This window comes from Grus americana, chromosome 23 (genome assembly GCF_028858705.1).
Source record: "Grus americana isolate bGruAme1 chromosome 23, bGruAme1.mat, whole genome shotgun sequence".
In the NCBI taxonomy this organism is placed as follows: Eukaryota; Metazoa; Chordata; class Aves; order Gruiformes; family Gruidae; genus Grus; species Grus americana.
In genome coordinates, this window is record NC_072874.1 from 1,195,357 (window position 1) to 1,772,072 (window position 576,716).

Consider the following 576,716-nt stretch of genomic DNA (forward strand, 5'->3'; position numbering starts at 1 on the left):
TGTGGGGTGCAGGGTGAGCACCCCTGGCGATGCACAACTCCGTGGTAGGGTGAAGACCCCGCAGTTGCAGCGATGCATCCCTCCAAACCCACCCGGGAAAGCCACCCAGCTGGCGGGGGGAGTTGGGCAGAGGCTGGTGCAGCGCTGCCCCGGCACAGCTCGCTCACTCGGGGCTTTCCATTTGCTGCCGCGTCCTGGCTTCCCCTTCAAAGCTTCTGCTTCAAAGCAGCCCCGCACGCGAGCCAGACTGCGCAGCACTGGGGGCGGCCGAGGCTCCCTGGGGATCACGCCCCACGGCACTCGGTGGGGTGGGGGGGCCTGAGTCACCCCAAGACCCCCATCCCAGCAGGCTGGGGCAGCTCTGGGGGCAGCGGGGCCAGTGCAGCCAGGGCAGGGAGGTGCTGGCCCCGTGGTGCTCAGCACAGCCCAGTGCTCAGGGACGAGCCAGGAATGGGTTTGTTGGCGAGAGGCAGCCAGGAAAGGCAGGGACTGACCTGCGGCGAGCCCTGGCTTCCTCTCCAAGCCAGTGCCGGGGCAGGGCAGCGTGAAAAGGGGCCACCTCCGGCCCCCCGACATTCGCAGGCTGTGGGACACGTCGTCCCCGCGGGGTGCCAGCGCACGGGGCTGGGGTGAAGGCTTTGCCACCCCTCGAGGGGTTGTGATGTCCTGGGGAAGGGGGCTCGCACCCTCGCCTCCCCTGGGATGGCACCACGGCATCATCCCTGTTGGGGACACACCGTGACGGGGACACACCGTGACGCTTCCGAAGAGGCAGATGGGGCACGGCCCTTCGTGGGGCAGCAGCTCTTCCCGTCACCCGCGGGCTCCAAACGCAGGGCACGGGCCCCTCTGCAGTGGCATCAGGCCTGCAGCCCCCAGGCACAGGGCACCGTGGAGCCGGGAAGGGCGATCGAGACGGAGACGGAGCCCCGCTCCCGTGTCGGGGGGGGCGGCTGCGGCTCCAGGGGAGCTCGGGGGGACAGGGAGGTGGCCGGACGCCCGTGTCCCCTGGCCGGACGCCTGGGTCCGCTGGCCGCAGCGCTCGGCGGCAGGGCTGGAGTGCCACCTCTCGGGAGAGCCGGGAGAGAGACAGCAGGCAGGCAGGCAGCCTCTACTCCAAATTTTAATGAAACCAATAAGTTAATAAGTTAATCAAGTGAGGTAACTACCGCTGGCTGGGGAGGTCTGCGGGGACCAGCCAGCCCCGGGGAGGGTCCTACGAGTTAGTTCCTGCGTGCGGCTGCGGGCAAAGCTCTCGCATGCACCCTCGCCCCGTGGCAGGGCACCCACGGCACCCACGCACCACCCGCTGCCTGCCCACCCGTGGTACCCACCCGGGGGCGCAGGCACCCCCGGGGCGAGGGGAGGGGGCCGGGGTGCTGCAGGAGCAGGGGGGAGCCCGGGAGTGACGCTGGCCACATGCACTAACGAGGCAAGAAAAACGAGCAGGGTCGGGGGTCCCCGCTGCCGGGAGCGGACACGTTGGGGGGCTTGGGAAGGAGAAGCGCGAATCCCACGGTCCGAAGCCCGGCGAGGGGCCATGCGGCAGCGAGGGGCGCGGTGGGTCCCCACCAGCCCAGGTCAGATCCCAGCACCGTGGCCACACAGGAGTCGCTGCCAAGCCCCACAGGGCACCGAGACCCCCGGGACCCCTGGCTACATGGGAGCAGGCGCCAGCCCCGGCTCGGCAGACTTTGGCACTACCACGATTGCTTCCAGCCTGGCTCAGCTCAGCGCTGCGGGACTGGAAACCGGACCCAGGGCTGGGGTCGGGGCAGCAAACGGGAGCGGGGCAGCGCGGGAGCTGCTGTGGCTCTGCCGCGAGTGGCATGCAAGGAGGCATGGCCAAGGCTGCCCTGTCCCCACCGGGCAGGCACCCCCCGGGCCCTGTCCATGCTCCCCAGGCCACAGAGGGGACGAGGACATAGGGAGGGACAAACTGAGCACCACAGGACCCAGCAGGGAAGGAATCCTCTAAGCAAGTGCAGGGGCTGGGACACGAGAGGGAGGGATGCTCCTCGGGGACCACTGCTCCCATCGCCTGTGCCTGCATCCCTCTGTTCCCCGCAGCCCCTGCCCAGCCCCGTGACCACAGGGCCACCCTTGGGCAGGGGTTTGTCACCCAGGCGGGTTCCCACGGGCAGCAGGATCCAGCCCTGTGTGCTGGTAGGGTGGTTTGCTTATTGCCTATGTCCCCACGGGTTGCTCTTCCCGGGGGTGTTGCATATTAAGACATTATTGCATTAATATATCTCTCTCTCTCCTATATATATATTGCCCTGGGAGCATGCACGGGCAGGCAGAAGGCTCTGCTGTGCTTCTAGAGGTGCAGCCTCAGCTGCAGTGCTGCAGCCCTGCAAGCAGGGAAACGACCCAGGCAGAGGAGGGTGAGGGGGGACAGACCCCTGCTCCCCTGCCCGGGGGGGCCCCCAACGCTGCCCTGACCCGGAGCGACACAGGTAGAACCACACCGGGTTGTGCCCCAACGCCCCTGCTCAGCACCAGCAGCGGGAGGGAGATGGAGCCTTGCATAGCTGGTGGTGGCCCCGGCTCGGCTCCGGGGCACCAGGCAGGACCCTACTGGGGACCTGGACATCTCCTGAGGGCTGGGGGGTCCCTGCCATGGCTGGGGAGCACTTGAGGCCCCAGGAGCTGGGGGGGGTCTCACCCCCCCAAGAAGGGCAGGAGCATCCCGCAGTGCCACGGGCTCCCATCGTATCCCCAGAGCAGGCACCCTGCTGCAGCCATGCCCCCGCAAAGGAAGACTCGTTTCAAGTAACGGGGCGAGGGACGTGGCTAGACGGGGCTGGGCGATGCCACGCTGCTCCCACATCCCGGCATCCCATCCCGCTGGCTGCGTGCTGGCAGGATCCGTCCCGCTGCCCCCCTGCTCAGTCCATGTTGGCGCTGGCCGACCTGGAGATGTTCAGGGTCTGGGCAGAGACCGAGATGTCCTCGTGGTCCACGGGGCTGTGGTAGTCGGAGGTGATGTCGGGCTCGCAGGGGGGCACCTGCACAGCGGCCAGGCTGAAGGAGTTCGTGGAGCCCTTGCGGAGGCACTGGGAGTAGAGGCCGAGCAGCAGGTCCAGCTTGTGCTCGATGGACTGCACCTGCAAGGGCGGGCAGGGCTGAGTGGGTCCTTCCCCACGGGGAGGGGTCCCGGGGGTCCCGGCTCCCCCGTCCCGCAGATGCCAAAGGGACAGCGACATGCCCCCAGCACCCGTTCCCTCCTGACCTGCCTCTCCACTTTGACCACGCGACCCATCATGCTGAGCTCGTCCACCAGCTCCGTCTCCAGCGCCGGCTTCTCCCCCTTCTCCCGCGTCTTCTTGTCCGCGGTGAGGGCCCCCCTGCCCACGATCTGGTCCACGCTGGTGGCCGGCGGGAAAGGAGGGGACGTGGCCCGTCACTCCCAGTGGACCGGAGGGCGTGCAAGACCACAAGGGACGGGGACGGGCTCCTGGGACATGTCCCACCCACCGCGATGGGCCAGCACCCCTCCCAGCAGGCACGGCTAGTGGTGGGGGACCCAGGGGAGCCCAGAGCCCCCCCTGCCACCTTCGGGGCAGCTCACCGCATCTGCAGGCTCTTGATCCTGCCCAGCATGTCCAGGTGGCCGGCCGAGTACTGCTCGATGACGTCCTTGACATCGTAAGGACGCAAGGTCTCCTTGAACTTCCTCTTGGCCACCAGGAACTTCAGGATCCTGCGGGGACACCCGGGCTGGCTGCAGGGCACTGGGAGGACCAGGGGCACCTGGGGGCTCCACACTGAGGGGGGGGGGGGGCGAGGGGGAGGGTATGCGCAAAGCATGGAGGCAAAGCACGGTCTCCATGGGGGGCTGAGCCAGGAGCTGTCCCTGCTCCCCGCCCGGCGTGGCCACCGCCACGGGCTGGACTGGGGACCAGGGCTCTCCGGACACGTCTGCTCATCCCCAAGGGCTGAGAGCTGCAGAGGAGCTGGGGACAGGAGCACGTACGTTGGGGGACACAGGAGGGGACGGTCTCACCTGACAGCCCGGATGAGGGTCTTCACCGCTGGCATGACGTCCTCGAAGGTCAGGTCACAGTGGGAGCTCTTCTCCTCACCGCTGTCCTCCGGCAGGCAGTCGGCTGTGGGTGCAAGGGTGGGTGGCAGAGACAAAGGGCTGTCCCCCTGTGCCCCCCAAAATGCCCGCAGACCCCCAGCCTGACCCCGCAGCCGGGGCTGAACCCCGCCAGTCCCCGCAGCTTACCCTCGACCGGGGTCCGTGGCTTGAGCCTCAGGGATGCACGGAACCGGGTCCGGTCATTGAAGCTCCAGCTCTTCTGCACCTTGGTGGGGCTGGAGGCCTCGGGGATGTCCTCGGTGCTGGGGGAGCGGTGCAGGGGGGGCCCCAGGTGCTGCCTGCCCCGGCTGCCCTGCCGCTGCGAGCTGCTCAGCCGGATGCGGTCCTTGATGCCCATCTTGTTGCTGCGTGGGAGAGCAGGGTGGGCAGCGTCAGAGGCGAGCAGGCACCGGGGGGGACGGGGATGGGGACGGGGAGGGGAGCGGATCCCCACTGCGGGCGTGCACGGTGCCCACCGCGGTGGGTGTGAGGATGGGGGTGGCCGTGCCGAGCTCATGGAGAGCACCCAACACGCAACAGGCGCGAGCCAGCCAGGCCAGGAGCAGGCGGTACCGCATGCCCTGCGGGAGCAGCTCTGGGGTGACTCCTTTAAACACCGTTTTTTTCCCCCGAGAGCAGAGAAAGGAAGAGACAGATGGACAGGGAGAGCGGGGACAGCCCGGTACGGCGAAGGGAGGACATGCAGCGGAGCTGCCGGCAGAGCGACCGGCCCCACAGGGAGCAGCCCTGCTCCTGCCCCAGCCCTGCCGGCACTGGGCATCCTGGGGCACCCAGCCAGGCCCCTTCATCCTCCTCCTCCTCCAGGCTTCACCTCCTAATTCAGGCTCTGCTCCTGAAACCAGCCACTCCGCTGAGTTGCAGGGGGAAATAACAGGCATCGTTTATATAGGACCTACACAAAAACATCATCTGATGCTGCCTCTTGTGTGATGTGGGACCAGAAGCACCCCTTGGGGCATGCAAGGAGACCAAGCAGATGCACAGCCCCATGAGCAGAGGAAGCCAAAGCTGTGGAGGACACGGAGCAAACCCCACACCCGCTGCACAACAGGGTCCATGAAACCCCGGCGTGCGGGGAGCCTCCTGGAGTCACAGGGCAAGGCAGGGGTACAGGCAGGGCACCGGGCTCCCAACCCCTCCCCAGGCAGGTTGCCGGCAAGCTGGTCCCAGGCAGGCAGGGCTGCCACAAGCCCGTGCAGCCGGCGGCATGCGGTGCTGCCGGGCTGTGCCGGAGGACTGGGAAGGGCTGTGCCCAGGGGGGTACCGGGCTGCAGGGCAGACGCGCGATGGGGTTTATCCAAGCGCCTCAGTTTGCCGTTGTTGGACTTGGCAAGCCCAGCACAGCCAAGGCGCTGGGCTCATCCGTGCTGCACGGAGGGGGAAACCGAGGCAGGGTCCACCGCGGGAGCCGGTGGGGGCAGCGGGGCCATGCACAGACCCCCCGCCCTGCGGAAGGACCACCCTTTGGCCTCTACCCCCTCCGCCTCACCCTCCCACCCTGCAGCCAGCAGCCAGCCCTGCACGGTGCTCCCCGGCCCAGCGTGGGCAGCCGGGACGCGGTACCTCCGTCTCCACGTGCCCCACGTCCGCAAGAGCCTCCTCTTACCATTAAAGATCGGGCTGGAGGGTCAGGGCAGAGACACAGGAGAAAACGTGAGTTAGCCTGCGGCCGGGAGGGAGCGGAGCATCCCGGGCCACCGCACCCCCAGTCCCCCGGGCATGCCCGCACCCCAGCACGAGGATGCAGGGTCCCTGCCCGCCACTGGTGAGCATCTCCCGCTGCACCGGACCCGGCCACGGGACCCCCGCTCTGCTGTGGAGGCAAGAAGCATGAGCAAAGTTGTTTGCGTAGGTCCTGCATAAACACTAATGCCTGCCCCGCAGAGGGAAGTCCGGTGCCTCAGCGGCGGAGCTCTGCAAAAAAGCGGTTTGGTGATGGCACGGGGTGCCGAGCAGCTGAACGGTGACAACCCTGCAAACACCGCCGGGGCTCTGCGGACCCCCGGCCCCTGCCCACTCACTGCGGGAGGACGGGACGGGGGGTGAGAGGCGGCCGGGGGCAAACGTTACCTGAGGCGTAAGCACTTGTGGGGCTGCACGTCCTCCTCCTTCCAGCTTGGGGTGAAGGGGGGGGGCAGAAAAGGGTCGGGGGGAGGTTGGGGGGATGGAGAGGAGGAGGGTGAACAGGAGAGGGGAAGAGAAAGAGAGAAGATGAGGTGTTATGAGAGGTGATGCATGCGGAGGAGAAGGGGGGAGGCTCGGGCCCCCCCGGGTGGGATGGCCGGGGGTTGCAGTCCCTCCCGTCAGCTCCCGGCTGTTCACCAGGAGACCGAGCGCAGGCCGGTGCTGCGCAGGGATGAGCCCCCCAAGCCCGTACTCACCTCGGGGCTGGTGGGGGAGCAGGTTCCCCTCAGCCCCATGCCCACAGCGAGGCAGCCGCAGCCCCACGGCTCGGCACATCCCCCACACCGCACCAGACCTCCCGCAGCCCCGTCTCCGGCATCGCAGGGGAAACTGAGGCACGGTGCAAAGGAGCAGCGCTCCCTCTCCCCACCTAACCCTGACGCTGGCCCAGGGCCCCGCGCTGTGCTGATGTCGTGGGTGGCAGGCCAGCAGCCACGGTGGCCACGCCGGGGTCTCCGGGATGCTCTTCGGCCGGAGGGTTCTGGGGACGTGGTGCACGAGCAGCCGCTGCCGGCGGTACGGCAGCCCCGAACCATCTCGCCTCAGCTCAGCGGCACGGCACCGGGGTGGCTCGGCATCGCTGCTCCCCACTGCCGCGGGCATGGGAAACCCATCTCGGACCACGGGAATCGGGTTTTGCTCCTTGCTCGGCCCAGTGGCGGGGCCGTGCAGCTCCAGCCCCGCCAGGTTTGCAGCGCGGCTGCTGCGGGGTCGGTTTTGGCCACTCTTGGTTCCCCCGTGCAAGGTGCTGGTGCCGTGGGCACATCGAAAATGGCATCGAGGTGGAGCTGAACGTTGCAAGAGGCTTCACGCTGTTACAACAGCCCAAAGTCCATCCGTGGGGACCAAGCGTGTCCCCTCTGGAGCTGTGAGCGACGCCGGCAGCCAGCGGCAGAGCAGGATGGGTGCCCCGGCACGGTGCTGGGTGGGGAGCGGGGCCGGGGGCTGCTCCCCTGGGGTCCAGGCTGGCGGTGACGGGCACCACGGTGGCACCACGGGTGGACACGGCCGAGCAGAGGAGAGAGGGCAGAGAGGAGGGAGAACGCGGGGCCGTGGGGCTGCACCCTCCTACCTTTCCCCTGAACAAGCGGCAGGGCTGATGCTTTTCTGGCCAGGGGTGAAGGAGTGATAAGGCGGTGGGGCTCCGTCGGGCAATTTTTTCACCTCTGAATTCCTAAATCCTCCGTTGCGGACTCGGTGCAAATGCTCAAACATTAGGACCAGCTCTCTGAGGTTGGGGTTAAATAAAAACATGGAGAAATTAAACTTTTCAAAGCAAATGAGATGAGCAAACCAAGGTTGAGCAGAGCCGGGTCCTCTGTGCAAACCAAAGCAAAACCAGGCAAAACAAGAAGCAAAAACCAGCACTTTCTTTCAAAAGACAGTTTCTTAACAGCTCGGACTGGTGCTGCCGGCAGCGGGTTCAGCCAGCAGCGGGTGCTGCCGGCACCTGGGGGTGATGGTGCTGGGGAGGGGGTGCTGGGAAAGGGTCCCACAGAGGCTGCCCACCGGCAGAGGGGTCGGACCGTGCTGAGAGGGATGGTTCAGGCAGGACGACCGCCCTTGCTGCAGGGTGGGGACATGGGGACCTGCCACCATCCGATCTGGGGGTCCAGGCACTGCCGGATCCCTGGCAAGGATCACGCCTGGCCCTACCCCAACTCCCTGCTGCAGGAGAAAGGGCTCCCGGCACAGCAGGAGGGGCCGGCGGAGCCCCCCCGTGATGTCTACGCCGGGACAGCCCGGCACCGCGCTCGGCGGTGATGTGCGGGAAGCCGGATCTCCTCGGGGACAAGAGGGACTCGCTGCTGCGACCGTTAAGAACCCTGTCTTTGAAAAAAGAGTGAAATGGAACCGCGAATTTGTCATTGCAAAGAAACGCAAGGACGCGCAGGCAGAGGACAGGGCTGCGGCACAGCGCATGGGCTCGGGCGTGGGGACCGCACGCAGACCCCGGTGCGCTCCGTGTGACGGGAACACACAGCTCATCTGGGAAAGCTTCGCAGGGTCCTCGATCCACCCGTGGCGGCAACATCCCAGAGACCACGGGAGGGGACAGCGCTGCAGGGACAGGGCTCAAGGCTCCCTGCCCGACCCCCCAGGTCCATCTGCTCTGCCGCTGTGCTCGGAGCCAGCTCCCGCCGGCTGCAGCCCCATTGCCCCGGCCGTGAGGTCCCTGCGGCCAGCGGCACCGTCCTCTTCCCTGCAGCGGTGCTGGACGAAGGCTATGGATGGGGCGAGAGGGATGGGGTGGGATGGGTGCTGTGGGCTGGGGGGGTGGGGAGGGCGGAGGAAGGTGTTGGGTCTTCGGCGTCTGTGCTGCTCAGCCCCACCGAGCCCTTGGCAGCTCCACGTGGCCCCTCGTGGCAGGGGCTGCCTGGGTCGTTCTTCAGCCTGGGGCCCCGCAGGGACCCCCCGGGAGCCCCGCAGCCCTCGCCCGCACCCTGCCTACCTGAAGGAGGGCAGGAGGCTGTCGTAGTAACACCACGTGGCCGTCAGGTACGCCCGGCTGATGTCCGTCGAGTACAGGCGCCAGGCAGCCTGGACGGGAGCGAGAGCCCGCGGGCATCGGGATCAGCCCCCGCGGGGTCAGGAGGCGAGATACCCCCCCCACCCCCGCGCCCTCCATCCCCCTGGGCCACCACGGGCAGAATCTGGCCCAAAGCTGCCAGATTTGGGGTCAGGCATTTGGGTCCTGCCTGCAGCAGGCAGGGACAGGCAGAGCAGACGGGAGGGCAGCAGAGCATCCCTGGGAAGGGACAGGGCAGGACGCGCCAGCCCTGCGCTACCTGGATCAGGTTCGCCGCCGGAGTCCGCCTCTTCTCAAAGTGCTTCTGCCGATGCTGCTCCTGCACTTTGAGGGCGAAGCCGGAGCCCAGGATCCCCTGGGGACAGGAGGGGACAGGGTCCGTGGGTGCCAGCCACGTCACCACCGCCAGTCAGGAGAGAGATGGGGACCCTCCCACCGCAGGGGTGGATTTTTCCCCTTTCTCCCCGATTTCTGCGGGGCAGGAGGCGCAGGGACCCTCTCCCCGGCCCTACTCACGGCGGGCAGCGCGAAGAAGGAGATGCCGAGCAGGGCGAAGCCAGCCGCCAGCATCCGTCCCAGCCACGTCTGCGGCGTCTTGTCCCCGTAGCCGATGGTGGTGAGGGTGACCTGCCCGGGGGCAGAGCAGGGGGAGGCCTGGAGGGAGCTCCCCCCCCACTGCCCCGTCCCACCCTCCTCATCCCCTCCCGGTGCCGGGGGGCCGCGGCGGCTGAGCTTACCGTGCCCCACCACAGGGAGTCGGCGTAGGTGGCAAACTGGGCATTGGCATCCTTCTCAGCCAGGTAGACGAGGAAGGAGGCGAAGATGAGCACCAGGAAGCCGATGTACCAGGCGGTGATGAGCTCCTGCCAGGGCAGGGGGGGTGAGAGGGGCTTGTGGGGGGCCGTGGGGAGCCGTGCCAGGATCCCGCATCCTCACCTTGCTGTGGGCGTAGACGACGGAGCCCAGCAGCTTCCAGGTGCCGCCGCGACGGTCCATGCGCACCATGCGCAGGATCTGCAGGAAGCGCATGCTGCGCAGCGCCGAGGTGGCGAAGATGTTGCCCTGGGTGCCGGCGGCGATGACGGCCACCGAGGCGATGAAGACAATGAAATCTAGGGGACAGCGAGGGTCAGCGGCGTGGGCTTTTCTCAAACGCCCGTGGCGTGGGTGACACTGCCAGTCCCCAGATCCCTGTGCCCCCCCAAGCCCCCCCGGTACCTATAACACAGAAGGGTTTCCTGGCAAAGCGGAAGCGTCCCCTCCAGCCCCGGTAGCGGCAGCAGCAGCCGGCTGCCCAGATGCGGATGATGTACTCCATGCCGAACACCACGATCATGACGAACTCCTGCCGGGGGGGGGGAGAGAGGGGGGGCAGGAGGGTGAGGTGGGGAAAGCAAGGGCAGGATGGCACAGGGGGCTCAGCTGGGTGGGCGGCTTGAAACGCTGGTGCTGGGGAGGGTGCAGGGGGGAGCGTGGTGTCCCCCCAAGGCCACCTCCCTGACACAGCCCTGGCTGGAGCCGTCCCCAGGGGAATCAGGGCAGCGAGACCGGAGCCGTGGCCGTCGAGCTTGTCTGAGCAGCCCGGCTCTCCTACCTGTGCCAAGCTCACACCGAGCTGGGTCCTTTTCCTCCGCCGTCAGCATTGTCCTCCTACCTCTCGCACAAACAAGCCCCCGTTCTGCTTACTCGTGGGAAAGTCACAAGGACCTTCCCAATTTAGTCTCCATCACTCGGAAGAACTCCAGCGTCAGCCGTTTCTGACAGTTTGGGGGAAAGTTGCCTTTTTTAGCCCCTCCTGCCCTGCCTTTTCCAGCGGTTTATGCCTCTCCGCACCGCGGAGGTCCGGCTGCCGTGATGGGCCACCCCGAGCCGTGGGGACGCCCGCAGCAGCCAGGCCACCCTGCAGCTTCTCCCCAACGTGCCGGAGAGGTTGCCACCACTAACACCAATGATCAGCACTGAAATCTGGACTGGGGAAGGGGTCAGAGGGGTTTTGACCATGGTCTTGTCCGAGCCTCTTGGGGTGTAATGCGGGGACGGGGAGTCAGAGCGACAGCCCTGTTCCCCACTTACCAGGATGAAGAGGCACTGGTTGGCCAATTTCTGGTGCTCCTGGATGGTGGAGAAGACCGACAGCACCAGGCAGCTGAAGACGAGGAGGAATCTGGAACGAGAAGGTGTTGGTGCAGGCATCGGGGACGGCCGGGGGGAGCCCAGCCTGCAGTGCTGGTCCCCATTTACAGCCCGTCCCCCCCCAGCCGAGACCTCCATGGCTGTGGGTGAGCCACCGGGGACACGGTTTGCCCCTAGATGGTGACACGGAGCAATCTGGGAGCCCACGAGCAGCACCCGCGGGTGCAGAGGCAGGGCTGTGCCTACAGCCTGCCCGCCCCGAGGCTGCCCAGGGACTGGGATGCCCAGTGCAGGCAGCACCTCCCCGGGGACCCCCCCCCCCCCCGCCCCGTGCATCCCTCCGGCACAGCCAGGAGGAGCTCTCTGCGGGGTGCCCCCCAAGCCGCACGGTGCCCCCCAAGCCCCGTGCCCAGAGGGAACGTCGCTCCCCCTGGTCTCCCCTGTGACGGGGACCAGCTCTGCGTGGCACCCGTGTGCCAGCCCGGGCTGGTGGCATAGCACGTCCCTGCGCAGCCCCACAGGCATCCAGGAGAAGGACCAGGCTCCGGTGGCCACGGGGCTCAGTGCCAGGCTCCGCCGCAGCCCTGCAGCCTCCGCTCGGGCAAAACAACCGCTAATTAAAGGCAGGGAGGGAGATGGGGGGTCCCACGCCACAGCAGGGTGCTGCTGCTGCTGAAAGGGGACCAGAGCTTCGCCTGACTGTCCCCAGCATCGCTGCCACCGTGGGGACCTGCTGGGGACACAGGGGCCACCCGGGAACAGCCGACATGGGAAAAGAGTTAACGGGGAGCTGCTCTGGGGCTATTTGTCCCCAAGAGCTGGGTTAAGATACAAGGGGCTTTGGCCCATTTAAGATAAGGAGGGGAAAAAAAAAAATAGACTCTGAAGCCGAAGCAAATGAAACTCCAAAAATACATTTTTTCCCCTGATCCAGCGATTCTAAAAATGGAAAGTGGAGGGCTTGTGCCACCAGTCCACGTGATGGCGTGCAAAGGGCCACTGCTCCGCCGGAGCTGGCTCCGTAACGGCACAGGGGGCTCCGGGCACCCGCTGGGCACGCGGCCCCACGGCACTGCGGGAAGGTGCCGCCAGCAGCACTGGGACGGCCAGGCTGAGGCCAGCAGTACAACGAGGTGGCCCTGGCACCCTGTCCCCGAGCTGGTGGGCACCCATCTCCCCCCCCCAGCACCATCTCCCCGGGGTGCGCAATGCCCAGGGCACCCATCAGTGGTGCTCCAGAGAGCGCGGGGGGCTCGGCTCGGGGTGATGCTGCCCGGCACCCGCTCGGGAGCGCTTTCCTGTCTCCTCTTGTTGCTGACGTGGAACTTTGGAGCGGAACCGGCTGCCCGGGACAGCGGGAGGGTGAAACCAGACCCGACCCGCATGCCTGCCCCAGCAGGACCACCCGGGCCAGGGGGACCCAGCCCAGACACTGAGCACTGGGGGTGGGGGGAGCCGAGGGCCCCCCCAAGGCTGAGCATGGCCTGGGGACGCACGCGCCCACCCACCGAACCCACGGTTTGTGCCGTGTAGGGCTGGGGGCTCTGCAAACCTGGGCATGGCGTGAGGGGGCTGCCGAGTGCCCCGTGGCTGTGGTGGGGCAAGGGGGGCAGCACCCAGCTCAAAATCCAGCCTGAAGGGGACAGGCAGGTCCCCCTCCCCAAAACCACCAGGAGGGGAAACTGGAGATGGGACTGAGGGAAGAGAAACCCCAGGCACGGGAGAAGGGCTGGATGCAGAGCAGGGAGAAGGGAGAGCTGGAGCGACCCACCACGTGCCAGCTACAGCACCGAGGGGGCCGGGGGTGCCACAGCCCCAACACTGCGCTGCCCTCGCTGCAGAGGACGATGCTCTTCTCCCAGGCGCTCCCCAGCTGCAAGGCAGAAGGCTGGAGCCAGTTCCTTCTCCCTCTGAATTATTAATTGAGCCCCTTTCCTCCCGCACAGCAGTTCTGCCGTTAACTCCCCCGGCAGCCGACGGCACGGCCGGGCACAGTGGTACCCCCGTCCTCCCCGGGCAGGGAGCACCGAGCAGGTCGCTGGGTCTGAGGAGCAAAACAAGACCTGGCTGAGCAGCCCAGGGCAGAGCCTTTCTGCTTTGTGCATCATCAGCAATAAAGATTATACAATCAGGATTTATCAGGCAATTACATGGGCAGCGAAGCACAAAGCAGAAGAGAAGGCAGAAATCTCCCAGCCCGCAAAGATTTGTGCCTCTCGCCCTGGACGGGGAGCGGGGAGGGGGGGGGTCTCCGGTGCCTGGGCACACGCTGCTCCTGCGGGGACGTGCTGTGGGTGGCCCTGCCTCGGGGGAGTCACCGTGCCTCTGCACCGAGCCCGAGCCCCACTCGTCCCCTGTCCCTACGGCAGCACCGCGAGCAGCGGGGCCGGTTGGCCAAGCCGTGCTGCTGGAACGGGGATGGAAACCCGCACCCCCAGGGTGGGGACGCCTCACGCCCAGCAACACCCCCCCCCCCCCGCCGGCATCCCAGAGGGTTTGGTGAAGGATACGGGCATGTGAGGCCCCCCAGGGCTGGCTGGGAAAGAAACTTTCTGGGAACACATCACCTGCTAGGAATTAACTTGTAAAGTCTGGGCGAACACCCGGTCCCGGCTGCCGGCAGCGCCTAAGCGGCTTAGGGAAAGGCTCAGATGCCTGAAGGCAGCTCGGCGAGCCAGGAACCAGCCATGTCCCCCCCCCCCCGGCCCCCTCAGCAGCTCTGCCCCGCACCGAGGGCTCGGCCGACCTCTCCATCAAACGCCGCGCAGTGCTGGCAGTGCCAGGCTCCCCGCCGGTGCGCTCCCCCTCCCAAATTCACTGCTCTTCCCACCCGCCACGCAGGGCTAAAATACCCCGAATGCTGCCAGGGAAAATGGGGACTGGGCAGAGCTGGCGGGGCAGGACCCAACGGGAGCCTCGCTGCCTCCCCGCTTCCCTGCGCCGGGGTCCCGCGGGACGGAGGGAGCAGATGCTGTTGTTGCTGAGCCGCTGCATCGGCTCTTCCCAATAAACTTTCCATCACCAGCCCCCACCGGCCAGCAGCCCCCTCCCTGAAGGGGGGCTCCCGCTGCAGCCCGAACACCTCCCTGCCGGCACGCATCCCCACGCAGGAGGGGACACGCCGCCGGCAGCCTGGGCACAGGGACAGGACCCCCCCGGCCGCTCTCACCCCTGCAGAAGCAAAGCCTTTCCGCAGGAACACTCCTCCCTAAAATAATAATTAAAACCCAGCGGGGGACCCAGGTTGGAGAAGGCGAACCTCCTCACATTAATCTTCATTAGAGCCGACTTTGCCATATGCTCCTGCCCGCACCGGCAGCGCGGTGCCGTTGGAGGAACAGGTGAGCCGGGAAAGCTGCTGAGCGCAGGGGAAGCGGGGCCAGGTCAGCCCCCGGCCGGCGAGGAGCAGCGATGGGCAAGGGGGCACCAGCCGGCTCCCAGTGCCTGCCCGAACACCCCCGGGGCAAACGGGCTGCACGCCGGTACAGCCTGGGCAAAGCTGCGCCGCAGCACCTTGGCACAGCCGGTGCCGATGGGAACGTGATGCTCAGAGCCTGTGCAGTGGGATGGCACAGCCCGGCCAGGCTGCGTCCCCCAGCACCAGCAAGCAGCCGGTGTCCAGGCTGGGAAGGGGGTGGGGTGATGCTGGGCACCCCCATGGCCCAGCGGGGCTGGCTCGGCCCCCGCTTCGCTCTCCTCCTGCGAGGAAGCCCCGAGCCGGGGGCGCAGGCAGCGTCAGGGAGGCTTGTGCCGACAGCCCGGCAATAACTCAGCGGAAGGAAAATACCACGCGCCGTAGGATAAACAGCTCAGTCAGGGGACGAGCGAACAAACAGCCTCTGCCAAACGGCACGGCTCCCTTCCCCGGCCGAGCCTGGCCCCATCGCGGCACTGCCAGGTCCCCATGGTGCTGGGCAGCAGCGCTGGGTGCCCAGCTGGGCTGTCCGCCCCCGGCTGTGCTACCACGGGAAACGGCTGTTTGGGCCAGAACTGCCCGAGCCCAGCTCCGATGGGGATGGAAGCAGGGATGGGGATGGTGCTTCGCTCTCCGGCCTCCCCAGCCCACGAGGTTCAGCTCCCTGAGCACCGTCTGCCGCTGTATAAACAGCGTGTCTTATAAATCCCCCGTCCCTCGCCCAGCAGCCTTTTAGGAGAGGTGGAGCAGGCGGCCTGTCTGCTCCGGGGGATATAAATAACCGGGGGTGTAGCGGGCCTGTTTGCGCCCGTAACCATGGCAGGGTCTGTCCCACACCACGCTCCTGTCCGCGCCGCGGAGAAGAGAGGCAGAAAAGCACCGAGCGTTTCCCCACGGTCACCCGGTCAGGCCAGAGCTGGGAACCCAACCAGCCCTGCCGCAGCAGCGGCACCGTGCAGGGCTCCCGACCGCGGCACCACAAAGCCCAGCACACACTCAGAGCCCGGCCCCGACCCGGTTATCAGTGCCGGGAGAGGAAAGGTGCCGAGAGCCCTCCTCACCCCCAGACCCAGGGGTACCAGGGGGGTAAGGCAGGACGGGGAGTTTCCAGCGCCCTGACACAGGCTGCAAGCAGGTTGGGATGAGGAAGCCCGTCTGCAGGCTGCATGCCTCCTCCTGCAGCCCGGCAGCACCCACGGCTGGGACCCGGCGGCACCCACGGCAGCAGCTCCAGATGACGTCCCACACCGCACGGGAGCTGACAGCCCCAACACCTTTGTGCTTCAGCAAGCGGGAGCCAAAGCCTGCAGACAGCATCGTCCATCAGCCTTGCGCTGCACATGTCTGCACCCCCGCGTCACTCAGCGCCCCCCAGCACCCCGGCCCCGCAGTCCCCACGGGGAGCACGGTCACAAGGCTTCTGCGGATGCTGCCAAGACGCTCACACAGAGCAGCCGAGATAGTTTTGCTCTTGAATCATCTGGCAAGCAGTTGGCTTAAGGAGGGGAAAAAAAAAACCCAGCGTGTTTTCAGATGCACCTCCCGTGCCCGATGGGCCGCGCACCCCAGGAGAGGGATCAGGGCCACCCCCGGTCTCCAGCATCTGGGGACTCTGCAGGGGACAGGGGACCTTTGGGGCACAGGGACATGAGTGGCCCTGAGAAGCCGAGACAGGCTGAGAGCCCAAACCCGTTGCACAGAGAGCAGAAGCACCCACAGGCAGAGGTGGCAGGTCCGGGCGCCTGCTCAGCCCCACTCCGACCATCACCCCCCGGGATTGCTGCTGTGAGGGGTAAATAACCGAAGCCTCTCCAGGGCATCACCTCCGCACCCCCCAGCAGCGGGGCTTCCCCCATCCTCACCATCGGGGCCAGCCAGCCCCGCGCACCCAAACCAGCACCTCCCGCTCTGGGCTGGGGGGTCTGACAGGAGTGGCAAGAGGGGAAAAAAAAAAAAAAAAAAAGAAAAAGAAGGAAGAAAAAAATCAATGCACAGTTTCACGTTGCGCCAAAGTCGCTTAATTTTCTGCCCCAGCGACACCACACCAGGCTGGGGAAACTGCTGTGCCGGCTTCTCTTCCCGCTGGCATTGCCCCCAAACGCAGCTCCCGTTTCAAGCCCGGGCAAGGTGAGCGGGGCCGGCCCCGAGAGCAGAACCCCCCGATCGAAGGGCACAGCCTCGCCGGCCCATTTCATTTTGGCCACGCGAGAGCAGCAGCCGGATAGGAAGCCACCAAACCAGCCCCTGTGGGCGATGCCGGCGGCAGCGAGTTAAAACCCTGCGGCTTAATACGAGAGGTTTTCACCAGGCAGGTGGTGGAGAGCCAGCGCCCAGCCGGGCAGGAAGCAATCTCCCCGCAAACCCTCCGGGGCTCCAGCCCAGCAACCAGCCTCGGGTGGGCTGGCGAGGGCCCGAGCTGGAGCCGCTGCAGGCACTGAAGACGGCGGCAATCCCCAGCATGGTGGGGGAAGCGCTTTCCCGCTTGCCAAGCGGTGACGGAGGGATGCGGCGAGATGGGGGAGCACGGCAGAGCCAGCCACCCTGCAGCAGGGCCGGGATGCAGCGGAGCAGCAGCCCTCTCCCGTAACAGGATCCCAGCACGGCGAAACTCCAGGAGAGACCGGCTGCCAGCAGCCTGGTCCCTGGCCAGAGCTGGCCGGTGCACGGGGGGGACCCGCCAGCTGCTGCCCTGCGCCCACCGCACCCCCGCCGTCCCGCTGCCCCGAGCCAGCGGGGATTTCCCGTGGCCCTGAGGCGCCCAGCCAGCCCCGAGCCGAGGAGAGCCCGTGCCTGGCATCGCTCACCCGGTGCCGAGCGGGCTGGGGGACTGCGCCGGGGCTCTGCCAGGAGCTGCCACCCCTCTGCCCCCCTCAATGTACGTGGGCACCCAACACAGCGGGGGTGGGGGTGCCGTGGGACAGCCCGAGGGATGGGCACCCTCCGAGCTCTGCCAAGGTCACTAAACCCCATCAACTCAGGAGCCCCCAGGTGAGACGCTGCCATCAGCAGCGGGCAGGGGAGGCGTCCAGCTGCACGGGGGACGGTGTTTCAGGCAGGGGGTTGCAGGTTGGTACTGGCACTGCTGGCTCAGGCTTCCCTAATTTCATAGACTGGTTTGGGTGGGCAGGGACCTCCCAGCCCACCCAGTCCCACCCCTGCCACGGGCAGGGACACCCTCCACTAGCCCAGGTTGCCCAAAGCCCCATCCAACCTGGCCTTGAACACTGCCAGGGAGCCAGGGGCAGCCACAGCTTCTCTGGGCACCCTGTGCCAGGGCCTCAGCACCCTCACAGGGAAGGATTTCTGCCTCACATCCCATCTCCATCTCCCCTCCTGCAGCTTCAGGCCATTCCCCCCCTCCGAGCTGGACGCAGCACTGCAGGGGGGTCTCCCCAGAGCGGAGCAGAGGGGCAGAATCCCCTCCCTTGACCTGCTGCTCATGCTGCTGGACACGCAGCCCAGGTCAAACTGTTCTTTACAAAAGCGTTCCTCTAGGAAATGGAAAAGTGCTGAGCTGAGCTTCTGGTGCACCCAGCAGTTTCATAACCATCCACACGAGCTCCCAGACCCCGGTTTCCATCGGGGCAGCAGCACCGAGAGCCACTGGCCACGTGCAGGGGCTGGCAGATGGGGAGAGGGTGCCAGCGAGCCCGGCTGCAGGGACAAGCCGCAAAAAGCAGTGGGAGCAGCTTGAACGGGCAACCTGGCCAGTGTGGCTCCAGGAGAGCCCTGGGCAGGGCAGCCCCCGGCCGACGGGACCCCCAGCCCCTGGGGCTGGGCTGGCAGCGGTGCCCATGCCAAGGGCAGAAGCCTGCAGCAGCTCTGCCTGGGAGCAGGGCGGTCACCGACAGACAAACACAACAAAAGGCAGGAGCTGGGTATGAGAACAGCCCGACCGTTTGCTTAAGAGGAAGAGATTGGAAAAGGAAGGTTTTATTTTGCCTTCTGGCTGTAAAGCCTTTAGGTTACCGCTCTGGTCACACCCCCAGATTTGCTCTGTAAGCTCCGGGACTAGAAACTCTCATTTCAAGAGGGCAAGGCACAGCTTTGCAAGCCCGGTGAGCCGGCCGAGCCCAAGCACGTCTCCATGGCCCTGCCATGGTCGGCACGGGGTTAGACGGGACAGGGCTGGCCAGCCAACGCCGCACACCCTTACACCTGCACGAGCACCCACTTTCACACCATCCCCTTCCTGCAAACGCTGGAGCACTGGAACCCACGGGGACACCCAGCACGGGGGGCTCTGAGGGGCTGTGAAGCCGTGGCAGAGCCCAACGGCAGCTCCGAGCCCCCGCAGCCCGTCGGGCAGGGCTGCAGGCAGGTGCCTGGCGCGGCTCGGGGGCTGCAGAGACGGCACCAAAGCAACCTGCAAGGTGAAGCAGCACCAGCCCAGCCCGGAGCAGGCGCTGGGGACGGGAAGCTATTTGGGATCAATTTGCCGACAGAAAGAGACTGAACTTGTCCAATAAACGGTATCAGCTCAGCCCGGCTACGTGCTCCCAGACACTAAACTGCTCAGGGGAGGGAAGCGCTTCGCTTCTCAGCGGGTATTTCCATTTTAGCAGTTTTCAGCCCTGTCTCAGAGCCAGGCTGCTCGGGGGGAGGCAGCGCACGGCCGTGACTCAGAGGACGGGTCCTGTGACCAACGCTGCCCCAACCTTGGGTGACCTTGGGCCATGGGCTTCAGCTCCCCTATCTCGGTCCCCCCACAAAGCGGGGGTAACGCCCTCTGCTTTTTTAAAAAAACAGTCCTCATCTATTGAGGTACACAAATCATTCCCAAAAAATTCAATACCCAGCACTGCAACAGCTTAGCAGCTCCCATCTGCTGCAGGAGAGAAAAAAACAAAACTAGAACCAACTTTGAAGAAGCCAGAAAGGAGCAACATCTACAGGAAAAGTTTCACAAAACAGACCTCCACACCTTGGCACCCACTGCGGCATCTTCCCCCAGGCTTCGGGGGGGTCCCTGGCAGGACTGGCTGCCCTGCAGCCTACCTCTGCCGTAAAGCTAAGTGAGCGAGTGAACACAAACCCTTCCCAACCCACTAAATGCTTAAGACGTTTTGCTCCTGCTCTTGACTCCCCATCGGGTCTATCCTCGGCAGGCGAGCCTGCAAGAGCCCCGCTCTCCCTGGCAGAGCGGTGCCACCGACCCCGCTGCACGTCTTGCCCACGCCGGGCAAAGCCGATGTCCCAGAGGTGGTGGGAGCTGGGAGTCGGGCACGGCTGGGGAGGCAGAGGATGGCCCTGGGGCTCGGTGGGCTCTGCAAGGGGAGCTCCTCGGTCCGGTGCGGGTGTTTCTGGGGTAAAACACACCCAGGTCAGGAGGAAGAGCTGGTGGAGGACACTCGGGCACACGCGTCTCAGCCGTGAGATGAGCAGGGGTATCGCTCTCCCAGAGCCCAGCGAGTACCTACGCAAAAGAGTCCGACCCCCCTCCCCTAGCAGGAGGTTTCAGCTGCCCTTGTTATTAATTCCTCGCAGGAAAAGCTCTTTCGAGGGCAGTATTTGCAACGTAGGTATTATCGCCAAAGCGCACTGCGGGGGTGTCGGCAGGCGTTACAAATGGGCCCTGGGCTCCTCTCCCGGCTCCCCAGGGAGCTCAGGTGCCCTCTTATCCAGTGACAAATTCATCCTGCCATCTCAATGTGCTAACTTAGGCAAGACCCACTTTCCTGCCTCTTAATGAGCTCCAGCTCGCACACCCCGCTAACGACTCAGCACCGTGTTCCTGCTCCCGAAAGCAGAGGGAGAGGCAGTTTTTTGGCTCATGCTCTCAGAGAATGTCTGTGCCTAGCCGGGCCACGGGGCACAGTGCACACGCGTGGCACGCACCAAGCGCACGTGAGGCAAAGGGGGAACACACCTCCTTCCCCACGGCCGTGGCTGGGTAGGGAGCAGTGGTGTCCCGGCAGCGTCCCAGCAGCGCAGCCAGAGCAAAGTGGGGGTCCTGAGTCAGGGCAGCCAGAGCAACCCCCCAGCACGGAGCCTCCCTCTCTCCCCGCAGCCCCCGGGTGCGTTACAGGCGCCCCAGCTCTGCAGCCCCGTTACAGCCCCCCGAGCAAACAACCCCAAGGGACTGAATTTGGTACTCGGCCCCGAACTGAGCCCGTGCATCCTGGAGAAAGATTCTGCTTTGTAAAATCTACTGGATGCCCAGGTCCGGTGAGGAAAGCCGGAGCAGCGCCGCACGGCCCGGGAAACCGCGTTGAGCCAGAGCAGGGAGCAGAGCGGCTACTGGGAACATCCCGGGCTCCGTCTCTGGAGAGGGATGTTTTAGTGCTGGGGATCAACAGCAGCTGCGGCCCCAGAACAGGAACAGCTCTCGGGGTACAGCAGCCGCTGCCGGCTTGCAGCCTTTAACCAGGGACAAGAACACCCGTTCCCTGCTTTCCCCCATCCCATCCGGGCACAGCTCCGGGATGCTGGACAGAGAACGCTGCTGCATCCCAAAATTACTACAGGTACCCAAGGGGACCGGTGCTGTCACCCTTTCAGGGGACTTCTGCCTTTGAGGGTCCTCACGGGCTCCGAGCCCCCAGCCGGGACCCCGGGCACGCGCAGCGAGGGGACAGGGGCAGAGCGGGACGGTGCCCGGGCTCCGGGCAGGTGCCGGCGGGAAGGGGCTCACTGCACCGGGGCCACCCCGGGGACCGAGTCCCATCCCCGGGGGACGCGCTCACCTCCTCGCACCGGAGCCGCAGGTAAGAAGCCGCCGCTGTGCTCAGCCCCCCGCCGCGGCTCCGGCACCCCCGCTCCCCCCCCCCCCCCCCCCCCGGGCCCAGCCGGTGCCGGAGCTCCCCAGCGCGCTGCTCCCACCGGGAGCGGGCACCGGGAGCGCGTCCGTTCCTCCCCCCCCCAAACGCTCACGGAGAAACTTCTCCGGTGGAGCCCGGGGGGGCCAGTGCCCGGGGCCGGGGCTCGCCCGGAGCTCCTCGCTACTCCTCCCCCGCCGCCCCACCGGGACCAGCCGCCCCGGGGCCCCGCGGGACGCCGGTACTCACATGAAGACGTGGTAGACGAAGGCCCACCCGCGGGGCCGCTCCAGCACGTTGTACAGGCAGTTCTGCAGGCGGCGACGGCAGCAGCGCGGGGGCCCGGCGGGGCGGGGGGCGGCCCCGGGGCGCGGTCCCGCCAGCAGCCCCCGGCGGCGGGGCGGGGGGGGGGTCCCGCCGGGCGGCCCCGCGCCCTCGGTGCGCACCCCCGTCAGCGCCGCCGCCGCCCCGGCCATGGCGCACCGCCCCGCTCAGGCCGCCGCCGCCCGCCGCATGGCCCCGCCGGGGCCGGCACCGCGGGACCCCCCCCCCCCTCCGACCCCGCTCCTGCTGCTCCAGACGGTGGCTCGCACCGCCCCCCGAGCAGCCCGGTACCGCTCCCCGGTGCCACCTGCCTTTAGCTGCCGCCGCCGGGCCCTCCCCCGCCACCGCCCCGCCGGGGCCGGCCCGCCCCGCCGTACCTGGCCCCCGCCCCCGGGGCTCCGCCGGGACGGGGCGGATGGGGATGGGGATGGGGATGGGGGGGGACGGGGACGGACGCGGGGCCGCCCGCAGCAGCAGCACCAGCCCCAGGATGGCGGAGGGGCAGGGGCACTGCTGGCTTCCCCCGCTGTCACCCCCGGCCCGGCTGGGGGGACCCTTCCCCACGAGGTCCCTGGGGACCGGGGACCTCCTGCTGCCCACAGCGCCGGGTGGAGAGCGTCCTGGCCACGGGGCGTGGAGCATCCCGCGAGCGAGCATCCCAAACCGCGGGGCGTGGAGCATCCCGCGAGCGAGCATCCCAAACCAGGCGGTATCGAGCGTCTCTGGAGGGAGCATCTCTGGAGCGAGTGTCCGTGGGCTCCAGGCGTGGAGCTGCCCAGGCACGAGCTTCCCGAGCCAGCCAGCACCAAACCTTCAGGCAGTCTGGCAGCGAGCACCCCAGGCCAGAGCATCCCCCCTTCCTCTCCTTTGCTCTAGGTCCAGGAATTGCTGGAAGCACCGTGGTTTAGAGGGACACCAAATACACCCAGAGGGACTTCACCTTGCTTGGGAAGGGAAGGGCCTCGTCCTCCCCCTCCCAGACCAGGAGTCCTGCCGGAGCCCGTTCCCCCCGGGGTCCCCGCAGCGGGCACAGCTCACCCACGCCCACACCTATCCATCCTCTGCAGACTCAGCTTTGAGCTGGGCTCCAAGTGTGTTTCCCAGCCAACACCCACAGCTTTTTGCTCCTCCACCTCATTCCCCTCAGCTCCGCACAACCTCTCACTGAGAGATGAGGAAACTGAGGCATGCTGCTGGGCGTCCCCCTTCCAAGCAAGCCGGGGTCGGAGGTGCCCCGTCCCAGCTGTGCCCACACGCTCTCTGCGCCTTTGCAGAAGCTGGGTCCCCCCACCCTGCGTGGGTGCCCAGGGCTTGTGCTCCTGGAGAGGAGAGCAAGTTAAAGGCTTTGGTCAGTGAATTATTTAACGGGGCAGTTGGAGATCCTGGCACCGGCGCGGGCCCTCATGAGCACTGCGGTATTTGGTAGGTCTTGGGAAACATACACAATAAATAGACAATTTTATTTACTCAGGCACAGGGGAAATGGTGCTGGTAAAACCCACCCCAGGAGCCAGCCTGCGGACCCCCACTCTGAGGACACCTCTCCCTCCCGCTGCCACGCAAACCCACGGCAGGGAGATGGGGACGAGAGCTGTGTCCATGGATGCTGAAATCCCATAAATCCGAACCAAATTCTCTCCAGTGAATCCATGGTGTCTCCATGCTCCCCTGCAGCCCCTCTGAACGTGCTCCCCAAGGGGACGCAGCCCCTGGAGCGTGGCCCCGGCTGCTCACAGCTCCCTCCAGCACGTCTCGCCCCCCCAGCAGACGCTCCCCGCAGCCAAGCCACCGCAGCGGGAGCACCCTGACCTTCATCCGGCTGCCGTTTGGTTCAGCGTATTCCCCTCTGTTGCAAGGTTTAGGTTTCACCTGGTGATTGATTAAAGTCTCCAGGCTGCAGAGGGGGCAGGGTTAAGGTGACCTGGAAAGGACTTCCACCAAGGTGGGCGCTTCCTTGAGAGAAGTCGGGGAGGTGGGAGTTGGTTTATTCCTGCGGTTGCTTCGCAGCTGGATGGGGAATATCCAGGCTGATGTCCCGGGCTTGCCAGGGAGGCATGGGCAGAGCTGTGTTTGTAAGTGAAGAAGAACTGCTGATTTTTTTTTTTAAACAAAGACGTGACTTCTCTAAATTGTTTGCTGGGAGAATGCGTGCTACCACCACCCACCAGCCACCCTCTCCCATACAGTCGCTTTCTGGTCTCCTGCAGTTTTGCTGTTGCAGGTTAGACCCCGAGCAGCCCCCGGTAGTGAAGGAATCTTTGCAAGGCTGCGGGTGCAGCTGTGCGGTGTGCGGGCCAGCGATGCCGGTTGCTCCCAGCTGCACTGAGCACCCCGGGGTGGGTTAATGGGAACGCGGAGCTGGTGCTGAGCTGGTGCTGTGGGTCACCGCACATGGGGAAGTGGCAGGTCCCATTTGCACCTTGTCACCTGCCCAGACCCTGGGAACCTCCATCAATCCTGGGGCTGGGAGGTTTCCGGACGGAGCCGGGGAGTCCGAATCAACATGGTACCGACCCAGCCATCAGAACCAGTGGAGGTTTCGGGAAACTGTCCCAGGCTTTGCCGGCTTCGCCCCTCGCCTGTCTGGGGTCCCACAGAGCCGCTAACGTCCCCCGGCCCTGATGAAACTTTAAAGAGGATTTTCGAGGCCGGGTGATGGTGAGCGGGGAGGCCTGCGTGCTTGGAGCCTGCTGCCCTCTTGGGATTGCAGCTCAAGTTCCTGGCACGGACAGGAGGCCAGGATTTGCATCTACAGGATTTCCAGTAAGTTTTGCAGTCCTGGTATGCAGCTGCAGGGCTGCTGGCTGGGGAGAGGGGACCGGGGGGGAGCCGGGGCTCATTGCTCGGGCATGGGAACCGGAGCAAAGTCCCAGCCTGGCTCCCTGGATGGGGGGATGCTGGGGAGTCCTGGGCAGAGCTGGGGAGGCATCACGGAGGGGAGGATGCACCAGCCCCCTCTGTGCGAGGGAGCCTGATGTGGTGCTCGGTGGCTGGGACAGGCTGAGCTGGAGGGAGGTGACCTTAGGGGGACCCAGGGCTGCTGGCATTGCCTGGGAGCCGGGCGAGCACTGGGGACAGCCAGCAGCGCTGGCAGCGGCGCACGAAGGGCTGCAGAGCACCTGCTTCTGCTGAAGGCTTGGCCTCCGCCCAGGGCAATTAGCTCCTGGCGTCGGTGCCCGCAAACGCTCTGACAAACAAGTGACTGGGATGCCCCGGCCTCACTTCGGAGGGCTCCAACCCTCCTGCCGCCGGGCACGGGATGGGGACCCCTCCGGGCTGGGGGCCACAGGGCTGCGCTGCCCCAAAGCCAGGGCAAAGCCCCAGCCCGGGTCCCGGCGCTGCTGCGGGGCCGTGTCAGCGCTCGCCTGCCTTGACCCTGAGCTCGGAGCGACGCCAGCATTGCTGGGAGCTGGGGCACGTCCCGGAGCGGCCCCACGGGAGGAACAGGGATGCTTCCGCCTCGCCTGCCCCAACACCGCCTGCGCGGGGAGCAGGACGGGTCAGGGACCTGGCTCTTTTTCCCAGCTCTGAAGGCGAGGAAGGAAGAACGGACGAGGACTTGAAGAAAACTTTGCACCCCCGGGCTCTGGGGCGCTGGCTCAGCAGCCTCAGGATGGTTCACAACCAAATTCCTCCAGCAGCACCAGGTCCCTGTGAAGATGGAGGAGAGTCCCACAGCGGTGGCAGTGGAGAGGAACCGAGGAAACACGGTTTGCTGGCACTCGCTGCAAGTGGTAAACCCAGAGTGTGGGGCAGCTTCACCCGAGTACTTTTCCTTACGTACCCGGTGGCCCTCAGCTCCCGGTCCCCACGGCGGCAGCGTGACCTTCACCGCAGCGAGTTTTTCCATGGCAGAGGGTGGCCAGATGCAGCAGCCCCGGGGAAGGGCAGCCGTCAGCAGCCAACCCCGCAGTAAACTGAGTGGGCCAGTTCCCGAGCGTCAGCGGCTCGGTGCTTGCCCACACGGGGGTTGTGCTTAGCTCATCACCCCCGAGGAGAAACGGAAACTGAAACCGCTCCTTGGGAGGAAAAGCGCTGCTTCCTCATCAGCTTTCATCCCCCGGGTCCCTGGGGGTGCGGTTACCCCTGCCACCTTCACACATCGTCACCCACCGCGGTTGCCGCACAGCCTGGTGGCACTTGCCGAGCTGCCCGCAGAGGATCCGGTGTCCCTCCCCACGGGTGCCATGGCTCGCCCAGCCGCTCGGGGAACGCGCGTTTCCTTCTGCATCGCCCCACGCCACTCAATTTGTCATCATGCTCCCTTGGAAGATCAAACGAAGGCGCGTGTCCTTATACGGAAGATTTGGCTCTTATTAACGCCTGAGGTTTACAGTACCTGTGACAGACAAACGATGTCAGCTCTCTTCAAAATACCTTTCCTGTTCAAGTCAGCTAGGGCACTCCTCTGGGAGCGCAGACAACGTCTGATCTCCATTATTAGCTAAATATTAGCACGATCAGCTTCAGTGTTAACTGTCCGCTAAGTGCCCACACTCCTGGATGAGATCAGACTTCAGGCGACCATCGGGGTGATACCGAGCGTGTTGAAACCAGCATCCCCTTCACTTAGAGGTAGAGGCTTTCACGGAAACTACTGTCCTTTCAGGAGCAGCGTCTCACTCCCATTTTCTGTCCTTTAAGCAATTTATTCCCATTCAAATTTAAACTATTTCAAGCAAACACAACTTCTTTGGGTAAGGAGCTTTCCTTCAGAAGAGCCTCGCTCGCTACCTCTGCCAGCGGCTGATAAGGCAAGGCAGCTGCCTGCTCCACGGCTCTGTCCTCACAAGCCGATTCCCGGCCCAAGCGGGCAGGATGCTCTGCCAGCGGAGCGGCCTGGGAGGCGATCCAAATCCCCTCCCCGCGGTGGGAAGCACCAGCCCGGCCACGGCACCTCTGTTGGGGCAGGATCCGGCTGCCGGGGACCGACGGCAGCTCGGACCGGAGGACAGAGAGGATCGGGCTGCCGGGGACCCGAGCTACCGGCCGCACGCTGGCCCCGGCTCCGGGGGAAGGTACCTCCGACCCGGCCAGCCCGGCTCCCCCAGCCCCTTCCCGGGCAGCAGCCGCCCACGGGTGCCCTCTCGTGGCCGGTCCCACACAGAGAACTTTCACGCAAAGTACTTTTTCTCCCCCTCACGCCGCGACTTCATCTTTTCGGTGCACAGGAGATGCTGCTCCGGGGCCCGTCCCCGGCTCTGCCCGCACAAGGCTGCGGTACCACAGGGCTGATGCTCGGGAAGGCGCCAGGCCGCATCGCTCCGCTGCTGCTGCAGTGCGCTGTGGGCTCCCCGGCACTGCGGGATCGGGAAAAAAAGTCAAAGAAATGCGAAAATTGACATTTAGAAAGCCCAGGAGGTGCAGGTAATGCAGCAAGCTCCCCGGCCTGACTGGAACAACCTGGCCCAGATTTAGCAGTTTGCACCAGCCAAGTGCTGAAGTGGAGTTTTCCTTCCCCGGCAGCAGCTACCCCCCGCAGTTCTCACGCGGGCAAGGCGAGCGCTTCCCACCCCGCATCCCACAGCTGGGGACAGAACTCACCCGGGCTAAGCAGCCCGCACCTGGGCGCTGCGATACACGGCACGCGCGGGAGCAGCCAGCCTCTTCTCATCGCACACCCATGGCAAGCCTGCTGCTTCTGCCAGTGAAAAATAAACAAGTGCCAGCGCTGGCTCTGCCAGGGCACTGCACAAAGCCACGCAGGCTCTCCTGGACAAAGCGCCAACTACGTCAGACTGCTTGAACGCACAAAGGTTCTCGGTTACAAACTCGCACTTCTCTTTTAGCCAAGACCTAAACTTAGCCTAACACTGCCAGGATCCCTGCAGCGTGTTTAATTAAACCTGACCTCTGGAGTTGGCTCAAACCTGCCCCAAACTCCTCCCTGGTTCAGCTGGACACCAGACACGGAAGCCGCAGGGAGACAGCGCAGCTTTGGTACCTGCAGTTGAACAAATCACAGTACCACATCTGCACGGAGCGCCCTCGGTGTGGCTGGCACCCGCAGACCCCCAGCCTCCCCCCTCCTGTCACTTGAGCCCTTCTCACCACCACCCTTAAGCCCTGTTGCTTGTTTCACTACTTCAGGTGTAGTATTTTCCACGGATTCAGGATGCTCTTTGCTTGGCAGGTTGAGACTGGGCACTGGATCTCAAAGAAAGCACACACGTTATCTTACAAAGGAAATTTATTTCATTTTATGAAGCTTATATTACATGCATCGACTGAAGCTAGTACAACAGTTAACAGCAGGGCTGGGGTTTGTCCAGACTTCCATTAGTGTTTCTGGAATAAACCAAGCCAAAGTCAAGAATCTTTCGCCCTTCAAAAACACAGTCATAATACAAGGAATGTTGGGGTTTGTTTTTTTTTTTTTCCTCTTTAATTACTCCTCCCCTACTCCCTACCCTTGAGCTGCATATAGCCAATGCTCCAGCTCACCAAAAGAGGAGGCAGGAGAGGCATATCTAACACACACACACTCCCCCCATACACCCCTAATAAACCATTGAGATGGGAGGACTGAATCTAGCTCTATTCAGAGAAAAAATACAAACAGAATACCAGGAATAAAGCTCTTACAACAAACCAGATGCAGTACCCTTTAATAATTTTACTAGATAAAAACATTTTACATATTGTTCAATGAGATGCTACAACTTCCTTTTGATTAGTTCTCTTTCGGTTTTATGGATTTGAACAAGCAGCTGAATACAGTGAAATATTGATTTCTAAAAATAAAAATATTGCATACAGTGTCTGTTGGATATTCTCTCATACCCACCAGAGGAAGGTGTATAGTGCACCAGAGATTGCAGCCTACTATAGGCTTAATATCAAGTACAGATACACAGAAGCAGATGTATTCATCAGACCAGGTTGGGATGGCAAACGTCAGGCTGGTACGCGTTCGTTTCCGCGCAGAGAGATTACTTGCTGCGACGTCCCTGTTCAGTCCCCTGTCACTTGTGCGGCCTGGCCGTCTGAAGTTTGGTTGGTGGACTGGATGAACATGGGCTGGGTGATGTCCTGGCCTGCAGGCATGGTCACTTGCTGGATCTGATAAAGTTGCTGGCAGAGACAGAAGCAGGGAAAGAAAGGACTGTCAGTTCTCATCACACCCAGCACCAGCTCCCTCTAAGCTCACGCCGTGCATTAACCCTGCAAGTTTAGCAGTGGCGTTAACAGCAACTCTCAGGTCCAAGTAAAACCTGTCCCCAAAAACCAGACCACAAATTGCCACTAGACGTTTGTTACTAAATCGTAACAAAGTAATGCCGTGAATTTCTGATGCCCAAATTGAGTTCAGGCTACTTAACATCTAGCTATTGACTGTTGCATAAGATCTTTATTCCTAAACTGGTTCGGACTAAACCGGATCCCACTCAAAGGGCAAGGGACTGAGATTCATTTGGAGCAAAGGCAGCAGAACACAAAGAATCCACCCGAATTAAGAATGGCACTTACCCTGCTCCTGGTTAAGGTTTGGTAGCAGTAGCAGTGTTTTATCGGGAGGAGCCAGTTTGCTAGAACATGTGAACTTTAGAACAGTCTTTCCAGCCCCTGACTTCAAAGGGATGTTGCACCAATGAACTCCAAATTCTTACCTGTCCGTCTGTGAACTGGCTGAACTGCTGCTGTCCTTGCTGGACTTCCGTCTGCGTTATCTACAAGGACAGGAGAAGGATGATCACTGACAGCACTTCGGAGAGGGTCAGAACCCCACTAACAATATTCTGCTGCTGCTGCCTTTCAAGAGCTTTTAGACTCTTTCAAACTTCATTACCCAACCACATGGTAAGATACGGCTCATGCCGCCAGCCCGCAGTCATGCTGGTGCTAACCGCAAGTCAAGAACAAAGGACATGAAATTCAGCCGTTCCAAACCAAACACAAGCACGTCCTCTCTGACTTTCACGAGGAGAACACGGCCTCCGGGATCACAGAAAAGCAGCAGCCTTCCTATCCTCTGAAGGCAGAGAAGAATCCCTTAGTGACCAGTCTCAACAAGAACATGAGACAACCTGCCGGCAGCAACGCTGGTCTTGATGTTTCACCTCTGCAACAGCTTTCCCGAGAGGTTGTGCTGCTGCTCCTCCCTCACCCAGCCAGAAGGAGCAGAAGTAAAGAGAAGGTTGATGAACTGAAGTTTTACCTGCAATCAGCTCAGAAGCAGCATGAGCTTTATACAGCGAGACACACACACACATATATGCATGCACCTTTCATGGATAGGTAAAGGAGACTTCCGCTATGCCCCGTGCTTTATTATTCTGATGAAGGTAACAGGAAGAAAAGAAATGCAGGAACCCTAGCCCAAGAGTTGGTAAATTTGACTGGAATTTGCAGTTTCAGGAGCTAGGGAACACCACTTTAACAGTTAATGTCCGCCCTGCTGTTTTAAGTGCGTACCTGCTGTGCATTGGTTGCAAGCGTCTGGATCTGCCCCTGGACTACCTGGGTGCCTGACACAGGTTGGGCTAAGCGGATATACTGCAGCTGGCCAGCATTCAACTGAACCTGGAGACAAGCGGAGGGGGCAGGGAAAGAAAATTAAACAGATAACTGTGTAACCTGAAACACACAAACTTGCCTTCTTGTTTCCACAACAGAAGCCAGAGCAATAGATGACACCGGGAAGCTTCCGTTGATGAGAAACTATCACAGACCCTGCCAAAGCATGACTGAAGTCCACAGAACTCCTGCAGGTTCTTGAAGTAAGACCCCAAGGAAGCACAGCATTACTTCTTTCTCCAGAACGGGAGCGGTCAGTTAGTAGCTAAAGCATATTAATTGCTAAATTTCAGAGAGCTTTGAGAACACTTATTTTTCTTTTCTGTTACAAGAATCGAGTTACTACTTTGATGCATCATTTCACATAAAGAAAATTATGAGCTAGCTGCACATAATGACACTCCTATTATATCCTGCCAAAAAAATATAAAAGAATATATGGGAATTTTTCACATAAAGACAGCAGAGGTGACAAACCCCAGGAATATTGCAAGGTAACATTTGGAAGCTTTAATGCAACTTTCTGCCAATATACGTCAACCCCCACCTGGCAAAGGCAAATACTTTCTGTGTCAATACCTTGTGTGTAACATTCAAATGCAAATTTATTTCCTACAACCCTGATCTTGCAAGGTTAGATGCCTGGAGGAGTGGGATATGAAGACAATGACATCAAGGTAACCTCAGCTCTCATCTTGCATTTTCTGTGACATAAACAGCAAATACTACTAACGCACATCTGAGAAGCAATAAAAAGGTCACAGTATGATTGATACTAATGTTGAATTTTTCATTCAGTGGTATTTAACTTCAGTACATTTACAGAGTCACAGCCTTAAGGTTAATTATATTAAAAAATAAAAAAGGTTTTGAGGTTTTTTTCTTTTTAAAAAGGGGAAAGAAGGACATACAAAATACTTGAAAACTGCTCACTGACAAAGGTTCAAGTGCCTAGAATGCAGTCTTGGCATTTACGCAAACGCCGCTGACTTCACCAGCTGTGTCTAAAAGCTCCAATATTATTTCAAGAGCAAATAAACTCCACATGAGCATAAACATTTCAATAAAGAATTTGCTTCTGCACCAAGATCTGCCTGCAGATCATGTTTTCCACACTGGGGGCTTCCTACATAGATTTTAACTGCGCTACTAATGGAATGGATGAAAGCGATTTAGAAAGAGCATTCTTCCAGAAACGAGAGTAAGCTCCAAAGAACCTGCCCAGTGAGATCTAGCTAAGGTACAGATTAAATTTAACACAAAACTAATGCAGACAAACAAATGATTATCATTTAATTGACATAAACACTTCCAGGCTTTTCTCAGTTTTTAAAAAATAAAAGCCACCTTTCCACAGGCAACCCGTGGTCCTAGAGTAAACGGTAAATCACAGTAGAGAAGTGTACAGAGCATCAGGAGCATGTGGAAAACCAGCAAAGAACATTAGTAAGATTCTCTGCAATCACCAGAGGCACTACTAGTTCTGTGAGTGTTTCAAACTGTCATGTTTGTGTTGTGAAAGATTCTTTGCTGAACTCTAACAGATACCAGAGTGAAAAGGAACTATCAGAAGACAGCATTAACTAGATCAAGATAGGAAGGAAACTCAAGGGAAAAATAATACAAGCACAGCGGAAAGAGCAGAACAGACAGCAGCACTGAGGAAACCAATGACTGCAATTCTGTGAAACCAAACAAAAAACGCTTTCTGGGTTAGGGCACTGAAAAGCTCGTGTAGCAAGTGCATGGCTCCATGTTCCATTTTACTTCACTTGCTGGAAGCGAGCAAGCTGCTTCCTTCAGTACGAACTGCGATTCTTCAACACACCGTGATTAAGAAGAATCCTCTTAATTACAGTCCAAACAGCATCTCTGCTAGATACAGAAGTGCAAATTGTGACTATTTCATTCAAACACTGCTCCTAAGTTGCTCTGTTTTGCAGTCTCACACTTGTTAAGAGACCCAAGTACCCCAAAGACAGAAGATCCCACACTCCGGCACTTGGCAGTTTGTGTCTCATGTCTGCAGCACAAGAAGCATCTGAGGACCACTCACAGGAACCTGTTCTTAGATGCTCCCAGGCAAGAGGGAGGTAGAAGCATAATGCTTGGCCAAAACCAGACACTAATTAAAAAGCTTCCAGTCTCACACTCCTAAAACACAGTACCACTTGCAACAGGATCCACCTACGTGGAGAATGGTACTTTCTGCGGAAGGTTATGGCCCCCTCACAGCTACTTTATAAAGAATTCTTTCTCCTAGCAGATCTCCAAGCCCCCTTCTTTAGGGAGTTAAGCATTCACTGGAAGCACCTGGAAAACCAGTCTGAACTGGTCTTTTATAGCTGAACCAAAGGAGGATGCTGCAACATTCAGTTGTAACGGATTCACTAAGGCTGGAGGTGGAGATCTCCTTCCAAAATGCTTTGAAGAACAAGTATCTTGGAGAGACTTTCATGCAGAAAGGAAGGAAAAAAAAGAGAATGTATCATAGCTTTGGCCAGGATAGAGTTAATTTTCTTCCTAGTAGTGGTATAGTGCTGTGCTTTGGATTTAGGGCAAGAATAGTGTTGATAACACACTGATGTTTTGGTTGTTGCCAGGCAATATTTACACTAAGTCAAGGACTTTTCAGCTTCTACCCCACCAGCGAGGAGGCTGGGGGTGCACAAGGAGCTGGGAGGAGACACGGCCCGGCCAGCTGACCCCGACTGGCCAAAGGGATATTCCATAACATAGGGTGTCATGCTCAGTATAGACCTTGGGGGAAGCTGGCCAGGGGTTTAGACCGCGGCTCAGGAACTAGCTGGGCATCAGTGGCCTGCGGGTGGTGAGCAATTGTGCTGTGCATCATTTGTTTTCTATATTCTTTTATCATTATTATTATTCTCTTCCTTTTCTGTCATATTAAACTGTTTCTATCTCAACCCATGAGTTTTACCCTTTTTCTTCCTCCTGATTCTCTCCCACATCCCACTGTGGGGGAGTGAGTGAACGGCTGTGTGGTTGTTTTAGCTGCCTGCTGGGTTAAATCATGACAATGTAAAAGAAAGGTAGCGGAGAATGCAGAGAAGAAAAAAAAAAAGGTTGCTTATGGTAAAATACCGTATTTGGCAAGCAATTCACTTCCTTTCTGACCAACACCTTAAGCCAAGCAGTAGGAATGAGCTGAAGACTTAAGAGATTAAAAGAATTTGGAAGTGAATTGGAAAAAACTGGCAACAACCACAATCTAAACCTTTTTCAAGATGCTATGTCAAAGCGCAAACATTTGCCAGATGTACAGAGGGAAGCTTAGCAAATCTTAAAAAGCCAAACCTGTGTGAAAGATCAGTTCTGCCACGGCTGTGGGTACACTTCTTGATAACAGAAATCAAAGACAAAGTGAAACGCTTGTCTTGGTCATTTGGTCTGACCTTTGGGTTGCTGGTTAAGTACACAGAACTGGATGGATTTTTTTTTTTTTTTCTTAAAGAGGTGTGAAATTTTCCAGATGGGAACCAAAAGACTCAGCCTTGTTGTGACTATGAGCTACAGAGAGGGGGGAGAAAAAGTGACTACTTTTTGACCCACGTGTTTACCTAGGCCACATTGCCAGAATGTTACTGCTGATGTTGGTTACTCAAAATCCCATTCTTCAGGCGACAGCAGGTCTATACTGATGTGAAAGTGAGGAGCTATGTTCTGGTTCTGCAAAGCCATTCTTCCAACTAGCTCCAAGTATTTTGTAGAAATATTTCTTATAACATAAAAGTTTATTAATAACTCACAGATGGCACCTTTCCCACTCAGTCTGCCAGGTCACGACTTCACATTGCAGAGGCAGAACCGAGTAAAAGCAAAAGAAGTTAATTATGCTTTATTGAAACCATGCTGTAGTAAAGAACTAAGGTTTATGCAGGAAATATTTTATTTATTGCTTCCTAATCATAAGTATTTCACTCAGGGGAAAGTGTTGGGGGTGGGCAGTGAGTCTACGCTAGATAGGTTAGATTTATTTCCCTCTTCGTGTCACACCCCGTTAGTTTTCCTCTCTAGTGCAGGAAACACACCACTCGATCCAAACTTCCTCTTACTGTTAAAAAAGCATACATCTACCGTCACACCAGCAGACGGTTTGCTCACAGGACCGTTACACATTTTTACTGGTAAAGTCTTACCGGTATTTGCTGGATTTCTCCTGTATTGGTGATGATCTGCTGCATGACTTGCATAGTCTGCCCAGTTCCACTCTGAGCCTGCTGGGTCTGTCCTTGCGGCTGGGCCTGCACTATCTGTACCTGCTGGCCTTCTCCCACCTGCATCGTCACGGGGGTGGTCTGCATTCAAAACAGGGATAAGGACCAAGCAAGAACTGAACCCAAGTGAAACAGGCGCAAGGTACAAAGACTCTACTAGACAGATGACTTCCTAGACCCACTGGTACTTGTTGATGCTTAAGTCACCACGGAGGGAACCCGTTATGACCCTTGTTATTACGGTATCTTAGCACCTGGTCATGACCAGAAAACACATTTCTACATCGTTATTGACCGTTCTGAGCAGTAAGAACGGGACACTGCAATACGGGCGAGTCGAGGGTTTTGGTGGCTCCACTGGGGTGCAGAGCCTCTGACTACTGCTCATGGCTCACCTGCCCTTGCTGAGGCTGGGCGATGATGATCTGGCCTGGCTGGATAGTGGTGGTGGACGTGGTGGTCTGTTGTCCTTGCTGCTGCCCCTGAACCTGCACTGCAGCAGGCTGCTGAGCCAGTGTGAAATAATACTGTACAGGCTCAGCTGGGGTCACAGCCTGACGCACCTCTTCCTGCAGCACAGGAGAAAGACAGGTAAATGGGGAGGGAACAGATCAACAGCCGAACACCCCAACCACAGCTGAAACATCCCCCCCCCCCGTAAGCACGCTCCATGGGAAAGTATCTTTAATACCTTGTTTGTAACAGTTTAACTAAACAAATCTGAAATGATAAATCAGAATAGGCTTCCTCATTTATTCAGCTATATGGAAATCAAACACATTTCCAATACCCTACATGTAATAATGTAGCCACCAATTTCATTATGAGAAGCAAATGAGTAAAATTACCATAGTTGAAAACCACGCAACTCCTCATCAGTAAATTCCATCATTACTTGTTATCTTAACACAGAACGAATTGCAAATGCACCAGGAAGACTTACAAAGCCTCATCTGTCAACAAACCCCTCTTCTTAGCCTACATGCCCAACAAAAATCTCAATCTAGCTCCGATGTTAAACCCCTGGGAATAAAAGTCACGAACGATGTACACTTTCAGGCTTTTATTTATTTATTTAAATCCAGCTTTTCCAGAATTATAACAACTTCATTTTGTACTGTGGCTTAACAGCCTGATTCTGCTGGTGGCAGGAATATCTCAACAATGTGAAGAAACCAAAGGCTCTGCTCTAGCTCACTGCCAGAAGCACAGGCTGTAATACCGCTGTTTTATCTAACCATGTCTTTAGGAGAGAAAAGCCCCTTATGATTAATGACATTTTAGGCAAAGAAGTAGATTTTCAGAGATTATGTTAAGTGGCAAGCCGTTAACACTCAAGAATCAAAATTCTTAAGCTCCCCAGAGGAGCAGTTGGATCTTGCACCTTACGGAAGATGCAGCTCACCAGATGTTCACTCCATGGCAGAAGGCGTAAACAATCCTCTCCCAGCCACCTCGAGTTCACAGCTGAGAGTGTAGGATGTTTACACGTGCTACAACATGGTAGATTCCCACTTACACAAGTCTGCTTGACTCCCTTGCATTAAGTGAGGCTTGCTCATGGATTCCCTTCAGTATATCCAACTGGGCAGGAAAAGAAAAATTCACATTAAACAAGATCAACATAGGTTGTCTAGATGGGCATCAGGCACGAGTAAAAGAGCCCGTTCGCTTAGACGCTAGTCTCTGAGGGTCAACGACTAAAGAAAAGACTTACTATTGGGATGTTTCTCAGTACCCTACCAGAAAATAACCCTCCAAAGATGAAGCTGTTCACAGTCGGCTGTAATCAAGAAGCGACTTCTAAGCCCGGCTCTCAGAGCAAACATTAGCACTATCCCACGGTACTGCAAACCACTGCAATCACATACTTACGATACTTCCTACGCATGGCAGTTTACTAATTATTCCTACTTGCTTCATCAAATCCTCTGGGGGATGGATTAATAACAAACTTAAAATATATATTCGACGGGACATGTCTTCAGTTAACCATAAAACCACACACATAGAAGAGCTGCGGCTGTTTCTGTAAAGCCCAGTCTTTTGATAGGTTATTTCTAGAGCACTCCAATCCTCAATTCCTACCTGAATCCTGAAACAATTAAAGCAACTGAGTACTTCTGCCAGTATCTATTCCAGGTTAAGTTGCATTTGCTACAGGCGAAGATGGCTTTTAATCCAAATCCGCTTGAACTAGGTTATATCACATCGTTTGCCATCTTTTATTTTCAAGCCATAGCTTTAGTTACCAGAGTAACATAACAGTCGTGATTTCATTCCCTGCTCTTCCACGTAACCAACACTAACTTGTCAAACAGTCTTTTCCGTGGTAGAGATAAAATACGGATTTGTACCCCCAGCCAAAAAGTGCAGGCTGTCAGCCTATAGGCAGCCGCTTTTCACCACTTTGAATCAAAGGAGTGTTTTCCACTGCAAAGTCCTAACCTACGTTCTTATCGGGCAGCTATTTCTCCATTAAAGTTCTCTTGCCATAAGAAGTATTTCTAGCGATTCAGCAGTGTTCACAGACAGTGGCTGTGTCGTCGAGAGACAGGTCTCTAAAGCCTGTTTCAAACCAAAAACCGACCGGGTTTCACTGCTGGTGCTGTGCAATCCAAAAGACACAGCTCTGGTGTGATGTATCATCAAGACACATTAACCTAGCAACCTATATGCATCTAACACACTACTAAAATACTTCAGGCATTCATTTGATTATAGAACTTGAATGTTCTGTAATCAGAACATTCTGATGTGAATCAAAAGGCTCCAGCAAGGAAGATATGGGTGATGTTCTCCCTCCCAAACATGGAGTACTTCTAAAAATAGCACTATAAGTAGAGTAACCGAGGCACCTAAAAGAAAAAGGAATTGAATTTGCAATGCCAGAATTAACCTGTGTTACTTCAGGCCGCAGCCAACTTTGTTCAGCTTATCAAGCTGAACAAACTGAAATGTGGGCTTTCTTTCCCCCAGTTAAGCAAAGCATGGAGAGCGGCTCTGCAGGCTGCTGCTTTGTCTTTTTATTTAATACTGAACTAATCATCTTTGGATAAATCATCTCTGCTGCAGGGATAAAGCACGGAACTCAGTGAAGGAATGGAAGGAGCTGTGCCACGCTCATCATGTGTATAGAATACAGAGTTTCCAGCACGCCTGTAACGAAGCCTTGGGATGCTGCTAACGTTAATTAAGCTGACTATAGCAGCAGTAGGATGGACTCCCCTGCATACATTGCGACACGTAAAGGTATCCTCCTCATTTACTAGAAAGTTACGCTGCTTCTGGAAATCAGGATAAGAGGTTAAACTCAACTCAGGACATCATCAGAAAGGATGAAGTGTGTATTTCCTCCCTTTGGCCGTCACTTCAGTAGCACCATGAGGACTTTAAAGAAAAAGTAAAATATCAACCTCCAAAATCCAGGTCCACAATGGAACCGCAGGTCTCTATGCTCAAAGCGGGTATCTTTTTGCATATTACCCAGATTTGTATTGGGATAAAAAAAAAAAAAAAACATGTCAAAGAAAAACTTCCAAGTAAAACACTTGCCAGAAAGATGTTTTAAAGCATGCCAGCCTCTCCAGTAGCACTCACTAGAGAAGTTATTTTAAGGACCACCTTGGATTTTTTCAAAGGCTAACACATTGCAAACCTTCAAAAGTATCCAAAAAACAGCTGAAGGAATTGCTCTAAATTGTTATAAACTACTGAAATGTACTGTTCAGAGAAGAACTTGCTCCAGCTGAGTCCTGGGCAACGATTCCAGGAGATGCTGAACATGTAACAGCTCTGTCCAAATGGAGCTGTAACAAAGAGAGATGCGCAACTACCGAACCGGTGAACTTTTAGCAGCAAAACACCAAGCTTTTAGGTGAAGGAGATCAATTAGTTTACCAGGAGCTGGATCTGTTTCTTTGTGCATTTGAAGCAGCAAGACTGAGCTTCAACCCCACCTCATTGCATTTTGAGCACCGTCTCAAACGCGGAGGGAAAACAAGTGCTTTGTAAAACACAAGCCTGTGGAGTTTCAAAGATCTCAGATGCTCAGATGACCGCAGCAGCCTGCTGCTGTAAACATCCGACTGAAAGCTCCTTCGAACACCTTACAGCTTCCAGTCAAGGATGTTTACAGTAGCAATGACTGCCCCAAAGGATGCAGGAGGTGGTACTTCTAAGCAAAGCAGCTTATTTATCCCTCTACAAGTCAAGGGATGCAGACTCAGCACACTTTTTAAAATTAAATTTTTAACTTTGGCAACATTTGGTATCAGAGCTATTTAGTAGTTTTTGTCACTTAAGTCGGACTTCTGTAAATCTCCATCCAAGCTCTATTTCCATAAAAAAAATTTAAGAACCCGAAAGCTACTGTAAATAAACACGTAAGAGAGAGAGGCCCAAACCTCATGTTTAAACCTGATTCTGTATTGCTTTATCAACACTCTTTTAATTAGAACCTGAGATTATACCAAGGAAAGGAAAGACATGAAAGCAATAATTTTTGTCTCACCTGCCGCTTTGGAGGCTTCAGTTCATCTCTTGGAACGATATCGATAAGAAAGTCAAATTGATCAAACTTTGTAATTGCCATGGCAATGTCATTCCTCTATAACATCAAAAAGAGAAAAACATTCTTCAGCTTTAGAAGTCTGGTTTTGTCACTGGATGAATCAAGTTAGAGCTTTTTTAAAAGAGTCAAGTGAGAGCGTCTTCTACAGATCCTGAGCGGTCAAGTCAGATGGCAAGAACTGTTTCAGTACCAACACCACTGTCTCGTGCTGAGTGAGGCCTCCAAGATGTGCAATGAAAAGCTGCTTAAACTTGGGCTTTTACAGTCATCTACTCACCAACCAGCCCTAACCAGGCTCTCCACAATACTGCAATTCACGACAGAGGGCTCACGACAACCACCATAAGCCTTTTAGCACATTAAAAAAAAAAAAAAGGGAATTCTTCTAAAAAAAAAAAAAAATTAAATCCCAAAGATATCTGAAGAGAAGCTTTGCCAAAAGACCAAGGTGACTGCTCCATGTATTAGTAGCAACACGTGCAGAATCTATGAGTTGGGGATGGGATAAAAAAAAAAAAACACCAAACACAAAAACCCCCAAAAAAGTATTACAAGATCTTATTCGGGGCAGGGGAATCCCAAGAGATGTTGGGAGAACAAGCTTCGACATGTGGAAGGGCAAAATGGTTAAAAAGAAAGCAGAAAAATTAAAACATATACTCAGCGAACTGGCCAAACATGTATCAGAAAAACTGGCAAGGTAAGTATCTTCTCAAAACAGCTTATAACTTTACTTTTATACCTTGCCTGAAAAAGAAATCCAAAGAATAGCACTAGGTCAAAGCATTAAAGACCTGAATAAAGAATTACCCAGCAATAAGTCATCACGTAAATGTATTTGCTTAAGATCTGAAGCAACCCCCAAGATAAAAAAGGTGAGAGTTTCTTAAAAAAAAAAAAAAAAAAGTATTTGCACATCATCTTAAAAAGTAGGGCTAATTCAACAAGCTATTAAAAGTCTCATTCTCACTAGCTGAAGATAAATTTGTAAAGCTTATATATGAACGAGATTTGAGACGAGGATGCCTACGCTACCTAATGAGTAGGTAAAATTTAAAAGACTATCAATCGTCTCATTTCAGGCTAGCTGACATTTCTAAACCTTATACTGTCTTGGCATTTAATTACTAAACAATGATCATGTAGAAAGCACAAGAGAGACATTTCTTTTGTTCTGCAGGCAGCATATATTATAGAAGTATCTTCACCAAGAAGAAAACTTCTACTGAACAGATGTATCTCATATTTCATTCTCCATGCTGAGGATTGGGTGCAATCCAATTTCCTCAGGACTAGACTTCCATAACTCAGACCTCTCCACTCAAAATTTTCTTCCCAAATACTTGGTAAGCAGAGACTGCATTTCTCCAGCTGCACAGTCCATGCAGAGAGCAGCTGTTCCAGGAGGGCAGCTGCTGTGGAAGGCAAGGCAGTCAGAAATAAAACCTGAGTCAATTCAAGGCCTTATGCATTGGGATCAGGATTTAAGTACGATTCTGAAACAAACAGATCCATCCAAGCTTGAAAACTGTTAACAGGACATGCCCGAGTCACCACTTGTACTTACGAAGCATCTTGTTCATGGAATGTATATCAAATACATCCTTCCCACAGTAAGTGCATTAAAGCCTGGGTTTAGCAGGTAGCATTAGCCCAGTTTATGGGGACTGAGCAGCTGGACGCCATTCGATAGCACAGCTCTGGTCTGAAATCAGACATGTCTCCTTGCACCACAGCAATCTCTGCACCAGGGTACAGGAGAGCTGATGTGGTCCTAAATATCACAATCACTCACCTCTGATCTGAGGGCCTGAACTGATAGTTATTATAATTTCAAGTAGTTCTGGTCAGCATGTAAGACAAAGTGAATGCCTTCCCTACCATAAAGAGACCCTAAAGAGTTACAGTTTACTCTTCAGTGACCTCTTTACTCAGGTCACAATTAGCTGCAGTTTTGGTTTTTATTGTTGTTTGCTTTTGGTTGTTGTTGGGTTTTTGTGTTTTGGGTTTTTTTTTAAAATAAATTGAGAAAAAAGCGTTTCATTTGCACAGTCACACTGAGCACTGTGCTTTGTACACAGGCTTGTAGCAATAAACACAGGTACTAGAGTGACTGTCTACAAAACATGCCTCATATTATGGAAACAAAGAGTTGGAAACAGTTTGTGAAGCAGCTGAAGGCTAGGTAGGAGCAGCTCTGTTACCTGCAGAGTCCTGCGTTTGTTATCTTCTGTGTGTATCCACGCTCGCAAAGTCAATTCTGTTATGAATATCTGAGCTGCCTTGGCGAACAACACGGGAGCTTCTGCGCTAATCATCTGCAATTAAATTTACAATTTTTTAAAATTGTTTATTTAAAGTTTACCATTGTAAAGATAGTGTAATGTGGTAGTCAGGGTCCCTTTATCATCGTAGTCAAACCTGAATGGTTGCATTGTTTAACAGTGAAGTTTGGGGGATTTCCACATCAGAATATCTTTAGGTCTGACAGTCCAAAGACATACCAGCTTCAAGTTAAACGGAGTGTTAAGAGTACTGGGCATCTAAAATTTGTGTGGAAAGTCTGTTTCCTCCACGACTAGCCAGATGCCAACTCCGTATTGTGCTGGATGATGGCAGGCCGGTAAGTGGCATCAGTGCACGTTCGCCCAGGGGCTGTCAACCAGCAGCTTCTCCGGGCAGCACACTGGCAGCTGCATGAACGATTCGGAAACTGAAGAGGACAGGTCAAGGGTCATTTTAAAACCTGGCCCTTGCTTTATAGTTGTAATATTTATGTAATTTGAAATGAATGCTGAAATTGCAAAGGAGGTTTGAAGGCCTGAGCAAAGACTGCCTCACCAAATTCCTTTTCCTTAAAAAGTATCTTGCTCAAGTTTTACTCAAATTAAGCAGTTTCATTATTAGCTGGCTTGGCATTAATGCTTACTCCCTAGTACAGCCTTCTCATTAAATAACGTTCCAGGCAAGCCAGAGACTTCCCACCCCCACCACCCCGCCCTAAAATCTCATCTTCCCCTTCATCATCAAAAATTTGGCACTCATTTGGTTCAGCCAGTGAACTGGGACCTCAGAGGCCAGGGTTCAGTCCCTTTCCAGGCTGAATGAATAGCTCCCTTGTACAGGAAGACAACGCACACCTTTTTCAGGATTTCATTTAAATGTTAAAGGTTGTCCTAACAGAAGGATGGTGTCACATTGAGAAAAACAAGAAGAGAGTGCAAACCATCTTCTTCTCTCTTAGAAGTTAAGTGCCTGACAGTTTTCCAAGTTAAAACAAAAAAAAACCAAAAACAACCCACAAACCACCCTGAACAGGGAGGACTGGAGCAGCACAAGAGTCAAACCCTGCAGGTGATTTCTTTCTCCTTTTTTCTGTCAGTGAATTCACATGTTACTGTCATCAGTCATATGTCAAGGGTTCAGCTCAAATACTGGTATTAAATCCATGTTATCTACTGAAATTATTACTTTTTTTTCCCCCTAAAACTTGAAACAGTTAGCACACATTCAAGTGATATCACTTTTCATGCTAAACACTCTATAGCTGTGTGAAAGGAAGAGTAAAGAGAAACAAGGAGGAAACATGAGAAAAGACAGTTAAGCACTAGAAAAACCAGGAAACATCCAGAATTACACAGTAGACTGGTATTTACCAGAAGAAAGCAAAACTGCAAAAGTATTAACCAAAGATCCCAAATGATTTTGCTTTCCCAACTCAGTTTAATTAACCAGGCCAGCTAATATTGCATTGAAGGCAACTGTTACAGTGCGCTTTACAAATAATAATAAATAATGGTAAGAAGTAGTATGGCATTACAAGAAATTGTAGCTACAATATCCACCAAAAGGATCATAAATACTTCAGAAAAAAAAAAACAAACCATGAGTACCTTCACATCTTCATCTAATTTCATTATCTTCTTAATACGAGCCAGAGGGAGTTCTTGAACTCTGAAGTCTTTCTGCGGAGAGATTCACATTTGAGACTCTTTACTGCTATTTAACTAAAAACAAAGGCAAGATAAGAAATGTTAAACCAAGTCCGTACTGTCTAGAACTAAACTGGCTAAAATTAGATTTATAAAAATCACTTATTTTCTTTGAGGTATGGCAGGTTCTCCTCAGGCCCGAGAATTCTCATCTGCTTTTCTGTATTTTATGCTCATATAATTCTACTTAAATCTTCTGTCAGACACTCGTATCTACTATTTCACCTCAAAGTTGAAGTCATTCTGCAGAACAGAATGTTTCTTACGTTACACATTTCTGCATCTATTTATATTTGAAGCAACTAATTCAATTAGGTGTCTCAGGACCCAGAAACCATTGGAATTTACAAAAAGTCACAAGAGAAAATAAAGACAAACAAGAGCTACGTGGGGCCACAGGATGAAATCTTCTTTGCTTTATTTGTACTTCCCTGTTGCCCAATACCAATTTTGGTGTTAAAAGCCTTGCAAGAATCTTGTTTAAAAAGAAAAATCTCTTCTATTCCTGTTTTTAGATGGATTCTCGCTGTTTTCCAGCAAAGAGAATTGCTGACTCAAAATGATGCTGTCATCGTACTGAGACACCCTAAGCCACTATCCACAGGAGGAGGCACTAATGTGTCCCTTGGAGATCGTCCCCGCAGAGGGACCGTTGCGTCAGGAGGCAGAATCCCTACCCACAAAGGCCTTCTAAAAAAAAAAAAAAAAAGTCTTCCCTTCTTAACAGAAGTGTCACAGAAAATAAAAGGAAACTCATTTCTCTAGGGAAGAGGGCACTGCCAGACGTGTTAGTGAAACAAAAGAGGGGAAAAATGCTGAAAATGCTCTTTTCTATTGAAGCAAAATATGGAGTTGGTGCATGGTCCAGCCAGCACTCCTGTAGGGGGCATTTTATTTAATTTATATATACAAACTTTATGTATATTCATATACATTATTTCATATACATATCTATTAAAAAAGCGTTCTGTGCCCTCATTCTGTAGGGAGCTGTGAATGTGATGCTCCTGGTGCTCCCAGTAACAGGCTGCAAATCAGAACTAACTTGGAGTGGGGGCTGTCCTTGCCCGCAGTGCCGGGGGCTGCTGCACCCCGCTGGTGAACGCGGGGTTTGGGGCAGTGGGAGAAGAGGGCAGCCAGGGCTGGGACCTGTGCTTGAACGCATGATAGTATTTTCAACCAGTAACCGCCACATAAACAAGTTTAGGGGTTGCTAGGGCATGGAAAAATATCCCAAAGCTTTTTTTTTTTTTTTTAGGTTTTTGTTGTTGGTTTTGTGTCTTTTTTTTTTTTAAAGCTTGTTCCTTTTTAAAGAGCCTTGTGACCTTTGAGCAAGCCTCAAAGACAGACGAGGACACAATTCCAAATTTGTGAAACTCTTACGTATATTAACTTGTATGAACAGCAGAACTGCAAGTAGATGTGCACAGGTACAATGCTATTAAAATCTTTAGAAAAGAGAGACAGTGGGAGAAATTAGGAAAAAATTAAAGCTCCTTTACTCCTTTAAGGCAGACAGGCAAACGTCACATAAATCAAAATTAATACGCAAGTACCATGGTGAAGGGAAGCATGACCACTACTGGCTACTACCCAGCAGAACAAACTTTAGACACCAATTCTTCATCTTTTCTTTTTTCCAAATTAGGTCTCAATGTTTTCACAGGCCTCTTCTAACTCATTGTAGAGCTGAAATGCAAGTTTCAGCCTAGTCCTGTTTCCTGTTTCTCCAAGACTAGGCTACAGAGTCCTTTCTGTTACATGGGGCAGAGAACAGGGAACTCTGGTTTGTTCTTCTAAAGCAGCTCCCTTATTTTTCCCCTGGAATTTTAGCTACTGGTGGCACACAGCAAACACCCAAAACCAGGCAGAGATAGCCCCAAAAAGCAGGCCACCGAAGCAGGCTTTCCATCAAACCATCCTCTGACCTCTGCTACGCAGTACATAAAGATGACCTTTAACTTTACTTACATCCACATCCATGGGAGCACTTTCAATAAGATGCACAATAAATTTCAGGATTTGATTACATGGGGGACAACTGCATAGGAATGTTTTGCAGTTATCCCTTTTCCTTTCCAACTCCCTTCACTGTCCTCAGTTAAATTTTCAATGACTTAATAGCTTGCAATGCAATAAATACATTCATACAACAGTTAAAAATTAAGCTGCCCATACTTGATAAGCTGCAGAATAAACCCCTTTCATGTGGGGATGAAGACAAACTACAGCTCTTGAACACAAGAATTCACTGCGCTGAAAGGGGAAAGTAATTAATTCTGGTTATGCATACAAATTTCTACATCTGTTTCTTTAATCAACTATCTGCACACAGGCTGAAAAAAAGCAGCTTATCTTCAGACTACTGGATTGGGGTTTTCACTTTGAACAGCCCGTCTTCAACTGGAGTTCTTTTGTTTTCAGCTACATTAAAAGCACAGGAGCGTGCTTTCAGGACCACTGTATCACAGTAATCTATCAATCTCTCTTGAAAAGTCATTCTTATTATATGCCCTTGTTCTCAGGCACATCTCTTTTGGGGATGGAAAAAAATAGAAGCTATTTAGTCCAATTCTCATTCTCAGTCTACGTGTGATTTTTTTTGATCAAACGTCTTTAAATTAATAAAGCATGTGATAACGATGCGCTTGGCATTCAAGTGATTTTCAAAACTTCAGGCTTGTCAAAGGAGACTGTTCTGAAAGAGGGCATAATAATTCTATACAAAAGTCTAAACCCAAAAATTCATTCACAAAATCGAAACTGTCTGCCAATAGCCAGGTGTTTGAATTTATGAAGGGGTGAAAGACCAAGTTGCATTTTGAACAGTAACACCACCAGGGTGTAACAATATGGCTTGTCCTTTGCTGTGGATAAGGGTTCCCTCACATGTTGGTCACACATTGTACGTTACAGAATTTGAACAGTAGTTAAACAGCCCATGAAGTACAATGTGAGGTATATTCTCAAATCCCTCAATTTTTGGTTAGCTAAAACAGCTTACGGCAGCCACACTTATACCTGTAACTATTGTAAAATCACATCCCTTTCACCCCCAGAACAGAAAACAATTCCTCTGCAATTCTCTAGAAAGCAGCCACGGTTACCACTAAAAGAATCTCTGAATCAACTTTGTCTTCCTCCTTAGTCCACAAAGAGCTGAAGGTATGACTACTACATCTCATTATGCTAGAAATCAGCTGCATTCAATTTATATCTCAAATTTGGGCAGTCATAGCAAATAGTCCAAAGCCCAGCTGATTGATTATTTATCGGCTCTTAAGGCCACCTTGCAGTGTGTAAATAGCCAACTCTACTGGATCCCATAAGCAGCAGGAACACATTCTGAGCTGAGGTTTATCTTGCTACCAGACACTATTCACTGTCAGTTCTTCAGAAATAACACAACTGATGAGGACACTCACCACCGTGAGATTGCGTATCTCCTCCATGACTCGCGGCCAGAAGGACTGGAGGCTTTGCTGGGCATCACTATTGCCAGCCGTGCCGAAGCCGCCATCCGTGGACATTTTTGTAGCTGGGAGAAACAAAACCAAGTGTTAACAATGAGGGAAGGAGGCAGTAGTCAAAGGCTCGCGTAGATTCCCTCCAAGTCCCAGGAACACAGGAAAGGGCCAGCCTGGCTAATCGCTCTGGAAAATTGTCAAAATAAGATATGCAGTCCAGGTCTCACAGCAGCAATGCAGAGATACTCACAGCCTCTGGATTTATTTTTTTTTTTTAATTTATTTTTCCAAAGATTGAAAAAGAACATAAAACCCAAGAAGAATTGAAAGCAAAAATAGTCTCCTTATTCCCCTATTGGAGTTCTGCCTTTTCACAAGGAGTTCTAAAACATAACCGATGACCAGTCACAGCTCACATTCCAGTGTGCACCTATTATAAAATCATTTTTTCCTCTTGCTTGTTACAGCCAACAACAGGGCAGGATATGGCAGTAAACCCCCCCTCAAGTTCAAACCTGAATGTCAATGTCAGCCCAATATTATTTCTAAAAAGTATAATGAAACAGTTGCATCTCTGCCTATTTGAAAGGTGTCAGGTTCTGTGGCTTTACGCTATTTTTAAAATACCTCTTTTCTTGGGTGTAATCAACAAGAGAAATTATCAGTCTGTATAATGCAGAATGTCAAAAGCACAAAGTAAGATTTAAAATTCAAATCTTTTAATTGAAACATTTTTTAAAAAGCCTCATGCCTGCCATTTAGTGTTCTGCAACTGCAGGATGTTAAGTAAGTCTGGCTACTCAATTTATGCTGGATGTTGCCTGTGCTTTCATTAAGACTTGTTATCTTTGCAAACGGCTTTATTTACAGTATATACCCATAGTCATCAGGAAGTTACATGGAGAAAGCAGAGGGACAATAACTGGGTTCAGACCTTCCCCTATAACCATGCTGTGCTGCAGTGATGGTGGTGACGAGGTCAGGACACCCAGCATTGATCAGCCTCATCCTCAGGTGACCAGGATGGTGCCAGCCCATGTCATGCTATCCAGGCACACTTCAAGTTCTAGCTAATGCAAGTCTTCTCCCCCCTGCCCCCATGAACTCCTAGATTAAGTTGTGCCTTTTTGATGAGAAGCTCAAGACAGCTCTAGTTAATATTAAAATGAAGTCAGACGCACAATTTGGGAATCCCTTGGAAGAGCAAGACCAGCTTTGCTGGCTTCCTCTGCGCGACAGGAGTGCATGGCTCCGGCAGGATTCCCAACAGGGATCGCAGCCTGGAAGGATGGGGAAGACGTGCCAAAAGCACACGCACACGCAGGACCTGCTGAGACACAACCCAGCAGGACAGGACTCGGTGCTTCCCATGCACTGAAAGCATCTCGGAGCGAGCGGAGCAGAGGAAGCCAGCGAGTTACTGACGTTGGACGCTCTCGGGGTCACCCAGAGCGGCTTTGAAGTTTCCGTGAATGACACGCACACATCATGTACAAACAATAAGTCTCTGCGTCTCCCGTAACTTACAGCAAGAGAAAAAAGGGTGCTACATTTTCTATAGGGAAAGATCTCAAGATCCACACAGATACTTGTGCGTCGCCATGTAATGGAAAAAGACACAAGAGCAGATTTAGCGCTGACATAAAAGGGCACAATCTCCCTTTGCTTTTGATCTGCCATGTAAAGGTTTATTTCAGTCCTTCCCCGAGTCAAAGGGAAGCACAGTAACACCGTACGACACACCAAAATACCAACGGGAGGCCGTTGCCAATTGCCAGCGATTTCAAAATCTACTACTCCAAAGTAACGATGGTCCATAAAAGTTATTACCAGATCAAAGAGACGAATGTCAGACAGTTAGTTCGTTACCTCCTGCAGCCTACACTTTCCAAAGCAGACTCTGTGAACAGTCCTGTTTTTCCTTCATCAACCTGAGAAGGGGACATGGGAGGCGTGGGAAGAGCCAAAGGGGATTTTGACAGGGGACGACAAAGAAGAGGTCAGAAGACGGTATTTTCAGTCTCAAAGCAAGAGTTCGAGACAGGAAGAACTCCAGGTGAGGAACCCATGGAAATAACTGACTGACAATGTACTTCATGTCTCTTCAACAACTATTTGCATTATAATACTATCTGCCTACAAACCGAGATATTTCAAGTATTTATAAGAAAACACAGAGATAAATATTCTAATGAGAGTGTTAAATTGGCATTTGATCCTTCCCCCCTTGATCTGCATTGTCAAACATAGACAAAAAATAGTTTAGGCACATAAATAAAAGGTAATCCTTGAAGTCTGCTCTGCACTGGCAATATTTCAATACTAACAGTAGACGGGGTCTTTTCTGCAACTGGAGATGCAATTCATCTTGAAGACAAGCCAAATCACTTTTCAAGGCTTTATTTAAAAATACAAATTACTTGCATTCAACCCACTTAAATGCAGTACTGGAATATAATGCTCTACATAACCCTAAGAGAAAACAGGTTAAAAAAAAAGAAAAAAGCTAATGGAGCAAAGAGGAAGAAAATTCCACCACCACCGCTTTACCCCCTACTGCACGCAAAGCGAAATTTCTTCCATTAAATATATGCCTCTGTGGTATTCATCCGGATTCCAGGAAGAGCTAGAAATGGTTTAATCCAGTCATCTAAAATTTAAGAAGTCCTGTTGATGAATACAAAAAAATTCCTATCTTCAGGGTAAACACAGGACTGATGTCTTATGCAAATGCAAAACGAACAGCCTGACACTCGACCCAGGGGACAACTGCTACTTTAAGTGACTGTTTATGATAATTGGTAGGAAACTGAGTAAGGGTAGAAACAAGAGTCACCAATAGGCTGATTTTCTGAAAAACTTGAGAGTCAAGTCACTACAGACTCCATAATAAAAGCCTAAGCAGGTTAAAACTGCTCAGAACATTACTACGGTAATTTCTTCCCATTAAAATATAGATACATGAGCAGCCTTGCAAGCATTAGAGGAGGATTGTAAGGGAAAGAAAAACCTCAACTGTCACGCAAAGCTACAGCATTGGCTCTGCGAGACAAACTTTACTAATGAAACCATTCCTGCGCAATTAGGTAAGTTCCTTCACCCAAGGGGAAGCTGCGTTCTCTTCTTTTCAGAATGCCTCCTATCAGGATTAGCGCCAACAAAAAAAAGATACCAAAGCACACAACAGAAGATAAGCCCATCAAAGCTATCAGGAAGGCAGTTCTGCTGATTTCACAGTATCAGCATCTAAACCTGTCTTTTTTGATATGCAGTTTGCAGGGCAATTTTAGAGCTTCATTATACTTCATCTTTCCTCCTCAACCTCTGCAGAGGGAGAGAGGTGCTCCAAGGATCCCTGCGCTCCCCGCGCTGCACTGACATAACGCAGGGTATGGTTTCTCAGAAGTTTTAAGAGTAAACTGCCTACTGCGACACCACCTTATTGCTGAGTAACAGAAGTTAAAGTCCACCTCCCGTATCACCTGGTTGCCACAAAGCGTAACCACAACCCGAGAGAACTTGCCAATTCCAGCAACACCGTGTCTCCGTACTGAAGCTGGTCATGTACCTTGCAAGCTTGACACGCTTCTGCTCTGTGTGACACACTTACTTAACAAAAGCCATCGTCTCGCCGGTGTGCATCAAAGCAAACAGGGGTGCTACACTGACCTTGGATTTGCTAAACTACCAGCGTGAGTCCCAGGAGCCTGCAACCTAAAAACCAGGCTGCGCAGAGATGTTATTTGGAGATGCTCTTGCACAATAATCTAGATGAGGAGGTTCACACACACAAAACACACTAAGTCACAACACGGATACACTACTGGATTAGACTCAAGCAAGCAAACCCCCCCCCCCCCCAAAAAAAAAACCCGCACACACAGAGCAAGAAATAAGGGTGTAAGAACAGGAGTGAGTGGGATACACCTGCTTGACAGCAGCCAGTCCAGTCTGCACAGCCTGGAATGTGCTCCATGAAGGCAAACGTTTTGTTTCCAGACTTAAGGGAAAAAGAAACTGAAGGCCAAAAAGCTGAGGCCTATGCATAAAATGCCTGGAGGTGATTACCGAGATTAGCAAGCACATCTCAAGAACTACGACATCAACACTTTGCAATTAGAGCTTTTCTGCTCACCAGAGCAGAACACCTTTTACAAACATTAAACTTAACAAAATCCTGTGGCAGCTGACAAATGCTTCAGAGCTTCGCTTCACAAAAGCACAAAGCAAGCATGAAGACACCTCTAGTGTCTGTGGCCAGGGGTTTTTTGTTGCTTGCTTGTTTGGTGGTTTGTTTTTGTTTTTTTTTTTTTTAAACAGATGCTAGTTTGTGCTCTTTAATGCCATGGGATGGGGGAAGCAGTCAAATGAAGCTGTCTCACCCCAGATGCCTACACTGTGCACGCTTGAGCAAGAACCTGCTATTGAAAACACAAGCTACAGTACAATCACAAATAAAAACCCAAGATCTCTGACCTTGCAATTCCACTCAGAGCAGGTACCCAGCTGGAAAAGCAACGGCCAGGAACAGCCCACCAGACCCAGCAGAGCCACAACACATTCCTGGGCATCACCGGTGCTGCTCATCAAGCATGCTTGAGAACGGGAACTGGAGGACAAGCTCCCCAGCCAGCGAGGATCATGTCACAGCTTCTGACGTGCCTACTTTTAAGTTACTCCCAAGCTGGCCTTGACTAAGAAGTCAACCAAACAAAGCCTGCTGGGTGGAGAGCAGATCTAAATTAAATTTATCCAAATATCTGAAGGGATATGCAAACGGCAAATGCCAGAGGGAAGTGCTGAAAAGCCTTGAGGCTCTCCACGAAGGAGGCAATAACTTAGCAACATCATCAGGTACCACAGACCCTGGTGATATCAGAAATGTCAGTTCTTTGCATACAGCACAGTCACATTCCCATGACTTATGTTATGGGAAAGAGCCCATCTTACGCAGCGTTGTATTACATGGCACAAGCGCATTCCATCCAAACATCTCAGAACAGCGGATAAATCTAAAGTAAGATGGAGGCTGAAAAGAAATCAGACAAATGTTTTGCCTCAACATCCTTAGATTATAGCTACAAAGAAGGATGAGACAAATATTTCTGAAAACTGCCATTGTAAAAACAAATTTCCCCTGCCAGATTCCACCACCATTCAAATACAGATTTAACACCTCCACATCGACAGTGCTTAGTAGACACTCCCCGTAAAATCCCCCATACAACTCTTCTTAAGATGCTGTTGGTTTTACAATATCCACTATCCCACAAAACTCACAAGTTAATTATTAGGAAGCAGTGTTACCAAAAAGGAGAAAACAAGCAACGCAGTTCCTCTCTCTTAAATAAATAAATAAATACACACACACCCCCCCCATCTTTACTAGCAAAGAATAAAAGCCAATGCCACAGCACCTAGCAAACACTGGAAGTCTGAAGAATTAAAAATAGATCCATAGAGCTGAAAAGGGAAAATTTAGAATAAATACTAATCCCGGCATTCTGTGATACTTCCAGTCTGATGCGCTAACTCTCAAACTGTAGTGTTCTGTTTTGGGAGCCTGTCCCTTGATTTAAAAGTAAAATGTGCAGAGCCGCACTTGCATATCTAAAGAATGAGCTCTGTGTAGCAATAAGCGCCAGACACCTGATCCTGCCAGAATCAGAAGGAACAATCTAGCAACCAAGAACTAGTTTCACAAGAAGAATAAATACAGTTTTAGATTAATTTAGTAAGACACTTCTGTAAGTGCAAGCAAAGGAGGAGTCTTCGATGTATGAAAGCCACATACCAGCACGCTTTGCGAGATGCTGCTCTCATTACTTCAATTAGAGCTATGTGCAGTATCAGAATATCAAATGCAGAATATACAGAGTTTGAAGCGGACTACGACAGCAATCTTTGGTCTTGGCAGTAATCCGAACGGCTGAAGGCATGCTGAAAGGTTGTCTCCGTGCTGCAGATCAACAGCACTTGTTTTGCACGACATTATGCCCTATGCTATCTTATTTTAAAACAAACCTTTGAGAAGTCAGGTTAATGGTCCAAAATTGCTTCCACAGAGATATCATCCCTTGATTCACTGTACATTTTCTCTGCTTCAAGATGTATTCAAGTCAACATAGATGTTTTCAGCCGAGCCTCCTTTCATGAACTAAGATGAAATTTATTTCCATTACAGTTCCAAACTGCATGTTCACTAGACGGGGGCCAAGCAGCCCAGGTACACAGCACGGCTAGAAATACCAAGGTGCCAGAACCGCCAAGGATTACTTTTACTTGCTTTGGTGCTGTAAAAATAGTTCTTAATTGTGTTTGAGATCAATGTTTTCTTCTTCTACTTTAATATTGAGGCCTTGCCTGCTCAATCATGTAAAAAATTTTAAACCAATAATGCAATTCAGAAACTTGAGTCATGTTGGCAGTTGCACTGGCACTGCAAACGGACAGATATTTCTTCCGAACCAGCGCCGAGGTTTTTGCGTTGTATCCATTTCTGCACCTCCTGTTCATCACAGCTCCAGCTTTGATCAGGAAAATGGTAAGAGCTACTCAGACTTGCCAGGAACTTACCTGACTTCCGACACAGCAACAAGAGAGCGTGTGAAGAAGGAACACAGTCTCAGATGGGCACATAACTAGAGTATCATCCACTGCGGAAGGTTTCCTAGCTACGAAACAAAGCACCGCAGTCACAAGTCCCATCAAAACTGTACACAAACCCTGTTTCCACAGCACATTTCTGACCGGATGAAGAATCAGTAGCTGCCACCCGTGGCAAGAGCTGAACAAACCAAGTTTGTAATCTTGCTATAGAGGTCTAAAAAAAAAAAAAAAAAAAAAAATCAGATATTGCTACAGCGTGGCACGCAGCACTATGGCAGATGGAAGAACACTATGAAGATTTGTGCCTGGCCCTGCCGAAGCCAAAGGAAAGACGCAAGCTGTAGCATGCAAGGCTCCGGGGTTACGACACACGAGCCTTTGGCTCTTGATGTTTTGAACGATTCCATGAGAAAAAACAGTGAACTGGTTTTCCCCTGGGAATGGGGTTTGGAGAGAGTCAGGCTGGCATGTGCTGCCATCGCTACACGTGCCAACCGCCTTCCGAACGGAGGAGTGACTTCAACGTACACATCCAGTTGAGACTCATTTCTAGTGTAGGAATGCCAACAAGACAGTGCAGAACAGGCTTTGCCTATAAACCATCACCTGAACAAGCGCTGGGGGGAGGAGAGGGAACACCACATTTCAAGAGATTTATGCAATGTCTTTTTGGACATGAGATCAGCTTTGAACAAACCCCAACACTCCACATCATATTAAACAGTAAGCAGGAACACTTTAAAGATGAAACGTAATTGACTATATAATCCATAGCATTACATATACAGCACAATTATTTCAGCACATTGCAGCAGTAATGATGCTGTTATTATTAAAGCATAAAAACTTCTATCATTATGTACAGGCAACAAATTATGAATAAAGTTATAGCTAAACTATAGGCCAAAATCAGAAGTCTTAGACTAAGTTTAACACTAGATTTATTTATCCAAAAGACTCTCTTCCATTTCTATAAAACAGTACTAAAAAATCTAATGCAGCCTTTCAAGTAGTAGAAAAAGGTGATGATCCCAAACTTAGGAAAGTCTGAGGTTCTACTCTTGATGAAAAGATAACCTTTCCACTCTCTAAAAACAATTTCAAGAGGCTTTCAGTAAAACCAACATAATTCAAAACACAAGCGCTTCCTTCCAATGTGCTATTATAAGAAACTTTTGCAATTCCTCAGTTTTATTTTTATCCGTTCCCTCTTGCGGTATTACATACACACAATCCTCTAAGCATACAGCTGGCACCATAAGTGGTTGATTTCAGCTGATGGGAGAATCATTCTGGGCTGTTGGATAAGGTGCGTATTTGCAGATTTCTCTTGTTCTATATAATTAAAATTGAACATAATAGGCTAGTCAAATGCTGCACTAAATTACCCATGGAGGATATCGAGTACTTATTGCTAAAGGTTTTTAAGAGAAGGTTGTAAAACGTCATTTAGGTTGAGTTGATCTTGCCTCAGGGCAGAAAAAATAAACAAGATGACCTCTTCAGGTGCCTTCTAGCTCTTTTTTCTATGAATATTTAGCAGTAGATTATTCTATGTTCAAAGCACTGTTTGACCATTAGCTCCCTAATGCCTCCAATGCATTACTTCAGTTTTCATTCACATGAGGCACAGCATTTGATTTAAGTCTAAATCAGTTGCAAAGCCAGAGAAAGGGGGTCTAGCTTACCGCTTCCAACAACAGACAACTCGTTAAACCAGTGAAGTTTGATTTCAGCAGCTAGCAGGGCCAAAGCAGCTTTGCACCACTCCCATTGCCGATCTGCTGCTAGGAGCATTGCAGCCGATGTTTTGGTGGATCACACACAGACATGCCTCCTACTCTGCCTCTCTCCACCCCAGTACCTACTGCAGGAATTCTGCTCCTCCCTTCTCCCATCCCCGGACACTTGGCAGCTGGGTTTCGGCATGCTGGGATACGAACTGCCTCTCCACTACAATGGGGAGCGAGCGCAAGCAGCGGAGCTGATCCCAGTTCCTTGGGAGGGGAGGTGGCAGGGCCAGAGTAACCACTCTGACTTCATTCATGCAAAGCAGAAATTGGCCAGATAACCTTCCTGATACTGAGTTTGTTATGAAATTACAGCCCTGATCTTGCAGAGAGCTGCGTAAGACTGCAAGAAAGCTTTCACTGGGCACTGAGCTGGGAATGGCCTCGCAGGAACAAGAGCCGAGTCTCCAAAGTTGCTTCAGTTGCACAGGACAAGAAAACATCCTACAGCGCAGACAATGTGCAGCAAAGGCGTTTTACTGAATGCACACACAAGCACCCAGAGAAATTGTGTTGTTTCACACAGAAGACAGTGTGACCTAAGCAGTTAAAGGCAATTGCTAGTGCAGACAATGGTACGCTGCAGGCTCGGGCAGGTGATTGTCAGTTGGCTTTACTCCTTCAGGAGGGAAAGGAAAAAAAAAAAAATCAGGAATAATGCCTACTTTTACAGAAGCATTGAGTTTCTGCACCTAACAGCGCTGTTAGAAGTTCTCTGTCCAGTAGCAGTCAGCATTAGTTTGTGCACAGAAAGACTGAAGATACACGCAGCCCATGTTTAACTCTGGGCAGGGTTTTGGGAGCGCACATGAACACACCAGGGGCTGGTATCAGAAACCCACCAGAAGCACAGCATGGCACCAGAAACCACGCCACGGAATCGAGAAGGGACCTCCCCACAGCGCAACACTAAGTCAAAAGTGAGGCTGCAAATATTAGAACACCAGAAAAAAATAGCACAGGACCAGTTGTTTGGGGTTTTTTTTAAAGGTAAAGCAAACAAAATAATCTGAATTGTTGTTTGTACTGGTTATTTTACTTTCCTTTCTCCTCTGAATGAAGGAGCACAAGGGTCACACTTGATATTCAGAGTTTCAACAGTTAAACATTATTAAATAGCGGCTCTTTGCTGTGCAATTTTGGCAGGCAAGCACAGAGTAAGAAGTAGAGGAAGAAAATTCCCAGACAAATAACAACAAGTGTCTAAGATGAATCGTGCTGCCTCTCCAGCTCCTAAATTAAACACCCAGCAGATATGAAAAAGCTCTTTTAAGTAAAGCGTGTTCAAGTTAGTCAAGTCTACTTCACACGATAAAACAGTTGGCACATACCAAAGCAATGCTGCATATCGTGTACTTCACCTTATAAACTTTAATCTCAACCAGCTCAGCATAAAATTGATGTTATGTATTGCAACTTTATAAATGTAAAAGAAATGACAAGCTACGCACCTCACAATGTATTTCCCAGTCCTTGCATACGTGCCTTTTACTCATTTCCCTTTAACAGTAGCCTTATGGAGGACAACAAGAAAAAAAAAAGTGATACCAATTCACCTTAAAATTGCATGATCTCAGTCTCAAACAGTTGCGTGCTTGTGCTTTTACAGAAAACAAATCTTGTGAGAAACATTAGGGCGGTACCTTGCTCTCAGAGGCAAGAGGCATCTCACCCAGGCTGGTACCATATGGGAATGACATTTCACAACTGACATCAGGTAGTCGCAAAACAGAGGTACTTGTCACATACCCTGAATGTATACAATACACACAGCATATGGTATATTAGTAAGTCAAAGTTGAAACACAACAAAAATATTTTCAGGCCCATAGGCACTATTTTGGCACCAACAAGCAGCAGAGTTAGCCAAGCGATAGGCTTCATTTATTCAGAAAGCGCTTCAAATATTTCAAAATCCAATGATAGTTTTCAGCTTTGGTGCTATCTATTCCGTATCTATTAAGACCCAGGCACCCATCGCAGAGACCACCGCTACCCCCAACAGCTCACAACAGCAAGAGGGGCCTGACCTGCATTTGGGTTGGTTTGCCCTTCTTTTATTTTGTATTTTAAGCAGAAGTTCTGATCGTGCAACATTTACTGCTCTGGAGCACAAGCAAAATGCCTGTTAAGACAGCATGGATTAAACAGACATTCAGTCTGGGGAATTTTTTTCTGTTTTAATGTTAGTCCTTAGTATTTTCAATTATTGACAAATAATTCTGCATTAAATTAAGAGTTTCTATCTAAAAAGTCCTCTGAGTCCCCTCGCATTTCCTCATCCTTCTGATACCACACAATTTAACTGGCTGAAAAAGCTAAATCGGGTGCTTGCTATCAAGCTCCTGGCTACCCCAGGCAGCAGCTGGAGCAGCCAGCCGTCACACGATCCTGCGCTAACACACAGATGCTGCAGCACATTTAGGGCAAAGTTATGCTTTAATTTTAACGCAGCCTTAAGTGTTGCGTGTTTCTTCACTCTTCTGCTGCATTTTTAGGCTCAACCATCGCCGTGCTGCTAGAGGGGAAGAGGGAAAGGCAGAAAGAACGATTCAAACCACAGCAGGACAGCAGCGGATACAACCTAGAAAACTGTGAACGACAAACACGAGTTATTCACAAGAACTTGTGACAGTTTTAAAGCAGAGTGAAAGGCCGTACCAGTCTACAACTGGGCATGTCTTCCGTGAACTTTGTTATTTGGGGTGGAAAAGTCAAATAAATGTACTGCTTCTAGTGGACTGCAGTCTTTTCTATAAGGATTACTTTAATATTCAATGTTCCTATTAATTTCTTTACTCACTTTTACAGGTTAAATTATCAAATGGCATCTTGCAGAAGTTAAAAATAATTATTTTCATAGAAACAACCATAAGCCTTCTGTCTCCTGAAATCAGCAGATCTTACTTAAATGAAGCACAACCTGTACTATTCAATAGGCAGACAGGGTGGTCTCATCAGGCTTTTAAAAATTTATTTATTTTCAAAAAACTAACTTGTATTATAAACCTGCAAATCTATACCCTTCTGGGTCACCTTCAGTGAATGAAAAAAAGATGACTGAAAGTGACCCATTTTGATTTATCAGGAAGCGAGCAAATAACAGAGCAAGTTGTAAACAGACAACAGATGAAAATGCCCCCAACGAGATCTCAGCATGTAGAAAATCTCAAGTTTTTGAGAACAAACAAAAAACCCCCAAACTTCCTGTAACTCCTGGGAAGCTTTGGCAGGTATCCTAAAGTTTGATCTTGCTGTCAGTGCCCCTTGTGACAGTTGCTACATTTTCTGACCTTCTGAAACATGAGGTAAACTGTCATCTTTATCAAAACATAATAATTAAAGAGTTTAAGTTAGCAACCAATTTTAATTCACTTACAACATGGGCAGATTGCTAAGCCCCGAAGTGAAGAAACCTCTTTATGTGCCCACACTATTAAAATACAGATGTCACACTACATTATATAAATGCAAGATACTAGTCCGATTAAAAAAAAAAAAAAAAGCCAATTGAAACCCAAATACACTGGCTTGAAAGGTGACCTCCTGCGGGCATCCACCACCCTCCCAGCCAGGCACGCACGCATCCTCCTCCTCCCAGCCACCGAGATGCTCAACCCAGGGACATCAATTTCCCACAACAAACTTGTCCTTTAAACCTTCGCTACTTGCACTGCCAGTTAAGTTAGTACAAAAAAAAAAAAATCAAAAAAACCCCAACAAACAAGCATGGAAAAGTCCCTTAAACAAAAAGATGAGCCTGTTTTTATAAGCCTGCACTTCCAGCAGGTAAAACTACAAGGAAAGCCCAGGGGACCTTTGGGGCACAGAGGACACACAACTAACTACACTGAGCAGTGTAAAACGGGACCCAAGGACCTTTCTTTCCTTTACAGCGCTGCAAAAAAAAAGTCAGGAACTGGTAGAATTTGTTAATAAATCCCTTTACAGTGCTACCAAAAGCTTTAGGTTTTTCCTGCTGCTCTTGACCTAGAAAGATCGAGCAGCACCTATTCATACAGGGCTACAACCTTTTGCAAGCTGAAGCAATGAAATACGATAAACATAGGGTGTAACAAAGACCTCTGCAGGATTTCTTATTTCATCTTACAGTAGCTGCAGATTCCCTCGCCTTCTGCCACCTCTCAAAAGCATGTAGCAGCTGAATGCATCTTAATTTCAAGGCAAAAAAACCTTAAAATATCTCCTTTTTGCTTAAAGATGCTAACGATGACCTTCACACTCACAGTAAATCCCCTGATTCTGGCCGACGGCCTGCCACAGAAGTTCCTGCTATTCCACTAACATTCCGGAGCAGCCACCATTATTAATAGATGACTTATGGTGACGTTTCTCATTCTGGCCCCCTTCTCGGATTGAAACTAGTATGACACGCCAGACGCCACTGAAAGTTGAATAAGCTTTGCCTGAGACAAGGTGATGCTATTCACCAGTCTTAATTTAAATTAAAATACCCCAAATAATACTCGAAGGCTCTAACAATTCAAAGACCATTCAGGTTGAAGTTCAACCCCAAGACGCAGTCCTTTGTTAGCAGCTGACACCGACGTGCAGATCGGGTTCATGCGCGAGGGCCCGCTTTTCTAACATCCCTACAAAAATAAGTTGCAGAATGTAATTACCTCTATTTTTCAAAACAGTACTTTTAAGGTCAACAATTATCCTTCTTTTTTTCTGATTGCTAAGAGTGGGACTGAGAACACTCAAGCTGTGTCAGCCAGTTCGCCCCCGAGAAGGCAAGGACAGTAATAGCAACATTTAGCATCTCCCCGTAGGAGCGGAGGAGAAGGAATGTCTGCAATGTGATTTGACTCCTCGCTGAAAACTAACTTTAATTCTAATCTACAAACTATTCTCTGTGTCCTCGATGCCCTCAGCCATGGGGAACAGCTTCATTTTTCAACTTTCATTTTTTTTTTTTTTTTTTCAGTGCAAAGTGCTGTAAACAAACTTTGTCCTTCATTCTCGAAACTCAGAGCAGTGGTATTTCAAGGTCACTCCTGCTAGCGAAGGAAGGCCTAGCTCCCCAGCTCCAGCAACTTCAGCTGCAGCACCGCTCTGATGGCGAGAGCCGTGCGAGAGCCCAGCCCAGCCGGAGTTCGGGGTGTCACCGGGATAACCGAGAAAGCCCTTTACGCTGGAAAACTTCTAAGCTAAGACGCAGTCTCGCCCCGTTCCTCCGCCTGTCACCGCCGGGCTGCGGGGCTCCCGTGACCTTCAGTGCTTATTTGCAAATAAAAAAGACAACAAAGGGCCGCTCATACTTGTCAGGAGTTTGACTGGCGGTTGGGGGGTGATGGGGGTTCCGCTGCCCCCCACGAGCCCTGTGTCCGATGGGTGCCCGCGGGCCAGCTCCCAGCCAGCCGGGCAGCCCCCGCCAAGGGCAGCCGGGGGAGACACCCCCCCCCCGCCCCGCCGCGGTTCAGCGGCTGCCCCGGGGAGAGGGGGGGGAGGCGCTGCCATTTTGTGGCCCCCCCCCGCTCTCTCCCCTCCGGTTACCGGCCCCAGAGCGGCGCTGCCCCCCCCCCACCCCGCAGGGCGCGGCCCCGCGGTGCCCCCAGCCATACCCGCCGCTCTGGGCAGCGCCGGGGCTCAGCCCCAGGCCCCAACCGCCGCCGATACCCGGGCGCCACCCGGTACCGCTGCCCGGAGAACGCGGGCTGCCCCCCCGCCGCCGCCGCCTCCCCTCTCCTCCCGCCGCACAAGGCCGGGACACCCCGAGGCGGGGCAGGCAACCCCCGCCGCCGCCGGGGCCTGCTCCCCCGACACCGGGCCGGGCTGCAGCCGTCCCGTCGCCCCCCGCCCCAGCCAGCGCGGCTCCGACCGCCGCGATTAACTTACCGGGCCGCGGCCGCCGCAGGCCCTGCCCGCCGGTTGGGGGGCAGCTGCGGCAGGGCAGCGGCGGCCCCCGGGCCTCCCCGCCATCCCTTTGTCTTTGAGCTGACCCCTGCCTGCCGGGACTCCGCGTCCCCGCCGGACCGGGCCGCCGGCCCCTTTAACAGCCGCCGCTCAGCCTACCCTGCTGCGCCCGCCCGGCCCGGCCCGCCCGCGCCCATTGGCTGCGCGCCGCCGGAGGGGGGGCGCGGCCCCGCACGCTCATTGGCTGCCGCCGGCGGCGCAACCTCGCCGTCCACTTCCTGTTTTAAAGTTACCTTGAGCGGCGGCGCAGGGGTCAGAGCGGCGCGCGCCCGCCCGCGGCCCCTCCGCAGCGCGGCGGCCGGGCCCTCACCGCCCGCCCCGGCGGCTCCTATTGGCCGCTCGGCTCCTATTCAAACAGACAGAGGGGTCGTGGGGCGGTTGCCGATTGGCCCGCGCGCCTGTCACTCCAGCAGAGCCCACCCTCCCCTCCTCAGCCGTCGCCGCGTCACGGGGCGCCGAACGCACCGGCGGGTCACGGGGCAGCGCGCGGGCTGCGGCCCGGCTGCACGTGCGCACGGACGGGGGCGCGTGCACGCAGGGCGGCTGTGCTGCGCGTGCAAGTGTGCGTGTGTGCAAGTGTGCGTGCGTGCATACCCAGCACCCGCGGGGGCCGGGCCCTCCCGGGGCTCCCGGCGGCAACAGGCGCGTTCCCTGCCGGGCTGTTACCCCGCGGCTGCGGGGCAAGGACCGCGCTCGGCTGCGGAGCAGGCCCGCCGCAGGGATTCCGACCGGGAGCCAGCACGGTCCGAGGCGGAAAGGCGCGTAGAGACCCCCGGGCAGGCAGCACGACGGAGCCGCGGGGCGTGCCTCCCCACAGTCCCCGTTCGGTGGGCGGGGGGCACCGGCCGACCTCGGCGGAGCCGCTCCCGGCCCGTCAGGCGGTGAAGGTGCAAGCGGCACCTTCGGGGACAGGAGCACCCGAAAGACCTGCCGTTAGCGTCCGGTGGCACTTCCCACCTCGGATCCTCCGACAACGTTTGCGTGGTCACGCAGTGACCTGGTTCAAATACGCGCACACGCTCCGATGTGTACGTAGAGACTGAAAAACTAATCCAAGAGGAAAGCAAAAAGAAAAGAAACCAGACAGTCTGCTTTTCAGACAGATGAACTCCCCGGTTGGGCAGATGGCCGCCCAAACTGACGCCCTCCTGGCACAGACCCCGACCCCTCTCAGGGGGCCGAACACCTCCGACATTCCTCCTTGCAGAGCACCCCAGGAAGCGAAGGCAGCGCTGGCAGAGCTCTCACCTCGGCCGCGCGCACTGAAGATTCCCTTTTGCAGCTTTCCGGCCGCAGACAACGTCCAGCCAGCCTCGCTTCACCTGCGACGCCGTTCTCAGAGCCTCCAAGACACTTCGGTAACTCTTGGATCGGACTGAAAGCTGGGAACAGCAAGTTTACGAAGCACAGGTGATATTTTAACCTCTGCAGACGCACCACTTCCAGCAAGTTACCAACAATACCCAAATGGATTTCAAGCTGCATTCCAAGACAGAATTTACTGCTCGAAAATAACACGTTTACAGGATCATGTACAGAGCAGCAGAGGAAAAATTCCAAAGCACAGCCGATGCTTTACTACTTCTGCAGATTAAATTAGTTTGAATCAGATAGCAAGGAGAGATTAATTTAAAAATAGATCTTCCCAGCAATTTATTAAATATAATTTGTTAAAATGTGTCTTAAAAATAATAATAATACTTTGCAATGCTTTGTTCTCTCCCTGTGTCATTCCCCAGATAAAAGCAAGGGCCTCTGAGCTGCGGTATGCTTACTATTAGAGGTATGCAAGGTACTTTCAGGCGGTATGCAAAACAAACCCAGAACAGCCCACCACCTTTCCTGGGGAGAGGAGGAATGCCTCGCTGGTATTTTGAGTGGTAACGACTGCCCAAACACGCCCCACGAGACCCCCTGTCACCGACAGACCAAGAGCCCCTCTCCTGCGCGGGTAGGACCCAGCACGGGAACAGCTGCTGCTCTCACTGTATTTAATAATTCATGATGGTGAAAAAAAAATTAATTTTGGGAACCCCTGCAGTAAAGGGTTTATTTCAATCATTACAGGGCAGTTGAGCTAACACTTGGGAATTGCTGAAATCCTACTTGAAAGATTTAACTACAAAGCTGCTGGGAAAACATGAGGAGACAGGAACGCTCTTAACCTGGTAACTGTCATCTGCGGCTGCACCTTGCAGCTTGTGGCGCCGCACAGTATTCACGTATGACATGAGAATGTACACTGATGAACACAACTTATCTTTGTAAAGTACAAAATAACGAGAGGGAACAGGTTGGCTGTGCAGGGTAAACGACTGGCTCAAGGTGACCCAGCCAACCACAGCGACCTGGAGCAGCGGGATTACACCTAATTCTCAATCCTCACTCCGAGCCAACAGCTCTCTGCGCTGTGTGGGGGTTTCAAAGGCCCCACTCAAGGCACTGCTTTTTGCTTTGACCAAAAACGCCGCATTCACCCCAGAACGTGTCCAAATCCTCCACTTAGTGCAGTCACAGCAGCCCGAAGGCCACAAGCCCCTGCACAAGCCAGTGCCTCAAATGCACCGTTGTAAGTGACACAAAAACCAATGTGGTTGTGACAGAGCGTGCAATGCCAGAAGTGAGATTACATCAGGTTGTCACTATGACCAGTAGGTCATCCCTTAGGACAGTAAGCTGGCCCCAGATAAGTTTAGGCCGGTACCAGAGCACGGCTCAACTGAAGACAAACACAGATCCAGCAGAAGTAGCCCCATCCAAGAACGTAACCTAATTTAAGAAGGGCACAGGTAAGCCTAAGAAAACACACGCAATATTGCCAAGGGCAATGGCAGCAAACGCTGCCTGATGACCCGGGAGGTCTGTTTTCTGGATGTCGGACTAGAGGAAAAGTTAACCACATGCTGCGGACTCTTTGCTCTGCATTGCAAGTGAAGCCGGTTGACACCTTCCTTTTAATTACCTGTACTCGACAGCTATTGAGACAGACAAGAAGTATTTATTCATGAGTAAGTGGAGAACGCTTTACTCAACAAGTGTCTCAAAAGGTGATATGAAGAATCACATTCCAGAAGGAGTAGCCAGTGCTATTGTTTCTTCTGTGAATAACCTGAAGCCTGCCAGAGCTCTGGGTTCTGGGGCCAGCCCTGGGACACAGCTCAGCCACCACAGAGCGCACACCGACCCTGCCATCCCGCTTGTCCTGTGCCCCCCACTCAGCCCTGACCCCCAAGCACCCGCACAGCCAATGATGTGGCCGGAGAATTAACTGACTGAATGAAATGCAGACCAGCCAACAAAGAATTAGCTTTCGTCCATGCCATACTCATCCTGCTTTTAATGTAGTGTCCTTTACCAGTTACTGGGGGACATTTCTGTCATTTCCTCAGCTCAGAAAAAAGCAGAATCTAGGGAGACCATATTTATATGCAGCTATTTTCACAGCTCTCACTGCCCTTGGATTTCAAGCAGAGATTAAACGATCCCTCAGATATTTACCAGAGACCCACAAACTACCTCTGACTGCTTTGTGGCCTGGCTCAGGTCCTGCCCCTCTTCCCACCGAGTGCTGGGGCAGACTCTGGAGAAGCCACTTAAAGCTTAGGTGGCAAAAAAATCCCAAAGATCAGTAAATATAGCATCACCACCACGTGAAACTGAGCTCTCCCGCAGCATATTCCCAGTCGGGGCCCAGCAGATCGGGTCTGCCGCCGCCAACGCCCGCTGGCTGCCCGGGAAGGCCTCCGCGCCGCGCCCTGCCCTGCACGCCGGCCGTCAGACAGCACCTATCCCGGGCTGGCTCCGCCAGCCCCAGGCCCGCACAGGCCTCGCTCGCTCGCTCCCTCCCGGCTGGGCCCGGCTGCCCCCGGGGCCGAGCCTCGAGCGCGCCCCTCCCCCACCCCCGGTCCGCGCGGAGAAACGGTTCGGTTTCCTGTCCTCTCCCCGGTCCGCTCCTCGGAAGCCAATCAGCGCGCAGCTTCCCTCGCCCGCCTCCCCCGGCGCGGGCCAATCAGCGGGCGCGATACGGCTCTGCCAATGGGAGCGGAGCTGCCGGGCCGGCGGTGGGGGGGGGGAACCCCTCGGGCCACCCCCGCCCCGCGCCCCCTCACGGGCCGCCGACTCCCCCCGCCGCGTTCCACCCGCTCCCCGCGCACTCACCGGGGCAGCCGGCGCCGCGACCTCCGCCTCCTCCGCCCGGCGCCCGCGCTGCCTCCGGCCCGGCTGTCGGGAGGCGGGAAGGAGGGGGAGGGGGGCGGCCAGAGCAGAGCGAGCGCCCAGCGGCCGAGAAACAAGATGGCGGCGGATCCGTGAGGCGGCGGTGCGGAGGCTCCACCCCTTTCCCTTGGGCCGCGGCACTGCGCAGGCGCATGACCCGGGGCTGATCTCGCGAGATTTCCGCTGCGGAGCGGCGGGGAGGATCCAGCGGGCGGGGGGTGTCGGTGAGGGGCGGGGGGGTCCGGGTAGGCCCGAGCGGGGGCCCAGGCCTCGGTGTGAGGGGGAGCCAGGCCTCTGGGTTCAGCAGGGCCCGGCCCAGGTCGTTCCTGGGCTAGGCCTGTGGCGGGTCTGGGCTCCAGCAGGGCCGGGGCCTGAGGCCGAGGCGGGCTGGCGTGGGGCAGTCCCCCTGAGGCGTTGAAGGAAGCTGTAGGTGTTGCTCGCCGTCCCCAAGGTCCTGGCTGTCCCCAGGCAGCTGCCTGGCAGCACAGCGATCACAGCCCGAGGGCTCTGCATCCCTCAGCCAGCCCAGCCGCGGTGGAGGAGTTGCTCCTCCGTTAGCCTGTTGGCTCATCCAGGGAGGTTTCCAGCCCTGCCTGTCATGGCCCTGAGAGCTGTCCAAATTAAACCTCACTGAGCTGTCCAACTCTCTTCACACAGGCCTCTGATCTATCATCACTGGGTAACTTTCTGCTGCTGTCCTCCCCGAGCTGGAGCCGATTCAAGCAAAAGCCTGCTCGGTCCAGTTCAGCCGGCTATCTCGTTTCCCAGGGACTGCTCTTCTGGCTCGGGGACATGTTATACTGAAGCGTGACTCATGCTGCTTCAGTATTTTTCCCATGAAAAAGTGCATCATGAAAAGTGACTCCATCTTTGCCTCATTACTCTCTTTCTGGTGCCCAAATTCTTTGCATCCAATTTGCAACTAGAAAGAGGATTTCCTTGTCTGGTGCTTTAAATGTCATTTGAGATGGGGAAGTCAGGTCCTGTGTGGCTGCTGCCCTTCCCCCTCACCCTTTCCATGGACTTTCCAAAATCGGTGGTGTTTCCTGGTGAAGTTTCTGGTACGGTGGTTCACCACGTGGGCTCCGCACCCTGTGAAAGAGGAGAAATTCCCTCCGGCATCCTGCAGCCACAGAGAGCGCGGATCTGTGGTTGGTGTTGCATGACATTTGCCCAAATGTAGGAAATGGGACAAATTTCTGCGGTTTCAGAGCTCAGCTGCCCTGAAGACTACGTGTTGGCACTGAAGTGGGAGATATCTTGCAGCAAATTCCTGCGGTCTTATTGAAAGTTTTGCAACTTTGTGATCTCAGGGCACTTGCAAGGCAGCCAAGAGAAATAAAAGCCAGGCTAGTTGTTTTTCTTTATTAATTCTCACAATTTCTAAGCTAGCCTTCTTTTGTAATGTTTGAGAGCGACGATACGCAATGCTATACGGCCCCTCGTCAGAATGACTCATTTATAAATCAATTAGCCGCCACTGCTGCTGACTTTGCTGCCAGGCACAGCTGTCAAACCAACCAGCTGTTTTTTCCTGCCAGGGACCAGGCCCCACTTGAAGAGTTTCTGAACAAAACCCCGCTCCTCCTCCCGCTGGATCCTTTTGTGTGCCTTGCGCTGCACCCATGATGCTCCGTTTCCTCCCCACCTGCTCTCTGGGCAGCAATGGATGCATTGTCTGGAACTCTGGAACCGCTCGGCTTCCCCGAGAAGGATCGCAGCCATCTGCAAACACAGAGGTCTCTATGTCAGCCTGCCCGAAATGTGGAGGAGCCAAGAAAAACAAGAAAGGAAAAAAAAAAAAGAAAAGGAAAGTGCTTTTCCACTCTCTGCTTTATTGGCGCTTGCATAAATTTGTTGGTGGTTTGTTGATTTCGCACTTAACCAACATCTGGTACCTGCTCAGCCGACTCCCTCCTGCGCCGGTGATGGGACCCTGAGGAGCTGTGCCGCGCTGACGGCACCCCGGGGCCAGGCTTTGGAAGGGCTGAAGATGTTTGGCACTAAGAAAATCATCTCAGAGCAGAGGTGACACGTCTGGCCCTTCTCCTCGGCTCAGCCCCCTCCCGTCCCCTGGGACTCCCATTACAGCAGTCCTCTGGACTCTCCCCAAATCAGCTGTTCCTTTGGGGCAATTATCGCCAAGCAAAGAAAAGTGTAGAAAGGAAAAACCTGGGTATAAATTATGTATGGACATGGACACACTGCCTTGTAGATTTGGGGAAAAAAGAGGCTATTTAGGGCCAGATTTTGGGAGCCGTAGTTCTCCCAGCCCTCCATCTCCAGGGCAAAGATGACAGAAGTCATTAAAACCCCCCAGAGTTATGAAAATTAGAAACTTTTAAGTCCCTGGGAGGCCCCATTTCCCCAGGTACGTGCTTTGATCTCACTGGCAGTGGACAGAAGACTCAGCTCCAGCTCAGAGCTGGGATTCGGGATTCGGTTCAGCTTGCTTGGCCCCGCTGCAGGACAGCGGGTTTCCCAGTGCCCGCGGTACCCCGAGGAGAGGCAGATGGTGCGCTACTGCCTCTTGCCTGGCTGTTGCCCGGCACAGATCAACCACGCTGGCTTTCCCAGTAGGATACTGGTGAGCCCACGTGACCCGACCGCTCCCTGCAGAATGGCGACAGATTTTTACAGCATCTCGGTGCAGCTCCTTCTCCTGCAAGAAGTGGGACACGGCACAGGAGCGAGAGCAGGCTGCAGAGCTGACGCAGCACTGAGAACCTCCCCGAGCACCGGCAGCAATGTGCTCATCCCCGTGGGCAAGGGCTCCAGCGGTGCCAAGGGGACCGGCCCCTCTGCCCACGCGGGGCCCAGCCCACAGCCTGGCTCTCGGGACAGGGACTAGCGCCTGCCTGGGGCAGCATCGCTCTGGAAAACACTCTGCAAAACACGCTGGGTTTGCCCAGTCCCAGCATAAACCATCCTCTCCCCATAACCCTTCATGAGGTGCAGCCCTCTTCCTCCCCGAACACCCAGCCCCAGAGCCCCCAGGGCAGCCCCAGAGCTCCCGGCATTTCTGCCCCCTTCTTTGTGTTTCCTGTTGCCCGTTACATCCACCTCTGGCTGGGACGAGCAGCAGCCACGCCACGGGCAGATCTCTGCCCTGCAGAGGCAGGGTGAGGGGAGCATGTGGCACCCACGGGATCTGCAGAATCCCGGGGTCACGCACACAGGGACACCGCGGTTTGGGGGTCCCTACGATGGCGGGGCTTGCAAAGCCTCTTCCGCGCTTTCCATTAACCCACGGCCAGCACGCTCGTCCCCCTGCGCCACACGCTGCTGATAGCCCTGGCAGCACCGTAAAGCCAAGCCCCATGAATCCTCTTACGTGGGTTTTACCAGAGTAATCCCATTAAACCGCCCCCTTTTCACCAGCGCAAAACCAAAACATAAAGGAGAAGGTGGTTAGGAGCCGACAAACCGGAGAGCTGAGCTCCTTAACGAATTAAGACACATTAGAGATGGGAGAGCTCTGATGGGATACCAGTGCGAGCCCATGTCTGGGGCCTTTCTCCATCCCGCTCCAGGGAAGCGCTTCCTGGGAGATCGGCTGCAGGGGCTGTCGGTGCCGCACAACCCCCGGCCCCGAGTGCGCGGGGATGAGCCACCGAGTCTCTCCTGGTGGGAGGTCAGCGAGGGATCCCGAAGCAACCTGCCAAGGAAAGCAGAAAACCAGTCGGTCAGAAAGTTTCCTACCAATTGAACTGAAATCTCTTGTCATTAAAATTTTATTATTGCCATGAAACTTCATGTTTTATCATCAAAATGTGGCAGTTGAAAAAAAAAATGTTAGAAGGAGAGGCTTTTCACCATCAAGGCACATGCTTTCACTATCTCTTCCCCCAAAACAATGTGTTCCCAGGACTGACACTTTCCCCACCAAGCTAGAAGTTTGCTTTGATGAAATAGCCTTCCCTACCAAGATATTTTCAGCCAGTTTTTCTAAATATTACTCATAAAGGCCCCCTCCAGACAACCTCTCTCCCTCCCTGAGTTTGTTTATATGCTTTGAATTCTGTTAGGAAACCATCTCCCTACTTCAGCGATGTTTTATCCAAGTTTCCATATTTAGTTCTTTCAGCTATTCCCGCTCCTTAACCAGCTTTCCCGTGCACAATGCTGGGACCCGCCGCATCCCGGCTCTCCCTGGCATCCCCTTCCCCTGCAGCAGCCGCAGGGAATTTTCCCCCCATCCTCCCTGCACCGATGGATGTCCATCGAGCACCGTACCCGCCAACCCACCCTGGGGATGTCGTCCCAAATCACCCCCCAAGGCCCTGAGCGGGGCCCAGCGGAGACCTTGCCCACGAGGGCCAGGTGGTTCCCCGCAACTCAGGATGCCGGTGGCAGCCCCGGGACCCCCGGCATGGCGAGGATGGGGAGCTCACCCAGCGGGAAATCCAAGCCTGGCATTATTTTAGGGAGGGACAGAGTTAAAGTTGGCGAAGGAGGGTTTCCTCCTGGCACGTGGCTCCCTGTCAGCCGCGGTGCACAGCCTGCAGAGGCAACGCAGGGAAAGCACTGGAGGAATTTACCATGAGTAAAAAGAGACGCTGCTTAGAGGGAAATTAGCGTTTGTATTCAAGGAGCCAAGGTGAGTCCAAGGGCAGCGCGGGAACCGGGGCTGCATCTCCGCTCAAACTTTCTCCTTCAGAAGGAGCCAGGGCACAAGAAGTCCCCCTTGGCCCCGTCCCCCTGGGAGGGCCGCGCTCACTCTCTGGTGGTGGCCGAAAGGCATCGGAGCCGGGAAGTTTATGTGCTCCTGAAGAAGCAGGCACCGCGGCCACCCAGGCTGAGCAGGGACCGGCTGGCAGCGCTTCAGGTCTGGCTGGAGGCTCCTGTGGGCAGCCCTGGGGGTCTGGTTGATGGGTGTTGGGTCTGGCTGGTGACTCTTGGGGTCCAGGTGATAGTAGTGGGGTCTGGCCAGTAGCTCTTGGGGTCCAGCTGGTGGGAGAAGGGCCAGGTTGGCAGCTCTTGGAGTCCAGCTGATGGGTGTGGGGTCTGGTGGGTGGCTCCTGGGGTCTGGCTGGCAGGAGCAGGGTCCTGCTGGTGGCTCTAGGGGGTCTCTGGTTGATGGTGTAGGGTCCGGCTGGTGGTTCTTGGGCTCCAGCTGACGGGTGTAGGGTCCGGCCGGTGGTTCTTGGGCTCCAGCTGACGGGTGTAGGGTTTGCGTGATGACTCTTGGGGTCCAGTTGATGGGTGTAGGGTCTGGCGGGTGGCTCTTGGGGTCTGGCTGGCGGGCGTAGGGTGCAGCCAGCAGCCCTTAGGATCCAAATGATGGGTGTAGGCTCCGGTCGGTGCCTTTCAGGGTGCAGTTGGCAGCTTTCGGGGGGGCACCGGACGGCCCCGGGTCGGACCCTCGGGGGGGTGCCGGCCCCTCTCCGCAGCAGCCCGGGCCGTCGGGGCCGGGCCCGGGGCTCCCCCGCCCGCCGCTCCCAGCAGCCCGCCGGGGCCGAGGGGAGGAGCGGGCACGGGCGGCGGCGGCGGCGGCAGCGGCGGTGAGTGCCCGCGGCGGCGGCGCGGGGTGGGGCGCTCCCGGGCGCCCGGGACGGCGACCGCCTCGGTCCCCGCGGCCACCGGCGGGGAGCGGGGCCGCACCTGCCTCGGAGCATCCCCCGCCGGCCACGGGGGGGGGGGGGGGGGGGCAGTGATTTTGGGGATGCCCGTCGCGGATGCGGTGCCCGGGAGGAGCGGGACGGGCGTTCCGGCAGCCCCGGGGGAGGGGGGAAAGAGGGGGGAAAGAGGGGTCCCGACCCGCGGTGGGACAGCCCCGGTGCCCCCCCGCACCCCACGGCTGCCGGTGAGGTGCGCCTGGCACCCCTAAAACATACCCCAGGCTCCGAGCCGAGACGTGAACGCCCCGAAAACATCGCTGCACCGAAAGCGTGGGGGCTGCGGCCGCGCTTCCCCCATCCCCAAGGGCTCCTCGGCCGGGCGCTGCCAGGGCCGGTTTACCGGAGCCCTCCCCGGCTCGGGGCGACAGGCAGCGCTTCCCAGCCAGCGGCTCGGGAACGGGAGCGCTTTCCCGTGCCATCCATCATCCCTGCTGAAAGCCTGTTGACGTCAACCCCGTCCCATGCACGCCGGTCCCCACCGCCGGGAAAACGGGGGTAGGGACCGGTGAAAGCGGGGGGGTCCTGCCTGGGGACGGTTTGCCTTGGGGCCTCGTCCTCGCAGCGAGCAGCCCACGTAACGCCGGCACTCACCTCTCCCCAGGCTGCCCGGCACCTCCAGCCTGCGCTTTGTACATCGATTTGACTCTGCTTGACCCGGAGAGCCCGTTGTGCCCTCCGTGGCGTTTTGGGCAGGTGGTGTGGTCGGTTCTGTAGGGAAATCCGTTAAAGAACTGGTGAGGAAGAGTGAAACGATGCCCTGGGACAGGCAGAGGCCCCTGGGCTGCTCCCAGCTTCCTATACCTGGGGCTACAGCAAGTGGGGAGAAGCCCGAGGGCAGCGTGGGCATCGCTTATCCCTGCGAGCCGGGAAGCACCCGAATGGGCATGGGCCTGGCCAGCCACTGGCGGCTGAGCTGCTGCGGAGCAGCGGCTGCTCTGCACCTCGAAAGGGTCCCCAGGGACAGGGCCACCGCGTGGGTGCTCACACTGAGCTGCAGAGCTGTCCCTGCGGGAGGTGGTGGCCGTGCCGGGCTCTGCGATGGCCAGTGCCTGCTCCCGGGGGGCCGGGAAGCGTCGCGAGGGGTCTTTCGAGGCTGAGCAAAACAATTAGCCCTGGGCTGAATTGCATCACTCTGCGCACAGGGAACATCCCGTGGGGCTGCGCTGCTTATTTCATTAGTGTGCTGAGAGCAGGAGCCTGCGGATCCCCTCGGGCCAGCGGCACGGGGATGGGCTTTGCTTGCAGCACAAACCCAGCGGCTTTGCTGCCAGGCGCTGCAGCCCGGGGTTGTTCCCCCGTCGCAGGACGAGGGGCTGCCTGCCCGAACCAGCCCTGGCATGGCCGCTGCATCGCACGGCCCCTTCCCCGAGCAGTGGAGTGGCTGCTCCTGCACCTCTCACCTCCAGCCCCAGTTTCGACGTGTGCCCATTTCTTTCTACATCAACACCTCTTGAAAGCCAGCCCTTCTGCTGTGCTTACGCATCCCTCCCAAAGAGTGATGTACCGTCTCCAGCATCACTTCACGAGGGCAAACTCCTGCCGCCTCCCACGTCCCAGCGCTCCTCTCTGCAGGCACAGCGCTCCCGGGCTCTCGCTTCGTCCCCGTTTCAGCCCTGTCCTCGCAGCACCGGTCGCAGTAGCCTTTGTGGGACACGGGCAGAGGATGAGATCGCAGCATCTTGGTCTGCCCCTTGGTTGGCCCCTTGCACCCCAAGTTGGGGTAAATCCCCACCAGCTTCCCCTGCGCACCCCAGGTCCGTCCTCCCACAGCTCAGCCGAGTCAGCCCGTGTGGATCGGGCTCTTTGTGGGCTCACGCCTGCTCCTGCTGCGCCGCAGCCCTCTGGGAAGCGTCACATCGATGCAAGATGCCGCTTAAGGTTATGAAAATGCCTAATTTTCCTGCTTATTAAAACCCAAGCCGTGCGGCACCATCTCCTTGCATCCATTTCAATGCACTTAAAATGTTTTGTCACAGCATCTCAAATAGCAGGGAAACAGGCTCATTTGGTAATTATTTTATAGTGATTTAGCGCAGGATTGACAGCCCTGCTGACACACCGTGCTCACTGCCTGCCGGGTTCAGGGGCTCCCCGCCTGCCCCGGGATGCTGTGTCGGACCGTGGAGGGATCACGGTGGGAGCCTCCCCGGGCTCCTCATCCTTCCCACAGCTCCCGGCGCTGGAGGTCTCCCAGCCTGCACAGAGTGAATCGCGCCTATTTTAGCTGTTGGATGGTGGAGCGATGCGAGAGCATTTGGCCTTCTCTTCGGGCACGCTCGTGCATCGCCCCCCTCCGCGGCCAAGGGACGTGTGCTCCGGTGAGCAGCGCCTTGCCGGGAGCAGCCGCTCCAGTGCCCCATCGGCCCGTCCTCCCGCTCTGCCGGGGGGGTGCCGGTGCCGGCCCAGGAGAGCTGCCCCGGCTTCTCTGCCAGGTCGGGCGCAGACCACGGCGGAGCGATGGGTGTTTGCCACGGGCAGTGCCAGGCTCCCGCTGCCTTTTGGCATCGCTCCGGCTCACAGAAGTCTTCCTATGGCAAGCAAGTTTTCTGCTGATCCCTTAAGAAGCTTGGCTATGATAGTGCAGTCTTAGCATTCAAAAAGCAACTTTTTCTGCAAAGAGCCTGCCTTACCCCCTGGCTCCTGCTGGGCTCTGGAGCAAGCTGGGACCTGCGGGCTGGATGCGGCCAGGCAGGGTGGATCAGACCTGGTCAGACGGGGTCTGGGCTGCTGGCACCAAGCTGTCACGGAGCCACGTTCACTGTCCTGCTGCTGAACACGGCGGGGCCACGGGGAGCGTGGGTGGGTTTGGTCACCCATCCTGGAGCAGCGGGGCCGGTGGCTTGGTCCTGGGTGGCCCAACACGGGGCTGCAGCATTGGGCACCTCTGCTGCGGGCAGGCTTAAGTGACCAGGGGCAGAAGATGGTCAGTACTTTGATTTGAACCCAAGGGGACTTCAGAGCTCTCGACCCACGTGGGATACAGAGCCCCTGAAAAGCAAAGCGATATTTGCTAACGCAGAAATGGGAGGGAATGGGGGGGCTGTTGGGTGCTGGCTGCTGGTGGAAGGAAATCAGATGTTCTCTGCAAGAAGAGGAGCGCTGGTAGGAGCAGCAGAAAGCCAGAGCTGATACCAGTCCTTCCCCTGGAGGAAGCAGCTCCATGAAATATTGATGGGATTCACACACAGCAGACAAGCGGTGTGAGCTGCATTGCAGAGCTCGGAGCCGTGCAGCCAGGAAGGCAGCGGCTGCTGGGTAACAGGAAAAGCTCCTTTCCACAGCCCCTCCGTGCCGGCGGAGGCTGGTACCAGCCCCAGCCCCGTTGCGGCGGTGTGAGCCCTCAGTGCCCGAGTGCCGGGCGAGGGGTTGGGGTCTGAGCGAGGTGATCCCATCCCCGACGCCACCAAGGGCCCTGGGCTGGTTTCTTACGTCCCCGCTGCCTCCCCGTGGAAGCGGCCCAGTTTTTGGGGCTGCGCGGCTGCAGCATCACGCTACCCAAGGCAGCCGCTGGCAGCGACCACGCGCCTCCTCGTGCACGTCCCCAGCGAGGTCCTGCTCCCCCCCAAGCTGCCCGTCATGGCCACAACCAGCACAAGGGTGCAGCCAGTGCAGAGGCACCGAGCTCTGCCCTGCGGGAGCCTGCTCCAGGCAGCGTGTCTGGGGGATGGGACCGGACCATTAGGGATGCCCCGGTGCTTGCCGCAGAACCGTGAGCCGTCATCCGCCAGGCACCTAACCCAGCAGGCTGGGCTCAGCGGGAGCTGGCCATCCCCCAGCCGCAGCCCTGCCGGGTGGCTTTTGCTCCTCTGATTCTTTTATGTTGCCTAGGAAACGCTGGGATTCAGCACAGATCTGATTTAAGCGAGCGGCAGACGTCACGCAGGGACATGGGGGAAAGGGACAGAGTGGTCAGGGCACTGGCCCTGGGCTCCTTCTGTCTCGGAGGGGGCTTAGCCCAGGATCAGGCCACCAGGCAGGGGCAGACATGGGTGCCCCCGGCTCCCACGGCCGTCCCCAACCCAACGAAAGATGGCTGCGAGGTGGGTGTGGAAAGATGCCGTGTTCCTGCCTGTCCCTCCTGGAGATACTCCGTTCCCGGTGCTCCCGGACAGATCCTGTCTGCCAGGAGCATCGGTTCTGCTGGAGCTGCGGCACCCCGGCTGGCTGGAGAAGGACACGGGCTTTGTGAACGGGGATGGCAAAGGAATCACCATGGCAGAGGTGCGCGCGGACACAGCCGGGACCGAGGAAGACACACGCTCCAGCATGGGACAGTGGGTTCTTGCGTGTCACGCTGTCACTGCCGGGGCTGCGCTGGAGACCCCCACGCAGGGCTGCGGCTCCCGGTCCATCCCCGTCACGGGAGCAGCACGGCAGTGTGGAGGAAAGCGCCCGCAGCAGAAAGGCTGTTCAGACCCGACCCGCTCCCAGGCTTGAGGTACCGTCCCACCGCTTATCCCAGCAGAGATGCGATGCGTCCCTTGCGTCGCTGGAGGAGCCGGTCTCCACAAAGCCATCTCTCAGCCCGTCGGGATGTCCCTAGGCCAGAGCGTCGGCCGCTGTCGCCACCGTCCCATCGACAGGTCTGTGCAGGGGACCGAGCTCTTCACCCACGCCATGGCCGCCGGCACGTCCCATCCCGGCAGAAAGCCTCTGCCTGCCACAGACCGACCGGGCTGCGCGGTCGCCTTCTCGGCAAAGCCCCGTGTGCCGGGGCACTGCCGACACGAGCAGCTCGTGGTGCTGCTCTGCCATCCCTCCCGGAGAGGGGCTCCAGCACCGGCCGGGGTGGCTGAGCAGCTCCGGTGTTTTGTCCTCCTGCTCCCACCTGGATGGGAACAACCCGGCAGGAGCGTGCTGTGGGGTTTGCCCTGGGGCCCTCCTCCTCCTCCTCCTCCTCCCAGGCGCAGGCTTGCTAAACCTCGCTCGCGCAGCGGTCAGGTCGTGTTCCGGGTGCATGGGCAGGGGCCGGAGCACCCTTGGGCAGGATCCCCGAGCGCAGCCCCGGCTCAGCCCCATCCCAACTTCTCGCCTCCAAGCTCCGCTGTTCCCACAAATGGGGCACATTTGGACCCATCCTTTAATTTCAAGGTTTCTGTTTCCCGTGGAGATTGTGCGGGAGGATTAATGCCGTGCCTCCGGCGTTTTCCAGCCAGAATTTAACTTTTATAACCTGCCTGAGCAATGAGATTCGCAACTCCAGTAGCTGGAGTTACTCGTGAGTTCTCAGCTCATGTGCACTGAATTATACCTCTTGCTGGGCAATTAAATTTATACAAGTAACTGCCTATCAAATCTGAAGCAATTAATTAGAATTAAGTACTTTTAGGGGAAATAAGCCCTTGCCTTCCCAGTACAAGGAGGAGCACGTGCTTGCGAGCTGTGCCGCTGCCGCTTGCCCCAGCGCGTTGTGCCCCGCTCGGGACTGGCAGGCCCCGTAGTGGCAGCTCTAATAAGCTTTTCCTTCCCCAGAAGTGTTAATTTTAGGGCCTACCTGCTCCAGGCGTTGGCAGCATTTCAGCGCTCTCCCTCCAGGCTGGAGGCAGCCCCAGCGCCGGGGGGCTGCAGGGGCAGCCCGGGGCGGGGGGCAAAAGGACCTGCCGCCCCAATCCCTCCCTGGGGACACCCACCTTGGGGGTTTCAGGGAAGCAGACAGCCCCCCAAATCCCTCTGCCTCCTTCCCCGGCGAGGCAGCATCCCAGGCAGCCCCACCATGCTCATTTATCACCTCCCTCCTCCTCCTCTCCCCACCCATTGTCAGGGGCCCTTCCCCACCTGCCGGGCTCCTCCCTCCTTCCCCACAGCACCCAGGGTTTCCCATCCGTGTTTTGCCCCACATTTCTACCTCAGTGGGACATTGGGGGCCAGGGCTCCCTTGCAGCCCCGGGTCGTTCCTCTCCACGTGCACGCTCCCCGGGATGTGCCGGCAGCGGGGCTGGGCAGCCCCATCCGCTCCCTGGGGCCGTCTCCAATGCCCGTGACCCCCCCACGCTCCGCGTCACCTCGCTCCCCACTTTTGCCAGCTCCGTCATCCCCTGGCAGGTCCGTGACGGCTGCCTGGGGGGGACCCGGCGGGGTCATCGGGTGCCCGAAGCCCAGCACGGGGATGCCCCCAGCCCCACCGAGGCGCATCCCACCCCGCTAGACCGCTCTGCCCCGGCTTGGGGCTGGGAGAACTGGGTCAGCGATGTAACCATGGAGATGCTGAAGGAGATGCTGAAGCAGCGCCAGCACAGCCCCGCTCTCCAGAACCCTTTAAAGATTAACCAGACCCGTCACCCTCCGTCTCCAGCCGGGGATGGGGCTGGGGGGCTGAGCCTCCTCGGCGGGGACAGCGCTGCCCGGTCCTCCTCCACCCGCGCAGGGCGGTAAGATGTCTCCGTCTCCTCTTTTTCTTTGGGGTGCGAGCGCGGGGAGGGCTCGGCCCCGGCAGCCTCGCCGCAGCAGCAATCGAAATGCAACGGGGAACCCGTTTTCCTGCCGGTCGTGCTTGGCTGCGCGTTGTGCATCGGTGCCGGGTGCTGGCTGCGTGTCGGCCGAGCAGCCAAGCAGCCGGGGGGATGCTCCAGCCGTGACACCTCTCCCGGCTGCTCAGCCGGTGCCCGCTGCCTCCGTGCATCCCGCAGCCATCCCAGCCTGCGGGGGAACCGGGGCTGGCTCGCTGGAGAACTTCTCGGCGCTCGTGGCGGTTGTTGTCGTTTCCCACAAGGACGGTGCGTGGCGGCGGTAAGCGCTGGCGGGGGGCTGTGGGCGCTGCCCCCCACCCCACAGCTCGGGGACGTGTTTCCATGGCGGGGAAGGAGGGGGCTTGCGTGTGATCCAGCCGCTGCTGGAGCGTCGGGGTCGTTTGTTCTGCGAATCCCGGTGTTTTGCAATATAGAGAATAAATAAAATACAGAGGGGGGGTGAAGGTGCCGTTCCCTGCATCCCCCACCCGCTGCTGGGGAAAGGGAGCCGGGGGCAGAGGCAGCGTCAGGGCTGCCCGTGCCGGCCGAGGATGCTGTCACGGTGCTGAGGCCGGCTCGGCGGAGGGAACCCTGGGCTCCAGTGCTCGGGCACGGTCTCCAGCCGAGCTCGTCTCAGCACCGAGCGCCGGGCACCTCCCCGATCTCCCCACCCAGCACCCACTCTCCGCAGAGGCCAGAAGCAGATTGGGAAAAGAGATAAGGGGTAAAATTATGGGCAGGATAAAGAAAATCCTGCCTTTGGGCTGAGGAACGTGCGCTCCTCTTTACTGTGGCTTATCCTCGTGTGTGTTGCATTGGAAATGATCCCGTTAGTGCTGTGCTCTCCTGATCTAATTTGCTTCCACCCGAGCCTGGTGCTCTCCTGGCAGCTGAAGTGCCGAGCGGGGAAAACAGCAGCAGGAGCCTTTTGTGGTTTCCTGGCCGTAGAAATAACGGGGCTGGGTTGTGGCACAGCTCTTCCTGCCCATAACGCCGCGTGGAGAGGCCTGAGCTGGGTGCTGAGCCCTCGTGCAAAGGGATGTGCGTTTGTTTAGGCACAGCCTAAGGTCGGGTTTGCAGGTGGGGAAACTGAGGCACGGAGAAGGGAAGCGGTGTGCGACCGACCGAGGGTGCGCTGGGGCTGCAGTCGGGGAAGCGGTTGGGATCCGTTCCTTGCGCAGGCGCTTCCTAAGAGAAACCGCAGCCCCTGCGAGCGGCCGCAGCGGTTTGGGAACCCGAAAGGTGCCTGGTGAGCGGCGGGGGGTGGTGGAAAATGCTGATGCCAGAGGTCCCAAAGGTCCCAAAGGTCCCAGCTCAGCCCCGACCCCTCCTCGAGCAGACGCTGAGCATAGCGCAAGCGCTGCTGGCTGCTCTCGCCCATCTCGCCTTGCCACCGGCACACGGCTGTGCCGGGGCGGCTCCGGAGCTGGGGCTCACCCTGCGCCGACGGCTTTATCCGAGGGCTCGAGCCCTCGTGCAAATGTTTGTTCAGCAGCAAAGGCAGAAAAATCCCACGTGCATGTGTATACACGAGGGGATGCACGTGCTACGGTCATGGCACACCCCAAATCTTGCCGAAAGCAGGCGGCTGTGCCGGGGTCCCGCTCAGCAACGAGCACCGCGGGGTGCGAGGAGTGGGAGTGGAAGCGGTGGGTCGCTGCAGCCGGGGCAGCGCAGGGGAGGAGAACACCAGCCAGAAGGGAAACGTGGGACGGCTGCTGCTCTCCGGGAGCTCAGTAACGATATTAATGACTAATCACCCACTTGCCCCTGTTTGTATCCCTTCTGTAATTGATAAATCCGCTAGTTCGGCGGTGCTGGAGCCGAGCCCATGGCTCCCGTTCAGGTCTCAGCCCGCCCATGCCCCTGCAAAGCTCCTTGCCCCAGCAGCAGCCCCCCGCCTTGCCCCGCTCCCCCATTCCTGGCCGTAACGCATCCTCTACGTTTGTGACCATCTCGCTCTCTTGAAAGAGAAATATTTTTCCAGGCGCTGCCTCCATCCATTATCATAAAGTGGCTTCACTTGGCCTGGAGTTAATAATTCACCTTTCCTTGGAAGATGGATGCTCCCATCCCGCTGGAGTTTAAATATTCATGGGGAAGGGAAGGGAGCAACCGCTGCACCGCGCGGGAGGTCTGGCAGCCGCGTCGCAGCCTCCGCCGCCGGCGAACGCCCCGGTCCCGGCAGCGCGGCACCCCGGCACCAGCGGGTTCATCTGCGTGGCCCCTCCAGGCACCGACCGCTGCCGGGGCGTCACGGTGGACCCCAGCGGCAGCTCGGCGTGGTTTGCCGGGCTGGGGCCGGATGCAGCCCCCGCGGCAGGCAGCCATCTCGGGGTGGAGCAGAGGCACAGCTGGAGCAGCTCGTAGGGATGCGGCAGCCGCGGTTCGGAGAAGGAGACGCGCGGGGGGAACTTTGCTGGTTGCGACTTTGGGCAGCTTCAGCGGGGGTGGACGGGGCTGTCCCCAGGCCTCGGGGTCCCTTCGGGGTCCCAAGCCGGGTGGGGTGGTGGCACACCGAGCCCTCTGCCCACCGGTGGGTCTCTCCTGGCTGTCGGGGGCTGCCCACGTTGCGTGGGGCAGGGCTGGTGGGGGCACCCCGTGACGGCGGGTCCTGCACCCCCTCCCTCGCCAGCCCCTGCCCCCCCCCCCCGGGTTGGGAGAAACGGCCCCGACGGGTTGTGCCACCTGAGTTTCACGGCTTTGTAAGTGCCGCAGGGGACCGTCCATCCCCGTGGGGCTGCTCTGGGTGGGACCATGGTGACACGGCCGGTGCCACCACCCGGCGTTGGTGGGCTCGGCACATCCCCTGGCTTCCCCCCACAGCTGATCCCACCCAGCAGAGCCGGGGCCGGCGAACGTGCGAGCGGCTGACCATGTTCAACGGGGATGCCAGCTCCTCGGCGGCCAGGAATGTCGTCCGCAGCTCCAGCATCAGCGGCGAGATGTACAACATCGAGAAGAGCACGCGGGGCAGCGCCGACTCCGTCACCATCACCGCCAGCAAGAAGAGGCGCTCCAGCCTGGGCGCCAAGATGGTGGCCATCGTGGGGCTGTCCCAGTGGAGCAAGAGCACGCTGCAGCTCAACCAGACCGGTGAGCTGCCGCGGCCCCCCCCCCCCCCCGGCGCTGCCAGACCCCCCCCAGCTCGGCCCTTTGCTGTTAGGGGAGTTGCACGCTCCCGGCTGCCCAAAGCAACGCTCGAGCCGCCCGTGTCTGATGGAGGGACCTAGAGGAGCCCGTTGTGATTCCCTCCCCGCCCCGGCACTTCTCCAGCTGCCAAAACCATTTGCGAACCTGGGGCAGGGACGTTGCCGGAGCTCTGCCGGCACCGGGGGGCTGGGATCAGTGTGTCCCCCCGCAAGTAACGGCCGGTCCCGGCTGCAGGGCTGCGGGCAGGGAAGGAGGGAACTCGTAGAAAGGACTTGTCAAACGGTCTGGCTCTAGGAAATATTTAAATGCTTAAAATAGATTTTCAAAGGGCGAGGGAAGCAAAAAGCTCATTTCAGTGCAGGCTTTTTCTCTAGTTATTGCTTTCTTATTCCGGTCTTGTTGGCATTTCATGACTGGGGAGATGTTCCATAAAGAGAGGAGTTCATCTGGAGCCCTCAAGCCCTGCGCATCCGAGGTGTTTCTGAAGGGGCGTAATTATCCCCAAAAGCCAAGCAAGACGTGCCGGAGCCGGGCAGAACCGCACCTGGGGACGGCAGGACCGGGACCCTCGCGGCTGCCGGTGCCCAGAGGAGCAGTGCCCGCTCTGGGGGGGCTGCCAGGATCAGGCAAACACATCCCGGGGGGGCAGCCCCGAATTAGCAGGACAAACCTGACTCCCCAGGAGCAGCCGCGGCGCGGTGCCGACACACACATGCTCACGCGGCAGGAGCGGGGCTGCCGCCGGTGCCAGGGGTGGATGCTCGTGCCACACTCCTCCTTCCGCCATCTGCCACCGCCTGGGACACGCTGGCGGTGGGGACGGTGTGACTGCGTGGAGAAAGGGAGACGTCGGGCGGTGTGGGGGCTGTGCCCGCTTGCGGCGCTGGGGGTGCCCGTCCCCCGTGGTACGGGGACATCGGCGCACGTCGGCGGGGCCCTGGGGGTTTTGGAGGCTGGGAGGTGGCTCTGCAGCAGCACGGACCAGGCGGCGGGCTGGGGTGGTGTCAGCACATGTGAGCTGAGTCTGGCAGGTCTCAGCACGTGGGGGAGATGGCCGAGGTGCAGGTGGGCTCTCAGCCGTGCAAAGGCACGATGGCATCGGTGCTGAGCGAGGGCTGCGGGGAGATGGGGCTGGGACACGGGGGCAGCCCGTGGCTCTCCAGCACGGGGTGTGTGTGGCACCGGGACACGTGCCCACGCAGGGTGCTGCGGGGTTTCATCCCCGGGAGAGGTTGCATAAATGAATAACGTACCGACGGTGGGGAGCAGCACGTGGGGAGGCTCTGGCTGTGCCTGGCACCCCAGTTCTTCCGTCTGGTTTGACGCCCGTCCCGCAGGAGGGTCTGGGGGCAGCGAGCGCTTCCCGGGCTCACCCCGTGTCTCGGCTTCCAGAGGGCGGCCCCAAAAAGCTGCGCAGCAACATCCGGCGCAGCACGGAGACCGGCATCGCGGTGGAGATGAGGACCAGGGTCACCCGGCAAGGCAGCCGGGAGTCCACCGACGGCAGCACCAACAGCAACAGCTCCGACGGCACGTAAGGCGCCGTGGGGGCCGGGACCTGGGGCTGGGCACCCTCCCTGCATCTCACTTCAGACCTGGCAGCCCGATGCTCCACGAAAGCCCTTTGCTCTCCCCGGCGCAGGTTCATCTTCCCCACGACCCGGCTGGGCGCCGAGAGCCAGTTCAGCGACTTCCTCGACGGGCTGGGGCCGGGCCAGCTGGTGGGGCGGCAGACGCTGGCCACCCCGCCGATGGGTGAGTGCCGGCCGAGGGGGCTCCCTGCCCGGGGAGGGGGTGCCGTCTCCAGCCCCGCAGAGCAAGAGCCGCGTCTCGGCTGGTGCGGGGCTGGGCAGAGCGGAAGGATGCTCCAGCGAGGGGGAAGGGGCTGCGGTGGGGAAAGCGGCCGCGCGCTCCTCCGCAGGGCACCGGCTCGGTCACAGCAGGGTCCCTTGCTGCCGAGCACGTGCCGGGTCGGTGCATGGCTTGCAGAGGCTCTGGCCTTCCCCGCTGCTCCGCGAGGGGAGGGAATGTCACGCAGGGCTCGGGGCAGGACCCCCGCGGGGGGAAGCAGCAGCTCTGCCTTTTCCCGAGGCCTCTCCCACCCCTCTGCTGTGCATCAGCTCCCCCGAGCATCCCGCTGCAGAGGGGACCCAACAAACCCAGGTTTTGTTCCATTTTTCCCTCTAAAATCCAAAATAGCTATAGAAAGTCACGCCCCAAGCCCGAATTTCCAGCAGCAGCAGCGTGTCCCCGGCTGCTCCCAGGGCACACCGAGGTGTCTGCCCCGAGTCCTGCTGAGGGGCCGGAGCTGCTGGCAGTGGGGACAGCTGCCCTGGGGGGGGGGCACAGTTACTGGGGTCCCCCATCCTGCCCCCCCAGTCCCTGCAGCACTGGGACCTGGTCCTGCTGGCCCCGTGTGAGCCCCAGTGGGAGGGAAGGGGCCAGTTGGACCCCTCTGGGTTTGCCACCTTCCCCGGGGGGGGGACACCACTGGCTTCCCTCGGGGTGAGGTCCCGCAGTGCCCGTGGCACGCCGAATCCCTACGGCTCCTGCCATTCCCCCACCGCGGCATTGGCTCGTTCCTCTCCCGCCGGCCGGTTCTTCGCGCAGCCCCCGGTGCTGGCCCTGACTTGCTGTTGAAATGCCAAGTGTGTTTTGAGAACATCCAGGTTCATCTCACTCCTATTAAACCCCGCCGGGACGTCAGCTCGCCCCTTCCCCGTCCCCACTGCTCCCCGGGGCCACAAGGCAGCGAGCGACGGGGACCCGCCGGCCAAGGGACGTACGTACGTACGAGCAGGACAGCGTAAGCGGGAGAACTTCACACCGAGATGAAGAGGCGCCTGGACATGGTTTTTTTCCTGCAGATGCCCCTCCGCAGGGAGCGGGAAAGGACCCCAGAGAAGCGCCCCGGGTAGATGGGTGCTGGCGGGTGCTGGCCCTGGTGGGGTGCTCAGCCGCCGACCCCTCTGCCCCAGCCTCTCCTGCTCTTGCCGGGGTCTCGCCTGCCCCCCGGCTCAGGGCATCGCCTGGCCAAGGCGCAGCCCTGGTTAATCCCGGCCCCTTTTCCCATCACGAGGGGAAAAAAATCGCCCTGCAAGGCTGCCGTGGGATGGAGCCGGCAGGGAGGGTGGGAGGAGGGGGCTCTCACCCGGTTCTCTCTTCGCTGCTTAAATCCAAGCGTCTTCACATCAGCTTGGCTTTGCCCTTCCTCCAAATTCATGATAAATCACGCACCCGGCGGCGGGATGCTCGGTGTGCCTGAGCGCTGGGTGCTGAGGATGGGGGAGCAGCAGCGCTGGGGGGCACGAAGGGGCTGCCAGCCCCGGGGACGACTTCTCCCCGTGCTTTTCGGCAGCACCAAAAGGGAGAGCTGGAGAGGACGCGGGGCTGTGGCCGTCCCCAGTGGGAGGTGGCCATCGGGGAGGGTGCTGAGCACCTCTCGTCCCTCTGCCTAGGCGATGTCCACGTCGGCATGGCTGACCGGAACGGGCAGCTGGAGGTGGAGGTGATCCAGGCGAGGGGACTTATCCCGAAGATGGGCTCCAAGTCCATCCCTGGTAGGCAGCTGGGGAGGGAGGGGGTCGGGGACGGAGGGGGAGTGCTGGGGACGGGCGCTGTGCTGGGACCATCACCGGAGCCTGCTCCGAGTCGGTGCTTCTTGCCTGTTTTCCGACACAGCCACCTACGTGAAAGTTTACCTGTTGGAGAACGGCGTCTGCCTGGCCAAGAAGAAGACCAAGGTGGTGAAGAAAACCTGTGACCCGTCGTACCAGCAGCCTCTGCTCTTCGAGGAGAGCCCCCAGGGCAAAGTCCTGCAGGTGACGCACTCCCCCTGCGGACGCTTGGGGACCGGGAGGGATGAGGGGAGCAAGGACAGGGCACAGAAACCCAGCGTCCTCACAGCCGTCCTTCAGACCGCAGCCTCCCCATCCCGATCACGGCGGGTCCTCCCCGGCCGGGCACGCTGAATTTGCCGAGTTTTCCCCGAAACTCCCACCCGGCAAGCGGGGCGGCTGCCCTGACGCCTTCTCTGCCCCGCAGGTGATCGTCTGGGGAGATTACGGGCGCATGGACCACAAGTGCTTCATGGGGATGGCCCAGATCGTCTTGGAGGAGCTTGATCTCTCCAGCGTGGTCGCGGGCTGGTACAAACTGTTCCCCACCTCCTCGCTGGCCGACTCCAGCATCGGCCCTCTGACGCGCCGCCTCTCCCAGTCCTCCCTGGAGAGCTCCACCAGCCCCTCCTGCCCGTAGGCGGCAGGGTGGTGGGAGAGGCCGGGAGGGGAACGGAGACATCCTGACCTATCAAAACTGTTAGTGGATAGCTGTAAATATCCCGTCCTTTTTTTCTTTTTTTTTTTTCCCCCCCTTCCTTTTTTCTTTTTTTTGAAATCTCCTTCCCAAAACAAACCCGCTCTCGACACGCTCCTCCCCGAGCACGCGTCCCAACGCGCGGAGGGGGACGTCGGAGAGGGAGCGAGGGCTGCGTGTTTTGAGGCAGGGGGAAGGAGAAGCAGAAAAAAACCAACAACCCCAAACCACCCCCCACCCCCCCCGTCCCCCCCGAGAGGCAGACCGAGGGCTGCGACTGCCGACCGATCCCGAGACTGTTACCACACCTCGTCCCGGCACCCCGTCGGAAAGGAATCGACGCGACGCGTTTCTCTCCTGACCACACGGCGAGAGCATCTCGGTCTGATTCATTCAGCGCCGCTGCAAGCAGCATGTTGACGAGGTTTCTTTTCCTTCGATTTCGCTTCCTTGCCTCTGCGGAAAAGGTAGCTTTTCAAAGAAAAAAAACTCAGAAAAAAAAATCCAACTCAGCACTATTTTTTTTTCCCAAGGAATGTAGCATCTTCTATTATGTAGCTTGCCACGTGCTAACAACACACTCACTCTCTGCAATATCTAAGAGACTCCGGATTGACCGGAAACATCCGACAGTCACTTCCCGTTTGTTCGTTTTCCAACACGAATCCTGCGACACTGAGCAAGCACTTCTGGTGGCCATTTTTCTTTTTCTTTTTTAATGTTTTTTTTTTTTCGATAGCATGTAGCCTGTGACCAGTGACATTGCCAAAGCGAGAGAGAACAGAAAAAGGTGCACTCGCCTCACCATAGCATACGCTGGTCTTATCCTCGTGTTTCACCACTGACCGTGGTCTTGTACAGCCAAAGCAAGACCCAAAATATAAACTCTGTGATGCCTCACGTGAAAGTCAGGAGAAGGTGACCCGGCGGAGCAGGAACACCGTCACGCTGGTTGATCGTCGGTCTCCCAGCCCCTTCGTCCCGCGAGGGCCAGCTCAAGGTCTGGGACGCTCTCCTGGGGTCTGGGGCGCTCTCCTCGATACTTGAATTCCAGGTAGGAGCGGAGGGTTCGCCAGACTGGGGGCAGGACGCACCTTTCTCTGACTCTTGACTTGTTGGTACGCTACAGGGGAACATCTCAACAGCATCTTCCGCTGATCTGGAATTAGGGTGACTGAGAGGTTACGAACAAAGGACTAGATGCTTTGAATTTATTATCAGGATGAGTGTTTTGGGTTTTTTGTTTGTATGTTTTGTTTGTTTGTTTTTAAAGCAGCATTTTGGTTCCCCCCCAAGGGACCAGTTCTTGTAGCAAAACCGAGAATTACGGAAGCTTTTTTTGAAGGTGCCTAATGAAATTTGCTGAAAATACTCAGGGGAGACACCACTAGAAACTCTCGTTTCTTCATAAAATATACTTAACGCAATGACTGTCCTGAAGGATCAGTTTCCAAAAGAGAGAAAAAACACCAACACACCAAAAGACGAGCAGTCTTGAGACTGGAAGAGGAAAAAGGTTAATGGGGAATTTTTACTGACCAGATGGCTCTGACCTTCAGTCTTTAACACAAATCAACCCACAGCACAGTTGGGATTTTTTACAATTATTTACTGGCAAAGCAGAGAATTTCACAATGCACAGAGCACAACAAAACCAACCCCTGGTTCTCCTGGCGATGCCAGGAACGATGAACCAGCTCGACCCCATTGCCACAACGGAACAAACCCAAACCTGAAGGAAAAGACTGTTGCGCTGAAGCTGTCCCCTCCACAAACCCAGAACTGGGGGGGTCAGCAAAACTCCGCTGCTCGGCAGCTGGTTTACCCCACGCCGCCACGATTTTAGCGACATTGCGTCAAGGAATTTCAGCTGCCGTCGTGGACTTTGGATCTTTATCAAATCAAAATCACCGCAGACCTCTGAGAAGAGAGTCGGCTGGACGCTGCTGACCGGGGATGGAGAGGGGTCTGCTTCAAGACCCCGGCGCCCGCCGCGTAAAGGATTAAATCCTCGTCTGGCAGAGCGGTAAGTGCTCGTTCAAGCCCCACGCACCGATCTCTGAGCTCGCGCTGAATGGCGATGTACGGGCTGTGGGATGCACTAACGGTCTCAAGCGGTTTGAGGAAGCCAGCGCGGTGCCCTGACTACTGAAACAGGAATAAACAATGGTTTGAACATGACGTTCCTTCCAGAGCACGAAGCAGTTATATGAGGTCAACGGCGCCTGGATGAGGCTAAGCTTTCTCTGCCCCGGCCTGCGAGATTTTTGAATATACGTGAGGGAAGGCATCTTAAGAGGAAAAGCTTTCTGCTCCTTCAAGCTAACATTATTTGCTTTTGCTTTACCAACTCTATTTCAATGGAAAAATGAAAAATCTCCGTGTGACGGGACGATAACCGTGTCCACGGGGAAGTGGAATAGCAGCGTGGGCAGAGCAGGGAGCTCTGCAGGTATTTTCTGCTCTCTGGTGCGGAGCCACCATCCCACCCCCTTCCCCTTCCAGCACAGAGCTCCCTGGCCGTACATTTCTCCAGCGAGTTGCAGAGCTTCACTGCTCCCCCTCTCCGCGAGCAACACGACGCGTTTCTTGAGATAGCGAACGGAAGCGGGTGACGAGCAGCGGGAACACCGGAACAGCGGGAACACCGGGACAGCGGGGCGCACGCCCACAGCAGCAGATGCCTGAGGTCTAGCAAAAGGCTCACTGGTTCTGTGCCAGCTGAAAAACCTTCCCTTGCTCCAGAAAATCCAGAGAAAGGAACTATCTTCTGGAAGGCACACCTGGGTACTCCAGGGATCGCGGAAAACCCAAATACTTTGGTTTACTTTTTACCATTGGTTGGCTGAGGACGCATTGGAGGGTAACAGCACAGCTAATGTCAGAACAAACCGCCCCAGTCCTTTCTCAGCGGCGCATTCTCGTTTGCTGCAACGCGATGGGCTCGTGGGAACGATTCCTCCTGCTCACTGAGAGCCCGGCGAGGTGGAGCCACCATGCCAGTGACTCCAAATGATGGTCACTCACTAGACAAACTGAAATCCGTCAAAACCTTAACTTCTTCACTTTCAGCACTACACGTCCGGTTCCGCCCCCAGGGAGCTGGTACTCACGTCTCTGGGGAAGCATCTGGGTCAGGACCCAGGTTACACTTGTGTGGAAAAACCAAAACGAGAGAAGAGACCGAATTGTGCCACGTTTACCTTGCGACATCAGCTCCTTCTCATTTCTGCATGCGGGAGACCGTGTCAGATATTTTCCCTCCTCGAACAACAAGAACAAAAAAGCCAAGACACCCAGTTGCTTTCTACACACACACACACACCAGAAAAACCACAGGCTTCTGGACTCCAGGTTGTTTTCTGGGGAAATGTTTTATTGCAAAGGGCATTTTTTTTTTTTAAATGTACTATATGATTTGCAAAAGGTGGCTGCACTGACTAGGTATTATGCTTTAGATTATTTCCTCCCTTTCCTCCACCTTCCATCAGGAAAGGAATTCAAACCATTTGACTTTCCAGATATTTTCCCCTAGACAGAATAATTAATATTAAACTGAATCAGCTTTGCAGCCCGTTTTATACCCAGCACTCCCAGCAGTAAGCGAGCAGCACCCACCTGAGACACACAAGACCTTACTACGGCGCAGCCGACAGCAGATGCTGGTGTCACAATCAAGGCACCCGACTTGAGTAACAAAGATGGATTTTGCCAAAATAGCCTTGAAATGATACTTAAACATCCCCTAAACTCTAGTAAAGAAAGTGTCTCGGCCACGCAGCAAAGCACAGAAAGCACTGCATGATTTTGTGCCCAGGCCTATGTTATCCCTGGGTTTTCTACAAGCCTGGAATGGGCTTTTATTTGCCAAAGTTGAGTGACTGAAAATTTTCTCGGGCACCAGAAGGTGGGCCAGGCTTCTGGGCTCAATCAGAAATTAGCTCCTGTTTCATCAACGTCGTAGCACGCTGAAAGCGTGGGGAGAGGATGCTTAGACGTAGTTTTCCTGACATCGAGTGAGATACAGAACCAATTACCTGGCCAGCAATCAAAAAACTAAACCTATTAAGTGGCTTCGGAAAATGCCACAGGGCAACTGAGACGGTGGGAAGTATTCCCTCCACGGCCCCCTTTTCCAGCTCTTAAAACCTTTTCTCCAGAAGCAGTTAGAGATGTAGCTCTCGATTGTAAATACGAGACCAGAAATCCCTACAGGAGCGAGATCAGGATTCCTTCTGCTGATAGGGAATAACTTCTGTCCACTGTCTTACGCGACTGCTCTAGCAGCGATGAGACTGACAGTCAAGGCTGTATTTGTACGTGTTTGCACGCATCGGTGCACGTGAGAGGAGTTAACACATTTAAATACCTTTGCTTGTTTAAAGTGGGCTTGCAAATACTCAGCAGCAGTAAGTAGAGTTTAAGGGTCTTTACTGATACAAGACCATTTATAAGAACAGCACCGGTGATGTTTTTTCAGGCATAAAGAGTCCACCTTCTATTTTCTTCCAGTTGACTCAGACACTTCTTCCCAGATTGATGTGAAACGCTCGGACAGCGCACATCTGTAAACTTCCTTAAGGGTGTGCATTTGGTTACCGATTTGGAAAATAACTGCATTTTAAAGGTCAAGGAACAGTGTTTAGGCACCGTTCTTCCTGGTGGCTGAATTCAAAGTCCTAATGTGTTTTACATCACAGATGGAAAAAGATATTAAGACCTCTCTCTGCTTTCCTTTGGGTTTTCATGCCTCCAGACAGGTCTGTAAAATTACCTTCAGCAAAAGCAAGGTTTGCATCCCGTGACGTGCCAAAGGCACGACAGCCTGCTCCAACGTTTCTCTAGCAAAGCTGTTTCAACTGGAAGTCTTCCCTCCACGTTCACAAGCATAGGAAACACCCCCAACCCTTGGCTGGTTGTTAGAGGTGCAAGAGTCAGGCTTATGAGCTAAGAAGAAGGTTGAAAGGCTGCAGAAGAGACTTCCTATGGAAAAAGAAGCGTCTGCGGTAAGCCTGGTTGGAATTGGTGGGGTAGAGATGTGCTCTGTGTAATGCAGCTGAAGGTACACAAAACAGACTCAGTGCCCAGATGTGACAGTAATGCTCACCTTAACTGAGCTGGTCCGTATTTGGGGAAGATTTAGGTTTTAAAAGTAGACTTGGAAAAATGTACAGTAAAGGGCCTAAGTGTTTGTCTTGCTGTCTGAATAACCGCCACACTGTTTAGCCCCGATCATCTGCCTCGGGCACAGACACAGAACGGAGCACAGCAGCATCTAGGAGCCCAGGAGAAAGCAGCCTGGGTTAGCAGCTGCCACCAAGAGCTGGTGTGACCACTGTGCCTGTCTGGAGCTCCGATTATTGGTATACCTCATTCTTTTTTTGCCCCCCCCTGCTCCTTTTTCTCTTTTTTTAAGAACCAGAGCTTAGTGCAGGTTATTTTTTGTTGTAACTGTGCGATGAAGAGCAATTACGCGGGGTGTGCATTTACCACCTGCTCCCATGCTGGCTCCTGCCAGCCCAACCTCTGCTTCGCTTAGCACTTGCACTATTGATTGCTGAGCTAAAGGGTAAGGGGAGCATCTCTCTGGAGGGAGGGATGATTCTGCTGGGCAGTAGGTACCCCCCCATCTCTCCTGTTAAAAAGCACGCAGATAAAGAGCACTCCGAAGGCTGCCCCTTAGCCCAACGCAGGCGGGTGTTTGCAATCCTGCTCCCCTAACAGTCCTCCCCTCCCGGGAAGGGCCGGCCAGGAGGCGAGCATCTCGGATGTGACAAGCCAAGGACAGTGCTGCTGCTCGTGCAGGGCACGGAACCCCGCTAAAGCTTTTGCCTGCAGCGTGGATGGAGAGAGGGAGCCTCAGAAGTAGGCAGAAAGGGTGTCTATCTCTCCCGCGGGAGGACGGGCATTAAACATCGATCCGATTTCCTAACAGGATTGCTGTCTGTATGTATAGATCCCAGTACTCGCTAAAAAAAAAAAAAAAAAAAAAAAAAAGGGAACTTTGCCCTAACACTTGCAGTGAGGACCGTGAAGCAATGCTTGATGTCAGAGGCCTCTGGCCGAAGCAGCACCCCCTCCTTGTACCCACCTGGCCAGGGCCCCTGGCAGCGGATGCCTCTTGAATGTTAGCACTTTGAAGTTGGTGGCCTTGTTTTCTTAAAAGGGCTTGATCTTTTCATGCAGTTAAAACTAAATAATCTTCCCCATCATGTTGTCCTACTCCCCACCTCAAAATTAAGCGATGAACAAGATATCTGGACCATTTAAGATATTGTCCAGGACTCAAGAATCTGTCATTAATCTCAGAAGTTTATACCTCAAATATAAAAACATATACATCTGTCTTAGTAACAGCACTTGGTAAAGTAGCAGCTCCAAGTTTGAAGTGAACTTTGTCCTCCAGTTTGATTACTAATGGCATCAGGAAAAAACCAAAACTAAATCCACATAAGCACACGGAGAAAAGCACCAGTGAATTTAAGAAACACCCGAACGGAAGCATTCATCCTATCAAAAAATTCAGAAGTTGTATTCCCAAACAAGACATGAGGGATTTTCCCTATACCCTACAAATCTTTAAACACAGTCTATGCCTTTTAAACTGCATTAACCCCCCAAAAAGTACGAGGGGGCAGAATACTAACATGTACTGGCAAAGAAAATTTTCCTAAAAGGGTCCAAGACTGTTAAAGGTAGGAGGCAGTGAGAGATGCACCCAGAACAACTCAGCCAGCCAGTTGTTTCTAACTATAGCCCTTCTCCTCCTGGTAGCTGCTTCAAAAGGCTGAGTATCTTGACAGGGGTGCATCATTCGAAAGCGATACAACCATGCAAGGACACAGAAATCTCTGCTACTTCACATTTTCCATCCTTAAGTCCCCAACAAGTTGCACTGAAAAGGATTACCTAAACCAAGAGAGTCCCCTTAGATTGGGAAATTGTCAGAACTCCGTTAGCCACAAGTTAATTGCTACTACAAGCTTCGCCTTCAATCCCTAATGAAAAAGGTAGCAGACATCTCACCGTTTGAGTGGTGCACGTCAACCGTACGTCTTCGTGCGCATCCGTTACCTAAGGGGAAGAGGAGCGTTAGGTGCAGAACTCGTACAGGACTGACACACTCACCCTGGGTAGCTTTGTGCTTTAGGAAGCCAGGATGTAATGCATTAGTGAGCGGATTCGGCTGCCTTCACTAGCCCACTCGTATTTTGTGATAAACTTTGCTTTGATGACAGATTCATTAAGTTTAACAACTCCACCTTAAAATAAATACCGCAGAGGGGTGAACGAAGGGGTCCCTTAAGCCCCAGTTCCAGGTTCAAGACAAGGGGATGGGCTTGTGATGGTTACTTGAGAAAGGTAATAGGTTTAAAAAAAGCAAACGGCAATTTTATACCTGTGTTATGTAATGTTTTTTATGTGTGGTCTTTCTTAATGTAAAACTCTTGTATTTTTGTGGTTTATATGCAGCAGGACTGATGGCTGTGAGGGTGCACGCTATTTTGTAAAATATTCTTAGCCAGTTTTCCCAAGGAGGAAAACACTGAAGTATTCACATTTTCATTGGCTTGTACCTGCATGTACAGTATTGGGGCAGCAAGTGAAGATGATTAAAGCCAGCTTGAAAACTTTCTTCTGTGCTTGAGTTGAGCTTCTCAAAGCATCCAGCCCAAAACCAGGTGTGTAGCTTAAACCAACCCTTCCCCTAAGTGATATGCTGGGGAGGAGGGGAAGAGGAAGCATCCCTCTTTTTCAGAAAAAAAGAGCAGGTTTTGACTTGAGGAAAGAAATACCATAATTAATATGCAAGCAGAGTACCATCAACTCAAGGCTCACACAATTAGCTGAGCTCTCTCCCCTGCAGCTGCACACAGCCACCCACGAGCCTGTGGAAAACTGGCCTTCCTATCTGTTCTTCAGGCAACTCCTAAACCTCCCCCCCAGCCTTTCATATTCTGTTACCACTTTTTGTAAAAGCTTAAAATTTACTTTTTGAATAGGCCTTGGTCAGGTTTTGTTGACCATTAGTGTAAAGCCACAGTCCTAATAAATTTAAGTTCTCCCTGCAGCTGCAGGAATGCTGCGTTTACCCACACCCCTAAGCCGTGAGTCTCTCTTGTATATAAAAGTGTCAACTGACCCGATTCTGCCTCTGCTGAGCCTGGTTCTTCGCGTGCCGATAGTCCTCAGCTTTCAGGCAAACACTATTCTCGCCTGACATTTGGGACACAGCCCTGCTACAAAGCAGATGGAGTTAGTTTGATTTGGATGAGAGGCTCCAAATCCCCACACACCTGAAGTGAACAACTCACACCCGTGACAGTGTTTAACACAATCTGTTATGCTGTTTAAAAACACGATAAGTCAGTTGAGGTTTCACCGCAATATTTTATTTGGGAATTTATATATACACAGGATAAAGTAGACCACAGAAGTCTGACTTCTTGCTCACGCTGATGAGTTTAAGCAGTTGTGTTCTACTGAAGATGAGAAAAGAAATCTGACCCACCTACTTTTTATGCCTAGATTAAAATGTCAAAAGCTAGCCAGGAAAGGGTACCAGAATTACACAGGAACAAAAAAATATGAAAAAAGTATAAATTAGGATGTCATAGTAATTTTAAAAGTGTAAGAAAACTTGCAGTGGGCTCTCAGCCCTTGATAAGTTAACTCTCAGTTAGATTGTTAAAAGTTAAATACATCAATACCACATATTAGACAGAAAAGCCACTCTGAAGTGCAAGTTTCACATTCCAAACAGCTTGCCCCCACACTGCGCGAGAATCCTGCTTGCTCACGGGGGGAGGGAGAGGGGTCTTCAAAATGACTTTGGTTCCAATGAGGGTTGGCGAGCCAAGCACAGCGAGGCCTCAGCTCCGGAGAACTCCACTCAAGGGAAGAGGTAGCAAGGCTTGCTTGCCCCTGGGCTTGGGTTAAAATCCAGTTCCTCAGCACCAAACGAGGTTTCTGCCCCTCTGCTAACCAAAACCCCTACTAATACTAGAGTGTAAGTGAAAAGGCCTGGCATTACAGGCAGAATTTAAGTACAGATTTCCCAAGTTCCTCAGTCACACCTCTGCTAAGATACCCAGCAGGACATTTAAGTGCTACCCAGAAGCATTAGTGGAGGTTTGTGCAAGGAGGGGGTCCACCCCAGAAGTGTGCATTGACTGTGCTAAATACAGGGGAGCTCATGTTCTGGTCACTGAGGTTTCACCGTGTCTGACAGTGAAAAGGCAGAGATGGGTCTCAGTTATGGAAAGAGGTTCAGGCTGGGCAGCCAGCCAGAAAGAAAAAACCCTGAATGTCTCATGGAGCAGTTTAAGAACAGAACAGAAGGCAAAAATGGTCACAACGCAAGGGATCATTTCCACATCTGAGTGCTGAGGGACTGATTGCTTCCCTGGGCACCTCCTCCACCCATTGACTGTCCATATCCCATCATGCCATTAGCTCCATAGAAGTTCATCCCAGCCATCTGCTGGGTCATCTGCAAAGGGGAGAGGAAAGAAGTCAAGGCTATGTCAAGGAGACTGCCAGCCCACAGCACTTGAAGGTAAGACTCTAGCTCCCTAACATACTATAGGCTTAAGCAAGTTCTTCTGAAGAGTTATGGTGAACAGAAGTCACTGGTTTCTCAGGTGTATGCCCATCTAGCAAGCTGAAGAAGTTTTCATTTTAGCTGATGTTGCACTGATTTTTGTTCTCCACCAAGCACCGAGACCTCCGAACAAGTTACTCCTTTGTGATCCCCCAGTTTGCCTGCAGTACAGCAGACCTCACCCATCCCCAGGAGCCAGGCTATAAAAGCACTGAAGTCTTCAGGTACCAGGCTAGGTTTAATTGCATGTGCCTCCCCTGCCCTCCACCCACCTTTGGGTCAGCAGAAGATCACACCTCACCTGAGCGATGTTCCACTGAAGCTGCTGTGCTGGCTGCACACCATAGACAGGTTGGGGAACTGCTGCCATGCCAGCTACGTAGCCGGCTTGCTGTGCAGCCATCATCCCATTGGGGACACCGATGACAGCTGCCTGCACGTTACCCACATATCCAGCTGGTATGGCCATGGGAGTCACCATCCCTGCAGCTCCAGGCTGGGCCATCATCCCCACCGACGGTGCCATCATGCCTCCCATCATGTTGCTGGAGGGGGCTACTCCCGGAAAGCTGGTGTACGCTGCTGCAGGGTATGCCATCTGAGCTGGGGCCATGAACATTGCTCCTAGAAAAAGGCAGAGAAGTGGTGAAGGGAAGAACTGCTGCGTTTGTTGCCAGGGGGTGAAATGCCGACCTTCAAATCGGAGACTATCACAACATTCACTTGGCCATGACATCCAGACTAAGCTGTTCATTATGCTACTCACCAGTTCCCAAGAAGGACCACCTACATCCCCACATTTTTGCTCATCAGCTGTCAGGACATCCCACCCACTCTGAATTAGCGTACTGCCATTCAACAGCTCTATTCTGAGATCTGTTACCTTGCGCAGGCAGCTGAGGTGTTTGAGAGCCGTACAAGGAGAGGATGGAGTCTTTAGAGAGCTGCTTCTTCCCCACTTCCTCCCCTTTACTTCCTGGCTCAGGGAAGAGATTCAGGTTTTCGGGAACAGAGCCGGCACTTCCAGATGTTGGCATAGAGCCAGTGACCTGAGACAGAGACAGCACCAGTGCAGCAGCTGCATTCAGCACTAGGGGAAGACACAGCACCTCATGCAAGCATCTAACCAGGCTTTGTCAAGCACTGACATTCCCTACTTACCTTCCTGGAGTCAGAATTTGATCCCACCGACGCAAAAAGATCAAGATCCTTCTCTAAGCTGCTAGGCCTGCCATTAGTAACGGTGGTTGTCACAGGAGCATCTGGGAAGAGACAAAACTGCGTGAACATCCATCACAGATGGCCTCAGGCTGAGGGGCAGTCTCCTCGCCAATTAAGCAGTTCGCACATACGCCACTCAACCCAGTGACCTGACCTGTAACCTACTTTAGCCAACGCATATTGCCAGCTCTTCGCTTGTCCTTCTGGTGCCGAGAAGGAACCGGCTGCGGACCAAGGAAGTGCACTGCACCATATCTGTCCTATTAACCTCAGAGCAGCCAGGAGCCACATGGTGTCTGGAGACTACTATAGCTGCTCTATCATACTATAGGCACAACTGCTGCACCAGCATAAAGGAAAATGTAAGGAAAACTGTTTCCGCTGCAGTGCTGAGCACTGTGCTTGAGTTGCACTGGAGCAGCTTAAGCAAAACACTCTATATTCCTATCAGCTACTGTTCACCTGACATGGAAAATAAGTACTAAAAGCTCAAATTCACAGCATCAAAGATGGTGTACAGGGTCACTCTAACAAGTGCAATAAGGCCAGAAAGGCTCTTACCGAGTCCTAGCAAGTCCATTACTGGTTCAGTAGATTTAGGAGAACTTTTTCTAGACTGTTGTGTTTCTTCTTTCTTTTGAGGCTGGGGAAAAAAACACCAGAAGTCTTGTTCAAGTTTTGGTTTTACTGATACATTAGAGGCTTTAATAAGAGATTAACCCACACAATCCTTTTTCCAGTGGGTGTAAGTGCTTCCAAAGTGAACAGAATTTCAGAGTATTACATAGTTGTTTTACGGTCCCATTATGTTGGATCCCATCACCAAATTTAAGCATGCTCTAAACTAGGAAAAAAGTAACCACTCAAGCTGGAAAGCAAAGCAGGAGTAGCAAGATTCCAATCTGCTCTGCAATGCAAGGCAGAACACATCTGCTTAGTATCTGGTTGAGCAGTGGAAAACAAGCTACTACCACCAGTGTGACTCAATGCATCCACTGCTATGACTGAGGCCAGAAAAAATGCTTCCATATCAAGCTGGATTACATCTGTTCTGCTTGAGAGAAATTTTTACAATTGATCCATGACCATGCCCTTTGGTCTTACCATTTTCACCTTCTCAAAGATGATAGGTTCCAGTTTTCTTTCTGATACTGGTTCATTACTCTTTTTCCATTTGTCATCCTTTTCTTTCTGTAAGGAAAAACACCAATATGAGGGTCAAAACTCATGTCACCACACCAAAAGAAAGTTCATACAGAGCTTTACATGATGCTGTTACTAATCTAGAAAGCCTCGAAGCTAGTCCTGCTTTGAGCAAGGAGCTGGACAAGATGGCCTTCAAAGGTCCCCTCCAATTTAAATTCTTTCTACAGAATAATTGAACGCAATCAGCATTGGAGAAGAGATTAGTTATTAATACAGGAAACATTTAAACTGTATTTTCATAGAGTCACTGCTTACTCATAAGACAGACATGCACTTATGTCTTAACATGTATTTAAGCTTCTGTAGAAGTGATTAGAAACTAACCCTAAATGCACTGATGTCAATACTTCGGTCCATGTATTTCTTCTTTTCATATTTATCCCGAATGAAGCTCTCCACAGCTCTGCAAGCAGCTTGTTAAAGACAAATGATTCAAGAATAGAAGACTTACGTAGTATTATTTGACATGTGGATACAAGGTACAGGCTGTAACTAAACTAATGACTGTTTAAAGAGCATTTCCAGCAGTAACTTTCTTAAAATAATTTAGTGTTGGATCCAACTACTTTAGCTACTTAATTTTTGCCCTTGGGTTATTCCAAGCATGACGGTGCTATAAAAGGTACATTAAATCAGGGCTTAAATTCCTAGTATATTTTCTTCACTGATGCATATTCACTTCAACCATCACTTAAGAGCATACATGTCACTAGCACAAATCACAGTGATCAGAGAAATGGATCTGTGCGTACAAAAGCGCCTCAGCCACCAGCTTAAGACAAAAATTATGGCAGAGAGGTGCTCCTGTGTTTCTTTAGGTTCACATCACTATTCCCCCGTTGCACTGGGCATCTAGAAACCCTCCTGCAGGGTAAAAGTTACAGCTTTATTTTTCAGAAGTGTTAAACCTTTTTAACCGTCTCCACTGAGAGTTTTAAATGCTCAGCACTTAAAAGTCAACCCTCCTATTTGCCACAGACCCTAAAGTGCATCTCATACAATAGCTTTGGGTTGTAACATCCGTGTTCCAGTTCTCCACCCTTCTAGCTCAGAAGCAATCCTTTTAGCTCTTTTCTGCTTCCTTCTGTAAGCAAGCAGCCTGCGGGTGAAGCAATGCTTGGAGGGTGCCTAGCTAAGAACTCCTTCTCACAGCTGATGCCCAGGTACATGAAGCTAAGCCTCCTATGCAAGGAGTGCAGCTACTAAGCGACAAGATAAAAAGACTCCATGTTTCCTCAGCAGCAAAGGAAGAAAGGATGCTGGTCTGTTTGAGGTCGTCTGAAGTTCTCTGGCAGGTAGGCTTCATAAAGACGATTTGCTTTTCCATTTCCCATCTCTTGCATGCACTGCAATTCAAAAGAATTCTTGAACCATTTGTTTCACAGACATTAAAGCTCTTACACATACCAGCATGCCAGGCTACCAAGCAAGGGTCTGTCCGTGTTAACTAGAAGGCCCATGTAGGCTTCTGAGGTCTGTTCAGTACCTGAAAGCCACTCTTCAGGCTTTTGGTGCAAGCCTACTAGCTGGGAATCCCTGATGCAGTTGCTGTGATCCCCCTCATACAATTAGCCAATCCTAAGCACCACAACACAATATTTAAAGACAAAATAAGTATCACATTAGCAACCTAATGTCACTCTGGAAGTCCAGGATTTGTCTTTGGGAAACCTCAATGAGAGGAGGTAGGCAGCAGCTCCAGCCCCAGACAACAGCAGCCTTTGGCCATGTTACAGAAGTTTGCAGTGTTTGTTTTTACCCTCTGATGATTGCTGAAATCATGGCATTTTCCCTCCCAATCTAACCTAGCTTGCTATCTTCTTCCTGCTTCACTCCCCACATCTCTGGCCTAGTCAGACTTTATTTCCACACTTAAGCCCCACCAACAGAACACCACCGTGCACATTTCACTCACATTACCTGTATCTGCTCTTGTGTCCACTGGTCGAGATTGACAGATTTTACCCTGGATATATGAACTCCTAGGTTCCTGTGGATCCCAGCACAACGAATACAGATGAATACACCGATATTCCAGGATGCCCATCGTGGCCCTGTGAAGAGACACAAGCGTTTCACACCATCAAGTCAACCTGTAGTTGCCTTGAGCAACTAAGAAACAGTACCAAGTGAACTGAGGTGTTTACATTTTCATCCAGATTAGAAATTGGAACTAGACATCAGCAGGATGTTTAAAGGTTGTCTCCCAATCATTATACTTAGAGCTAGCATTTTATCATCTCCCTCTTCCATTTCGAGGGCTCTGCGCAAGACAAAACTCTAAGAGGAGGGGGGAAGAAAACAGGCATTCAAACCACCCAAGACAATACAAAACCCTAATTTCATCTTGCCTAAACTGATGTTAACATTGATGTTAATGTAAGTCTGTGTCCCTGCTTTAGCAATGGAGAATTTCTCTCAGATCACCTTATTCCAGTGGAATCAGCTCCAGAATATTCATTACTGCTCTAAGAAAAGCAGCATAAAATACTCAGCATTTGACATACAGACTGCATCATCAAATCTTCTGTTAGTCTTATGCAGGAAGCTACAGCTGAGTAGGGGGAGCAGCACAGGCACTGGCCACCAAAACCACGGAGCTGGGGGCAGGACCCCAGGCTGCAATCCTGGCACAGGGCTCATGAACAGTTCACTCTGCAGTTTCTACCACTCTAATCAGATTCACAGTTCGCATGCGGCTTTCAGACAGGCAGGAGAGCTCCAAGGTATAGAAGGGAGATCATGCCGGGGGGGGAACAATAAGGGAGAGATTAACAAGCTTAGTTTCACTCACTGCAAACAGCTCTCCGAAGGAAACCTGGCAATGCATTACACAGCAGAGGTCCACAGGCAGTCCCACCACTTGCCGCCCCCCTCCCAGCGAGGGCCACCAGACCCTGGCCGTGAAACCCTCCATCCTGCTGAAGGAAGACCAGCTTCAGAAGTAGTCTTCTACAGTGCAAGACAAGCAGGTTTTAAAACTAAATCATCTGGCTAGAGCTGCTAGCCAGCTGCACAGTTAACACAGCCAACTCCCACCACGGCTTGGGTGTCACTGTCCACTGGTGACGGGCCAAACAGCCACAGCAAAGCCACATCCTGAATAAGGGATCTGATAGCCTCCAATAAACCATACCAGCCCTTTTTATAGGGATTACAGGCATTACTGCAGATGAAGAGTTATTCTGTCTTTTCTTGCCACAGTTAAAATAGCAAGCCTCAAAGCTAATGAGACTGAGGTGGGAGGGGGAAGAGGGGGAAAGTGTAATTTCAAAGCCCTAAAAAAGCAGCACTGTATTTGACTCTCCTGGATATGCTAGGTGGCTGTTAACAGATTAATTCCTATTTACTGGGAAAGTATAGATTCCTGAGGGATTTGGTGCTGCTAATGCCATCAGTGGCTCATGGTCCCTTCCAGGGCAAAGGCATGCAACCTCTAACTAATCTCTAGCACCTATTCCAGCTAATTTATGTCAGGTTTTTTTAAAACTTCTTTATTTAGTCTTCTGACCTGGCCTGCCTTTGCTTTCTGCTTTTTCACTAGAAGAGTGGCCCTTGAGAATGATACTAATTTAATGAAGCTGATCAAAGTCACTTCCCAGCTCAGCAGCAGCTCTTGGTGAATACCTTAGTAGAAGCATACTGTTGCCTACACTTCACTTCCTTTATTATACCTACCAAAATGTAGGACTGAATGCATCAAAGCAGGGGCCCATGCTTTTAGCAGCACCTAAGTATGCCAGGCACAAAGTAAGGCATGGGAATAAAAGCCTTGTTCAGTGTTACGCCTGTTGCACACCAAGGTGAAGGCAGGAACTCTGATCCTTCGTTTGTTTTATTTGTGGAGTTCTCTCCCAGATACACCCCGAAAGCTATAACATGAGACTGCTGGCAGGATTAAGCCTGAGATTCAAGGTTAGATTTAAACTCTAGATATATTTAGCCTTTATAGGACTAAAAGGATTAACAGTCAGCTAGATACTACATCAGGGCTGTAGTAATCAGCTCACTGGTTCGTCACATGTGCTAGCTCAAGCCACTGCAACCTCCTACCCTGTGATGCCACACAGGAGAATGACTCAGTGGTACGGGCTGCTATACCCATCCTGCTTTAGTGTCACTTCATTTGTGATGCAGGATCTGAAACAGCAAGGGCTGAGCGCAGGAGTAACAGCTGGCCATTGCTGCAGCTCTAGATCCCAGCTCTGGAAGAGCCCAGTACTGAAGCAGCTTCATTATGCCAGTGAATATTTAAAAAAAAAACCAAACCAACATAGACTTTCAAAAATCCTCCTAGCATTAGCATTTCGTTAGGTGATAAACATATTATACAACCAAGGGTAGTTCACTGATGCTTATTCCAGCTGGGCACCCTTGCAGTGCCAATAAGTGCCATAAGAAAGGCTTCAGATCTACAGACTGGAAGAAATGCCAGAAGTTTGGGGATGTGGGGGTGGTTTTGTCCAGAGCCAGGAGGAAGACGGTGATCCCAGAAGCTCAGTCTGCTCTCCGATACGGTGGCCACTCCAGACCCACACAAGCAGGGTATTTGGACAGTTCTCCAAAATGCTGCCTGAAGTCTGCAGCCAGCTCTGCAGTTCTGCAAGGCACATGAATTTGAACTCTAGATCTGAGCAACCCATGCTTTTGGATATAACTAGTAATTTCTTTAGCCTAGTTATACAGCCCTGTATTCTATCAACACTGTGATAAAAAAAGAGGAACAAGATACAGCTACACCCCTCGAAAGTGAAAAAGTACTTTAAGATAAGCAGCTGCACAAGAGAACCACTTGCCTCGACAGCAGTGAAGGGTTGATACTGCAAGGCTCGATACAATGGAGGAAGAGTTAGTTATTGCTTGAATAATCAGTGTGGAGCAGAACGGGAGCCTGTCAGCAGAGGTGAGGCAAATGAAGTTTGTCCAGCTGAATCAACCTCCAAATAACTTCATGCTCATTAAAATTACCATTTGGGCAGTGAGGAACATCACAGGGTTTCTTTTACTAAAAGCAAGGGTAGCCCAAGCAAGACAGCCCGTCCTGACCAGGCTGTCACCAAGGGAGCAATGGGCCAAAGCCCAGACGTCCCAGTTCGGCTGGGTCAGATGCAACATGCAGAGGCACCAGCCCAAAACACACAGTCGTACAGACCCTCAGCTTTGCTGGTATCTAATGTCCCCAACCATTAAGCTAAACCAACATTTTTACCATTTCATTTCTTATAAAGCACTTAAGTTTTGTGGGCAATGGGGGAAAGGGTTTGATGCAAATGTAAACAAGCCTCCCACTTCCCTTTTTTGAGGCCACGATGAAGGAGCTCACACTAGAAATCACACGAGGAAGAGCCCAGTAAAGATCTGGCTGGGGAGAATTTTCTACAGTCATTTCCCCACGGTTTCACATGCTGTTTTCAAGGTGTCTGACTTGCAGAAAGCCCCAGGTGGTATTTACAGACACAAGCTTGGTCACACATTGCAGCAGCTAACTTCCCAAAAACTAAACCGAGCTGAAGACTGTACAGAAGCTACAGTGACTGAGCACTGACAGAAGGTGCAAAATGCCTTAGAAGACGTTAAGGGCACAATTTTTCAGAGAAAAATGTTTTTATATCAGCAAGTCACTTTAGAGAACACCACAGTAGCGTTTATCAACATTGCTAGAGCTGCCACGGAGCCCTATCTTCCCTCACAGCCTTTGTGCACGCCCTGACACCACTAATTGCTTGCACGAGGGCACGGCACACCACAGGGAGCACTTCACCCTCTGGGTTCAGTCAATCATGGAAACTTACGTGCGAAAGGTTTTAGGATAAAGCTAAGTGAAACATTTAGCTTGTTAAATCACTAGAAAGAAATATGAAAGAAATTGCTCCTCGCATGAATACTCTTGCTAACGTTACAAAAATAGTTCCCCTGAGGCTGACGTCCTCACAGCCACCAGATGGCTTTAGAGCTTAAGGCCTAAATGAAAACTCACTTCCCATATGCAAAACTGGGAGTTTGCTGCAATGACAACCAGTCTCAGACATGCAAGCCTGATGCTGCAGTCACTTTTGTTTCAGTATTATGGCTAATTTTAACATCCATGGTAAGCAAGTTACTTGGCACTAACCCGAGCTGAGCATAGCTTGTTCTGATTAAGTATCTTGTGCCCCTGTACATCACCTCGTATGTGCACAAATCCTTTCTGGAGAATGCCAGTCATCTGCAGGTGAACATGAGATTAAAGAAAATGACAAGTTTTGAGTAAGAATCAAAACAGATTTAAGAGCCCGGCTATACACTCAGTTCTGACATATTATTAAGGCTAGATCAGAGCACTTGGGGATATATTCCTAGTCTGGCAGTGGCTGCACGAAGATCACGAGCTTAAAAGCACCTATTGCTCAGTCAGTTTTCATTTGAGAAAGCTGCATTGAATACTTGAGCGTATTCCTAACCGAGGATGCACCACCATCCGGCAGAGACCAGAAAGCTATGTGCGAGAAACTCAGCTGCCCAGGCAGTGCTTCCATGAGACAGTTTCACAGCCTGTTTTATATCCCAGCCTGTCAAAATAAACACTGCATACCAAGCTGGTCATACCAGCTTAAGTTAGCATCTAAGCCAGAATCATTAATGCCTACAAGGACTGCCTGAATGATCTGCCCTTAGTGAAAAGGCTCCCAATTCCCTTTAAAACCCCAGCACAGCCTGGCTAGTCCACTTCACACCATGTCTTAGCCACTTGCTGAAAGTTCACACCCTTGAGCGTTTTTAATGAAGGAATCCCAAGGGGATTCACTCCTTACCCTTTATTCAGGCATTAGATTTTGGCTCAAGCTACTCACACAAGTTTCTCTGCTAATAACCCTCCAGAAGGCATTTAAAAATAAAACAGAAGTTGGCTGCAAAGCCACTGCTCTTTTGAGAAGCAGGGGGGGTCAGGAAAAAATAGATGCTTTCAGAGGCAGGAAGGAGAGAGCATCGCTATTCAAAGCCTAATGAAATATTCTTAGTGCAAACAATCATTTGCCTCGCAGGCTCCCCGCCTGCAAGCACTCCAGCAAAAGCCCAGCTGTAAGAGTGAGATGTGCCTGCTCAGCCCATTGATCCCAGCTAACACTGCTACATGTGTTGGACAACAGCACCGCACAACCGTCCCCTCTCAGCACTCACGGGGGAAGTGGATGTGGGAAATTCTCCTTGGAGTGGGATAATCCCTGCAAGATGACATTCACATCCTCTCATACAAGCCTTCTCCAGTACTTGGAAATTTCTCATCGAGTCAAAGTTGAAAAGCCCTACTTTTTAGAGAGCCAAATGAGGAAATAGCCAAGTATCCAAGAGCTTCCTTTGACTTGTGGTTTCCTTATTCTGGAAAGAGATTGCTTAATGACTTACTGAAATTCATTCCACCCATAGAAAAGCTATGACAAAGACTGTCTTACAAAACAACTTCCGCTGCTCTTTACTGTAGATGTCTGTTCTGCAGTCAGGTGTTCAGATTAGTTTGGGGAAACAAGGTAAACTTTGCTAGGGAGTAAAAAGTACAGTTAAACTCAGCTTCAAGATCTCTAAATTATGCTATTTAGTTCTTAATGCAGGCTAGTTACTGGCCTGTGCATGCATCCTGATAGAGGAATCTGAGATTTGTGAAGCACTAATACCTGCACATACCTCAGATTTAGTCCCAGACTAAGCTATTTGTGTAGTTTTCAGGAAGCCATTGGAAACCAGTGAAACATGGATGCTAAAGCCAAAAATCTCCATAGCAAGGGAGCTCAATAAAGATATATGCCTAGTTAAGTACTTTAGTGGTTCAAAAACTCAACTTTATGCCATCCTTTGAAAGAGGAAAGGGTTGGTTTTGGGGGTTTTGTCTTTTTAGTAGAAGATTGCAGCACTAATTATAGGCTTTAACCACTCTTTGCAGGAAAAAGGAAGAGCCAGAGGCATCTATGGGAGTTGAGAATGTTGCTTCCAACAACAGCTTGGAGCTTTGCCTTAAAAATCTTCTTTGCTGTATTAGCAGCAACCAGTACACTCTCTCCTTTTCCCAACCATGTTTTTTACAAGTACCTTACTGGCCAAGTCAGACCAAGCTGGCTGGTGCTGGCTCCCTTTCCTCAGGAACAGGCTTTGAATCTTCTACAGTTTACCAGAAACATGTAACATTTGAGTGCCTGGTGGCCTTGAAGGCAGCTACACAGCAGCATTTGATCTAACTGAGTAGTGGTAAGCTTGCAGGAGCAGTCTTCAATGCAGGTTTATCACTGTTACCATCTTGTTCTTTGAAGAAGTGCTGTGATGATACAAATGCAGACGGAGCAAGGTGGAGGAAATTAAAATAGATGCTGTGAACAGCAGGGTGGGTCCTTCCTGCTGTTTAAGAAAGTGATGTTTATTGCTTCAGTAAATACACTGCAAAAGTGACAATTTCAAGGAGATACTATAATAAGAATCCCTGAGAGGACTGGTTAACATTACCAATACTGATGACCACAATGCCTAAAAATATATAAAAAAATTAGCCAAGTTCCATGAGCCATGTAATTCCTGTGGAGGTCAGCACAGTAAGAGTCCCAACCTAGAGATGGTCACTATCAGAAATCAGGATTTCATAGCGTTCCAGAGACTAGCTAACAGATGTCCAAGCACTAGGTTTTAGCCAAAACTACACATGAGTCAGTCCTAGAAGTTGCTAGGGTAAAGGCAGCAGATTAAGGCCTGAATTTCCACGAAACGCAAAAAAACCCACTTAGGTAAACACCATCTCTGTGCCCAAATGCACATATAAACAGAGCAGCAGGATGGAAACTCACACTATCACTACTATTTTACACCATCAAAATTCAATTTTTAATTTCTCCACCATCTAATCCCTTATAAGACATCTGCTCATGCAGCTTTAATTCTTCACTGCATTTTAAAAATATTTAGACCCTATCTTCCAATCTCATTTGAGTCACGGAGATATGTAGAAGTCTAAGTCCTTAAAATAGCTCCTAACAGAGGAAGGAGTCTCAGCTCCTGGGCCACTTCTTGCTTGATTGAGAATCTCTTCAATATCTAGAGCTAAACATGAACTATTTCTCACTATCAAATTTACCAAGAATTCATAAGGAAAGGGCATAACCCAGCCAGTAAGGAATAGCACGTTTTGCCAAAAATAGAGGTAAGCAGTTTACCAAGGTACTGAAGGTCTGATCGTAGTACAGGTAAATCCAGCTTCAGTCAGAAGAGGCTTTGCTCCAAGACAGTTTCTCTTACAAGCTCAAACTTTTCTTGTCCTAGATTTCCTGGGACACATGAAGTAATCACTATTCTGGATCAACCGGAAGGAGACCAAAGCTATTCTTGATTCTCTAGCTGGTTTTGATAACCTACTTGCATTTTGAAAAATGAATTACCTTTAAATTGCAGAGGCATTTTCTGAAGAGGCTGGCACACAAGCTCCTGAGCCTGTTTGATACCTTATGTAATTCATCTGGCAGTTACTATAGGAACAAACTTTACTAAAGTTGCAGCTATGCTCTAAGAATCACATGGCATTTTTGGACCCTTAATTTACACCCTCTGCTATACAGCCACTCACCACACAGGCTCTCCATTTCGCAGGCAGCTCAATATAGCTGGTACAGAAGAACAACGGTTTTAAAGCTGACATGGTTTGCCGAGATGCCCTCTGCTTGGAGGATTATCTTTGTTATCTATTTCTGGCTGACGTAGAGACATGCATCCGTGTATGTGACTCAGAGCTCTGCATATCTTTTCTTAAAGGCTATCTTCCCACAACTCTCCAAGCACAAACCAATTCCAGAATAAGTCCCCACTGGAAAGGCTAATGCTTTTTTCCTCATTTTGTGGCTTGAATGGGAAGTTACAACTCACTTCAAGCAGGTGTATGTAGGGTCAGGCTCACAGCCAGGCAGGGCTCTGTTCCCTCCCAGCCAGTCTTACACCATGGCAGCACTGCTCAGACTTCTCAGATGAAGATCACTAAGGGATAAAGCCAATCTCATGGACAAAGTTAATTCCTGAATATTTACCCTCACTTGAAATTAATCCTGCTTTATGCACAAGACTACTCCTTTCAGACCTGACTTTGGAACAGTTCAAAAGCAGAAGAGAAAATGTAGCACTCATTAAGGTAACTGCAGAATATTGTGACTGCAGCTAAGAATTAAAATGAGTATACAGGCACATATGCATCCCCTCTGGCAAGCTTCCATTACATAAGACTGAGCTTTCTCCTAATACAAGATTTTCTAAGGCAAGCTGAGAAGCTTTAGTCTTACCGCTTTGCTTTTTGAAACCCACTGCAGGCAAACAGTATGCATCACTACCCACTGCTCAATTTTCCCATAATGATCATTTCTTCATCATATGCAGTTGTTCTAGGCAGCTATTTAAAAAGCTACTCTTCATATTGCTTTTACTGAAAAGGAAATTCAGCTGCAATTCAATAGTCTGCTGATGGAGGAGTTGAGTCACAACAGATTTTGGTTGAACATTAGCAACATGTTTTATATTAATACTAGTTTGGCCGGACTAAACCTACCGTAATAAGCTAACTCCCCCATTTCGCTGCAAGTCATCTTTCCTTAACTGCATCTACTCTAGCCCTAGGCTTTTTACCTTACTCCCCATCCAATATTTAACCACCTCTTAACAGGTATTTGCAAAGTTCTACCCCTCTTTCAGAAAAGACTGCTTGAAGAATTAGATCTGGGTTTGTGTTGTGTTCAGCAGCAAATAGTTTCCCATCTAACCACTAAAGTTAGAAGAAGGGGTTGATTTTGGCACAGAACCCACAGTTCTCACAAGACACAAGGGACGGAGGGAAGAGTCAGACAAACCAGGAGCAGCACAGGGCAACCTCAACTGACGGACAGATACAGCAGTCCTCGCTGGTGCTCCCTGGGGAGGAACCTGCCGTTCCGACGTCAACGAAACTGGATCCAAGGAGCCTGTTGGATAGATAGGACTGGAAGAGCAGAGGGGAAGAGTTTGGAAGAAGGAGAGAATCAGATAGAATTAGCTGTATATCACACAAGTTCAGCATAGAGCTTTAGTCAGAAATGCAGAGGAGAATCCAGTTAATGTAAGTGTTACTCAACACAAGACATTTTCCATTTACTGGAAGACATCTGAACACTCAGGGCAAGTCCAACTTGCACAGATTACACCACATCCCTCCATCTGCATTGAAATTTCAGCCTCCAGACTCATTCTGACATTCAGCAGCGTATCTTCTGACAGATACTCAATACAGTCAGACTGCTTGACAGTCACTCACACACACAGAACCACAACAGCAACACAACTGCTCTCAGAAGGCCCTTGGCCACGCAACACACACTGGTAGAAGAGATCCCACTCTCACTCATCATGAGCTTGTTTCTCTTTTAAAGTGTTTTGTTCAAGTGATTCACACAGCAAAGGCCTTCAAAGAGAGCACCGCAGCCATGCTGGGCAGTCCCGAGGGGAGAGCTCCTCACTGCAGGTGGTGCAGTGCTGCTAGGACTCCACACGGGATCATTGCTTTTAATCACTACTATTAGTATTGTGACAGCATTCAGAGCTGTGTGTGAAAACCAGTGACAGACAACCTTTGATAGCACTTGCAAGGGGAAATCTGCTGTTCTGTTTGTGCCTAACACAGCTAGATCGCATCCTGAAAGGCTGCCACTGAGCTCCCGAGTCCCATTTCATTCAAGTAACGAAGACAACGCTCACATGTTTTCACTCCTAAGCTCCACTGCCAGAAAGCAGTTTAGCAACATGCTGCTTTGGCACAGGATGTACTAGTTACTACCCGTCCACTCGCTTTTGATCAGGTCACCCGGTTTACCCACAGTTACTTTGGACAAAGTTTGCAATGCAAAGAGGAAGCAGCAGGCGAGAGATCTCGCCCAACTTCCTCCAAAACAAGAGCCTCTAACCACTGCAGTGTTTGTTGTTGTAGAAGCAAAATCCACCCCAAGCTTGCTTTCCCAGTTTCCTTGTCTTTTTTTCCCCCCTCCAACAAATTAGACCCAGCACATCAGTAGCTGTCTAGGGAAGACAAAGGGAAGCCATCAGGCTCATCTGTGAAGGTCTTTCAAAAGAGTTGTGCAGAGAAAGCACATGAAGCCATCACAGTATCCATCAGCTTGTCAGAAGAAAAGCCGTGGGAAGAGTAATGTGCCCCGTGGAAGTTACTTAAATGCCAGACACATGAGGGAAGGAGAGTATATTGGAGAAACTAGTTTTCCCTCCTTCTCACACTTAAAAATGCAAGTTGGACTAGGAATCGCTTGTACTCACTGCCTAATGGAAAGCAAGTAACACCACCACCAACACAGAAAGATTGCTTCTCTACGCAATCGCTTTGAGGGGGACAGAAGAGATGGACGATACCCAACTGTTTGCTGACATGGCACAGCAAACAAGAGCATGTTTGCTACACTGGTCACGAGCATCAGAGCTGATGTTCCTGAAAACTAGACTTTTACCCTAACGCTGAGAATTTCTGTAGAGCATGAAATCAAGTGGGTACATCCTAGCACTGCAGCTCACACTAACAGGTACTGTAATCTCATTTAGTTCTGTATATAGAAGTGGAAAAAATACAGTAATGAAACCCAGCAAGAGTTAGGTCATTGGGAACAGGCATAATGGAAGTGTGGGTGGCATCTGAACAGTCTCTGCCTGTGTGTCATGCTAGCTTTGAAATGCTCCGATCAAGCAGCAAACCACTACAAAATTCAGTAACTTCAGCATAAAAACAGATGGTCAAAACCCAGTCTTTTATTGTAAAACTGTCTTGATAGGTGCTGTCTGAGCTGCCAGGTTCTTACTCTGCCTTCAACTTTGTTGAAACTCCTGCAAAAATCCTTATGATCTTGAACATGAGCTGAAAAAGGAGGGAGCTGCGATTAAGAAACATCGCCTGCCACCACCAACCAGCGGTTGGTGACCAGATTTCAGCCCTGACCTTGGCAAACTACTATTCACAGAACTGTACACAAGTGCATTCTTCATGTATCTCAACTAGCACAGCCAGACTCACAATCGGGAAAAACAGAGCAACAATCAGCGGTACAGAAAAGCAGCTATTCTTTCAGGTAGTGCTGGAAACATTGAGGGAAGCCATCTGGAGCTAGCAAATATCACATGGCCTCTCATTAGTGCAGACTTACACAGAGTTTTAGTTATTAAAAAGCCATCTATCAAATAACATGTGTTCTTTACTCTGCATAAGTACACCTGGGGTTCATTTCCATACACAAAGCAGAATGTTGCAGTTACTTTCGGCAGCCATAAGAACTATCAGGCCTGCCTCACCGTTGCTGCAGACCAGCACCAGTGCCTCGCTGGGAGAGCACCACATCAAGCCCCAGTAACCGAAATGCAGCCTGATATGATGCTTTGACTGGCACTGACTACCCATCAGATACCTGGCTGGAGAGCTTACTGCATGTACACCTCCTGTGGCCACAAACTCCATGCGCTGCCCTCAAGAATGAGATCTCACACCTCTGTGAGTGTCATTAGTGGATAATTACTTTGTCAGATAACTCAGTACAACAGAAGCCTGCTCTCTGTGATTGATGCAACCTACCTATCTTACCAGACACGAGCAGCTTCCAGCTTTAGTAGCAATGCTGAACCGACACTTTGATTTTTACATATAATCAACTGGAATACTGCACTTCTAGGCTGTACTATGAACAGGAGAAGCTATATAATCACATCAAAACAAGCAACCTGGAACTGTTATGAGAATTTGTTTCCATATTGTGTACACTACTGTCTCATGCCTCAAACAACAAGATAAGGCAGCTATTTTTGCCCTTGGCACTGGCATTAGGAGCCAAGAGATAGGTGATTTGCAAGCGAGAGGCACGTTCTGCTCTCTGCCAACACCACCACATTCAACTTAACGTGGTCAACCAAAGCCAGGTGTGAAACATCTTAAAATACGCCATCTCCAAAATAAGACAGGTTGTTACAACAAAGTTACTCTATTTTGGGTTTGTTTGTTGGTTGGTGTTTTTTTTTTTTAAAGCAGGGCTCAAAGCAAATCTTAATAACACCATTTTCATGTTTTTCAGCACTGCTCACTGCAGTTTTTAGAGGTCATACTGAGGTGAGTAAGTCTCCCACTTACAGATGGGCATAGAGAGACAGCCCCTGCTCTGAGTTCATTTATTGCAGCTATTGGGAAATAAGCCTCAAGTTCAGATCTCCAAATCATTATAACAGCTCATTAAAATAGGATTTTAGATAGGCACGGGCATAACCTCAACTCTTGTGCTACAGGAAAGCAAAGCATTTCACAGTAGAGAGCTACAGAAAGGCATTTGCATCACCATGGAACAAGTAACAGTTTTATTCATTTGTTTTGTCTTCCGGAATTCAGACATTTACATCTGACTTCCTCTCTACCCCACTCAGCTCCTTTCTAAGAAATGTAAGGATCACAACATGCCCAGAAATCAGTATTAAGTCAAAAAGGAAGCGCAGGACAAAATATGAAATTCCTTCAGCGGTACTTGTTTCCAGGGCTAGGTTAGAATTCCTTCCTTCCCTTACACACTGCACTTCCACACACCGCTCCTATCCGAGTCTCTGGAGACATCCTGCTCCGTTCCAGCTCTGATTTACAGGACGTGACTCCTCAGCGGGAATGCCCTCCAGAATTCCACACCACCAGCTTTCCAGGTTCCTCTTAACACAGGACTTCCCCGAAGAGCAGTCCCCACAGGCGATGAAGTGTTTTCCCACCGACATTGGCGGCCAAGCCCCAGGCAGGCAGGGAGCCGAGGGGTTTCCGTAGCCAGAGCTCGGGCAGTTTTCTGCACAACTCACTGGCCGGATGAGCGGGAGCTGCAGGAGCCGGGGGAGAGGCACCAGGAGCCGTTCCCCTGCCAGGGGCACCGCCAGCAACACGGTGATTTAAACTCCGCTGAAGCCAAGCCCGGGGGCTTTTCACACCCCAAGCGCTGCTCAACCAGGGGGGAAACCAGGCCCCGTGCTACGGCCCCCCAACCGCCCGGCCCCCGCCGCGGCAGCCTCAGGCAGCACCGCTGCCCCTGCCCGCAGCCGGCGCCTTCCCTGCCCGCCCACGGCGGGGGCCGCGCACCGTAAGCTCCCGGGCGCGGAGCCGCCACCCCCTCAAGGCCCAGCCGGGCCTGCCCTCCCGGAGCAGGCGGCCCCCGGGGAACGGGGACACCGGAGGGCCCCGGCAGCAAGCGGCTCTGTGTGTGTGTGTGTGTGTGGAGCGCCCCGCCACACGCCGCCACCGAGAGGCTGACAACCGCGCCGGCCCGGGCCCACCGGTCCCACCAGGCCCCGCCACCCCCTCAGCCGGCGCGGCCCGCGGGGAGGCCGCCGGTACCTTTGGCCTGGCAGTCAGCGCAGAACTTGTTCTCCTCCTCCACCAGCAGGCTGGCCAGCACCGCCTGGTACCGGTCCACATCGCGGACCGACTTGCCCGTCATGGCGCGGCCGGCGCAGCCCGCCCGCGGGTCACAGCGCCGCCGTCCCGGGCAACCGCCGCTTCCTGCTTCCGGCCGGCGGCGGGGGCGGGGTCAATGAGGGGGAGGAGCCAATAGGTAGCAGCGCGCGCGCTTTAACGCCTTTCCCCCCACCCCACCCCCCACCCCACCCCCCACCGCTCCCTCTCGCCGTTGATTCGCTGCGGCGCGGTCAGCGCCCGCGGGAGCCAATCGGAGGAGGCGGGGCGGTGGCGGGGGAAGCATGAATGGCCAGGGTCACGTGACGGGCTGAGCTGGGGGGCGCAGAGGAGCTGGGGGGTGCAGGGGGTGCAAGGATGCTGGCTGGGGGGCTGCCTGTGGGATGGAGGGGGGTGGTGGGGTGCAGGGGGCTGGCTGGGGGCCTGGGGGTTTGGGGGACCTGGTTGGGGGTGCAGGGGTGCTGGCTGGGAGGCTCGGGGGGGCCGGCGGGGGGGCAGAGCGGGGGCTGTGAGGTGCGGGGGGCTGGTGAGGGGTTTGGGGGGCTGAGCAGAGGGGTGCTCCCTGGAGGAGGCAGAGGGGGGAGGAGGAGGAGGTCCCTGCTCAGCACCTCCATCCCTGCCTGGGCCAGGCTCTGCCCCCCATCTCTGCCCCACGGAGGCACCCGTGGCTCGGGGCTGCCCCACGGCTCTCCTGGGGCCCTGGCAGCCCCGGCTGCTCCCAACCCCGTTTCTGACGCCGTCACGGCAGCCTGGGGCACGCAGCTCCTCTGGGGAGGCGGAGGGGACCCCAAGGGCAGCGGGGCAGACCCTGCAACACTTACCCCCCGGTACGTGGGGGGACCACTGGTCCCAGGCAAATGCTCCAGTTGGATCCCACGGTAAAATTAATGGGGGAGAAAAAGACTGAGGCTTTTAAACAAGATGGAGAGCGAAAACCAAACCTGGTATTCCTGTCCTGAGGTGCTGGGGGAGAACCTGAGAAATGGCGATACATGGAAAGCTGCAATCAAATGAGCAATGGCATCGAGAGGAGAAAAAAAAAATGTCACTATGTAGTAATCTGAGAGATGCTTGAAATGACCTAATTCTTCCAAAAGTGACACTAGTGTCCCAGAAAGGCGCTGGGCTCGGTGGCGGCGCTGGGGCACATCTGCCTGGGGCACAAACAGAAATATCCCAGCGGCTCCATGAACGGAGAGGATCCAAATTTAGATGTTCTGAAAACAAGGTGCTCTCAGCCTGGAGCCAAAAGGATTTTTGTCTCAAAACACCACGGTTTGGTGGAAGCGCTTCCCTGCCACCGCTCTTGCTGCCCATCGGAGGAGCGGGGAGGGCAGGACCCCGTCAGCCTTCCCCGTGCCAGGGTGGGCTGTGGGGAGGAACAACCGGGGGGGAGAGACGAGCCCCGAGCGGTGCATCACCAGTCCCGGCTGGTCCGTGCACTGCGCTGGCCCCGTGCCCGCTACCAAGGATGCAGACCCCCCCTGCTCCGCCAGCCCTGACCTGCAGCGGGGTCCTCCTGCTCTGGGGGAGGCCACTGAGCCTTCCCCCCTCCCCCAATACCGATGAATCAGTCTGCAGCGGCTCATCGCGGAGCCTTCGAGCCCTCTGTGAGGAGGAGGAAGAAATCGCCAAGATGAATCATCCCCGCGTTCCCTGGGAGCTGGGGGGGGGGTGGCAAGTTCAGGGGGCGGCTGCCAGCGAAGGCAGGAGCTGGGTGGGGGGAGCTGGGCACGGGAGGGTGATGAGCGGGGCATCTGTGCCCCCACGGACGCGGCCTCGTGCCCTGCCAGGGCCGTGGGGAGCAGCTGGTGACCCCCTGGCACAGCCCCCCTTCCCCTCCCAGTGCCACACTGGGGATGCGGGGGCATTTCCCAGGGGTGCTCCGGGGGTGGCTGCCCTGCCTGGGGCTGCACGGGGGCTCAGAGGGCAGAAATAGGGGCAGACACGTCAGGAACCCCACAGGACCCTCCCCAGGGTGGCAGGAACCGGCTCCCACTGCTGACCCCATCAGTGGGTGTGGGGGCAACCGCAGCCCCAGCCCCGGCAGCACGATGCCCCGTGGCACTGGCACTGGCATCGCGACGGGGACGGGCCAGGGGACACCCTGGCACTCCTGGGGGTGCCCACACAGATGTCCTGGCTGGGGTCTCACCATGCAGCTCCGACAGCAGCCCCCCAGCTCGTCCTCCTCCTCTCCCAGCCCCTTGTCTGCATTAAACCCCCTTTGTACCCCTCGTGCCAAATCCTCCAGCACCGTCGTGCCAAATCCTCCGGCACCATCCAGCCGTGCAGCCCAAAATAACCACGGGCTCACCTGAGCCGGGGGGGGCGGGGGGCCAGGGCTGCCCGCCTGCCCTCATCCCACTGCTCCATATTAATGAGCCCCCTCCTCCTCCTCCTCCGGTGTCCGGCTGTGCAGTCGGGGCTGCTGCCATACCTGAGACGAGGCCACCGCCGCTCGGTGCCGGCCGCCCTCGCCATGGCCGGCTGCTCCCCCGTTCTCCAGCTCTGGCTCTTGCTCCAAGCCGCCTGCCTCTGCCTGGCCCAGATTGTAAGTCCTCGGCTTGGTCCCCCTCCGCGCCGGGCTGGGATGGGGGACAGAGAGGGGACGGTCCCCGTTTCCCCCCATTGCAGACGCTCGCTTGCAGTGCTGAGCACCCCTGGGACTTGTTGCTTATTTTCCCAGCACCTTTTGCTCGGTTTTTCCCGGGAAGGTCCCATGGTGGGGGGTGGGAGCAGCCCCCACAGCCCCGACCCACCGGGGACCTCTCTGTGCCGAAAGCTGCCCCCAGCCCCGCGGGACGGGGACAGGGCTGGGCTGCACGGCTTGGAGTTTGGGACTTGTTAGTTAAACAAGTTCAGTTTTATTTTCCCCTTTGGGCAGCAATCGGGGAGACTCTGCTGCTTCCCTCCCCAGCAGCCGCCAGATCTTCCGCCCCCCCATCACCTGGGAAAATGTTTATTTGCTGCTGCTTTGCTGGACGTGCTGCGGAGCCTGGTTGCGGGGGGCTGAGCGGGGCTGCGGGGGGCTCTGTCCTTCCCAGGGCTGTGCAGGGGCTTGCCGAGGGGCTGCGGGGAGGGATGCTGGTGGTGGAGGAGCTGGGGGCCGGGGGTCCCGGAGGTGCCTCTGGACTCACCCAGGGGCAGGAGAAAATCAATCAGAGAGAAGGAAGAGAAGGTGTCCCTCCGCTCCTCGGGGTGAGCGGGACAGGCAGTGATCCTCCTGGGATCACACTCGAAAAGAGAAAAACTCTCCCTCCCCTGCAACCCCCAAAATCAGATTTTTGTAACAGATTTGGGAAAAATCTGCCCATGCAGCTCCTGAGCTCCCTGCCGGCACGGACAGCCCGGCTACAGAGAGCTGGGGGAGCAGCTGCCTTCCTAAACCAGCCCCCCTGGGACGCCCGTGGGCTTGTGGTGGCAGGGTCTGGCCAGGGGAGCAGGATCCTGCCGGGGGACGTGGGAGCTCTTGGAACAAGGAACCATTTGGAAATCATTCGGGCAGGACAAAGGTGCCATTCATGGGTGCTCCCCGGTACGGGTGCTCGCTCCCACCCCGACCGCGGGGTTTGCTTCCAAGGCGAAGCCGGGGCTCTCCTAGTTCTGTGAACAAACCAGCAACACCTCTCATCCTTATACGCTTCACTTTAAAATAAATAAGCCTGGAAAGGCGCAGGAGTCGCAGGCGTGCGGCTCCAGCCAGCCCGTCTGGTTTTCATTTCCAGGAACACCAGGGGTTCAGTCTCGGGGATCGGAGTCTCTTCCCCGCAAGCGCCCCGTTAGGATAACAGAGATTTCTTTGCAAAGCTGCTCCTGCGGAGTCCTGTGCAAACCTCAGAGCTGGGGTCAGGCTGCTCGGGGCCGGCTGAATGGCGCTTTTGTGCGATGCTGCGGAGCGGTGCTGCGGGCAGCAGGCAGGCAGCCAGGCAGGCAGCCAGCCCGGCGCAGGCAGGAGTGCTCTCACAGAGGGGCTCGGGGTCCCCGTTTCATACCAGGGCTTTGGGCACCTAAATCCTGCCGGTGCTCTTGGAAATCCCAGTGCTGGGCTTGCACCCCGTGCCGAGAGGGGCCAAGCGCTGCCATCACCCTGTCGAGACCCGGCCAGGGCAGGAGCCCCGCGGGCACCAGGGCAGGAGGGAGCAACGATGGGGCAGAAACCTGGGAGGGAGCGGGGAGCTGGTCGTGCCAGGGTGGGGGGAGATTTCCCGGGTTTCTCCATCTGTGCCTTTTCCAGGGACACGGGGCCCGTGGGGAGGGGCAGAGCTCTGATGCCCTGGGGTGCTCGCTGCATCCCAGCCCTCCAGAGACGGGTCCCCAGCACATGTCGGCGGCGAGCGCCGTGCCCTGGGCTCCCTCTGACCACCATCATCTCTCGTGGTCCGGCTGCTCCTTCCTGACGTGGGTCCCGTTTTCTTTTCCCTTAGCGAGGGCCACCGGGAGAGCCCGGCCCACGAGGGCCCCCTGGTCCCCCAGGAGTGCCGGGAGCGGATGGCATCGACGTGAGTACGGCACGGCCGGGAACCTGTGCAGGCTGGAGGGAGGGAGGGAGGAGGGAGGGAGGGGACCCGCAGCACAAAGAGGGACATTGTGTCGGGGCAGAGGCTCGGCGGAGGGCAGGGGTGCCGATGCCGTACGGTTCCCGCATGGTGCTGCTCCCTGGCTGGGGCAGACGGGGCATCCCCAGCTTCCCCAGCTCTGCCGGTGGCCCTGGGCAGCAGCGATGGCCTGGGGCAGCACAGCTCCTGCACCGCAGCTCCGTCCACCTCCCCAGGACAGCAGCCCCTTGCCTCCTGACCGCCTTGGGAAATGGGGCCTGAGATGCTTTTTGGGGAGCACAGCGGCAGGCAGGTTTGGGTGCAGGGTGCTCGGGGCACCCTTGTCCTGGCAGCAGAGGATGCTCGGGGGGGGGGTCGGTGCAGGGATCAGCCCAGAGATGCCCAGCGAGGAGGGGGAGCTGGGGGTGTGGCGGGGAGCAGGACACCCGGGTTGGGTGCCCACAGAGCAGCGATGTGGCCAAGGGCTGTGGCGGGCGTCCGTGGCTCCCAGACCCTCCCCGGGGCTGTGGGGAGGGAGCCTGAACAGAAGGGAGATCTGTGCCCCAGCAGAAAGGACCCTTTCTCCAATAGTTATTTTAGTGCTATTTATACCCAGAACGGCCGCAGCCCTCCCACAACCCCAGCACAGCCCTCCCTTCTCAACGCCGGCCCCATCCTGACCTGGCTGCTGCGCTGGGGGATCCAGCATCTCGCTCCGGCTTGGGGAGGTGGATGGGAGACACAGGTCCTGAGCCCCCCGCGCTGCTGAGCCCGGCTCCGCGGGGTCACAGACCCCTTTTTATATCTTTCTTTCCTTTCCCCAGGGTGACAAAGGCTCTGCCGGAGCCCCCGGGTCCCCGGTGAGTACCCGTCCCTCCCCGCAGCTCACCCACGGTCTCACCCCTTCTGGAGGAGTTCCTTTCAATCTGCCCCCATGCCTCTTCTCTTTTAAAGGGTGCCAAGGGCGAGCCCGGAGCCCCCGGTCCAGACGGACCCCCAGGGAAGCCGGGCATCGACGTGAGTACCGACCCCCTGTCCCCCCGCAGCATGCCCGGCCGCAGCCCTCGGGTCCCAGCAGGGTCTCAGCAAACTCCTCCCCGGCACAGGGATCCTTTTCGGTCGCACCTAAGAAAGTGCCAAAATCCCTTCGTGCGGGAGCTGAAAGTACCTTTTGAACCACAGCAGGAAACGCAGGCAGAGCCCAGGCAGGGCTGCTGCCACCCCCTCCCACTGCCCCGGCTCCGAAAGCGCGTCCCCCCTCCGCCCCACGCAGGGTGAGAGCTGTGCCAGCGAAGCCGCGGCACCCACACCCCAGAACACAAAAAAGGCTTTTCCTTGTCCTTTACTGCAGTTGCTGTCCTGAGCCCTGGTTCAGCTCTCCTTTCCTCCAGAATGAATCTGGAGCAATGCTGTGACCCCCCGGAGCCACCCCCCGGCACCCACGTCCGTGACTTCCCCCGCTGTCCCCTCCCTGGCAGAAGCACGGCCAGGGCAGAGGCGGCAGGCAGAAAGGGGACGGAGCTGCCTCCTTGCCCTGCCTTGATGCCCTGATGCTCGCCGGCCGGCTCCTGGCCTCAGACTCCCCCGGCCGGGGTGCGCAGGGGTGCGTGACGGCCCCCGGGGAGGTTTGGGTTGGGTGCCTGCCCCCCAGCCCCAGCGCAGCGCTGCACCGGTAAGCGCCTGCGAGCGTCGGGCATTGACCCGCTCATCAGAAGGAAACCCAAGCTACAGGCTGCGCTTTTGTGTCTCTGGATGGTGCTTCATAAACCTTTTGGGGTTTATTCTTCAATAATAAATGAATAGAATAATAACTGTCATTACAAGCATGCATTATTCATCCAGGCTAATCTGCCTGCAGAAGAGTTCAGCTCCTTTGAATACGGATGCTGAGCAGAGCTGGGCTGAGCGAGGGACTCTCCACCCACGCCGTCCCCGTGTGCCCAGCAGCGTGCAGGATTTAGCCCGTGGGTGAAGCTCGAGCCATCAGCTGCAGGGATCCAAACCCCGGCACAGGCGCAGCCCCCGCCTGCACTGGAGCGGGGGACGGGGGAGCCGGGCAGTGACCCGGAGCTGATAGAAGCGGGATCACGGACAGACCAAGCTCCCCCCATGCCTCTGCCAGGGCTGGGTGTGCTGGATGTGCCCTGCGGTGCCAGGGTCCCTGCCGAGCCCCGGCGTGGGGTCTCGGAGCCGGGCAGCTCGCGGGGGCTGTGGAGCATGGCTGCAAGGCTCTCTGTGCCGTCGGGGCTGGGGTCCAGGTACGAGCTGCACCTCCGGGTTTGCTGCGTGATGTGCGCAGCAGCGACGAGCATGAATTCCCCACCAGTAAACCCTCAGCCCCTCGTGATGGAAAGAGCCGCAGCAAAACCGTCGGGCCAGAGAGCAGAAATGCTGGCAATAATCTCCCACCATCTCTCCTCTTGCAGGGCCTGACGGGAGCGAAAGGGGAGCCAGGGCCCATCGGTGGGCCAGGAATTAAAGTGAGTGAGGGGCTGCTCCGGGGCAGCTGCTCCGGGCTCCCACCCTCCCCTCCTGGAGCCCGCGGGGCCTGGCCAGGCTGGGACCAGCCCCGTCGCCACGGAGGGAATGCGCGGATGCAGGAATTGGGTGATGGAGTATTTGGCAACGAGGGGGCACCGAGGCTGGGTCCGGGGCGGGTGAATTTTGGCAGTTCACACAGCAGCGGAGAGGGGCTCGGTGGGGCCAGACCCTCCCATTTCGGCTCCTGACTCTCCCCTTCTGTCCCGGCAGGGCCAGCCCGGACTCCCAGGGCCACCGGGGCTCCCCGTGAGTATCTGCCTCTCCCGCGGGCACCGGTGATGCACCCACTCCTGGCTCCAGCGCCCGCTCCCTGAGCACCCACGAGCGGGGTGGGAGCAGAGTGGGGATCCAGCCTTAGCCCCCCCATCCACATCCTTGGTGGTGGCGTGGGCATTGTCCTGCTCAGGGCAGGGATGCTGGTGGTTTCAAGGGGGTTTGGAGAATTTCAACCAATTGTCTTTTTCTTCTTGTTGCAGGGCCCTTCGCTGCCAGGACCACCCGTAAGTGCTGCACTTGTGGGGCTGTGGGTGGCCGGGCCCCCGCTCTGGGTTGTGCTGGAAGAGCTCACATCTCAGCACCCCCAAAGGGGGGCTCTCAGGGCTCGATCTCTCTCACTCAGTGAATGTCTCTCTTCTCCTTAAGGGGCTTCCAGGCCAGGTTGGGCTTCCTGGAGAGATCGGAGCACTGGGACCCAAGGTGAGGAATCAGGAGGGGATGCGGGAAAACCTCCCCTCCTCACGCCAGCATCCGCTTCTCCGCACTTCGGGGCTCCTGGGGTAAACGGGGACGACCCTGTAATATGGGCGAGCAAGGTCCTACGGCGGGGACGGAGGGGTGATGGACCCTGTGCCTGCAGCCCGTTCGCCCAGCACTGTCCATCCCCTCCCAGCTCACGGCTGGGGGATGCCTGAGTGTGACAGCCTGGGTCTCTGGTGCTTCATCACCCCTCTCCACCCTGGCTCCAGCGGTACCTGCCGCCTCCCCACCCCTAAACCTCCTTTCCTGGGGTTGTTTTTTCCTAGGGTGACCCTGGACCCGATGGCCCGCAAGGTCCCCCAGGCCCTCCAGGGAAACCCGTGAGTATCTCCCCAATCATCAGCATTTTCTGCAGGAGGGAAAAAGTCCCCCAGCCCCTCAGCCCAAGGTTTGGGGCCAGGACTGGGGCTCTGGCACGCACCTCCCACGCTGTGCCTTGCTCCCCTCCCTCCCGGGTGTAACGTTCACCCCCCCTGTAAAATAGTGCTGACATTAAACCGTGGATGCTGACGGTCTCCTTCCCTCCAGGGCCCCCCAGGACACATCCAAGGACTGGAAGGCAGCGCGGATTTCTTGGTGAGAGCCGCCCTTCCCCTGTCCCTTCAGCAGGCCTTTGCAGGGTAACGGCAGCTGGAAGAGCCCGCGCTGCCCTGGCCTGAAGTACAGCCACCAGTGTAGTTTGGTAACTGGGGGCCCATAGAGTTGGGGGGGGGGGGAGCAGAGTCCCAGCCGAAACGATGCTGCGAGCGGTGGGTCCCCTGTGTCACTGCGCAGCCCGGCTTTGCCGCGCAGCGTGGGAGCCCGTCCTTCCCAGCACGGCTTCTCTGCAGCATCTGGGACCTTCCCCGACTCAACCCGTGTTTCTTCTTCCCCACCAGTGCCCGACCACCTGCCCGCCAGGTCCCAAGGGTCCCCAGGGACTGCAGGGACTGAAGGTAAGGGAACCCTGGAGCTGCCAGGGAGCGAACAGGGACCATCTCCTCCAGCATGCTGTGCCTGACCGGAGGAGCCTTCCCCGGTCTGGAGGCACGGGGAGCTCGGGAGCCGCTCTGCTCCTCTGGGAGCACAAGGACATGCATACACAGAGAGCCCTGGGGGAAAAGGCGCTGTGGGAGAGGTCCCCAGTGGCTCCCCAGCTCCTGCCAGCCCCTTCCCGGGGGGTGACACCCCGTGCCAAAGCCCCAGCTCCAGCCATGCCACTGCCCAGCTCCTCCGCTGCAAATCCCGGAGGGTTAAACCCAGCGGGCATCCGACCGCACGCCCTCACAGCTGTGGGATGCTGAGCCCCACCACGTCACCAGTGGGATGCTGAGCTCCACCACGTCACCAGCGGGCACCCCAGGGTGGGATGTTGTGGCCCGGGTGGCTCCAGGTGATGTGGCCATCAGGACTCTGCCTCGACCCTGCTGCTCTGCCCAGGGATGCTCATGATCTTCCTCTTCACCCTTAGGGACACAGAGGCCGCCCCGGTGCCCTCGGGGAGCCCGGCAGGCAGGGCAGGCAGGTGAGTGAGCTCTCCGGCAGCTTCCCAGAAGGAGCCAGGCGTGCCCGCCGCTGGGGCTGGACTGGAGGGCAGCGGGCCAGGGGAGAGAAAGGGGGAAGGAAAGAAAGAGGAGGGAGAGGGAGGAGGGAGATCCGGGGCTGGGAAATGGAGGGTGGAAGGGTGGTCTTCCCACGGTGGCTCCCTGGGGACACGCACCTATCCCCATCCCTGCCAGGTCCCAGGTGAGGGGGTTTTGGATCCCCAGGGTGGTTTGACCCCCGCTGCACCCCAACACTCACCTCTCTCCTCTCCATCCCTCCCCAGGGCCCCAAGGGTGACGTTGGCGTCTCCGGAGAACAAGGCGTCCCAGGCCCTCCGGTAACGTTTTCATTTCTCTTTGCTGCTCTGCCCCCCGGGTGCCCCAGGGGCTGGGGGCGGCTGGTTTGTGCTTGGCCCTGGACACCAGGGATGGGACATCAGTGTGTCCCTGCTCCCGGGGACCCACCGCTGGGACCGGAGTGAAACCTTCGTCCCATCCATCTCCCTCCTCCCAGCCACGGAGCCGCTGCCAGGAGGGTGGCAAAGCCGCATCCCAACGGAGACCTCCACGGTCCGTGCTGGCCCGGGCACCTCGGTTGTTAGCGCACGTTAACGTGACTAACTCAGCGGCTGGGGACGAATTGCTCATGTACATCGAGCCCCCCTTACCCCACCTGATCGGGGGCTGCAGTGCCCAGCTCACCATGGGGACGTGCGGATTAAAGCCGTTTGAGCTTGCCGAGCACTTTGAAGATGAAAAGTAATTAACGGGCTGAGCCCTTCGGTCCAGGAAAGGGCAAAACCGCTTTGAAGCCAAGAGCTTTGGTGGGGGAAGCAGCACCAGTTTGGGCCCGTTGCTGTTATCGAACTGACAGCTGGAAAAGCGCCTGGTGGGGGGGGCTGCAGAATTAGGAGCGAGTGGCGGGACTGAAATACCTCGCGTTTGGCAAAACCGGCCGATTTCCAGTACCGGCTTTTGCTTTAATTGCGGCTTCCCCCTGGGCTGCTCCTGGGGCCGTTTCCAGCTAAGCCGGCTGTTGTTTCCTTCCCCGCAGGGACCGCAGGGCCTGAGGGGTTACCCGGGGATGGCAGGACCCAAGGGCGAGACGGTAAGTGCCGGTGGGATGCAGGGGCGGCCGTGCCTGGCTCTGGGGTCAGGGGCACCAGCTCCCTGGGGCTGAGCCGTGGCGATGCTTCCCAGGCTGGAGGCTGCTTCCCCGGAGCATCGCTAACGTGGCTGGTGGGCCGTCCTGCGGAGCTGTACGCTGCCTCTTGCTAGTGGGGGCTGGGGGCTGAGGTTGGGATGGGAGGAATTGACCCCCGCCGTGTTCTCTCTGCAGGGTCCTGCTGGTTACAAGGGGATGGTTGGGACCATCGGAGCGGCCGGGCGGCCGGTGAGTGCCCTCCCTCATCCCCGGGGGCTGCGGGACGGGCAGGGACCCCATGCTTTGCTGCTCAGTCCCCATCTTTCTCCCCTCCAGGGCAGGGAAGGCCCCAAAGGACCACCTGGGGACCCTGGGGAGAGGGGAGATCTGGTAGGTAACCTGCCCACGCGGGGAGGGCGGTGCCGTGCCCCGTGCCATGTCAATGCCTCCTTTTCCCCAGCTCGGCCCCACTCCCCGGCACGGAGAGGGGCTCTGCCCGGGGTGCCCTCGAAGGGCATCTCCTCCTTCTCCCAGCTCCATCCCCTGCACCAACAATGCTTGCTCTCTCCTGCTCTAGGGTGGCCGTGGCATCAGGGGGCCCCAAGGAGACATCGGCCCCAAGGGGGAGAATGTAAGTACAGCCAGCGGCACCCGTGCCCCCACCTACTGCTGAGCCCCCTGCAAGGAGAAGGCCTCTCCGTCCTTCTCTGTCCTGTTTGGGACCACGCTGCGTCCCTACAGCCCGGCTCAGCGCAGGGCTGGGAGCGCCTGGCTGTGCTGGGAGCCCTGCTCCACGCAGGGCTGGAGCTTTCCTTTCCCTTCCCAGCCTTTTTTTGCCCCCACCACGAGCCTTTCAGTCCCTCTCAGAGGTGTCAGACCGAGTGACTTTTCCCCCTCTTGCAGGGTCTCCCGGGCATCGACGGCAAAGATGGCACCCCGGGTATCCCAGGCGTGAAGGTGAGCTGCCGCGGGTGGGGGCTGCTGGGTGCTGCCTGTGCCGGCAGCGTGGAACAGGCACACGCTGCCCTCGTACCAGTGCTTGCTGGAAATGATGGGGATGGCAAATGGCATACAGTCCTGGCTCTTGGTGTGGCATCTCCCGACTGGTGGAAGGTGGCTGTCCCCGTGGGGTCAAGGACAGTGTCCCCCTTTGGCCGGGATTCCCTTGTCCCACCCGTGGACACCCCGTTTCTGCACCCTTCTCCGCCATGCAGTAACAGTCTCTCTGTCCCTCGCAGGGCGGCGTGGGACAGGCTGGTCGCCCAGGGCTGCCGGGACACCGGGGCCAAGCTGTGAGTACGGGAGCATGGGATCCCCTCGCCCAGGCTGGTACCCCATTACCTGTGGGGTGGGACCCCCATCCCTGGGTTGTGCCAGGGTGCAGGGCCAGCGCCCAGCAGGGATGCTGCCTCCGGGCACGGGGACCCGGTAGGGTCGCTGCCTGCGGTGCCGTGCACAGGGTTTGATCCCGGCTTTGTTTCTGCAGGGCTTGCCAGGCCAGCCAGGAAGCAAAGGTGGCCCAGGAGATAAGGTGGGTCTGGGGCAGCTGGGGCCAGGGTCACCCCTCGGAGCGTGATGTGTCCCCCCCAGCCCCGCTCACCCCGCACGGCGCTGCGGCAGCCTCCGCACTCCATCCCTGAGCGCGCAGCCTTGTCCCCATGCCGTCCCCTCCCCTGTCTTCGCTGTCCCTGAACCGCCTGTGCCTCCTGTTCGCAGGGCGAAGTGGGTGCTCGGGGCCAGCCTGGCGTCACCGGTGCCCCGGGGCAGATCGTAAGTACAGCGATGTCACCACGTTCCTCCCGGGCACAGCCTGGGGGCCGCGCGCTCTTTCTTGTTCTTTTTTCCCTATTTGCTGTCAAACAGAAAGCAGAGTTGGGCACTTTACACCCCCCACCCCCCCAAAACCCTCCTCTTCCTCTGCCCCCGCAGCAGCTCCCTCACGGGGAAGCCCTTGGGGCCGCTTCTCCCGCCCCGTGCCCAGCACCTCCTTGGCCACCCGGTGCAGCGGCAGCCCTTCGTGCGGCTGCAGGGGACGAGGACGGGGCCATGCGTCCCTCGGGGAAGGATGAAGGGCAGATGATGGCATGTGAATGCGACAGAGAGGCAGCCGGTCTGGTTTTTATTTTTTTGCCCCCCTCTTAGGGTGAACCTGGACCTCGAGGTGAGCAGGGACCGCAGGGCGTCCCCGGGATGAAGGTGAGTCCGGGGTTCCGCGGGGTTTGCGGTGGTGCCGGGAGCTGCTCCTGACCCTTCTCTCTTCCCGGGTCTCCGCAGGGTGACCGGGGCGAGCGCGGCCTCGTGGGCCCCCCCGGCGAGCAGGGGAAAGCGGTGAGTCGCGCCCGCAGCCGGGCTGGGAAACGGGCTTCGCCTCGCCATGGCTTGGGGATGCTCAGCCCCGGGTGTGCGCTGGGGAGGAGGGACGGGGGCACAGCTGGGGGCACAGCTGGCACCGCCTGCACGGACCTCTCATTTGGTTACGGCCGGGGTCGGTCACGCGCCCCGTCCCGCTGTGCCTGGCTGCCGGGCGAGGGATTAGCCAACGGGCAAATAGCGCGGGGATTAGCGGTCCCGGGGCCGCGCTGGGTTTGCAGCCCCAGCCGGGAGAAGAATTCCTCCCAGCCCGGGGAGAGCAGGGAGGCTGCCCGGCCCCCCTTGGAACCTTTCCCGGGGTGGAAAAATGGCCAAAAAGTGACTTTTGTCCCTCTGGCTTCCTGGGGGCCAGGGCCCTGTCCCTGGCGAAGCCCCCCTCTATGTCGGTGGAGGGGAGGCTCCTCCATCACTTTCTGCCCTGGCCCCAGAAAGGCCGGATTCGGGGCAGGTTGGGATGCTGCGGGGCAGACTGAGCTGCTGGAGGGGATGGGGAACTGCCCGTGCATCTCCTTTCCTTGGAGAGGATGCTCCAATGGGGGAGTGGGGTCTTCCCACGGGCTCTTCTCACTCATTTTTCTCTTTTTTTCCCCCTTACCTCGATCTCCAGGGGCCCAAGGGTGAGCAGGGTCCACCGGGGATCCCAGGACCCCAAGGCTTGCCGGGAGTCAAAGGAGACAAGGTGAGTGCTCCTGGGTGCAGGGGACAGGCTGCTCTGGGGTCCGGCTCAGGGAAGCTGCGCTGAGCTGATCCCCCCCCCTCTCCTTTCTCCAGGGCTCCCCAGGGAAAACTGGCCCCAAAGGCAGCACCGTGAGTACAGCACCCTCTTGCCTGGGCTGGGGGATCGGTGGGGAATCACTGACGCCCATGTTTAACAGAGTTGGCACCCATCTCTGGAGGGGGCTGACACCCACTGGCACCAGGCGCTTTCTCCGTCGATAACCCCCAGCGTCCCGGTCGAGTGCGGCAGTTGGAAAGGGGGTTAAAGCGGCTGCGGAGGAAGCGGGTGCTGGCGGTGAAGGGTCACATCTCTCCTTGCCTTTCCTCTAGGGAGACCCCGGTGTTCATGGCCTCGCAGGGCTGAAAGGAGAGAAGGTGGGTCCCTGCAGATGGTTCCTGGGTGGGGTGGAAGAACGTGGGCTGGATGTGGGTCCCTGCCTGTGCTGGGGTCTCCTGCCTGGCCTGGCCCCGGGCACCGCAGCATTGCACCCCAGCACAGCCGCGGGGCGCTCCGGGGCGGGGGGTACCTGTGCCTCCCCCGCAGCTGTAGCTCCAAATTCGTGCTGTCTCCCCATCACGTTTTTTGTGTCCTCTGTCCCCAGGGTGAATCAGGCGAGCCGGGGCCAAAGGGACAGGTGAGTGACTGGGGGTTTGGGAGCGAGGGGCTCCCTGCACCTCTGCGCTGGGTGGTTCTGCGGGACCCTCAGCTGGAGGCGATCCTCCTGACAAAGGCAGCGGTGCTCCCCGGAGCTGCTGCATGCGGCACGCTGGTCACCTGGGAAAGTATTTTCACTGGCGATGGGCTTCAGCGACCACGTTCAGCCCTGGAATCGGGTTCAGACCCTGTTTTGGGCTCAGAACCCAGCTGCAGCAGTTGGTACTGGAAGTCCTTGGGGTCTCAGGGTGCAGCCCCTGTGCTCAGGATGGGGCTGAGCTCCCTGATCCTGACACCGCTCTCCATCCCCACGGCAGCAAGGTATCCAGGGTGAGCTCGGCTTCCCCGGCCCCTCGGGGGATGCAGGTGCACCCGGCGTGCGAGGCTACCCGGGACCCCCTGGCCCACGAGGACTCGTCGGGGAGCGCGGCGTGCCGGGGATGCCCGGCCAGCGGGGCGTAGCGGTGAGTACCCCCAGCACCCCACATCCCCTCCTCACCTCCTGCACCGCGTAGGTGGTGACCTGGGGGCTGCCACCATCAGCTTGTTCAGCTCTGCAGCTGAATTGCCCCCGACCTTTTCTTACCAAACAATTCCTCTGGGAAACGGCTGCCGTTCCGCTCGGGACCTGCGAGCGCTCCCCCATGAGCTCTCCAAGAGGGCTGAGCTGGGTTCCCACCTCTCTAGAAGAGTTCTTTATTTCTCACTGTATATAGCACCAGCAGCAGGTTTAGCTCCAATATGTATCTTTACGGCCCGCCCAGGGGACAGAATTTTTCCCTATAAGCCTCCTTTAGCCTTGCGAAACGGGGCTGCAGAAAGCGCCATGAGGACGTTGCAGCATGGTGGGGCATGGCGTGAGCCGGGGCTGCAGCGCTGGTACTGGGACCAGACGGGAAGCAAAAAGGGTTGGGAAGGTGGCATCAGGTGTGGGGAGGTGCTCTGGACCGGGGGGGCAGGAGGGGGCAGGATGGGACCAGCTCTAGGGGTGCAGATAAGGACAGAAGGAGCAATCTCCCTTTACAGCATGTCCCTCTTCTCACCGCTGGCAGGGCCGGGACGCTGGGGACCAGCACATCGTTGACGTGGTCCTGAAGATGCTGCAAGGTGAGGGGGTGAGAGAGGCACCTCCGGCCGCGTGGCTGGCACCGCGTCCCGTCCCACACCGGCCTCTCTCTGCCCTACAGAGCAGCTGGCGGAGGTGGCGGTCAGCGCCAAGAGAGCAGCCCTGGGTGGAGTCGGTGCCATGGGACCCCCCGGACCCCCCGGTCCCCCAGGGCCACCCGGTGAGCAGGGCCCGCACGGACCCATGGGACCTCGAGGCGTCCCCGGCATCCTGGGTGCTGCTGGGCAGATCGGCAACATAGGACCTAAAGGTAGGCGGTGGGTGGCCATACCCACACCGTGACGGGCAAAAATCCTCCTCGGGGCTGACCCTGCCTCCTCCTGCCACACTCGTCCCTCGCCTCAGTCCCTGGGCAGGGGCGGCCCCCTCCCCTCCCGGGACCGTGTTTCCCGCTGCGGCCCCAGCAAGCTGTTCCCCCGTTTCTTTCCCCGCAGGGAAGCGAGGTGAGAAGGGCGAGCGAGGAGAAGCTGGTCGTGGCCACCCAGGCATGCCGGGTCCCCCGGGGATCCCAGGTAAGTCCCTCTACCCCCGACACAGGGCAGGCAGCGGCGGGTCCCCGCAGCCCCCGTGCCCCTTGGCGATGACGCACCCAGCAGCGGCTTGGGACCTTCTGGCCCATCCTCGCAAACCTGCCCAGATTCATTGCGCAAATCTCCAACTTCACAAGCTGGAGGCAGCACCCTTTGCTGCCTCCTGGCCCCTCGGTATCGCTCGCTCACTGCGCCGCTCTGCTAACGCAACCCCAATCCTCACCGGTGCAGTTTCCCACGCCCTGGTCCCTGCTCTGCTCCGGCAAAGGCTGGGCTCAGCACCCACAAGCACAGCATGCACGTACCCGCTGATGGCCACGCTCCCGTTGCAGGTCTCCCCGGCATCCCCGGCCACGCACTCGACGGCAAAGCTGGGGAGCGTGGCGTGCCGGGTTCCCCGGGAGAGGCTGGCCGGCCGGGCTTGCCCGGTCCCACCGGCTTGCCAGGGTTTTGCGAGCCAGCCGCCTGCCTGGGAGCCTCGGCGTACGCTGCCGCGCGCCTGACGGAGCCGGGGGCCGTCAAGGGACCCGTCTACTGAGGAGGCACCGGCACCGCGGCAGACCCGGCTGGCAAACCCACGCCGGGGCTGGCAGCAAAGAGACCAGAAAACTGCAAATCCGTAGGGAGCGACCTCTGCCCGTCCCGGCTGCGGGAGGGCGCTGGGCTCGGGGCAGCTGCCGGGGGGGGAGACGCAGCCTCGGGAATTTAATTTGGTGTAGGTATCACCCCCCTCCCACAGCCCAGGGGACGGGGGAGAATAAAGAGAAGTCACCCCGAGTCCTGTCCTCGTTACTGGGGTTCGTTACCTGCCCCCTCTATCCGTCCTCTGCTCCCTGTGCCCCTTCCCAAGGAAATAAATTGTCTTTTATACAAATCCTCTTACTCTGTTATGTCCTGCTTGGTGCTGAATTGGCTCATTGCTGATTTCCCTTTTGTCCTTTTTTTTTTTTTTTAAAAAAAAAACCAACCCAAAACAAAAATTGTGGTTTGATTATTTAAAGACTTGCCAGATCCAGCCTCGTTCACTGCTGGGCACTCACAGAGCTGTAAATCTTTGTAAAATAGGATTATTTTATAACTATGAGTAGAAAAACACCAACTTTTTAAAAACTGGAAAATAAAAATGAGATGGATTGTTAATAAACTGAAATGACACGTTGATTTCTTTGAATCAAACCAAGACTATACCGGTGGGGGGGGGTTATTATTTGAGGGCTGAAGTTAGTTTTCCTGTTGTTTCAAGCCCCTTATTGGGTGTCTCAATTACTCATTCCCATCCTTGGGGACGATTTCAGCCTCTCAATAAGTTTCTTAAGCAAAAGGTCCTTTTTTCCCCTCTTGCACCACTGCAAACGTGCAGAGGAATTTGCCTCCCCTGAGCCCCCCGTGTCAGAAGCTGAGCAAATTTGCCAGAAATTCATCGGGCACCCTCAAATAAGACCAAGTCCACCCGAGCCCCCTCGCAATCAAGCGGGCCACTAAACTATTAGCAGCATTGCAAAAGGTATCGATCTCTTAATAGTTAAAAAGGAGGCCTGCAGCTCTAACAGGATCCGCAGGTGTCTCTCTCATTATTGCCATCGACGGCAGAAAGGATTAAAGCTGTGCGGCAGGAGCAATGGGGCTTCGCTTTGTAAGATAAATAAAAATCAATTTTTGTTTATTAGCAAAGCATGTTCGGCTTGGCAGGGTAACAAATCCCGGGGAGAGGCGGTGGGAAAGGCTGCTCTGTGCCGCAGGAGGGACCCAGCCATCGCTGCCACCCGCAAATCTCAGCCAAAACGGGGCTGCGGTGGGACGGGGCTCAGCACCCCGGGGGGTGCTTCAGCTGGAGGGGGCTCATCCTGCAAGGGCCAGGTCCGAGCCCAGCACCGTGTGCTCTTCCCTCCCCATACGCACCTCATGGTACGGTAGAGCATTTTCCCGTATGGATCCTCACGTGTCCCCAGAGTCCTCAGAAGGGGCCTGTACTCGTTCTCCGTTTAAATTCCCTTCTCCGTGCCCTTTGCGAACCGCTGCCTTGTCACTTCCCGTGCAATCAGCTAACTTTAAGGGGACTGTCTTCTATTAAAAAAAAAAATTGGAAGAGAAATGCAAATGTTTTATTTGCAAGTTGGAATTTAATCAAGGAATTAAGAAGGCTGTATATTAATTAGGGGCCAGACTCCGGTTGTTTCCAATGAGTGGCAAACCCGCTCCGAATCTGCCTCTTCATCAGAGCCCTCATAAATATTCATCCACTAAACAGCAGCTTGGATGCCATTACAGGGACGAGAGCGATTGAAACCCAAGTATCTGTGGAAATGAAACAGCTGGAAAGCGTCCAATCTCTGCCCAAATAATAACAAATCATTATTAGGAGAGGTGAAGAACTCGCCCTGTCGAGCACTTGTCTCCCTTTCTGGAGAAACGGGGAGATTCATCCTAATTCTGTCTGGGGAGGCATTCAGGTTATTAAACCCCTTCGGGACAGCCCGCAGCTGGGCTTTGCCCCGGGTTCCAGCTGTGCTGCACATCTGGGGCCACATCCTGGCAGCACAGCCCAAACATATATATATATATATATATATATTTATTTTGTTTGCCCACGAGAGGGAGCTGCCTGCCCGCCGAATCCCCCTCTGCCCAGGGAGCCCCCACCGGGCTCTCGCCACCGGACCCGGTTTTATCGCCGGCGGGGGCTGGCTGCAGGGCTGCACCCCCTGCTTTGGGGGGGGGGGGGGGGGGGCGAAAGGGTGAACCCCACCTTGCTCGGCCGCTTCCCCCCTCCCAGATGAATGCGACACCGGTGGAAGGGAGCCGGGGCGCAGGGGTTTGCTGCAGGGACCTTGGTACAAGGAGGGTCCGAGGGGCGAGAGCGGGGAGAGGCCACTTCCAAGGAAAAGCGTCCACCGGGCCTGCGGAAGGTCCTGGGCTGCTGGGAGGATGCGGGGTCCTCTCCAAGAAGCCCAGGGGCTCCTCGCACCCCAACGCGCGCATCCCCCGGCAGGGCTGCCTGGGCAGGGACGGAGCAAGTGCTCCAGCACAGCCAGGGACTTGGGTCTGGCTGCCCTCGCTGCTGTTCAGAGCCGCGCGCGGCCTCCCCAAAGGTGCTGAGCTCCATTGGCGAGAGGCAGCTCGACCTTCAGCGGGCATCCGTGCTCCCCAGCCGCATCCCAGGAGATGCTGCAGGGCAGGCGCAGCTACCGCCAGGTTCCGCGCAGCCTCGCAGGTCGGGGGCTGGCAAGGCCAGTGTCTGGGAAGATTAAGAAGATTAGGTTTTAATTAAAGTGCCAAGGAAGCAGCTGTCTGGAGCTCTTGCTCTTTGTTCTCTCCCACCTGCTCACATCTGAATTTGACATCGCGGATTCTGCTGCGGACGGGGCCGTGGGGAGCCAGCCCAGCTCCTCGTCACCTCGCGGGTCCCACTGGTCACGGGCAAAGGGGCTTCTGGGCTACGCAGCTCCCGTGAGGCACGGCGGCAGAGAGCAGCCCGATCTAGTCACTGTCCCCAGTCGTTCAAACATCAGGGGCTGGGCCATGGCCAGCTGCGGTTTATTTTCAAAGCAAAAATGTGTGGAATCTTTTAAAATTATTTTGAAGGGTTTAAGAACCTGCTCCCAAGCTTGTCCCTGCAGCTCCAAAGGCTCCAGAAACATGAAGGTGTTGAGTCGAGCATCTTCACGTGGCTTTCACACGATGTGAAAGACAGAAGGGAAGAAAGGCAAGGAAATCAAGGCAGACCCCTTCAGGGTCACACCAATCGCCCCGCTGGGCCTGCCGACACCTCCTGCAAGAGAGTCGCAGCATTTGTTCTCTTCCCCTCTCCTTTGAAAGCTTTGGGGGAAAAAAAAAAAAAAAAAGGACCAATTTCTGTAGCCCAGAGTAATTAGGGGGGCTCTGTTTCCTGCCATCCAAGGCTGATGAGGCTGGCAGCAGTTTGCATTTGGACAAGCAGCACTTGTTCCACTCCGGGGCCACGTGCACCATTGTTGCAGCTGGATGCGGCACGTGCTATCGGTGCCCCGGCACGGCCCTGGCAGGAGGCAGCGGAACAGCTCCCTTCCAGCCGGAGGGGAGAAACCCACCCGCACAGCTCAGGGCAGCCGGAAAGTCCCGGCAGTGGCCGGGAGACAGGACATCCATCCATGGATCCCACCCTCTCATGGACCACCCTTGTACACGATGGGCTTTTCATCTCTGGGACATCCCTAGCAGAGCATTGCCAAGAGGAGGCATCGCCTCCTGCATCGTTGTCCGTGGTCACCCATCAGCATCCTCCTCACATCCCACCCCGGTGACATTTCTGCGGCGCAGAGGCCACCAGATGTGCCCGTGGCGAGGGGCAGCACTGCCGCATGAATAATTCACAGAATGAGATAAAAGTTTCCTTGAGCAAGCTGATGCATTGATTAGACCAAATTGCCTCCCTCACCCTCGAGGAGGTAAAAATGAGCTAATCACCGTTTGTTCTCTCTTGATAGATGATTAACCACAAATTAGAATATTAAACAGAGGACTTTGGGTACGTAAATTAACAGCTGAGAACTAAGTTAATTATTGGAGGAGCCATAAAACTGCTTATTTTTATTCTTGGATTATTGTTTGATGTTTTTGCCTGTTAAAAAGAAGGAGTTATTTTTAAAATGGCTTGTTCTGCTACTTGTGGCCAGAAGCACCCTACGTAGCTGCACCAGCCGGGATACTCAGGGTAAACGCATCTCGTGCTCCATCAGCAGCATACGGGGGAAATCAATCTGGTGAACGACGCTGCCAGCCCTGCCCGTGTCCTGCGGGCAGGATGCCCCAAGCCAGGACAGGCAGGGTGCCCAAGGGGCACACGGGCAGCTGGAGGAGCTGATCCTACTTCTCAAGGAAAAGGTCAAATTTGGAAACTGGCTCTACCCAAAAAAAGTGACGAGACTCTTGCAGACTGGGGACACGGCAATACGGTGTCTCAGGGAATTAACTTCGTTAATAGCCCATTCATTTAAATGTAAATGGGGAGCCTGGCTGATATAACGAGGCTGGGAAATCTTATTACAGACCAAATCAAAGGTTTGTGGGTGAGGGAGTGGGCCTGAGTGTGAGATAGGGGCTTCCAGGGGGAGAAACGTGCGGCGGGGGGTTTGTACGCAGGCAGCAAACACAGGCGGGAAGGGCGGCCTTGGGGTTAGAGCAGTGCTGGAGGCAGGACAGGAGGGGTCAGTCCCTGCCCTTACTGGGTGCACGTCCCCAAGACCTCGCTGCGGGGTTCGGGGCCGGCAATCGCTCCGAGGCAGATGCTGCTGAACGGGCTCCTTGCAAGCAGCTCCGTTCCTCGTTCCTCTCTGCTTTCAATTAGCGGTGCCAGCCGCGGCGGTGGCAGCAGGTCCCTGGCACGGGGGGTGCTCGCCGGGGCGCACGCTCCTCCTTTGGAGGGGTCCTGCCACGCTGCTCCCGAACCCGGCAAAGGAGGAAGGAGCACACTGACAAAAGGCTGATTTAATTACTGGAATTGTTCTGATTACAGCCTGCAAACACTGTTATCTTGTAATTATTGCCAAGAACATGCCATTAGTACATGATTAAACACAACGTCTTGTGGGCTGCTAGCTGATTGTCTGATGCCTTATGAACTTAATTACTTCTCGCTGATGGAAAGCGACTGGAAGGATGGAGCAGGGCAATGGCTCCGGAGAGGGGCTGGGGCACCCCACGGTGAAGGGGCCCTCAGCTCCCTTCCAAGATGCTCAGCCCCCATCACAGATGTGCTCACAATCCCAGCCCCTTAACAGCCCCACAAGCCTCAGCCAAGACACAGGCAGGGTCAGGATTAGTGCCTCTGTCCTTTTCTTGCTGTTAGATGCCCCCTGTGCTGTGTTCAAACTCACCCTGCTGAAGCAGCCAGCAAACACAGGGCGCCAGTTTTGTACCAGGTCGAAGGTTCCAGCGTCTCCACTCAGCAGAGGCAAAACCAGTAATTTGTTTGGTACGTGCTGGTGGCACTGGGGGTATCTGGAAGTGCCCTGTGCCGGGGGGCTGCAGGCACGGCAAGGTGCAGGATGCTGATCTTTGCCCGGGCATTGCAGCCCCGGGACACGGGGCTCTGGGTCTGGGCAGGCAAAGCAAGAGGAGATCCCGCTGCTGGTGGGTGCGGGTCCTGCCTCCCCCCTCCCTCGAGACGAGCCCGGCAGCGCCTCACAGCCCACGACAGCACCGGCTGCGAGCAGCTTGGTTTCATTCCATGAAAAATCAAGGATCTGCCTGCCTCAGGGGCCCTTCTGCACCTCTCACACGCTGTCACCCTGCCCTGGTGACAAGGGCATACAAACTAATCCTGACATCTCATTAGCAGGATTAATTCTCAACCTCATTTTCCTCTCGGCTGAGAAACTGGCACTTCCACATGCTGCCACACCGGCCCCTGCTCCCCCGGCCAGGGCTGCGGCCGTGCCACTGGGCTGCCCAGGCTCCGACCGAGCCAAGAGCAGGAAAACCCACTTCTCTCCTGCCTTCCCCCCCTCCTGCCCCGCACCAGTGCTCAGGTGGCCTCTGGCTGCTCACCTGCACCCCCCACCCCTCTTCGTGCCCCCGTGCTACCTGCTTGCAGAGGAGAGTCTGCACCTCCCCATGGGAACCGCATCCCCTCGGCGGCTGGGACATCCCAGTCTCAGGTTTTCCAGGCACCAAACGCACACAACTTTTAAATAAAGATGCAGCAGGTCCTCAGCGCAGGCTCTGCTGGCCCTGGGACAGACCCACAGCCTCCCAAAGAGCTGGGTTACCTGGCCGGGTGCTTTTATGGCAGAGCAGCCTTGTGCTTGCAGCTGGGGTGGGGAGGCAGCGGGAGCGGGTGCTGCCCACCCTGGCAGGTGCCACAGGAAAACTCGTCAGCCCCAGTAATTGCTTTCAGGCTGATCATCTGCTGGACTTTTTCACGCTTGCTTTCTAAACAGGGAAAGTCCTCCTGGGAAAGGGAAAGTCAAGGAGAAAACCCAAAGTCCCTCTTCTCTGGAAGAGGTTTCTCCGTGTTTCCTCATCCTCTCCCTGCAGCGTGGGAGTTACACGGATATACCGTCCTCTGCGCTTGGCGTGGCATGAGAACAAACTCCACGCGTGAGTGACAAATCAGCCCGCTGAAAGGCAAAAGAAAAGGGGGAAACACATTGCAAACGGGTCTGTCAGTCTGGCCTGAGCTCAATAAAGAATCTAGGAATAAAAAAAAAAGCACAAATTTATAATGGCTCATAAACTTTTAATCCCCTTATGCAGAACATACCTATTTTTATATCCAGACGTACGGGCTGCAGAGCCCTCTATTTATGGAAGCGCAGTCTGGGTAAACAGCCTGCTGCTGGGCGAGCGCAGATCGCTGGCTATGGGTCCGCTCAGCCCCTTCCCGTGCCCACTCCCCCCCAGAGCCCAGCGGTGCGTGGAGGAGGATGCCTGCCCGTCCCCGTGCCCCTGCCTGCTCCGCTGGGATGCCGCTGGGATGGGGGCTTGCACAGCACCAGGAAAAATCCTCGGGGACACGGCTGCGGTGCTGGCTCTCGCCTCGCTGCAATGGGGAAAACTGCGTCTGTTCGGATCTGCATCACCCGGGGCACGGAGCGGGGTCTCACCCTGCCGCCCCCCCACCCGCGTGGGGCAGAGCCCCCGTGTCGTTGCCGTGGGGCTGCGGAGCCGGGGGATGATGCTGGGGGCTGGTGCCGCTGCCTTCCCCAGCTCCTGCTGGATTTACCCCGGCGTAACTCAGGGCAGAATCTGCCTTCCTGGACTCAGAAGTGCGATAAAGGTGTTAAATGGAGAAAAGTAGAGGAAAAAGTGAAACGGCCCCGGCTGGGGGAGGTGGGGGAGCCCCGGGGTGGTGCTGGCTGCCCCCGGTTACGGCTCTGCCTCCTGAGCGGTGTTTGTATTTCTCTGAAAAGATGATTTCCGTTGCAATAACTTTGCTCCCGTCAGAAGGCAGCCTGGTGTCAGATCCATTTTTACAGCCTGCTGAAAATGCCTTTTCTGTGCCTGCTCCTTCTCGTCCTTTCTCTTTTGCCCTTTATTTCCCATCTCGCAGGAAAAGGAGAGAAAATCCCCAGCAGATTTGCTGTTTATAGAGTCGTGTTCAACACGAGCAAATCAATACAACAAACTGTACAGTGTGATTCCGGGCCTTGAACAAACAAGGTCCCCGGCAATTTAGCCGGGTGCCCGTCATGTTCAGGTACCTTCCGGATCGCAGCCTGAAATGAACCCCAAATGTCTCTTTGCAGGAGTTTTAATTACAGCTCGAAATTTCCCATCTCTCTTCACCACCAGCGCTACGTTGTGTGGCTTTGGGGCACAGGCAATTTTGGCCAGGTTGGAGGAGGCATCCCAGGCGGGGAATTCTGGTGAGGGGAGCGGGGACATTGTGCCCAAATCTCTCGCTGGCGTGTGGATGAGCGAGCTCTCCCCGTGCTCCTCCAGCACTTTGAGACCTGGGGTGACTGAAGCTGCCGTGCAGTTCCCACCCTCCATCCCGTGCAAAGATGGTCAGACCCGAGCTTTTGACACGGGCGCTTGGCAGGATCAGATTTTGCTCCTTTGAAGGCAGTCCCCACCGAAAGCCCCTGCAGAGGTGTCGTCGGTGGTGTCACGCTTGCAGAGGACCCAAGGCGACGCGCTGGCTTTGCTCCAGCAGCACATGCTGTACAAGCCAGCAGTCAACACAAGGGGCACAACCGTGAATTACACCAACGAAGGGGGATTTTCATTAAATGGGAACAATTCTCACTAGTCACCAGCTTGTAACAGGCAAAAGCGGCTTTTAACTGTCTCTTGGTCTGCTCTCCAGCAGGAGAGGTCCCGTGGGAGCAGATCTGTGGTGTCACTCCTGCCCCTTGGGCACCCCATGACTGCGAGCACCCGTTCATTAGTGTTTCCGAAGCACCTTGAGATCCACAGATGCAGGGTGCTGTAGAGAGGCAAAGCGTTATTAAACCCACAGATAAGCCATCAATCATCGGGCCCGACTGTTGCAATATCATATTTCTTATTGATGGAATTAGCAATGCCAGGCTCCCAACCCAATCAATAGCCTTAATAATTCCATCAAGATCATGTCAGTTTTCATTTCCCTCCGAAAGAAACTCATCTCTAAAACCAAGCAGTAAAGGCGTTGCCTACATCGTGCGCAGCTACTGCTCCGAGGTGAGGCGTGGGGCAGTATCGGGCGGCGGGACCCACAGCAGCCTTGTTGTGCTCTGCAATAAATCAGGAGGCATCACCCATCGGATGCAGAAAACTGGCTGAGCTTGGGTGGCCACGGCCGGGCATCCTTTGCTACCTACAGGCTGAAGCAGCGGTTAGGTCCCCCAGCAAGGACTGGCTTAGAAACAGCTTTGATGGCCGGACCGCTAATGAGTGCACCGCTAATAGGACGCCCTTGTAATGCCCCTCACTGCTGGGCAGCGTCTGTTGTCCTTGGGAATATACTGCCGTCCCAAACGCACCCACATTTCCAGATTGTTCTCGCTAGTGAATCTTTCTCTTGCTTCTCCTGCTGCTCTCCTGCTGGGGAAGGACGAGCTGTTCTCCAGCTGTGGGGCAAGTCCTGGCCCTCCGCACCCCACAGACCGGCACTTTCTGCAGCCGTGCTGGGGCCGCGGGGCCATCGCTGTGCCGTGCCGGCCAGCGCCGCGGTTGGGATGGTGACTTTTCTCCAGGGAAGGGGACGCTGCCGGTTGAGAGCAGCTATCGGCGGAGAGAGGGTATTACGGAAACGCAGGGCTATCAGATGAAATGGTCATTCCATTTCAAAGCTACAAACAGCAGCTGTAAGCAGCTCAAGCCTCAGAGGTCTGATGCCTCAAAGAATCCCTGTATTTACCAGTCACACTTCAAATTGCTGCCTGAACTAAAGGATTTGATTGCAGTTTAAAAATGGAATTACTGTCTGTTAAGTGTGGTGGGAAGTTATTAGAGACCTGTTTACTGGGGTTTTGGAAACATCTTCCACTAAAACCTCTCTGCAGGAGGGTGGCAGGCGATGGGCAGGGGTCTGCTGCAGGTGCAACAGCAGGTGGGCAATAATAGAGGTGCAATAATAATAATAGGGGTGCAATAATAATAATAATAGGGGTGCAATAATAATAGGGGTGCAATGGGAGAGCTCCTTCCCTGCGGCACACAAGCAGATGGCAGCCTCGGGCTGGCAGCCCTGGGAGGAAAAACGGCTGGGTGCTGGGGAGCGAAACACATCCCAACGGAGATGCAGCCTCCCCCCGCTCCTGGCAAAAGGCAAACTGCTGCGCCCAGGTTTTCCTGCACAATGGTGGGATTAGGGAGGAGAACGAGCGGCTCGGTCCCGTAGGCAGCGGCTTTGCCTCGCCTTCTCCTGGAAGGACTCGGGGCGGCAGGAGCCCTCTTAAAGGCTGCTCCGTGCTCTGCTGACGACCCTAATCCTCCCTCGCATCAGGGCCCTGCCATTGTCGGGGCTTTACGAGGCCCTGAATCTGCGCTCAAATCTTTTTGCGTGTATTATTAATCCTGTGTCTCCATTCCTGTGGAGATGGATTTAATGAGGGTAATTATGATTTGCAAGAGAAAAACTGCTCAAGCTGCAAATAGTGCCAGCAATTCCCCTTTTCTTCCTCTCGCTGCAACAGTAACTCTGAAAGCACCAAGAAACACCGCGCTCCCTGCTTGGGTGGAAAACAAAGTCCTGCAGCTTTAATCCTGCAAGGAGGCCCCCGTTGCTGCTTGCTAAACCTGCTGCCCTGGTCTCTGTCTGCTGGGAGAAACGCTCCCCGTTGCGTTGTTAAAGCAACCTGCTGATGGGGTGGGAGCAGGTCCCCAGAGCCAGCACCCTGCTCCGGATCCACCCAGGGACCTGCTGCAGCCCGCCAAGACTCTGAGTCCACCCTGGAAATACCCTCGGAAGCAACAAATTCCTAAGCTGGAGCCCTCCTGCCCCAGCCCGGTGCTTGGCAGCATCCCGCTGGCTGCTGAGAAATGGAAGGACCGGGGGCGCTTAACGATGGTTCATCTCCTGCAGCATCCCGGGCTTGGTCCTGCTTGCAGCCTTTATGGCTGCTCCGGAGGTCACGGGCTCCTGGAAGCTCCCGTAGATTCTCCCACTAAAGAGAAGGATGCTTTAGCCTTGTTTTTCCTGATGGATTAGTTCTGCATGAAGGGCCTAGATTCTCCCAGGGATTTCAGTCATACCTGATTTTTCTCCTCTCTTCCATCTCTCTGCCTGCGGGCCCTGGGGGTCACTTTGAAACCCTGGGGGCTGCTGGAGGCTGTGCGGGGGGAGAGGCTGGGGGGTGTGTGCTGGCGGAGGGAGGAACGAGCTCCAGGGACACTGCGAGAAGTTTGATTTCAAGGGTCAAGATTATAGGCACAAAACACTAGGGAAGTCCGAACTGGCAGACACCTCTCCGTGTTTATTCTTCTCTGTCCGCTGATGGCGGCTCGTCGCTCCATCGGCCCATTTCTCCATCACCTCTGGGCTGACCAGTGCATTCCTGCAGGCTGCTGAACGTCTGTCCCAAAGAGAGCATCTTCCAAGGCCCCCCATCACCTCAGTCCTCTGTTCAGCCAGCTTTTCTTCCATGCCCGGCTCTGTATCTCTCTTGCTTATTGCAAGTCAACATTTTTCCCTTTGTAGCTAGAGAAACACTAACGTTTTGCATTAACTCCCATTCACTCTGCCTCATTTATTTATTTTCTGCCTGCGTTGCATTAAATCTTAGATGTCTCAGCCGCAAAGCCCGTATTTCAGACACACAATGGCCAAAGGTGCTTGGATGCGTACACGTTCTGGGATGTGTAATTTTTTTCTAAGGATTTGGCTCAAGATGGAGATGGATTTTCATGGCTTGCCTCAACGAGGAGGGATTTGCATGTACATAAATACTGGTGCAAACTCAGCACTTGTAGTGCCTGTGTCTGCACCGCCGCACGTTGGTGTGGGTAAGGCAAGTCAAAAATCGAAACAAATTGTGTCAACAGCATTGTAAGAAAGGAGAAATATAATACTTCCTACAAAAATCCATCTTTCCATAAAGATGGATTGAAAGGTGCTCTGCTCCTCCTGGGATAAACTCACTCCCTATCTCTAGAGAGCAGGCACAGGGTTTCATGGCACCGTAAATCCAGCTTCAGGGCTTCTAGCACCAGATAAAAAGCCTCTGTGGCTATATGACATAACACGCTGATCCAGTATAAATTCACTCTGCCAGTTCATATTTGCTCAGGCAGTTTCGATAGGCTACGTCTGTATGACAGCTTTATGCTAGATCAGGTATCATCCGTCGTCCCGTAAGCTGCAGAAAACTGGACTACGTTTCCTATTGTCTGCTCAGGGCAGCTCGGCGTGTGCCGTGCTGATGCGGCGCTCAGCCGCGCTGCTTCGCCACGCAATATTGCACGTACCCAGCGCCAGGGACTGCATCAGCGCTGCAGGGTGCTCACCTGTCAACTTCCTTCCAGGGCTGGGTAGGAATGTTACTATTTTGGGAGGGGAAAAAGAGGAGAAACAGGGTATTTTTAGTTTGTAAGAATTTTCCAGCTTGCTTGCTTGCTCTCCCCCCCATCCCCGCCTCACATGAAGCAAACATCCCCTCCCGCTCCCGATGCCGCAGACGATGCGGAGCTGAGGGATGGAGCCTGGGGCAGGGCCCGCCACGGGCAGCACGCCCGGTCCCAGCGCATCCCCGGGCCGCTTCCCCCCGGCTCCCCCCTCGCTCCGACACTAGGGGGGGGCAGAGCCCCGCGGATGCGGCCGGGGCGGAGCGGCCACGCGTGGGAGCTGCGCGCACTGCGCTCGCACGCTTCATCAGGCTTAACGAGGATTAGTTAAATGGCCGGAATTCCTTTGCAGAATGTGGCTCTGTTTCTCTTCACCTCCTCTTGCTTCCACCCGAAAACCAGCTGCATTAATCTCCCTTAAAATCACACTTCTTTTTTTTCTTCCTAGATGCATCGTTCTGGTTCTTGCTGTGTGGCCAAGCCCTGGGACGCCGTCTGGGTGCCCGGGGAAGTCTTCAGAGCAGCTTCACTCTTGCCCCAGTCAGAAGGATTTTCTTACTGTCCTCCCCCGTGTACCTCTGTTGTGATTTCTCGCCTGCCCGGCACGGGGATGGGGAACAGCAGCTCCCTCCGGTCTACGTGGGGGCCCTTTGGGTCTCCTGCCTCCCCTCCAGCCTCTTGTCTTTGAGCTAAATACCCCCCGTACCCCCCCGGTGTCCTTGGGTATCAGTAGGGAGATGGGAGGGCTGTCTCAACACCTCTGCTTTTTAGGAGATACAGCGAGTGAGATCAGCAGGCGCTTGCAGCCGCCCGACATCCCTGCCTGCTGCTGCGGAGGGCTCCAGCCTGTCCCGAGCTGCCCGTTGCAGGGGGCACTTGGCAGCCCCTGCTCCCCGTCCCCTGGCAAGACACCCACAGCCCTTTGGGTGCTGTTTTGAAACCGCTCGTAGCCAGGCACTGCAACAGGTGGGAAATACCCGTCTCCTTTTTATTGTATGACTTGTCAGAAAAACAGACAAAACGAGAGGGGTGCAGAGTCCATCCTTATGTACATGAATCGCTCTGACTGCTCTGTATTGATCTTGCTCTACTTTACCTTCCCTGCTCTGCTTACGCCGCTTCAGGTACCTCCGAAATTCAAACGCCGGGGAGAGAGAGTGCGGCAGAAACGAATGGGTGTTTCCTAAAGCTATGGGATTTTCGATGGACTTTGGTGAGGAGCTCTGTTTTTTAGCCTCTTCATCTTACAAAAGCAGCCCGGAATGTTGTAACTTGCTTGTGCAAGAGCTGTAAGCCTCGAGTCCCCTCAGACATTAAAAATGTGCATGTACACGTATAGGTACGCACATCTTTGCAAACACACACCTGTGCCTGCAGCAACTTTCCTCAGCTGTGCACTTACACAAGCCACAGCTCCCCGGGAAACATGCAGCCCAACTCCTATATATATATATATATATATACCCCCCCCCCCCCGCATGCATTTAGTACATACCTGCGTGTATCTCCATATGCACGACTAGACCTGAGTACAGGTTGGTATTTGCAGGATGTACACTATTATGTGGCAAGGCTGAGCCCGGTGTCTTGGATCCTGTTGCTGTATCACAACTATATTCAGCACCCAAACTTCTGTGTGCACATTAATGCTAAGCGTATCCTAAAATAAATGCATCCCTGGCATATATCTCTGCACGTACTTCACACTCCCACGTCTGCTGCAATTCAGGACCCAGGTCTGCTCAGCCATAAAGAGCTGTGAGGTGTTTTAAACTATTTCCTTCTCTTTACAAATCCTCCTCCTATTTTCTAATACACTGAACTATGAAATTAGGAGCCTTGCGTGGCAGGCGCGTGAGCCCTTGTCGTCGGGATCTTTCCCGAGCGATGGGAGACGCTCGGCAAAATTCAGAACCAGAACACCACTCGCAACTGCTTTTTTAACTTATCAAACAAAGATTGCCAGCTACTTCCTAAAATTGCTGTATTTCCACGTTTGCTTTCAAACCAAGCGGTGTATCCCCCCGTGCCAGCAGCTGGGCCGGTGACGTGCCCTTGTGCAGTGTCCCCGGCGCTCCCCACGCTCTCTCCAGGGTGTATTTTACTCCCCATCATAACACAAGGTGCAAGGAAATCAAGCTGAGCTGATGGGGCTTATAATGGCAGGCTAGGGAAAAAGAGAAGCATATACACCTCCCTGAAACAGTAGGGTCCCAGTATTTAAATCTCTTCTGCTTGAGGGACTTTAACGAACTGAGGATGAGACCTGAACCTCAAGCTCCGCAGAGCTCAAGCCACGGGCTCCCGCTGTTTGCCCAACGGAGTAACGTCATTGCCCGCCCTCCTGGGAAGGGCAAATCAGCAATTAGAGGGCAAATCAGCAATTAGAGGGCAAACGTTGGTTGCTGGGATCGCGGTCTGGAGGTTGGGCTGAAAACCTCTGTGTCTGTACCCCTGGGTCTGTCCTGGAGCTTCTTTCAGTCCTGGCTCAGGCACCGCAGTTTAAACGACGTTCTGTGAGCCCAGGGGAACGGTCCAGGACACCGGTCCAGGACACCTCGGGCTTCCCCTCACACCCGGGTTCTCTCTCAGCTCCGCTCCCCTGACTGCCCTGCTTGAGCTTTTTGCTTTTGACAGAAACCAGCTCATAGTGGACAAAAGGATGCCTCTGAAACTCTTAAAAGGAGCCAAAATAAATTAATCTATAAATATCTTTGTCCCTAACTATTCATCTCGCTGTTGCAGATGTTCTTTGGCATTAGAAATCCCCTCGGCCCTTTTTAGCTTGTACATATTTAATGGAAAATTAAGTCTTAAATCCTCCGTCTCCTTGCTGGCTGCAGGAACCCTCTCTGAGGTTAGGCAGAGGTTTGGTTTGTGGCCAAGTGCAGGATCAGGACTCAGCATTTCCGCGGTGACTCTGAGCGTTGGCACCATCCTTTGGGAGCCCTGGCTGGGCTTTTTACCCACCCTTGCCATAACCGCAGGCTGCAGCGAGCCGGAGCCAGACTCAGTACCCAGGCAGAGAAGAGGGGGCATTACCTGCTCCATTGACCCTCATTGTTCACCAGCTCTAAATATCTGCCAGAAAGGTGTAATTTTATAATTACTCCCTTTCATTACCCCCAGCCACACCTCATCAGGAGGATCCCCAGCCACAGGCAGATGCTGCTGCTCAGCTTTCCCCCCCTTTTTTCCAGCTTTGAGACCTGGAGAACAGCTGCCCAGTTGGATTCGCTTCCTTACTCAGAGCCACGCAGCAGCCAAGGTGAACTGGAGTCCAGCAGAAATGTTTCAGCAGCGCTAATTAACAGCAGCACCGTCAACAGCGAGCCAAGGTTTGTGCCTACGGCAGAGGGGCTGCCTCTCCCTGGTGTAGGAATTCACTGTGAGGGACCTGGAACAGCAATTCAAACGCAACCTAGACTGGAGGCAAGGTGTGACCCGCAGGGAATTAAGGTGCACGTGGAGGATCAGCTCCTTGAGCAGATTTTGTGATGCTTTTGGTGAGGCGGGTAAGGTCCCAGCTGATGTCCCCAGTATGGCCCAGAGGGTTTCCTGGAGGTCCCCCAAAGGAACCAGGGCACCCAGGCATCCCCCCCCCAGCACACAGCTCCATAAACCTGCTCCACAGGGAGAGATATTGCTGCCTCTGCATTTAGCACAGGTCAGGCTTTCCCAGCCGCTGGCTCGCGGCTCAGAGGGCCCCGAATCAACACATGATTTATGGAGCTGAGCGGGAAAGGGAGGGCTTTTCTGGCTCAGTTCAGGGAATTCTGCAGCAAGTTCAGCCCCTAAATTGGGGAATAAGCAAGACCCCCTTGTGACCCTACCCACTTTGCACCCCCCTGATCCTTGCTGGGTGCTGGGGTGGGCTCAGCACAGGAGGAGAGGCGGAGGCTGGAGCATCTCTGAGCCCAGCGACGGGCTCACCAAGACCTGCACGTCGCCGTTGGCTGCAGGGTCGCTGCACAGCGGGGACACCCTCAGGCGCTTGCCTGGGGGAAAGAGCCCGATAGTTTTTGCAAAGCCCTGCTTCTCTGGAGAGAGGAGAGGAGGGGGAGCGACTGCCAGCCAGCAGACCCCAGCCCCTCTCCCCCAGACTCCACGTGAGGTTGAGGCAGACATTACCTGCTGCCTGCACCAGCCTTCCCGCCCAGGAGGAGGACAGCTCACGGACCTCGGACACCACCAGCAGCTCATCTTTTGGCTGCAGCCCTGCTAGGGCGGGCTTTCCCCCACTGCTAAGGCGGCCCCTGCCACACCTCTAGAAAAACCAACAAGCTCACACCCACCCCCAAGCAAAAGGTGTAACCTATTTTCCTTTTAAAGCATTGCTAATGAGCATTGATTGGGCTCAGGTCCCTCCCTGCCCGGCCAGCACCGCTGCCAAAGGGCCGTGGGAAGATTCATCCCCAGAGCCCTTCTCCGTCTCCTTCCCCAAAACAGGGAAAGGTTTCTTAGGAGCTGATGGGAAGGGAACAGGGGGACGTCCATCAGTGCCACAAGCCCGGGCGGCCTCGCGGCAAACGGTGCTGAGCTGCAGGTGGGATCCTGCACCAGCCCCTCGCTCCGCGCTGGTTCCCTGCTGTGGACCGCGGGCTGGGTGCCTGGCTCTGCTGCCGAGGCACAGACAGACCTTTGCTCCTCTGTGCCCCGCTGGTGTCACTGGGATGCTGCAAAAGGCTAACAAAGGAAGAAGCGTTTTAAAAAGAAAGTAGTATTTAAAAAGAATAAAGAAAAAAGTATTTTAAAAAGAATCAAGAAAAAAGAAGTATTTAAAAAGAATCAAGAAAAAAGAAGTATGTACAAATCGGGGGCTGTGCAATGCTAAGGGGTGGGGAAGCTCGTTTCCGTCTCTCCCCCTCACCCCGCTGTGTGGGAGGGAGGCGACTGCCCCCTCTTCAAAATTTAGCGTCTCCTCCAGGCGAGCTAACTGCGCACGGGGACCTGCCCCGTTTCCGCTTCGACGGGCAGAGGTGTCCCAGCCCCCCGAGCTCCCCGGGAGCAACCGGTTTGTCCCCGTCACGCGTCCCAGCTGCGGGTCCGTCCCAGCGCGGAGCCCGGGGTGCGGGACACGGGGGACCCCCTCGGGCCGCTGCACGGCGAGGAAACGCCACGGCTCCGCGGGGTGGAGTCGTTTTTAAGGCTGGCTTGTTTGCTGCAAATTCCCGGCAGTAAACAGCGCGGAGGAATGAATTGATTCGGTGCGATCTCCACGTTAGATGCAATTATATCTTATGATCTGGTAAAAGCCAGGATTTATCTCCTGCTTTGATAGGCAGCCCCTCTCTCCCTCTAGTGTTTTAGCCATAAATCTCTCTCCCTCTCATTATACTTTATCACCATGCAAACGGTTTGGGGAGGAGGAGATTTTAAACGCCGAATTAACATACAAATGTGAAAAAAACCCCCAAAACCAACCAAAACCCATGCCCTGCAAGAGTAGCATAAATATGGAGAAAAATAATTGTGCATTAATGCTAATTGAAACAGTGAGGGCCCCACTTATACCATTTTGAATATGCATCAATTGAACAAAGAATTAATGGAACTTAAAAAAAAAAAATCCCGACAAAAGAGCCCCCATTTCTTTTTCTCCATTAATATTGTTAAATTGTTTTACATTCTGGGAATAATTGTCTGTTTGTGAGCGAGAATTAACCCATGAGTCATCAGATCATTGCATATTATTATCTTTAATAGTTATTATTATTTTCACATTTCCCAGAATGGTGCTAAACACACCACAAAAATAAATCAGACCCAGCACTTAAGGTCTTTAGAAAAAAAATATAACAACCGCGACCAGGCATCCTGTGTTAAGTTGCTTCCTTGCCTCAGTTTCCCCAGCACGGCTGGAGATGGTTGGCTCTCTTTCACCCTCTTGGCCGGGAGCCGCCGTGGGCAGCGAGGTCCATCCTGACCCACACGGGCACCTTTCTCCTTCCTAAAGCCCTCAGCATCTTCCTTGGGTCGAGCTGGACCCGCTCTCACCGCAGCGCGGTGCTCACGTGCGTGTCTGCGCCCGCTCCCGGGCATTTAAGTAGCTGAAGCCGCTCCTGGTATTATTTGATTTCCATATGTGACCCCGAGGTCTGAGTATTCAATTAAAATCACTGTATAAATTGCTGCATATGCTAATGGTGATGGAAGAAGTTCAGTGTAATGCTAAAGCCTCTGAAGGCGTCGATGGCAGAGTTCGAACGGCCTCGCTACAAGGAACGACACACCAGCCGGGATCCGGAGTTTAGGTGATAATTAAGAATTAAAGGAGAGCACCTTCTGAGGGGGGAAGAGCGGAGGCATTTCAAAAATAATGAGCAATGCATGAATAAACTATGAATGACTGGGAAGAAAGTTGGTTATTACTTTATAAAAAGCCCTAATTTAATTAAGGTGCGCAGAGGCTCACCCGCAGGGCTCTGCCAAAGCCAGCCCCAGGACAGCAATCCCCACCAGCCCCATCTGCTCCCAAGGCTTTCCCTACCCCATCCCTAATTTCTTAATTCTGCAAATTATATTTGCACTTCATTTTTTCTCTGCAGACGTTCAAATAAAACATCCCACCCCTCTCTCTGGCGTTTCCCGTTGCCGGTGTGATTAAATCCCAGCATCCCCGCTGCCCTCCATGAACCAGGCTCCTCTTGAAGCCCAGCCTGGCCGTTCCTCCTCGAGGCTTCGCACGCTGCTGGCAGCCCTGCAGCCGAGCCGGGAGTTTGCAGGCTGCATTGCCGCTCACTACGTCTTTAATACCTTGAGGCCAGACTACATTTATGGGAATGTAACTAGGTTAGAGGAGAAAACAACAAAACAAAAAAAAAAAAGAAAGAAAGAAATGTGAATGTAGGCTAAGGAGGCCACAAGCTTTAATCTTCTTCAGGGCGATAAATGGGAGAGAGGTGGAAAAGTTTGTCCTGTCTCATAGTCTCTCTCTCTATATCTATAAAAGTTATTTTCTTTTGCCAGAGTCCATTTGTGAAACTGGGAGAATACCTCAAGTGGGATGTAAAAATGAACTTTCCCAGGCTGGGCACCAATGCCAAAGCTAAGCCTGAGCAGCCCCTGCGATGTCAATGATGAAGGAGCAACCAGCACCCGGCGTGGTCCAGCAGCTCGGACCCAATGCCGGCATCTCCAGGGGCTGATGGGCTCCCATCGCCCTCCTTCCCCCCCCGTTTCTCTTCTTTATCCAGCTGGTTTCTCGCCAGCATGGCAGCATCTGTCCCCACCCCTGAGCTGACCCGGGGTGCCAGGGCAGGATTTCAAGGGCATCACCCACGTCGCGAGCTCCTCCAAGCAGGTGCCGCAACCTGCGAGCGGCTCTGGGCTGCGCTCCGTGGGCACAGATGGTGTTTACGTGTTAGGAACAACCCGAGCTCACTGCTGCTGCCTGAGCTCCTGAATGCTAATCGCGGCACCGGCAAGCTGCCGAATTTCCCCGAGCAGGATCCAAACTCCATCTCGCCTATTTCTGGAAAGCATCTGCGGTGCGTGCCCGTCGCTCCTGCCCGGAGCGGTTCATGGGGGCACTGCCCCCGGGGCTGTGCCTTGGGCTCGTCCTGGATCCCGCCGCATCCCTCGGCTCCCCGATGCCTCGTGCCCCTGTACCGAGCGCCCTGGCAGCATGTGCTCCTGCTCGCTCCCGCTGGATCCTGCAAGGCGCAGGAGGAACAAGCTCCCAGCCCAGGAGGGCAGTCCAGGAGCCTGTTTTATGCAGCTCATTGCAAGGCTGTAATAGTCTTCAGGTGCCCTAAATCCGCCCAACCACAAAGCTGTATGGTGAAGCCAATTTCTCTCTGCTGTAAGCATGGGATATGGAAAATCAGGTCCTAAGGAGGCTGGTGAAACTTCCAGCTGAGCTGCAGTGCGAGAACAATAAATTCCCTTCCTTTTAGGAGGCAAAATGCCATGCTCCAGCCACCTCCTCCGCACATCTCACCTTTCCTGTCATCTGGGAGGTGCTGGCTTTCCAGAGGAGGATGTCTGAGCAGCTGGAGCCTTCTCCAGCTGGTGCCTGGTTGCAAGGCTTCCATCCAGGCAGCTCCAAGGATGCGCACAGCACTGTGCATCCAGCCAGCTCCATCCCTCCTGCAGGTGGGCTCAGGGCAGGGCAAAGCAGAAGAGATTTCCATCTCCGTGGGCAGCAGATCCCAAACTAAGTCAAAATCAACCACGATGCCAAGGTGTGCAAAGAAAACCTGGATCTTTGTCCTTCTGGGGCACCCGTAACGTGCCCTGGAAAGCGATGGCAGGCTTATTCCTGATGTCCTTTCTGCTTGGCAGGCACCAGCAGCACGTGGGCTGGTGAGCTGCAGGAGCCGATGAGGTCTGCGACAGCTCCGAGACGTAGGACAAATTGCTGGAGACAGTGATGGATGGCGCGGTGCAGCTTGCACCGTGCCTCTGCCGCGGCTCTCAGCTGCGCGGGGTCCGTTGGAGTTGACTCTGGGACAGCTTTGGTGCAGGGTCAGTCGCTTCTTCTCTGACCCAGCTGCAAAATTCATTGTCCATCTTCCCTGGGGAGCCAGTGCCCTCACCCTGGCTAATTCTTACCCAAAGGGTCCCTCTACACCAGCACCACAGTATGGGGATGTTGTTAAGAGCCAGAAACAGCCACCTTGAAAATGTCCCCTGCTTTGTAACCCTCCCTGAGGATACAGAGCTGGTGAAGGTTCAAGGGTTCCTCCCTGTTCCCCCGCCCAGCATCCCGCCGCAGCCCTCACGGATCCAGGCGGTGATGTGCTGCCAAAACCGGGCAAGCTCTCGGAGGCGTTTGGCAGGAACGAGCCTAACCCAGCCCCCCAGCACCCGAGGTCACAGGGCAGAACCCCCCCTCCCCAGGCAGCCTTGCAGGGAGGGGGTAATGCATTTTAAAACCAGCTCTGTATGCAAAGAGGGGGACAGCTGTTTCCTGTTTATAAATGAAATAATGTTGATTGGGCCTCCTAATGCCGGCTTGCTGTAGAGCTAATTAGCTACCAGATGCTGAGCCTCAGCAGATGCTGGAAGGGGTCCGATCCTGACAAGGCGTCTGTCGCGCTGATTGGGGGGGGCGCAGAGGAGGGTCTGGGATGTTGCGACACAGCCCAGAACTGGGGGGGAGTCCCAAGACACCCAGTTCCCGGGCTTTATTCTGTTGTCATTTACCCTGCGTTGACTTCAAATCCTGGCAGGTCCATCGCTTGCTGTAGTCATCTCTTTGGGCTGGAGACAACATTTCGATGAGGTATCTCTAACCACTCTGTGCTGCCAAAATCATTTTGCTCCCATCTGTTTACCAGGGGGTTTCCGATGGAGGTCACCGCAGCCCAGCTCCGACTTGGCAGCACCATCCCGCTCCAAAAGACGCTCTCCCCATTAGTTCGGTGCAGCATCGTTAGGTGCTGCGCTCGTTGGGCATCCCGTGCCAAATGCTCAGGCTGGGGAGAGCTCGCCGTTTCGCTATGAGGAACGCTACAGGAGGGAGCTGGTGTTTTGGGACGTTGCTGTTCCCTGCTTTCCTTCCAGTGGTCCCTGCTTGAAACCTCTTGGCTTGCCGGTGTGCCGGGCAGGCAGGGCTGGCGCGGCACGAGCCGCCGGCGGAGGGGAGGGCAGCACCGGCCAGGCTGAGGGGCGTGTAGGAAGAAATAATGAAACCCAGCAGAGAGCAGATCATTGAAGCCAGCACCTTCCGGGGTTTCAGCACCAGCAGGCAAGAGCTGTTTCCCGGCAGGACCGGGCGGTTCGGAGCTGAGGTCGAGGTGCAACGCTTTGCAGAGGTGTTTGTCTACCTCTTGTTTAAAAACCGTGGGGAAAGGACGCTTTTTGTTCTTGGCCTGTACAGCTTCGAACAGAACGCAGGCCTGCATCTGGCTAGTGGGCTCTTTTGTGGTGTCTGTACGCAGATTTTAAATCGTTTCTTTCCATTTTTTTGAAAAATTTGCTGGTAGGACAATGAGGTTGCATGCAGGTAAACTGTCTGCTGAGCTCCCGCAATTACACGGCTGCCCCAAAGTGACTATCATTTGCTACAGCAATGCTTTCTAGGTAGTCAAATAGTGGTAGAAGTAGGAAAAAAAAATCAATAGCTACAATCCCATTGGCTTGATTTTACTGATGAGCCATGCTTTCCGCTGCAAAACTTCTCTAACAGAAAATTACTTTATGTAGCAGAAGGTTTTCAGCTGGCCAGAAACAATTCAGCGTGTGTGCGGGGAGAGGTTCAATGTAAAAAAGCCCTTCTGAACTTCTGAGGCTTTAAAAAGCAAATCTGGTGAAAACAATCTGATTAAACGTGTAGGGCTGCAGATGCCGTCTGCTTAAACCTGCTCCGCTCACTTCTCAGCGGCAGCGCTGGGCCGGGGTCATCAGCAGGGAGATTACGGGCAGCGAGAGCAGAGATTTACCAACTCAGAGCAGAGTTTGAGGTCTAAATCTGCAGCAGAGGTGCCGCAGACGGCGATGCTTCGCCCTTCGCAGGGAAGGGGGGTTCTGCTGCTTGTCAGCGTGGTGATGAGCAGGGCATCACCCCCTGCCCTGCGCAGAGGTGCAAAGAGTGAGGAAGGAAGATTCCCCCAAGGTCACGCTGGCTCCTGGGAGAGGCATTGGCTTTGGGTGCTGAATTAGCATTGCTGCTGGTTTAGGTTACCCTTTTCGGAGCTCTGTGCCTCAGTTTCCCTTCTTGCTCTGTCTTGCCTGTTTAAAATGTGAATTCTCTGGAGTAGGGCAATCCCTAGCTGTGTGTCTGAGCCATGCCTCCATCGCAGCGTCCCAGTGTGAGCAAAACTGGTCTCTAGTGATAGCAAGGTAATCAAGGAACGGTGGGCTATCACTGGGCACTGAGACACCACACGGGTGGATTTAATAATACAGCGGGGCAAGGCAGGCAGGACACCTCCTCGGGACCCCGCAGCCGGGGGTCAGTTAGTTATTCAGTCTCTTTAGGGTCTGAACTAGAAGAGAGTTATTCCCTCGCAGGTCGGACTTTGGGGTACTCAATCATTTCTGTGCTGCAGTGCCCGGACACCGAGCCAGGGAAGCAGCCCCCGCTCTTCCAAGGAGGCTCATCAATAACGCACTGGTAATATAACCTTCAGCTGAGGCTCCAGTCGTTCACCCGTCAGGGGAACCCATTCGTCCCCCAGAGCACGCGCTCGCTGGGAGCCTGGGCTTGGCTGCTCGTTACGGGCTTTGAGAAGACTTTCAGGGTACTTTCGAGGAGCTGCTGCTTGCGTGCAGCCTCCCCCCGTCTGCCTCCCTTCCTTTCCCTTCCTTGCTGAGCCGGCATTTTTCCCACGTGCTGGCTGCGCCCTCGGCATCACCAGGGCTTGGGCTGCGAGATGAGGTCACAGCGCTGCTGTCCGGCCAGCCGTGTGTCCGTCCACACACACTCACCCAGGCTGCAGCAGAGCCCGGAGGTCGGGGCAGGACCAGAGCAGGAGCTCGTGGGGACAGGGAAGGGTCCGACTGCGTCTGGGTTCTGCTGGGGAGGAACAGTGACTGCGCCGCTCCAGCCTTCCCGTCCTCCAGGCTCTTTATGCAGCACACACCACTGGTGGAGAAACGATGGACCTGGTGATGCTGATGGCTATAAATCCCACGGATTTTTGTAAAGATGGGCCGGCACTGCTCCCTTCCCCGTCGCAGAGGAGGTGCAGGAGGGTGAAAGCGAGCTCTTGGCAGAGGAACCAGGGCACGGCTGAGACAGCGGAGAGAGGAGGCAGAGATGGCTTTTAGGGAGAATAAATCACTGTCACAACATGTAAATGAAGATCACTCAGTGCAGGTGGCTTCTCCCAGGCAGTGCAGGCAGCGTTATGGGATCGAGACCCAGACATTTAAAAATCAAAGGGATTTGACTCTTCTTTTAGTATCTGTCAGATGCTCTGTGCTGGGAAGCCTGGCTCTGCTCCGCAAACACCTCCTGCGATGGCCTCAGCTGCGTGGGGAATGGATTGCATCGCTCGCTCTGCCTCTTCCCACAGAATCTATTCCCAATACACTGCTGACTAATTTCCTGCCTGGTTCTTCTCTGCAGCTGGAAAATGGCTGAGAATGACCTGGGAAGGCTGGCTCGCCTTTCAGACGGAGACCTCGACTAGCCAAGCAGGCGTCCTGGGGACAAACCTATTTAGAGCCACTCAGTGCCATCAGATTCACAGCAGTGGGTAGAAATTGCTGGTCAGGGGAAGCGGAGGCCAACGTACAGTTCGTGCGTGCATTTGTGCACAGTCACAGCACGAGTCACAGGCAGCGCGCGGGTGTCTGCATTTCCCTGCGTGGCAGGCAGCGGAGGAGCGGGAGCCAAAGAACTACTGGCAGCTCCCATCCCTCACCGCGGGTACCGCTCTCCTGGGATGGCCACCCCAGCGCTAGAGGCAGGCTGAGGGTTGGATGCTGGTGTCATAAACCCTGTCTGACCTCGCGCTTCAGGGCATCCGCGAGGGATCACGAAGGGTATTGTCATACTCGGTATATGGCAGGAAATGATTATTGATGCTGCCCCGCGGCTGGGTTGGGGTCACTGGAATTACCTTCCTAAGTTTGTGAAGAGTATTTGCAATATTGCAAATAGCTTCTTTGCAGTATTGAAATAAAATGCTCCTACCCCACGAAAGGATTAGCCTCGGGAATACTGCAAAGCTGCTTAACGGCAGATTTGCCTCCTGTAGCAGATCTGCAGCATCAGGAAAGCCCAGCTCGCCTCGTACGCCAACCCCACGGGCAGCTGCGCCCGAGCTCGGCATCACCAGTGCCCGGCACCGCGGGCCTGCAAGACGGCGTCCTCCCCCTGAAGCTGCGTGCGAGCCCTGCCCCAGCCCAGCTCCTTGCCTTCTGTTTTCTTACTGGAGGGACTGGTTTCACTCCTGTACAGACAGCCCCCCCCCCGGCTGGTCCCCTGCAGCGCACAGGGTACCCAAACCAGGCAGCTATGTATAGTAAGGTAATCTGCACTGTTTAAAATTTTCATGAGGATATTACAGGAATGGAGCAGAGCCCATCCATCACCTAAATTACATTTCTTACTATGATGGTGCCACGCACGTTGGGAGCTGAGGCAGCGGGAGAGGACAGGGGATGGAAATACTACAGGCGGTTTTTGTCACCATTCCTTTTTCAAGAAAAAGCTGCAGCGACGAGGCAGCTGCGGGGAAAACATCAGGTTCCCTGGACCTACTGCAGGACTCCCCAGCCCCTGGGAGAGAGGGGACACAGGAGATATTTTTTTTTTTTTGGGGACCTAAGAAGTGGTAGATGATCTCCTGGAGAAGGGACCGCTGCCTCGGGGTTTGATGGGAGCGCAGGGCTCACCTCCGATGCCCTGTTGCTGCCTCTTCCACTTAACCTTCCGCTAACCTTATTTCCCTCTGAAAGGTGCAAACACGCCCCTCCAATTTTTGAGGCTTAACTTAATAACCCTGCTGATGTGCACTGAAACCCTTTAATGGGAGAGAGAGGCCAAGGATTGCTGCACAGGTGAAGGATTTCTAAGCAGCCACAGCAACGTGTTCAGTAATAAGCTGAAATGACTGTTTAAAAGGGCAAATGGAACAATATTTCCTGAGAGTAACTCTTGGATGCGGCATGCCTCTGCCTGTACACACCCTTATCGCTCCATCTTTAGGCTGAAGAGCTAACATGGAGTTATATTTAATTTATAAAAAGAGAAGTTGTAAATCACATCTGGGAGAAACCACTGGTTCAGGCTTTTGCTTTCCCGCTTGTACTTTACAGTACACACAGTCATTACTCGGGGAGTTTTCCATGGCTTGTTTTTACTGTAGCTTGTATTATTTTAGGATGGCAGATGGTTGTTTTCCGAATAAGTTTTAGCTTTTGGGGATTTATTTTAAAATATGAAAATTCTAATTAAAACATCTCATGAATTTTTGGAACAAGCCAGCTCTTGACAGCAGGGCACGGATCTCCCCAGCGCCCGTTTCTGCAGGCAGCGAAGGCACCGCTCGAGTCACCGCAGCGATGCAGGAGCTGGGGGTCCCATGCGACGCTCACGGCGAAGCCCTCAGCTGCCCTTCGCCTGCTTCCTAAGGCCCCTTAACCCACAGCTCTGACTCAAGAGTGTGTGGAAGAGTCTTTTGCGGAGGCAAGGATTTTCCCAGAGCTCCCACTGGGCACGAGCAGCCCCCCAGCACTGACGGGGCAGGGGGACGTGGAGCGGTGACACCTGGAGCCACCAACCAGGAGATAAACCCGCCGAGCTCCTGTCTGTATCTTCCTCTGCTTTGCCTTGCGCTCACGTCTGCCCTCCCCACCACCGCGGCTTTGCTCCCGGCGCAGAGCGGGTCGTGTCAGGCTGCACCAGCTGTGACCGTAAGAAGCCGGGCGAGAGTCGGGGCCACGTGGCGTGTGCATTTTAAATTACCCTAAAAATGACTTGGCTACAGACTTAATGAAGTGTTAATAAATGAAAATCTCTCATTAAAAAGCCAAACTGTGGAAGCTTTTGATGACTGGCTGGCCGGACTCTAAACCGAGACCAATTAGATATGCAAAGTTTTTCCAGAGACCTTCGCTGCCGTGCCTGCCGGCTTGCTCTCCCGGCCACCGTGCTGCTTCTCCCATCATTGTTTTTTGCCCAAAAGATGCCGGGTTGAAGCTCTGGCTCCACGCACAGGCCGAGCGCTGGGGTGTGCGCTGCGGCTGCAAACAGCTTTGGGCTGAGCTGTGCCTCGCTCCGCTGTTTCGGCTTCAGCCTCGGGACTGCGATGGTGGGAGCTGCTGGGGATCTGTGGGGGGAAAACCAGCAGCCAGGGCTGAGCCTGCTTGCTTCTTGGGATGGACAGGGGCAGCACAAAAGGATGCTTTCTGCCTGCTGGCTCTGTGCTGCTGTGCTTTTATTAAATTGCGTTGGGGGGGGTGGAGTAGCCGAGAGGAGATGTGGCTGGAAGGTGGGAGCCAAGCCTGGGCTCGCAGGCATGGCCGAGCCACGCAGCCGCCTCCAGCACTGGAGGGCAAGAGCATGACCCAAAGGGATGGGGAACAACCCACCGTGCCGGGGGACACCGGGTGTCCTGTCCTCTTCTGCCATCTTCCCTTCACATCACCGCAGTCCCTGGCTCCTCATCGCCATGAGCCTGTTGAATAATTCATTCCCGCTGCCCCCACAGAAGATGGAAATGGAAAGCGCTGTTATTCAGCTCATTTTTTATGTTCTGTTTCCCAGGGAGGGAAACGGCACATTTACTTTTAGTAGTCGCCATAAAACACGCTCTGAAATCCTCCCTCATCGCTGCTGGAGGCGGACAGGAGGGGCGAGGGCATGGCCGGCCGAGCTCCCCGCACAGGGCACTCGGGATGCTCCTGCTCGCAGCCTCCTCCGATGTTTTCTCTGCTGCCGTCTCCTCCTCCTCTTCTCAGCCCCGCGTCAGACGTGCGCAGGGACTCCCCGGCCGGGGCAGCGGCAGTAAAAGTGCAGCAGGAGCCGTGAATGCCGCAGGTGACGTAAATGTAAATGAAAGAATTAGGGAACAGAAGGATGGAAAACAACCCAGGGAGGCTTCTCCGGAGAATGCCATTCACCTGGCGCCCCGAAATGTTCCTGGCCTTGGGATTATTTGTTATCGAGCCTGCGGTGCTTGCCTGGGGGGTCTGGCAGACCCCGCGGTGTTGGGGCTGTCACAGGCAAGGCAAGACCCCGCTGGGAAGAGTGAGAGTAAGAGCTCTGAGGGGACAAACCCTCCTCGCTGGAGGAGGGAAACCAAGGGACAGGGAGCTCGCGGGCAGGATTTCTAAGGCTGCGTAGGTCTGGGGTAAGCACGCGGGATGCTGGGCTCGCAGAGGGCAGGAATGCACACGGGTGACCTGGAGCCACCACCACCCGCTCCTGGGAAGCGTCTCAAAGGCGGCTGCAAAGAGCCAACAGCACCCGCCTTGCTGCAGCGCGGGGTCTGCAGTAACGCCGGAGCAGATGAAGAGAGGGAAGTTGCTGCGGCCACTATCCCCGGCGCTGGGCTTTCTTCCCGACAGCGTCTCCGTCTCCCTCCCTTGCCTGCACTTCACCTCCATGCTGGAAAAACAGTTAGAAGGAAGATGCTGTGCCTGGAGTGCTTGAGCTGGGGTGCTGCGTGGGCTGGGGAGGGTGCTGTGCAGGCTGGGGAGGGTGCTGTGCGGGGTCCCAGGGAAGGAAGGTCGGGAGCCAGTGGGTTGGGGGGCTCTGGAGCAGGACTGGCCGCACTCTTCCTACTCCCCGGTGCTTCGGGCCGTGGCAGAAGGTCCCTTTGCCGCGCTGGCCGGTGAGGACAGTAACCAAGATTTATGAGGGCTCCGGTGTTCTCATACATCGGTCCTGCCAGGAGCAGGGTGACGAGAGAAAACACCATCGATCATGATTATAAACGGAGGCAGACGGATGCGACAGGCCCTGGGAGGGGCTGCAGCTGCCGGGGCAGGGGGGTCCCCCAGATCCCCCGACACCAGGAGCAAACCCCGAGCTGCCACAGTAGCCGCAGCGCTGGAGGTTTGAGCTGCCGGCCCCGAGCTGAGCGCTCCCTCTCAGTGCGCGCCCGAAGCGATGTTACAGGCTCCCGCACAGGGAGAGTGAAATTAAGGAGTATTATCGAGACATGAAACTTATGCAATGCCCGAGTCGATGAACTCACCTATGTCCCTGCTAGTTAAAGGTATTAAAAAAAACCCCCAATCCCTTGGGATTAGCAGAAGAACCGAAGCTGAACCTCTGCGCCCAGGCTGCAAGGAGAAGCGCTGCTGGGATGTCCCCGGGGGAAAAAGGGGGAATCGGAGCTCGGGAGCCGCTCGCGGCACGGCCGGGAGCAGCCGTCCGTCCCCGGCACAGCCTGGCCACGTCTCTCAGCGAGCACTTCCCGGGGTGCTCAGCACCCAGCACCCCCTCTTTGGGTGTCAGCTGGGCACAAGGGGCTCCCGCCAGAGGGGCCGGACGGCACAGCGGGTGCCGTGCTCTCTGCAGAAGCAGCCATCTTCCTCCTCCTCCTGCCAGTGCATTCTCCTGTGTGCATATGGATTATTTATGCAAATGTCTTTGCTATTTATAAGTGCTCAGCAGATAGCTTGGACAAACAGCCTGCAGCTCTCTAACAGGATGCCCGCTTCTTATCTAGCGCTTGTCGTCTGTGGATGACGGAGAGTCCTGCAGAGGAGACCAGGCTTTGGTAAGAGGATGGCAGAAGCTGTCAAACTGGGGCTTTCTGCCTGTAGACCACATACCCCTTACCGTACGTGAATTCCTTTTATAAAGTGCATGAGAAATGTTATTGCTGGTGAGCTCACATTCACTGCCCGAGAGCCTGCACCCCGTTAAAATGAATAAAGGCTGAATATCACCCTTGTGCAAAGCCGTGGCGGTACAGATACTATATTGGCTAACTAGGAAGTACATGAATCTTAAGGAATTTTTTTCTGATTTCCTGAATGAAACTTTTAAAGCAGATATATAACAAATAACGAGCAAGTCTGCTGCAAAGGTGAAAAACTGGATGAACTATGGCTCTCTCTCAGGATACAGGATCCCAGGCGCATAGCAAGCAAGCAGGACGTGGGAGCACAGCCCGGCATCTCCCCCGAGGTCCCTGGAGTTCTCTGGGCAGGGCTGAACAGCTGAGCATCACTCCAGCACCCTCTTCAGTCATCCAGCTCTTCCAGGCTTTCTTCTTTCATTTTCTTAAATTAAAGAGGAAAAAAAAAAAAAAAGATGCAGGCAATTAAATAGCCTCTTCTTTTCAAATGACTTTTCCCTTTTCTCATTTTTAATTACTCAGGCAGGTCTTTGTCTCGGTAGCGAATGCGTTTGCATAATGCCTGTTTTGTTGGAATTGCTTTGGTTTGGAAAGAATTACCCCAAATGCGATTTGGCATCTTAATGCTTTCGCAACATGTCCTGCAAGAGCGCGCAGACGGTGACTTCGCGGGTCTGAGCACAGCTCGTCCCTCCGCAGAGCCGTCCTCCCTGCCTGCAGCAGCGATGTGGTTGAGAGCATCGGTAGGAGTTGGCTTTTGTGAAGAGTTAGGAGGAAAATTGTTTTGGGGGAGGTAACTATAGACATCACCTGCTGCTCACCGGGCTCTGAAGTCCCTGGGCAATACAGGGAAATGTTGCTTATAAAAACTGAGCGGTGATTTTGTCTTCAAATCATTTCTTTGCAGTCACCTGCTGCTTTATCACCTGGGATTGCCAGACTTTGTGTAAATATAAATTAATCCTGATGATACTCTCGTGAGGCAGCTGGTGTTACACTGAAATGAAGTACAAGGAGGTTTGTGACCTCGCGTTGCAGAGGCGATGGGCGTCTCGCACCCCACACAAATCCAGCCCTCTGCCCCGGCGACGGGAGGGGATCTTGTGCAGAACGGCCGTCCCGGCAGAGCCGGCGGGCGGGGGGATATTTTCTGCACATACGTGATTAAACCTTTTCCTCATTCAGGAGCCAAACTTGCAATAAAGCCGCTTCGCCACTGTTTCTGGCGGAAGAAGAAAGAAATGCATCAAAGCCCATGGCTTTAATTTCCTCCCATACAACAAGAGACAGCGGACGGTAACCCGTGCAGCAGCGGGGCGGCTGGCACCGGCACCGTCCTCCGCACCCCCAGCACTACCACCCGTCCGCTGCCGCGCAGAGGGACAGGAGCGGCGTGCACGGAGCCGGTGACGGACGCGCACCCTGCTTTGCAGGCCATTAAAACGGGGGAGCGCTGAAAGCGGTGGAATCCAGTGAGAAGACAGATGCTATTAGGATCACTCTCCAGAGAAAATCAAGCCGATCGGTGTGAAATCGATTCCCTTCTCCCCTCCTGAGAGGGTTTTCGCAGACCTGCGTATCACCAGTTCTGAGAGCAGGAGGGCAGGGGTTATCCCCACAGGTCAGAACAAAGCGGCTCTGTTATTCCCACATCAGCTCCCGCCTCCCAGCACCCATCCCCAGCGCGTTAAAGGCGCTTCCCGGCTGCACGCACAAGGGTTTGGTGCGCTCAGCCACGCGACGGGGACATCGTCGTGTGGCTCACGTGGAAAAGAGAAGCCGGAGACAGATCCCTACCCTGCCACCGGGGAATGAAATCCCAACCGGGGAAGCGGGGGTCCGAGGATGACCTGGGCTTCCATTTGAAGCCGGTGCTCCCGAAGTCCCGCGGCAAAGCCCAGGGAGCTGCAAAGCTGCCGGGGTGATTTTAAATACCCACGTGGCTCTTTGTGGCTGTTTCCTACAGCGAGTGGGACCGCAGATTTCTAGAATTCCAGAAATCCCAAGGGGTTTGTGTTGCAGATAGCCGAGGGGCGGAGGAGGCCCCGAGTGCTGCGCCGAAGGGAGACCGGGGGCCGCCACGGCCGGGAGCTGGGAGGGAGTGAATTCACTGTTCCCCGTGGCCGTTTTAGGCAAGACAAGCAGTCGTCAGGTTAAACTGCAGCAAGGGAGACAGAGCAGATACGAGGGAAGTTTTCTACCCCAGCGAAGCCCAGACAAGCTCTTTACGTCCCTTCCTCTGTGTTTCAATAAATCCTAGCATTCACCTTGTAAAGGTCTTTAAGCACCTGAACTCCCAGGATACGTCCTGGCGTGCTCTCGGGCAGTGCCCAATGCCCCGTGGCATCCGTTGGCACCAGGCTCAGCGCCCGCAGGTACCCGCCTGCGGTGCGGGCACTGAGCACAACATGCTGGTGAGATTTGTGACCTACGTCCCTTTTGAAAAGGGAAAACTCAGCCCAAACTCTCTCAGCCTTGCGGTCTTTCGTTTTGAAAGGAAGTGTCAGCGTGTGCCGTGCTCCCCCAAATCGCTCACGTACCCGTATCCTGGCGCTCCGGGGCTGCCCCGTAACGATGATGGTGGGCTGCCTTCATGCGCAGGGGCTTTGGACAGGACAGGGCTGGCTTGAAAACTCCGTGCTGCGTGAAGACGGAGTGTAAAATTCACAGGCAGCCACTTTACTACCACCCAGGGACCGGTGATGCTCCGCGCCCGAGTCTCGGCGCTGCTAGAACGGCTTTGAACGGCGCCGGCAGCGCAAAGGGACCATCCGCTGACCATAAATGTAATTTACACCCACCTCAGAGCCCCTTTACACCTCCGGAACAACGTACAACGGGCCCAGCAAATCTGACTCGTGTGAAAGCAAACGGGACCGCAGCCTGCAAAGCGTGTCTTGCCCCAGATTCAGCAAAGCACTTAAGTGTGCAGCGAAACGCCACCAAAGTCAGGGGGAGCAGGAGGCCTGAGCGTGCGCTTTGCTGAGCCAGGCTGGGCTGGGCTGAGCCAGGCTGGGCTGCGCTGAGCCAGGCTGGGCTGGGCTGGGCTGAGCCGGGCTGGGCTGAGCCGGGCTGGGCTGGGCTGGGCTGGGCTGCAGAGGTGGCAGCAGCCCCAGAGGTGCCGAAATCCTGTCCTGCCCCCACCTCCCCGCTGCTCCGAAAGCAGGCTCTGCCTCCCGGCACGTCCTCCCTGAAGGAAGGACGCCAAAGATCGCTAGCCATAATGAGGACATCTGCGCAGCAGGGATGCAGAAGCATCTTCCCTCTTTTCTGCTTAATGTCCCTTTTTAAGGAAATCCACATTAAAAAAAAAAATAAATCCAAAACCAAAAGCAGAAAACCCCAAACAAATCCAATGCAGAGAGGTAATACCTCGCTGTTTCTTCTCTGCCAAAAAAGTTTCCAGAGGAAAATTCTCATGATGGACATGTGGCTGTACCACTGTTGACAAGAAAACATTTCAATGGGTGTATTAAAACTGGCATACTGTCAAACTTTCAATTTCTGAATGATTGTGCTTTCCTTAGAGGATGCACAGAAGCATCGCACTCGAAAATTACTGTTCTCCTCCACTGGAGAGCCAACAGGTCTAATTATCACCCAGATCTGCTGAGGCCGGGTGGCTTGTCAGCATAATGCTATGGGATAATTAAAGTCCCAGCTTTCTCTAGTGGAAAGCAGCAGCTTCTCATTAAAAAAGGATTTTCAGATTTTTGATGCCCCCTCCAGATATGGGAACGACAAACCTGCCAGGTGTTGCTGCTAGCGAGGCTGGCCCGGGTGTGAAAACCAAATTAAACTCCAAACTGAATATGCCACAAAAATAAAAGCCCTGCTTGCAATGGGAGTTTGCGGCGGCAGCAGAGATGCCAGGTCCCGGGGGCACCACGCCGGCGGCGTTTGCCGAGAGCCGGCAGCCGAAGGGAGAGGTGGAAACTGCTGTGGCTGAGCAGGACTGGGATCCCCTGCCCCCCGCCGCTCCTCCTGTCGAGACAAATCCAAGGTAGCTGCCAGAAAAGCCGCTCGCTTTTTACGGTCGAGCAAAGCAAACAAGCAGGGCAAACGCGGGTGGGCAGAGCAAAGCTGCCGCGGGCAGGTCCCGAGACACAGGGGTTTGCAGGAACCCCCAGTCCCCACGACATTTACCCAGCGCAGAGGGGTCCGACCCCGCTTATCCCTGCACCGTGCAAACCAGGGAGCAACGGCATGACACGCGCCATCACCACGAACGACATCAGCAACCCCCCCGCGCCCACGCAGGGCTACCTCTGCTGAAAAATAACTCTCCCAGCGATGCGTTCGTCGCAGGCAGCCAGGTTCCCGCTGTACCCAGGCACCTTTTTCATCTGCAGAGCGTAGCAGCAGACACTTAATAGCGGCTGTCCGCACGGCATCCGAAAGCAGCCCGTGCCTCTGCTCGGCGCTGATAAGGGTCGGCGGTGTGCACGTGTGCCGGGAGGACGCGGAGCCGCTGGAGCGAGCCCCGGGCAGCAGCCGGCACCTCGGACCTGCCCTGGCACACAAGCGATGCACGTTGATATATGCACGCTACAAAATATAAAGTTATACCATGTGTATATACATACACACCATAACTACGTATATGAACAGTCACGCGGGCCAGCCGAGCCGGACCTGCGTGCAGCGGCGAGCCTCAGGCGCAAAGACACCGTGAAAACGGCAAAGGGGCCGGGACTGATGGTGCTGCTGCTCTCACCGGTGCTGGAAGGTTCGCTTGGGTTGTGGCCAAGGTCTAACTGGGGTAATTATAGTCTGCTGCCAATTTAAAAAGCTTCTACGCATTCACAGGGAGAGATCTATATCTGTATAGCGTGCATATGCACAGATAACGCTAAAACCGATAATTACGTTAGCATTAGCTAGACAGAAGCGTTTAAACCTTCTTGTTATGTATTCAAGCGAGTAACGCATTACTAACCGCCTTTCCCCCAGCACTGGAACGTGCCTGCGTTCTATTACAACAGTAAATTTGCTTTGGCTTTTGCATTCGGGGCGTTGTAATCGCACATCCTCTCCTCTGGCCCAGCCACTGCATCCATCTGATAATGCTGGAAATCAGGCAGCCAAACTTCCCGGCAGCGCAGGGCTGTCGTCTCGTCGGATGACACAGTCCTGTATTGCTGATTACCATTCCAGCACTGGTAATTAGTAGGTTTTCAGCACTTGTACTTGGCAGGCACCGATGCCTGTGTTTATCAGCAGGGAATGTGTGTTACAAATTGGGCTAGGTGAATGATTGATTTTTTTTTTTTTCCCCCTCTGGTGCGCTCAAATCTGGAAATATTTTTTTAGGAAGTGAAAAAAAAAAAGATGCTCAAAAAATTAGAGATGTCTTAGGAGCCAGTGAGAATAAATGAAACATTTTTTTCAACCTCAAATTAATTGTTTTGCTTTGGATGAAAGTGTTTTTCTAAAAGAACCATGGCATACCAAAGAACAGTCGTAAGTGAAAAAATACAAATCAAACTAAAAACTACAGTCAAATTTCAAAAATCTGCCCGAAAATGTTTTGACACATTCAAAATCTGTGCTTTGATTTGTTTTCTTTTGGCACAGACATTTTAACAAGACGAGAGGCGTTTGCAGCAAACTCTGGTGTAACTGAGCCCAAACCGGGCACTGCCAGCACGATGGGGAGAAGAGGAAAGAGACCTTTACCGGTCGTACGTCTGCAGCCAAACCTCGACAAACAGCTCCAGCTGCCAAATAAACCAGGGCTTTTCCCTTCAGGTTTTTAAATAAGAGTAAACAGTTATTTATATGAAATGTGTGCGTTGGTTTATATACCTGCGGAAAAGGCTCAGCCATTATTACCAATGATCTGATATACAGTTATGTGTTTTTATAATAACAATCGATAAGGTAGGCGGGCGGCGTGCACAGGGGGGACGTATCACCAGGGATCTAATTAGTTTTTATTACTGTAATAACTCAACGGGTGGACCTGATGCTATTAAAAATAATGAAAGCTTTATCTCTGCGATAATTATTTTTCCTTTGAAAGCATGTGTGGATGCTGCCTGCACACACCTATGAACTGGAGATAAGAGGATGAGCTCAAGCGATTAACTCTCCGAATACGAAATCTGGATTTATTTTGTAATTTCACTTTCAAGCTGAGAACTTAACAGCATTTGGTGGGTGTCGCAGCGTGCGCGGGGCAGGAAAGGGACCTCTCCCCGTTCACCCCGTTAAATTCCCTGGGGGTCCATCTTTCCTGCCACCCGCCCGGCAGCGCAGAGAAGAAGGAACCCCGCAGAAAGGCACGCTGCGTGCCCTGAGGCTGGGGTGACGGCCGCGGGGAGGGATTTGATGACCGGTGGCCGTGGAGCCCCCGTCCCTGCTCCTGCCGCGGGGCAGCGTGAGCTGGCACAGTGCGTGGGGTGTCTCGACCGCCCCCGCGGGCTCCTGCCCTGTGACCGTGGGTGGATCATTTCACGCCTCGTTCCTCCCCTGCCCTTTTCCTGCTATTTTTTCCCGGTGAGACTCTCCGTGCAGGGAGCGGGCACCATCTCCCCTCCCGTACCCAGCACCGTGCAGCCACGCTCTCGGCTGGGACCGCCGGGATGAACCTGATAAGGAACCATAATCACTACCGAGTCCTTTGGCAGATATAGAAGCAGAAAGCATTTGTCCTAATTACATTGCTGTGAAAGAGATGGGTTCAGGCATTTCTGGGATGCTCGGGGAACATAACAAGCATTAACGCGCACAGCGGCGGGAGGCAGGAGAGGAAATTACGGAGCGATGAAGGCAGACGGAGCACTAATGCATTCAGCTGCCTCTTTAACCCAGCTAACAAGCAGCAGCTCCGGTATTCGTTGTGACAGCACCCGCCTATCGCTGGGCCGGGGACCGCGTCGGCGGTGACAGTCCCACCTCCGTCACCCACTTCACCGAGGGGCTCAGACCTGGCGGCGGGGCGCGTGCCCGGGGAGGGCACCGGGACAGGACGGGGTCTCTGCCCTCGGAGCAGACGGAGCAGCTCCTGCCTGGCCTGGAGCAGCCCCGGGGCTGCCGTTTCCCCGCTCTCTCCCCCTGGTCCATCGGGTTTCGTTCCTCTCCCCGCAGCAGGAACAAACACGGCCAGAAGAAACCCCCTGCTCGGCCCCGAGCTGCCTCCCGTGGCCCCGTGCCGCAGGGCACACGCGGGGCTGCCGCTCCAGTGGTGATCGATCACTGGTGCAAAAGGCCCATCGGTGCCATCAATAACCACGACCCCCTCCTGATCGCAGTATGGATGGGGTCATCGACAGCGGCGCGGCCGCCCCTGGAAACCTGCCTTGGCCGGGCTGACGGTACAAACCTCTTCAGCCCCGGGCAGCCCCGCGAGGCTGCCGCCACCTTTGGGGACCTGATGCCGTTTATCTGACGGTGCTCTGGGCAAGAGGAGAGAAAGGAGAAGGCAGAAAGATTAATTTTCAGCTTCCCTGACCCCCACTGAGCTCTGGTACCCATCGCAGCAGTTATTAATGAAAGATTATTGCTGGCAGATCGCACAACTTGGGGGACAGTGACACGACGCAGCCACTCGCATTGCTGCTGCAAAGCCAGTCAGGTCACCGTTTGCGAGGAAAAAAAAAAAGCAATAAAGGAAAAAAGGAATTAACCAGCATCGTGCTACAGCACGTGGCGGGGAGTGCGGGAACTGGGGCCAGCTCACCGGAGGGCCCACAGCAGCTCTCCAGTTTGGAAAGCACAGCTCTGCTCTTGATCGTGGTTTGCTTTCACGTACAGAAAATCTAACTAAATTCAACAGCCCTTCTCTTAAAGGCAGCCAGGTTTTTCTGTTGCACTTCCCCGGGAACTGATACCTTTGAATAGCTCTACCTACCACCTCCTTAGCAAAAGACAGCTCTGGGTGTTAATCTTCTCCCCCAAACTGCTGCTGGCTGCGGCACCTTGGTGCCGATTCAGCAGTGAGCCATCTCCCCGCAACCTCAGCCCGCCCCGCGCACACGAGTTGGCAGCTCGGAGCCGGCCGCTCGCCCACCGGAGCATCTCTCACCCAGGAACGCGGGGAGCAGAGGAGGAGAAATTTGTCGGCTGCTCCAGCACAGCCGCTGCTTTGGAGTCAGGGCTCAGTCTGGCTCTGGCAAGATGGAAGGACAGCCGCTGCGTGCCCTTGTCACGTCAAAAGCTCTTTAAATCTGACAGTTTCTGCAAACTGCAGCTTCTCACCCTTCAAGTAGCGAATGCCCCAGAGCCCTGCGGCCTCACTCAGCATCTTCTAAGGGGATGAACAGGATTTGGCCTAAAATATAAAGTTCTACAGCCTAATTGTGTACATTAAACTGTGATCACTTAATACAGTGGTGATTCTCATCTAATTTGGATGAAGTCGAGGTAAAAATCTTCTTAAATTACCTGAGTAGGAGTTCTCGTTTCCAAGAAACTTCTATTTATTTCATTTTGTACATTCACACACCTATGGCCTTATCTTTACACTGCAAACGAACTCAGCCATTCCTCAATTCTTCTTGTTAATTTTTAATAGAAGCCTACAACAACCTGCTAGGAGGAAGCAGGCAACACGTGGGCTTTGCCTGATTTATTACGTCATGCCCTGCCCAGCTTCAGATCATCTGTGTATCATGGTGCGATCCATAAATCTGCCAGCAATCGCGGTTATTCGGTGTGTCAAGCTTCTGCTCTCGCCTTTCTTGCAAGCTTTCAGGAGCTGGCGTACACGGGGTGTTGTTATTCCTCCATCCCTCCTTCTCAGCATTGCTGCAGGAGTTATTTATTGCTCTCAGCTCAGGGTAATTGCCAGAAAATGAAGTTCTGTCTGTTTTAGCCAAAAGGAAGAAAGAACAAGGGATTAAGCAGCAAGCCCTGTTTGCTGCACGCTGCGATAGCCGATTCCGCCCAAAGTCCTGATCAGATAGCTGCCCAGATAAAATAAAGTCTGCTCTCCTCCTAACGAAGCCTCGCTGTATTCCTAGTTAGGGCAGTCGCTCATTCACAATTCGATTTAATAGAAACCCAAAGCTATTCTGGATTTCAGGCAATCATGAATTTCCAGCTGGCTCATATGCACAGCCCGGGTTAGTTAACGGGTTTCAAGAGAACGAGCTTTGCTGCAAGCTCCTTCCTGCTCTGTATCTGGCCAAACTCCACCTCCAGAAGCACGGCTGTGTGCAGGGCCAGATCCTGCTCTCCCGTCCCCTGCCCAGCTCATCCAGGGCTGCCTATTAAACACTGCCCTCCCCCCGACAGAACCCATTTCCCCCTCAGCCCCTCTTTGAAAAGAAAGATGTACTCTCAGAGATGCTCAGACTCTCCACGGCGTTGCACTGGATCCTGGCTATCTCCAGCCTTCAGCATCCCCTGCTGTGAACCCCAGCCGCTCCGCTGCTGAAGCGGCTCCCGATAAATCACTCCACAACCCTGAGGAGGAGCAGGGCTGCAGAATGTCAGTGCTCAGGTGCTGCCCACCCTTTCCCCAGTGCAGTAAATGCCCCCCTGCTCTAAGGGGCTGACCCGTGGCTGTGGGGTGCTGGGGATCGGGACTCTGGGGCTTTGCGCCCTCCAGCTCCAACAAGGCAGCTCCCAAGGGAGCAGCAACGCAGGAGGAGGCTGGATGTGGAAGTACAATACTTAGTCTCCTGCTGATGAGTAGCTTCCCTCCTGGTAAAGTTTTTCTGACAAAAAGGTGGAGTCTCAGACGTACGTATTTCTATTCAGAGAGCTCGGGAGGGGGTAGGTGTGTTTCGCACAAAGTTTTTCCCCTCTTGGAAGCGTGGGGTTGGAGTTTTTATTCTTAATCACCGAGAATAAGTTAACATAAAAAAAGAAACAAAGCTAATAAATTGCAGAGGCCCTTTCCTATGGCACAGTGGGGGGAGCGGAGGAACCCAGGGACGGAGGGTGGATGTGGTCGGGCACAAACGGGATGCCAAGGTAAGGGCTGGGGCACTGTGGCAGCTGCTGCATTGCCCAGGCACGTGATGCCTGATGAGGAGCTGCAGGTTATTTGTTACCAGTCCTCCCCCTGCCCCAGGATCCCCAGCGCTCAGCCTGGCCTCTCCCTCTCAGCCCTAAGTGCTCTGAAGAAGGGTTGACTCCGAAAAGTTTGTCCCTCCTGGTTCTGGTCCAGGTCCCACCGAGGGGACTGTTCTCAGCAACCCCCTTGCAGCCGCTTTTCTATCTCGCTCCTGCAGCGGGGTAATGGCTTTCCTCTGCTAAAACCAAATTAGATTTTCTTGTCAAGAGCTAAATTGGAAGACTTTTTCACCAGCAGATCAAAGGGCTTGTATTATTCCCTATTTTGAAGTGCTCTGTACAGCTGGATGACAGCAGAAGGAATTCACCGTCCCCTGCGTAGTGCCTATTCACCCTCCAAGGGGTTTTTACGCTGATGCTTCTGATCAGAAATGAACTTCTCCCAGGGGGCTATTGAAGAGATACCAAGACGCTATTAGAACATCACCTTGCCTGTCCTTTAATTTGCAGAGAGAACTAACAGAGGGGAAAATCAGCTGGTGCAGTGGAAAAGACCCCAAAGTTAGCTGCCAGTGCCTGCAAATAGAAGATGATGCTGCAGGAAGTCTCCCAGTATTAAGCACAAGTCCCTGAAATGTGCTACTGCTTGGCAGTTTTCAGATTATTTATGGCCTTTTATGCAGAACAAACCTGCCTGCCTTCACAGGCTTCCCTGTCAGCTGGCTGGCAAACACGCCGACATGAAAAGCTTCATGAATAACACATGGAAACAGAAAATAAGATAGATAATACAAGGTAGAAGGGAAGAGAGAGCCACCGTTTGAATAATTCTGCTGTATTGCCACCTGTCATAAATTATTGAGAAAGGCGAGCAGGCCAAGGCAAAGCTGGGCACAGCTCAGGGGATGACTTGCTCAGCAGTGGTGATCTGCAGCCTCAAAACCGCCTGGGATCGCTCAGGCAATTTGCTTTGGGCTGCTTTGAATTAGTCTTTGGGTCTGGTCTTAGGTAAAGACATCTGCTTCTGGAGGCAGGAGGTCTGCTCTGCGGTGCTGGTGGCAAATGAAAGGTCAGCATCTCCCGTATCTCCAACCCTTCCAGCCATCCTCTTGTGCGTGCTTCTCCCCCCTCGTGCTGTGACTCGGAGCACATCTGGGAGCTGCACGGAGCCAAAGCTCTCCCTTCTCTTTCCAGAACCCTCTTTCTTTCTCTCTCTCTTTTTTTTTAATCCACAGCCTCCAAAACCCCCCCTGGCATCCCCCCTTCGCCACTAAAGCGGGGAAATAGCCAGCCTAGCAGGGGCCAGGCGTGGATCCCAGCCACTTATGCAAGATTTCTCTATATGCAATGTTGAAAGGGATTTTAGTATGGGAACTACGTAAATCCGGTGTGAAATGAGCAGTGGGGGTGTTTGCCACTCCTCCCTCCCCGATGAAAGCAGAAGGACGAGCTGTACGTCCCAGGCCTCGTTTGCTCAGTGACAGCGAGCGCAGCTCAAGGCAGGAGCATCCTCCTTGTATTCTTGTCACCGCCGCTGAGCCGGGCTGGCAGCGGGGAACCCCACAACTGCCTCCAGGCAGCCCTTAAATGACCACAGACATGCTTTTTTAGGATGACATGGAAAAATATTACCTCCAGCTTGTTCTTCCCTGCCCTAATTCTCCCCTTCGGCGTGGGAATATGACACTGTATTTTTCTCTCCCTGGTTTGAAGCCATCAGCTGTGCTGGATTCGGAGAGGTGAGGAGCCTTTTTCTGCCGGCGTGCGCTGTGCTCGTCACCCTGCTGCTCCTCAGTGTCGTCCCCACGCTGCCCAGCAGACCCACGGCAGAACTCGGAGCAGTGTTTTGTTCTGAAACATTGCTCTGCAGGGAAAGAGGCAGCGTTTCAGCGCAGAGAAAACCTGGGAGGTGTTCCCAAAAACAGTTTTCCTTGAAAGCCCGTGAAGGAGTCCGCGGGCAGACGAGACTCCGCGTGCATTTCGGGACAGGAGCCCAGCAGCCGTTGGAGATGAGGCTCCCCAGCTCCTGTTGCACAACAGGTTGCTTCATCTGTCGGTCCTGACTGCCTTAAGGAATCCAGGGAAGCTTGGGGAGAAGTTACCCACCCACTTAAGCATCGATATATGCAGAAAGAAGCAGCTACAGGGGACTCAAATGCTCCCGCGATGAGTGTGTAACACCGCCCGGCCAGAGCACCTCTGCAGCGACGTCCCCTGCGTTCACACGTGCTGTCAAAGCCCCTTGCCATAGACAAGGACGTAGGGCGGCAGCACGGTTGAGACACGTTTTGCAGTCGGTCCTCACACCTCGCGGCCCAGGGCTGATCTTGGCCAGCATCCTAAAAAAATTCAAATTAATGGGGGAAACTGAGGCAGCGGGCGGCTCGTTATCCTGCGGCAGAACTGGGCTGAGCCTGCCTGGTCCCAAAGCTCGGTCCTGTGCCCAAACCAACAACCTCTTTGTCAAAAACATGCGCTGTTCTCATAACCAAAGCAGAGAGAATTATCGTGCCTATTACCAAAAAAAGCATCGCTCAGTTTTGTAGGTGATAGCTATAAATGTCTTTCGGCAGAAACTGCTACAGAATGCAGTTACGTGGCCAGGCTACCGCCAGCCCTGCCTGCACCGCAATTCGTTAACGTTGCTGATTCCTCCCCCCAAGCATATGTTGCAATTTGATTACATCCAAGTAAATCTGTTTGTCAAACACTAATAGCCTCCTTCCATTCTATTACTCTTTTTCTATCAGCACAGCTATCGCATATAAATATTTCAAATCATCTCACTCAATAAAGCCGGTCCAAGGGCATCACGACCTGATGATTTGGGATTGTTATTGACGTATTTATTGGCGGCTGCTGCGCTGGCAGGGTGCTAGCCGGTGCACGAATAAGGATGCAGTTAGCAAGCAAAGGGAGGGAAGCCAAGCACAATAGCCCAGAGAAAAAGGGTGTTGTGCTCTGTCGGTCCAGCCCTTGTAATCAGTGATGAACTCCTCTGGTTGTACTAATGATGTGACTATGAAAAAATCCTGTCCTATGGAATAACGCCCTCTCTCTCCTTCCTGTGCCCATCAGCAATTAACGTCTCAGAACCCCTCGGACTAGCCTGAGAGAGTAACCGCGTGTTTTTAAGGAGAGACTGAGTCAGATCTGGGATGTCACTGAGGGTTGCCGTCCCTCGCGATGGGTGGGATTCCTCCGTCCGAGGGGCTCAGCCCCTCTCAAGGCCAGCCAAAATAACGGAATTATTTTGTGATGCCTAATTTTGACTCTCAAGTACCAAAGCTTCCTATATTGATATCTGGAATCTCAGCTGCAATATTTCCCTTGCCAAATTTTTCACTCTTAATAATAGGGTATAATTGGTACTAATTAATATGAATTGCAATAAGCAAAAATTCCAGTCGTCTCCCTGCTGCTTTAATCTCCTCAGCTAAGATTCATTGCTGCCTGCGGCTGCTTCATCTGCACCGACCAAGGCCACAGAGACAGAACCGGCTTCTGCTCGTTGGCTTGTTTGGGTGGTGTTGGATGTCGCACGGGTGCACAGACGAGACCTGCAAGGGGAGACGCCCGCGCACCCACCGGAGAGCCGGAGAGGCACCTGGTTGCTGCGGTGAGGATGGTCGCTGGTCCCAGCACTGCACGTCCTGAAAGCTGGATGGAGCAGGAGCTGTGTTGAGTTGGTGTCATCCTTCATACCTTTGGGAGGAAAACACCCTCATTTTAAACCACTTACCCCTCTGCCGGAGCAAGCGGGACTGGATTCGCCCCCACGGCTCCGGCAGCACTGGTGTGATGGTGTGGATCGCTGCCCTTGTGCCCAGCCAGGTGACGACCCCCGCTGAGGCCACACCAGAAGAGCCGGGTCCCTCCGGGGAACAGCAACACGTTTCTGCTCCAGGCTGCTGGCAACCGCCGCTCGCTCCGCGGAGATACTCATCTGTGGTACCAAAGAGAGAGTCGCCAAGCACAAATTCCTTCTTCAAGCTTCGGGCTGGTCCGTAAGCGCCCCAGCTTCAGCTCCGTCTTTCCTGGTTACCGGTGCTGATGTACCAAGTGCCAAGGGGCTGGGTACCCCCTGCATGGGGGCGAGGACTTGCTCTTTCTAACCAGAAAACAGAAGGGTTATGAAATAATGAAAGGGTTAATGAAATAATCAATAAACCACAGCCCTTGTCTGGCAGAGGACAGGAGCCGACACGCAGCTGCTCTGGCGTCCCGAGCCCTGGCTCCAGCCGCAGCCACCACGAGCTGCTTCGGGTGCAGTTCAAAAAGTAAAATCCCTGCAAGAGGCTGTAACTCAGGCAGGGAGGAACGTCTTCCAGATCGGACGAGTCTGGAAGGGACGGGATTCTCTAAAGCACAACGTTTCCTGCTTCTCTAGAGAGGCAGTAAAGAGAAGGAAGCACTAAATTGTTCTCCAGCTCATTGTACACGTAAGAAAGAGGCCGTGAGGCAATTTTTATATCCTCTCAATTTTCCTAAGAACAGAAGTCACGCGTTTCATTTCTCCCCCCCTTGCCTCACCTTAGGAGCTGGCAGCAATCGCAGCCACGTTTGCAGACGGAGGGGAACTGCTCGCAACCGTCCGGCCGCAGCCACAGAGCATCACACGAGTTCAGAGGAACTTGTGGCTTGAAATGAATTTTACCACGTGTGAAGGCCGTTCCTTACTGTTTGTGCGTGTCAGCAGGCTTGCTCCGGGATGAAAGCCACCGTCCACGTCCGACTGCCGGTTCCTGGATCCGTGCTCCAAGAAGCGGCCCCAGACCGGGCCAGGACCTGGCACTCTGCTCCCGCAGCCATCGGCTCCGTCTGGAGGCCGGGCTGCGGATCAAAGATCTGCGCGTGCCTGGAGGTCCATCCGTGGAGCAAAGCCACCTTTTGCTTCTCCAGAGCCGTAGCCTGGAGACCCGTGCTGGGAGCAGACCTCTGCCCAGCTCTGCCAGGAGGGACCTGCATGGGCGCCTGGGACGAGGGGGAATATCTGGCCACTCATCCCTCACCACCACTCACTTGTTTTCCCAGTGTCTTTGATCAGATCTACCGCTGCCACGTCGTTTATTGCAGCTGCATCTCCAGGAGCCTGGTTTGTCGCTGTTTGCTATTGCGGCTTCCAGGAGCCGAGCCTCTCATCTTCGAGAGATGCTCAGAGAAGGGCTCTGCTGCCTGCAGACGCTTCGGCTGCGCCGACGGAGGCTGGAAGTTTGGGCTGTACGTGGTAGCCCCAAAAAACACTTCACTAGTCCACAACTACCCCCATCCTTTCTGCCGAGGGCCATCCAGAGCCTAGCGTGGGTCTGAACATGAAGAAACCTGTCCCCGCTGCAAACTGCGTTTAAACACTGCGCTTCCCCGTACCCCAGACCAGGCTTCTCGTGCTTCATTAATTCACACAGACTTTTTAGCTTCTTTTTCTCCCCCTTCCAAAAGCTGCTGGAGCTTATCAAGAGATGAAAGATTGAAGGACATGCATAATTAATGGCCTGGCTTTATTTAAATAATTTAATTTTGCCATCGCATCTGCATTCTTCAGGTATGCCTTTAATTTTTTAATTACAGAAGAGCATGCCACAGTGCTCTGCCTGATTAACAGTTGAAAATTAAGGCTAGATTGGAGAGGGAGAGAAGGATGTGTCAATATAGTAATAAGAATATAAAATAGCTTGATAAAAGAGGGAAAAGCAAAGAGTGTCTTCAGCTCGGCAAAGCTGTCTATTTTAATAGTGCTGTAGCCCAGCGCATTTCTGGGAGGATTTCCTGCCCCTCGAGGCAGCTTGGGGGGGTCCCCGGGGAATGAAGAAGGGTGCTCCGTATGTTGCAATTCCCCCCCGCAGCCTGGGCAGAGCGATGCCCATCCTCTCCTCTCCCCAGGGTGGCAGGAGCCCGGTGGGTCTGGTGTCCCAAAAATAAAGGCTGACTTTTTACAAAGTTTTGCAGAGATCTCGCTATTAATGCTGAATTTAGAGAGCAGAATTGAGGCTCTGGGATCAATAGAAGCTGAATTCTCTCATCACGAGCTGATACTTTCAACTTCTAGAAAGGAATGAAAAAAAATCCCCTGGTCAGTTCCGGCGGGTGCGTTTGCCAGCAATTATCCAAGGACCAATATTGATGCCAGCTGCAAAAGACAGCTCTTCCCTTGGCTCTGCTCCCAGCCCAGCGCTGAGCAGAGGTACATCAAACTGGGGCGGCAGCAGAGAAGAAATAAAAGTAAAAAATACCTAAAGAAAAAAAAAAAAAAGAAAGCATCTGAAAGAACCAAGCATTGGAGCTTCAGCTTCCTGCCCAGCACGGGAAGGGCCAGTTCACGCCGCTGCTGCCCCGTCCTGCCCGAGCGCTCCCAGCACCAGCGAGCCACAGCGCACCCGGTTCGGTGCTTCCTCCTGCTCAGGGGTCTTCCCTGGCCCTGAATCCCTTCCTCCCAAGCTTGTCTTTGGTTTTCTCTGAAGGTTTGGGGATTTAGTTTTGCTAGTTCATACCCCAGTGAGGATTTTTCAATACTAAAGGGCAGGTTAAAATGTAAAGCTCAGAGGAAGGGAAGACGGGCGCAGGTCTGCACTAGGACTCTACCGAGGGTTTCAAGCGCTCTCTTCCAGCAGCTGGTGAAACTGGCTCGGGCAAAGCTTTGGGAACAACCCGGACGTTATTATTTTCTGTGTTTGCTTTGGGAACAACCCGGACGTTATTTTCTTTGTTTGCTTTGGGAACAGCCACTCCAAGCACAGAGGGGAAAGGATTTGCTCGTGGCCGCGGTGCTCCCTGGACCGGTTTAAAGCTCCGCTGGGACCCATCAGCGTCGTGACCCACTGGTGCACGGGATCCGGCTCGGCCGTGCTGCCCTACCCCTGCGGGCAGCGACCTCCCCAAATTAACTGCCAGCTGCAAAGGGGGACACAGAGGCTGTAGAGGAGGCAGCTTCATCCGTGCTGCAGAGAGCTGCTGCTGTCAACGGCCGGCTGACAAAGGCTGTGGTCCCCAACCAGGGTACGCGCACAGCCCTGGAATATTAAACGTAATGTAAGATGATAATGATTAATTATCTCACCTGTCTACAAGGGGAATAATTTTCTTTTTACTGGAATAACTAAACCAGCTTCTTTTACCCACTAATAGCACTTTACTGTCATGCAGCATCTTAAATCCAAGCACTTTACTCCTGTTTGGCTGATGAGGACAGGGCTCTGCTGCGGCTGGCTGGAGGATTGCCCCGGCATCGCTCTGCCCGCCGCCTTGTGCCAGGCAGCAGGTGAAGCCAGTCCTGCCCCGAGCTTTATTTTCAACCCCCTCCGTGGGATTTTCACGTGCCGAATTAACCCCAGCTTCTTCCCCGCTCCGACCAACACCTGCACAGCGATGCTGAATTCCGGCTCTGCGTAACCCTGCGGCAGGTAAACGCTTCCTGCACCCTCAGCCCAGGCCGGGGGGGGCACGGGGGCCTCGTCTGTAGCTCATAGTGCAGGCACAAATGAAATGCCGCTTTCCCCTCCACCCCCCCTCTCTTTTTGGTCTTCCAAAGTCTGAAAAATGAATGATGCATTTTCCCCCCTAGCGCTGAACTATAAATTCTCCTCTTAGTGCTTGGAACATTTCTGAAGAAAAGAGGCACCCTGGCTCTGCGCCCCTCCTCCCTCCGAGATGCAAAATCTCAGTTAAATAATACAAAAATATGTCATACTTGGGTTTTTCATTTAGGTGCAGATTTACTGTGGTTGCTGCTCATCTAACGGCGCCCTGTGATGGATTTTATATCACTCATCTGTTCAGATGAGGATGGGAGGAATTTATACAATCTCACATCTTCCTAGGACATAAAACCAAGCGCGTTTATCCCGAGGCCCCAGCGTAGCTCAAGGAGACGCAGCATAATCCATCCACAGTCCTGGGAACCGCTTCTGACTTTGCTACCAGCTCTCTGCACCCCTGCAGCAAGTCCCTCACGCTCCTCGCTTTCCCAGCCTCCCAAATACCTCTAGTAACTCTTCCAAGGGGCTCTGAGTGCCCCCCACCCCTGGCTTCGAAGGCTCTTTGCAGTCAGTTTTTCCATACCAACCTCTTCCAAGGTTTTCAAATCCCCTGGCCAAGGGCACCTGAAAAACCCAGGGCAGCTACAAAACTTTAGAAAGCCGTTGAGCACGTTAAAACCACGCTCTGTTTCCCTAGCCTGGCCGCGTTGTCAACGAGAGACTCGATGTCCAGGGAAGCTGAATCCCGCAGCTGCCCCCATCGCCGAAGGAGTCGAAATGCTTGGTGGAGCTCTGGATCTCGGGGTGGAGCATCGGTACCTGGTCTGATGCATCTTTGACAGCCGAGGTCACCTCGCCGCCCTGCAAGGGAACGTGTAAGAACAAGAAAAGCTGATTTGCGGCAGCCGTCTCGCAGCTCCTGTGTGATCTCCATCTCTATTGTTACAGCCCCAGCAGACTGAGGATTATTCCCCGTCTCAGAAAGCCCTTTAATTTTAGTATTATTATTATTATTATCATTATTATTTTGTCGCTGTCACCATGCCAGAAAAGCTGATTATCTCCAACCTTTAGGAGAGAAGCCAAAGAGGGCGGCTGAGCAGTTTTCTGTAGGACATCCAGCTGTGATAATGCAACGGGGAAGGTTGAGCTCAGAGACTCAGCAATTCAGCCCTCCGGTGGGGTTGGCTTCTTGGAAGCGACGTGTTTGGGCAGAACCACCTCACTTGTGAAAGGCAGCGGCCGCGGGCAGAGCCTGCGTCTGGATGCGAAAGCTGTCGAGGGGAGAGGGAAGTGTCTTGGGAACCGGAGCACCAACAGGAACACCCGTACTTCACCCGCAGTATCCATCAGCGCGACGAGAACGGAGTCGCACCGAGCCCGAAGCCGGCGCTTGTGAAGCCCACTGAGAAATGCGGGTGCTTCAGTCCCGGAGGGGGAAAAACTTGTGTGTCAACCGGGAAACTCCACGTGCCAGGCGAAACGCTCGGCAGTGGGTCGAGCATCAAACCCCATCGCTGTTTCTCTGCACATAATGGTTTATGATCCTGGTCTTGACGTGCATTTTCAGGAGCAGCCATTTGAATTAGGAAGAAAACAGACATTAATTCACTTTGACTATTAGGAAGAACCAAGATGGATTTACCGAGTATTTTCCAAACACGGTGCATCAGGGATACTCGCAGTGGGGGTAGTTTTGCATGGAAACAGCACCCAGTGAATGTGCCCTGGCCACACCAAAGCCGTGTTTCATTAATGAAATTTTCGGTAACGAAATCTAGCAGAGAGCCAGACCTGATCATGACATAAATATATTTGCCACCCCTCTCAATAACGAAAGAATTAAAGGAAACAGCAGCCTGCTGCTGGGTATTCTTTTGAAAGAGAAAGGGAGATAAATCAGCTATAAATTATTCCTTGTGAACGATTCCCTAGCTCTACTACTGCCTGGTCCGTGAACAAAGTTTTCGTTAGGCAAAAGCGACTCTCGGGCGGGGGCTGCGGCTGCCCGGGGAGGGCAGGGTGGGAGGGGGCTCGGCAGAGGGATGCGCTGCACCTGCGCTGGGAAAGCATCAGCAGAGGAGCCACTGGGACCATCGCCTTCAACTCCCATTCCAGCAAAGCCAGGCGGGCGCTTTGCCGGAGCTGTGAAACCCACCGCTCCTTCTGCCTGGCTCGGTTCCGCGTGTGCGAGCCCGACTGCCAGCAGCGTCCCCTCCTGCATCCTGGGCTGCGGGTACCAACGCTGCCATGCCCGCGCCTTGCATCCATCCGGCTTCTCAAATACTCCGGCACTTTCCAGTGGCAAACGCCAAAACACCGTGTTAGCTCCGTGCGAGGATTTCTGCTGTTGTTTTTTTCAGGAATAGATTTAAATTTCTCATTTGTGGGAGATAAAGAGAGCCGGCGAGCCTGGAGAGAGCGACGTACAAAGTGGGATCCTTATAATGGAATTTAAAAATGGATGAGGAAAACTAGAACAATCTAAACTTAATGTTACCTGAGTAATTAGGCAACATCAGGGCTGCAGTTTCTCTCATGTGTAAGTGGGCATCAGACAGGTCTGACCCACAAAACCTTCCATCTCTGTCTCTTACACAGACCGATCAAGTCCGGAGCCAGAGCAGCGTACGGGCAGCCCGGGGCAGGGGCTCCGCACAGGGATAGATTTCAGCTCCAGTGTCCAATTGAAATCCCATTAAAACCAATCGAAAGCTTTCCCTGGACTCTAAACTGTGTTAGGGACTCCCTGGCAGCGTGAAGGAGTTCATCTCCCGTCACCGTGGGAGGAACTGAACTGCCCCGTGGGGCACAGAAGGGCGGCTGGGGCTCAGCCATGGGCACAGCGATGCCCACGGGCTACTCGCTGCTGATTTACGCTGGTGTTGGGAAACCCCACTGGAGCCCCCACCTTTTGGAGCCCTGCAAAAAGCACAGGGACCAAGAGGCAGAGGCACAGCCTCAGCCAGAAACAGCCGCTGCTCGGACTGCCCTTGAACGGGACGGCCGCGTGTGGCCTCGGTCCCACCAAAACGCCCGTTACCTGGCCAGCCCCAGCCCTGACGTCTGGCGCACGGAGCCCATCCCCAGCTCTCCGGCACCCGCTCCTCGTTGCTGGCTGATTTACCTCTGCAGTTAATTATTCCGGCATTTCATTACTCACCTCACTCGGTATCTTCCTTTCTCCGGTCACAAACGCGTTTCCAGGTGCTCTGCCGAGCGCTGCGCGGTGAAACCAGTGCGGCCGCGGCACGGCCGTAATTCACTCGTGGAGCGGCACGGCCGGGGAGGCTCCGCTCTCTCCTTCCTCCCAGCGCCTCGGCCGCAGGGTGAGGAGGAAGAGCCTGCCCTGCCCAGCTGCTTGCCCTGGTGCTCCCGCAGCGGGATGCTGACGGGGACGCTGACGGGAACGCAGGGATGCCACGGCACATCCACGGACCCCCCGAGCCAGCAGCATCTGTCGATGATACAAATAAATACCCCCACGAGCTCCTTGTGCGGAGCAAGGCTGGAGGCAGAACTACACAGGGTGGCTGCTTCATCTAATTGAAAGAATTAGGATAATATTTTCTTTCTTCAGGCTAAGTTCTGCCAAAAAGCAAAGGGAGCCGGAGCCGCGGGTGGATTGCGTGTATGGGACACCCGAAGAGTTAATCACTCATTTACAAAACGTTGATATAAATTGCTGTCAATTAGCTCTGTAAATGCTTATTGTGCTGGCTAAATTAGTACCTGCCAGAAGGGGTTAGATGCACCCATGAGGTTTAAACGTTATTTCTTTCTCAGGGGACTGTCTACAGAGGGTTTGGGAGCCCTGAGAGATGCGAGGGCTGAGCAGCCCTCTCCCGCCGTGACGTTCGGTTTTCCTTGCACGTTTCCTGTCGTTTCCTTCACGATTTAGGATGAGCGGCTGGGGAGGGCCCTGGCATTACGTACAACTCTGCCAGGCATCGAGGCAGCGACCAGAGACCTGCCGCACGTTCCTCCCACGCCTGGTGCTACGGGACCCGGGGCCGAGCAGCCCCACGGTCCTCGTCTGCAGCAAGAACTCAAGAGGACGCACCTCAGGAGGGGGACACCGCATCCCTCTGCAGGCAATGCCAGTGCCGAAACCCAGCAGCAATCCAATGCTCAGAACCTGAAGAATTCTCACCTCTAACAGCGGCACTGAACCCCCAAAAGCCACGAGCTGAGCCTGCAGCCAGGGCCAGACGGCGTGCCCCCCAAGGACCCCAACAGGGAGGGCACCCTTGTGAAACGGAAGCAGAAAGGACCAACAATAACCTCCTGGCAAAGCTCTGCGGAGCTCCGAGAGGTTGTGACCGTCTTCCCTCTATCAGTGTCCTCTTAAATCCAACAGGAACACTACTGCTGCCCCAAAATTCCAAGCAAAACGCATCTCGGGCGCATCATGCCACGACCTGGTCGTTCCAGACTCCAGCACAGCCCGATGCGCGGCGCGGTCTGCTGAAACCTCCTGAAAAAAGTCAGCTCCGTCCTACCGCCTTCTCTGCCGACCTTTTTTCAAGTAAACCAGCCGAGGCCAGACGAGAAGGGAATGAAACCAAAAAGATAAAAGCATCTGTGATCTGGGAGAGACAAATAAAAGGCAACGGGAAAGCCACAGAGAGCATCAAACTCACACCAGCGAAGCCGGTGCGGGCAGAGCAGAAGCAGCAGCAGGACATCAAAGACCGTGTAACGCCCTTTTTTGAAAACAAATTTTGTCAATCAGTGCCGAGACACAAGCTAATTGCAGTCAGTCATTGGCGAGGGGGAGAGACGAGGCGCTCAGCAGAGAAAGCGGCTTAATTAAAGCAAATTGGGGCATCCTGCAGCAGAAATGCCAGAGCACGGGGCTGGGAGGAGCATGAGAAGATGGGGGTGCGGGGGCTCTGCGGACCCCGGTATCCCACCTCTGCTCGCAGCCTCGCTCCACACCCGGCATGGTTTTTCTGCCTCCCTTAACAGAGCTGACTAGGCCCAATAAAAACCTGCTGGAAAAGGAAAATAATCAATTCTGCATATAGAGAGGAATTAAGTCCGTGCTCTGGGAAGGGGCAGCGACAAGTAATTATTTCCTGGGTCACGCGGATGAGGCTCAAGCGAGGAGGGTGGTACTGGCCCTGCCCCGGCCGCCGGGGAGGAACCAGCGCCTGCACGGACGAGGTGAAGCGGGAACGTCTCGCGCGGGAACTGCGGCAACGCCACGAGCAGGTTTTTAACGTCGTCCCAAGGACTGACGGACTGCGCCATTCTGGCAGGAGCGCGGAGCTCTTGCTTCCAGGCTGATTACTGCCGCAATTAAGCGACTAATTTGTTGTCTGGCTGCGCCGCTCTCCAGGGCTTGAAGAGATTAAAGTTTTGCCCTGTTGCAGATGTCTCATTTTACAGTCTTGGCTTTCAAAGTCTAAAATATCCCATTTGGAGTCCCAGCCAGAGGAGGGGAGAAGGGACTGGAGGAGGACAGGGGCCCGGGGTTGTCACCCCATGGTGTCACCCTAAGCAGCAGCATTCCACCCTCCTGACCGCAGGCGTGGAGGGAGCACCGAGCCGCCGAGAGCTCCCAGGACCCTTTTCCAGCACGCTGGGTGGTGCTGAGCTGCGCGGGGATGTCCACGGGATGCTTTAAGCTCCCTTCCAGCAAATGTTTCCTGTCTGGGCTGCAGCGGAGGGACTTCTGCCCTGCTCGGTAGAAGGCGGCGTTATACTCGAGCCAACGTAGCAGCGGGAAAAGCACCGGCACGGGAACCCCTACGATAAGGCTTAGTACAGGTCAGAGGAAAAACACGTTGGCAAATTCCACTGAGGAAAGCAGAAATGAAAATGCACCTATTTGTCACCAAAAACCTCAGCAATCTCAGATACCCTCAGAGCGCATGACGGGAGACACGTAACACCACCTTCAGCGGCCCTTTCCAGCTAGAGAATTCTCTGCCAGGTTAACTTCCAACTTCAGCAGCAACGTGAATTGGGAATTCAGCCCCAGACCTGGACCAAGAGCCATTACCAGCACCTGGTCTCACTTCGGGCAGCTGTGCACTTTTGTTTTGCCCCCCCCCCCCCCCCAGTAGCAACATTGAGAAATAAAACCCAGTTTCAAGGGGTTGGTTTGTTTCCTTGAGGATCTTAGGTACCTGTTTTCAAAGGGGCTCTGCTCATCTGCCGTGACAGAGGATCCGCGCCAGAGCAAGCATCGATTCCTCGCTGGAGGGGTGGGACCACAGCTGGAATAACATCACATCCCGTTAGCGCAGAGCGAGGAGAGCACCGACAGGGACGGCGGGCAGACGTCGGCTCCGTTTAGCTCCCGCGGATGAGCCCGCCGCCGGTCGCGCGGCACAGAGCACAGCCAGACCGGGGCCGTGTTCCCAGGGCACCGCGCGGCGGGAGGGAAAAGCCTGGCGATGGGCAAAGGGGGTCGGGTCCTGCCCCGAGCCCTCCGCCGTTGAGCGCTGCCGTGCCCTCGTGAGAGCCAGGACGCGCTGCCGAGCGGCTGGGGCAGCCCCAAGGCCGGGGTCAGGAGCATCCCGCTTGGCCCCGCCGTCCTCGTGCACACGCGTGTGTGCATGTGTGCGTGTGTGCGGGCCGGCATCCAGCGGATCCTAGAAGAAACCTCCGGCAGCTCATGAAAAAGGCACCAGAAAAATGTAAGAAAAGCAATGCAAAAATTTATATTTTATTTTAATTCAAAAATTTAAAATAGCTTTCAAATTCAGTAAAGTAATGCCTGGACACAATGAGAAGCCTCATATACAGAGACAGATAAATTAAATTGTATATACTGCAGACAAGCCAAGTGTATGTATAGATTACATATTTACACTTTTATGTAAACCATATTTATACATTTTATTACATTTACAAAAAAAAGCTGATCTTCCACTACTGTTTACTACAATAATGAAAAAAAAATTTACATTGTGTCTTTTTTAACTGTACAAACTTTTGATTCATAAAAATATATCTCTGTACAAAAGAGGGATTTTTTTTTTCCATTTTTTTCTTTTTTTTTTTTTTTTCTTTTTTCCCCTTTTCTTTAAACATAATGCAAGTCCTCTGGGCACAAGAATGGAGAATGTCACATATCGGGTCCCAGCCAGCTTGCAAAAAAATGGGACAACACCCCCTCCACTTCCTGTTGCTCGGGCAACAGCAGAAAATGGTACTTAATGGGTGGAAAGCAGCAAGTCTTAGGTAGAGCCTCCCTTCTCCCTGCCTTGGTGTTAAAATATCTCGGGCTCTATTTACACGCCTCGACACGAGCTTCTCCTGGCTATTCCATCGACCGAGCGGCATTCAGAAAGGCCTGAAAAGCAGACGTGGGCTCGGCCGTTCTGTGCGCGTGCGCATCCCTGCTCGGGGCTCGGCACCGGCCGCAGCTGCAGAGGATGGCGTTGGGCTCAGCACCAATCCCGGAACGATCCGAGCTCTGCCGTTGTGGGATACCGCCAGGCTTTTCAATTTTGGGTACTGAGAGGGGAGCCGGGATACCGCGATCCTTGGCACGGGAGCGCCAGGCACGGCAAACGGGATGCGCTGCGCCCGGTCCCTCGGCCGTGCTGTGGGGGGTGCGCTAAGGCCAGGAGAACGGGCCGAGGGCACGAATCGCGGAGTAATTTAGGTCGGAAGGGACCTCGGGGTCAAACGGGCCAGGAGAGCAGAGCCCAAGGTGGGAAGCAGCTGTGCGCGTGCAGACGCAAGCGAAGGAACCGGGGCAACGTGCCGGTGTCCCGGTAAAGGGGCGGCAGCTCCCCGCCTTCACTGCAGCCGCTCAGCGGGTGAGCCGGAGGGGAGACGTGCCTTGGCCCCAGACCCCAGGGCCACCGCAGCCCGGTCGGGGTCCCCTCCTCTCACCCACCCTTCGGCTTGCCCTGGGGTCCGTGCCCTGCGCGCCGGCGGTGCCCCGAGGGAGCAGACACGGCCGCCAGCCCGCCCGGCTGCCCAGGGAATTCCGTCCCGCCGCCAGCTGGGAGATGAAGCCATCTCCGCCTGCCTGTGCCCGGCACGAGCCGGGAGCGCTCCTGGCTGCAGGACACGCTCTGTAACGGTCCAGCACCGACCCTGAGCTACCTGTGTGCCCACATCCAGGCGGGCAGCGTCTCGCCGACCTCTGTCCGTATCGGATCGGGGCTCTGGCTCACGTGTGCGCTTGCACCCAGCTCTCGGGAATGAATCAGGGTACCCTTGCATGCTTTGGGGAGCAGAGATGGCATTTTTTGGCAGGCTGGCTGTTCAGCAATTAGGCTGTAGAATGCTGCTTACTCTAAGAGCACTGAATAAGAGACAGAAGTAAAAAAAATAATATATATTTATATATATACACACACGCGCACGCACAGAGTAAAAGAATAAACAAAACAGAAAAAAACTACCCTGTGGTTTTCATTAGACAAAACCTCAGCTGACGTTAGGTAGGGGAAAGCCAGCGTTTAAATGCAAGCATGGATGTAAACACCGCCCCATTTGTTTTAATTCTGTTTTCCCTTCCAGTCTTCTGTAAGAAGAAGCTGCTTCACTGACACGTGCTGCTCTACGTCAGCTGTATCTCCCTTGACTTACAGTTGGCAAAACGGCACCGTTGCGTTCCTTGACTCCTGCCTGGCCTAAGAAACGGTGACTCAAACCAAACAGACTAAAACCCCGAACCAACAAGAGCAGCTCTCCTCTTTATTAGAGGAGGACAGTGTCATCACGAAAGCATCATTCTCTTATAAGGGAGGAAAAATGTCAAGCCGCCTTATCTGCTCTCAGGAAAGCCAAGGCAACCTTTCTGCCCCTGGGAAATAAAGGGAACAGCTTTGGATAGAAATTAAAACTCTTATTGCATTGCCATTTGGAGGATCAATATGGAAAGGGCAAAGGCTTTCGAATGCTATTGGGGGGAGATTTTGTATTTGTTAGAGTTCTTTTCAAAGAGGTTTTTGTCCCTTCGTGTCTGTCAGCAATTTCCTGATTAGGGTGTTTGGACACAGCTAAAACCGGCAGCTGCTGGGAGAGGGCCAGGGATGGGGGACGTTTCCTCACCAGCCCTGAGAGCTGCCTGAAGTGAACACGGGGCAGAAGAAACCCAGCAAGAACACCCAGAGGAAAATTAAACACGGGGAAGAGGAGAAAAGCTTGCAAAGTTTTGCTTTTCTCATTGAAGAGGTCCCACTTGAGAACTCTTCCTCCGCAAAAGCCCTGGGTTAGAAAAAAACAACAAAGAACGAACCCACAAAACCAAATAAAGACAAAGCAAGTACTCATCCTGTCCCACACCGGTATTTTCCATTAACCCCCGCCAGCACCTTCTGCGGTGCAACCTGCTTTTGCCTCTTTGTTGTCCAAGTTCTTCCCAAAAGCGGAGGGGCATTGGTGCGACCCCACATACCCCACTGCTCCCTCCAGGAACACATAACCAAGAGCAGGGTGTTAAAGCCTTCCCATCACCTCACCTCCCAGCTCCTCCACTTCCCCAGGTGTGGACGTTGGGCTGAGACCCACCAGGAGGGTGGGAGAGGGGAGCTGTGCCGGAGCAGACCTTTGGTTGGCTTCGTTATCCACAGCGGGATGGAGAGGGTGGGCGAGGACGACAGAGGACAACCCAGCGGTCTCTCAGGAGTTAACGCAAAGTCCAACGAGGTGTAGCAGCTTCTCCACAGCCTCAACAAGGTTGGGAGGAGGGAGATGGGGAGGGAATGGATGGAGACTAGTGAGGTGAAACACAATCATCCACCAGACACCGACCCCGGAGGAATCTGGGACAATGGGAAAGGAGGGGGGGAGAGAGAAGCAAAACGCTTGTCATTACACACAGAAACGCTGGGAAAGCCTGAACAGTAGTTTCATTATCTCAAACTAAGAACATTCCAGTCTAGAAACACCCTTCAGGTCCACAGCGGACTTTTGTTTATGACATTAAGTTATTCCTCTCTGCAGTAAAACTTTTAAACCCCTTGCTTTACCTTCCTCTGATCGCTGTGCAAAACACCCTGTCTGGAGTCACACAGCGAACGATCTCTGAGAGATTCCTTTTGTCCTTCACCTGGTGACTGTTCCCACCACACGACTATCTGGATTTGCTTTGCCACTGGCCCCCAAGACGTCATGCCCCAACCGGCAGCGAGCACCCCAGACCCAGAGATGGAGATGCTGGTTTGGGTCTTGCAGAGATCTCCTGGGCAATCTGAAGCACTCTGGCTGCTCCTGCGAAGCATCGCTTCGAACCAGCATCGTACAAGTGACCAACAGGAGGAGGGCGGTGGCCCTGTCCCACTCACCGCAGAGGGGATGGGTGCTATACAGCTGTGCACACGGTGCTGACTGTGAACTCCGTCTCGTTGGCCATGATGTCCGTGGGCTGCAGGTTTCGGTCATACATCGGATTTTCAAACGTTGCTCGGACGTTGGTGTTTTCATGGCCTGCGTAGCCATTGAATGGGACTTTTGGTCTTCTCCTGCAGGGGGTCAGAGAGAAAAATCCAGAGAGGTCACGGCTGCTCCTGCTGCAGCCAGCTGAACAGCCCTGACGAGAAGTCAGTGGGAAGGAAAGAGCTGCTTTCAAAGAGGGCAAACACCTGGGGATAAGACAGAAGGGATCTACAGAAAAATCCCACTATAGATTTGTAGCACAGGCAGCTCCCTGGGCTTTGCTACAGCCCTAAGCATGCTCCCTCCGCAGAGCGGCCACTCCGTGCGATGCTTGGCAGTGACATTTCCACAGCAATGCATCGATCAGGAGAAATAACTAATTTACAGCGTATGCAAAGCCAGCTGAAGTACGAAATTTACTTTGCCTCGTCCTACTTAATGTTGCCACAAACCTTATTAATGGTCATAAAAGCCCTCGACACTCTCTTCTCCTAACGCCCTCGCCCCTCCACGTGCGCTTGCTCCGTTATTTTTTCACCTTCCAAATTAAATGAGAAACCAGGGCTAGGGGGAGCATTTTTAAGTCAAGCTCACAAATATTTCTGTCGGCCCCCGATTTTGTTCCACCTACCGGCATCACGACTGAAACCCACCTGTGTTTGTAGAGATAAAGCACAAACCCTGCAATAATCAGGGCTATGAAAGGCACAAGAATGGCAGCTGCCACAGAACTGCTGTTTGATGCAAAATGGTGTCCTATTGATTCTGGATCATTTTCCATCATGCTGATGTCTGAAACACAGCAGAAGTAAACGCATTTCAGAACACCGCTGTGGGAAATGGGGTTTGCTTGAGTTACAGGTTACATCTTCAACAACAGAGCGAGATGGTTACACGTGTTGCTGTAAAAGGTAATCGAAACCTTCTGAGCTGCGTGAAGAATGGTTTGGAGATCTAGCCTAGCTTAGACATCATCATTTTTTTTAGAAGTGCAATTAAAGAGAGATGTAAATAGACTTATCTTGCCAAAATGCTCAAACTTGGATGCTTAAAGTGAGGCTTTAAGGGAGACTTTCAAAGGCTGCAATAACGAGCATCTAATTCTCCACAAAGGTGACAAGACTCCAGGGTGAGATTCCAAAAATCCCAAGAGATTGGAGAGCTCAAGCCACATTTTAAGAGCTGTTTAGGAGCTTAGACCTTGGATCATCTAAGCTCTCAAGTGCCTCTGGGATTTTTGAAAGTGAGATGGAGACACTGTTTGTGGTAGCAATGGACTTGGGCTTTTAGGTCAGACAGCTGGCAACGTGGAGGAAAAAAGTGTCCAGGTGCTATTTGTGGCTCCAAACTCCTCCTGTCTTTGAACAGAAGCCCGTTTATTTAAATGCCTCAATTTGTCCACAAATTAAAAATTTTCTTCTAGTGTTGTTCATCTCCCGCAAATCTCACGCCGAGGATGGGTTTAGCCCCCCCTTGCCAGAACACCCAGTGTTCCGTGTCTTCAAACACAAGCCAGGGCAGAGCAGCTGCGTCCATCGTACAGGGAGGAACTGGAGATGAGAGAGGAGCAAGGTGCAGGGGGAAGTGCTGCCAGGCCATGGGGACCTCCTCCTCCTCCTCCTCCCCACGCAGCGTGGCACTGCTCTGCCTCAAACGTGAAGAAACAGAAGCTCCCACCCCCCTGGGGTACAAAGATTTGAGGGCACCCCACTGTGCCCCGTTTGGGTTTTGTGAGAGCTCTTATAAACGATGAGCGGAGAGGAGCTGGAAAGGGTGAGGTTAAACCTGATGGTTCAAACCCATCTATAACGATCTGGTCTGGCAGGGTTGAAAATTAAAGCCAAGGCCAGGAGAAACGTTTGCTGTTTGAAAATCTCCACTACTGCCAAAATCTAGCTTTTAGCAATCAAGGGAAAAAGCAGTGATCAGAGGAACTTTACCAAGTCTCTGAAGGCCAAACTGCCCGAAGCCTTTGCCACGCACAAAGCCCTGGTACACAAACGTGCCGCTTGACGACTCTGATGAGACCTGCAATGACAGGAGAGCAGAGATCAACAGATTTGTTCAACGCTTCCCCGGGATTTTAGCACCCGTCTTGTCACAGTCTCTTTCAAGTTCATGCATAGCATTAATTTGATTCAATTCCCCACGAAATCGTGGCATTCTTTAAGAAGTCTGACTGCCCAACTTGTTCAGACTCTCACATCTCAAAGGAAGAGGAAAAAAAAAAAAAAATCTTGTTTGCAATAAACTACAGAACCCGCTGCTGATTCAACAGGGATAGCGAAGGCTCTGGGCTACAGGTGGCCGTGGGTCAATCAGATGCATGTTTCTTCTAAGCTCCAGTGGGTCTCTTAAGGGCGTGGGAAATTACCAGACACAGAAATTGGGGTGAGAAGTTGACTCCATAAGGGAAGATTAGCTCTTCTAGCTTGATGCTTAACAGATATAAAAATGTTAAAATGGAATTAATCGTGTTGGTTTCTCCTTTAGTGTTATCTGGAAGACTTACAGATTTTTAAACCACAGGGCAATAAAGAACCCCCACACAGCTGCAAGGGAGCGTGGAAGAGCCAACTGTCATCTCTTGCGATGGAAGAACGCCCCATGTCCCCTTCAAGCGAGCAGGTCACAGCAGGACAGCAGCCTCATCTTGCCACCAGCCAAGGGAGTTTTATTCCCTCAGCTTCAGCGAGAGAAAAGCTGGGGCTGTGAGAGCAACGGGCGGAGTTGTGTGGGTGGACTTTGTGTATGAGGTGCCCGTGCACTTACATGTCCATCTAGAGCCCATTTATCATTTTTGAATTTGTTGACAAAAATCTCCACTGGCCCCGTTATCTGGTAAACCTGGAGAAGGAGGTGCACGTCTTCTTTCTTGTAAACACCTGAAAAATAAGTGGCTTTTAATCACTAGATCACAAGGACTCTTGCTGAGTCTGAAGTTATTAACTTTCTACCTGAGAGAGTAATCACCTCATCATCTTGGAGTGGACAACAACTCCTCCTACCAGCCCTGTCAGTGGGATGCACCAGGAGACACCCCACAAACACACGATCCCACCTCCACCGCCCGGGATATTGAAGACATTTTGCACATGGGAAGAGACTCAAGTGTTAATGTTTGGGTTACGTTACTGGATCAGTATGAACCTGGTGCTCCACGGAGGGCAGGGATGAGGAGCACTCGTGGCATTTGATCTTGTTTGTCTTAAACTATGAGTCCATCACCCCAGCACAAAGGGAACGGACGATGGACAGGGCTGAGCTGCCCTTCAGGTAGAGCCAAAGCAAACTCGGGAACACGATTTTGTTTCTCTTGGTCCAGTCAAAGATTGGAGACCTCGCAGCTGGGCGGTTCTGTAAAGCTCTATCAGAACATCAATGTCACTCAGAGCAGAGCACGTTGCCCCTGGCTCTGTGAGACCACCTGAGACAAGCGTAAATCCCTACAGCTGGCCACGTCAGCTCCCTTACCGGACACCTGGAGCTCCACGCCGCTGTGGTCTATCAGAGTGGCATTGACTTTACTGGTGGCAGGATCGAAGCTAGTGACAGACAGCATCGCAGGCTGCTTTTTCCCCATGTATTCGTAGGAGCCTTTCCAAAGGGAATTCCTTGCAAACACGTCAGCAGGCACTAGGAACCGCAGCAAGTGGGGATGCAGAAAAACAAGGGCATCGCCATTTATTTCCATTTTTCAGAAACCAAAATAGAGCAAATTTCTTTCTCTGAATTCACAAATACGTATTTAAATATCTCAAATCCCACCCACTCTCCGTGTTATCATCACTGAGTACAAAGCCAGAGAGAGGAGAACAAACAAGCTGATGACTTCAATTTTGTTGTTTTGACAAAAAATGTCACTGAAGTTTTAAAAACAAACCAACCCCAAAATCATTTCTTAGAAAAAGCAAACAAAACCCATTTTATTTAAAAAAAGGTCTAATGTAAAACATCCTAGAGGGCTCAAATCTCCGGAGTGCCCCAGGGAGGGCCGTGGATGTTGGTACCCGACTCCCTTAAGGCTCCCGTCTGTTCTCCAGTGAAGCACGAGCAGGATCGGGCACGCGGGCTGCTTTCACCAGCCCAGCAGTTTTAAGATCTGCAGGGCACAGCCAGGTTTCTGGCTGCCCCAGGGAAGGGAACGGACCTGGTAAGGTCCGGGTCTAGTACCAACGCGTCCCACGGAAGAGCCAGCCCCGCTCCGGTACCTGACACCTTGGTGAGCGGCGGGTCCCGCGCGGTGCCAACGGGCCTTCCGCTGGGGCGGACATCAGCTGCAAGAGAGGGGCAAACCACAGCCGGTGAGTACTGCGGCGTCCGACACTGCTGGCACGCTGCTGGCGTGCTGGCGCTAACAGAGGGCAGCCTTTGGCCGGCATCGCTCGCGCACGTAACGTGGCTGCACGTGTACGAGGGCTTGGGGCGGGTTCCTGCCCAGCCCACTGAAACAGCGCGAAGCTTTCACTGACTGCACGTCCTTTCATCTACTGTCCTCCCCTGCCACCTGCTCCAAACCAAAGTGTCCAGAGAGAGCTACCATGCTCCACGAGAGCCACGCAGCTTTACTTCCAGATTAGACCACTACGCCTTCCTGATCTAAGACTTCGAGGTACGGAAAGAACAAGCTTTATCTTGTGCAGATGCTTCTAGATCCAAACCATCAGGCAGAAAATCCCCCAGCTCTGTCTGCCCCGGGACCCGCACAGGACCCTGCGAGAGCCAGCCCAGCCACGCACACGCACGACTCCTGGTGCAGATCTAAGAGAAAAGCAGTTTCCTCTGGGGCTGCAGCGTTCCCCCCCTCTGCAGAGGAACCCACGGTCACGCTGCTCAGAGCTTTTACCAAGGCAAATCGGTGGTTTTCCTGTCCAGCTGCCGTCTGCTTTGCAGGTTCGATGCTCAGATCCTCCGGTGAGATAGTACCCGCTCTGACAGGAATAGATCAAGGTGTAGCCCAGAGATGGCAAATCCAGAGCACCGACGTTGGCGTGGGAGGGGGTCTCCGGCTGCTTACAGTGGTGAGCTGAAAAGCACAAGGGAAACGAGATGAGAGAGACCTTCCGGTCGTACACAGAAAGGCAGAAGAGTGACACCCTGGTGTCAGCAGGGACAGAATTCTCTTAGAAGAGCTTTTTTCAGCAAAAGCTTTCTCTGCTCACTGAGGGAGACAATGCCATGCCTGGATTTTTCCCAGCTGGATGAATTAATGAGATGCTTCCCGTGCTTCGCTGGCCAGATTGCTCTTTCTGCCTAAAGCTCTCAGGGGATCCTTTGCTCGGTTCCAGGTTCCACGACCTGAAAATCAGGCTCCACCACCCGCCACCTTTCAAGGGAAAAAAAAAATCAAACCCAAATGATGCTAAAGACACCTTTTCTCCTTCCTTTGAACTCTGACCCCAGAACTGTGTCCCAGGTCTATCTCCAGACAAAAACCTGCTTTTACAGGTCATCTAGACCCAGTAAATTAAGCCAGTGATTCCAGTGAGAGCATGACAGATCTGGTTTTGTATAACCCCTCTTCATAGCACCAGCATCCTACTAATAATTTGCACCTACCTGTCCACAGCATCACACAGCAAGTCCTCAAGTGTGCAATACTCATAAATTCCTATAATTGCTCAATAACTTTCAGGATTTGGCTCACAGACATCGAGGCTGAGCTTGTCCAACTCCCTGCCGCCAGAGCGAGCGTGCGCCCGCACTGCTCTATCAGGTCCTGTTGTAAATGTGTCACCGCTTTCCTTGAGAAGTTACGACACAAAATGAATAAATCACAGAGCCGGGAAGCTCCCTCTCACCCACGCTGTAAATTTGCCCTTTCTGTAGCTCTCAAACCGCTCATGAATGAAAACAAATCCTTGGCAGCCTTCATGAGGTATTATCTTTATCCTTGTTTTACAGGAGATGAGATATAAAGCCCAGAAAGCTGAAAGACTAACCCAAACTCGCATGGTCCGGCAGCCCCAGCTGGGAGGCGGCAGTCCAGCGCTCGTTAGCTGGATCCAACTCCGCGCTGTGGGTGGAGAAGGCTTTACACAAAACCTAAAGGCAACAACTCAGTAGTCCTTGCTGGCACGCGTAAGCCACAACCGTTTTCTGTTTCAACGCACCTAGCGCCAGGAGCAAAATCCCACGTACAGCCGCGTCCGCGTCCCTGCGGGATCAGGGGAGAGGGAAGGCTGTGAATTTGGGGACGCGCTCCCACCTCCGAGGCGAGGAGCAGGGAAGGGCAGCTCCTTCCAGAGCAACCGCCCCCCTCTCCCCTGATGCCACCTTGTCAGGGTTTGCGAAGGTGGGTGTCCCCGCTGGGCTGCCAGCAGAACGAGCACCTACAGGGTTTGTTAGCGGAAAAATATCTCACCAATAAACCACCTCGCAGGGGAAAGGGAAAAGCTTTTTAATACTTCCAATTCAGAGGCCATGATAGATATTACCACTTAAATACATTAAACTCCTCCTGGTATAGCAGGGAGAAGATGATGGACAGCTTGAAAGAAAGAGCAACATGTTATTAAAGATGAAGAGAAACACCGCTCTGCTGCAGAGCCCCTCTGGCTAAATGTTAACCTTGGTCCCTGGAGTGTGAGCTCACATCTTCGCCATCAAATGTGGTTTCAGCAGCACAAAACAAAGTCTCACCTGAACCTGTATATCTGAGGAAGGGACAAGTAAAAAAATCTTATGTGAAACCAGAAGTGGCTGCTGGTGTAGTCGTGTCAGGAGAGAAGCGATTGTGTGATCTCCCTTTTCTTCAAGAACAGTTTTTCTCAGAGCTCTCCCCCAAACTACCAGCTCTTCGGAGCCAGCAATTCGCACGGTGAAGCACAGCACCAAACCAAGGCAAGAGCAGGGTTAAAGGCACCGGTTTCCTCTGACAAAGCCTCTCCCCAGACTTACGGACGCAGTCCGGCTGCACGCCGCTCCACGTCAGGTTGGGGAGGCAGGTCCTGGTGGTGGAGCCCTGCAGCAGGTATCCCTTCTGGCACTTGAAAAAGATGATGCTTCCCACCTGTTTCAATAGGAGAGAAAACACAATTTCCAGTGCAACGTGAATCGCCGACGCACGTCGTACAAAAGTACTTCTATACCTTTCCATCCTCTATACGCTGCGGAGGGCGGTCACCTGCCAGGGTCTGGTGTGGAGAAAGCTCTCAGAGCCCCTGGAAAGCTGCAGCCTTGAACTGTGCAGGGAGTTGCTTCTTTTAGTGATAGAGGCACAGCTGCTTTGTCTTTAAATGTACCCAAAGCCAGCAGCAAACACAGGCGCTATTAGAATGGCCTGAAATTTTTGCCAAAAGGGACATTCAATAGAACTAGTATCAACAAACGTTCTGTAGCTATACTATAAACGCCAGTTTGGATTGTGAATAGCAAAAAGGATCACAAAACCTGACTTTTCAGCATTTTTGAGGTATGCTTACTTTTTTTGCAGACTATCCACATTTTGCATTTAGTTTCAACCAAATTATTATTCTTACAACCAAACCACTACCGTATAATGGAGCTCACTCCCTGCTTCAGACAGGTCGGCAGTACCACGCTGTTTGGCTGTGAGCCCCGTTACCGCAACTGGATTTGCTTTAAAACCAGAATATGCTGAAAAAAAAAATTGCCAAGCAGGGCTTTGAGTACCTTTCCCGTCCTCCCTAGCAAGGCTGCAGCACGCAGACCCCCTCCTCACTGACCCTGCGGCCAGGTTTTATCGCGCAGTCGCTCCCAGGCTCCGAGGTGGCAGCTGCGGTCCCCGGGGTACCACGGCCAAAGGCATCGCTTCCCCGTGCCACGCTGCTCCAGCCACCACCTCGTCCCCTGTGCGAGCACCCGAGGCGGCTCCGCTACGGCACACAGCTCTCAGATTGGCAACTCTTACAGAAGTCAGACTTAGGGTGTCTCAGTATTAATTAAAAACTAGAATTAATTCCTTAAAACCTAGGATTAAGATAACTAATTAGCAGCAAAACTGAAAGATCCGCTCTGGTAGGAGTAGCCACGTGGAATTAACTATCCCAGCCCCGCGCCTGGCTCCATCTCAGCAGGGAACAGGCGCCCGCAGGGATGGCAGCGGAGGCTGGAGATGGAGCAGCCCAGGGAATTGCTTTGGGTTTTTTTCTCTCCACTGATTTCATACTGTACGGGAGCTGAGATTAAGAAAACCACCTACAGAATTTGGTCTGAAAATGAATGCCTCCAATGTGAATACTAATTACACTAATAACTATTAATTAGCACCGTACTTAATATCATAAATAATGCATTGCTAGTTAATCCCGTACAAATGCACTCTGAGGTCTAACGGAGCACGCCGGGATGTCCTGCTCACGGGAGGACACATCATTAATCCACGTCAGGACTCGGACACGGACTAACCACAGCAGGTACCAGGGGACGCGGGGGGACGCGCAGCCGTGACGGTACCTGGTAGCCCTGGGAGTTGTTCTGCATCCCGAAGAGAGGCACGCCGGGGTCCGCGCACGTCGTCAGGCTGGGGTCTTAAAAGAACAGAACAGAGGCAGTGTTTTAAAGCAGCGGTTGTGAAAGCCACCTCAGAGCTCTGCCTTCCCCTGCTCTCCACGCAGAAAGACCCTGCTGCGCCTTTGCAACAAGACAGAAATGTTTTGCTACAGGAGGAATACATAGCAACAAGGAAAAATACATGGATCTTTCTGTTTCCTAAATCCCTGACTGTTGCAAAGCAAACTAACCAGAGGTGCTCTGTCACCCAGGAGAAAACATAAGAACATAAATCTTGTGTCAGGGACAACTCCCTTCCCTTCCCCGACCCTACAGGTGATGAGCGAAGCACCCGGCTCAGCGGTGCTGTGCCCTCCGCCGCCACTGGCCACCCCCCGCACCGAGGTGGCCCTGTCCTCTCCTGTGCCCTGGGTCAGCGCCTTCGTCCTTCTGGGCTCAGCTCGGCCCTCGCTCGCCGTGGATCCTCGCTATTTCATAGTGATAGATGGGGGCTGGAAAGTTTAATGCATCTCAGATACATAATCGCTCTTTATGCTTCGTTTGGTTTCGATCTATCAGAAGATGAATACACACAATTCAGTGGGAATAGCTGCTACTCTTCCAGCATCTATCGCTTTTTTTCCCCCCAGCATGTCGACAGTAGCAGGGCATCGATGGAATTAAGGCAGAGATGCATCACATTAATATCAGCATCCCAAAGCGAGCAAAGGAAACTGAAGCTTCTCTCCGGAAGGCAGTTCAGCAGCAGCAGCAGCAGGTTCCCTGCTCCCTGGGATCCCAGGAGGAGCTAAGCGGCAATGCCGGCCACAGGGATGCTCCGGTACCTGGCCGGGGGTAGCCCCCTTAGCAGGGAGCTGGAGCATCGCAGGATCTCAGCGCAATCAGGTGAGAGTCTGCTCTGGGTTCCCAGCCTTCGTTCTTCAAAACTTGCTCAGCACTGCTACGAGAAGGACATAAGCCCCACAGCAAACCCCCCTCTACGCTTACGCGAAACACTCCAATTAACAGGATTGTGCGAGACAAGAAATAAACTAAGAAAAGCCTCAACGATCCGACCCAGCGGGACAGAAGCAGCCCGGCACTCCAGCCTGCAGCTATGGGACAACGGGCTACAGGTTCTGTACCTAGCGGCACGGCTGTTTATTTTTATGCCTTTATTCCTTGTGATCGGACTAATCGGTCTCTTCACGCTGAAGCATTACGCACTTGTTGGTGCCGTGCCCAGGTCCTTGGAGCTGCGGTGGGTAACTAAACAAGGGATACAAACTGTGGCCGACTCGGGGCTGCGGCGTACCAGCCAATTCATTTTCCATCATTCGGTTCTGCTGAGCTATTGTCATTTGTCACCGATGCGGTTGCCATGGAAGCCCCCGGGTAAATCAGTGTCTGAAATAAATAAATAGCGAGCGCCATCGCCGGATGAGGCAGGAGGTGATGGATGGCAGAGGGTGCGGGGCAGAGCCTCCGTCTCCTGGCTGCATCTGGGGGGGCCTGCGGTGCTGGCAACCTAACGTATGGCCAAAATGGGTGAGAGCGGAATAAACACAACGCTTTGGCTTCAGCTGCTTGTGTCAAACTGACATTTCGGGTGAAGGTTGTGTAGACACACAAGTCTTCTCCCTTCTCGTGGTTTGTTTGGGCGAGACAAACTACATCTCATCAGCGGCAGGAACTGCTGCATTTGCTGGGTTCAATCACGGAGGGCTCCGGAGGGCTGGGTGCCACGTACGTACGACATGATCCCGGACAAGGATTCGCAAGAAAGCGATGAAGTGTTTAAAGGCAACATTTACGACAGCAGGCAGGTGCTCCCAACTCTTTGTATGTGAGAAAGCTCCTGGTGAAATCAATAGGACACTTGGAGGTTCAGGCCACAGGTATTTTTACATCACTGTAATTGGTGATGCATTTAAGGTGTAGCTCGACGGACTGAAAACCGTGGGGAAGAGCCTGAGATCTGTTTCTGCCCCAGATGCCCGCATGAGGCGATGATGGTGGTGTTCAGGCAGACAGTTAAGGTAACAGCACACAGCCCGTGCGGTTTATCACCACAGGAGTCCTGGAGTTCAAGAACGTAGCCAGAGTTTTAAATAGGTGAAGAATGCTGTGACTAATGATGATTATCCACCTCCCAGAGGTTTCAAAGGGTTCAGAAAGCCCCAGAAAATGGGCACCTGAAGAACACGTGGAAATTTCAGCCTGAATCCCAACGCTGCAGCTAGGCAAAGCAATTTGTAGATTTTGATCTCTGTATACAGCACCTTCATACTTGTAGGAGATGCTATTCTGCCATTCTGGATATAATTCAAAGGCAGCGGAGAACGTAAGAGCTCTCACATGCACCCTTTAGGCAGAACTCGGTTTTGCTGCTGTGTCTGTGAGCAGAAGAGCTCCGCTCCGCAGCGGCCCAGGGCTACTCTGCAGTCAAATTGCATTTTCAGTCCCATCGCTGACACCGTGATACCGTGCACCTCCAGAGAGCAGCGTGCGGGGCTGGAGGTTCCCGAGGAAGCCTGGAAGCAGCCCAGAGTCCAGCACCGTGCAAAGACAACAGGTCTGACGGTGGCAGGGCCGTAGCAGCGTTAGCACGGTACGGGGCGCGAGTGCGGGCGCAGCATCGCGCTGGTGCGCTGCCACTGCCCCCAGCCCAGAGGTAACGCAGGCAGCACCAGCCTTGGGGACCTCTGCGCGGTGCTGCCCTCTGCACGCTCTCACGCAGCCCTCACGCCTTACGGCCCGGGTTGCAAACGTTAAACCTGGAAGTTCTGCAGAGGGATTCTCCCTCCTGCTCACCAGCAGCCCAAGCACAGTGCTGAGGAGCGGTGACAGGGAGGAGATCGTCTTGCTTGGACGCACTACGTGTTGATCACCGTCGGGGGCAGGAAATGATGGGGACAGGCGCTGAATCTAAGCAGCAAGCCCCAAAAGGAGGAGATGGGCTGCTTACCACCAGTTAGTACACGCAAACTAAAAGCATGATCCTTATATATTCTGATTTTCAGCGGAACAAAGTCCTAATTTCTGCACACGTAGAAAAGAAAACCAACTTTGCTACAAACGGAAAAGCAAGGTGACCACTCAAAGCCCTTTGCTAGTAGGTGGAAGACGGAGGAGTCTCCCCTTACCGATGCAGCTGGGCTGAGTCCCGCTCCACGTCCCATCAGACTGGCAGAACCTCCGGGCTGAACCCACCAGCACGAGCGGGGCTAAGCAGGAGAAGGAGACGGAAGAGCGGTACGTGAAGCCTCTGTCCTCCCTCCTGCCTTGAGCGGGTATCCCCGGGTCGCCGCAGAACACAGCTGCAAGAGGCAGAGACACACGCGGATTGCGATGAACCTCCTCGAGAGCAAGCAACGTCAATAAGCTAAAGATGGGTCTATTAATGGCCCAAACCTTACCACTCCCTGCCATCGAACTCTGTGATTGACTAGGGAATTAGTAGTGGTAGAAGGCGTTGTTGGCTACTTTCCTTATAATTTGCTCTTTTTGTCAACTGCTGTTAATTAACTTCCACCTTCTCCCCATCTTTTCTTACTTTTTTTCTCTTTTTCCCCTACCAGCATGCTGAGCTTTAAAATGCATCTCTAATTGCACGATGTCAAATTGCTATATGGTTCCATGTCACACAGAAAGCCCACTAATTATACAAGATCCAGGGAAAGGTGCAAAGAACAGAGCGAGGGCTTTGTATGATTTAATACGAAAATGGCTATTGTGCAGCTGCCAGCCATTCAGCCAAGAAAAGAAACTCCAATCTGCCTTTATCATTATGAGACATTTAACTAATTTTTTTGCATTAGCTATTGTATCAAGCACACAGGTTTCCACCCAGCCAAAGCTCTGCCTTCACAAAACACTCCTAACTTCTGCCGCAACAACACGGTGCCTTTTGCCAAAGGGTTTTTTTTTTTTTTCCTATGGCCTTTGCCAGATTCAAGACCCCTGAGCGCAGGAGACTCAGTCGCCGGGGAGACACACGGATAAACAGCCAGTTTTAAAGATGCCTGCTGGACAGGAACGTGCAACATCTTCAGACTTGTTGCAAACGTGACCTCACGCCTCCGTTACAAGAGGTGGAGTGACTGACTGCGTCCCCGTGGCCACTACTGCCTCCGTTACAGAGGCGGCAAACCCTGACTCCCAGCAATTCGGCTGCTGTCGGAGGTGGGGAGAACATTCAGGCTTTTGGGCTACAGGCACACTGAGCATCATCCTGCTTTTCTCCTGGTGTGCAAAACTCCCACTGACTCCACTTAACGTAGGACTTCTCTTGGGCTTAGGCGTAGGAAGCACAGCAGCCAGGTATTTGACTTCCCGCATACTGAAAATGATCCATCCGTACCCTCTGAGAAACTGCCGGGCAAGGCAGAGCTGACACCAAAATCAGCTACGTGGAGACCAGAGATGTTGGAGAGAGACCATCAAACAACTGGGTTTTAATCCTAGTCCTCCACCCAACTCATGGGTGAAGACGCGGACGGCTGCCTACTCACGAAAGCACTGGGGAATTTCCCCGCTCCAGGTCCCGTTCCCCTCGCAGGTCAGCACAGCGGGCAGGGAGAGCTGGTACCCCTCCAGGCAGGCGTAGCTCACGCTGGAGCCCCAGCTGAAGTCCGAGCCCACGACTTTCCCGTTGGGGATGGCTTGTGGGGATTTACAGACAATAGCTGAAGGAAAAACAAAAGCACGCTCAGCTCTCCTGACTTCTCAGCACAGTTATTTCCATTAACAAGCAAATTCACGTAGGAGTAAAGTTGTATTCCGCTCTCAAAGAGCGCCTCCCGTGACTGGCCTGGCAGGGGGGGCCGTACACGCTTTTCCAGCTGTGCGCGTAGTTGTAAACCCCAGGATTTTATTTTGAAGCTTGGAGTTAACCAAATCCCAAATCTCAAAGTCAGATTTCTGAGTCTGTGTCCATTTCCAGCCGAAGGTAAGAATCCACCCTGAGTTAGCGTGAAAACTCATCTCAGATTCCTTGAAAGATTCATACATTTTGGACAACCTGGCTGAGTTTCAGATTAGCAGTTGAATCAACAACCAGTCGGTATTTCATCTACTCTAGGGTGTTTAAATATGACATTTTTGCAGTGCTTTGCTTTTCAGCTCAGGGGAGCACTGGGAAAGATGCTAAGCTCGTGCAAATCAGCCTGGCCTCCAGACCAGGCTCTGTATTATTCCTGCAGCACCAGTTTGGCAGAGAGAACGAGAGGGGAGTGTAAGAATTGCTCTTTACAGCCTCTGAAGGAGGATATCTGGAGTATATTTGGAAGTTTTGATGTGGTCTGCATTTATATCAGAATCATGACAGGTGAATTTTCCAGACTGCTAAAGGAGTACACAGATGCTGCTACAAGCCTTATCTGTAACTTGGTGGGCGAGTAAAACACTCGCAGAAAAGATCCAGCCTGTCCTGCAACCGCTCCATTATTTCCCTTTCCTATCTCTGAACTACAGAGGCAATCTCAGAACTGAGAAATAATGAAAGGAGTTGGAAGAAACATTTTTCAGATTTGTAGATGATGCCAAAAAGCGTGTGCTTGCAAAACACAATATTTCATTTGAGTTTGATCTGGGTTTTTGAAGAGTAAGTCACTTAACTCTCTGTGCTTCACTCTTCCTCCTCTACTACAGGGATAAGAGCAGTTGCCTCCCTCCCAGGCATACTGTGATGACTGACAGGCCTAAAGATAGCAAGGTATTCATGCCGTATTGATAAAATTGCTTAAGTGCCATAAACACGGGATAGATCGAACCACAGGACCGAGAAACTCCCAGGCGGGCTCCTGGCACTACGCAGTAGTTGCTGCCTGTTACCTTCTCACGACTTACAGAAAGTTTGTGGCCTGTAAAACTTGCGTTCTCCAATATTTACAGCAACTGGTCTTACCCTTGCAGGCGGGTTTGGTGCCGTTCCAGGTTCGGTCTTTCGTGCAGGTTAGAGAAGATGCCCTGTCCGACTCCATCATATAGCCAGGCGCGCACTGGAACACCACCGTTTTATTGTAGGTAAAATCACTGCCCAGCCTGACGCCGTTGGCTGGCACACCAGGGTCACCACAGTTGATCACTGCCAAAGAAAAAGAAAGAAGCGTTTCTGGCCGACCGTCCCTCATCTCGCACTTCTGGAGCTGCAATAACTAGAAGCCTGATGGTCCTGAGCAGTTTTCAGGGCAGGATGTAGTCCGCTGATGGTGCAGAAGGGAGCATTTGTAGCACAGAGGATCCTGAGAGCGGCACTAGCTGCGGAGCAGGCTGGGCTACAGCACGTGGAGAAAACTTTGCTTCTACTCAGCAGAGCGAGCAGCGATCTTAATGGCACATTAAGACCTTGCAAGGAGAAGTTTTAACACACATTAAACATTAAAGGAAATCTGGGTCAAATCTGGGCCAGCTGGAAGACGGTTTGCCCGTGACACCCCCTCCTCTCTTTACCCTAATCTCTGTCTCTTATGTAAGACCACGTTTGCCATCGTCCACGTTCCCGCTGCAGGCACCCGCGGGCGGGAGCCGTCGGGAAAGGCAGCGCGTTCCCCGCGGGCTTCTGAGCCGGGGCTCTGCCCACGCACGCCCCGGTGCCGGCATGCCGGCAGGCAGGAACGCTCACGTTCAGCAGCAGCCCCGGAGAGCCGCTCCAGGTCGGCTGACATCTACTCATGAAAGTTATTACAGAACTCCCTTCATCCAACTGGAAAAAAACCAAACCTAAAGCAAGAGTTTTCCATTAGGTACTCGGAGAGATCGCAGGCTGAGCGACTGCTGCTGCCGCTAGACAGTTTAGCCGAGTTTCTCAACACTGCGCACGCGTGCGTGCGCATCCACAGCGAGCGTCCAACACACCCTCACAACCCGTCCCCAGAGCCTGGCAGTGTCGCTCAGCTCATCTTCCAGGAATCCGTCCCAGTGCTCACCTGTACACTCTGGACTGGTCCCAGTCCAGGTCCCGTTCACCGTGCAGTGCCTGCTCAGCACTCCTGTGGAGTAATAACCTTCCCGGCACTGATATATAATGGAACTGGAGAAAATCAAGCCGTCGTTAAATATAACCCTCGCGTTGCTAGGGGTTCCTGGGTTTCCACAGGATATAACTAGAAAGCAAAATGGCAAAGTGAAAAACAACCCCAACAACCAAACAACAAACCAACCACAAACACCACCCCCCAAAACAAAAACCCAAGGCTTTCATCCTGCAATTGACTGTTCTCAATACAAGTAAGATTAGCTGCAAAGCCCCTGGATCAGCTCAGACACAACAGGCTATTCCGTGGAAAATCAGCTACATCAATCCAACAGGATCCCAGCCACCGCTCCCCAGCTCGGAGCAAGGGCTCTGCCTTGCCAGGCGGCGTGTCCCAAAGCTGCGGCCAGCACCCCTGGGGCAGGGGACTGAAAAAACCCTCCACGTCTGCGGCCGGCCGGTCCCCGAAGCCCCAACCCCGCTGCTCTCCCGGGGGGATCCTGCAGCTCACCCCCAGAGCCAAGCCTGGGAGCAACCTCCTCCCGCCCGCTCCTCCGGGCTGAAGGAAGAACTCATGTCTGCTTGTTGCAGAGCTCTTATCCCAGCCCTTAATTCCACAGCTAGTCCTACAGCAGGCATTGACATCCGGGTCCCTCCATCTTCCAGGAGTTTGGAGCACGGACCTGAGCTCCGGCCCCTTCGGGAAGCGGACAACTTTGCAGACTTCGAAGGAACGAAAGCAGCAAGGGAGCCCGCTGCTCCCTCGCTGTGGCATTGCTCACTGCCCGGCTATCTCCAATTATGCTTTCCCAGGAGGGAGAATATGGTGGGAATACAATTATAGGTTTGTCAGTGCCCAAGTTTTATGCCTAAAGTACCTCAGCACCACAGCAATAAAAGGGCATCGGAGTGAATGGTAGCGCACAAAGCCCTGTCATGACAAAATAAGCACCTGCAATAATTGCACCCAGCCCTCATTTACTCTGAAATTACAGGACATAAAAGAAAATCACATGAATCAAGGAAAGGCTTAAACCGCATGCTCCCAGCTCTGTGACAGGGCAATTCCTTGCTCCCGCCCCTCCCCGGCAACGTGCCACAACCTCTGCAGGAGCATCAGCCTGTGCACGCCCACGGTGTCCCGGTCCAGCCCCGGGACTGCGCCCCAGCACCCCCCAGTATCGCCAGCCTTCCTCCCCGGGGAAACGCAGCTCCAGGCCCCAGCAGGAAAGCAAAGAGCACAGGCCACCAACGCAAGGAGAGAAGTCTTCCTCTGCCTGTTGCTTAGTTTGCTGACAGCCTGTTAACACAGGAGCCTGTTGGAGGCATATCTGTTTGGCAGGAGGAAACGAATAACCATTCCGGACGGCACGCACAGAAACTCCGCACGGCACTAAAATCATCCGAGGTGCGCTCTCCTTACAGATTTCTCATGCAGCCGACGTCTCTGTGATACACGGTGTCATTTCCACGAGATGCTGGGATAAAAGTCAGATTCTATCAACTCAGAAAAAGCTCTAAATTACTATTTCACTGCCTGCCCATACATCAGCTGTTCTCCCCTGCCCAGCCTCCTCCACCTATGCGTGTGGCCAAACACACACACACAGGTGACCCCAAAAAACATTACTTTCGTGGCTACGAGGAGACTCATGGAAATGGTTTAACCGCAGCGTGCATCAGCTGTGACCTGTATAGGCTGGATATAAAAGAAGCCATAAATGTAAGGATGAAAGGTTTGAACTTTTAAAATAATAATTTAAATATAAATAGGATCTACTCATGCAAGTGAGCAGTAAATAATTCCCTTTGGCTTCAGTGGGAGATGTAAAATGAATTGGGCCCCAAAAGAAAGCTGGTTTTGGCTTTGGTTTTTGAACAGAGTATAAATCCTAAAGAGCCTGGAAGCCCCACAGTCATACCCACTCACGTCTCCTTAAGAACCTCACACCCAAACACCTTCAAACCAAAGTCAAAATTCAAGAAAATAACCTGAAAATCAGCTGCATCAGATGGGGATTTCTTAGAGTTGCTTCTGCTTTAGCAGGGAAACATTCCAGGAGACGATGCTCAGCTGAAATGTCTGATATGACAAAGGTTTGACTCTCGGTTGCAGCAAGGGGTGCCGAGAGCCGGCTCGTCCCGCTGCTCCTACCCAAAACTTGGGTTTCTGCCACGTTGCAGAAGATGCAACAGACAAACGCTGGAGCCCAGACCCTCACACCCCGATCAGCACGTGTCCGTGCCGAAGACCCAAGAGCCCTGAGCCCCAGCACAGACCCCTGCCAGGCTGAGGAGCACGGCATGTCACTCCGACAGCGCCAAACCCCGCTGCTGCTACCCAAACAGCTCAAACGTCCCCGGGACGTACCGATCGTTACAGAACTCCCCACCTTGGCGTTTCTGGGTTTGCTTCTTTGTCAAAGTAAATTTTGTTCCTGCGGTTAGTTTTATGAAGCCCTTTTTGAGCAAACCCCACGAAAAGCTTGCTAAACGCAATTAACTCCATCCCCACCAAGAACCTGCACGCCGCTAAAGCCCAAGATTCGCCAGGCAGCGGGATGGGGTGAGCTCAGCGGGGCAGGCTCCGAGCTCCTCAAAGTCTACCAGGAGATGGCACAGCGGGGACCAAACACCTGAAAACGCTTTCCTGAGCCCGGAGAACTCAGCTACTTACCCTAACCTGGGAGCCGCAAGCTCCTTCCAACACTTTATTGCTTCCTCAGGGCTGCCGCGATGTCAAGGGCACGCTGGCTGCCTCCCCGCCTGCCTTGCTGACTCTTACACCTGCAGTCCTCAAACACGAAGGGCTGCGGAGCAGAGGGGTCGGGGAGCGGCTGGCGGAGTCGGGGAGCGACTAGTGGGGTCGGGGAGCCAGGGGCTGGCCGCAGCGGGCACGACAGCAGGCTGTACGTGCTGGTGCTGCGACTCTTCCCCCTCCCACTCCTCCTCCTAGAGAGGAAGCAATTTTGATTTTTGAGGCTGCGTGCTGCGCGTGTGTGCTGGGGCGGCCCGCGAGCAGAGACGGCAGGGACGTCGGCGTCTGCCTTCGCTCCTGATCGCAGCCGGAGCCGTTCCCTGCGATCCCGTCGCTGCTGGGGGGAGCTGGGAAGCTTCTGTACGCTACAAAGTCGCCTCTGCTATATAAAACATCACAAAGCTCAGAGGTGCTCCGGAGCTCAGCAATAATTAATTTGATTCCAATCCATGCCTTTTTTTCTGAAAAGCTTATGAAGATTCCCCCTTTGCCTCCCTTTGCTTTTTTCCTACGTGTTTTACAGCGAGAAGCTGCTGGGAAAAAGGGAATTTCTCCGGGTCCCGTTCAGGCGCTCAGCTCAGAGCTGGTGTTACTTACGACACACTTTAAGTTCCCCCATCCCTGCGCAGCAAACGCCTCCCTGAACGGCGCGCGAGAGGCTGGTTTCAGGGCTTTTTCTGCAGGCAGTGCTGAGAGAAGGCGCGTTTCTGCAAGGAGCAGCAAGCCCTGCTCTTCGGAACCGCAGCGAGGAAAAGCTGAGGGCTGCTGACCGCTATCAGCACACGTCTGGCCGTGCTCGAGGTGGCGTGTGAATACAGCGTCCTTTGCACGCTCCCCCTCCCCTGACCTCACCTTTGTAACCACCGGTCCCTTCTTTGGGGCTCTGGTGCCCTCTGACCGCCTGGCTGAAGCGCTCTGCTAATGATGTCTGACACATGGGGCAAAACCTCCCGCGGGAGTAAGACACAGCTGAGAGCTTTGGGAGTCTCAAAGCCTTTGCTTCAGGGCTGGTAATTTCCATGCTGTTTAATTTAACCAGTAACCCATAACCCAGCTAACCAGGCAGAGAGAGAAAGAAAAAAAGCAGCTAGACCCAAATCCCAGCCCTGCCACCTCCCGCGTCCTCAGCGGTCAAATGGGATTGAGACAAAACTCCGTTTCTTTTTCCAGTGTTCACACTTAAAATAAACACAGTTCCGTCTACTGAAACTGCCAAAAAGCAGCCAGAGCCCCATCATATTTTGGATGCAGTTTTAATTCACCTGGAGAAACAATAAACATTAAAGCAGATGTTCTGCGCAGCTTTTAAGAGGAGGAGGGAGGATAGAGCAGAGTACAACTGATGAGCCTCCTCCTGCACCACTCCTCGGTGAACACAGATATGGCATCAGGAAGGGGGAGAAGGAAGGAAAAAAAAGCATCTAAAATTACACTTACACTTTAAAAACTTGCTGGAAATTAAAGCTAAATGAGGCCTGAAATCTGCAATTTTGGAAAGCCAGGGAAGCCACTCTTACTGCGGACAACAAAACCAAAGCTACGGAAAAGAGACTGCAGCAGGAGTCTCAGAAGGAGTCCCTGCAATTAATTTAATTCCAAACCATTTGTACATTTTGGAAAAATCAGTTATGACTTCTTCTTCCTACCTCCCCATTCCTTTGGTTTTCTTAAAAAGCGTTCCAGTGGGTAAAAAAGGTATCAGGGTTAAGAGCCGATGAGTCTCAAGGTGACCCTCTGTGAAGCCCAGTGCTCCCGTCGGCCACACACCCACCGTCCGCGGCTCGGGAGGACACCGATGGTTCAACATCGGCCCCTTGACTTCCAACTCTAGCACATGCTTTGCAGTTGAACCAATTATGGCAGCTCGGTCTCTCGCTCTCTCCGAAATGGAGGTAACAGCTCCTCTCCCCATCCCTTCTATTTACGCGGTGGGGTTGGCACGGTGTCCTCTGTACGTGCGCGCACCTACATGTTCCTCTGCAGTGGGCCCTCATCTCCTGCTGCACGGACTGAGACCCTCTGGGCTCATTTAGCAGCTGATCTGGAGAGCAATTTGTATTGAACTCCCCGGGCAGGCGAGCGCCGGTGACCCGTGAAGCCCCATCAGGCTTCATTTTGCTTGATTTTGGTGGCTGAGAGCAGCGACCGAGCGGCTGAGCCAGAGACTAATGCACCGCCGAGATGCCGAGCGGCTCCGCTGCCGCGCTCGAGCTTTTCCACTTCGGCAGAGATGCCCGTTCCTCCTTCCAAACACCTGCCTGGGCACTCAGCCCTCATCTTCATTTGCCCTGAATTCAATCCCAAAATTAATCTCTCCCGTCCCTCTCCTATAACTACCTGTTCCAGGAAGCTGACTATAACACTCAAAGTGCAGTCAGAAGAACACCCCGTGGTGCCTGCAACTCGCCGTGAATCCAAACGATGGGGACACAGCACAGGGCTCGTCACTGGAAATTACTTTCCTGTATTGGCCAGTCAGCACTTAACATTAAATGACTACGTTATAGACATAATGTTATTATTATTCATAAAGTATGAAAAAAAATCTGCCAGGGATCTGTATTTTGGTGCCTTTGGAACCTGATGGGTTATTTATCCTGAGATTAATGAACGGAGCCTTTCCACTGAACGGGGAAAAAAAAAAAGAAAAAAGAAAAAAAAAAAGAGAATGAGTGTATTAATAACATGATTCAGTGTCTTTTCAATCAAGAGCTCCATCAATTTGGAATAAATTTCCAATTCATTTGTAAACTCTCTCTGAGCTTTTGGCTTTCAAATCAGCTGGAGAGAAGTGCTTGCCCAGGTCTCCTTGCGTTTGGTATCCCGCCTTGTTCTGGCTTTTGTTCCTTCCCCAACTGATTTTTAAACACTTTTATAAAACAGTAGCAGTGAGCAGCACAGCTCAGAGAATCCGGCTGGGGGCTTATTAGATTGGATTATAGGGTCTTACTCGATTCCTTCAAATGGAAAAATAAGGGGTTTGGGGTTTTCAAATGCGAAAATATGCTTACTGGATTATAATTTGCATTTTGCATTTCTGCTTAATGTAAATGACTCTCGCATGTGCCAGTTCCAGCTTTATCGGAGGTCTGAAGCTATTGACATTTCTCATTCTGCTGAATTTCCTCAACAAAGCAACAACGACTTAGTGGTACTGGACCCACAGATCTCACGCAAACCGGGGTGTTTCTGCTCATCTGCCTGGGTGGGCGATGCAGACCAAGAGAGTCACCCCCAATTCTTGCAGCGAGCCTCTGAGCGACAGTCTTGGGGGACGACTGAAGCGGGGACCAGTTCCCAAAGGCTCTTCCTACTCTAAACCTCAGTCTAGATGTTGGCGTGAACCTGAACGGCCCAAAACCGTTTATACCATCCCGGTGCACCCCGCATGGCAGAGCTGGGCACCCAAAGAGGTGACACCCATCCTCGAGCGCTGAACCCCCCCGCCCCCCGCTGTGAGATGTGACCTGCAGATGTTTGGAAAGGGGGGAACTGAGGCTCCTTGACACACACACAAAATTTGGAGGAAATGCTGAACAAAAGTATTATTTCTCGCAGTCCCTGGCAACTGAGAGGGGACAGGCTGGCCGGGCAGCCGTCCCCCGCTGCGGTAATTCGGGGGACACTCACGGCAAGGCTTGGCACGACACAGGAGAGGACGCGGGGTTGGAGAAGTACCTTCACACTCCGGCTGCGTGCCGCTCCAGGAGCCGTTGGCTTGGCAGGTCCTCTCGGATGAACCTCGGAGCATGTAACCGGGCTCACAGCTGAACCTGACCACGCTGCCTACATCGAAGTCATCTCCCAGCCCAATGCCGTGAGAGGGGATCCCCGGGTCACCACACAAGCCCTGGCTGCCTCCTGTTAAGAAGAGAGCACAGTATCAGCAGAGTAAGCACATCATGGGGTTTGGCCCTTCTTCCCTCTCTACTGCAGCGTTCAAAGGGCCAGCACACGGATTTGGATCGCGTGGCCGACTCGATTCCACTCGGACTGGCTCTCAGCAGAGCGGGGAAATTCCAGGCAAAGCGTCCCCTGACTCCGGGAGCCCGCTGATTTTAAGCTGGTTGCAAAGTCCGGCCGTAACTCCTGAATCTCAAGATGGAGCCCTCAGCAGCTGCTTTCCGTGGCAGCTGCTCCAGCAGACAGCAGCTCGGTTGCCAGCATCACTCATGTGGATGGTTTCCCTCCAAGCAGAAATTATGACATGCTCTGAGCCACCTCAGCACGCCCTATTGTATTTGCAGAACAAGAAGCTGTTGGGTTTGGAGCAGAGAGGCGGGAGGGATCCAGCTGAGAAACATCCGCTCGTACAAGTTGTGAACACTTGGAGCTGCCGGCTGTAAGTCAGGGGGACAGGAGGAAGGGAGCAGCTGCAGCAGATGCCTCGCGGGGGTTCTCTGGAGCAGGCTGGAGAGATGCCCACCTCCTTTCTGCCTGACACAGGCTCCCACCGTGTATACGCCTGTTCTTGGCTTTCTCCGCTAATGATCTGTGTAAACGCATCCACCCCCAAGCCAGGAAAGACTATTTCACTCCTGCAGCTAGTAATGAAGTTCCCGGTTCCTGGGCCTTCTGTGCCTTGCTGCAGGTACAGCCTTTGCAGTGGTACGTGTAATATAAACCATAATGAGCATATTCATCATCCGGGGAATGCACTTGCTTGTAAAGAGAAGGGGGAGAATGCTCCAGGTTCGGTATTTTCTTTCACACGGAGACTTTGATATAAGTCTTTTTGTTTCATCTTGCAAAAACTGCTGTCACACTGTAGGGACCTTCTGCACACGATGGAGAACCTTGGCAGGAGATGATCTGGGCTGTATTCTGCCTCTTCGCTGCTTTTCTAACTGTACTGCCCGAGCCTGGTGTAAAAGAGAAGCCTCTCCCCAAGTCCTTGGGTGGAAATCATGGTGCTGAGGTACTGGTCATTCACCTGGCCCCACATCAGAGAGGGTCTCTCAAACGCCATCAGCCTTGGTCTAAAGCTGCCTCCATGAAGTCACTCAGAAAAGTGACACGCGACAGATGTCAGCAGGAACTAGTCAGAGCAATGCTGAATGTTTCCAAAGATCCACCCGCAAAGATGACAGGAGAGACAGCGGAAACCACATGGGGAAAAGGCACGAATTAGAGCAGAAAACCCTTCCGAGCAGCTACAGATCAAGAACTCTGCAGTTACGGCTTCCAAATATGTGGCTGACTCCGCCCGACGTCTTTTCCCCTTCCAGAGCAGAGGTTAAACTTGGTCAAGTGGAGCTGCTAAAGCTAAGTGGCATAATTAAAAATTAACACTTGTCCCAAATGCCGTGCTCCAGCTAAGTTCTTATTTCGTCTGCCTCTGAGCTCTCCAAGGAACAAGCGATGGGATGGCGTGGGGAGGGCTTTGCACAGCATCCTGCCAGTCCTTCAGCACCCTTCCTTCTACTGGAGGCCAATAGCTGAGATCCCAGCACCCCAATTTCAGGAAGGCTTGGCAAGCACATCTCATTGCATCCCCCTGACTTTGACCCAAGTTCGTCTCATCAGGGACTTTTTTTTTTTTTTGTTTTTGGCTTATCAGTTTGTTTTCAATGCAAGACCTTTCTCACTCTGGCACAGGAGTGAGGATGGACTTCTGTTGCCAAACTGCTCTCAGCAGAGATGCTGATGATGTGGAAACTCATTGTACCAGCTTCCACTTGCCTTGTGCAGACCTGGGACTGCCGTGGTGCCATAACAGCAGATGTCAGGCCCTGGAAAGGGGCCACACGGGCTCCTTCTATTGGAACGGCATGAGAAAGAGGGTCAGATGCTGCAGTCAGGATGCAAGGACCTGATTTTGTCTAAGACACGTTCATCCTGTACAGACTCTGCATGGAGAAAACCGTAAAGCAGCAGGCTGCAGAACACCTCCTACCACAAACGTTTGCTGCAGTGATTTATTTCTCATCTCGCGAGCCGACTGCTTTACTCTCTGCCAGTGCTTATCATCCAAGTTGCAGGAGACCGGAGAGCGGAGACGCAGTGATTTTCAGAGTCTTCCCCAATGTTCCTCTGTAGCGGGTGCATTTCTCCAGCTCAAAGCACATCGGGCTGCCCCCTCATTGCAGGATAAAAAGGGGCAGCGGAGGATGGGACTGCCCCATGCCCTGCTGCCCGAAGCCCACCTCACCTGAGCAGTGCGGCAGGGAGCCGCTCCAGCGCCCGTCGAGCTGGCACATGCGAGTGGAGTTGCCGATCAGGGTCCGCTTCCCAAGGCAGCTGTACCGGACCACGGAGCCCACGGTGTACTTGTCACCCGAGATCTGAGCGTGGGGTGGGGAGCCGGGGTGGCCACAAGAGACCACTGTAAGAGACAGATGCGACAGCTTCAACCACGAGGGAACCGCCTGCGACGCTCGTTCGAAGGCAGACGCAGCAGGTACACGGCAAAGCGCTGCACGTTTGAGGGCGCTGCGCGGGACCTCGGCAGCTCAAACCCACTCGTCTGCCCCAGAGCCCACCAAACGCCCGGTGGCTCGTGCCACGGTGCAGGAGTGGCACAGCAGACCGTGCACCGATCTCCTCCTGGGGGACACGAGCTCGTCCTGTAACAACTGCCAAGGGTTTGCGCGTAAACGCCTAGTCTTGATACCGACAGGCGTTTTGCAGGTTCCTTGGAGAACTCGTCCCTTCTTAAAGCATAAATATTTCCATGCCCACCCTCACCCCCACCCACTCCCAGCAGCGCCAGGTCCTGCGACACAGAACTGCAATCGATGCCGTGTCACACCTCAGCAAATTATCCCGGCGGATTCAGAGCACTGCTCACTCGACCATTGCTAGTAAAAAAACCACCGCTAACAATAATGAATAGGTTTACTTTAGCTTAGCAATCAGAGCGCAGACAGCGAGGCTGTTGACAAATACCCCGCCAGATCCAGGGGCTATTAGACAGGTTTGGATGAGGATGCTCAGCGTAAAAACCACGCACCACTCGCTTTCTGAAGGTAAGCGTCAGTAACAGATATCTTCTCTCCCTCTGCTAGAGTCTAAAAATACCAATACTGGCATTAGGTAGAAAACATGATGTATGTTTCAATAAAAAGGAGAGCACGCGTATGTTTGGGCACGTGGGCGTTGAAATATACTGGTGCAGAGCTGTGACTAAAACCAAGGACGCTTTGCAAGGAAATGGGTTTGATAGCTAATACTTAAACTCACACTGTAACTAACAATTTAATAACAGATACTCCAGCAGACTCAGCTAAGCTTAAAACCTGTGGCGGTACTGAGGTTTTTAAAGGATTTATGTACACAGTGTGAAGGCTGTTTCTTCTGAGGCGTTAGGCTCCGCTCCCGTGTACTTTATTTATTGGACTCGCTCTCCCACCCCTCAAAGGGGATCAACTCTGTTCCACTCTCTCCTCAGAAACAGGCAGGGGACAACATTTGCAACCCAAGCTTGTCTGGCATCAACCTCCTTAATTTGTCTTTTAGAGAGTGCCTAGTAATTTGAGGTACCCAGCTATAAACACTTTAAAGGGGTACGGGATTCAGCACTGAGCACATCTTAAGTTCAACACACAGAAAACAAAAGACATGCAAAAATCTTTTTTTTTTCTCTCTCTCTAAACTATTAAGCCCATGATTCCAATAATCAGTCGTAAATCTGACCTGAGTTTCCAGTTTTGAGAACGCCCACAAATCCTCCAAGGCAATGGATGCTCAATGTTTTAAGGAAGGAGATGGCTTTTACTTAGCGGGGAAGCTGCGGACTGAGGGACCCGAGATATCAGGCTCCCAAGGTTTTAAAAGGTAACTACCCTCTCGGAGCCCTGCGGTGCCGTAACACGCGGTTATCACTTGTCAATTCCCCGTGGCCCGTGCGGGGTGCTGCAAATGCGAGAAGGTGGCATGCTGCTAACAAAAGGAAAGGAAAATGTGCCAAGAACTACTCTGTATGACTAGGTGTCGAGGGATAATACAAGAAAAAAAAAAAAAAAAGAAACAATCATGGCTTTGGAACAGCTCAGCCGATTCAAACTTAAGGAGCTCCATTTCGGACTGCTTCAGCGATTTGTTATGCCAGGGAACAGGAGAGGGCAGCTGCTGTGGTCTCCGAAAGGACAGCGCGAGACCACCGTGAGTATTTTGTGTCTTCCTGCACGTAGGTGTTCTACGCTACTGGAAATACCCTTCAAGCCAAACCATGCCCCAAACCTCCTAATTCTCTCTGCAAACCGCAATGGCACAAAGGGCCAGGATACTGTAAGAAAGGGGGAGAAGTGCAGACAAAAGTCAGGAAGCAAATCCTCCTCAGCGCCTGCGTCGCAGCAGAATACAGGCTACATTTACTTCACCGTCGCACTGTCGTTTCCCTCCCCCAGAGCTGCGGGGATGAGTGGGCGTATGGAAGCTCAGCCGTGCCCGAGCGGTGCTAAACACGCTCTGTCCTCAGCCAGGCTAATTGCACGCTGCTGCCTCTGCAGGTCTGTGCTGCAGAAGCTCTGCTGCCCTTCTCCACCTGCAACGCTTCTGCTGGAGCCGCACGGAACCAGAAACACTCAGCGGGAGCTGCCTTCCCCCGCAGAGGAAAACCACCTCTACCTAACAGGACTTCTCTCCTAAGCCCACCTATTTTCCTTCTGCGGGCAGGATCCAGAGGCCAGTGAGCTGATGGAATGATTCCCGTGGATTACGAAGGGTTTTGGATCCGCGCTTATTTTACACGAGCATTCAGCTAAGCAACGGAGAACTACATGGGATGAAAACCTGTGGTGGGTGGGTATTATTCTGAAGAACTTACAAAGACACTGTGGGAGGGCACGGTCCCAAGTGCCATCCCCCTGACAGGTAAGGACATGTGTACCCAGTAAGTAATATCCATGGCTGCACTGATACGAGACAGTTGTTCCAAAGCTGAATCTGTGAGGACCATTTGGCTGCACTTGACGGATGCTGTTTTCCAGGTGCCCGGGGTCAGTACAGTTTACAACTGCAAACAAACAACAACAACAAAAAACAACAAAACAAAGGGTGTAACAAAGAACAAAGGATTCTCCAAAAATGGGCAGGAAAAGGGGGAAAAAATTGCAAATCACATATTCAACAATTTAAGGTGCTTTTTTTTTTTTTTAAAGATTCTTTGAGGCAGAAATAGAAAAAATCCTTATGAAAAGGAAAAAAGAGAGTCGAAGCAATCCTGCGGACTCTCGCGATGCCACGCGAGGCTCAGCAGCAGAGCCTCGCTCTCTGGCCCCACATCGGGACTGCGGTCAGCCGGTTGAGAAGAACAGATTTCTTGACCGACACAGCAACAGTATCGACAGAGATAGGGGATTAAGGGAGTGCAGAGGGAGGCTGTGCAGGGAGGGGAGGGAATTTGATAAGCGAACTTGAGTGCTAATACCAACGGAAGTAGGGCAGCCTAGAAGGAGAAAGGGCTCTGCACAAAGAGCGTGGCGTTTTCTTTGAGTAAACTAGTCTAGGGTTACCAAGATGACCTCTGCTAAGGGTCTGGCCTGATGTTTTCTTGTGTCCTCCCCACTCACAACACATACTTCGATGTCTTGGAGGATGCAGGGCTCCATTAACAGCTTTGAGTGAAGCCCAAGGGAAAAACATCAGGTTTTTTGCATGAGATTTACGCAGTCCTTGGAGCTCAAACATCACTTGTGCATTGTGAGGAACCGCAGGATTTGGTTCACGTGAATTTATGACAGCTTCGAGCAGGATTTTAGGAAGCCAGAGAACCGACGAGGAAGGTGCAGACAATCTGATTTGCCCGGACCGGGGTGCAGGCAGAGGAACTTACCGCGGCAGGCGGGCAGGGTGCTGCTCCACTGGCCGTTGGCCAAGCACTGGGACTGGGATGCTCCTTCCAGGCGGTACCCAGTGTTGCACACAAACTTGGCCACGTCGTTCAGATTGAACTGACTCCCTTGGGTCAAGCCATTGGCAGGGTTGCCAGGGTGGCCGCAAGTGATAGCTACAATTAGAAATCGGAGACGTTACTTTTTTGCCTGGAAGAATGTGGATTATCCATTGGAAAAAGTTCCCGAGGAAGGAGACCGTAAAAACCCCCCCGTATCAACCCTGAAACTCACACCGACTTCAAAGATTTGTGGCCAGCTCTGTTGAAATACTGAATCACGTTGAGAGCACGGTACCTTTGTTCATTTTACTGGCGTAAGAAATTCTCTGAACCACTCTCTAAGCAGCTGAGTGCCAGCATCCTACTGACTTACACCGTAAATCCCTAGAGCTCCTCTTCAAAAATCCCAGCTACTGCTATTAATCTATTGCCTTACATTACCCTGGGCATCACACACAGAGTCGTGAAACCTGATGTTTTCCTCCCTCTCCCTGGTGTAAGTCAGATGTATGCTCACTGCAGTATAAAGTTACACCTGGAGGGATAGTTAAAAGAGAGGAAAAATATGAGAAAAATCAGGTTTCTAGCATATGGCCTAGAAAGCTTAAATCTTCCTGCTTTAAGTTTGAAAAGCCTTGGGGGAAAACCCTTATTTCTAAATCCCTGAAATGAGGATTTTTGTGTAGTTCTTGCTCCTGTGGCTGACGTTAGCTTGGGCCAGCGAGGAGTTAAAGGGCTAAAGGGCCCCGGTCTGAGCGGCTCCCACAACGCCCAGGGAAGGTGCAGAGGCGAAGGCTGGAGCAGCAGCAAGCACAGACAATGCTGAAATTCAAAGTGCTTTTGCCGGGGCCGCTCTGTTGGAACCTCGGCAGAGGCGGGTGGCACGGGGAGGATACAGCCCTGCTGCGAGCGCAGCCCAGAGACCTTTGCTTCGAGCTCAGCAGCGAGTTCCGCTGCGCAAAAGAAACGTCAGGATTTGCCATACAGAGATTTTTGGCTGCTTAAGGAATGCGACATCTTCCGACAGCTGAGGACGAAGCAGTATTGATTATTGTCATGCTGAAACAGGGTAATGGTCCATCAGCAAACGTCCAGCAGTTCAGCTGTACAGCTGCCAAAGCCAGAAGCTAGAGGGGAAGATGAAATTCCCACAAAAGATCCATAACACGTTTGACTGCCAGGGCTGGACTATACCACAGGGATGGGAATTTATTCCTTATGCAAGCTGGTGACAGGTACAGGTCTAAAAAATATGAAGCAAGACAGCCTTTCAGTGCTGCAGGAAGCAGATGTCAGATTCTCTGAGGTACTTCTGAATATGATTATATATGTTTTGAAACAGGCGATGGATTCTGTCCCAGGAAAAAAAAAGGCTCCCTGCAGTTGGCATGGATCAGAGAGACCTGTTCGCTCAGAGGAAACAACTGTAGCAGGTTTAAAGAGAAAATATCAGGACAATAGGAAATTATAATGTGCTAACACACACAGTGCCCTGAGCTGCTTCAGAAGCAATAAAGCCTCAAGGCATCTAATTTCAGAGCCCGACAGCGATCTGCTTTAACGACATTAAATTTATGTTAGCCATAAGGCCTAATGTAGTGTCATAACTTCAAGGCCAACTTCTGCACCTTTACAGGTCTCTGCACAAAAGCTTGGTGGGCTTTCAGGTGCCAGAAGCTGGCACAAAGCAGAGCCGCACAAAGGCACCGCACAGACCAGCCCTGTACTGGTTCAGCAGTCAGAAGACAAATACAGACGGGCAACGTCCACCTGCTTCGTTCCGATGGGTTTGGTCCCTCCCGAAAGGAACAAGATGATCCATGAAAATGGATGTTTAGAAAATCCTGCACAGCAGGAGCATCTCTGTCAATACGATTTCCTGCTCCAAGGTTAGTATGTATATACTTGGCAGGTAAAAGTGAATTAAAACTTTTTTCAACAGAGCATCCTCAGACACAAGGGTAATTCAAACCCACTACAGACCCAGAGGCAGCATTTCCAGTAATTCTTCTCCTAAAAAGTTCATGCAGAATCCTAGATGTCCTCCAAATTTTGGAGTCTCTGCTAACCTTGACAACTTCAGCCTGTTTCTTATTTTTAGGCTGGAATCTGATAGGTCATTTCTTACTTCCTATCTTGCTGGTATTATTGTGCCTCAGCACATCAGGCCCTAAACCAGACAGCAGAGACTGGAAGCAAACAACTGGAGAATCACGATACGAAATACATGGATCGTACTGTCCATTGATAAGGAAATGCTTAAACTTAGTAACACCTTAGAGCTCCAGAGACTTACTTAATGAGCTTATTTACTGGAAAGACAAATGAGCAGGTTGTGCAAGGTGACTTGTGAATGTGCATTAGAGGAGGAGAGAGACCGACTTTCCTCCAGCACAGAGCGTGGGTCTCAAAGACGGTGACAACCGGGGTGTGCCTGGGGGGCTATGTCTGCCCTTCACCTCCCCGCACCCCGATAACGGGTGGTCTCCTCAGAAACCGCACCTTCAACGCGGCTCATCCGTTCGAAACCCAACGTACGAAAAACACCAAAGGCAGGCGGAATTTACAAAGCAGAGGGAAGAAGCAAAGCAGCCAAAATTGCAGCGATGCCGCTCCTGCCACACCTCAGCTCTCTCCGCCACGAACCCAGGGGCGCTTGTGCAGCACACTCACTGTGAGCGTGCAAAGCAACCGTACGCGGCTCGGGTGCGTCAACTCTGAACAACGGTCTTTACACGTGCTCTTGTCCTCTGACCAGGGCTAAAGAAATCTGACAACATACTTACGCACACAGACAGGCGTCTTCCCAGACCAGCGGTGATCCTGCTGGCAGATCCGCACCGACATCCCGATGAGGCGGAAGCCGGGGTTGCACTGATAAACCACGCTGCCGCGGTAGTTGTAGTTCTCCCCGTTGATCTGCCCGTTGACGATGGGACTGGGAACACCGCAGTGCCCCGCTGCAGGAGGGAGACAGGGAGAATCACCGAGAGCTGGCGCCTGCCCGTCCCGAAGGCATCGCACCCCACCCTGACCCTCAGGGTGGACCTGAATTCGAGACTCTGCAGTCATAAATAAAACCAGAGCAGCAGGAAAAACAACATACCATTTTTAAAGCTCTCCAATCTCGACACACATCTACCGAGCAGTAAGGAATCAAAGTTTGCCTCCTTTCTGTATCTACTGAAAACCCTACTGCTTCAGCAGCGCCAAATCCGCACTTGGGTTCCTTCTCGAATCAGCATCTAAAATTCCTATTCCCTCCTGAAACACCATCAGGGCTCTCTCCCCACCGCATCTCGGATACTCCACACCTACCCAGACATCTCACTTCTGCTCCGCTCCAGAGTCCGTTGGCCATGCACTCCCGCACGCGGGACCCTACCAGCGTGTAGCCAGTGTTGCAGGAGAAGATGGCCGTGGCCCCGTAGCTGGTCAGCGTCCCGATCTTGTTCCCGTTAGGTGGGGTCGGCAGGTCTCCGCACGAGATAACTAGAAGAGATCCCGAAGGACAGTAAGCGAGAACAGGCAAGGAGCTACGTTTTTTCAAAGGAACGTGCTCAGTGATGCTTACCACCACAAGTTATTATTGAAGTCAGAAATGAGTAGGAAAGATTATTAAATAGTTACACGGATAATAACAACAATTCAGAGTCGTGTTCCGTGAGCTGACAAATATAAGTGCTATTAATATTTACGCTTCAGGATGCGAGGGAAGCACTAAAGACTGGCTAGGAAGAAACTACAGAAGTTTCTAGCACAGGAATATTTCCATTATTAACCCATTGCTAGGTACAGCTGGGAAGCCTGCCTTCCAGAAACGCCACCAAACGGCACCGCATTTCCAATCAGAAAGTGACACCCAGCTCTTCCTCACACCGTGACTTCCAGGGCAGAGCTGACGTCTGGAGCTCAGACCCACAGAGGACGCGCAGCCGAAAGCCTGGTCTGCAGGGTGCAGCTGGAGCCCGGCCAGGAGCCCGTGCGAAGGCAGCTCCGAGCCGCAAACTTCGGCTCTTTATTTTATCTGCCTTAAAGATCTGCAAACCCTCTGGAGCTTTCGCGCTCAGCAAGAAATCAAGAGACTCACGCTGGGTGCTTCTGACCTTAGTGCATTGCCAAGATCCTGTCACTTGAATTTAGGTGGCAATAACGCTGAAGAAATAAAACGAGGTCAGGCTCGCGCTCCCGGATCTGGCTGAAGAGCTAGCAGGGGTAAAACTACATCTGTCACCAAAGTCGGCAGTGGCATCTCTACAAACAAAGGGAGGCAGGAGGGAAGGGAAAGCTGCCATTCCGAAGGAGAAATTTTTCTGTCTCTATCTGCACTTAGAGAGAAAAAACCCTCCACCTTTGACAAAAGAAAAGATCCAAAGCACAGCAGTCATGTCAGAATGACCGAGCGAGCTCCTTGTTTGCCAAGAGTGTTTTTGATTTACAGGTGACACTGTTACCCTTGTAAACTTGGCGTTTGCATAAAATTGGAAGAGGTTAGGTTTTAAATCAGAATTTTTTATTTTCTTTCTTAAAAGCAAACTTCAGAGCATCTGGCACCAGGAACAGCTAAGCTGCTGGGACCCGACAGCAACAGATGAGCTAATGTGCTTGAGCTCTTGCAGAACCGTTTAGATTAAACCAAGAATCAGATCAGCAGACGACCTCTCCCTGCATCCGAACTCTCTCCTACCAGAGCGGTTCTGCAGCCACGCTCTCAGATGCTGCCGAGAGCGGCTGGGGCTGCAGTGCGTTTGCACACCAACAGCAGAGCTCGCACACCCACCGAACGGGAAACAGAAAGCCCATCCCCTGCAGACATCCCGCGGGGCTGGCCTGCCTCGGCACGAATCCCGAGCTTCACTGCTCTTACTTTTACAGGTCGGCATCGGTTCGCCGATGCTCCACTTCCCGGTGGCTTGGCACTTGATGACCCGCTGGCCTGTGTAGTAGTACCCGGGGTCACAGATGAGCATCAGCTGGGCGTTGTAGTGGTACTGGATCTCGTAGGTCAGCCGCCACCGACCGTGCTCAACCGCGATGCTGTTGATATCGGGACAGGTGACAGCTAAAAACCAGATGCAGGGAGTCAGGGAGAAGAAGCGAGACAAAGACGTTAATAGGCGTTTAACTCCCGGGACTTCAGGGCTTTTCAGCAAGGGTGCTGGCTTTTTAACGAGGGGGCCAATATTAGCATCGCGGTTTTACAGGCGGGAAACCAAGACACCATGGGAGGGGGCATCAGACCCAAGCCATGCAGGGTTACAAACCCGGTGTCCCAAGTACTGCACCTGTGAGGCAAAGCCGTCCACGCTGGGGCTGGAAGATATTACTGAAGGGACTTCCAAAATTCCCCGTGGGACCGTGCAGCCTGCAAACACTCACCCACGCACTGCGGGGGCTGGTTGCCGTTACTCCACTGCCCGGCCTGCAGGCACTCTGCGCTGGGCTGCTCGCCGGGCTGCAGCTGGAAGCCCTGGTTGCAATGGTACACGGCTTTCGTTCCCACTGTGTACTCCTTGCCAAAGACGACTCCGTTCTTTGGGGCTCTGGGAACTCCACAGGAGAGAGCTGGGAAGGAGGAGGGGAAAAACACAGCCAAGGAATCGGTCAGCTCCCAATTTATTATGGATTCACAGTGAGCTGAAAATGCCCAGATCCCCAGCTCTCCTATTCACAAAAGCTCCAGCCCCCTGCTGAACCCCAGAAGCCGCAATGAATGCCCACTTTCACGGAGGATCAGATTTCCCACTCCTGCCTATCAGTGTGGTAACAGCAAAGCCAACGCTGAGTACCAGTTTCTAGTGGAAGAGACTCTGGCTCGTACTTTATATCTATAATATCTGTAACACAAAATGCATCAGCACACCGTTCAGAAGTTTTCACATAGATAAAGGATTAGATAGCAATAACGTTTTGTATTTACATCCCACAGCAGCAACAACCTGAAACCCCTTTCCAGCAGCACTTCTGGGTTACGTAAGGCAGCAAATTGTATAATTATGTTGTGGCAGAAGGAAGGCTAAATTTAGCATTATGGCTGAGAAGGTAAGGGGGGGAATTCAGGGAAAAAATTGATAAACAGGCACAATGCCAAATGGCTGCTCAAGATGGCAGCACTTCGGAGAAGATGCTCTGCACCACTCCTGCCGAGATCCTCAGTTCTGTGGCCAGGAGAGCGGCCAAACAGGGCAGAGAGGGGACAGGCAGGTCACAGAAATACGAGCGACAGCCAAATACAGACAGACCAGAATCACGTTCATTTATGCTGCAAGAGTTTTGCAAGACATGACAAGCCCTGTTACCCTCTTCCCTACCGCTGGGAAAACCAGCACTGGGACTCTGTCACTCAAATCTGGTTTGGTTTTTTTTTTCCTTCTATCAGCATTCAGAAGAGCTGGGAAACCAAACCCAGACCTGCCTCCAAAACCACCATGCGGGTTCCCAGCCCTCTCCCAGTCTTGGCTCTGGGGGGAGCACACCTCGCTCGGGCTGGAGATGCACAGCCCACCCGTCTGGACCCATCCAGGCACAGGATGACAAGGCGGAGGAGCAGCCTGGGACCTGGAAAGCCGTCACTGCGAGACCACCAGCCAGCGGGGCACGAGATGAGCAGAGCCTGCTAGCAAGCACTGATACAGGGGCCAACACCCAACCCAAACAATGGTCTGCATTTAAAAAACACTCTAAAGGAAATCCATTCCTTCCTGGAGCAGCCCGAGCTGCTCCCACTCAGCTAATGCACGAACTGGAGGCTGAGCCTACGTCTCCTGCGCCACGTGCTGATACTCCGACACACCTTCAACCTTCCTGTTACTCCCTCTGCTAGAAAATCAGCAACCTTAGCAGTGTCACGGACCCCGCTGAGCGCTGAAAAGGAGAGACCAAACTTATTGTGTACAGCATCACAACAGCCACCGGAGCTTTCTACCACTCGAGGTCCAAGACGCTTTCATCCCACTGCTGCTACACGCGTCGGCCAGAGCCCCAGCCTGGAGCACGATTACGTAGCACCTTGCAGACGCTGGGGTTGCTAATAGGTGTGAGTAATTCAGCAGGCTCGTATTAGCACGATCAGGCATATCCCTGGTTGAAATGATAATCACACGTATGTCACTTCATCGAGCTAAGGAGCTTGGTGAATCTCTCTACAAGGCTGGGTGTCTAGACAAGCAGCCACGCTGAATACCAATTTCATTCTGAGGGAAAAGAAGAGGGGACCTGGGAAGTCCTACCCCTTCCCTCCCACCTGGCAGCTCTCTTGTTATTACTTTCTGATGTTGCACCCAACCAAAGAGGCTGGTGAGAAAGCTGACCCCCCTCCCTCGCCACTGCCCCCACCAAAGCCTTCTCCTTTCTCCGTTCAGTTCTCTCCCGCAGCCCGATGCTTCGCCAAAACTCGTCACCTCTATTTGCCAGCAGGAAACTGAGGCACGGAGCCTGACAGGGAGGGACACCAGAGCCAGCTGCGCTCCAGGTCTCTGAGCTGCCGCTTGCCTTCGTTTCTCCGCGCAAGGGAAGGATGAGCTACTGCTGCCGAGTCCTGCCTCCCAGCAAGCTCCCGCTGCCCCTCAAGCGGTCTGTCTGATCATTTAGAGCCCTTCACTGCATAATCCCTGCCCTGATGGAAGAGTCAGCAATGATACAGCGCTTCTGCACCAGATGTAGGTAACTAAAAAGTCAGTTAAGCCACCAAAAATAAGGAAAAAAAGTCAACCTCTTCACCTACAGACGGTCGGGCTACAACATGGAGAAGGATCGGACAGGGAGAGGCAGTGGGGGCTGTGGCCTCTGCTGCTCTGCACCCATGGCAGGACCCTTCCTCCCCCGTGAGCCCGGCATCCCCGAGCAGAACGTGGTATTAGTAAGGTTGTAGTTACAGAGCTCTGCACGAAGCAGAGAAGCTTGATTCTTGGGGTGGCAATAAACCTGCTCCAAAGAGCATTTCTGAGGCTCACATCGTGGGCACTGCAATCCACCAGAACCAGAGACGACCAAGGAGAGTAGCTGTTCCAGGGGAAAGCAAACCAGCATTTGGCTTGGAGACACCCACCGAGAACATGGTCCAGGGAAAAAGGAGCACTTACGGGGTTCAGAGGTACAAAAACTCTGTCTGCAGAAGGATGTGCTAGGAAAAGGGACGGAGGCTATGAAAGGAAATCTGCAGCTGGGATTCCAAAAACAAAGCAGCTTAAAAATAGGCAGCAGAGACAAAAAAGGCATATTAGATCATCTTGTGTTCTCCCCCATTGTGCCAACACAAGATTGTTCCCTGCAGAATACTCTCTGCTGCTTCCATAAATGTCAGCTAGGACAGAGCACGTAGTAAAGATTATTCAGAGGGGATCGGGAAGGGGAAGAGGATTATGCGCTGGCAGAAGGGAGCTATGGGAAATGTCATTTGTTAACTAGACCATGTGTTTACGGGCACCCCAGTTCCGCTCCTCCTGACGGAGCTGATTGCGTGAGCAATTTATGCAGTGTTATGGATCGAGTTCCCAAACCTCTGCCATGTGATCCTGGCCACCAGAAAGGATGAGAAATTGAGTACGGCCCAAAACAAAAGGTTGCCAGTTGGCTTTGAGAGCAATGTAAAAAAAAAAAAAAAAAAGAAAAAAAAAAGAAAAAAAAGAAAAAAAAGAAAGATGTTGGATGCTGAAGCAGGCAAGAAGAGCGGAGCCAGCCCTGGCTATCGGCTGCTCGAGGCCAGGGGGGGGAGCTGCTCCGCCATGAATTAATTCTCCTACTGCTCCAGCTTCTGCCTCTCGCTCGCCTCCTGCATCCATCTCAAGGCACTCGATAACCATGGGCCAGTAGCAAGATTCCTGATGGAAATATGGGGAAACAGAGAGAGGAGGTGATTTTCCCAAAGGGGTTACACTTCTTTCAGCCCCAGGATCTAATGTGACCAGCGAGCTCTCCTTGCTGGACAGAGACAGGCTCTTCCAGAGGGACATCCAGCACCAAGATCCTGACCAAGCTGCTCGCTGTGTGCTCAGTCGGGACGCACACACCCCTCCAAAGGGGAAACCGGAGCAGGAGCCTACCCGAAATGCTACGAATTGGCCCCCCAATTCTTCCTCTGTTGGCGACTGCCATGGAGCGGCACCACGGGCTGTGCCCATCGAGCTCCCGACACGTCACACGTGTTCAGCTGAACACGTCCTCTCTCCATCTCCTCCCCGCCTCCGTGTTTAAAATCCATTCCCCAACACACCATTACATCTCTTGGAAGTAAATACAGATTTTGGAGCTGAACATGAGGCTCAGGTGGCATTCCAGCACACCAGGGCAGTAGCAGCATTCGTACCCATTCTTGATTACATGATTTTCCTTAAAAAAAAAAAAAAAAAAAAAAAAAAAAAAAAAAGACGCAGAACATCAGAGAAATTCCTTATGCTGGGCTAAGGATTCGGGACGCACAGTTGCCATGACAGCCCCTCACGCCTGCCAGTCTTGCTGCACCATTCATCTGCTCGTTCCAGCACTCGGCGTTTGCCCCCGTCCGTGTTACTGCCGAGGTTAAATCGCCATCTCAGTCGTGCCCAGTTTCCCAGCTCCCCCTTGCCAACAGGACTGGGTGGCAGGGTCTTGGTTTATTGCTTTCCGCTCACCTTTAAACAAACAGAAGGCTCCGATGGACGTAGCACCCGCAGCACAAAACCACCCTTTCGATGCAGGACTGCTTGCACCCCTGTGCAACTCCAAGAGACTAAGTGATTCAAGAGCACAGAAAGGATTTTTCAAGGCTCTTTGGTACCTCCCACACTAAATAATCTTGCTTTTCCTTACGGCTCGGACTGGACAACAATGCAGACACTGCAGTGAGACTTTGCCTATGCTGTCTCTGTTCTCTGGCTAGTTTCCAGGGAAGCCAATGCAATATTAATCCTCTTGGAACATGGATGAATGTTCAAAGACACTGAAAGGCTTCATCAGAATAAAGATGGGCATTTTACCAACACAAAGGAACAGGGATGATTGGCGGATTGAGAAGAAGGTGCAATCAGAAAGTGAACATAGCGAGGGAGACAAAACAGTGCAGAAGCAACCCCCCCCCTGGGGCACACCGCCCCGTCCTCCCCTCCGCTCCCACGCCTGGAAGGAGCCATGTGCTAAGTACGGGATGTCATAAAGATTGCAGCTAATTAGGAGGAAATGTGGAAAGAACAACTACGCGTCTAAATCTTATATGAAGCCAACAGAAACGACACCATGTGAATCCCAAGAAATTCCTCATCCCCTAAGAGGGCACTTCCAGAAACACCAGAGGAAATTCCAGTCACTAAAACCCAGCGGGACCCACGCTCCTGCCAGCCTTTCCAGATTCTTCCAAGCAATAGCTTCTCCCATCCTTAACCAAGGCTTGGCTGTGTCTTTCCTGAGAGTTCAAACGCTTCTACAACAGAAGCCTTTGCACAGATGTGCTTTTTCTCCCCCACCCCAGGCCAGACAAGGACCCTCTGCTCCCAAATGGTTCCTCCCTTCCCTCCTTGCGCATCTGTTCCCAAGGACTTGGATATAAGAGGAGCCCCCCTGCAACTCAAAGCTGGTTCTCAATATAGAATTAGGGGAATTACAATAGGTATTTATCGTGTTTTCCTCAGTCCTTCCTAGGACTCCCGGATCCTCGTAACGCTACGTTTGCCTGCTCTCACCTTGGCACAGAGGGATCGCTTCGTTCCAGTGGAAGTAGCCCTGAGGGTGCTGGGCGCAGGTGGTGGTGCTGTGGCCAACGAGACGGTAGCCGGTGTCACAGCCAAAGCGGACCGTGCTGCCAGGGTGCAGACCCGTCTGGCTGAGAATCAGCCCGTGGGCTGGCGGTTGCGGGAGGCTGCAGTAAGGAGCTGGAGAGAAGGGCAGAGGAAAAGAAATAAGTCACCAGGTGGGCTGGATCAAGGCAAATTCCCTTCCCGTTCTCAGGAATTGCACTGTGTTTACCATAACCCAAGGCTGAACAAGAAATAGAGAACTTGTGATGGATAAATACAAAGTCAAAGGGGGACACAGTGTGCAGGGCTACCATCCAAGTTTTACTCGGTTCTAGAAGTAAAGACTAATTTCTGATAATTAAATATTACTTAATTCATTTACTGAGTAAAGTCATTATTTATTTATGACATACTGGCAAGCTCTCAACCCAGTTCTATAACTTCCACTAATTAAGATTTGCTAAGTTCCACAGCACAGTAACTCATTTTCAAGGAATTCTCAGCAAACACTCAGTATCCAGCAGCGGTTTCGTGCTGAATGAGCAACCGAGACTCCCCGGTCCTGCTCCTGCGAGAGCAGCGGCAGAACGCCCGAGCAGGAGCACAACGTGTTTTGAACACCTCAGTGCAAATGCTGTAACACGATCAGTCACACGTAAGTCGTGCCTCACGCCCCAAGCAGCTCCTAACGCAAGTTCTTCTGTTTTGTGATGTTCATCTTCAAACATCTCAAAGCGGCCTCGCTGCAAGGACGCAATAATTTAGTTATGCAGCAAACTTTCGTGTGAATGGCGTGGGATGGGTTTCATTCACCCAGAGCCGCGTCGTCTATGGTTGTATATTCTGGTTCTGATTCTTAAGAGTGGTTGAGAAACCAGCCAAAGCCTCAAGGTTTCTCCTGGAAGGAGACCAGCGTTCCCCAGCCTCACCAGCTCAGAAGGAGCCCAGCTTTGTGCGCCTTCCCAGGCCTTGGCAGCTTCTGCCGACACAGATGGCCTTTGCCCCTCCGCAGCAATTTTGTGGAGATCCTTAGCTGGAGAGATGGCCACGTTCTTGGCAGAGGCGTCCAGTCCCCGCTGCGTGCTTACCGGAGTAGCGGATTTTGAAGCCTTTTCTGTTGTAGGCATGATCAGAGGACCAACGCAGATAGACTTTGTTCCCGCTGCTGGTGACGGTCAGAGGGGCAGAGTAGTTCCCGCTCAGCGACAGGAGCAGTGGACTCTGGCCAGAGGGACCTGTAAGGACAGAGGGAACGAGGAAAGGTCAGGGCTGGCACAGAGTCACGCGTGGGCCTCATCTGCCAGGGGGTGGATCTGCAGAAGGAACAGGCGTGTTGTGGAACCGTAGCACAGCAGCCTTCCCTGCGAGTCCGGGAACGGCAGCTCCTGCTCAGGGGTTTTTTGTGAACACGAGTCCCAGCGCAGACACCTGGTTCCTGGGAAACCAACGGCAATTAAAGCCCAGTTAATCGCAGTAAGACCAGGATTTTGCTCCAGGCAGTACGCCTTCGGCTCAAGTCCCGATGGGCAACCACAGGAGCATCAGCAGAGCACTTGTTCTCTGCGCTTGGTTACAAAGCTGCTTCGCTGTGAACACTGACAGATCCCCTCTCAGTTCACGAGGGCTCATGGGCCCATTAAAGCTGGTCTGCATGGGCGTCAGGGATGAGAAGTCCCACCTTCTCTACTCATCTTCTCCCAGCAACCTCGGCTACTATTTCTCCCAGGAACTTGCTAACTCCTTCCCTCTGGAAAAATACTTTAGATCCATCCAAAAATCAAAACATTGATATTTGCTTATCCAGAGAATCAATGAGTCTTAGGAGGAGCTTTAAGTCCAGCAGAAGGTTACAGGTGGAGTGGTGGAAAGCTCTCCCGGGCGCTCTGGGAACAGAGATTAACGACTAACAGAACTCTGCCACTTCTTTCCTTTCCCCTCAGTTGCTATGCAAGTCAAACGGGCGACCCTCTTACCGTCAAAGATTTCAAACTCATCGTATTGCTTCTCGCTCAGGAAGTACTCGATGGTGAGGGAGATGTTATACCCAGGCTCTACCTTGACCACCCAAGAACAGGTCTGAAAGTGAGGGTAACTTCCCAGGAAGCTCTGGCTGAGGATGACACCGGTGGAGTCCGTCATAACCTCGTTCATCGGACAGTGCACTGCAGGGAACGTGAAGAAGCGACAGCAGAAAATGAATTTTCCTATTTTGCCGAGGAAGGAAGGAAACACGAGATAGCACGGCCAAGAAGGTCTGTCTTGATGAGCTAGGTCAAGACAGAGCACAACTCCCACCCGTACATCCGCTGCACACCTCGACCCTTGGGGCTCACGAAGAATCCCCGGAGCCCGGCGTACGCTCCGAACGAAGCACGCTGCGTTTCCACAAATCTGAGCAACGCCCAAATTTAAAGGGCAAAAAGCAACAATACAAACACACACTTTCAACTGCCTTTGCGTCATTTCACATCTCTTTCAAAATGAGCGGCTCTGCGTCCAGGCAACTATTCCCAAGTTACAAAACACTCCCCAGGAATCCCTGGAAACTTTATTACCTGGGTTAGCACAAGGTGTGGAACCACAGGCTTATCCCAGGTCACCCATGGAGCTGTTAACCAGGACATAAGAACTCCAATATCTTTCTCTAATCACTACACCCCATTCAGCTTCTGGAAACATTAAATCCAGCTGAAAACACTAAATAAAAAGGCCAGCAAAAACACTCCAGAAGAGGAGGCAAACACACAAAGTGAGCAAAAAAGCATAAAAAGAAAGGGATCTTTATTTATCCATAATTGTCACTAAAGCCCAGTGCAAACGCTGTACCTGTATTAATAGAAAACAGCCAGAACTATCCAGAAAGAACAGTGTATTCTTTCCAAATCCTTAATCCCATCAGTGATTTTTTGACCTCTATAAATTGGTGGCCAGATGTAATTTAAGCAGTCCCTTTACCCCCAGGCTAACAACCATCAGTAAATAATTGAATGACCTCCCTTTCTCTCCTTCAGTTCATGCTATTTCAGAGAGAATAAAGCTATAGAAAAATATCCCATTATATGGTAAAAATGTTCAGATAGGAGGGAATGAAGGAGATGAAATAATCACGGCTGGAGCGAACAAAAGTACCAGCAGGAATCCAGAGGATAAATAAGGTAACACGGTAGCACGGAAACATCTTTGGGATCCTCCTGAGCAGCAGCAAGGTGTACAACGCGGCGTGCTTGGGGCTTTCATTTTTCTCCCATGTAATACATTCCTTGGCGCTAATAGAGAAGCTGTTCCTCGCAGGATTGCCTTCCCGGAGGAGCTTGCCTCGCTGCAGCCTGCTCTTCCTTTGGCTATTCACGTATCACTGGCAAACCGTCAGCGCAGAATTCCTCTCCCCCCCCCCAGGGTAAGGACATTTGGGTGACTGTTATAATGACCTCACACGTGCCGTCAGGCTCGCGGTGTGTCAGACCCCTGCTCAGTCCCTGTTCAGGAAGTACAAGCTTAAAGTGCCTTCCTGAACCGGGGGCTTGGGGTATAATCCAGGGGTACCCGACGTGAGACAAACCCCTCCCAGACGGTGCGGAGACCCCACGAAATCCCTGGAGCCAGCAAGGGGCGGAGGGACGCTCCTTATCCTTTACGAGAGCGCCGTTGCAGAAAGTCACCCAGCAAATCTCTCCCCGTTATTTGCTGGTTGTTGCTTGAGCCCAGCCAAGGTGCTCGGCCCCGGGCCAGGCAGGTCAGGAGAAGAGCCTTTCCCTGCACAGAGGTGTCTCGCTACCCTCCTCACGAGGTCCTCGTGGGTGGGTTTGCACTACCGGGACCCTGGAGATCTGAGAATTAACGCCAAAGACGCAGTGTGCGCGAGGACACCTCGCCCCGCTGCTGTCCTCCGTACCCTGCAGCAGCCTCTGGGCAGGGACGCTCTGGCTGCCAGGCCGGGCACCCTCGCCTTTACCTTCACACGTGGGGGGAGGTCCTTCAAACTGGAGGTGAGTGCCTAGTTTGCAGGTCAGGATTTCATTTCCAATCAGGGTAAAGCCAGGAAGGCATCTGTACCTCACTACGTCACCTACAGACAGAAACGGAAAACGTCTTCACCCAAGAGAAGGATCGATTCGTTAAGGCTGAACCGTGCCCGGGGACGAGGGTACGACGGGGCGCAGAGACCTCTCGACCGTGCCTCTGCCATCGAGCTCTGGCATGACCGTGCAGAAATAAAAGGCAGAGAAAGGCATGCCAGAGTCTCAGCTGGGATGAACTGCTGTCATGCTGCCGAGACTATTACGGTTTGTGCAAGCATTTCAGGTGGAGACTTCCCTCAAAGAGAGCAGACAGCGAGAAAAGCTGCTTTAAAAAAAAATATCTCGGCTACTTCACTAGTTGCAGACACACTTAAAATGTGGACGTAACTGAGAGCAACAGCAAAAAATACAAAAAGCACAGTCGATACGGGTGAAAGGTTCTCAAAAAAATAACAACGGCCTCTCAGCTTTCACACAACACTTTGTTTGAAACACCTGAAAACTATTATTGCGGCAAAGATTTCTGAACGCTGCGGAGCAAGCCCAGGGCTTTCACAAAAGCCAGAGCACTTCTTCTGCACTAAGAGGGGAAAAGCCTTGGCACAATCGGCTCAACGTGGCTGTCAGCTGTTGAGCAAGGTCACGCACGCCTCCCCGTGCCACACACAATCGCACACGCGAAGGTGTCTCCTGAAAGCCCAGATACGGGGTGACAACACGCGTGTGTGTTCCTGGGGGCCCTGCCAGCAGCTGCTGAGGGGGGACGGAGGGCTAAGAGGACCAGAGAGGTACCTATGTTAAATTCTTCGTTCTCGGTGATGATTTCCGCGTTGGGAACGACGGTCGGAGGCTGACATCTGAAGAGCTGGTAGGCTGAAGGAGCAAAGGAAGAACAGCAGATGTTAAGCTGGGGGTGGAGGCAGCCAGGGCTGTCTTGGTGCTGAGCACAACAGACATCAGAGCAAACCCTCCCTCTCCACAGGCAGAAGGAACTGGCAAAAGCCCAACCAGCCCCTTTCCCCCGCCCCGCAGACCCTACAGAGATGGCTCCAGGTATCTGTGCCCCAAAGCAGCTTTCTCCAGTTTCTTACAGCTAACGGGAAACAGATTTTTGTCAGTCCGTGGAGATGCAGGTGCCTGGACAGCGTTAGCCCATTTGGATGAACGCTGACCGACGGGCGCTGACGCGGGGTAACGTTACCGGCACATTTTGGGATACCAAGGGGAAAGATCTTGGTGACCTCAGTGGAATTAGGTCAAACACAGCAGAGGGAGAGTCTCAGACTGCTCCAGCACCAAGTCAATTAATTACACTAATTATTCAGAGAATTTCATCCTTACCACCTGTCCTTGAACAGAGATCACGAAACTCACTGATTTACTTTTAACTTGGAATTATTCAATAATTTCTTCTGCAAATAATTCCAGGAGTGCTAATGTTTTCAACTGCCAATCCTCTATTTAGTTTGCAGGGCACAAAGTAACCCACGCGGGGTTGATGCCAGTGCCTCACAGAAGGCAAAACAGGGCAGACCTTGCACTCTTTGCACAATTAAGCGTTTTTTTTCAGGAGTGCCCTGTGGCTAAACAGGAAGAAGAAATCCAGTTGAGGAGCAGAAACAATTCCTTATGGCTCATGCACCTGACCAAATACACTGCAAATAGCAAGTTTTCCCCCCAAAATTAAATATCAGCTAACACTGAGCAAAACAAATGCACTGCTTACAAGCATGTGGGTGCGTAAGGCTTGAGCACTGTGCTGCTTATGAAAATAAACACACAAGAGCTGTGAGCACGGTTAAATTGAAAATATAGTACTGGGAACTAAATGAATATTAATGAAAGACATTTTCTGCTATTTGCTCAGCACTTCTCTGCATCTTTGCTCCCCCTGCACCTGACCCTGGCCAAGCATAACTTCCTCTGAAATTTATATCAGCCCTTTAATTTAAGATACTGGAGCTCGAGCTGCCACTGAATATTAATCCTTACTAACTCCACGATGTCGAACTCTTCACACCACGGCAAGGCTGGCAGTCCTGGCAGCAACCTTAATGAGGCTGCTGCTGCTCAAACACAACACGAACAGAAGCAGACGCCCTGTTGTCTTACCCCAATTTCCTTATCCCCTAAGCCAGGGCAGGATAATACCTTCCCAAAAGGCGTGTAGGAAAACGTGACGTCTGGAGGTCCGGGGAACGGGCTGGAGGGAACGCAGCCGCTTCTGGTTAACGTGAGGGACGGGCTTATGTATCCCACGTGTGCAAGGGGGGGGGAAAAACAAACACACGCTACTGCAGCGAGCTAAACTCAACTGGGGGGCGGTCAAAGGAAAGTGCCAGCTCTGTAATTCGGACAGTCAGCCCCTTCTTTGCAATCCACCACAGGAGCAAAGAGATGAGCAAAGGAGCTGGGAAAGCCTGCACGTGGGACAGGAGAGGAGCGAGAGGCACCAGGGGAGAACCCTTCTGCTACACCGCAAGGAGCCGTCCCGGGAGGGAACACACTTACTCGCAATCTTTTAAGCAGCTGTTTGACAGTGGGGGAAGAAGGAAAGGAAACAGGAACAAAAATTTAAATTAAATGCTATTTAAAAAGTGCTTGACAGCATCTATTGAAGTGGAAAGATAACCCAGCGTTTAAAGCATTAATCTCTGCTCCTTAATGGGCCATATTTCAATACAGAGGTGTGATTAAGATGGCCTCAGCATATGGGTGATACAGCACCGGTAAAGCTCCTTTCAACAGCACATCCATTTGCTCTCACCAGGACAGAACAGAGTCCCGTCCTTGAAACCACACCGGGACCCCCTTGAGTTACTGTGCCATAAAACCCCCTCCCATCACACTCACACATCAGTTCGGGCTGGCACCTGAACTAACCCGTTTAATAATAGGTGCAACATCATCATTTTTTGAGGGATGCTATTGAATCTTTAAGCTCTGTGAATCATCTTTTGTTTCCCTTCCTCCACCCTAAGGAAACGTTTCTTTGCAGGCATTTAAAAGGGCAATGGTTCTCTGACACGGTGCTGATCGTCGCTGTACAGGAAAAGACAATTTAAAGCTGAAGAAGGACGTCTCCCATGTCCTAGATCTGCCAGCGTGCAGACGCAGAAATGAAAATATACATTGCTGTAGATCCCGAGGAAATTGCGTTTCCTGCAGTTACACCCCAAAGGGCGAAACCAAAGATTTAACCGACTGCACTGCCTGAGCCGGGTGCGAAAATTCCCCCCCCTCCCTTGCTCCTGCACCCTTCTTGGTGTGCAAGGCACCAACACGCAGAAGAGAGCCTGGGAGAGAGAAGAATCTCACCTCAAGCACTTAAAATCTCTGCGGTTAGGCTTTATACTAAAGCCCCACGTATAAAGGGAGCAATGAGCCAATAAATGGCATTTTTTTAATAAAAGGCCAAAGAGTTGCTAGGGTGCCCGGCTGGTGAACAGGTCAGAAATGACCGCTGGCTGCGCCGACTCCTACCAGCACCAACTGCAGACCTCTCACGCCTGCCAGTGGCTTTAATGCTCCCCGTAAGCCATAAGCTACGGAAACATCAGTAAAAAGTGCTATTGAGATTAGAGAAGAGCAACATATGCTGATGGGCTCTAACCATAGCGGTGATAGTATCTAATTCATATTACAAAAGGAAGTGTTTGCTGAACTGCAGCAGTGTTTACATACTGCTCATTTCTGAGCCAAACTGCCTAAACCATAATTTTTTGCATAACTGTTATATACGCACCATTGTCTAGTAATATAAATCTTGCAGTGTTTTGCAGCAGTAAACCAATTCCCTCCAAAGCCTAGCAAACATTCTTTAAATTCAGCCTATCCATATAACACTTGCCTTTTGGAACTGAACATAAGCTAAGACATTCTGCGCAGATTCATCGTGTAATTCACGTAAGACTTTGTTGACGTCATTGCCGGCAAATTACCAAAGCAAGAGGAGGTCTCCGTTTGCACTTTCCAAAAATCCCAGTACTGCCGTAGGAACTTGTTAGCTAATCCAATTTCAAGTTGGGCTCCTGGTTAGTGGTGGAAAGCAAATGCTCTCGTTTCAACGTAATACCCAACATCCCTCTAGCGTGAGCTGCACTCACACCAAGGAATCCCCGGGTAATTCAGGGATTTACAGGAATCCTTTTCCTCCCCAGAGAAATGAAGTCACCTCTCAGCTGGAACACAGATGCCATTTAAGACAGGACACCAAGATGACCCAACTGGTTTAGCAGAGCATTGGAAAGGCAATTCTGCATCCAGCCAACCCTGCGGGGAAGGAGAGCTCGAGGTAGACAAAGCGGAGCCATCCATAACGGGATCCGCCACGGAGAGGACGGTATTTACAGGCGTCACCTTGAGAGAGGCGCAGGGCTGGCACGGCTGTTTGCACGCGCTTGATCAATTATCACAACGATACGGATGGATTTCCACATCTGCACAGACTGACCACTTGCCAGCACTCGATGCCGTAAGAGACCTTCAATCTCAAACCTGCGAAAACTGGGCCCTTTGGGCAAGACTGCAGGTGAAAGTGTGGTTTTTCGCATCTTGCCCAGAACTAGTCCTCCCCACAAGGAGCCACAACCGAGCCGTGCCCCTCCACACCCCGCAGGCAGGTATAAAGCGCGTGGTGCTCAGTAAGCAATACAGACCGTAGAAATAAATGGCAAAAATCCCTCCGTTGGCTGCATCGCTGTGGAATTTCATCAGGACCTGATTGGAAGAGCTTTGGGCTGATTTCTTAGCAGAGTTGCCAGTGAACACACCAAGCTGTGGGGCTGTTTGCTGTGGCCCATCCCTAAAAATCATGTCAGACACACAAGAAAAGAGCATTATTACACATCTTTAATCCTAGGCAACAGCTAACCTCCTACACTGCATGCACAGGAACTCCTCCATGCTCTTCCTTCCTTGTCCTCCCTTTTCTACATCGTTATTACAGTCTCAGCAGCTCCCAGGGCACCTGACCTGGACCCCCAGCCCCCCTCCCCGCTCCATTATAGCCAGGATAATCTCCGGCAGCGCAGGGATCACCCAGCACACAATTACAAACACAACCTTCTCAGAACTTGAAGAATTAGGGTCAGTTTTCCAAAGGAGTTTCACTCCCTGTTTCCATAGCAGACACTGAGATCTATTTTGAAAATCAGGTATTGACTGAGCACTACAAGCGCAAGAATTTGGGCAGGAGCTCTTCAGCCAGTTCAGCTACGTGTGCTCCCTTGGCTGACTCGAGTTGGTAACACGCCATTTCTCTTCCCTTCTCCAAACAGGAAAGGAAGATCCCAGCCTGAAAGACTCCTGGGGTGAAGTCCTCAGTACATGAGAAATCAGTGCCGCTTCATTACCCGCAGCAGAATTGCGCCCATTTTGCATCAGAGGTCGCAGTTCCCAGTTGCTGCTATTTAAAAGGCGGCTGGGGGTCACGGCCGGTTCCAACGCCGTCCCAGCATTGCCGCTGCAGGCTGGGAGACCAGCTTGGATTGCAGGGCTGCGCGTCTCTGATTGCAAAAGAAAAACCGAGAGGGCGCTGGTAAATGTAAATGATTTACCAACGGCTTTTTCCTCATTCAGCCTCTATCCATAGACAGGTAGCCATAGATAAAGTGCAAAAGGAAAAAAATGAGCCCTAGAAAATGTCTGTCAGAGAAATCAGAAGCAAAAGGCAATTCCTATTACGTGAGTCCAAACAAGATTCATTTTGACTAAATTCAGCTTGAGATAAAGACCCCGTTTACCGTTCATAAAGTCTCCTCTGTAAAGCCCCTTAGGCTTCCCAAGAGATGTTTCCTTATTCCATTCAGCAGAGCGTTTCGGAGATGAAGGGCCAGGCTGATGGAAGCATCCAGCAGGACGAGCGGGGCTCTGCCACCGAACCCCCTCCCGCCGCAGCTGGGACGCCGGGCTGCATCCCCCGGCAGCTCGGCCCCTGCTTGTGCGATTGTGGCAAACCGGTGGGACAGCGACTGCTAATCCCAGGCACTGCGGGCGTCTGATGGGCTTCGTTTTTAGCGGCTAACGATCACAGAAGTTATTGGCGAGACAGACCTACAAGGTCTGACAGGCGCTGCTATGCGGCCAAGGGTGGGACTGCTCCTTGTGAGCTGCGCGACACCGAGGGCAAAAGCACCGTGAAAGCTAAGGATTCCTGTACAGACTCCCCTCTAGACCCAAAGGATGACATTTGCATCACCTGGCACGAGCGGCCAGTCATCCAGCGATCATTCCCGTCACCGACCTTGCGCTCCCTGCCTGCGTTTTTCAGGAACGTAACATTAAGAGCGTTTGGAGTCAGTGGCCTTGTCCATTCTGCTAGCCCCTTGCAGCACACGGTCCTTTATCTAAAGGCTGTGTATCAAGCACCTGGAGATAAGAAAATTCCAAACCCTCATCCCAGCGTCCCCAGAGGATGCCCCTACTCTCAAACCCAGCACTACCCACGCACCGCGGCAACGGGTGCTCTATTTATCAGCAAGAGCATCTTTCTGAAACGGAGCCTCAGCGGCAGCTCCAGTCAGTCCTCACACCTTGGCTGTACCCACCAAACAGTGATGAAATCGTTGTAGGGCTCTGTTTGCAGCAGAGTGAAGTTGAGATGGATTCCATATCCCACCGGCACTGTAAGAAGCCAAGTGCAGTCCTGGGAATTGGGGTACTGGTTGGGGAAGCCAGGAGAGTAAACTGTACCATTTTGGGTGGTGACGTTCCCCCCACAAGGCACTGCAGGTAATCAGACAGAAACACAAACTAATGAAGAAATATCCCCCCAAACAATAACTCTTAGAGATCCTCTATTTCCCTTTTTTCTTTTTTTTTTTTTTTTGATAAAAAGATAGCAATTCTGGATACAGGAGGACCCAGCCCCAAAATCTTGGCCTAGCATTCCTCGAATAATTCGTATCCGTCACAACTACATCTAACGTTTTCAATTTAATTCCATTACAATAAATTTATTAAGTGCTTCAGAGCTGAAAGGAGACTGCCAGGGCGTTGTGTACAGATGTGATAGCCAGGTGCGCAAATAAACTTTATCTTATGCCCCGGTAAGAGTCTTTGGGCTCCACCAGCTGTCTGCACCCATGCATGGAAAAAACAGCTCCTGACGAGATCACACCAGTGGGCAAATCCACCCGCTCATTCGTACAGCACAGCCTGGACCAGAACCACCGAGCAGCTGGCTTTTCACCGAGTACATCTGAGCAGGGGGGAAACGATGATTTGTATGACAGCAGCATCCAATTCATTAATCAAGATGACAGTTCTATTGCACTAGGTATCTTCCAGGTCCAAATGAACTTGCAAACTAAAGAGAGGCAACTGGAAACAGCCTGGGCGGTGAAAAAGGGGCACAGAAAGATGCCAACCTGCTGAAGGCAGTGCAGGACGGCCACAGCGGCTCCCTAGGTCTGAAAGTCCCGTGTACAGGCATCAGCTTCTGGTCCTCCCTGGCATGGCAGTTCAATTGATGGTAACATCTGCAGCGTGTTACTGGCACGGGGTAAGTGCAGCCAATGTCCTCTGCCTGAGCCAGCTCTGTTCTAGAAGGCAGGCAGCTGTATTAACCCAATCCTTGGCTCAGGCCAACACGTTCTCCCTCCCAACACAACTTATTAACTCGGGCTCAGTGCTCAACACTCACTCTTTTTCGTACAGGAGTAGCTCCACGGACTTCTACCACCCTGGCCCTGGCTTGACGTGCCAGATGTGAGGCTGGAGCCAGGTTCCACACGCTCCCTGCCTGGTTCTGCTTTCTCACGTGGTCTGGCACGCTGAGAAAAGCGTGTGTGTTTATATAACTCCGTACGCTCGTTTTCTGAAACAAACACCCCAGAAACCTTGGGGGCCAAGTTCCTTTCTGCCCTGCGAAGCAGCAGGCAGCCTGCTGATCACCAGAAAAACTCCCTGGAGTGGTGCTGGAGACCTCGCCCTCTGTGCATTTATTTCAGAATTACAGCTTCTCTTTTAATTAAAAGGGCTTTCAGCTGTGACCTGCGTCGGAAAGGTGAGGTGGTTAGCCTAAGGCACCAAGTCCTCACTGCTTGCCGCTATGCAAAAATGGGCCATTTAAGGAGACAGCTAGAAAAGGAAAGCGCTGCGTTGACTTTAACAGCACCAGCAGCCCACCAGATGTGCACACAGAGGAAAGCAGCAAATGGTCCAAAACGTACCTAAACCCCTCACCCCTCTGTGCTATCGGAAGTGCTGCAGAACAAGCAAGCTACTTAAAAAACACAATAAAGAAGGAAGAATTGTGTGGTGGTGGCTGGCAGAGCTGGTGCCCGAGGCAGAACAGGGCGTAATCCTGCTACACCAGCACCCAGCTGAGCACGGGACGGTTTCTCAGCTAATGCACATCTCTGTTGCGCTGCTGGGGTCAGTGAAAGACCAGCTGAGGATTTGGTTCTTTGTGCTTTGTGTTCTCTGGGGTTCAAGGACTCGGGACTTAAAAGAGGAAAAATATCACCTCTCTCTCCCCCCAGTGCGCAGTTCTTGCAGACCAAGTGCTGTAAAGAGGCTGGGATAAAGGTCAGTGCTCCTAGGAAGGGCTGTGGGAAATCTTCAATAAGCAGTCTTGAACTTCTAAAGGGTTCATAGGAAAGCCTTCTAAAGTAAACCACACAAACCTCAGCCCATTTGCCCAAAGGATGAAAGGCTGAAACAGCCTTGTTGGGGTTTGAAAAGAGAATTTGGATATTTGAGCTTTGATGCCTAGAACGTAGATCCACTCCTTCAGCCTGCAGGGTCCTGCTAGCACGTGTGGTCTTCAGAAAGGAGACCACGTTCAAGGTTACTGAAGAGCTCCCATCTGGATCATTTTGGAAGTGCCACACTAAGGAGACCAGACAGGGACACAATCTTCCCACACTAAGAGCTGCAAGGGTCTTTTACGAGGGACCACTTTTATTTACCAATGGTAAGTCAACGGAAACTGAACAAACGTTGCTGAAGAAATAAAGCAGACTATTTGCTGAAGAAATAAAGCAGGCTATTATTATTACAACGACCCTGGACCACTTCACGCTGAAAGCGCAGCTCCCGCTGGCACCAGCCGAGTGACAGCTAGAGACAGTCCTGCCCCATAGCACGGGAGTCAAACACACCGCCTCCAAAGATGCTCCTTGGTTTTGATCTGTTCAAAATGTTCGCTTTGACTAGGCTGAAATATGTTGAACGTTAACTCACGGAGAACATGCTTCCACACCTCAGGGGTTGAGGCTTTATTCCAAGTGCACATTCCCAGCCTGCCTCCAGCGATGCTTTTGTTTCCAGAGAAACTTTTAGCCCAATTGCAAAACAACGATGCAAAAGGAGGCCAAGAACAGAGAGCTGAAGCCTTTTCTCTCCCCAGAAACGCCCGTCCGGGTGCTCTCCGGGTGACCCCAAGCCATACCTTCACACCTGGGCAATGGGTGGTCCCAGTTCCTGTTGGTGCCGTGCTGACAGGTCAGGACGGGGTGGCCGATCAGCTGGTAGCCAGGCAGGCACTCAAAAGAGATGGACTGGCCAACGTTGTAACCGGCTCCTCTCACAACACCATTAGCAAAAGGTTCAGGGTCAGGGCATTCCTGCAGCTCGTAGGCTGGGAAAAAAAAAAAAATAAGGAGGAATGTTTCATACTTCATATTTTCTCACAAAAGCAGGAAGAGTACCCCCACTGTGCTGCTTGGCTACTTTCTCCTCATTCAATGATTTAATTGAAGGAGATAAATGAGCCATACACACATCTGCATGAAGGTTGAGGGAAAATCCTGGTGCTGCTTTGTGGAAGCCTCAGATGGAGCATGGGGGTCTGCCCTGGTCCGCCGCAGTCTCAGAGCCTGTATTCACAGAGTCACCCCGCACCTCACTTCTAATTGGGAAACCTGCCTTGTTTTTCAACGAAACGTGGACAACCCTGATGACGAACGCCAGTCAGTTGGTTAACATGTTCCACCTGGCATTATAAATTATTGGTCAGCCTTGCTAGAGCTAATTTGCATAGCAATTTCCATGAGATTACCCAGAGTGCCTCACAGAGCACATTCCTTCCTAAATTGTGCAGCAGCGCATGAATTATATGGTGCATGAACAGGACAGCCAAGACAAAATTAATGTTTTCAATTAAGTATGAGTAGCGGCTTTTATTGCTATTTCTGGGGAGTCAGCCCTTTGTCGGTCCTTGGCTGTATCACGTGGCTGAAGACACACGCTCCATCCTTCCCGCTCCTCAGATCTCTCTCCCGGGCAGCTGCTGGACCGCTTGGCTCCCAGCTGCCGCGTAGCAAAGCCCATCCTAATTTTATTCAGTATCTGCCCTGGGCAGATCCTTTGCCCCTTCCTATTCCCGTACGCCAAGGACAGGCGGACAGACAAGACTAAAGGGTTTCGCAAAGACGCTCATCAAAGCAGAGCTGTGGGTCAAGCAGGGCTAAAAGTTCACATTCTCTTTCAACAGGGCGAAGGCTCACACAGGCAGCCCCAATCCCGCACCTTCACGGAGCAGCAAATCCTGCAAGAGAAGGAGACTTCCAGGGCCTCGCTCTGCTGGCTGCGGAGACCGAGCGGCTGCTGCTCAGAGGACATCACGTTCAAAACCAGGGAGCTGCCTGAGGAGTCAAGCTGGGCAAGAAGGTAGGCAGCTCCACTCCCCCACCATCTCCCAAAACCGTACCGAGTGCATCTTTTGATCGTAATGACTTATTTCTCTACTTTCCCTCCAGCTATCCACGGCAGCCCCACTATTACATCGTTTGGCTATTTCCTTATTTACCCAGTTCCCTCCAGCCCGCTCAGCGCAAGGCTAGGCTGCAGCTAAGGATGCGTTTGGACTTCAGCTGAGACTGAAAAGCAGCTGCAACATTCCAGAGCAGACGCAGGGCTGCTGAGGACTCTTCTCTTCGCACGTGACAGTCGACAGCGCCAAGATCTAAGTGAATCTGCCTGGAATTAATTCAAAGGCATTTCACCGTCACAAAGCACTCTAGGAACATTTGTTATTTGCCGTAGGCATAGGTCCGGGTGAACGGATCCCAGTTATTAGGATGAAGCATGGCCTTCGTGTAACACCTTTCCACTCATTAGGATTAAGTCCTCATGGAATTAATTCAACACAACAGCCACAACCGTGACTCCTACCCTTGCTCCCCTGCCCTCACCATTAGCACCCAGGGCCAGGACTGTCCCGCTGCTGCTCGTTCGGCGGCCTCCTTACCTTGGTACTCCAGCTTGAAGCCCGGCTTGTTCTGCGAGTGGTCGCTGTGGAAGTACACAGTGGTTTCATGAGATGTTGACAGGAGGGAGCCCGGGATTTCGGTGCCGCTGAACCGCCCGATGACGTTACTGGTGTCATACGGTCCGTTGCGGATTTCCACAAAGTCGTGGTTCGGCTCAGTGGAGAAGTTTAGGAACTGGATGTGAGCACCTGGAGAGGAGGAATGAACAGTCTGCCTCTAAAGCTATACTGGAGCCGTAGCACATCAGCACCGCTCTCCCAGGGACGCCCAGTATAACCCGGTCAATCAGCAGGAGTACATTTACCGTGTCGGAGGCAGAGGGTGCCTGTAGGTGTATCTGCTGGTTTCAGAGAAGCTCAGGCTATAGCCTGTAGTTTCCTGCTGCTGGAGTCCCGTGCGTGCCTCTCCCTCTGCCCGACACCAGAGAAATTCGGAAGGCAAGCACAGAGCTAGGCGGAACCCCCCGGCCAGGCTGCGGCCAGCTCGGACGGCAGGACAGACAGACCGACCTGGGTGTTTGGTCTCCCCAGCAGCACATGGCAGCTGCACCAGGAGGAGGAGAGTCAATTCAGGAAACCCGGAGCGTCAGCACTTCTTCCAGGCGTGCAACACTTCCACCTCCTGGCACTCAGGCACCCTGATGGGGCTGGTCTGGAGAGGAGCTGAGCCGGACGTGCGCAAATAAAAGCTCTTACTAAGGGCTGGGGAGATCCTGATTTCGAATGTGCTGATGCCTACAGGAACTCCAGCTGAGGCAGGACATAACCTGACACGAGCTTTGGCCACTTGGTGCATTTATAAAGGGGGATGCAACGGGTGATGTTTTAAGGCTCTTACAAACGTGAGTAGTTAGGATGGGGAAGCACGCAGCCACGCTAAGGGAGGATGTTACAGCTGATTGAGAGGCATGCCCACAAATCCTATCAACCTGTTACACTCCACAATGACCTGTAATCACCTTTTGAAAAAGTATTTATCATTTCATAGCACCATATAAATGCATGTTTAATGGAAAGTGTGATCAGGAGGTCAAACAACAGAGTTTCTGTAACTCGTCTTGGCGAGCCATGCGTCCAGCACTGACCGAACGGGGATGATGTCTTCCTATCATCTCATCAAAGCAAAACCAGCTGTCTCACCAAACCCCACTGGCAGCAATATCCTCCACGTGCAGTCCAGGTTGCTTGGATAATTTCCTGGAAAGCCTGGGCTCAGGAGCACTCCTTCCATCTCTTCTGCTGTTCCTCCACACTGGGCTGTAAAATCAACAGCGTTAATGGTCAGGATCGCTTACGGGTCCCTCTGGACGATGGTCACGGCCAGTCAGCTGCGTGGGAAATAAGTTAAAAACTAAGACGAGAGAAAGGAAAGCCTGCGATGGAACTAGCACAAAGTTTGCCAGGCACTGCGGGGCCACGTTACTAGCGCACGTGCCTTTCTCCCACCCTCTGGAGATAAAAACCTGGGCCCAGAGACCCAGTTTTGGGAATCACAGTGGGAGAGACAGACCTGAGCTGCAAGAGGAGAGACGGACGCTCTGTGCTGTCCACAGACACTGTAACAGCGCGCACCATGCACACGGCACTCGTTTGAATTTTAACCACCTAAAAAAATTACTGTGAAGAAACAGGCCGATCTTGTTTTGACTCCAGTTACCACCACTTCTTTCTGTGGTTAACTGATCTTCCTCGACTGCCACACTTGTCAATCTCTGGGCAATTACCGATAAATATAGAACACAGTGTTTGCACACTGACTGAAGTAAATTCCCTACCAAGAAGCGATCCACAGATGACAGCACAAAATATGTTTACAAAAGGCATCACATGAAATTTAAACACAGATAGCATCTTCTCATGCTTATCTGGGTGACCTCTGCCTTGTTACGGTAACACCATCCAGCCGAACACACCCAGGTGTGCCCCTAGCACGTTCTGACAGCCAAGGTACAGGTTCCCTTTGTCCAATATCTCATTACCTGCGTACTTGCTACTAACAAGGCTTCTCCCAGGAGATTTCTCTTTCTTTTTCCTCTTAATGGCTCTTTAATAGAACTACTTCTAAATTATTGAGAAGTCAAGCATCTGGATGAAGTAGACCAAAAGAAAATCAGCAGGCTTCGCCAGGGAAGCAAGCTGTTCTCCGAGCAACAACCAAAGCCTGGGTCCCGTGCGGCCAGCGGGGCTCTGGACAGGGTTTGGACACATCGGAGCGTGATTAGCACAGGAGGAACCTCAGGACCGTCGGCATGGGGTGCTGTGGCATCCCCGTACAAGACGATGGTCACTCCCAGCGATCTGCACTTGGCTGCAGACACACGTCTACGCCTCTCTCAAGCTGGATGACCTTTGTCAGTCGAGCGCGATGCAAGCTGAAGGATACAGGCAGACAGGTGGATGGGCGCTTGTACCACCGCACTTGGTCGTGACTGTCCAAAACCCGACGGTCTGAATTAAATCGCGCTGGTGTTTACACTGTGACGGTGCCTAGCAGCCCAACCAGGCAAAATCCTACCGAACCGCGTGACTGATGCTGATTAAAAGAAGAAAACCTGAAACTCGCAGTGGCTGAGCTAGTCACCAGGTAGATGGTAATACGGGGATCCTCCTCCAGGCTGGGATCCCCCAACTCTAATGCTGAGCTGAAGGGCTTCTGATTTCTTTCAGAGCAACTCCCATGGGTATGAGTCCTTTAGCTCAGTCATTCTGCTATAAATGTCTCTCTATTCCTGGCCTGCAGATCATCGGATAAAAGAACTGTTAGCTCTTATAATTACTTTAAAGCAAAATGATGTAAGCTAGAACAGCAGGAGCCTGAAATAACTGTTAACTAAAGCTATTAAATGCATAAATGTCTCTCTCGAAGCTGTAAAACGTGCAATATGAATATTAAACATCCAGATTTGCTAAAAGCAAAACACTGAAAATAATCCAAAAACTCCAGCAAGTCCCCTTCACCTCTGCACCTCACTTCTTTCACGGCGGAAATCACCTGCCGAGGGCTCCTCTCCGGAGGGCTGAAGCGCTGGGCAGTCTCAGCCCCGCTCCTCGCAGGGTGCTGGGGCCAAGAGCTGCCCTGACAAGCGACCTGGTCGCACAGGACCTGCCGGACACCGCAGCGGGGACAGCAAGGCACCAAGCGGTGCGGAGGTACCGGCAGGTAAACAGGCTCCAGTAAAAGATGCGGTTTTAGTGATGTCAGGACGCGCTTTGTAAAAATAAAGCGCAGTCTTAAGATCTTTGCTTAAGATGGATAAAAAAACCCTCAAGCCATAAAAACAACCTACTTTCAGTACAAAGAAGTTTTAGGTCTTCCCTTTTGAATGAATCTTTGTTGAGGAAATCTTTTTTGTATTTTCACTTTTACAATATAGCCACATTTTAAACACTCAAAACAAAGAGTTCTGGGCAGCCCATAGGGACTTTTTCATTGAAACTTCCCCTGCAACAAATGACGATTTTTCCACACTCTACCTCACTTCCAGAACAAACCTGCATTTCTCTAACTCAGACCTTTTTTTTTTTTTTAAGAAAAGTGCTGTAACTGACTTCTAGGTACGAAAGAACAAGAGTCCTACCGATGCAAAGCGGCGGTGGGTAATTCCAGCGGCGGACAGTGCCTGGCATGCAGGAAATGTGAGAGTGGCCCTGGAGCAGAGGAAAACAAGACACAGGGTTTGGAGGGTCTCCCTGTACCCCAGGGGTTTGTTGTCACCCTTTTCGTTGGAAAACGTCCGGTACCTGAAGCGCGTAGCCTGGTTCACACTGGAAAGACACGACGTCGTTCACTAAATAGCGCTCGCCGATCTTCAGGCCGTTCCCAGGGACGGGGGGCTCCGGGCAGCTGGACAGACCGACGGCTGCGAAGGCAAGAGCAAGATGAGTGCCGCAGGGAGCGGGATGGGGTCTGTGCTGAAGGAACGGAAACACACGCCTTCGTTTTATCCCTTTCCCCTGTTTATCAACCACCTGCACCACGGACACCGGGTGGGAAAGTCCCGTGGCCTTTGGATTCTCAACAGACACTCCGTACCACGGGGCATTCCCCTGGGGTACAGGGTATGTCCAGGATCCAGAGGTATTCACGTCTAGTGCCTTCGCTTTACCTGGAACACGCTTTTTTTCACGTACAAAGGTATCACAAAAATCACTTTGGGATTTGTGGCCAAAACCGTTTTTGACTGAACCCTAACGACTCGATGGAAGAGCTGCATCTGCGACAGCAGGTCCATTGTGAAGCAAAGACCGACTCGCTCTGAACGAAACACAAACCAAAACACCCGCTGCGAACCCTCCCCACCCGAGGTCCGCGTGTGCGTCACGCCGTATGCGCCTTTACCAACCAGGCAGCACCCGGCAGAGGATGGGAGAGGATGCGAAGGAGAGCTACCAGTACCACGGGCATACAGTATGTGTTGTGTGAAATTTGTCCCTCCCTTCCTGGGCAGAAGCAGCACGGTTCCATTCTCCAACCCTGTTCTTCCTGTTTTCAATTACAGATTGAATTTACCATGACATATAAGCAGCAGTAAGCGCGGCTGGTCCTTGATGGTGCTTGCAGAACAGCCTACGAAAATTTCATTCAATCCCATTTCCATCTGAGCTACATTTACAACTGGGAATATCCTGCTGCAAACCCAATTAACAATCCCCGAAGTCGCGTGGCAGGTGATGTGCCCTCCTTTACACACGTGCCACCCCCTCTGCCTTCTGCAACGCCAAACGGAGATGAAACGAAGAGCGGCGTCTGCAGTCACCTCGCACCCACCGCAGCTCAGCTGCCTGCCAGCAACCTCCCTCGCTCTCCGTGCTGGCAGCTGCCACTGAAAGATAACCTTCTGCGTCGCTGCAAGGGCTGATGCTCTGCTTAAACTCCACAGACTGCAGGCTGAGCCGAAAGCAGATGGAAAAAAAAACAAAAAACAAAAAACAAAAAACAAAAAACCCAACAAAAACCAAGAGAGGAGACGCTGACTCTCCTCCTGAAACCCGAGTCACGCTTCCCAGCAAGAAAACACGTAGTTCCTCCCCACACATGGCTGTACTGCTTGACCTCCAGAGAGAAAATAGCTTTAAATAACTTCCCATTCAGATCAGCGGGCACCGAGTTTCACTCAGTCCTAGATCGTTCTTACTCCGCTTTGGCTTTCCAGCGTGTACAGCTAAGAGCTTTGCTTGAGGAATCCAGCGAGGGAGAAAGGGGAGGAAAAAAAAACCTGGTGTTTTAGCTCATCTCTCAAAACTTCCTTGCAGCACCTCTAACCGAACAAAGACAAAACCTGGGGCTCAGAGATGTGAAATTCCGATTGTACAAGCATGGCAAAAAACCCCCAAGATTTCTGGCTGCCCTGAAAATCAACATCTATTAATTTTCCCAGCAAAGAAACCAAACAAGCCTGATAATCCCAAGCCTCATGAAAAACCTGAACGTGATTGTTGCAATGGGGTAATAAGATTCTCGAAGAACTTATTGATTGCAACAGAAATGGAAAAGAAACAGAGTCACAGCAAGAGAATTTCTATAACAACATTCATTTCTCCAGCTCCCAGAGAGCAATCTGGGGCACACTCTCTCTCCCCAATCTTCTTGGTTGCCGTAACCTTGCTGGATCCATTAACACGCTTGGTTTCAATCTGCAAGCCCAGTAAAACCTGGGAAGCTTAGCACTAGTTGGCCCTCTAAAAGCGCACCGTCTCTGCATTCAAACAGCTACGCCGCTTCTGTGGACGTTTTACAACCTGAAACGCACTTTCAAATCTATTTGCTGCTTTGGAAAAAATAAACAGAACATTGGTTGGCTTCAGAGACAAACACAAGATTTGGGATCCGAACCAACTGTCAGACACGGCGTCCAGCAAGAAACACCGATGTTTGCATCGCCCCAAGGAAGACTGCGTGAACGGAGACGGCAGTCCCAGCACATCTCCCGTCAGCTCGCCATCGCTCCTACCCACGCAGCAGCGGAGCCAGACCGTCGCCACGCGTGAACCGGTCCCCCGAGAGCTGCACAAGGACCAGCCTGGCTCCTGGCCCTGCCGCTCCCGTACCGTCAGTACGCTGCGAGTGCACGAGCCCGCTTGCCTTCCTGGCTGCTAGCTAAGCGTTCCGTTTAGATGTGCTGAACGGAGCCGAGAGCTGCCGTTCTGCACCTGCCTGCTTGTAACGCTGTCTGCACTGCTGCCGGACTATACGTGAGTAATTCAAGCCCTCGGGGTACAGCACCATTGGCGAGATAGCAGCCGCCGTCACTGTGACCCACGGCAGCTTGGCTGTGGCACACCTTTCCTGAACATGCATCCGCTCCAACGGCAGGAATCAGAACACAGACGTGGGGGAGAAGGAATTTTTGGCATCCTTACCCAAACCTGACAGCCCTTTCCCAAGGAACTCTCTTCCCTGCCACGTCTTCCAGTTTTAGTCAGGTTTGTTCTCTTACCACCGAGGATTTCTTTTTTTAAACCCTGTCTCTGTATATCATCATACCTAATGATGTTCTCAGGTCTGGATATCCCAGAACTGAACGCGGCTTTGCATTAGACCTGCCAGAAACAAAGCGCTGCCGTTCTGTTCCGATGTTCACCCTGCCATGAAAGGCTGCCCAGAGCGTTTATGCAGTCTCCATCCTTGGAGTTTTTCAAGCACAGCCTGCATACAGATGTGTGAAGTGAGTAATCTGGTTTTACCTCATGCGTGACCCTGCTTTCAGCAGGAGGTTCGATGAGATGACCTCTGAGGTCCCTCCCAACCAGAAGTACCCTGTGAAGCTGTGTCTGGCCCTGCGTGCTGTTTCCAGCAATGACCGATACTGAATGCAAAGAACAGGCCGCCCCTCCCAGCCTCCGGCAAACATCGTTTTAGGCACTTCCCGAGCGAAGATTACAGCGCTGTGTCATACAGGCCAACTCTCCTTAAATTTTTAATACTTTGGCCTCTGCAACTCCTCCTGTGCTACAACCCAGAAACCAAACACGTGCTACAGAGTGCATCAGCAGCGAGATGAGGGTCAGCCCGTGACCCCACTCCTCCTCTGCAGCTGGAGAGCAGAGAACCACACGTGCACCGGCCTTAAAGCTCCCTGCCCCTTCCCCACTAAGGAGCTTCCACTTCTACAAGGCAACGGCTCCGTAACCATTTCCCCATCGCTCGGAGAACCGCGAGATCAAGGCTGAATTGCTCTTACTTTTGTATTCCAGGTGAAAGCCAGCAGCAGAGACGCTGATATCCGAATAGAAATGCAGATAGAGCTGGTTTGAAGTGCTGTTCAGCAACGCAGGCACTGTAGTTCCTGGGAAAACAAGAGGTGCACAAAGATACCAAAGAGGATTCTTTTTTCCTCCTCCGTGTCCTCGGAGACTAGCTGCAGAAGAGGCTGAGAACAGAAAGTCCTTTAACTTAACAAGCTCTGTTGGTTTTGATCAGGTTCTAATGAGGCCAATTGAGAAATACCCAAGGCCTCTCCGCAATGGCCTTTTCAAAGTCTTCTGATGAATTTCATCATGTGAAGTTTTACCACTTACAGACCAGACAGACTAAAAGCATCGAGAAGGGAACCGGTGACAAGAAACAGCGTGGGTGGAGCGCAGGTCCCCCCGCGAGGTCTGGGTTCTTTCTCCTGCCTCGGTCCCTGGAAGCTGTTTGCAGCAGCAGCTCAAAGCGGGTCTATCCCAAACGCAGCTCTGGGAGTCCCAGAGTCTGCTGGTCTTTATGCAGGACACTTCTCCTTACCAACCTCAAAGCGCTTTGAACACATCTGTTCGTTAACTAAGCAAGAATGGGGGCTATTGGTTTGCAAGCGGCTCTGCTGTTTGAAAGCTTTACGATGCTCTTGGGCTGCTTGCTACTCCTTGCTCTCCTAAAAGCCACGGTCCCCACTGCTGAGCAGAAGAAAGGTTGTTTTGTAGCCCTTCATCCATTCTGGTGCAAATCAGGCTGGTTAGGTTAACCTGCCAAGCACAGCAACCCAGCAGTGCTGTGGGAACTCCTACTTCCAAGTTGTGGAAGCGCTCATGGGTTTTTCCAAAAAACCCAAACCTAACCCACTGGTTTTGCCCACTCTCTATCAATACCTTCTGCAGGAAGACAGTAGTCAAATACCCAATTCAACAAAGCATATCATTCCCTTTAACGACATACTTAAATCTATTCTTAGCTTTTGAAGCATTTAAGCATATGCTTAATTTTTATGTACGTGCTCAAGTCCCGCTGATGTGAACAGGAATTAAGCATGCACTGATGGGCTCTGCTGGACGTGATGCTGAACACGTACCAGAGAAACTTCCCAGCATGGTGGCTGTGTTATCTCCTCCATCGAACACTTCTAGGGAATCCCAGTTCTGCTCAGTAACAAAACTGATCACCTGTATCTGAAGAGAAAAAAGAAAAAAGTAATAGTACAAATCCTGCAATCATGCTAATAAATCAGAATAACATCAACGAACAGGTCACTAACGAAGTTAGCAACACGCTTTAAGTCAGCACTGCTATTTATCGGTGCTAATGCACTGGCACAGTTGGAGACCTGTTGCCTTTGACCACCACCACCTGGGTTGTACAGCTATTTTCCAGCAAACTCCACGCTCCAAACCTCCGTGTCGGGGCGCTGCTTCTGCTGCTACAAGGGGAGAGCCCCTGTAATTTCACAGCAGCTGAGAATCTGAGCCTTTTTTTTTTCTGTATTGAGAAATCTCCGAAGACTTTTACAACACTTTCATATGAAAGCAACCACTAGCAACCCAAGAGCTAAACTAAAACCAAAGAAACCTGCATTAAACCACAAGATTTTTTAATCCATTGATGCTTCTGCAACTGCCTTGGTTCTCAGCTTTCAGTCAAACCACTCAGGTTGCATTTTCGAACCTCCCACCTCTCTCTGCCATGCCCCGTGAGGCTTGGAGGCTTAAGGAACTCTCTTGACTCCGCTAGTTAGAACTTCGATGCAATCCACACGAGTAACATCATGAGATTTGATAAATCTGCACTGACGCTGAAAAGCAGCTCTTGTACTTCAGCAAAGATATACCTGTAATTGCACAGATTTGTTTTCCTCGATTGCCATTAAAATGGATTCCACCTTTATTCCTAAATACTGGGAGTTCAAAGCATTCAGTGTCCTGCTAAGAAAACTAAGCTGTGCTGTAGGTTGAGTTTGGTGAACAGCCCGAGAGAGTCCGACAGCAAAGCCAGCAGTATTTGGGAAAAACCAGCTTTCATTTATAAGCTCTAGATGAAATTTTCAAACACCGGGCACCTCAAATTACACTTCTAGGCCAACAACCTGAATAAACAGGACCCGTAAAGACAAATCAGGAGTGCGAGCGACCTGCACAACTTGGCCCCAGACAAAAGGCTTCGTTTCTTGGCACGCGACCGCAGTTGTTCGGCTCCACCGCCGGCGGGTTTGGGGAGAACGCCGCAGCCGGGGTAACCCGGGGGGCGGATTTCCCTTTTCCTCCAGCCTTCCCGCGTCTGCGTATTGCAGAGCCTCAGCTCTTTGAGGTCTCTCTGGACGAAGATTTCCTACTGAGCCTAATGCTTCTGATCTGCGGTCGTCCTGTTGAATTCGATAGAATTACTCCCTTAAGCGCAGAGCTCAGCAGGACGCGTTTGTCGGACCGAACGCTGTGAAAAGATTTCAATGCGCTGCAAGTCTCGACCGCAGGTGCACACACACACACGTGCGCACACCCTCCCCTCCCGCCGGTGATTTGGTGAAGCCCCCCTTCCTTTTTTCCTGCAGTGTTCTTATTCTGAATTTACTCATCCACTTGCCTTTGCCCTGCTAAACACAAACTAAACCACACATACTTAAAAAAAACCAAAACCCAACCCCATTCTTTCTGCCATTTTAACCTTTTCCCTCCTTGATTTATTCTGAATAATAAAGCAGGCTATAAAGTTCCTGCAAAGTTTTTTTTTTCCAAAAAGTGGAGTTCATCTAGCAGAAATTGCAGTGACCCCTGCAGAGCCATTACTGATCACACTGACCAAGTCAATACCTTTCAGTCTGCATAATTACACCCCTATTGTGATTTACATTATTGAAAGAGAACGTGGATTGAGAATGTGCATTTTGTTTGCTCTTACATTTTCTAAATTATTTATTCTCCTCCCCCCCCAACTTAACAGAACAAACATTTTTAAGGTCCTAATTCTAGTCTGACATGTGGATTCACAAGGGATCTGCATCTATTTACTGCCATGTATATAAATTAATTCACTCAGGAAGGTTTGCTACAGGAATGAATAATTCATGGCAGAAGTGCTAGCTCGCACACTGATTACATAAAAATCCTGCTAGTGACTCGCCACTACCAAGAAAGCTTTAATTTCACCTCCTCCTCTGATTTACAGTTGTTTAACCTTTAATTGTTGTACAAAATGAGGGTAAACTGATACTTAAATTAGTACCTAATAACCGAGAACGTCGCGCACATGGAAGCGGGTGGGTGACTGGGGGAGCGGAGCCGATCCGAGCGGGCCGGGTCATGCAGCCGCTGCGCGGGAGCACGGCAGGTCCGGCTCTGCGGCCATCGCCCTGCCTCTGGGCTGCCCCCCAACCGACAGCTCCTACACGGGGCTTCGCTGTGGCTGTTTGACTTCCTGGGGCCAAATGCCTTTTTCCCCCCAGAGAAGACTTCCAGCGGAAGTCCCAGTGTCACGAGCCAACGTGATCTGGTTTGATGTTGAGGGCTGATGTCATCCGGCGGCGGGTCCCTCGGCACACCGACGGCACGATGTCCCCCACGCAGCGCAGAAGCAGAGACCCCAGCGCCGATGCGGGTCCACACGGACTCTCGCTGAGCACCAGAGGAAGGGGTCACGCTGCAGGACCATGGTCCTGCCCTTCCCCGAAAACTTCCCACTCTAACCTGGAAACTGGACTTCAGGCTCTGGCGGTGTCAAAGCTCAGCCGTGGGATACAGGATACACTATTCTGTTTGCTTGCAGTCTGTGTTAGACCCCAAATTATCTATTTCCCTTGCAAGAGATCACATCCAGCAAAAAAACAAAACCAAAACCCAAACCCAACCTTTAAAACACTTTGGCATTGCATTTTCCAGTTTGACATGCGAGAGCTGCATTTGCACAACCAAAGAGGTGAGAAACAATACTTATGAATAAAGACGTGCTTTTAACAGCCCGCTGTAATACCCACTTTCCTCCAAGCTTAGCAGACATGTGCAAAAACAGCTCCGCAGGCTGAGAAGTGGCAGCGAGCATTCGGAACACAGCGGTGCAGAATACAGACGTCTATTTACAACGCTTTAAAAATTAAGTGAATTATCACCTCCCGATCCCAGGAGTCCCAAACAACTTGCAAACTGCCTCAACTGTCCAGACGTTTGGCTGAGCTAAATGGATCCTCCTGCCGCGGAGGGGGGGGTTTGGGAACGGCTAAGATTTCAGATGAACTTGAAGATATCAAGGGTGAGCTCCGAGGCTTTTGAAAACACTATTTTAGACGGCTTCAGAAACAAAGAACAGAGTGGAATTTGCTGGACTGGGCACAGCAAAGCCTGGCAGAGGGCACAAATTACTACTCCAGGCTCGTGCTGTTTCGCCGTGAACCCCCCGGTGCTGCTCCCCCCAGCTCTGCCACCCCGGACCCAGGTTCAGGTTTCGGTTTGAGTTCCGATGGTGGCACCAGGTAAGAATCCCCGTCTGGGAGAGCAGAACTGTAATGCGGCAAGGCAGAGCTGATGTTCCAATAAAACTGCTGAGAGAAACACAACTGCTGCGTGCCAAGAGCTGCGAGCGCTGCAGAGAGGGAGGAACCCACCTACAAGTCTATTAGCTAAATACACGATAGAGAAATAAAAGCACTTAATGAACAAAACCCTCGCAGACAAAGCGGCGTAAAAAAGAAGAAAGAAGCCCTCTGATAACGAGGCCCGCGGAACGAAGGCAGTGTTAAAGAATCCATCTCCTGCGTGTCACCCGATGTCAGCGTAACGCACGGTGAGATGCCTCCTGTGAGGACCAGGCGCGTATGTGCTGAATGGGAACTTTATCTAAGGGTTGGTCTCTGATGTCGGGCTTAATTCTCAACATCCTCCAGCCTGCAGGACTACTCCTGCAGAGGAATGATAAGGACCACAAAAAGACCTGAAGAGAGAGCTCATTTACCTGGAGACAATGAACAGCAAAGCTGTAATTGTATAATCATACTGCTGCAACTCTGCTGGCATAACAAATCCACGCAGGCACTCCGAGCAAGCAACTCTTCCTTGGTGTAGCTTACATTGCTTTCAACATTGCATAATTAAGCAGTATAAAGATATATGCCCAAAATACCACAATTATTTTGTTACACCAGCAAACAGCCACACGGCTCCAGTTGATTTCCCACGGAGAGTGCCTCCAGGAGGCAAAAATCCACTGAAATATTGCCCACTCTGGGCAGTCACACTGTAAACGAATGTCTGATTCCAGAGAATTACACATTCAGCCCATCTCTTTCCTCTGAGCAACTTCATAACACGTGGCCTCTTCAAGCGCACCAGATACCGCGCGTTCCCCTCTCTAGCTCATGCCGCAGCGACAGCCGCTGACACTGTACCTGTATCCCTGCTCCTTCGGGGACCGTTATCTTCCACACGCAGTTGAGGCTGTTCAGGTACGGCTCAGGGAAGCCGGGGGACAGGATGGTACCTTTGCGTTCAGTCAAATTCCCACCGCATGGCACTGAAATAAGCACAGTAATGCTTGAACGTGGAAGGACATGGCTTTATACTGAAACATTCTCTTTAAAACATCTGTCTACAGACAAAAAAGCAAGCAGAATTGGCTGATTAAAGAATAAGATTTGTACAAATAATCCTCTTTTCAGTAACTCACTGTAACTTCTAACACCGGCAGCGCACAGCCCTCCGGCGTGGGGGACGCTGGGTACATCAGCCCACGAGACTCGCTCCCGAGGACCTGCTCTCCTCCAGGGAAGGGGAAAGCAGCTTTCAGACAGATCCCATTTACACGAGATGCTGTCCCGGACCCCACAACTGAGTATTGGATCAGAAGTCCCTTCCCTGACATTTGGGGTTGAACATTCCCTTGTTCATAGGCTTTTGTATCTGAGAAGTATGAAATACGGGGCTTTGTTTTGTTGGTATTTTGGGGTTTTTTTGTTACTGTTTGGTTGGGGTTTTTTTAAACCATCCCAAAGGATGGAGTTTCTTTTTCTAGCACAAATTGCTGACCCATTTTGTCTTTTCTTCCCCCAAACCCAAAGATACCTACCCACGCAGGTGGGTACCGAAACGTTCCACTGGGCCAGTGCCCCGGGCATGGTGAGGCACTCGATGCTGCGGGAGCCCTGGAGCGCGTAGCCAGCGCTGCACTCGAACCGCACCACCGCCCCCACCGCGAAATCGCTGCCCAGCCGCCGGCCGTAGCGAGGCTCCGGGACCGAGCTGCACTGGGTGGCACTGGTCCGAGGAACCGCTGGCATTGCGGACAGGAGAAACCAGCAGGTGAGAGTGCAATTGCAAAGGGAAAAAACAAAACAAAACACGGTTAGAGCAAACGTTTTGGCAATATTGAGTGCCAAGTTAAAGATGCGTTAAAAACAACACAGGAATCTGATTATATCTAAACCCCAGAGAGCGGCTGAATCCAAACATGAGCATTGAGAAGAAAAAGAAATAACATTTCATTCAAACTTCAGTGAATTGAAGTGATACTTGAAATAAAAGCAGCTAGGACGTTACAGAACCACACGTGCTTTCTAAGATGAGACTGTTTGCCTTCAGAATACTTATAATCACATCAGAAAGGTCATTTCTAAATAGGGAAACCAAGGCATTCAGCAATGACTTTCCAAAAAGCTGGTTTGCCACGTAAAGCTAGAGCCTCAGCAGAAAACCCGTTAGTGTTTCTCAGCTCGCTCGGCCTCATTACCATAAAGGACAGCAATTTTAAACAATCTTCTTCATGATGGGAAAGGTAAGAGAAAGAAAAGGGGAATTTAAGTTGTGATGCTGCATTGCCAACTGTTGAAATTGCCTGCGCTCCTGTTCAATACTGGAAACAACAGTCAAAGAAATGGAGAGTCTGACGGATAAGCGAGGGAAAAACGAGTCAAAGAAACGTCTACTGCTGAGGAGGAAATCAATTTGTGTTTTCCTCTGAGTTGCTTTACAATTTATTAGTGTTTAATGCCTGAGTTGCTGGGAAGGGAAAAATGTGGAGGTGATGAACACATTAGCTATATTGTTTGATTTTAATTTGATTCAGAGAGATGAATGTCAAACCCACTGTCAAAGGCATCACCCAAGATGATCAGCAAGAAGCTGAAGTCCGACGTGCGTCAGCGGTCTGGGGAGGGGAACGGAGAGGCAGAAAGGATCCAGTTGTGATGATGCGCTACTTTGGACAAATCCAAGGCAGCCAAAAGACTTAGGGATCTGTACCCCTGCTCAGACAACCCCAGCCCGGCTGTTTGCGACCCACCAGCACGTGCTTGGCCTCTCCCCAAACCAGGGAGAGGAGCGAGCCCGGGTGCCCGACCCCGCAGCTCTGCTTTCAGCACGCTGCTGCAGGCTCCAGCTCCTTCACCTTGGGGGAACCGGCCGCACGCGTGCACCACGGGATGGGGGAGGCTTTGGGAGAGGGAACTCCTCGTTTGCGTAAAAATGAGAGTAAATGCCATTAGAGCCTGGCCAGGCGGATCAAAACCAGGGCTGGCTCTTTCTTTTACTCTGGCTTTCTGTGCAGTAATCACTGAAGAGTGTGCAGCTCATAATTAGCGTGCAGGAGGGAGGAGGTAATCTTTACTGATTTAATCAAAAACTTTGCTTTGCTGAAATCTTTAAAGATTACTATCAGAACTACAGTTGTTTTACAGTAATTAGGCAGAAATTCAAGAGAACAGATCTCTGGATACTACAAAATCCAAACCACGCTTCACTTCACCCCCGGAGAAGGCACAGGTTGGCCCTGCTGCCTGTCCCCACTTTACAGTAAAGTGCACGAAAAAGCTCAGCTGAACCACAGATAACCAGACAAAGCGTGTGGGTGAGAAAGCCCTTCTGTTTTCCCACTATTCTGTGCATCACTTCTATTTACTACTTTCAAATCCCTGAGCGGGACTCACCCAATGCGATGCAAGCTGTTACTGAAAGGATCAAGGGGCAAAAGTTTGACAGCAGGAGACCTAAGCCTACGACACGCCGAGAGGAAGGATTTTACAGAGCTGCTAGACAACTGTTCCGCTGCTTACACCGAGAAATGTGCTAAAACGCCAGCGGGAGAAATTGCTCGGGTATAGATCTCAAGAACTTGCTGTGTACTCGGGGCACGATCCAACGAGACACTTCTGATACCAACCCTGGGACGTGCCAGGGTTGAGGCTGAGTGAAAAGGGAAGGTCTGAACACGAAGTACCTACAGGAGCCAGGCAGCAAGTTCACTGCTACCAAAATAATCTCCTGGGATATTTCCTGGTCAGACAGGAGGCGGGCAGTGACCCGCAGGCACCAGAAGCACTCCAGCACACTGCACAACATCGCTGTAGCGTTGACCGTTATCTGGGGACCAACCTGGGAACATCTCCAGAACACAACTGTACTCACCTTGGTAGACAAAATGAAAACCTTTGGCTGTAGATTGACCCTTGGAACTGAATTTGATGAGAATCTGGTTGGTGGTAGCTAACGGTAATGATTCACCTGGAGGAGGAGGAGGAGGAGGAGAGAGAGATTACGGCAGCAGCTATGCAAACAGGCTGCTCAGAGCACGGTGTTAAGCGGCAGGCTGTATTTTTATCTCGCTTTTCCCAGCAGCAACAGGGACACGTCCCCTACCTGTGTGAGAGCCCGAGAGGGAGCTGAGGAGCCGGGAGTGCTGGTTGGGGCCATCGTGGACTTCGATGACGTCGTTGAGCGCCGTCTGGAAGAAGGCGAACTGCCCGAAGACCACTGCCAAGAGAGGGAGCGCCGGTCGGGGCGGGCGGTGGGACGAGCCGCGCTGCCGGCCCCACGCAGCCAGGGCCCGGAGCCGAGGCATTGCAGCTGCTTTTCTTTCAGGAGCTTGGCAGAGATAAAGAGGGCCCTGACTGACAGCCCTGGAAGATGGGAGCCCTTTATTTATCCACAAAGTAGGCATAACAGAAGCAGCAACCAGCCTCCCCCGTGTTCACTTGCCAGTACGCTTTAACACTGATTCATAGGCCAAAAGGGATTCTTTTATGAATCATCCCATTTGCCTGCCTACATAACACAAGGTATGTAATTTCACCAACTGATAATTATTATTTATTATTTGTATTGAACCTCTGTCACGAAGCGGGCTCCCGTTGGGTTAGGCATTGTACAAAACCTGAACAAAATAACAATCCCTGTCCTGAAGAACTTACCTTTCGAGACTGAACCTCCCCGGTCAGGGAGGATGACTGCTAGGGAGAGAGGACAGTCACGATTTTATTCACAGTCAGCCCTAAGCCTGTCTACAGAGACTGCGACCAAGGGAGCCGTGCGGTGCTCTGGGTCTTACTGCGCACATCGTCACCGCACCCAGGAGCTGGCAGAGCTTACGAAAGGGAGAAAATCGTAATGAGAGGATCAGAGCAGTTTTTTAGTTAGAGCAAAGAGACTTTAGTTATTCACCTTTATTTTTTAGGATATAACAACAGGTTTTTTCCTCCCAAATCTGTACTTGGAAGATTTTTTTTTTTTCTCCCCTTTGTCTCCTCTCCTGGCTTTGCATTTTCAAGCTGCAAGTGCCCAGTAGCAGATTCACAAGCTGAGAGGTCTCTTGCTGTGAAATTCATCATCCACCAAGCTACGACATTTATTTCCTGCACATTCAGGTTTCCAGCACAGCTTTGATGCTGGGAACACTGAAAAAGTGACGATAGCACACCCTGATGCCTGCTGTACACAGAATCTGAGAAGTGAAGGAGATGGGAAATGTGTAACGTTCGCTACTAATGGTTTTCCTGCTTGTTTTTAATGCAGCTATTGAAAGGAGGCAGGTGGAGAAGAGCAACTAATTTAGCTGTCATCCTACCGCAGGCAAATGTCAGCCTTGCAGATCAGGACTGTCTAGCCCTCTCGTTATTCTGGTTTTAAGACAATATCAAGATCAGCTCTAGTGAAATAGGTTAAGAGGCGTACGAGAGCGGTGCAGCGTTTCACCAGTTAGATCCAGAACTCGGCTGTAACCCACAGGCACACAGGCAGAAGGGCAACACGAGCGAAAGGAGCTTATAACCGACGTCCGATCCTTATTTCACACCTTGCTATCTTAGCAAAGGAAATCACAAACAACCGAAAAGACCATAGGGACTGACTAGATCAATACCGTGCACTGAGAAGCACCATCAAATAACAGAATTTAGAGACCTTCACCTGCCAGAGCTGTCAGTGCAAGTGCTCCTTGAGAACTTTAAATTCCCTTCGAACAAGAAAATATGTTAACCAACACTAATATCCCGCTAGCTGCCTCAAAGGTTTCTAGAACGTCAATCATTCTTGTATTCAAGCTCTGCCCAAAATTAAGCAGCACTAGAGTCTATAAAAAGAACGACGGTCTGTTGAAACGGGTCTGGCTTTTGTTTGGATCTACTGTTAAAATTTAATTTACACGTGATTTAAAAATAAAAATTTGTCCTAATACCATAGCACATCCACAAAACTATACATTTATGTGCTTCTCTGAGCAGACAGATTATTTAGCACCACACTTAGCATGTGTTTATGGTAAATACATTTTGTACTCTCAGAGGTCCTCTGAGTCTGCTGCTAGCATTAATCACCATGAATTATTTTTTGCTGATTTTTCAAATCTGCAACTGGATATAGTGCAGGAACTGGAAGGGCAATCACAAGATGATGTTTTTTGTTAGTTTTTTTTTTTTTTGTGCCCTCACTTTTGATTGATTTTGAAATTCAGAAAATTCCCACTATCCTTACTGACTACGACAAAGTATAAATAGCATCCAACAGTGCCACTTACTATTTTCCAATCTCCCTTTTCACCATTTATATATGCGCTTATTTTACTGCTTTATTCAAGCAAAAAAAAAACCCCAAAGAAGAGAGTTGCACAGACAGTAGGACAGATTTTCCAAACCCATCCAAAAACGATACCGTAGTCCTTCGGCACCACGATGAAGTACAAGCAGACTTGTCCGCTGGTGTAGTTCTGGGGATAATTTGGAGAGAGGACGACGCCGTCCGAGCCCGTGTACTGACCGCCACAGGGTGCTGTAAGAGAAAGTCAGACGGGATCACGGAGCCCGGACCCATCGGCCCTTCTCCTGCTGCTTCCAGATCCGCCCACGCGCTGCGGTGCTGTGCAGTGTCAGCTGCCCCCAGCCACGATCGATTCTACGCTTCAGGCACTGCAGCTCTCGCTGCAAGTTCTTATTAAGAAAAATAAGGCTTATCCTAACCCGAGTTCATGCCTGCTTCACATTTAATTACCAAGACCACGGCAAGGCTAAGGGATGCCGTGTATGGCGGTGTAGACTAATGCGTGATTTGCACTGCTCTCCGCCTGACCTTAAAGCTCAGGACCTGACAGAATGAGCTGCTCCTCTTTTCGCCGTTTCTCCGGCTCCAGCGGGAACAGCGTCCTCCCCTTTCTGCCTTTCCGAGTCAGAGATTTCATTCTTCCAGTCACCAGACTGGCAGCTAGCTCTTCACTCGCTTCTCAGATTAAGAAGGTCTGACTGCAAACCCATCATTTAAACCATTTTCTCATTAAGCCAGAAAACAAAATAACCACAGAACCTCTAAGAAAAAAAATACCTTCTGCTTTCTCAATAAACTCTGACCCTGCTCAGGAAAGCACACGCTTAAGGGCTTTGATTAGCAGGGAGCAGCTTCAGCAAATATTTAAGTGGCTTCCTGAATCCTGCCCTGCATTCGGGACACGGGGTGTGTCACACACATTATCTGTCGTGTCCAGCTTTCTGTCTCTCAACGGAAGATTCAAGAAACCTCGTGTAAGCCAGCTCTTCCTGACCTCCGGGTGTTAAAAAAATTGGAAAATTATGAAACACTGAGAAAACCCCTCCTTGTCCCCTGCAAGCACCTCGACACAACGTTAGCATCAAATTTTTCATTAGGATAAACTGCTCAAGTATTTGGCAAATAACAGGCAGATCGTTCTCTACTCGCCTGTTCCCCTTGGGCCTTACCTGTACAGGTAGGTCGAGGTTTGTTCCACGTGGGTTTTCCATCCCCTCCCATTATACACGTCAGCGTGGAGACCCCCTCAATATCATACCCTCCGTCACAGTAGTAGGTAATCGTAGATCCCAGCTTCAGATCTGTACCCACTCGTGTGCCGTTCTTAATTGATCCAGGGTCGAAGCATGACTCCCGGGGATTTTCTGCAAGAGAAAATTGCCAAGATCTTTACTGATCTGATAGAGCCGCTCTAAAATTTTGGTCAATGACATGTTTTCTGGCTTTTCTCAGCTGGGAATCTCACTTAAGTATACCACAAAGACTAAACATTTGGAGAGTTTAGATTTCAAGCATTCTCTCATGCTGAATCTGGGGAATTATATGGGTCAGATTCTGGTCCAAACTATTTTCTGACGCTCAGCTCCAGCACAAGCAGAGTGGAAGAAGGAAGGCTTCCGTTCACACGCATATCTACTGGTACCCAACATCCAATCGAGGAGGCCGAGCTCTGATTTAACTACCTACACTCGCTCTCCTTTCCTGCACAGGGGAGAGGCTGCAAGGACCTTTGCAAACCAGGACACAAACAGAGACTGAACACGCAACATATTTCAGGTGGGCCACATCTGTTCACGTTATCTCCTCGGCACCTATCATTCCCGGATCTAAGAGCTGTCTGCTCTCACCGTGGAAATACATCGTGCCATGTGCTAGCTGGTTGACTCTCCAGATGTGCAGCATGGCTGCAATTATGGCAAAATGATTACAAGCAGTTAGACAAAATGAAGACGTTTTTCTCTCTGTTCACTATGCCCTGCAGAGTTAAAAACCCCATTTACATATGAAAATTCCAGTAAAGACTACAGAGCTGTCAGGTCTTGGATATTTCTTTCCTTCTTCTTCTGAAGGCTTTTTGCTTCTTTTTCCTTCCTTTTTTTTTTTTTTTCCTGCATGAAATATAATTAGAGGCTTTGATTAATCCTGCTCTTTTGTCATTTGGAAATTGCTCATTAAAGATGAGGGCTTTTCTGAGAGCAGTGGGTCTGTGAACAATTATAATGTGTTTAAGCATTAAATCATAGGCTTTTAGTATTTGGGGAAGGGGCGGAGAAAGAAGCAGAAAACAAGTAAAGCCCCCAGATCTTGCTTTTGTTTCTTTGTTTGCAGTGAAAAATAGGATTAGCTTTTCCTTCTCACAACAGCTGTACCACGAATTAGTGATCCAGGTAAACAGGGCACAAAAGGACGTGAAATGTTTCCACCAGGAACAGCTGCCCTGAATCACACAAGTGAGGCCACCGGTTCCTCAACGCCAGTTCCCTATTCTGGGAGCCACGGTTGACCTCAATGCTCCCCGCAGACCATCACACGCTTGTAGCATCAAACTATAAATCACAAAGCCCGGGGTTCTCCTCTGTGTTAGCAGCGCCTTGCTGCGTGGATTTTGGAGAAGCCACTTTTCAGTAGGTGCCTCAGACGCCAGCCAGACACACCAGAGAAATCTTGATTACAATGAGTAAGAACCGGGACCCAAAAGCTTCTTTCAGCCACAGCGCTGGAAAGCAAAGCCCTTGGCTGGTCAGCTCAGATGAACGCGCTCCCTTCTCGTGCACCCTTATGCTTGTGAGACATCAGCCCTAGGCTGGAGAAGCGAGCCTTTGCCATTACCGCGAGCCAGTGGAACATTCCTGAGCAGACCGGTCATCGCAGCCCAGAGAGGTGACGAATTGCTTCTGGGCGTCAGGCAACGGCAGATGGGCAGTGCAGTTGCACGGCCCAGAGCCCACCGTAGCACACAAGCCATCTGCAAGTGTGAATGCTTCATCTACTTTTCCAAAATATTTCTTCACTCCGCAAGCTTTTATTTCTCAGAATTGCTAATATTCACTTTTAGACACTTTCAAACAAAAGCTGCACCCAACGGCTTCCTTCTGACCACTTTATGCCTCTTTCGTTATTTTGAACAGTCTTGCTGCCTTTCATCTAACAAGCCGATGTGGCTTCAACCTGTCAATCAGCCTCCCACCCGGCTGTCAGATGTCTTAGCCATGGGCTTGATCTCAGCCTCTGCTCTTGCTTTGAGAACTCATGACATTCAGTGCTCAAGTCGCTCTGTCAGCTGCTGGAAAAAGGGTGGTGGCTGATTGCTGAGCAACAGCCCCACTGCTTCGGTTGTGTTCTCCTCGTTCTTGACTGTTTCGCTGTTCCCTTGAGGGTCTGTGCCTTCAGGGACACCACTCACCTGAGGACCACGCATCCTGACACAAGTCCTACGCATATCTCCAGCTGAACGCTCCTCTGCAGACGAACTGCCCCTACGAAGGGAGGCAGGAGCTCAACTTTAAGGAAGCGTTTGGCTGAGTGGTGACAGCAAAAGACTTGTAGAGGGATGGGGGAAAGCCACAGCTTTCCCAGCCTTTGGTTTATTAGGCTACAAAGTGAGTACAGCATGGCTTGCTCATTTAGAATTAACATCTTATTTTCACTCACACTTCAGAAATCGAGGACTTTACCCTGATGTCCCAATTAACATGGACTCAGGCTGCCAAATGTTTAGAAAAGAGTCAAGACACAAATGCCATGAGAACTGGCTCATTAGTCCACCGAAAGCAGAATTTTCTGTGTTTCCCCTCTCCTTTCCAAGGAAAACTCAAAGCCTGCAGGAGCTCCTAGACCAGGAGGTCAGACTTTCATCTGCATGTTCGAGAGCAGCTTCACCGGAGAGCAGTTGTCCGCCCAGCACACCATGAACTCCCGTCTGTGAGCATGTGCAAGCTTTTAATAAGAGCTAAGCCTTAAAGCAACCCCAGGAGAAACTGTCTAGAAGACAGGGTTGTGGGTTTTTTTTTTTCGTAACAGTCATCATGTACTGAAGACAGGACAAATTATATCAGGATTTTGAAGACCAGGTGCAGCTTTGGCATCCCAAGCCGCTTGGCTGTTGCCACACCAGCTCACCAGACCCAGCGTCCTCCGGCTCGTCCCAGCTAAATGGACCACCTTTCCTGAAGGACAGATCTGTTTTTCAAATGCAACTTGTTTTAGGGTCAAGTGTCATCTCCCATTTCTGACTGTTTTAACAGCAAATAGTACTGAATGTTTTTAAACAGCTTGCTTTGCAATGGATTTTACACAACAGTGTTTCTGCGGGGAATTTCCACCTTAAATAACCCACAAGTGATGCTGAATGTATGCTTGTAAGCTCAGGATGGGCAAAATAGTTCTGGTGAAATAATAACGAATTTGAAATAAGACTTGGGGTTTGGGTTGGGTTTTTTTATTCTTTTGGAAGTGTGAAAAGTAATCAGTTTTGCTTCATTTGCTTTCAATTTCACGCCTCTCCACTTCTGGCCCCCAACAGAAACAGGAAGTACTAAAAAGTGTGAGAAAACCTCTCGCTTTGGAATATCCGACCTGGAAACACCTTCCTACCCTCTGCCCCAAGCACAAGGAGCCAAACCTGAATATTCACCTCAGGTCCCATTCAGCACCAACCTCCCCTCGGATGGAGGCAGCGACTGACGGAGTTTGACCCACTTCTGTGTCCATGACAACGGGTCCCCAACACCCACAAAATATAATGGGGGGGGGGGGGAAATAATTAGGGAAAAGCTCTCCAAACGACTAACCTGCCCTCTACCTTACTAACAAAGCATGGTCTCGATTTAAAAATATCCGCGTAGAAATGCCTAAAATGCATCTTAATGAAACCTGTGGTTTGCGAGATGCTGCAATGCAATGTGATTACGGGAATTCGGTTGATTCCATTCTCTGGTAGCATTTTCTGGCAATGGCAGCTTAAGGGAAGACCCCCATACCAAGGCAGCTTCTAAATCAACTGGAAACAGCTTTTGAAACTTATCCAGTGCTGCTCTGTAACCAGAAATCTCCCAAGCATAACTAAGACACACAAATGTTATCTTGGTTCAAAAGATAACGCACGTAGAGATACTGAGTTAAAAACCTTAGTCTTCTGTAGCAGGGAGACTTAAAAAAAATTCTTAAGCAACAACTGGAGCAAGAGATAAGTTCTAGGTATACTGCAAGCCATCTCCTTCCTGTGTTTAAGCTTTTGTTTTGTAACTGTCTTTCCTATTCTGTAATCAAGAACTTATCCTTTTGCTTTGGTAGACTAATAGCTGCTGGGCTCAAGTGAATCTGCTACGAGTACAGCTCCCTGCTTTCACAGCAGCCACACCATTAACTAAGCTGGTGTTGCAAATAAGCACTTTGTTAAGGATTATGACAATTTTAACAGAGCTTCAACGGGATGCCCGAGCAGAGCATTTCTTCCTTTTCATGAAACAGCCTGAACCCAGAAATCTACTCCCTACTGCTAAGTCATCCCAAGAATAAATTTCTCCCCAGCTGAAATCCCAAACTATTGCATTTAAGTTTCCCCCGACCCTCTGAGCCAGTCCAAGGCTTTATGCGGACAGTAAACCAAAGCGCTGTAAATTTAAGCGTGCGTGGGAGAAGCACACTTATGGGTTCTTTGCTAGTAACCTTAGTTTGATTTTTCGTTCTGCTTCCACAGCTGACAGTGCATCACGGGTGCAAAGCAAAAGATACATGTTCATCTATCAGAAATCCTGCTCGTGTGCTCTGTCAGCGTGGCTACACTGGGAAATTGCCCGGCTGAAGATCTGCCCTCAAACACCTTTCTATGGCATTGCCGCATTCCCGCTTCACACTGTCACGCTCTATGCAAAAACTGACATAATAAAAGCCAAATTCATTCTTCTCTCTCTGTTTTCTCCATCCCTCCTAGCCCCAGAGGACAACTTTCTCTTGAAGAGCCATTGCCCCTGAAACAATTTCAAATGAAGTGCTGAGGCTGTTTGAAATTCACCCGACGCACCGTAGCTGCAGGCTAGCGATAGTCCCAGTCCCAGAGAAGATGCAGGATTTCAAGGAGGGACTGACAGATGGCTGCTTTGCCTTTTTTTTCCCCAAAACGTTACCAAAAGAGGACTACAAAGCCCCTGGTAATTAACAGTATTTTGCACGCAGCTGACGCAGGTGCTATATGGCATTTAGGGAGCTGTAGGGGCAGGAGCCTACGTGGGCTGCAGCACTGACCAAACACGACGAGATGGCTGAGACACGACGGTGTCTTTGAACCGTACTTGAGATTCCACAGCGGCAAGGAGCCCAGCTCGGGATTTGATTCTCTTTCACACGTGCTCCCTCCTGCATTTCTTTTCTTCTTCCTTCGATTCCCCAAAGTTCTATTTTCTGCTGCTTCTCTGACTTGAATCCCAGGTTCCTTTTAAAGTGCGGGGAAATTAATGAGCGAACTGAAAGCCTCATTCTTTCCTCCCAGCAGTTCGGCTTTGTGGGAAGCATGTAGGCGCGATTAACGCTGTAGGACTGTTTAGAAGAAAAACGCATCACACAACCACCCTAATTTAATGAGATTTCATTTGTTAACTACTTTCTGGCTGCCCACAAAGCAAGGGGAAAAGAAGAAAACCCAAGACTTAATTTTCAGTAAAATTAATTCTAATGAGAGCAGAGAACTTTTAAACTCCTGAATCTTAAGCAGCGCTAATTGTCTTTGTCTTATTATTTCATAACTTTGCTAGAGGGAAATTCACCTGATCAGCATAACTAACAGGAATTGCCATTTCTCTATCATTTAACCTCTGGTCAGGTAAATTCCAAAGCAGGAACCACAGACCAGAGCCCGAGCACGCGAAGAGGGAATAGCCCGAGCACGCAGAGAACGCCGCGGCAGCCGCCCATCAGCTCTCCAGCAGAAGCCGTTGCTGCTCCCGCAGCACGCGGATGGGCCAACAAGACTCAGCCGCCTGTTTCACAGTGCACGCCACGGGGGCAGAGCCACGTCTCGTAGTGGCACGTGTCCAGTACGTCTGAAGCCATCAATGCTTTTTTCCCATACTGCAAACTAGTCCATATAGGCCAGAGCAGGCTTGAAGAACCATTTCTTTCTAGCCCTGGTTTTTCCCCAGCTTTTAATCCTTTTCTCCATTCTGCATAATCCTGGCTCATCAGACCCAGCTTTTCAGAACTTTTTTTTTTTTTAACTACAGTTTGTAACAACTCCATTCTTCCACCTACTCTATCACAAACAAGGAACACACTCTGCCAAAGCCTTCCTTTTTTTCCCCATCTCTCACAACAGCAGTGCCAGGTCTGTCACTTCTCAGCTTGCTCCGTCAACAGAGAGCTAAAAGCACCCAGGGAAAACTCTAACCACTGCCCCTGTCTCTCACCATTAGAGCTGAAGCCACCACAATGTTTTACTTCCTCCTCAAGCAAGCAAGAAAAAAACCCCACTGCTCCATCAAACACAGATACCTGTGAACAGAATGAATTCTGTTCATTTTCCTAATTATCAGTGAATTTGTATGTAGATGCTTTAGAACCTTAAGTGAAGCAAAACGCAGAGATTTCAGGAGAGCTGAGCATCCACCTCCGTGATCTTCGTCTCTAGATCCAGCCACCCCATCATTTGGTACACTCCTGAATGACAGTATCAAGAATTCAGACCGAGATCCCATATTGCATATGTATGTCTGCACCTCCTTTTCTCCAACAAAGCTGCTCTTGCGCTAAGAACAAACCTTAAATGCATGGCAATGTGGAGCATTCCTAACAACCAGCTAACAGTTCAGCACTCTCTAGTACTCTGAAAGTTCAAATCTGCAATGAAGCTGCATGTTCTGCTCACTAAGGAGAAGAACTATTTAAATTCAGTGTAGAGCAAGGAAGATTATACAGAATACACCCTGTGTGTATATATATATATATATGTATTTTTGGGAATCTCCCTTGATTTTCTTTACAGGGGAAGAAAAAAAAAAAAAGATGTAAAACCTTTCTTCTCTGTTAATGAAAGCCCCACACAGAAGCAGCCACACGTGATCCTCAGCCACGTAACAGTCCTTTTATGCTGCTCTTATCTACCTCACGTACCCTGACTCTTCTGCCAGCCTCCAGGATCCCCTCTCTCCGACTCCCAATCTTCCCTCCCACGCCTCTTAATTGGCTTTGGTGGTAGCAAAACCGACTGCAGGATTACTGCCCGGAGAGAGGTTTCCACAGGGTCTAGAGCTTCTCCCATTTGGTTCAGCTAGGTGGTTTGACCTGAGAACAAGTGCAGGTAAAATCCAGCTGGGCCAGGTGCCCCCCGGACCGCTCTTACCTGTGTAGTCAATGACAAATCCGGTGTTGCTGACTGACGCGTCACTTCGGAAAGCAAGGAAGAGGCTGTTACTGCTGCTCTCTATCCTCTCGGGTAGCTGGGAGCCATAGAAGCTTCCGATGAGGGGGCTGAGCGAATCGGGTCCGTCGTAGATATGAAGGAAATCGTAGCCAGGCTCCAAACTGAAGCTGCAAAACCAAAGGAAGAGCGCTTGAAGCATGAGCATGGTACAGCAGCCCCGGGAGAACAACAGAGACCGTGGCCTTGCTGGGCTGTACAACCACGTAGGTGAGAGGCTGCTGCTGCCCCAAACAGCTCCTCAGGTACCTACAGGCCATTTCTGTCCCCGCTCCACGCGGAAGGAAGCGAGGACTGGCGATGCAGTCCAGAGCACAGCAGCGTAAGCCAGTTGCTGCAGGGGTTTCCCACGCTGCACCACTTACGTGGTCGTGTTCTGTAAAAGCCGCGGGGGCGTCAAAGAGGAGCTGCAGTTGAAACGTGTGTATCTTCCCCAAATTAAGGTAGCGTCTGAGAACAGGTTACCCAGGACTACGGGACAGTCCTACGGGTTGGGTTTGGTCCCTTCAGAGAGGAAAGGATCCCCGGGCAGACCCTGCTCAGCCAGGCAGTGCCCCACCACTGGTATCCCCCCTCCCTGTCCCCACAGCCAGGCACAGAAGCGGAACCAAAGAACTCTCGGATACGTACGTATTAAATACCAGGGCGATGACGTAATCGGGAGAGACGGTCAGCTTCCAGTCACACTCCTTCCCCGGCGGGTAGGGCTCCGGGTACTGCGGGGACAAGATCACTCCTGCCGGTCCTGTCAAGATACCTCCACAGGGAGCTGAAGGCAATCAAGCAAAGGGATGAGGCTTTGTCTTAGAGAAACTTATAAAAACAGTAGATGAGATGCAGGAAGGGAGAAAAAGAGAGAGATGGATAGATAAGGGGACGGAGAGGCCGTTTGCAAGGATGTCCGATATTAAGATACGTATTACAAGAGCCTGTAGTGGCCCTAACAGAGATGAGGGCTTATTCCAGACAGGGTACACACACGCAGGGCTATGGATGCTGTCACAATCTTCACAAGATATATATGTGAGTAACCCGAAGGAGAGAAAGATGCTTTATGCTTTTCTGCTGCATTTATTTAGGCAACTCTTGGTCAAAGTCAGGATGGTTGCTACATAAGTGAAAACATGTTGTCTGGGTCTAACGGCTTGTTCGTGTTTATTACAGCCACCAACACATTAAATGCCAAGCTGACTGAAAAATCAATTATTACTTTTTTTAAGGCTGAAAGTGCCTGCATGTATTTCCACTGTGGCAAATACTCACGACTGATTTATTACTGTCAGCCTTTCTGCAGTCTCTTCATGAGGGGTGATGCTTTAAGATTCCCCTTGTTGCTCAGCTCCATCCTCCCAGATTTGGGAAGGGGCGAGAGAGGGGAGCCCAGGCTGTGCCACATTCAGGCGTCTGGCACCAACCAGCCCACAGCAAATGAGCCAGCACGGGACAGAAATAACAGAACAAATCTTGGAGGGATCCTCCGTGAGGGAGCGAGCATTTGTGTACAGCTTGTAGGCTTGTATAAAGCCCTGCAAATGCACAAGAATCTCCAGATATCAGGTAAAACGTGGTGCGGATGTTCTGTAAAGATCACAGCAGAGATTAAACCGGAGACTCTTTTCCAAGGCCCAAAAGCAACTTCTTGACTTGAGTTGCAGGCTACTGCAGGCACCGAGAACTGTTATCCCTCTCAGACAGACGAGGAAATCACAGCACAGACAGTGAGGAGTTTGGCTGAGGGTCATGCCCAAAAACCCGGGAGAACCACAAGCATCTACTCTGTTTGCCTTAACCTTTAGGGCGCATGTCTCTTCCAGGCTGTAGTCAGGGGAAAATTCAGGAGAAACTAAAGATACGGACTCATTCTGGAAATGCCGAAGGGAGATGACTCTTCAACACCCCCTGATTTCTTTGAAAATCCCACCCATGGTCTCCAAAGGATTTGAACTAGAAACTGGTCCAAGCCAGGGCTGTTTGGAGCTGGGTCAGGATAGAGACTTCAAATACCCCAAACCTCTGGGGGCTGTTTCAGCTGAGGTTCCCGTTCAGCCCACATTGTTTAGGGACTGCCGAAGTTGTACAATAAAGATGTGGAAATACATTTGAAATGCTAAATACAAACATAAAATCCAAGCCCTAAATTGAACCTTGTTTTCCAATTCAGCTCTAACTAGGCAGCCTGTTACACAGTTACTATAAAAGTGATGATATCTGGCCACTGATTATTCCTCCAAATCCTTTGTCACTGAATAGAGGGAAGGAGCAGAACATTGCTTTCAGCTTCTGACTCCTAAAACAGGACTGCCAGACTTCAAAAAGGACCCAGCACAATATCTCCAAGTCAAATCGGAGACGACCCATGAGAATTCATCTCGCACCAAGATTAAGGCACCGGCTACATTTCTCTGAAAAGGACCGAGCGCCCGGCTTCTGGTGTGAAAGAAAACTCAACAGGAGAATGACGAGATGGGCATGACGTGCAACAATATGATTTAGTTATAGCTCCGGGAAGACTAAAAGGACTGTCTCCACCAGGCTGAAAGGGTGCCACACTAGATCATCAAGATAGTCATTCAGAAACCAAGTCATCCTGCGGGGAGCATAAATCCTCTGCATGCTGTAGAAGCTTCCTAGCTGGCATTAAATCAGATGTTAGAAACAGAATTAACTGATTTTTCTTGCTTGGGATAACAGTGCATAAACAGCAATGAAGGTTACAGGATAAGTAATTTGCAGCTAGCATTTAATTGGCCAGCAAATTTGATGTTTATTGCTGTTATGTGCTTAGCATGACTATTTTTATGTGTTCTGGACATACTAAAAAGAATCGCTTTTATGAGCTTCTTTTATTACTTTATGAGCTCAAAGAAAATGTCAGATAGTTCTTTCTCGTGACAGAATTTGCCGTCTCCTCATGCAGAAATTATTCACCCATGACCCCAATCCTCTCTACCAACCTGAGTTTTAAAGAAGCCTTTAATTTTGACTTGTCAGGTTAAATATCATCGCTTGCATCGCACTATGTCCTACGAGCTTCCAGCATGAACTAGATTCTCCTTGTCCCAGACACTCTGGGGATAAACCTAAAAAGTAGTTCTCTGAGACAGCTACCCGAGACATATATACCTTGTCATACACCTCTTCAAACCAGGTGGGACTCATCCCCTTCGGATATAGAAGTCTTGCAATAAAACAGGGCAGGGAAGGCAGCGCAACGGGAGGATGGACGCTGCTCATACCTGTGCAGGAGGGAGGGTCTGGTTGCCAGAAAAATCTGTTCTCAATCTGCACACAAGTGATTTTGGCCTCCCCTTGCAGAGCATATCCTGGATTACACTGGAAGACGATGGAGTCGCCTGCCTCTTTGCTGTCACCGCTCCGGCTCCCGTTTTGGGGAATTCCTGGGTCATTGCAGGAAGTGGCAGTAGAAACTGAAAGGTATTAAAAATATATTTAATATATATAATTACAATTAATACAGAGATACAGCAGCACCTGTACTTAGACTCTGTCCTTAAACACATATCCAAGTAATAACTTCAGTCTCCATCTCTCCTCCCTCAGTATCCCTTAAAGTTGCCACATACACAAAAACCGGCTTTTACTTTGCACTGAGCATCTGCCACTCCAGCTGGTAAAGGCTCTGGGGAACGGCAAGTTCAAGTGCACTACACAGAGTGCAAGTTTGATGTATAATTGTGCACATGCACATTTACTTAATAAGTCCAGACATCCACTGATCTTACATGGCATTTTTATAGAATTCTGTGTCAGACACATGCTGCAAAACAAACTAATCCGCTAGCACTTTTCACTTCTCCGAAGCGGCAGAGCAATTTAGCCTTTAGCCCCGTGAAGCATCAAGCCTGACCTTTCAGAAACGCACGTGTTTCCCCCCCAGTCTTGCTGCCGCGTCCCCCTGAGGCGCGGGATGACCCCCTCAGCTCCTTCTCAGCTGGGGGCAGGCAGCACGGCTTCACCGCTGACCGAGCTCAAGGTCTGTCAACACCACAACTACTGAACACTACACAAAGTCCTTGGAGTAATAGAAGTTTTGCAAGCTTATATAGATCATTAAAGTTCACTAGATCCAAAACTGTATACTTCTGAGCTTAGGTCTGACGACTTAGTCACACCTTGTGAACAAAGGCTTTGAGCAGAAGCATTCAGTAAAGACCAGCTCGGTATCAGGCAGCGGAGCAGAGCTTATTTCCTGCTCAGGCGATGAGAGTCTATTACACCACGGCAGTGTAGAGCAAGCTCTTCTGAAACGAGCCAGGGGAAATCCCCCCGCCCCGTGCCACTGAAGATAAGCAAGCCACGGCCCATTCCGGTTCTCCCCGGCAGGCTGAGACACAAGCCTGGCAAAGGAAGAGAAAGACAGAGCTGTGCTCGGTGACACAAAGCTCTCCCTCTGCTCGGTCATCTCAGAAGGTCTTGTACCCAGCAGAAACTCTTCCCGAAGAGCTGGCCTGCTCTCCCACGCAAACCACGCGTACCAGCTCCAAAACAGGCATCTGCTGGTTGGTTACTGGGCATGTCAGTGGAGGCCTGCATCCTGGAAACATCTGTGTGCATGCTGAAATGTATTACCCTAAAATAATCAAAATTAACGTGTTTGCAAGGCCAAGTCTTAGGTAACGGCCACCAGGACCGAGGCAATGACGGACTGCAGTTGCATTACACGTAGTGCTGCTGCTAGCAATGACATCCCTGCAGCCGATAAAGCTTTTTGTGATCTGCATCTCCGGGGATCCAATTTGAGAGATTTTAAATAGACTTGGTTTTCAGCGACCACTGACCACCTGCTCTCAGATCACCTGGGGAGAGTTCCCTGCACACTGGTGTCTCTAAGGGACCTGTGGGAACGCGGTGGAAAATATCCATATTGCCTTCTTGTGTATTCCACAGTGCACTGCTCTACATCTCGCTGCCAAGTTCACCACTGTGAAGGTGAGTGTAGCAGAGGGGAGCACAGCCTCCACCTGCATCGCAAGGACAAAATGCAAGAGTTTTCTCTATTTGCAGAGACTGCACCCAAACGTGGTAGAGCACAGATGGCTGGAAGCTTGCACGGTTTCTGCTGTCGTGTTCAATACGGCATCATTTGCTCACCGTCGGTACTTTGCAGACAGACCTGAAACCACTTATCAGCAAAGCCAGGTTTGGACAATGCTGAGGAAGCAACGTAAAGCCTACCTGAAAACTGAACAGCAAAGCCCTGCTTGCTTGTGAAGAAATCAGTGTTGAACTGAAGGATGACAGAGTTGAAAGTACTGTGGACATCACTGGGTAAGCCGGACCCGCTCATCTCCTTTAGGAGGATGCCATTCTCCACCGGACCGTCCCAGATCCTCAGCACATCGTGGAACTCCTCGGTGTGGAAAACCATGAAATGGAGCCTGTGTGGCAAAATGAACTGGAAGTCAGACCACAAACTGAGCTCTGCCTTTTTTCCTGAAAGGATGAGAAATGTGATTGGTACCAACCTAAGGTAGTTTGGCCCGCAAGGAACGTGTTCTCTCCTGTTATCTGCAACTCAGCTTGGGCAAAGTACTTTAGCCCTCTACCAAACTTTGTCTGTCTATAAAACCCAAGGTCTCTTAGTCACGTGCCTCCCTAATAAAACACATCCATAAATTAAAAAAACCACTGAGTCATGGGTACTAATGTTTTCTGAAAAGTTGGGTCCTTTCTAGTATTCTCTCCTGAGCAAACAAAATTACTAATCTCTCCTAAAAACTGTTGAGGAACAAGGTAAAGGTCCAAAAGCCCATCGTGGGCAGCGGCAATGTCCCTAGCCAGAATATCACAGTCGGTTTTACACCGAAGGTGCTCAGACACTGCAATGAGTAGCTGTCACAGACAAAAGGTTCGGTCAAGGACATAACAGAAACCTGCAGCAGAGGTACAGGGGCTGTGAAGGAGAGGATGGGACTGTGTCCGTAGCTTCACTGAGCTCTGTAACAGATAAACACAGAAGTATTGAGAAACTTATTCTAAAAACACAATTAGCAGAAAATGTGCTGGGGTCCGTTCAGACAACTTGCATACATCCATCCAACTCATACCTCGTCCCTACGCTGCACACAGCAACCACCTTGGCTGTCCTTTTGCTTTTTTTGGTACCCTGCAAGGAGCAGCTTATTGTCAAGAGCCAGCACCTACTGATAAAATGCATTGATTTTTGTTACCTGCACTCGGATCAGGAAATTTGCTCCTGGCACCAAGCTAATCTTGTGTATCGAGGGGGAAAAAGGAAAGGAAACAACCAACACCACTCTTAATTAAAACAGCATCATGCTGGAAAAGAAACCCTTACCAGGGTGTTAACTGCCCCGGAGGTGAATAAAAGGGGCAGAAAAGGGTGTGCGGGAGGGGGGCAAACAGGTGGGTGCAAATTCTGAATGCCAGATTACAGCATCTCCGAGGATTCTGACGTGTTTTACGGAGTTCTGGATACTGCAAAACTGCATCTAGATCAGCTAACAGAGTAACTTCAGCAAGAAATAAAGAAGTTGGCAGCGTGAGCCAGCTCTCCAAAATCCACAACAGGAAGGGAAGGGAGAGAAAACAGAAATTAAGAAACCGGCAGCTAGCAATGAAATTACACTGTGCTCTCAACGAGGGTTTTATTACGATGCTCTGAATGCAGATTTCACATCCGTGCTCTGTGTATTTTATAGTTTTTGTCTGCCCCGGAGAGAGGGCTGCGAGGCTTTCAGCGTATGCAGCAAATGCTCCTTCCTGCCTGCAGCAGCGCTCCTCGGAGCTCTTCTCTTCTGCTCCTGCAGTAAAACAGGGCTACGTCTGTTTGGCACTTCCACAGAAAACTCCCTGGGGAAAGCCCAAGATGCTGGTGAGGAAATTCACTCCAGAGCCCGTACCAGCGACGGACCTAAGCGGATGGGAGAAGGCCAGAAGTTCCCTCCGTGCCCAGGAGGGGTCTGGTGGCACTCTGGGACAGGACAAACCTGGTCCCAACGTCAGCCCCTGGTGGGATGCTCCTCTCTTCCCGCCCTGGGCTGGGGAGGGCATCACACCACACTTCTCCCCACCACACCAACCTGTGATGTGGAAGGACGCGAAGCAGAGGGATGCAGGCTTGGCAAAGAGCTTTGGGGTCTTCCAAGATGGGAAGGACCACCTAAGCACCAGATACTATCGTCATTATTGTTACACCCAAGGGAGTAATCAACTACAGGCTGCGATACATCAGTCCCTGTCACTCCCACACTTAAAACGCCAACCGAGAGGGCATTTAATTGCCTCTGTTTTTCATTGCCACGTTATCGCTGGGGGAAACACCACCCGACACAACGAAATTAGGCTAACACAGGGGTAACTCGAGGCACGCCGTTCTGAAACGGGGACAGAGCTCTATAAGCTGCACTGAGAAAATCTGCAAAAATAAAACAATCGGGTACTGGGCTTAAAACCCTGACAGCCCACGGAGGAAAACAAGGAAGCATTCGCTTGGCTGCTTTCCCATTTATCCGGGGCAAACATAAATAAATCAGGTAGAACCATAAAAGGAGAAAAAAACCCCACCAACCCCACTGCAATGTACTCAGCAACAAAATGATGTCCACAGAATCCAACAGAAACCAAAAGAGCTGAATCATAAATCTAGCAGAGACCTTGAGCAAAGAGAAAAAAGAGCAAAGAGAAAAAAGCCAGACTTGAGGAAAACAAGCGTGGATCACAGCAGCGCTGCTCTCCGCAGGTGCGTTGGCCTCATCATGTTTGCTCTCAGGCTAACTGGTGCTAGTTAGCCAAATCCGCCCCAGAAAACTCATTGCCGAAGACCTCGGAAACGGGGAGACGCTGCTGGAGACTGTGCCGGGGCGGGGGACGCCCTGGAACTGCCACCGCCTGGGACAGCTCACTCGCCACCGGCTCCCCGTCGATGGCACCAAGGCTGCCTACACCAACTCACTTCCCTCACTAATTTTGAAGCAGCGACTCGCGGGCAGGCTTCACCGATGAGGAGAGCCTTGGCACGATAACCAGATGACACAGGGGTAAGGCACAGGTTGTCCAGTGCCAGTTGGTTCAGCAGTCTAGTGGCACAGCTGATTTTATTACAAAAATTGGTGTGCTCTGGAGCAAATCAATCTATTCAATAGGCACATCTGTAACCAAACAGCATGATTTTATCAGCCCGATTCTAGTCCCAGCAGGACTTCATTTAAGACAAGACAGAGACACTGGTTTAGCAAACAATGGAGACAAAGAGAGTTTTATTCTTGCACTCTGACAATCCCAATTACGCGTGTGAAAATGCAGCAAAAAGCAAACTAGGAACTGTGGCTATATATATATATATATGTGTGTGTGTGTGAGACAGCGGGACAGTTCTCCCAGCTTAGCAAGGAGCCAAGGGGAGGAGGGACCAGCTCTGCACTGACAATCTGCATAATCTCTGGTGAGCCGTTTAGCCCCAGCTCTTCCGAAAGCACCCCCACATCTCCCTGACCAACCCGGGGCTCTCTCTGCTGCCGTTTCCCATCCCAGCTCTGGCCGCCCCAACTTGGCTCTGCTGCGCAAGAGGCTGGGCTCCCATCTGGAGCTGGCTTCAGCCGCTGACCCACTGGACATGCCCACGTAGCTGGCACCAAAGCCGCAGGTCTTTCACGCTAACAGCGGTTTGCGGGGCTGCCCGCTGTCTCCCTCTAGCCCGGAGAGGGTTCCCAAACTTAAAAGCTGTTAAATGTGATGTCCCTAGAAATCTCCAAGGAAGCAAAGTGGAACATCCCAATATTCTCACTCATACTTCTAGATGAGACTGAAAAATGGAACCTGTCAATACAGCACCATCCATTAAACTCGGATTAGCAATATCACTAAACTCTCTTATGACACTGAGATCACTGCTATAGAATAAAACGCCGCTGCCACACACTTCTGTGTATTCACTGCTCTCAGCTGTGCAAGCGGTACTCGAAGGCAAGGTTCATTCATTTTCCAGTACACCCTCCCACTTCTTCCTCTCCCCAGAGTCTCACAGATAAGCCAAGTCATTTTAGTTGTAATTTTATGTGCGTGTGCATACGTGTGTTTGCACATGCACAAAATTAATCCCCTCTCAAAGTGCAACCCTTCAACTTTCATGGCAATGATGTACAGACTAATTTTTCTATTTTTCTCTCCTTCCCCTCATTCTGTGCAGATACAGCTTTATTCAAAAAGCTTTGGTGATTAATTTTAATGTAAGTTATAAATGAGAGCTTTATACAAATGTATCATGCGTGAAGAGGATTATTTTTCCAATGGATTACCATAAAAATGAAGTTGCTGAAAATGTGCTCTCAACTACCCAGAGATCATCTGTTCTGTTTGAGCTGCCAAATAAAGGAACAGAAGAAGGGAGCTTTCATCTCTGATGAAAGGAAGGGTCAGAAGGTACATTACCATACTACTGTCTGGCACCATTTCATTTCAGCCTTGGCCCCTCCCAAGCCTCTGCAAACACAAGCCTCCAGCTCTGCTAGTTTGAGTACTCCTGCAGAAGCGGACAGGGATTACGTGTGTGAGTAGAGTTCACGTGCTGGAGCAGTCTCTGGATGAAGTGGGCTCTTACGCTTCTGGGGGGAGGGAAGGAGAGGGGGCGTCTCATGTCTACTTTGTCCTATAAAAATCTTCAGATTCTTCACAATCTTTTACAGGAGAATGAAAAAAAGAGGAGACTTAACTGGAAGTTGCCTGTGCAGGATTTAAGCTGCATTGGCTACGCTTTCTCCTGGGTTCATACCAGGACCCATCCGTTATCGAACCGTACTGAAGAGCAGAGCTAATGGAGGGAATTCCTGCATTAAGTAAAAATTAAAATACTAGACCAGATCTATCTCCAGCATAAATCCATTGACTAAAAGCACCATAGAGCTCAGTCTCCACTGAAGAGATGATGAGTGCTGATGCAGCAAGGACGCTGCGGTGAAGATAAAAGGGCACCGACAATGAAGGAGTGCAGGACTGGAACAGCAACAAGTTCTCGGGTCAGCACAGAAACGGGGCTGCCACCAGCTAACAAGCACTAGAAATTATGATGGGAGATGGCGGGAGAAGAGGATTATTGTTGAATAGACCTTACCATCTACGTTTCTCCCCCTCTAGTCCCATCACACAGCCAAAACTTTACTTGCCAATATACTGCAGTTTTCTGTCGAAGATCGCTTTAGCTGGACTGAAATACGTAGGTACGCACAGAGCAGTACCGAAACGGCTTGCGAGGGCTTGGGCAAACTTCAGCATGGGAACAGCGGTTAAGCAGCAGGGACCACCGATGAAGTATCACAGAGCAGGAAACTGCCTGAATTCGGCTGGTGACTGCACTAACTTTATGAGCCAAATGTTCTCGATACCATGCTTACCTTACTGCCAAATTCACACAATTTAGAAACAAATTACATTTCAAACTGCCATTTTCCAACAGGAACGTGGCAACAGAACAATAAGAGAAGTCAGAAGAGCAGGAGGAGAAAACAGTCTTGGGTCTCTGTGGAGACCAGATGTTTAGAAACCATCTTGAGTCTTTTCCTTTGGGAGGATAATTACATTGTGTGTGTTCTATGTATTATTAAAACAATACAACAATGCAATTAGAAGCTGAAGGCTAAGTGCTGTGGTCTCAGTTTTCCAGCTGTCCACTCACGTCTGGGGACCATCACACCCGACCGTTCATTCTCACAAACATAACGTGACAGAGCTCATCCCTTTCAGTGTTAATTTACTGTGCCTTCCATTTATCCTTTCCTGGATGTGATCTTCCAAGCAATTTTATATATACGTCCTCATTTTAGGAATGTGTCACTTGGACACATGTTAAACACTGTTGGGAAATTCAACACTAACCTGCTTTGTTTCTGAATACATCCCCTTAAGAAAAAGGGTGAAAAGCACTTACGTTGTACGTGCCATAAAAGCTCCTGGATGTTATTTTAATACAGTAATACCACAGGCAGCAACAGGAAATACTCCTCACCACCCATGGCAGCATAGCTGTTACTGGCACAGGCCAGACGGGGCTGAAAAGCTGATGAGAAAGGAGAAGTGATGTCCAACCTGGCAAGGAGATAAATCCTTCCTTGGGACTCTCAAAGCGACAGGGCATTCCCTCCACTTGCCTTACGTAATTATTGATCTACTTCTGGACAAATAAGCTGTATATGGAAAGAAAAAGAAGCTACAATAACTTGGTCCAACTCACCCTATCGTGCAACCAGCTTCTGCCTCTATTGTCCAAATACAGTTCAGATTATGATCGTAGGGCGTTGGGTAGCCAGGAGACAGTATCCGTCCTGACGACTCTCCCTTGATAGTACCCCCACACTCAGCTGAAAGAAACATATGGGTTAGCGAGAAGATTCATGACATTACGGTTCTTACTTGGCAACAACGCAAATCACATCCTACGAATACAACAGGCAGTATTTCTTCCCATTTAAAGAGGTTCTTAAAGCCTACAAAGATAAAGAGAGTCATTTAATTCAGCTAAAAGACTGAGTTATGAGAATAACTCTGCGATTCTGTGCACCTTCCTAACACCTGACACGCTGTCACGGCTTCCCTCCACCTGACTTTGTAGTGAGTAAAGGCAGCCCCTGCCAGCATCCTGCTTTCCCCGATTCACGCGTGGGGTGAAAGAGCTCAATTCTTCTGCCTGTATCTGCAAAAAGTCTTAACGATTCATCGGTGTGATAAAATGAAGTAGCCAACATACGTTTCTAATAAACGAACCTCAAAAGAACGTGAGGATTTTGAATACATTTTTGTAACGTATCCATTAAAATGCTGTTGGTTTCCATGTGCTCACACAGACACAACCATTGATATGTAATACATGTAGAGCAAAAAGGGTAATGGTTAAGATGATGCATAAATCACAGAAATTTGTCTTTTTACCTCAATAATCAAGGCTAAAATTCAGCAGAGAGTTACCGCATAAAGAACGGTCCTAACTCTTGGGAGAATACAGAGTGCCAGTGTCTGAGCACATCACTTGTAACCATGAAGGCAGCCTTCTGGTTGTTGAGATCTCTCAGAGGACTAAGTCTGGAAGAATGTCACCATGTCCTGGTAACACTAGCTAATTATGAAATTGTCAAGTAAAAGACCAACCTCATTTAGATACACAAAACTTAGTATCAGAATTTTCCGAGCAAGAAGATATCCTTCTAGAGAGCTACAGGTAAAAGGGAACTCAGGACTTAGCTAAGAAAAGACTGAGGGAATTAAAACCTCTGAGGATCTGGAATCGGATGTCATCTAAACATGACTTTGAACTGTCAAACGCCTGGACACACGTTGCTGTCTGCCATTATCAGAAAGTGCCACTCTGTTTAACACATTTAAGTGAAAGGACAAGGACTGGAAAAGCAGCAGCCTCCTTGCAGCGAAGCAAGAAACCTTGTCAAATCTGTGCTCAGAGCACAGTGTTTCATGTTAAGAGTGCTTGTAGAAGTTTTGAAGAGATCAGCGCTCTCAAGCTGAAGATGCCTTACATAGTATCCTTATCACGGTCTGTAGTAAGGTGGATGGGTGCTATCAGCATCAGAGTTAACATCATCTGCATTAGCAGAGGAGGAAGGAAGGGTGTTCAGCGCGATGCCCACAAGCAAAGTGCTTGTTAGAGGACGTCTGAAAAACAAGAGTTGTCTCACCTACGCAGGTTGGCAGGGGTTGATCCCAAGCTCTCCGCTCCCCCGTCAGGCAGACCAGCACCCTGCTGCCTCGCAGGGTATAGCCAGGGTCACAGCTAAAGGACACAGAGCTGCCAGCAAAGTGTCCCTCGTCATGGACCTTGTAGCCGAACTGTGGGATGCCAGGGTCCTCGCATTTAATGAGTTCGAAACCTGGAGTGGGAGAAACAGCATCTGTTTTCATCAGGTATTTAACAGCCACGAGATATTAACACAAGATCATATTAATATTTGCTTCTTAAAATCATTTGCTGGAGAGAAAAAACACCATATTGAAAATTAATATTTTTTAATTAATATTTGAATGAGATCCCAGAAATCTGGTATCTCAGCTTCGATCCAAAGCTTCTGTATCACCACTGCCTCATTCACCACAGAAAAGGTTTGCCAGCAGAATCGTCTCCCCAACTCCAATTCCACTTTAGACTACAAGCTCTTCATGGAAAGGACTGTTTCCTCTGGCCGTGCAACCGTAACACGAAAATACACCATTACACCTCAGATTCCCACCTCACAAGCACATGGGCCTAAGACTTACTAGAAAACTGCAGCTCAAAGCCTTTACTGGTGTTCTCGCTGTTGGTGATGAACTCAAGCCACATGCTGCTGGAAGTGCTGTTGATGCTGGTGCCGAGCATTTCGGCGCGGCTGAAGGAGCCCAGCAGGCGAGCAGAGCTATTGCTGCCGTCGTAGACCTGGGAGGAACAAGAAACACGTACTGGAGAACATTTTATTTGCTATCAGTGCAGGCAGGAAAAGTTACTTTGAAGCCGGTGAAATTATCCCAATTAAGAATCCGACTTGACGAGGCTTCACGATGCTGCTCACCTGAGGAGCAGGATCCACACCCCGGAGGAGCCGCATCCTTCTCCTTACACCTGAGCTTGTACCGCACTCAGGGCTGCGTTTTCTGAACTAAGCTGCTCCAGAGGTGCAGCACAGCTACTGGGAAGAACATTTTCTTCCTACAATGACTCAGAGGTGTGCCTTGACCCCGCCATCATTTAAGAAAACACTTTTTTTTTTTTTTTTTTCCTTTCTTTCAGATAGTGTGATTCTCTATGAGGATAAAGTGCAACTTCTCACTAGTGGAGATTGATAGTAACTTTCCTCAGGAGCAGATGAGAAGCTGATGACAAACCTGTTGAGGGAACATAATTTCTTTCACAATGAGCATATTCGTTGCATTAGCTGGAAATCTCTCTTTCCAGTCATTTGTGAGCTGAAAATATGTGGATTACACCCATCTCACAGTGGAGGAGTATGGCACTTAAATAAGGACAGAGGCGTTCTCTGGGAAGATGGCTTAGCACAGCAGCACACATCTTGTAGTATTAATGCCTCCTACAAAACCATTTCTTTGTGGTTAATAGAAACTCAGCCTGGATTTGTCTCCTCCTATATAGAGTCCTGAAACTTGTAAATGCAGATTAATCTAAGACCAAGTATGGGAATGCTGAAGAGCTTCAGTCTCGAGTTCTGAATTTAAATAAACCCCTTTTTGGAACAAATCAGCCTTGATTCTTAAAAACACTTAAAAATAATGCCAAGAACCTCACACTTCTTCATGTGTTAACAGTTTCCCCTGTACAATTACACAGATAAGAACTGAAGTTTAGCTACAAAGGAAGAACCCCCGGCATTCCAACAAATCTCTGCATCTCAGGGAAGCCTTCACAGCAGAGGATGCAGCGATACAGCAAAGATATCTATGTTTTTAATGGATACAGAATTTGTTTATGCATCCATCTGCAGAAGTGGAAAGGACATGCACTATTGTCCTGGTGCTGCCAGAGACAGCTACGAGCTGCTGAAGTTCAGAGGCACCAATTCCCTAGAATTACAGAATACGTTTTTAAGCACAGCAAACTAACGCAGAGCAGTGACACACGCTGATCAGACAGCGTCCCTGGGCTAGAAGATATTGTTTCATAGATGCATCGCCTCGTGTCTCGCTCTAACCTCCGAGGGGCCAGATGCAGACGGATGCTGGCCCAGCTGCCTGCCCCAAGTTCACTCTGGGTCCCAGGAATTTTGCTGCTGTCTTCCCGACGGCCGTGCCAGCCCCTTAACGACACAGCAGTGACCGCCGGTCACCAGCAGTCCTGGTGAGAGACTCCGCCGGAGATTATTGGCACTGTCAGCACTGCCTGGGCGGCATTTTCCAGAGGTCAGTCTCATCTAACTCCATTAAAACTTTAGAAGCTCACTCCCCTTTCAGATCCTGCCCTCGTTAGCAGCACAGTAGCGTTTCATGGCTAGAGACAGAAGAATTACCTTGAGGACATCTCCTGCCTCCAGTTCAAAAGTCCTGGCTTTCAGCTGGATCCCCTTTCCTGGCTGGGTCTGGATGGAGTAGATGCACTCGTGGTTGTTGTTATAGTTTATTGGATAGTTGGGGGACAGCAGGACACCTTGGGTTCCAGTTACGGATGAACCACATTCAGCTATATAAAGACACAAAAGCACATTTTAATAACCGCACGCATATTCTAGCCATACAACACATGCAGGCGATTCCTCCAAACAGCCACAGATGCTCACTCCTTCCTACCCCCACCTGCTAACACATCCACGGACGCTATTTCCAAGTGCAGTCAGCAAACAAAGCAGTACTTCGTAGCACTTCTATCATCCTTAAACCTCAGGTGCCTTACAGAAGAGATTAACATCCTCTCCTTAAATGGGTAGGGAAACTGAGTCACAGAAAGTTGGCATGTTCAAATGCTATCTTGGGATCCAATTCAGAAAAACATTCAAAAATCCCTGGAAAACCACCACCTGCTCAACACAGTGACTGTGTTTATGTTCCTTCCTCATTCATGAACCAGAAGGAAAATAAAAAGGTATTATTAGACTGAAATATTTAAAGCCTTTGCCCATGTTTATACAAAGCTCATTGTATACCTACACATAGTGTATGAAAATCATAGCGTTCATTCAACAGTCAACACAGCACACCACTGACTGCTGGCACCAACGTGCTGCAAGTGCCAGAGCTCTTTGTGCAGAAAGATACACTTAGTGAAACTTCCAAATAATTACAAATTATAAAGCTATGTCTGAATTTCAAAATCTTCCCCAAAATAATTTCCTGAAAGCTACGAGGGCAAAATTCGACCTTATTTGTTGTTAATGCTGCCCTCAGCTCTCCAGTTCGTCATTTGACCGTATTTCAAAGGACCTCTTGTCCCTTGCTCCCTGTGTTTTTCTCTTCCCGGCTTTGCAGCTAACAATTACATTCGTTCCCGTTAGAAGAAGAGTGAAAACCAGAGATCCTCTTGTCTCCCAGTTTCAGAAACTAGCTCCAATTTACATATCTCTGTTTCCTCCCAAAACGTCACTCAAAGAACCGCAGTGGGCTCAGGTTTTTCTGTGGCATGGACAAAACTGACCTTTCTTGTTCAAAAGACAAGGGGCTGGGGACAGAGGAGGAGATGCTGACGTGGGAACCCCTCTACACCTCCTGCTCAGGGAACTGGAAGGACAGGGGTAGTTAATGTTACGGCAGTTGTTCCTCCCTTCCCTGAGACAAGTTTATGTCCTATGACAGGTTATAAACTGCCACGATTTAGGAAAGAAGGAAATAAGGAAGGAAATAAGGAATGAAGTCCTCTCCCTGTTGTTACTCACTACAACCCGCAGTCTCTGTTCCATTACATTCTTCTAGTACAGCTTCTCTGCTCCTTCACCAGATCTGCTTCCTTTTCTACTCTGCGTAGTGTGAACAGTCTTTGATTTTGGGCCAGATTTGAAGTTAGAAGATTTGTGTGACTCGAAACTTGGCAGAATGATCCTCTTTAGAGAAGGAAGAGGATGACAGCTTTGGAGGTTCAACCTGTCTCAGATGTCAGGAGATCTGGGTTTAACGCTCCTGGAAAAAAGCAACAACCCATCCCTCACCTCTGTATTTTATGTACTTTAACAGCAAGCTTTTAAGGACACAATCCCCTTCTCGCATGAACATGCCACAGCACGTGTAAGAGGACTGCTCTGGGCATGTCTTTACTCCATGAAGTAGTGAGCAGACACGCAAGTGCACCTGAGTGCAAGACTGCGATAGCACTGAGCTCCACCGCAGCTCACGGGACGACGTGAAAACGAGCTCTTACTGGCCGTTATCACAGGGAGGAAGCAAAAGTCCGCAACGCTCGCATACAGCATGAGGGCTTACTTGCCAAATGGCATCCAAAGGATGTCCTCCTTAGAGGACGCCTGCTGCCAGCAGTTGCTGCCTTGTCTGAGCACCTGATTTCAGCTAGGACCATTGCAGCCTGTTTGCTACATATATATACACACACACGCGCGCAATCCCCCAACACGTGTAAATCTGCCTTGCAGCCACCATGTGTTTAGGATTTTTTGTTACTCCCTGATTAGCTCCCACATGAGCAAACCATGAATCGCTGTTTTCTCAGCGTGTTTACCCTGAAAGATTTTCAGCTGTAAAACACTGGCTCCCTGTTCCTTTGAGTCCTGGCGCTTTGTATGCACGCCCGGGGAGAGTCACTCCAACTTGCCCTGAAAACAGCTTTTCTGATTAGCTAGCTCTGCCTCGTCTCCTTGAGTCCTTCACAGCGTACAAAGTTGCCGGAGCTGAGGGAAGCCATCAGGGTGCATGGGTGGCTTTCTGCACCGACTCCGCCACCTCTGCTGGTCCTCCAAAAAAGCATGAGGGTTAAGGAAGGAGGCGGCGGCAGATACACCAAAAGGAGGCACTTTGGAGGCGACTTTCTCCTCCCTTCTTGGCACGTATGAAAAGGACATTCGCTTTAGCGCAGATGATGCAGGGAAGATGCTGGAGACATCGCCACTTGGGATCCGAAGTGCCCAGCGAGGGGTTGGCCAAAGGAACAAACGTTCTCCTTTCTCTCCGGACCCATCTCTAGAACAGGAATTGAATACAAAGCGTCTGGCTTGTCTGGCAAAAACAATTAAATCTCCCGTGATCTTAACAGGTAAGTCTCCAACATCCATCTATATCCAGGGCGAGCACACAGATCTGAGTGCGCAGCGGGGACATTGGGGACAAGCTGTCACCCTGCCACCAGAGCTCTGCGCATCTCACCAGACAGTGAATTTGACCCGTTATTATAAAACCAACATGCTAATTCAAGCCAGCTGCAGTAGGGAATTGGCAAATGGAAGCCAGCGTGTCCACTTCGTGATGATGTCCAAGGATCAAGTTTAAAGCTTTGTTATGATTCTTTTTGATTTCTATTCCCCTGATTAGCTTTCTCTGCAAGCTGATTATTATTCATGCCCTGAAGAGACTGCTTGTCACAGCAGGATGATGCAACCCTGTGACCTAAGCATTAAGCAGCGCTGGGAAATGCATTCAGCATGACACGACTGAACAGCAAAGCTCAACAGACTGAGAAAGTAGCCTGGCTCTTGCTGGGATGCTCTCTTTGCAATGGCCTTCAAAGGTCACCAACGCGGAGCAGGAAAATCTACCTAGCAGGCTTCACCAGAGTGAAAACAGGTAAGAGATCTGGTCTGCCCGATTTGAACGAATCCTTCATGGCTCTGGGTGAGCCCGGCGGCAGCGGAGCACTTGATAGTTTCCTACTTACTAAACTGTACAACAAAAAAACCCGTTAAATCTTTTTACAGAGGCCTGAAGCATCCTTCTTCCTTTCTGCGGCACATTGCTACTTTTGTACTTTCACGCCAACGGTTGCGCTCGGAGGGCACCGTGGGCTGGGCTTGGGGCGCTCTGCAGACCTTGCCAGACAAGAGCGTCTGTAGCCCATCTGCATCAGGGACGGCAGCCAGAAACAGCTCAGTGTTGCAGACAAATTCTTCCTCTCCTCTATCCTTACATTTATTTATTAGTGTAAATAATGCCTGGAGGGGTTGCAAAAAGGACTTGCAATAGTTAGGAGGAGAGGAAGGGAAAAGCGTAAGGTGCAAGAAACCTCTGGAGGGTAAAGGAGAGGTAAAAGCCAGAGGGGGTTTCCCAGAGACAATCACGCTAATGTGGAATTTCATTGCTTAAGATCACCCACCCAGAAGCAGCTTTCGTATGTCTGGACTATGAAGCTGTACAGCATTCCGATTCAAAGGGAGGATGGCCTTAAAACCACGGTGGTTTACAGAAACTATCCCAAAAGGGATGACAGCTCTCCCACGGCCCGCGACGCATTCGCTTGTACAACCACCGGGGCTCACCCGCAGCACCGCGGAGGGGCTGCCGGGACACGGGGCTTCTGCTGTGCGCGTGGGGCTCCCCAACCCGGGAGAGGACCGCAGCCCCTCCGCCTGCCCCTCCCGCCCCCAGACACAGCTGCAGGGCTGAAAGCTCCTTCCAGCTCCCTCTCGCCCTTCCCTGCACCAACCACCCTGCGAGCTGAAAGATGCCGCCCTGGGGGATGCCACCCATCCCCGCCCACCGAAACAATCCAGCACAGCGGAACCAACCAAGCAAAATGAAAGCACATGACCACCTACCAACACACCTTGGCAGAGGCGAACTCCACACACGCCGTCTCCCCCCGAGGCAGGTGATGCGGGATGCGCCCTCCAGCCGGTACCCGGGGAAGCAGGAAAAGGTGAGGACATCCCCCACTCCGAACTGCAGACCCTTTCTGATGCTGTAGGCTGGGACCTCCGGCTCGTCACAGGGCTCCAAATCGTATTCTACAGGGGACAAACGGACACTGACAGAACGGCAGGGTGACACCTTGTACCCCCTTTCTCCCCAGTGAGGGTACCCCAGACCCTGAACACGAGGATGAGGAGGGAGCTCTGAGTTTTGATCCAGCTGCAGCGAAGCTCTGCAGAGGAAGCATCCCTGCAGGACACAGGTCCTCTCCGAGCCACGACGACCAGCTTGGGTTTTGCTCGCAATGTGCAGCCCCGGGGTGTCGCCAAGATCTTGACTTAAACCAAAACACAACAGGTTTCATTTTCTGTCACTGTTGTCAGACAACGGAGAAAGTGGCATCAGTGGCGACAAAACACGATGGAAATTTGTCATTCTCCCTCTGGTTTAGTCAAATGAAGATGAATTGATCCGGACGGGATTTCTGCTGCCTCTACATTACTAATCCCGAAAACGAATGAACACAGCCTCCTGCTTGGGGAACGCAAGGGAACATTTAAGCTGCTGCTAAATGAAAGGTCGTGTGGCATTATGGCTAATAGCCAAACGTACGTCTTCGACCACAAAATATTTTGAAGGAAACCTGTTTTGAGGGTTGTTCTTTTTTTGAATAATAACGGACCTGCAAAGTACAAGGTATGTACATATAGATCTAAAGGAAGCTAAAAATATAACTGACTCCCATTTTAATTTTCCAAGAAAGGAATAATGTCCCCAAAGACATTAAAAATAATAGTTATAATTAGATAATGTGAGGCAATTTTTTTTTAAGGCAAAAAGCCATTTCTCCCCCCGCCCCCATCAAAATGAAAGTTAATTGGAAACTTTGACTAGTTTCCACAGAGTATCACATGCAAATCCCTGACGTCCAAGGCCAGAACAAAGGTATCGGAGACCAGTTCTCTCCGTGCAGCAGGTTTTATCTGCATCTATGGCAACAGCTCTGTCCATCAAAGACGGCAAGCACTCCAGCACCGAGCTCCGCAATAGAAACGGTCCTTTCTCTTCCACGCCAGCAGGCTGAATCTGCTGCCCTCAGGACTACGAGGTATGCTGAGATACAGAAAAGAACAGCAGCAAAACAATAAGCTTTTGTCCAGTAGCTGATTGTTTTACAGAATGGCTTGTCGGGGCGCTCAGGCAGTAAAGATGACATTTTCTGAAATGTCTGCACAGGCAAACACTTGGGCAGACTTCATTTGTAGGACTTCGGGTTAAAGGACACAGATAAACGCCTTGAGCACTTCAGCTGGAGATTACCCACGCAAAGCGATTATTTACAAGTGCGACGACCTGTTCCGCACAGGCAAACGTGCCTTTATTTGAGTCTCTCTCCAAGAGCATCACGCACACGCTACTTTTCATTGGCAACTTCTGCAAATGTGGAATTTCATTTGAAGAAACCAGTGTTTTGTATCATCGCAGGCAGTCAAAGCCTGCATCTTGCGCACAGCCAGATCTTCACCGGCACAGCAGGGGCGAGAAGGGTTGCTGTGGTCAGCGAAACCCCGCATCCCTCGATGTCCCGCTACGCGCCCCCGGAGGTCTGCTTTCATCTGCTATTATAGCAGGTCAATTAGAGGAGGCCCAGCAAGAGAAAATGCTGTTTCCAGTTCTCCCCAGCAATGCCCGCGCGCTCATGGAAAACCCGGCCTAGGCTGCACGTGGCACGTGTTACCTCTAGGACAGGCTGAAGCCAGCTGCAGAGGCTGGGCCATGGGATGAGCGTCCAAGTGGAGCAATGAACCAAAGGAAAAAAGAGAGACCAGATGGACAATGGGAGTGACCAGCTCTGCCTTGCTCCTTATCCAAGAAATCCAGATTGCTCGACCCTGCCTTCCAAAAGATCCCATCTGTCCCAGCTTCCCATGTTGGAAATGGCAACACTGTACCTACTGCAGTGATTTTCCTCTGATAAACGGAGGAGGAAGGCATCTGGAGGAGAGAGGGAGAAGCATACCCCAGGGAAATGCGAGCTGAAACACCATGGACAGAGCAGAAAAGATGACCGCGTGAGGAGGGAGAAGGCAACGAGCATTTACTGGGGTAACAAGAGGAGCGACCGTCAGTGACCCAAATCGTGTGCACTGCATCAAAAGAAAATCATTCCCAAGATTTGCAGAAAAACAGGGAGGAAAGAGAAAGAACAAAGTCTTTGTCCACTCCTCCTCTTACCTGAGAAGGTGATGTTGAAACCCTCATAGGACATGGAGAAGTCTGAGATGAAGCGAATTTGCGCAGAGAAGTTTCCGAAGAGCCCTGCGCTAAGCGGGGCAGGGAGACGAGAGCCCGTCAGTTGCTTCAGCGGCTGAGCAAAGCTGGTATTTTCGGTGATTAGGAGGTAGTCGTGGCCGTTCTCCAAGTGAAAGGTATGAAAGGTGAAGAACACACCTGCAGGGAAGGAAAAATAGCGATGGCTTCAGCCAGCAGCGTTCATACGGCACCCCTTCGTACCAGGGCCAAAGCCGCTCTCCTCTCCCTGGGACGACACCGGCACCGATTCCCCGATTTCCAGAAAGAGCAGCCCAACCAAGAAGGAAAAGCACGCTGAAAAGCGCGGGCACATTTATGTTGGAAATGAAATAGATGAAAAAAAGTAAAACAAGGGTACAGTACAAAGCCCAGAACAGAGAAAGGCAAGTAAGATCTTCGATTCCCCTGCCTTGGTAATGCAGGAACAGAGATGACACAGGCTCGCTCGAGGGACAGAGCAGCAGAAAGGACCGAGCCTGGCAGCTTAGAGGAGTATTTTATTTTAACAGTGTTGACCTTTAGAAGGGTAGCAAGAACAGCAAAAGCTGTAGTTGTGAGGACTTGAAAACAACAAAAACAAGTTATGTTCAGGAAAGAATTCATACCTAGAAAAACAGGACTTAAGCAAAGTATCAAGGTCAGAGAGGCTTTTCCAGAACACGAAGTACACCAGCAGCGTGACCGCAGGGACTTCCTACACCGGGGCCGAATGCTGGTCCCCAGGGGTTCCAGGACACAGGAGTGATCCCACACAGACCCGCGTTTCCTCAGCCACGTACGGCTCGTAATCCGTCCCCGTGCATCTCCCAAGTAAGGGACACGCCACGCAGCCACCTCCCTGCAGCAGCACCGTGGGAAGCGACGTGCGGCCGCTGCAGAGCTGGGCATGGCACGCAGCGCCGCTGGCCCAGGTCTTGCCAGCCGTAGCAGATCTTAGAAGCGAAGAGAATCCCACACTTCTAACCACATCATAGTGACAAAAATAAAAACCACAACAGATCCAGCCAGAGAAAGAAAACGCACAGGAAAACTATTTTGTCTCTTCTTCCAAATGCAATTTCAACAATTTGAAACATTTTGGTGAGAAGGCTGTGACCTTGCTGCATTTGTAAATGAACAAGAAAGGAGTAATGGGTTACTTAAAGTATCCTTCACACCTACAGACACAAAATAGTAAGTACTTCAGGCTTTTGCAAAAGCCTCCAACTAGGTGATTTTTCATGCTGGAATTCAAACGCAATTAGAAACACTTATTCTCTGGAAAATAGTTCCGTCTTTCAAAAATAAAAACCGGCAGCGACAGCTTTCAGAGAGCAAAGCAAGGCAGGATCTTCTATCAGAAACCCTGTCACATTACCGTCACACAAAGTTAACAAGCTAAGGCGATGCCTAGCAATAAAAAAGCCTCTTTGCGTTTATATGGCTGCTTTCATCCCAAGATCTCAGCACACTGTCTGAATATCACAGGGCAGGCTCCCAAGCCCCTGCTCACGCCAAATTGGGCTTCACACTCCTCATAACCCCACTGAACTCGGCAGGGCTATTTGCAGAGAACCAGACTCCTCCACGCAAACACAAGCGCTGTGATCTGGTCTTCATTAGGCACAGTCAGAGCCCAACCTCCTCGCACACATCAGGAGCGCCCAGTGGCACGACCAAGTTATTTCATTTAAGCCAATGATTAACAGCACGGAGACGGCCAGCCCGGGGAGACCCGAGGGCTGTCTTGTCTTGCTCTGCATCCCATCTCTGCCAAAGTACGGCATCAGCTGCCGCAGAAGCAAGCGCAGGAAATCTGTAAATAAGGATCAGAGGAATAAACTCCCTCCTTGCTTCCCATTCCCCATTAACTTCTGGAGATCAGGATGAGACCAACCTAGAGACTGATTAAAGCTCCGGAGCATGAGATTTAATATCCATCCCAACAGTTTTTTTTGTCAGCATCAGATTATAACTCTGAATATTCCATTTATCCCTATGTCTATCCAATTTCTTTCTGAAGGTTTGCTGCTCGCATGCAAGCGGTTTCCTTCCAAGAACCGAAGGACAGAGAGGTTGGTAACCGATACAAAGCCTTTCCCACAGAAATCCCTGGACTGGGAAGGAGCAGGGCTCACAGGACATCTCAGCTGCCCTGTCCTCTCCCCATCTTTATCCCCGCCACGCAGCTCCCGCACCTTGCTAACCTTCGGTGTCCCAGGCAGAAGTATTTGTGTGGCTCAGGGCTTAATGATGCCCAAAAGGGGTCTCGACTTTGACAATTCCTTCCTTATATCCAGGTAAATATTACACGGAGCCTGGCAGAAAATTTTTAGTTCCACCGTTCTCCCCGCAGAATTCCACGCAGGCAGGAAACGTCTAACCGTTTCCAAATGGTGCTTGTTCTTACCAGCTGTCTGACCTGTTTTGGCCTGAAAACTTGGAGACACACAGCGAATACAACATGTCTTTAAGTTTTCCCTGCCTATCAACTGACAGTAAATTTACACCCTCGCCTTTACAAAACCCGGTCTAAGGAACAGAAATAACAGCACTCCGCCGAAATCACCACAGCACCAGGGAAAGAGAAGCACAGTTCCGTGCCCAGAGCTGGGAGGGCAGCCCCTGGCTCCAGGGCTTTTGAGACAACAACTCCAATCATGGGCACGAGGCCTCTCCAGCAGCAGAGCCAGTTAAGGGCTGTGTAACTGTAGTCATAAGGGCTAATTACAAACTCATTTCAAAGGATTTGTGACTCTGATTAAACCTTTGCTCTGGTCTGAAATTTACTGTGGCACAAAACGTCTCTGTAAGTGCAGGGGCTTTTTTTCCGTTCTCTGTAAAAGAAACAACAAAACAAATTATAAGGAAAAGAAATCACTTTGAAGTTCTCAGATTAAAAATAATAGTCTCTCTTTAAGCTTTTAAATACCTTTAAAATTAAGCTGCTTTTAAACTCAAATTGCACAGCTCGTGAGTCCATAAAGTAAATCAGTGTCTGCAGTCACATAAAAATAACTATTATAACAACCAACTTGCTTCAACGAGGGGACTCGTGTGCTGGCCACGTGCGAGATGTTCATAAAGATCTGGGAGTCAGTAACTTGAGACCGGCTTTTATGCCGCAGATCGTCCCTGCTCGGGTGCTGGCTTGGCAGCGAACAGCCCGGCGGACTGGGGGGCACCAGCCCTGGACCCTGTTCTGGGTTGTGGAACTGAAAGAGTCCCCAGGCCCGGGACAGCAGCAGCGCCGCACGCCCAGTAAGGCATTAGTGAAGTAGGTATGGGCAACGTAAAGCAAGAAAACTCAGGTACGATGGCAAACATTTAAGTCATGTACATGCATCCCCTGCTTGCAGCAGAATTGTTAAAGCTTCTGGGTTTAGCAAGCACCAAATTCGCCCAGTGATGACTGAGGCACCCAGCGGTCCCCAAGAACAGGGAACCGAAAGACAAGGACAAAGCACAGAGAGAAGGCTCTGCACTGCGAGGGCGCTGCCGAGGAAGTTAGCTGAGAATGGGGCTCGGTTACGCCTTTTTTAAAGCCTGTTCTGTTCTCCAAGGACTAAATTCATCCCATTTCAGCAGCTACTGCTCTGACTCAGGATCACACTGTTCCACTGCTCTTCGCTGAAGAACGAGAAGCAACGTTGCAGGAATGCTGAAGAGAGCTGGGAGAAGCTTGTTGCGATGCATTACGCAGCAGTTTAACACTGCGACAGCAGGGAACGCAGATCACTGAGATGGAATGCTGTTGCAAGAGAAAGGATGTGTACATACGCGTACGCATGGGTACACACACTCCCACCAACGCAGCCCAGCGTCTAAATACATTTCAACATCTTCCACAAAGCGCTAGAGAAAAGGACATCCATCTCTGTTCACCTCCTCCCTCCGTTGCCCTGGTAAATAAACAACTCACCTGAACTACAGGGACAAGGAAGGAGAGGTTTTCCTGACACGTAGCTTGGCTATATGCCAGCTTATTATATCCGTACAACGTCCTCTGGCTATCCTCTCCTCTCGCCCTAACCTCTAACTGAACTTGGAGATTTCCTGCAGCCACGCAGCTGCCTGGGTGAAGCTTTCCTAGCCCAGAAAGCTCCACAAGTGCAAGAAGGGTGATTCTGCCCGGGGGCGAAGCGCTGCAGAAGGGCACCGGTGCAAAGAGAGGGATCCCACCGTGTGCTGCCCTTCGATCCCAACGAGCTCCTGGAGAACAACCTCGAAGGAAGGATACCAGCAGTGGGTAAGGAGAGGGATGAAAATACCAAACAAACCACAGTACGAACACGCTCCTTTCATTGGTATGGAGGAGTTTCTTACTTTAAACCCTCGACTTTTCTCAGAATCTTATCCTGACCTTTCCAGCACAACCCGATAGGTAAGAAGAGCCAAAACTCTTGTCAAAGGCCTGGAGACCCATAAATTTTCACTACAACTAGCTGGATTCACAGAGCAGCTCACGGTTTGATTTTCTAATATTCAATACCTGTGGCTAAGGCTATAGAACTTCTGAAACAGCTAAACCTAGGACCAGCTCTTCTGCAAGCTCAATACCCAGCTTCTCCTAATGTGACAAACATGGTCCGGTTCAAGATGTTCAGATCCGGGGCTGAATTCTTTGGATGATCCCAAACAGCGTCGCACTGAACCGCTCTAAGGGATGTGCCGCTTCCTGCACTACTGAATTGGCCACAGCAGGATCTTTTAGGGGACAGGGGACAAAAAGCCCCTACCCTTGCGTAGGCGTACCTCCGCTATTTGAAAACGAGCCGTGTTTTTTCGAGCCTTGCTCAGCTTGGTCAGAAGACATTCTTCTGATGTTGGCATAAAAGCACACAGGCCATCAGAGTTGCACTTTCTCATATAAAAGAGTGTCAGTTTGCTGTGTTGTGCTTAGCTTAGCTACAGGATAATACAGTGTCTCATCCAAGAGCTGAATCCAAGGCAGAGTGGATTAATGAAGAGTGGATTGCTGATACTCAACAGAATACTTTTCACAGCATGCGATGGTTCCCTTAATGCACTGTGCTGTTCACTGACAAGTTTATTTGCTGTAATACAAATGGTATTTGCAAAATTGGCTCCTGATAGCTCCCGTCGTGCTGATATCCGGTACGACGAGACAGTTATATAAGAGTGCATAAAGTTACATAAAGGGTTTATACCCTTTGTGCTTACCCCAGGCAGATAACGACTGGATCAGGAGAAATCACCTCCCGCCCTTGTATGTAAAACTTGCTCTCTAATCGTCAATGATATATTTTCTTGAAATTTTCCTCCAAGACAAAAGATCGGCCTGTACCGCCCAGGAGATTGGACTAAACAGATCTGCACTTTGCCTGTGCTGGCAATACTCCTAGCTAGTGGGGAAATGAGAGCTGCAGAACTAGGACAGAGCCGGGAACGAGTTCTGTCCCATGCCTGGAAGTGATTTACTACATGCTTCCGCTTTGCCATCTGTAAAATGTTATACAGATAGTGATCCAGCACTGCAAAGAAAAATAAGGCTGAAAGTACAATTGAATCCCAAACGTTACCGCAGCGGTGCCAGTGGCAGCTCCCCTTTGCTCTGTGTGGCATCACTAGCAATACCAGGTATCCAAACACCTGCTAACTGTCCAGAGGATACTGCCACCGAGGTCTGAAACCAGAGATAGCGCCTGGCACAGGCTCTCAGGTTTGGGGGTTTGATATCGGACCGTTTTTCCCTCTTACCCCTCTCCACTTTAAAAGGATTAAGAGATGTGACGCCAAAAACCTCTGCCTCTTGTCCAGTGACAACGTTTGGATGGTGGCAAGAATGGCAAGTGGCCAAGCACATGGGCACCCATCATCACTGAGACAAACTCTCGGTGTACACAGGGAGCACTTGTCTCCCACTGACCACCGCCCTCCAGTCCATCTCTAAGACCACTCTGAGCTGAAGGCTTCTCACCTTTTCCATGTGACGTCTCTATTGTCCACGTGCAGTTCAAGTTATTTGGATAAAAATCAGGGAAGCCTGGGGATAAGATAGTGCCACTGGAACCACGAACGTAACCTCCACACAGAGCTGCAAAAAGACAGAGAAAGAATGAAATAATTCAAAACCCATCATCAGCTGGAAGAGTAGCAGTTCTTCTGAATGTCAAAACAAAGCCCAACCCATCAAAATCAAACAAACTCCACAGACCAAATGTCACTGCGAGCTTTACAATTGCTGCTTCACTTTGACAGTAGATCTGCAAACGAAGCGTTTGCCGTCTCCTGCAGATGTTCTGTGCTGCACTCCTTACCCTCACAGCTGGGCAGCGGCCGGCTCCACTGGAAGTTCGGCTCGCACTCCAGGGCTTCGCTGTCACTCAGGGTGTAGCCTGAATCGCAGCTGAACGTCACCAGTGCTCCCACGTAGAAATCATTCCCGTGGCGCTGGCCATTTACTGGGATCCCCGGGTCCAGGCAGTGGTCTGACTGGAGCTTCACAGCTGCGGCAAACAAACCCACCCGTGTCAGACCACTCAGCGGCTGCAGAGCCCACTGCAAGGGGCAGCGATTACATTCGACTCCTCCTATAAGCTCGTTCAAACTCCCACCGACTGTCCCCAAAGTAAGAGGATGACACGGACAGAGGAACTCAACTCTGCCTCCTAAAACCAGTAATATTCTGTAGATGCTAAAACAAAAATATAAAACTCTAAACCACCGAGACGGTCAAAAAGCAGAAACTGCTCCTTCGCTCGCAGTAGCTCCACATTCTGCCGTCGCTGCAGCAGCGCAAACCGCCTGGCAAAGGGGAGAAGCGAGTCCGACGGGGCTCTGATTGAGCCCATTGTGCTGCCGGAGGCGCGTAATTACACGAACAACTTGCACTTACTTTCGTATCGGATCTGAAAGCCTATGTCAGAGTGGCTTTTGTCAGTGGTGAAGAGGAGGTAGAGGTAGTTGCTGGTGCTGATGAGGAACTGGGGCACCTGGGTGCCATCGTAGACACCTATCAACGGGGAAGAATAAGACCGGCCATCTCGCACTTCCAGGGTGTCATAATTCACCTCTGTCTTAAATCTGAAAGGGACACAAGAATATCTCTGTGAAAAAACAACACGGCTAATTTTAATTCACCGCAGTCCTGAACACGCTCTAACGACTAGAAGGCAGCACAGCCGTGGGGCAATCCGTGGGTCCGGTTCTACTGCCCGACCTTCGGCCGGCTGAGCATCTTGGGAGAACACGACATCCCCCTCCTACGCATTCGGGTTTATTTCTGATCCTTCACCTGCTTCATCTGCTGACACCAAACGGTCTTTGCAGCAACGAGCGTCTTACGCTACGTGAACCATCACCTCTCGGACGTACGGACCCAGGTTTGGGAGAGCACAGCCCTCCTCAAACGGTGAAATCCAGGGCAAGTCAAGAGACTCGGCACCCCCGAGTCAGGGCCAGATTCTCACCGCTGCTTCTCCCCGGCAGGCTGAGCACGTGGGAGTTCAGCCTCCGAAAATCTGTCCTACGTCTGTCTAAAATAGCGCTGCAAATTAGCAGGCGTTAGTCAAAACAAGAAGGGAAAAATCACCATTTTCCACTTTTTGTTTCCTGAACGTTAGGTGAATTTTAATGTCTTGCCAGGAGTTAGTAAGGAAAAAAGGAGAAAAAGAGAACCTCACTGCCAAACCCAACGCCGAGCGGCCCCTTCCCTTCTCCTCCCAGGGTGGCTACAACCCCGTGCTGCCGGAACCACCGACAACAACCGCAAATAGGAAACTTTTGAGAAGTCTGGGGTGGGCACCTGTCAAACGTGATCTTGATGGGGTAGCCCGGCTGGGCCTCTATGACCCACGCGCAGCTCAGGGAGTCCTTGTAGAAGCCAGGCCAGCCGGGGGACAGGATGGTTCCGCTGGGCGACGTCAGGTGGCCCCCGCAGGGCGCTGGGGACAAGGGACAGGACACGATTCAGGCGAAGAGCGTCACAGGAGCTGTGGCACCATCGGACCTACCCCTCCCTGCCAGGCAGCATTGTCCTGCAATAGCTTTCGGGCATTGTTGTTTCTCACGTGTTAAAAATAATTGGAACCAGACGAAGTAACGCTGGCTGGTAAGAAATTGCCTTTTTGGCTTAAACTGAAGCTGGAGCAGCCTGCTACTGCATCTGTGGGAGTCAGTATCCTGACCTTGTGCAGCGGCTCTGAGAGGACAGGGTATAATAATAATTATTAGATATAAAAGCAGAGAAAAGTGCAAGGTCAGTTTGCATTTCAGTAGCTGCAGGTGCCAGAAAATCTTTCATACCTGTGGTAATTGAGTCGTGTCTTTTCTTCCACAAGAGACATCACAAGACTATGGCGTTTATTCCACATTGTGGTCCCTTGTGCCATCTCAGAAGCTAAAGGCATATTATTACCTTTTCTGGAAAAAGGACCCTGGCTCTGATGGACCGGAGGTACAATATCCTACAGCCCCAAATAACTGCCACGTATTGTCCTTTAGGAATCAGACAGGATGGAGAAGCGCGTCTGCTCCCGTGAGTTTGTGTTCCCCCTGCCCAGCACTTTGCAGGACTCCTCACCCAGGTGTTTCTGCTGAGCCAAGTCACCGGTGCTGGTCACGCACGGCGGCGTGACCGCGTCGCTGCCACGGCCCCCGCGAGCTCCCCTGGCGCAGACCGAGCCCGTCACCCCGCGGCGCTCGCTGCATCGAGTCCTCGCGGACGAGGGGACCGACCCTGCTCCTCCGGAGCAGCTGCTGAAGCACCGGCCCGGGGCCAACCCTGGTGCCAGCTTTGCACGAGGGGCACGAAACCTCACGCGAGATGTGACCTTAAGTACCTACGGAAGTCTGGGCCTAAGACCTCCCCTGCTGATCTGAAGGATGCCGCATCAAAGTCAGTTGATCCCAACTGGATCTGAACCAATTATTCTGGAACAAGAGGCTCCTTTCTGCCCTAAAGCTACATAATTTCGTGTCAGGACTTCTATCCATCTTTCAACTCTTTTCTTCAGGTCTCTCTCTTTCCCATTAGTTTTTTCAAGCACTAAACAGTATTTTAGATCTAGATACTTCCTCCTTGTTTAAAAAGGCTAATTAAAATGTACGCTTAACCAGGTGCGTATTGGAAGGTCAAAGAAATCACCACTGTGATCACAGAGAAAAAAGCACAAGTTAATGGCATAAGGTTATCAAAGCTTCCAAAGATAAAAGTTGATTAAAAGTGCATTATTTAATGTGTATTTCTCTTCTACACTTACAGATACATAAACTTAAAGGCTCATGCTTGTGAAAATAATGGAAATTCTGAATCAAACCTACAGATATTTCATTGTCAACTGCTTGCATAAGAAAAATTACACGAGAATACAAGAAGTCCAGCTTCTTATCACATAAAAGTTACTGAACACAACTGGTATCTTCTTTCAATCTGAAAGACAATGGACTAGATTTGCGATTTCTGCTGCTCATCCACTTGAACAATGCATGACCAATTACTGAAATTATTTCTCAATATTACAGTACTATTTCTCAGTAGCACAGTACTTGTTATTCAAATTGCTGTAAATACCAGTGCAGGGCATCGCTTCCCTGAGAACAGAGGGCAGAGGAAGACTTTCACTTCTAACGAGCTCTTTCTTCACTTCTCTCTTCCACAGCAGAAGCTTGAAAGGACTAGGAAAAATCTTTGAACTCTGTAATTCAACCCATCTCCCTCATTTCTGGGTTGGCTATCGCAGCTGGTGTTGCAAAGAGATGCAAACTCCAAATTCCTGGCTCCTGACCGCCAGAGTCCATTACACAGGACTGACACACCGCACTGAGATACACCGAAGGTACGTGTGTGCGTACAAATGTTTGCAGCAGTGAGTTCACTTTTCACAGTAAAGATCTGTACCTTTTGCTTCTTTCATTATATAAATATTATGCATTTCACATGTATCAAAAATCAGGACAGAAAAAATATCGCCATGTATCTCTGTTCTTTAATTCCCTTCGTGACAAGAGTGGTAGGGGAGCTTTTAGTCATCAGTAAATTAAAGCCGTTTTTATTAGAAAAACACCTGCCGTAACAAGAACTGAGTTAATACAAATAATACCCATCATTCATGTCACTGAAAATTAGAAAACAGAGTTCAGTGCTTGTGATTATTTACCTGGCGCTTTCTCCTAAGCAAACTCTTCAGTGCAGACAACACCTTCCAGCGCCATCACCGAGAAGCTGAGGGTGAGAACCAAAGTCCAAGAGTCCTTCGGCTCCCAACAACTCTCACCTCTCTGCCTACATGATGGCAAAAGGTCTCCCACGAGGTCAGCGCTGCGTACCTTTGCTGTGGGTTATCTGACCAGGACCTTGACAGATAAAACTATTCTCCTTTTTTCCCCAAAGGCTGCAAACACCGGGGGATCATTCTCCCTCCAGAGCGCACGTACAGACTAGTAGGAAAGCTGGTAAAATTTACCTTCGCATCTGAGCACTGCATTGTTCCAGACCACGTTTCCTTCCTTCAAGATGCAAGTGATGGTTTCCGAGCCATGGGTCCTAATGAAGCCCTCGTCGCAAAGGAAGGACACGGAGCTGCCGAGCTGGAGGCTGTCCCCAAACCGCTTTCCGTTCACGGGCACGCCAGGGTCAGGGCACTCGTTGTGCCGAAACGCTAAGAGGGAAAGATAGTGAATAACTTGTGAATAATAGTGAATAACTTGTTTCCTCTGCCCAATTCAAAAATAAACACGTTGGAACACAAATTTAGGAATTGCACAATAGTTTCACGTCTTTTCTATGGAGACAATAGCACTTGATCTTGTCCCTGGGCAGCGGGCTGTCCTCACGGGGAAGACCAAACAGCATGGACTTGAATTTGGCCCAGCAAAGCTACTGTGTTCCACAGGGACAAGTCTGTGGCAGAACCGTGTCACCCCCTCTTCTCTAAACCGCTGAGACACCCACGGCTGAGTTCCCACCGCTCAACTTTTCATCTAGTTGAAGTCACTTGGAATTTTCTGTTCCCTGTCTCTACCGCAAGCGCTCGTTTGCAAACTCGGAGAGGAAGGATGAGGTTAAAACCGTTTGCCTCCACGAGGTGCTGAAACACAGGGGCCAGAAAAGAGCCTGCAGAACCAAGTTATCTTCTCAGAAACCTTTCACATATGAAAATGCACAAATACTCAAAACAGAAAAAGATTTTTAAAAACTCTAAAAATACCGCAGCGCACACATCTGCGTAGAGGGGACGTAAGTTAACCGTTAATGAGAAAAAATGAAAGCTTTAAGGCCCTGTGGTTAAAAGTAAGGGGCCTCTCAGCGGGTTCTGTGATTGACTGCCATGCAGTCCCCGACCTTGCTTGTCATCGTTACTAGGATAAAATGAAGGACACACAGCAATTACCTTGCTAGGTGTTGAAAAGTTGCGTATGGAATTGCACAGACACAGAGCTCTGTTTAAAGGCCTGCCCTTTTCCAGCAGTTAAAAACTGGGCCGGCCAACCAATCGGAAAGTAAGTCTGTAGCCTTAATTCCCCATTAAGTGCATAATTATGTACTATATCTTCATATGCTAGGAGGTGGTCTTCAGAGATGAGCAGCATATGAAAGATTAAAGCCTCCAGATTAATTACACACACATGCTTTTAATATCTTTAATGCACTTGACCAAATTCAGATGAGTTCTGGATTTCCTACAGAGCATCGTTACTCTTATAATACCTTCTTATATACGCTGCTAAAGGGGAAAACATAAGCTGAATCTGTTCCTTGTGCTCTTGTATCTGTCCCTCGTAGCAATATGTTGTCTCCCTTCTCGTACCCAAACCGAAGGGAAGCGCGGCAAGGTGTCGGAGGAAGGCTCAGGAGCTCCCGTTCGGTAGTTCAAGCAGTCAGAACAGATTAGCTCACACGTACTTAAGAGTCATTTACAGCAATAAAAAAACCTGCCTTAAAAACATCTTCACACAGGGGACAGGCACAACTCCCAACACGCGTACAGACGTATCGGAGATACGTACTGGAGTGTTTCTGGATGAGGCGTCTCCCTGCGCACAGGATCCAGGACTCAATCCTGGGTACGCGATACTACCACACGCAACCTACTTCATCTGATGTACAGCCTTCAGCCTGCTGTACTGTGGCAAATGATTTCTTAAGACCTCTGATTTTTTCTTTTAAACAGAGGATTTGCAATCATAGCTAGAAAGGCTATTAATTTAGCTGTGCCACTAAAGGCTATTATAACAAAGTCATTTATCAGTTCTGCTGAATAGGTTTAATAATGATCTTTAGAAAATTACAGGACAATACGAGGATAAAATTACCATAGCATTCATTTGAGATTTGAAGACTGGACTTACGTGGAGCCAAATACATCTGTAGAAGTTTCAATCCTTTGTATTCTAAGTCATCGCTACATGTTTTCCTTTATCTTCAGAGTCCTGCGTGCTTTTAGGTGTCAGCAAACGATGACAGCACTGACTGATGAACACAACCATCCGAGGTCTAACGGCTCTTCCTGATCTGCATCAAGCTGCCCACAAAGCTGCCTCACCTCAGCGAGCAGAACGGAGGCACGGGGAGGGAGAGCAGACAGCCCGGGTAACGCAGCAAGCTGAGGGGTGGACGGAAGCCCCGGCTGCTCCACGGACAGATACTCCAGGGCCAAATTCTTTCTTTCACTGGACAACACTTAAACTTCACAGCCAGAAAGAACTCGTGCCATCAGCTCTAAGCTTGAAACCAATCCTCAATTACCCAACTACAAACCTCCAATTTTCCGATTTACTCTGGATTTGCAATGGTTTTAGTGAGATCAAACTCTTGCCCGTTAGTCCCCAACAAGAATTCAGAGCTTGAAATGAAAACCAGAAGCAAGGACGGGGCACTTACTGGTGAAGGTTATGTTGAAGCCTCTCTTCTCCATGGAGTGGTCGGTCTGGAACTCCAGCCTGGCTACGTGACCGCTGCTGGTCAGCGAGGAGGGGATCTGGTTTCCTGAGAAGGTCCCCAGCACCGGAGATTCAGCAGTCCCACCGTCCTTCACGGCTAGGAAATCAAACTGAGGCTCCACATCAAAATCATTGAAAGCCAAGTGAATTCGGCTCTCGGGTTTAGCTATAATTAACCAAACACAGTGCAAGCTGCTTCCGTATTCTTCAGGGTAATTTGGTGACAGCACAATCCCAGATGGGGTGGTGAAGTTGAAAAAGCAGGAAACTGCAATAAGAAATCACCATCAATCATGCAGCATGGTGCTCCTACAAGCTGCTCTGCCATGTTTCCCCCTCCCTCTTATCCCTTGAGCTGGGCGATTCCTGCAAATTCCCAACTGCTTTGCTTCTCCGAGACAATTAAAGAAAGGAAGGGCTCAGTGCTCCATTCACTGCCAGATGTCAGTGATTTATTTGCATGGGGAAGAAGTGACTTCAGAGTAGTCTCCGGTCCTGGTTTTGGTTGGTCTCCAGTTTTCCAGCCCAGTAGTGCCCCTCTTTGCAGCAGTGCACTTCCTCACATCCGTGCGGGCTTTGTACCGCGCACAGCGGAGCACGAGCTCCTTTCACTGCGGGAAGAAAGAGTCACTGGGCCAGGTGGGGATTTGGTATTTTGCAGGTGAATTCTCCCGCGTATCCCCGAGAAAAAGCCTACGCAGGCAGCGAACGAGTGACTACAGCTCGTGCAAAATAAAATTGGCATTGAACGAGTTAGACTTTGTAGCAATGTCATCTGTTGGGGCCGCAACTCAGCACAACCTACAAAACCTGAGGTAAGGAACCAACTCGGCTGTTACTCCATGCAGACCTCCAGGCTCCTCTGCTGCTATTCGTACCCAAGGCTTTTCAAAGTGCTGGGTGAACTGCGGGGCAGCGCAGACTTTTCAGGATTTACTTAAAAATCTGCACTTTTAGTTTACCTTTCTGTTTGCTAAATGCAATTTTCACCCATGCCCCTCAACAGATGTAAGGGCGCCCAGGAAGTCCCGCCGCGTTTAGACAAACTCCGCATTGAGACTATCCCCATCCTGGATTAAATATTTGTACGATACAGGAATAAATTGTCAACTCCTTTGCAAAGGAGCTGTGAGTCAATTTGCCTTTGCCTGTCTCCTTGGGCAGCAGTTTGCACCCGTGCCAAACGAGCGCTGCAAAACGGAGGCTGCTGGTTGGTTTTGGTCTTGATGTTGCTGCACTGGGCAAGGAACAGCCCAAGAACCTTCCCGAGCTTCCCCCAGGTCCCAGGGGCTCGGGATAACTCGGAGCAAGCGCTGGGCAGCTGCGATCTGCAGCCCAGGGGTAGGGGCAGCTCCCCTGCCCATTACAAATAAATCACTGACTTCTGCTGGGCTAGCGTGTTACCAAAAAGAGGCATCAAATTAGACTGCCGTTCCCATGAAAATAATTAAAACCAGTCTTAAAATGAAGTTGAGGGGAAGAGTGCATATGAAAAATATCTTTAGCTCTCAAGGGTTTTCAATATATACTGTATTTCAGCTGACAAGGTCCATTAATTTGAAAAAGCGAGGCTGCCTTTTCAGTGGTACCTACCCAATGCTTTTGATATTTTACGTACGTACGCTTTACTCATCCTTTTCCCCACCATCACCCTTCGTAAAATCCATTACTTGGAACATGCGTCTCACCAGTTCCTGGCAAAAGGACATCGCGCAGGGGATGAGACAGGGTTTAGTTTGGCATTTATATGATTATTTGGTTCAACGCTCACCCTCCCTCTGTTATTTTCCCTCTGTCTTCCTTCAACGCTTAATGGTTTCAGATCAAATAAGATGGACGTTACCATGACATTATCAAGGCTAAGAGCTACACAATCTATTTCCTGCTCTCAGCAAAGAGAACAGATTAAAGAGAAAACAAACTGCAAAATATCCTCAGGATTTTGGCTCTTTACTAGATGCTGAAACATCAAGGGATGCTGTCAAATAATTCTGTCAGCATAAGCTTGGTATAATCTGCCTAGGAATAGTCATTGAAAATAAACGCATTCACACACAGAGAAACACCTCAGTGGTAGGAACCCCTCACAGGAGCTGGGTATCTCCTATAAATTGTTAAATCCAAAGCGGTAAATTAGCATTCATATAGGACCTACAGTATCACACAGCCAGCAACAGAGAGGTACACAGTCGCTAGCGCAGCTATTACGGCACAGCGCTGGCGGCTCAGTTCAGGAAATAACAACAAAGAACTCGCTGACAAAAGAAAGAAAATCAGAGTGAGGGAAGAATGTAAAATTAACCTTTGCTAGATAAAACAAAATGACAGATTAAAAGACTAACGGATAAAAACCTCCAAAAGTCTCCACTGCAGGGAAGTAAATGACAATTTCAATTTTCCATGAAATAGCACGTGTAGGAGACAGCCAAGTTGCAGGCTGTAGGACAAACGCCACCGTCCCACATGTCCACGTCCCGCGGCAGGGCACCAGCGCACGAGCTGTCCTCGGTGCAGCGGGGAGCTCGGCTTTGCCTCCCAGAGGGTCACATCCAGCCCAGGAAGCGAGAACTGATCCGGAAGGTTCATTAACAAGATCGCGGTGTCCGTGACATGTAGAGTTTTGTCTTTTTAAGCAGGAGGGGGTTTTCTTCGGGGTCAAAGGGGGTTTCTGGTCTGGGGCTGCACCGGGATCCACGTCAGTCTCTCTGCTTTCTCCGAAGTGCTTTGCTGGACACTCGGATAAAAGCAGAAGCTGTTTAACAACATGTCACAGACAGGGAAACGCGCTATCGGAACGAAGATGATAGTACCCAAGGAAGATGAAAGACAGCTGAGTGCTACCTGTCTCATGCCGCTCCGTGCATCCGAGAGAGTCAGGAACGAAGCGCCCCAAGGAGCGAGCAGGCGCTCGGAACACGACAGGCAGACAGAGGTCAGCCCTGCCGCCCGTCCATCGGGATCACCGACGGAGGAATACCCGGGGCTCTGAGACTGAAATTAATACTTATCATTGTTGTTCTTAAATGTTACAAGAGGACAGTTCGTTATGTGCATAGCATATGTTCAAATTTATAAGCCTATACTGATCTTTGTCAATAATTGATATTACTGTTCAAGTACTGCAAAAGCAGTAAGAAAAATCCCTTTATTAAATACAGCAGAATCAATCACAGCAAAACTCAGCAGAAACACCGAGTACCTACCGAAGCCAGCGAGACCCACATCACTAACCAATGAGTACACGGTATTTATTCAAGTCATCACAAACACTATCAAGATTCCGCCTTTATTTAGAGCAGTAAAACAGCGAACAAACAGCTCATTGCTTCTCGTCTTAGCAGGTCGAGTGGGACACGTGGCTGTGGCACGAGGGCACTGCCCTGTGGTCCCAGAGCGCGATGCTCACGGCTGAGCTGAACACGGAGGCATCCGTCGTTTATCCACCAGCACCGCTGCTTCTTCCTGTGCCGTCAACCAGGAGCAATTTCTGCACTTGTCTGGTCAGTCCAAGCAGAACTTGCTTCTCTTTTCTTCTGCCTCCTCAGAGACGGTCCCGCGTCTCCTGCGAGACATGCCTGGTGGCCCCGGACGCTCCATCGCTGCTCATCCTGCACGTGAGAATCCAGGGCCAATCCTGGGGAGGGGGCACACCGGCAACGCGCGGGAATGGGAAAGGCAGCAGGTTCACGAGCTGAAAACCAAGCAGGGAATCACTGTAACAATTTCAGTCTCCATGGAAACAATAAGAAATCCTGACTTCTCTCTCAGCTTTTAGGTATCATTCCCACAGATTCTGACCACTTGGGAGAGAGCTTGAAGACAGTAACGGATTTTCTGCCTTACCTTTCCTATTTAAGAAGATCCCTCCTCTAGGCATAGCTTGGTGATGGACTGGAAAAATAGGACCTCAGCAGGAACCCGGTTAGTAACCGGCATGCCTCACTCGGGGAAGCATACGTCCTGAATAGCTAGCAGTGCTGGAAGCTCAGGGCATTGCTCCAGCTGCGAAGCAAAGCGCTTTACATTTTGTATTTTCTTCTTTCTGTATCTGCTGTTTCAATAAACACATCTGCATCACAATGCATTTTCCTTCTTAAAACCCTGAGGCACCGACAGGCAAGTAGGAGGTGAGGGAAAGGAGTCTAGAGCAAATATTAACTGGGAGAACTTTTTTGTATTTCAGAGCAACAAACTCTTCAGCTTACTCTGATGGAGTAGCTGTCACTGCCAGCGTGCGGCTAACCGGGGGCGGGAGAGCAGGTATGTTAAGAATAATGAAAAATAGGCAGGGTTTGGGGACCAGATCTTGAGGAAAATATCACCAGTGAACTTAGACTGTACAGGAGCCTCTGTGCATGTGGAAGAGCGCTACAATACCAAGGCAGGTTTCATTTCTACCCACTCAAAACTGGAACAGTGACTGGTTTACCAGGGATAATAGAAGTTTTTTAAACTTACTGGAAGATGCTGATCCCCACTAGGACAGCATTAGGCTGCTTGTCTGCCAGGGTGTCGCAGCCATCTGTTATTCAGGAGGTGCTCCAAGGCTTCTGCACAAAGACAAGATCCTTTCCTGTGTGCCCCTGTTTATTTTAAGGGGAACTCTCCCCCTCCCTGCAGTCTCTCTTGGGAATCGGTGGCGGCGTCCACAAGACGACAGAAGTTTAATTGTCACTTTTTGGCAAAAGCCCCAAAGCAGTCTCGCGGTCTTGTTATGTACCCTTCCCGATTTGGTCCTTCGTGGCTTAGCAGAGCATCCTTCCTCTGCTGCAGCGCTCGGAGTCATCTGCCAACTGCTGCGACACATTCGTCTCCTGCGGGCTGGAAGCTGCTCACGCAACAGGCTGGGACTTGACTTGACTTTCCACACAGTCCCACGGTCTCGGCACGCTGAGTGCGCGACAGACGACGGCTGTAACCCCAGAAAGGGCGAGGCACCCCTGAAACGTGCAACTGCAAGCGGGGTGACGGCAGCTGCAGGTTGCTGCAGCAGAGGATGTGCGGGCGGGTTCAGCCACACGTGAAGCTCTGCTTGTGAGGAGCAACAGAAAGAGCCTTAAAGACAAACTTGCACACATCGACTCTGCCTGCAAACGGGACATGTCTCATTGCAGCTTTCTCAAACACCAACCCCACCTGTAAAGCATTAAAGTAAAATATAGCAGGCGTAAGGGAACTTCCCTGCAGACCCCACTGAAGATGGCAACGTAACGCACGCTGCGTTCCCCTTTGCTGGATACGGAGATAGGGGAAGGGGACAGACAGTCTCCTCGCCTGATAAAACCAGTAAGTGTCATTCGGATTCAGACTCGTGTAAAGAGAAGCAACCCATCATGCCGAGCAACTGCTGTCAGGAATACGGACAGATGCTTTGGCACAGGACAGCTCATTTATAGCAGCATGAAACCCTATCAGGGTAACAGTTCAACTGACTCAATCAGTAAAATAACAAGCATGGAGACAACCCAATAAACTGCATCCTCCCGATGAGCGCTGAGAGAGCAGCTGGGAGCACCTCCGGCGAGCTGCGTGCGCAGCGAAGTGGCCTGACCCCACTGCGAAGTCCTCTGCCCCGGCTCTCCCCACGCGCGGGCTCTCCCTGCAGGAGCAGCATCCCTGCTGAGGATGCCAGAGCTGGCCACATCTGCTGGATCACCACCACAGCCTCATCCTGCACCCTCTGGCCTTAACACTGCAACCTTCCTGCCGAACCAGGCTGGCTGCACGAGTACCCCAAGCCCCTAACAATTTGTTAGGGACCAAGAGAACACGAGGAGCAGCAGCTCACAGCAGGAGACTCGCTCTTCTGGCTCTACAGCCGTTAGACGGAACTCACTGATAAAGTAACACCAAGGAGGAAACGGGCTCTGGTTTGACCCAGGTGGACCTCAGCCTTCCTCAGATATTGACACCAAGGGAAACCTGGCAAGAGAGCCGAGCAGCGGCATGCTGGAAGATGCGCAACTTCAAGGACGAGCAGAAGGGACTGGTTAAGCAGCCCCCTTGGAAAGTCACAGCAAGGGAAATGGAAATCTTTCAGATAAATTACACCAAAAAAAAAATGCTTGGGGAGTTCATGGGGGACAATCAGAACACAATTCATTACAATTAAGAAGGTGCTTAAGTGCATTCCTGCTCAGTACAACACTTAAGCATGTATGTCTACTTAAGCAAACATTTAAATCTCAGCGCTTTGACAAACTGGGGCTGCAATGCAGAACAAGGGCTTTGAGGGAGAGTGCCCTGCTTAAAATTAAGAAGGGAACGGTCTTACACGGCTGCAAGCGTGAAACAAGGTTGTTAACAAAAGCTACAAATCCCACACGTACATAGAGATCATGGTAATCCTGCCTTCATTTAATTTGCTTCCCTTACTGCCAGAGGAAGACTGGATCTCGGCGGCTCAGGGGAACAGGCTGCAGATAAGGAGCATTTCACCGCCGATTTGCTGCTCCGAACCCAGCTCGGATCAAGGGCAAGCAGGAGGTGTTAACGGGTCCCTGAAGGACACACATCTGTTGCACACGTGCAGAAACCATCTAAGCCCTCAAGTGGCCTCAGCAGGGAACGAGCCCCTTTCTTGGCAGGTTTTCAGCTGCACGAGTCCAGGATGCGACCGGGTGCTTTGCAGAGGTCAGAGTTGGCGTGTTGTGGTTAAGGGTAAGGTTAGCTACCAGCTCCCTTTCCCAAGCCATCTGGCAGAGACAGTTAGAGTGTCTCTCTGCCATATATATCGGGAAAATTGTATCAGGGTGCTTCATAAAAGCATTAATCAAAAAAATAAAAAACCCACACACATCAAAATAGCTTGGAAATAAAAATTAGTAGAATCCCTACACTTCAAAAATCCACTAAAAGCAACTGCATCTACAAGCAGATAAACAAGACCAATGTCAGCTAGAAGAAAGAAAACCTGTTTAGAGCAGGAGGGAGAAACATTTTGTGGGTTAACATAAACTGTTCCATCAGCACTACAAAAAATAAGAGGTATTAAGAATAACAGAAATAATAGGAAGAGCACACAAAGGATCAGGTTTCATCAGAAGAACGAGAGTCTATGCTACAGTTAAGAAGTCTACACAACTCCCCCATAATGAAAAAAGTATCAATTCCTTTAAAAGAAAACTTTTGGGTATTTCCAATTAAAGAATTAATGGATAATAAAGGATCGTTCTGATCATCTTAACCACCCACCTCCTTAATACAGACGATAAACCGACTCCTGGTTCCCACAGGTCTCCAGAAAGGAGTATCCGATCTCGATCTATCAATGTTTAGGTAGGGAGAACCCATCGCTGCCTTCAGTAGGCTGCTCCATGGGTTAACGACTCTCTCTGTTAAGAAGCTATTATTTTTAAAAAGGAAAACTATGCTTTTGTCACTGCTAACTTGAGACACACTTTTCTCCAAATTACTCTTCATAGGGAAGACTCCATAGGTTGCTGTGAATAGTGGGCAGGAAAAGAAGAAAAGAGAAGAAAGAAAGAAAGAGAAAGAAAATAATGACCAATTGACAATTTAATTTAGAGCTAAATGAAAACCTCGTCAAGTGATGTGAAATTACATGGTTCTGTTCAGTCCATTGCTGGGAAAACATCTATTGCACTTTGCATTTCCAGCTACTAATCCTGAATGTTTGTACCAGACAGCGCGCACAAAAGGTTAGCCACTCAGCTCAAAACTAAAATTTGCAATCTTTACAAAGAGGAGCGAAGATTATTCAGCAGGTATAATAGGCCAATATGGAATTAACAAAAAAAAAAAAAGGGAATAATTACCACTAAGGAGAAGAGAGCTTTTATACTGCTATTAAGGAAAATCAGATGTTTAAAAGTCTGGAAAAATGCACCAAATCATGAAGCCTCCGAAGAGGACCGCTGTGTTAGTGCCCTACACCTGCGTGGAAGGCCGGGGGTCCTGGGCCGTGCCCACCTCCTCCTGGAGCCGGCTCAACGACAGCTCTCACCAACGCCAAGGATCTCGTTGGTGCCCAGTTCAGTCCGCGAGAGGCAATGCCCCGTTCGCAACGAGACAGCGCAGATCTCCAGCGTTGGTGGGCACGGCAAGCGCGAGCATGTCGGAGAGGAGAAACGGGCTGTGGGTGAGGTCTTCAAGTGAACAGGAAGGGAAGAAAGCATAACATCTGCTCCAAAGCCAGAGAAGAAAACACACAATTTAACATAATTTGAATTGGAAATGCTTTGGGAAATGCAAGACCAAGAGCCCTGTGACGACTATCGGACACAACGTGCCCGGAGGAGAGCAGCAGGACTCAAACAGCACAGCTCACCTGACAGCCCCTCCGTTTAAACACACACACACACGTATTTATCCCCAGCCTTCGTGGAGTTGCAGTCAAGCGACGCCAAACAAATACCCCCCGGTTCAGTGCCGAAACCTCCACCCTCAGGTTTGCTCGATGCAATCCGAATGCACGTACTGGTTTATTTCCCCGTGTTTTATTCACCTGTAGGACACAGGACGGGTCCAGAAAACTTGAAGTTTGCAAGTCTGAGATCAACAAACTAAACTTGTATCAGAAAATAAGTTGTTTTCAGACACGACTCTCCCAGAGCAACTGGCAGAGGATAGTTAAAACAAGGCAACCCCCTTTGCCTTTATTCAGCGAGCTGGTTACAAAGGACGTACGTTGTCAGGACGGTTTACGCCACAGTGTCTCACGTAAAATGACGGCACTCTTGGCGGCAGTTAACCATTCAGCTAACGGTGCGGGACTGAAAACTCAGGAGCTGTAGGTCACAGGCTCCCAGGGACAGGGCTGCAGGCAGGAGGAGGAGGAGGGAAGGGGGGGAGCTGCTGGAGAGGAATAGCAAAGGACCTTGTAAGACTTACTGAACGGCAGCAGAAGCCCTCTGAGAGCACTACCCCCTGCAAAGGGGATGTTAACTCTTCCTTTCCTTAGCAAGGAAACATAAACCTCGTGAAACAAATTTTGGTCATTGAAAATGTTTTGTAGCAGGGCCTTCCATGCAATAGTTCACATAAAATTCAGATAATGAGTTTTTCCCTCCTATGCGTGAATATGTTTAAACAGTAATTCCAACCCTGTATTTGAAAGTTATGGCACTGCTGAAACGCCCTGCTCCCCGGCTACGGCTATCCAGACTTTCATCATCCTTCTCACTGCAGTATCTGAACAACTCACCGGCCTCCCGTTACAGTGTAATTATGGGCTGGTTCCCCATACATAAAAGCTGCTTAATCTCCTCAGCCACAGGTAACTGTAGACTTCAGTTTGAATATTATATCCCTTATGAGTTCCTACCATCAGAGCACAAACTTCATCTGAGCAGCACGATGGTTTTCCGTAGGTAACGTTTATCCGCATGACATCCCCTAAGCCCATTTTGCTGTCCTTCAAGGATGCAAGACGACTGAACATAGCTCTGCACGAAAGCAACGGCTCGGGTTATCCTGGGTTATGAGAACTGCCTCAGCCTTTCACAGGTGCCGCAGTTCTGTAACTTTGAAAATGCAAGCGTCAGAGTGAACAACAGTAACTACAAAGCTGATTCTACGAGGTGCTGCAGAACAGGGAGAAAGAGAGGTCTTCAGGATCCAGTCATCACCGATACCCAGACACCCACACCGCACAGAAGCGGCCACCAAGCTCGGAGCACAGACAGACGACCGTGCTGCCCACCCAGCTGCAGTACTACAGGTTCCCAGGCTCCTGCGTAGCTGTTTCAAGTATCTCAGATCAGCAGAGATAATCTGAACATACACAGCAACGCCAGGGATACCTTGCTTGGTAGGGGGTTTGCAGAAGACATGCACTAAGAAGTCTTGCAAAGTTTTTCAAGGGCCCTATGTGCTCACCCTGGATGGTTGAGGGATGCAATGACAACAACGAGGATGAAGATGGAAGCTCTGATATCATGAAGGCACACAGACAGTCATGAATTAAGAACCCGTGGCAATAAGCAGATGCATTACTTAAATGGTTTGTGTTGCTTTGTCATCGAAGCCCCAGGAAATGAGTTCTCCACAATAAATTCTGTCTGCTCATAAATCATGAGCTTGGGACAGCAGGATGCACCACAGCGCGCTGTTTAATCTCTGTCTGCATTCGTCACGCATTTGCAGCCAGAATCAGCAGCAGTGAATTGTTTGCATAGTCCAACTAGCAGCACATAAATCGGGTTACCTTATTTTCCCACCTCATGCCCAACACATACAACAGTCTTCCAACACTTAGAGTTGTCACTAATCCCACTACAGACTTCATGCCAGGTTACACATTTTGTCATCTCACCTCTTCTGAGTCATGCACACTAATATGATGCTGTCTAGAATAAAGGCAGGGGAGGTGTAGAGAGGGCTATGAAATACTTTTTCCGCTACCTACATGTTGCTTATCCAAAGGGCCGCAGAGAACAGAATACAATGGAATTATTTTAACTAAAAGATTCATGTCTGTGCTATGCTTTGCATGGACTGCTGATTGGGGCTTCATGTGATGCCCCTGTTCGGTATATATCTACAAAAAAAATAATCTTACTTTACTGGCAAGTCTCCTTTCTATACTACTGTGATCGAATCCTCTCATCCTGGGCACAAACTATGGGTTTAGCTTCACTGCAAACTGTCAGCAAGAACCTCAACCAAACCATCAGCACCTGAACTTCTGGGAAACAAAAAAACCCAACCACCTAACAACTTCTGACACTAAACACAGAAACAGTCTAACACCTCCCACTCCAAAAATAACCAGAGAAACTCCATTTTCCTCATCAGCATCTTTCGCTGATTTGCTTAGAGAAAACCGAGTAGGGAGGGAGTCACGGCGTCTGGAAAAGGCAGAACTCACAAAGTGATTGCCTCCTGTCCCCAAACAGACAGGCTCAGACCCTCAGAGCTTAAATTAGTGTTTGAAAAGAAAGGCACTTATTGAATCTTCTCCCCCATTCTCCCACAAATTGCCCCTGCTTCTCCCACAGCTCCGAGGATCCCCGACTCAGCTCTGCAGTAAGAGGGTTCACCCCCCCAGCTGCGTAACCTCTCTGGTACAGACCAAGCCCTGCCACGCTCCGAGCGCGCGCTTCGTACTGGAGCATCTACCACCAGCACGTCTCTTTATCTGCACACTGAATAGCGCTTTAAAAAAATAACATTTCTGTTCTCTCTGTCCATTTTTTCCCCACACTTTTGTCCTCTGCCTGTTGCTCAGCTGAACCTTCCTTTGGTAGGTTTTTTTATTAGGTTCAGTCTCACTCCCCTACACCACAGTGTCCACTCAAAAGCACAGACTTTAACATATCTAAATAAGCGGAGAGGAGACAAAAAGAAGAGTTTGCTTGTCACAAACTGGGGAAAATATAGATAGTTTTGTGAGTTTTGGTAATGTTCAAGTACAGCGTTGTTTCTGAGTGAAGGTTCAGTGAATATAATAAAGCTGATTGCCTAGTGCATCTTCAAAGGACAGCGAGGCCATTAACACCCAATGGGGACGGTGCACGTAACTCCCATTGACATCTGAAAATGTTATCCTTACTCACTACTGAGAGCATAATATCCTACTTCTGCTGAGAACTCATGCAACAAATTAAAAACTGAGGTCCAGCAGCAGGGAGCCTGAATATCGTCAGATAAGGAAGGAAAATTAAGTGGCCAAAAACAGAATCAAGTTTTAAATTATTTTTTTGTGTGTGTCCGTGCCTCCTGTTCTGGACACCGAAGCCCTACTTTCTCTCCAGAAGGGATCCGAACCAGAACGCCGGGAGGGCGGAGGGGGAGAGCGGGGAGAGCACACGGTCCCAGCACAAGCCCAATTCTCCAGCTGGGCGCTGCTCCCCGCTGCACGTCCCTTCTCGGCTGAGAGGAGCCAAACCAAACTCTGCCCACAGCTTTGGGTAAGCGAAGCTGCAGCTCAGTGCCATCTCTGCCACCGCGAGTCCTTGCCCTGTCCCGGGTACCAACCGCAGAGCACAGACCTACTGTTCATGTCACCACCTCACCACACAACGAAGATACTTTAGAGCCGTGTCCTCACTGACTTACAAACACAAACTGGTTTCTGAGCAGACCACTGGCTACTCTTTTGGCAGGTAATTGTTTTCTGTCCCTTCAACTCAAAGGCGGGCTGGCACTCAAACTTCAAACTGTCCCCGTGGCGAAACGTGGAGCCTTCTCTCCTGCCGTAGGCTGGGATCCCCGGGTCACCGCAGCTCCCTTGGTCAATCTCTGAAAAAAAGAAAACAAAAGTTGCATGGGGGAAGGCTCTGACGCCGAGCCGGTGCAATGCCCGCCGCGCATCTGTGTGCTGCTCGTCAGGCAAAGCCATCGCGTCCCCGAGGGAGCGCGGGTCCCTCCGCACCACCCCACGCGGGAGGGGGTCAGCAGCCGAGAACGCAGCCGAGAGCTGTCTCTAACACGGGAGTTTTACTGCTGTCACTCTCCTAACCGCTTCCTCACTCTGAAATTAATCACAGCTAAATGAAAAATACAGCGACACCCATGGAGATCCTCATCTGCTTTAAGGATGTCTGAAGCAGACAGACCGCGGGCCACTGAAGGGGACCTTCGGCAAAGGGGACGCGGTTGGGGTGCGTTTGCTGGCTTGCGATGTCTGCTGCCTCTCCCGCCTTCCCACCCCCATTTCCATTTCTCCGTGGTCGTGAAGCAGAGAGCAGACACCTTATTGCACGGAAACAAACGGCCGATCTCTTGCTGCGCGTGTATTTGGAGTTCAGGTAAATCACGGACATGATTTTCTGTTATCCTCTGCTCCGTACAATTTCATTTCAAAAGGGCCCCCTGCTCTGTATCACTATTAGCTACAAAACTTCATTCCTTTACAGCCTCCTTAGCGCTCCCACATTATTTATCTGCATCACATTCATCTCGTCTTCCACGTTCTCTAGTTTTTATCCCCATCATCTATGATCAGCCTCGCTGTCTTTTCTCCCCGTTTTCAATTTCTTACACCAAATTGGAAACTTCTTTTATGACATTTTCTTTACAGAGGAAAATCGCATAATCCGAGATTTGCATTACTCCATCTAATATTCCAATTTGGTTTGAATAACAACAAGCACCGCATTATTATTCTGACTTCAGGCAACTTGGATACAGGTGTATTTTGAATAGAAGCCACAACAAGGCACCTAGCTTCTGCTACTGCTGTATGCATCTTGAACTAAAAAGTTACTGCCAGGTAATGAAGCATCCCAAAAATAATTTAACATAAATTAATATTAAAGTTTTATGAAATAGGTTTCTTTTTCTGCCTGTCAGTGAAAACAGTTTCCCAGGATTTATGTATCTTCCTGCAGACTTTGAAAATCTAAATCTTAAATGATTTGTACTTGCATATTAGGGACAAAAAATAAAACAGTCCAGATATTAAAGTAGCATGGAACTGTACATTAATCTCAAAAAAAAAAAAGTAGGAGACAGATAGTGCAAATCATGAAAAAGAAATTCAACTTTAAAACTCAAGAAATAGTAACAAGATCAAGGGGTAGCATGCATATTTTAAACACGTATCATTGTGTCCTGACAGAGACACAGGAAAATGATAACACTTTCTGCTACAAGTCAACAGCCTTTAAAAATTAATTTTTGTTACTCCTTTCCTTCCCACACCTTGAAATCTTGCAATAGAGCCCTAGGAGAGGACACCGATGGCGAGCTGTCGCGCAGGGTGCGTTTCACCCAGCGTCTCCAGGTCCTGCCATCACTGACGCCTGCGACACCGGGCGCCCTGGGGAAGGAAGCGTTGAACGTCCCGGTACCTGGTGTTTGCTCAGAAGGAGATGGACACTAACAGACGTCACTCCGGCCGTCTCCTAAAACAACGCGCACAGCGTTAGGGGCCAGGGTGAGCAACGCGCTCCTCTCCCAGCCCAGCACTTCTCAGGATGCTCCTCCACTGAGCAGCACGGAGCTCTAACACACAGAGGTGCAGCACAATCCTGCCCACACCTCGCTCCAGAGAGGGAGCCCTGTCCTCCGAAAGCCCAGGGCAGTTTGGCCACCAGGTTCAGCAAGGCTAAAGACCTGAAGATCTTCCCTCTGCCCGTGTCTGTGGCTCTGGAGACATGCTCAGCAGCTCCAGCTACTGCAGAAGCCAAAGGGAGCCGCAAGTGCTCAGCACAGTCGTTGCTTCTGTAAAACGAGGACATGCTCAGGCTACCAGGTACTCAGAAAAAACCGCAGCCAAGCAAAGAAAAATAACTCCCTTTTGACCCTCCACTGAGAAAGAATAAAGGTGAGAGAGACGCTCTCTGATTGACTGGGCTCCCCCCTCGCTTGTGAGCTTCTGCAGCGTCACACTGCACGAACCCAGCTCGACCATCTCTACAGACAGACCGAAATCACAGGCTTAAGAATGGGAGAGAAATGAAGAATTGGAGCTCGTGTTTTCCACCGTGCACGTGATCTCCTCCTTAGCAGGAGACAAACAAAGCCACCGCATTTTATTACATTAGAGAGGTCACGAAATGGAATTTCTGTCCTGAGAAAGTCCCAGGGTCCCTGCGTTTCTTTTCATACACAGTAAAATTCATGAAATATTTAGCAGAGCAGAAATTCCAAAAATGAGTGATTCAGAAATATCAAAACATGTTACTTCAATAAGATTGAAACATTTCTCCTGATGAATGTTTAAGTAAAATCACTTCCACATTAGAATAATAAAAGTCAAAACTAAACAAGAACATCTAAATCAAGTGTTTTGACATTATTTAAATGAAACAAGTTGAAACGAATCTTTCAAAACTTCTCCATCAAATATTATATCATGCAGATAAGATTTTGACAAAACAGCATTTTCTAACAGAAAATGTTTCACCAGGAATTTTTCTCGTCAGCTATTTATGCTATTTGTCTGCTGGCGGTGGGTGGGGAAACCGGGTCCCTTTGCTGAGCGCAGAGGCGGCAGCCTACACCTCAGAGTGACTAACGAGAGCGAGAACCTCAGCCCGCGTGGGCAAGGAGCCGGTTTGGGGAGCGCCGGCGCTCCGGCTCTGCTCCCGTACACACGCAGCTGCGCAGGAACGCTGCAGGCACCCGAAATTTAGGTCACGCTTTTCCTGGGGTGCCGTGGGAATTTCTGCTCCCGCCTGACTCAGCTCTGGAGGAAAACGAGGGGTTTGGAGCTGCAAGCAAGCGCTGCGCTAGCAAAACTTTAGTTTCTGGGAAAAACCAGGCACAAGATGGGGGATCTGTGAGCACTTAGAGGCCATTCCTGAGGAAATCACAGAAATGTTACTTCTAGTCAGAAAAGACCCTCAAGAATACATTTAACCTCACACGCGCTATGAATTAACTTTGCTTAAAGTAATGAGAGTTAATAGCGTTAGGTCTGTATCTGAAGGAAGCAGGACCAGGCTGTTTCTCTTGCCTAGTTCTTTTTGTTGATTCCAACAATGAGAAAAAAAAGGATCTAAAGAGGAAACACGATGAGGAGAAGGGGATAAGCTAAGGAAAGGCCCTTTCTGCATCTCTTTGTCACATCTCCCCCATCTGAAACCACTGTTGCAGGGCAAATACAGAAACCGAGTCTAGCAGGTTCATTAAAACCCTGTGGCATAACATCAAATCTCTCCCGCTAAGGTTTATACGAGACTTAAATACAAGTAACGTGACCCTGAGAGCAGTGCAGGTCAACACATCAAAACCTGTAAGTCTTCACGTCTGTCGGTTCAGCAGTATTTCAGTGCTAGTGCTTCATGGCATGAGTCATTTAATGGAAAAGTACAGTAGGAAAGATACAAACACTAAGTTTTCTGACACACTTCCACCACCAGTGTTAGGGGCTTAGGTAATGTAGAACCTAAAGAAAATAAAAATAAATACATGTGATCAATGAAGACTTCCTGCATGTTATCCGGGCTGGTCAGTGAAACCCAAGAGCATTTCACTAAAAAATCAGAGACGGTGCTCCACGGCAGGGAGCTTCGAAAGCAAACTCTGAACAGCAGCGGCATCAGAACTCGTTTCAGATCAGTGTATTTCTTCCCCAAGAATCCCAGGATCAGGCGACTTAAGACGTTATTGTTGTTCCCAATTTGACACGCATACATGTGTACGAACACACTTCCATGCAGGCGTCTCTATATAGAAAGTTCTGTATTTACATATATGTAAAAACAGATGCGGAAACCCAGCAAGCTCATCTGATCAAACGCCACGGGCAGCACCGATTTGATTAAAACCAGACAGGTTGGTAGAGGAAATCTTCAGGCTCCAGCTCTGCAGAGCTCCTAAGCCTCTTAGCACCATGGGGCGAAATCTCAGCTCTAACGCTAAGCTCTCCAGAGCCAAACACTTTGTCAGCATTTCAACAACAACAAATATTGTTTAATCATCGCCTGCCTGCAGCGTGCTGGTAGTTCAGAACATAGACCTCAGCCAGCTCTACCCAAACTAAGCCAATTCCAACAGAAATCCAAACTAGATTAGTGTGTATGTCTAGAAATCTAGTTTTCATTTGAAATTATTACTTTATATTAAAAATATATAAATGCAAGACTAAATTAGAATCTAGCTTTGTTCTATTTTTCCATGTTTTAATATTTCTGTCTCTTACCACAGCATTTTATACTATTGATTTACTTTTATACTATTGCTTGTAATAGCCTCCAGCTCATCAGTAACAGAAACACGTGTTTCCCCACACCTCCTCTGTGAGCAGAACCAAGCATCGTCAGTCCACCGATGGGGAACGTAAACGCAGAAGGACTGGGGATGAGAGTATGGGAGTCTGAATCCTCTTCAATGAACCCTAAATTTCTCAAGAACTTTTGAAAACGTAACCTGAAGGAATTATTTATACCCAACTGTTATGAGGGGTTGACCTGAGAACTTTCAAAGAACCATTTCAACGGCTGTGGAAGGCATCAGCTCTAAGGAGAAGGTATTCTCAGAAGTCACCTGAGATTAAAGGAAAGAAGGGAGAGGAGAAGACCGGGGACCCCAGGAGGCCGTAAGCCCTCTCACAAGTCAAACACTAAATTGCAGCATCAATCAGCTCGCTATAGTTGTGAGAAAGAAAAGACTTTTCGAGCAAAGTGGAGCTTAATACAAATTTCTTCTGACAAGCACTGGAAGTCCAAAAACATTGTTCACTATTATGAGAAAATGTCTGTTTAAAAGGATAAAAGTTGCTGAAGTCGAGACATTGGAGATTTAGAAGTAATCTTCATGAACATTAATGAGCCAGACCCTCAGCTGGTAAAGACTGACACAGCTTAATTGAAAATCAATGCTGTCACACTGATTTACACCCGCTGAGCATTTGTTCCAAATGCATCCAATCTGGCAGTGCAGATTTGGAAAAACCCCAAATCCAGATACCTTGTGTCTGGTATACCCTTCCTGGTGCAAACATGCTTTCTCTTTACTCACAAGTCAAGCAGAAGGACCCGGTTGGCTCCCCCTGCTCAGGAACCCCACATGAACAATTTGAGGGCATACTGCCCTCCTCAGCACGTTCCTTCCAACAGGTCCTTCAATCCGTGCATCAATAAATCTCCCTGGCGTAACTGTTCCAGCACTAGCAACAGGCTTTATGATTGCATCACACTTAAAAACGTCCACTAAAACTTACGTGGTTTAGGATAGATGGCAATTTAAAACATGCTCTTTAAGCAATACCCTGCCCTGCTATTGGGCAGATTTTTGGTCTTGACTTTATATAGCTCCATTAGCTGTAATTTTCCTCTCGCAATTAGAAAGGAGCGTGGCCATAAAACTGATACTGGAACTTGTTAGTAAGTTGCATATAATTTCATAACGTATTTGGCAAGTGCTAATTGCCTCTTACTTAAATGCCTCTTGCTTTGTAACTCAAAGCATTTGCAAAAACTAGAAGAGTTTTATAGACCTGGCTGATTGGAGGTTGGCTTAACCTCAGGATAGCGCCAGCACGGACCTTAGGCACGGAGCGTGCGTATTTCTTCATGCACAAATCCATTTTGCAAAGTCAGTGAGGTGCTGGACATACAAAAAGTGCAAAGATGCCCAGAAAAAGAGAAGATTTGAACATTAAGGCAGAGAGTAGCCTCTACTTCTAATACCTGCAGAGGACAGACGCTCCCCAGGGAAGGGTCCCTCCTTTCAGGCTCATCAGGGGACAGCGGAGCCCGCTCACTCCCTGCGTTTTCTCCTCTCGGAGGTTATGGACACAAGAGTACAGCAAAACAGGCAGCAGCCGTGCAGGTAAAGCTGATGACCAGCGAAGGGAGAAGCACGTTTGACATTGGAAGCTCCATACAACAGGACTCCAAAGCATGAATGATAATGGCGATCCCCAAACCAACTGGTGAGGTCACAGGAGCAAGAGCCGCTCAGTCTTGCTATAGATCAAGCTACCAATAACATCGAAACAAGCCAGCGGAGGAAAAAGTCAAGCTCCTTAGAGATCCAAAGTTCACAGAAGATGAACAACAGTGTAAGGAAGTTCCTATATCATGTGCTTTGCAACTTTATGTGCTAGGCTATAGGGTAAACATAAGATTTATCAAGAGACTGGAAGAACATGTCCACATTGCCCTTTAGATGAGATTAACAAAGCAGACAGGACCTCAGAGCAGAGCCGGAGCGTGTTTTCGCCCACCCGCAGCTGGCAGGCAGGGGTGCAGCAGCACACTCTGCCAGGCTGCCAAGAATCAACCGCGGACAAACGTGGCAGGAGACAGACACCGCGGCTACCGCGGGGAGCAAGCTTTCAGGCTGGTGCAGTCAAAGCCAGTGAAGACTGAAACAGTCCCATTAAGATGCTCCCCAGACAATCAGGCTGGATTTGCTTTTTCCTTCTTTCAATTCCGTTCTCTCTTACCTACGTGCCTCTCTGACTTCTCTGCTGACCTGGTCCTGCAATCCTGTAAATATTCCAGCATCACAGCTCGGTTCCCCCTTCCCAGTACTGCTCAGCCTGCCTGGACGTGCTGGCATTTAGTCCAAGCAGGTTTTTGGGTAGGGCAGGTCCCTTCAGGCTCCTAACTGCTGTGGCTTTAGCGTCAACCAGCAGCAGTCCTGGCCTGAACACAAAATGACACTTCTCTGAAATATGTAAATCCCGGGGAAACGCTTTTAAAAACAAATGAAAGCTAATGTGTGTTTAGGGCCCTTGAAAGAAACGGTTCGATTTAAATATTACTGCTGATACTCAGAGCCTGCAAGGATCAGCCCCCACATCTAGATGAAGATTTGTGCGCCTGCTTTTAAGCATCAGAGCCAAAGGAACACGCCATCCCTGATGCCAGCAGGTCACAGGGAAAGCTGAAAGGCATTCGAGTGCCTTGAAAAGAGACTCAAGATGATAACAAAATGAAAAAGAAGCTGACAGCTAACTGGAAGCGTTCTTATGCGTCTGCACCGCAGAAACAAGCCCCAGTCCGCAGGCGCGAGGCTGTGGGGTGCAGGATGGAGAACACGTTCTTCAGCACCACGCTGGCAGAGGTGGCTACGGACCCTAGGTGCTCACACCAAATGTGGAGACACAAGATGGAGATTTCTGGAAAAATCTAAAACCAACTCAAACCAGGAACCTAAGGAAAGCTTCAGCTAGAATCACCAGTCATGAGTTAGGAGTATTTTTCCATCACACTTTCTCTAACTTTGCAAATACCTACGACAACAGTAAACACGGAAGCTTATGACAGGGTTCAGCACTCACATCCTAACGCATTTCACGGGCTTCTTTTGAAAAATCCCAGCATTAACTTTTATTTCATTTGTAATACTCCAGACCAGTTAAAGTTTAAAGTAGTTGATACCACTAATCTACTGGAACCACTGATGACTTGATCTCATTTTCTCCCGCAGACAGAGTCTGGTGCCATCAGCTGCAATTCACCAAATCTTTTCCAACAAAGCAGATGAAACGGCAACTTAACACTACCCACCCAGTCTGCTTTCATGGAAAAGAAATCATGAAAGCTGTTCTTATTGGAGCAAAGCTTCAGTTTTAAGAAAAAAATCCGCAGAGCTTCAATACACTTAGAGAAGCTTCTTTCTCTCTTTTCTCCCAAAGAACTGTACCCATCTCATCCCTGATCCTTTTAAAACAAGTAAATTCTGAGCGAGACACTTGAATTACCTTCATACGTCGCTTTGAATCCCAGCAAGTTGCTGACACTGTCTGTCTGGAAGAGGAGCCACATCTGGTGGTGGGTGCTAACGATGAGATCAGGGACTGTGGTGCCTGTCAAGCTGTAAAAACAAATACGAACAAGTAAACAGCTTGCATGACTTCCCAAACTTATTTTCCCACCAAAATAAAGGCCACATACACCTCTGTAGGAACAGAAAATAACAAGAGTGATGCCAACACAATTAAGAGCCCCAAAACAGAACACCTGGCAGATTTTCAAAAGACTGATGAGCCTCTCCGTACATTTCTGCGTACTACCTTAAGAGCCAGTCTTCTACCATAGTTGAGGGCCTGCAAGTTATCATCACTATAACAATTACAATTTAGCACCATTATTACAATATATTATCCAGCATCGATAGTAATAATTTCCTTTCTCACTGAAGCAAAACATAAGCAAACAAATAAAATTCCCAGAACCCCTACCAGTGGCTGAATCCTCCTAACTGCCGGTATTTTCTAGCACTACAAAAATTTACTTTCAACACATTCTCTGCTACATTTCTACCCTGACAGAGAAGTTTCCACAAGGATTTCAAAAAACCCCTGGAAGACAAGGCACAAGCCTCAAATCTGCCGAATGCCGTGCGAGCCCTTGAAAAGTGCTACTAATCCAGGCGTACGGGGTGACGAGGACGTTGCCCACTCTTCAAGGGTACTCCTTGGAGACCCAAAGAGATTTAGAAAAATGTCACCAATATAACGTATTAGTGAGCCCTGTGCGGCTCGTTCAGCCTTTGGGATTAATCACCTCGTCGTGGTTCAACGCAGCTTCAGAGTTTTATCCCCCACCCACACAAGCACCTGTGTAGGCACTTCCACACGCACAAACGCCGGCGTTGAGCACAGCTCCTTCCCTTCCCTCTGCTTCTGAAAACAGAGTAACACCACGTGGGAAGGGGTCAGTGCTACAGGAGTGCGAGCATTATGTCTTAGTGGCAAGTGTGTAATGTTGTTATTATACTATTTCTGCTAAGGTATCATCTGTGATAAATTTATAAATTACCTTAAGTGCAACTACTGCAAGTGGATAGGTGGTTGGGGTTTTTTTTCCTGTAGTGTTTGCTTAAATCTAAATACATACATATGTATAGATACGGCTTCTGCCTGGCACCGTTCTCAAGTACAATAGCAGCACCTGAAAGACTTCTTGATAAAACTGATCCCCGAGCTCTCACGGCAAAATTATTGCAAACCAATACTGCAAGGGAGGAAACCCAGCAGCTGCGTGTTGATAGCATCCTGTGAGTAAACGTAACCTGCAGCCTCCAGACATAATTGTTGCATTTCCCAGTTTCCTGGGTAATCAGAGACAGTCTGGCTGATCTGCCCATTACCGTTGGTTTAGAGCGAAGCCAAAGGACTGCTCGGAAGGGTTGTGCTGCTTACTCCACTTGCCGACATTCTCAGCGCTGGCTCCCTGCCGAGTGCCGGGTTCTTTCCCATAGCCTTACAGGTATCGATGGAAATGGGACCAGCCTCGCCACACGCAGAACTCTCCTCCCCGTCCCAGAGACCTTCACCAGTCGCGTACGGACCAGGGACTACTGACACCAGTCATCGCTCAAGCTCTGCCCGTGGAATCTGGAGGGTGTTTTTCCCTGAAACCACATTCGGGTCTCCCCAAGGCCATCAAAGCTCTCCCGGTGCTGCCCCCGCCTTGGCTCTGTTATTGCTTTGACCTGCATCAGAAATGTTATTGATCCCAGGGTGCTGGTAAATCAAGAAGTAATCTTGTTTTAACAACTGTTTTGCATCCAGAGAGTTTGATGGGGAGTGCAGAAGAAGTGCTATTGTTGATTCTTCTCAAGTTATTTAAGCAGCAGATAAGGGAGGAATGGGGAACATACCAAGACAAAAACCTTCAGAAAAAGGCGCTTCAAAAGTTTTTGTGTGCTTTCCCATTCCACTTTAACAAGCTGAATGATTGATTTGGGTGCTTGTTACTTTAGGGAATAAAATCCTCTCTGCAAGTCAGAAAGCTCAGCCTAACAATCTGTTATGTTCTCCGAGATGCATTTTACGGGGATGAGAGTGAGACTGGAAACAAATGGTCCTTCATACCTCACTTTGGGATAACGTCTGCTGCTATGCGAGTTGATTCAAATGTATTTCTTGTTTTGAAAGGCTGCAGGACTGAGTTTCTCTTGAATAGCCGAGAATAAATGAAGAGTAGTAAGAAAACTGGAACTCGTGTCTTTGACAGCGTTAGGGTTCTGCAAGTTGATGCCTCGAAAAACCCACATCTTGTATCCAATGGATATACCCAACACAAATTCGGCTGACGGGAGATAAGAGGGCAGCAAACGCTGAGAAAAGTTGCCCATGGACTTTCAACCACATTCATTACAAATGGAGTATTTCTGTGGTCTTCACACCTCTTTCACACTTCATTAGTTTTCAACTTATCCTCCAAGATTTTTTTAAAAAAAAAAGTTTCCCTGTTAGGATTAGCATCAGCAATTTCATGGAAAGTTCTCCTGCACTGGGAGAAGATACCAGACGCTAACCTTGTGCGGACAGTCTCAGATATTCCAAATTTGCATTAGCAAGGTGTTGAGTAGCTAATACAGAGTGAGAAAATGTGGAATGATTAAAATCAAATCTAGGAGAATCTTCATGGGCTTTAGGCAAATAAAAAAGGATGGAATGAGAAATCATTTCAGCAAGTTATTACAAACTACTCCCCTGGCAGTAATTTGCACATTTTGACCAATCAGCTGTGAAACGTTCTGTGACACTTTAATTACAAACACTTTTGCAATAATCAGACTTTACATTTACATACATTGCAGGTTAGAGTTCCTGACCTACGTATCACCGGTGTTCATGTTCTGAAAAGAAATGTACAGGAAAATGAACCTCAGAGAAACAGAGATTTTGGAAAGACAAGCAAACATTAAGATAAGTGAAAATGGAGTGGGAGGCTGATTCATGTAGAAAAACAAGCGAAGAGGAGGAATTAAAAAACACAATATGAAATACTCTCTACCAGTTGGAAAGAGTACAACAGCTTTGCTAAAGTAGCTTTTGGAGAGTTGTTTGCTCTTATACATTTTTGATTAGACAGAAAAGAAGGGAGTCTTTCAAGTTAAGCCACTAAAGCTGGAGGCTGGTGGCCCTGGTTCCACTTCAAATACTCCTTCAGAAAGTCACCGTCACTTCTCCTGCTTTGGCTCCAGTACCCGGCCTTGCAAGTGACCTCAAGAGATCTGAGGCTCTGACAAACACCGCCGGCTTACACCTTCACCCAAGAGAGGCAACGGTTACCCCAGCACGGCAAGAAGCCGCGCTTTCAGAAGCGGTCAGGACCTGAACACAGTCGTGGGGCATGACCGAGCTCCAGACTAAGGACAAAATACCTGTAGGTGCTCAAAGCTGACCCGACGTCAGTGAGCTCAGGCAAAGCAGCACCCCTTTGCATTAGCACAGCGCTACGCACGACTCCCGGTTTGCTCTGCTCATCGACTCTCCCCGGTATTTGCACACACCGTGGCATGGCTGTGCAGGTCACTTTGTGCTTGAAGTACCCAAGTACACAATGATACACAAATTGATTTCTCACTGACCCTTCAGAAAAGGAACAGGAGATTTTACTGGAGAAAGGGTAAACAGAAACCATCAACATCAGCAGGTTAATGAGAATAAACAGCTTTCTGAAAGATGATCAAGGGCCGCTTTTTTCCAACTGTGGCATTTTCTAGAGGCTACCATAAAAGATCCTGACATATCCCTATGCGACACAGGGATCCACTTCCCCTACAACCTCTTCTTTAGCACAGTGCAGTTTCAGAGTTGAGCACATTGTGCGCGTAAAACTACAATTCGGACAGACGTGAAAGTTTAAAGGAGGAAAGCCCGTGGTGCGCACGCTGCCTGCCACCCTCCATCACAACGCTGAGGTCCCAAGCACACGCTGTCCTCGGAGCAGCCGAGAGCTCTCACCAACCTCTGAACTGCCTGAAAAATAGCAGACACCAGAAATTGATGCTTACATGCTGTAAAACACGTGGGTCAGGGAAAACCTTGTCTTTCATCTGCTAACCCACACGTTCCTTTGTATCATTCTTTCCATCCCTGGAAGCGTTCAAGGCCAGGTTGGATGGGGCTTTGGGCAACGTGGTCTCGTGGAGGGTGTCCCTGCCCGCAGGAGGGGGGTGGAACTAGATGATCTTTAAGGTCCCTTCCAACCCAAACCATTCTATGATTCTGACTGACACGCTCCATCCAACTGAAACCAAACCAGTCCCCAGTTATTAAGCACTGAGTAGGAGATGGCAAATGCCAATACAGAGCCCATTTCCCTTTTATTCCCTGTATTAGCTGCGCTATAACATAGAGCGCTTGGTGTTCAAATCTTCTAAAAACAACAGACTAACACAGCAATTCTTTAGTCTAAAAACTGTCCGCATCAGAGATTTCATCTCTTCCTTCAGCATGGCTGGGTTGGCCCTGTACTGGTCCAATGTCCTATCTTCATAATTAAAACTGGAAAAAAACCCACAAAACAACCGCAAATAACCAAGCCTCCTAAAAAACCGCATTTAGCTGGGAAACACCAATATAGGAAGGCCTGGAAGAAAAGTAGGACTATCTACAATATTTCCTCTACTGAAGAAACCTCCACAGAACATCGTACCTGCAAACTGAAGAATATAAATTGAGGAGGACCAGTTCTCAGCCTTGAAGAAGTATATGCCACCGTTCATACAAGTGCACGCTGGGTGTAAAACACTCAGGATATCACTCAATAATAATGGATTTACAGCCACTCTGCACTGTTGAAGATGACTGCACAAGGAGGAGAGCACAGCAGAGAGATATGCAAACAGTCCTCTGTTTCTGCCTCATTTGTGTTTACTCTTGTTTTGAAACTTTAATCCCGTTCGCTCAGCTCCCTGGATGACCTCGACCTCTCTAAGGGGCCCTGACAAAGGCCGGTCAAGAGAAGCAAAGAGGTGACAGCCTCTCCGTAAGCTGAAGCCCAAGAAAAGACGATGAGAGCAGAAAACACCCAGAACAGTCATCTCCACCAAAAATGACAAACAGCATATAAACCATCCAGCGAGGTACAGCGAGCAGACTGGGACTCCTTCACCCAAACGCGTCAGCGAGATCTCGTCAGGCAAAACTTGGGTGTGGATTTCTCACAGGGACAAAGGACAGGCTACTTACACGTAAAGCACAGTTTTCTGGTCTCCGACTTGTCCTCCATCACCCACTGTCAGAGTGTCATATCCTCTTTCTAGTTCAAATTCTTCAAAGGTCAGTTTGATAACCTGGCAAAGATGCAGCATGTTAATATGAATCAACTGCCAAGGCAGCCAGCAGATCCTCTTGTTTTATTTGTTTGTCTATCGAGGAGCAATTTATAAGAGCATTAATATCTCCAGGACATCACCAAAGGTGACTGTCCTCGCTTTTTATAGCATTGTAGCAATTCTTTCCAGACAGATTGAGCTCTTACTGAAATTACCTCTCAGATTTTTCTGCTTTATCTATTGATTTTCTAGATGACTTTATTGATAAAGATCCGTGTGTTGGGATTTCAGCATGCTTTTTTTCACCAGGTACTGCTACTATTTCTTTCATAAACCTGAGATTATGGTGATGGATTTGAATGTGCATATAGGCAGCGTTTGTTACATACGGTGCAAGCAGTATGTGGATCACAAAGTTCCTCTGGTTTTCAGAAGCTTCTGTCACACCAAGAAAGACTTTATGTGAATTACTGTTGGGGCAGCTCAAGGAGATTCTCTCAAGCTATCTGCAAACACGATTGTCATAGTATCTGTCCACAGCTGTTTGATCCCTGTGTTTTCTTCTCCTGACCTATCCTGAACTTCCACCCTGACTCAATTGATGCAGCCTCCACATAACATTTGGGAGCAGAGGTCCCACAAAGTGGAGACGTTCACGTTCCAAGTTTCTCGGCTGCTTTTGAAATCTCTTATTCCCAAATAACTGAAAATTACAATGTGACTTAAGGGACAAAGGCCTTAATCCAGCCTCAGACGGTGCAAACAATCAGAAAAGGAAGAGAGCTTAATTTACAGCAGTGCTTTCCATCCCCAACACCAGGAGAAATCAAAGGGAACGTTTGTTTCTTGGAGCTTTTTAACTGGCTGGATCCAGGACAGCACATAAACACATGAATGAACCCGGACTTTTTTACATGTGCCTGTAAATACATCAAATTTCCTAACTTCTAACAGACTAAATTACCCAATTTAGTTTCACATTATTTTTTGCTACTTCACACGAGACAGAAATTATCAAAAGTCATTAATGAGAGGGACCTACCCGTGTCCAAAGACCACGGACACATGATGCCACCCTACCCCCTCCTGACTTGGGGCAAGGAGGCGAGGCACAGGAAAACTAACATCTGTGTCCTGTAATTTCCTGCAAACACTTGAGCACATGTGCAGTCATAGGGGGAAAGAAGTCCCAACGTTAAAACCAGAGCGATAATTAACTCTGTTGTGTTAAATGCAAGTGTGCCTCTACAGTCCAGTCAAGGCTCGTGTGGACACTCTAGGAAGCTGACAACATTTTTCCGTCAAAACTCACTCAACTTCGACCCCTTCAGAAAACACCGGTTAGTCAGACATTGAACTGAATGGCTTGACTGTTCTTTACAAAACCGGGTGTTCAGACTAAACTGTCATGTGCAACCGTCTTCTACATATAAACACAATTAACACTTTTCAAATGCAAAGAAACGCAAATTAGACATTTTAGCTGTGACATTCTGAAAACAGGGTATTTCCCAAAACCTCCAGGATCATGAAATAGGCCTGTGTGATACTTCATAGGAGTTTGGAACCATTAATTTTAGTAGTAGTACCAAAATATTAACCTGTGCGGATTATTATTAAAGCATGTAATGATGGAATAATGTAATTAATACAAAGAACACACTGCTGTAAAATGGCACACATCGTTAGTTAAATCAGTCATTCAAGTAAACTGCATTCTAAGGAGTCTGACCCTAATTAAATAACTAATTACATTCTAGTATACTGAAGACTGCAACCTTGTGGCACAGGAACAGGATGCTGAATACAATATTTATCCATTTTCCTATTTTCTTTTTGGTCTGAAAGCTGAAAATTATTTAATGATTCATTAAACAACAAGAGACCTACCAGCACACACAAATACACGGATGACACAAAACCTCAATTTTAAGCGACTGAAGTGACAGGAAGCAATTATCAAAGTCAAGAAAATAGTCTGGAATATGACACCCGATTCTGATGCTCCGTACTGCAAAGTGATTGGAAATGCAGTCACATTCATAGGAACAAACCACGATAATTCTCTCCACGGAGAACAGCACCTCTTGCAGTTATATTCAAATGCTTTACAAGCACGCATTACTCATCCTCCCCATCCCTCTCCCCAGTCTCGGGCATCTATCTTCATTTGGGATGAATCATCCCCTGGAGGGGCCCATCTCTCTCCACCGATGACACAAGAAGCTTGGACAGAGCTTTATTTGGCTAGCTAGACTCCAGGTGAGAATAAGCCCTGGAGAAATATCAACCAGTAACATCCATTATGTCAAGAAGGTTCAGAAATAGTTTTGATGCAAATTCACCAATTATCATATGCATGTCTCAGTTCCCAAGTAATTTATTTTTCCACTCCGGTTGAAATTAATTCCCATGGCACTGGGGGCCAGCAAAAAACCCTATATACCCTGAATATCTCCCAAATAGGTTTGGTATCACCCTCTGTATAGGAAATAATTCCAAGTTGTCAGCTGAAGAGCACCATGCCCTTAATACCGGTTATGTAGGTTTCTGAGCAAACTTCGAGGGGATTATGTAGCTCAGTGAATCTGGCTCACAGTTCTTTTCCAAATATAGAACAGATGACTTGCAAATGAGTTCTAAATTCAGCTCGGTGGTTTTCCCATAGCTCATATTAAAAGCTTCATATAACAGGACATGATCCAAAGACCACTCAAGTCAATAAAAAGATTACCACTGACTTCAGCAGGCCTCAGCTCAGACCCCTAATGCTTTTATCTTCAAAGTATTTTACAGGCATTTTAATTAATTCATCTCCAATTCCTTCCCTCACCCATGCTGGGGAACGTGCAATGACGAGATCATCCCCTTTGCACACAAAGGCAACGCGAGCCGGGGAGGTGAATTCTCCAACTCAGCAGCGTGTTTCTAACAAGGGCCGTGCTGTACGCGCACGAGAGTCGCACACGTACTTTTCAGATGTGGCGCTCTGACTCATTAGGCAGCAACACCAGTGACTGAGCTGGCATTAAAACTCATACACCAGCAACTCCCAGTGCCATACTGGGTTATGCACACACAGCCAGCGTCAGGGGCTGTTTGCCGGACAAAAGAAACCGGCCGTGCCAGTGAATTCACTTGCCTTTTTGTATTTTCACCAATGGGACGTGGTCCTGTCTGCACAACTTTGGTTTCTGTAGCCGTAATGAATTCTTTAGACAGCAGAAAACGCTAAGGGCAATTGATTTGCTCCCATTGTTCCCCAGCTTCCCGAGGAGCGCCAGAAGGAAGCCCGCACCTCGCCCGGGCTCCCGAGACCACGCTGAGCCTGTTCTGCCATCCCCCCGGGACCGGCGCCAGGCTGCGGCTCCGCACAGCAGCTCCAAGGCGAAGCACGGAGCGAGGAACAAGCAGGCGCAGCAGGGGCTTTCCCAAAACAATTAATACCTTCCTCTCAACCCGCCCTGCTTCAAAGAGATGGAGAGTTCTTCCCTACCTGTAAATTACGCTTCCAGGATGAAACATCCAAAACCCAGAAACCCTTTATAAACTGGTATTACTAATTAACTATTTAGCACTTCAAAGAAAAAGAAAACGGCAGTCTCTCTCCACAGTGAATACAAGCTGCTGATTTGACCAATCCGTCCTTATTTCAGCTGTGCCACACCTCTTCGCAGTAAACGATGCTGCAGCCCATGGAGCATAAACTACAGTTTCTTTTGCTATTGAATCTCTGCTCCAAGTTGGTTAGTAGTGAAATGAAGGGATTTTACCAATTTCAGGCCCCTTTACGTTTTATGAAAGCTGAGGATCAGGACTTGCAGATTCCATTTTCTAATCAACAGCTTGTTATTACACAGGTTTAAAAGCTGAGGAAGAACCTAACCAGGGGAAGGGGAGAAACTTTCCATGAGTAGCAATTCGCAAAGACAGTTAAGTTTTTGAAAAATGAGATAGTCAGGAAGCTTACAAAAGGAGAAGCTTGCCCTGTCACGCTGCTGAAGGAAAAGCAGAAAAAGTTTGTGCACGAGGCTGGCAGAAAAGCCAATGAGCAGAGCTGAAGATTAGGGTCTGAATATTCAACACGAAAGGAACGTGACAAAAGGTCAATAAAACAGCGGACGTGGCCCACAAGCATCTCTTGACAATTGATTGCCATCTCCTCCAACATAATTTGTACCGGAAAACCCAATGGAAGCGTTAGCCTACATAACACCCGGGGCACGTCTACATCTAGCTCGCTACAGCTTCCTTCCGAACAGAGGACCAGGAGTTGGACTCAATGATCCTTATGGGTCCCTTCCAACTCAGGATATTCTATGATTCTATGATTATTTTATATACACAAAACCTGGATTTTGCTGATCTTTGAAAGGCAAAGATGCACAAAAATAAAGGTATGTATAACACACATCCCACCGCCTACGATGCTGATGTGTTCGATAACCTGTCCGTGCAGAGGCAGGGTGTACCAAGGGTCTGGAGGTCACAGGCTGAAAAACACAGCTGGCACTTGAGCAGTAATAGCTGCTGTTATGTGGGGTCTGTTCTCCACTCGCACATTACCCTGATGAAGGAGAACCTCCTGGGTCTGATTAACCAGTAAATCACTCCTAATAAATCAGCACTGAAAAATATCCTGATTCCACACTCCAGTTTCCCAGAATTTGGGTCATTACTACACTCCTGTGCAGCCAAACCAAGACATCCGCTGGATGAAATGACCAGCTAATGACAGCTCTTTAAATGCAAACCAAACTCATTCCGAAATTGGAACGCAGGAATACTCCTCATTAGAATCATAATCCACGAGTGATCTGCACTTATTAAGGGCTCGAACCGAGGTCAATGGGGAGAGAGAAGCAGAACTCAACAGGCTCTTCAGCCAGCCCAGCTCCAGCTGCCCGGCCACCACCAGTGCTCCAGGGATGCCAAAGCTGGAGGTGGGAGCACAAGAAGCCGTCACATCAGCAGCAGCGAGAAGGCTACAACTGCGGATGGTTGCCAGCATTTCTATAGAACGTAATGATTTCTACAGAACGTAACGGTTTCTAGCAAAAGATGAGATCCTGGGACACTAACACGTTTGTCAAGTGCCTTCCTTGGAGCAGCAGCAGAAGGCAGAGTGCCAAAACGCAGGGCTGTCTAGAGGCAAGAACCAAGGCATAATTGACAGAATAAGTGTATGAGCTTAGCGCCTTGGCATGCAAGATTTGCTCATGAGCTAATGGAGATGATGTTAGTAGGAACCCAGATACTAAGAAGAATGAAACTTCTTGTGTTCTGAGAGCAGAAGATGGTGAATAACCCCTCAGAAGGTGTATTTTGAACTACGCAGCCAAGTAATTTTTGTTCTTGTGTTCCCGTACAGATTTGAAGGAGAGGAATAGACTGAGTTTGCAGGGCTGGAAAAAGGTGCAAGGGACTGAACGTTGCCCTCCCTGAGCCAGTGGAAAATAGAAAGGACTTGATCTTACAAAGGCCAAGGCAGCCAAGCCTGGTTCTCTACGTGATCAGCGACAACAGACTTGAACTACACACGCAGACCAGCGGGGACAAAAAATCCCCACCAACCTCAGTGAGCACAGAAAGGTTATAAATTTACAATACTGCATAAACAGCAGCCGAGAACCACGCCTCACTTGCCCTCTGCCCTTTGGGGGCTGAAGTCCCCGTTGGTTCGGGGCCAGGCACCAGCCAGGAGGAAGTGAAAAATCAGCATTCCTGGCACAGCCTTCCTGCCCCAACTGAGAGCTGGCTTAATGAGATGCTTTGCTAAGCTGTTTGGCATTTCACCACCATTCATGCCAAGATATCAAAGAGGTTTCGATTAAAAATAATCACATTCACTTTTAATTACATCCTTTAACAAAATGAATTTTCAGCAGAGAGGGAATGTGACGTGTCGCGGTCTTTAAAGATAGTTGAGAAACATGTGGAAGAAGTCTGCGGGGGGAAAGGGGGGCACAACATCAGAAACAGAAACCTCAATGGCTACATATCAGAGAGTAGTCCTCTGCAAAGAAGCATAGCTACACAACATTTCAACTCACAGGGAGTTCCATCTCGAGACCTACCTTGGCCGGATTGAGCGCGGTGATGACCCACACGCAGTAGGCATTGTTATCGTACTGTACAGGATAGTTGGGAGACGTTATCACGCCACTGGGACCACGAAGGTACGTATCGCACATCCTAGCTGCAAAGAGGAAAAGAAGACAGATGTGGGAGTGAGGTCTCTTAGCTTTGGGATGTATACAGTGTTCTTTGCTTAGGAGAGAACCAGAGATGCATACAGTATGGAAGTGGGGGAAAATTAAAAATTGCTGCTCTGTGTTGTTTTCACTAGCCAGAAGATTCCCTCCCCCCCCCCCCCATGTAACAGAGATGAAGGATTTACCTGTGATGAATAGATGTGCAGGGTGTTTCCAGGGGCTATCAAATAGATGGACCACCAGACCAACCAACAACCACCCATTCTCTAGCACTCTGATTGATTTTTTTTTTTTTTTACTATATTAAAGCCCTTAGGGAAATACTTTCATGTGCAGGACAGCGAAAGATGTCAGGTAAGACACCGTTCCTTTCTAATGTCCTCAGAAAGCCGTATTTCCTTTCTTCGTTGCAGGCCAAAAAACCACTGCACAACAGGTATTTACTAGGTAAGGGTTGACTTCATTCTGATACGACCGTGGACTCGGAACCAAAGTGGCAGCTCAACTTCATATCTTAAAAACATCTTAGGTAAAGCAGAAGCCGGAAAGTGCTTAAGCAGGGAAATTTTTGGCTGTGGTACTCCTTTGATGTAGTATTTAACCAGAAAATGTGAAGAACAGTGTCCTGGTTTTGTAACTGGCTCTGCTGTTGTGATGGATCCTCAAAATTAATTTATCTCAAATCTCAAAGGAGCTTTATTTGCACATGTGGCATCTGCGAGGCTTTTTTTCCCCCCCCTTCAAATCATGGTAAAGCATAGAAAATCATCTCCTGGCCAAACTGTTTGATTACACAGGTGGTCACAAGGGAACACGAGCGACACTGAAATGCAGCTCAGGAAGGAGCTGAGGGCATCTATGATGCTTAAAGCCCATTCCTCCTGCCCCGTCCTGGAGGCTGGTACACATGTCCCATCCCACCCTAAAGAAAAAAAAGGTAAATCCCGTTATTCCTGATTTAGAAGTGGACAACAGGAGCACAAAGGGACTACGTGAGTCTCCCCAGGACCCAGAGGGAACCTGCTGTAGATGGGGAAGCTGAAAAACGGTTTCTCAGTAGTGGCAAGAGGTATTAGAAATTGGTACAGGCCAGGGGGTTAAAAGCTGGCTTATTGAGCACCCTGGTTTCCGCAATATAAGAGAAATTCATCATCCAGTACCAAAATAGAACAAACAGAAAAATGTGGTATAAAACTGAAATAAAAAGCAAATGGAAAACTTTTTAAAAAGAGAAAAAATATCCCAAAGTTAGCAGTTTAAAAAAAATTAAGTTGATTCATGGAATCATAATAATGCAGGCAAATCCTTTCTTATCTCTTGCAAGAGGACATCATAAATTTCCTTTATAGTGTCACATATTTATGCCAAATATCCTCTTACATTGATTCAATGTATTCTAGGCTTGTTTCAAGAATTAGATGGGATTCCAAAGCCTTGAAAAAATCTGCAGATGAAATTAAAGAAAAAAGAACTGAAAAAATACCAATTTATGACTTTAAGAGCTTTAGACGGATTTAATTAAAAAGTATTACAAGTTGTTCATTATTAGCATTACAAATATCACAATTATGCATGCCGCTTTTTAGGGACAGGGAATGAAAACAAAATGGCCAAGGGCAAAATGGGCATTAGGGTTTTTTCCGTTGAAAGAAAACTCCGTTCAGTGATGGCTCATGGCTGGGCCACAGGATGATGCCAGTCAGGGACCAGTCTAAGTAATCCCACGTTACTGCCTACTGGCAGCAAGTTCCATTTAACAGAATCTCCCTCCATCTTAGCTTTAGCTTTTCTAGATTTTGTTTCAGGCTTTCACCTTTTCTCCCCTCTCCTCCTTATTCCATAAAAAGAAATACCTGGAATAGAGAGAGCAGAAGGGGACAGAAAGCGATGCTAAGAGGTGAGGATGTAGTACACCGGTATGAAGGACAAATATAATCCATATGGTGCAGAGGTAATAGCTTATGAAGCTCCATCATTCATGGAAATAGCTTTATCAGTTCCATTATGCACAGGAACAGGTGGGTTTTTTTCTTAAAATCTGAATTTCTGGTATTAAAAAAATTGCCTGAGAATCAAGTAAAGGCTTCTTTCTCAGGCTTGTGCTGAAAAGACTGAAAATTTGAACCCATATTCTTCTCTCTCACTCGGCCAGAGAACAAAAATCACCATTAGAGAAAGAAGAAAGATCCTATTGACTTCTGACCACAAAGCTGGCAAGACCAAGCTCCCATTTCCAAGAGCGCAAACGCACTCGGTGCAGCGCTGAGCTGGGAGCACGGAGGGGGGCTCTCCTCGCTGCACCCCTGGCCTCAGGCTGGCTTTAAAACCAGACCCGTACCACGGGCCGCACGGCAGGCTGAGGTTAAGGACCAGCCCAGGGATCCCACTCAAGCGACGACAAACTTGGGGACATTAAGGAGACGGGTTCTCTCAATCGTCCCAGTAACTCAGTAAAATCGTTTTGTCTTCTCACCTCTGCACACCGGCCTGTGGTCACTCCACGCAACAATTATGTCGCTCACTCTCTTACAGGTGATGCTTTTGGACCCTTGTAAATCATAGCCCTCGTTACAGGTGAACTGGATGCTGGAGCCTAACCTAGCAGGCAGAACAAAGGGCGAAGTTAGCAACGGAGACGCTTCTGCACCAACAGGTTTGTCACTCGCTTTCTGCCACCCCAGCGATTCTCCAAATTGTGAGCAGAGAGAGTTCACTGGCCCTCCAGGCAACAGCAGAACTGAACGGGGGCAAGCTTTCGCCTCGTGCGTTTGCTTGTGCTGGGCGCTGTTTGCCTGAGGTGGTGACAGTCCACGAGCAGATTCGAGTCTTTCAATGCAACTGCAGTGGGAATTTTACTCAGCGCGGGAGCACAGACTCAGCCCCAAGAGATGACACGCTCAGCATTCTCATAAAGAAAAAAAATTCTTTATCTACGACTGAAAGATTTGCTCTTTATTCCATCACTTTGGATTCAGATCCTTTGCCGGTTTAAGCCAATGCTGCCTTATTCACTGAAGCGACACAATGCCGGTTTACGGCAGCTGAGAATTTATCCTATGGCATTTAGGGACCAGTGGGAATTCCCTTTCCTCCACCCTCACCCCTCCGATCCATTTTCTGGATTTCAGGAGAATTTGATAGACTCTGGTTAAATTGAAAGACGCTTTCAGTGAACAAAACAGCCATTGACAGCAAAATAAGATTAAATATTGATTCACCGCTGCTAACAGCAGGCCGATTCATTCCTGCACACTTTAAATGAACGCTAGCAACTACAAGGAGTAACAGCATTGTTTTAAACTTTATAAGAAAACAATTATCTAGCACCACATCTACTTATTGACAAGGAACTGTACCAGTGCTTCGGGAAGTCGCCTCTAATTCACTAGGGGCAGGGCCATGCTGTGACTTAAGCTAATTTGAGAAGTGATGGTTTTGCTGGTTAAGACGGTTCTTTCCGCACTTAACCGGAGGGGGGAATGACAACAAACATTGATTATACAAGCCTGGCTAAACGCCCACCTCGTGAAAAGAGAAATACTCGGAAAGAGAGATCGTTACAGATCCTCATCCGGGACCCGGGTCTCCCAAACACACACGTGCACGTTTACACACACTTGTTCTTTGACATCACTCAGCTCAGCAAGCTTTTCACAGGGAGAACACGTTTCGAGGTGTGCAGATGGTCTCTAAACACAGACTGCACAACGCCAAGGAGCACGCACAACGGTTATACCAGGAGCTCTGCAGCATGCATAATCACACACGTAAACGGTTCTTACCTAAAATCGTTGCCTATTCTTTTGCCTCTCTCGGGAATCCCAGGGTCTGGACACATATTATGTCCCTGGGACACACCAACCTGAGTTACTACAAAGCAAAAACAGCACATACAGAGACAGAATAGCAAAAGAAACATTCTTTCATCAACTGTCTTGGTGGATGTGGAGAGAAAAATGGCAACTGGTAGCTCGAAAACCTGAACGTGTTCCATTTTGTTTAGAAAAAACAGCTTTGGAAACAAATGTAACTGGAATCATTTCAGCTCAGTTTATACACCAAAGTGTTTTCTAGGAAATGCCAGCTAGGGACGCAGTTTTCCCTCCGTTCCACTACAGAAGTACCTCTGAAAAGAGTTTTTTTTCATTCTGCAAAATTACACCAATTAAACAGCCCATTTCCGAAGCCTGCGATTAAAACGGCCACCTGTGACACGACAAGGTGACAGCCTACCGCCCCTCCAAACCCATCGCAGTGGTGCCAGGGAAAGAAGACAACTCGATGAAAAGGTAGGTGTATGATACCAGGGGAAAAACCAAGCACAGAACAAAAGAGAGACAGGAGAGGGAAATGCAAGTCTAGCATTTGAAAGCAAGTAATTTAGTTTCAATATGAAAAATTTCATGGAGCAACCTTAACGTAACTGCCGACAAACGTGAAATCAATGAAGTGCTGATCAGCGCTCCAACGCCTTCAAACTTCATTCTCTGTCTCCCCATTCCCCCCTTCCCCCTCCAGCCCGTCGAATGGCGCAAACAAGCCTTCAGGCACTGCCCTGGCGTGGGTATAACCTGACGAGGATGAGGTGAGGTCTGGCAATGCACTCATTTCGGTTGCGAATTCTAGCGACTACCAAAATGCACAATAACATGGGACAAAGGGGTGATTTTGTCACAGAGTTCTAGAACTTGGTTTGCTTGTATCGCTAAGGGAAAGACGCAAAGAAAATGCAACGCTTCTTGGCAATGATGCTGAAGCAGCAAAGCATGAATCTGAAGCAAGCATGGTTCCATTCTACCTCTGCCTATCACTAGATTAAAGGAAAAAATCTCAATTATACTTCAGAACGTACTCTGTTAGCACAGTGCCCCAAAGACCACTGCCAAATGGATGATGGTGCGGTGATAAAAGCATGTTTCTCACGTTGGCTCAACAATTTGAGATCTGCATGGCCCCAAACACGGTGGAAGATATGGAGGTGCATGCACATAAATATTGACGCGGGAAGGTAAGCATGTGGAGCGTCTACACAAACACAGACCGTGCAGCATGAACGCACAAAAAGGCAGGACCCTCAAATATGGTAATTATTCATTGGTTAATTACACCTGGCGTAGCCAGGCACTACAGCCGGAAGATACAACACTGGTCCTAAAGGACGGAAGGATCCCTCTGCTCCCACTGGTACCGGGCTTTCATCCGAGCACCTGCACTGAACCGCTGGCTCCCTCCGCCAAAAACATCGCAGCTTCCGACGTCCCCCTCCGCTCTAGGCACTAACCTCGCATCCCACCCCTTCCCTCCTGAGCGGGCCTGTGTCTCTCCCGGCTTCCCTCCTCGCAGCACCCCGCACCCCCCGTGCTGCCGCCTGCGGGACCTGGGGATGGGGCCGGCCCTGCGCCGCACGGCTCCGTGTTGCGGCGTGACGCCTTGGTGCTCCGCAGCCTCCTCCGTGTGTGTGAGGGCACCGGAGTGACAGAGGTACGGCTTTATGGGAAACCAGGCTCCTGAGAGATTGCCCTCCCTCTTTGGCATGTTCATAACCTCGCGTTAAGCTCGGTCACGTGGACAAGCAGATGGAAGACGCGGTCTCTTCCGATGGCTGCGTTTGGTAGCTACAAAGCTTTGCTGCCGCCTCTCACAGCTCGTGATGATTCTGAACATACACCGGTCGGAAGGGAGCCTGTCCAGAGCGGGGATCCATCTCTGACGTTTTCAGCAACTGCGCCCTGGTAAGCGAAACAGCCACGACAAAACCTGCTCCAGGAGCAGGTATCTCCACAGCAGGACTCAGAGACGCACAATAATTTGGTGATCCTTCTGCAAATGAAGTCACCAGCTTCCAAGAGCCCTTCTGCTAGTGCTTGAAATGATGCGCTGCTCCTGAGAAATGAAAGGTCGGCTGAGCTACGCACATAGTGACATCATCTTTCTTAGAGTTTCTTAAATCGCTACCTACCTACGCGACTATGCTGACTGTGCATACAGACATGTCCAAACAAAGTAAAATTAACGCTTAGGATGGAGCGTACAAACTGGGGTTGTATGTCACAAGTCCATACGGTATTTAAGGAAAAGTGCTAAGACTTCTCATCTTACTTCTATACCTTCTCCACAACAAAGCCAGGCTAAACGAGATATGCCTATAACGTACGCACGCACAGAGCTTCTACACGCACATCTGCATTCAAACATCCATAGGCTCTTCCTTGCAGAACAGATTACCGGATTGCCTTTCCATATCAAATTCTTTCTCCCGTGGTCAAAAGACTATCCAGACAACATCTTTTATGCCCACGTTAGTTACTCCGCACTGGTAGCACAGCCATTTATTATGTCCCGTATCAGATGACAGCGAACCTCGACGCCTCCAATTCAAAGCTGCAGGAGGAAACAAGGCTACAGATGACCAGCAAAACCCACAGGCACCAGAGGGCAGGTTGTCAGTTATCAATCACATTTCTGAAGGCTAAAACCAGTTTTTCTCGTTAGCTAGCATTTTATTAATATCCATATAGTGTGTAGATAAACCAGAGAACAGATAAGATAAAACAGAGCAAGGGGGAAAGGAAAGATATCTCCATATCATAGTAGGGACATTTTACTTGTACATGTAAAGGAGAGCAAAAGAAAAGGAGAGGATAGATTAGATGGTCACTTACAGAAACTGTTGTTGTTCTATCTTTTGTTTTAAACGCACACACGAACATAACTAAACCAAAGATTATAAACCATATTTGTTATGCTGAGAACTTGCTGCCAGTACTGCGTTCATCTTCCTCAAGGTTTGACTCATCTATGCCTAGGCTGTAGCACTCCAAAACGAATTCTTCAAGGTTACTAGGAAAACAATAGATCTTAAAAACTGTGAAGAACTGTTCAATTTCTACATTATAGGCTCAAGGATTCTCTCCCCCAAACCATGGAACTAGTTTTCCACCCCTTCATTCTCCTCCTGATTTTTTCAACAACTTCCTTCTCATCGTGTACTCGCTAACAGCCAGTTACGATTGCTTTGTTTGCCACAGAAATTTACTCCATCTGTTAAAAGAACTGAGAACCCTCTTTAGTTCTCTGCATCTCCCCGTGTTAATAAAGAAAGTTCACTAACAGATTCCCAAGGGACAATTTTTTATTGAATTTAGGAATGTAAAATATGAACTACAAAATAAAGCAGCATCTGAAAAGGTTTTACAAAGACTCAACATTTCTCAGCATGAGAAATACAGTGAAAGCAAGTGAGCTCTTCTACCGGCATTGAGGTGGGAAGGACTGTAGCAGTAATTAGTTGTTTTAAAAAGGTTAATCGTTCTGATCACGCCAAGGCTTGCAGTTTCTCCACGCCACCATCTCGTCAAGTTAATGGGTTACAAAACTCAGTCCTAAAGGCAGGAGAGCTAACCCACGGACAGCGCGCTCACCCCAACGCAGCGCTCGCTGCCTTTCCGATCCAGGAAGGTCCTGCAGCACCCAACAACCAACGTTAAGCATTTCCAGAACCTCAGCGATTCTGATCCAGCTGTCTAGCAATATGCCAGCGTGAAAAGGGTACGGGCTTGGGCTAACACTGGAGAAGACTACTTCCAGCTGGAAATTTGTTACTTAGGGAACTCTGAACCCGTATTTCACATCTTGTTGCTATCTCAGAACAGTTCAGAAGTACGCAAATCCAAAACCATTTACAGACTTTCAGATTTTAAAGACCATTTGCAAAGACCGTGTTTGCTGCATGCCTTACTTAAACCAAACGCAGCTCCTTTCAAAGCCGTGCTGCCTGGTGCTAGAAACCCGCGGCTGGCTCCCCGGTGCCGAGAGCTCACTGCGTGCTGCTGCAGGACAGCGAGGACCCACGTACGCACGTTCGAACCTCAACATCTGATGCAGGGAGCAGGATCGCTGCAAAGCTGCACATCTAAAAGCTTCCGTACGCTTGGCTGAGACCTTAAACTAGGCAACGCCTCCAAAATGGCTTCACATTCGTACATTTAAAATAGATTTCGACAAGTCTGAATATACACAGAACTTCACTACTTCACAAAATCCCTTCCAGTACCATCCAGCAGTGCAGCCTCAGGTACGCCTCACTGGAAGGGCAGAAAAGCAACTTTGATGCTGTTTTGTAAAAGCACAATATCATGTTTTTCCCACTGCGTGAACGTGGAATATACACATTTAGGTACTGCATGCAGTAACGGAAATAACCTCCTAAATGCAACCTAAGTTTAAAACTATTCCTTCTATCTTATTCTCCAGAGCTGTATTATTTTTTCTCTAAAAATGATTAAAGCAGTATGTCCAATTAATTTTAGGGATGGTGAACAGTACAACGCACTTTATTTCGAATAAACACATTTGACTGCAACCGAGCACAATTAGCACCTCCCCCCAAAAGCCCGTATTTTTATATATTCCGTTTCTGAAAGAGCACCGACAGCTGCTACGCGAGGACATTTTGCCTCCATTCAGACACATGAAACACGCAGGCTTTCATCTGCCCAGGTAGGATCTGGCAGCTACCCACAGTGTCCGTCCAGCAAAACAGAAATCCTCCGAAAGACCTGCAGGGTATTAAGCCCGTAGCTGCAAGCTGCCTTATGTGGCCACAGGTGTTTTGAGGGAGAATTGTAGGACAGGTACAAAGAGCACTAGAAAACATTGCTGGGAAGAAAGCCTTTGAAAATAAAGCATGGCACAGCTCTACTACCAAGAGACACAGAAATTTCTACATTTCTGATATTCAAGCCAGATGAAATAAGAGCAACACTAGCAAACTTCACAGATCCTTAATCAGCCTGTCCCACCTGTATAATTATCTCTGATGCATATGCAGACTCATAAGCTTGTGAAAGTTTGGGAGAAGAAGGGGCATGGCTAGCCATGCAAATCAAAAAAGGAAGGGAAAAAGAAGATAACATTTTGGGCTCCATTTTCTGGAAATGAACCATTTTCTGGAGACATCTTCTCCGGAATCAGCATTTCTGAAGTTGCAAATTTACTGTAACAGAAGTGTGACAGCAGAAGGCTGTGCAAGATAGAGGTTAATCTGGGTTTACAATCCAGACCTTGCTGAGAGCAGCGTACACGGAGGGAGCTGAAGGCACAAGGGCTGTGGCAAGCACCATGCTGGTAACGGAAAGGAATTTGGGCCACAGTACTATCACCATCTATATTACTATAACTTAATAGCTTTCAGGCTAAGCTGCCTTCCTACGCTCTGTTTTGCCTTATCAAATATGACAAGATTAGCACTACCCAAGATGCTGAATTGACAGCTTTGAAGACTGGAGCCTGCTCTCCGCTGGGCGAGGATAAACTGGGCAGAGGCAACAAGAACTTCCTACGTTTTTCTCCCCAAAAGTGGAGCACGACTGGGACAGAGCAGGATACGCTAGAAAGGAAAGCTCTTACTCAGGCTCCGGCAGGGATAGTGCTGACCGGTCATTAGCAACAGGTAAAACTGCTACAGGGAAGCAGCCCAGCGTTCCCAGGAAGGAGAAATGGGAATCCTATATATTCTCAATACCAGAATACTCATATACAATAAACTAACGACTCCAAAGCAGGCTAACGTTTCTCACTTGGTAAAGACTCCCGTCCCCACATCCCCAATATCCAAGATAGCAGATACCCGCTCCAAGCGCATCCTTTGCTCTCCAGTGCCCACACAATCAAAGCTAGTGGTATTTTCCCACAGAATCTCATTCTCAGTTAAACAAACTGAAATGTTTATTACAATTAAATTCTTCTTGGCAAGTATATATCATAGGACCAGGAACATCTTGCATACAGGGTTTTCCTTAAAATTGAATTAATTTTCTCTAAACATGCTCCATCATTTTATGCTCTGGAGATTTTGGGCACTTTACATCCTGCTATTTAGTTACCTTATTGGGCCTTGCTCCTGAAAAACTGGAGACTATAAGCACTCTCATGTGGGCCTAGAAGTGAGCCATTTTCATTTCAGACAGACAGCGAGTGATGTTTTAAATTCACTTCATCCATTTTTCTTAAGTGAATTTTGCATCCAAAATTCAGGTGAGTGAAATGTCCAAACGGTACCTCTTTGATGGGTGTAATGGACTATGCAACGAAATGAGCAATTACCTCCTCTTCTCTAAAAACTATTTTAAGAAACGCTATGTTCTGCTCCTATCTGAATTTATATAAAATATAAACTCGAGTTAATTCACATCCCTCCTGTTTAACCCTAGAGTCCCCCTAACAGCCCAGTCATCTCTCCAGAGTCATATGCATAAACAAACTATGAATCTTGCTTCTGGTTTGAAAAGAACCTAATGCAAAGATGAATGGACCTAATCGATTCGCTTACTGCAACAGGAAATCACGCCAGTGACAAAGTGACATTCTGAGCACGCTTCTAACACGTCAACCGCTAGATACGCTGGAAGTAACTTATAGGGAGACCATAAAAATCCATATTTAAGCTCTTGTACAGCAGTGGTATGATTCTTCTGCAGGGACAACTAAATAAAATGCAAAGAGAAAAAGAGAGAGACTGCTATTGCCTCTGTAGAATTTCTAATAGGTCTTTTTTGGTGTGGTTCCTTATCCCTACTCCTAATTTTACAATCGTAACGTTAATTCAGTTTTCAAATTCTTTACAGTTTGACACTTTCCACACTAAAAGAAGTCATGAACCCCAGTCTGTCGTTGAGCGGGAAGCATACAGTATATATTAAATGCACACACACCGATCCCCTCCATTCCCACTTCAAGGGGTTAGTATATGCTTGTGAATAGAGCACTGGAAGTGATGCAGTAATGCAGAGGGAAGAGAGGGAAAAGCATTAAAACTTTTAAGAGTGACGAAGTTTTAGAGATTACTGGAAAGTCAAATGAAATGTTCAAGGAGATCATTATACAAAGAGAGCATAAGGAGGAGCCAAAAAACTTACACACTGATGTCTTCTGGTTGTTGTCCTTGCTGGGCATTAGCTTCACCCCTCTGGACTTCAGCTCGATTTGCTTTTTGACTACAGACACAAATTTAAAACAAAGCAAAGACAAGGAAAAGATTTAGCTAAGCATCAGGGATTATTTAAAAACAAAATGAAGCAACCGTTGTACGCCACCCGCACTGCAGGAGACCCTACATCTTCCCCTTACGGCTCGGACCCCTCGAGACCATCAGGGCCCCTTTTCATTTACCTTGTTAGGTCGGACCAGTGTCTCTGGGGCCCTGAGCCAACCCAACCGGACACGAAAATTGGGCACACAGCCCCCATCCCGCTGTAACTGTGCCACTTTGCTTAATGTACTCAAAATGGGAAACGGGCAAAAGGGAAGCTCTAAGACACTTCGGGGGTCCTGAGTTAGTTTCACCCAGTGTTATGATGCAGTTATTCCACAATAAAACCATTCTCTGCTTCTATGGGAATACAGCACTCACATGAACACCCCACAACCTAAAAATTGTACACGATCTGCATCAACGGTAGACTCAAAAAGGCAGTAAAATAGCAGAAAAAAGGGCCATGTGAACCCCATATTATTAGCAGAGAGAAGTATGAATTTACAGACCCCACTATTAATAGCCACGGGCACATCAATTATAAAATCTGTGTGGTGACTCTACCAGAGGTCCTGTTGTGACCATTCACCTCCCCGCTCTAAGCCTCTTCTGGAAGACGAGACAACACACGAGGGTAGCAACAAGATTTCTATCCATCCATCGCCAAGACACTCCAATCCTTCTCCGCAATATGAAAATTCCCCACGTAACTGAGCAGCTATTTGTTTTTATTATCTGGACTTGGCTGTTACTGAGGCTCTCTACACAAGAGGGTTTCGCACAAAACCTACGCTGCCAAAACCATCTGGATACCGGCAGAGACACAGACAACAGCTTCCTGCAGCGCACACACACGGATATTTTTGACTAACACACATCAGAATTTGTACTGGCATATTTGAAGTTAATGTGGTTAAAGAGTAACTTCACATCAGGAAGCATGATGTCCAAATCACTTTACAGGATCCTTTTCCTGAAGAGCCAGTCCTTATCTATGGAGAAAAAGAGCCCATCTTCCACTTCAAACTGTTCTTTTCTTGTTCTTGTCATACTTTCATCCCTAAATTAGCACATTTCTAAGACAAAGTTGTCAAGAAAAATTACCGATATAACTAACAAGTTTTTTTAATCATGCTTTTCTGGCTTAAAAAAAAATAAAAATCTGTTTATAACATCTGTTTGCAGGAGCTTCAGACAGGAAGATGTCAAGCATTATTCCTTGAAGCTTACCTAAGGTAACGCTTTTCTGAGCTAGATGTTAGCTTGGAGCTTTTTGTTTATCATTTGGTTACAGCTTTTTGCTTTCTCTTTAAATAAAGCAGTTATAACTTCAAACTGAGGTCCACATTAGCTTAAAAAATATTCATGAAGAAAAGCTTAAGTTGTTCGTGTCTTTCTTACTAGTATCTTTAATCTCTTGGGGGTTTCTTGCCTTCTTTTTTTAAGAAGGGAAAAATAATTAACAGTATGCCACTTTCAAAGCAAATCTAATACACCTCCATTTCTTTTTTACTGTAATCCACCTGCAAACGCACAAGGAGAAAAGCAGCAGGTCTCAGAACGCCCCGAACATATTCCTCCAGGTCACAGTATGATAATTCCGGGCTATTTGCAGCCTGCCCTGAAGGTTTTTAACAAACGCACTGTGTCAAGGGACCAGAGAAAGGACACGGGGCTACAGAAGCTGAAGATTTCTGGGCAACTCCAGAACCTATTTCTGCCTCAACTAGAACAGCGACGGCTTTAAAACACAAACGAGAACCACAAGGCTGTACCGAAGACCACGGGATTATGGGGCTACCCCAGGTGCCCTCCTGCCTGCGCACAACCGCTGCCCGCCAGCATCGCTTCAGCCGTGCCGCGGCTCAGGGCGCCGGCAGGTAACACCCTGGAGCAGAGGGCTAGACGGAGGAGTTTGCAGGGTCCCTTACAGGCAGCGCCACGGCTTTTTTTCCAGCGTAAACAGAGGGGGGTCACGGCTACTACCGTGTTCCGTGCAAAGCCCCCAGCACCAGCACCCTGCTGTTCAGCAGGAGCAGCCCGGCTCTTCCAGTGGGGAAGGTAAATTCCCGCTGCCTGCGGATGCTGCCCCTGCCCCGTCCTGCGGCGCTCCTCCGGGAGGGGTTTCCATCCGGCGCAGGACAGCACAGCATCAGGGCTGGGGCTCTCCAGCCTCTCGCTGATGCTGCAGTGCAGCAGGCAAACTGTCAGCGGGATAAAGCGCTGAGGAGGTCCTGTTCTGCTTATCCTCCGTAATGCTGCGGCTAATGATCCTCCGGCACCTTCCATGCAAGTACAGGGATAACCTCATAGTCACAGCCAATATTCCCTCCCAGACAATAAAATACAGTCGAGCCCAAGTATCTAAGGCTAAATTTGAGCTATTGCAGGATGTACAATGGCTCGTGACTTTGCAGCATCTAATTCACTGCCCTGTAAAGTGCTTTGGGGAACCATCAGTAAGAAAGCAGCTTTATAAAAATAATTTCAATTTTTATATTCTCCACAACTTCCCATTGCAAGTTACTTTATACAATTACCAGTGGATTTTTCTCCTAGCCACATACAGAAAAGCACAGGTCTGTTGATTTCTGCATGATAAAGCAAGCCTTCTGTATGATAAAGTAGCCTTAACACCGTAGACGAGATAACGCGTCCCTCAACTACGGCAACTTGCATTGATTTCACAGGGCTGCTGAACATCCCAAAGTCCAGCAGAAGGCAACCGGTAGGGCGAGTTCACAACTTCACCACATCTGGACCTTGCACACAACTGCAAATTTTTAAAAGGACACGCTAACTAACAAAGGTTCACCCATATTCATTCCTGCCTTCCAGAACCCAGCCAACACAGAGCCCCAAATTTGTGGCTAATGGAAAGCCTAGCTCCGAAACAGCCGACAGTAATGAAAATAAGCAGCAGAAACCAGACATTCATTACTAAGGACCAATCCTAAAACACAGAGATTAAACTGCATTACCCATGAAGTATACACTCCTCTAATTGCATCGTGTCTCTTTCAACAATAATTGATAAAGAGAGATCACTACATGCTCTCCTCTTAATCCTTCATTTTGTTTGCGACACGGAGACATAATGATGAAAGTCGAGCTTTACGAATTACTCATATTAGAACACGTCAGAATACAGTATCACTTGCTTCTTTAAAAAATTAATAGGAACAATTCTCCTACTCTATGCCCTCAAAAATCTGGTATATAAAAATCTATTTTGTTTATAAATCTGAATGTGGAACAGTACTACAAAGGACTGTGTCAGGATAATTGGATGAACAGAAATTCCTCTGTTTTCTGGAGGTTTTGCTGCTCACACATATCTGATAGATCTAATGGAATGCTCAGTGTCCTGTCAAATTTGAAAGATGACATTACAAAGCTTTTCCAGCAAGCAGCCAGACTGGGGTGTTTCTTTTAAACCATTTCATGTTGCTCTAAATGAGAATTTAAGTAGACATTTATTTATTTTTAATTTGGAAAACAGCATTTCAGCCACAGTCTGTTCCATGAACCTCTGTTCCCCTTGCTGGGGGACTGCTGTTACATACGGGCTTGCCTGAACCTCTCTTCCTCCTGCTGGGGTGTTTTAGCATCATCTGGGGTAGCACGGCAGGTTGCTTACAGGGATGCTCCCTCAGGCTGGAAGCGAAGAAAAACACCCCGAGATGCAACCACGTGGAAACTCCTCATTTGTGCCTTCCATTAGCGAGCCCAAGCAACGGGTCTGTAGGAATCAGAGCCAGCACGGTCCTGTCTCTGCCCCTCTCAGGATTGCCCAGGAGACTCAACGGGTTGCACAGCGTGAGCTCGAGCCCCTTTGCAGCCCAAAGCTGTGCTCCAGGATTGGCAGATCTTTAAAAATTAAGCATATATATTAAATAGATGTATACATATCCTTAAGAGCCACTTACGTGGTGCAGTAAGTGCGATAGGTCATCGGACCACACTAAAGGCGACAGGTCTGCTCCTGTTCTGCCCGGTGCTGCGGGCTGAAACTCGCCCACATTTATTTCCCTGCCGGAGGGCGGAGGACAGAAGGGGAAGGGAATGGGGCGGGGAGAGCAATAAAAAGATGCAATTACATGTGGCTAACAATCAGCTAAAGAGCAATTCAGGATCCAACTTGAGTAATAAAATATGTGGAGAGATGGACTACACCAGCCAGAGCATTATTTAGATCTGCTTAGCATCATTTTAAATTCAGCAGCTTTTTCATTACCTCATCACTTCCAACCCCTGCACTGTCACCTGTCCCCAGCAAGGCACTTCGGGCTTCTTTTCTTACCACCCGCAGGTACACGGCACCTTTCTGGGAGGGAACGCAGGAGGAGTGGGAGGAAGAAAAAAAGATCGAAGCACTGATTTCTCTAAAGTCCCTTTTATTGGCTTTGCAGGGTGCGGGGAAAGAAGTATTTACAAGAATGCAAGATTCATCTTACTAAAAGGGAAAAGAAAATGGAAAAAATATTTTAACTCTCCCTGGAAGGGAACAAATTTACTGTATTCAACATAAAAAACCCTGTATACAGGCTGATTATATCTAACCTTGCTTTTACATTCATAAAGAGATTTCCAAACTAGGGCACGGATTAGAAAGAGCTGAAACGGAACGTACAAAGGCAGCGTTCTGCTAAAACTAAGTATCAACGCTAAACAAGCTGGAAGGGAAATTACTTTCTTACAGATTATCAGCAAAGCCAGATACCGTCTCAGAGGACACAGAATGTTAATAAGTGATGTATGTACATGTCTTCAGAAAATGGACGATGAGTTGGATTCAACCTAACCTTCTCTTGGACAATCCTGGGGTCTGCTTACATCTCTACAGTGGAAAAATACATTTTAGTTGCTCTACTTTATATGGCATCACATACCCTATTTTATATGTATTTATTTATCCACACTAAAATATTTATGTCCAAACAAGGTCATGTTCCTCTGAAAGGGTCATGCTGATTTTTTTGAAGTTGCATGGGCATCTTTAACGTTCTATGGACACAGATTCCATTGACTGCAAAAATCTTGCCTTTATCCCTAAGCGAGGCGTTTGGTTTGGGGTTTTTTTTGCTTTGTTTCCTATTTTGTTTTTGTTTCAGTATTGAAATCTTTCCTAACAGATGGAAAGAACCTGACAAACTCCACAAAAAACAGCAAGTGTGTGAAGAACGAGTGTCAGATTCCCTTTACCAGCTAGACAGAGGTCCTGCTTCAATGCCATTTCAAGAGCACATTTTTAAGTTCATCTTTTAAACACTCAATACACAAAAGCACAGTTCATTATATCTAACAAAACAGTTTCCAAGGAGTGTGCTAGATTAGAACCCCCTGACATTTATCTAATCAGAGGAAATTATAACATTAATCTTTACTTTTCTATTTAAGAAAAAAGGATGATTCAGACAGGTGTTTTAATAGAAAGCAGCAATCATGACAGCAAAGGAAAATGTCATATCAAAAGCCATCAGCTGCATGCTGTCGTTTATTATACAGAAAAAACAAAGGTTTTTTTTTTTCCCTTATAATTTAAAGTTATAAGTTAAAGCAAGGGAAGTTAACTAACAATGGTGATTCATAAAGCAAAGCCCACGTTGAGGCCACGACAACACTGCTGAGGCTAAACAAACGGAACAACCAGGGCAACTTTGCAGATTTATTAAAGGAAACTCCTCTCCCTTTCACTTTGTTCCTGTTAGTCTAGGGCTACGGTACTTTTTCTCATCGAACTCCCATATCTTCCTTTTGAGGAAAGCTACTGAACTGACTCAAACCTCCAGAGAGCGGATGAGGAGCTGGATGTTGCTCCTGCTCCTTCCCTGCTTCATTTTCCCTCTCCCCAGTCCTGCCTCAGAGCCATTCTACACCCAAAGTCCTTCAAAGTCCTCAGAAACGGTGTAAACAGTTCTCCAACCCCCTCAAAGCTGTTTTGGTGAGCGTTTGGTCCCAAACGGGATGCACCAAACTGCAGTTAGCCACGGTTGCCTACAAACTTCAGAAGACATCAGGGTTTCCTCTCCCTCCACGGCACCTTAAGATCCCAATCCTGAAATCCATCCTTCCAGGGATGACCAGTAAACCAGGACAGCTTACACCTCACTAGCAACAGGCGCAGCGTAGATACAGACACCGTCTCAGTGGGACTCTGGAGCACCCTTTGCCGGGTGGCACCCTGTCCGAACGGCCATACCCCACACAGCACGGTCTGCAAAACTGCAGGCAAAGGAACATCCCCTTCCACTAACGAAGCGTACAGTGCAAATGAATTCTCCCGTAGCTCACAAGCGTTTGTACTCCCAACAACTGCCAACAGTAGCTCTCCACATGGCAATGCCTGGCTACCCAGCTGGAAAGTTAATGTTAACAGGATACAGAAGGATCATGCAGGAAGTTAACTGTATATTCCTAGAAAAAAAAGAAGTTTGGCTAAACACGCACTGAGACCGGGCAGTAAGTGTTTACCTTGATACTGGGCACTGAACCCCTTCTGCCTGTGGTTGCCATCTGATGTGAAGTGAAGCCGCAGCCAATTTTTACTGCTGATAACCGGGGCAGGCAAATTCATTCCAGTAAACCTGCAAGAAACCAACCAACAACAGCCAAACGTTATTCTGACTGTGAGTTATACCCCAAACGCCTGTCCTTCCAGGCAATCCTTCTCCTACAGGAATACAGGAAATCCTGAACGAGCACCATAGGCTCAGAGAGAGCACCCCGTGCACCCCATGGTGGTTTCTATGCATCCCTTTGCTTGTCTTCCCACCTGATGGTGACACTTTTGTCATTACAGGAGTTTCCATACGAGGGGCTCAGCTGGGTACTCGCAATGTCTGTGGTACCGGAGAAACGAAACGGGTCCAGCTGGACAACCCAGAGGCTCCAGTCTTCTCCTGCACCACACAGAGTGAGTGGAAGGTACAGAGCAGCTCTGAACTGGAGGAGCTCTACGTGTTTCCCCAGAGTAACAGGGTCTCGTAGCTCTGTCACCTTTTGTATCTTATTGACATCACAGAAATGACAAAATCATCTCAGGGGACATGCTACACCTAACATACGCAAGACGAGCTTGACTCTCAAGCTTACTCAGTTCTTGTCTTCATATTTGTTAACCCTGATAAAAAAAAAAAAAGTATGTTTATTTTAAGTGAGGAAGAGAAAAGATTGCAAGAACAATTTTCTTTTACTGGAAATAGCCAGCAAGAAGCACTGATTTATGATCCATCCCAACCTGGAGAAGATTACAGCCATCAAACATGAGGTGGAAAGCTCCACAGCCCATTAGCAGTCCTTCAGCAACTGTTCTCTTCATACCTCTTTATATTTTTTTTTTTTTTAAAGTATTATGCTGTTTGCTTTATTAAACTCCAGACCATAATTCTTGGCTGAGCTGTCACATGCCAAGTCTAAGTCTGGAACGATGTTTACCAAAGTCACAGCACTCCTCAATTGAGGTATATAATGGTAACATTAACCATGGTAAGGAGAACAACACTACCATGACAAAAGCTATTATGGAATCCTATTATTGTTAATGAAAGTCCATTTAATTTTTTAATCATAGACTATCACTTATTTAAAAGTTATCGGCATTCCAATACCTATGCTTTTTCAGATGAAGGTAAAAGGATCCTGGAAAGCTATTCCATTCAAAAAGATACTTCAGATTTTATTACTACACATTTTCAACAGCAGAACCGACAGCCTAGAAAATATTTTAAAAGTCCTTCACTCAACTAACACCTCCAAAGGTGAACTTACCTTTTGCTAAAGTAAGTGGTAGGGAGCCAGGATGGTACTTGGCAGCATATTTATTAATGGTAGCTGAACTGCAATGTAATCCTGCTCTACTTGTTAATGAAATAGCAGGGATGATTATGCTGCATAACTAATGCATCTCTGCCACCTACAGTACAGACTTTAAACCTTGTATTATCTCGTGGCTGAATTCCGCGTAATTACGAAGCATGACTGAAACCATTCTTTACACTACAAAATTGTTTAAGGTTGTTCTTGATCGTTTCTCTATTATTTTCATCTCAATTTTGCAGACCCTTTTGAAATACAAGGTGATATAAAAAACTGTATTCTACATGGCATTCTGCCATCCTTGGATAACTCAAAGACAGCTGAAGCAATTTAATTTGAAACATTTTCAAATAACCAAGTTCAAACAAACATATTTTGGGCTGAGATCAAACATGGGATGCCTAAAACCAATTCTGAGAAAGTTACTACGGCTGGTTGTTATGACAACATGTTTAAACTTAATACTCTTACCCCTAAAGGCTATTTTATTATTCATTCTGAATCAATAGTCAAACTTCTCGTAAATAAACTTCAGGTATGCAGAGCCAAATTTTACTTTCATAACTGTGGAGAGCCAAGTAATTCAATTGCCTGATAAAAGGACTAGAGAACAATAAAATTAAGCTGCCTGAATGAGGCAGAATTTCACTCTCCTCTCCCGTTTTTTTTTAAATATACCTATCCATTTGAGAAGTGAATTCAGTAGCCTACAGACTAGTAATCTACTTACACATACACTTCGGTTTAAGTACGTGAGTAGATCACTATTAACTTCCAAGGATCCCACATACATGAAGTGCTACAATTCTACCAGCTAAGTGAATTAACAATTTGAAAATCAATTAGAAAAATTAATGGATTGCACTTCTTGCTACCTTTGCAATAGCATAAATAATAACTGAAGGCAAAAGCAGGAGTAGAGAAATAGAAAAATAATCAATCATAACCTCAGTGCTTTGCACCCACTTTCCACTGCTGTAAAAGAAATACAGAAGATTTAGGGTGAAGGAAAACGGTTCCCTGAATTTCCTGCACAGAAATTTTCATCAGCACCATATGTCATTTGCTTAAGACATTGACAGCTTTTTGAAAGGACTAAATCAGCCAAGAAATCACTATCAGGTCCTCATTTCCATATACACCACTGCTCAAACTCTCAGCTCACAAAAAGACCATATTCTCTAGGGCTCTAGTCTAACAGACTCCTTTTTTCCCCCTTTTATCTTCCTATCCCTTTTATTTCGGAAGTTAAGCAGCTCATTGTTAACGTCAGGTTGCAGTATTTGGGGCTATTTCAGATCCCCGGTCCTGCCGGTCACCAGCATCCAACTCAGGTCTTGCATTGAAGCAACAGTTGAGGGACACCAACAACGACCGCAGAGGAAGAAGCTGCTTCCTTTTTCACGCACCCCGGGCTACGTGAAAACGTCCCAGCAGCAGAGCATCTTTGCCAAGTGTCAGGAATCCCAACGAAACCCCTGGGACAAGCGCACGGAATCGCACCACACGTTGGAAGCGTGGGTTTTGGAGTTGGGTTTTTTTAATTGATTCCAGTTCATAGCATTAGTTCAGGAAAATACAGGCTTTACTGTTTGATTAGCTTAATTGCTTGCCGAGATATAACTTCAGGCGCCTCGAGCCCTCTCAAACACCCCAAGGAGGGAAATCCCTATACAAGGGAAAAGGAACATTTAATCTGCGAATGCTACTGTTCCTCCCAGCCCCACAGGAGTTGTCAACCTGCACACGTGGAGCACCTAATGGAGGAAGAAACCCACCAGCCACCCTTTCTTCAGCGCCGAAGGTGGGAACGTGCTAGAAGGTGCATGCTTTGATCCCAAAGCGGGATTCACCCAGCAGGCAGGCAGGCCACCTCACTCGACCAGAAAAGGAGCAGCCCTGTCTTCCAGTTCCTCTTCCCCAGCTGCCACCACCAAGTCTGCAGGTGGAAAATTGCAGGACGAGGGGTTCCTTCCCCCTGAAATGCATATTGCCCAGCACCAGACTGGATGTGTCCAGGGCAGAAATGTTCTGGTGGGAAGGAAACACCATGGCTAGAGCTAGGCATTTCATGGAAAACGCCCTGCTCAGCTGCAGTTAACTACTAGCTTTTCACCATAAGGCTGCACAGGTTTAAAATAATCACTGGGAAGCATTAATGGTTAATTGATAATGGAATATTTAATTACAGATAAACACAGTTGAACTGAAGCAGCTGCATGGCCTTTGAATGCAAATGCCCTGGCTGCTACTGATGAATCTCAAACGAACCGGGAAGGACGCTCAGCGGAGGCAAGAGCCAACAGCAATCACAAAAACCAGAGGAACACCCCAAGTCTCCTGCACGGGGATAACGCCGGGCAGCCCCCATCAGCGCTGCTCAACCTGCGGGCAGACCGAGAGCAGCCCAAGGCAGACGATAACGGCTGCGACAAGCTCCTGGAGAGGATGCCGACTGCGCTGTGACACAGAGAGCACAATGTCTGTGCCGCCAGCTTCTCAAGGTCACGTTATTTTTCTTTATAAACCCAACGCTGCTTTGCTGTCTTCAAGAAAAAGGAGGAGTTACATTACAGAGACTTAGAAACGCACAGAGCTAATTAAAAGAAGCTGAAACTCCTTTCCACATTCCCCAGTATACTTTTGTACTACATTATGTGCTCGGAATTTTCAGCACCTACCATCAGCCCAATAAATGACTGAATTTCTAATCGTCCAGTGAGTCACATAAATAAAAGCTCTTCTATTCTGGACCTCTGCCACTGTATTTTTCAGTATTCCAGACTTTTCTTTCTTTTTTTTAAAATAAGTCTATTAGCAATTTGCAAAACTTTCAAGCCTCTATGTCCATTTCCCCCCTCCTCCCCTTTCTTGCTGTCATCACCAGGAGATATGAATCACTTGATTAAATATTCAGCTTCCTGAATATGGCAACATGTTAACTGAAATCCAAGTCTTTAGAATGACTAAGTAGCAATGCAAGAATTGTTTTTTAAGGAAAATCAATAATCATTACTCACTGATGGGACTTCGGTACCTGCTTTATAGATTAAGTGCCTTTGTAATCCTGAAGTCACTTGGAGAAAGAGATGAACTGAGCTTCCACCCAAAAATTTCATTTCCACAGCTTTGCCTGTCTGAAGGCGACCAGAGAGGATGCTGAGGCACCAAGGCTGGGCGAGAAACAGGCTCCTTCCTCCGACTCCCTGGCCCAGGGACTGACGACTGCGAGAACAGCCTTTCCCTGAATGTTATTTCACTCACACCTCCAGTCTGGTCCCACAAGGACCATGATTTTGGGTGCTTTGGCTTGTGCTCTACCCACGAGAGGTCCTTGAAAGCAGAAGTTACCATTTGAACCACTCTGAACATTTTGCATGAGAAACCACCTGTCAGAAGATGCCTAACAGTTCAGGCCCTATAAGATATTGAATAAATTGGATCAAGTGTCTTCAACACCAATGTGAAGCAACCAGTGCCCAGAAAATACAAGAACCCGCGTAATTGCTTGAAGAGCGTTTAACAGCCTCAGAAAAACTCGATGATAGGATTTAAAAATACTTTTTTTCTTGATGTCTAAGCCTGACTTATCTTCTGCAGTTTAAACTCATCCTATGCACAGAGGATAGAGAACAGATTTTAGCTTTTTACATCGCGGTCCTTTGGGATACAGCGACACCAGAAGCTAGGTTCCCAGCAGCCGCGGGGAGCTTGCAGGACAGCAGGCTCCCGGCTCCCACGGCCATCTCCGCAGGTAAACCCGCCAGAACGACGGGAAGAGCCAGCATCTGTCCTTTGAATGTGACCAACCAGTTTAATCTTAGCTCTCCTCTGAAGGAAAAGAAAAAAAAAACTGCTCTAGGGGCAGCTGGGCCATTTTGTGGTTGAATGAGGCCGGTGGAACAGTTTATTTACCAACATTTGTGATCAGGATGCAAGTCCCAGCTGTTTGTTTTATAAACCTGGCAGAGAGGACTATGTTAGGAGAGGTCCAGCATACACAGAAGACAAGAATTCATGTGATTGCAAATTTTTAAAAGAGCTAGAGAGAAATACAGGCATGCCAGGCGCTTTTTGCCATTTCCAAGCAGATTAACCTGCTGCGGATAGAGGTCTGGTACACCACGTGAAGCTTTCCTTCTGCTGCACCAGGTACTAGATTTATTTACCTTTCTGATCATCTTAACTTCCAGGAGAGCAAACCAACCCACCCACCCAAGAAAGCAACCCCACAGATGCTCAGCGGTGACTCCCTCGTGCTCCGTAACCACCTACCAGCAGGCAGCTGCCAGTCCGTGAGCTTGCTCAACCCGAAAGACCTGCAGCATTTGCAGAATCTCACCCTGTCCCCAGGCCACCCCACCCCGAATGCTGCCTGCACGTTTAGATGGCCTGTGAAAGAAGCATCTCTTAAGCAACTGATTTTATCCCAAATGCCTTCCAATTTTTTTATTTTTTTTTTTTTTTAACCAGAGCATTAAGGCATTTTTGTCCTTAAGTGAAATTGAAACCTCCACGTTAAACGCAGCTCCTCCAATTCCTTCACTGCATAATACAGAAAGGTTAATGGTATCAAAACTCCTCTCTTTTGAGCAAAAGCAGTGAAGTGTGGTTTTCCTCCACTAAACTATTTTCTTTAATTCTTTTCTTGCTCTTGTATCTCACATTGGATTCAGGCATTAAATATTTATACCATTCACTCAGCCATTCCTCCCTTGGCACAATTAGTATTACTGTACATGGACGGTGCTGATTAATCTGCATTCATGCACCATTATCTATTTACAATCCCAATTCCTGCTTTAATTTGGTTCCACATGGAGAGAAAGAAAGGGGAAAAAAAATAATCAATAAAATGTCAGAAGGTGAGCTAGAAGCACTAGAAGAGTGGAAGGAGATATTTGCAGACAGAAGATCCAATTTTAACCACCCTGAAATTTGATTAGCATGAATTTGACCACAGTACTTCTTAAAGAACCCAAATACAATGAGCAATTCATTGTGCGGATGCTATACAAACCGACCGTAGGAGAGCGTGGAGGCAAAGGTCACTACTGAAGGTAAGAACTCCACTCAAAATCACATTATGTCAAGTGTGTTACTTTGAGATAATGGATTTAAGCATGAACTCGAAGGTACACGTGCCCCGGTGCTGTCCAGAATCAGGATGTAGTCAAACATCAGCTTCAGGGAGCCCAAACAGCTAAAAGACAAAGGAACATCACTTGGGGCTGACTTTTTTTTTTTTAAAAACTATTCTCGTTTTGGTTTCTCTGTTAAGAGAGAGCAAGCTGAGCCTCAGAGGGGAGGTTACACTTCCAAGGTCACACCACCACTAGGCTCAGGACAGGGAGCTGCACCCTGAGCTTCTAAGATTCAGAAAAAACTTTTCCGAGAGGACATTTATTAACTGGCACCTCCGAGACCTCCCTGGGACTTTGCCTCAGCAATGGCTCGTGTCAGACACGAGCGACGCACGACGTGTGAAGGTCGAATTCAGTCTGACAGTCTCCATGTCTCCCTTTTCGCAAGTTCGTACAAGCCCAAAGCCCTGCACTCCATCACTGCCTCCAGCTGCTCGGGATCCCCTTCGAGCACAGCTCAGACGCAGCCTCGTAACTTGAACAAAGATTTTAACAGCAACTGGTCTTGGTCAGGGTCTGTCAGGGGACCAGGAATCCTTGATTTTACGGCAGGTCCAAGCATAAGCACTTGCACGAAAACTGCAGCGTCGCTGCGCTGTTCATGCTTTACCAAAAAGGGCTCCAAGGTCAGCCTTTTGCTCTGTGCTCCTACGGCGCCGTGCACCAGGCTTCTCAGTTGCCAGCTGGGATTTCTCAGCAGCAGAGCACAAGGCAACCCTTCATTTAACCTCTCTCTTTACATCCCCTCGGCACATGTGTCTAACCACACGCCTGCCAATAATCAATAACGTCGGCCGGGCCGTGATGGACACTGGGTCCTCCTAGAGCCTCCGACACTAACGCTTAGGGTGAACCTGTCTGAGCTTGGACCTTCCCAGAGCACAGCTTCTCCTTTTCCTGCTGCGGCTGCACTTGAAGACTAACCCAAACGCAGACCCACTGCAGTCGGTGGGGCTGCCTACAAGCAGGAGGCAATGAGGTTTGAGCAGCATTTCCAGGGCAGGATAAAGCAGTCACAGGGAGCTTAACGCTACCTGACAGTCGCAGTCAATAGGAGATTTAAAAAGAAGAGCGTGCACTCCTGGAGCCTTCACAGAACAAGAAAAAAATAGACACAAACCGCTTAAACTTGGGGCCCGTAGATGCTCAGTTTAACCAAAATTGTTCAGGGTACAGAACTGATGCCAGCCCAAGCCCCGGCACCCCCAGCGTGTCAGCCCCGACAGAGGCTTCCATTTCCTCACAGTCTTTATTACACCGAAGCATCCTGACTATTCAGAGATTAATTTTCCTTTCAGTACAACTAGGGGACATACTGCAGCAGCTCTTCATATCTCTGTGTATTCTTATTCACTTCGCCTGTATTTTTAACTTTTCATCCAAACCTCTCCTCAAATTATCATGAGAGCTGTACCATTAATTCTGAACATCTTATTTCAGCATGTCTACTCTCTTAAACAAAGTATACTTAAGCACCTCTAGACCTCCTCTTTTGGTCGCAAGAGACATCCCATCACAATGGACTTTTACAAGGAAACTGAATAATTAGATCAAGTTATTGTTCCTCGCTAAATGCTGTAGGGATAGAAAGAACGTACCTGCATCTTAAGTCTGTTTCAGAAGCACAGTTACACAAGCCTAGAAGATGCTCAGAAAACGTAGTGAGAGATCAGCTTCCCACCTCACCCCGCTCCTTTGCGAGCGTCAGGCTGTTGACACGTAAATCCCCAGGGACTCCTGACTATGGAGCACCCTGTAAAAAGGCAAGGTGAAAGTGGACTTCTTGGCCCCATCAGGTTGTGTCTTGTCATCAGATGAAGTACCTATCAAAGAAGAGGGGCTTCAAAGTCTTCTCCACCATCAGCACATTCTTCAGACCCACAGTGGGGCTCCGGGGCCGTCTTAACTCCAGGGACAGATTTAAACAGAGTTCTTTTCTGCAAGAGGCGATGCTCTCCTCCTTTTCCAAAAGGAATCAAAACTTGCTTAAGAGGACATGTTATTTCAGAAATGAAACTTCTTGGCACATTCAGACGTACTATGACCCTACAAACTCCAGTGAACCTGGTGACACCAGACCAGCTCGTGATTATTGGAAATAACAGAATATCAGAGATCTGCTCAAAATCAATCCTATCCAGGAAATGCCACCATTACTGACTCAGGACTGTACTACTGAAAATGAAAGAATTCTTCTAATTTGGATTTCACCTTGGTCTTAGTTCCTGGATGCAGCTTTAGGGTAAATCCCTCTCCTGATGGAACTAGGTCCCAGCTCTTTTGACCTCAAACCCTCTGCCACCTTCTTGTTTTCTCTCAACAGAGTCACACTGATCTTTTAACAACTGAATTCAGCTTTAGCTCTGAGAGCAACCAGTCACTCCCACAGCCTCCCGGTTACAGCGATACCTGCCTCTGCTCCCTCCAAAAGTGGAGCTGAAAGAGAAGTCTGATTAGTTTATCACTCACAGCTTGCTTACTCTTTTTTCCTTCCTTTTTTGCATTCCATTGAAAGATGAAAGTGTTTCCATGTAGCAGCAAAACTTCAGTCATTGACATCAACTTTAATTACTGCCTGCTCCCAGATAAATTTGCTGGCTAAAACCAAATCAATACTTTTTTTTTTTTTTTCAGGAACCTTTACACTGAAGTTCTTAATTCTTCATTTTAAGTGACATTTCCCCAGCTCATCTTTAAAAGAGCGTAAACCAAATCTTTGGCTGATTTGAGTCAACGTAGCTCCATTGGAGACAAAGCCAAACTAATTTACACTGTACAGGGGGTCTGACAATCTAATTTCTCTGCTGTTTTCCTTAACCTATGAAATGTTTCAAAATTATTTCAGTCTCTCGTTAGTCTGAATTCTCTTGCATCTCCATGTCAGATTAATTATGGTCACTTTAATGAAGTGATTCACTAGTCCACATGCATTTCTGAGACTGTCACAATGGAGCAATTCAACAGGTAAGATAGTCTCTGAGGAATTCTAATTAAATTTAGCAGTTATTTATGCACATACCCACCCACTACAGATAAATGGTTTCTTACCTTTAATATATAGAGACAGAGTATTACAGACATATTTACACATACTCACATGCTAGATACAGAAAAGCAAACGGCTCATCTTGCAGGCAAATACTTTGTTTTCAAGGCATTAGTAGAATTTAGATTTTTGCACTTTTAGAGTAAAATCGGCTCCATCCTGAAGGCACAACTTTACACACCGCTTACTGCAGCAATGAGCAAAACACAGATGGTGCGTAAAGGTAATGGTAAAGCACTCGAGTTGGCCATGAACACAAAGCTAGTCTTAGTCTTCACCGTAATGCAGCTGAAGCCACATTACAGCTTCAACTGCAAACTGTTACCAAGGTCATACAGAAGGTTTAAACTTCAAAGCTGAAGATGTCTGGGTAACTCTAAAAATCTTTCAGAAGAGCCCTATCTGGTGATACAGTCTGGAGGAAGGGGGGGGACTTCTCTGCTCTGCCACAGACTAAACTGAGGGACAAAGTCCAGAACGTCGGCTTCTTCCCGCACATCAGGGCTGGGAGAGTCACATCCCGGAGCCATGAAAAATTCCCACCCTGCTGCTGTGGGGTGAGTCACCGTCAAAAGCTATCGAGGAAAAAAGGCTCCTTCTCCTGTACCACACACGTGTCAGTGACTGGAACGGCACTGCCTACGGGTAGATCTCCTGGACTTCTTGCAAATGGGAAGAGAAAGGCCCCCCCAAAGCCAAAGGGCCCTTCGTGCAACCCACCTCACTGCCAACTGAGTGAATAGAAGGAAGTGACCCGACAGAACAAACGGGTGTGTTTATGGCTCCGAAAAGCAAGACAGCAAGAGCACAGCCCCATCAACTGTGACGGCTGGTACTGAAAAAGGAGAACATATTGCTGAATCGGGGGTGTTTTATTACGTGAAAGTACTTACCATAATACTTTTACTATGGAAATAGCATTTGGCTCCAGTTATACCAAAAAAGGTAACAAACATGATTATATTTATTCTATTCAGGAGAAAACAAACACTAATTCAACACAACAGAAGGGCTAATGCAATTGAAGCTTACTAATACTGCATTGCAAATCCCCCAAAGAAATCTGCTACAGCTTTATTACAATTTCCTCTAAACCCTTTCTGCCTTACTATCAGTGCTACAGAGATTGTTTTTTCTCAGTGCAGAGTTAGATGTGTTGATAACAAGAGGGACCATATTTATTACTAGATAAATAACAACCATTTCCATCACTGCATGCGCAGACATACTCACGTCTTTGTCAGTCTAACAATACCTTTAAGTTCCATTAAACTCAGACTCTTTATTGACAGATTAGGCTGGAAAGCCATGGGGCATATTTTCACAACATTCAGCCCACAGATTTCTGCAGACTGAGACCAAGAAGTTGAAAGACAATCCAAATTTCCATCTCCCACTTTTCCAGCACACCAGCCGTAGAAGTTGCTTCCTTTGGGAACTGGTGCACAGTCAGGTCACCTCGCCTTTCTTTTAAATACACAAAAATCACTGAACTGATACTGCCTTCCACTGCCTAACTTTACAATGTCACGTTAATAATGGAAGACGCTATGCTTAAGTGACAACTGGAGTCTAGATTGAAGCTCAGCCACATGCAGACCAGACACAGAAGTTCATGAGCGCCCCATTTTCTCCTATGGACTCTGCCTTTATATCCTGGCACTGGTTACAGTACGTTCTCCTTGCAGGAATGCTTTCGTCAAGCGTTAGGCATTCAAGGAGAAGAGAGGGACATATCCAAGCCTGCTCTGAGAACCTTTCAGGCTCTTGAAGAACAAGTATCTTTAGAAAAGAGGCGGAAAGAAGGCAGTCACACGCATAAGACAGTGACCTCTCTGAAGCCCCAAAGGATGCCCACAAGGTTTACCACCATATTCAGGATTTTAGCCGTAAGTCATCTATCAGGCACTGCAGTGTGTCAGGTGTCACCCGCTGTCACAGCCCACGTGCCATCTCTAAAGACTACTTTCCTATCTTTTTTCATTTGTTTTTTGTAGTTTCTATAAAGGCTCTTCCACAGTGCAGCAAAAAGTCACAGAAACTAGGAGAAAACAACATTTGGAAACTGAAGCTTAGCCTACTGACAGTTCCATGAAGACATGCTAAAATTACAGCAGTCATGGCTGTAGACATTACAACAAAATGCAAAGCAGCCTCAGGAAGAAAGGAACCAGAAACTGTGAGTTCTCTGAAGCAAAGAGTTATTTTCTGGTTTTACATTTAGCACAGTGGGATATGAACGTTACCAGAATTTCTACATAAGACTGCAACTTAATGCTGGTAATAAATAATGGCACACAAACATACCAAATGCAAGCACGGTACTCCTGCCTCCCTTTTAAAGATGAAGGGAACTGATGGGCTGTGTAGGAAGGTGAGGTGGTAAAGCCCCCAGAGAAAGGTGTAAGCCAGGTCTAATGGCTGCTGCCTCCAGGCAAAAGTCTGAAATAATCAAGTGATGAACGGTCCCTGGGTGCCAGTGTGTCTGCAGCAGCTCAGTCCCCTGACCATTCCCACCAGAACGGGACACTGAGTGATGACGGCAGCACCACACAGCTCAGGGAACACGATATCCTGTCCTCCCCCTGCTCCCATCAACTCAGAAGACACTCAAGGTTTTATTTATTTTGATCATTTTGAAGTGTACATGAACCTGGACTGATGGCAACATCCCTCCTGGCCAAAAGTTACAGCCTGCATAGATTGCTTACGTGGTGCTCAACTCTCTTACTGTATTGTGCATTCTTGGCCCTTGCTTAGACCATGAAAAAGTGCTGCCTTGTTACAGAAAGCATATACCAAGATGGAACTGGATCCACCACTTCTGTACTTCTGGGTATTTACATAAAGTGACTACATTTCCCATCTTTTTAGCAGACAGAACAATTTTAAACTATCACGGTCAAGACTGTTATTCTTCATAACTTCCAATTGCAGTAGGGTGACGGTAGGACTGGAATTTCTGTTGAAAAGGGCTTCGTGGAACCATCTGCTTATTTACTCTAGATGTTAATTTAGCATGAAGTCCAAAATTGAAGAAAAGCTGCATAATGGCTTTAAGCCAAATCCACAGAAGCCACTTTGTCCCTAAACTCCAGCCTCAAACCCACTCAAAATTCTTTAAGCAAGGGCCTTCTTGTGTCTTCTCTACAGAGAGCACCCAGCGCAGCGGCATCCTGAAACACGACACAGCTCTCGGCCACTTCTAGCATTCGGCATCGCCACCCACCACCAACCAAGCGCCAGCAACTCCAGAGCTAATGCTAAACCATAGATTCTTACACAAAGTCTAACGCCAAGATCTCTTTTGCAATAATACCTACAGCTGAGATTTAATTTGAACAAATAATACACTCTAAGGCAGTATTTCCCTCAGCTTCTGCAGGTTTTTGACCAGACTGTACATCTGTGTTGCAAGCATGTTTTACAAGAGACAAAAATGAGGTTTTATTGCTGCTTAGGCAGAGTTGGCCAAGAACAGGCTGGAGTCTGCTCCATCATGCAAATCAGCTGCATCTCCTAGTTTTGAGTAGCAGACCAAACCCTGTCCCTCATTTACACTCAGCACCGCAGGATCCCGCGCCAAGGCTAGAAAGCACAGATAGCATCCTTAGCCTCCTTCCAAGTAGCACACAACTCTCCTCTCTCTTGAGCATCTCTGACAGTGATTCAACACGGTCGTTTAGCAGCCTCCTCTGTTGCTTAAAAATTACCATGACAGGTATGGAATAGTTTCTTGTTCTAACCTTCAGCTACTACCAGGAGAAAGTAGTTTCCCTTCCTCCTTGGTATAGCCACGCATGTTTATATAGTGACTGTGTCTGCCTTCATCATCTTTTACATTCATCTCCATGGCAATTTTCTTTTCCAGACCTTGTTAGCTGCCTTTCTGGGAATTTGTTTCCAACCTTATATTTATTCAGAACTGGCATTCCCTCCACATGCGACAGCTGCTGGAAAATTATATATATCCCGTTAGCAAACAATACAACAATGTCTGAGAAATCTGTCCGTAAAGCTTGAAGAGGTTTGCTGGAAATTGGCAATTTTTATTTTTTTTTTTTAAATTAAACTCTTCAGTTTCTGAATACAGACATATTCTAGATATAAAGAGCAAAGGTTGTTCCAAAATTTTTTCTTTGTGAAAGGTACTTTGGTAGATGGATGAGGTAGACTCCAGGACACCTGCAAAGAAGCCACTCCGTTTTGTCATATCGCTGCATCCCTCGTACCAAACCCTTGCATATTTGCTCAACCTTTCTTCAGAAAGAACAAGCAGAACTCTGTCCGTTAAGGAAAAAAGTTGCTTCCACTCCCTCTTTCCTAAGCACGCTCTCGTGCCAGAAATAATGGGGGCAAGAGAGGAGAAACCTCCCCGAGAACCAGCTCCAGCGCTACCCAACAGCCGGTCGGGTCGGTCAGGACCTGAACTTCCCTCTCACACCAAACGCCGCAGTGCACACAAACCAAACTCTGCCTCCTCCTTTCTAACCGCAGCACTCAAGGTTTGTCCTTAGACATTAGCTTCCTGGAATAGCTTACTCAATCACAAAAACGTCTTCTGTGCTAAACTTAAGCTGCCAAAATGTAAGCTTTAGAAATAATTAACTGTGTATCTGACAGTTGCAAGCGCCTGTAATCAGATAGGAAACTATGTAAAAATACCTTCCTCTGAATACTAGCAAAAAAGAAATTCAGAATAACCATGTCCTTGAAATTAGGCAGTACAAGGAGGTCAAATGAAAGCTGGTCCGTTAGCAGTAACCAATATTTCTGAGCCCAATCTTACCATCTTCAACACAACGTGCATGGCAGGAATACTGCAAGGTGGTGGTGTTCTGCCACCTCATTTAACAGATGTACAAGAGCAACTTTGCTGTGAAAGATGGAATAAAGATGTGCTTGTTTTGCTGCACGCTTAAGGCAGGAGGAGAAATCCAGGGAGGACTGTGTTGTGTGACGATTGTGTGTTATTTTCTGTCTGAAGTCTGGAAGGGATAAAGATATTGCACACTGCCGCCAACATAAAACCACTAGCGCTGGAAAAGAAGTGAATATCTTTATCTTCCTCCCCCTGAGCCCACTGCATCTTCCTCTGGACACCAGCACGGGCACTGGATCGTGGGACCCCCCGTCTCCCACTCCCATCGTGGGGAAGCTCAGGAGCTGGGGAGATGCACAGAGCTGACAGAGCACACACCTCGCCTGCCCCAAGCCCCCCAAAAAACCCACTGAATTGCCTTCAAACCAAGGCTTATCTGTTTAGTATTTAACAGAAATGATGCCTGACCTTAGCCAAGCACCGTATCGTATGCCGTCGCTGAATACAAGAACGACAGGTCAGATCTGTTGTGCGCTTCCTGCTCTCCTCTGTACCGTCCCTGGGACCTGAGAGGAGATGCTTCCACACCTAGACAGGGCTCCGTGACTTCACAGGGCCAGGACTCACCTCTTCAGCCACAAGCTCCCTGCAAAAACATGGCGAGTCATTCAATTTGAAAATTTAGTGGAAAACCACTTCAGCAGCAGTGTGCCATTGCCAGGAGAAGTACGTGCAATGCCGTATCTACACGGCTGCGACAAGAGCGCGCCGCAGTTATGGCACGGGCCACAGTTAACAGCAGCAGCGATGGGCAAACACAACTACATCCACGTGTAACTGCAGCTACAGCATCAGTACAACGCGCACGCTGCAGGCGGCACGTTCCAGTAAGTCCCCCTTCGTCTTATGGGAACCGCTTTTGCACCTTCCTATTAAAAGTGAAAATGCCTCAGTCTCCAGTATAAACCATTAATATTTTATGCCTGCAAAGAGGTTGCAAGGGGCAGTGGGAGAAAAAAAATTAAATTACTCTCCAAGGTCATTCAAGCAGACTCGGTAAATGAGGCCTCCCTGAAGATTCATAAAGCTGAAATATACATGTCCTGTATATTAAAACTTCAGAAAAAGAGAGAGATCAAGTATTATTAAAGCTCCGAGTGAGAGCTATAAAAGGCAGGAAATCCAGTGTTAAGTCAAACACTGGATCACATTCAAAAGGAGCAGAATGGAGAAGAAAAAAATATACAGATAAGGATTGTTTCCAACTGTGAACATGTTTACCTTATTAATTTCTGATACTCCTATCCTCTGATCAAGGTGCTTGGGATTGGGCAAAAATTAAACAAAAGCTAGGCACAGTTCCCAGAAAACCAGCCTGGGAGCACTATATCTTCCACAGACAGCCCATCAGTAAATCTCTCTATTCTACACAGAAGAGGTCAGTATATAATTATCTACAGTACCGAAAGGGGAAGCGGCCAAGGTGACACAACATGCCGATGGCCCAGAGCCCAGGTCCCCAAGCCCTGATCTGGTGCTCTTTTCTCGTGTGCAATCTGCTTAAAAGTCTAGACATGCCTGGGGTAAGACCTTGCTCTGGAAAAGTCATATATAGATGCTGATTTATTTGTTCTCATGCTTCCCGTATAATATATAAAATATTTCTGTCCCAAATTCCTTCTAGGTCCAGAACTGTGTTTACCCAGAGACCAGGGGCTGGAGAACGGACCAATTCAGCACACTAATGGACACTTCAGGAGCTCCTCACACCTTACCAACACCATCAACTGCACCAGCCCTTTCCAGTCCTGCGCGAACCAGCCCAACTCCAGACAGCATCAGGCACGAAGGCTTCTCAGCCCAGCTCCCCTCGGCTTCTTCCTCCCTTCAGCAAGGGCATCAACCCTGCCCTTACAAAAAGTCCTTCCCAGACCTCCTTCCCTCTCTGCGGAAGGGCAGCGCTGTTGTTGCTCGGTTATGCTAATAAATAAAAGACAGGCAACAGAAAAGATTATCTGTGGAATCGCTGAGAGGAATTTTTATGAGGGAGTAAAGATTCAGTAATGATGATGATGAAGAAGCAGTCGTTTGCACAGAGTGGTCCCCCCGGTAATTTCTACAGTGACTAGAGAAGTATAATATATAGGATTATTACGGGGAAGTCTCTCATAATGAAGCAGATCCTTAACTTGGTTTGACATTGTCATTTTACACCACACCAGTTAATGCAAGACCTGCAAAGTAATAAATACTTATTTTGCCAGGATATCAAAGTCCCGTGAGAGGTACCAACTACCAGCTAAAGCAACAAATTGTTAAGTTAGATTCTCATTTTTGCACTGAACACCACATTGTCCTCCTCACCTCTTTAGAAAGAAAAGGAGTTACCTTGTTAAACCCTACAGGAAGGTTTGAGATTGCATTCACTGATAAACTAATGCTTGAGCTTTATTGTAATCCAGCAGCGAGACAAGAAAGCCCCTTCAGCAACATTCAGTCAATGAAGCTATGGAAGAAATAAGACTTGTTTTTCCCCCCTTTGCTCACACTTTCTCTCCCAAGTCAACATTAATGGCTTCAGCTCTTCCTGTCAAGAGACATTTTGAGGAGGTGCTTGCAATATCATGTATATTTACTTAGCAAGCAACTGAATAATTGGAGCAGAAGAGCATAAAACAAGCCTGTTCCTATCCTTTTTGGTGAATTATTTAAACAAATCCATTTTCAAGGGATGGTGTAACAAAATAGTTTGCTGTTGAGAGAATTCCAAGCATTCGATCCAAGTAAATAAATTATTGTTTCTGAGGATCAAGTGGCACATTCTCATCAGCAAAGTGAGGGCTCCTGTCCTAACATGCCAGCACATCCAATAACTCAGTAGTAACTACTGCAGAGATTCCCTTGGCAAAAGCTTTCAAAAAGAGGAAAATAAACTCATTTGAAATTCCACCTGCCACCGTACTCCCATCACTTCAATCAGCAAGGTATTTACAATTCAGTTAATCAGGTTATCAGTGATGGTTGCTGCCTCCTCAGAGAAGGGACCACACCTCACCGGTTGACGCACTGCAGCCGTAGAAAGAAAGGACCGAATGAACCATGGAACCAATTTGTTCTTCAGAAATCCCAACAGATGGGTCTCCATTGGGCACCTGCTGATTTCACTTCCACTCTCCACACACCACCTCTACTGATAAACGGGGCGTTTGTGCTCAGGACTTGCAACCTACAGCCTTCACATGCAACACTTCAATCTTAAGATCAAAATCTTTCTACTGCATCATTCCTGCCAAAGACATTACGTTTTTAGCTTCATCAAGAGGAAGAAAGGTCTGGATGTTATTGTTGCCGTAATCATCACCCCCAAGTGCTCAAAGCCATGAGCAGGTTTTGAAGAAAAATGGTCTTGATGGACTTCAGACAACACCCACAACTAGATTATTGTTGGTATCACTTTATCATGCAAACCACAGCACCGTAAACCAATCTCAGCCCTTGACAATTTAATGTTTGCAGAAATCATTTTACTTGTTGAATCAGCTGCATTTAAGAAAACATTGCAAAATTATCACAAATATCTCCATAACGTGAACAATTCCTATCACAATCTAGGCGGTCCATCAGGACGGACCCTATGGCTACAGGCAGTAAGCAATCGCAGTGACACAGCCCGCCACGTCCCCAAAGAACTCACATCTTCCACAGACAAAACAAGAGAAGTAGGAAGGGAATTAGCCAAGGTTACACAAATGGATCATGGCAAGCTGTGTAGTAGGAGTAAACTGATAAATTTTAGAAGTCATTTAATGTACGGAATATATAGTACGGCTATGCAACAGTCCTGTGAAAAGCATCTGATGTTTATAAAATACTTTGCTCAGTCAGAAGTTTGGAGGAGGGAGAAGGATTTGTTAATTTAGGTTGTTTCGTGCTGTCTGCTTAATATCAATGGATTTTGCTTGTGTCTGTTCTAGAGTTGGACAGAGTAACAGAGATTTAATTGGCATGAATCCTACAGCAGCCTCTGCCAGGAACAGCTGCTATCTGTCTGGGAGAAAAGCCATTCTTTTTCCCAGAGTCCTACAGTATCGGGACATAAAAGACTCAAAAACCTGTATGGTGCATTTCCTACCTTACAGACTGTCTCAGGACTCGGGGTTAATAACACACACATGCACGTACACACAAGGAAAGAGGCTTTGGAGATGAAGTCTTGCTTCACATCCTGGGTGTAGGACACTCATACAAACAACATGGTTTTGTAGGGACTATCTGCGCAACACGGCTGTCGGGGCTGTGCACAGGCACACGCCGCTAATGGAATCTTCTGAGGATTCGCCTGAGCACAACTAACCATCGGCAGGAGACCCTGGGGGAAGGCAAAGACCAAATCTCTCCCCCAGCATGCTTCCACACTGCTCGCTTCTCGTTGGCCTCTTCTTCCAGCACAGTCCTGTAACGTACAGTACAGGAAAACTTCTTGAACGGTTAAGAGTTTCATAGGACACGTGTCAAGGTTGACTAAATGTTGCCTTATGTCTAAATTAATTATATCATCCATAATGAAAACTGAAAGTTATTAATTCTGGACAGATCTGACTGCCCCATAGCTCTTCAGTGTAATTCCATGGGGAAACCAGTGTTCTCAGAGAAGCGGGGGAAAAAAAGACTCGGATAGAGAGTGCGTAGACCTCACGCTAGGATGCTGTGGCTGACTTCAGAGAGCCGTAAGATCTCCTGCCAGGTACACTGGCTGAAACGCAGAGAACTCCAATTTATTGTCTATCACCAGTGTCTCCAGCACATTCTCCTGACTGGGACCTGCCTGCTGCCTGTGACGCCTCAGGGAACACAGCCAGCAGAAGCTGGAAGGCCACAATCTCGTCTCAGTGTTTTATATTAATCACAACTAGTAGAAATGCTCTTTTTTGTCAAATAGCAGTGGGCTGGTAACTAGGGCTGGCAGGTAGCGAGGGTTCTGCACGGCACAAAGCCCTTGGTGAGAGCAGTGCTCACACCAACCTCCTTTTCCTGGATTACAGCAAAACGTTCAGAGAACCCTGACCAGCGATGGCAGGGAACTTGCCGAAATTTATACAGGAATTACGCCCAAGCATCACCCGAGAGCTCACTGGAGCTAACCTGCTGAGACCGCCGCTTGTATAATGAGATTAGGATTGGGTTTTGGGGAAGTCTTCAAAGATTCAGCTCACCCAGTGCCTAGATTTCCAAGCTAGAGCACACAGAAAACACACGCAGCCAGCCATTCACGTTCGCAATTCTTCCATATACTAAAATCCTCATTCTCTATTTTTAGTCACCCAGTTGTACAAACACACCCTCCCATACAGGTACCCCAAGGCAGTAATTTCACTAGGTGCCTAGATATCGCCATGACAGACGAAAACATCAAAGATTGACAGGTTTAGTTTTGTTCCAAGTGATAATTTCTGTTCTTTTTCTAAAAGAATCCTAGCTCTCCTTTCCAGCACCCAAATATTTCATCTGTACTCTGGAAACCAGCTGATGACAAGACCAGTGCCCCAACCACAAAGGTATGTTTGGTTTACAGAAGGTCTAGCTCTGCCCTAGAAATTCCTTGGAAGAAATCCACCCTTCACCACTGAGATTTTTTCCTTCCCCTCTCTAAACATTATGGCTGTTCCAAACTCTGTTCCAGGTCTTTCTCCTCTAGTCAGCTTTTCTGCTGTTAAAACAAAAATGGTATTATTTTATGGAGCTCCGGACAACTGTAGGTGAAAGCACTACAGAGAAAACAGTTCTAAACAAAGTAAATCTTGTTAACGTTCGGGGGGAATCAATATCAGAGAATAAGTGGGAAAAACTTTATTGTTGCAATTGTTCCTAAGAGACACAAATTTAGAGCAACTTCCTCTACCTGTGGGTATCTATCAACTTTCATTATGATAACTCTATTAAAGTGGAGTTGAGTCATTGACTATTTACTGTGTCACAGTTAAATTATCAACACGCACAACCAGGAATGGATTTTTACAGCCACAAGATTAAATTACACACCCTCCCTTCATTCCCGGAGAGGACTCGCTCTCATGAAAGGAAAGTCTCCAGCAACGACAAGTAACAGGTACGTTAACACCACAAACCAAGGCAGGGGGTGGCAGCAGCATTTTGTCTGTTCTGTTGACAAATAGTACCAAACTCTAAAAGCCAAACCGCAGCGGGCGTGAGACGGAGGTGATCTCACTATCAAGGAAAAACAGGCGGCGTATTCAATCCAAACACAACCGCTATCATGAAACATTCCTGAGATCAGTACTCCTTGAACCTTTGTTATCTTACCCACCAGCATCTTATCGGGGGATTCACAGCACTTCAGCTCTGCAGCATTTACATACAGCATTTAAAGTAACTCCTCTAAAATGAACCGCTTATCAGTTCCACGATGTCCCTTCCCCTCACCGACGAGATGGCTTTGCAGGCTGCCCTTCATTTCCCCCCCACGTAACGCATCAGAGCTGCGTCTCAGGTTGAACAGGTCAAATGCTGGTGACAAAGCACGAGCGACGTGAGCCCACGGCCGACCCGACGGAAGCGCGGGCAGCCACAAAAATCCAGACGGCAAAGTAAGCGATCAGCCTCACATCTAAGCACATCGCCTCACAAAATGGTTTTATTTTGGCATCCCAGAGGGAGAACAGGGGACAGGCACAAGCATATACGGTCCTGGTAACCTGGCAAGATGATGATGTCCTTGGCGATGCCATCAAGAGAACGCAGTGGAGTAAAATTAGTATCTTGCCATAAATTAGCCCAGGGTAAAAAGGAGAAATAGCTTCTTAATACCTTCCTCTGGGTACCAGCCAAATATACTTATATTTGGGGGAAATGAAGTGGGGCGGTACAGGAGATGTTTAATTCTCATTGAAGGCAACAATGCGCAGCCCATTTGCCACCAGCCAGCCCATCATACGAAGCCACTCCCGCGTTCGATCCTTTGTCAGAGCACAGATGCAGAGGTCAAAAAACCCAAACCAAACAAACAACAAAACGAGAACAAAAATCAGGAGAGCCCTTGCTACCTTCCCAGGCACCCTGGGGTGGTCAATAACAATAAAAAGTGCCTACAGAGCTTTCAGCCTAAAACCCAGTTCTCCAGGCGGTATCATGCAGTTACTCTTTAATAGCATTTTTTTATGGCGTGGAAGAAAGAACTTAATATTGCAATTACTTCATTTAATACCATGTAATGGCTGAACAAGCTTGTCAGCTACCTGGAATAGAGAAAAGGCAAAGTATAGTATAATTGCATTAAAGTGGAAAACATGAGTAACTACTCATATTAAAAAGGATCAGAAATAAAAAGGCAACATAGTGTGAATTATAGAGAAAATAAATAGTTTATGACATGCAGCGGAAGATCTGGCATCTTTTAGCATCTTGAAAGCCAGTTCAGTACACAAGAGACCATTCTCCTCCCAGTCACCTTTGCTTGCCACAGTCAGGACAATAAAAGGGAAAAAAGGAGGGGGAGGACTTGAAAGCAAACGTTTCAAAGGGGATAAATTGGGTTCACGCGCAGTGTTAGTAGGTCAAGGACGAGGCACCTCAAGAGACGTGATTTTCCTGATGTACTCGGAGAGGTGGTGCATTGCAGCATCAACGTCCGCTGCAAGCGCAACGCCGGCGCTTTGCATTCTGATGGTCTGGCAGCCCCGGGTCTTCACGCTGCTCAACCCCCAGCACCCCCGGCTAAAGAGCCCCGCTGCCACGCGCAACAAGGCCATCCTGGTCTCCCAGTTTTACGGCAGGAAAAAGGAGACTGAAAAACAAGAATAAAGGCTGTCCTTTGGAAAACCATCTCCGCACTGCCGAAGGCAAGCACACCACCACATAATTTCACGCGTTCCTGAGGGTAAATACTCCTTGCTCCAGCTTGCAAAAGCCAAAAATCAGATCTCAGACTCTGGCATTAGAGCACAAGGATGATAGCTGACACTTTCAAAGACTGGAGCAAAAGCGCTTTACCTTAACAAGAAAAGAAAACAGTAAAAGTGGCAAGAAAGTGTCGTATTCATGTTTGCTTTGCAAACTTCTGTGCAGGAGGAAAAGCAGCAATATTTGCCACCACAGAAATAGCTTGCGCACCAATATTTTGCTAAAAGGACCTACGTGCACACCTCAACTAAAGAGGGAGATACTCTGATTAGAATTAAGTCTTTGACCTTAGCTTTATGCAACTGAGAACACCTGTGTATCTAATGCAAACCATTCACCAAAATATCATCAGATTTTGAAAGGTAATATATTACTTCTATCACCTTGTGATTTTTAGATAATATTACTGCGTTGGGACCTTTTTCTGCCATCACAAATCAGACTAGAAGACTCCAAGTGATGAAGCTTTTAAAAGTATCTCTAGATTCACACCGTATTATTAGGAGAACCAAAGACAGACAGCGCTGAACCTTTTACTTTCTTCTGCTCTTACGTAAATGGTAAGCTTTCAGACATTACACAACTTTTCTTCTCTCTACATACTTTACACAGATCCTCTACACCTTAGCGCGTGTCTGATCTTTTCAGCTGAACTCTCAAATGTCAACATTCATTTACCTTATAATTAACATCATTATGAGCAGTGACATTTTTCTCATCTTCCTGCTTTTTTGTGTCTTGATAGTTTCTGTCAAGGGGCCGTTTTCACGTTCAGTTTTTTAAAGAAATAGTAGAAAATTGCTATTTCAAATTAACAGCTAATGTATATTGCAAAGATTACTACTGATGAGGCAGTAACTTCGAGCACTGCTGGAAGCGCTCGGGCAATAGGTTTACCTTCACATTAATTGCAATTCATGTAGAGTCTTCTACTTTTGTTAATTTTCCTGTGTTGCCTTTATGTTATTCCTTCCAGCATGAAATTCTCACACCATGGCAAATTGGAACCCATTTCATATCTTAATCAACACCCATTAACTAATAGGCAGAGAGGTAAGGTTTCCCTTGAGTGAGCCGTTTCAAGTAGCCAAAGCCCTGTGAGGCTTTCTTTGGGTTTTTGTTTGTTTGGGGGGGGGGGGTGTTTGGTTTTGGGGGTTTTTTTTAATGAACTGTCAAATACTAGAGAAACATTATTACGTGTTATATACAAGCTTTGTAGATTCTACTTTTCACTGGAAATCCAAACAGGTTCACAACAAAGATTTTCTTCTGCCAGGGCTGATGGCAAAATCTTTTCTTCGTAACTAGGCGTCCGCAGTCTCCGGATGCGTTTCTAACCACTGCACGGACTAGATAACGCCACTAAGCAGGTGCCTCAGAACAGCCAGAGGCCTCGTTCAGGTTCAGTTAGGAAAATGGGCAAAAATCCACTTTAATGAATAATTTCAGGATGCCTTTACGTATATTCATATGATAAAACAAAAGCCACCACCTCTAACATTTTGCAGTCTCCTGACTGATGGAAAAGTTGTTTTACACAGGGAGACATATCAAACCCTCGGCACCGGTGGGAATGGGCTCAATCCCACATCTTCCATGAATTCTTTGAGAAAGCTGTGCATGAGCACGTGAGGGCAGCAACGCTTACCCACCTTGGAGAAGCCTGAGAGAATGAGGCGAAGTAGCTTCCACCAGGGACGATCTCAGCAGCCCAGAGGGAGGGGCAGCTTGGAGCAGAGCGCACTCAAAGGGGTTTTGAGCACAGGAACCTCATTTCACATGCCGGCTGCACTCAGGTGCTGAATGCACGCCCTAAAAAACTAGACTCAGAAAATTAAGACTGAATTATTCCTGCCGGATGAGCAGAGTGAGCTAACAGAACAACTACACCTCACTACAGACATGACAACTGGACTTTGAAGGCAAGGCATACGATGCTATTTTAAAGGCTTAAAAAAAATCTCACCTACTTTACAAGAATACGCTTTAAACTAGCAGTAACAGTATTCACAACTTCAGTGATACCCAAAGGAGTTCTGCCTTACATCCCAACCGCTTTCCAGCCAAGCACCGTTAAGGACCAGCAAAGCCACTAAACCAGCGTCCCACCTAGAGAAGACAAACAAGAACAAAGACAACTCTGACATCCGACCTAGGATGAAATGATCTTTTGCGTTGAAAATACTCTAGTTAAGTCTTCTGGTTTTATCACGCTACATGACACACTTTCGGTGCCCCTTCCCGTTCACCCGCACAGCCTCTCCTCCCAAACCCTCCGCGCCGTTAACCCGCCGGCGCTGCCCAGGACCACGCATGGATGCTAACGACAAGGAGGAAGGCAAGGACTGTCCGTCAGGAACGCAACAGCAAGGAAGCTGCCATGTCCCAGGGCTCAAAAAGAAATTTATCCTGAAATAAAAAGTTGTGCTGCTAACAGAGATAGAGCAGAGCTTTTAGGTAAACCCTGTCAAGTGAAAATAAAGACTAGACGCTTATTAAGGCACAGAGTATCTTTCCTATTCTGCACTTGAGTTTCCTTCAGCAAAACACACAACAAACTCAATGTACCTTGCTGTGTTATCAGGAAGGGACAGTCATTTTTAAGTTATAGCTCCCTATAAACTCATATCAGATAACTCTTTTTCTACTTTATTGTGATGTTCCTGACTTATCATATATGACAGCAGTGGAAGGGGGGTAAAACAACCTTGCCACCATTCCTGGCTGTAGTCAGCTCCAGGAGCACTAAGACAAGCGTAAAATGTTTTCCTTAGCTGACGGAAAGAGCTGAGCTACGGACAGCGATACGGCACGTGGCCGAGCAGACGCCACGCTGCAGGAGCATCAAGCTGTCACCTCCAACAGATAAACTGCTTGCAGGAGACCGAACCAGGGAACTTGAAGGCGCTGAAACTCATTACTAGCAGCACATACCACATTTGTTTTCCCCCTAGATTTTTTTTTCATCTGCATTTCAACTTTGATATATTAAATTCATTAACAGTTTTTAATTAATGGGTTTTATACACAGGAACTCTCTACATGGGCTGTGGGTCTGTTTCAGGCGCTTATTACAGGCTCTCGCTCATCAGGTAACGCTTCCATTGCTTGACTGCATAATTCCAACTACTGACATTTGTACAAAATAATATTTTAAACAAGTTTTATTAAATTAATATTATCTTCAGGCTTAGAATTCATTGTCCACATAACTGCACAGCCAAAAGCCTGCCTGTGTAAATACACAGGCGCAGGATACTGCAGGGTTGGAAGTGTGCTGATGGCCAAGTTTCTCGGTGCTCAGCAACCTTACTCAACCAACACAAGGTGGAGCACACAAAACCCCGCTCGGAAGGGAACATATTCTTTGCTTTCCAAGGGAACATTCCTCCAGATCTGAGGGATTCGTTGCAGGCAGCTGTGAATCCACCTCCTCTGCACTTAGAAGCAGAACTGATGACAAAGACCCAGTTGAGCTTTGCCATCGCCTCCATGCTCAGCAAGCGCACAGCCTTGAGTTCAAGGGTCTGCTCTGAAGGACGACAGTAACTGTATTTAGCACACACCAACAAGTTTGGTCTTTAATTAGACTTAGCCAATAATGCAAACATTTCAGCTCAAGTCAGGATGGAGCACAAGCCTTCCACGTTGGCTTTCTAAAGACACCAGACCTGGGTGAGGATCAAACAGCTCCTGGCTCCACTGACAGACCCCAGCCACGTTTCCCAGAGGCTGGGGGGCTCCAGGCCATTAAAGCTCCTGTGGGTTTCTAAAAACATGCTGTGCAGCAGAGGGCAGATGCTCAACATGCCACTGAGGAAACGGTTTTGCCATGAGACTCTGGAGAGAAGATCAGTGGCCACAGTCACCGGAAAAGCTTTGCACAAACGCGGTCTTTGATACAAGTGGGGTTTGCCGGGCTCTGCTGCCCACAAATGATTTGTTCTTAACAATTACTGTTCCACCCGAAAAACCTCCAGTATAGAGGAAGTTACAGAAATAAAGCTACTTCAGTGTATTCGTCTGCAGAGGCCCAGTGGAAGCAGCAGCGTGTTAAACCCTACCACACCTCTCCGTGCTGGAGAAGAGGGGCACGATAGATGGTTGTGTCCCCACACCCCGGCACTGACCTGCGTTCATCCAATCCCAGGATTTATCACAACAGAGTTGGCCTATTTTGATGAATTATGTACGTAATTCAGGGACATGAGCAAACATTCTACTGAGTTCAGATTAACGGCCTCAATTCAAAGTGAATTTTATAAATGACCTAAACCAAGCGGGACACACACTGTCTCGTGTGCATTTTAACACAATGCACTCCTTAAGGCAATTTTACTGAATATCATCAATTCCACATTTAAATGAAATTCCTGGGGAAGATCTGGAAAGAACACAGATAAATGAGGCTAAATAAACCAAATCAGGCAACGAGCAAGAGAGTTTTATTTGTAGCTCCTGAACTCTGGGAATTGGGGAATCTGAACAGTCTCTTAGGCTGAATTATTGGGATAATAAAGCACCTGCTGAAGAGACCTCTGAATGCTGTAATGAAATTATTTCATTGCCCCAGAATCATCACAAATGCAGGTTTCTCTTTTGAGAGCAAAGGAAACAACGGAAGAGAAAGTAGGATAGATAAGTGGAATGCAAATCACCCTCTCCGCTCATAGAGCGAGCAAAAAAGAGCCATGACATGAAAGGAGCAAGCCTTATGGAACTACAAACAGGCTGAGTTTGTTCTAATTTTATTTACTATTGTGGGGTCACTTGAAAACAACTGAGAGTAAACACAGAATGGGAATAGACAAGCACAAAAGCACCACTGCACCGAAGTATTTTGTCTAGGCTTGATTTTGCCACAAGCTTCTACACAGTCTGACAAGTCATCTGCCCCTGACATAATTAAACAGCCCAGCGATTACAGAAGTCCTACTAGTTGCAATGGAATTATGCAATAAAAATAGTTATCTGCGTGTAATAGTGGGATGACTCCCTACTTCCAGTCTTCTGCTCCCCATCTTTACCTTTCAGAAAGGCAAGTTCTACAGAAGTAGGGTCCGTTCCATAATTTAATACTTATGCAATCCACTACATATGAATATTTAACAGTACTGGAAACTTCAATAAGTCATCTTGTACTTACAAAGAATGGTCAAAATTTCAATTTGTTTTATTCATACTCCTGTTCTTAGTCACAAGAATTCTGAAGGGGGCTGAAAAGCTAGCCATTTCCTGGGAACAACTGATTTAACCTTTTAAAAACAAGCAAACAATACATGGGAAATTTCTTTCTTTTATTCCCACACAAACCTGCAGAAGCTTGTTACATTTTCATTTACTAAAATGTAATTAATGAAGGCTTTTAAACCCTCAGAACCTTTCAAATTAATGAAAAGTCCACCCAAATAAATTAGACATGTAGTCCAAGAGCTGCAGATTTAAATTACAGTAGTTATCCTGACAGGAACCAAGAAACAGCTGTCACATACAATTATTTTTAGGGCTGCTACTAAACCATTTTCACATTATGAGCTGCCACCTCTCAGCAGCTAACAGCAGCTTCACATTTTATCATGACAAAAAATTAGAGGCATCCAGTTATCTCCTTGGGTATTACACGCATTTGTAATATACTGTGCGTTAAATGGAGCTAAATCCCAGCGTCGGGGGAGGAATGCAATCCTAGGCCAGCAAAGAGCTACGTTACATCACCACAGCTATGACTTCATCCTAACCCTTTAGCCAATAGAGTTACAGGAAGCACAGCTGGCCCTAAATGATTGGCTCTGGGAACTCTGTGTCATAATTGCACAACAAAGTCATCACCACCGCACATCCCAGTGCGCTCCGGCAGCCACCACCCTGCCGGCTGGCAGAGCCGCCGCCTCCTCCTCCTCCCCATCATGCCGGACAAGTAATTGCATTCCAAAGAGGAGGAAGAACAGCGGAGCTCAGCCCCGCCGCGCACCAGCCCACCACGCCATGGCTCGGCCCGTTCGCAAGCTCCAAGGGGGGAAGCGCGCCGCTTATCTGCTGCTCTACGTCTCCGTCAAGGTGGCCAAGCCCAGCCAAAAGCCTGCAACTAGCAGAGAGATTTCAAAGAAACGCTCAAAAATACGGAAAACCACACCCAGGCAGAAGAGAAAGAAGAATAAAGACACAGCAAAGCACCACAAGACAAAGCACCCAAAGGGGAGAGCATCGGGTCCTCCGAGGGGAGTGAGGAAAAGGCAGAGAAGGCAGCAGAGGAAGAGAGTTAGCTTCACTTCAGCGAAGCAGGCGCTACCTCCTTTCTTTCTCTTCATGGCACGGCATCGTTCACAGCTTCAGAAATCAAATCCACACTGGACAGTGGTAGAAACTGTCAAGAAGTTAGGGAAACTATGGCACAAACAGCCAGAAGACGACAAAGAAATGTACAAAAAGCAGGCTGCACAGCTGAGGAGGAAAAAACTAAAGAGAAGAGCATAGGTCAGGGCACGAGCCAGGAACAGCCAGGAAAGGAGCTCACAGCAGAAAAAAAATCCAAGCAGAAAGGAGGAAATGAAGACTTTGATGGTCTGCTTTGCTGATAAGACACTGACCCTCTGCAATTTCATCTCATCACTTGTGCAACTGCAGCTCCCTGTGAAGTTTCAGTACAGTTCATAAGCCTTAGTAAAATAACTGCAAACGCTAGATAACCACATTTTTTTAGACAGGGCAATAATTTAGAATTAATACAGTTGGCTTCATATTGATGGCAACAGGACGGCTTGTGCAGCCTAGAGATGGATGTTTCCTGCTTATCCACAAAGAAAATAGCAATGAGTCTTCTCTGCCTCCTCTCTCCTCCAAATCACGAGTTAAAACATGCTCCTTCTGCAAAGGAGGAATTCTGGTCTTCCAACTCAGCAGGTCCTGGAGCCTGAGACACACCACCTCCTGCAGACTCGCCTCAGGGGCAACACAAGGCACTCCATCGCTGCCAGGGTTCTTTGGCTGGCGACCTGCTTGGCCTGCGGGCCCTGTCCCCAGCACGCACCGCACGTGCCTCGGAGGTGACAGGGTAGGTAGGACAGAGCATGATGTCAACCTACATTCTGCTGCCCGACACCAGTGAGCAGCTCGAGCTTCGAAACCTCTGATCCACTTCAGCCAGGAGGAGGGTGTGGGAACCACGGCGTCCAGCTCCCGTACGCGACCTCAGGCAAACACCTACCAGATGGCACCATGTCCACGCGGTCTGGTTAGGATGGGTCATCGCCACAACCGGCATTTGGTCCCCAGCCCCGACAAGGTTTGGAAGTGAAGAGGAGCAGCCGCCAGTTGCCTCTACCGAACGTATTTACCCTCTGGTGAGATTCACCGGTCGTTTCTGACCCTGGCATAACTAACGTGCCAAAGGACAACTGCACAGAGAGGCTGGATGGCTACGAGTTTGGTCTTGGTTCTGTCTGGGGAGATTGTCAACTAACTTAATATACCTTGGTATATTAACATAGTACCTTTATATATATATATAGCAATATGTAAAGTTAAAATGCAGGGGGCCTCCTACACAACCGATCTAAGCAATTAAATGGAAATAAGCTTGTTTAGTTTGAGTTTTGTTTCCAACTTTCAGCCTTCTGAACAGCAGCATAATTTGGAAGGGATGGCAGTTTCCGCTCAGAGGACAGGAATAACTAACGGCCAACTCTCCGCAGGTCAGAGGAGAGGAAAGCCTTGGGAAGGGCCACAAACTCAGACCCAAAAGCAGCCCAGGTATCTGAACCCGCTGGGGGACTGAGACTTGCAGCAGAGAGGATTCTCCTCTTGACCGCAGCTTTTCTCCAGGTTCCTAAAGGAAGAGTCACAGCCCATTTCACACCAGGGTCAGCACCCATTTCTTTCCTTTAAACAACTCTGTCTCAGCTTTTTTCCTTTGGCTCAACCAAAGGGAAGCCTAAATTTGATCCAGAAGACTAGGTCAGTTATAGAAAGGCTGATGGCCCATGCTATTTAGCAGCTAAAGCGAAATAACCAGCAAGCGCTGCTTGGGCAAAAGGTTATCTGGCTCATAATGACATCTGTGCAAAGTCTGCACCGTGGAGAGCAGGTCACTTGCTTTCCGGGCTCTCTGAAGTCTTTGCTCCCTGCATCTCAAACAAGCCCAATGCTCCTCCAGCTTGCCTGGTCCATGAGCACAGCCTGTCACTCTGCTCTCCACTTACGCGCTTTTTAAATTTCTCTTTTTTTTTTAAAGGGAAAGATTAGCAGGAGAGAGCAGGGAAAAACGTTCATTCTTAAATGTTGCCTTGTGTATGAAGCTGCTGCTGTCTTTTCCCACATGCCCTTGCCCCAGGTTTACCACTCAGTTTTTGCTGAAGTTAAATTTCAATTCCAGGCTGAAAAGAGGTGAGGTTTAACTAACCTCCTCTCAACTTGAGGCTTCAAAACCAGTTCCTCGACCTTACATACTGCACACACAAAAGCAAACAGGGGAAGACTCAATGAAAGTGGAACACTCCAAAACAGTTCCACATTGTCCACGATGGAGCACGGCCTCAGCATAACACGTCAGAGTACCGGAGTTAAATGCCGCCTTCTTACCTTCTGCGTGCACCAAGGGAAACACTGCAGCCCAAAAAATCACAAGCCCTTGTGTCCCTTATTCCATACACTGGATTTTGTTAGGGTCTTAGCACCATCTACTGTAACACCCGGAGATGAGGTCAGTGGTCAGCAGCTCTCACTGCTGGGAAATTTAAAAATCCAGGGTATGGCCCTAGTAAGCTATCAGCACAAATGCTGACAATATTAAGTAAAAAATAATACTCTGCTATGACTTGGCAGCAGTGCTTAAGCAAGCAGGCACAAGAAATACCACTTTAATGGTTCTCATGACTGCATGGCCACTAACAGCTTGACAGTACCCATCAATTAAAATCTATTCCCAGCTGCACTAGCGATGGCCACAGCTCACTGTGCAGCTATTTTTGGCACATTACAAATATGAAGTGGTTAAAAACGATGCATCGAAAAGGCGCAAGATATTACCCATCCAATTATACTTTTAATGGAATCTTTGTGTCTTCCATCCCTCAACTCGCATACTTCATAAACAACTGACATTCAGGCAAAATCACGCTCTGTGAAGTTGGCACACAGGTTCCACTCAATTTAGCACATCACAGTCTGTTCGTGAGTAATGTCTTCAAATACCTGCAGCACTGCCTCAAAACAGACCCTTCTTTGCAAACACACACTCCAATAAACTCCCAGTATGGCTATTTCTACCAGCCTCTTCAGCTGAAATGCAACCTGAGAGGCTGAAGGACAACTTTGATTGCCAGCTCAGAATATACAATAAAATATACAATAAAACTCCAGTTATCTGCAGTGGGAAATCCTTTACTGAGAGGAAGTAGGAATTTTTCATCTGTATCTGTTTTCACACTAATGGCACACAGACTATGGATGAAAATTATTGCTAGTGCTAAGCATTAACAACAAAAAAATACTACTTTTGGAGGTGCCTTACAATAGCAGCAAGGAAGCTATGGTCTTTGAAGAGCCTGTGCACAACTGATGGAGGAAAGGGGATAAATGATTAATGTGGCTATTATGGGGGAACGTATCTTGGAGGCCATGGGTAGGTTCCTCCATCCACTTTCCACACGGTAGTGAAAGCATGCAGCAGAACTCTAACCGAAGCCTTTGGTTTCTCTCAGTGTTGGAACAATTTAGGCTGACTACAAGCCTCTGCTCACTTTTCATGTACTCAAAACTAGTGTTAATGACATTACAGCAGATCTGGTAATATCATTTTTATCATCACGCTGCCTGTGTTGCCACTGCTAAGGGAAAGATGAGTAAGGAATGCCTTGTAAATTCTGTGGGAGAAAGTTAGCTGGAGTACCTTCCCCTCGAGTCAGGTAAAGGGATTCGTCTGGACAGCCGACAGACAGGGTTTGCTTTCCTGCCGTCGTGGTGTGGGGGCTTCAAAGGGGCAGAGTTTCAGAATGGAAGAGAAAAGCCAGAAGTGTTAGACCTTCATCCAAAACCTTCAGAAATCCACTTCCATGGGCTTTGACCAGGGGCACAAACACAAATCTGTCACCACAGCCATAGCCTTGCACATGTTGGATCACAGATACATTACACACTCGTTCAGACTTCAAAGTCTGGATAAACAAACTCCAAAGCCAAAATTTCACCTACTCCCTCACCTTCCAAAAAAAAAAAAAAAAAAAAAAAAAAAAAAAAAAAAAAAGGGGCAACCCGAGCACAAAACCAAAACATCAGTAAGGAGACATGGATGCTGCACTCATACTCCTACTGACATCGAGAGAAGCATATCTCTGCAGCTACTCCTTTACTTGCTGAACGGGAACAACAGCACTTCATCCGACCTCCCTCGTTTAGCCTCCACTCTCCTTACACTAGCAATTTTCTTCTGCGTGTGTAGAAGACTAGTCCAAAAGCTCTCGTATTATGGCAACAGTAGTGGAAGCACTAGAGTATTTCTGAATAGCAGATTTATTTAATAGATGTTCTCTGCAGTAATGCTTCCACACCCTTGCCTTATCTGCTGTGTAACACAGGCACGAGAAATGCTTGCGGAAGCTTATGATACGCTGGGTGTAGGACACAGGCTGGGACTAAAACCAAAACAAACCCCTGCGATTCTTTCTAGATGTTGCAGGGTGGAGCTGAGCCCTTGAAAGCTTTTGGTTGGGGGTTTTTAGGACAATAGATGCGCCACTAAAGACGTGGCATCCCTCAGCATATTTAATAAATTATTAGCCTTATTCACATTTCAGAGAGTTCAAGGAAATACTATAAGAACATAAGATTACATGATTATAGCAATCCCCACGTCAAGTACAGTGCGGTTTAAGTAAGCCATCGGATGCATTTAGGTCCCCAGAGGGTGGTGAGTGACGGACCCCAGGAAACCCCCCGGCAGCCTGATGGCCAGAAGCAGCCCTGGGGGTGGGCACCTTCCGAGGGGTGGGGTCCCCTCTTCTCTCCTCTTGCTCCCGGCAGCTCAGGGCCACCCAAAAGGGGTTTTGGGAACAATCCACAGCAGCCAGAGCCAGGTGAGCCTGGCAGAGACCTCCCCCAGAGCTCTGCTGAGTCAGGAACAGATTAATTCTTTGAGACTTGGTAGGAAGGGCCCTGTCATGAGTTAATTGAGATGTTACAACTTAAACACACTTACAAAAATCAGAAACTGGAAGTGCTCTTTGCTCATTAACTGGCTGGCAAAGAATCTCTTTGTTTTAAAGAATCAATAACCTCCTTTTGTTCGCAGCTTGATTTTAACGTGACCAAAGAGACACCAAGTTACTAGAAGCTAAAAAGCTACCAGGACGGTGGCGAAGAGAGCAACAGCTTGCTTCTTTTAAGTCCATCTTGCAACAAAGCACAGATTGAGCATCACAGAGCACACACCCATCTGCACAGATTTGAGGGAGGCAGTACATCCTGCCACCCTTGTTAACTTTGATTTAGATCACAAATCACTGCAGTAACAAACTCATCCTCTGCCTGCCGGTAGGACACTCAGTACAGCAGAGCCCTGGTTGGCGGATGGTAGCTACTACAGTTTTAAGAGCTGCTCCTTTTCCCCCTCTGTCCAACAAGGTGTTTAGCATGGATGATGCCTGCTGACCTTGCAGCTCCTGGTGAGAGGGCATCTTCATTCCAAATTGGACTGAAGATAATGAAACAGGTCTTCAAAAGGGTGCCACTCCCACCAGACTGCAAACCCATCTGTTTCTTTTATTTGATAATAGTTACCAAAAAAAGCAGGTGCTAAGTTATTTGAAGTGCAATTAGAGCAGCAGTTTGACAGACCTAATTTTGTCTTTCCCAGAATTCATCATTTAGCTAAAATAAGTATTTGCTTGTGCTCTCCCTAACCTCACATAAAACCACAGCAGGTACGTTCAATTGGGCAGACAGATAGACGAGACTTGCAATTCTCTAGGGGGCTGATACTATGCATAAAATACCACAGAATATGAACATGCACAATATAGTTAAAATATTCATTTCTTTTTTATACAAAAAATAAACATTTAATCAGGCTACCATTTAGGAGACCACAACCATAAGTTAAGATAATATTAAATATGCTTAATAAATTGCTTGATTTGTGAAAGTATATTTTCCATCACTTTGACTGCAGAAAGTTTTATGCTTCCTAGAACAACAAATAAAAAGTACTCACAGAAGTTTAAGCAAATCAATAATAAATTAAATATATACATACCTACTTGTGAATCTACAAGACACTGGAGAACTTATTCAACAGCAACCGGAACTTAAGCGCCAGCCACAGAGTCCCAGTAGTTGCTTGTAAAGCGGGACTTGACAGAGACAGGGACAGTAGACCCGCAATCTCACAACTGCTTATTACCACCGATTAATTTATTTGGATGATCCACCACATTGGCTAGATGAGGAGAGCGAAGGTACTAATGCCTCTTCTGGGTACGTGCACAAGAACACCACGTGTGCCAGAGGATGCTATTGCACGTGCGTGAAGGGAACGACACGCAACACTTTGTTTCAGCAAGGCTTACGTTTTAAGGGGGGGGGCAGGCAAAAATCCCGGGATGACCTTGTTCCTTGAGAAATCAATGCAGAGTTTACCACCTGACTTAATCCTGATGCTGAATGAAACACAACCTTGTATCCAACACAGCTAAGACAAAACAAACACACTAATCCTTCCTCGCTGCGCTTGAGAGCGGCTTTATCAGATGGCAGCAGCTCTGCGAGGGCTTGGCACGGGCTGAACCCCAGACTAAGCCATCGGTTCGCTGAGGACCTCGGGCCAGTCTCCTGCTGCTGGTGACCAGCGCAGGCAGCACCGCTCAGTGTGCTTCCTCAGGAAGATGAAGAGGCCCGTAACACCTGAGCAGACACCTTAAAGTTGCCAAGACAGCAGAATAAGAACTGTGCAAGGGCAAAACGTCCCTTTTAAGTCATCAGTGGGGATGACCTTAACGCAACCTGAAGTCTTCCAACTACAGAAACTGTTGACTACTTGAAAGCCCTGCCAGTGGGGTTTACTTTATTATTTTTTAAACCTGCCTTCTGTGTGCTCTTTGCTGCTATAACAGTTTCTCTTCCTCCTCTGGATTCTCAGAGGAGATCTATACGCATCTTTGCTGCTCAGTCTCCTCAACTGATGGGAGTTGCATCCTCGAGCCGATTGCTCCACGCTTGCCTATCATTCTGTATTTCCCAGTGTTTGATCAGGTAAGAAATCCTGAAACGCACGCTTCAATCTGAAATTAAACAGACTGACAGCATTCAGACAAAGGCAGCACACGTTAAAAGTCCACATTCTATTGAAAACACAAATCCACCTTTACGCAACAGTTAATGTGGGGCCAATACCGTTTCATACCTTCGTTAATGATCTGGATGATGGGACTGAGCACACGCTCAGCGAGTCTGCAGACACGAAACACAAAGCTGACGTGCCAGACGGGTGTGCTGCCGTCCAGAGGGACCTCAGTAGTCTGGAGAGACGGGCAGACAGGAACCTCAGGAAGTTCAAAGGGAAATGCAAAGTCCTGCCCCAGGGGAGGAGTAACCCCATCCCCATCAGTACCGGCCAGGGGCTCGCTGGCTGGAAAGCGGCTTTGCAGGGAGACTTGAGGGTCCTGGTGCCCAAGGCTGAAGGTGAGCCAGCAATGTCACCTTGCAGCAAGCGGGCCAGCAACGTCCTGGGCTGCAGCCAGTCCGTGGAATCCCACCTGGTTTATGGGGACCTGAGCATCTCCCCTGCAGGAGTTCAACTTGAGCCGAGGCGTCTGAAGGACTGACGTACCAAGTGGCCTTACAGCTTTACTACCAAAAGTAGCAACGTATGTTAACAGGTTTATTAGTGCTGCTACTTGTAAGTCAAAGCTTGGTGCAGCGATTATAGCTATACAGTCAAATTTGCAAGGAAATTACCAGAATTATCCACAGTTTAGATGAACTTTCTACCCTTTTAATCAATAAAGTGCCGTTAACAACCTATTCCAAGCTCTACATTCTTTATAGCGCTAGAGGCTTGGTGCAGCCATGGCAGAGTCTGCAGTCTGTTAAAGATATTCTCACTCGATTGTATTAAACCGTAGCTCGATACGACTTTGCTGGGAAGAGTCTTACAAACCACTAACTCTGCAAACTCTGACATCTTCTAACCTGCAAGCCGAAGGGAGTTTCAAAGCTCTGCCAAGGTCAGGTTCTGGTCTCTGATTTATTATGGCAGCCACATACTTGGAAATATTTTCCATTACTTTTATTGCTACCTATAAACTGCTAAGGAAAAGGATATCAATATTTAAAGAGAGGAAGAAACACGAAATTCACAATTCCAAACATTTCAGACTGGTTTATGTTTCAGTTAAGGAAACCTCAGGACTTCAGGGTGAATGTCAGGATACAGCCTCCAGTCCATCCAAGACTTTTACACCCCCGGAGCACTTGCAGATTGTCTTAACAGAATGTTTAGAAGGAAAATTTAAAAAAAAAAAAATCCAATTTGAAATCTCCTGAACTTCCTATCAGCAAACATCTCTGAGACAGTAGAGGGAAGCAAGTATCAAGTCTTTACCAAAGATTCATTGCAGTCTTTCAGAGATTTTTGAAGATAGTCTCATGATAATTTGGCATAAAAAGTAAAATTGTTACTTTTTTTGGCAACTTATTAAAATCAGAACTTGCACAAAGAAAGCAGAAAAGTGCCAAAAGCAAAGTGAGCACTGGCATCCACAGCAAATGCAGAATCTATTTTGTCCCTTTGGACTCAATTAGCTCAAATTTACCAAGAATGGCACCCATAAAGATGTTAAACATTAACAAAACTTCTGTTAGCTTGCTTCAAAATGAATTTTAATTGCAAGCTCTGTTTCACACATACTCCAGGGTTGCAAAATTTAATGAGTTTTTTATTCTTCCCACAAAAATTCCAATATATTAATTTCATGCTAAAAATCAATAGTTCCTTAAGAGGTCTAATAAAAAAATATATATAACAACATGCTTTGAACGATAGTCACTTGAGGTCTTCCTACTTTTGAGGGTTTCTTGTTGAGGGGCAGTGGGGATATTGAGCAGCAATATACAGATCCTCCTGCTTAAGCACCTTCTGTTTTAAAAGTGTTTTTATTTTTATTGACAATGTGACAATATAGATGCTTACGAACTACTTCTTTTCAGAACTGGGGATGAGGCTCAAATCAGAGCATGCATTAACCGAGTTTAAAAAGCCCAAGAGATTTTCACCATGAGCTTTCCTCTAGCTGCAATGATTGTGCACACATCAAGCAAAGCTGCCAGAGCTGCCCAAGCTTTTTCTCATACTGGATGCTCTTAGAATCAGGGACCACTTCCCACAGTACGCCTAACTCAGCCCATTAACGACAACAAGAAATCAGTCAGCCTTTTAAAATCCCTGTGTTCGAGTTGCAATAAGAGGCCTGTGCACTTCTGGCACCACTTAAGAGCAGTAAGAAGCAAAACCCCATGCCGCCTCACCAGGCACGCTGGAGCAGCGATGCCTGGGTTCGCACCAGCGCAGCACCTCAGCGTCTAGCAGCACCACTTACCCAGCACCAGCATCCGCCGGGCCCCGGCAGCACGAAGAGCCCGGGGAGGCGTTAACAGAAGAAAAGCAAGAGGAACACAAGAGCAGAGCACCGGGACCCTGAGCATCTCCCGGTGCAACCTCCCTCTCCGTTCCTGCCCCGGAGATCCTCTGCTGCAGCGGCTCAATGCTCAGCAGGTGAAGGGAGGCAGGCTTGAAGCCAGCGCTTGGTCGACCTGTCCCCACCACCACACCGTCACTCGGGGTCCTCGGCCACCCTGATGAAGCAGGTTTTTAATATCCAGGCACGCAGTCATCTAACACTGCTCTGGCTGGCTTTGAAACTGCTTTCGAGATTTTTCCTTTAGTTTTCCCTTCCCTTTTACTTTCTTCAGGCTCCAGAAATTCCAGTGTGGCTTTAAAAACCAAAGGATATTTGTTCAAAGTCACACAAAGCATCTGTGACTGGGGGGGGGGGGGGGAACCCCCAACCCTCCACAAACACTCCCCTGCCCCAGCAGGCTGCTTCGAGCACAGGGCACTGCTCCAGGATCGATGGTGTTAATTTATTCCATTACATTACAGAGCGAACAACCTTATTTCAAAATTCCTTCATGCCAGCTTCCAGCCTGAAGCACTTTTATTTTTTTCCCTCTTAAGAACAGCTGACTTATCAAAAACAGGTTTTTCTAACAGAAAACCACAAGCTAAGCCACATTATTATAACTGAAGCAATTAATTACTTTTATGCCTTTCTTTTTAAGGGAGATCTTTAATACAGGTAATTCTGACTAAAAGAGCTAATTTGAACTGCTCCATCATTTAAAAGTCGATTATAAAAATTAATTTAGAAGGTGCAGCATGAAGACAAAGGGATAAAGGAAAGCACGCAGAGATGGGTATTTCCCCTGGGCTCCCACTGGGAAGTATCACACCAACATGCCTATTTTAAAAGTGAGGAGAAGGCTGATCAAGTTTTCAGGTCACTGGTAAAAAAGCAACTCTTAACAGTTTTCTGACATGTAGCAAACCAGCAGGTGACTATGAATATTATTTAAATTAAGCTGCCCCACCACAAAAGCCCTGCTGCAGGGAGGTGCTGGGTGCCATGTGCAAGGCGTCTGGCCTCGCTTGCTCTTAGACCTTCCCAACTCAGTCGCCTGGCCCTCCCCTCCACACAGACTTAAAGGCAAGTTGAAAAAAAAAAATATATATATATAAATGTAGGATAAACTGATTCAAACGGACAGGAACTGACAACACCAGAAGTAGCGGCAGGGCAGCAGGAACTTGCGTTTTGCCTTTTTGGACTTCTACAAGGCAGGAATTGCCTTTTACACAAAACCACATCACTGGAGCACTGTAACGCCTCTAGTTTTCCAGAGTCTTGGAAAATTCCAGCTCACTGTGGCCAGGAATACAGTCGCTAGACATTAGCTGTTGACAACATTTTGTCTATTACTAATGCTCTGATATTTACTGATGCCCTGGCATCTTCCTGATCTCCGCTATAAATCCAGCCACGAGAGAGGTCCCTGTGAGGAAGAATCAAAACATCCATATTGTAAAACAGCCAAGACTGTCAAAAACAAACTCAGCATGAGCTAAAGAGATCGCGACCTGCCATGGCAAAACAAAGTGCTGCCAAGAAGCAGCAGCAAAATATAGTAGCCACATGAATCCTTCCCCCATCTGGGCTTCGGGAAGGCTGATTAGATCTCTGTGTACAAGATATTAAAGACATTAAGAGGCAAAATACTTAGATTAAGTGCCTGCATTTAATAACCAATATTACTAGATTTGCAGTCCACGCTTGAGTCAAGCAGCACACGAGATGGAAAATGCATCTGTGCCAAGCCCCAGCAGCACCTCCGGGGTGAAAGCAAAACACTGGATTTTAAGGCTTAAAGAAACAGATACCCAGGTGCAAGAAAACTTGTCGAATTCACTATTTTCCTCCTACACGCCACAACAGAAATCTGTCACGTTTCTGCCTGTCAGCCCGTTGTTGTGCCCTGAGCTCAGAACCAGGTTTTGAACCAACTCCTTCAGGAAACACCCAGCCCTTGAAGGGAACATCTCACCCCGAGGATGCACGGTTCACATTTCCACCACCTAAGATCTCAGACAGTGCTTGGCTAGGCAATACCGTATTAACCAGTTCTGAACTGCTATTAGGCCTTTAACGCTTCGTTTGCAACTCTCTCCATTCATGAATTCAGGAGCCCCCCGTGAATAGCTCACTTCCAGAAGCATCTAACGGATCGGAAATGGGAAGACAGCCTCTGCGCTCTCCTGCTTATCCCGTCCATTATTGATCTTTGCGAGGGTATCTCTATTTTTTAAAGCAGCAGCAGCTCAGGCCTGCAGTCAGCAACAGGAACTGAAGTCAATTTTTTCACTTTAGCTGAAAGGTTGTTGTTACTCAAGGACAAAAGGCCTCTAGGACTGTACTCCAGCTATCAAATTGCAGAAGTTTGGCTACCTAAATATATATGTACACACACATGTATGTTTTTGTACTCCACTGTGTTGTCAAGACCCATCATATAGAAACGTCAAGATATATCTTAACAAATACAATGGGCTAGCTCTGAAAACACACTTTCTCATTCTTAACCTGAATAGTTCTGCCATTTCTATGGCTGCAGCGATAGCTATGTTAACGCGTTATTTAATCTCTCCTGTTGAGAGGAATTGCAACAACACACATTAGTGTTTCTCTGATCTTCGAAACACTGAAATTTTCCTCCGCTGTCCTCAGGTCTACTCCTCATCTCACAGCCTCTAAGAATACACGGGGAAGGGTGATGGAGCTGTTACATGTGAAGACCCAACGAGAAGCTTCTACTAAAAGAAACCTCCGTGCCGTGTCCGTGTACAAAATGAGAGTACATCTGCATAGGCTGAAGGAGTATCAGCCTTAGAAGAACCTCAAGACCCCTATCAATTAGCAGCAATATATTTAAGCTTTGTGCTGTCCAAATACTTTATCATCTAGATGCAACGGGGAATAAGTCCTGTACCTGAACATCTAAAGGGAAACAAGATGCTGGTGAGTCAGGTCTAGAGTAACAGACTGAGATCTCCAACTTCAGTAGCTTACCTTAAAGAAAAAAAAAAAAAAAAAACCACAAAAGGGAAGGAAAAACAGAAACAACACGATCTTCTGACAAGCTTACAACAGGTTACTGCCAAGTTCAGTTTTCCTGAGACCTGATCTGGTGTATTATCTCAAATTTGTTAGTTTGATGTTGCCAGTTCACAACCCCAAATCTCAGTTGCAATTTAAATAGGAAAAGGTTGGACTAAAGGGCTTGAATGAACAAGAGGAGACAAAGGTGTGGTGATAAGCTTCTTGCCCACCACGACAGTAAATGGAAATAAATCCAATGCACAAGAACATCCTTCCTCCCCATCTAGAATTCGGTTTGCTGCCAACTCGCTACTTAGCGAGATATTGATCCAACTCTTGTTTATACAGGAGAGACCGACTTCAGAGTGCCTGCCACCAGGAGCATCCCGGGGCATCTCCCACACACTGCTGCAATGTTTCATGGCTGGAAGGTGCTGATCTGACACCTCTATCTTGCTAGAGTGCTACACTTTGTCTAAAGAGCAGAAAATAACACACAACATATTTCACCACATTACCCTTAGCAGCCAACAAACATCTCCTAAAGTAGGCTCTCTATAGATATTTCTTCCCTCTATTTCATGCACTTAAAAATATTTATAGAGGCAAGTGGAAAGATCAGGCTGGCATGCATATGACCTGAGAATTGTCAAAAAATGACACTTCTCTGCAGATGATGCAAACCATGCTAAACGCAATTCTTCCACAACTTTAATGAATTGGCATATAATGCAAATTAGAAGGGAGTTGTAGTTTAATCGCAGTACATGAGATACGTTAGCATCAGACATCCAAAAAAATCAATTTAAACAAGAGAGATGAACTCAACACCAAACCAAATCTATCACTTGGTACTTCCACCTACAGCACATGAAGGAGAGCTACAGAAACAGAACGCAGGTGAACAAGCACACGCTTTCAGAGAAGCAGCTGCAGTGAACCTAGGAAGGAAAACCCACCAGGCAAAGATCAGTTAAAATATATTTTGTGAAGCAGGTGACATCTGAAAACAAAGTACGTACATTCTTTAATACAGCTTGTAAATATGAGAAAACATCCATGAATGGGCCCACAAAGAAACCCCAGAAGAAAGAGGTCTTTGAAAGTACTGAGACAGCTGCAGAGGTGTCTCCGCTCTTTCACTTTGAAGTTGTAGATAAGGTGAGTGGTGTAAAACATGACTATTATCGGCTCTGGCAGACAGATTTTGACACGCAAATCCGATTCCATCACCACGGTGAATTCCCCTGTAAAGGGAGGACTCTGTGCAGATGCATATCCTCAGCCAGCTTAAACTATGGCGGAGCCTCGCACAAAAGTGACATGAATTGGTTTCTGAACAACAAAAAATGCAATGAGTAAGGCAGACACATCTCCTGGAAGCACCTTTAAGTGAAGTCACCGATCCTTCCCACCAACATTTGTCTAACGTCTTGCTTAAACTGGGAAAGCTCAGTGTCCCGCTGTAACAGCGGAGGAAGAGACATGGTGTTTTCAAGAGGACCCCAGATGTCCAACTTTTTACAACCTGTGACATCATTTGCACTTACGTAAAGTCTCCTTCCCATGCCAAATAAAGGTATTATTCACCGTTTTACAATCTATGTGGTCACTTATATTTTGGGTCACATCCAGAAGGTACTCTTGAGATTACCAATATTTCTTCAAGCTTTCAGCCAGCTGTGTTATACTAATTTGCACAAGGTCTGTCTTTAAAAAAAACAAACCACCTCTTTAGCTTGCAGGTATTGAGTGTTCTCACAAACAAGCCTTTCTTCCAACATGTGTTTGCATCCAGGACGGAAATAACTAAATATTAATTTCTTCATGTTTAGTAACCTTCAGGGATTTTTCCCAGGTGCTACAGGCCTTCCTGCCCCTCATCCCTTGAGCTGCGGCCCACACAACAGTGGCGTTCACATACGGTTCTCGCTCTGCCTCAGAGGTGACCAAACACCAAAGAAGGACAAATTGGGATAAAAAGGACAATTAAAACATGATCAGGGTAATTTTCAGCCTAAAAGCATCTTCTTCCTTGGCTTATAAAGCTAGCCTGAATATTCATGAAATGCTCTCTACTATCTAGCAAATAGAATTAATCATATTAATGCATGGAAAAATAAGATTAGCCAGAAAACGGTATATGAAATCTAATCATGTTTTATTGAATGAAACATGAGCGGCAGAGGTCAGGAGGCCCTTTCATTGTAATTTGTCACAAAAGTCCCTCTCCCCGCCACGCTCCGGGCAGACGAGTGGTTCAGGCTGCCGGCAGCCCCGAGCACGCACCTCCCTGGAGAAGGACGGGCAGCCGGCAGCAAGGAAAAGCCAGTTCAGCCGCCTCCGTGTCCCACCACGCTGCGACTTCGGGAAGATATACGCTAAACTACGGAACATCTTAAAATACCATCTGACCCTGACCAGCCCTTTCTTCCAGAACTTCCCAGTGATTTCTGCAGTGCGACAGGCCAAGGAGCTTTAGGACACTGCACACCACTACGGAAACTACCTTGCACGAGGCATTGCCACTCCTTTAGCTTCAAACAGCAATCGAGATGCTCACGAACCGTTTGCATTCGCTAGGGAAGCAATCAGCTCAACCTCTCAGCTACCGCCAGGAACCAAGGGCTCCCAGGACCGTCCCAGCCATCTCCTAACAGAGAGAAATCAGCTCACTGACCTACAAATTCCTGTTCTTCCTATTGCAGATTCAGATCGAAATAGGCCCAAAGCGCAGCGCAACAAGCTGCCGCCCAGAGAACCGACACGCACGCGCCGGAGGCAGCACGGACCAGCAGCGTCAGCGAGGGGAGCTGCCGGCATTGCCTGCGTGAACAGGGACGGTCTGGTTTCTGACAAACTTCCCCAAAATGTCACCCCCAGAGAATACACCTTCTGTGAAAAAACGGGGGGTTTGCAATAAGACTCTTTCCCACTAAAGCAATGTTTTACAGCTTTAAAGCCTTGGTAGAATTTGTTTCTAATTAAAAGCACTACGAATGCTTTGGAAGAAAAAAAAATAAAATTAATCTGTACCAGTCAAATAAGGAAGTCTATTTTCCAGATCCCAATGAAGATGTAACTGACATTTAAATAGGGATTTCAAAAGCCACTTCATGTATGTTTTTTATTCATTCCCAGTCCTATGGAAAACATTAACATGGAAGAAAAGCATCTGAATATTACAGATAAAGCATCCATTAGTTAACTAGCTCTTACAATAAGGAAGCTTAATTCATTGCACAGGAAAAGAAAACTTTCACACTTGCCTTATCTATGCTTTAACTAGTGATGAAATAAGTTATTTCAAGACACACAATTCAAGTTTTCAGCCTTGTGCATGCACCGGGGCAGGATAATGCTTGTCAGCTTTCAAATAAAAGCAATTACTGACGGGGGGGGGGAATATCAAAAAGGAAGTAGCAAGTGTGAGATGAAAATCATTTTAAAGCAGTCATCAGGCAATCTGTTTTACAGAATCCCTGCAAAGAACGGCAGCTGCTGGGGAGCACACGGGGGGAGCACAGCGGGGAGGGTCCGTTCCCAGCTCCCACGCGCGTTGGGCAGTTGTTTATCACAACGCAAAGCCTGCGCGGCTCCTGCAAGAACTCTCCCACTACCCCGTACCGGTGGTAGCAGCAGCAGCATCGGTACAACCAGCAGCACCACGGGGCACAGACCCAGGGCTGCTGAGCTGCAACGTGGTGGCAAGAGGAACACACTTCAAGTGACAATACACTACAGCCTGATTCACAAGCCCTTTGGAGCCCAAGACTTCAGCAGACATTGACTGAGGTCTGAGATGAAAATACATGCTGAAAGCTCCAAGGCAGCTCTCTAAGGATCAGAAGGTGCTTTGATATAAAGAAAATAGGTTGGTTCATTAGAAGCACATACAGAGAACAGTTTTTCACCAACCGGCGTTACCATCATCTGAAACAGTGACCTTCAAGAACACTCTAATCTCTTACAGGTAGAGCACAAGATGTGCTAATAGATTAGCCTGGCCAGCGGTACGAAATAACTGGCATCAAGAGGGAAGCACAAAGCAGATCTCGCATAGGAGAACTTTAATGAGTATTAGAAACCACTTAGCAGATAGACAAAGGTGGTGGGGAGGGAAGGGTCAACTGCAGATAATGACAAGGAAAGAAAAAAAGTCAGCAACAGTTAAGAGGAGCTGCTGAAACACAGGTGATTCTTCCAGCCATTCCTCCCCCTAACTCAGCTCTCCGCAGAAACACAGCAACAAGAGAGAACTTCTGAAATGCTTTTCCAGAAAGGGCTGCTGTCCAAAAGGGGTCTTCTTTCTTTCAAGGGTAAGCATTTGATTTTCAGAAATGTAGCCACATTCAGCAGAAGTTACAATAAGAAATAAAGAACTGTAATTAAGTTCAAGAGGAAACGCACCCCAGTGGATTGTAATTCAGAAGGGTGGGCACAGTTTGGAGTGCACAGAGGAAAAGGATAAGCAACCGAAGCAGTTTCCATTCCCAAGCTATGGTGCAATTTCTATAGGTTGGGCTAAGCAAGCTCAAAATTTGGACAGAAAAACAAGGATCCAGTGGAAGGAAGTAATTCAAAAGTAAGTCATATTCCCAGGTCAACACACAACTTTCTCAGCATGATACGGAGGTGCTCTGCCAGGTAACGTTCTGCTTCAGCTGAGCTCAAGAAAAAAAGATTATGTGAAATAAGGTTCTGGAGGGCAAGGGGGAAGAAGGTTAATTGCTGCACTCAAAACTAATACAGGGCTAAAGAACAACCCAAAAAGGTCCTGCCCTTTCACATGCTGTAGTATTTTTGATCTGAAAAACACCACACCACAACATAGCAGCAACAGCAACGCCATTCCTAGCTAAAAGCCCAGTCCCTCCTACCAATTTGGTTTCTCACGATCTACCAAATGCAGTTGCAAAACGCAATGTAGCTATAAAAGATTTGAAAACCCTCATTATTAAAGAAGTCTTCTACATCTCAAAGTAAATTTCCCAGCTGAAAACTCAGAAATATCTAATGAACCTTCAAGACATGCCAGACAGCCTGTCATAGTCAGACAAATGAGATACTTGTTAGTTTTATCTCATGGAACTAATTCATTTGGCAAGAGCAGAGGTTCCTAAATAGTTTCATCAGTGGAACAAATAGCCATGGAGCGCCCAAAATCATTCTGGAGGGAAAGGCCATCACTAGCTGCCTACCTGTTCAGCGGACAGGCTGAAGCTTACAGCATCTCCTCTTCACCTCCTCCTGTTTTCCAACTCAATAGCATAAAAGAAGTTTTACATGGCAAACATTAAACTGTCCTCCTGTATTTCCACAGCTTTGACAATCCCTTCCTCTAGAGGAACTCTGCTGCATGTGCACGTTGCACCTGCACAGCCGGAGAACAAGGCTTCTGCCTTTCCCCTATCTTGCCTGCTTCAGCTATATTGGACTGACTGCAAAAATCTTCTTTGCTAAATATTTGCATCATAGCCAGCAAAATGTACACTTGATCTTAGTCAATTCCTGTAAACACACACACATAAATTGGATTATTAGTCATTTCCTACACCACCACCTTTCTCTGGCAATAGCAGCATAATGCTTTAATAATCATAATACAAGTCATTATGCCTAATATTAGATACAGGTCCCAGACCAGCCAGACGAGATTTAAACAGATGACAGAAAGAAGCGCGAGAGACAGACAATCGCATTTTCATTGTTTGCGTACACTTAAACTGCAGCAAATCTGCACAAACACAGGAAATCCAGACCTTTTCCACCACAGGCAAAGCAAAAACGTACCCTCTATTAGCATGTGCTCAGAGTGCAGCCAGACAGCTGCTGCACAGCACGTTCCTACTCCTAAACCTTCAGGGGACACGTCGATGCCGGAGGTGTGACAGAAGAGCCACCAGCACCTTCCCACCCTGTCACCTCAGACATCCTCCAGCAACTTGTCTAAGGACTCTCAGAAAAACATGCAGGAGATCAAAGACAGTATTTGAAACAAAGTCAAACCTACCCAAAGCTTCAGAGCAATCCCTGAGCTATTAAAGGGAGGATGAGGCTGGGACATGTCTGCCACAGAGCAGGTTTGGTGCCACCCAGGACCAGCCTGGAGACTTCCTTACCATCAGACACTGTCTTTGGACGGTTCAGGTGCTCAGCGTGAAATGCTTTGGTATTTTCAATGTAGCTGAGCACCCACAGGGATGCTTCACCACTGACGAAAGCTTCAAACCGGGTACCACGAAAGAGCCGCAATCAGCAGACGTTCCTGAGGAGCATTAGCCGAGGGATTTAATCAGCTCTGAGCAGATACCGACACAAAGCGCACGATCAACAGAGCTCAGTCCCCTTAAGGGCTGGAGCCCAAGCTGCTTTGAGGGATTTTCTTCTTTTACATGTATTTAGAGAGAAGAATTTCATTAATCCTTTCAGATCTCTCAGCTAGTACAAAATGAGGGGGAAGAGAACCTCAAGCCTCAAGGACAAGAAAAACTCAGGGAATAGTGACGTACGAGAACACATATAGTCCATATGCCTCTCCACGTCCAGTGCATCCTTGCCCCAGCAGAAAAGGGCTCTGATTAGGACTCCAGCTACCCTCAAAGGGAGCACAGGGCAGCTACTGCCATCCTTCCAATTTTTCTTTCTAGCCTGGAGACCTCCACATTGTCCTTTCTAATCCGACGGGCTCTTTTTCACACTGCTACTTTCTTCCCCTCCTGTTCTCTGCTCAGCAGAATTTTATTTCTCACCTGTCAAGGAAATCTAAGCCCAAGGTCCCATGACAGAAACTGCGACAGCAGTTAAAAGAGCTGTAAGTGTGTTATTTTATTAATATGTCTCAAATAGCTACTCAACCTGTATTGCTCTGCTTGACATATGGATGCATAGGCTGCAGCACCCTTTCCCTTTCAAGACTTATTGCAGGATTCGCATCCGACAGGTCGGGGACCAAATGAGACTCGTAACAGGATTCTCCGGGGAGCGGTTGTGTGTGCCGAGATCGATGTGCGGCGCAGCAGGTACAGCTGTGGCCACCGCTGGAGGCGAGAGGGTTAAGGGAACCCGGCTCATAAAAAACCAACAAAGCATCTATTTTTAATAGAGAGAAGGGTGAATGACAATGCAGGAGATTTTTAGTAAGTGCAGGCCAAGTCAAGCTTGCTTAATGTGCTGAGTTAGTGTCTCGTAAATACTACGATTATATAATATTCCAGAGCTTGAAAATACGTATGAATTATACTCCAGATGAAATTTAGTTTTGTTTATTTGTGTACATCTCTGGACCAGATTAAAACTATTTATAACGCTTAGGAAATTAAATATTTAGCTGCAAGATACTTCAATAGAATGGTTTATTTGGCTGCAAGTCTATCTGCCATATTACCAATAATTAAAAACTAGGTTTTCATAGACAGAGGGGGAAAAAAAAAAAAAGGGTTTTAGCTAGATTTTCAAGCTGAATCATATCAACATGTTTAAAGAGCAGATATGAGCTCCAGTTTTTTCCCCCCCTACGGGCAAAAATTATTAAATAATGGGAAAAATGAGTCATCTGAATTTAATTATCAGGCTCTGAGTTGTGAAGGCCAGCTTTGAAAAACAAAATTCAAAATAAAACTCTTTGTAATTCCGCTTATGGGACTGAAAAAGTTTACTTCTCAGGAATACTAAATGAGGTCCCTTTGAATTGACTGGTGTGTTTATCTTGCCCATGTGTATTTCATGGTGCTATAAAAATGCAGGATAAGCCTCAAAAAAGAAAAAACCAGGAACAGCTTCTTGTACGAGCCCTGGATGAAATTCCTGTTTGTGCGACCTGTGTGTCGCTCATTATCAGAGCACATCTCGCCTGGCCGATCCAAACGAGAGCCCGCTGCTGTTACAGCTCGCAGAGTTCATCCGACTCCCCGTGAAAATACTTTTGGAGGAAAGGCATCATTGAAGATGCAGCACATGGGCACTTGGGGGAAGGAGGGGGAAGAAGGAAAATAAATACATCATCATTCCCACTGACAAGGCCCCAAAACTGATGTCTATAAAACATACTACCTCTAAAATAGCTACTAAATCTCTCAAAAAAGAGTGTGCATGCACGTACTACTGAAAGTCAAAGGGTTTAATTTTCTAAGGCACATTTGCCATTTTTTAAGTTCTACCATGCTGTATTTATGGGTAGTTTATTAATTTTTTTCCAGCAGGTTCACTCTGACAGGCATTGTTTTATTTTTGATGTGACAAGACACAGTGCTGCACTGGCAACACCTCCAGGCTGAATAATGTTTCTTAACTAGCTACATTCATCTTAACCACATAGCACAGATGACTGATCCTCGCTGCAGTACATAATGGCTAAAAACTAACCGTGCCCTAAAATATTAATGCATGCTAATAAAACCAAGGGGTTTTTTCATGAAACAGCAACATCTAATTTTCAAAGGGGTCCTGGGAACAGTAAACAATTGGTACATGGTAAATGGCAAGTTCTCTCGCATCAATACATCCTAAACATTCAAATCCTATTCCCCCATAATTGCCAGGCAAGTATAAATTACTTAAATGAATGTTATTTGTGGCTGTGACAGAATCCTCATAAATAATCGTAATTTAACTTCCTGCTGATAATCCCAGGCAACACCTAATTATTTCAAACACTTAATTCTTCCCTTCCAGAGGGATGTCGGGTTTAAGACTACTCCCTTCCATTTGCTGCTAGTTAGGACATTTAACTGTTTGTTGAGTGCAATCACAGCATCTAAATTAACTAGAGGCAGAGTTGTGCTTTGCTATAAACATGACATAAGCAACACGCCAAATTCCCTCTGCAAGCCTTCACACAGCACTGATCATTTGGGTAGCTCATGTATATTGGAAAAAAAAAAATCACTGTGGCATTTATTATAGGTAAAAGCAATATTTGAAAGCATTGCTCAAGCAACAACGGGATGAGAGGGGTATTGAAATTCTATACACAGCCTCCTGTCTAAAGGACAAAATGATCTGTAGAAACATTTGCCAAAAGTTCATTAACAGTAAAGTCAACTTGTCAGCAACGTATTTAGCAATAATCAGAAAACAATTTAGCAAAAACCAAGGTTTGAGCGTGACAATGTTTGAGCAGGGTTTCCTGGGTTTTGAAGTGTTGGGTTTAGTGGTTTGGGTTTTGTTTTTTTTTTTTTTTTTTTAAATTCTTTATTTCTTCTAACCAGCAGCACTATGAAATCTTATTGCAGAGACTATGATTTAAAGTAAACAGTAGTAACTGCAAAGTTTACCAAGCAAATAAAAAGCATCCCAGGGAGTTTCATTAGGAGGTGGCAGCTACAGCCTGTGACTGGGAATAACCAGGAACCACTCTCTCCTTCAGGCACAGACTCCGTTCACTCTGAACATCCTACAGAGTCTGGATCTGTGCACACAAATCATCAGCAGGTACAACACAACCGTACAGACCACAACAAAGTATGGCCAGTAGTAACCTACCAGATTGAGGATCCCTCTGTTCCAGCAACTTCTAAAACATCATATCCATCTTCCAGCTGAAAGTCCATGAAAACCAGAGCAATAGTGTCTCCAGGTTCAGCGAGAATAGTCCATGTGCAGTCTGCGTTATTGCCGTACTCCAAGGGAAAATGAGGGCTTGAGATAATTCCGCTCTGTCCCCGCAAAGTCCCTCCGCAAGCATCATCAGCTGGAAACAGAATGCAAGTTATCAGGTCATGCTGCAATGCACAAAGCAGTACATCAGAAAAGAATAAGCCCAAATTCAAAGCAAAGCTTTAAAAGCCCCAGTGCTTTTGTCGGCGGTGGGATGGTGTGTGTTTTACTCCACGCTACTAAGACAAAGATGTTGAGGGACGCAAAATCCTATTAGGTCAGCCAGTGTCTCCTGGCAAGTGCCAGCTTATTCCCCACCGTACACTTACTAGTGATTTGTTTAGTCTCATTTTAAACACCCCAAGTGACAGAGCTTCTACCACTTCCCTGGGGAGACAGTTCTCAGCCTAACGCGTCTCGCTGTCAGGACGCTATTTCCTCACATATTGTTGCCCAAGTTTTCCGTTCCATCCCTTATTCCCGATTAGGATCCTCCGAGGTGTTTCCTGCACCTTTCCTCCCATCCGTGTAGCCAGAAAAGGGGGAGGAAAACCACCAGGAATTCAGTGACCGAGAAGGGTTTCACAGAGATGTGAAAACTCCCCGATGGCAGCGGGGAGAGGCCGGTTTCCAACTCACGCACAGCTCAGCACCTTCACCAGCAACAGAGACACCCCCAAGGGTCCGGACAACCGGACTTAGAGCACAAGCGCTGTATTTAATAGAAATCTAATAGAAAAGGAGTGGAGTATCCCACACACCTGCCTTACACGTCTTTGTTCGCTCTGATTTCTTAAGGAAATGGATGCTGTTACCAAAATCATAGCAGTAAAAAGTTAACCACTTGTTCAGAAATCTAGCAGTGACATTTCCTGATTACATACTGCATCTCTTGTTTGCTGCAGGTTCTTTCATTTTTACACCCTGAGCTTTATCAGCAGGAACCATTAGAGCAATTAAAGGAGGAGGATCTAAAGAAAACATGGGCAGGAAGATAAAGGAAACCAAGAATTAATTTGACTAGCATCAGGGCAGCTCACTGCTCTCGTACATGCAGCACCAGCTCAGCATTTATTTGGGAACGCTGCTAAGAAAAGCCTGTTAACTTTACAACATGTATTACAGAGCAGCATTACAGATGCTTTAGTCAAGGAGCTTGGGGCTTTACGTTATCAACACTTATTTTTCATTACAAACTATTTCAAAAAACCTCTTCCAAACAGAAATTTAACACAGATGAGAACATTCGTTAAGTGCACTGGGTCATGGGCACCCAAAGAAAGGGCAGGGCAACTCCACAGGGCTGCTCAGGAGAATCCTTCAGCTTTTGCACCTTTTTCAGGCATCTGGGGCTTGTGCTATCAGCAGGGCTGAAACTTGCAGCCTCCAACTCCTGACATTTGAAAGACAGACAAACATACATGCCAACTTCTTTCTCAAGGCCATCTGCTATCCCAGCACAGCCACCCCAACAAGCGGAAGGCACAGGCGGACACGTGCTTCCCAGCGACCGATGGCAAGCGACTGAGGCAGAGCACCCCACCCCAGGCTGTAACGCTGGTTTGCACCCCGTTAACGCGCTACCAGGCTGCGCTGGCACCTCTAAGCCCCAGCGCAGATCGTGGCCCTTTGGAGCTGCCTCTGTGCTCAGACTGGGATGGCACATCTCCGATCACCGCAGAGCTCACAGCAAGCAGGAAAGGCAGGAAAAAAACCATGATAAATCCACCAGGCACATAGGCAAAGATGCAGCTACTTCTGGGCCATTCCGACAGCTAAAACTAGGACTGGAAAAGGCCACTGAAATCCCAACTCAATGCTCCGTTCCCTGGTATTCAGTTCCAACAGCCAAAGTTATCTGTGCTGCCATCGTACTGTCAGTGAACTGAAGTTATTCACAGACACTGAAGTGCAGCTAGAATCATCAATAAATTTAGGCTGAAAGATCCCTCGTTAGTCCAAGCACCAGAAAATCCTTCAAACTTGAACGTACCATACACAAGATTCACAGCGGGACCTCCGAAGAAGGTCTGTGCAAAAAGTAAGAGGGCTACTTCCAAACGCCTCCCTCTGACAGACAGAATGAAAATGCTTCTTTAGAGGATGAATGGATTCCAGCCAAACAGGATAAGCACAATTCACCAGTTTACTGGCGTGTTCAAATTTAACTTCTCATGAATAAGTGCCCCTGCAGATGCTAGAAAAATAGATGCAAAAACCATTCTTAGGCAGCAAACTCTCAGACCACATGCCTGGCAGCAAGGCAGACCAGGAGGAAGGTCATTAGCTGCTTCAGCAATGCACAGGGATCTGGAAAAGGCAATTTATTCTTAGGATGGCTGTCCTCTGGAGGTAAGCATATCTCCAGCATAACATGTTGAACGTTACCGTTGCCTGGCCGCTATTGGCCCCGGGCAATCAGTCCAAGTACCTTTGCAATTAAGGTCCTGCGCCACTACCATCGGACATCTGCAGCAATCCGGGCTCTGCACGCCAGCACCTCATTTAAGGGCATGGGTGCTCTTGGGCAAAGACTTGCTCCTCGTTATAATCACGCATTCGTGCGGCTCAGGTCTACACAGAGCACAAGCGCGCACACCCAGGGGCAAACGCACCCAGGATTTGGAAGAAGCAATTCTGACGGGCAAGTTCTCAGCCACATTTACTGTTGGGGTCTGGGAAGTCTGACTGGATCCGGTACGTTAAAGTTGTTCTTGTACTAGAAGGAACACAGGAGGGGATGGAGAAATATGCAAAAGAATTTTGACTCAATGCTATGTTAGAATTCTTAACCAAGGGGACTTTTTTGGTTTTTTTACTTTTTTTTTTTACAGGACTAAGCTAACTTACAGTAACCAAAGAGTTAGCCAAAGGTATGGTGGTTTTGGCTTTTTGTTTTATTTAATTAAAAGGGGAGTTTTTAATTTCACTTCCTTGAAAATATTTCATTGCAAAAGGTATTCAATGGAAAACGTATTCCTTTCCCATCCACCTCTAATACACACTTCCTAAGTTTGTCAAGTTTGTTCTTGTTAAAATATATTCTGCAATCTTCTAAAATCTTCTTGAACAGCCCTTCAATTATTTTGGGCCCAGTGCAGTCTAAGCAGCTGTTTGAGTTGTAGTAAGACAGACCACTTTTAATGAGATTATGCATATTTGATACACTGCAAATGTAGCTTCTCAAATGCTCTCAACTTTTCAGCTGGCTTACTGAATTTTTACTCAACCGCCTACCAGAATCATAAACCTATCAGTTCTACTTAAATTCAGCAAACAATCTGCGTGAGACTTGTCTCTGCATGCATAAAAGCGCTTTACAAAAACAGATTCAAGTGTTTCCAGATATTCTTTTGGTGCTTTCAAACGCGCCATTCTGCTTTATTCGAAATTAAGTGACCCAGGTGAGGGCTGATTCTTCCCTGACTACAGCAGAACAGAAGACAGCATTCCACATCTGCTGGCGTTGCATGTCCAGCACGCCAACCGTCAAGATAAGAGTAGAGCTAGACTTGTAGGACTCGGCTTAGATTACATACTGGGCCTCCTTTCAGTCTGTGACTACAGAACAGCTGTGCAGAAAGCGTGTAAAAACACACAAGGTGCAATAAGGAAACCATTCCAGGTATTTCTGACACACATTATAGAGATGGGATAAACGTCAGCTTAGTCCAGGTTTTACAGTCTGACCCAGACTTGCTGAGGACTTTCAGTCCTCAAGGCAAATTTCGAGTTACACATGGTCTACCAGGCAGAGCCACGCTTCTCCTCCACGCAGCCACAGCTGCCACCCAGCTCCGTGCTCTCCTACCTTGCAGAGCAGCGTGGAGATGGCATTCGCTGCTGCTTTGGTGCTCCCTGAATGAGATCACCACAGTTTTAATCCTTCCTGCCACGCAAGCAAGAAATATAACTCACCAGAGCAGAGTCTGCACTGACTGAATTTATAGTCTCTTTTAGCTCAGAGTCCAAGAATCAATTTTGATATAACTGTGCTTTCAAAACCACCAGCCAGCTGCAGCACTAGCTACTTTCACTGGCTCTGCAAAGACATTTCACCAAGCCACTCTTCCTGCATCTGGAATTCCTTCCTACACCCCTTTCTCATTGAGATTACACTCGTCCTTCATAGAAAAGCCCTGTACTTCAAAACTGAGAGTTGGGTAAAGGGAGTGCAGACAAGTCCTATGAAGAAAAAGCAGCTGAGCCACAGCACTCCTTCAAAGTGTTGCTGTCCTGGCACAACTTCTCAAACACCTTTGTTTCTTATTCTTTTCTACCGTGAATTTCCTTGCATCCTCAATTATTTCAATGCATGAAGACTGGAATAGAGACAAGGCTACGAATATACAGAAAAGGATGTTACAAAGTGGAAGACGAGCACAAAGAAAAGAACATAAAGAAACCAGAAGAGGATATCGATTAGCATGGTAGACACGCTGTTTTCAACGCCTGTCTCATACCTCTGCCATTATACTGGGGAGGAGGGGAAGAAGGAAAGGGCAGAGTCCCCAGACAGAGCACTGTCCTTTGCAGTGACATTAGACAAGTCTACTCCCAAGACAGCGGCTCCCGAGACTGTAACACCTGCTCGGCGCAGGGCACCTTGCATCTCCACTTGTCAGCCTGACCCAGCAGCACGACCCGTCTCCAACTTGCGTTGGAAAATAAAAAAATATGTACAAATGCATTTAGCAAACTTTCAGGTGACAATTACTAGTAAGCCAATTTTAATAGAATTAATTATAAGCTACATTGGCCACAAAGATCTTTTCTCTCTCAAAGAAATATATATTCTTCAGGCCAGAGCTTTGGAAACATTATTTTCCCTGCAGAAGAAGGTGTAAATCTGTTCGTCAGTGTGCAAATCTTTTTGCCCCTTGCAAGAACTGCAGTCTGTATCACCAGTTTATCGGCCAAGCACGAACATCTGACTGCTGAAAACCTACTTGGGACAGAAGGAGCGCAGCTGATTTTCAAATTCAGCAAGTCGATTTGCAGACTGGCTATGCTACTTTCTACCTCTTGGGAAAAAAGATATAAGTGTTTCATGAGAAGATTTCTGGTTCCTGCCTCCAAAAAAAGCCTTGAAAGTTTTACTTAAAGTCTTGAAGGATCAGAACAAGACCTATCAAAAAGGAGTGGCTACCTGCAGGAACCTGCAAGCACATGGCTACACAAGCATGCCTAAAAAAGCATGTATTTTGCTGCCATCGGAGCAATTCACACAGCGCTGGGAACAGGACTGAATATTCCTCCATCCAAAGTATATCAGATGCCACCATCATCGCTGGATTCAAGATTGAAACGGTGGTGTTAAAAGTTTGTCAGTTCAAGACAAAAATGTTCTTTTGCTCCATCTGCAGCAGGGATCACAAAAATTACAGTGATGCCAACCCTCCTGTTTCATCACTTGGACCCCTGTTGGAATCAGAAGTTAATTCCTCCCTTACTGGGGACTACGACAGAAATGCCTGAGTAATAGCAGGGCAAGGGGAAGATACTGCCTTCCTCCAAAGGAAGGCTGCTATCGGAGAAATGCTGTCAGAGCGGGAGGAAACACTGGCCCATTGATGTAGACAATTTCCTTCTCTTCTAAAAAGGGTATTGCTTTGCATCCTCTCAAGGTCAAATCTCAGTGAATGTTTTTCCTGCCCGTGCTTCCATTGAAATTAGAGGAAAAAAGGTTACAATGAGAGTCCTAATTCGAAGGAAAAGTGAAGAATCATAATTGATCGTACTAAAAACAGCAAACGATAGCTGTCCCTCTCCAGTGTCAGTCTGGCCGTACGAACCTCTCCTTCAGTGGTATAATGCTCCCTTGGCCTCCAAAATAGTAGGTAAGCATACAAAAAATACACTAAGTAGCACATATTACTGTTGTGTAACTCAAGCAAGCATTAAAAACACAACAAGCAAACAATATTTGCTCACTTTAAATTCAAGATTTATGCTACAGCTTAGAACTGCTGATTGATTGCACAAGCAGAGTCAATAAAAAGAATCAATAGAAGATGCTCTGTTGAAGTACACAAGGAATTGAGGGGAAAAGACTTGAAAGCAGCAACAACTGTTTTGGTAGAACACCACAGACACTTGTATATTTACAGACTCTCTAGTCCCTCGTGGCCCTGGAGAATTAGCAAGGAGCTCTCTATGCTAAGAATAAGTAAAAATAAAGGAATCGAAGTTTCCCTACCCCAAAAGGCTTGCAGGAAAGCTGGCCAGCCTTTCAAACACACACCAGATTTTACCTCCCATGTGGCATTCCCCGTCCGAGGCTGCCGGCCCCACTGCCAGCAACCCGCAGCACGACAGCGCTCTGCACACATGCTTCTTTGTGGGCAAAGCCCCAGAATCGCTGTGGAACATGCCATGAGGGAAGCCAGCTTGCCATTGCAGGAAAGCAGAAAATCCAGTCTCATTTTCTAGTGTCTGATCTAGAAAACCTGCATGGTCTCGGGTAGGTGCATTATCTTATGGATAATACTCCTGTTTTCCCCCCACCCCGCTTTAGACAAAGAAATTGAAGTTAAAGTAGCTGTGCAGCATTTTGAATACTTTGAGCACTTCATAACCTTCCCATTATTCACCCAAACCCTGGCAGCTTTAAGGAATCCAATAAAAAGGAACCTCAATATTAACTACATCATGTTTAGTTTTCAAGTCTTTTAAATCAAACTTACAGTCCATGAAGTTTTTCCCAACCTCAAATAGCTCATTAAAACCTGTTTCACTGTGGCTTGTTCCAGATGAAGAGAGGGCACTTTACCTCTGCAGAAGGGGAGAGGAAAATCCCAGGAGGCACTGTTTTCCGAATTGGCATGGCACGTGAGCAACGCGTGTCCTTCCAAAAAGAAGCCTGGATTACAGCTGTATCTCACTTTGTCCCCAATGCTGAACGTTGTCCCCTGCTGAATCCCATTCTGCAGCCTTCCTGGATTTCCGCACGTGTGACCTGGTAGAACTGCAAAGAAAGGTGCTTCTGGTTAGGGACAGGGCGTTGTACCCGAGCTGTCAGGTGAAGAGCGAAGAACCCAGAGAGAAGGCTCATCTCAAAGCAAATGCATCACTTAAAATGTAAAGAGCAAATAACCACAAAACTTACCTTCCTGAATTGCACCAGAATTCATTAGGCCAGTCAGAGTTAACATTTAAGTACCATTTCTATCGAGATTTATATAAGGAAGCAAAAATCATTCCCCAAGCAACTGAGTCAGAAACAAGATCCACTCTTGCCTGACCCATTTTACCAGTTTCTAAGCAAAGCGTTCCTCTTTCCCACACACCTCCCTGCAGTTCTATCCATTTATTATGATTGCAATTGATTAGAACCCAGAGATTACATTCCTATTTGAAATAATTTTTCAACAGACCTTTACCAGGCACCTCGAAGCCCCCTGCAATGTAAGCAGAATTGTGTTATGCCTTGGAACCACACAGAAGACAGCAAAACCTGTAATTAGCAACTATCGCTTAGACAAAAAGAGCAACATTTCAGCCCACGAGGATTTTATACTTCATTGCACTGTATGTTTAATTGAGATTTCACACATATGCATCAAACTGGACCCTGAAAAATGCAATTGGGCCTGGCTCGGCTGAAGGCAAAGTACAGTCAACAAAAGTTTGCATCAGAAAGAATATGGGATACTTTAATGCAAGATGGGAAAGTTGCAGCTAAAAGGCTAGTAAAGCCTTAACCAATGCCTCTGTACAGCAGCTTCAGAGAATTTAAAAAAAACTCTACTGGTTCCCATAAGCCACTCCAAAAAGATCCACTCAAATCATGGTTTTAGAGCCCAAAATAAAATCTAATGAAGACAACTAAAAGACAAGAATGACTTAATCAAATTTGAATCAGGCATCTTGTATTATTGTTCTTTTCATTAAGGCTGAAACATGAGAGGAAGGAAAACATGGTCATTCAAAGCTGAGTGATAGTTTATCATTGGAAACAGTTTTGTCAGGGGCACGCACAAAACCAGAGCAAAGGGAGGTTTAGTCTGCAGCTCTGCCAAGGAAAAGAGGGAGATTAAAAGGAAAATGATATGCTAGCATACACGGCATGCAGCAGAATAAAACACAACCAGAACCGTGCGTAAACATGTGAAACAAAGCCTAAATCCCTAACGCTAACTGATGCAGAGACCCTACCTTGCTGTCCTGCCACGGGACAGTGCTTTAGGACCAGGATTTGAAACGTCCCGCTCTGGCCCCAGACCCGGCATTTCCCCGCCGGCTGCCCCTCGGACAGCAGACACACAGACAGCATCCCTCACAGCCAGGGAAAGCACAGACTAATCTGTAACGAACACAGGATTAGGCTTCCTGGATCCAGACCGACCACCTTGTGGTCTAGCTAACCCGCTTCCAGATTAAAGGCAACCTTGCCACCTTACACTTGATTAATTTTAACAGCACATACAGCTCGACTCCTGCATCGCTTCAGGTTCTTTTCCCTCTGTGACCGCAGGCGCTCGCCCGTGTGCGGAGCAGCCGCCTTTCCCGGGGCCCCAGAAGAACCCAGCCAGCCCCCCGGGACGCAGTGCTGGGCTCCAGCCTGCCCACGCAGCAACCAGGGGCCAGGTACGAGCTCCGACAGACAAGATTTCTTCCTTTTGCTCCCTCCCCCAAAATACTATTTTCATCCTTCCACAAAAGCGCCTGGAGCTGGGAAGTTCAGCAGCAGCTTTCACATAGAAATATTAATGACCATGCAGGTTTTGTAAGCAGGGGGATGCTATCGAAGATGTCAGATGGGTTGAAAAACAGTGTAGAACTAATGTTTCATTTTCTGTAATGATACTCAAAACCCTAATTTAATTAAATTACCAATGTCACTTTTTTAAAAAAACGAACCCACTCCTGCTTTTATGCTTCCTTCCTTTAAAATTAATGACTAGAACTTTGCTATAAATAAAAATCTATCATTTTTAAAAGTCAATCTCTAACACTAGCTGCTCTCTACTTAATGAACCATGAAGAATCAGACAACCCTGACCTGCATCGTATCTTAAAATCATACTTGAAAAACAGGATCTCATTTAAAAATTCTGCTTCATTTGGCTGCCTTAACTAAAATCTTGTTATAGGACAGACAACACACACATGCTTTTTGGGGGAGGCGACATTAAGTCCTTGATTGCTTTGGATCCAGTGGGGTGGCTGCAGGAATTGGTGAGCCTTGACTTTTTATTTTTTAAAACAAAACAAAACCAGCCCCACAACAGAAAACACTGATGCACATCCGCAGAAGACAAACACTTCTTCGAATTGCTGCCTCCCGGACCAAAGAGCTGCTTCCAAAGAGGCTGATGCTACATCCAGAGCCGGGTTTGGCATAAGCCCGTAAGAGGATCCGCCGCAGTCATGCCCTTGAGGCACTTGCGCAGAAGATGAATTTGGTCAGCCCCCGAACACGAGCTGACGGAGTACTCCTTCCCCTGGAGAGGGAGGGACAAGAGTCAAAGGACACGACATCCATGCTTCCTGACAAAGCACAGCCTGACAAAACCCCTGCAGCAGATTGCAAGGCGGGAGCCCAAGCACGTGGGGTGCAGAGTCCGGAGATGCCCTCACAACCCCCCCGAGGGGTGCACGGGAGGTCCGTGCCTTTGTTTCACTGCCCAGTGCGACTCCCTGAGCTGGTGCAGCAACCGCTCTCAAGCAACGGATTTGTGATTCTACTCCGACATTCCTGAGAAGAGATAATATTATTGCTCATACTTGGCTGCCTCTAACAGCCAGACTCTCTGATTGCTTGAGAGATTAATAGAACTGTATTATTTACATCAGATGTCGCACAGAATAATATTATTAAAGCTTTGTCTTACCCATTTACCAATTCCACTGTAGATTAGTAGCATGGATTTTTTTCCTCCCCATAAAAGCTTTGTTCCCGGCAATCAACATAATATTTTCCAGTGATTGTATGGAAATGAATGCAGCCACAGACCAGATTTGTACAGATGAATAGAAGGTCCTGTTAGTCATTTTGTAGCTAAGTGTGTTTTTTTCCATGATGAATTTAGAGCAGTTTATTTTATTTGTCTTGATTTGAACAGCTGCCAAACCGTTATCTTATTTTATGACAGAAGAAAGGAAATAGGATTATTCTATTGCAGTTGCACCTGGAGAGCTCCTTGACATACCTCAAACACCGCCGTCCCAAGGGTGATTCAGACAGGCTGCCCTGGAGACCCCACTTCCTAAGATGCCACAGCAGAGGAACCATAATCATGGTGTTAATTGCCAGCGCAGACACAAATAGAACCAGACCATTAATTGATCTCTGGAGAGGAGGTTAGGTGAGAACTACAGCTACAACTGGCTTAAGAGGCATCAGGAGATAGGATGCTCTGAGAGTAAGGCAGAAATGTCACCTTTTCAGCAGGGACTTTTTCAGGACATGGAAAACATCAGCCAGGAATAAACCCACCAAAACCTAGAACTCTCCCGCTCCTTGCAGTTTTCAACCTATCCTTCAAATCCACTTGTTCTTCAAAAAGAAACCTGTAGGGCACAAGACCAACCTCTGCCCAACTTAACTTCCTTCTGCTCCAAATTTTCTCTCCTTTTCTGTTTTCTCCTGCCTTTCAGTTTGGGCTCCTTTTGTCCCATCCTTTGGAACCCAAAAATGCTCCACTGATTTATCTCCCACCCTTGATCTTACCCTGGGAGCATCATCCAAGATCTTCCGTGCTACGTAGCTTTTACGGAGCAACGAAGATTCATTTCCCTCATGGAGCTACTCTTCGTAAATTTTACATTCAAATCTATTAGTACAAGATCAGAGGTGTGTCACAGATTTCATAGCGTGTTGCTTGAAAGTGAACTGAACAAACTGGACAAGAAGAAAACACATTTGAGACACTTCTAGCCTCCATTCCTGTGAGCTGCTAAAAGAGCTACCAGAATTGCTGTTCTGCATCAGAAGCTTCATACCTTTCACTGACTTTAATTTTTACCCCCATTTCTTTCTGCCCTTTCCAACAGGCTCACCAGGCTGTTCCTAACTTCTCTCATTCCCTTGCCCAGGATCACTACACTGCAAGTTTTCAAAATCAGCAGCTTTCAAAACCTAGTACTTGTCAAGCCATGTCTCCTTGTTCCAGTTCATTCGAAATTAATTAGTAGTTTTTAAGTCATTAGATGTGACTCAACGCATCCTTGGACAGCATCCCACCATCAAAACGCATTCAGCCTAATTACATCAGCCCTTCCTAAAACCCCATAGCTCTTTTTGTCAGGAGAAAAAAAAAAAGGGGCAAAAAAAAAAAGCAGAGAGATGTTTCTCTTCTTGCTGATCACACTGATACACTGGAGTAACTTTACCAATTCAGGTACTTTCAACAAAAACTCAAATCCATCCCCTAACTTGCTCACCATTCTGAAGAGAAATCTTCCCTGTTTCCTATTCAAATTAATCTTCAGCTCCATTTTCTCTGTTTATATTGTTTGAATATAAAATAACCCCAACATTTAATACATCTAGAGACTGCATTCCAGTCTATTACCCTATTTACATAGCTAAAAGAAGCTATTTTATTGCTTAAATTATCTACGGTAGTTTACGACAGATATTTCAATGCTATCATTGTTCTAACCTTGAAATCTTATCAAGGAGTGCAACTTTTATGATATGAGGCCATACATTATCTCCTCATTCCCAACCAATTTTCATTCCTAATAAAAAAGAAAAGAAAGCAAGCAAGCCATGCCAGAGCAGGCGCTTATAGCTCCTGAATACAGTTATTACAGCAGGAATAATTTATAAAACCCAATGAAAGGATGCTACATAGACCAAGCAAAATAACAAAACCATTGACCTAAACTTCTTGGCTCAGTCATCACTGCGCACGTCTCCAAATTAATCTCCACTACGCTTTTTCAACCGTTCTTTCCATTTTCCTGCACTTTCTGAATCTAGTGGAGGTTGGAAGTCAACACACATCCAAGGGAATCAACAGAAAGGGCTCTTCTGCTAGAGATCCGGGCTCGGCAGAGCGTACTTCACTCAGAAGACAATCTGCACAAGATTTGTTACCTTCCAAGAAATCCAAGGAGAGAAACAGACTCTTTAAAGAGAATATCTCTAAGATTTCCATCACAGCTTCAAAAATTAACGGAAACGCCTGTGCACGACATGGCCAGTGCACCTTTGGCCAGCACAAAGGTGAACTCCACAGGAGGGGGACATCCACACAGACCCATTTCCTCTCCCTCTTCGTCCATAACTATTGGGCCAAGTACCACAGAGATGCTCTGACGACTCTCTAATACCTTTCAGCAGTGTTTTAGTGCAATCTGTTCTAGTTCAGAAGAGTTTTAACCTTCAGAATAAGTGTCCAGTGTGTGCTACAGAAAAGGAAATAAATGGTATCTTTTTCATTTCATTTTATCCTTTTTTATGTCATGATTCATTTCCAGTACAGCCAACAGAGATAAAGCTAAATGGAAACTATTTTTTCCCTCTAATATTTCTTTGTTCACTAAAAACCAGCCGGACAGTTACTTTTGGATAATAACAGACCAGAATGGTTCATCATCCATCTTCTTTGTGGTAGCAGTTCTAGGGCTTTTTTGGAAATTCATTTTCAGTTTTCAATTTACCTTCCTGGAATGTGCTACAGCAACTTCAGTGCAACTTCCAAGAGTACCATGCAAGCTGAGATAGGATTACTTTAGATTACTTTTAGTCATCCCACCACAGAAATAGCAAAAGATTCAAAACACAGAAGCAGCAAGATCATGGGAGACACAGCAACAAACAACCCCATGTATCTTCAGAGATGCGGTGAGCAGGGATCCTTAACATCTGGGACTTTATGCCACTCATTATTTATACTTTCAAATAAATGTCATTACTTGCTGAGCACAGAGGAAGCCTGGCTAGAATGAAGATACAGATACTGAAGCCTGGCTACAGAAGTCTTTTGCCGGGCCCTGAAGAACAACATCGTACTGGCAGATGCTTAGTTTCCAGAACCAGTGGTCCTCACACGCCATCCCAACCTGGGATGCTCTCCTGCATCAGGAGCCTAATCAGCAAGGCACTTGAGAACGTGCTTATCTTTCTGAACGTGCGGTAGTCCTGCTGCTTTTCAGTGCAACGACACTTGAACACAAGCTTAATGTAAAGTGTGTGGTTAAGTGTTTTGCTTAGCAGGAATGGATTTAAGTGTATGTTTAAAGGTTTCATTGAACTGGCATTTAACAGCTGCAGAGTAACTTGAAGAAACTTCCCTAGGGAGGAGGGCGGTTTTACATTTGTTTTCTCTCTTCCTCCCTGAACTAAGGTTAACCATTCCAAGGGAATATCAAAGACCTGTATCTTTTTGTAAAATAAAAGACAAGCCAAGAAAAGCAATACTGCAGTGGTTATCAGCACCAGAAGACAACTGCAGGAACCAAACGAAAGCAGAATTAAAACTGCAGCCCCAGAGAGTTCAGCTGCCATATCAGATTAAGCACCTCACTCCACTGTGCACATCAAGACTGAAAGCCAAGGCATCAGCGTGAAAAAAGGGTGTCAGATTTGGAAACCCAGATTTGAACCAATTCTATCTAGACACTGGGTGCCAGTGTTGATCCGCTCTGCATTTTGCTGGAGAGTGTCCCTGGACAGGGAACGCTCTTTGTTCTGTTAAAAAAGTCAGTTCCAACTTTAGAGGCCACATTGTTTATCTGCTTATTGATCTTTTCTAGCTATTGGCCGATTACCCAGAAACAGAAATTGTAGCCAACTACATCTGTTTTAATAAATATTTCACAGCAGAGGAAAGGCATCCACCACAACATATCATTCCTGGTTTTTTCAGCCACTTCTCTGGAAGCAGCAGGTACCAGAGCATAGGGCAGCCCCAGCCAGGAGCCCCGCGGTGTTGGTGCTCCCCAGGTCTCACCTACAGCACTGTGCGATCCCTGTGCCCAAACATGCCGACCTGCCGAGTCTTCGCTCACACCAGCTCACAGGCAGCTCGATGTCCTTTCTTCTAGTAGCCTCCATGCATCCTTCCTACCCCTCGTCACTCCTGGCTTTCAGAAGCCTTTGGAGGGGCAGCTGGGGATCACACACACACAACGGACTGAGTAAGCTCACAACTACACTGAGGTTAAACCAAGAGTAACCCATTTCCTCGGAAGCGGGGCCAGAAACTCCCATAATTCACAGCTTCCAGTTTCTTCAGCTTCCACTCAAACTACATAAAATCTGGCTCACCCCCACAAATAAGTATAGAAAACCTAGTTTGTTTTCATTTCTCAACTGCCTGCATAATTTATTCCTTCTAATTTAGTCCCTCTTACAGTTATCTTTTCTGTATCTCCTTTAGGAAGCTTGGCTACTCAATACCACATAATGGCCAGTACTGTTGGCATAACTAACCGGGACATCGAACCTACAGAGCAACACCATAACTATTCAGTGATATCACACAGCTTGTGGGGAAATTAGATTAGATGTTAGAAAGAAAGAAATGTCCTTGAGGACAGGAAAGGTGAAATATTACACCATTGAGTAGAATGGTCAATAGTAAAAGCAACCAGGAATGCTGAGCTCCCAGCGCAGACACCTCGTATCAATAACCAGAAAGCAAATGCCTATCAAGGATGGTGCCACGAAAGAGTCCACTGAGCTGCCATAGCAATTAGGTAGTCTTCTGCTTCCGGCACTAGAGATTCATTATTAATTTGCGGTCATAACTGATCAAAAAAATCTAGAAGGTAATTTTATCCTCTTCACTGAAAACAAAGCTAAAGAGATCTAATTATGTCATAAAAACATGCCTAGGGCTCTGTCCTGTTTCCTAAATTCACAGGTGCCTATCTTGCAAAATTTGCCACAAGCGTAATTTTGCAAGCTATGCAGTAACATGCACTCATCTCAGAGAACAAGTTTTTAGCCCCACATGGGATCTCCTCAGCACCTGAGTATTTTCAGAAGCAAGAGCTTATTCTGATTTCAAGGAGCTTACTCTGATTTCAAATCCTCGTCTGTAACTCAAAGGTAGATGTTGTGGATCTGGGTGCTGAGACCTGCCCTATGCTTTTGTTCATACATCCCAACCTATTTAACACACATTAAGACGACATTTATGCAAACTAAGCTTAAGGTAGGCAGGGAAGGTGAAAGGGGAAATGTCCATAAGACTGATTAAAAAAGAAAAGCAACAGCCAAAAAAAATTCACGGCTTGATATTTCAATAGTTTGTCTATGTCAAAAAACATCGTTCAGTAGAAGGGAAGTACGACAGCCTGCTAACAGGCTTCCCAGAGACCCTGCAGAATCACTGTCCTTGGCGATTTTCACGATGCAGCTAAACAAAAACGAAAAGCACAGATGCCGTGATGGGGTGTTGGTCAGCACTCCTGCTTCGAGGAGAAATCTGCAGCAGAGCCCTCCTGCTAGTAGCCCTCTGCTACTGCAAACAGGAGAACATCTACCGCTTCCAGATCCATCCGCTCATCACAGAACCACCGCCATGCACGTACAGAACCGTAGCACATTAACAACTAACCACGCGCTGCATTCAAGGGAGTTTTTCTTTGATATAAAGACTAGTCACTTGAAGTAAACATCCCGAATTCAAGTTGGAAGGTGACTTGCCTGTCACTTTGGAGCACGTGGGTGTAATTCCGTGCACTTCCGAGACAAGGCATGGCTGAGCTGCGCTGTATGTCTCTGACGCTACCAGGCCAGTTGCAAGACAGGCGCTACAGGGACCCTTGCAGCCTGCCAGTTCAGATTGCTAACATCCGCTTCCGAGACCTTTGCACTGACAGATGTATTTGAGAGGGAGGGAGAAATGTCCGGCCACCCACTCAGCACTGCTACAACTAGAGTGGCTGCTGGCCATCCTGCATAGATGGAAAAATATGATAGCTGTTACTGCCATCAGTAGCATGAGCACACAGCTTCAGTTCTCCCAAACAAACCCCATCCTCTAGCTGAAGAAAACAAGATGGGGAATGGAGGGAAACCTGGACAGACCACCTACCACACAACGAGTGTTCCTGTCCTCCCATTTTACTCATCAGCGAAATGGAAAAAAAATCCACCTTGTTTACTCTTCTCTCCCCAGACAAGACAATATGAAGGTTTACTCAAAAGCTAGACCTGTATCTATCCAGAAATACTCATTTAAGTTCTATCTAGACTAGTATGATTGTCCACATACTTCAAGGAGACCCTAAATATTGATGCAAAGAGCTGCTACAAATGAAAGATCCATATATATGTGCTACAAGAAAGGCATCTATTGTATAAATATTGTCATGGAAACAGGATATGGATTTACTTTAAAGGACACTCAGAGCCCATGAATGGAAAGAGAAAGGACTGGGACTGAACCTAGAAAAGAAGATGCCTGAAAACCTCAGAACTGGCACGTATCTGGTTGCGCTACGTGGGGCAAACCTACGTGTTGCTTTAGTATCAGTGATGTGAAATTTAAGCTCAATGTTTTGGCACTGGTAATACAACTCTACACTGAGACAGATCATATTGAAAGAATTCAAGTGTAACCACAAAAACACCATGTTAGGTTCCCACATGCAAATAACAAGGAGGAAAAAAGGTGCACTTCACTGAGCATTTAACATGAAACAGCTCAAAAATCCTTTCTTCCGCTTCCATTTTTCCCTGCTACTTTAATTACACTGTGTACATGCAACACAAATCTACCCTCCCCAAGGGCGCAGATGCAAATCCTACTTTAACTTCAGGTGGGGAGCACGGGAAGCAGACACGCTCACCCACCCACCCCCGCATTCTCTACTGCAGATGCTACCGCTGCGGAGAGGAACAAAATCTGTTTATTACAGACAGTTCCCTTAACCTGTCTACCACAGAAGAGACTAATACTCAGCTTCTGTGACTATCGGTTTACGCCTTGAACATTTTCTATTAAGAAAACACTAAATCTTAAATCTAAACAGTCTTGGGCTCTCAAACCCTTCAAACAGCCAAAGCACATCCAGGCAAAGCATGGAAGTTCAACCCCTTCAAATGCTCATATTGGAAATAAGAATTTACGCAGCACCTATCTGACATGCAATTCAATCTAAAAAAAAGTAAAGCCTCTTTTCTCTGGAGCTACGCATCAGGCACTCAGAGGGGAAACACCAGGAAGCCAAAGCAACGCTGGAGTGAAAAAAAATAGGGCCCATTGTAAGAGATAAACTAGGGAAGGTGACACATAAGCCTCATACAAGCTTTAGTGAGCTGCCGCTGAGTAAGAGATTCATGCACCGGACTCTTCTGTGACTGCCACCACAGTCTTCGCTGTACTAGTTGAACCGAAACAGATATTTTTAGACTAAAACCCTTTATGAGATGTTCATCTTATTACTGCTTCATTCCATTCATTATATTTTTAATCATGTCCAAACAACTGAGCTATTAAATAAATTCCAAAGCAGCACAGCAGGCTGTGGCTTACGCAAGCTAAAGATGAGAGCAGCAGGAGAAAAAGGCTACTTTAGTTGCAGATTAAACTTTCCCATTCTTACAAAGCACAAAGCAACTGCTGGACTCAACTGCCACAGATTCAGGATTACAGCCGTTTCTCAGTCCCGGCTCCTGCTGACATCCTAAAAGACATTCAGGATATGATTTACTTTATAAAAGTTACAGGTATCCTACAAAGGAGGGAGAAAGTTATAGAAGTATCTTTTCAGTAATGAACTCCCCACTGCAAACGCCTTTGTTAGCCTCCGCCAGAGCGTCTTTGAAGTGCAGATTTGTACGCTGCAACACCGAGCCCTTCCAGACAGCTTCAGCGTCTTGTAAACGGTCTTGAAATGAGAAACTCCACATTGCTGTGACCACAAGAGAGCTGCTGCACCGCACACCTTCCATCACTTACGGCAGAGTAATTGGAAAACTTTTAGTGATGTTTAAAGATATCCACCCACCTGCTTCTGTAAACGCTGAAAGGTTTTACTGAAATAAGGGAAGTTGTTGTGCCACAAGCGAGGAGGAAACCAACATCACGCACTAGAGACCAGAAAGAAACTGCTGTTCTCCTACAACTCCCAGAGGCAAAAGATGCAGCATCTCTCTCCTTACAAACCCAGGTATTTGGGAGAGGCAGTCCCTGGAGCAAGAAGGTTTACAGCCCGCGATAGCCCCAATACATCCCAGGTCTCGTTGTTACGTGTTCTGTTACTGGCAGAGCCCTACGCGTGGATTAACAACTGAAGAATATAGGAAAAAACACATTTCATAAGCAAGGATAAACACACCTTCCCAGTTACAGGATTACACCTGCCATTCAATGCCATCCCACCTCGATTTCTCACCTTCCAAGGGCAAGTTAATGCTATTAGTTCTGAAGAGTTTTTGCTCCACAGGCTGGCCAAGCACTTTCACCCAATAACCCCCTCTCCTTTCCAACTCACTGTACCCAGATTCTTCCAAAAAGGATCATTTCCACCAGATAAACTAAGTTCTACCCGATCTTCACCTCCAACCAGAAAATCTATTCTCTTGATCAAAGGCTTCAAACCTCACTCAATTCACAATTTTTGCCTCGGCTCCTTTCATCACCACCCCAAAACTCCCCTGCGGACGAAGCAGCTCCTGCTGGTCCCACTATGGAGCTCACCAGAGATGTGGAACAAGAATAAGGAGCCTCAGCTGGGCTTGGCCCAACACCAAGCAGTCAGTTTTGCTCTCACAAGGATTACAGGCTGTTGTCCGGTAGAATTTCAGCTGTGACAAAGTTTCCTAGCATTGGAAAACCACCCGAGGCTTGAGTGAAATTGGATCTATTCCACAGTACAGAGACGTAACAGAAAGCTTAACAACATGTGGCATTTATGTAATATTTTATACGTTCAAAGCATCATTTAGGCATTACCTGCAGCTCAGGGGACTGGTCAGCCAGGCTGGAACTCTATTTAGAATTAATTCTCATGGGATTTCTGATAATGGATTCTTCACTCATGCCAGAAATGCCATAAGAATAGATCTGTTTAGGGGGTAGCATAGCCTGTGTGCTTTCACTGCAACCTACAGTCTCTAAAGAATAAATACAACTTGAAAAAGCGTATAATAAAGTTTTCCTTTTAATTTCATTTCTAAACAAAAGATTGCGATAGTCCTCCTTTTATCCAAGACACTCGTCTACTTTCAGCACTATAGCCCGAAACAAACATCCCCAGGGAGAATTAATGGCTATCATTTCCGTACACACGAGTTGCACCAGGCTTTGTTGCGCTTTGGTCCAATGCACTTTCAGTAACATAGATTTTTCTGTAAAATATAAAATTTACAGCTGGTTTGCCCACTGAGAATCTGCTCATACAAAATTACATATCTGGAACAAGAAACCTAACTTCCATTAAGTTTTTGTTTCCACTACCTTTCTTACCTGCCAGTCACCGGTGGCTACCAGCTCAGGAGGACGCACACACGCCATCACGAAAACAGGAACAGATGAAGATGCTGGAAGATGGTTCAGGATCAACGCATCAAGCAAGCGCGTACGGACAACTCGGTCATGTATTCACAACAGAGCACAACTGCTAACGAGATTACTATATGAAATATGCTAGCACAAACTCATTTTCCTCCCACTGTATGTTCCTGCAAGGCTGGTCTAATTTTATAGGATGAGAGGTTGCGTGGGAGGAACAGGATAAAAGTGAGATCAATGATTGTAAGAAATTTTAATTAGCATAAAGGTTCCTCTGTCTTAGTTTACAGAATTGAAAAAACGTAACAAAATGGCTGGAAGATTAATTTCAGGAAAGTGAGAGCCAGACCTCTGCCTGGGACACACTAAAAAACGTACATACGACAATTTCTGACACAGCATGTAGAACAAACTGCTCTCTTTTCTAGAGACCTACAAGATAATTTTGGAATCACCTTTATGTCACTTCCATTAGGACTATGGAAACTCTTGTGCTGTTTTTCTTAGCAGCGAGTGGGGCTTATATAATTTTTAATATAAAATCACAATTCACTTGATGCCAAACTACAGGATCTATTCTATTGAAATACAGGATCATTCCAAATGCTCAGTCTCAGACATTTCTGAGCTCTAGCCAAGATGTAAGAAGCATGGGCACTGAAGTGATTAGTCTGCAGGAGGTGAAAATTCATGGAATTTAATGACGCAGCACTGAAAAGAAAGCTCCAGCAGTGAGTGCTCAGGCTGAGCAAAAAAAGCTAGCGGTCTGAACAGTATAGAGGGGTCAGGAGAAGGCTGCACCACGAGATGTTCCCACATTCAGAAGATAAACGGACAGACAGTCGCATCTTGGACTACAGATGATCAGCAACTGAACACGCAGCCACGTAAAACCTCTCACCTTAGAGTGGGGAGCTAACTGCAAATGGAAAGAAAAGCAAGAGTAAAAAATAAAGTGTTCCTGCAAATTTTCTTCTTCATCAAACAAGCAGGAGATCCCACTTTCACACATGCACCTCTAACATGGCACAGAGGAAAATTATGAATCCTGGAAGGGGAGAAGTATACTAGTTATATTTCAAATGCTACATGGTACATGAATAAGCATTTGAAAGACTAATCTTCTTAAAAACCATCTGACAGAAATAACAAGGAAAAAATGCTCAGAAACTAGCCACTTCTTGCAGCAATAAGCTCTAATGGATTAGTTGGAACCCATGTTTTTATGCTTTTTATACTCACCCTCTTTCTTTTCTTCTGCTTTTTGTGCTAAGCTGAAAATATCCAGCCATCCCATCCCTGCTGTTTATGGAAGTAACGACAGAACTGCCAAATTCCCCACCCTCCATTCTCAATTGCTTATTATCAAGAATGGAGGCCACAATATTGAAGAAGCAATGCGTATTTATATCTCTTTGGCAGAAAGATCTATTTTGAATGAATGAGCTCATATTTTTTCCCAGTCTGAAATATAATAATGGCATGTGATTTGTCATCTGGATTCAGTATTTCCCAATACAGAAATACCTGGACATGAAGATCTGACCCAGCAGAGAAGAAACAAACACATGAATTTACACCAATGTGACAAAACACTTCTCGTAGCTAAAATTGTAAATTCCTTTATTAACCTTGGTGCAAGTTGTGCACGAAACTGTTTTAGCCTTCAAACAAGCTGAAAGATTAGAAAGAAAAAGCTAGAACCTCTGGGGAAAAAAAAAAAAAAAAAAACAACCCAGCACTGAAAATGAACAGAGGAGGAGTTCGGCGCATCCTCCTGGGTGCACGCTCAGCAGCTGACTCCCCATTGAACCAGCCCAAAGAGCAGTTAGACGTCACCTCTCCGCTGCAAAAGCGAGCGGCTCCGTAGCCGTGAGACTCCTCCTAGCCAGGAAAAAACCCTGGAAGTCACATCCGAACAAGCGGCCCCACAGTGTATGAAAACAGAACGAGCTGCCTTTGAGGGAAAGGTATTTTAAAGACCCGGTCTGTCAACCAGCTGTGGCCAGGGTGGGGGGAAGACTCCGGTGAGAGAAGCAAAGAGGAGTAAGACCAAGTGCTCAGTTACATCCTTACGGATGAGATCTCGCGCTGTGAAATTTCCAAGATAAAGCACAGCACAGCGCTGCCCTGAGGGCAGAAGGCAGTCGCCGTGACTTTATCAAGTAACTAGTTATAATTTTCATGCAAATAACAAGAATAATCAAGTGACTCTCACAGCTGTGTCAGCCCAAAGGAAATAACATCTATGAGCTGATCAAAGCAAGCAGATGACCTCACAGAAAGTACGTTCAAGATGTTATCTGTCCTTCTACAACTCCTTTGCTTTGGTGTGAGCTAAATGTAGGAAAAAAAACCCCACCTCTCAGATTGCTTATAACTGCGTGGGTGAGGCTGCCGCAGGCTGTGCCCACCAAGAGCGCTCCCCGAGTGCACTGGTCGATATTCGAGGGGCCACGTGCACGTGCATCCACTTCATGATTGTTTTCACTCCACCTCTGCTGGCACACAAGTACAGGCGAAACATTTGCTATCCCCCAAGGCAAAGCACCGCACAAGTCTGTGTGTTAAGGACTGGATGAAGCTGATGAACAAATGAGAAAAAAGATCAAATAATCCGAAAGATGATTTCTGCGTGTTTGGGGTTTTGTTCTTTTTTTTTTTTTTAAAAAAGCAGAGGTGGTTTCTTATCTCCTCTGATTGTCAAACCTCAGGGTAGCATCACATGAAGCTGAGCTTTCAGATGCTGACAGTCTATTTTACTGCTGTTTAAGCTAGAAAAGCTTCATCTCTCCAAACTGGTCATGGCTGCCTTGTTTTTGTTGTGTGCTTTGTTTTTAATGTAAAACTCACAGGACATGAATTATCTTTTACACCACTTAATCCCTATTAAATTTAGTTGAAAAACTGGGTTAAAAAATTGTTAGTCCACACACACAGGGCAGAACTGCATTCCTCACGTCTTTCGGAAACCGATCTAAAACCAACACGATTAATTTTACGACAGGGATACTCAGACACAGCTAATGAAAATCTATGCTTAAGGACATAAATTCCTTAAGTAACACACATTTTACTTTCCATCTATTGCATAAATTAAAAGGTCATACACTTAACTCTTACAAACTAAACGGTTTCTCTTATAATGAAGTTTATACAGCACATTACAGCGATGGTGCAAACCAGGAACTTCAACTGAAATCATCCATTTTGACCAGCTACAGTTGGCATCATTATGTTCACTGCCCAGGGAAAAAAAAAAAAAAAAAAAAAAAAAGAAGTGTTTTCTAAAAGCATCCTCTTTACTGAGAGCTAACCAGATAGCCAGGAATTTGAGGTTAAAAGGTTCGTGATGCACAGAGATGTGCCTGTAACTTCACACTGGGCAGTTCTCAGAAAAAGGTGTTTCTGTGCGAGGACATTCGGTACTAACATCATTTAAGCTTTCTCCACAAAGTCCGGACAAAATAGGCACGATACTTTATATTAGAACTTAATTCTCTTGAGAGGTTCAGTTTCAGTCCTTTCAAGGGGCCATTGGTCATATCAGACCAACATATCTAATAATTAAGCACCGTTAAGTAATTAAAGTTTTTGCAGTAAAAATGCAGAATTACTAGACAATCATTAGGGATTAAATACTCCCAGTACAAAAGAGAATGTGTAAAAGCCAATTTTCAGGAGCAAATTGGAGCCTGTTGCAGTTTTCCATATAGAATTAGGGAGGGCAGACTGTTTACATGAAATTTTACGATTTTCTGTTTTTCGCTTTTCAACCAAAACTACTTCTCACTGACCAGACTTATCCAGTAAATTAAACAGGTTGAATAATTTTCCCTAAATATTTTGATCTGTAGTATTTTAGTTTTTCCATTTTGTTTTTAATTGTTGAATTGCCTGTTATTTTATGCCAGGCTTTACTGTCACCTAGAGAAAGGATGCACTTTCCAAGGCTTGGTAGAGCACAGCTATGAAGAAACACGGGTCAGATCTATTAGTACTTCCACAAGGTGAAAGCAAGCCAGGTCATATTTATTTTGCTCTACATTTCAGGGATTACTGATTGACAGGCCCTATTCTTATGAATAATAATAAAACCACTGAGCCTTTCTGTGCTTGAATAATCATTGTTTTTCCTCTCTAATAACAGGATAGGGTTTAGAAGGAAGACTCAAGAGCATAAAGCCATAGTGACCTTCCCCACCTGAGAAGAAGCTGCTGAGAAAAACCAGAGCAACTCAGATAATGTTCCAGCCATTCCATCTCCAGACACATCAGCCCATAACAATCAGAATAATGACAAACTCAAACTGATGACACTCCCTCCTCCCCCTGATTCTTCCCCTTCTTTAAAGGGCATTTCACCTTGCCATTTCCAATACTTGGAAAGAACCAATTTGCACTTTCTGCATTGGTTACATGCTCCGAGACTCCCTGAACGCAGTCCCGAATACTGAATCATCTCTGATCCGGATGGCAAAGCAGATATCCATGTAAAAGTACATTTTCATCTAGATATCGACAGTGTTACTGGCGCTGTTTCCTGCCACCTCCCTCAAATTGTTGTTTGCAGTCTCCTCACACAGCAGCAGCTCATGCTCTGAATGAGGCATCGCTGCTTTTGCTCAGCCTCAAATATCTGTATGTGGCATTTTCCAGACACATGAGCTGCAAGCACATTCAAGTAAATGCCTTTTCCCCTACTCATTTTTTAGATACGGTAATGAATAGCAAGAATTCTAAGGACAGTTGATACTTAGGACACAAAGAAAATGTTAAATTAGGAGAAAAATCTTCTTACGCACACATACACAAGCACTCTTTCCATTTATATACAAGAAGGTGAACCATCTTCAACATAGCTGCTATCTGCACGAACAGCTTTTGTACAGTGCAATACAAAACACCTTGGTTTGAGTCAAGGAACAGAAAAATTACTGTAACAGAAGCAAAGAGCTCCATCCATGAACCTCTACAGCTGGAGGAGAGCCCTAGCAGGGACTGAGAACAGCACTTCGAGGCAAACCCCAAAATAATTGCCAGCATCCTTCAATACATTGGTTTCACCAGGGTTAGCCACATCAGTCTGTGTGTGACTATGATTTGGGGACTCCCTAACAAAATTCAATCTAAGTAAATGACACAGATAAAACAGAGCAGGACAGCAAAGGACTTTGCCACATTGATCCCTTAACATGCATTGTGGACACAACTACAACTTGATTTTCCGTTGAATTCAATCTGGAAAACTGAATATAGGTTAAAGCGCTTTGACTGACGTAACCGATGTGTTTAAGAGCAGCATATATCCTTCTAGCTGCACACAGCTGCAAGCAGTCCTGTGCTCTTAGGTTTTAAAATTACTAATTTCAGCTTAACACAGCCTGCTCAAAGGGATATGTATTGGAGGAGGGGCTTTTTTTTTTTTTTTACATCTTAAATGGCTGACAGCTAATCATACTGCTTTCTTCATCAAAATATTATTCAAGGTGAGAATGCAGAGTAATCAGAGAGACACAGATCACCAGGTAGCATGTGCATTCACTTCTGGAAGCAGAGATAAAGTTAATTAAATACTCATTTAATTTGAATTAAGATGGATTCAATCTACTTGAGCTGATCAAAACCCTAAACCAAAAGGTATACTGCACAGAGTAGTAGCCTTTTGTTACCTGAAGATGAATTAATCATGTAGTCTAATATATACATATAGGCCTTTTTCATATCATCTGCTATAGCTCTCAACTTCTCTGCTTTCCGAAGAGTAACGCAGGTGACTGAGCAACAGGAGAATCCTGTCCCGTTCCTCAGTGGACAGGACGAGTCCTTAAAGAACTCTTCAGATGTGCAAGAGACGCCTATGACACATCACGTAGTTCACAAGTTCTGTGCATGCAGCATGACAAAAAGACCACAGAAAAGTGATGTAGTGAAGGAGATAAGAGGTCAAAGCAGAGAAGCACAAGGCCAAGAATCGCCCCCATCCCTGGGCAGTGTCAGGGCGAGAGTGAAGCTGATGGAGACCTAAACACTGATCTCCTTGTGTTAGGTCAATCCCTCATGCAAAACACAACGCTTTCTGCTTAACACTGCCCAGCCCTACCGACACCCAGAAAGACAGAGAACACTTTTGTCCCCCTCCGCCACCAAAGCCCTCCCGCTGGCCTGTGTCCCAGTCACCTCGAGAGGGGCTGGGGGTCCTGCCGCCTTTCTTTTTCCTGCAAGATGCCACCAGCAGGTCAGAGCTTAAGTACAAAGAGAGCAGGGCTCTTCCAGTAAGGTGGGTCCCAGCAAAGTGCTTGGGAGTTATTTACTTATTTAGGTTCTACTTGGACAGATGACATTTTGATCTCAAAACCAGAAAGAAATACCACCGGGTGAAGAAAAGGGACAGGAATTACCATCCAGGCTAGGTGGATTTGAACGGATTGAGAGGAGATGTCTCACAGGAGCTTAGATCCAATCAGCACATGTCAGAGGATTTGTGGGATAGGTTTTCTGTTACTTAGTCAAGGAGGTTTCCTTTCGGTGTCTCTGCAAACTGCTTTTATTTCCCAGCCATCACTGCTAGGAACAGTAAGTCCGGTTCACAGCAAGCCACTAGAAGCAATGCTGCTCAGCCAAACCACTTCCTTTTTCTGCAGGAGTTGCTTTGCCTACATAAAGTCAACTAGCCTCCAACTAATGGAGAAACTGGAGCTTAAAGCTAATTCTTCCCATCTAAATTGCATATAGACAGCTTTAGTCTGTATTTTCAGCAATCCGCAGAGCTTCCTCTAAAGTATATCTGATCTGTGTATCAGATGAAAGATTTATTATGTGCCTAAATGAAGACGCAGACACTCAAACGCACATCCCGCTAAAGAAAAACATGTGCACCACTGAAAGCAGTTTAAGATGATGAGGATTCTTGCAGAAGTCCCAGCTGGTGCGAGACAGACACAAGCTGATCTCTCCAGCTGAGGACCAGCCCTCGGTGTTCCTTTCTTTACGCACAGAAACAAACTGATAAATTTTATAACCGTTAGACAGTGACCTCTAAAATTGCATTTGTGAATCCTGTGGAGCAAGAAACATTTTCCAGGCTGGTGGATTTCTGCAGGGAGCTCCAGGACTGAACTAGTATTCAAACCTCCGGTCACACCAGAAGGCTGAAATAATAAAACCTGTAGTTATAGAGAGCTCCCTCCCCTGCCAAGGTGCAGAGTTCTGTACATCATCCTAAAAGCAAATTAAAACATAATAAAAACCATTTAAACATAACAACCTCTTGGAATGCAAACAGATAGAGAAGTACGGCAAGGAGCCCCGACACCAAGGATACAGAAACTGGCTCCGATGGTGAACATGGACCCTTGGAAATGTCATTCTACAGAGGGAACACAGGATGGGCCAACGATCAAGATAAGAGATTGGGATTGAGGTCAACCACTTACCACAACGTTTTCCAGACAGGGAAATGAAAACCCAGGATTCAGATTTTCAAAGTCAACAGAATTTCTATGGCAGTCGATTTGGAAGACAAACTGACCAAAGATCTCCTTAACACTGGCTATAATTAGAAGACATATCAGCCAATTCTAACTATGAAAAGAAACTCCACAGCTTTTGAGAAGATCTTTCTTAATTCTCACAACCTTGATCCATTGATAACTGGGAAACCAACATATGGAGATAGAGTAAAACAAAGAATAGCAAAGAATAGTATTAGTAGCAACAAGGATTTTTGAGAGATCCGAGGTGCTATCTTCAGCATCCCACCTTCCTTTTTATAGCTACCACGCTTGTACCTGCTCACGTTCAGTGTGTGCATGTAAGGATCAAATGGCAATGAAGGACGGACAAGCCTTTTAACCAAATTGGCTTGGCAGGAAGTCTGAAATTTTTGCACAGCTCATTAGTGGTGACTTTTTATGGAAATGTATGCTGAAACAAAACCAAACGCATCTAACAACTACATGTTCTACAAATAGATTCCTTGATTGAAAAGAAATGGCTCTCTATTATATGTGAGAAAAAAAAGGAGCATGAAGGGAGGAAAATGAAGGTTTTAGGAAAGAACCACCACAATGAAGAGTCCTTCGTACAGTACCCTCACGCTGTTGTGCTGAGACTTCCAGGTACTGGTTTTCAACACCTCTCCCCTGCCCGGTCACATCCAGCACCCACCGGTCAGGCAAGTACATCTCAAGCACAAAGAGCCCTCCATTTCCAAATGCCACGAAAGCAGCAGCAGTATCAAAGTCTCACAAATTCTTCAGCGTTTCTGCACTGCTTCTGTATACCCTTCTCTAAAACGGGCTGATCAGAGCGGCCGCGCTGTGAGGGCGCAGCAGTGGGGCCTCCTTGACAGCAAAGCGTCCCCGTATTGTAGCTAAGCAAGTGTCACTTGATGTTTGTTTAAATGCTTAATACTGGATCCTATTTGCAAAGCATTAGCATTCCTGTTCTCCTGCGTCTGCACTGATTGATCTCATTTGCATATGCAAATCAAATGCCAGTATGAGACACTTAATATTCCCTCAACTTCATTTGGTGCTGCAGCAACACGGGTCAATATCTCACTCCATCCTCTAGTACGTGGGGAGGGTTCTAGCTGAGTCAGCAAATGCTAATAAGCTTTGCTGCTTTCAAGTCTTAAAATCAATTAGTAGTATATTAAGGCAGACTTGCTGGGAGCTCATTTAAGTAATAAAAATCTTTTGTATAGCTAAAGAGAAAAAGAATAGGAAGGTTGACTTCCTTCCCCAAGGAGTTGTTTTAATCTAAAGTCATAATGGAGAGCAATGCATCTGCCACATTTACCCAAACCGGGAGCCAGCCGCTCGGCCATTTTTGCCGGCTTCAGGGGGAGAGCAGTAAAGGTATCCGAAAGACACCCGGCCTTTAGTACAAGTTTTTCCCCTACCCTTCTTTGAACAATGCTAACATACGCAGTCAGCAAGAAGAATCCAGAGCAGCGCACCCACAGGCACCAACCCTCTGCCCTCACATTCACGACATTAACCCTCACCGCAACGGCGCCTCACTTGTGTCGGCATTTACAGAGCAGCGACTCCAGACTGTCACGGCACAAAACATCCTACCAAGCAGCACGGGCTCTCCAGTGCTACCACCACGCGCTTCTGGGAAACAAGCACCGCCACGAGGAGCTGCACGATCAGCTTAGGGTCCAAGAAAACCCCAGCCCACAGCCTCCCCGCTGCCACGGGCATCATCCGCCTACAGCGGATCTGCTGAAACCCCCCGCCCAAACCCACACGGCTCCAGGTCGGCCTCCCCACCCCGATGGGTGCTCAGCACCAACACCGCTCTGGAAATCGGTGACCACGCCAAGAAGATCCATTGCAATCAGAGCAGTTTACACCAGCTGAGGGTCTGGCCCAGCACCACTCGGTGCACCGCCATCACACACTCACGCCCATCCGACAGCAGACGAAGCACAGGTTGAAGTACAACTGATTGAAGCGGAGCTTTTAAGGTATTTCCCCTCACTCTGATGCAGCTTCTGCAAGTCATCGGCTCCCAGAGCTGGCTGCTTTGCTAAGCCAATGCTACAAACAGCACCAGCCACACAAGTACTTGACCTTGAGCACTCAGGAGAGGCTGTCGTTAATTCAGAGCCAAACTGCACCTCAGCTGGCAACACAGCTCATTTCAGCTTTATGCACCAGGAGGTATTTGCACCTCAGCACTCCCCCCAGCTAAAGAAGAGCCCATTCATAAACAAGTGCAAGCATCCCTGGCCACACTTCCCGGGGAAACACGGCGCCCAGCACAGCTATTCACATTTATTTCTTCATCTTCTAATCCAGATTTTTGTTTTATGAGTGCCTGACTACCTGATGTAGCACCAAGCTCACAAACACTGCAAGGGGAAACACCTGGCTTATTTGCTTGATTTTACTTCAGCAAATTTATTGGACATCATCTGCAAGTATCAGACTGAGCAGCACTTACACCGGTTCCTGCCAAGGCTGTGAAAAATAATTGAGTCACCACTGTCATGCCAATTTGCCATCCATTTCCCTTTCAAGGCTGAAATGCCACTGATGACTGGAATACGCTTCTGACCACGACAACCATTTCCTCCATGGAACAAAAAGGAGTAAACAGATACAGATAACTGGAAATAAGTAGCAAAAGAGGGTTTTACAAGCCAGCCTGAGATTTCTCAGGTGGCTTTTTGCCCTTTAAAAGTTGTTTATAAATCAATTGCTCCTCTAAACTACTAACAAATCCTGAAGTAGGTTTTTTTGGTTTGTTTGTTTAACATCACAGCTAAGGATTCGCTGTCAAGCCAACACCAGTTCTTCCAGTGCTGGCACAGGCCAGCAGCGAGGGGGAGCAAGAAGCAGTGGCAGAACTCAGGCTAATTTGGGATATGAAGCCCAGTTGACTGACCTCAACCAGGTATTTTACTATTTCTCTCATCAAGTTTGCATCCACCACTCCCAACACGTGACTGAACAGAAGAGTTGCCTGTGCAGAATCACTTGTTTCCAATCTGCATATGGTACATTAACTGAAACAGTAGCTGCACATTGCGAACAGCTGATGACAAACAGGGACACAGCCACAGAGCTGAGAGATTGTGGAAAAATTCCAAAAAGCAGCCATAAAAAAAATCTGAAACCATACGATAGGCAAGCCTATTGCCAACCAAATTTTTTACATCAGGTAGAAAACACTTAATTGGAGACAGAATCAATCCAATGCTATGCTTTAAATCTAATTATAAAACTACTTCTCTTCCAGACGCTACACTGTGTAAAACAATCCTGTCACTCAATATTATTGACAATACTGCATTGCCTTACTGCTTATTTGGTATCTTGGTTTATCATGTAGTCCAAATACTAATACCTTGCAAACAAGAAGCAAATTAAAACGCACCATGTCGACTGAATAGCTGCGCAGTCCGGCGTAGCTCTGACAGCTCTCCACGCACGCAGCCCCAAGCGCGGTGTTACGAACGTGCGAGGGGAGCAGGGGGAACACAGCGGTGCAGAGCGTTCTCCTGCTCCTCGCCTCCCCGCCACGCTCCACCGCAAAACCGTGCCAGACGTCCCGGCACAGAGGAGCAGGAAGCAAAGCTGCTGCAGGGCCACGTTACCCTTCGGCTATTCACCGTCAGACAGCGTCCCGGCATCGCTGCCTCCCTCCCCAGCAAGACTCGAGCTCTACCTGCTTCCCTCCAGGTTTATTGCAAGTTTATTGCTACCTGACAGGCAACGCTGGCAGTGAACGGGTAACACCTAGGTTTTGTTCCTATCCCTTCTTTCAAGCGTGATGTTCATTATGATCATTTTTTTTTAACGCCCGTGTATTAAAATGGACTGGGGCATTTCAGACATACGAATATTGACATTCAGACACGATCTGTGGAGCTCTTGCTTTGTTTCTAGAACAATCGGTTCTTTTACAGCCACCTGGAAACAGCAATGTGACTCGGAACAAGTCAACTCATCCACAAACCTGCTAAGATACAAACATTAACAACAAGATAGAGTGACAATGAGTATTATTGGAAAGTGCATGAGGCCAGCACAGCCAATTTAGGATCTCAGCTGCTGATCTCTTTGGCTGGTTTGAATGCTCTAAGCAAGTTACTACAGCAAAATAAGCTAATATAACCATTTTTGGTACATAAATTAGATGAGAACTCCTGGGTCATTTGCTACTGTCCTCTGCTATTTCATTGCTTCTCCATGGGGTAGGTCTACATATAACATATGGGCATCTTCTCTTTACAGCACTCCATATAATTTGCAACAATTGGGATTTAAACTCTTCAGGAAGGTTTTTAGATTCTGCAGTTCCACAATACAACAGATGGGAAGTTTTCTAAAATTTAAATTAATTACAACTTTGAACAAATTAACTATAAAAAGAATAATATGTAATAAGCACAAAAATCTTCAATATTTTTATCATCAATCCAATACAACTAATTCCATCAGGACGTTTTCAGATGGGCAGCAGTATTTCATACCAACATCACAGAAGTTCAGGCTGCAGCTCCTGGAACGCAGTGCAAGTGCAGCCAGGTTTCCCCTCTCTGCCAACAGACTAGAGACAGCTGAAAGATGCTGAAAGGAACAAACCAACCACACATCTCTGCTGCAATCATCTGCTGTGAATTAGTTTAACACAGTAATGAACATCTCAAAGTTACGGTGTTGAAGCCTCTCAGAGGCGAAGGGGCATTTTGAACCCACTGTTTCAGTGTTGGCACATTCAGAGAACCACCATTTTATGGCTTCCCATGCTGTTCTTCTCCACAGCTTCATCACTACACACTGAGAGGGCTACAAACTTTTTTTAATTAAAACTTTAATTCTTGAGCACAGCTCTTTAATAATGAAAAGTAATAGGGTGGATTCAGCATGGAGCAATGGCCATTTCTGTATTTAGGAATCGTTTCACCAGTTCCAACCACCACTGAAGCAGAACGTGAAACAGGGCAGTTTAATACTGCTCCAGTCCAGAAAAAGTAGAGCACTTGTCACCTGAAACTCAGAAGAAATTTTAAAACAACAAATATTGTCTAAATGGGAAGACAACATCAGTATGCTAGACCCATTTTGTATTTAGCACCTCATTATCACTCATAAATTTGGGACACACCCCTTAATATTCACAGGCTAAGCCACTCAGATTGTGTGCCTGAAGCCAAAGAAAGCACCTGCAGAAGCAAACCAGCACCGTCTGTAATCACATTCCTCATCCCAATATGATTTTTTTTCATTCTTTTTAAATGAAAAACACAATGCCATCAGATTCGCCACTAACTCGGTACTATCTGCTGACTCACCAAACCTACCTCCATCAGCAGGACGGGATTTCCCGGGGAGGTCTCCCTTCCAAGCACCGACTCCAGCGTGACCCTAACTCAGCTTGAGAGATACAGAGGGAGAGATCAACCTGAGGGAGACAAAGCTAAATCTTTCCCAGGTCACAACTGGTACTAAAATTAGGAGGCATAGTAAACAAAAAGAACGAAAAGCCACTAAGGCAAGGTACATTAAGCAGAGCAGATAATGATGAAATAGCAAAAACTACCTCCCATTCAGTCAGCTGCTCCTGTAAAGAACTACGTCTATTAAAACAGAAGTCCTATAAGGTATCGCACAGTCCTTGAAAGCTCCATGCGACACACTCAATATGTCCAATACTAAGCAGATCAAAGTAAAAGTAGCTGTTAAAGGGTCAATACACTCCGGCATCCAGATCCATGCATTCCCCTGAAAGGCCATTTGGGTTTTGAACACATTAAACCATCTCTTGCAGGGATCCAGTCACCAGACAAATCAAGCAGCATCAAACTTCCAGAAAAAAGGAGCAGCAGAGCGAGACTCACAGCTTTCACCCTTCCGACCACCACCAGAACAAGGGTTAATCTCTACTTTGCTGCAACTCAGGATTCACGTTCATTTATATTGGTCTGAAAAAGGAGAAAAGCATCAAGCCAATAAATGTACTAAGAACCCCACCTCAAATTGCGATTTAGGTACTGAGATAATTGGGACCCAGATGGATGTTTAAATGAAACCAATATGATGTTCACTTAGAAGGCAAATTGGCATAAAAAGTACATTTGGTTATGGCTTTCAAAATTTTAGCCTATTCAGTACTAGCCTGGCAGTTCTGAAGTGTATTTACACAGATGGAGAACATGCTTTGAGCAGCCACTGGACAAGCCTGGGTCACCACGTAACCACCAAGCAGCCAGCACCATCTCTGGAAAGCTGCTCCCAGCTCTTGTACCAGCCTTTCACCTCCCACGTGTCTCTGGAAGCCTTCAAGATCTCTAGTCCCCATAACAGCTTTGACCCTCCAGCGCCAACCGTGAGCAGACAGGGTGGAAATATCTCAACTGTTACTGAAGAACTTTCTTGCAGCCCAGTGAATCCCATTCAAACATCAGAGCCCAAGTTTTACTCGTAGCACAAGCAAATTATAGACAATTTTTCAGAAACTCTTCCCAGAGTTTTATATTAAAGACTTGATTTTCAAAAGACAAAGGATTTGTGCATCCAAATTTCTCCATGCTGGGCTTTGAAAAGTGAGATCACTATTTCCCAGTTTATCAGACGACTTCGAAAAAAGCACAATGCTTTGGGGAATCCTCCTTTTTTTAGGTTTTATTGTTTGTTTAACAAGGACAGTGCTGGTCTTTACCATAATCAGAAACTGATTTGAACAGTTACCCGTTTTTACAAAAATCTTGAATACTCTGTTTCCAAAGACAGAGAGAAATCAAATTGATCAAATTATCTTCCATTAATGGGGCAACTGTTACTTTGAAGTCAAATGACAGTCAGGAAAGCAGAGAGATGAGGCAGTTTCACAACTTGTGCACAGTGGCAATACATCCACAGAGCAGCACAGAGGCAGGAAACCTCATTCAGGTTTAGCAAAAGGAATGGTCAAAGAGGGACAGGAACCAGTTTTTAATTGTATTTTCTAAATATGTGTGCACATCTCCACAAACAACCCTCTAAAGAATGAGATATTTGTGCTTAAGAGGAGGGTATTTATTATGAAGGAAAACAGCACCATTTACTTGGGGCTGTTTCCCTCTGTATTTAAACGCTTCTAATTTCTTAAAATAAGCAGTGTTCTTCTAGGCATAATTGTTTCTTTTCAATCAGGCACTTAGTGTTTGCCGCTATCAAATTTGTTGCAGCTGTAATCAAACACGATGTCTTGGGAAGGAAAATCTTCACCTAATGTTAAATCTTGCTGCATTATCCAGCACTGCTTCTGCAGCTCCAGAGTCCGAAACGCCCTTGTTCTTTCCAGGGGCTGCTAACTGAACTTTGCTTTTGAAAGAAAAAAAAATAAAACTCTAAAAATTACGTAGATGAGGATTCCTAAGAAAAAAAAAATTCAACATTATTGCATCCGTTTTCTTTTATATATCATTTTCATTGTTAGAACTCAAACACCATGAATGAAAATATAATCCCATTTGAGAGAGACAACCTGAGGCACAGAGCAAAATTGTGAACATCAATATAGCAGGACAGGGACAAAGTTAAAGTGAGAACCCAATTCCTTCCTGTTCCTACCGAGAATCCACTGGACAACGCTGTCCTAGCCCTGGCAGGTGACGAAAACATCTGGGTAGCAGACTAAGGAAGGATCCGCTATCCCCCCGGGATACAGAAACACCACTTTCAGTCTGCAGCGTTCCATGAGCTCAACCCGTCACTGCTCTGTTCTGTGCTTCAGCCTCTCATCTCAGCATTACCTGTCATCTTCTCTCCTCGTCTGCTTGTTGTTTTGCCCACACCCAGAGCACAGCTTTCCGACGGTGGGCTCCAAGGTGGGTGCAACGGGCACGCTGCACCGCTCCGCGCCTCAGCCCAGTCCCACGCAGCCGCCCTGTCCCAGCCAGCCACCACAACACCCCCGATCTCCGCAGAAGTCATAACACACAACCTCAGAGCTGAAAGACGTTTTATGCAAGAGACTCAGGCCCTGGTTGCTTGCTTAGTGTTTGATAAACACTTGGAGAATCTCCTACAGAAGGACCTGTACAGCCTGGAAAAGCATCCAGTTTCATTAGAGCTCCCGAGCCTCAGTGGTTTGTAGCATCACTCCCCAGTCGTGTAGGATAAAGAGCAGGTTCGGATATCTTTCCTTAAATCCCTTTCTATTTTTCATACCCTCAAGACTAACGGGGCAGCCCAGAGATAATAGTATACAAATAATAATGTAATTTTATTTTATATCTACATTAATAAATGAAAAAACCCCACCTGCTATTCATCATGAACTGCTGTTAGTATTACTGAGGAAATGATGTGGAATTTACATCAATTTTCCTCTCACTGTAAAAGACTTGCCCAGTTTATTTTAAATGTCAACTTACTATGTATTTGTCAGGGGTGCGGCAGCATCAATTGTAATTAATTTCACACTGCAGTCTAGGCATGTGCCTTAATACTAGCTTCACACATCTTTCGGGGGAAGCAATAAATGGAAGCATTGGTCATTTTTGGTCATTAAATCTTCAGGAATATTTTTCACAAGATGAGACTGTCAAGATTCACGTCCTAATAAAATTCTAACTTAGATTATTTATAGCTGTGTCTGCTTCAAAACTCTCCTGCAGTTGAAATGAAATGCAAGACTCCACAACAGCTAGTTAGGATTTTTCAGAATTATTTAGCCATAAAAAAAGGAAAAAAATTCCACAGTCTGAGTGTGAACAAGGCTAATTGTGAAATCATGTTGAATTCAAGGGAGAGTTTAACAGGAAAAAAACCCAAATTTAAAGATGCTAAAAGCATGAAAGCACTTAAGTATTTTCTAAATCATATGTTCTGAAAAGAAGCTTCATGAGAACTGCTTAGAGTAAATGAATCTCAAGTAAAAAAATTACCTTCAAAGTATTATATTTAAATGGAAATCTAATTTTCTCTGTTCTTTCAATTCAGTAAGAAAATTCAGCAAGAAGCTGACAACTTTTCATTCCCAGTCATCCTGCAATGGCTGCCCTCGCTTCTTTTCCCAGATCATCCCCTTAACGACAGACAGTTATTTGTGCCGAACTAGTCACATTTCCTCTCAAACTGCGATACTGCCGTGGGTTTTCCCGTATTCGCAACGTCATAGAGTAGCTCCTGAACACTGTATGTGCATTCGTGAGCACAAATTCATAGCAGCGTGTACAGCAAGGAGCCATTCTGACCTTGTTTGGGAACTCGGAAGCTGGGAACCCAGACTACTCGACCAACGTGAGATGGTGCGGAACCATCTGTGCCACAGCCGGGAGGAGAAGCCAGATCTCCGACGCTGTGACCCGGTGCCTTTAACCTGGAGATGTTGCACCCCCAGCAGCATCATCTTCAGTCGCAACCGTGTCCGGTCCTGGAGAGATGGCTGGGCAAGGAGAACATCAGCCCTTCTGTTTGCTCTCAACACTCTTCCACAGCAGAAGAATGACTATAGACTCCCTACTGTTTACTGGGTTTTGAAACAGTATTTGGCATCTAGAGAAGAATCACAACAAACCTAAGAGATCAGAGAACACGAAGAGCCAGACAATGAGAGCAGACAGAAACAAGTTGGCAACACACACCAAACTAAATGAAGAAAGATGAGGAAGTCAGACAATGAGGAAAAGAGGATTAAGGAAGATCTAGCAGCAAGGCACAATAACATAAAATGAAGTCAGAAACCTGTGAGCTCAAGAAGGAAGCAGCACAGCAGCCCTGGAGCTGGCTATCCCTCAAACTCCACTGCCATCTCTGGTACCTGCCTTACCCGGGGCTTGAAAAAAGCTCTGCAGACCTTTCCTTCAGTCAGAAACTCAACTCTGCCTGTCTGTTCTTAGAGCATCTCTAAACTTCTCAGAGTGGAAATGGTATTTAATAGATTCTGCTACCACTGCACACAAGTTCTCCCTTTTCTAGGCAGTGAAACGTATAGCTGAACCGCATGTCCTGAAACAGCCAGAAATGAAGAGCCATATATATTGGTACAAGCAGGAGATGTCTGCGTTGTTTTCAAGAAATTGCTTGTAAGAGATCTTATCACGCAGGCATCATACTAACTAGATAAGCTAGGAAGATGTTAACTCCGATAAAGCCAACCTCAACTGATGTATTTCCCAGAGGGTTAGGGTAAAGCAGACGTCAGCATAAGCACAATGTTTTTGTGCCACTTTGATGTCTCCAACTACGTACTTTCTTCCTGTCCTCCTTTAAAAAAAGTTCTTGAGATCTTTAGTTCCAATTTTAAAATTCTGTTTCTTTTGGTGCATTTCCCAATGATTGTTTAAAGGGAGGAGGAGAATAATGAACGTGCTTTGATAGCAGATCATAAAGGAGCCATTTACTGCAAGGACTCTGATGCATTGTTCTGTCTTTAAACATGAATTATCGAATCACAAGCTATTCACTGAGTCGTAGATTACCAATGAACTGAAACAGCATTACAGCAGCAGCATGTCCCTTTGATCAAAAACACACTTATCTCCTCCTTCAGTCTTAGTTAACAGCAATCCAAATAGCAAGGAGCTTGTTTTGAGGCAGCTCCACGGGGCACATTTAGCAAGCCTGCTCCTCTCACTCTCAAAATGAAGCTTTCATTTACACCGAGGCTTGCATCACTCATTTACACCAAGGCTCTGTGTCACTCAGTGGCTCAGGTTAAGTAATTTCTTTTTTCCACCCCAGAGATGTACTCAGTTACCTGCTTTAAAGCCTCCTAATCACCAGTCAAATAAACTTCAGATAATTTAAAATATGTGACTAAAGGGCAGCCCTGGAACAAGCCTCTGTACAAGATGCCGTATCAAGGTAATAAAAGTGTATAAGTAACTGTAACTAAATGCCAAAAGATGAACTACAAGTGTCAAGAAAGTACAAAGACAGCTACACGTCCTCTGTCTCACAATTTGGGAGCGATGTACCGTCACGTCTGCTAGACACGATGATTGACACATGTTCTAGCAGAGATTCTGCAAACAGACAACGGGATCCTGCCCTTCCTCACCACACTGCTGCGCTCGCCCGTCCCGACAGCCGCCGCACCCCCCAGCCCGTCCCGACGGCCACCACGTGCCCCCCCAGCATCCCCAGCAGGCACTTACCCTCTGAATAAACAGCACGCGGTCTGCGACCGAGAAGAGCTTTAACGCCGTTGCCTAGCCATACCCAACACCTGCTAACACACCGATCACTTCGAGATTAATAAAAATGTCTTCGCGCCACTGCTGCCTCAAGGCAGAGCAAAGGTTTTAATCACAAATTAGAGGGTATTTAAACAGAATTCTCCTGAACCTGAACAATTGTCAAGTGCAGAAAATGCTGAGAGACTACATCATCATCTAAATTAAGGCATCTGCTTGGTTTAATGTATTGGGTAATTGTCCGGTAGGACTCATTACCAAAAATTATCATTAAGGCTGAAAACTTCTAAGGACTCCAAAGAAAAACAGTGACAGGGATAAGAACAACATTGTAGGTTCAATAAAATTTGAGATGCATTTATGTTGATTAACATGGTTAATTTGTCATTTACCCAGCAGTACCAGCTCACATTATGATCATGACCTGTATTCTACTATTAACGGTTCTTTCATATATCTAATGACTTCCGCTGTCCAAGATTTTCTGAAGCTACCAAACCTTCACACACAATCCTTTACCTCCACAACCACCAAACACTGCACATTATTCATGGTAAGAGACACAGGAGGGGAATTTAAATGCTTGGGGAGGAAGGTGTGGGGAAAAGAAAAATAACAAAGTGAAGAGAATGTAAAGGAAAATTGCACTAATGTCCAAGCAGCCTGTGCACTGCTCTGCACTCCCCACTGCCTTGGCTGTAAATAAGAGTGGCTACGCGGGCGCTGCGCTTGCTGTAATCCTGCAGATTCCACTGTCAAATCCCACATTACCCTTCCTTGTCAGTCATTCTAGCTTTGCTGTTAGAGTAAGCTTCTGAAGATGTTTTGAACACAGAAGCTGAGAACAAAAAATACATTATACTTGGAAGGAATCAGCAATTTGAATTCTGAAAAAATGGATCAAATTATACAAAAACAGGCACTCCTGTCTTGGATTAAGTGCCTGTGTACGTATATATCCTCGTATAAATTCTGCACCTTAGTTCCACAGCCTACCATAAGCCAAACGCAGATACAATTCAGGAGAATGACTGAACTGGGCAGACTTACCTTCATAGTTTGCCTGGAAGCCTTGAGCACTGACCGCATAATCACTCACAAGCCACAAGGACAGCACAATTCCTGTACTCACAATAGGAGCAGGCAGCTGGAAACCCGTTAACCTGGAAGAAATCAAGAGGAAGGTTACACTCACCATTTCTGCCCTTGACCTGCTAGCAAATCAAAGAGTGGGGCAGCTGCCACTTTGGCCAACGCACCACAGGCGGCACTGGGGAGCTTCGGAGCTAAAGAACACAGACTGGGACAGCCTGAACTCAATAGCTGTTCAACAAGTGCTGGGCAAACTCCTCCTGGGCTTTTAACACCTTCTGGCTCACCAGAATAACTACTAATGTATGTACTCATTGACTATCTTTTCAACCAGTCTATCTGCTTCACACCTTGCTCCCTAACAGCATCTGCGCTGCAGCGCTCCGCTAACTCGAGCTCTGATCTCAGCGCTCACCCTTCAGAATGACTTTCCCCATCCATGAAGTGGGAAGGTTGCTGAGTGAGCCCAAGACATTATTCAGTAACACTTGTAACACATTGAGAACCTTGGAGTAAAAACATTAGATAAGGGTCTGCAGCATTATACAAACTATATTAAATTGAACACAATCTAAAACAGCATAAGAGAGCAGGCAAAAAAACCTGTTACCAATTACTTAAAGTCCATCAAGGCAGCTGTCTTCAGAGCATTTGTTCTGTAGTTTTACAGTGGATAAAAGTTTAGCGTTCCTAGGAATCCTCCCCCACCCCACTGTGCCTGCAAGAACAATCCAAGGATGGCAGTTTTCATCTTACAGCCTACTACCTAATATGCACCACAGCGAAGATAGTGATGGTTAACGCCTCTTTACTCACTGAGGAAATCAAAGCCCACAGACACAAAATCATTTGCACAAGATGATCTAGTAGAGGTACTGTAGCAACTGCCTAGAATACAGACACATGCCCACAAGTCAGAGTGGAAAGAACTACATAAAAATAGACCAAGTCTAGGGAACAGACCAAAGAGAGCACTGCAGAAACCCATAGCTCTGCATGGACTTAGAGCTAAATGACAACTGCTAATTTTATTACAAAAGTCTGTTTGGTAATGATTTTAAACTGGCACTATTAGATCCCAAACACTAAACCCCTGATACTGTACTGACACAGCCCAGGAACAGCTAATGCATGTTTCTCACAAACAGTTTTATAACTTATAAACCTTCTCCTTACACTTGGCTCAGGTGATTTACATAATAGATTTACATAAGGAAGAGGGTTTTTTTAAAGCAATCATGTATTAGATTCTTGCCTGCCATTATCAAGGACAGAACTTCAGATGCAACCCCCACTGCCTGGTAACTGTCCTAAACCCAGATTTTACAAAACCGCAGCAGCAGCGGTAACTGAAGGAACCCACTGCTACACGCTATCATTCACGATCAAGAGCATTCAAGCTGGATCACAAGGACACAGGTAGCACGAGATAAACAGGCTACGGTAAGAAAGAAAGTTTAAAAGCTTCTTACACAGACTCAGAGGTTTATCCCACATCTTTTTATACAGCAGCTAGTCTTTCTTACGGAGAGGGTAGAAGATCACTCGTGATACAAAGCACTCTGACCCCTTAAGAAATACCTGTAAGTATGTATTTGATTCAGAGTATTTCCTCTCCTCATATTACATGGAATGAAAAAAGCAGCCATAGAACAAAATCTGATCCTTAATGTTGGGGGTCACCATCCTCTCCCTGCCCACAGGGTCAGGTACCCGTACGCTGCAATTTCCAGCCCAAGCAATTTCTCCTTAAAGTTGCCACCAGCCCCCCGGCAACTTCCAGAGACAGGGAGTGAACTTCCCACTGTTCTTACTCTGGCCCTAATTTAATGAACCTAAATATTATTTCAAACAGATTGAACTCTGACTAATGAAAGCTGACACGCTCTGCCTGAGAACCTTATTAAAGCAAAATTTCCAGTTATTGGCAAAGTTCACACAGTTGCCAGCCAATGATGGCAGTCAAGTTTTAATGTCAGCAGAGAAGTACTTACCCGCTCTCAGCATAAAATCCATTCTCTCTACAAGCTGGAAGAACAATTGCTCCTGTTTATTAAAAATAAAAGGTTCCAGGATTTTTAAGGATTCGAGATAGTTCTACTATGCACAGAACTGAGGAAGAGTGCCATAGTTTTTATTAATTTATTTTGCAGTTTAATTAAAATGGCTTATTGAAACCTTCATGCACTCAAAAAAATCCAGAAAATGCATGGACCACTTTTAATAAAAACACACAATGGACAGCAGAACCTGGCAATTTTTCTTCCTCTAATCAACACAGTGTTTCATCATTATCTAGGAATTCGTTAACGGTAGTCTGTGCTTTTTGTATCCAAAAATAGATCTACTCTCTCTGAACTAAGCTTTTTGCATCATGGATTCTGTTCACAGTCTATGTACTGGGAGGACCCCACTTTGCAGACGGTGCCTTTAATTCAGGGCACATTTACACATCTGCTTACCTGAAAGCAGGCGCCTGTGTCCCGTAAGAGTCAATGGGAATTAAGAGCTGCCTAAACCAAGGCTGCCCTTAAGCATGTATTTGTATTGCCTAGTTAGAGGGCCCTAAAAGAAAGGGATGGCCTCTGCGTAAGGGCATTGTAACTGAGGGTCTGTTCTCAGTCTTCCTACAGATTCCACATTAACTGAAGAGACAACCTTCATGGGAACCTCTGGGCTTCCTGAACCTCTAAAAATTAATAAACCCAACCATCTCTCCAGGCCCTTAGCTTCGGATGTTCCTTTGTGTCTGCCTGCCGTCCCTGGAGCGAGCAGAAGACGATGGGCTGCCTGACAGCACGAGACGTGGCCAAACACTGCCTTCCCCTTCAGATCAAACAGCCTTTCTGCCCACAAAAATGAAAAGTGCCCCTGTTAGTGCCAAAACTAAACTTACTCAGAAGGAAGCAGGAAATACTGCTTCAATAAGAAAAATATCTTATACAGCAGCTCCTACCCTCTATGCCACTAATTTCCATATCTCCTCCTGCAGTGAAAACCTGCACTAGAAATGAGTTCCCGTTCCTCACTGAAAGCAGCTGCAGTTAAAATAAAAGTTATTCCTCCTCTTGAGCCTTCAACCAACGCACACACCTGAAATTTTTTCCTTCTTCTGATGTGCTCGTCTTCTCGAAGCAAGAGCACAGACAATATCCTCTTGAAGAAACAATGATTTAACAAGGCCAGTGCACAAATCACTCCTGTAAAACCTCAGCACTCCTGTTCCAAAGACCCAGAAACAGCCAAGCTTGGCAGGACACCCTGCCTTGTTTCGACCTGGCAGGTAAACTGTCCTCATGCCATCCTCCTAAACCTGCAGCCCAGGCAAATTTAAAGTATGGGGATCAACATGATGGCAGACAGAACATGAAGTCATTCCCCAATGGCCTCATGCATGAAACGGTAATTCTGACATCACTGTTATTTAGTGTAGCAATAAAAAAATATATATGCTAATGAGAAAGAAAAGCAGCAAACTCTGTTCCTTGTTTTTATTAAGGGCTATAACAAGGAGGTGAGGGCAGTAATAACAGCACAAATAACCATCTTCCATTTCTTCTGTACTTCTGGCCAAATGGATTATTGAGTGATTATCCCCTTAAGTTGCTTGGAGCCAACACTGATTGTGTGAGATTTTCAATGTGTTTTTCATTGGCTTAATTCTGCTCCTACTGTGAGGAACCAAACTAAACCAGTGCCAGAAATACCACTTCACAAGCTTGCCCTTGCTTCGCAGTACAGCAAAAATCAATATACCAAAACAAATCAACACAGAAATCCTCCACCCTATTTGCATCCTTCTTCATTCTTTGCCTTGGGTTTGCCACAGACATTGCAAATATTTCTGGTGCATGACTCCCCATTTGCAGCAAAACAGCAAAATCTCTTTCACAGAACAGCTTTGCTAGAACCAACAGTAAAAACTAGCTGCTGTCATAACCACCACCTCTTAGGGGTTCTCCGCAGTGCCACGAGCACCAACGCCCCTCATCACGGAGCCCAACCACTTGCCTCTGCAATATATCACCATCTTCCCTAATGCCACAAAGTCCTTCCCTGGTGGGAAATTGTCCCATCCGCCTACAAAAGGAGTTGAGCACCAGACAAAGACCCACTGACTGCTCTGCTCAGCAGGTTCAACCCGCTTCTTGTGCCCTAGAAAAGGAACCGTCAGCCAGGACAGTCCACATCACAGTCCCTTTGCAAATGCTCTCACTTCCATCTGTTGCATATTATACTGTTCCACCATATCAAGTACAACTGTATCATACACTGTGACGCAGGCTCCCATTTTGGAGTGCAGGTGCCATAATTAAAACAGAGCACATTATTTTTCTGGTAGGATGCCCACCATCAGCTCAGGCTGCAATCAAAATAGTTATTGCAGCTGGCAATCCAACAGCCTTTAAAGCATAAACGCTAGAGAAGTGTCTCAGAACATCTAATGAAAACGCATTGGATTGCATCGTTTAACCCAGCATTAAATTACACTACACCATACTTCGGTGATTTTTTCCTGCATGTAATTTAAAGGCACCTATTAAAGAAAATTTCCCATCAAATGAGCCACTCTCTTCACTATATACAGTTTAAATGACATGGTTCCATTAAGTGCTAGTCTGACACCCCTGCTCTATCCCAGGACAACAGTCAAGCTAAGTCAGGTGTAAGGGACTGTGTTGAGAAAACAACAGCTCAGAACTGCTCGTTGGAGTGGTCTTGGTGCAAGTATTCGACTAGTTCATTACCAACTGGGGCCAGCAGAAAAATGCAGATAACTTCCAACTGACTTTGAATCAAGTTTAATATGCCTTATTCAGCTGGACAGCTGGCTTGTGCATGGAAAAGTGAGGAACTCACTAGCTCCAGCGAGAGGCTCAATATATGTTCAGTCCTTCCTCTGAAAAATGGGTATGAGTAATATTAATTAACATTTGCAATTTTCTCAATCTTGATGAAAAGGCAGCGTAAGCATTGTACTCCAGCTGCTGCAGGGAAATACATATGTATGTACATTTAAAAATTAAAGTCTTAGAGGAAACTGGAAACACAGCCACATGGAGAGTCAGTGGTCACTCGCAGATGTCCTCCTCAAGGCTGCTTCATGGAATGTATGTCAGAATAAAAGAACAAATGCAAGAGGTCAGGGAATTCATTCACAGCAATCCATCCCATCTCGGATCTCATTACAAGTAGTAGATTTTTCTCTTTAAACATACAGTTGCTGGTGGGTGTAAAGTAGTCTGTGGGGTGGGAGGGAGGAAATTCCGTCATTCCTATTAGTATCTTAGTTTTAGAAAGCATCTTCCATCCTGAAGGAGTTAACATCTCCTCCAAATCATGGGCCAAATCCCAAGAGAACTACCATGCATTTCAACTACTACTTTACAAAGCTGGCAAAAAAGCAAAGTGTAGATGCCCTAGACACAAGGACTTCACTACATGTGGTAAAACTGAAGCTTGCAGGTCTCTGTTTCTCACGTATCATTGTCTGCAAGATTTGGCAGTAGCCCTGTCTCCAGGAGAGCTTTCCAGTGCCACCACTCGTGCTGACCAGCCAGTAACCAGCTCCCAGTCACCCAGTACTCCTCTGCCTGGCTTATCCCCCGCAGCTGAACCACAGGCTGCTGCTGCATCAGCCTCTTGCACACATCTCATCCCTTCTATTTTCAGCCAGAAAAACTGTGCAGCTCTCTACCCCATTTCCAGTAAGTGTGGATGAAAGACGCACACCTGAGGAGACAGCTGATTCTGCTAGCATCTCCTCAGGCTTGTCTGATTCAGAGTTTTTTCCCCAGTGGTGGTTAGTTTTTTCTCCCTTCCTCTCTGTAATACTTTATTAAAGAAACAAGCAATTACAATGAGATGTTAGCTTGATTTTTTTTTTTTTTTAAAGTATATTGACAGAATAACTGGTACCACGAATGTTCTCATTAATCATCAATAAAACAAGCAGAGCATAATCTGAGAGCACTTCCAGCTCATGCATCCTGCAGACACTTAAAAGCCAGTTCTGTCTGCAAGGCAGAACTCACTAGTGTTACTTAGTTGTCCTTTAAATTTGATCCCTCTAAGGCTGAAATGATGCTCTGGACCAAAAAAAAAAAATCTCAGCCAGCTTTAAAGGATACTGTAATGACATAAGAAAAACAGTATCAGTTGACATTTGGATTTACTCAACTTGTTGCAATGATTTATGCTCAAAACCAGGCTGCTTTTATTTTTGAGTCAAGCTACAAACAGATCCTGAACAGATATCTTCAGAGGCATGTTACAAGCAGCAGTAAGTCCTTGTACATTCTCTGTTCGTATTTCACCAAGCAACTCCAAGCTACTTTGCTGCGAACCAACACCACATGTCCCATTTTATTCCATACTCCTTTCCAACCACCCCCTCTGCCCAGCTGGTTGATAATTAAGGTACTTCTAAAATAATATAATCCATTGGCTCTGACATACATTACTATATATTTTTCTTATCAAGACAGTAACAACTATTAGGGGGAAAAAAGCTTTCTCTGTCCCTTAAACTCGCTCACAATGACGTATACTACACCTACATTTTTTTCAGAAAGTTAGTCTAGCACTTTGCAAACAGTTCCCAGTCTAACGTCGTACAACCCAACCCCATGTGCCAGCATGACCAGCGCACTTTCTTCCCCTCTCCAAGGCAAGTATAGTTCATCAAGCCACAAGGGTCCCTTGCTTACCTCTGACAAAGGCTTCATTAACTAAGGCAGTCTCTAGGGACAGTCACAGTGCTCAAATTCCAGCCTAGATGGATTTCTTTGCTTGTTTAAAATGGGGTTTGGGTCAATTCCCACTAGAAAAGTGTTATTTATAGAGCCTAAAGCCTGCACGGCCATCTCAAATGAGGCCTTCATGGCTCAAACTGAGAATGGTACTAAACATCAAGTTGCAATAAATTTAATTTTTCCATAGAATGCAATAAGATCATGGGGTTGCATTTATTTTGTTACTTTTACCATGTCTCTTCCATGCTCATTTTTCCTGTACTTTCTCAGGTAACAGTGAGATACAAGCAGATCTCTGACAAACTTTGGCACCTATATTCTCCATCTCATTACAAACCAAAAAAGAAACACAGACTCACAGAAAGGTTCACCAAATTTTAGTAACCTCTTGGCAAATCTCAGCTGGTATTCTGAGTAAACAAAGACAAATTTGGATATAAATCAAGTAAGACTCAGCAGTGGCAATTCAAAACTTGGCAGTTTTAGGTTATTTCTGGCTTTCTTCAAAAAAAAATCATCAGGGGTGTGAAATCTAGTAAATGGGAAAAGTTCTTGGAACTCCCTGCAAATCACACGTGTCTTATCGCTAAATGCAACGCAACTGGTGAACAAGAAGAAAGCATTACCATACTGGAGGTGTCGCGAATACTCCAATATTCACACCAGCCCTTCAGTAATGTTAACTCTTCTGCTGCATGCTGTGCACAAATAGCATCCTACGGCCTCGAGAACTTTAAATATAAACAGAAATTAATGTTCAAAACAGCTTTAAATGTGAGAAAGGCAGAGTAAATATACAAGTTCTCGGGCCAGCACCATTCTGAACAGAAATACCACTTTAACTCGTTTGAGCTTGTTCACCTGGGAGGCAGTTTTTGAAACCACAGTGCTGGAAGTCACAACTCCATGGCTACGCTCTCAGGTATGCCACTAGCCTGCTAAAAGTTTCCAGGTGATCCTCTGAACCCAGAGCTCCCTCCGCACCCCGGCTCCGCATGTACAATCCTGACCACCCACCAGCCTTGCAGGGGTGCTCAGAAGCCTCAGTGAGATCATCTGGAGATTCCCAGATGAAAGGCACCAAGCATTAGGCTTATGGCAAACACGTACTGTGGGACTGAAGATGAGATGTAAACTATCATTAGTTTCAAATACCATCATAGGTGACACAATCAAGCAAAAACTTCAATTACAGCTTAGTTGGTATATGTGCTTACCACACACGCACTCGCGTTCCTCCTGTTTTCTCTATCTCAATCTCAAGCAGCTAAAGCTATACAACTGTAAAGAGCCAAAGCTGACATGCAGAGTGAATCCAGGTCTCATCTGCCAAGTCTGTGCATCCCTCTTGCTCTTTATGCATACAAAAATCAGGATCTGAACTAGACTTTAGTCATCAGCCTTGGAGAATCTTTACTTCCCCCAAGTGAACATTAAGCCGTAGCATCAGGCAAGTGCTGTTCTGCCTACACAGCCCCGGGACAGCCAGCTGAGATCCAGCCTGGGGGTCTCCACATAGACTGCACTCTCACTGCCTGCCACAATCCAGGTACGCCTACGCTAGTGCCTTAACGTTTTTATTTATAATACATAATAAAACAAAATTTAATGGCAACAGAGGAGAAGGAAACAGTAGAAATTTACTTTCTATAATGCTAAGAGTTAAAAAGAAGCAGTCAAATGGAACAAATAAACAAGGCAAGTTTTCCTCCGTAGCCAGCATGGTTCAAAAAAGTAGGTTAATAAGAAATTTGATTTTTAGAAGATGTGTTGTATGATGAAAAAAAATGAAACAAATCCCATTGTTCCTGCCAATGAAGATTAATCCAAAAAGACTGTAATATTGATTCATGTCATATCTAATTCTCTAGTCACTTGCACCTTGTCTGAATGCTGAATACTGAGCAGAAACGGGGTAAAAACGTTGCTGAATACTGAGCAGAAACAGGGTAAAAACATTGCTGAATGCTAATGTTTAGCAGGAGAGCCCAGTAATGCACTAAAGGTGAAAAGCCTTGGGTTCAAATCCAGCAGCAGAGCTACTGCTTGCCCTGGAGCTAGCCACTCCTTTCTGTTTCCATACTCCTCCTCTGCCACACGTACATAAACTGGGAAGAACTTCAGGGCGAGGATGACTTCAATGCACCTGGCTAAAGGGCCTGACTGCAATAGCTAAAAAAAAAAAATTATATAAAAATGCTAGAACAGCAGCATTTCACACTTCAGTTTACACACGGATCAGTCACAACATAAGCTACCGAACAGTTCAAATGAAAATATTTCTCTTCTTCCTAAACCTTTTATTCCACTATAGCAGCTCTAATCAGCTGTAAGCCTAAATATTATAAAAATCTGTAAAGATGTAAGACAATTACTGCATCTTTGGACAGCAGAAGCCTTTATGTTTTCTAAACAGCTACAAAATCGCAAACAGACAATTACATTCTTTATTAAGAAAAAGGGCCAGATGTCAGCAGTTGCTCTTGCAGCACACCAAAATCCAATTCTGAATCATCTAAAAGGAGCCGGGCCACCCTCTGCCGCCCAACAGGAGCGGAATGAATTGGAGTCAATGGGCACTGAAGATTTGTCAATTTTCTATTTGAGACTGCAAGTAATAGCACTCCACAATTCCATTGTATCTTCAACGATCTAGTAAGACTGTATCATCTCCTGTAGACTTTCATTAATTTTGATAAAAGGGAAATATACACTGTCTAAAGAGGTGCTTTGCCTGAGAAACTCTCAAGGTCAGACCTTAATAGATACAAAAACTTCTTGACCTAAAGATTCACTGCATTCAGAAAATAACATGAAAGTGCATACATTTTTTCCTCCCTTCAGGAAAATGGATTAAAAGACATAGCTGTGAACTTTATATATTTGTACTTCGATTCTCTCTCCCCGCCCTAGCACACTGACACTCCAACTGGGGCCTTTTAAGCATTTTACAAATTTAACTTGCAAAAATAAAGCATTATGTCATTTTACAGATGGGAAAACTGAGATAAGTAATTTGCCCAATGCCACTGAGCAGAGCAGCTGCTGGGCTCAGATCAGGACCAAGACTTAGATCTGACTTCTGCCCTTGCAGGGATCTGCAGCACAGCCCCGTGCTCAGCCAGTGCTGCTTGGCACCACCTCTGCCCGCCCGCCGCTTTCTGCACCGCTCACAGCAGCCTCTTCGTGGGAGACCAACGCTAATTAGCAGTGAAGAAAGTGGCCGTCTTGATGCTAACTGATGTCAATGTCTATTGATTAGAACTGAAATTATTTTTGAAGACCTGATTGTACTAATAAAGTCAAGAGACTTTTTGCACAAGTTCTTACGCAAGCAGGATCAGACTGTAGTCACCTTCTCATCACACAGTTCTGCGGTAACACAGCAACTGGGCAACCCGAGTTCAATAACTAATAGCTAATGGCTAATAACTTACTGAACTTCCTTCCCTGTGCTGTTTTCTCCCCTCTACAACAATACGGGAGACCTGCTCCTTCTCAGAGCACTGTAATCTAAAAATGAGAAGCACCACGCAATGGCTATGGGTTCAATTTCTCTCCCTCCACTGCTAAAAAAAAAAAATAAATCTAGTTTCACTTGCTCTGACCCCAAAAGCTCACCCACTGGTTTTATGAACTGCCACTCCTGCTAAAAGAATAAAAGCAGTTGTCTAAAATAAACCACTCAAGATGATTAAAAATGTCTTTGACTATCATTTTAATCACCACATACAAGCATAAGAAGATGATAAACTTCCTCTGTATAGAACGTTTATTAGTAGAGCACCAGCAGCTATCGTCTTTATCCTTAGCCATCTTTGAGAAGGAAAAGGAGCAAGCCCATGAAAGCGATTGAAGATCTCACCACACAGCTGTGATGTACCTGGAGCACTGCAGGGTCTGCGGCAATCGTACATCAGATCACATTCAGACTTCACAGTGCTCTACTTCTGTTGTCTAAAGGCTTGCAGTCACTGTATTACAAGTCCACCTGAAGTAAAGCCAAACATCAGCTAGAGAAGTCTATGAGAAGAATATATCATCCTGGGCTTCAGCAGTTACTTTGTATTATCAACAGCAAAGCCCTGTGTTGTCAGACAATGCGGATAAACTGCAAGAGGAAAAGCTGAAGAGGGAAGTGTAACACACGATGCAACGAGAGGTTAACAGTAGAGTCCCATCAAGCTCCTGTGTCTCAGTGCACCACGCATTGGACTCCACCGGCCAAACACCCCAGCAGTGTCCTACAGCAGGACACTTCCCCTTCCCTCCCTCCTACAGCTCAACGTCAGAACAACAGGAGGCTTTCATGAGTTGCATCAACTTGGGCACGGAAGACTAAAGACATCATGAGCCTCCCCAGAATTTCCACATACTGCTTCAATTCACCTGTTTAAAGCCTCCCTCAATTACTAACGACATTCGGTGCTCGCAGGTCTATCAAAAGCAGACTGTCTCAGTGCAAAGTCTTAATTAAATCTACCAGATGTCATCCAGTTACAGAAAAGCTTTCTACACTTAATACACTTAGCATACCTTAATGTGAAGCAAGAGACATTGTCAAGATTTGCTAGTAGATTTTACCTGTAAACATGGTTAATCAAAAATAATTTTGAAAACAAAATTATTTGAGTAAAAGCAACACCTTAAGGCCCAACAATAGACACCCTCTGTACTAAACACAGCAGGGACAGACACACCTGGAAAAAATTCTGTAGTCCAACAGACAAAATGCAGAACCACCACCAGCTAGGAAGCTACCTCCTCGATCATTCATGGAATACTAAAAGGTTCCAATTTTAAACAAGATCCTATTTTACCAGCTATGGTAGCGGCCACAAGGCCCTGCTGCGGACACATTGTGTTTGTACAAGACAAGCAAATGTCATGAGAGAGCAGATCCTTTAACCCTTAAACCAGGCCCAAAGCCACTCAACCACCTCGCCTCTCCATCTGCTTCCCAGGCTGCAGACAGAGTTAGGTCTCCTCCTAAGCCTGCCGTATTCAGCATGGTGGCAGGGAAAAAGCTCCTACCCTGATTTAATCATCAGCTTTTATCACTCACCCTGATGCACACTCTCCTCATAAATATGGAAAAATTGAATACAGCCTCTCAAAATTGAACAGCCCTAGATGCAGTTGCATTAACTCCATTAGCTTTCCTGGACTTTCAGATCTAGTTCCATCAATTATCTCACAGACGAAGTTTAAATATTCAGCACTTCCTCAGAACAAAACGACAGGGCCACTGGCAAAAGCCCTAATGCCGCTGGAGCAGCTCAAACAAGTATCTTCTCAGAAAGAAAAAAGAAGTGTATTTTATTCTACAAAGCAGAGAACATAAATTTAAGTGGGTTTTTGTTGCAGTTTTTTTCCCATGGAGTTAACGTGAAGTGACAAAGACTCTGCTAAGGGGAAAAAGGGAGGTAGGATTCTGAAGTTCACTATAGATGACAAAAGGATTTAGCTGGCCCTCCATTTTATTTATCTTTACCCTTAGTAAAAAGAACTGCAGCCACCTTGGAGATATGAGGTAGCTACAAAGGAATATGTCACAGGACCAAAGGTGACTCAGCAGAAAGTCCTAATGTAAGTTCTGTGTGTTACCAGATGGCAAATGCTGTTTCTCCAGCAACTTCTTTAACAGGACTGAACCCCACCAAACGCAGTACCAGCGAAGCCAGAGCCCCAGAATGTTATTTTAACCCAGGTTTGCATCTCTGCGAGCGAGAGCATATGGCATGTGGGGGGAATTGTCTCCTTCTCTGTTCCCTGTGTCTCTTCCTCTCCTCCTCCCTTCCATTGTTTTTAAGATCAAAAGCTTTGTTCCTCTTGATTGGTAATTAAGTACAAGTCACCCAGTCCAATTTTTCAAAGAGTAATTAAAAGGTTATCAAGGAGAAACAGGCAAGATACAGGTATTCCTGTCGTATCCATAAATAGGTCACCCTGGTAGATAATTCAACTCTTATCACTAGTATCACATAATTTTAAGTTCAAACAAAATACTTAATCTTTCAGTCAATTAAATATGGCCAAAGAGATCATATGGTTTGTAACTACATACACAGCATATTGATGGCAATCCTCCTCTCAACTCTTCAGTCATTTGTCAGGGAAGAAGGATGAGTATCTCTGACAAGCAACAGCAACTTTAACAGAAGACGCTGAACATAATGTTGAGACGTGAGCTAGATGTTATTCGCAGTGCCAGTGAGCTGAAGGCAGTATAGATTTCTTCTTTGCTTGAAGTATGAAGCTATTGCAGTAATGATTTGAAAACATTTTCTCTAAGCCTACACACTGTATAGATATCAGAATGGAACAGTTCCTCGCAGCTGTGTAAATATACACCTCCTAGTAACTCCTGTGGAAATGTGAACTGCACTACTGAGGTTCTGGCTACAATAAAGACTTATTTTTCTTGATACAATGGCTCTAGCAAACATTTTCTTGGCCAAATAAATTCAGTATCGCTGAAACACTTCCTTTGGACAGGAAAGGCAGACCAGAAGACAGCGCGGTTACCTACCCATGTCACACGGGAAGGAAAGCCCACGGGTTGCAAGATCATAAAAGTTACCCCAGCACTGTTCAGCAGGTATGCAAGTGAGCAGTCTCTGCTGGTAAAAAAGATTGCATATCCTGTCCCTTGGACTTTCAAAGTAATTTTAAACATCTTTGGAAAGAAAAAAATAATCTGATTTTCTAAATTGACCAGTCCTATTTTGAGTGTAAATTCAATGGCTCCCTTAGGAAAACAGAATTAGGTATCCAAAATGACTGACCAGGTAGATTGTAAATATATTTTCCCTGGACCTGAGTGCAAGAATGAAACTTCAAATAAGGAAATTAGCAACTAATTTAAGATTCTCACATTAAAAACGTCCTGCAAATTATCAGCAGCAGATGAAAAAGCTTGAAGATGTCACGTGGCTTTCTTGTTAACTACTGTCTGGTTATGTCACATAACAACAGTCTTACACAAAAAGGTGCAAAGAGTCTCCCAAATCCCATAGCAATCTTAGATCCATAAATAACTCCAAATATTCAAATTTTAGTCAGGTCTCTGCTGAGCTCCTAAACCCAGCACGGTGGGAAACCAATCAGGAAACTAACCTGATTGGAGCATCCTCTTAACAATGACACAATCAGCAAAGCACAATGGGAATTTGCAAAAAGACTTCTTGAGTCACTGCAGTTTTCAGATGAGAAGGATTTCTGATCCCACTGGCAGTTCAGAATAGTTAGGAACTTAAAGGATGAGCATTTGGGAGAGTTTGGTCTGGTGTAACGAGCACAAACACTGCGTAAGAGAAGGGACGGCCAGATATAGGCACCGAAGGGAAGTTACGAATCTCATCTGAGCTCATGAAAACACATAGCTCTCCTACTCAAGTCATGGGAGAGACAAATCTGCCGACATCACTGTTCCTGGGTTTCAAAGAAGATTCTGTTACAGTGGTCCCTGCTGAAAGCCAGCGTATAGTTTAGGAAAAAACACATTATTTGAGAGAAGCTGAAGGAGCAAGGACTCGGAAACAAGCTCTGATTTTAGCAAAGAAAGCAAGTCATGGCACTGAAAGATGACAACAGCTCTGGATGTCTAAATTAAGACACTGAAACGCATTTAATATTCACATACTCATCACAAACACACAACGCAAATTCCCTAATATACAGTAAAGCAGTTTATTAGCAAATGTCTCATTGGATTAAGTCTGCTCTTATTCTATTAGGGAACTTTCACACCGCATTAAATTGCAAGACAACAGCATGTTTGCCAGCACACGAACACAATTATTAACCCTTTCCTAGAAATGCACATTGACATGACACTGACATCAGGCCAAGGAAGCTCTTGGAAATATATGGCTTAAATGGAACAGCAGGATATTGAGACAACTAACCATTCTCCAATCCTCAGCACAATAAAGAGTGATCAACATCAAGATCATTTTCTTCTCCAGTCAAGTAGGTATGACCTACTGAAATACATCAGTGATGCTCAACTATACAAGCTCAAGAGTGGGAGAAGCAAAGAGATACAGATCCTCTCCATTAACCATTCTGTTAACACACTGAACGAAACAGTTACCACCTTCTCTGCGGAAGCATGTGCTTTTTTTTTTTCTTTCTTTCTTTCACACTCACTTAGAGCTTATTTTGGCCCGCCTCCTGGTAGCATGAGCTTTGATGAATGACGCACGGTCATCCATCTTCCAGTGTTGCACTTCGATGATGAATTGAGTACATTTGGAAAGCAGTCTAAGAAAAAACAAAATTGATAGCCACAGGGGGAAAAAAAAAGGAAGAAAAAAGAAAAAAAGACCAATGTTGGGCAACAGCTACAGGTTTAATGAGGTGAGATTGATGGACAAAAAAAAAATTAGCTGAAGAAGTGAGACAGCAAACAGCACAGAGGAGTAAGTTCCAAGTTTTGAAGTCGCTAATCTAGAAACATCCAGAGGAGAACACCAGCATCCATCATGCAAGAGTCCATATCATTTATTGGTGCAAGTCCTCTCTAAGTGCTTTCAGACCTCTAGAAAGCCTCTCCAATACCTTTTCCCTCACATTTATTTCACTTTCCCCTATTGTACCAAAACCACCCCATTTCCCAAAGACCTCATCTCCTCGTTAGAGATGATATGTTCTCACATTGCTTTGTGCTCCTGGTTTTATCCCACAACTTACGCTTGTCTCCAAGTTGTGCATGAAGTTCACCACTGAGGCAGAGGGAGGACCTTATACGTCTCCTCATCTTCCCCCAAAATGCAAGGCTACAAATTACCAGGACAGTAACTAAGCTGTATCTCAGAGTTTTGTTGTAGGGGTCAACTGTAGGAAGATGTCCTTGATGTTACTTCTATCTATAATCATATTGTCCTCACGAGTAGCTCAAAGCAATACCTGGATGCCACTTGTCTACAGTGTCTTTCTAATTTACTCCACCATGACCCTGCTTCTGAATTAATTTCATTAATGGCTTTTGCTTCTTCAGCAGAACCTCCCACTGACATCTAGAGGGCAAAAGGAAACATCTGGCACTGCTGACGAGCAGAGCAATTTGCCAGGGGGCTTCTCAGGGCAAGAGCAGCATTGACTACTCACCACACAAAGTTTCCTGAGCAGAATTTTATACCAGATGTAGGCGTCCTTTACGTAATACCCAAAGCAAAGCACTATGCTACCTTCTGATTAAATGATGAGGTCCCATAATTAAGATGATTCTCAAGCACAGTTGCAAGATGAAGATATGATTTATTTGCATAACTGAAATCATCTACATAAAGAGCTGATTTTCACCAGTGTTTCTTTAACTCAGCTTTTCCAGTTGGGTTAGACAAGACACTGAGGTCAAAGGATCTGTCCTAAAGTGGTATGAAGTAAAATTAATCTCCAGGACTGTCCAGGACCACAGCATTCTTTACTAGGGATTCTAACACTGGATGCTGCCACTGCTTCTATTACTTTTTGTACATATTACTGTCAGACTTCAGCTGCAATCAGACACCACATCAGACAACAGCACTGATGTCACAAGTCAGCAAGCTGATTTCATCTGTGCCTCAGATCTGGAGGTCTGAGATCATGACTCCTTCAAATGTAGAAGTTTGACATGTCGTATAACAGTTGCTACCACAGCAATACATTATTTTTTTCAAAATCAGCCTCTCGTTTAACTTTTTAGTAATACCAGGATGGTACTTGAAAGTCTCAGAGATGAGAATCCATGGAGAGTTTTCATACTAAACTATATTACCTGATAAATCCTTACCCCTAAAGATCCAACAGTTTAGTCAGATGTGAGAGATTATCACCCCTGTCCAGCCAGTGAACAGACTGCAAGTTAGGGAATTACCCAAATGCACCCACAAAGCATTGGCAGAGCTATAAACTGAAACCCATTATCCATCCTCCCACTCAGAGAATCTCTTTTGGATTGAGGGAAGCTCCTCTGCACATTAGCTCTGCTTTCCTCTTGCTCCATTTTCTAATTAACTTCTCTGGATGTCTAGAATGACTCTTGATAAATCATTACTGTCAGGCATTCAGAGAAACATTTCAAACCTTATCAGAGAAAAGAAATCAAAACAACTATAAGAACTGCTCATGACGAAGCACTCCCAGGTTATTGCAGCATAAACCTCCAACCTAGATTTAATCCCAGTGGCAGAAATGGGAACATGTTTATAGACATCACCGTTACGAACAATGTACCTTGTTCTCAGATTCCCCTGCTGAGGCAGTCCATCGTAGATAGATAATACATCAAAATCTTCCTCTAATGCAAAGGACTGGAAAACAAGCTGTATCCTGTTCTGCTCCTCGGCAGTGATTGTCCACGTGCAGTTTGCATAATTTGGATATCCATATGGAAAGCCTGGACTCTGTATTGTCCCGTTTGGGCCTTGCAAAATGTGACTGCAGTTCTGGGCTGGCAAGAGAAAAGACAAAAGTACGAGTCAAATGGTGTAGGATACACATTTCATATCTTCACCATCTAAACAGATCATACAGGATTGTTTCCACGGAATTTCTTCTCAGTTCATGGTCCCAGGGAACAAATAAAGGTAAAATCTAAAGATGCATCTTTGTCCTCCCTGCAGGAACCCGGCCCCCAGATACCCATCTCTTGAGCACTGCTCCCTCTAGCTGTAAACATAACGTGCTAACAACAGCTGGAGTACAGCAGCTGCTGACTGCAACTGCACACAGATGCTTACTCAGACACCCTTTCACAGCCCACAACAGAGTCCAATCTACTCTTCACCGTACACTGCATTTCGGGATTTACATGGTTCAAGAGTGCCCGGCTATGCTGGGCACCTCAAAACAGCAGCATGACAATGCCAGAGCTGCCCGTCTCTTTTACCCGTAGTTACACTTGAGTAAGAGGCAGAAGATCAGGGCTCAACTGTGCCGAGACAGAGACACAGACCACCCCTCCCCTTGAAAGGCCAAGAACCGTAACAGACATCATACATAATGAGGAACTGAGTCATCAAATGAATAGACTGTCTGGACAAGACTACATGAAAACTCAATGGCAAAAGATCAGAAATTAAAGTTGTCCTGACTCCAGAAAGAAAAGGACGCATTTCAAAGGTTTAACAAACAAACAAACCCTTCTTGAATAGTTATTTGGAATTAAAAAAAAAAAATAAACAAAAAGCTTCAAATCTTTGCAGCTTCTTAGCAGTTGTTCTTTCCCCACGCACACTCTTTCAGGTAAGCATTGCTCACCAGCCTGACACTACCTCCTAGCAGGGAGAGGAGCCAGCGGTTTTCATACAGGGCCTTTCCATGCAGACTGCCACAAGCAAAAGGCATGTTCCCACTCGGTCACTGGTCTGCGTACCCCAAACTGGCAGCTGTACCGCTGCAAAGCAATACGGACCGCGGCCCAGAGCTGCCGTCACCAGTAACACTACACACCCTAATTAGACCTGAGAGGGAAGAAATTGTTGGGTAGACCCGGCCTTCTCAGGCTGCTCTGTTTTCTCTCACCCAGTTCTGAAAGGTTTCGGCTCCTCATGCAGACTCAACACACAGCAAACATCTTCCAATCAGTATTCCTAAGGAGCTGCTGTAGAGCTTCCTCTTCTGAGAGGAAAAGTCCAGTCCTGTACCCACCAGCTAAATGGTTAAAGCCTCCCTCAGATCCATTTTTCTATCCCCAAAACAGTACCTGTGAACACTCCATCCCAAAGATAAAGATCAACTCACACGATGTACAATTTCTGGATATGTGAGATTTTCTTCTCTCTGGGGACACAACTACATCAATGTGCTGGGAACAAGCCTAAATGACAAATTCTCCTTAGTGTTTTCCTCTCTTCACTGCTACAGTACCCAAATGTTTTTTGAGGCACAAAAAAATTCACCCCAAAATGGTATAACTCCAGCTGGCTTTAATGGAATAACTCCTCCACACCAAAGCTAAATTCCAGACAGTTTGCACAGCAACTGTTTTGAAAGCAAAAGCAGAATTTCACCTTTATCCTATGGCCAGTATCAGAGCCGCTGATCACTGCTGCCTGCATTTGCTCTGGCTTTTCTCAGTGATGCTGGATTGTTTACCCCTGCTTATGTAGCTAACCAAGGCTTTCAAGTTGAAATGAATTAGATTAGAAATTACTTCTTTGATTTCTTATTGCTTTTTTCAAAGGCAGCAATGGCATTTGCACTTCTGAGTGCCAACCAGCTACAGGTAAAGAACTGCAGAGTAGTGCTCATTAAAGCCAATTATAATTAGATTGACCTACTTTGGTGCAAAAATGCTTAATGGAACTTCTCTCTGCAAGATGAGGTTCACACCTTTATGAATCTAAAATGGTCAATCATATTTACTACCCAGGGAATCTTTTTGTACCATGTTCATTTTATCATTGACAGTTAGGACAGCCCCATAATCCATAGGGCACTAAAGCTGAGCTAGGCACATCGCTCATTAATAAGGGCAGACTAAAGTATTTGCATTTCTATAGCACCCGGCCCCTGCCTCTCTCAACACGTTTTGTCAATATATAATAGATACAAGTGTGAATTTACCTCCCTCCTCCACTTCAGTTCCATTTATTTGTAGCCTTCACTGAAAGGATGTATTAACTTGGTGCTAGAAAGCTGCATGGGACTGGGAATATTACCATTACCACGGAGTGGTAGAATTAGGCCTGGTTTGGTTTAATAACTTGGAGACTGCCAGAGATCCGTAAGCTTCAGTTCTCTAAAATTCAATCACATCCTCTTTTCTTCAACCAGACTGACGCTCAATAGGCAATGTGGGGATACTGAATCTGTCTCCACTGCACATTTTTTATTTTAATCATAAGTAAATGTCATCAGAACAATTTAAGGAAATTGGGAAATTAAAGAGGCTGTCTCTCTCAATTTCCTGATAGTATAGAAGCTACTGATGCTGCAAGAAGTTCAGAAAAGAAATTCAAGGTCAGAGACACTGTGTTCCAAACACTTCCAAGGTCACTGGAAAGGCAACAAGCTTTAAGATCAATATACATTCATGCGGTCCTTGCATAATTAGCGATTAAAAAAAAGGCCAGAAAAACGTACATAATCTTAAAATGTAGCTGAACAACTAAATAATAGAAAAATAGGACACAGTTTTATAACATATCAAATCAATCTACTGAAGTACTTGTGTGTTTGTGATTTTGACCAAGATGTGCTTTGGACACAGCTAAAAGAAAATTGCTTATTGCAAACAAAAATTAGTTTTCCAAAAGCTGACAAACTGGAAAGCAATATATTCTTCATCAACTGTAATAGCAGGGAACTTAATTTATATTGGACGCTGCTGGAAAAAGTCAGCAGGCACAGGAAAGAGATCCAGGAAGCCCAAGAGAATTTATGCATCCTTTATAATTCGCTTTCAGGTTTGAGTTAGCTCAGCTCAGGCTCGACTGACAAAACCTTATCTAAAATCTAAAGTACATGACAAAGCAGCACTCCATTTCTCCTCTGAAGACTTGCAAAAACAATTCTCTTTATCCCTTTGGCACAGGAACATGAACAAGTAGAAAGGTATGAAAGGACAATGCCACTGTCTGTGCTATAAAATTCCAGGTGAATCCATATTTGACAGAGGACAACATTCTTCCCAAATTTCTGGAGCGTTCTCTCCAACCCAGAAGTTGGACACGAGGTACCTCCACACACCCTACTCGAGTACTGGGAAGGCAGCAGCTCCCCTCGGGGATCAACCACCCGCCTCGTCCTTTACCTCAGCTCCAATGATTGGGGCTATGCCAGGGGACCACAAGAGACGGTAGCAGTGACAGGACAAGCTGTACACAGGAACCACCTTCTTTACACCCACTGCAGATCAACCATCAGCCCTGGCATCAGAGGAATTACAACCCTCCCAGAACAGCTGCGTTTCCCCCTCTCAATTTGCTACTCTATTGAAGAGCCACAACAGTGAAGGAGAAAGGTAACTACACAAAGCTAAGGGATCAGATGTCATTCACCAGAAGGCTCAGTGTGGGACTGTAGATATTCCAGCTTCGAATACTATTATTCATGGGCTCCTACTTTCTGAAGGTGTAACACCAACATGAAACTCATCAGTGGATATGCTCTTGTGGGCACGTCCTCTTTCACAACAGAGATGACCAGTCTGAGAACAGAGCTAATTCTAACTTGTACCTTGCCAATGCAACCTGCTATTTTCAATTCTGGAAAGTGGTTTGTTATGAGAGTATATCTTTTTAATGAATGCATCAGTGTAATTCTATTGCAGCAGCACTTAAAAGTTTCCACACAAGGACAAAGACGTTATCATACTTGGCGCTGGTGAGCAGACACAGCCTTTCTCCAAAGGGATCCCAATCTAAGGGGGGGAGGAAAAAACCAAGACAAGGAAAACCAAGGAAACCCACACTTGTGGAGGGCTTGGGGCTTTGCAGAAAAACATCTTTATCCAGGGCACAACCATTTCCTCAATGATAGAGCTTAAAAGTCAGCTTTACCTGTCTCAGCTTACAATACTTGTTTTGTGCAATATACACTGCTTGAACAATGTAAACAGACCCATCAGCTTCACTTCTGGCTCATATGCACAAGGAAAATGATGAAATATTTACTTTGCAATATGCTCATAGAAGAGCTGCATCTCTAACAGAAACACGGGCTGCCTGCGGCATTTTATAACACACAGTTAATCCACATGCCACAAAACTTAACATGACTGGACACTTCACCAAAAAAATAAATATCAGCTGAATGCAGCTGCCTCTTGCTTAAGCAGGAAAGGTGCAAATCCCTCCAAGCTTCATTCTGGGTATCGATCTTCCTACCTCCTCGTGGCAAGAGGCTGAATGTCCTTGTACTCCAAAACCAAGGCTTCTTTTGACAGTACAAGCTACACAACAGAGATAAAAGCTAGTGGGAGGTTTATTTACGCTGAAGTTGTTTAGAGACACGAGCGTGGGACTGTTCTCACGTCAGTCACTCCTGCTTTAGCAGGGCCTCTAACGCAACGTGGCTACTCGAGTTCTGGAGCAGAACCAGCCCCCCCCCACGACTGCAGTGTGGGTAGCACACAACTGGTTCTCATCTCCTCCATGCCTCGTGACTGGCAGTCATGATGGCCACCGTACATTCATCAAAACCAACCAATTTACATTTACAAAAGAGGTCACTCAAGCAAGCAAGCACATTCATAGCAACAGAATTTTGTTATTTCCTTTAAATAAACAACGCTGACACACAGGAGCGAGCTGCCTCGGCCGCTGTACCCTTCGAGCCCCTGCCTGGGACTGGGTTTCATCACTTGACAGAATTTCAGCAGCTCTACAGACTCAGATAAACTGTACATTCAAATTCTGTCACCACAAATCTTCACCACGTTGTCAGAAGCTAAATAATAAACAAAGGCATTGCCTGACATTACAAGTGCAAAGGAAATGGGTACAAAACATCATCTTCCACCTACTTCCAATTCCTTAAACTTACCAGGCCAGATCCATGGCGGTGTAAATCAAGGAAGTGTTTTAACTGTGTTGATTTACACCATGTTAATACCTAAGGAAGCAATACTTCAGAGAGGGGAAAACAGAATTTAATTTATTTCTAAATGCTTCCTAAAATATAAGTTGATGTACTTTGTTTCTCAGCAGAAAAGAAACCTAATTCAGCAAACACTGATGTATGGTCACTGCACAATTCAAAAGGAACAAATATCAAATCGCATACACTGACTTGCTCTCAGCAGTATCATCTACTGGTGATACATGGCTGTCTTCTCCTTAACGCAGTAGACTTTGGGATTGTCATTTTCTTTAGTTATTGTTACTTAGGCACAAATGTTTCTATTTTGTGTTGTTCTGGCCTATTCGGTGAAACAGATGAACATAAAAAACCTTTCCCCAAGAAAACTGAAACCCATATCCTGCAGACACACAAACACATTCCATCCTAGACTAAAATACCAGGGCCAAATCCTGCTCATACATCAGTAACTTCTCAATTTTTTTCCTATTTACATTACTGTTTAGTCATTCACCTTCATTGCATGAAGTTCTTCAAACCGAGACACTAGACCCAACTCAGAAACAGCACCCAAATGCTGTCATCGGTCTTCAGCATCCCCTGAGAGCACATCTGGAGGCGGTGAGGAGCAGGGCAGAGCTCAAGGATGGTGACAGAACAGCCAAACTCAGTGCAGAAGTGCCCCAGCTTCCTTTGTGGGATGACACATAAAACCACACAAGACTCCTTCAGCTTCTCACACAACTGGGTACATGCCACCGCACAGGATCAGCACCTGGGGTCCCCGCTGAACACTCCCTGTCGCATGGAGCCACAAACCCTGTTCTGGCCTTGGAACAGGGTCATCAGGAGTGGGTTGTGAGATGTCCGCAGCCAGCTCCTTCACACAGGGCTTTTCACAACCTTCTCTCCAAAGAGCATACTAAAAACTCACTTCTTGTGTTCAACAGTTCATCTTTAAGAACTTTTTTTCTAAAAAAAACCCACCACACCACTGATCTGCCACCTAAATAGGAAAAAGATTCATTTTCCTCATGTTTACAGTTTTGAATCATTTATCAGCAGCTAATTATGCTTCCTTACATAGTAGTATTATAAATTACAGACAATCACAAACAGTAAGTAGTTTACCCATAGCCTAGCTGCGACTCTCTTGTTCACACAATTTAAGTGAACAAACAGGGAAAGTACCTCCACACTTCATAAATCTAAGCCTTGTTTCCCTAAGTATTCACCTTTTCATAGTTTTAACTTAACCTACAGTCTTATATCAAAGCCTTCTGGGTAATAAATAATGCAGACACATTCCATTAACTATAACTTCTAATCAAAAGCCAGTAGATCCAAGCACATCACCAAGAGGATGATTTACATCTCAGATAGCCAGTGCCTTTTTCTCTCTGAACACACGGAGTGATAAACTGAAGAACACGAGGGCAAAGAACAAGCATTTTATCTGAATCCAGCTCATGCCACTACTGCCAAGTCCAGAAAGAATTATAACATCCACCTCAAATCAAAAGCAGTATGTGAGTTTTCAGCAGGATGGCACAACACCGTGATACTGCAAATCAAACATATCATTCCTGAAACCAACTTAGTCACCTCCAGTTCTCTGGAGAGAGACATTATTTCCCTTCCATTCCAACAGTCTTTCACTCCCACTCTGTCATCACTTTCTGTCCCTTTAGTGCTGCCCAGGCTTTTAGACTGTTATTGCAGAGATCTGTTACATTTGGGCATTGTTCCAACGTTAGCATAACAATTCAATTTTAAGGGCTTCCCAAGTAGAAAGAAGAGAGGAACAGAAAAGACGATGGTGGAATGAAGATGCTGCAATGATGGATTTAGTTTTTCCCACACATGCCCTCCTTCTCCCAACCAAAAAATTTGTCTTGGAAAATTATGCAAGTTTCCTCCTTGTTTTGGATTTCTAGTCACATTGCTGACCGTGGAGTTCCCCAGCAGAAGTTCAAACCAAACCACCAGCTGGAAACTACAAGTACTTGCTCAGAAGAGGGAAGAGAAGTCTAGAACTTCACACTGTCAATGCACCATCCTCACATGCTGCCATGCTGCTCTGATCACATAATACTCCCACCGGACCTTGGAAAGGACAGTGACATTCTTCAGATTAAGAAAAACCTGGACAAAAGCATCGTAGCTCTCCATTTCCTTAACGTCTGGCCCAGGTTCATCCTGTTATTACTTTAGACCATGGTATTTTCTCCTACCTACACTGGACTCAAAGAACAGTTTATTCTCCCGAGCCATCTCCTCCTCAGATAGGTGGTTTTCAACCTGCAGCTCAGAATGCCTGGGGGCATCTGTGAAAAGCAAGAAAGGAAAATAGCCTCATGTCTATTCTTTTAAATTGTCTAGAAATACAATAAGCACCTTCACAGAAATAAAGGCACCTAACACTGGAAATACTGAGGTCAACAGACCCAAAAATGTTGGAAAGTACTACTATAGAATAAGCGAACCCAAATTGTTCAATGCTTCTTTGTTCAATGATGTTTCCAACACCCCCCCCCAGTGAGGTTCCAGACCCTCCCCGGTTGTTCCATACTGTCCTGAAGTGGGCAGTCAGAAACTGGACAGCGTTCTACAGCTAAGCCCGAGCCCAAGTTGAACACTGCCTCACCCCTGCGGCTGGGAAGCCAGTTGTCACCCCACTGGCACCTTCCCTCCTCTATGCCAAGCTAAGCTTCTCCTTTGAAGAAAGTCTTTTCTGCTTTATTATACCTTGGTTTTATATTTTGTGATTGAACCTTGAAAGGGCATATACTTCCAATAGCAAGGTCACAGGAGTTCTGACATGCTGTGGAGAAAAAGGAAAACGTCCAATTTCAGGTAACATCAAAAGCCATTGCAGGACAAAACTTGAAATCACAAGAACATGACACCGCACATATGTCCTGTCTTACAGCTGCACTGCAGTCCCCTGACATGCTGAGAGGCCAGAGACTTCAGCTGCTGGAAAGTAATGCCTCATTTGGTTAAGCTAGAAATTGCCTAAGTGAGGACACTGGTCATAGCAGCAGCTGCCAGATTTTCCCTTGAGGCTGAAGTCCTCCGCTCTTAACAGAGGGAGGGTAGCGCAGCACGCTGACCTGGCGCGGGCTGTCCCCTGCCAGCTTGCTCCATCCCTACCCTGGAGTGGCCTGCAAACACAAGGGATGGACTTCAGCCTTCAAAGACCCTCATCAGATTTTTTAAATTATTTATTAAAAAACCACAACAAACAAACAAGATTGCTGTCAAAGGGAGGACCCAAAAAATCACACTCCTTTGTTGTGTGGCTGGTAAGAACTTGAGCTGTTCTGTAGGGAATACCACAGCACCTACTCCTGTGGGGTTATCAAAGAGACACTACAGTGGCATGCTGGCTTTGCCCAGGTGCATGCTATATTTTTCTCAATCACCCCTGCAGATTTATATAGCACTTTACCATCTGTAAAGCTTACAATCCAAACAGAAGCAAAGCAAGCTAGGAAACAGGACAAGCATTGAGAAGCGAAGACCTGCACAGAGTGAAGGGAAAGGGAGATTGATTCCCTCCTATTTGACTGTAAGAAGGGGAAGCAGGAGGGCTTAAGGACTAATAATAGAAGATATTAAAATATTACTCTGGAGTTATTCTAATAAGCATCTAGAAAATCCCTTCTAACACATGCTTTTGAATCTAAGCAGTACCAAAGTAAATATTAGAGAAGTCTGTGTTCATCGAGACACATTAATGAATATATATTTTCCTGACTATTCACACCAGTGATCTTAAAAAATATTGTACTGTATTTGCAGTAACTGAAGTTAGCTAGTTGGAGAAACACAGGCGTGCATACCGCTTCATACACCCCCGATCCAATATCCACTGGACAGCAATGGGTACAACGTTATAGAACATTTCAGCCATGCATAAGAAAGAAAATTTTGCTTGGCCAATACCGATGAGGAATTTAAATTACTAAAGTACTAATGAGTCCACAACACAGAACATTCTCAGTGTCTGTTCACCATCTTCCTTGAAAAAAATGGTGACAAAGACCACATTGACTGCTTCACCTGGAAGGCTCCCAAAAAACACACATGCATCAAAGTAGTGAAAGGGGCTCTGCCTGTTCCGACTGTATCGCAGAAGAAGAGATTGTTTCCACGCTCTGCTGACCTACAGAGACCACGTTTAGCCAAGCACACAGTTTGTTGATGCAAGGAACATACACAGAAAGAAAGAAAATCCTGAACCTTTAAACAATGACCAAAGCATAGGAATCCTGTCAGCGAGGCCAAACACACCACAGCTCACCCTGCTTTACACAGAGTTGAACTCCATCTGCACAGTTACGAAGATCTGCCACACTGGCATCCCTCTGTACTTGCCTGAAACCAGAGTAAAGGACTCGAGAATAATTTTCCTCATGTAAATTTAAGATCTGTTTCTTCCCACTCTATCCCATACAATAAACATCGCGTAAGCCCAAAGGCAGTGGGGTGGCTAGACGAAGCACGTGCAGTTAGTACTGAGCACAAACAGAACCAGGAACATCTCACCCCCCCACACACCTCCAAGGTGTGCTTGCTCTGCAAAAGGACGGTGATACTCCCCTCTAATCCTGCAGCGAACTAGGGTATTTTTCACTTCCTCAAATCTGAAAGCAGCACCTGGAAAAGGAGCTGCACTTATAACACACACCAAGTTCAACTGCTGAGCTCCACTTAGATACCAGTCTTTCACATCACTCACAGTAGATATAGGAGGATCTGGAGCACATGTGGAGCCAGACTAAAGAGCCTAGCCTGTAACTTATAGAACAGTTTGGGTTGGGAGGGACCTTAAAGATCATCTGGTACATCATGCTAGACTACTGCAACCAAAGTGTCGTGGAATCAGACAGTATCAACAAGCCATACAGTTCAGAGCTGCAACAAGCTATGAGCCTGCAGTGGGGCAAGCTCTGCTGGCAGCAGGGAAGTCCCAGCCTGGCAATGGTCTCCAGACCACCATCCATGGTGCAGCTGCACACACCACGGTGCTAACAGCTCTACGGGCTTCAAGCTGGCCTCTCCAGAGCACTGTGCCACGTGGGAACAGCAGCACGTTGTCAACACCGGCAGGAGACACACTTTAATGCACTATGCAGTGCAAACATACCCACTGACTGCAACGCCATGCCAAAGACAAGCTGGGATACAGAGGTCCTCGCTCTTCTGTCCCTCCCATCAGCATTCTTTCACATGAACCGACCACCATATCTCAGATGAGCATAAAAACCCTGGCGACTTTCTTCACATGTGACAAGAGGAAAAAAACACCTTGTGAGGCAGCAGGCAGGGATCTTGCACTAACAATGCACTTGGAGCCATGAGCAAGGGAGAGACCTTCATCCGTCCATAAGCTGTGTCCAAGATTCACATGTCCGCTACAGAGCCCAACACTCACTAGGCATGCCAACCACCCAACCCAGCTTGTGCTGCTCTGGTTCCTTGCTGCACCCTGTTCTAGCCACATGCACTCTGGTGACAAAAGTGACCAGCATGACTTCATTTCACGTCCTTTGCATTAGAATGAAGGACATGCAGTCTTCCACTGCACTTCACAAGTTACTGTGACTTAACTTAATGGGGCTTTAAGGAACCTTGGCTGAAATAGCTCATGCATTAAGATTTTGAAAACCCCAATCAAACAAAAAGCCTCCAAGCTGAATACCCCAGGAAGAGACAAGAGCTTTAAACACTTTAAAAACAAATTAAGCAGCCACAGCTGGCTATGCTTTAAGCATACTCTCAGGCTTCTCCCCCAGAGTTGCTTCTAAGAGCAGACCCACTTCCTAGGGCAAATGTTACATATTTTAAGTCTTGCCCCTGTTACTGCAGAAGGCTGTTACACACAGCAGCTTCAGGTTCAGTTGAAACTGTGGTGCATTGGCTGCGTCACAGGAATTGTTCACCTGCACGTAGTTTACCCCACCCCAAGTGCAAGGCAACGTGACTTGGCTGAAAGACTAAAGAAAAAGGTTTCAAAGCCCTACACACCATATATAAAGGTTTAGCTACCAGGCAACTCTCAGCTTGTCTGATTTTTGCAGGGCAGTGGCAGAAAGCTGTCTGTAGGTATTCAAGGAAGCCTGAAGGTCAAGAAATTAAGAACAAGGCTTTGCAAGCCTCATGAAAAGAGGCTCTAGTATCTTTCATCACAAATTACCATTCTAACCAGCTCCCTGACAGCCAGCGGCTCCATCCCCATCGCCAGGTTCGCTGCGATGCCGTGACGTTGCTAGGCAGAGTTGCTAGGCAAAGGCACACATGCAACAGCTCAACTGCGGCTTCATTACAGGGCAGCCGTAACAAAAAGAGAACGGGGAGAAAACACCCACCTTGATTTTTATATACACGCAGAAATTTCTGTGAATGCTAAACAACTACTTAACAGAGTTGGGCAATATTGCAGATAAACTAGCTTTCTACTCTGTGGTTTCATCAAGAGTCACAATTCATTTCCTTCACAACATTCCTGCTCTTGGTATTCAGCAACATCAATTGTTTCTGCTGAACACTGGGCATTGCAGGAAGCCAAGGAGAGCGGTCTGGAAGAGGCAGCAGGAGACACAAGGGAAGAGAAGGGACATCCCCAGACCAAAGCAAGCAGGGGGGGACCGTTCTTAGCAATGAGCCTTACACACACGATTTGAACCTGAATTTTGGCCTAGGGCCTCTCTCAGCAACAGGGCTCTGAGACAACAAGCCCAACAGTAATGTTTTTCGCAAAGCCAGAGGCTGCGAGTGTTTCCACATATCTCCAGGACACAGAATGTGGCCTCCTCCCTCTAGCACTAGACACAGGAACAGAGACACTCTCATCCACCTACTTGGAATCAAGTCTTTTATCCAGTTGACACAGTACAAGCCACCTCCAGGACCAGAAGTACGGGATGCTGCTTAAACAGCAATAACTGAAGACTCAGAATAAAGGTTAGAGCCATGATGAGTCATTAATACACAGAGCAGATAAACAAGCAAGCATCTGTAGAAATAATCCGTTAGTAATGGGGTCTATCTTTGTCTGACAGGCTGCTCACCACTTACCTGCGACAGATCTTAACCAGAACATTCCAGAGTACATTAGCCAGATCCATTTAAAAGTACAGTTTATCCTTGTAAGACCTGCTGGAACGAGGAAAAGAAAGTTTCTGTGCTAGGAAGAGGGAGATTCATGGCATCACCAGGCAGTACTTCTGCCATTCAGCACATGGAAGCAAAAGCATACGCACACAGTGCCTCGGACCCCCTCTTCCCCAGCCACCATGCCCTGCCAGGCACAACAGGTATAAAAGGCCTGATAGAACTACGGTGCTCCCTGGACCAGTCATTTACAGCAATGCAAAACCGAATCAAACAGCTGGCCAACTGGCAGCATCACACTCACTTGGCTTGCCCTGTTGTAAGTCACCGTGAGGTCTCCTCTGCTGTCTGGTCATTAGGGATGCAACCCTCTGAAAACCACCTGCAATCCCCCACAGATCTGTGAGAAGACAAGACCCCAGACACTCATTTCTTACAAGTTGCTGGGATAAACGCAGAGCCAGAGCCAATGCCATTCAGTAAGTCAAACACACGTTTCTGTTCCTCCCATTTCAAGGCAGTACTGATGCTAGCATACCTCAGAGACAGGCTGCAAAAACACCAAGACACATGAGTAAAGTTATATTCAAAGAATGCAAAACAATGATCCTGTCCTTAGAGCACAGCTGAACACTATATCAATTAACAGCTTCCTCACCATGCCACTAACTGACCTTGGACGACGACTGCTTCAGTTTACCATGAACTGCGTTCCTAGCATATGGGATGTGCTCTTACTCTGTGCCCGACAGATTTACTGGGTACATTAAGAACCTGGTTTAGTACTGATATTCTCTGACAGAAACTTAAAGCGATGCCTGTTGTGATCACCAATACCAGTGTTCAGAGTTCAAAACTGTTCACACCAAATGGGATTTCCTGAAACAGAGGACATGCAAAAATCTGAGTAAGAAAGAATGGTCTCACTCTGCTTCCAGTCTGACGGGGAACACACATGAGACTTTCAGACGAGCATTACAGTGTGACTGGTTCAGACAGGTTGGACAAGATGCAGAAACAGCAACTGAAGGCAAACGTTCACAAGTCCAACTCCTAAGTTTGCTGAGCCTGAAAGACGCTGATCAACAGCTGTGCTCCATGTCGCCAGCAAATAAAGTTTCAAGTGTTCTCTGCCAGTTCAAGTCTCTTGAGTTTGTTTTCCATAATCGCATTCACTATTATAGTCATCAGTTAGAAAAATGCAGATACACAGCAAGTGACTACAAATTGGACTGCAAAGCATATATATGGATGTGCGTTCATGTGCATACATGCACAGAGAGATAAAAAGTTAAAGCTAAACAACTCCTGGTTATCACAGACTGTCTCCTTCCAGGCTTGGCAATCACACCATATAATCCCATTTATAAATATGTTAGCTTTTCTGTTTTGTACTTCACACTGGAAGATTTGCATCAGAGCCTTACAGCTTTGATGATTATAAACATTATTCTAATTTCCAAGCTAAAATTAATTCATGACCAGTTTATGCCCATTTGTTATCATACCAACATTTTCTGTTAGTTTAAACAGTGCTTCTCCCTGTTTTGTTTTTACCTGGCCTTGATGTATTTATAGAGAATAATTAGATCCCCTTGCAACCCTGTCTGCCAGGCTAAATAAACCCCATGCTTTCACTCTTCTAAGATACACCCTCCATTCCTCTGATCATGCCCCTGCCAACCTCAACCCATTTCAGTTTGAATTCCTCCTGTGCAAAGGACACACCACTCCAATTGTTCCAATGAAGGTTCCTCAATGCCTTATGAAAAGTTATATCAACTCTTTTCTCCTCTCTGCTGGAAAATCCATTGGAGATTCCTAGACATATACTAATGCTTTTGTGATTCGTAATCCAGAAACTCCATGGTTTTCTGATTGCTCTCGATGCAACTAGATTTCACGAGTTGGGCTTCAAACAAAACATTTGAGACCTTCACACCCAAAACAAGTCTAAACAACCAGGTTTCCTAATGCTTGCAACAATTCCACCCCTCACAAGCAGCCACTCATTAACCACCTAAAGAACAGTCTTTATCTGCGGAAGTTCACAGCTGCATAATTCCTGACAAAACCAGGAATCTTGTGCAGACCATCCGTTACTTGAAATCATTTGCTCAGCTCAGAGAAGTAACAGTTATCCCAATATTCAGCCAGAATGGCCTCTTCTCAAGGGATGCAATTTTTTTCCCTTCAAAACTTTCTCTTTCAAAATTGTCTCTTAATCAATTTTGACCGCTCCCTTAGCGCCACAACTCTTCTACATAGCCATTGTCAGCGTAATAATAATACCAAGCACTTATAGAGCTATTTCCATCTTCAAAGCACTTCACAAGCATTAACCAATTAATGCATATTCTTCCCATGCTGTCTCTAGCCTCGCTGGATTTTCCTGTGACTTCCCTTCACGGCTTTTCAGTTGCCCCAATATCCTTTAACTGAATCCCACCGCCAGTCTCCTTTGGAGTGTTGCTGCATCACATTCCAAAGTGAGCCAGAGGAGAGCTGCATCCTCCTCTGGTAACAGGAGAACAGCTTGGCAACACACCATGGAAGCTTGCACACTTCTTATCTGAAACCAAGACTTAGCCTAAGAAAATACAGTTTAACACATGGTTAAGGCACTAAGCTGGAACTTGGGAGGCCTCAGTTTGACCCTGGACTCACAGCAAGGCATCAAAGAGATTAGGTGACTCCTTTGTGCAAGATTTCACAAAACCAAAACAAATTCACCTAAGGACCACAAGTCCCTTTTCACAAGGAACTTAAAATGGACCAGATTTACAAACATTTTTTTTTATAACCTAAGAACTGCAGACAGATGCCTTGTAGCCTTTACAAATACACCTGAGTTTTGCAGCTAACATATCCTCTTATAAAACCCCACTGGGCAAGCATACACTTATTTAGGCATCTAAACATCCTTGCAAATCTCACCCCGGGAGTCCAAGACTCAATGAAAATATTCAGGTTGATTCAAAAGCTTCTTAAAATTTTACTCTTATTTTCTCTCTGCATCTGTAAAAGGAACATGGTGAACATTTAATGTATCCCCATTGGGTCAGACATCCATAGAAGTGACACAGGGCAGGTGTGGGTTTCTGGTGTGTCTGTGATTCCCAATATGCAAATCTTGGGAATCTCGGATTTTATCCGTCTCCCACAAGTTTAGTGTTTCACCCAGCAGTTCATCTCAACTCACAACTGAAATGAAAACCCAGAAAAGAGAAGCTAATGTGATGAAAGACATTTGTACAAACCCCTCCATGCAAACGGACTCCACTCGTAAGCAGCATTTTTACTCAGTCTCATTTATAAGGTGCTAATTATTATCTCCAAAATAAATTTTTCAATTTGTATTTCAATTATTTTCCAGTAAAAGAATATTTGCATTTAAATGGCTTATCTGTTGTGCTCAAACACAAACTCATTTTCATCTCAGGTGTTAGGACTCCTTTATCTCAAAAGAAATCTAAGAAAGGTGAAATAAGGTTCAAGGTGAAATCCATCTCTCAAATCACAGTGAAGGCCTAATTTAAAGATTTCCTCATGATAAATTTTCATTATTAGTCTCTCTTCCCCCTGTTACCAAATCCATGTCATCATGAAAAGACTTAAAAGTAGCTGCAATTTCATTTGCCATTATTAGTTATGAAGCTGTGTGTCCATCTATAAAGTTCAATGCTCCCTCAAGGCCAGTGAGAATGGAACTTGCCCCAAGAGAGATCTTTGACCTAGCTACAAATCTCATCTCGCTAATAATTTAGAAGACCTCAGTCCTTGAAATTCGCACAATATTAACAATTCTGTCATGACACTGATGGAGAACTAACAGTTTAAAGAGAATAATACAGTGAATATAGATTCTTCTTTAGAAATAAGTCTGCTCTAAGCTCAGAGGGAGTTGCAAGCAGTTTTTCCCCTCCCCACCGCATTTCAGTTTCTAGCTTATACCTGTAAACATCAACAGAGTAATCTAGTTATTTCATGCATTTATAACTACATGGAAAGCACAGAAGTTACACAAAACTCTACATACTCTTGATAGTTGCAGGGGGGCCACCATCCCTTTCTAGCACCTAGGGCGCAGAACAGAAATGAGACAGAAAAGTTCTGTAGAAGACGACACAGAAGAACCAACTTGAAATATAACTCCACTTATTAAAAGCTCTTCACTTTTACTACCACAATTCTTATTTCCCCATGCTCTCTGTAGAGAAACGTATTGTGCATTTACAAGTGCTTTGAGATCTTCCAACAAAACACTCTGGCAGGCATTTGTATTATAACAGCTTGCACTTGTATTATCATATTTGAATTACAAAAAAAAAAAAAGGCAAACAGAAGGCAATTTCTCCTGGGAATTTTTGTTGGGATATAAATCCAATTTTTACTTGATTCTGTTAACAGTACTTTCACATTCACTTCCTTTAAGTATTGCTGCACTTGATATTTATTGCCTATTGCCTACTTGTCACCTTGAGCAATGAATGAAAGTCACCAGAAGTTGACAGTACACAGAAAAGCCTACAATTCACTTCACCCAATGGGACAATAAAAAAAAAAATCCACACCAGACCAAAAAAACCCAGAACCACACCACCACGTGCCCTAAACAGTAAATAGCTACAAAAGGTTTCTAACATTATCTGTCAAAAAAGTGAAACATCTCAATTATATTGAAATTTTCAGTCCCTTTACGCATGAATTTCACATATACAACAGCAAAAACTAAATACTTCACTGAACACTATCAGCTCTATTCTAACGATAAATATCCCTCTGTCCAAACATCATCTTGGCAACTGATGGGTGTTCTGATACTACAAAACTAGACTTATTTTTATCCTGTTGAACCAATTTAGAAAAATTCTTGTGGTAGTTACCAATCTGCCATGACTTGTACGCAAATATTCCCACTACCTGCAGTGGATCAATCTACTCATATGCAAAGTCCAAGACATTTCCACATCCTGTGACCTCCATCCACGTATAGCTAACAAAAACTCAGAACTTACTTCCATTAACATTATATTGTACTATTTTATTTTTCTTTCACCTCCTCCATTTATTTAAAACCTCATTTTCACCCTTAGACATATTCTATTTAATCTTAGTTTTCAATCCCAAAAGCAGATCAATACCTTTCTTCTTCAATCTACATAGCTCTCAATCAAAGAGTTAACAAGGGGTGAACTGAATTGACTTGTAGGTTCAAATTGGGTTTTTTTGGTAAAAAGTCTCATTTGCTAACTGCACTCATGGAAAAGGAGGGAAAAAACCTCCCTGTAATGGCCCTCAGTGTTAGAGTCCTACGCAAAAAAGTTCATAATTTGTTCTCTAATTTAAGACTGTCACAGCACTCCATAGGAACAAATGGCAGACCCTCCCATAAAACTTTATTTTCTGGAGCACTTTAAACCCAGAGGAACGAACTTGCTCTTCCTAAGACAGCTTCTTTCAGTTTGAACCGATTCAGCTGTTTTCTATGAAGAGGTGGTAACAGTATGGGCCTTGCAGGGTCATCCTAGATCTTAAATCTTGCCAACATAAAGAAGCCAGCACCGTATGTGCTACTAAAAGAAGATCACTTGGTGTATGAGACACCCGTGTCAAGGTACGAGATGATCTATCTTCATCATCAGGACCCAAGAACTTCACTCAAAAAGTCACCCTGTTGTTTAGCTCTGGACCTTAAGCAAGATACTGTCTGCAGCCTGGAGACCATTCCACACGCCGTTCCCTCAGCACAAGAGCATCTGACAGGTCTTTTTTTAAATGTATTTTCATTAAAACACCCTACTAAAGTACAGAAACTCCAATCCAGCTGTTTTGCCATCCTTTGAGGAGCTACATGATTTGCACAACAGTGCAGCACAGCCGGCAGAAAGGGATCTGGAGCCCTCAGGAAAGGGAACAACCCTGTGGAGGGGTCGGCATCCGAGTGACACATCGTCCCTCTTTGATCATTCCAGGACTGCTGCCTTCGGAGGTGGACTTAACATTAGAAATCAAGCCCCAACACTATCAGGGACAAACTCCCTATCCTTCAAATGCTTATTATTTTGGCAGGGGGACATTATTTTAATATTAACAGACTGAGTCCTTTTGCAAGTGGTGCTTAACTTTAATGAAAACATCCCAGGATGGTTGCTGACAGATGTCCAGTGTCCACAATCAGTGCCTAACCTTTCCTTAATGGAGACAAAGCAACGATAGAGGGATATAAACAATATGCTGCACGATGCAAGTAGCATCTTTAAAAATGGCATCGACTTTGGAAAAGCACCAGGCTTCATTATCCTTCTGAAGGAGGAGATTTCCTTTCTGAGAGGAAATACATTTTTCTTTATATCATTATTCGGTGTATCAAATGGGAAACGAACATTGAATTGTGCCTTTGTTACAGAAGAAATGAGGTTCCATTTTCTGTACTCCAACTTGGCTTTAACTGCTCACCAATGTCTAACAAAGGACCAGATCCTCCTTTGCCCTGCAGCCATGAGAAGAGGGAAGAATCCTGCTGAGAATAATGGAGTTACAGGAACATGAAGGAGGCAGGACTAGGGAACAGAATGAGACCCACTGCATCCTTACATTTTCAAACTGCATGACCAGCTTTTCTGCAAGATGCTTAAATTGCCAGCTAGCATTGCCCATTTCAGCTAGGAGAACAGTGAAAGAGTCCTCCTTCCAAGTGACTGCATCTCAAGAGTTTGGGAACCCACACACCCCCCAGTAACAAGGTGTCAGCCATTACACAACAGCACAACACTCCCCACTGTGAAGTTCTGCAGCAAACCTTCTACAAACAGCAAGCCAAGTCGGACATTGAGGAGGTCCACTCATCCTGCTCTTTCAGGCAAGAAGCTCCACCTCAGGCCTCTGCCTCCAAAAGCCATGACACTGATGCTATAAAAAGAAAGTGTCAAACTCTGCTTTCACTAGTTTAACTAAAAAAAAAAAAAAAAAAAAAAAAATTGCTAAACTGCTGATAACTAACAGGCACCATAATTAGGAAACGAGTTCTCTACTTGATCTCTGCCATCCCTGACACATTCATCTTCGTAACACATTACACAGTACTGTTTTGCCACTCTACAGACAAGAAGCTGAAGCTCACACAATTTAAGCGACTGCTTCAAAGCCAAAGAGCCTGTGGCAGGTTAAAATCTGAAGGTCCAGACCCTCCTTTCTGCCAATACCCTGCTTTTGCTAAAGACCAGCACCCAATTCCCGATGCTTCTGGCAAATTCTTAGGCTGCTACAATCTCCTACCTTCCCACCTCTATTGGAGTACACTATGCTTTTAAAAACTGTGCTGCAGTCTTTTGCTAAAAGGCACAAGGGTGGATATAAACATATAAAACCCGCACAAGTGATACAGCATGAATTACAGGAGCTGAACAACCTGTACAAATACTTGCTGGAACAGAAACTGCATTTGATTATATTTCTGACTTTTTTTTTGCCACAAATACTTTACTTCTTGAAGTTCCATAGCAGACAGACAACTTTCACCTCAGAATGTCATTCACAATTAATCCCAAATTGTACATGAAATGGTTGAATTCACTTCATGCAATCAAGGGAGAGAACCAAGAGCATAAAACTTGTGTAGCTAATCAACCTAGTGCAATTTATATCTGCTGAAAGCTTTTCACAAACATCCTCAGATCTCTCTGCAGAATAAATCTGTAAATCATTTTAGGATTTTGCAAATTCTACTTATCCCCATTTTACAGATGGGGAAGTGAAACAGAATGACGAAGGCTCACACTCTCAAGGATTTGTAAGTGCCACAGCCATGGAAAACAGCAAGAACTGGGCTTTAATGACTTCTGCAAGTCAAGAGAGAGAGTGTGCAAGTAACAGGAGAGCACTGAACCAGAAAATCCCCAGTTGTGGTTAATTCTCTAGCTGTGATTAACTCATCTTTCTTGGCTATTGCAGTACCTCTTGCACCTTCTAGTACAACTGGCTCTGGGCGCTGACGGGGCCCGGATCACCAGGCTGTGACCACGGTTTGGTGAAACAGCCTGTTGGTCTGCATCTCGCTAAACTGACAACTGAGAAGCAGCTAAATTCTTTACACTGAAAGAAATGTAGGTGGCACTAAGGCAGGTGGATGAAACCCAAATAAAGCCATTTCATTAGGACAGAATAGACTTAACATTCCAGAAAGCAAGCGCAAGCCCGAGGCCAAAAGAACCAATCTTCTCTTTCTTTTGTTTTAAAGTGTTCTGAAAGACACCTTTATTTGATATTCATTGTTGTTTTATCTGCCTTGAAATGGGAACTGCAGACATTTTGATAAATGGATTGAGAAATTGTTCTGTTTCAGTGTAACTACTGTAAAATGCCTTCACATCCGCTAGCACAGATATAGCTCAGACCTCATCTGCAGAGAGAGAAAGCATCTCAAAAACCTCTCTCTCGGAAGCAACAGTATGGCATTTCTGTGCCGCTGTTTAGCACGCAGTAACACACACGAGTGAGGAGACCTAGAATCCATCCCTAGCTCTGCTAGCAACCTGCTGCATGACCTTGGGCAAGCCTTTCTGCATCTGGCTCTGCCTCCCACCCTCCCTGCACTCACAGCAAAACACCTGTGGGCACAGACTGCTGCTGCCCAGTGGCTTCTCTTACAGGGCTAATAACGAAGGAGGAGCAGCAATGCCTCCTTACGCAGAAGGAAGGAAAAATAATTGCCAGCAGGGTATATGATGCTGCTAACTTCCTTCTGGTTACAGAAAGGGAAAAAGAGCTGCCTGCTGAGGTCACCAGGAGGTCCTAAGGAAGATGCCAGTGAGGGTTGAGGTACCAGGCTTTTGTGAGACCTTGGCTACAGCTCCAGCCTACGAGTCCTGCACAGCAGCACTCTTATCAAGGCCGCTCTGATGTACATGCAAATATAAAGCTGGTTTCTGGTGGCACTGTGTTGCCTTTCTCATGTATTGTCCTTCAGCAAACCTGGCTTAAGCAGCAGACTTCCAGCAGAAAGACCCTCTGTGTTGTGGCCTCCACCTACCTTCACAATCCTCCAACACTAGAATTATACCCAATCCTTGTTGATAGTTTGGATTGTACACTCTTCCAGGCAACTATATGTTTACGCCACTCTAGACACCTAAGCACCACTGCTTATGAAGCTACTGAGCATACCATTCTATAAATACACTAATACAGATATTTCTTCAAGTCGTGTTCTCCTTCCTTCAACTCTAAATACCTGCTTCCCCAAATCTAAACCACCAGTTCATTTTCAAGCAGATTTTTGCAGTCAATAATGGGGAAGGATTTTTTTATTTTTTTAAATCCTCCTCTATCACACATCTCCCTGGCAACCATAGCTCCAGCCAGGCCTACAGTTGCAAGACCCTTCTCCTCTTCCAGTGAAAGTCACAGATCATCAGATCTCCCTACTTGACAATTACTTTGACCTCTTGGAAATTACTAGCACCAGCAGGACTCTGACGCAGTCCCCAGTTCTCTTTCCATCCAGCAGACAGTGGTGTGCACACAAAAACCAGGCAGGTAGTTTATTACTACGGTGGTGAAGCCTTCACCTCGTAAGGATAGAAAATTACTGCAACCATTACTGCAAGGGACTGAATCGGGGAATGCACCTGACACTGGGAAGAAAGAACACCATACTGTTCACAGTGAAGTCACATTTTAAAAAGGGGAAAAAAACCCCATAACCCCCTCTTTTCCACTTTCATGCAAGGGAGGTATAAAAAAAAAAAATTACATACAAGCTCCCTGCAGCGCACTGTCTCCATTCTGGCTGGCTGTGTCCATGGCAGCAGCAAAGAGACTGAAACAGAGTTAATTTGATTTCTTTAATCAATGGGATTTTCCCAATTACACATTAACCACTATCAGATCAGCCTGCCACTGCATAGCATGGCAAAAGCACATATATTTTGCAGATTACTGCACTGCATCATGTTTATTGCAAGCAAAGTACATTGATTTCCATAACTGTACTGTACTTCACTCCTCCAGAAACATTGTGTAAACACAGAAACTGTGGGTGCTACTATCACTTTTTTAATCTCTGTATCTTGATTTCTTTGAAAGCCATGCAAGTGCCTGCTTCTCAAAGTAGGCACTCACACACCACAGGAGGCCTCACAAATAACCTTATAGTTGCATCGAAAGCACAAGAAGTAGCTTCACGCTCCTTTGTGGAGAATTAAAAAACAAAACAGGAAAAGTGATCTTGTTTTAGGCTGAGACTGACATATTTGTAGCTCTGTCACCAATTCCCCAAATGACCTTGTGCAAGTCGCTCAGTACAGCGAGTTGCTTCCCACCCAAGAGGCAGGTCCCTGGGCATCCCTTCCCACCCATCTCTCTCCCCTGGGACACAGAGACCAAAAGGCAGTACAAACCAACATGACGGCAGGAAAGCAGGGTGGAAAAGGGCTCATACATGGCTTCTGTGGTCTGGCACTTGTAGAAGATGCCGAGCAGACAACAGCAGTCTTTTCTGCATGACTTCCACAGCCCCCTCGACACTCTGGATTTACCACTGATACAGGTTAAGAGTGCTTTACAAGGAAAGCCCTTTAATTCTATGTTTGCCTCTACTCTCAAAGAGGTGGAAGGTATTGGATGGTATCATACAAGCCTCATTGGCTGGACTTAGGCTGTACTATTTAAGACTGTAATATTTAGGTGACAAGTATTAAGTGTGCACATTGGAGTTCTCCATAAATATATTTAAGGGAAACATTTCAATAAACAGCAATATACAGATCATTAAAATACTGAGCTAGACTATAAAACCCCAGTTAACAGGCAGGATTGATAAGGTCATCTCAGTTCCCGTGGCCAGTCTTTCTGGGCAGAACAAAAATCTTACCTGGTTTGAAATCCCTTTAAAGCCTGATGCTGTTAACCTTCCCGTCATTCATCTGTACCCACAGAGGCTGCATTTGGATATTAGAGCCAACACAAGAGATTACGCTACCTCTGACATTTTTGGCTGCTGTATATGTCAAATAGACAACTCAATGCTGGACTTACCAATTCAAGCAATATAGAATCTTTGTTAATCATTTCTTTTTTGTAGCCCTTAAAAGTAAAGTCTCATCTTTTCCCTTCCATTTGGATTTGCTATACTTTCTGTTGGGCAAAAGGCTAATTCAAATCATACTCAAGGTATTTCTGAACCTCCCAATACCTAGAAACATGGAGGATAGTAAAGAAGTTATCATTTAAAATCCACTCAGCTGAACATAGCTTTGTTATAATTGCACTAAAGCCTATGAAAAATTACTCCAGCCCTATGTTGCAGGATACTTTTGATAAAAATGGAATTGGTAAGATTTCTTTTGTAATACTATGGACACAGAGATATCTATTGCAGCTTTCTCCCCAAAATCTTCGTACCAGCTATACCTATACAATATGCCTCTTAAGTATGTTTTGTGTGAAAGGTCAACAGCTTAGCAGCACATCAAATTCAAGTCCAAATCCAGTACTGGTCTAGCCAGAGAATTCTGCATCCTTTCTGTCTCCAGAGAGGGTCTCGCTATTAGACCAGCTCAGGGCTTGGCTGCACCTGATGGAAGCAGCGCAGAGATGAGACTCACCCTTCAGCCCACTCTCCACAAGTGCTGTAGTGCATGGCTGGATGCTACAATCAGTGTTATGGAGGTTCCCACCTGACCTTCCCCAAAACCTGTCTGACCCTCAACATTATCCTAACAATTTCCTGTGGTCAAGATCCATGGCAAATTCAAGTAGGAATTGGGGGGGGCCTCAGCAGGAACAGAGGCACAGCTGTGAAATTTGGCATTTCACAAACAACTGGCCTCTCAGGAACCAGAGCAAGGCAGCAAGCACCACAGAGTAATTCAGCAGTTGCAAATCCCCAGAGCACAGGTGGAAGTGGTTAACAAACCATGTGGGGCAGGAAAAAAAAGAATTATTCCTCACTTGTCCCTGAAAGTTGATTAATAAGGCAGTCACTTCTGCATAGGAAATGTATTCTCTATAGCAGGGACACTACAAATGATCACCTCATCAACAGCTCAACTACACCCTGAGCCCTGCAAAAAGCATATCCACTGGGATCTATGGCAGATTGCCTGGATCACGTTCCCCACACCCATTTTGACAAGTGTCTTTTGACAGAAACTCCTAGACAACTGGAAGGCAGCCACCGAGGATCAGCTGAACAGACATCCACCTCTGTACCAGTGCAGGCTGGCTCAGCTGGGAACCATCAGCCAGCGGAATACAAAATTTCCCTAGGAGCTATCTGACATGACAGAGGCTGAGCTCAGTGGCAAGGAAAGCTTGAGCTTAGATGTTCTTCAGCACCACTGAGAGGCCATGACATTAAAAAAAAAAAAAAAAAATCAGTGACAGGCAACAAACAATTGTACAGCAAAAGGAAAGCCTCCCATACCCCAAACGATGAACTCTTTAATCAATACAAAGAACAAGACGACAAAAGTGAAATTGCTTGCCTACAGTGCCACAGCACAAATTGGGATCCAAACATCCAAGGTCGAAGTAGAGTCCTAGCCACCACGCAGCAGCCTTCCTAGCGAGTTCTTCCTAGCCAGGGCTCCTCTTCCCCCACCCTTCCTTGCCCATCGTTATGGGCACATACTCCATGGAGGAAAGCACACTGAATTTAGATGTTCCTTGCTGAGAACTCACAAGTGTGCACACCAGCGTGAAGAGATAAGAAAGTACATTCACTACACTCCAGCCAAACCTGAGGGCCGCATGGTGGCCCAGCCTCACATACACAGGCACACGGAGAGGGAAGGATTGGGTCCTATTCCCATCCACTTGATGTTACCCCACTGCAAAGTGGTGAAAATCTACAGACTAGATCACGTATCCTCTCCCCCAGGCACAGGGGCAAGGACGTAGGTACAACACTATGATGTCTTCTGTGTTCCCAACCTCTCCGAGGACCAAGAAGCCAGCCTGATCCCAAGCAGAAGAGCTGCACCCTCTAAACATCTGCCCCCTCTAAGTGTGTTCCATAAATGACTCCTTTCCAGTAACAAAAGGCAATAGCAAGACATGGATGAGTACATGGGAATCATTCATTTCATTTAGCACCGATATCCCCACTGCTTCAGCATCGATAAGAGGACTCAGATCAAAACGATATGCTCAGCTATTGCCATAAAATACTGTAGTTTCAGCGTATGCCACAATCAAATGTAATCAGGCTGGTGACTATTCATTTCCCTCCCTCCTACAAAAAACCATCTACCCACCACTTCAAAGAGTTAATATCTCACACCCTTACCCCTGAAAAAAATACACTCAAATCACTGAGTATTTCACACTGAAGTCCCTTCTCTGGCAGAATAAGTGCCCCTGAATCACTCTTCATCCTGTGGAGAGTTAAGACAACAGAACAAAATAAAAGGATGATTTACAACATAAATACATACACATACATCAAAATTCATAAACACTCTCCAGAGGAAGACTCTACCAAAAAATATTTTCCATCAAGAAAAGAGAAAATTACAATGGGTTTAAACTGATTAGACCACGTTTCAAGCCAGTGCATCTTTCCATAAGCCAGTATAAAACAGGATGCTGACTACTAAAGCACAGCATAAATAATGGTATCAAGACCCCCTTTATAATAGGTCCTCAAAAGAAATTGCATATGTGTATATCTATACACGCCTGCCTAATATGAACCCCAAAGGAACCTTCTAGTGCCAATGCACAGCTAATTACCCAGAAGGGAACAGAAAGGAATACTCTTGCTGCTCCCACCTGTTTTGACAATCAAGAAATACAATTTCAGCATCATCACACACACACACTGTATTTCTGAGAGGCCACGCACTGATCGAAATCAGCTCACAAAGACAAATTCAGTGCCCTCAGCAGATCTTAAAATGCTGTCAAATTGCTACTGCACCCTTAAAACTAAGGGGGGAAACTGTACCAACCACTTCCTCTCCCCTCTACTCCCCATGTACACAATAAACTTCAGCATATCACAGAACACCACCTTCCCCTACAGCTCGGTGGCTTCTTTGCACAAACCAACGCTACGTTATCTTGCCTTCAGACACCGCGGCATCTGAAGAAAGCACATGCTTTGTGCCCTTGTTTAGGACATTACCCTGCAACAGGACTACTGACATAGCACAGCTGATGTGATGTGAGCAGGATTTCTTTCCTTCTTTATTTTTAAGACGGCCAGAACTACTAACTGATAGTTTTACATATACAGCTCTACTGCCACACTATGGGTACTCTTGGTTATTGCTACCTACACAAACCCTAGGAACGGGCGAGGTTAGAACCGAAGCCTCTTAGGAACTTTGTTCTAGAGAGGTTCATGGTCTGCTCAGCGAAGGTACTAGAAGTCCCAGCCCAGACTAAACTTACTTCATGGGGTTAGACCCTAAAACCACCGTGGATTCTGCCAAGGGTGGGCCCATTCACTCTGCATACATTCATGGTGTTCTGGACATCTGGCAGTAAGCCACTGATTTCAAAGTTGATCTCTTGCTTTAACAAAGAGCTCATTACTAGCATTTCACAATTGGTTAAAAAAGAAAAGCTAGGAAGGAGAAGCTATGGACCAGTGGCTCTAGCTCTGATGCAAATAAACATCTGAGGTCTAAAAAGCTTTTGCAGATCTGCTCACAAAGAAAAAACACCACAGAGCACCAACCTCTGGGTGAAGGATCCAGAACAGACAGCACTCTAAATGCAGAGAGAAGAGCTAGGGGCCTAAGAAAGGATCACATACTGAACAAGCGGGTAGAGAGAGAAGCCTAGAAGATCTGGTATGAACAATCTACAGATAATTCAGAGAAGAAAAAAGCTGTAAACCCCTTATATAGTAAGGTACCTTATATATTTAGGTACCTCTACATCAGTCTACTTGTATCAGAAAAGCACAACAGAAGCTGCTGGAATGGTTTTTCTTTTGTGTATAGACTAAATGCTCCTGCTAAAGGAAGGAAAAAAATATTCACCAAAATAAATATTCATCCTTATTTAGGACTTGTAGGTTGTTTGGGTGGGTTTATATCCTTCCCTAATAGATACTTCCAGTTAGCAAAACTCTTCAGGACCACTGCAAGACTACTCAGGAGGGGCAGTTAATACTTATTCTGGATGTCCTTACAGGAAATCTGCCTTACATAATAAAATCAGTGTTGCATTCCAGATACCAAAGTTTTCAAAAAAAAAATCCAAGCAGCTTTCATGCACATCACCACACAAACACACATTCCTCTAGCCTAAGATACAGCAGACAAGACAAATGTTACTTAGAAACTCTTGGAAATCGGGGCACTGCACAGTGTCGAAAGAAGACACTGCCAAACACTCAGCTCTCCCACTCTTCCCCCTCCTACACACACATAAGGACAGTCCCTAAATATTTGCTGTTTACACCAGAAATAAACTTCGGTCCTTAGATATGCTTTTGCTACAAGGGTAGTTGAAGAAACTAGGGAGGAGACATAACCAAACTCCCCCCAAATTCAAGTCTTCTTTTGCTATCTTTCAAGTCAATAAACACATATTTCACAAAAAACATGATGCTGAGGCCAAAGAGCTCACATATAAGAGATAATCAACTTGAAAGGCAGGAGGAATAAGAGAAAAGCGCTTCCATCTTCATGCAAGGCATCCTAAATCTATTTTATGGGCAAACACCAGGGTAGCAAAATATTGAATTAAGATGCAAGGGAAAGACAGAGGGGGAAACCGTGATGGCATTTTTCACAGTCATCTTGCATACAACACAGCAACTGTGCACAAATTATTTGACCCACCAGAGATAGGAAACGAGAGCAAGTAAAGCCACCTTTTATCATCCCATCGCTTAAAATTGTTGCTCCCAAAGGATACAGATGGAAACTATCTTGTACAAAGCTGCAAAGGTCTGAAGGAAACACACTCCTTATTGAACACTACAGGGAAGCATGTGCTGACACACAAGTGCATACACACACACACGCAGAGTGTCATCGTCCCCCCCTCCCAGAGGATTAACAGTGGTCCTTTGATCTAAGGAGCAGGAAGAAAAATGCTCCTAAAGTTGCCAGCTTTCTCCATTACACTTACCAGTCACCGAGACAGCCAGCAGCCCCACGGAGAGCAGCAGCACCCGGCTCCAGGAGCTCACTTCCACCGTCATGAGAGCAAAGATCCCCAATTTTCCCCAGCTCCTTCCAAAGCCGCAGCTGCATCCCGGCTTGTCCCATCCCAAGGAAGGTTGCATGTCAAAGGGCAGCAGGAACGGGGTGTGCTGGGGGTTGGTTGTTGTTGTTGTTGGGTTTTCCCCCCTTTTTCTTCCCCTTTGCGATTGGGATAGTCCTCGGCTCGGCTGGATGAAGAGGAGAAAGGAAGGGGGGGGGGGGGGGAGAAAGCAGGTCAAGCTTGTGGGGTTTTTTTTATTTTTTCAGCCCAGAAAAAAAAATCCCACCGCATGGAAGGCTCTGAGCTTCTGCAGCTGGAATGAACCAAGTGTGGCAGCAGCTCGGGGAGAGGAGAGGCAAGGCAAGGAGAGGAGGGCTGGCTCGTCCCTCCCGGTGCCTGTCTCAGAGCCAGCTCCTCGGCATTAGCAGCACACAGTCCCCAGGGATTTATACTTTTTTATTAGCCAGTTGATTAATTGTTCCCATATCTTTGTTCTCTTCTTCACTAAATGCTGGGGAGGGGAGAGGGCACGGATGTTGTGGTGAGGGGCTGCTGTGCAGCCACCGAATAGATCTGCCTCAGTTTTGCTTCCCCAACCCAGCACAATCCTCCCACCAGCACCCGCCCCACCAGAACCAACAAACCACAGATTATGCTTTAGCATTGTATTTATTTTTAATACACACTACAGGTTTCTGGTATAGGAGTAAGTCCCACAGCCCCCCATTTTGCATGGAGCAGAGTATAGTATGCATATGCACACGCAGAGGCAGCAGCTCTGCTATTAAGACATCTGCCAGAGCAATGCAGCCTCCTCCCGGCACACCCCCACCCCTTCTCCTGCCTCTGTAAACAACTTGATGGTATTGACACAATTTTTGTGATGAAGCAAATTTTGTTACAAACACAGGAGAGATCACAAAAGAGCCACCCTCCAAGTCTGCGACTTGTCCTCGCAGCATGGGTCCCAGGGACAGAGCAATACCCCGACACTGGGAGGACTGGTTCAGGAGAAGGTATTGTGGAGGTGGGAAAGGCTGTGCTGGCCGTGCCCTCTCCGCCAGCCTGCAGGCATGCTTGGCTGGAGTGCTGCTGGCCCTTCGCAGGGCTGGCCAGAGTGGTATTTCTCCACCACCACCCTTTCTAACATCTAGTACGTTTGTCCCTGTAGCTGCATGCAAGATGGGGGGAAAAAAATGCAGTCTGTTAAAGCCACATTCAGGAACTTAATTATCTTGGTAATGATGCTCACATCTATGGACAAGAAAAATAACTCGAACATGACACCAAAGCTTTAAAAAAAAAAAAAAAAAAAAGGACACCCTCGAATATCCTCCCCCTCTTCCCTGCAAGAACGTACTTCAGTGTTTCCCTTCGGCTTTGCCAGACAAGGAGCAGCCCCTCTCCCAACAGCACCGCTCTGGCCCGAGGAGAAGGGGGTGTTTACCAGACCGAGATCCCCCCTCCAGCCCTACCCCCTCGCTTTTTCCCCGTCCACTGCCCGCCCCTCGCTCCCCGGGGGGACGCCGAGACGGGGAGGGGGGGTGGGGGCCGGCGGAGCCCCAGCGCCAGGCAGCCGGTCTCTGCCGCCCACCGCGGGGGGCTGGGGCCGAGCCCCCGCCGCTCCGGCACCCCCGGCTCGCCCAGCCAGGCGGGTGGCTCAACTCGCCACCCATCCCCCCGCCGTGGTGGTTTGCATTTGCTGCAGTTTCTTGCTGCAAACCCCCCTTCTTCAGCCTTGTTCCGGTTGCCTTGAATGAGCTTATTTGACAGCTAAAAAACAAATTATATCGAGGGCTTGCAAATCTGTCCCTCCACCCTCAAATCAATCCTCTTTCTCACTCACTTTCCCTGTGTCCCCTCTGCATTTCAATCCTTCCACTGCCTACATTGTGAACCGATGCCAAGAGCCAAGGCAACCAGGGCTGTTACATGAAAGAGTTGCTTTATGTCTGTTTAAACTGCAGTGTCCTATTCAAATAGACCTTATTGTTCAAAGGCACAGATCCAAATATAAAAGGATCAGAGAACAGGGTACCACACTTCACAGCTCCATACATTGGCTGTCCCTTACACAGCTATTCACCTCGAAGAATCCCCCCATCCCAAAATCGCATTCAGCTGAAGATGTGACTTGGTTGCTGCACGCCAGCAGGGTATAGGCTGAGCCAAAGTCAGCTAGCCCTGCATCAAGATCAATCTACAGGCATAATAAAGTCATTGAGGAGATACAATCCCACTCTATTCCTGGTTAATAAAATCATATCTATTTCAAATCAAGGGTTTCCTCCCAAGTTTCCTTCTCAAAATCACTAAGTTTCAGGGTCTAACGCTCTCAAAAAAAAAAACCCAAACCCCAAACAAAAACAAAACTGCATTTATTTGCTGAATGCCACGAGCAAAGAATACAGCAGAAACCATCACTGCAGTCACCCCCACCTTTGATTACAACCCATCTCTAACAAGGAGGCATTTGCAGGGTCTGGTTAACAGCCGTTTCTAACCCCTACCACTCACTTCACTTCTCACCTTGCAAAAATTACCTCTCTACTGAAAGAAATCCTGTGTTCAGTGTAAGCACCCACCGGGAGACAAAGTCTGCTCTGCACTGCCACCCGCAGTCAGAGCCCGGGCTGAAGTGAGTCTGCTGCCTTCAGACTTCAGCGCCTTCCACATTCTCTGCAGATATTTAGCCGACTTTTTTTATATTCCATTTATCACACAGCACCTCACCCTCCCTGCCAAAACAGTCTGATCTGTTTTCTGATTTCCTACAAATAAAATAAGTAACAGCGATTGCAACATCCCCGAGTTCCAGTTTAATCCACAGAGCCAAGAGCAATTCACAGGTACGAACCAAGTCCTCACAATACCTTCCTGGAGGAAGGGAAACAGACTCTGATAAAAATGAAGGACTAATTAAACAGACCAAGTGCCAAAACCTGCTTTTCCCTCTAGTTTTGACACAAAGCCACATCCACGGGGCTCTTCTCTTCCTCTCTCCCTCCTCTCTCGTACGTGCATCACGCTCCAAAGAATGCAGACAGTGCCCTGGTTCACAAATAAAACCACTCTGGTGATATGAGGAGCTACAGAAGGCATTCACACTGGGACCATGACCATGTTCCCAAAAATTTTAAGTGCCACAATTAGTAATTTGGTATGGAAAAAACCCAAAACATCTTACTAAATGCCACGCAATTTATTTATTCTCTTAACCACCCATTATCGCTATTGGGGGGCAAATAGCATTTATGCGGGTATAACCATGAGTTGAGATAGCTGTGAATAATATTTCTGTTAGCAAGAAACTGCAGGCACTATTTAGCTTATGACAGGAGAGTCCAGTTCTGGATTATCTGAAAGGAGATAAGTACGGAGCCAAGATCTTAGCATACAGTGTAATGACTTTGGTAGCAAAGAATTCAATACACAGCTGTTGCATCTGAAGGTGTGCACATATCTTAACATTTAAAAAAAATACTTTGCCTTGTATTTTCATACCTAGATCAAGTTTTATAGCCCAGCACCCAAAATGCCAGAGAGGATGTTGAAAAGAAACAGTACCCAGAGCAAAATTCTGTAGCCCTGATGCTGAAAAATATGCAGGCTCCAAAACAGAGAAAAAGTTCTTTTTCTGTGGCAGTGGAAGGGCTTACAAAGTGGCTAAAGGTATTCTCCCCCTCCATCGCAGAGGGGCAGAAGTGCCACTGTGCTTCTGGAAACATGGAAAAGGTAGAGCAGCTTGTGACCAGAAACACTGCAGTAGCAGCAGCCCTGTGGGCCTGGCTAACCTGGGTGGCTCAGACTCAGAGATGTTCACAGCATGAACAGAAGGCCAAGTAGCAAAAAAGTTCAGCTATTAAGAGATGCAAGTCAAAATTAGTCCCTTCTCCTCTTATCTCCTGACAGAGCAGACTTCTGTGCAACTTGCTGTGGAAGATGAATGTAGAGCGGGCTGTGAGGAGTTCCAGGGACACAAACTGCTCAAGCAGGGACGAAATGTGTTGCTAGATGGGCCTCAGACAGGGATGCTGCTCCTCCTCAGACTGTGGCAAAATAAGAGTAAATGCTAAAGCAGGAACAGCCCTTCTGCCTGCCCTGCTTCCCTCACACAAGGCCTCTGCTCTTCATCTCGTGCCAGTGGAAAGATGAGGGACTAGGAGCAAGAGGAGGGGAAGGACCAGAGGGACAGTCCTTGGTGCGCTGCATGCAGCTTAGCACCTGCAGACAGACAAGAAGCATTACAGCGCTCAGGTAGGGACAGTTGAATGCTGAATACTAGAGTCTATTTAGAGATTTATGCCAGAGAATGCTTGCAACCATGCGAAAGGACAACACTGCCATTTCCAGTCCTGCTGCTGGAAGCCCAGCAGACATTTCCAGCTGTTGCCCTTCCTGCCAGCTGCTGGACCCCACAGTTCCACGGTTGCCACGGTTCTTCATTACCGACACAAACCACCTCTTTCAAAAGGACCGTTTGTAAATGCCAAGAGGCTGAAAGATGCTCCCTGGTAGGAACAGGTTTTCAGCTCCGATAGTGACATCTGAAGGTCCGTTCCCACTGGGACCTTTCCCTAGGCACATCTGGATCCACAGCAACACTCCCCAGGACAGCTTGGACGAGGCCTGCCACGAGATCTGGAAACGCGTTCAACGACTCTCGGAAGAGCTGCAGCCCCCACCGCTGCAGCATGCCCTCTGCTTGGACCTGGCAGGGACCCTTCAACAGGACAGCATCAGCGCCCAGAGCAAGTAAGTGCTCTTTAAGAGTTGCCCAAGCTCCAGGGAAAAAGGCTGCTGCTTTCCTTTCTACACCTTTCCGAACTAGACTTTTGTAACCTGTTGAAACGAAAGCCTGGGGCATAGGGTACATTGATTGCTGTCTGACAGCCTCCTAATGAGGCAAATTAATCCCACTTTTTCCACTATAACCAATTTTCTTTGGAAGAAAGTGTGTCCCATGAAATCTGACTACTTCAAATTCTGAAGCACCATAAGCAGCTGCTGCATTTGCTTCCCCACAACATTTAAAGAAAAACAACCACACACACACACATCAAAATATTTACAGGAAGAAGTGAAAGCAGCATTCAAAGGAGCAAAATCGAAAATTAAAGTGTTATAAGGAAGCTACTGTAAACAGCTGATCTTTACAAAGAAAAGCTGAATTTAGCACAGAAAAAATTATGCCAAATCATGTTTCACAGGACAAATAACAGTAAGAGGGAAGCACGCTCTTCAGATTAATGGGATAATATTTACTGTATGCTCCTGAAACAGAAAAAGTAAAATTTATAAATCCAGCTAACAATCAGCAACCATTAGCAAGTGTCCAGTTCTTCAAGTCCAAACAAAACATCATGCAAACCTGGCCCATCTTGCTTGATACATGGAAGAATGTAAACATGTATTTCATGTTGAAATGGTAACTTCACAGATGAGGAAACGGACAATTTTACAGATGAAGACATGGAGGCACAGGAGGGGAAGTACCTGACACAAGGAATTACACCTTGGAGTCCTGGCTCCTTTCCTTTCTCCTCCATATCGTAAGTCAAAATCTTAAGAGTCTCCAGAATAAATGCAGGAAGGAGGGAAACCAGGTAAATCAAGAATAACCAGTGAAGCCCATGGAGTTGCCTATAGTGGTAGGTTAAATTACACAGCTGAAATATCTTTACAATTAGACATGCTCAGCCACATATTTTGGTCCTGCTAGTTGCTAAGAAGTCTTAGGAAAGAAGGCATTATACAAACCAGCGAAGAACTATGATCTACCAACAATCTTAATTGTATTCTTTATTAACACATTTTACTCTTAAAGGAATATAGGTCTGGTCTTTGGCATTAAGTCTACTGCAGCAAGGCCAACCTAACCAACATGACTTCACTCAACCTGCAATTACTCTGAAGCTAGTGCAACTGGGCAGAGACAGCTGATCAAAATAGTTTTCATTTTGCTACTTTACTGCAAGTATTTTAGGAATTTTACTATAATACTATTTTAGTATTTTAGGGTGAATTTTAGGACCCCTGCAATGAAGGCACTGGCCGAGACACAACCACAAGGACCTGAGAAACTCAGCAACTTCAGTTTAGATTAAATTTAAAAAAGACAGCAAAGTCCAGGCGCTAATGTACTATCCTTGGGTTCAGAATAATGATCCTCTACTCACTGTTCATCTGCTGATCTACTGAGTTGAGTTACCTTTGGCAACTCATCCAGCCATTTCTCTCAGCAACACTTTCCCGTAATTAGCTAGCAGGCTCGTCAGGATAGAAGTGCCCTCTGCACACACATTCGTACAGCAGAGTACGTTGATCATCAGTTCCTCAAAGACCCCAGAGTCACTGAACCTTCCAACAATATAAAACCGAAGTGCTAAAACCAAATTACTGTACAGAGCTCAACGAACTACTTTAAAATTGAAGCAATTCAAGTGAGACAGCCCTAGATCAGGTTTCCACCTCTGAGGTAGAAACTTCCATACCATCCTACCTTGGCTACCTGTTACAAGAAAGACAGATTAAGAAAAATCTTTTAGTATATACCAACTGTCAATAGAGGTGTTACCCAATTCATCAGCTGCAACAGCATCAGCAGCCAAAGATTATACCACATGACCTTGCTCAATTTAGCAATCCTTAATTATTTCAAAATATTGACTTATGCAAATTTCTAACATGCTCATTTTAAAATGTATCTGGAATCTTTTGAACAAACAACAAGTTTCACCTTCCTGGTCTTGTTCTGGAGCATTTGGATACAGAAAAGCAAGTTATTGAGAACAGCCAGAGCAGGTGGTGACAAGAGGAACCTCTTTCGTTGAGGATGTCACTATTTACCAACATAAAGGAGTTTATAATCTTCCATGAGAAGAGGACAAAGCTTCATAGGCAAGCATCAGAGGTAGGAACATGACATGCTGCACTCATGCCTTCAAACATATTCAAGCGCAGGACTCCAGTAACCTAATGCCTAAGTCCAAGGGAGACAAGAAGCATAGTTGGCACCTCAACTCTTCTTTCCAACTACAGTCAGGGCACAAATGCCAAGAGGTTGTGCAAAGCAGTAAGAGGGGACCTGAAGAATATAAGATTTGATTAAGAAGTTGCAGAATCAAGGCTGCAGCCTGTGAAGCTGTCAGAGACCAGAATCTCACTCAGAGATGGGGTGAAAAGTTGTATAAAAATAAGCTGTACTCAGAAATAGCCTAACAATTTTCTATTTTCATATCCACAGTACAAATCTGTTGAGGTTTTTGTTAAAGAGAATATCTGTGTTCTTTAAAAAGATGGGAAGCAGCATCCTACAACAACAATTTAGAATTTCCTAATTTCAGCTGTTTATGAACCATATATGTATCTACACAGTGCATGCATAGAGCATCGGTCTTCCCCTCAAGCTAAGAGTAAATGGATAATACATTAAGTTATTGAACATATTTGGATATGAAAGAGCAAAACTGGAATTTAAATCAGTGTTTTGAGTAGGTACCCCCAATAGGCACGAATTGGTATTTGGAGCAGGTAACCACTATAGGCACTTAGGTGTGCCTTGAAAGAGCACAAAGTTGTTCAGCTTTGACAGCAGCCCCACTGTAAGGTCCCAGAGGGCTTTGGGGGGTGTAGAGGTGCTTTGTGATGCACCCTACAAATTAAACTATCTGACAGTCTTTTCTCCTTATATGAAAGATGGTTAATGAGCTACAAATAACTACACCACCCAGCCCTGGTTAAAGCCTTACAGGTGATAACTGAATTGTGATGACAAGTCCAAGGAAATTCAGGCCCTCACCCTGCAAAATGCTGAGGATCTACCAAGCCTGGAAGGTTGAAACCGTGCAAAGCTGGAGCCTGGAGAACAAACAAGGTTTCTCCCATTAGGGAACTGGGGTATAAGGCACACAATCCAGAAAACTCTGTGTCCAGAATGATGGGGTTAAATTTACCCTATTTGACAGACAACATGAAAACCACCACAGGGCTTAGCTGTGTAACTGAAGTAAGGTTTCTCCACTTTACAAACTGTTGTAAGGATAACTTCAATAATTATTACCAGCCATTCTAATGCTATGGCACAGGGAGCCGTTTAGTTCCTCGTGGCCAGTGTAACCCACCTCAAAGCATGTTTAACTTTTGCACCCCTGCCAGCAAAGAATCATCTTGTTTGACACAAAACTTAGATTTGTGTTTGTAAACACAAATCTATATTTTCACTCACAAATTATTTTAAGCATATATTCTGTTACCATTCTTTGCAGACCTAGATTTCTGTCATCCAGCTATGCTTCAGTTATTCTTGGATAGATACATTAACTAAGATTATTTTTTATGTTTTATGTGGTTCTTTGGCAAAGATGAAATCTTAGTCTGGTTAAGATGGAATACTCTAGTCTTACATAGAGCACTAAAGAGATAGAAATGCAAGGTTTTGGAGGAGTCAAGAAAAGTACCTCAATTTTAAGTGAAACCTCCTTTAACAGCAGCTGTATTCCACTTTCTTGCAGCAACTACCTGCTAGATGAACCAGAGGGCCTCGAAAGTATATACAGAGTAATGATTGGAAACAGAGAAAGGGAGATGAAATTAAGAGCTCTCTGTGACGCTCAGCTTTCTGCAAAATCTGTTATCAGCAGCCTTCTGTGTTCAGCAAAATCCCACAAGAATTCCAAGGGGCTGGAAGATGGCAGCATGACAGGCACTTGCAGCACGGAGGGCAGCAAGCTGTTGGTGCCATTTCTGCTGAAACACACAGACGCTGCCAGAGGCGAAGGCAATCAGGTAACGGCTGAGGCAACAAAGGTAGTGACGGAGTTCGTACAGAATAGCACGTTCAGCTCTGCCAGAAGCAGTACAGCCGCGTCAACAACAGCGGCAGCAGCAGAAAGTCAAGCCACAGGACAGAATCAGCTGCTCCCACCATTTGCCAAGATTTGCTCCAAAACAGATTCCGATGCAGTCACAAAAAATCCAGGTATTGATCTGGGCATGGTCCTTGAACATCAGCCATGGGAAAACTGAGACAAACTAGAAGCTGTTGAAAGCAGATGGCAGGAGCTGGTCAGGCATCACTGCAGCGTTTACTCTATGGTGATGTCCTTTCAAGCCTTGTGTAAGAGACTGAAAACTACTGAAACTAATCCTTTCCATGCAAGAATTCGCATTGTATATTAGGACACTGGTATCTCTCTCCCCTCTAACTAGCACCTACCCATGGAGGTTTATATATTTGGTCAGTATTTTCTAGAAACTAGGTTTTTTGGGCTTGGGGCATTTTGGGTTTGTGGCGAGACATTTAAAAGATTCTGATTTCCACAGAGTACCGGTAACTACATTCCTTGAAGCATCTTAGAATAGACAAAAACAATGGTGCATGTCCAGATCTACTGTTTAAGTTTCTCGACTAGATTTATCAGTCTGGAGACTTAAGACACAATCAACTTATGCTGTTTTAATTTCCTTATCTCAAAGAGTTTTGAACTTTGGGCAAAGGTTCTTGTTTTATTCTTACGGTTTCATTCGTTCTTATGGCTCAGGCAATTAGCTTTATTCCAGGTCCTGTGGGTCAGAGTTTAATGACCCAACAAGTGAATTTGAACTGCTAATTGCTGAGTTTGTGTCACTGTGATGCAGAACTACAGCCCGCAAAGGTAACGGATATCTTAAACAGATTTTGCTTACAGGCAAAGCATGTCCTCTTAATTGAAAGTGTTCCATAGATTAATGGAGAGAACGCATGTTTATTAGTATCTTTAACCTTGTTTTGTTTTACAGGAACTACTTCAACATCAGATAAAAAAAGTGTTAAATACAACGCAACTACTTCAGGCTTTTCTACTACTTCAATGACCGCAGCACTAAATCAGCCAGTGTGGCAGAGTCTGAGCTTCCCTCCATGTTCCTTCTTTCCCAACCACCCAAACTTTCCACAGTTTCAGGTAACCTAAAACAGACCCATGTTTTGTGAGAAAAGCATAGAACGCCCCCAGGCCTGTGTTGACAGGCTCAGGGCACTACCTGCTGCTGTTCCGATTTGTAAGGCTGAGCAAGAACCAGATTGCTATCCTACTACAGTCAGTTACATTAACTGGCTTTGGGTCACAGACAAAACTTTAACAGCACATGTAATGCCATCCTCCGAGATGGCTGTGATGATATCAAAGGATGATGTATTATAGACACAGATACTGAATGCTGACCTCTCTCAGCCTTCATTAGTTTCCATTTTTATCTTGTATTTACAAATATTTCAAGCAACTGTCCTGTTTACAGACTGGGACACTGGTTTTTTAGTCTAGTGAAACAGGACTTCATATCAAAGTAAAAAAGCCAACTAAGATTAGGCAGAAGCAAAATGCTCAAGTTGAAAGAAATAAAAGAATGAATACTGGGAATCCCACGTAGCCATGGCTTTCTATGGGCTATGCTCCCCTAGTTCCCTTTGATTCCACTTAAAAAAAAAAAGCAATGCACAAAAAACATACCAGAAACAAAGCTATGGTTCTCTGGGAGGACTCAGTTCATCCTACAAGCTGTCAGTAGCTGTCACCAGCCTGGTATAAGAGACAGAGGTTGGAGACTTGCTGGAGCAAGTCCAGAGGAGGCCACAGAGACGATCCAAGGGCTGGAGCATCTCTACTATGGAGACAGGCTGAGAGAGTTGGGGTTGTTCAGCCTGGAGAAAAGAAGGCTCTGGGGAGACCTTAGAGCCCCTTCCAGTCCCGAAAGGGGCTACAGGAAAGCTGGAGAGGGGCTGGTGACAAGGGCAGGGAGTGAGAGGACAAGGGGAAGAGCCTGAAGCTGCAGGAGGGGAAATGGAGATGAGATGTGAGGCAGAAATCCTTCCCTGTGAGGGTGCTGAGGCCCTGGCACAGGATGCCCAGAGAAGCTGTGGCTGCCCCTGGCTCCCTGGCAGTGTTCAAGGCCAGGTTGGATGGGGCTTTGGGCAAGCTGGGCTAGTGGAGGGTGTCCCTGCCCATGGCAGGGGTGGGACTGGGTGGGCTTTGAGGTCCCTTCCCACCCAAACCAGTCTGGGATTCTATGACTCATGACCCAGAACACACATGTTTTGCCAGACTGAGCTCCCTTGGAAGTTTCCAGTCCAGTAATTTTCCCTTCTTCCTTTAAGCCAATGATTAGCTAGCACAACAGGTATTACTTAGCACCGGATGAGCGCACAGTCCATCCACCTCTCAGCAGTCAACAGGGAAGAGAATTTTTCCACAGGCAAAATAGAGCTACAGAGTGGAAAGCAGACTCCCATTCTGTCTCCCTAAGTTTGAGGCCTCAAAAAGAGAAGACTTTTGCCCAAAGCTAAAAAAATACACTTATCTCAGCCTGGTTTCTCTGAACACAGCATTCCCCTAAAAAGCTTACACAAAAGTAATTAATGGACTAAGTCAGACTGGTTTAAAAATCATGCCTTATGTATGCTTAACAGGGTCCTTATCATCAGAGAGCAAGGATCCCGTACCAGCAAGCTCTGCACCCTTCCTTTGGATGCTATTCAAGACAGGTGTGTTAAAATCATTATGAATATGCTTTAATTTGCAGAACACAGATGCTAAGCACAATAGATTAGTCAGAGCAGTTTGTCATGTGCCAAGATTGACATTGGTGCCATCACAAAAATAGATTTGGGGACAAGATGCTGAACTGGTATAAATTAATACAACTTGCTGGAGTACTGTGTGCCACAAATAGCTCAAGAGATGGCCTTGAGCCTCTAACAGAAAACACTTATTGCTTATGCTCTAGTTTTGTATAAAATTGGGAGAGACCACTGCATGTGTCTGAAAAATATTTTCAACAACTCCAGTTTCCATTGATGGGGTTACTGCCTGTCAGTACTCCTGTCCCACTTTTTTTTTTTTTTTTTTTTTTAAGTGTATGCTATTTCCTTTTTCCTCTCCAGGTAGCTCCATACAACCCGCAGCAGATTCTCCAGCCACCTTACACTCCGATGTTGAACTACATCACTCTGGTTCAGCCTGGTTATCCATACCAGCAGATGACCCCACCTACACTACCCAGCAACATCCAGGATCTGTCACCAATGGCAGGCGATGGGACCCAGTATCCATTTCTTCCTTCCCATGGGTATGGCAATGCAGATTTGCTTTCCATTGTTTCAGTACTTTAGGGAGAGTTTGTTAGTTACAGTAAACCTGCAAAGAGCTAAAGATTTAATCGGCAGTTGGATTTCCCAGTTACATTCTCACTAAATTCCAAATCTGAACAAAAACCAAGATTTACTATGAGGTCTAAATTCTAAAATGATTTTGATACAAACCCAGAGTAATTAGTTTTGGGTGAATGTAGCTGAAAAACTGTGCTATAGGAGATGCCACCTACAACTTCCAATCAATATTATGGATAAAAAGTATAAACACTAACTAAATAAAAAGGAAATGCTTCGACATGATAGAAACAAAAATATTTTGACACTATGAAAATGAAATTAAAGGATTCATTTTGATACCTTTCTATAAAAGCTGTAGTTAAAAATCAACATATTCCAAGGGTCTGGTAAAATAATCTCCAGAGATTCAAGTTCTATATATCATCTTCTGTTAAATGCTTATGAGATAGACAGGAATAGGACATGCTTCCCCCCTAGATAACCTTCCCAGAAACCATATTACACATTAGAAGTATTTATCCACTTTTTAAGAGCTCCATTATTAGGAAGAAAAAAAAAGTAATTTGGAAGTCAGATGTAATCTCCTGAAGCTTGACTAAATTTTATTTTCTGTTTTAGGTTTAGTTCTGCACCTGGAGGAGCTGTGATGGCTAACCTCAACTACTTTTCTAGTGAGAGCTATGTAAAATTTTAAGTGAACACAGTTTTCCTACCCTAGTATTCATAGAAAAACCTGCTCTCTATCTAAGTCCTAGGATCCTATAAGGATTTCATGTTTTCCCCAAAGTGAACCTTTCCATCTAGAATAATCCCCTATGATTTATATGGTAAGAAACAGCTGCATGACAATTCATCTGAAATAAATTTTTTTTAGGCTGACAGAATAAGAAAGGGCTTTTTTTGTTTTGGAAGATGGAGACAAATAATAAAAATGTTTTATTTATGACAAATGCCTGAGCTGCTTAGAATTGAGTGTTGATGCAATAAAGATGGTTGATAGAAAAGAGTCTTGGCCACAAATTTCAGAGATAGTAACTTTAGTTGTATATTCTAAGTAAGATTAAACACAAACACATTCAATACCTGGGTGGTGCAGCTCTATGCATGACATGTTCCTGTCTTATTACCTCAAACTCTAATGCTAATCCAGATGGTAATCTGACTTTTATTATTAAAGAAGATCAAGCCATAAAGGTTGCATGGAGAATCCTGTTTAACTATATTCCCTTGGTTATTTAACTCAGCGGGTTTGAGGCTCTAACTTTTGACAACAAACCTTTGCCCCTGCAAAACAGGTTCTGCTTCCTCTGGAGCCTGCTCCATCTCTGCAAAGCCAGAGCAGCAAGGCTCCTTCTAGACAATGGCCATGGCTCTCCGTCTGCTTTATTTCAGCCACAGTTTGCTGGGTCAGAAGTAGAAGAGTGATTAGATGGGATTCTACAGCCTGTGTGATACACTTCAGAACAAAATTACCACAAAAGTCTGTCCCAGCCTTAAAACTAACGAATAAGGTCTCAGTCACAAAGATCTGACAGTTTACAATCATCCAGCCCTACACCCAGTAGTATGCAAGTCAGTCTGCTCTTTGGTCCAAGGAGACATAGTTATACTTCTGCTTAAGAAGGATATTGCACCCATACAAGTCAAGATGTGAAATTAACTCTTTACACTGCTTAACAAAAGCCTGGGTATTTCACAAATAGTTACAGGTCATATGAGATGTAGAGCACCATTCATTCCTGGAGGAGCTTATGGGACCAAATACACTTAACCTCTGTAGTCAAAGCACTGTGTAAGAGGACATGTTTCAATAGTGGCTCATAATTCAAGCAAAAGATGGAGCATCCTGCCATTCACTGAGCTTTAGACTTGAACCCAGATACACAAACACTGTTGTTTTTTTTCTCTCCTCCCAGTAAATAAAACTAGTATTGTAACTTTAAAAAAAATTTAGCTCTTCCTTCCATTTAATCCTGTTTAACATAAATAGTACACGTAGTTGTGTAGACTTAGCCGAAGCTGGTAAAGAATTCACATAGAGTATGTTTACTCTTTTAGGTTGACAAACACTCTTACAGTGATCCTTCAGGTGACATTTTGCACATTATAACTAGTTTACTCCTAGTTACTCCTAGTTCCTCCTTACACTGTTCCTCTTTCCACACTGCCTCAGCACCCATTTTGGATTACCTGGATGGCTGAGGTGATCTAGGACAATTTCCAATAAGAAATTCATGCTTTGGCAAGATGTGCCCACTAGCCCTTTATTCTCCACATACTGCTGTAGGCCAAAGTTTTAACTTACATTAATTAGATGAGCAACTAGGAACTTCTGGCGTTTCCACAGATCCTCAACATTCTTCACTCTCCTTACCTTGTGGGTAAGGTGACAGGTTGATAACAAAACACAATCTGAAAAACTGTTAAAGTAATATCAAGGCAGCCAGGAGAAATCAAAGCCAAAGTCCATATATATTGCTTACAAACTCCCATCAGCATCAGCAACAATGACCGTACAGTTCCAACGCACCTCATACCCAAACAGACTAGAAGATGGGACGCTAGCATAGAGACCACCAATGTCATTTCACCCACACTTGATGTGTTAGTGACAAGTAACCTGAACCAGATGTATCACCCTTGTCCAACAGTTCAGGCTAGAAATCCTGTGTGATCCCTTCAGGGAACCGACGATTAACCAAGATGCAGAAATGAGCTACCTCCACAGTCCCGTGAGGAATGAAGCCGCCGCAGGATCATTAAGGCACAAGTGGTCTAAACCACAGCTGTATCCCTCAGTCAATAACACTGGCGCACTAAGGCAGGATGGCATGGTTTTTCTGCCCAAAATCCTTGCCTTGTTTTCAGCACAGGATCAAAAGGTACCTAACAAAGACGCTTGTCAATATTTTTCTTTCTTCCCCATTATTCACCATGTGGCTGTGGGCCCCATATATAGCTACAGAAGTATTCCAGTCCTTGGGAGCTTTTTGCTCATGCTCAGAAATCCACTGTTCCAGCCTTCCACAACACACTTCTCCCAAACCTCTAAGAGGCAGGAAAGGGAAATTATCCCCATTTTACAAATAAAAAGCTGTATTCTGGGAATGAGAGCTCAAGGATTTAATCCATCCGGTTTAAGAGTACTAACTGCAGGCAGTCAAACAAATTCTCAGGAACACAAACCAGCATCTAGAGCGTACGAAGTTCACATACACTCTTCCTCTAGCTTGATCCTTTTTGCAACTCCCTTCCAGTGCATCCCCATTACTACTTGATGTCACAGGCAGCTCCCTGGCCAAATCCTTTTTTCTTTCATAAGTCATCATAGAATGCTTTGGGTTGGAAGGGACCTTAAAGATCATCTAGTTCCAACCCCCTTGCTGCGGGCAGGGACACCCTCCACTAGACCACATTGCCCAAAGCCTCATCAATCCTGAATTTTTCTGTATTCCTCTTGCAACACGCTTGCCATATCCTCCATTATGTCTGTTACAAGGTTCCTTTCAAAAGGAATTTTACAGAACAAAATAATTATTTACTTACGTTTTTCAAAACCTAAACTTGGATCAGAATTTGCTTTGGCTAAAGTCAGATATGTTCCGCCCCAGTAAATTCCCATTTTCTTTAAGCAGAATAGAAGCTTGGATTTTTCTGCTGTTTAAATCCACTGGCTGTTTTTCTCCAATATTCCTAATGCAATTAGCATAACACGATAAAGGAATCATCAAGTCCTTTTCCATTTTTCTTCCTTTATAAAAGGACTGATGACAAACTGGGAATCAGAATCTGTATTGAATTACATTTGCCACAAAAGAGTTCATTAAGTAATAGTACGTAATAAAAATCGTCTGTCAACTTGAAGGATAGACCAAATCCACTTAACGAAACAGCTGGTTATTTTCTAGAGTACTCTATAGCTCATAAACAGTCAATATGAGCAAGGAGAAAGACTGAGACAAAGGGAAATAAGGAACAGTTCAGATATTAGCATGCTAAGCCACAGTTTCAAGGCTCTTGTCTTCTGCACAGTCGTAGCATGACTGCAGGTAAGACCCTGCCCAGGGTACTCCTGTCTCCCCCTTGTTACCGTGGTGGGGATAGGTCTTTTCAAAAGGAAAAGGATTATGAGGCTCAGGGCATGACAGACCACAAGATGCTTCAACAGCTGGAGCATCATCAGGCAACCTGAGTTTCTATCTGACTCCAACATATCAAATGGTCCATGATGACAATGGGAGTGGGGTCGCATCTCCCGCCCCCAACTCCCCCTCACAAGGCTGAAGCTGCACTACAACATCCCAGTGGAGAAGCGTCACTGCTCCCAGCCTCCCCAACTAGGAAACTCAAACATGCTTCTGACTTGCACAGTTTGTGCTCTCAGCAGCAAATCTGGGAATAGAAAGCAGAAGGATAAGTGCTGGTCCTTTGCTCTAACAAGCCATATCGGCTCCTGACAGGAAATTTGCCTCCCTTTCTACATTCAGCTCACTCACCGAATACTACAAATCCATGCAAACTGTCTGCACTGCTTTGGCTCAAGGGATTTGTTCCGAGATCCTTGAAGTCCCATAACATGCCACTTATAGTAAGAGTACTACAGGTAACATTCAGTGCCACAGAGACAGCTTGTTGGGAATAAAGGTCACCCGTGACACGGCATTGCTATGAACCTCCGGTGCCCTTACTTGCATGTATTTAACACAACAGTCTCCGAAGAGCAACCCTTCTTAAAAAGGGTTGGTTTCATTTTAATCTTGTTGACTTTTGACCATTTAGGGATTTATTGTAAGACACATTCTTAATAGTCCTGTTCTTTCACATATCTATAAAAGTTTTGGACAGCAGATTTATATGGTGCTTTAACAGTCTCATAAGAGAATGGATGCAGAAGCCCTATTGTGTGCATAGTGATCGTCATGGTGGAGCCAGCCCAGCTGCATCTCTGATCCAGGCAGAACTTCAAAGGTTTACAAAACCTGAACATACCATGAGCATGGATATGCCACCACCATGCCCAACTTCTACCTGGATTATTATCAGGAGCTGCTTTTCTGAAGCAACACTCACGTCCCAGGTCAGCCTTATTGCTTTTGATCCAAGTCCCCAACACAAGCTTCACACAGCTTTTCAGAGAACTGATGTACATAGATGAATGCTCCCGTAAGAAAAACAAACTTGTTTCAAGACTCCTTAAGCCTATGCAAGTCAGACGCCCAGAGCCTAGCTGAGCATGCCGACAGTTTCCCCTCCTTCCCTCTCTTTAGCCTCTGTCTCCTCACAAGTGTTTTTTAACAGTCTAAGCTTACCTGAATTCCTTCAAAAATCTCAAGATTCCTGTTCAAGTTTATTGATCCCAGTTACTTACAGATGATACAAGGTTTCCATTTTCAGTGTCATCCCAAGGGCTGTAAAAACTTCTTGCCCATCTCCTCCTATTATTATACATAATCGTATCAAAACATGATTCGCCTCTTTTATCCTATGTCATCTTCCTTTACTGTAAAGGAGGAAGCAATCTGTTTTTGCAGTTTACATTACAATGACTAGGTATCATGAAAGTATTTGTTTACGTATACAATAACTGGCATTATTTTAAGACACAAAACCACAATCAGCATTATCAGATTCTCTAGAACTGCTGTGTTCGTTATCTGCTAGACCAGGCCAGAAGCCATCGCAGTTACTGGCTTTAAACAACAATTTTTCCCCTTTCAAATATGCCCTTGTATTGCCCTGCTGATGCAGAACTCCTCACTGAGTAGTGATAAGCTTTGCTGAAGATCTTCCCCCTCCCGGGTAAAAATCCTACCCTTGCTGCAGAATAAACCGGAGCATGCAACAGACGTTTGCAGGAGCTGCGGACACCTAGAGTTGCGATATTCCTCTGGAGACAGAACCGCCCTCATCTGCAAGCACGGAACAGTGTTTCTCTCCCTTTCCTCTAAAAGTCTTACCCAGCTTGTCTTGCTACCACTGCAGTTTTTTTTCCAAAGTTGTTTAGTCTAGCTACTCAAAACAAACTTTTATGGAATTAGCTTGCATGGTTCCCGAGTCCATTAAACTTAAGATAATGTGGGGAGGGGGGATTGATTGAATAGCTATTAATCAAAGGATGGGTTTTATTCTTGTGATGTCATAAACTGCAGAAATAGAGCTCAAGCAGTTTATTAAATTACAGGAATGCCAAGAAAAATAGATAGCTTTAATAATACATTTTTGCCTATCTGTTATATTTTATATGTAGCTTGCAGAAGAGAATTAAAAAGTTTTCTACCATATAAAATTGCCATTTAAAAGGAAAAAAACCAAAATAGATTCTGTCACTGATAAAGAGTACAATTATTCTAGGCTAAAAAGTTTATTCTTTTGCTAACGTGAGAGATTACTGCAGTTCAGTGCTTACGGGAGAGGAGGGTGCATCCTCCAAGATAGGAAATGGCCTCTGAGCTTAAAAGCACAAGTGCATTGCCTAAGAACGAACAGCAAACACACGGATGTCTCGTACAGGCAGGCCCGTCTTCGATGGAGAAAGCTCTCTGGCTGGCATACCCTGCCAGTGCTCTGCCATCACCCTCAGAGGCTGCACCCACCATGGCACCCAAGCCTAGCGGATGCTACTAGAGCAACAGAATACTGGGATGCCTACGGACTGCAGCAGCAAGTCACGGGTCAGCAGAAGCGTCTAAGCGAGGAGAGCGCTTGGCCAGAAACCTCTGCTCTTCACTAAGATCCAGCCCAGCCCAAGAACTAGGAGATGTGTTATTAGCATCTCCAAGGCCAGACAACTTTTGTAAAACTGTTCGCATGAAGAGCATTGCTGCCCACTACTGACAGCAACTCTTCAGCAGGGACAGCCTTCCTCCTCTTAGCTACTTCAACTATTTCTACCTCTTAACAGTTCATGACACATCCCATCCATGTAGACCCAAGCCCACCAAAATCCAACACTTCCTTGTTTTTTTATTATTCTCCCTCCATCCTACTTCCTCTCAATCTCCAAGACTTTTCTGTGATTCAGCATAAGCACACCCATCCCAGCTCTTGCAAGCTGCAAATTAAGTCACATTATCTGGATGGAAGGCTTCCAAAGAAAACGCCCAAATAGTGTTGATGAACTGAGTTGCTTTCCTCTGGGAACAGGACTCACAAGAACACTACCAGGGGACATTGTGCTGTGATTCAAGATGTGGTATGTCTAGCATAACAAGTAAAAAATGAAATTCTGAGCCCATAGCCTTAAGAATTGTGACACTTAAAAATGCTACAAGCAGTAAGTCTTACATGTTTCAGATGGCTTATTTATGTTGATGAACCAGAAGTCAGTTTCCACATCTTAAATTCCTTCAGTCTCAGCTGTGCTTTATATATTGCCCTCCAAACACTCTTGCAAAGATAGACATTGGTAAGTGTATTGTACTATTAGAAACCCTTAGTAGGGAGCAGACTACATGAAGTCTATATTTATCAATCTAATGGCAATCACACAGGGGGGTGTCTTACATTCTTTAACAGGTAAATCCCTCTGACAGAACACTATGGTTAGGGATAGCCCAAGGCTAGGAGAAACACATCCAACATGCTGGTATGTGAATTTAATCTCCTTTTCATATTCACCCCTCAGAAACATGCCCCTGGTAATTTTTCACAGATGCTTCTGCAAAAGCAGGGCTTATCAGCAATGAAGTATTGTACTGAACATGCACTCCCCTCTCACCTCTGAGAGCAGATTTTTGTCTCCTGGGATGAGGGAAGTATCTAGCTGAGGAAGCAAAGAGCAGGAAGCAGTCTATATACGTTTTAATGTTTCACACTGCATTTTCCTGTTCCTTTTGGCATGATCTATGGAGCACTCTGCTTTGGCATTCAGGCATACATACAGAATATAAGGCTAGAAGGAAACTACAAAGGTCACTTAGTCTATCTCCTACCCTAAGGCAGGATCAACATTACATGAAACATCTGCCTAGATGATGTATATATGGTTGACATAGGTAGAGCCAATCCTACCTTGGGCAAAGAGATTGACTAGATGGTTTATTGCACGTATAAGTTATTCATGTTTACATGGCATGTTGTCTTAACAAAAAGGAGACCCAACTGTTTGCCTATGCACCCCTTTCCAAACATTCACTGCCGACACACCTCGTCCCTATACAGTGACTATCAAGACCAACTTCTACGGTATCTGTGCAATTCCCCCCATAGGTCCTGTAATCTGTGTATTTGTGGAACAGCTACCTAAACTAGGCACACGTTCTCCTACAAGGATTTTATCAAAGGCTGCAATTAATCGGGGAACATTGGCTTGGTTTTTGGTTTGGGGATTCTTTAGGTTTCTCTCCAGAGCTTTTTAAGCGGACCTCTCTCTTTGCTAAAATTGCTTATACACAGGTTTACTCCAGCGGCTCACTGGAACACCAATGAGTTCTAACACATTGTAAACACACTGCACCACACTTATGTGGCAGTAAGAGGCTGAAGGGCTGAGCGTCTCAGTCTCTCCCCAGCTCATCCCACCTTCGTGCTCAGTACGGGATCCACGTCTGCTGTAAGACTTCCCTACTAGGGCCTGGAATTGAGAAACTGAAAAAAATGTAGCTCCATGTGCTTTAAGAAGACCGGCTCAGACTACTAATAATTCTTCATGTACACAAGCAACAGTAAAATATTATTTTACCAGCAAAGCACATCTGGATAGGCACAAGCCTCAAGGAGTAAAAAAAGCTTCACAAGACAGTTGTGACATCACCGTAGGCAATGGAACGGTGAGCTCAGAAAAACACATCTTACCACTAAAGTGGTCTTACCACTTTAACTCTGTGGTTTGTTTTGGGTTTTTTTAACATTCTGGACAATTTGTTATCCAGTCATTCTTTTCCAATGGGCTTGTTCTGCCACTCATTTGTATGGGCTTAAAATTGGGATCCATGGGGTGGGTGTGTACAGTTACTTCCCCACCTTAGTAAGACATGCTGCGTATTACACGAGTCACTGATAAATGCCCACTTGCTGCTGTGGCTGTGCTTCACCATTTGTACGCTACTGAATTAATCTTATTAGGAAGTATAATATTCAGAGCATTTATTCCTTACTTCCTTTCATTTGTATAAATATGTTGCTCTGCCATGTTCTCTAATTGCTTAACATCTGTTAGAAGGAAGAGAAAATAAACACATTATGGCAAGAACAAACTGTAATACCCTTTTAAATGTAGAAATGTTTTATAGAGTGGGCTGAGGAATACCAAGGCCAAAAAATGTAAAAGCCATCCAGCCCATCAAGTGAGAAGCCTTTATGATCAGTGCTGGTAGCGCCCTAAGACAATTAAGTTCACTCAGTTTAATTTTAGCTTTTGATTAAAGTGTTAATTGACTCAAAGCAGTGTCTGGCCAAAAGCTAGTACACGTGAACGTAGGACGGTCTGAAAGAAATATTTCCTGCTCGGCCACTGCTAACAGCATCCTGAGCACATACTCAGATTTCTGCATACAGGACCACCTCAGGTCCCTGTGCCAGTACCATTTATAAAGCTGAACACTTAAGGGTATGCTACCAGTTTAGGGCCACTCGATGACATTGGCTTCATATACAGCCACTGAAGCCCCTGCCAATTCATGCTGCATGAGCAGCATTTACATCATTCCACAAAAACTAGGGGCAAACAAGACCTACAAACCCACGAGTGAATCCTACAGTGCAACTGCCACAAAGTGTTGGGACACTTCTGAATTTCAGGTCAGAGCTAGCTTTGGCTTTCAGTTTACGGGCTTGCTGAAACAACTTACTGGTAAGCCCACCTGATAGAGACACAGTTTATACTCAGAAAAAGACATCATGATAACTGGCTAGATCCTTCCGCTAGAAGGAACAGAATAGCTAGAGTCCTAATTCATTTGATTTTGCCTGCTCAAGAAATACCGCTACAATCTTTTCTTTGCTCCAGCCTGTATTTTACATCCCATTTAAAAACAGAAAACAACACTTAATTTTATCTGAAATATTGTTCAGTCCCAAGGTGTAATCTCAACCCGCTGTACATTACTTGTACACTTCAATGTCATTCTGACAGAGCTGACAATGCAGTTGGATTTTACTGCGTGATTTCATGAATGACTATTAACCATAGGCACAGAGTCCTGTAAATAGCATTTCATTTTTGTGAGCTTTATTTTAAAATTACTTCTCTGCTACTACCATTCTTAGCCTTACTCTCAGAAGCGTGCCAGTTATCAACTGTGGACTAAATTGTGTGCAAATGAAGAATTTATTGACTTTAGTATTTTCCCCTCCATATTTTGTAAGCTGAAGTCAAACCATTCACTAAGATAGAAGCATCTTGTAAAGGGGGGGGGGAAGTATCACTTCCAAAAGATATTTCACCCATGACGTGGTTTAGCCCCAGCCGAGCACCACACGCCACTCATTCACCCCTCCCCCGGCAGGCTGGGGAGGAGAACAGGAGAACGGGAAAACAAGGGCAAAGCCTCAAGGGGTGGGATAAGGGCAGTTTACTGGGACAGCAAGGGAGAGGGAAACAATCAACAACAGTACTGATAACAGATATTCACAGTCGGTGATAACAGAGAACAATTTACCAATCCCACGACCGACCGGACACTCAGCCTGTCCCGGAGCCCCGCCGAGCCCGCCCCTGCCCGACTGGCCCCCTTTTATGGTGAGCATGATGTCCCATGGTATGGAACAGCCCCCGGCCAGCTTGGCTCACCTGTCCTGGCTCCTGTGACATTAACTCTGGCCTTGCCAGAACCAGGACAACCCAAAGTACCATTCATGGAGCCTGATGTTCCTAGACAGAGCTAGGAGGGTAACAGGAAAAAAGCAGGGGTGGTATAAGTCACACAGTGGCAGTTTTAGATGCTGCACCTCCCCATATATTCTCATCAAACATTTCAGGCCCGGCGTCAGGGATGCAGTTAGGTAGGACAGCCACCTCCCACTCAGGACAGCTAACGTCCCTTTTGCCTCCCCTGCCCACAGCAGCGAGGATGGGTAGAATCTTTCACCAGGGAGATGCCTGCTGGGAATATCCCTCCACTAAAGCTGCCACTCGGAGACTCCTGTGCTCTACATGTCAAATTTCATACTTTCTCCCCAATCACTGGACGCTGTTGGCAGAGATAGGCATGTTTTCAGCACATTTATTCAGTACTTAACATAAGAGGGGTTTTTCTCAGGACTGAGACCTCATGATAACCATTCAGTACAAATTACCGGTGATATCAGTAACACCGAAGATAAGGAATGTATATATTTTAAGTGCCCATAGATCTTCTGACCAGCTATTTTCAAAGATGTCATTGTTAAATTACAAAACCAAAGGCCACTCGTACGGGAAAAGGTGGCAAGACAAACAGCACTGGATGGAGACAATCGCATTTTTCTGTGTCATTGTTTTGCAAATAATTGAGCTGCAAATCCACAGGAAACAAAATAGGTTATTACAGAGTAGCGAGCAACTGATTGCATCAGAGAGAATCGGCTTGGTGGGGAGAAAGCCAACGGGAAGCAAAGTGTCATTCCTGATACAGTTATAATTACCGCACCAAGAAGATAAACCACAGCCCCCAAATATTTATCAGTGTCCTTAGCTATATGCAGAGATAGGCCAAATTCTGAGCAGCCCCACGTAGCACCCGCACAGCACGGCAGGGAAAGGCACAGCAGCTATGAGAAGGGCTATCACCCAGGCAGCACACGTTGGGACAATTCAAGTTTCATGATCAAGCTGGGGCCATTCTGCATGGACTCTGATGGGTGACACTCACCTCATGTCTGGCCAAGCACAGGCTCAAGTCCGTATTAAATAAACCTCTGAAGCAGAGGTTTATTGGACTGAAGGAGTACTATAACCACACAAAGTTCATGAAGTATGATCTGCAACACAAGCTGCACTAACAAGAGCTACTGGGGTTAAGAGAGAGAGAAAGAACTACAAATTTAAGTCTTTACCCTATTACATTTGCTGAGTAAATCTCACCCATTAGTTATTAAAAGTAGGTGAATAAACTGCTGGAAATCACACAGCATACTTCGCCTCAGATTCCATTCACAGACACTTTGCAAATGAAACTGTTCTTCACTTGTTTGACCTTTACTCCCAGCTCACAGTACACTCAAGTCACAAGCATCACTACAGTTTGGCTGATGGACACAGTTTCATTTCTCCACTCTCGTTGGAGACATACCACGATAACAAATACAACACAAGCTGGGATTTCTCATGATCAAATCCATCATTTGCCTCCTGTGGCTATTTAAGCTTTCAGTCTGCTCTTTCCTGGTTATTTGCTCTAGAAACATGCCACCACTTGAATTTTCATGAAAAAGCGAATAAGAGATATATTTGCTGCTTGACGAAGACAAGCCTGTGGAAGCATGAGAAGTCTAGGTAAAAGCAGTCCTCTCTAGCTTCTGGCCGATCTATCGGTGTGTTACACTGCAGCAAAAGATGATGGGACACTGTTCTGTTCACAGAAATAAGTTTACTTCCCTGTTCCTATAGTGGGGAGAAGCTGACAGAGATGATTTGGATGGTTTGAAGTCACACAAGTTCTCTGCAGCAAAGCTGATAAAGCCAGATTTACTGACACGCTGATCCACTGCCACAGAGCAGAGTGCAGGGTGGCCAGTCACCAAGGACGGAGGAAAAAAGCTTCTCGTCCCCTTTCAGAGGATTCTCTTTTTCAAAGGTCCAGCTGACTGGGCCAGCTAATGGCAGCAAAATCTAATATATACAAAATTATTTTATCCATAAATAGGGTTTCAAACCTCCAGAAACATGAGTAGATGTAGTGTAGATGCCAAGCTAGGAGCATCCTTAATTTGCTAACTCTGGCAGGGAGAGGAAAAAAACCGAATGCACATTTGTTCTTTCCAGTGCGTTAGCATTTTCTTTCTCTCTGTGCTGGACAGACCATCTGAGCAGAGGGGAGGCAGCGCTGTTTTCAAATGTTTGTTTTTAATGAGCAAAAATTATTCTGCCTCTGCTTTGCAGGCACAGCTACAGGGTAAGACACAGTCTTGCCTGTCTGGTTAATGGCTTTTTGTCAGGACAAGTTAATACATTCCCAGAACACTGTGTTAGCACAGCATCTGTGAAGAGCGCATGCCTCGAGACTTCTGGATTCATTGAACAAGGGAGGGTACTTAGACTCTTTCTTGGTACGCTGAAGAACGGTGGCTGGTGGGTAAAGCAGAGTTAACCTGGGATGCCCCAGCTCTTCCAGCACGTTCCCGCACCATTGCCAGGCCAGAGACTTACTGGCCCTTCTGGAAAACCTCCCCCGGAACTGGGGTCCCTCAAATGGCACTGACTGTCGGTACGCTCGCCATGCAAGCTGTAGCTTGGCAGCACCGCCTAACTCTGGACAGTCTTTTTCTTGCCAAGGGACAAACTAATTCACACATGGAATTATGGATGTAATCATCTCCTTTTTAAAGCCCATTTCTATCCTTAATTGTATGCACACAAGGACCATCTATTCTCCTGAGCACATCATTGGTATTAACAACCTACAAATGCAGAAATAACTCTTTCCCTCCCTCTGTGAAGACAGACTTTTTGCTTTTACAAGTGGAGGCACCATTTCTGCCTAACTTTTTAGAAAACAAATCCAATGTTTGTTTTCAAGTTATTTTCTCTCAACTAGATCTTGGGGGAGAGGGGGGGATATAGAGGCTTGAACACGAGTCTCTTTAAATCCATGATCGGAAAACACTCTGTGCCACAGAGGACAGGGACACAGGGAAGCAGCTCCCCAAACTCTACTTCCGAATGCAGCAAGATGGGCTGAACTGCAAGAAGTGTCAGAACTTGATTTCTAAAAGCCACTCAAACATTACGAATGTATCAAACAGGGGAAAACAGCTTTCAAATTACCCTCAGTATTTGTCCTCTTTGCATGCCTGGGAGGAATACGCTGTGCGATTCACCTTTAGTTTACAAATGGCCACACAATAGGGAAGAAAAAAAATAATGAAGCATGAAATACAAAACCTGCATTTGAACTGAACCATTAAACAATAAAGGCAACACAGCTGGATCCAATTAAGTGCTCTTATCCAGAGTCAGAGTGCATGAGCCCAATTTAGAAGCTAAGGGCCAAAGCACCCCATCCCCCAAAACCAACCCTGCAGAAAGGGAAAAGGATTTAACATAATAAAACACATGGGCCAAACTCCCTGCCAGTTCTGGGTAAAGAGCTGCACTGAAGGCACAAGGTGGAAAGCACTTGAACAGTAACAATTTGCACCAGATTAGAAGTTAACTTTTGGCAACAACAGAGGAGCAATTACAGGCAGGAATCTGGAGCCAGCTTTAGCTCTCATTTGTTCCTCTGGAAATACAGAGCAACTTCAGAGAAATTACTGGGCTAATGCTGAAGAAAAATGCTAACAACAGCCTGCAGTGTTCTTCTGAGCCGAGTCACAGGGAAACATATAGCCTAATTTTTCATTGCTGCTCTTTTATAGTCATTTACTAATTTGCACAGGCTCACAGGAAACCACTGAAATTGCTCTGTTGAAGATCTGCATTTTGGTTATCCTTTGTATGCAGACAACAAACAGTAGCAAGTACATTTCCAATCATGCAAGCCAGGCAGCTAGTAGACAGCTTCTACTGCCTGTATTTTCTGTGCAAGCAGCAGAGCTTTTCAGGTATGAAGGACAGATGTACATCTGAACCCAAACTACTCCCAGCTGCTGCGCAGGAGCTAGCAAAGGATCGGAAGTCTTGGGACAGCTTTGTTCTAGCCAGGAAGCGTTACTGTGCAACACAACTGTAGGGAAGCCTTTTTGATACTAGCCAAAAGAAATGCCTTAGCAGGGCTGTAAACCAGGCCAATTCAGAAGAGTTAATGTGAGCTACCTGCCTCCAGCTCCAGAGGAGCAGAGGCTTTTTTTCAGATGCTGTGGTCAAATGAGGGCCAGAAAGAGCAGGTGTTTCTTCAGAGTCATTTCTATTTACTACGGCAGACACTGATTCAGTATGAAGGGAGGCTGTGAGGCTATTTGGATCAAATCTGGTGGGAAGGGAATTGGCTCGGCCACCTGGCACACTGGGAACAGGAGCAACCTCCAGCAAGCGGCCAAACCCTCAGCAGAACAAGGCGGGGGGGTTTGCTTGGGGTTTTTTATTGCTAGCATGGATGGGACCAGGTTGACAAATGGAGATAGCCAGGTTTACACAGGTACATAATCCACATGCTACAGGCACTGGTAGTTTCCATAGATTTTGGATTGCAGAGAGCACTTCATCTGCATCCACTCCTTTGTGCTTCAGCCACAGAAGCCATTTCTGCACCTGTGCTGGGAGTCATACAGTCTTTGGCATCACTGAGAAAGAGCTCTCACTTGGGTTAGGACTCCTTCCATCCCTGACTGCTAGCTGGAAATGCAGTCGTTCTGGGCAATGTGGCTATGCTATCGTGTCCCCTATTCCTGTGGCTAGGAGCAGGTCTGGCCCAGAGCCATTCTGCTGGTACGAAGCAAACCCAAGATGAGACAATCCTGGATAGCTACTGAGCCCAGGGCCATCTTGCAGGACCGCAGAGGCATAAAATGGGGTATAATGACCTGAAGAACCAGGTGCATGTTTTTATAAAAGCATATTGCTCATCTGAATTGGATCCAAAACTCTTCAACCACTTTATATTTAAAAATGCAGCTTCCCATTCCTGTAGCAAATAGCATTGCCTGCCTTTTTGTACTGCCTGTTCTTGAAGGAGATCGGATATCAGCTATCAATTGCAGTAGCAAGCATCTAATTTGACTTTGGCAGCAAGATGACAGTGTCTTGAATGCTAAATTACATCTGCAAAAAGGTCAAACCCCATGGATACCTGAGCATTTACATAATTCAAACAGCTCATCATCAGTTGCCTCCTTTTTTTATTTTTTTTAAAGCTACTCCAAGGCAACCATTTTGATGTGACTTTCGGGAAAGTGACTTTTAGTGGGTAATGTTCTTGGGTTTGACCTTGTTTCTGCAGTGTTAATTACTGTCATTATCAACTGCTTGCATCTTCAGGAAAAAAAAAGGCAATTAGTTGTAGGAATCGGCCCTCCCCTACAATCATTGCAATAAACCAGAAACCCCTGCCCTGGGATGAATAGCATTCTGTAGTTTACCATCACCTCCCAGACCCTCCTCCCTTCATAAAACATAGAGCTATTCAATAGACAGGTACATCAAGCCAGCCAGCTTCCTCGCTGGTGTAAACTGATACACAGTGCTGAAAGTCGTGATGGAGTACACTGCTGATCAGGCACCAGACAGGAGTCCAGGAGACAGATTCATTTCTCAGCAATGCCACCGATTTCCTGTGCAACTTAAAATTCTGATGCAGGAAACAGTATAATGAAAAAGGATTTCTGTCCCCTTTCACAGCAAGGTGCAGAGTCAGGTCTTTCAGGTCCCACTCCCATCCATCTGATTTTCTGGACAACGAAGACCAGTCACTATCTGTCTGTGCCTCAGTTTCCTTTTTTCTCCCCGTGCCAGGAAGCTCAGTCTGTGCAGCACAGGCTGAACTCCCTGGGTGTGCAATTCTAAGTGTACCTCATTGCTGCTAACCTATTCAAGCTTTCTTCATGGTTTATATTTTGCAGATGAATTACAGCTTTGTAATTAATCTTCCTCCTTATAACTCTATATGTTAATTACCATGATTATTTCTGGTAATTCCATTTTATAAATGCTCCTAAAAGTGTGAAGAGCTGACTGCACTATCTGAAATGAAATCTCTGTTCAGGAAATGCAATGAGGGAGCAGAGAGTGCAGGGCAGAATCTATAGAAACCGAGATGAAATTGTATTGAGTGCCAAGCACTTGGTTCTTCACTGGACTCCTCCTGCCTCGTGGCTCCTTTGCCTAATTACCATTAGTCAGAGCAAGAGCATTTTGATCTCACTTGCTCATAAGGCAGAGATCACTCACTAACAGACTATTCCCTCCCCCTCAAGTCTCTGGGAAAACAAAAAAAAAAGGAGAAAGCTCTGAGCAAGCACATTCATTGCTTGCTCAGGAAGGAAAGTTGAAACACACACCCCAAATTCTAAACACCTTGAAGACCTGTGCCATCAACAAAAGAAACCCATCACCCAGCTGTCCACCTCCCTCCTCCTGCATCATTGTTTGTCATCTTATGTAGCACTAGTTCCAGTGCCATCCAGCCAACTCTCATGGTCTGTCTTATTATCCAGCTTGCTACTTCCCTCCCAGCTCATTTCTCCACTTGAATTCTGCCTCCCTCTATCTGAATTTCAAGGGACAGGTTGGAGGGGGTTTTTTCCCTTGTTTGCAACCTGAAAGTATGATGAAAAGACATGTTTAGGGTTAATAAGTATCTCTATCAATAGATTATTCAATCAGTATGAATAACCATCACATCTCTCCCCACCCTTCTGACTGATGATAGCTAAATTACTTCTAAATATAGCCCTTAAAATCTGCATTAATCCTGTCTGCTCAAAAGCATTGGTTTTATTGACAGCATGAAGATATAAGCCAAACACCTGCATGGAACACAAGCTTGTAAAATAGGAAATAAGAGCAATCCAGATGAAATGCAACTTCCATTAACCTTGAATTTTTGGTTTCACTTCTCTGAAAGCCAAGGCTACCACCAAATAATCATTTCATCATCGACAGCTCTGGACTTCAACCTAACTAGCAAGTTGTACAACAATACCACTTCCATTCATATAATATTACTCTCCAGCTTGGAGAAAGATAACCAGAATGAGAGCTTCCTCTTAGTATTCTAAGAGGCTAAGAACAACAGTAATTTGATAGAGCTTTCAGTGTCCATTTCCTATTAAAAACTGTATTAGTAGTTCCAGCATATCCAAACACTACAGCCATCACAAGCAATTCACATCACAGCAGAAAACAATCCTATTTACAAGCTTTGAGGAGATCTTGGGAGAGCCAGTAGACAAAAAGAAGTCAATTGTTGATGACCACATCTGTTTATGTTTGACTTCACCCAAAGGCGGCAGCACCCTGATGGAAAGCACAGTCTCACCGTTCTTTTCACATGTATCTAGTGAAGAACATACAACCATAGGCATTTCTTCTCTCTGCATGACTTACAGTGCAGCAAAAAAACAAGGAATCATCCACGGGGAACTGACTTGTTTGGAGTAAGCCTTTCAGAAGGACGACTGCAGGAGCAGGTAAGACCAGAGCCTTCAGCTCCCGGCCTTAGCACCATCAGGCTGATACACAGTGCTTTAAGAACTCCACAGTGACCCTATAGATACACATCTGGAGTCAGTCCTGTTTTGCTCTGGTGTAAATTACAAATAACTCCATTAACTCCTGGAGTTACATCAAAGCAAGAGGTAAATAAGGCCCTGATCATGTTCCCTCTAAGGACAGCCTGCCCATCACAGTTTGGGTTAACGTGCTTTGCTGCTAGTTCTGGGCTGTTCGCCATCAGTAGTAATTGGATTGCAAGAAAGGCAGATATCTGGTTCCAAATGACATTTTTATCAATATCTGTCTGTTTACAGGTATCTGTCATAACCTTCAAATACACTTAAATAACTCATTCATCCAAGCATTGAGCATATGCTGGGAAGAAGATTCATCAAGCAAATGCACAGCTACTGCACAAGTTTCTGCCTCCTAAAAAAATGTTAATGAAAGGACCTTTCCTTGCCTGAAATTGAGAGGCAGTGTGGACCACATGGCCAAGGCTTGACAAAGGGCTGGTGAAGCAAATATTCACCCCAACAATAGTTTAAAATTTTTTTTCATTATTTTCAGCAGGAATTGTTATTAAAGGTTTTCAAAAGAAAAAAATCCACTTTCCTGGGAGAGTTCATTGTTTCTTTACAAAACAGTATTATTTTAGATTCACACCTGCTACTGCAGCACCCTGTGAACACTCTGTAGCTCAGTTCCACCACATGCTCACTGCAGCATAAGGCTAAATAATGACCTCTATTCAATATAAAACCTCAGTATTTCATCTCTTCTGGATTCTGATATGGAAAGACAAACCTATCAAAATTCAGAGCCAAACCTTTTAGCCTCTCCTGAACCAGAGAGAATTAGACCTTCTGGTCCCCAGCCTGTTTAAAGATCTAGTGAACCCAGACAGACCTGCAACTAAACTTAAGTCTGTCAAAATATCCCTCAGGCCAACACAGCCTATACAGCAGGGCCTTATTTTGTAAATTAAGCTAAAAGTGATTTGTTAGCAGTTCCTTAGTCCTTACAACTGATCTGACTGCAGGAATGCTGCATGCTCCCTTAAAATATTTTTTCCACCACTTAGTTATTTTTGGTCTAATATACAAGTTAGGTAGAATGGCACAAATCAAATCTTGTAGTACCAGTCATTCAGAGCATTAGCACCTTTACAACCAATACTCAATGTGGTTTTACACAAGAGTTAAATGTTATACATGTAAAACCAGGGATAAACTTTCACATGCGTATCTAAGCCTTCCAAATACCGAATCATTTGCATCATACAAATCACGTTGCGGTACTCAAATGGTTAACGACTGCAGCCTTCAACCCTCCATGAGACAGAAAAAGCACTCCACTCTACAGCAACACACCAAGCTGCACAGAACATGCCATTTGTTCCGGACCTCAGGGAGTCACGGCAGGGTCCTAGTTCCTCAACTTCCCTAAGCCTCCCCCTGCTTTTGAACTGCAGACAGCAATACTTTGAATTAACATGATGGTAGTCTTGTCTCTACAATTTTTTTTGAGAGACTTACTGTCAGGAAGGCTCAAAGTTAGCACGTGGTTAAACGGTTTCCTGAAGAGCCACCCAATACCCTGATAAAGCCTGTTGCATGACTCCGTCTTGAAGGGAGCAGCTTACTCCTAGATCACTGACAAAACCAGAGCAATTCTGACCTCTTAGGTTGTGCAATCCTTGCTCAGTTCTGATAAGCCTCATTGCCATTTGAAAAGTCTTTTCGGTGAGTTTGTGACACAGTGACTACACAAGATGTATGCAGGAGACAGACACCTTCTATCTCTACAGCTGACTCTGCTACTTCTGCTTTATTGGAAGCTTCAGTTCCTGTAATCAAGCAATTACTGCTTTCATTGAGCAAAACAAGACAGACTAAATCCTCACAATTGCACACAAGAGATGCAAAGAGTTAAAGGGCTCAAAAAAACATAACTCAAATTCAAATATGCATTAAGTCAGTCTTGCAGTGTTGGAAGGCGAACAGGGAATCCCAGCTCTTGGATTGGCATTGCAAACTCCCAGAGCACAAACAAGTACAACTGCCACACTTGGCACCGCTACGTGCGATGCTGTTAAATGCCAGGTTTAGAAAATGTAATGCTGCCAAGCCCACTCAGCGGAGCACATGCTCACTTAAAAAAACAAATAGCCCCATCCTCAAAATGCTGGTTCCCGAAACATTCTTGCCTCCACAAACTCATTTCTATTTATTTTGCCTTGCTAATGACCTAACCAATTAGAAAGAGGCTTGTGTGTGTCAGATTAAAGCTGTATGATAATGTCTTTAATGTTTTACTTTAATATTAAATTTAATTAGGACAGCAAGGAGGTGGTGAGGGAGGAGGAGGACTGAAACCTGGAAAGTGTCACCAGCAGCTCCTTTTCAACATCTGAATTGGAATGGCTTTCAGCCAGATGAGCAATTACTCTAACACCACACAGAGACAACCCATGCATGCGAGGCCCATATGCTCCTGCCTGGCCCCAGTGAGGAGCTCTGGGAAGTTCTGTCACTTCCCACTGTTCTCCAAGCAGCTCCAGGAGGCACGCTGTGCTTGCAGCACTAACCCTCAGAGGACAGGGATCTCGGGAAGACTGCCACTCCCAAATCTTTCTGTCCCTCTAGCTTTCAAAGTAGCTGCCAAGTGTCACTTGCAGGAGGCGGCAGGGACAGAAAGCTTCACGTTGTGTGATCTCTCCCTGCTGTAGCTCAGCAGGGAGGATGTGCTCTGAGCCAAGTGGACGACCCTCAGAGCCAACGTCCTTCAAAGCCAGGCAGCAGGGCGGGCAGCCTCAGCTAGGACAAATAGGCCACCATGCTGGGGTGAAGTGACATGACTTAATACCCCCCAGTGAACAGAGAGGATAAAAACCAGCTCTTACGATGTGCAGCGTGAGAGCTCGTTGTTGCAGCAGCACAGATGCTAACATTTGACGGCGCTACAGAAGAGCTCCTCTCTAGAGGGGTCCCAAGCCCCTGCGTTGTTCACACCACCACTGACAGATATGTCCTGGTGACCCAAGTCACCGTGCCTCTGTGCAGACAGGTAGCTGCCCTAGGAGAAAGGCAACTCCCCAGCCAGGTCAGCAGCAACTCATGTCCTTCACACTTGCTCAACACAAGGTTACACAGGTTTGAGTCTCCATGACATCCTTGCTGTTCTGAAGCACTGTGAGGTCCTGTCCTGCAGGGCACTTACAGCCACGCAAGGGCTGCTGTAACTCAAACCCTGTCATCATCATCATCAGGGCAGCAGATGACAAAGCTGTCTGCGGACAATCACGGATGAGGTACTGCTTTGCTTCATCAGCTAAAGTTTAACTGTGCATATGCTGCCAGCACATTGCACTGGTACAGTAAAGCTGCTCTTTCATGGATTAAGCTAATACTGTTTAGTAACTGAGGCACATAAACCAACTGGCAGTTAAGTGAGTGGCTGTGGTCCCTGCAGTTAAAGTAATTGCTTAAGATACAGACATGCACTTTGACAGCTGTAGTAGTCTGAGCTCTCCCAAGCAGCAGGGAGGGAGACTCAGCAGCCCGAGCCTCACACACACCCCAGGAGGCAGAGGTCTTCAAGTCTTCTGCCTTGCCTGTGACCACATCATGAGCCAGGTTCCCAGTCTCTCCTTTGAAAAAAGCGTCAGCGCAGTGATTCTCTTTTAAAAGCACCTCATGTCCCCAGTCCATATGAAACTAGAACAGCTTGCATTAATAGCAGCTGTTGCATATTACATTTACACAGAGCCCTTTGTCCAAGGATTACAGACTTTCCAAAACTTAATTAATTAAGCTGTAACCCCTCCGCCCTCCATAAGGTGCATTAAATTCTCTGTCAGCATTTTTAGACTAAAGCACTATTTTATAGCAGTTATTAATTGGCTGTAGGTTTCAAGTTCCTCACCCAAGGAAATATTCAATTCCTGCCTTTCAAGCACAAAGCTTAACATCAGGATTCTCAGGGCTTCTAGTTTTAGGTTCTGCCATTGATTTGCTTTCCTGACATCAGACATGTAATTACTGCTTATCCAGCCAGCTGCTCCCTTGGGGAGGTAAAGCCATACAGTAGATTCCCAAGGGATTAAAGCAGGTCCCCAAGAACACTTAGCAGCATACCTGCTATAGCCTCTCATGTCGGAAACTAATTGTTCAGGACTAACTTTTCCTTTGGATGGTCTGACATCACGTCACAACTGCTTTCTTTCTCATTGTGCTGGCAAGCTTCACCTTGTCCTTCTTGTCTTGGTTTGTCTGCAAGGCCATCACGCAACTGGCACGTGATTTGTCCCGATGTTTGGGGCTAGCAGGCATGGATACTGCAAAGCCTCTTGGGTGACTCTGGTCCAGTCTAGTCCCCTGATGCCACTTTCCAGGGACCAGGCTGAATTCGTTATACAACACCCAGCACAGTGAGGGCCCAACTAAGATCAGGTTCTCCAATGCCACTATCACAACTACACTGAAGTTTCCCACTTTTGTCTCTCACTCCCACCTGTACCTTACACTTTTGCTCCTTCCCACACCAAGAGCATTCTTACCCATTCTCATTTCTAAGTCTGAGCAGAAAGTCAATGTCATCCAAACAAACAGGACAAATCAGCCTCCTTATTTCACAGTGCTCTAACTTCCTATCACAAGAGGACAGAAAAATCCAGATTAGAGCAGTGGCCATTTCACTGCTACACACAAAATCCTTTATATTGTGCAGAGCTGCGGCTATGGCCATACATCAAGTCAAAGGGATTTACCAATGCACAGCTGAGAGCACTCATATGCCTCAATTCCCCCACCCCCAATGATCTATGGATTATGCTGGCTAACCTTTCAAAATATTGCCAGATCCTCAGATCTGACATGGTTGGTGTCTATGTGACCCATGTCACAGTAGAAGTATTCTTTATCCTCTGTAGAGAGCAGTGGGATTTTAGAGGGTATATTATGGGAAACAGCCACCTCTATTTTTGTCTCCATTCCAAGAGAAGCAAGCAGATCGCTTCATTTTCAGGCCTGCAAAAGAAGTCAAGAGAAGTGGAATCCACAGACCTCCCAGGGATCCATCTATGCTAAAGTGACCGTAAAAAGAGAGCTATGAATGCAGAGAGCACATCTCTTGGCATCTGGACATCACACAGACCAGGAAAAAGACTAAAACAGCTGAAGAGGGGACTGCCTAGAAAAAAGGAAAACACAGCAATTGAGATAAAGGGTACCCTGAGCAGAACAAGCCTCCCTCACCCTTAATCCAATTCGTGTTGCACTGGGCCCCACAGAGCAAAGGTTTCACATCAGAGCGCTGCCACTGGGCTCAGCGCAGAGTGAAACAGGCTGACGTGCAGAAGGGGAGCCCCTGCTTCCTTTTGACCCAGCCAAACAGGCCCCCCACTTACAGCAGAACCTTGTGCTCAGCTCTCAATAGCTCACTGCCATGATGAAGAAATGCTATGCCACTGGGAAGAAAAGGGTTATGAGAACAGGGTTCAAAAATAAATCAACTTTTGTGTTGTTTTGGAAGTAATCTATGAAAAAGATTTGGTTGTAAAAGGCATTGTATAAATGGAGGCACTATTATTGTTTGACAATAAAAAAAGCAAACAGTTTTCTTATATTTGCTTGGAATAAAACCATTTTGCAGATGTCTTCAGACAGGCTTTTTAACTGCTTTCCGCATCTTAATTTTCCCTTTTAGGTTTTTATTACATTTAAATTAAAATTATGCCTGTAAGCATACAAGGGCAACTTTTAACAAGTCTATCATTGCTGAACTTTTCACTGCTCATATCACCTTTGCTCAGGAGCCTGTAAACAAAGCTCACCCCTTTTTTGATACCCCTCCTCTTCTCTGCTTAAGCAGGAATGCTTCTCCTACCCTTTGTGCTTCCAAAGAAACTCCTTCCCATGGCACGTTACTGCTCTAGTTACTCATCGCAACAAAAGAGCCAAAAGCCCTTCTGCACATTTATCCAGAACAATGCTCTTTAGGAAACAAACTCTATCCCAAAGAGCTAGAATGCAAGGAATAACATGCAACAGAGAAATAAAGGTATCTTTTTCACTGACCAGTTTAGATAATAGACATGGTCAGGAAGAACAAAGCAAAAAAAAAAAACCCAACACCAAAACAAACCCAACATCTCTTTCCAGTGCAAAATTTTAGCTTAAATATATCATCTTGGAAGAGGAAAAGGTTTCTTAAAATACCTTAATAAAGTATCTTAAAAAGATAAGTGATCTGTGTTATTAGGCTTCAACAAGAATTTGGCCAGCAGTTTTGGTTACTACCGAAGAGAAGAGACTACCCTCCATCATCCTCTTTTTCCTGCAAGCACAACTGGTCCTGCTTCCCTCAACAGCACCGCTTAAGTACTTACACGGTTTTCTACTGGTTTACACTTTCTGAAAATCAGAGCCAGGACTACAGGGTTGGACAACGTCCTCATAAGAGTCAATGAATGAGACTGCCCCACAGTAGAAGTTGTGGGTGAACTGAGGTTTCCTAAGCTTAATTTGCTCTGAGGCTCCAAACATAGAATAAGAGTCCTCCTATATCACAGCAGAGCTGGCAATAGCAGACACACGAAGAGACATTTGGCTGTAGATTGTGTTTGCTGCCTTAACAGTATCTCCCCTACCTCCTCTGGGACACGAGAAGAAAGAAGCTCTCTTTTCCAAGTATTGCTTTGAAGTAGCCTGAGTACAACTGCTTGGCAACCCCTTTAAAATGAAAACTGCATCTAAATCACCACAGCACACTAAGAAATACCAATGGGAAATACCTCCATAGAGATTGTCTTCTTGCTCTTGCACCTTTATGTTTTCAAGGTTCTTCACTTCAGTGGGGGCAGCTGCAATTGCTGCAGGCCAAATTAATGTGGCATGTTAAAGAGAAGATCAGCACACCTGCTCTCTAATAAAGATTTTACTTCAGTTGCTATATTTATTCATGTTTCACTCAATCTAAAGTAAATGCTATGCAGACTCAAAGCTGCTCTTTGCTTATGGGGAAACAGCAAGAGCCCTCAGGTACATTCAAAGCACAGAATTAGGTAAATAATTAGTTACCTCATATACTCTCAGTTAATTCCCATGTCTGGATTTAGTTCATATTTTCTGGGTTGAATGTATCTTGTTACGTTAGCTATAACTATTCCATTAATCTTCAGACTGTTTGGGGGTTCTTTTGATTAATGAAGTTTCCTGGGATAGATTCTCCCAGGAAGAAGAGATGCTTTTGTGTATTTAGCATTTGTTTCCTACAGGTGCACTTCCAGGTCTGCGGAGCTACAAACAAGGACAGACTTCATCTAACTAAAGGTTCAAACAGCCCTTGTAAAGGAAGCCAGCCCATTCCGCTCAGCACAGCCTCATCACCCGAAAATTTAGGAGAGGTGCTTCACAACATATGCAAGCTGTCGAACAAACTACAGCCTGAATTACCAACAGCACTTCTCTGCCATCAGAGGGAAGCACATTGTGCATTTTTGGGCTCACGCACACAGGTAAACCAACCAAACCATTTCCCAGCTATTCTAAAAGAGAACCCAGAGCTGTTTCCAAACATGCAGTCTGCAGTACCTTGCTTTGCAATACCCACAAGAATCTGTTTCATTATCCTGACACACATAAAGTGATAGTACAGAGCTAACTCAATGCTTATCAGTAGCATAAAGTTTAGTTTTCCTGTCCCAAAGACTAAGGGCAAGGACAAACTGCTCCTGCAAAGGACCACTCCACAAGCCCTAGCAATTGCTTCCTTGGCTTACAGCCCAAGTCAGCTCTGTAACAGAGACCACTTCAGGACAACAGCCTTGTCACTCATCACCATACTGTCTTTATTTTAAGCACCTCTGAAGTGTTCATGAGTGCCTACGCTTCCCCCAAGTCTTATTTCTGTTCACAAATGAATCAAGTGTTCAAGCTTTCTTCGAAGATGCCATTAAGATCTTTATTGGCATGTGTTTCTACATTACACCCATTCTTTTGAAAATTTTCACATATATTTGTAAATCTATATCTAGTGTACCACAGGCACTCCTGGAATAAAAACAGAAGTACACCACCTATGTACAGAACAGCAAGATTTCAAAATATACTGAAGAAACTTAGTGCTGGTAACCTATGATTTTAGCCATGAGAGGTAGCCAGCAGATGTTAAGATGCAGCTTGAACAAAGTGAGATTCTCCATATGCCTTCAAAACCATCTTATTTGCATGTTTCTATGCAAACTGAAATGCTCATCAGGGATGCATTCAGATGCTCACATTTCCCCCCCCCAAGTCTCCACCACTAGAGTAAGCCAAACTGCACTGCTAGCTTTATTTCCCATTTAAAGTAGAACAACTTTACTTCTCTCCCAGTTCTCCAGTCTAAACGGGAACTCAGGCAAGCAACACCTTAATGCAGAAAATGATAAAGACAGACTCAGTATCAGGCTACTGTTCCAAATCCATCCCCAATTTAAAGTTTATTACCCGATAATACCTGCATGGTCACTTCTGTGCTGTGCCCCTTGGGCTGCCAGGGAGCACCCCACGCAGCTGAGAGGAGGTTTGCTCTGCACATTATGTTTACCCAGCACTGATTTAGAGCCCACATCAATACTCACACCTCTAATTTTAATGGTGAATGATTGTGCTCCTCACTCAGGGCTCAGAAAAGACGTCCTCAATAAAACTGCAATGACCCCATTGCACATCCTGGGGATTTTTAGGCCCATCTTTGTACCCTCCAAAAGATGCAACAAGTCTATTGCTCTTTCTCAGCAGCGTTAACTCTTCATGAGCTACAGCCACACAACACCCCACCAACAGCCATTTGCCCTGTACGCTAAGAAAAGACTCACACTGCAAGTAAAAAAATACAGTATTTATCAAGTTAAATTAAGTACAATGAATGAACAGCACTGGAATATTAGCTATAAGTAAATAACAGCATCACCAGTTCATCAATTAGACCAGGAGGGGAAAAAGAAAAAAAGAATATGAGCTGTAGTCAGCAGATTGTTTTGATGGCAAACATTAACTCTGAAAGGTTTTGGTTATTAAGAGTTGCAGCATCTCAGCGTGGAGGTTTGTGCTGTTTACTTTGCTTATTAACACTTGGGGTGCATGTTTGGAGAAGGTGCCATGGTGCACGCATACTAACAACCCTGTAATCTACTCAAGCAAGGCAGCCCTGGATGCTGTTCAAGAACTGTGGAGAAGAGAAGTGTCTCCTAGCAGGGCCAGCAGACTTGCCAGGAACATGCACCTGGTAAACAGGTACTTGCTCAGCAAACCCAGCAGCACACCATGCTCCTCAGGAGTCACCCAGAGCTCTGCATTCACTCCTGCGTCACAAGCACACTCAAGGCTTAAAGATTTGACCACAAAGCTTGAGGTGACACAGACAACTTTCATCCTTAAAGTACTGGCTTTCCAAGGAAAATGCACTGCGTATATAAATTACTGCTAACCTCCCACAATGTACGGCAACCCCAAGCAAGAAGCAAGTAGCCTAGCTGCTCGCAGGAGAGACCTTGTGAGAGAACATGGCTCCTGCAAGCTACAACAGCTTACACAGGGACCAGCACCACCTCCAAGGGAAAACAAAAACCTTTCTGAAAGGAAAAAATAAACACAAAACATACCTTTAAACTTCAGAGGAGCTGCCCAAGATATCCCCTGCAGAGCTCTCAGTATTGTCTGATACCAGCTCAGTAGTTGGAATCTTCTGGAACCAGCCCTGCCCCACAGCCACCGTACACAGAGCCACTCCCTTCCCTTCCCTCCTCCCTCAGCAGTTTCCTTCCCTCTGTCAAGCAGCCACACCTGAGGCCACTCTAGGTCCCACCCTGGCCCACCTGAGGTGTAGCAGCAGCAAGGGCCACCAACGTGCCTCAGGTGGCGGGGTGGGGGGGGAGGCAGCAGTGGGGAGGGCCCCCTCTGAGGGGCCTTCTGCTGTTTGCCGGCTCTGTCACAGGATCTCAAAAAATATTTTTTCCTTAAAAATAAAAGCTATTTTTTTATTTATTTCTTATCTGCTCTGTCTTGATAATTTCTTCCTTAATTGCCCTCTATTCACATCTGTTCCTAATTACAAAAGGGTTGCACTTTAATTGCACCCAAATTAAATTCCAGCCCACACCAGTCTGCTATTACCTAGTTTGCACCAAAGCCTTTATTTATGGTGGTGGAGGGTTAGTGTCTTTCGGAGTTGATTGCTTGGCCCATGGCTCCATGTTCTTGCCTGTCAGCAGGTACCAGGGTCCTGGCTCTCCCCTCCAGGAGCTGCTGAACTTCCCTCAAGAAGCAGTTGCCTTCAGGTGAAAGTGGGGTGAGTCTGTGTGCCTCTTTTGGGGTTCAGATGATGGCTGTACTGTCTGCTGATACTAGTCATGGTCTATATGCAGAAGCTATCCTAGAGTGGGAATTGTTGTGCATCCTTCAGGTTGCAAAAATTATTCATTCATAAGCAGCCGTTTTTCAGCCCACAGATGGGAAGCTGTGAATCATGTATTAATTCTCAGTGTGGAGCTGAATGGAGAACACGCTCAAGGTTTGGTTCTCTGCATTTGAGTTTTTTGCCCCCTCCCCAAGTGTGTAGTGTTCAGGTATTTCTGAATGCTTGCCTAAGTCATAGTTTTTTGCTGGGCAGGATGGTCCAGGCCCTGGTAAGAGCAGGTTGCTGGTGTTGCACAACTAGCTGGCTGCTTTCCCTGTGCTTTCACTGGGCAGGGCTGTGTGGCCTTCTGCAGGCTGCCTGCACAAAGCCAGGGGTCCCTGAGGGAACCAGGAGCTGTTTGGTTTACAAAGACAGGACAGAGGGGTCCATGCCGCTTCTCTAAGTGGAAAGGGAGCAGAGGGGGTCTCCAAAAAATGCAAGTGTTGTGTGGAGTCCCTGCCCTGTTCCTGGTGGTGGTAGTGGTGAGGCGCTGAGCTGGGCTTGGCGGCCATCTCTGTGCCCAGCAAGCTCTCTGGGTCTGGCTCCTGGAGGAGCAGCTGTATCCTCCCTGCGCAGTCAGGGTGTCTCCACAACAAGCAGCAGCTTGTGGCATTGTGACCTGAGGGTGCAGGTTTGGATGGTGGTGTGCATGTGAGAGCGATGAAGCAAATGAAAGCTTAGGGGTGTTGTCCGGGTGTGTGATAGTGAATTATCAACCTCTGTATGTGGGTATAAGTAATGACCTTGAGGAAAAATGCAATATAAGCAAGTCCCTAGCAATTCCCAGACACTTCTACTGGCTGTACCATCATTTATTGTTATGCTTCCAGGATGATATTCTACTCCTAGGTGTGACCCCCATTTTCATCTGCCCCCATGAACCTTCTTCAGCATTATAAACCGAGTGCCCTGACCCCACGTGGGACCTGCTGCCCTCAGGTTCTTCCCTTACACATAATTTCTGTAACTTCTCTCCCGAGTTTAACATGAATCACAACACGAACAATCTTGTGAATAGGAAATGTGGTGTTGCATGGTACATTTTTAGCACTCTGCATCAGGGATTAGATGCACAACTCCTGTTGCCATAGCTTTCATCCCTCTGAGACTTAAACGTGTCACGTAAACTGAATGAGGTACACAACCAAAGCAGGGGGAGAGAGGTGCAACAAAGAAGGGAGCCACAAGCAAGGCAGGAATCCTTTCTTTTAATTTCAGCCTCATGATTCAACATTTATGATGTCAATAATTTTAAGCTGTAAACAGCAAGCTAACAAAAGCCATGTGTGGGAGGGAGTTAAATCTGAGCTCAGGATGACTGGCATTCCTTGCGATCACCAGTCAAGCCTGCTTCAAAGACCTGCGTGTTCATTATGGACTCTTATTAGCACTGACAGCCTTCCCAAAGGAGATGCCAATACCAGAACAGACCAGCAGTCCCTTTTAGTCTCCCTGTGCCATAGCCAGTGCCTGAGACTGGGTAGGAAATGTTCCTGATTCACATAATTATTCACAGCAGTCCCCAGTGCACCCTGCACACTGCTAGAGGAGGTAACAATAAATGGGAAGGTGTCTGCAGGAGTTGGTTCATTTTGTTTTCTTCCTCTGTGGAAGGTAAAGAGGGAAAAAGTTATGTTTCAGTCAAGAAGGCTTCCTTGGGAACCTTACAGATGAGTAACAAATTGGTCTCTCTGACAGTGTTTGTAAGAGGTGCCAATCCACGCTTGGGCTGTTAAGTAAGCAGGAAGCAAGCAGCTGTTCAGTGCTGGTAACCCGGGTGGCTTTGGTTTTGCTTGGAATGAGAAGTCAGCCAAAAAAAAAAGGCAGAAAAGGTGGGGGAGGAGAATCTGAAGGGAAAATCCCAGTGACTCTGGTTAGATGGAATAGCTGTGACAAAAGGAAAGGGCAGAATTTATTTTTCATCTGCTGCTTGTGTCAGTCTTTTCCATTTTTAAACTTAATTAAAAAAGCTAGAAATATTTCAGTTATATTTTGGAGATTATTGCAAGGTGAAGCTCTTGTACTTTGCATCAGATGATTGTATCTGCTGTACTTGGGAAGCAATGTTCAGCCAGTCATGTTTTGTGGGTAGCAGAGATGCTGCTCCATTCAGCATCCAGCGTGTTGGGTTGGAAGCTAACAGTAACTGAAGTGTGGGATTTGCAAGGAAACAGCCAGAAAGCAGCTGTGAAGTATGGAGCAAGTACAGATGGAGCCAGGCGCTGGGCTCGAGGCCCGTGTGCTGGGTTACAAAGATGGGGAAGGCAGGGGATGGAGGCTGGGTGCGGGCTCGTCTGCTGTAATGGTGCGTTGCTGATCACCTCTGGAATCGTTCGTCATGGGTGCTGCCTTTCCAGATCTCCCTTTGCAGGTTTTTGGACCTTTCTTTGAGATCTTCCTGTGACAGAAATGTGTCAGGGCCAGTAGGCAACCTGTCTGAGGGTCAAAGGAGTTAAAAATCTGAGATGTCTTTGGGGAAAAGATAACAATGAAAGTGATGAATGAGTCTCAATTGCCTTCAATCCATTTGCCTTTTAATTCCATGATAATAGGCACCAATTAGCTTATGGAAACACTCATCTTTGAAGTATTCATTGGGATGCTACAAAATTGGCTTCAATGTGTCTCATTTTTTCAGGGGGAGTGTAAGGAAAGGGTTGTGGTTTGGGTTTTTTATTTATTTAAAAGAAAGAGATTAATACTATAGTGTCACGTTTCCACTGTTCGCAATATGTTTCTCCCCAAATCAATGTCATCTTTTGTAGGTACTGCTTTCCATCCCAAATGGCTTGATTCCAAGGCAAAGTATCACAGCTTTATTGGTAGTGTGGGTGTGGAGTTTGAAGTGTGTTTTAGTTATCTGATTTGATGCAGGACTCCATAATGCAGAGCTGAGGAGGAAAAGCAATTATTTCCAAGTTTTAAGAGACTGGTTTCTTGGACTCTTAAGTGAGCTGCCTTTAGAAAGCAATGTTCAGTAGTTATGTTGTCCAGGTAGCAGAGAGCTTCTAGTGTAGTCCATTTTTCCTTTCCAAAATTAAAAGTCTACCCTGAAAATGTTCTTGCCAAAGACTTTCTACTGTTGGCTTCGTGTGACCTGTCACCTTGCTGTTGCAGACAAGTTGTATGTTCTTATAATTGACCAGCGGTTGCCTGAATTTGGTTCTCACTCTTCTACACAGTCTCAGATGAACCTGTGAAGGTTCATCTGAGATGGTGGTGGTAGAGCTCCAGGATTTGTTCTTCCCTTTCAGCAAAAATCATGGCTGGCCTTGGTTTCAGCAGAAAATGTCAATTTGAGAGAGTCTTCCTCTGGTGAGGACAGATTGCCTCATTCCTTAATAACAGAGCATGCTGCCCAGAGGACCAGCCAGCCAAGTTCCTGTGAACCTCACTTGAATGAGTCTGTGATACATTTTATTTGTATTTTTCATGCAATTTCCTAATTTGGCTCCCTCTAGCCTTGGGCTGGTCTCCCTATTACAGTATTTAATTGAAATAAAATATGTGCAACACCTGTTACGTTTGGACTCAGCTCACCTGGGGTCTCTGCCACAGTATAAGTAATAATAGTTTCAAATCATATTTTTTGAATGATTTGCTTTACACTTCTGTAACACTGCATAATTGACCAGGGCTGTATCTAGGTTGTTTTTGTGGCACAAGAAATGGCAATTGCGCAGGGGAATTCAGTTTTTAATAAGATGGTGGAAGACTGCATGAAGGAAATGTCAGGATGTTAATGCACATGTTCAGGCACTTGTCTGTCTTGAGCAAATGGGCTCTGATTTACTACTATGGCTCAGGATCAGGTTTTGACCTGGGAGATCTGGAGAGAATGTGAAGACTCCTGTGCTGCCAGTCTGTGCTGGGACTTCTCGTTGCCATCTCCTGCCTGTAACCTAAAAGGCATTTAGGATGCAGCTACGGGCTGGATTTCCTTGCTTGGACATTTTTCATGCTCCAAGCTCTGAGGATCAATGTGTAGTAGTGTATCTCAGCCCTCCTTAGGAATTACCACTCCTAAATAGAGGTGCCCCTCGCACATTTATCTTCCCTCTGCTCCTGCCTTTGGCAATGAAGCTCTGGCTGTCAAAAGAGGAGGCTGGGAGCTGCAGAGGGGGAACATGTCCTCCCCTCCCCAGGCAACAACCGTGCTCAGGCAAGCAGAGTCACCATCCGCTGTCCTAATTGAATATTTTGTTTTCCCTTCACTGCAGCTTCATTTTCAGATACCAGTGACAAACAAGAAACTGCAGCACGTGCGTATTCACACCCTGCTCTCGTTTCAGCTTCCCTCCTGGTGGCTTTTGTGCCCGAAGTAAATGCAGGAAAGGAAGGTGATAATAGAGCTACCGATTAACCAGCCCTGTGTGATTGACTGAGGTACAAGCTGGGTGGAACAGCAGTGCTGGAGAGAAGCTTCCCCTACCCCCCTCTTCCAAATCGTATCTTTTGCAGGTTCATGTCAATTACTTGCCTTTCCAACTGGATAAACTCGAATGAGAAGGCTTTCTGTAATCTGCTGACAAGACAGCAAAGCGCTTTTTGTTAGCTCCTCCTGATGCAATCATCTAAATTGGGTGTTTTCAAGAAAGAAATCTAGTGTGGAGCTAGAAAAGATTAAGAAACAGAAAGAAAAGGAAGGAAAGATAGTTAGAGCCTATGTTAAGGTTCTAGTTCTGGTCTCTTGTGTAGGGAACATATGGGGTTTTTTAGGATACGACTGAATGAGTGTAGAGATGCTTGTGAAACAACAAGTGCCTGTGTGCTTGTATGGCTCCTTCTGGTGAAATTCCTCTGAAGATTTGAAGTACCAACGAGGAATCTTCTTGCTACAGAACCTTGGAAGTAGGAGTGGCAAAAGAGAGCAGGCATCTGCATCCCCGGACATGGCACTTGCCCTTTTGGGGGGGATACCAAGTGGGAGAGAGACTTCACGGACCCCCCTGCCATGGGCAAAAGCAGGGGTCAGCCATGAGGCGTGGGTCCAGGCCTCACTGGTTCTCCTGCTCACAGGAATGTCTTGCTTTTCCGAAGGGCTTGAGTCCAGCAGCCCTGAGGCTTGTGCCAATGCTACAGCATGTTCCTGTGTGCAGGGAATGCATTGTGCTCTGGATGTATGTGCATGTACAGATGTGGTGCACACGTGGCACATCCGTAACAAGCTGTGTGGGAGGCACTAGTGCTTTCTTCGGGTAGAAGCTCTGGTTAAGATGGTAGTTATGGTACAGCTGGTAAGCTTCCCCAGCCCTCAACCACCTAATAGAAACCTCTGGGAGACCTGCACAAGTCCTCTGTTAATCTCTTGATGGCTTTAAGCAGCAGTAAACATCTATACTATCTGGGCATGTTACATAGCTCCATAGCAAATAAAATTTCCTACCTTAAGGAGCTTAGTATTAAGATGGATGGGAGTTTAATTAGGTTTTTGTAACTAGACAGCTCTGTTTTGAATTTCCCAGTGCTTTACACAGTGGACTGCTCCCGTTGCCACTCCAGCAGTATCAAACTTTGTGGGAGATGTTTGCACGTAACCATTTCTGTTTTCTTTGTGTTTGGTATTAAACACTGTCTGCTTTTGAGCTGGGGAATTTTGACTTGTAGACTGGTGTAAAGTCTGGCAGTAATGGGTAAATACTGTCTGGCTCAGAGTAGACCAATTTACAACAGAGCTACTTTTTGACTGTATCATGTATGTGTGCATTACATTATTATTACAACACACAAGAAAACAAAGACTGTTTTTTTGCCATGGATACAGTCTTAAACTTGATTGCTTTAAAATAGAGAGAGATGAATGCACTGGAAGGTCAGAGATATTGCTGCTAAAGCACTAAGCTGGGCAGAACAGAATGAAGATTCAGTTTCCAGATCTGCTGCCACTTTCCTGAGAAACATTATTCTGTATTGCTTAATGTCTGTGCCCAGCTTTCTTCTCTCTCAAACTGGACTCAGGCTTTGCATTTTTCACGTGTTGAATATAGTGAATGACAGTCCATGTAGTTTCATGGAAAATAGTTCTTGTCAAAATGACCTGGTTTAGTTGTTTGACGTTATAAATTTGGTTGACAGTGGTAACAGCAGAGCTATAAAAAGCTTAAACTATTTTAAGGTGCTTGGCTGCAAGCTGTATGATACTCTGATTAAAAGTTGGTTGAACACACCACAGAGAGCACACAGTAAATGGCTAAGACCTGTGGAACAGGGGTTGGGGTTTTTTCCCTAGTGCAATTGCACAGAAAAATCATAGCAAGGCTAAACATTTAGGAAGGACCGCAGGATAGTTTCATGATAGTTCAGTCTTTGCTGGGCTCTTTACTCTCTGCCAAGGGGAGTAAGCAGGGCTTTGTCATGCACTGGACAGGGCAAGGAGTTGGAACATCAGAAGCCAGACTGAAAATGCATACTGTGCTCAAAAAAATGCTTAGGTTGCAGTGAATCTCATGCTTCCTGGGCTTCTAGGTTTAGCATGATTACACTTCCTAAATAGTTTGCAGTATTAGGGAACTTGGCCTAAAACCTTCTACAGTCCATACTTGGGTGAATTGCTAGCAGAGCAGGATAGTATTACTCTGTTATCAACAAGGTCTATAACAAAAAAGTCTCTTTGACCTTAGGCTTAGATTATTTGTCTGCCTTTATTGTCATTCCCTATTTGTAATTATCCCAAGGTGCTTGTGCTGAAATAAGATACTGTGAGAAGTAGGACCAGGTGAATAGTGTGAAGATCACCTGTTCCTTGTGAAAGTAATGAAGCATCTTATCTGGGATTGGGAACTATGGAGTCATGCCTTTGGGAAGGAGGATGGAGAGAGACTCCATAAGAAATGTGCTGCTCTTTTTAAGTGAAGACAGTTGTAGAAGTTCTAGGAGACAGATATGGGATAAGGCAGTGGTATCTGTTTTACCTTTGTGGATTGATGTGGAACTATTAATTGCATAAGAAAAGGCTGAAATGCTGGAATTCTGAATTCTGATAAATGCTCTGCTATCTTATGTTCAGTCTTTTATCAAGGTAAAGAATCTGAGATTTAAGGTATAGGAAAGTGGGTTACAAGGTGCCCAAAAATACTGCCTTGTATGCGCACTTTTGGGATTTTGGGTTTAATGCTGGGTGTTTTTAACTCAGCCATGTAGTAATGTGTTTCCAGAGGCAATAAAACTAATGTCTTAAACCTGAACATTTCACTGAGTGTAAGTCAGGAAATACTGCAGAGGAGCTACCTCTCTGATGTAAAAATAATACAAGGGCAAGATAGAACTGGCACTGAAGTGCCTGAAGTTGTTGGAGAAGCCCGGGTTTGAAGCTAAATTTTGATCTTACTTGGGCCTGTTCAGAATAGGTCATCATTTTAATGTTACTGCCCGAAAAGGACCTCGGTTTATATGAATGGGCTTCTTATTGTGAAATAAGTAGCAAAAATTTGGAGAAAGAATTGTTGGAGCATGTGTTTGGCAAAGCGATGCATCTCCTTTGTCTTCTACTGGCTCCAACATGAGATGAGAGGGTGTGCGCTGTGACAAGGGCACGTGTGCTGTTAAAACAGTGGTGTTGTCAGTAGCACTTCAGAATTTTAAGAATTGCTGTGGTTCTGCAGTTCACACGGCAGCCTTGGCTTAAAGCGTTACTCCGGGCTATTAGACTCTCTATTGAAGCCTTGAAAAGGCTTTGAGCCTTGAAAAGATTTGAGTGCTTCAGATTCGTCAGTGCTTGGCGCAATGTCTCTATAATACTCCAAGCTCAGTGCACGGGCACAAAGCAGGTGCACCAAAGGTAAGATGTTTCTAATGTCTTTTTCGTATGGCGAGATGAATGAAGTGGGCAGGAAGGTGTCTGTAGCTTTGCCCTTTTAACATGAGGATCTGGTACTAACTAGGCTTCACAGGAGCTCCCTATCATCTGGATATATGTTCCTAGGATGTTTGTGTGGATTATTTGGTTCATAATCTTTGTGCCAATTGCTTCTAAGAGCACGACCACTGCCTGCTATGGCGCTGCCTTTGGGTACCAGAAACTGAATAATCATCATAAATGTGGTATAGTCAAATTACGCCTGGATTTAGGCAGGTGTCCATGAATAGTTTTCTTCTGAAACTAAATTCATAATGGCTAAGAAAAAGAAAGCTTGATCAAAACTGTTGAAGATTGCATCCTAACTTTCTGCCAAGGATAGATATGCCACGCTTAGTCTGTGCCACAGACTATGGAGTTTGTTTGGCAGTGGGTTTGTTTGTAACATGTTTTCAGTTCTTATTTTAATAAGATGCAAAACTGCCTGCAATGAATGCATAATGTTGGAGGGAAGCAGGCTAGGTGTTTAAAGAGACCAGGAGAGGGAGGCTGGTACACTACTGGGGGGGCCGCTTGCCTCTGGCATCTCACTGAGCAGCTCCATTATGGGAGATGGCAGGGCTGGGGGTCAGAGAATATAAAACTTGTGAAGTTAAAAGCTTGACAAACTGTTGCTACAACTTACCTTTGCACAAGAGATTTGCCATAACAATAAACTTTAACAAGTGGGATTTGGGGACTGGTGTGTTCCTAGTAAATCCTCTGACTGGCAGGTGTTTACTGCCAAGGTTTTGGGGAGTGTGAGTGATAGCAGGTCTCCCTTGGTCTCATGTAGCAACTGGAGAGACCACGTTACTGAGGAGCAAACTTAAAAAGCCAAAATTCAGGCTGTGTGGAGCAGATGGAGAGTGCATACAGTCATTGCCACCACCTCAGCCCTGACTCCTGTAGTTAACGCTGTATAAAGTTAATGCTTGGGACAAGACTGTCTGCATGATGCTTGTGATCTAAGCTCCTTTATGTGGCTTTTATCAGGTTCCATGCTGCTTTTTCTTCATAGTGTCTCTTGTGTTCAGAGCTTTTAACATGCAGAGAACACATGCCTTCACACCAATCCTGTTCTAGGTACTGGGAGCTAGCAAAAATTGTTGTGTGTGCTCCTTTGGGGTTTAGGGGCTGCTACTGCATGACAGGCAATTTGGGAACGGCCTGTTGAGTCACCCAGCCTGGGCAGCTGAAAGATCTGAGTTGGGAAAGGATGTCTCAATAGGTGTTTAACCGAGCCCTAGTGTTCCCATATAGAACTGAAAAGCTTCTCAGTGGAACTAATTATGCCTGTTTGCCCTGACAAAGTCACTTACAATACTGAACAAATACCAGTGAGACTTTAATTTCCTCCCACAATTATTTGTTTATGATACTAGAAAACTTAACCCAGGTTTGTTTATACCCAAAGTATAGCAAAAATATTAGCAGTAATCTGGAAAACAGCAGCAGGTTTAGCTGAGAAAGTTTCACTGTGATATCGTTCAGACTCTGTAGGGACTAGATGCAAACCCTTGGTAGATGATATTCTTTGCAATAGGATTTTCCCATTCCTATTTCCTCAGGGTTGTTCCCAATGTCTTGGTTTACTGCAAATTCCTGGTTGCAGTTGGAAACCCAAACTGATTACTTTAATGGATTGAAACTTATTCTGAAATAAGTATTACTGAAGACTTTAGAACAATTTTTCTCTTTATTCGAAACTACCCAAGGCCTGCAAACACATCTATTGCCTGAAAGGAGGAATGTTTTCTGTCATATCAGTCTCAACAACCTCCCGTTGAGCTTCTTTTTTGCGATTTGCAAGCTGTAGTGAGCTGAAAAACTTTGCAGCGGTTGCATGCAAATCCATCCTCCGTTCTTCTCCCAGGGCTTGTCGAAATAGCAGAGGAATTGTCACACATCCCAGAGTGGCAGAGATGATCATCAGCATTGATGTTCTGAGGGAGAGGTGTGGAGTGGGAATTCAGGTAGCCCTTTAAAACGTTTGGACATCTGTTGGTTTTGCTTTTCTTTGTCTCCCCACACAGAACTTCCCACCTTTCTTGCATATTTAATTTGATAATCAGCAATCTATAGAAGCAGTTGCCTCTGCAGAAAGAATTTGACAGGTGACTGTTGAAAGGACCGCTCCACAGCTGGTGTCAGCTGAAATCAGCGGCGTTGTGCCAACTTAAGCCACAGCTGTGCAATGTCTTAAGAGTCAGAGAGGAAGATAAACTTGGGGGATCAAAAAGAGTGTCCATTCAGGGAAAGGAAAAGCGGCGAGAAGTTGCGGATGTGAGTGTTTTTCCTCGGGCTCTGTGCTGCACGAGGCACTTGTGCCACTTCTGAGTGCAGAGGGCGATTCTGCTGGTACTCACAGCCCTGCCAGCTCATTGCACTGGCTTCGTCTGCTTCCTCCTACGCTCCTTGCGCAGTATGGGTAGGATGCCCTGAGGAGGAAAACACAAGATGAAAAACACATGAAAAATTCAAGGAATTTTTTATTGATAATAATAAAAATATCCCCATATGTTTACATACTTATTAGAACCAAACAGTTGCATCAGCTCAAAGACGTGAGTTTCAAAGTGTTTCTGTGTTAGATATTAAATTGAAGTCCCTCTCCAAAGCAGTGCCTGTAGTGCAAGGGGAAGAGAAGGGAGTGGTGCAGTGTCCTGGAGCCTCGGCTCTCCTCACGTGGGTATGACAGTCTCTTACTACGTGTGCAGTACAGCGCCTGGCACAGCGGCTCTGCCTGCTGCGAGCTCCTGCAATTCTGCCCTGAAGTGCATGAACTGACCCTTGAGGAGGTGAGATGTAAAGCAGGCCCTTTCCTCTTGATGTGGACCCCGATTCTGTCTCGCTTTTCAGATCTTTCTACCTTGCAAAGGTTTCTAGCACTTCCTCGTTATTGCTGGACCTGTTTGGACTCCAGTGTAGACGAACCATTGCCTGCTGCAGGCAGATGGCATCATGTGAAGTTGCAGGGGCTGTGATAAGTCTGAGTGCCTCAAGCTTAACAGGCATCTGGGATCCTGGAGTTGTTAGTGCCATTGGACCTGTGCTTTCCTTCTTAGCTACAAGACAGTGATTTTTTTTTTTGTATTGCCTGGGCCTTTGAGTCTCATACTTGTGTCCTTTCCCTATTTTGTTTTTCCTCTTTGTAAAAGAAATGCAAGGCTGAGGCAAAGACAAGGAAACACCCTGTTCAGAAAGTCATTGTTGCCTCTGCTGAGCATCTGTGCCAAAGGCAAATCTATGGCTAGGGGTTGCTTAAATATTTTCCTGTCTAATATAAAGCAGAGCATGTAACTTGGACTCCTGATGTGAAGAGCTGAGGAGATTACAAGGTGAGCAGAGCACTGTGAAGATGCTTATGAGTCTGTCCTCACAATATTCAGATGCTTTCCATCCAGGCATACCAAATAAACATTTGCCTTGCCTGAATGTGAGATGCCTTGTCCAGGGTACAGGGAATTTCTATGCTAAACTGTGTGAGACATGGAAGGCCAGAGCATCCGGACGTTCACCCCTGAAATGGAGAGATGGGCAAGGGTTGCCACAAAATCCACAGGAGTTCCTTTACTTTGGTGTGGGAATCGATGTTCTGCAAGGAGCCAGATCCCCTGCTTGTAAATCAGTTCAGCTTGTAATATCTGTCAAGTGTTTGGGGACACCTGGGTATCTGATGCTGTATAAATGTCAGTTGCTATTACAGTTTCTTGCTCGGGTTATTGATTTCTCCCCTGCTGTTCTCACTGGGATGGAGTGATTTGAGGTCTCTGGTAGATCAGCTCTTCCTCCTTCAGCTTGTCTTGCGTACACCGTACTTTGAACCCCCTTCCCTGAACTGCAGTGTAGTTAGCATGTCTCGTAACCAGGTACGGCTTTCCCTGCTGTAGCTTTTTCTGTCCCTTCAGCCCAGTGGGTTAAGCAATGCCCGGGTCCCGAGTACCTACCTGCTCGCTGGGGCACAGGATATCTTCTGTGATCCTTGCAGTGGTGTTCTGTGGACTTCATATTCTGCTTCTCCAGTGCACACATCCACACCCACTTATCCTTTATCCTATAAATTCTGCTCTTGTTTGAATGAAAATACGTTCAGCTCTGTTATTTTAGTCTGAAGGACAAAGCTATCATTCTACCTCCTAGTAAATGTGCTGCCCTAACCTTTGAAAGATCAGCTGTGAAGTATGAACCTTTGACAGGATCTGATCCCCCCTGAGTCCCTGCAGTGTTTTAGTTTAGCACTCAAAGCTGCTTTAGGTGAGGGGAGGGGGGAATAATTATTCTTCTTTCCTTCTCCTCCCAACTCCACAAAGTCTTCCCTGCCCCGCTTTTCCCTACTGCCATTGTATCAAGAAACTTTCTTCACTACTCTAGAAAATGTTGATCTTTCAAGGGCAAAAGAGCCCAGTTTTGATTATTTAGACAGGATTTGTTGAAAGCACTGATATACAAGTCTTTCTGTTTTCTGAAATCAGCTGTACCAAAGGCAGAGAGATGTGGGACTTGCTGGGTGGAGATGAATATCCTAAGTTAGCAGGACAGATGTTATGCTGCCTTTCAGGGATATGTGCTCTCTGAAGCCCTTTGCTTTAAAAACTGTTCCTGACTTTCCCAAGTCACAAGTGCCACTAGCGTAAGGAGTGCTCAGTCTGTTCTCCACTAGCTGTGCTAATAAAACTTGTTTTAACTGGTACAGTGAGCACAGGGTGTTTTGGGCTACCTGTGAGCAGGTCTGTCTGGTGTTAAAGTGTCACTAGCCATGGTAAGGAATAGATACTCTGCTGGTGTAAATTGACTGTATGGTAGTAGCAGGGGATGTTGATTTATAGAGCTGAAGATCTGAGTTGCTCATACTTTTAAGTAGTATCAGATATTTGCCTGGAAGCTATCCTTGGATCAACATGTTATGCCAGGTGTTTTGGAAGCACAACGTAAGAGAGACTTCAGTTCCCAAAAACTTGCAGTCTGCAGTGCAATTAGAGGTGGCTGCTGCTTGAATCTCATCTGCTAACACTTGCTCTGCTAACATGGAGTGCAGCTTGGATAATTGCCCTGAATATCACCCAGGTAAATCTTAGAACCAATGCTTCCAAACACTAATCTGCTAGCTGTGCTCAAGCTAGCTAATTTAAAGGCTCTGTGGTATGTCAACCCCAGCTGCAGTTGTGTCGTGTAGTGCCATGTAGATCTGACCAGTTGTGCTCAGAATCATAATTACAGTTGTGTGACCTGACCAGGACAAAGAGCAGGTTGGTGTCAGAGTCAGGAGCAGAAATAACATTTCCCAGCTCTTAGGCTAGCGTCCTGCCTCCTGTATCTCCACTTCAGCTGTGCTTCCTGGCAGAGCATTGCAAAAGTTAAATGGTTCTAAGGGAGCAGAAAGGGCTTGTGGTTCCTCCGTGCTTGGCAGAGAACTTGATGCAAATGTGGGGAGGACAGGAAAAAGGAGTCATGTTCACCTAAATGTGAATGAGAGACTTTTATGGGTGTCTTTCCCTTTTTTTGTGTGCACTGGGAGCAAGGGGCAATAAATGGAAGGATTTTTATATCTTGTGCAAAAGCTGACACTGCTAAAATACCACATTATCGCAAGCTGCCATAAATGAGCTCTTCGAAGAGACGCAGCTGGACTCAGAGAATATGGAAGCAAAGTGATTACCGGAAGCCATCAGCTGGTACTGGAAGAACTGTAGGAAAGTCAATAACTTATTAACACTAGTTTCTGGATTATCTGGCTTCTTAAGGAGATTCCCTCCCCCACTGCTGAATGGTGGTTTTGTTACGCAAAGCCACAGATTACTATCCCCTTTTATAGTCCCTGCTCAAAGCCCTGGTGCCTGAACAGAGTGAGAATAGGGCTAAGAAATGCCAAAGGCAATGCAGCCACATTCGGGGTGTGGTTAAAAGTTGCTGCTGTTCTCCGTCTTTGTGCTTCTTGGGAATTATATCTTGTTCCAAAGGCATCAGTGGAGGCCAAGAAGGCTGCCTAAAGGAGCTGCTCACAGCCATCCTCTTCGAATTCCTCTGGCCGCGGCCCCTGCGATGGTGAGTGGGCTACCTGCGTAGCTATGCTGGGGTTTGTCCAAGGGCAGAGCGTGTTTGTAGGAGCAGCTCTGCTGCATTCCCAGTTGCTTTGAAACCTGTGAATGATGGTGATCCAAATTTAACCAAGGGGCTCTGGTGTCAGAGCCCTTGCATTTTTACAGGTGTTTTGGAAAAGAACAGTTCTCAGCAGGGTGCTCCGCCTCCGAGCCCTGCACTTTTTGAAGGCTGGCTGTGCCCAGGCTGTCTCCCTTGCAACGTGGGGTGTCCCTGCTGCTGGACGCGCTTCCACATGCGTCTTCCCTTCGCCTCCCCACCCTGCTACCAGCAGATGAAAAAAGGGGGCAGAAGGCCAGAGATAAAAAGTTTGTTAACAAAATTTGTTTAAACATTTAGCACCTCTGCTGTTGCTCTATACTGAGTACGCATGACGGAGTAATTTATGTCCTGAAATTACAATCCATATGAATTAGCCTGGCACAAATACATCATTTCCTAATGATATAGACAAGATGCTTCAAGGAGTGATGATAACAGCCCTTTCCTATAAGTTCTGCTTTACTTGCTGAGTAATTATCTAATCATTTTCTTGTAATGATATAAAAGGATTTTTATTCCCCCTCCCCACCACCCCCATAATGAAACAAGTGCCTCTCCGAGGCTGTGCTGTAAAACAAGGCCCAGAAATAACAGCAGTAGATTGACTTCTGTGCTGACACAAGAGTGTGCCCCAGGGAGCGTACCCTGCCCAGGGTTAAGATCTGAGTGTCTGTGCAGGGAAATTTGCGGTGTCAGCGGGTGGGATGTGTGGTTTGGGGTAACTCCCTTCTCTTTCATTTCAGGAATGAGAAATTTCCCATTCATTGCAAGATGAGATCTTGAGTGTGAGCAGTTACTGTGGGACCACTCATGTTCCACATGCTCACACATCTTGCTTCGGTTACGGTAGATTGTGCTACTTACCTGTACCTAAAATAGGTGACTCTCAACTTCTTTTCTGTGTGGCTTGTTTGCAATCAAAATTCTTTATCAAAGCCGCGTTCTTGCCCTGTGTTTTGTACAGCACCGAGCCTAGGGGATCACTGAAAGATTTGGGCTTCTAGGTTCTTCTGCAATATTAATTGCTGAGTTGCTAATTAGTGGGAAAACCCTGGGCTAGATTTTTCGCTCTGTTCCCTTTCCCTGACTTACTGACTCACCTGCTCAGCTCCGAGGTGCTCAGTGATGGGAGATGTCTCTCCCTTGCCTGTGTGCAGGACCTTGCATAATCCTGTTTGGCTGCCTGGTGTTACCATAGTAATAAGGAATGATTAAGAAACCTTTGAATTCTGTTTAATAATGCGGAGTCCTCGCAGAGCTAATGATCGGAAGGGTCTGGGTGAGCTCACCAATGCTGGGATTGTTTTCTTTACTCACAGCACATAGGGTACCAAAATCCAGCCAGACGCCTTGGAGGAGCTGTTGTTCTGAAGTGTCTGTGCTGCTCCAGGCCAGCTGTACCTGCTGTTTGCTTAGCTTGAGGTGTGCTGTTTATCAGCATTTTGAAAGTGCTCCAGAGATGCTCGGTGGGAAGGGGCCACAGCTTTTCCATCTGCAAATAAAGTAGAGCCCCTTGTCCTAGGGATGTGACTCTGCCCGATGCCTTTGGGAGCAGTAGTTGTGTATGGTTAAGGTGGTACTTACATGCTTTCCAGTACCGGAGCCTCCTTGTGCTGTAATGCTAGTTAGAGATAAATTGCGATATGATTTCCCCTGAAGCCTGGTTTCTCTGCTTAGTGACTGTTACACATAAATTTTCAGGAGCTTTCTTACTCTGTTTCTACCTTCATAGCTGTTGTATGACAGTGAGCTGCAGTCATGCTGATGCATCTTGTATTATGCTGCCAATTTATTACCTCCCCAAGATGTAATAAACATTATCCAAATGCTATCCAGCTTGTGGGCAGGGGAGGAAACAGAATTCACAAATGCATGAGGGTCTGCAAGGGAAAAGGGGAAAATGGCTCAGAGGTTTTTCATCAATTGTTTAACCTTGTGGCCTTATAGCCATAGTGGAGTGAGAAATGACTTAGTTTCTCCTGCACTCCATGGTGCAGTGACCTTGCTGGCTAATTACCTTCAGGTCATTGTCGCAGCCACTTCGAGTACAGTAAGGGAGGAAAAAATCTCACGCGTGTCAGATGCTGCTTAGGTGGCAGGTGCCATTGTACTGGGAGACAAAAGCATGAGCACCGCAATCATGTCAGAGTAACCTGCTGACACCATTAATAAAACCTCATAAATAAGCAGGAAAAATTGATCAGTTTGCTCTGTCCTTACCCAGGCAAAACTCCCCTTTACTTCTGGTGTTTGTAGCTTCTGTTGTTAAGAGCTTATTGCTGTCCTTGGCTATGAGGGTCCCACGTTGGCGGCCCCGTGTGCAGCCGAAGCCTTGTAGACAGAGGGGAGCCTGAGGGCTGGAGGCACATCAGGGTTTTTCCAAAGTTGTAGAGAAGGTGCAGAGCAGAACTGGGAACTTCAGGATAAGACCCTAGGGTGTGAGATTGTGATGACGTGATTTCAAGTGATACGAGTTTGTCCAGGCAGTAATTCATTCCTCTGTTTAGACTACTTGTTGCTGCTCTTGCTCAGGACTGGCTTGATGAATTCAATGTTTTCATAGTGGTTTTGCAGGGCTCATTCCATCCAAAGTGATGGTGAAGAAAAGCCTGTTGGAAAGGTGTTGCTGGACCAACACTTATTTAATTTTGTTTGATTTTATTAAAGAAAAAGGCCTTACCAAAAGGCCCAGGGCAACTTTGTGTGACTGAAATATGAAATCCATAACAGCAATAAAAAGCAGTCAACCTGTCAAGTTATGTGTATTAACTGCTGTGAAACCTTTCAATGAGACAAAATTAATATGAAGAAAATATATTGTCATGTGATGAGTTGCCCTTCATTGTGAGTCTAAGTATATTAACACATTTGCAACCTCAGAATGAATTGTGTATCTCTTGGCTGTGTGGGTTCTTAATTGAGATTTGAACTCCTAGATACTGTTAGCATGCAAATCAGAAATAGTGGGAATAATAATAAAAATGATCTTAACCTACTGAACTACAGTAACAATACTGTAGCCAGAGAGGATTGATCATGTAAGTAAGAAGGCAGTTTAGCTTCTGGAGGTGAAGATTAGCAGGGAACAGAAAAATACACTTGGCCTGCCTGGGTGCTTGTGGATGTATTATAAACTACGTGAACACCTCTTGTTGCTGTATCACACTGATACTCTGTGCAAATGCCTTGGCACTGAAACAGGTGTAAAGTAACTGATTTTGGATTGGAAGACTGATTAACCCTAACTGGGCTGTCAGAAAGGTTTCATTTTAGTGACACTGCTGGTAAGTTGGGGTTCTCTGGGCTCTCTTTTTAGTTCCGTGACATTATTTACAGTTGTCATCAGAAAAGATGACCACTTCAGCTGCTAATTTGTTTTATGATGTATCAAAGCTGCTAGTATAACAGGGATGAATTATACTCCTCTGATAGGCATGAATTACTGGTGAAATCATTTCAGTCTAACTAATTGAATTGGATGTCAGGGTCAGGCCGCCTGTTTTCTCCACTGATGTGCTGAGTGAAGACCTGTGTCTTTCTGAAGCCTTCCTTCAAGTGCCGCATTCTTCCAAACCTCACTGCTACTTGTCCCCATGAGAGATGGAGGGAATTAGTGTAACGGATGCTCCATATTGCATGTTCAAGGGTTGACAACTATTAAGAGCTTATCGTGTTTATCTGTTGCTTTCAAATGGGGCTGCCAGACTGAGCTGGCTCCAGCCAGGATCTTCCCATCAACCTTACACCATTATCTTGGGTTTCTAATGACATCCTGTCCGTTCCGTCGCTCCTGATGGTCCACTTTAGCCAGGGAACAGGATTATCATTCCTATTTTATTACTGATGACAGCATGAGATTTTTCAACCACCTGAAAACACTGTTTGGCTGATCACTTTAAGTTATTGGGTTATTGTGAATTATGGAGTTCTTTCCTTCTACTCCCAGCAGATAAAAATGCATTTCCTTGCAGCTAATCTCAATGTAAAAACCAAACCCTGTCTCCATCTGTAATGTGTGATGTGATCTAAGCACAGACTGACACGGAAGAGGCTTAATGAGAACAAGAGCCATGAATGCCAGGTTCTGGGTTTGATTCTTTTCTCATTGGGGGCCTGAAATGGGCACAGTCAAAACTTGCCAGGGAATTTGATGGCCCAGTTAGAGGCTTTCACAGAGGAGTAGAATTCCTGGAGCCACTTGTGGAATGTAGGTTTGGCAACATCAGTACCAGCTCTTCTAAGAGTGACAGCCCAGTAGAGAGCCTCTACTCCACGCAGGTCCTTGTCCATAATCCTTTTTCTGTTGGGCTGAGGTGCAATTGCACATAACTATTTGCAAGGGTATAAAACCCACCTGCAGTGCATGTGGTGCTTAATGCCAGTGTACTGTGAATTTCTCAAATACCTGTACAATCATCTCTTGCTTTGTTTTCTTATCGTCAGTATTAATATTAGGACTGGCAAATAAGAAACTTGCTCTCTCCTCTTCCCCTTATTTGTTGCCACGCTTGGATTAAAGTGGGTTTTTTAAATAAATAAAAATTTAAATTGCATTTTATTTTCTTACCAGCTGCTAACTCTCCGAGACAGATTGGGAGATCAATTATCACAGCGGTGAATGAATCTAATTTTTCAATATAATTTACGGTAATTCTGTATTCTCTGCCCAAGAAGCAAATAGTGCTGTTTTTTCCAAAAGTGATTTTGGAAAGAACAACAGAAGCCTTACAAAAACAGCAATGCCGCTGTAGTACAACAGCAAAGACTCCTGGTCTTCCAGCGGTCAGAATACCGTGCCAAAGGTAGGGAGTGCAGTACGTGTTGTGTGCTCTCAGAAGAAACTACTATGGCAAATTCTGGAATTGACCTTGGGGAGGGAGATAACCACAGCTGAATTCTGAATGTTTGGTTTGTTTTATGGAGGATCATGGCTTTTGGGATTATGTTGTCTGGGCTTTGCTTGGTTCCTACTCAGTGCAACAGGAACTCTTTGGGCTTCATTGAGCTTTGGACTATAGTTGCAATGTCAAATTCATCCCTGTGTCTGTCACCTCTTTGTCTCTTTCAACATCTAAAAAGGAAGGTATGGGGTATGTTCTGTGTCTCCACTACCACTGGGCCAGACTGCTGCAGGGGAAGCTAGTCTTTAGCATAGGAACCGCACTCTGGAACACAGGGATTAGGAAGAGGCAGGATGGCAAATCTGGCTGATGATCCAGTTCCAGGATGCCAAATCTTTCCTGGGTACCGCTTTGGTTCTTGGTTCCTAAGGATGTCGCTTAGCGTTTGTGTGGAGTCACGCCCAAATCAAGAGAGCCCGGTGCAGGAATCTCCTGTACTTGTGGTTGTAGAACAGGTCTCCACCTGCATATTTCTGGCTGGATCCCACCGTGCTGCCTTCCGAGCAGCCTGGTGTCGCTGCCACAGGGTGCCGACAGATCGTTGCAGGCTCTGTGGCACACGCTGGGATCCAAGTGTGCCTCTCCAATGTTGGTAGTCGCTTGTAATCATCAGCAGTTTACTGACTGATGCTTAGTGGAGGGAACTGAGGCAGCCTGGTTTCACGTGGATGTTGCTCTCATCTTCTCCCCCTTCCCTTTTAGCCCCTTGTGGCATTGGGAACAGCTCCTGGAAATCCATGGAAAAAAATTAATGTACCTGCCCAAATTCTGTTTTACTAGGAGTGCTTCTTGGGTTGCAGTCGGGACAGTGGCATTTGGCAGGGGAGGCCAACACTGTAAGCAGTTTCTGAGCACTCCTGTAATTTATTGAGAAATATGTTGTTTAGTGTGCACTTCAAATGTGTTTAAATAATTTAAAAAAATGGCATGCATAAGTTAGGGGGAAAAAACAAAAGAGTCTGCAACACTTGTTCTCTTAATTTGAAAACTCAGTAACTAAATCTCACTTTAGATCTACCAGGAATACAAATAGTGCAATTAATTGGCAGTAATTTAGAAGTCCTCCGTTTCAAAAGCCCCAGGACATACAGATTGGAAATAAGAATCTCTTAGCGTCAACAATGGTTCTGCACATGGCCTGAGATGCAAACAAGTGGGGAAAGGATTGTGCTTACTTTTCCCATGTTATTTATGGCTTGTCGTCACCCAGTGACAGCACATTATTGTATGTAGCATTTAAAATTCCTTCCCAAAGCTGATCAGATTGATTTCTCCACTTTCCATTAATGCACAAAACAAGAGATGATTGTATTTTTTAGTGCAAAGTGGACCCTGAATCTAGTAACTATTTAAGCTGTAACACAAACACTTGAAGCTCTCAGACAACATAATAGCATGAAAGAGGTCACTTGCCAGGTCACAGATTTTTCTTTTTTTTTTTTGCTTGTTCACTGAATAACTGCAATTTCTCTGTCTTTTCTTACGTGTGTACAATCACCATTGTCCTTTGCAGTGTCTATGATTTTCCATATTAGCATTGAGACCTCTGTTCTCTAAATGACAAGTTCAAATAAAGTAAATGCCACACCCTGCATTTTTGTGCAATTTTGGGGATGTGCTGTTTCAATTCTGTGATAGATGGAAGGAGCAATACCTCTTGACTCCACAGTGCTCTTTCTGCAGGGGTAGAAAGCGCTTTTGAACATGCATGGATTGCACAATGTGATGCATAACAGGAGATACAGAACAGTATTTCAGTAGCCAGAACTTCAGCAATAGATGTGATAGTTGGTGTGCTATCAAATCTATTTAAGTGTGAGTATGTATGTGAAATACTGTGATTGAGACAGGGAACGGGTACAAGGCTCTGTATGACTTTGGGCACGCCATTTGCCGTGTTGGTAAAATGGAGCAATGCCACCCTTTTTGTCTATTTAGTTTGCAAGTTAGTTGGGACAGACTCGCCTGTTAGGTGCATGTGGTGCACAGTGGGGGCCTGGAATTGTTCGTATTCTTTTGGAGTTGCTCTGTTTTAATTAACAGTGGTAGCTGAATTGGCCAGAAGGCCTGTGAGAGACTATTGCTTTGATGTTTAGAGTGGGAGCTTAGTCTATGCAAGATACTTTCCTGGAGCCTATGGAAGTCAGCGCAGTTAATGTTCTTTCTTTGTGTTAGCAAAAGCAGGATCTGCCCACACTGTTGGGTAGTGTTCAGGGATCTGCGTAGACTCTACCACATTCTGTGACATTTGCAAAAGACTTGATTGTTTGCACCTCTGAGTATTTAGGCCTATAAATATTTATTAACCTTCTCTGACACGTATCACAGCTAAGGCAGAAATGACCTTCCCTTTGGCTATGACTGGGGAAGAGGGGCAACCCCTCCTGTGAAATAGCCGTAAAGGCACGGGACTCACAGCCCCGATGCTTTAGCACCACGCAACATACTGCGGAGCTGAAGGGAGCCAGAGGAAACAGCGAGGGTCAGAAAATGGGAGACGAGGGGCTGCTGCGAGCAGGAATAGCTCGGCTCAGGTGGCAGCACACCCAAGCTAAAACTCACTTGCAGAGCTCTGCCACTTAGGGCTGCGTGGGCTTTGAGTTGCTTTCCAGTGCCTCTTCATTAAGGTAGATTGTCTTTGCAGCCTTTACAAAGCAGGAGAAACTATTCACTTTACCTCTAGAAGAACTGCTGGTACTAACTAATGGAGGTGTTTCTTTAGTTTCAGCTACGTAGTTTTAACACTGAAAGTCCTTATTTTAAACCTCCTGGATGGCTGCAAGGGATTATTTCCTTTGCCTGAAGTAAGCAGTTATTGACAGTAAAATGAAAGGTTGGCAGGTGTTTCTGCTAGTGTTGGGGCACGTGGACTACCAAGGCGGAGTCGTCCCAGTGCTGTGTAAAGCACTTGCACAGGAAACGATGTCCTGGTGCACTGAGGTGTGCGCGAGGTGGGGAGGGAGTCTGACTGCACTAAGGAGCTGTGATTAAATCTGACCTGAGAGATCAAAGTGAGTCAGTGGATTGACCAGGGGAAGTGGTGGACAGGGTGGAAGAAATGTTCTTAATTTGTAGAGAAAAGAGAAATTAACCCAGGTGTCTGGAGGGAAATGTTTATTAACTTCTCAGCATAGCAGTCAGCATCCTTCCATCTGGTGTGCCCTGAGTTAACAACATCAGGGCTGGGGGGGCATGCTGGCATATGTGCCAAATTAGACTAAAAGAAGTGTCCTCCTTTGCTTTAGGGGAGCAAAGATCATGCAGAATGAGATATTTAGAGGAAACAGGAAGCCTTCTCACAAGGTAACTATTGATTATTTAATGAACTGATAAATAACAGGCTACAGAATAATCGGACATTGGAGCTGCTTTGGCCTGAGCTGGCCGTTCTTTCTCAAAGCAGGCGGGGACCGCGGTCAGGGGCTGTGTGAGCAGGTTGCGTGCCATCCCCAGCCCCGAGCCTGTTCCCGGGAGAGCACCTCTGTATCATTCACGCTGCATCCCGAGGTCACCTGTCCCAGGGCAGGAAAATCAAACCCCTGTTGAGCTGTTGGCTTTAACAGGTTTCAGTAGCAATAGCTATTTCTCAACCCTATGTTGAACTATGGGTCTGTTACTGTTGACAGTATTTCTAGGGCTCTATAGTGACATATTTATTCACCTCTCCCTGTTCTAGCTATTACCTGAACCGTACTCTGTGCTCCAGGGTTTCTCAGCACCAGTTTCAATGGTGCTAAATCGCAGGGCCCCAATTCTTTGTATCTTCAGAACAGCTCCCATGTAACCTGCTTATGTGGTACATCAGCAGGAACTTGGGAATAATATTCCTTTAGAAATCCTGAATACATGAAGGAGAGAATATACCATAGAGCTGAGGTTATTGGAATGTTCTTGTTATTGCTATGAGTAGATTGCATTACCAGGGACATGTTCGTAGGTCTGTGTGATGTTCATGTTCTTTTTAACCCAAGCACTGCGGTTATAAATGTTCAATATCAGTGGTTTGTCCCCACGTGAATTGTGGCTGCAAAATTTGAAGTCTGCCCTGTGACAGCAAGAGGAGAATCACTTTGAACTTGGACCCAATGACAGTGCATCTGTCTTTGGTGACACTCAAGTGGTGGCCAGTAACTCTCACGTATAATCCAGTATGAGTTTGTGCTGCTTGGGACTACTCCCTTGCACAATTTTCCTGCTGTTGGTTATTTGAACCTTGGATGTTGGTTGAGGGGTGGGAATTGGAACAGAATTGGAAAAAAAAGTAGGAATCTAAAAAGATATAGACAGCACATAGCTAATGGAGATTGCAGAAACATTTTGATGTTCATATGCTAATTGCACCCTACTTCTTTACAAACTGCAATCACTTCATTGTTTTTGTGCTGTATGTTTTTGAAAAGATTTCATTGAAGCTTCCTTAATGAAGCAGACACAGAGAATGCAAGAGGTATGTAATGGATGGAAATTTCTTCTGGATGCTCCATGTTAATTCTTCTTTGATTTCATCTTAGCAGACTTGTTCACTTTACAGGCAGAAAGCAAAATTGGTTTAATTGAGAGACAAGCCAGTTCAAACTGGCATCCTAGAAACAAGCTGTGCTCCTTCTGTTGTGTGCCTGGACTGAGCAATTGGTCAGGGAGTTTGCGTGGTTACAACTATGCTCTTGAGCTCTTGCTCTCCTTTCTGGGATGTGGGGGGATGCTCTCCTTGAGAAGAGCTTACAGGAGATGCCTCAGCAAACCCAGGTTCTCTGGGAGATGGTGCATGTCCTGAAGCAAGTACTCCTCAGGTGTGGCTGCTGGATAGCGCAGCTTTGCATCACTGCACTGTAGAGTCCAAGCCAGGCTTATGGTTTATTGGTATAATCCTTATGTGCTTTAGTTTTGTGAGGGCTGCTGGAGCTCAGAGAGCTGCTGCAAGAACTGGTGTGACTAGATGTATGCTGGAAGGAGTCTTTGGTGCCATTAATTACAATGTCTATAGGCTATTTCTCAATTCTTTGCATACGCAGACAGTAACCCCGTGGGCAGCAGTGGAACTCAGCAGCATCATAAAAAGCCTTTTATTTTCCCTTCTAAATGTGGTGCTGCAATAAAAAAAAATTCATAAATGAGAGGAGAAGCAAATGAGGTTGTTGCCAGGGAAGGGTGGTTTCTCTTTGGTGTCTGTCTTGGTTTTATTTATTTCTTTTGCTTTGCTGCTATTAGGGGAGACAACTCAAATGAACTGTGGAATGCATAAGTGTAGCTTGGTAAAGATGGTTTAGCTGGAATATGAGTAGACCTAAATCTCTAGCAGGGGAATGAGGAGAACCCCAATACTCCCAAAATTGCAGCAGAACTTCAACTGTGTCTCTGCCACAGCTCTCACTGTTCTCTATCATTTGTAACATCAGCTGATAAAACTGAAAGGACAAGTCTGTATTTCTCACCCATACAGCAGCAAAATGTGTAAGACATTTGGAATCTCCTAAGATTTCCAGACCAAAATGTTTTCATAGTAAGTAGCTACAGTTTCTGAAATTAGCCTGCCTTGAGGCTACCATCAGAACACCTTTTTTCCTAATTTTAGCACATGCATCTTGGGAAATGATGCCACGGAGTCTGTGGGAGTCTGAGATTTTAAGGCTGGAATGAACTACAGGATCACCTCATCTGACAGCTAGCATAATGCAGCATTCAGCAATTACTGCATCGGGCTGGTGCCCCATCCAGCAAATCTTTCCCTGATGCAGGCAGTGATTTAGAGACTCCACATGAGAAGCCAGCCACATTCCTAGCTGAGTTGTTTCCAGTAGTTAATCACTCCTCACTTTTTTCCAAAGCCTTTGGGATGCAGTTATCTCTTGGGAACAAATGTAGTCCTTTTTGCTCTATAATGGACAGGTAGAAAAGTGTCAAGGAAGTCCAGAGGAAACTCTCTTTTTTGAAGCAATAGCCATATGATGAGTTTAGTTGCAACTATCAGAATGATAGTCTGTGGTGAATTTCAGCTTTTGTCCTGTTTGAAGAAAACACACCCTTGAAACATTCTGTTATTCCCATATGAAAACAATGCATTTGAGTGTGACAAATCACATCCCACTCAGCCAAGTCTAAGCCTTCGTGCTCGTTAGCTTTCTGCTTGTTTCACTCCTGTTGATGCACCTGGCTTCCACCTCCGCTCCGGCTAACACCTTCTGTGTTTTCCCTTGTTGAACCACATTTTTTTGGAGTCAGATGGGCATTGCCGTGTTTAAAGAACATAAACTTTTAATGTGATGGCATTATGATCAACTGAAGACAGGTTCCTTTTGTTCGTGTTTCTTTGCTTAGACGCTTGCCAAGACAAATGGAAATGTAAAAATAGCTGTCCTTGTTTAAGCAATTATATTTAATAAGGCTCAAAGGGAAGTGTGTTCTAGGAAATACAAGAGGGTGAGAACTGCAGGACTCCTGGGACTTTTGTCCTGGCTTTGCTACTGATTTGTCATTTTGCTTGGACTTCATGGCAGAACAAGGAATTCATCACTGGTCTGTAGGTGTGTGTGCTTATACTCTGTGTACGAGCCTGTCCAGCCCAGTGGAGAAGACCTTGAAGATCACTTGATATCTTCTTAGTGACTCTCCCAACAGCTGAGCACATGTCAGAGCTGAACTGTTAGTCTTGAAATAGGGGATTTAAGTTATGTGTAAGTTGCAGAGACAATGACTCTTAATTTTAACAGACCTGATACAGTTTGTGCTTGGATGAAACAAGTGGCAGTGGCAGGTCTGAATGCTTTGGTTCTCCAGCTGTTCAGGCTGGGTATCTGAAGTTCTTTTCATTCTGTTCACATCCGTATTATTATTAAGACTGTAATGTCCTGAGGACAAGGGCTGTTGTTTGAAGCCTGTAGGAAGCGTAGCAGGACCCATCTTGGCTGCAATCTCTAGTTGTTACTTTAATACACATAATGGGGAGGGGGTCTTGAGCCATCTGAGACAACACTAGTCCACAGAGGCAAGGGAGAGTCGGATCTTGGCTGGGGCTTTAAGAGCCTCTTGGACAAATAACTTCCCATGAAATAAATAAAAGCATGTGGCTTCATTCCTTATGGTCCTGAGATTTCTCAGCAGTGTTTCGGATCAAGTCCCTGGTTACTTCAAAAGCTTCTCCAGCACTTAACATTCTACAAAATTGTATGCATATTCCCCTAGATGATATGAAGAAAGTGACTGCTGTTTGCTACTTGTGCAATGGAAAAAAAAAAAAGCCATTTCCATTTCCACAGTTTAACAGCTCGACTAAACCAGCAGCAGTGACGGTATCAACATGAGGCGCACACAAACAGCTCAGCCACTTCCACTGTGGAAGCTGATCAATTGAAATTGATTCTTCCAGAACGACGCAAATAAACCCCCACGTCTTCTAGGCGCTCTGCACAAAGCTTGTTGTTGTGTCATGTAAAATATTTATGCCAAATTCATTTGGAAGCTCTAACTTACATTATCCATAAATGAGCTCAACAAAACCTTTTCAAAAAGCATTTTACTTTTGAGCAGGGAAGTGCTTTACTATCTTCACTGTTCTGCGGTTTGAATATGCACCCCCTCCCTTATTTTATCTGTCCAGGAACAATTTGCATTTCAGGGAATGGTGTTTAAATTTTTTATTTCTTGTCTGTTTGGGAAGTCTGTGTAATTTGGGGTTTTGTTTTCTGTGTGTTTCTCCAGCCTGGTAAATGTATTTTTTATCTCTCTTTTTTAAGAGAGGAAAACTAATATTCTATTTAAGGTCTTGAATTGGGGAATCAGCTTTGAATTGCCAGCTCCTCTGCCATGGACTCTCTGGGTTTCCTTTGGCAGATCTAGCTGCTTACTGAAACTCAGCTGAACTTCATTATCAGCAGATGTTCACATCTTTGAGTTCATTTAAATTATATTCACTGTACCTCCTGTAGACAAAAACTATTGTTATCTTTATTTTACAGTTAGAGGAACCAAGAGGCTTAAGGGCCCATCTACACAAAGATATGAAAGTATCCATGTAGCAATGATGAGGATTCCTGCGTTAGCTTCAGTCTTGCTGACACAGGTGATAAGACTGTGCTGGGTGTTTGGTCTAGATTTATTGAATAAGAGCTTAGACTTTCTACTGATTCTTAAATTATTATATGTTGACTCTTTTCTTTACACCATGTTCCCTGCTGCTGAGTTAGATGAGCTATTGTGGGATGATGGAGCAGTGGTGTCCAGATCTACAAGGCTGCTTTTCAGGGACATTTCCTAAAGGAATAAGGCTTTGCAGGGTTGTGCATTGTCCTGTCCCATCAGTTCCTTCCTAGTACCTACTGATGCCTGCTCCCTTCCCCCCCACCACCCCAGTTTCATGAAAATAGATAACTGAATGTTGGAGACATAATGAGATTTTTCTGCAGTGAGAAGAAAGGGATGCCCAGTTGTACACTTCCCATTTCACAGCACCCAACTGGCCAGCCAGGCTTCGCACAGCTCCAGCCTAACCAGGGCTTTTGCTCAAGTAGGTGTCGTTGAGAACAAGTCGTGATCCCTGCAGTGGGAAGATTAGGGGAAACAAGACCTGCAAGAAACCAGGTTGTGTTTTTCCTCTGCTTGTGGGAACAGCTTGCTTTGAGTGGAAGTCTCCTGCCAGCCCCAGATGTGCAGTTCAGCTGTCCTCTGTGATGCTTTATCCTCGCACAGACCACTTTCAGGGGTGCAAGGTGATGACAGTAACTTCCATCTGTGTTTGTTTCTTAAGGCTGCTGTTGCTTTCTGGAAAAGTCTCATTTTGTTGTTGTTGTTGCTGGCATTGGGTCCTTTACTGCCCTGACTCCTCCTTTAGGAAATCTTTTTAAAATGCACAAAATAATGAGCTGGTTCACTGGTGGAATTTCTTTTCTTTCACTGAAAGGACTTGCCTCCATAAAAGAGGAAAATTAGGTTGCACCTAAAATGGCCCTTTGCTGCATCCCCAAAAACATTCTTGTGGTGAGAGGATGCTGCTGCAGTGATAAATATGCTACTTTCATGACTTTAATAATTAAAAATGCACTTTAAAAAAATCCTACTGCACATGCTATAGAAAGGTCTACTGCATTTATTCTAGCCTCTCATGGATCCTTAAGGTTTTATGGGCACTTTAAAGCAGAAATAAAGATCCTTTTTATATTCAAAAAACAGATGTCTTTCAAACTGCCATCCTATTCCACGCAACTGTAGCTATTTTCTCTTTAAGGCGTTGCATCTGGACCACAGCCTCTAGAAAAGGAAAGGCAGGAGACGTGCAGGCTCAGGGCAGAAGAAATCTCACTAAAGATCGGAGCTGCTTGTCACTGTCGCAGGCTGTGGGAGCCTGCACTGCAGGAGGACAGCCCGAGTCTAAAAGTGGTAGCTCAGCCAGCCTGTCCCCCTGCCCCAGATGTTCAGAACTGGATGGCTCCATCTTTGAGAGTCTTGTGGTGTTTATTGCCTTCCCATTCTTAAGGTACATAAAAGCATCCATGGGAATCTTTCTTGTAAAGATGGACTCATAGCTTGAAGCAGAAGTCTTCAGAGAGGTCCACCCCCACGTACCTTGCTGACATGTGTTTGTGGTCTAGCTCAGAAGCAGGTTAAATTCTAATATACTTACGAACTTACAGTATGGATGTGGCAAGTGTCCCTTTGCTTCCATTTTCCATCTGTAAAATGAGGATAATATTGTTCTGTTCCCAAACGGCAGCTCCTAATGAAGCTCACAGGTCCTGCAAAGTATCCAGATCAGTGTGGTTTTGTTTCTGAAATTATCCTGGTGCTGCAGGGGGAGGAGGTAACTAAGAGTATTGAAGTAGTAGACATTACCCAGCTTTGTCTTTAACTGCTTGATCGGACTGCAGAATATTAAAGGATAAGGAAATCCAATGAATTAAAAGGGAAGTTCTGTTCTGCAGAGTCGTCACAGCAGAATAACGTATATGCAGTTATTTACTGTTGAGATTCACCCTAGAAATCTCCAAGAGAAATAGAACTGATGCATCTGGGCTGAGATATATATTTGTTTTCATTATTACTTTTTGGCAGAAAATGTCTTCCAAAGGAAATAAATATAGGAAGATATTAGATTAGAAGAATTGGTGATTTTTAGGATCTGCTTTCCTCCCACCTTGCTTTTTGTATTTGTGTGCTATCTTGTTTTGTGAGCTCTGTTTCATTTATAATGAAGTTTCTTTAAGTTTGGCAGCTGAGGACAGTGTGCAACACGTCAGCAGCAGTATAAAGGCGCTGTGATGAATGGTTTAGGAAAGCACAAGGAAAGAAAAGCACCAGTTTCACTAATGGGATAGGTTTGACAAAGAAGTCACTTTTTTTGTTACGTTCCCTCGATCTGGAGCAGGTTTGGTGCGAGGGCTTTCCAGTGGCACAACCACGTGCATCTCTGCTGCCGGCGTGACCCCAGCTCTGCCGGGCAGTGGCACCGTTGCTGTTGTGCAGCTGTGACCTGCAATGCTCTTCTAACCTTCAGCTTCTTCATCCCACCCTTCCAGTCCGGTTCTCTTTCCACGCGTGTTTGACTGATTTCCAAGCGCAGGGCATGGCTTTTTGGGGCTCCCCATTAAACTGATTCTACTGTTTGACTGCTGAAATACAATGGAAAAATCCCCACAGCCCAGTACAGCGGTAGTGGGAGTGCAGACAGGATGGTAAACTGAATTGCTAGAGGAATCTGATATAAATCAAAGCAGGTAGTTAAAATGGAGGAGGAATTAAAAGAGACTTCTTTATTACCAGAAACTGAGTCAGTTTTTAGCAACTGAATTGGGAATAAGGAATGCAATGCGCTATACCATAGTCTCTTAAGAAAAAGGATGTGGATGAAATCCCTCCTGAGCAAAATAATGAGGTTAATAAAGATAGCTGTGCCTCCCCAATTAGGGAACATGGGAGGCCAGCATATTACTGTCTTGGCAGATGATGCCGATGTCCAGCTGGAGCTGATGGTCTTAAGTTATAAGCAGCAAGCAGATCAAATTGTGTCTGTGTAGTAAATAAAATACATGCCAACGTATGGAGAGGGATTTGCAGGCAAACTGTTCCGTGCAAAATTACATGCTAAAGCAATCCATTGCCTAAAAAAGGGCAAAACTCTGCAATCTACAGCTGTGGGTTTTGTGCTTCTCTGGAAACCTTGGATGTTTCAGCACCTCTGGGTGGTGAGGAATATTTATCAAGGCAATTTGATAGGCGGTATAATTTGGTAAAATGCCATCATTCTGTTCTCAAAAAAAAAAAAAAGCGCCATGAGATTTGGGCTACAGCTGCAGTGTGAGGCAGCAGTGAGAGTGAGAAGCCTTGATTCAGGATCCTTACATTCCACCAGCTGTACATACCTTTGAGCTGCAGTGCAGTCCAGCCTGGGCAAAAGATGCTTTCTTCCCATGTCTGCCATATCATGCAGTTGTACAGCACCTCCAGCTTCCTCTCCTTCCTCCTCAACTGTGTCAGGTCCTCCATCTCAGGAAGCGCTCAGATGGGGAACCTTATGCAAAGAGATGAAATAGAGGATTTGGCTAATGAACTAGAACAAGACTCTGAGGTTGGTCTCTACCACTGCTACGATTCTTCAGAGGAGCAAGAATAGATCTTCTACTCGTTTGGGTCTTTGTTTAGATTTTAGCCTTTGGAGCAGAGCCTTGCTCTATATTTGTGAATACGAAGGTGTTAGCGTGCCGTGCTTAGGACACGTAAAGTAAAAGAGTGTTTATGCTTGAGGGAAGAATGAACTGCACAATCGTCTTGAGTGACTAAAGAGAAGGGACAACAAACCAAGGGGAAGTGTTACGAGATATAGGAAGGAGGGAGAAAACATCTTTACTACCCTTCATGATAAGGGGAATAGTGTGTTCTTTCCTTTCTCAGATTAGATGTATTTTTGGTTTAATATTTGCTAATATATGCTAACATTGCTTTCCCAAAATTGAGAGTTATGTGCTGCTGCTGCCTTCAGTAACCCTGGAGTAGGGGAAGGTTTTTATAACTTCCAGCAGGATATGATAGAGAGCTTTGTTTTTATTTCACCTGAAGAAGAGTTGCAGAATGATAAGGCATGACTTAGTGAAGAGCTGTGCGGCCCTTGCATTCCCTAAAGTCCAAAATGGAGGTTTTGTTGTTATCCCTGTGCTGTCTGCAGGATAGAAAGGGTCTTTCTGTGCTAATTACCTCCAATTTCCATTAAGAAGCTACTTCACTACTTAAGTTGTGTCTGTTCTGAGTATTTCTGAGAAACATGACAAGGTTTGTGAAAGCAGTTTATTATTCCTCTCGCCCTGCTGGAAGAGGACCCGTTGACAGTCGGCGTGCTGGTCAGGGGTCTCCCCTTCTGGGGCTGCTCTTCAAAGCCAAGTGGGTGACCCTGGCTCAGCCCCATCCCCTGCAGCCCTGAGAACCCCACAGCCCGAGCCAGTGTTTCCTGTCCTAATGTAGGAGAGATCGCAGTCCCTCCCCATGCTTTAGAAGCTCTCCCGTCTCCATTCGTGGTGCACTTTAATGGTGATGGGCCTATTAAAAATACCACTTCACCTTCCTCAAAATCTACGAATGATGTGTGTACCCTTTGAATGTAGCTTGGTACCTCAGTTCACTGCCACAATCTCTGCTAGATGCATGGAAGAAAACAGCAATATAGCCAAAAGCTACAATCATTTTCTGCAGATATTTCCTTTTTTCTTGCACTTCTGATATATCAGATTACCTTATTGGAGCCACTGGTTGAATTATAATATCGTTTATTACAGCCTATCAATCAGATTCCATCATGTGCAATCCCTATTACCGATAATGTGCCTTTCCTTCAGCAAATGCTATAAAAGAAAAGAGGGGGGAAAAATAGAAAGGAGGGAGATAGATTGCTTTTGGTGGGGGAGGATGGAATCAAGAGCTTCATCCAAAACTTGACAGAAACAACAGAATATTTTGCAGTCTGCAGAACCTGTCTATGTATTTGGGGGGGGGGGGGGAACACCAAAAACAGCTCTTCAAAAAACAGATGATAAAAGTATTTCATCTCCCTGGGTTGCTTTCATAAATATTGTTGCCTCTACAATTCAGCAGCTGTTTGAAATAAATGTAAAAATAGGATGTTCTGTATCATTATTGTACAATCGGAGAGCAACATGTCATAGTCTCTGTGTGTCCTACCAAGTTCAGGAGGTATCATACCATTACACATCAAAGAACAGGTTTAAATTGTCTAGTTGGGTATTATGAGTCCAGTAAAGCAATCGGTGCATTTGGCATTGCGCTGTTCAAGCTGGGTGATAAAGTGGCCGGTTAAGGGAAAGCAAATCTACGGTGGTGTTAGAGATACTGTAAACCGAGTGTGGTTAATATACAGCTGGCATCTGCAGGCTGAGCTGAGTTTATTGAGCAGGTTGTGCATTTTGTGAGTGCGAGGGAAGCAGAAGGCTCGTGTCTGAGGAGGGGAAAGCCTGGGCACGCTGATCGGATGGGAACTGAGGTGCAGGAAGTCACACAAGTGAGGAGAGCAGCTTCTCCTTGTTTGTTTTTGCTGTCGCTTAACTGTCCTACAAGCTCAGGAGTAGGTAAAAGATACCTTGATTGCATAAGCCTTTTTGTTCTTTATTAGCATAATTGCAGGAGTAGAAACAAGAAGGGTGGTCAGGTCAAGCATTAAAGAGGCTGAAATGGTGAAAAGAGATACCTCGAGCGATAGCAGCTTTGGAAACAATTCTCCAGAAGGGGGTCAGAAGGGAAAACCAACACATCGCGCATGCCGTGCTCTCTGCTTTCACTGTTAATAGCAGTCTGAGGGATGAAAAATTGACCCACCATAATGCAATACTGTTACATGGCTCTTCTCGTCTAAAGATTTCAAATGCTTTACAAAAAGAGGCTGCATTAATCCCTTCCAAGGATGTAGAGCACAAAGCAAAGGAATTGACTGAAACTTGCCCAGAGCCACTCAGTGAGGGTGGTGGGGTTCAGAAGCCTGTACCCCCACCCGAACTGTTTGTCCATCCATTGGCAAACCTGTCCCCTAGCAGAATTCTGGGGAAAAAGTCCAAGATACTTGTAATCTTGAACTAACTGAAGTGTTCTTTTAATTTCTCTTGAAACCTCCAAAAGGAAATAACTGGGTTTTTTAGGAGGAAAAATTAGAAACCTTAATGAGCAAAAAAAATTCACTCAGTGGTAATAAACACGTTTTAAGGTGTGAACATGACAGACCAAAAAACCCAGGGCTTTGTATCCAACTCTCAGTGAGCGATTTCCTTGGGATTTGTGCCCTTTATAGGGCTCCCTGTGGTGGAAGATGGTCTTGTAATTCGTGGTACTTGGTTACAAGAGCTTGCAGTGAAATTCTGCTGGAGAATGTGTCTCTGGTCTCCCCCTCAGCTGTGTCCGCATCCTTAAATAACTGAAGTTACAACACCGAAGACCCTCAGAGCTTTCACCTTGGAGGGCAGAAAACAGATTGCAGCAATGCTTATGTTGCCCAGTGCATGCTGTGGATAGCTTAGTAAATTAGTTTTACTGGCCTGATGTGCACCTTTATAAACAGCGTGTAACCTTAATCTGCTTTGGCTTAAGGTATTTACAGTATATCACTTTCCTTTGCTCTCTCTTTCTCGATCTGTTTAGTGTCTGATTTCTTTAATGAAGGAGGATTCAGTGCTTCATTTGCAATGAATATGCTTAAAATAATCTCCTGGAGAAGACAGACAACTGTTCATTTCCTGAAAGTCACACCACGTTGCATCCTACACCAGCTCGTCACAGGAGGCAGAGGTAGGGGACAGAAAAGTTTTATGTCAAAATTGAAAATGGAGCAAACGCCTAGATTCTGGGAGATCGCTTTTTTTGGCATTTTTCTTTTCAAAATAGCATGAGAGGAGATCGACTGTTTTTCCTTCAGCTTTACTGTAAAAACTAGAATTTTGCTGCTGGAATATTTTTAGCTGTTGGTGTTACAGGGAATAGCACAGTCTGATCTCAAGGTATTTGGCAGTCATCTTTATTACCTTTGAAAAATCTGGGTGGGATGTGATCTTTGTTATGCTGGTATGAATCCAGGGGATGCAGATCGAGGTTTTTGTCTTTGCAATGAGACGCTTCCTTGCAGTGCAAGAAATGCAAATGTAATCATCCAGCTTTACCCCTCCCCTCCAAAACAAACAATAATCAAAGTGGCTCTTAAAGGCTCACATACAACAAAAACCAAGAAAATAAATGAACCCGACCAAGGCAGTGACTAATCCAAATAAATCACATGCAAAATAACCTCCAGCCCTCGACGCCCCCCAAACAAAACTGCGTCTCCACCAACGCTGCCAACAAAAAGTTACATAATGAGATAATTTCCATTTCATTTAGGCTTTATGATTTTTGCATCTTGGTGTGAATTTCATCAGTGTTGTTTTTAAAAACAGTCTCTTTTTGTGTTCATTGTGACATGATAGAGAGAACCTTCAAAGCAGTTGTAAGGAAAAAGGAGTCATTATTTTTGATAAATTATGTACCATGGTCAGGGTAAGGAGTAGCTCAATCTGTCCTTCCCCTCTTAGGACTTAAACACAAAAGGAAAACAAGAATTCAAGCTTTTGAACATTGAATCAGTGACAGAGACAGTACACGTACATTTTTAAGTGACATTAAGGTCACTGAACATTCATTCTCAGAGAAAGGGTCATACCGACATGGCAATTATTGATTTTCTTATTTATGTTTTCCCCTAGCCCAGAGGCTCTCTTTTCCTCCGTGTGTGTTTGTACATTTCTTATTCTAGTTTCCCCTTTTCCTTGTGCTTCAACCTGTCGCCATTTGTTTAGGCGATTAAGCCATATAATCACAGAATGACCAAAGGTGTGTGGAAGGTTTCACGGTGCAGCCCTGTCAATGAGCCCCTGGTGCCCAGGGATGCCCCTTCCTAAGCTGCAGCCTTCCCCGCAGCGCCTGGGGAGCACGGCTCGGGCTCTTCAGAAAAGTGCCTGCACGTGTGGGTAGAGCTGGCTAATCCCAGGAAGAGATTTGGGATTAACAGTGGTCTGAGTCTTGGGGCTAGACTTTAACTGATATAAATCACTAAATCTTCATTGAAATTGGCTGGAATGGAAAGTCTTGGACTAAGGGCTCCAAGCAGGATGTGCAAGGATAGAATGACTCTGGGGATGGAGAAGGTGAAGGCTGGGGCTCTGGAGGGTCAGCCGGGAAATGCTAAGCACAGTTAAGATGGTAGACGAGCTTTAGGCTGAGAACTGGGCTCCGTGCCTGACGTTACGGAGCTATCGGTGGGTACGCCACTAATCGTCAGTAGTGAGCTGAATCTCACTGCACGAACAGGCGTCAGGGGGTCAGCTCTTGCAGAGAAGTGGGTCTCTGCTGGGGGTCCGGGCAGACCCACGCACCAGCCCTGCCTCTGCTCCCCGCTGGGTGCGGGGTTCCAGCCACTGCTGCTTTTAGGTAGGCTTCTGCTTTCAAAGTGCCAGTGTAGCACTTTATCTTCTCCTGCTGAGACACCCAGTGTCTCTATTAGCTCGATAATTACTCACCAAAGTTCCTGTTTTCATAGCAGTGATAACAGTTGTTAATCACATGCTGTGCTAGGATTATACCTCCTATGCCAATCCCATGCATTATTCTGGAAACTTGACACACACCAACCCGGGAAGTATATTAATGCAACTGCAGCAAGTCATTAAGCTTTACTTATTGTGGGTGTTAAGTGTGTGAAGATGGAAGTCACGTTCAAAGATATCTAATGGGGAATCACAACAGTCTTATGGACAGCAAGTTCATTCTCCTGTTTTTCATCTGGGGACAGGATCACAGCTGGCAGAGAAATGGGATGAAAGTGGCCATAAAAGAGAGAGCAGCAAACAGCAGAGGAGCAAAAAAGACAATACTGGGTTGTTAAATTCCTGAAACTGCAGGGACTGCTAGTGTTGGGCCATGAGGAAAAGTATTAACACTACCTAGACTGGGTGGAGTTTTCTGGACCAGAGGACTAAACCGAAATAATTAGTGAAATGGCCAGTGAGCTGATGCTGCAGAAACCAGTACTTACTAGGACATTCTCTAAAAATAGCTCCGGTTTAAGTCAGTCTGTGTCAAGGAAAGTAACAATAGAGTAACTCTCTGCGGTCTGTCCATCTATTACCAGGTGAGAAAAGAAAGGAAGACTAAATGGACAAATAGCTAGCATATCTTTTTATGGGGAAGAAGAATTCATAGTAAGTCTTGTGTTTGTGAAGCATCTCTTTCAGTTTTGCCAGCATAGGATGGAGAACTGATTTCTGCCTAACTTACATCTGCCTAAGAATAAAACCAATTTAAAATACCCAACTGTCAGCAGAGTGATGGCATTGTATGAGTGTCTCATACTGCCCCCAAACAGAATATGCCATGTAATGGTCAGTCATGAAACATCGAGGTGTTGAATTATGGCTCAGTATTGTTTATTTCAAAGTAAAATGTAGGGGAAACAGGGCTGAAGGGTCTGTAAAGTTCAAATGATAAATGGGAAGAGAAACTTGCAAGGGTTGCAAAAAAGATGTCAGCAAAATCTAAGGTATAGGGAAAAGATATTTCAATTCTCACCTATTTAATACCACTGGTAGTCCTTGTTGACAGTCCTTTTAGTGCCCAGACCTTAACAGCTTTGCCTGGCGGGCAGGGAAATGCTAAGCAGGAAAATGTTAACCAAAATGTAGCATAGGATCTAAAAAGTCTCCCACTGGGAGTACAAAGCTAATTTCACAGGTGGGATAGATTCACTAGACCTGCACTGGTTATGGACCTAGTCCATATATATCTGTATCTAAATCTAGGTCTCTACGATTCAGTTAGTTCTGGTCTTCACTAGCCTAAAATACTCTGAAGGATTTTTCATGCAGCCTGATGTTCTGTTCAGGTAGCTGGAATGTGGTACGATGCTGATAAAATCTCGTGTAAGCATCCAGATTACGTGGATGGTTTAGAGATGCAAGAGGAGAGTGATTCAGGCAAGTGTTTAAGTTACTAGGGAAAGTTGCTGCAAAGGAACAACAGGGACTTTCTTCCTTTTTTGAGCCCCTGAAAGAATATCCTGAGTAGATCAGATCCAGCTCTGGAAAAGACACCAAGGACCGTTAGTTGAGTGTTAAATACAACTCAGCAGTGAAGGGTATTCCCCTTTGGTTTCCTCTGTCCTTTAAACATCCACAGCACAACAAACTCTCCAGTCCCACAGAGTGTCTTCCCCTGAAAACCAGGAGGGGAAAAAGCCTGGGGAAGACTTTTGGCCCGTGCACAGCAGAGCGAGGCTTCGTTCTCGTTAGGTGGTCCATGAACTGCCCCATGGAGCAGTGAGATGTGTGAATGGGATGCTGTGAGGTGATGGACTGTGCTGAAGGCTGCTGGCTGAACTTTCTTTTCAAAGTGTTTATCCAAAGCAAAATGCAGAAGGGGGGTCAGGGGAAGAGACAAAACACAGCTCAACAACAAAATGACTGCTGCAGGGAAGGGAAAAGCTGCTTTTGAATGATGCTGGCACAAACCGAAACAATTTTCTTCCCCTTTTGACTTATTTTTTTTTTCTCCGCTTGCGTTTTGCATAATAAGGCTGTAGATCTGTTGCTGTTTCAGGCCAAACTATGGGGCAGTTTCTCCTTTTCCTTCTCTTGCTCTTGTCCATCAAGAGGGTTATTCAGGCCAATTCAGATGGGCCTGGTTATGACATGGTGGACCCAGCCAGCACATCTTGGCTGCAGGAACCAACAGGCTTTGAATGTTGTTTGGCAGCGCTTGTTATAGATAGCATCGAGGGTTGGTTCTTTGGCTCTGCAACATACAAATATAGATTTGTTCACTGTCCCTGGGTTAGAAAAATCTCTTTAAGGCTGCTTTCCAAGCAGAAGGGATCATTTTGAGAAAGCTCTCTTTGCACTGTGCCTGCCTGTCTTGGATGAATGGAGCTGCGTCCTGCTTTATTTCTGGTTGTATGGCATGGATGGGACGAGGGAAGGGCTGCTGGGAGCACTGGGAGCTCTCAGGCTGAAGCAGGAGGATGTTCACCTGTCTTTAATGCCTTTTGTCTCACCACGAGGCCTTCTGCAGCCAGATCTGAGGTTCTAACTGGAGGGGTAGCTGTGATTCTTGGTGAAAAAGGTTATCAAAATGTTTTGGGAAGTCACAACTGGAGATGGGAGATATCCTTTTCTGCAGAGAAGATTCTTATGCTCTGCAGCAACAGCAATCTGGAAAAAAAAAAAAAGAGTAATCAGGTCAGGTGAAAACAGGCAGTGAGCCCACAGCTGTGCCCAGCCAGCTGAAAATCCTCAGGTTCTGGAAATGAAAGATGAGAAAACTGACTTGTGGGTCTGTGACTGCTGTGTCCGGTGTGTTGTTCTTGGCAGCCATGCCGAAGGAGCCGGACCCTCGTCCACCCAGTGAAGCCCTATCTTACAACTTCAAAGTGAAGAAATGATGTACAGTGACATAGCCAAAAGCAGGAGAAAGTCTCATTATCGGAGGCGATATGGTTCAGTCCTGTTCTCGGTGTCGTGGTAACATCTGTCGCTGCACGAGGGTGCCTCTCTCTATCCTGTAACCTTATTGCCCGGCATCTACAAAGCGATGGTGGTTTGCCAAATATAGGAGTTGGGGATAAACAAATTTGTTATGTAACTTTTCAATTGCCAGGAAACGTGATGATTTTTGACTCCTGCTGTCTGACTCAAGTAATGGATTCAGGACAGAGAAGAGGTGCCTACAGAAATGAGTGGCTTTTGCTTATTTTGGGACACAGTTGACATCGTAAATAAACTTACGAGGCCAAAATCTGCAGTTAGGGGTAAATAACTGCGACTCTCTGATCTGGCCTGTAACATTGCTCATGTTTGTTTACCATTATAACTTAAATTGTTACAGCAAACGGCTTAATAATTGCTATGTGTAATGCCCTGAGCTATCTGGCTAGGACAGACAGAAGCCACCATGCATTATTCACAAATGTCCTTTAGGACCTATCTGAGAAATCTGCCACCCTGACACGTTCATTAGCAACAGATAATGGCTCTGAGCAGCGTTATTAGTGGCCTTTCTTCTTTCTTCTGCATCCTGTGGCTGAATTTCTAGTTACAGACACCATGGACATAGAACTTCAGTTCAGCCCGTGCTGGGACCAGCTTTACTAGAGCCTTGTCTGGGATTTCAGATGTCCAGGTCTGTGTGTGCCTGCCCTGTGGCAAGTGGATGTCACTAGGTGGGAGTGGAGAACTTGAAGGATTCTTTTCCTGAGTGGCTGTGCTGCACTTGTCACACAGTCCCAGTGGTCATTAAATACTGTTCTTAATTTCCTTTGCAATCAAAAGAAATATTATAGGAATTTATTTGAGTGTTGGAAGCACAAGGAGAGCAAGAAGATGCTATTGAGATGCAAAATTATTTTTTTTAAAAGCTCTTTTTGGTTAAATAATGCCTCATCTCAGGGGTAGTTTAAAATGTATAATAGTCCATAGAACAGTTGTGCAGACTTGATGCATTATGATGCTTTTATGTACTGTTTGAAAAATTACAAATGGAAGGGTTTACTTGCTTAAAACACTTTCCATTTAAAAGGTTTACAGCTACATCCGATACCAGATGATTTTGTTATGAATAATAGAAAACGATAAGTGAATAGTGCGATGTGACTTCTCCATGATGTTTTGGATGTTCCCCTATCCCAAAGCACTTATCAAAGCTATTATCAAGTATTTTGAATTAATGACTAACTGGTAATGCAGTGATTGTGTTAAGCATGCCCTCAGATGTGATGGGCCTGATCCTGGGCTGATTTGTCTGGTCTGTTGAAGTAACAAGAGGGATCAGCTGAAATGCAGGTGCGTTAGGAAGTACCCCAGCACTGGTGTAAAACACACTGGGCTTATTCTGCAAGGTGCTGAATACCTTGCATTCCTGCCTGCCATCCGCAGGAGCCAAGGGCAGACAATATCCCTGCAGGGTCAGACACTCCTTATTTCAGGCCATTCAAATAATATTTGAAAGAATCTTTAGCAACAATTGCCTTAAAGTAAAACTCTGGCTGGTAGTTGTAATTTATGTTGGGAAAGTTGAACAGAATCTTTGCTTTTCCGTTGTGTGATCAGTCATGTTTTGATATATACAAACAAAAAGACTTGGGGAAAATCAGAGGGAAAAACAATGACTAATGATCCTGTGCTCAGGCTGTGGGTGCTGGTATTCCAGTCCATCCCCTGCCACTCCAAGGTTACTTTCTCTTTCCACTGAAGACTGCTGAATCAGGAAGCTTCTTTTTCTGGGCACTAAGAAAATCTTACAACTTAGCACTGGCATGTTTCTCCTGTGATCTGACTATGTCTGGCTGTGAACCTGGGTAAAATGCAGTCTTTGCAGAACTCAGGACAGAGTTTAGCTAAGCTTGGATCTCTCGTACTGTGCTTGGCCAGGTTCCCAGGAATTAAGATTAGAGGCAGTCACTAGTTTAAGGCACCTTAGCTCCTAGGCCTTTGTTACCTGCAGTGTTACCAGCTCTTCTTGGAGTGATCATAGCAGAGCAGCCTTCAGCCTTTTCTCTAACCCATTAATTGATAAACACAGAAAACATCCGCCATGCTCAGAATGCCTGTTCAAGCCACGAGAAACTGGATAGAAATCAATGGAACTGCATTGCTCGTTTGATATAAACTTTAAGAGCAGCATCTTGCAAAGAGCTGGGTGCAAGGTTAAAAACCTGGAGCCTGTTTTGCCGTGGACTCACAGGGTCGCGGGGCAGCCTGTGCAGCAGCTCTCTGCTCTCGGGGGATGTTTCGCTTTGGGCCAGACCCTGAATTTCACCTCCTCCACTCACCGTGCTAGTGCAAACCTCCAGTTGTAGAATCTGTAGAAAATCCTATGCCAGCACAGCGCACGTTTTAACACCAGCGTAGCTTGCCTCAGAAGCTTTCTGCCCTGATCCCCTCGGAATCTGATTTTAAGCACGTGGCTGTGCACGATGCGTACGGATTCATGCCTCTGGCTGTGAAGGTCTGTCTCCCGTTCTTGGTGTTGATCACAATGACAGCTGTCATGTGCTAGCTGCTTACACTGCTACACCTACGTGGTTACAAAAATCCTCAGATCTTGACAAGCTCCAAGCTCTTAGAATATCCACTTTGTGCTCTGTGGGCAAATGTTTGTATGTGATGTGTACGTGCGTGTTTGCACACGCGTGTCCTTGTGATAGGTGATTTGCAAAGAAAGATGCTAGGCAACACAGACAACTTTGAGCATCATCTGCTGAGGAGCCCTAAACAGCTTGCATTTGTTTTGGAGTGAAAAATCCTCCAACTGCTCTCATATCAACCCTGTAACACAGCCTAAGATGCCATGCTTCTGGAAACTCAGGCTTGCCACTGAAATGTCTGAGCACGAGGCTCATGTGATTGCTGAGATAAAATGCCACATTCATAAAATCACCGTGTGCCGACTAACTGCTGAGTGGCCTGGGCCAGATGCTGATCTCAGCTCCTTCCAGTGGATTATTCCGGCTTCGCATTGGAGACTGGCGTCTGGCCAGAGAGTTTTGCCTTTGGTCAGATAAGACAAGTTGATTCTCTAGGACAGACAAGACCTTGCAGGGATTAGCTAGGGACTGCTGCAACCTGCTGTTTTCTTCGCCAGCGGGAAGACAGTATGGTGCTGTGACTACTGCCATCTAACCAGAAGGTAAAGCGATGGGGAGAATGAGAGCACTGTCCCGCTGAGGAACTGACACTTTATTTTTGGTTTCATGGAGACACCTGTTACTTCCCTGAGGTTTTTTCTCAGGCAGTATGTCACATTAGTCTGACTTCCTAAAATAACAAGTATTTCTATTTGCGTAAAGGTCCGTGCATGCAACCATATGAATAAGCACTATTTTTATAGCCTATGCATCCCAGACCTTAGCTGAGGTCTCAGGACAGAATGTGATTTTCTTGCAAGATTTTGAGGTGTGCATGCCACGATAGGCCAGAACATCAGAGCCAATGAAGGTTAGCCTGTTTGGGAAGAAGAGAATGCTGTATCTTAAAAGATATAAATTTTCTGCTGAGATCTTTTTGCTGCGTGCGTGTGGCAGGAGACAAAGTGAGGTACAACGTTATAAGTCTAAACAAGTACATGGTTGTTCCTTGTCATCGAGAGCTGGGTCATTCTGGCTGCACATCTAATGCCTCTCTGACTTCTCAGCATTAATGAGGAGCAGAAGGGTTCCTCATCAACAATGCAGTTCCTGTTATCGCATTGGAGAGGCAGGGATGCTACACAATACAGGAAAAAAGACTGGGACACTTGAAAGAAGAAATGCAATTTGGGGAGCTGTGTGGAGCCTGATAATAAAGCTGCGATTGTCTCTCTCTTCTCCCTTTATTTAGAACTACCTTGTAGCTGGGCTTAAAGTTTAAATAATAATATTAAAGAAAACAGAAATCAAATACCATATAAAGAAAAGTGCTTCAGTGCTTCCAATTTAACGGCTCGTGTGAGAACCTGAAAAGAATCATACTTGATAATGAGTCATTTCATCTCAGTGGCTGTTGATGAAGCGCTGCTGTTTGTCATGTCTGCTCTTGAGGGACTCTTCAAAGCCGGAGCAGCTCCCAGGAAGGGAGGACCAGATTCCCTGGAGGTCAGCACAAGAGCTACCTCTTGATTCCCAGGGACTTCAGATCAGACCTGGGCCACCTGATGTTCCACAGGGTGCTGCTGTGACATCTGTCCTGAAGGGTAAAGGGACCCGTGGGCAGCCAGCCCTGTTTGGTCCCCAGGAATTGTCTGACCAGACCTATCGTAAGGCACTCGGCACTGCCTCGTGGAGCTCTTCTCTCCCAGGCTCCTCTCACTGATTGCACTGGACCCACAGGGTGTCACCTCTCGAGGTGACAAGCTCAGCAACGGCAGTGGCAGATCTGTTCAACCCTAACGGGTTCCTGTCGGTTTTCCTGTCCTGCTGCCATTCTGGGTTGCTGGCAGAAGGCTGTGCCAGGCAGCAGCTCTCAAATATGGGAGAAGGTGAAAATAGGAAGGAGCTGGGGAAGAATTCCTGGATTGCTTTGGTCAGTGTAAATTCTTGCGTTGGCAGAATGAAACCATGCTTCAAAAGAGACCTTCTCGGTAAACTTGTGTGGGGGTCAGACTTTGAGGATATCTGCTTGTATGAAGTATTTTCCTGTCCACATCGTGTAATCGAATCACAAGGCTGGGCAGGAAGATGTTTGGACTTTTCAGCCAAATTTATGCAAGAGACCAAATAAATGCTGCCCTGTGATATTTGTGCAGTCAAAGATGGTATTTGTCCATCCAAAGCCAGTTGTTACGTACTCAGAGGACAGCAAATGTGTATAAACTTGCTCTTTAAAGGTAAGTTTTTAATTTTGGAGGTTCTTTGAAAATCTGGCCTGTATTTTCTACCCAGACTGGCTTCCAGATTTCTACTGGGCAGCCATACATTACAATTCATCCCTTCTGAGCTCTGTTTTGGAGAACTGAACAGGTTGAATCTCTACCTTTTTAATGCCTGTTACTTACTGGGTATGGTTTTCACAGCCAAGCTTCTTGAAAATAGTAAATCTGAAAGGAAAATCCATTTTTAAATCATTAAAAGCATTAAAAATGACCTTTACCTGCTGCAAACGTAATCCGTTAATAATGTGCCTTGTACTGGACAGATAATGGGGATCTTCCACCCAGGGATTAAGGGATTGTGCAAACTCAGAGCTGCTGATTTACTGAGAAAATATGTACTTCTTAAAATCACAGGTGGAACCATATAGGTACTAACACTTACACCAGGACACACTTCCATCTTGTGCCTATTCCAGATCTTAAAATTTGCACAAGTGTATGTTAGAATAAGTCTGCTGAGAGCTTGACATCTCTGAGCAAGGGATGATGATGCAACAACTTTTTGGTTATTACGAGTATTTGCATCAGAATAGTATCTGGGGCCCTGAACCGTGGATTAGGCTCTTTGTGTTCTTGGGACATATTTAGGGTGGCTTAAATTCAGGTTGCTTGTTTTACTTATCTTGCTCTCCTACCTTCCAAAGGAAGAAAATCCAACAAGAAATAAAGTATATCAGCATTTCTAGCTGTAACTCATGGTGTCTGCAGCATGCAAAATTTGGACAGCCTTTATGTTCTGGTGTGATCCCTCTTTATAAATTCTCTGCTGTTTATCTTCACATGGGACACAAGCAGTCACCTTGTAGCTGTTGTCCAAAGTAGGAACAAAGAAGCTGTGGTTTAGTTGTCTGAGGGCACTGGGGTGGCTGTGCTCTGAGAATTAATTAGGATTTCAGAGTTAAAACATGCATCTTGCATTGGGTACGCTTTTGATATGATCCTGGAAGTACTGTGATGGGCTGTAATAGCACAGACAGGATGGGTTTCCTGGCTTTAAGTGAATGGGGAGAAGGCAGGGGATGTTAGCATCGTCACCCTCATCAATCTCAGCTTGCTCAAGTCACTATTGCAAATAGAAGTTAAATGTTGAGAATGTACCAAGCAGTGCAGACAAAACCTTGCACAACACTTCTTACAGCTGAGGAGGCTTCATGGCGGCTAGGATGTCAGGTTGATTTATCACACAGCTTCTGGAGAAAATAAACAATTCTGGTGGCAGAACAGAGCTTTCCTCGTTGAGGAGCCATCAGATTTGCCAGGACAGTAATGGGCCTGGGAGATAGCCCTAGGGGGGTGGGTAGAGCCTGGACCGAGAGCTGCCAGGTGAAATAGCAGCAAACACTGCCTCTCATGGAGAGCTTTCACTGCAGCAAACTTGGCAGAAAACAGATAAGCTTGTTTTTCTCTGTTATGGCTGCCTTCCCTCTCCTAGAAATCCAAAGAAAATAAAGACCAGCTACTCTGAATATAAGCCTCATGTGGAAGGCTTACAGAGCACGTGAGGGTTGCCCAAGCCTTGGAGCTGACCCCTTGGTGCAGTTTTTACTTGGACAAACCCTTCACAGGTGCAGGCTGGGCCAGACCCATCTTATGTGAGCCCCTGCACAATGTGCCTGTGACTTCGTGTGACTTTGTGGGACAACTGGGGGCATGAGTCCAAACGACATCTGCCCATGGTGTAGCTGCCCCATAAGAAATACACTGTGAACCCCTTGGAAATCCTCAGCCTTTCTGTTAAGCAGGTGGCAGCGTGGTCTGTTCCATCTCCAATAAAACTGGAGTCTAGCCTTGTGCTCTGAGCTATCGATACAGCAACCTGTGACCTTCGGTGTTCCGCCTACATGCCCAGATCACTTTGGAGGCTGATCAGTGTTGGTGCCCAGCGCTCCCCGCAGCCAGCCGTAATCTGGGATCGTGATTTCAGGCACCGTACAAGTGCATCACCAAAGGCAACCGAGGGCAGGACTGCCCTTTGGTCCCAGGCTGCGTAGCCTCCAGCACTGCAGAATCTGGGCTCTCCAAGCACTATTGCCTTTCTTCTAAAAGCATGTCCAGCTCTTGTTGAGCCTCACTAGGGAATCATCCTGATAATATTCATTAGACTTTTGAGATTATTCTCCCCCCATTTATTTCCTATTCCTGAACAAAACTTGTTCCAAAGACAAGCCTTGTCATAGTCCCCTCTCAAGGTGGAAGGGATTGCAACTATAGAAGGGGTTTGATTGCAGCTCTGTAGAAGGTTGGAGGTGGTAGCAAACTCTGCAGCCACACTCTTCACAGAGGAAGTTTTGTGTAATCAATTAGCACAGGGTTAACTCTCAAGCATGGCCGTACAATTGTTCTGCATTTGCTCTTGATATTCTCCTGGATTAATTATGTCTGAGCGTGGCTGAATGGTTTCCTCCTAATGCCAGACAAAAGCATCCTCTTTACCCCAGGGAAAGACACCAAACGGACAAGGGAGACCTTCACCCAGGGTGTGACGAGTGGAGCGGGGGACAGTGGGACGGCTGGCTTCCAGAATTAGTGAATATGGAACAGGCTTTCAGGAGATTGGAGGACACTGTCCCGGAGGAGGATGCCAAATGCTTTTAGGATGAGGGGAGTAATATAATCCTCCATACCAGCAGTTTCTACGCAATGTAAATACTGTGTCACGTTGGGGTGTGTCATGTTTTGAATGAGCTGGTTTTACTGTGATCAAAGGAGCCTGGACTAGCAGGGAAGATACCTGGGCTCTTGTATTTCTGCCTGACTCTTGTATGATGTTAAGTGAACTGTTTTGCCTTTTCTCCTTTTGCCTTTCATGTCTGTGCAGACTGAGATCCTCCAAGCGAGGGATAGTTTTGGCTGTGCACTGAGTGCCTAACGTGGTATCTGTGGCAAATGTTTCCAGATGCAGTACGCTCGTGTTGATGCCTGTTTGGCCGCCTTAGTTGTGTCCGCTATTGACTGTCTTGTTTCTACTTGCGGATGACTGTCTATGGTGCTCTCTGGGACCTGCTAAGACATAATTTCATCCAAGCAGTACTAATTCAGCGAAGGATTAGGCCTGTGTTTTCTTCCCTTGGAAGCTAACAGTATTTAAGTTATCAGCAACTTAAAGATCGACGATGATCTGCAGCCACCAATAACAGACAGTACCGTGCCGTACAATTGTGCTTCCAGAGCCTAGACTGTTATCGTCATGGGAAAACTGGGCTAGAGTGGTGGAAATAGTTCACCCAGATCTCTGTTGAGCTGGCAACAGAGCAAAAGGTAAATCCAAGAGTTTCAGTGGGGACTCAGGAACTTTCTTGTACTCAAAACATGAACAGGATCTTCAGATGCATGCAGACTGGGGGTGGGTGGGAGAGAGAAGAGTATTTATTCAGCCAGAGCAGCCTGCTGCTTTTTCTGGTTCCCAAGCATCCATGCCCCTGGGTACATATGAAACCCATGGTGCATTTATAGTCAGTAGGGATTTCCTGAGCAGCTTAAGTATTTAAGTCTCATTAAAATCTAGCAGGGATTGGGCCTTGCCAATCTCATTTGTGTGTTTGAAAAAACAAACCTTACATTCTTTCTATTTAAGGAGGCTTTTCCTCCTCCTCCTCTGGATGACTTGTGCTGAGCAGGCTGCAGCACCCAGGACTCTGGTAGTCCTTGCCTCTGCAGTTTCAAAGCTGCTCACAAGGTACAGCTGGGCTAATAAGTGATGCTTTAGCCCATTATCTAGGAAGTATGGGGCATGGGCTGAGTCAGTTAAGTGATTATCCTGGGAATGTATGGGGCAATAAATGTCTCCCTTGCTCATAACGCAGCAGCTAATGCAAAGAGATACTGCCGGGCTGCTCTGCTTCTGCTGGGCTCTACTGCATTTAGATTGCAATTAGGTTGTATATTTTTTTTTAAAAAAGCACAGTTCAGCTGTGCTGTAATTCACTAAAGGTGAAATTCACCCCTGTTTAGCAGTGCAGACCAAGACCTGTGTATTGTTAAATTTTCCGTCTGGTTTTTTCATAGTCTTTGCAACATTGACACTCTCCTTTAGTCCACTCGGCTTCCAGTCGTCTCAAGACGGCCACCTCAGAAGCACTGGTTTTTAATTCAGGGGCTGCATTTCTGCCAGAGCTCTTGTGTTTGAAGGCAACGGAGTCTTGTGGTGTTATTTATACTGCTGGAAGCATCTGGAAGACCTGGATGCCTTGTGCAGTTTCTGTGCAGATGGGAGAGTATGCCTGTACTGCATGGTCACCCTTTGTATCCGAATGTCCTGAACTGCAGTCTAGACTTGATATGAAGTAGGCAAGTTCCTTGAACCCCAAGTGCTCAGGTGAATTTAAATTCAGGTCTTGTATGCAGTGTGACTGGACTAGTCCTTAGATTTAAAGTTTGTCCCAGCCAGACAGCACCCTTGCTTTAAAATGCAGGTCATCCTGCCTCCAACAGTGACCTCTCCTCTTTTAACTACTGAATTTTGAACACTTACACTAGAGTCACATTTACAAGACTTTCTTCAAAAGCCTGAGGATGGGAAGCTGAATTTTTGTTCTGTTCTTTTGAAGGCTGAGTTTCTCAAAATGTTACACCAGGAACTGGAAGCAAAAAATTAATGTGAATCATCAAACTTGGCGTAGTCTGTTAAGTTTGGAAAATACCTTATTTGATTTTTATCCATAGCAGTGATAGCACTTCTGTGTCCTTATAATCACACACATCTGAGAGCTTTACTTGACTTTGTGAGTAATGTACACTTGCAGGTTATTGTAAAAGGAAAAAAGCCCCAACCAAAACCAAACAAAAAAACCTATAAAACCCTTTTGCAGTCTTTAAAGCTCTTTTTTTTTTTTTCCCCCCTTTTAATGAGTACTGTCCCAGGCAGACAGTGTGAGTATGTACCAAACTGAAGGCTGATGCCAGCAGCTGTGTTAAGCATCCCTGGATGCTGCCCTTTCGCAGAGCTGCAGGTAGTCTGCCCTTGCTCTGGCATGCCAGTTCCCTCATCAGACCTGCCAAGCTCCCAGATGGATTCTTGCCCTGAAATCAAAAGTGAAATTTTAATTAATATCTGATCATTTGGAATTCATAACTTTGAAATGATTGAACAATTACAGTGAGTCTGCAAAACCCATGAGGCAGTAATGAGGCTGCCGTAAAGCCATGACCCATCAGCTCTGATTAGGAGCTCTGATGTCTTGTAGCACACAGGAGGGTCATCGGCAGTAGCCCCCGCACAACCCAGTCGGGCACACTGCTTACGTGTCTGCAAACATAATTGGCTTAGGAAACCTAGCCCCGTCATCTGTGAGGTGGCTATTCATTAAAGCAAGGGAAGAAAAGGCCATGAGAAAGCTTATTGTCATCTGTAAATAGCCAGTTCCTTCCAAAATTCATGTTCCAGCTGGTGATTGATAGAGAGGTTCATAAATGCTTTAAATGCATATAGCTAATGACAGCTGAATGCTTTGCTCTTCTGGAAAAGGTTACTTCCCTGTTTGGCAGTAACTGTGGTTTTATTGGGGATGTGTTTGTCTTCCCTCATCTTTCATCTAGGCAGGCTGATCCTATGGCTGGGAACTTTTTTTGCTTGAAAACTGTTTGTTATTATCTCCTCCAACCTCTCACGCTGCTAGCTGCCTTCCTGGGCATGCTTGGGAGAGCACCGGCAGGAGGAAAAAGGTCACAGAGAAAAGATGGGATGTAAGCGAAAAGCAGAGTAAGTGAAGGAGAAAGGAAGAGATTTTGCTCTCTTGCACAAGGAAGAGCATGTGTGAGCTGAGGTGGTAAAGGAGAGTGTGAAACAAAAGCAAAGCGTTGTATGAGAGTGAAAAGGAAGGAGAGAGGAAGGCATGGAGCAAGAAAAGAATAAGGGAGTAAGAGGGTATGTGAGAGCAAAGGATGGAAGAGAATGGAGATTTTTCATGATCAGGTTGTGCTGCTTCTGACTCTCAGCTGGAAGCGAGGGCTCTCCCTCCTGGACATCTCATGTCTTGCTTCAGTTCATCCCTACGGTGGCACTGCCTGTCCTGCAAGGGGGTGGGAGATTGGCCTTTAATATGGAGACAGGGTCTCCATGAGGACATCTGCGTACATCAGACGGGCTTATTCTCAAATGGGATGTTGCTGGAGAGCCCTTGTAGGTCACCCAATCCCTTTTGTAAGGGGCCTTCCTGAGACATCGCATCCTTTCCTAGGGCCGCTGGATTTGTGGAGCGTTCTGTGGCTAGAAGCCAGCGTGGGCACAGGAGGGCTTGTAGCTCCTCTCCCAAAGCCTCCAGCAGCATCCTCTGTCTCTGCAGTCTGCACTGCACCGAAACGGCTACTGCAGGGTCACTCTGCGGGACCCTGGCACTTCCTCAGCCTCATGCTCCCTCTGATAAAAACTGAAGCTCTGGGAAGAGTGGGATCAAGCAGCTAAACCAGAGGATGTTAAACAGAAACATGAAATAAAGTGTAATAACCCCGTCCTACCCCCCTCTGGAATAGCCACTGTGGAGCAGGCTGGGGGAGCAAAAGGGCTGGCGAGGGGCGCTGGGAATGAGCTGGGAGAGATTAATAAAGATTGTGATTACTTCCTGTGCTCTTCTAACCTGCCCCAAGCGTAAGGACTCTCTAGCGCAGGTCAGAGGTTTTGCAGCGCTGAGGTCAGTGGGACTTACTCTCTTCTGCCTAGTGCAAAGCAGCAATGATCACTTTTCAAATGAGCAGGACTAATTTTCCTCCTGCTTGGCCGTTGCAATTCCCTAGTACGACCGCTTGGGCTCAGTTTCTTCTCACTGGGGAAGGAGTTAAGATGAACTAAAATGAATTAAGGCCTCTGTAATTCAGAAGAGGAGGGTTTGTGTCATGGTCTAACACAGTTTAACTAATCTACTTTAAAATTAATTTGGTTTAATTTTCCTTAGGGCCCCCATGTGGATATACCCTTAAATACCTAGAATAAATAACAGGTAACTTGGTTGTAAATCACCAGAAGTAATTGTGTACCTACTTACCTATTGTAAATCAGCGTTAACTCCAGTGGGGCTGATTCTCTTCTTGTATACCTGGAATAAATGAAGAGTAGCTTGCTGTAAGTCAATAAAGCTAATTTTCTTTTTACTTTCCTGGGATAAAACTAGAGCAAGTCCAGGGGTAAGGAGCTCAGCTGAGAGAAATTCAAACCAAGAAGGTACATGTTTTTTGCTTCTGAGGATAATTAACTACTGGAACAACTGACCGAGGACTGTGATGGATTCTGTGTGAGTGCAGACTTTCTTTCAGGTTCAGATTATTTTCTAAGAGACTGCTGTTGTTCAAGCAGGCATTAGTATGGAGGAAGGTCTCTGGCCTGTGATAGGCAGAGTATCATGCTAAATGAGCATATTTACACCTTGCACGCAAACCTCTTGGCTTATTAACCCTGGAAGACCCTGGGAAGGTCAGAAGCACTACTCTGTTTTGGAAGTGCTGGACAAGGCTCGTGGTGGTGGCTGAGGAGGAGATAGTAAACTGGCCGTGAAAGGCTGAGATGGGATTATTGCATCCCTCTCTTGGTTCCTGTGATTGCTGTGGCCATGGTCTTGCTTAGAGGGAAAGCTAGTGTGGCAAATTAAGGAATGAATTCATGCCTACGCTCCTGCAGGTAACGCTCCATGCAGGTAACTTCAGCGTGTTGCAGTCAGATCTGAGCTACTTTCAAAATTGCCCTTTCCAGGTTCTGCTAAAACTGGCATCAAACCAACAAAGCTTGCTGAGGGCTGCAAAGCCTACACAGGGAAAATAAGTGTGCGTTTGGGTTATTAGCTGGGGCTGTTGGGGCTGTCAGCACTACCAGCGTTTGGCAAGTGAGCTTAGACACCCAGACAATCTGTAGTGGCTGTGTTGTGCTCAGGTTATTTAATGGCTGGTTGATACAATAAACTTGTTCTTTGCTTTCTGCTGTCTGTCTCTGTAAGCCCCAAGTAGGATTTATGACTTAATCACTATGAAAAATAATTATAGTAATGGTGGTATATCATATGTTATTTTTTTCCCCTCCTTCCGACAATACAGCCTCTGGCAAATTTTCCACTCAAGTCTAAAAATTCTGTATTGCTTTCTGAAGCAGACCTCTGTCCCACTGATGCAGTTTGCTGGTTTGCTGTTTATGTCATATTTCACACTGGTGCAGAGAACATAATTAGCAAAGTGGGTAGAAACCCCATCTGATGATGTGGCATTTCACACCCTATTTACACAGGAATTGTCCCAAGCATGAAAGTGAAGTTGTTGTTGCATTTCACTCTGG

At 48.5% G+C, this 576,716-nt stretch overlaps 6 protein-coding genes across 17 annotated transcripts; 2 read left to right on the forward strand and 4 right to left on the reverse strand.

Moving 5' to 3' along the window:
• Positions 1-1,228: 1,228 nt before the first annotated feature.
• KCNQ4 (potassium voltage-gated channel subfamily Q member 4) lies at positions 1,229-21,611 on the reverse strand. Its single transcript, XM_054802288.1, has 14 exons — positions 21,378-21,611; positions 10,896-10,986; positions 10,041-10,167; positions 9,759-9,934; positions 9,560-9,685; positions 9,339-9,449; positions 9,082-9,177; positions 8,745-8,833; positions 7,365-7,520; positions 4,235-4,452; positions 4,010-4,112; positions 3,575-3,706; positions 3,236-3,371; positions 1,229-3,110 (listed from the first exon to the last, which is right to left on the reverse strand). Exons 1-14 carry the CDS (start codon positions 21,602-21,604, stop codon positions 2,892-2,894), a joined length of 2,007 nt encoding a protein of 668 aa, XP_054658263.1. The 5' UTR covers positions 21,605-21,611; the 3' UTR covers positions 1,229-2,891.
• A 6,016-nt stretch (positions 21,612-27,627) lies between these two features.
• On the reverse strand, positions 27,628-64,896 carry NFYC (nuclear transcription factor Y subunit gamma). Of its 4 annotated transcripts, none has more exons than XM_054802292.1 (10): positions 64,737-64,896; positions 46,198-46,310; positions 42,674-42,745; positions 40,985-41,098; positions 38,721-38,816; positions 34,603-34,776; positions 34,130-34,288; positions 29,868-29,975; positions 29,063-29,122; positions 27,628-28,526 (listed from the first exon to the last, which is right to left on the reverse strand). In XM_054802292.1, exons 2-10 carry the CDS (start codon positions 46,300-46,302, stop codon positions 28,407-28,409), a joined length of 1,008 nt encoding a protein of 335 aa, XP_054658267.1. In that variant the 5' UTR covers positions 46,303-46,310; positions 64,737-64,896; the 3' UTR covers positions 27,628-28,406. The 4 variants fall into 4 exon arrangements, with proteins under 4 accessions (XP_054658267.1, XP_054658268.1, XP_054658269.1 ...); XM_054802293.1 differs by lacking the exon at positions 64,737-64,896 and adding an exon at positions 60,812-60,875; XM_054802294.1 differs by lacking the exon at positions 64,737-64,896 and adding an exon at positions 60,501-60,695.
• A 4,327-nt stretch (positions 64,897-69,223) lies between these two features.
• RIMS3 (regulating synaptic membrane exocytosis 3) lies at positions 69,224-197,565 on the forward strand. Of its 5 annotated transcripts, XR_008573968.1 has the most exons (8): positions 69,224-69,393; positions 79,687-79,956; positions 81,406-81,547; positions 81,656-81,768; positions 83,472-83,573; positions 83,695-83,834; positions 84,058-85,047; positions 197,549-197,565. XR_008573968.1 is itself a non-coding variant. In XM_054802296.1 (7 exons), the coding sequence occupies exons 2-7, from the start codon at positions 79,737-79,739 to the stop codon at positions 84,268-84,270; spliced, it is 930 nt and encodes a 309-aa protein (XP_054658271.1). In that variant the 5' UTR covers positions 69,224-69,393; positions 79,687-79,736; the 3' UTR covers positions 84,271-86,127. The 5 variants fall into 5 exon arrangements, 4 of the variants coding, with proteins under 4 accessions (XP_054658271.1, XP_054658273.1, XP_054658274.1 ...); XM_054802296.1 differs by lacking the exon at positions 197,549-197,565 and having other exon boundaries at positions 84,058-86,127; XM_054802298.1 differs by lacking the exons at positions 69,224-69,393; positions 197,549-197,565 and adding an exon at positions 70,271-70,297 and having other exon boundaries at positions 84,058-86,127.
• On the reverse strand, positions 92,699-111,911 carry SMAP2 (small ArfGAP2). Its single transcript, XM_054802291.1, has 10 exons — positions 111,726-111,911; positions 98,279-98,412; positions 97,619-97,704; positions 96,683-96,761; positions 96,257-96,343; positions 95,714-95,795; positions 95,093-95,193; positions 94,815-94,980; positions 94,233-94,555; positions 92,699-93,820 (listed from the first exon to the last, which is right to left on the reverse strand). Exons 1-10 carry the CDS (start codon positions 111,826-111,828, stop codon positions 93,695-93,697), a joined length of 1,287 nt encoding a protein of 428 aa, XP_054658266.1. The 5' UTR covers positions 111,829-111,911; the 3' UTR covers positions 92,699-93,694.
• Positions 114,184-128,670, forward strand: COL9A2 (collagen type IX alpha 2 chain). Its single transcript, XM_054802287.1, has 32 exons — positions 114,184-114,357; positions 116,231-116,305; positions 117,166-117,201; positions 117,296-117,358; positions 118,768-118,821; positions 119,093-119,128; positions 119,359-119,382; positions 119,525-119,578; positions 119,905-119,958; positions 120,167-120,214; positions 120,517-120,573; positions 121,089-121,142; positions 121,446-121,499; positions 122,216-122,269; positions 122,501-122,554; positions 122,642-122,695; positions 122,883-122,936; positions 123,209-123,262; positions 123,544-123,597; positions 123,792-123,836; positions 124,022-124,075; positions 124,448-124,501; positions 124,580-124,633; positions 125,283-125,354; positions 125,447-125,482; positions 125,723-125,767; positions 125,995-126,027; positions 126,365-126,511; positions 127,100-127,154; positions 127,235-127,423; positions 127,608-127,685; positions 128,036-128,670. The coding sequence occupies exons 1-32, from the start codon at positions 114,184-114,186 to the stop codon at positions 128,239-128,241; spliced, it is 2,175 nt and encodes a 724-aa protein (XP_054658262.1). The 3' UTR covers positions 128,242-128,670.
• CSMD2 (CUB and Sushi multiple domains 2) lies at positions 181,537-484,514 on the reverse strand. 5 transcript variants are annotated; one of them, XM_054802276.1, is made up of 71 exons: positions 484,293-484,514; positions 455,784-456,000; positions 438,763-438,875; positions 406,412-406,606; positions 399,526-399,733; positions 349,069-349,181; positions 342,479-342,556; positions 335,345-335,432; positions 334,036-334,160; positions 331,425-331,546; positions 325,262-325,365; positions 320,033-320,145; positions 311,986-312,168; positions 299,906-300,232; positions 297,489-297,683; positions 294,830-294,968; positions 293,921-294,108; positions 293,343-293,531; positions 293,003-293,119; positions 287,005-287,220; positions 284,676-284,864; positions 280,500-280,669; positions 278,761-278,917; positions 278,184-278,375; positions 276,731-276,857; positions 270,721-270,923; positions 268,761-268,952; positions 266,155-266,293; positions 265,447-265,634; positions 258,284-258,478; positions 257,229-257,345; positions 254,943-255,056; positions 254,712-254,807; positions 252,379-252,582; positions 251,702-251,826; positions 247,409-247,505; positions 246,323-246,427; positions 242,883-243,001; positions 242,720-242,789; positions 240,282-240,398; positions 239,121-239,330; positions 237,321-237,509; positions 234,472-234,649; positions 232,582-232,727; positions 228,716-228,796; positions 227,857-227,970; positions 225,878-226,066; positions 224,993-225,139; positions 223,851-224,039; positions 218,578-218,763; positions 218,066-218,260; positions 216,517-216,690; positions 215,985-216,158; positions 213,139-213,312; positions 212,131-212,319; positions 209,515-209,688; positions 207,042-207,224; positions 200,559-200,735; positions 199,538-199,717; positions 198,144-198,317; positions 196,776-196,949; positions 193,594-193,667; positions 192,076-192,187; positions 190,022-190,201; positions 189,387-189,452; positions 188,650-188,811; positions 187,948-188,060; positions 187,116-187,203; positions 185,829-185,967; positions 185,085-185,261; positions 181,537-184,562 (listed from the first exon to the last, which is right to left on the reverse strand). In XM_054802276.1, the coding sequence occupies exons 1-70, from the start codon at positions 484,447-484,449 to the stop codon at positions 185,102-185,104; spliced, it is 10,794 nt and encodes a 3,597-aa protein (XP_054658251.1). In that variant the 5' UTR covers positions 484,450-484,514; the 3' UTR covers positions 181,537-184,562; positions 185,085-185,101. The 5 variants fall into 5 exon arrangements, with proteins under 5 accessions (XP_054658251.1, XP_054658252.1, XP_054658254.1 ...); XM_054802277.1 differs by lacking the exon at positions 212,131-212,319; XM_054802279.1 differs by lacking the exons at positions 311,986-312,168; positions 320,033-320,145; positions 325,262-325,365; ... (1 more) ...; positions 334,036-334,160; positions 335,345-335,432 and having other exon boundaries at positions 266,155-266,281.
• Between the last annotated feature and the right edge of the window lie 92,202 nt (positions 484,515-576,716).

Excerpts from the sequence above, each read along its gene's own strand:
- COL9A2 (XM_054802287.1), top strand. The coding sequence starts at position 114,184 with ATGAGCCCCCTCCTCCTCCTCCTCCGGTGTCCGGCTGTGCAGTCGGGG. Across the intron at positions 116,306-117,165 it reads CGGGAGCGGATGGCATCGAC|GGTGACAAAGGCTCTGCCGG; the intron begins GTGAGTACGGCA and ends TCCTTTCCCCAG. Across the intron at positions 120,215-120,516 it reads AAGGCAGCGCGGATTTCTTG|TGCCCGACCACCTGCCCGCC; the intron begins GTGAGAGCCGCC and ends CTTCCCCACCAG.
- NFYC (XM_054802292.1), bottom strand. The coding sequence starts at position 46,302 with ATGTCCACGGATGGCGGCTTCGGCACGGCTGGCAATAGTGATGCCCAG. Across the intron at positions 34,289-34,602 it reads CCCAGCCTCAGCAAGGGCAG|ACCACCCCCGTGACGATGCA; the intron begins GTGAGCCATGAG and ends TTTTGAATGCAG. Across the intron at positions 29,976-34,129 it reads GAGAAATCCAGCAAATACCG|GTTCAGTTGAATGCTGGCCA; the intron begins GTAAGACTTTAC and ends GCTTGTCTCCAG.
- CSMD2 (XM_054802276.1), bottom strand. The coding sequence starts at position 484,449 with ATGCAACCTTCCTTGGGATGGGACAAGCCGGGATGCAGCTGCGGCTTT. Across the intron at positions 300,233-311,985 it reads TCAGAAACCAGTTTGTGTTT|TTTCCTGCTTTTTCAACTTC; the intron begins GTAAGTCAGTGA and ends TTCTTATTGCAG. Across the intron at positions 199,718-200,558 it reads GACCAGTCCAGAGTGTACAG|TGATCAACTGTGGTGACCCT; the intron begins GTGAGCACTGGG and ends TTTCTTTGGCAG.
- KCNQ4 (XM_054802288.1), bottom strand. The coding sequence starts at position 21,604 with ATGGCCGGGGCGGCGGCGGCGCTGACGGGGGTGCGCACCGAGGGCGCG. Across the intron at positions 7,521-8,744 it reads AGCCTCCTGCCCTCCTTCAG|AGAGCTGGTCCTAATGTTTG; the intron begins GTAGGCAGGGTG and ends CCCCAACCTCAG. Across the intron at positions 3,372-3,574 it reads ATCAAGAGCCTGCAGATGCG|CGTGGACCAGATCGTGGGCA; the intron begins GTGAGCTGCCCC and ends GCCGGCCACCAG.
- SMAP2 (XM_054802291.1), bottom strand. The coding sequence starts at position 111,828 with ATGACGGGCAAGTCGGTCCGCGATGTGGACCGGTACCAGGCGGTGCTG. Across the intron at positions 98,413-111,725 it reads CGCTGACTGCCAGGCCAAAG|GGCCACGATGGGCATCCTGG; the intron begins GTACCGGCGGCC and ends GTCTCTTCACAG. Across the intron at positions 94,556-94,814 it reads ACCTCAGCTGCCTGCGCAAG|GAGCAATGTTCATGGCCCCA; the intron begins GTAACAGATCTC and ends GCCTTTTTCTAG.
- RIMS3 (XM_054802296.1), top strand. The coding sequence starts at position 79,737 with ATGTTCAACGGGGATGCCAGCTCCTCGGCGGCCAGGAATGTCGTCCGC. Across the intron at positions 81,548-81,655 it reads AGCAACAGCTCCGACGGCAC|GTTCATCTTCCCCACGACCC; the intron begins GTAAGGCGCCGT and ends TCCCCGGCGCAG. Across the intron at positions 83,574-83,694 it reads GGGCTCCAAGTCCATCCCTG|CCACCTACGTGAAAGTTTAC; the intron begins GTAGGCAGCTGG and ends TTTCCGACACAG.